The 487,587-nt window shown below is 39.3% G+C and overlaps 5 protein-coding genes and 1 long non-coding RNA gene across 18 annotated transcripts; 2 read left to right on the top strand and 4 right to left on the bottom strand.

Moving 5' to 3' along the window:
• Nucleotides 1–18,838: 18,838 nt before the first annotated feature.
• Nucleotides 18,839–111,450, bottom strand: ARHGAP18 (Rho GTPase activating protein 18). 6 transcript variants are annotated; one of them, XM_030489844.1, is made up of 15 exons: nucleotides 111,286–111,450; nucleotides 57,830–58,029; nucleotides 55,273–55,508; nucleotides 52,419–52,491; nucleotides 46,767–46,936; nucleotides 44,347–44,512; nucleotides 42,077–42,168; nucleotides 39,378–39,455; nucleotides 36,395–36,554; nucleotides 33,756–33,838; nucleotides 32,344–32,550; nucleotides 31,385–31,531; nucleotides 25,611–25,735; nucleotides 23,810–23,871; nucleotides 18,839–21,184 (listed from the first exon to the last, which is right to left on the bottom strand). In XM_030489844.1, exons 1-15 carry the CDS (start codon nucleotides 111,327–111,329, stop codon nucleotides 21,093–21,095), a joined length of 1,935 nt encoding a protein of 644 aa, XP_030345704.1. In that variant the 5' UTR covers nucleotides 111,330–111,450; the 3' UTR covers nucleotides 18,839–21,092. The 6 variants fall into 6 exon arrangements, with proteins under 6 accessions (XP_030345704.1, XP_030345703.1, XP_030345707.1 ...); XM_030489843.1 differs by lacking the exon at nucleotides 111,286–111,450 and adding an exon at nucleotides 87,602–87,814; XM_030489847.1 differs by lacking the exon at nucleotides 111,286–111,450 and adding an exon at nucleotides 87,520–87,564.
• Nucleotides 111,451–121,274: 9,824 nt separating this feature from the next.
• TMEM244 (transmembrane protein 244) lies at nucleotides 121,275–161,178 on the bottom strand. 2 transcript variants are annotated; one of them, XM_030490247.1, is made up of 7 exons: nucleotides 160,994–161,178; nucleotides 131,836–131,932; nucleotides 127,990–128,075; nucleotides 127,380–127,453; nucleotides 124,435–124,560; nucleotides 122,598–122,642; nucleotides 121,275–121,706 (listed from the first exon to the last, which is right to left on the bottom strand). In XM_030490247.1, the coding sequence occupies exons 3-7, from the start codon at nucleotides 128,046–128,048 to the stop codon at nucleotides 121,612–121,614; spliced, it is 399 nt and encodes a 132-aa protein (XP_030346107.1). In that variant the 5' UTR covers nucleotides 128,049–128,075; nucleotides 131,836–131,932; nucleotides 160,994–161,178; the 3' UTR covers nucleotides 121,275–121,611. The 2 variants fall into 2 exon arrangements, with proteins under 2 accessions (XP_030346107.1, XP_030346108.1); XM_030490248.1 differs by lacking the exon at nucleotides 160,994–161,178 and having other exon boundaries at nucleotides 131,771–131,868.
• Nucleotides 158,467–238,242, top strand: L3MBTL3 (L3MBTL histone methyl-lysine binding protein 3). Of its 7 annotated transcripts, none has more exons than XM_030490240.1 (22): nucleotides 158,467–158,634; nucleotides 168,027–168,138; nucleotides 180,189–180,300; nucleotides 182,528–182,687; nucleotides 183,667–183,805; nucleotides 185,086–185,170; nucleotides 187,498–187,589; nucleotides 191,354–191,458; nucleotides 193,036–193,171; nucleotides 197,630–197,721; nucleotides 198,276–198,427; nucleotides 206,628–206,704; nucleotides 208,131–208,216; nucleotides 210,550–210,660; nucleotides 212,204–212,318; nucleotides 214,723–214,825; nucleotides 221,778–221,924; nucleotides 223,309–223,473; nucleotides 227,376–227,467; nucleotides 232,665–232,828; nucleotides 233,882–233,944; nucleotides 236,327–238,242. In XM_030490240.1, the coding sequence occupies exons 2-22, from the start codon at nucleotides 168,037–168,039 to the stop codon at nucleotides 236,468–236,470; spliced, it is 2,442 nt and encodes an 813-aa protein (XP_030346100.1). In that variant the 5' UTR covers nucleotides 158,467–158,634; nucleotides 168,027–168,036; the 3' UTR covers nucleotides 236,471–238,242. The 7 variants fall into 7 exon arrangements, with proteins under 7 accessions (XP_030346100.1, XP_030346099.1, XP_030346102.1 ...); XM_030490239.1 differs by lacking the exon at nucleotides 158,467–158,634 and adding an exon at nucleotides 158,645–158,724; XM_030490242.1 differs by lacking the exon at nucleotides 158,467–158,634 and adding an exon at nucleotides 158,821–158,971.
• Nucleotides 238,243–240,196: 1,954 nt separating this feature from the next.
• On the bottom strand, nucleotides 240,197–280,192 carry SAMD3 (sterile alpha motif domain containing 3). The gene is made up of 11 exons (XM_030490114.1): nucleotides 280,168–280,192; nucleotides 279,584–279,689; nucleotides 278,676–278,865; nucleotides 275,028–275,138; nucleotides 264,683–264,868; nucleotides 264,251–264,335; nucleotides 257,108–257,275; nucleotides 243,111–243,314; nucleotides 242,558–242,729; nucleotides 240,724–240,806; nucleotides 240,197–240,481 (listed from the first exon to the last, which is right to left on the bottom strand). The coding sequence occupies exons 2-11, from the start codon at nucleotides 279,660–279,662 to the stop codon at nucleotides 240,197–240,199; spliced, it is 1,563 nt and encodes a 520-aa protein (XP_030345974.1). The 5' UTR covers nucleotides 279,663–279,689; nucleotides 280,168–280,192.
• Nucleotides 280,193–310,806: 30,614 nt separating this feature from the next.
• Nucleotides 310,807–367,070, top strand: TMEM200A (transmembrane protein 200A). The gene is made up of 2 exons (XM_030490691.1): nucleotides 310,807–311,726; nucleotides 363,903–367,070. Exon 2 carries the CDS (start codon nucleotides 363,919–363,921, stop codon nucleotides 365,392–365,394), a length of 1,476 nt encoding a protein of 491 aa, XP_030346551.1. The 5' UTR covers nucleotides 310,807–311,726; nucleotides 363,903–363,918; the 3' UTR covers nucleotides 365,395–367,070.
• A 958-nt stretch (nucleotides 367,071–368,028) lies between these two features.
• LOC115609818 lies at nucleotides 368,029–383,163 on the bottom strand. Its single transcript, XR_003991996.1, has 3 exons — nucleotides 383,153–383,163; nucleotides 382,241–382,245; nucleotides 368,029–368,221 (listed from the first exon to the last, which is right to left on the bottom strand). It is a non-coding gene; the product is annotated as an uncharacterized LOC115609818 (long non-coding RNA).
• Between the last annotated feature and the right edge of the window lie 104,424 nt (nucleotides 383,164–487,587).

Genomic DNA, 487,587 nt, shown 5'->3' with positions numbered 1-487,587 from the left:
CTGAAGCAGGGTGTGCTTCTGAACTAAATGGTTGCAAATCTTGTTCATGTGGGCAATACCTGCTCATTTCCTTGTGATTTACCCCCACTCCCAACCCCACCCCTCCCCCAAATACTGGCTTTTAAAAATGCCGGAGTTGTTTCTTTTGGAGAAACAGAACAAAACACAAGAGCCTGAGAACAACAACGCTGCATCAGGAGTCCGTCTGGCCCAATACTCTTGCTCCAGTGGCACCCCATACATGTCTAAAGGAGAGTAGATGAGGAGTGCAGCTCTACTTCTGTCAGGGTCCAGAGGTCCATAGGCCTCAGTGCCTGGGACTGGCCTCCCTCGCGACCCACACTGCAGGTAGCCCCTCAGACCTATGTCAGACTTTGTCATGCAGAACTACATGCATAACATGTCATAGCTGTTCCATTCCATTCCATTCCATTCTCTTCTGTTCCATTCTCTTCTGTTCATTCCATTCCATTCCATTCCATTCTATTCTGTTCCATTCCATTCCATTCCCTTCCCTGCACTCACAATGAGTTGTATAATGATGAGACCATTTTTATGTGAAATGCCAAGGGGTTTTCAGCACCAAAACCACTTTCAAAGACACAAATCAGAAAGGTTACAGGTGGATTTTATTTATTTATAAAGCTATTTACCTTATTTTATGTTAGTTTAGCTTAATTTAGTTTAGCTTAGCTTAGTTAATTGTAGTCTAGTTTAGTTTAGATTATATTTTTCCAAATCTTTCCGAGCGGTGCCGTGGTGGTGCGAGAGCAGTGCGAGAAAGAACCCAGCCAGAAAGGGCCAGGGAAGACCTGACAAGGGGTGGTGCTCAATGCTACAGAGGACAGCAGCAAGTCCCGGGGCCACGCTGGGGCCACGCTGGGAGTGAGTCCCGGGGCCACGCTGGGGCCATCCTGGGAGTGAGTCCCGGGGCCACGCTGGGGCCATCCTGGGAGTGAGTCCCGGGGCCACGCTGGGGCCACCCTGGGAGTGAGTCCCGGGGCCACGCTGGGGCCATCCTGGGAGTGAGTCCCGGGGCCACGCTGGGGCCATCCTGGGAGTGAGTCCCGGGGCCACGCTGGGGCCATCCTGGGAGTGAGTCCCGGGGCCACGCTGGGGCCACGCTGGGAGTCCAGAAGGCTGCCTCCCCCCGGATGCGGGGCACGAGGGCCAGCTGCGTGGAGCACGAGCAGCTGCCTTTGGGCCACAATAGCCCAAAGGAGCCCCATGGAGGGGCTGTGCTCGGCTGCGGGGGAAGGCAAAAAACCCCGGGGACACTTGCTGGTCCACCCTGGGGGGAAAAAAGCCCTTCCCCCCCCAGCTGCAGGACACGAGGGGCCACCTTCGTGGTGCATGAGCGCCAGGCGATAACCAAGCCAGAATGGACCGAGGAGCCCTGACAAGTGGTCATGCTCGATGCTCAGAGGAAGGCAAAAAACCCCCGGGGACCAGTGCCAATCTGCCCCGGGGGAAAATTCCTTCCTGACCCCAGCACTGGCGATCGGCTACTCCCTGAGCACGTGAGCAAGACCTGCTCCTGTCCACGGGCTGGTTATGGCTCTTGGGGGACACTGGCACTGCCTTTTCTGCCTCCACCTGGAGCCACCTCAGGGGCTTCCAAGAACAGCAAAATGCCGCTGGCCTGATCAACCCCGGGGGCAAGAATCCTCCTTGTGCCGGGCAGTGGGAGCTCCAAAGCGCTGGGGGAGGGCACTGGGCCATCCGTGGATCCTATTTCTTATGGCTGCTGCCATGATCTCCCCAGAAGATGAGGACGCTGATCTCCCCGAAGGCTGAAGCAGGATTTCCATCCATCCGATGAGCTGTGAGTGTGGCCCCTCCAGGAGCTGGAATTGCAGCACAGAACCTCCAGCAGCTTCGTGCAGCTTCAAGTGTTTCCCCCTCAGCGCCTCCAAGTAATTCCACCGGTGCCTCAAGGAATTCCTCTCTGATGCCTTCAGGCTGCCAGCTCTGTCCTGGTGGCAGAGCCGGCAGTCTGGCAGTGGGACACCGGAGGACGTTGCCTTATACTGCCCCAGAGCATTGTGATGCTGCGCTGGCGGGGGGTGGCACTATGACACGGGGGTGACGGGGCCCCCGCAGCCCTGCCCACCGCAGCCCTGCTGCTGCCCCTTCGCCCAGCATCCCTTGGAGAAAGGCCTTTGGGGTGCTGGTCCTGAGGCAGTGCCTGTGCCCAGCAGGCCCAGGGGGATGTCCCTGCCCATGGCGGCCACACACTGGGCACCGCTCCTGCGTGTCCCTGTAAATTCATCTGTATGTTCAGACTGTATCATAAAGGCTTTTATACCACGCACAGTCATTTGACTGTGGCGATCCCAGAGGTGAAAGGAAGGGGTTTTGGTTCCCTCTGCATGAACTTTGCAGAAACGTAGAGAACATACAGGATTTCCTCACCATTCCTTATCAGTACACCAAGTGGCATTTGCTACTACGCTGCTTATGCTGAGGTCTTCTTCCTGGAAAGAAAGAGAATTTAAGAAATCTCTTCTGCGTTTGTTACACAGGGCATTCAGATATTTGTGTTTATTAACATTCATGTGTCTAGTTTGGGGGTTTACCTCTTGTATTGCTACTCGAATGCAACACTTCCCTGACGGCTGCCTAATTCCATGTTCTTGACAGCTCAATAAAGTGTTTTGATCCCAATTCAGTTTAAACCGCGTGGACTGAGCAGGTCTTCTCTGCAACACTCAGGAAAAACAAGTAACTGACTCAGTTGTGTAGAACGGTTTTAAAACCCTCACCTAAGTATCCCATAAGGATATTGTATAGAGGACGGAGATTTAGAGATTGGCAACAAATCCCCCCAGCACGTGTTCAAATCCTTGAAATGCAGAATGACCGCTGGTCTCTCTCCCATAGGCTTGTTTCTTGAGTGGTCTATTGGGGGGACTGGCTTCCCTTGGGACCTGCACTGCAGACAGCCCCTCAGACCTACATCACAGCTTCTCATGCAGAACTATATTCTACAGCCCCATCACAGAAGGCCACCAAATTGGTCAGGCAGGATTTCTCCTTAGTGAAGCCATGCTGGCTGTCACCAACCACCTCGTTGTTTTTCACGTGCCTTACCATGCTTTCCCGGAGGATGCGCTCCAAGACGTTGCCAGGCACAGCGGTGCTGGGTGAGCAGCTCCCGAGAGGAGCCTCCAACCCCGCAGCGAGGGACACTGCCGGGGGGCTAAAAGATGTCAGTGAAGCTGAGAGGGAGCTGGGCTGCGGGCTCCAGGCCCAACCCGTGCAGGGGCCACAAGCGTCCAGCGTAGCGCATAGGGAAAAGAAGGAGTGTGTTAATGCAGGAAGCCGGGAGCTAGTAACAACCAAAAAAAAACCAACAAAAAAAAGAGGACGAGATGATTGTCCCGCTGTAACCAGCGCTGGTGCAGGCTCACCTTGAGTACTGGGTTCAGTTCTAGGCCCCGCCATTTAAGAAGAACATGAAGGTCCTCGAATGCGTCCAGAGGAGGGCAACAAAGCTGGTGACAGGGCTGGAAGGCATGTTCTGGGAGGAGCGGCTGAGGACACTGGGTTTGTCTAGTTTGGAGAAAAGGAGGCTGAGGGGTGACCTCATTGCTCTCTACGGCTCTTCCCAAGGAGGGGAAATGGAGAGGGAGGTGATGTTCTCTTCTCGCTGGTGGCTAAAGAGGAAACACACAGTGCACCAAATGAACAACCAGCTGATGCACCAGTAAAGAGGATCACTGCTGGTGCCTCCAGGAGAAAGCAGTGGGTCATATTAGTGGGTGACTCTACTTTGAAAGGCGCAGAGGCACCCATCTGTCAGCCTGACCCAGTCTCAAGGGAGGTGTATGGTGTGCCAGGGGCTCAGATCAGGTGTGTTGCAGAGAGGCTGCCCAGTCTAGCAAGTCCTGCTGACTGTTACTCACTTCTTGTGGTCCATGTGGGTGCTAGTGATACTGACAGCAGTAGCCTGGGAATCATTAAGAAGGACTACAGAGCCCTGGGAGAGGTGGCTGGGGGCTCTGGGGCTCAGATAGTTTTTTCATCAATTCTCCAGGTCAAAGGGAAGGACCTTGAAAAGGCCAGGGGGATTTGGCAGGGTAATAAATGGTTAGAACAGTGGTGCCATAGTCAGGGGTTTGGTTATTTAGAACATGGGACTCGATTTGGGAGGTCAGGTCTGCTGGAGGCTGGTGGAGCTGGTCTGACAAGAGGAAGAGCTGCTTTGGTAGGAGGCTTGCCAGGCTGGTCAAGGCAGCTTTAAAATAGGTGTGTTGAGGGAGGGGGGCATCGATCTATCCCAACACTCCCAGTCAGTTGCCAGCACCTGTAATAAATGCTTGGAGCAATGTGGAGCTATTTCAGCTGCTCCAGTCAATGAGTTGGCTTCATTTGGAGCTTGGCTCAGATGCCTCTATCCAAATGCCTGTAGTATGGAGAATAAAGAAGAGGAATTAGAGATGTGTGCACATCTATGGGGATTTGATATCATTGGTATCACAGAAACATGGTGGGATGGCTCCTGTGACTGGAGTGTTAGAATGGAAGGTTATAGGCTTTTTAGGAAAGACAGGCCAGGCCAGGCCAGGGAGGAGGAGTAGCTGTTTATGTCAGTGATAGGTTGGAGAGCATGGAACTCTGTCTGGGGACAGGTGATCAGTCAACAGAGAGCTTGTGGGTCAGGGTCAAAGGGAGAACAGCAATGGGGGACATTACTGTGAGGACCTCTTACAGACCGCCTGATCAGGAGGACTCTGTGGATGAAGCACTCTATAGACTGATAGGAGCAGCCTCACACTCACAGGCCCTTGTCCTAATGGGGGACTTCAACCATCCTGATACCTGTTGCAGGGACAGTACAGCCCGGCACAAGCAATCCAGGAGGTTCCTCGATTGCGTGGAAGACAACGTCCTCTTGTAAGTAATAGAGGAGCCAACAAGGAGAGGTGCCATGCTTGACCTTGTGCTCACCAACAGGGAGGGGCTGCTTGGGAATGTGATGCTACAGGGCAGCCTTGGCTGTAGCAATCATGAGATGGTCGAGTTTGAGATCCTCAGGACAGTGAGAAGGGCACGCAGGAAGCTCACTGCCCTGGACTTCAAGAGAGCAGACTCTGGCCTCTTCAGGAACCTGCTTAGTAAGGTTCCATGGGATAAAACCCTAGAGGGCAGGGGGGCCCAAAACTACTGGTTGATATTCAAGGATCACCTGCTCCAAGCTCAGGAGTGTTGCATCCTGACTAGAAGGAAATGTGGCAGGAGGGCCAGAAGGCCTCCATGGATGGATAAGGAGCTGCTGAGGAAAATTAGAGGGGGGAAAAAGCAGCTTATAAAAGGTGGAAGCGAGGACAGGCAGCCTGGGAAGAATACAGGAATGTTGTCCGGAAAGCTAGGGACCGGGTTAGGAAAGCTAAGGCCCAGTTAGAATTAAATCTGGCAAGGGATGTAAGAGATAATGGGAAGAGCTTCTAGAGGTGCGCAGCAAACAAAAGACAGACTAGGGACAACGTGGGCCCTCTCCAGAAGCTATTGAGAGAACTGGCTACCCTGGCTTTGGAGAAGGCTGAGGTGCCTCGGTCTTCACTGGCAAATGCTCTGACCACAGTGCCCAAGTCTTGGAAGGCAGATGCAGGGACTCTGAGAATGAACACCTTAGGCCCACTGTAGGAGAGGATCAGGTTTGAGATCATTTTAAGAACCTGAACGTGCACAAGTCCATGGGACCTGATGAAATCCATCCGCGGGTCCTGAAGGAGCTGGCGAATGAAGTTGCTGAGCCACTGTCCATCATATTTGAAAAATCCTGGCAGTCAGGTGAAGTTCCTGATGACTGGAAGAAGGGAAATATAACCCCCATTTTCAAGAAGGGGAAAATGGAAGACCCAGGGAACTACAGACCAGTCAGTCTCACCTCTGTGCCTGGCAAGGTCTTGGAGCAGGTTCTCCGGGAAAGCATGGTAAGGCACATGAAAAACAACGAGGTGGTTGGTGACAGCCAACATGGCTTCACTAAGGGGAAATCCTGCCTGACCAATTTGGTGGCCTTCTATGATGGGGCCACAGAACTGATGGACAGGGGCAGAGCAGTTGACGTCATCTACCTGGACTTGTGCAGAGCATTTGACACCATCCCACATGACGTCCTTGTTTCAAAACTGGAGAGACATCAATTTTTATGGATGGAGCACTCTGTGGATAAAGAACTGGCTGGATGGCCACATGCAAAGAGTTGCAGTCAATAATAGCTCAATGTCCAATTAGAGACCTGTAACGTTTGGTGTCCCTCAGGGATCGGTGTTGGGACCGATCTTGTTCAACATCTTTGTCAGCAACATGAACAGTGGGATTGAGTGCGCACTCAGCAAGTTTGCCCATGGCACTAAGTTATGTGGTTCGGTTGATACGCTGGAGGGAAGGGATGCCATCCAGAGGGACCTTGACACGCTTGAGAGATGGCCACTGCCAACCTCATGAAGTTCAACCAAGCTAAGTGCAAGGTCCTACACCTGGGTCGGGGCAATCCCAGGCACAGCTACAGGTTGGGCAGAGAAGAGATTCAAAGTAGCCCTGCGGAGAAGGACTTGGGGGTGTCGGTTGATGAGAAGCTTAACATGAGCTGGCAGTGTGTGCTTACAGCCCAGAAACCAACCGTATCCTGGGCTGCATCAGAAGGAGCTTGACCAACAGGTCAAAGGAGGTGATCCTGCCCCTCTACTCTGCCCTTGTGAGACCTCACTTGGAGTATTGTGTACAGTTCTGGTGTCCTCAACATAAAAAGGACATGGAGCTGTTGGAGCAAGTCCAGAGGAGGCCACAAGGATGATAAGAGGGCTGGAGCACCTCCCGTATGAAGACAGGCTGAGAGAGTTGGGGCTGTTCAGCCTGGAGAAGAGAAGGCTGCGTGGAGACCTCATAGCAGCCTTCCAGTATCTGAAGGGGGCCCATAAGGATGCTGAGGAGGGACTCTTCCTTAGGGACTGTAGTGGTAGGACAAGGGGTAATGGGTTCAAACTTAAACAGGGGAAGTTCAGGTTAGATATAAGGAAGAAATTCTTTACAGTGAGGGTGGTGAGGCACTGAAATGGGTTGCCCAAGGAAGTTGTGGATGCTCCGTCCCTGGCAGTGTTCAAGGCCAGGTTGGACAGAGCCTTGGGTGACATGGTTTAGTGTGTGTTGTCCCTTCCCATGGCAGGGGGGTTGGAACTAGATGATCTTAAGGTCCTTTCCAACCCTAACTATTCTATGATTCTATAGTGGGTCAGATGTTACCAAAATAAAACGCACTTCAGTGTACTACATTTTCAGCTATAGAAATAGCTATATGGCAGGTGAAGGAGGAAAGAAATGCTTTTGTGGAGCAAAAAAGATTAAATGCTTCAGATGTGCATGTAATTTGGTTACTTGTTAGAATGTGAAATCCAAACATCAAAGGGTAGCTTCACAGATAAAAGGGCACAGATCTTTTGAAAGAGTAACCATTTAAAAATGTAATTAAGTGGGTATGTTTGGAAATTGCTTGACCAGTTAGTTACCTCCAGCTCCCCAAAACAATACACCAATACAATATCAAGAAAAAAAAACCCCAACTATTTTCCTTATGCCAGCTATAAAAGCAAATGAATATAAAGTTTAAACTTTCTTGTGGATTTTTTTTAGCAAATAATTTTCTAAATGCAAGAAGACAAAAAAGAGAAAAAAGAAAAAAAGGTGCTATTTGCTGTAAGTTCATTGCAGCAGAGAGTAATTGACTTCCTGACACCAGTCCCTCACTGTTCAGGTATCATTGTTTAATAAGTGTGTGGGTTCATGTTCTTGGTGGGGAAAATGGGGACGAACCACACAGTCAAAACCAAGTTTCCAGTATAACATATCCAGTATAAGGAAGGCAGAACATAATAAACTAAATTCTTAAGAAAAATCTGGCCCATAAAAGTTAGAAGTGGCCCTTCTGTTCCTTAATAAACTTCAGTGAGACCCCAGAGACAATTAGGTTGAATAATTCTGCTTACTTCACATTTTCTGTTCTTCTAATATAAAACTGTTCAACTTTTTCTGTGGGATTTTTTCACAGGCAGCTAGCTACACTCTGAAGACAGTCTGAAGGAGAATAACAACAACAAACTGTTCCTGGGGGAAGGGACACAAGGAAATACTATATTAGGGTAAATTTGCATGGATCTCTACTTCAGAAATAGATTTAATAGTCTTCTCCGAACTTTGCATCAAATTTCGCTCAGTCTCCTGAAATCACTGCACATCTCCCAGCCAAAAGAGGTTTCTATGCTACATATAAAATTAGGGCTCTGTATTAAAGACCTGGCCACGACCAAGGGATTGTGAGATTAATATTGTACACAACAGTAAAACCTACTTTTTCCTTGTTCTCACACCACCTTGCCAGAGGGTAGACAGGAGGCGCATTGATAGGGGACCAATTAAATTAAACGAAGCCAAAGGCAGATAAAAGCTACACTGAAACACATTCAGCCAAGGCATTTCTGACATGGTAAATTCTTAGAAGTGATACAAAAGGTCAGAGGAGAAATAAATTAATAGCTCAAGAAGAGAACATTTGTACCTATGCTGTTTCCTTCTCAGATGAAAAGTATTTGTGGGAAGTGTGACACAGATGAAAAAGGATTTAAGAAAGATTGAGTAATTACAGCAGTTGTTTAACATTTCTAAGCAGGGCTTTGGATGTTCATTTAGGAGAATAAGGAGACAAAGCATAAAGGCACAGGACTGCTCGTGGTTTGCAGTCTCTGTGAGCGTGCATATATTAAGTGTCTGCAGAAGCTGAACTGCGGAGCTACAATGGAGACCTGTGCACAGCTGCCCTTCTTCACTTCACATGGCACGGCTGCCTTCAAGGTCACTGTGATGCTGGAACAGCATGGGTAGACTGGAAGACAAAGAGGGTTGTAAGGAGGAGAAACAGAGAAAACAGCATCAGCTGGGCAAGCAAATAAACTGTTTCTGAATGAGTGACACAGAGAAATACTACATTAGGATTCAAGCAGTCCAAGAAGGGAGAATGTTGCATTCCATCAATTGTTATTTTTTTTTAGTAATAATTAATATCAGAGTGTCCCAAAGCCGAGAACCAGTGTCAGAGCAAAACCTTCACAAGAAAGCCAACAGTCCAACGAGACTCAGCTTCTGAAATGTCGTGCTGAGGTACCCCATCAAAACACGCACGCACTGCAAGGGCAGGATGTGCACAGCACTGACCCCCCACTGACACTCCCTCTTCTTAGAAAGCAGACAGAAAACAGACGTTCACTTCATTCTAGCTCATTTGGTTATTAAGCAGGAACCCCTGGGTCAATCTCTTGGTAGGGAGAGGGATAGTGGCAAGGTTTTCTGCCTAGAAGCCCTCAGCGTGAACTGGTAGAGAGGAGAGGTGAGCCCTGGGAGTGAAAGGAGTCTGTGGTTCAAAACTTGCACTGGCCCTTCCATGCAGCCTGTAAGGATAGAACCCCCTTCTCCATCTCCAGAGGCACAGCAACTGTTTGCACAGTTGGGGGAAGGGGAAGGGAAAAAAACCCCAAAACTTTGCTATTAAGCACAGGAATTATAAAACACTATCTAGCCAGCACAGTTCCTCCTGCCTTGGTTTACCAAAGCACACCTTGACATAAACTGTCAGGTTGCTATGGTATCAGAGCCACAGACACTTTTTCTTTACCTAATTCCATGACAGAATTGATAGGCTTTTGTGAAGGGGGACCTCCTGCAGCAAGGAGTCCAACAGAGACTGGGTGCAAAGCTTAAAAGAAAAATATTTAAAAGGCAAAGAAAAGTGGAGCTGCCCACAGGTGGCAGTCGTATCCTTTGAGTAGCACAGTATAGGGAAGGTGCTAGAAGAGAACAGAAAGTTGATGTCGCTGAAGCAGAATTTACATATATATTTTTATTAGTAGCAGAGCATTCAAAAGTAAACTCCACAGGGATTTGGACACTCTTAACTCCTTTCACTGTGTGCTACGTACTGTAATAGTGCAAAGGAGCAGGCCAATACTGCTGATCCTTCAAACACAATACCCAATCACAGCAGAAACCTCGAAACACGTACCCTGTACACTGCAGAAGGGAGAAGACAAGCAGTCAGGGCACAGCTCAGAGGTGAGAAATAACAGCGATTCTTCCAGCGCGCCAGGACTCTGCTGGGGCTGGGCTGGACACGAAGTTTGGCTCCAGGATAATACAAAAGTATCAGCACCAACAATTTCTCTGGCTCAACTTGTCCAAGACCAAAAAAATTCAGATAAGCAGCAGCCTGTGTGCCACAACAGCTCTACGCCTATCCAGGTGCTAGAAAGCAACAAAGAACACCTAAAGTGCCCAGAGACTATTTTTCAGCTGAACTATAACAGCAATACATGAAGTCACTGCCATCACAGCCCATCTGATCATGGACACAGCATGGTGGAGGAAAGGAAGAAACTGAGTAGATCTGCTGGTATGTATCAGCTGGATATCACACAAAACGAAATGCTGGTGGAAGTCAATCGGGAGGTAAGAGGTTTCCCAGACACCTGCATGACTGTCACACATGTGATTGTCTGCCATGTGACATGTGCACATTGACAAAATCCCCATCTCTTTGACCAAGGTGAGAGCAACCTCAGGTTCCAAATGCACTCAAGTTCTAGCAGATAGAAGAAGAATGTGGTACTAGGCCAACCATGAGCACAACAGCAAGGGTCATATACTGAAAGAAGCTTGGAGGTAAGAGACGCAGCAAGCCAAAAAATGAATGATGCCAACTATACGTGCTGTATAGGATATGAAGCTACACATCTGAACACATAAATGATTGCCTCACAGAGCAATTATTGATGAAATGCACAAGATGCAAAGCAATTCTTGACTTGATTCTGAAAAACATGCAGGATATGGTTGCAAACGCTGCGGAGATTCATTCTGCCATGTGCCAGATATACTAAACTGCAGGAGCAGCAACAGTACCTTCCCCCGTCTCATACAACTGCATTTTCTTTAAGTAAGGCCAAATAAATAAATAAATAACAAGAAACAAATAAACAAACAAAAAACAAACCCAAAGATATATGCCAACAGTTAAAGCGTTTGCAAGTGGCAAAAACACTACAGTGGAGGCTCACTGAATTTGTATTTAATCTTCCTGTTATTTAATTATTCTACCAAAAAAAAAAAAAAGAATCCTTTGATAATATAAAGCCATGTCTATGTAGGAGAAAAAAAAAAAACAAACCAAAACAAACAACCCCCAACCAAACAACAAAACCAAAACCACACACAAACTGTCATATTTTATGTAACATTATAGTGAGCAGTCCAGAAAGGGATTTTGGGGAACAACTTGTTAAAAGGGCACAAAACCAGTTATTCTTTTCTCAGGAGTAGGAGGTCGGACAGATATTTATAGAACCAGCAATTAATGTGTAAATGAAGTGACCAAAGAAGAGCCCAGAAAATTAAAACTAAATTAATTGTCTGCATCAGTATTACCTCTTTAGGATTTGTAGCAGTGACTCCAGAGGAATGCTCTCAAATGGAATTTCAGTAAAAACTGTGATATAAATTGAGATTAGCACTGGATAGTTACCAGCACCAGATGGTCTTCACCCACAAATTAAACAGAACTCAAGTATGACACAGCTGAATTGTTAACTGTAATAACCCATTACTTAACAGTTCTTTTATAAAGTCACGACTCATGAACCTATTGGAGTTTTTGAAGATGTTCATAAGCATGTCGATAAGGAAGGCTCCAAAAATCAAAACAGACATCCAAAGTCTTAATTAAGTTGCCATGGCGGGGGTGGAGGGGTGGGGAAGGGTGCTCACATGGATAAACAAGTTTAAAAGATGAGAAAGAAAAGGTAGGAATGCACAGTCTCATTGCAGGCAAGTCAAGAGCATAGCACTTGGGCCCACACCGTTCAACATGCACCTGATCGCGAGGTGGGGGTGTAACCTTATAAGGTTGGTTGCTGATACTGAATTATTGAAGGTTTTAAAGAAATAAACTGTAGAGGTCAAGACAGACTTCATGATACTTGTGACCCCATTACTGACTGGTGAAGAAAATGGCGGATGAAATTCAGTGTTAAGTGTAAAGCAATGAAAATGAGAAAAAGTCCCATACTGCACACATAGTGATTGAATCTGAACCAATGGACATGAAAGATCATTGCACTGGTAATGATGAAAATGTCAACTCGGGCATTAAAAATTGCCAAAACCCCAAACAAGTATCAGAAGTCATTATGGTAAAGAGAACAACAAAATTACTGCCCCACCATACAGATCATATGTTCACCTCCTGATAAGATGCAAATGCAAGGTACATTTCTGATTCCCCCTAACATAAGAAGAAAGAGCAGAATAAGAAAAGGTTCAAAAAGGGCAACGAAGACGACCAAACTTCTGGAATAGCTTCCACACATAGCACACTGGAAAGAGCTGCAACTCTTTGGCTGGAGGACAGGACAACCAAGAAGATGTATGAAACCGTAAGTAGCATGGCAAAGGTAAACAGGTAGAGTTGTTCCTTGAGTGAAGAAGTCCCTTCCAAAGGGACAGCACATAGTTACACTGTAAAACTTACTCCTGTGGGATGTAGTGAACTCCGTGGTTTACAGTTTCAAAAGCAATTATGAAAATTAGTGGAAGTAAACCTCATTAATAGCTACTGAACACAAGGACATTACATGCAAGTGACAAGCTTACTGAAAAAGCATACTAGACAGCTGTGACTATGTGCTTGTTCTGTGCTTCAGTCCTTCCTTAAGCATCCACTATTAACAGCCATCAGAGACAGGCAGATAATAAAACCAGAGACCTTTGATCTGGCCAAATGCAGTTGTTCTTACTGCCTCCACACTTTGTTGAAAAACTCCAACTTTGATTTGAAGATCAGTGGTGAGAGGGTGAGACGGCAAGTGAAAACGCATGTGTACACACAAAGCTGTGATGGTAGCGAGAAAATCTGCCAAAGCTTTCCAAGTCCAACAACATCATGCTGAAGCAGCCAGTGCTAATTACCCTGCCAGTTCTGCTAGTGGCATGGATGATGTCATTTCACTCAAAAAATATGCAGGCACTTCACACTCACTCAACAATGCTTGAGAAGCAGCGGATCATCCTTCAAGGCAGCACAGAAACACACTTCCAGCAGCAACCACTCCTATATATCGGTACCGACAGACTCCGCATGCTCAGGAATGCCCTTTGGAACACCCTCGGGAACACTAAATCTTCTTTAAAACACATTTTTTGGGAACAGCTATGCCTTCTGGGGTTACATGAATGAATATTATTTCTGGCCTTTTCCCCTGTATATAATGTAGATGAAGCACACTGGCACAGACAAAATCATACAGGGTAGACTTTTTTGTCTCCATCTTACTAACTGCTTGAATATCACTAAAGGGCTTTTTAAAAGAATAAGGAGGGCTAAAATTACCTAAAAGTAAAGGTAGAGATAAATGAGGAATAGCCACTCTAAGCAGTAATGCCCACGCTCAGCATTTCTGAATGGAATCTTCAGAAAATTATTTTGTAACCTTAAAGGCATCTCATCAGTACACAGACTTGTGAGACAGCACCTAAGACCCTGGGATACCAGTCCTGTCATCATCAGCATATCTAATTATGCAGTTCAGTTGTACTGTTTATGCATTAATTATTTTTTCCTAGAACCAAGTTCTTTTTAGAATTTACCATGCCACAGCCACAGGTATCTTGACAACAATATGTAAATAGTTCTTTCCTAGCTTTACCAATGGTGTATCACTGGCTTAGCAAGCCAGTTTAGCTCAATTCCTCTTATAATGATCCAAGCAGATTTAATACAAGCAACTTAGAAATTCTTTGGAAAAAATGAAGAGCAGAGTATTGTAATCCTGTGTATTCTATATATGTACTCCAAAACCACCAACATTGTGGTTGTGCAGAAGAAGATGAGTTTTCACAATAATTTTCGTTATTCACAACAACAGCAGCATTCAAAGAGAAAAAATAGCCAATTTAAAACAAAAAGAGAAGGGTTAAAAAAAGTAACCAACCCCACACCATTCTCACACCTGCCTTTGAGTGCTGGCAACATCACCTGCAGAACAACTGCTCATTCCAGCGCGGGCAGGGACATGGGTATGCTCTTCATTTGACTGCCTAGATGACCTCTGGTGAAAGAGTTCTGCATGAATGGCCGAGACACTCGGTCTGCAGACCTGGCTGTTCTGTTTTCTCAACTTTGCAGGAACTGGCATGTATAAGAATCCTCTTCTGAAGTACTCCATTTCATGTTCACATGCTGGGCCATCGTTGTTATCTTAACAATACTTTTTAACAGTAAGATTATTATTTTTTATCTTTTTTTTTTAACCAAAATAATTCTCTCACATCTCCCTCTACCATCTGGCCAAGGCAAAAAGGTAACAAAAATCAGAATAACCTCCTGGCAGAGATCTACAAAAAACGAAAATGCACCATCTTGGTAGAAAAAGTTGAATGACTGAAAAGGTTTTTGCATAGTACGTTTTCTTATCTACTTTTTGCAAAAACATATCTGAACTCCTATGTTAGAATTGTCTCTTCTCTTACTGCTAAACCCAATGAGAAAAAAACCCCAAAAAACAACAGGTTTGTTTTTTGGAACCTGCAGGTATTTTTGCCAGGCCTCCAAGACTGCACAATAAGGTTTCACCTTTTCATACCCAACAAAATACTGTTTATTTCAAGATCAAGTGTTTTAAACAAAAACAGAATCTCAGATGGATGTCACCTGCCTGCATCCCAAGATTCTACAGTCACGGAAGCAAAACGCTGCTTCTGTGAATGAGACCGATGCACAGAACAGGAGGCAAGCTGAGATGCTGAGATGGACACCTCTCAGCTCTGCCTCTCACAGATATGCAAAGCCCACAGTGAGAGCCTCAATGCCATTTCTTAGGCTCTCGTCCCTGCTGAAAGAAACTCCATTTGCACAGGCTGAGATTTATTTATGAAGACAGCTTCTGGCAGTCTATAACAGAGGAGGAGCATCCAGACCTCATTTGCCTTTATAACTTACAGAGAACAATGTGGGACCATACTAGAATATCAAGACAACTAAATTAGATTAGACACACTACAAGTTTTAGACTAATCCAAAATCAGAAGGCAATATTTAAATTATGCAACTCTTCTCAGATTAGGGGAAAAAGTGAATAAGCAAGGAGCCAGTTTCCAGTTGCTTACCCAACGCAGCCCAGGGTTTGGAACCTCAGACATTTCCAAGTGATTCTGCATTCCCTTATTTATTCTGGGTCATTTGGAATGAGTCATACATCTTCATGTTCATAACCCACATGGGATACTCCAGTAACTCATGCAAGCTTGCAATTTTCTGCTACGCAAAGCTTTCTGTTCTCACAGTTTCACCGTGTCCAGACAACCAGACACTGCGGTTGTACTTGCACCATCTCAGATGAACGAGTTACATACTGCGTGACTAGCAAAAAGACATTAAATTAAATACATGACTCGAGGAAGCCAGAGCTCTCTGTGCAGCTGACAGAATGGATGGCACGAAAGCTGATAGGAACACACAAGTGGCCCCTAGTATGGATTAAATATGTGCAATTAGAGTACTTCCTCTAAAAGGTACTGATTTAATGTTATTTATATGAAAAAAAAAATGGCAAGAGATCATCAGATACAAATACTCTGTTTTGTGGCCTCCACATTCAGCAAGCTGCATTCTGTGGGGAAGTGAGCTTGCACCCAGCAGTGCAGAGCTCCGCAGCCGTGCCGTGCCACCACACTGGCATCCCTCCCTACCTGCCGTGGCAGAAAAAGAGAAATGAGAAATTAGAAAGCTGGGGCAAGTCAGGGTTGCATCAGGACATGAAGATCCGGCTGCTTGTGGCAGCTTACAGGGATTTCACACAAAGAGGGTGGCTTTCAGACAAGGAGCTAGACATGCACGCTGTAGGACTGACTCTCCTCTGCTTCTGCCCAATGGGTGGTGAGTTACACCAGGCAGCACACACACATTCGTGTAATAGCCAAGCACCACTCTGAAGGCACAAGAAATCCCATGGGTAAGCAGCACAGAACTGATTGAGCTGCAGGACCTGATCTGGTGATGTAGCATGTGATCAGACTGTTCATGGGAACTGAGCCAGTTAAACCAAAATCCAGGCATTTTCAAGAGTAAAGCATTATGGAAGCATAATGGTAATATGGAGGGCAAAGCTCATTTGGCAGGTAAAATATGGAGACTTCGGCTCTCCGTGTGAGTGAGTGTTACTTACTAGTTTTACAGTGCCATAGCAAGACTGAAGTATTCTTCCAATTATCCCAAAAGGGACTAATCAAGGAGTGGTAACATCTGCAGGGATTCTGAACCACTACCACCACCTCCACATGACTGAGAACAGAGGATTTGAATTACAAGTTATGTTCCCACTACTGTTTAAAACATGCATGTGAAAGGCTGTGCTTTGATACTTACCAGTTTTAGATCTGATCTTTATCCAGGATGAACGTCATTCCCAACAGCCCTACAAGCAGAGAGAACAGGTGTACCACTACCCACCTCCTCACCTGTGTGAACGCCACTGACTGCAGGTACAGCTCAGGCCAGAAGGTGCTCAGTTAGTTGCTCAGTCCATAGGGAGGGGAAGGGATGAGCTATACTAACCAGAAGCTGCAGGGAAGCTGTGCCACAAAAGCCAGCCCAGGAGAACTGCAGCTTCAGCAACAATCACCTACATCGCATCAGCAAAGGAGATTCAGAAGTCAGGAGGCAACACAAGCAAGTGCTTTCACAGGCATCCAAATGCCTGACAGCAGCTCCTGATGGCTGGCTGTGAGCTCCAAGCACAGCCTCCCTCTACAGTCAGAGCATGTGTATGGTCTCTCTCCTGCATCAGTTCTGATGCCTAAATAAAGGTTGATCTTACACTGTCATCTTCCCTTTAAACAAAGAACTTGTACTGCCTCTGTCTCCCTTCTACTTACCTAGTTTTATGAAGCTTGTAGAAACTTAATTATTTTTGAGACATTCCCTCCCCCAACTCCATTTGCAAAAAATGACTGAAGTCTGCCAACAGATTCAAAAGCAATTAGGGGAAGAAACACGTAGGCAGCAAGATTATCCCAGACATCTTCCTTTGGAAACCAGGCTAAAAAATGCAGTATTGCATTCATTAAAACAGTTCCCTTAAGTCAGACTTGTGATTGCTGTACTTCTGTTACTGGTAATAGGGCAGATTTTTAAAACAATTTTTGAAGGATTATATTTTGGTTTCTACAAATCCGACTGATTTCAGCCCTTCTAGCTGCAGGCCAACCAGTTATGAACACCTTTCTCATCAGTTAAATAGCATGATAAGTACTCACTTGCCTCAGATGTGGTCTGTGTCCAAACACAAACAGTGGTTTGAAGATCTTTAAGGCATTGCTCTACATAAAAAAATCTATATTGCTGTGAGATTGGTGCATGCACATTTTATTCTTTTTGAATGGCTGCAACCTTTTTAAAATAAAAGCACAATAGATGTATAATCCTCAGATATATTTAAGTGTGATACAGAGGAGATCATTCCTTCAGCAAATCTTTCGCCAGGTTAGCTTTCTGCTGCAATTTAACTCAATACTTACTAAAAAGGCATATTTTATTGGCCAGTTCCATTGCTTTTAAGAAGAGTATCTGACAAAGAAATAATGGGCTGGAAAAAGTTTCTCAAACACTTTCTTCTTTGTCAGTGCTCACTGGATAAAAATGCATCTCCTTACCCCTTGAACTCATCTCAGTCATGCCACCGCATACTGAAAGGCCTGACAGAAACTCAGCCGATGCTTCCAGGACATCCAGACCCATTCATCTTCCTGCTCCCAACCAACTTCCTGAAACCTCACTTGTGCTGCTTGTTGACCTGCAACGTGAGGAAAACCTGCCATGCTGCTGCCTGCCTCGCTGCTGCTCAGATGGGGGCAGATGGTTGGGATGACAGGTTTCTTAGCACCCATGGGTATCCAGGGATGGCACATTCACTTTATGCAAGGTTGGGAAGTACAGGAGGCTATGGAAAATGAGCGCAAACTCTTTGGTCTTTGAAGAGGACAGGCAGTGTAAGAAAAGTGTCAACACCCCACTCAAGCATTGTGGACCCTCTCACTATCCCCCAGATATACACTGGAGAATGATTTTTGAGCACAAAACCATCCCTACATGCTCCACAACAATGAGGCAGTGGTATGAGGGACCACTGCCTGCCTCCCTGTGCCTTCCTTCCTCCCATCCAGTCCTGCAGTGCGGGCAGAGCAGCAGGGATGCGTCTGGCGCACCCAAAGGAGCATGGGGTTGCACACTAAGAGTTAAATCAATTAATCTCTCAGCTGGTTGGAAAAAAAACCCTGTGGATGTATTTCCTGAGTCATCAGTAAATGATCTGCTGCCAAATTGCCCCAAATAAGCAACCCAAACAGCAGTGTCTTCTTAATTATAAAAGATCCTTATCAGCTTACCTGAATGTGTTTTGGAGTTCCTCCTTGTGCCTTAATTTAATTTTTTAATTATGAGGAATTAAGAGCCAGTATTTTCAATAAATGCTGAGAGGCTTTGCTGTTCCCTCGCATATACCCAGTGTTATATTATGGATTTAGCTAAAGTGTGCTGCGATTGCAGCAAAGTTTTAAACTTCTAGCCCATATTTCCAACAGGCATTCATACTGCAAGACTCTAACTTATCAATGTCTCTTTTTCATACACAAAACTACAAACTGCCTACAAAAAGTGTGAAATTAAAAAATAATCGCCACTTAGTGTCAACTGTGTATGCTTTACTTACAAATATAAGAATTCAAATGAGAAAAGAAGTCAGAAAAAACAACATTTAATTATAAAAGAGCTTTTTAAATTAAAAAAGATAATGGCACTAAACCAGAAACAAAGTTATTTAAGAGATCATAGCCACAGGGTGGTTGTAATTTCATACTGAAACTGTACAGCTGTTCCTATCATCTGCACTTTGCTCCTGATTAAAATAACATCCAGAGTTCCAGTAACAAGTAATCTTTTACAGAACTATAATATATTATGAAAACACACATCATTTTTGTATTACATGACAAAAAAACTTAGATTACATTAGATTCATAAATATTTTCCTAAACATTGTACTGGTTTTCTACTCCTTACATGTAAAGAACAGGGAGTGTGGTTTGTTCTGTTGACAAAAGTGATTTGTACTACAGGGTTCACCCACACTGGGACATGTTGTGCTACACCACATAGGGGTACCCAGCTAGATGGAGCATTGATGGCAGTACAGTCCCATTAGACCTATTTCCTATTTTACTCATCCTGCTTTTGAGAATCCTACCATGCTTCCTTTCCATACGAAGACAGCCTCTGACTTTAAAAAATAATAAATACCTATGCCCCCCAAATTGTTCATACGCTGTGGATAACTAATAGTAGATGTCTAATTTTTCTATGACCTTTCAAAGTTCTGTTTCACTGCTTATATATAAAAGGGAGAGTTCCAGTGGTTACTTTGGGAACACCACAGTCAGGGCCTGTGTCCAAAGCTCAGCAGAAAGGCCCTTTATTCCTTTAATCAGCTTTGATCACATTAAAAAACCAACCAAACAAAAAAAAAAAAAGCAATTCAGTCCTTGATTGTATGTAGAATATTCCCTATGAGGTCAATATAATTCTGTGTGTGCACTGAAAGAAAATATTTCATTCCAAGGATATAATTTCACAGTAGTTATTTCAGGTAGTCTGCGCACAGCTGTGAGCATTTAAGCACGGCTGAGTTAGTTTACAAAGAAGTTGTAAAGCAGTACACAAGTTATTGAACCCAGTGTTGCTGTGGGACTGGGGCTCTGGAGCTACAGTCCACAGGACTTTGTGCCGCAATAAGCCACGTCAGTCTACAAATTCATTATCAGTGAATTCTGCGAGCAGCTTTCAGGATTTGCAATAGTTCACCGTTGGATTACTAACTTTTTAAGTGGTTTAGAGAGCATCTATCAGCATCAGGGAAATCAGAACTTGATTTCTAGCCTCATCCGGGATAGATGAGACATAAAGCTGATGGTAGATAACATCCAAAAAGCCTATGTGAACTCCATAGTAGACTTTTACTTGATTACACAGTAGACCTTTACTAGATTTTGAGTGAAAGGTTTGGTGGTTTCCACCTATGAAATTCAGACTATAGTTTCCCTCCACAGTTATTTTATTCTTCCTGAAAGTTTTTATTGTGCTAGTAATTGGCAGGTTTTGGCAGTTCACAAAATGCAATCAATCAGATGTCCAAAAAACCTGAAACCAGCGTATATAACATAGCTGCATATCATTGCTGGAAAACCTTAAGGTCTTTCTAGTGCATGACAATATTCCAGAAAAGACACTGCCAAGAGTGGTGAGCTTTAAAAATGACTCACCTTGTCACATGATCCTTTTAAAAATAACCTCAAAAATACAATCAACTGGAATAAGAATAAAAAAATATTTAAAAGATCTAGCAAAAAAGCTGCATAGAAAGAATTTTTACAGTTGTTTTTAAATAGTTTTCATTAAACTTCACCTAGAGAATGAACAAATTTAGGACTTCCAAAGACAAAATATATTGCATTGCAGTTTTTTTCTGTGAATTTCACACTTATTGGGAAATTCATATGACTGGGTTTAGGTATTTTTAATACTGTACCATTCAGAAGTGCTGAGCAGGGTTTGGTTCTCTAGTGTATTAGCACTGTAAAGACCTATATGAACACACAATTCTACACAAACAGATTGTAGATCTCTAATATAAAGAGATTAAACATCTGTTTGAAAAATGATTTCTTCTGATACAAGACCTACCAGATGGGAGGTAGATGAGTGCCATTAAAATATTTAAGGTACTTATTCTCATGTCAAATATGAATGGAGAAACTGTGCTATCTCCAAAATTTTGCTGCAAGTAAAACTGAAAATTTACTGGTAATCACTGTTGTGTTTCTGTCACTTTTTTTTTTTTTACAGGATAGTTGAATGTTGAAAGGACACACTATCCCTTTGAAACATTCAGCCTTACAAAGTAAGTCCACAAGTTGTTCTTTTGCCATTAGTTGTGAGCTTAGCTGTGCTTAGATTTTATAACCCACTCAGCATTTGGGTTGAGCTGGTATAGGTCCTTCATGTAAGTATCATCATCAAGGCAGCGTTCTCCTAGAAATAGAAGAGAGACATGGTTACAACAGTAACGAAAAGAAAGGAAAAAACTTTCAAACTTCCTGTCACTGTTTTATTCCACTTAGGTTTCCAAGCCCTCTCTATGGTATCAAACAAAGGGCAATGCAGCTAAAACCTAGAAATGCTCTTACCCTTCCTATTTGACTTGGAGAGGAAAGGGGGACAGAGGAGGAAGGAAGGGGCTCTGCCACCTCTGTGGCACGTTCTAGGTTAGACTCCTCACAGAGACCATGCACATGGGAGCTCCCCTCAGCAAGGGTTTAGGAAAAAAGGAACAATGCTCTGGTCATTTTGTGGTTAAATCCAAACACTAGTTTCGCATTTGCATAGAAGCCCATTAAAATTTCAGGTTATTTTTCCCCATCTTGAATGGAAAGTCTGAGCAAGGTTTGTCCTCCTGCTAAGAAGGCGTTACTCCCTATCCGGTTCCTCTTTGTCAGCAGTTCTGCATAGCACTTGTAATGGTTACTGTCTTAAGAGGGAAAAGTAGTTCAGTGTTCTTGGCACATTACAAGCAATTAATTTATGTCTGGTAGCTATGATAAAAATAGCATACGCTGCTGCATCAAGATCTGTGTACTCCTCCCGTTCCCCTCCAGGCAAAGCATTACCTCATGCATTTGCAGCTGTACATCACAGCTCCTCTCCAACTCCACCATGCAAACGGTTGGGGTAGATGGTTTGCATGCTAGACAGATACTTCCAGCACATGTGCTCCTGAAGCAGGAGACAAGCAGAGGTGTGATGCTGCAGCTGGGTTTGTCTGCCAGTTCTTTGGACTCCTTACACAGAGCAGGCAAGGCAAGACTCCATGCTCAACCAGGCTCAGTCTCCATCTTCTCCCTCTCCGTCTGCTCTGCTTGCCAGGTGGGAGATTATTCCCTCTGGGATTTTTGTCCCAACCTACATGACCTGTACCCACACTGCTGAACCAGGCCCTCTCCTCCTCACATGCTTGAACTGCATGTTCAGGCAGTGAGAGCACAGAGACAGTGGTTTGCCATGTCCCTATCCAGTCCCAGTCATGAAGCAATGACAGAAGTCCCATTCAGTGCCCTGAAGCCCTATAGTGAGTACTCGAAAAATGTCTGGAGACTTCAGCAGCTCCATCTGCTAGGGGACAGGATCGCAGCATTGCACGTTAAGTTCAATTATGAACTTAAGTATAAGCATATGAGCGTATCATGAGCCTGTCAAGTCTTCTCACTTTTGGGCTACCTCTACATTAGTCAGTCACACTGGGCAGAGAGAGAGAAAGGGCAAAGATCATGAAAGATGATTTACTTAAACCTGAAGAACAGGTTAAAGGCAGGGAGTTTCTCTTATCTCAACTGAGACCATTTGTAAGGACTAGTATTTGTAAGAGCTGATTAAAGTTGAAATTGTCTGGAAGTAAACTATTCAGAGGAAACATCTAAGCTTTCTGTCCCATTTCATTTCATAACAAAACAAACCAGCAACGTGGAACTAGCCACGTATTTTCTCTAAAAGACACAATTTCTGTCACATGTTTAAAGTGACAGTAGGTTGTTCCATTTTCACTGGAATTCTGTTACAGAAACCTTTTTTCTGCAATGATTACACCTCTGTACAATAAACAAGATACTCCCCTCCTGCAAAAAAGTTTTACATCTGGGATCACAACCTGCTTTAACAGGCATAGTAAATATAGATACATACTGGATATGAGAACATGGAATACATTAATGTGGCATCCAGTTTAGTAACAACTTTTTTGCCATCAGGCTTAGCAAAACCCCTAAAACATATCTTTCATAGGGAATATAGGAAAGTGATATTTTTAATTTACTTCAAGTTTTTGGGTTTAGACACACACAGACAAAAAAAGAATATTTAGAAATATATTTAATATATTTAGAAGTACTGGGTATTCACCGAATTTTATTACTTCAAATAAAGTTTAACAGGTCGCAGTTAATAAAAGAAGTAAATGTAAGCCCAGTCCAATACTATTTTCTAGTTAGTTGTTTTTTCTGTCCCAAGCATATGAAAAATACTGTGATTAGAAACTGATTCCCAATGCAAAAATACTTTTGTGTTTATTGAAGAAAATTTCAGAACTATGTTCAATATTATCCTTTGGCATTAACCTTGCTGATCTGCTATTTGCCTTAATCAAGAGGGTCTGAAAGACACAGAGCAGGACAGACTTACTGTTGGAAAATTTTATCACTAGGTCATGTTTCTGGTTGAGCGTTTTTTTTCCCCAAAGGAACCTGCAAGCAATGCTCAAATGCAGAGCGTGAAGGACTGTAAGCATTCTTATTATGCCTCAATACAAAGTGATGAATAAGATGAACTTCAAGCACCTTCCTATCCAACCTTTCTGTGCTGCTTTACTGTACACACATATCAGGAACATCTGTTAGAGCTGCTGTCTTCCTCTGGGAGAAATAATAAGAGACTACTAATATGATGATCACACCAACATCTCTGCTTCCTTCTCCCCAAGGTTAACTGTCTGCCTTATTGTCAAGGAGAACTAGGAACATGAATGAAAATGAAACACAGTGAGGCCCATGCACCATGTGCCAAGAGATCCTATTCTAGCAAAAGAAGTTGTACAGAAGCCGTTCTTACCAATATTTCCTCCTATTTCATAAAGAAAGACCTCTTCTTTCTTGAGTGTTTGGACATTTCCACTGTTGGGAACAAAACACAATGAATTACTATATTGTGAAAGAGCTCGTACATCAGCCACAGACATGTCTGGGAGAAATTATGCTAATTAAGATCAGCAGTATACCTGTCATAAACCTTTTGTGTTTATACTCATTTACTGATACAGTAAGTGAATAAGAACACCCTTGCTTGCTAGTGCAAATGAGTAGTCCTGCAAGTGAGCAATACACTATTGAAAAGGTAAAGTAAGAGATGTGAAGAAGCTGTGAGGTTTAGAAAAGAATTCTATTGTTATTAGCAAGTAGCCTGGTATTTTGGTCGACAAGAAACTGAACGTGAGCCAGCACAGTGTGCGCTCACAGCCCAGAAAGCCAATCGTATCCGGGGCTGCATCAAAAGGAGCGTGACCAGCAGGTCAAAGGAGGTGATCCTGCCCCTCTACTCTGCTCTCATGAAACCCCACCTGGAGTATTGTGTACAGTTCTCGTGTCCTTAACATAAAAAGGACATGGAGCTGTTGGAGCAAGTCCAGAGGAGGGCCACGAGGATGATAAGAGGGTTGGAGCACCTCCCATACGAAGACAGGCTGAGAAAGTTGGGGCTGTTCAGCCTGGAGAAGAGAAGGCTGCTGGAGACCTCATAGCAGCCTTCCAGTATCTGAAGGGAGCCTATAAGGGTGCTGGGGAGGGACTCTTCCTTAGGGACTGTAGCGATAGGACAAGGGTTAATGGGTTTAAACTTAAACAGGAGAAGTTCAGGTTAGATATGAGGAAGAAGTTTTTTACTGTGACGGTGGTGAGGCACTTGAACAGGTTGTCCAAAGAAGTCGTAAATGCTCCATCCCTGGCAGTGCTCAAGGCCAGGCTGGATAGACCCTTGGGCAACATGGTCTAGTGTGAAGTGTCCCTGCCCATGGCAGGGGGGTTGGAACTAGATGATCTTAAGATCCTTTCCAACCCTAACTATTCTGTGATTCTATGATTTAACCTCTGATTTTTCTTTCACTGCTGTTGCAAAAGTAAGTATTCTCCTCAAAACACTTCATATTTCTGAAAAAGTATGGTTGAGTGGGAGAAACCACATTCTTGCCGGTTTTAATTTTGTTGCAACTAAAAGAACTGAAAAACAGACAGTGAAAGAATAAAGTCCCCATATTACAAAGGGGTTCTATTATTGTTACTGCTTAACTGTAATAATATATGCTAAGGCACAGCCTGTAAATAACTTTCTGTCAAAAGTGTAAACCTCTAAAACCAGGATTTAGGAAAAAGCAGCTTCTTAATGTCAACTAGTGTACGATATTATTGCTTCAGCATGAATAGTTATCTATGATGCACAAATGTTCCTTTCGTTTTGTTTTTTTTCCTAAGTCTAATCTGGTTTTTTACTTTGCTCATATACATATAAAATAGATGTAAAAGCTTGATTAAAACTTCCCCCTTTCTAAATCAATTTGTATGATTTATGCGTAGCTTTCCTTCTGCCTTGTCCCCTCAAAATTATGAAACTGTTCATGACCCATCGGATTAAACAGCAGTTAAGTTTTACTAAGGGCACTCATGTATTTGGGAAGGCTTTGTGAGCTTTAATGACATAAGGAGCATTAAGTCAATTTCTCAAGCACATATTATAATAGTTAATTTGGACGAAATGTTCATGAACTCACCTGGACTTAAACTATTTTAAAACTTTTCTCTTGATGCAACGTATGAAAAGCCACTTCTCCTGAAATGGTAAAAAAGCAAAAATGTGTTTGTACCTTTTCTGGCTGAGAAACCTGGCTACTATATCACTGGCTTTCAGTTCTTCTGTCAGCTGTATTGCCATGGAAACTTTCGAAAGATGAGGCGCTTGCACCCGTATCACTCCCTGAGGAACATCAGCCTGCAAAGCAATAACAGTGTTGGAACAAAGCTGCTAGCAGCTGGCTTTGATGAGCTTCTCAAAATACAGTATGGAATAAGTAACATAGCACAGTGTTCTGTACTTTACTATCTACTACACTTCACTGCACTGCAGAAATAATAACTACACAGTAATTCAGTAGATTACATCAGACCTTCAGATCTCTTTTTAACAACAGGGAGAACTTTAGAACAAAAGAACAGTAGTGTTTTAATTCTTTTTCAAAGATGTTAAGAATAACAATAACAATTACTGCTGTATTAAGAACACACTTTGGTATGATAAGAAGCATATGAGATTGATATGAAAAGACTTGCTGCAGGCATGAAAGCCAGGCAACCCCTGCTTTGCTCCAACCTCCCCCCGCCGCTAAAACTTCCAGAAGAAACCTTTCCAGTTTCATTTAATCTGAATTTCATGCCAGGGAAAAAAAAAAAAAAAAAAGAAATCACAAAGTATTCACAGGTCAGTCTACTTTAAATGATTCCTCTTTTCAAATATCATTTCTTTTTAAAACAGATATTCACTACTGCAGCTTTCTCTCCCTATTTTTTACTCTCCAGAATATATTCAACTAGTCAACCTGCAGGTCTGACTACATAATGGATTCATACTTTATTTCAACCCAAAAGTCCTTGATGATGAATATCAATCATATTAGTTACAGAGAAGGAGGGTTCCAAAGGATAGTTTTTCTGTTCAACTTGCAGTACGTGACATTAAAAGTTACAAAAGGCATAATTTATTTGTGAATAAGATCCTAATTTCTGTTCCTGGAAATCTTGAGGTAATTTTTCTATTCATATTACACTACCATTTACCCAAATGTACTCATTCTGATAGGAAAAGAAATATAAGAGTCTCAGTAGTCAAGGTTGATTATGACAGTTCATTTTCTTCTCCCCCCTGCCCCTCCTCGGCCTATTTACTGCAATTGTAAGGCTGAACATTTCTTCTTCCATAATCAATGAACAAATCTGGGCACCTGTGAATCTAGAATAGCTTCTCTGAAACCATCAGAGTTAAACGAATATAGAATAAGTATAAACGTGAGCAGAATCAGAAGCACAGCTTCCTGAAAAGGCTAAAGGCTCATTACTATACAAGTGATGAGCTGTGGTAAGTAATTTTAACTAAACAATTCTTCTATATCCAGTCTTACTGTTTATTGATTTAAAAATACTAGACATAATAACTATTTATGTCTAAAGCATAAAGAATCATCAAACTGAGAATGTTCTTTGTAGTAATTAAGGAATCAAAATTTGTAAGATTGCAATGGAGCAAGCTCAAAGAGCAACTTCCTACATTTATCCCTAATTTTCTCAAATCTGTTCTTTAAGACCTCCAGCTATGGAAACAGTGGCTGTAGCCATCTGCTACGAAGCTAACTCCCGCTTAAAAATCTTCTACCTCTTTCCAAGCTGTAGGGATCCTGACAAAAGAAAAAGAAACTTCTAAGATGAAATGGATATTTACAAATGTTCCTAACTGGTCTTTCATCAAATTCAGCATGGCAAATTTAAACTGGTTTTCATTTTTGTATACAATTCTGTATCATTTTGTCTCAGTTATTTTAATGGAGTTTTTCCAACCTTCAGCTGGATAACAGGTTTGTTGGGTTGTTTTTTTTTTTTCCTATACAACAGGCATGTGATTAAATGATGTAAAAACCTGCCTGCTTTGAGTAGATGAGAGAAAAAACAAGAAGTGTCCACAGAACTGTAACATTACGGTCACAGACCAAACAGAATAATTACTTTGTTTATTCAGACAGAATTATTATTAGCTCAGCTAACGAATGCATTTTGCCACTTTGACCACCTGCATTTACAGAAGAACTCATGCTCAGCTGTACAATATGTTCACAAGGCTGAACTATAGAGAGAACAGATACTGGGCATCCCCTAGCCCATTCACCGTGCAAGTTGGTGGGAAAGAAAACGTGGCTATAAAACATCTAAGAGCAGAGTCACAAAAGGACCTGTTCTCTGCACAGCACAACTCAAAATATCCAAGTTAGGGCTCCACATCACAACATATAAGCCAAATATGTATAAGGTGACTGACAACATGCTGAAGGATGAGTCACCTATACTATTTAGTTTGTGAGTCCTCTCTCCTGCATCACAGGCTCTCTCAGGATGAGGTTTACAACACTGAAACCTCTGGCTGAGTTAGGTACTTGCACACTTTAAAAACCTGAGGAGAGATACATCCTTACTTGAGAGAAATACACTGGCCTACAACATTTAGTCTGTAGCAGTCAGCATCACCTGTAGGGTACTCATCTTCTTTCAAACCCTTTCTTTTCAGAGGGACTTGAATCTACATTGAGCACAAAAAACCGCAGCTGCTTGGCTATAGGATCTGGGGTGGGTTTCTTCCAGATTCTCCTGTTCCATTTTGCATGACACACTTCAATATTCATCTGGCTAGATGAAAAGAGGAACGAAGTGACTATGCAGTATTTTCACTAACAACTCAGAGGACAGAATATAATATATACTTATTAAATGTAGAATGCTACCAAGCAGGAATGGGGCACAAGCATTATGAAAAACAAAACTGGGATTCAAAAGGATCTTGCTACATGGGAGACAAAGTCTGAAAGAAATGTGATACAGCTGTTCACTTTGAACTACAAAGTGTTGCACCTAGTTTGGGACGAACAACTGTAAAACTATATAAAGAGAAATGATTTAGCATATAGCAATTTTTTTAGTAAATAATCTGACACTGCAGTGCATAACAAATTCAGCAAGAGTCAGTAACGTTATACTGTGACAATGCAAACAGGTTATGCAAACAGAATGACTATAGGATACAATGGTTATTCTAACCTGGGTTAGATAAGCCCAGTAGCATTGCGTTGTGCTGCTAACATGACTGCTCCTTGTATTGGAACAATAGCAACATACAGAGGAATACAATGACGGATGGTATAAATCTGCTGAATGCTAGTAGGTAAATTTCCAGTCCTGAGGGCGCCTTTCTTTGCCTGGCTAGAGCATTACACACCCCCAAAGCAACCTAATGACTTAATCCCTGACACTGGCTTGAGGCCATAGGTATACATAGGTATCCTGAAAAGCAATTAACCCTCATAAGCCCTCTAATATTAAGCACTCTCAGCACTGTTCAGAGATCTTGCCCAAAGCTTGCAGTAAATGCTGTTTAACCTCTATGTTAAAAGGGGAAATGTGATTGATAGAGAGGCCTCGTCAGAGATAAAATGAAATTTTATCCTAATGAGCTAACTGCATTAAGAATACAGATACTGAGGTATTTCTGGAGAGTATGGAAGTGACTCAAGCTCTGTCCACCTATGTTTAATCTCATGGGTGCCACAGCATGTGGTAGAAAATAGCAACTTTTACTTATTTTTTACTCAGCTGCAGACAAGATAATTAGTTCTCAGAAGTTTCGAACAGTTTTCAATGGAGTGGGGATTCATCACAAGTTTGGGTACCTCACTTGCCATCTAACAGTGAAATGCAGTTCAGAAACTGCACAGAAAAACCATGTCAATTTCCAATTGAGATAGTATAAATTGAAAATATGGAAAAATAATAAAAGAATTTCCTTCAAGAATGAGACAATGTTTTACTTGGAAAAATTTACAAAGTTGTCATTCACAATGAAACCCCTTTGTGAATATGATTTTAGGAGTAATATATTCTCAGGCACCCAAATTACTGAATGCTTCAAATAAAAATTGTACCGTTTAATTTTGAAGAAAATCCCCACAGATTAAAGAAAATCATTGAATAGTAACTTTACATTTACATTTGAGTAAGGACGTATTACATGAGACTTCAGCCCTAGCTCCCTAGTGGATTAAAATGGCATATTTTACTCCAAAAGAATTGAATTATAAAAAAAATTCCAATAACTGAATATGCAACAGCAGTTGCCTATTTCAGTGTATTTCCTGTTATTTCTATGTTGAACAGGGGATGGCAGCATTAAGCATCATCTCATCATAGCTGAATTGTATTCAAATAATTCTTATTAGTGTAAAACAAATGTCAGTGTTTAATTAGCTTTATTTTTAAATTGTATGTAAGTCCTCATTCTGTGTACAGATTCCTTCATATAAATAGAAATGAAACTAAGGCAAAGTGAGGCCTGAGAAATTAATTCATTTTAGACATTAAGAGATGTGTCAAATATTGCATACAAAATGAGGTAGGAACACTGAAATACAAGTCTCCAACAGATACTGGATGCAGTTGTCCAAAGGATTCAGCTATTTGCACATTCAAAAATAAAAAAGAAGGCATACTTGCAAGATCAGATAGATTTGAGGAACATTATAGCCTATTCATTTGCCATATTCTGTTTTTCACTTAATAGCTTAAAAAAGGCCTTTATTAGAATATAACAACCCTTTTTTGTAACAGTTTGCCATACGCATACTTGGTAAGAAAACAGAGACCATACAGATCAACGCATTTTTACAACCTACCACAAGATGTCTCTAATTCACCAGAATCTTCACTACTTCAAGCCCACAAGGTGGTATTTTCATACCACCTAAATCTGATATGCATTCATTAGGTTACTAGGACGCACACATTTGGTGTTACCTGTTTATGTATTTAAAATAACTCTGGAATCATGTATTTCAAATGCATTATAATTAAGATACCATACTGAATAGGGTAATGAGCTTCAAAAAGTTGTAATTATTAACTTCATCTAAATCGTAAATAATAAACAATTTGAAGGTACACGAGATACATTTTTGAAACGTTCTTATGTCAATGGGAACAGTTCAATTAAAATATTTCTAACGTATGGGAAAAATTAACACTCATGCCACAGGATTTATGGGGTTTTTTCACTGTAAAAAAGTGTAAAGAGTGTTACGCTGAAATTCATGCCTTGACACCACTGATGGGTCTGGCAGAACCCATCAGTGGGTCAGTTACCTAATGCAGAGATACCGAACTGTAGATTATATACTCAGGGGTAAGCTGGGAGCAGACACTTAGATAATAGTTGCAAAAGAAACAGTTTATCAGGTTTTTTACATTTATTTAATTTTTTGTGGTTTCTTGGAGTGGGTAGGTTTGCATGTTCTAGCACGCTCCACTTTACAAGGAATAGTTAAAAGATTCAGTGAGACAGAGAGTTGATTTGGGAACTCCTGTAGGAAGACAAAGGATTAAATGCTAGCTTTGTTTCCAAACACTATTAAATATCAAATAGTGAAATCTAGATATTTATTTTTTAAGTAAACCCATGGTCTGCTGTGACTTTCATTGGGCTGCAATGCATCTAAACGTGGGTACAGTAATACTGAGTGTTGTCACAGCACTTTCTCCCTCTATACATATAGATCTAATGTACTTCTGTTTCATATGCCCAAATTGACACAACCTGTGGGATATCATTTTTCAGATTGGAAATATTTTGAAAAATCTGGGAAATCAATCAAACAAACAGCCCAACCCTTTAAATGTGTTATGCTGGTAACCAATAAACTATGAAACCCATATTAACTTGCCATCTATTGAAATTCTCAGTTAAATAAATGTAGATATCCCCTCTGCTATATCCACTTTTTCACTAGAAATGACAGTCTTACTTATAAAGTATTTGAAATGTATGTTTCCTTACATCATTAGGGGTCCTTTCCTGTTTCTCATGCTTTTCCCGGTCATATGCCATCTTTTTCAGAAGCTTCTTCATAGCTTTGTCCTTTTTCTCCTTCTTCTGGCTTTCAGTGTTTTGTTTCCTCACTTGGTTAACAATAAACTTAGGAATCTAGATGAATATAGATAGTAAGTATGAATATCTAGGTAAGTTCCTTAAGTAACTAATGTATCAAAACCTTGTAAATTGACAGTCAGGTAGAACTTGCAAAAAACAGTATTTCTTTCCAGTCATAATTAAAGATTCAAGTAATATAAACCTGTGAAACAATTTAAAGAACACTCCATTTGTGATGCTATATTCCATGCAGTAAGCTCTCAGGGGAAGAGAGGTGGAATCATGCAGTGTTTTTACTTTCCTCTGCCAAAAAAATTCCCTCAACACTTCGTCTGTGCAGTGGTGATAATAATTTTTCCTCACATGCAGCAAAGGTCAAAATTGTTTAAAGTTGCTGATGGACAACAAAGCCTGAACTTCTCCAGTCTATTTAAGCTAGAGCTTTGTTTAAGACCATGACACAACTTCATGTTTTATCAAAACATGTTTTATATAATATGAAGTTTGGCCCAAAAGGGAAATGGACTAAACATTGTTTCCTGTTAATATCTCAAAGCAGAAAAGAATAAATTCCTCATAACAATGTATACTGATAGGCCAAATACAAAGATTCCCCAAGGACTTACTTTTGAGTTCACATACGGTACACACAATATTAAAACTCAGAACATCAGAGCTTAACTCTACCATAAGATGTAATGATTCTGTTCCACTCCCATAAGAGTTACCTGTAAACAAGAACTCAGCTGGATGGGGGTGATATGTCTCTAAATCATGGAAATAAGTTCATATTACTTCTTTGTTCAGGTGCTTTGCTTGTAAAACGTATGATTTCCCCGACCCCTGCCCATTACGAATACACTTACTGTCCAGAGAAGTTTTTGGTATTGAATCATAAAACGCATGACATTTGCTGTTCCAGCTGCCATAACAAACTCGCTTTGTTCAATGGTCTTTGAGCTAAACCCATGAAACGTGAAAAGGTTTGGGGCCATCACCATCGCAACATTCTTTAGCGTCATTTTATTTTTCTCTCGATGATCAATTACCCGTTGGAGGAATTCAAGCAGTACCTGAAAGAACAGCAGAACTTACAGCTCAACTCTGCACATGAAAAAGTTACGAGTGAAACATGACGTTACCTATTTTTGGAAAAAGCTCTTCATTCCTTGTAAAACCATATTATAAGCAATCAATAATAGGAAGCGTGGATATGTTTGTTCAGAGGACTGTAATGCAAGTTTTGTTTCCTTTAAGTAACAAAGTACATAATTCTTGTTATTTTTGTGGATAACATTTTCAAAAGCATACAAGTGACTTCAAAGCCCTGCACAGGAAGATTTTTTCCTAATACCCCTGTTATGTAGGTGCATAAGTAGCATCCCACAGATGCTTGTGCAAACATTACTGTTGGCTTTTCTTCAATGGAAAGTGAACAGAATAGTGCCAGCTGTCATGATTATGGAAGCATGGAGTAGCTAGTTCTGTAAGGTACACAACTCGTGAATAAACCACTGCATTGCAAATGACAGGTAGCCAGGTAGAAACTGACAATCTTCAATTAATTCAGCTCCTGATATTTGTAACTCAACTTAGGAGCCATCCTGACTGCTTCCACACAGTAAATAAACTCAAAACCAAAGTCATGTTTGAACAATAAGTCTTAATAGGATTTTTTGCCTGTAATAGATGTTGTTCTGCATCCTACACAAATCCTGCAAATTCGTTTTTGACTGTAGTAATTTCAATAGTAAGCATGTTCTAAAAAAGATGAATAGCTTTGCTACAAAAGGACAAGTCCAAATTGGAAGACTCCATGTAATGTGCTGCAAATAGCAATAGGAGGTGTAATTTCTAGCTTATTAAGAAGAGAAACAAACAACACAGAGAAAAGCAGGGAATAAAAATTAAGAGCTAAACCCATTTCATAACTGCAAACTCTCATCCACAGCATTCTAATATTGTTTATTTTTTGCAGTGGAAATAATGACTGCTGCTGAAAAAAAAAAAGGAACTGAACTTGTAAGAGAAAATGTTGCTCTCTGGGAGATTATTATTGCAATCTCCTTGAAAAATTTCAGTGACTTAAAAGTCATTTGGGAGGAATTAGGGTCCTGGGGGTTTCTTAAGTTTAAAAAAAAAAAAAAAAAAAAAAAAAAACACTAGTTTCAGCATTGGCTTTGAACTAGAAAAAAAGAATGTGAAAAGACAACAGCACTCATTACAGTGGATCACAGACAAAATATTTGTGCAGGAAGAAAGTATTAGCAAATCTAACCTTCAGAGTGTCTCTGTTTGCTTCAGGTAGAAGGAGAACCAACAGATTCAAAGCTTGCAGTTGCTGTTTCTTCGTTGGAAGTTCTGCAAGTGAAGCACATGAACCTCACTACTTTAAAATTGTCATCTGTCCTCTTCAAAGAGCATGATTTCTAAGGGGAACCTCCTGCATAATGCTGAATGCATACAGACGGCTAATTGTCACAGTATGACAAGACTGGCAGATCCTTGTTTTCTGATACTCATTTCCAAATGTTCTTTTAGGATTCAGTTGCTGTATGACTCAGCAGTCTTCTGGCAGTATTTTCTAGATGCCTTGTGATTCTTTATTTTGCAATGTTACGAGAAGAAAGAGTCAGCTAACGGTTCCTCCCTTTTTGAGCCTGTGCCCTAACATATGAAAGAGTATATTCAAAACTGCTTTCACAGTTTCTCTGATCGCCTTAACAGTTGCATGGTCTCCCAAGTCACCCACACAGAATGAACACCACGTGTTGCTGAGTAAGGCAGGTCTCCAGCAACACAAGCGGCAGCAGCTGCAATGGCAAACCAGTGGGGATAAAGCCAAGAGCAGAGAAGCTTAACACATATCTAGAGCAGTGAGTGCTGTACCAAATGTAGCGAGCTATAATTAAAGTGATTTGGTTCTGCCTTTTACCCAATTGCTCAGTGGTGTGCCATTCACCCAAGATGGGCATATCCCTACATTCCTCCACCTCCTAGAAAAGCTCCTACGTTCTGTCAGTTCTGAGCAGCAGAAAGTCCCAGCTTTCTCACGTTTGTCACCTGTGATAAACTTCCTCCTGTCATGCTTTAGAGGACATGCTCTGGCAAGTCTTCTCAGCAGATTCCTAGTGAATCAGGCCATACATAAAACAAGAGAAGACAGAAGTACTTGCACTTGACATAGTTTTATCACACTATTTCAAAATTCAAGAGGGATGTTCTTGTGCATCCTGCTGGGATTCTAACTGAACTGCTATTTCAAATGCATTTTATCCAAACTAGTTTGGGAGATACCACCAAAAAAAAAGTTCAACAATGAAATAAAAAAAAAAAAACACCAAACCCAAACCAACCACCTTGCTGATTACTTTCCACTGTAATAAAAATTAAGGATCTGAACAAATAAGCAACAAATTATATTGCCATTTAAAACATGCAAGTGGTGATAACAGTGTCTCTTTGCCCTAGAAAGACATACATTAAAAATAAGGCTTAAATTTAGTTCCAAAACACCAGATATCACAATGCTCAAAAAGCAGTGAGAATTCAACCTTTCCCTAGGAATGTAAGCAAAGACGGAATTGCAAAACAATTAAAAGTTGCTACATAAATCAAGGTTTTCTGTCTGTTCACCTAAATAATGGTTGAATTTTAGTTGCTTAAATTACTTAAATGAAATTAAATTGTTTAAATTCTGTTGTTTGAATATTTAATTCTAACCACACTACGTAGAGTACCATGAAAAACACTGATTACTGTCACAAAGATGGCCCTTTTTCTCTACCACCTGATCTTATTGCATGTAACTACCAAGACAGACAGACAATTTAAACAATGGGAGGCTATGAAGTGCTATATCTGTTTTGCATTAAATCCTTTAGCTCAATGTAGAAAGTGTTTTGGATCCTGGCACCTGAGTATTTTCTGGGTAAGTAAAGCTACATAAGCCTTCAGACAGCTCAGGAGGGGCAAGGAGAAACTCTCCTGGCTCCAATCAGTATTATAGAAGTGGCACAACCTTTAAGAGCTGTTTGCTGCCAGCATCATTTGAAAGCACTAGAGCTAGCTTTAACTTCCTGCTCAGTACTGCAAAATCAACAATAGAGTGTAACAGGCTTAAGCACCAACTCCCACAAACTTAAGGGCTTGCAAGGCAGCTCACAACCCTGAGATCGACACAGCCCCCAGTTTTTAAAGATATTCATCTATCTGCCTGTCCATGGGAATTCCCTGAAAGTGTCTACTAGAAACAAGCCATCGCTCTGCCTGCAGACAAGGGGAATAGATTTTTCTGAAACTTGTGCTCCTGTGTTGGCTGGGGAGTTTATGTTTGTGGGTTCTCACTCCTGATTCATTATCACTAAGCTGCCCTCTTTCAATTACAGCTGGTATGTTTGCTGCCTTGGTGACCAGTTGGCAAGGAGGACATTTTCACAGGAACTTGCTGATCTCAAGGGACTAGGGATGATCAGCAGTTCTGACTATTCTGCTCTAACTATTCCTGTTATAAATGGATAAAATACCCTAAACAGTGTAAATTACCATTTTTTAGATTTTCTGCAGAACTACTGTACCTTTGCTGTTGTTTTCTTTTGAGGCAAATATTGTTTATAAACTGATGCCATCATACGCCATTTCTTTATAACCCATCTATACCTCCTAAAGACTGTCAGAAACATCAGAAAGTGGTTGTGTGCTTTCATTTTATATGTAAAATATTAACCTTGACATTACATGAAAAATGTTATTTGTACATTAGCAAAAACATGCTCAGTCTTTTCTCAGGAGAAGCCATATTGTTGTTATTCAATTTGTTTCTGTTTCACATATTATTAGCGAAAATACTGCTGTGGCAAAGAGGCAATTCTCTGCACCGCAATTCTTCGCAGCTGAGACAGAAAGGACACTACTTACTCTGTACATCTTGGAAAGCTTTGAGATACTCTACAGTGAGAAGTGGCTGAGGCAGTTCACGGATGAAGAGTTTTAAAAGACTTGCTGCATCATGTTGCTTTACATTTTCCCAGTTGAAAGTCCCTTCATAAAATTTTGCTTCCAGTTCTTGGCATAGACTCTGAAAGGCAGTACAGAGAGCACCAATAACACTTGGCTGCTGGAAGTCATGCATTATACACACAGCAATACTGTCCATACTTTGAAAGAGGGGAAAAAGGAACATCTGAAATATCACTTAACTCCAGGTGCCGCTGATCTTTTGCTATGAAAAGATAAATTTGGGATCAGAAGCACTGCAAGCAAATACATAGTAATAGGCAGCAGATGGCCAAATCATATAGGAAGAAATCCCTTGGGGCTGCCTCAAGGCCATACGGAATATATTCTAAGAACCAGATATCATACTCATGCATATAAGGGTTATGACTTCCCCTTCCCCAAAATATTAAGATGTGGCTGATACAGATAGCAATTCTGAAACTGCTATCAAATAGTCTTGCTGTAATGCCTGCATGGCCATTTTCATAAACAAATATGGCAATCAGGCATGTTGACAGAGTTTACTATCAAAACATACACTAAAGTGAGGCTGGTTCTTTTTTTAAAACACAGGGAAAAGATTTGTGTGGCTGGATAGCTGGATGTTTGGCCATCTACAGGGAATTACTCCATGCCACTTGGCACATACGGGTTTACCTAGCAGTGGATGTCAAACGTGCCCTCTGAGGAAGGGGACTGTATGGCATAACATGAGGTTATGCAGCAGAATAAACAGCATGCGAAGTCTCAGTGAAACCTCACAACTCTGAGGCTGGGAAAGGGCGTGATACTGTTGACAGTGGACACAACTGTGTACTTGCCCTGCTCCCACGGCAAGGCTATTACTGGGCTTCAGAGATGTATAAATGGGAACACACTGCAAAGACTGAGTCCTTCTCAGACTCTCATTAAGCATCAGTACCAGCCTTGCATCCACTCCCAGTCCAGCAGCGTAGGAAGTGGCCTCAGTACAGGGCCAGTGGCCCTGAGACACTTCTCACAAGTTCCTCACTTCTTGCCTCAGCTCTTCCAGGCAGAAAAGGAGGGCAGAGGCACTGGTTTGTTTTGTAAAGTATGTGAGATGAAGTGAGGGAAAGTGCTAGGGAAAAATATGGCGTTAATTATTTATCTGAGCAAGAAGGGCACATTGGATAGAGGATACTAGATAAGTTTTTAAGATACTGTTCTCATTATATTTAACTTTGTCCAAATGGAAAATGGATCTATTTCCAAAGAAAACATGGACACTTAGGTTGATATAAAAGTTGGATTTTATCAACGGTCCTCCAGAGAGATCTTCTGTCCCCACTGATTACGTAGAGGGTTCAAAGGTGCAAAGATCCCAACTCAGGTGTCTAAAGTCAAGTGGGTATGATCTCCTGCTCATCAACAAAAGCAAGCTTTAGAAATAAAAATGAAAATTCTCCCCTTGAGTCTCATCAGCTCCTCCATCCGCATTCACACCAAATCACTGTGGCAAATGCAGTACTAAATATCTAGATAAAATTGTTTTATCTGAGAGGCAAGGGCAGAAATGTCAACTACGCATCCTAATGCACCAATGCTTAGACTTTAAAGTAAATGTACTTAACTAAGGGGTATATGCAATTATTATTTTAATAATAACTCTACATTATTTTAATAATAACTCTAAAATCTATAGAATAAGACAGCAAAATATTTTTTCTTGATATTATCTGTGCCTTTCTATAAAACTACATAATGAGGAAAATATTTCTTTTTTTCTATAGGAGAAAAAATATTAAGAAAATTAAGAGAAAACATCAATCTTTCAGTATGCTAAATTCTTTGTTTTTCTATAAAATTTTCTATTTGAAAAAGTTAGGGAACTTAACATCTTTGCTAACAAAACAATTGCTTAATTCAAAGAAGCATCTGCAAATGAAGAGGTAAAAAAATAATGAAAATCAAATAGCAAATGATCCCCTGCCTGGGAAATCATATTAAATTGATAAAAATCAAAGAATAAACAAATAAACAAAATCCCTCTGAAATCATTCCAGTTTGCAGAAGTGATGAAAAGTGGAAAATAAAGAATGGAGGAAAATTGTAAAAAAAAAAATCTCTTAGTTACTGGTAAATAAACAAAGCCAATTTCCATAATATTCCCTTCTTTCAGTTGTTTCTAATGAACCAGCTGCTGGACCAAGTTGTACACGACAGAGCCTGGCAGACATCTCTGGACAGCTGACTCTACTTAGATGGTCTTTTCCGTTTAGAATTTAATGCCAGTTCAGACCATCTTTTTAACACATTGACTCTTGGCGTGAATCATGCCGTGTTATTTAGTTTCCTGCACTAAGGCAAATACTGGGGAAGACTCTGCATGTAATTGGCACTCACTCTGCAAAGTGTTGGTGCGCACGGATGTGCCTAACAAGATTGTGCTTAGCAAGTTGAGTAGTTATATTGCTGTTCATAAAAATAAATGTGAGAGGTTCTTCAGTACATGCCGGCTGCCTTGCCCTATAACATAGGTTAAGTCTAGCTATTAAAACAGGCTCACAATGCCAAGGAAAAGCTTCCTCCTGGGGTAAAAAGACTGTGTATGAACTGTTCAGATGATTAAGCTTGTTCAGGGAAAAAGCAAAAGGCTGGAAAGCTCATGCCAAGAATTAATGAGATTTTGGCAGAACTGAATTTGAAACGTAGCCTTGACTCTCCTTCAAACTTGAACTCTAGTCTTGTCCCCAAAGCTACACTGGATGAAACCATTAGCTTTTTGGCTAATATAACTCAATCTTCTTCATAAAGAGATTTTGCTTTCTGTTTTTCAAGATTTTCCTGACAACCTGGCCTTAAAATAAATCTGTATGACAAAATGAAATCAGGAAACACAGGTAACTTTTGGGAGATGTTACGAATCTGTGCAATGTCTTACCTTTACTCTTGTTGCAACTCCTGGTATTCTAAGAAGTCCTTCTGTTTCCAGAGTTGCCTCTTCTATCTGGGCAATCAACTGCCAAACACAAACCAAACTGAATGAATGAAGATGCCAATCAAAAATTACTAGTAGATAGTTCTGATATATTGGAGCCTTTATATATGGCTGTGTGTATGTGTACACGTGCATCTGTGCAGACACATATGTAACAAGTAGACAAACACACAAATGGATTACAGCTGTTGCAGACAAAATCTTTAATATGGCTCTTGCCTGTTTTATGAATACTGTTAAAGAAGAGTTTGTCTATTTTATTAAAAAAGAAAACTATATTTTTTAGACCTCCTTCAAGTCTCCTCCAAAGACTGAAGCAGGTTTTTTTTCCAAAATTACTCCGGTATCAAAACTAAATTCCAATTACTACCCTTGTTAAAATGGCTCAGAATCAAAATAATTAAGGTAACATTAGAGATACTAACTTCCTCATATACACTCGTCTTTACAACTTCACCAGAGAAAAACTAAATACTTTTAAGCTTAAAAAAAGCCTCAGTTTTGCAAATACTGCCATTCTCCTAACAAACCCAACAGTTTGCAATCCTACCCATGGCTTAGATAAATTAGCAGAAATTCTGTAGAAGTACTTAAAACATCTATCATAAATTCTGTTTCTCTAAAAGATACACCTAGAAGTATTCAATGAAGGATGGATCTAAGAGTATTCAAAATAAATTTGTAAACATCACAAGCTGATGACATCATTTTGGCACAAATGGTTCTCACAGTTTTTAACTAGGGCAGTGCCTTTTTTTCCTACCTTCCTGTGCCAGCTCCTGAGTAAGAATAATTATGCAACATAGTTGTGTTTTCTCCAGTAACAGAAATTAGCGGGGGTTTACCTACTACAATATTTATGTAACTGATAAATGCCATGAAGACATTCAGACAGAAAAAAAAAACCCCACAAAGTTATAAAACAGAATTAAAGGTGTCACTGCGGTGTATTTTCCTTGGTTAATAAATAAATAGATAAAAGGCACTAACTGGCTGCATCCAACTCTCACTGTACCTGGCTTACACCAGAGCAGCGGCTGCCAGTTCCATCTATCATACACAAAGTCCCTGTGGGCATGTTATGTGATTTGCCACGACTCCTTCGCACACACTCACTCACAAGTGCCCCCTTGGCAGGCAGTAAGAGGTGGCCACCAGCCACCACCAGCCTCCTCCCTACAGGAAATCGCCCCTTCATCTCGATCAGGGCTGCTTTGCATGGCTTCATTAGCAGGCCAGAGACCTGAATAATTATCAGCAGAAACTTCTGGTGGAGACACATGGATTGGTATTACCCTCAGATTTTCCAGTCGGAAAACCCCTAGACTAAATTAGGTCATTATTTTTAATGGCAATTCCTCAATGAAATAAAAACTAGGTGTATTTTTCATGAAAAGGTTTTGTTGTTGTTTTTTTTTTAATTAAGCAACCTTCCTATTACCTTGGCTTGTTTCGTTTCAGTGATAACCAAAGTACATTTAAAAAGCAGTATGCACAGAAATGTTCCTTCTTGCACTTTATATAAATTCCCTATTCTTGGAAAGCACATGCTGTAGAGAACAGGCAGAAGAAATGGGAAACTTTATTTTCATATTCTCATTTAAAGAGAAACTGTATTCCAAGTGATGTCTGCACCTTGCAAAACAAATCACATCTATAAGCTAGAAATGTTTATGCAGAATTTTTGAAGAACTATTCTTACAATGTGAGCAGAATAACACAGTGATCAATCACTTTTTGTCATCTGATTTCTTTTTTTCTAGATAGCATCTTTCCCAGGAATGTATTTCTAGGATCCTGAGGAAGCAATTTCTGGCATGAATGACACAGCAATAGTTTTTAAAAGAGTGATGCAAAACTACTTTGAGTTTTCTGTTTCTCAAAAAAATAACTTAACAAGCAGGTCCACAAGCCTACTGAAATGGTGATGACATAGCACTGAGTTTCTGTCAGTGCTAGGACAGGTCCACACACTGTGTTCTCTCCCTTCTCATGGAGTGAGACTTGCTATGCATGGGCAGTAAATCCACAGTCTCCATCATCTCTCCCATTCCTTTCCCCATTACCATGGCATGATACAGGCCAAAGCATCCCCCTGTGTACTAAAGCAAAAAAATCTTGAAAAGGGCTGCTGCCACCAACAGGGGCAGTTATCCAGGCTGATTCTCATCTAGCCACCTGGTTTGTGGCCCAACTCACTTCCTAGAAAGATAGGATCAGCCTGTGGGACAGGGATTGAGAATTTCCACAGAATTTCAAGTATTTGTTCTGAAAATATTAAGGGCAGCCCAACTCACGATGGAAGTTACACCACCTTTAATGAAACGGAATTTGGCTGCAGTAGGTTCTTACACTGATTGTCAGGTTTCACAGGCTTATTAGTAAACTTGCCTAAACTATGGAGACCAGTCGTAACAAAAACCAAACTTTATTCCTTTAACTCAAAATATGTCTGATACAAAGCAAAGTATCGCATTTACTGAATTAATAAGTAAAGCTGCAAATAAAAGTTACAGTAACTTTGATTTATTAGAGTCATATCCTGAAAACTCTGCTACAAGACGCAAATAAATCCAGGATGAAACGTAATTTGTTTGTCATTTGCAGGTATGTAACAAGTTGACTTGTTCGTGCCTATTCACCTTTTGAAAAATCAGTGGGATCTTGGTTCCTGGCACCTTCTTCTGATCCTGTTCCAGTAAAACTGACAGCGGGACACCAAATAAGCCACAGTCTGAAGAATAATGCAAAAGAAACAGAGATATTATCCACATCTGTTACAGTACATGTGGTAATGGCATAAACCCACATTTTTGAAGCAATAAGTCTATTCAGTAGATTCAGAGCTATTGACTTTTTGTTCAAAGTGTTTGAATGTCTTCGTCAATCAAGCTAATACACAAAGCATTCTGGCTAAAAGGATTCATTTATCTCTTCCTTCAACCATAAATCAGGAGTCTTCTGTTTTGACTTCAAATTATCATCCACATATTCTGCAGCACAGAGAAGCAAACTGCATAAATGAACCATCTGCATGGTTCTCATATGGAGAATGGATGTGATGATGACCCTGCAATGCCGATCTTCATCATTCAATGCAAGTTACTACAGTTAAGATGCAAATGGCATGAGCGAAATATCCAAAAATTTGGCTACTAAAATGAGACCGATGTAATTATAACCAAGAGTTAGTCTGAACGCTTCTCTCTGTGAAAGTTTTGAAAAAGAGCTTGTCAACCCCTGTGCTTTTGCATTATACAACACCTGCAGAATAGCAAGATCACCCTCTCAGCAAAAGGTGTTTTGCTTTTTAATTATTTTCTTTTTTTAATAGAAGGAAAAGTACAGTTAATTTTTGGTTAAAAAATAGCCTTTACAATAGTGCTACGACAATGCAAGCTAAAAAAAAAAATATATATATAATATAATAAAAAGGAATCTAGTCTCAGTTAATGTAGCCCTAATGCAAAACTAGCCTTAGTCTTCGGATAAATGGGACTCCCATGCGTTTATGGCCCAGCTGAATAAAAGTGAATGACCATTAAAAGAGAACTATACTGATAACAACTAGCCCAAAGTTTGCTGACATAGAGCTTCTCTGTCAGAATTACCGACAATGCTGTATGTGCAATTTTTCTGATACAGCATATAACACTATATACAGCTAAAAACTCCTGCTTGGTATGTTGCCATGCCAATATTGAGCACAGAACAGCTGTAATTGCTAAAAAGGTGTCAGCCCTTCAGGGAACGTGATATATGTCAAAGAAACATCAGTTTCAGTGCCAAACCAGGGAATTCTTGTATCTCTGTCAGCATAAAAAGTCTACCTATAAAATACGTAGGGACTCATACATACAGTCGATATCTATACCCCATAGTTTTATCATCTTGAAGATCTTGTCAATAATAAAAGTTTCTACTGAGGTGAAGTTGGAAAACCAAACTGAGTTTAGCCGATCATTTTTAACTTTAAAAAAGGCTTTTCATCAATTCAATGTTTTTCATGACTGCCTGTCATTCAGATAATAATGCTATGAGTTAAATTCACTTAACAATAAATTTGGTAAGAAGAATCAATTAAAACTAAAGCCCAAAATACAAGAGAAGAAAGTGTTTTGTCTCTATATATTGGTGAAAGCACAAGCACTACTACTGTAAAGCAAACAGCATATTCTGAAGAATCTATTGTTCCTTGCTGTATATCTCTCAACTCTCTCTGTTGCTTTCAATTGTTTAAAGTGAGCTATTGCTCTGTCACATTCCCTGAACCTCGACAGCAGGGTTTTGGTCAAAGCTAGCTTGTGATTAACTGGTAACATATTTCAAGTTCTTGTAAAGCATTTAGCAGAAACCAGAAATACAGAAAACAAACAAAGCACTGAAAACCTCTAACATCTTGAAGTTGGTTTCCATGCATCCTATGTTCCCAAGAAAACCACTGTGATTATACATATGTATGCTCCAATAGCTTACAGAGCAAAAGGACAACACATTGTAGCTGTCTCAACATCCTCTGCAACAGCCCAAATCTTCCACTTAATGTGATGCCATTCAGCATAAAAACTGTATTATGGCTTGAGTAAATACTGGATGGGCAAGGCCTGTGTGACACAGGAAAGTCTGTACCACTCAGAAGAGGAAAGCAGGTAGCAAAGGTTCCCAGCATCTCCAGCCAAAGACAACAAAAGCAAAGACAAAGAGCATGGTCCCGTAGCTGGAGTGACCATGTTCATGAACTTGCTTAAAGTATGCCTTGAGTTAAGGCATATAATTGAATGCTACTCAGGACCTATGTTACTATTTATATATTAATATAAATTTTCTGTTGGAAAATCATAAAGAAATGGATGCATTTGTTTATTGGATTAAAACAGACCCATTTGGTTCAGAACATGAAACACTGACTCACCTTTGGTTTTGATTTTTACAGCTTTTTGCTGCTTGAATTCTGTCCCAAGTATGTCATAGAGAGCAGTTAATTCAATCAGTGCTAAAGAATAGACTTTCTTCATGTCCTGGGGGGCCAGGTCACCAATCTTTGTGGTACCTGTTTTGTCCTTCGGCACCCTGAAATTCTAAAAGCAGAGATTTGCAGCAGAGTGAGTAATCCAAGTCATAGCAAATTACTTTGCTTCCTTCAGGGCACACCCTATCATCATGAAGCCTGCTGTTACTAACTAAATCAGAGGAGAATCTCCCAAATAGGTTGAAAAGCAGATGATCTTAAAATCATAGAAGGATTTAGGTTCCTAGTGACTTCTGGAGGTCATCTAATTCAACTACCTGCTCAAAGCAAGGCTAAATTCAAAGTCGGATTAAGTTGCTTGTTGCACTGTCCAACTGAATTTTGAAAACTCCCAACAACCTCTCTGGGCACCCATTCCAGTGCTTAATGCTCTCATGGGGACTTTTTTTAATTTGCAAAACAGAATTTCCCCTGTAGTCATTTCAGTTCACTGCCTTTTGTCCTTTCACTGTGAAACTCTAAGAAGAGTCTGGCTTTGTTCTGCTTGTAACCACCTTCACCCTCACACCACCACCTTCAGTGTCCTTTTGCGATCTACAGTGGTGGAAATGGCTATCCGTGAACATTAATCATATGCATGTACGATTGGGATAGAAATTCCACTTATGCACACAAAATAACATATTTGGCTGCCTTTAATAATAGAGGGGTTCCCTTCTTCGGGAAGGAGGATTCTTAATTATGGCTCATTTCTACTGCACTAAATGTTCAGAAGTTGCAGTCAGAGACCAATATAAGGAACTGAGCGCAGAGGGTGAGCAAGAGGGACTTCCTAGCTCATAGAGCTTTTTAACTCCATCAGCAGGCTTCTAAGTAAGACTCTTGCCTGTGCCTGATGTTAGTGATTTGCGTGACTCAAAGCAGGAAGTCTGATAAGACCTTCTTCCATTTGGAAAGATATATTATACTCCAGAATTATTTTCTTATTCTGTACAAACCCAGCGATAGCAAGGATGAATGGGTGGTTATGGTACATGACTACAAGAGCACATACTGACACATAAACATAATTTAAATATAGTAGATATATAGTCAGTTTCCCGCCTTGAGGTTTCATTGACTTGCACAAACACGTATGTTTAAAAATAGGTGCCAATGATGAAGGTGCAACAAATACAAATTGTAGATTTAAACAGGTTACTCCCTTGCTTTCCCTATCATTTTGCAACAACTTTCATCACTGAAGAAGAAATCCCATAGCTATGTCTTTGAGCAATCCTTCATAAGCCTAGCTAAAAGTCTAGCTAATACATGTTTTATACAATGTATTATGCATATATATATATAGTTAGAGTATAGCTATCATTTCCTTGTTATAGGCTGCATTAGAGAACTATGACTCAAACACCATTAGTGTCTAGTTTATAATGTTTAAACTAAACATTATTATTATTATTTAGTAGTAGTAGTAGTTTTTATAATGTTTAAACTACACATTATTATAATGTATAAAGGATACATGGGATAATTACTATTTGAAGAACTGCATGTGTCTTTAAATTAAGTGGTTGAAGAACTGTGAAACATTACTATTTCAGACAATATGTTTACTCAGACATGTCTGCATACACTGTTGGGGAAAAAAAAATCAAAAATTATGTTTTTCATGCTAGTCATTAGTTTACAGGTCATACATAACTCTAAGTTCATGAACTGTTAGACAGAGAGAGATCCTCAAAGAGATGCCTGAGGATCAACAACAAAACGCCTGGGAGGATTTTCTTTTTTATTTGGGTTCATTCAGAATGAGGCTTTTTTAATTAATGGTTGGAAAGGAAAACTGAGCACAAACTAATCCTTAATTCCCCGCCATTTGACTCTAGACCTCTACAGACCATTCTGTTCTTTATTCTCATCCCTCACCTATCTGCACTGGATAACTGCATAAGGTTTCTACGGGCATCCACCAACCTTTTTAAATGACAACAGAGCTTTTTATTACAGAGGTAAAGCATCTCGCCTCAGAAAACAGGAAAAACGGCTGTAAACAAATGATGTAAAAACATAGTTTGTGTAAAACTACCACACCACTATTCCAGCTTAATATTACCAGTGCATTACTGCTTACATATAGAGTGCATTTTGCCATTCAGACAATGACATAAATAGGCATAAAAGTAGTTACTTCCATGTTATTGTGAATACCATTCCCAAAAATGAGTTTTCTTAAGAAGGTCTATCTCCATGAAGCTGGATCCGACAACGTTCTTCTAAATCTAATTCACCCACCATCAGATAAATATCAACCAAACAGCACCACTAGTAAAAACAAAGAATGAGAGCAATAAACAGGAAACACCTACCGGGAGAAGAGTGTCACCCCCTCCACCCCTGCATATTTTGCCTACTGAGCTGTCTTTGAAATTAGCTGCCTGTTCTGAAAAAGATATCTCCAAATTTATGTCAGTGTCCGAAGCTGGCATGTCTTCAAGTGGGCTCTTCTGCTCATCAGTTCCAAGACTGAACTGTGGACCTGAAAAAAGAGTGAAAAAAACTAATAATCAACAGCAGTACAACTGAGGACCACTCAGTGCATGACAGTAAGTTTAAAACTAAGTAGAAGTTAATGCTGTGCAACGGATGGACTTTCTGGTTGCAAATTCACTGATATCTGCATTTTTTTAATGTCAGTTAAAAATTCAGCTTCTTATAAAGGTCCATCTTTTGTAGTTTTTCTTGAATAATTCTGCCAAGGCACAGGGTTCTCTCCCATTCATCTGTTATGAAAAGATAAAGCAATCCACCTCAAACAGCAGACTCCCAGAATCTTCCAGAGCCAAACAGCTCTGGCATCAGGAGTTTCTTGCCATCAAATGCTTTCCAGCCTCTAAGACTGTAACAACCAAATCAGCAATTCTTTGTGCTGCTAAAATTTCAAAAGCAAAACAGAATGTTTCCTCTATTATCCAAAGCACTAACATCTGAGGATAACAGGGAGTACACAGATCATGTCTTTGTCCCAACATTCCTGTCCTCACTTCAGTCTGAAAAGTCTAGACTCCTCAAAACTGTTTGAACATGTTTCCACTATACAGGGAAAGATGAAATACACAAAAATGGCCTTACTTCTCTTTCTTTGTTCTTTGTTTCTTACAGGAATCAAACACTAGACAAATTTAGAACTTTTTTTTTTTGTTAAAAAAAAGCAACTAAGCAAAAAAAAAAAAAAAAACCCAAACCACAAAATCCAAAAAAAGCCACAGGAGGAAAAAAAACGAAAGGCAGTTCTGCTTCTAGAAAAGTCCAATTTCATAGTACATCAACCATTGCTTTTCAGTCTGAAGTTAAAATATATCATGAAAGAAGCAAGAGTAAAATTATAGTGTAAATAACACTACTGAATACAAAGCATCAAAACCAATCTAGTCAGAGAAAGGTTCTGATCTCTCCACCATCTCTCCTGTGATGTGATACTTCTTCAGGGATACATGCAGGACTAGGTTCCTTGTACAAGACATTACAAATACCTTGCAAGTACACATGATGAAACTCAGGCTTTCTTAACAGCAGGGCAAATAAACAATTCAATCCTGCTCATTTCAGCAGGACCATGATCCTGCCGCTGGCTCCTACTCACACGAGGCCACAGCATGGTCAAAGCTAACATACAGAAGTGCAGGAAACGTGGGATGGAAATGGACGTGAGTTGAGGAAGGGAACCATGAGCAGTGCATATGCTTTAGTGTAGGAGTATTGTGTAACGTAATAGATTAATTTCTTTACACCGGTGTGGGAAATTTTTGTTTGGCCTGGAATAACTATGCTACATCAAGACAGAGAAAAATTCCTAGAAAACAGTTACAGATACAGCAACATTTGACCGTGAAGCAGGGGAAATGCTGATGTAAAAGAGAAGGCATCAGGGAAGTGCTGCTCTACACTGACACTTTCAGTGGCCTGCAAAAGAGCTGAGCTGCAAGCACGCAACCCAAACAACATACGAAGCACTAAGTTTAAAAAACAAAATCACACCAACTTGAAATTTTTTCTGAATCATATCTACATCTAATTGAAAGACACAAAACCAAGACTAGGCTCTGATATTCTTTAGAGTGAGCCCTGAAAATAACCTCAGTCTGCTGGAACCAAACTCAGGGGACCTGAGAGACAGGCAAGTGCCTGCAGCCACCACAGCCACTCTCCAGTAGGACGTCAACCACTCCGACGTCAATGTAATTGATTTAGAGCTGATACACTTCAAGAGAGAGAGAAGGCGGATATGTGTCAACACTTTGACTCTACTTACAACCAAGCAATGCTATGAGAAGTAGAATAAAACATATCCAAATTTTGCCTATTGTTTGTGTTACTCACCACTTGCTCTTTCCAGAATGGCTTCTGCTCACTTTCCATAGACCCTGAAAGACATCTGAGGCATACGCTAAAGATTAAGCTGATCCTGAAACTAGAGCTGCTCCTTTTGGTAAATAGAGATATGAGACCTCAGTAACCAAACATATCCAAGGTCAAATTCATCCCTGGCTTCGACCTTTGGCCTGCATGTATGTGTATTCGTATATATCACATAAATTGTTTAATGAATCCGAAACTAAAGGAAAACAGTTCCAGTCTCCCTAAGACTTTTGTCATGCTAATGTAGCCTATACGTGACCTACATGCTTCCTATCAGCCTCGGCGGGATCTGATGTTAACAAACAAAAAAGCAGTAGCTCCTATTTCAGTCCTCGGGTCATAGGAAGGTACTGTGTAAAGCAGATGTCTTGGTAATGCTGTGGTTTTGAAGGTCTGGAAATGCTGCTTGTGTGCAGTTTCTGTGTGGTTGTATATAGCCTTGGTCCTATTGTTGTGCATTCATTAACTAGGAAGCAGCTGTAAGAGGAAGCAGCTTTGGCATTCTGACAACCTGCCAGCTACAATGCAATATTTCATGAGAGAAACACAAGTGTGATACAGAAAAATGTAAATATTGTCCGTAAGGACGTGGAAACCACATTTTACATTAGTTAGCCCTGTACCCCTTCCTTGGTTCATAGTGCTATTTGAAGATCACATAAAAGGATGGGAATTCTTCAGGAGTAGGGTGGAATTTTGGGTTTCTTTTTAATAAGACGCAGAAATATCAGAAGTGTCAACCTTGCTATTTCCTAGTTTTGCTAGAGAATCTACAGTATAACCCAATGGAGCTGTGCTGATAAATCTTAATTTATAATTGGAAAGGTAGAACAGCTGATTTATTTTTTCTTTTTTTACTAATAAAGCATTTCTCTAAAATGTTAATTCACGGATAATTTTAAATAGAAAATAAAAAACTTCGTAAACTTTTCACAAACACCTTATCACTCTGGCCACAGATTCCTCATTTATCATGTAAAATGAAAAGCAGAAACAAACTCTTTTAATTATATGAATATGACCACATTTCAGTCTTCTTTTTCCTATCAAGAAGCAAATGTTGCGGCTCTTTCCCCTTATGTTACACACAGTACACAATTCTTTCACCCGTTTGCTGGATCATTATGCTTTGAGGTTGCCTTCATACAGAAGTTTTAGCTAACATTCTTCCATTGTAACTAATCCTGTGTGTTCAGGACAACTGCAGTCCCACAGTAAACTGACTTTTGCTGTTTCTTTATTTAAGCTAATGAGCACTTAGCTTTTCATCTGCCTATTCTTTCCTTCTTATTTCTTGAGAAACCTCAACCAACACAGTTATTTACTCCTTTTCACAGGCATCAAAAGAGAATTACTATTTCTTTTTGGTAGCTGTTGAACATATTGCTAGCTTTGCAGGTGTTTAGTGAGTGTTATGGATTGTTAAGATGACAATGTCTTTTGACAGCTTAATACATGATTCTGAATTTCCTTTTAATTTCCTGTAGACACGTTCTGTACCTACATGAAAAAAATAGGCACCTAAAGCCAGTAAGTGAGGGTCCTTCCACAAAACCTCAAATATGCACCTACCTAAAAAAACCCCAAAATCTTAGGAACTCATTAAACTATTCTGTTTGAGCAGGATCAGGCAGAAAAAGAATAAAAATGTAACAGTTTTATATTATTCCTTGAGTTTCCTTACATCCTTTAAGCAAGAGAAAAGGTGTGTCAGACTGGCAAGAAAAGAGGTATGCGCACAGGTTCACACAACCCATGTATGGTCTAAGGGCAAACCATTATCATCTTCAGTCTGGCGGAAGCACTTGAGAATGAAGCATTCAAATACCAAATTAGGAATAGAGCCATCACCTTTGGAGAAGGGCCAGAGTAATTCACTCTAACAGTTTTAAGACATCTCAATTTAAGCTTTGGATTTTTTTTATAATGTCTGAGACATTTTTCAGGTAAAACTGGCACTATTTCTCTGCCAAAGAGGGTTTCCATTTCAAAATAATGTATTTGGATTTCATAAATATTTAGTATCTCTGCGGTATCAAGCATTGTTTACTTTTTGCCTTAAATTCATTCACTGTTTGTATAACTCTAATATGCTCATCATTCTGGAGGAAAGATCACAGCACAGCACTGGAACAGGTGCGGTGCTTTTAACACAACCAAACTTCCATGGTTTGACTGCAAATTGAAATGATTTTTTCCTTCTGCTCCAATCCTGGGAGCAGAGCCCACTTTAGCACGTTGACAAGAGCAGAAGTGTATCAGGATGTAAGCAGTCTGCATTTGCCATCCGCACCGCAATCCATGCTGAGCAGAGCTAACATATGGGGCTTGCCTTTCACAACTTCCCATTTCTAAACGGTTCATCAGGGCCACTGGAAAAAAGAACCAGATGTGATAAAAACTCTGTAATAATTGCTTGGTAATTTTCCAGCTCTGAATCCTACAGTGCAGTTTATTGACACAAGCACCAGGCATCTCTTCCTTCCCTTGTGCTGAACCAGCAGTTTGCAGCCCTCGCAGTGTTTCACTACTCTTACTGGAGTGAGGTTTTGCTGAGAGGGAGGGATTAACAGCACTTCTGGAAACACAGATCTGGTAATATTCAGAGCTGGTTTATATTCATCTCTCCACTTCAACTACCATGCACATCTGGTATTGTCTGGTGCTGTTTTCTAAGTCTAATCCTAAAGCAACAATTTTTCCAGACTACTACTGGTCAGTATTCTAGAAGTGGAGCAGAATTTTATTCAGTGGCTTTATTACAGATAAGTAGCTTGCAGAGGGGAACCTGATCTGCCTGCTTGACTATTTAAGTGACTATAAGCTTCAGTGTAACGTCCATGTGCCATCCAGTCCCCCAGAAGAATTAAAAACCAAAAAAACAAAACACCAAACCAAACCAAACCAAAAAAACAACAAACCACAATACACAAATAATGCAGAATTTTAAAACATAAACTCTGAAATCAGAAGGACTTCTGTGATGCTCTGACCTACCTGACAGTGAGAGGGTCTTACATGGGTACTGCAACCCTTTTGTGTAATCACATGCTGTTGAAACATAACCCAGTCCTATGCACGTAGAATGCTATTTCGTTTCACTTTTCCTTAAAAAAGCGAACAACCTTTTTCTTCCATCCCCGTTTTCATTTCATTTTAAGCTAAAGATATATAGCCAGTGCTCTTTTTTTTTTTTTGGATGTTTACAGTCCATTTGTTTTTGAACGGCTTACGTATGCTGTTCATTTCCTGTACTGTACAGCAGAGATAAACCAGAAGGGATAAATTAAGGATCAGGAAAGACCTAAGCATAAGCTGTGAAAGGAGACTTCTCCCAGATGACTCAATTATAAGATGATCACTGCTAACAAACAAGATTTCCCAACTAGCTCAAAGGACACTATCTACAGCCACACTTAAAAATTTTACACTACAACAATGCAGGCCAGAACAGGTTTCTCATAAGAATTTAATTTTCTTTTGCTGAAAAGTTACTTGAAAAATGGACAAGCCAAAAGGAAGGGGAAAACCACATAAACATAAACAAACAAACAAAACCCACCAAAAAAAACCCCCCACAAAAAAGAGTTGTTTGGCATTACCTTTTGTTCCACCTTGCATTTCATTTTTGCTTTCATTTGTTCTCACGGTTGAGGGTTCATTTCCATCACAGACCTAAGAAAGGAACAATAAATACGCATGCCTACAAAAACCAAATGCATGGTTGTAGAAACTCCTTTGAACTCTGTGCAGGATTCAAACTGTTCTCCTGTAATTCAGGTGTATACAGAAGCACACCTGTGTGTTTCAGTAGAAAACCCTCTGCCAAAGTCTAAGGGGATCTGAAATCTAGGTAATTAAAAAAGTCCAATTCCCCTTTTCCTAGAAGGTTAAGTGGGTATAATACTTAATTTTCCAGAGCTGCAAGGAATAAGAAAATGTAGTCTTTGAGCCAAAGCCACAACTTGCTCTGGGAAGATACGGAAAAGGAAGCTGGAGGAGACATTTTGACTGACTCTGTCCCTTCCTCTTGCAAAATCTTAGATGGTTGCCTGCCTTACAGAGCAACCCCACCCCTTTTGCAGGGTGGCCTGACATTAATATCTGTGCTTACAGCTTAGATTCCCAACAGCAAAACCAGGACACTTCAAAGAAACAACAGAACAGGAAAGGATTTGAACCATCTTCTTCTTTCTACAATTCTGCTACCCAGTCTCAAGATTTTTGCACATTCTATGAACTGGATGACACCTACTATAGAAAAAACTATTTCAGAACATGCATAAAATCTACACCCATATACAAATGGGTATACATATACCCATATATGTTTTTACCCACATATTATTTTTATTATCTTTTTGGCAACTCAAGTCAACAATGATTGTTTAGCATCCTGGATTTTTGATTGTATTCTACTCAAGCACTTTAAAACTCCATACTTACTAAGAAAAAAAAAAATAAAATCAAGTTTTAAAGATTTCTCCTACCGACATAAATCTGTATACTTATTATTTGTTTTTTAACCAAGGAAATTGAGAGGTGGAAGAAGATAGCATGACTGCCCAAAAAATTATTACTGTTTCACAGAGCAGAAGACTAGAAAACTGTGAAGGTACCAAAAGTCTAGGTTGTCTCTGGGAATATGGCAGGAAATTTAGGAGAAACATCAACACAACTGCTGCATTGATGGAAAACATCAACACTATTGTTTTACCTTTCCTCCTGCTTTCCTCCAGGTGAAGGAGGTTACATGATTTTCAGAGGCTATTATTAAATTGGAATGACTTCATACAGCTGCAGATGGCTTCAGTCCTCTTTTGTTACATAAAGAGCTTTCTAATGATGGGAGAGTAGCAAAGCACTGAGAAAAGTTACCTAGGGAGATTGTAGAAGCTACTACACTACAGGATTTCTGTCAGAGACTAGATGAATAACCAGAAGCAATGCTTTCTGAATAATTATCATGCTTTGGAGAAAAGAATGCAGTTTGAGGGCCCACACTTGTACTATTTTATTTCAGTGAAGGAGACAGGTTTAGAAGTTTTCCCCCTCCCACCCCCCAGTTATTTCTATATTTAATAAATATTCTAACCTGTTTTATATTTGTCTGTTTGCACTGATGTCATCAATACTAAAACATAGTTTAAGAGACATGTAAGTCTACTGAACTCTGTGACATGATTTTCAAACATTACAATGTGTAAATGCAGGAACATGAGTATTTCTTGTGCTTTACTGAAACAACGTCCTTGAAAGGGAAATTATACTGCTTTAAGCTATGTAATATTGCTTTGCTATTAGATCTTGTAATTTTCAGGTGTAGTCAATTCAAAATCAGATCCCAGAAAGCCTTTATGCAGTTAATATCCCTTCTGCAACCACAAGCAAAGCAGAACACTAAAAGGGAAGTTGTGCCTCCAGAACATACATTTGAGCTTACAAACTCCCCCCACTACATTTCACCCCTACTGAATTTGAAAGGAGTTGCTTAAGGAGAGGAAGCTTTTACGGAAAGGAGAACGTTAAATCTCCCCAAAATTTCCCATTGCTATCACAGCACTGAACAGCAGCAGCAAGAACGAGAGACGGGGCTGAGGTCAGGTAAGCTAGCTATGCATTTCCATCAGTTCAGAGTCTTCCTACAGCTGAAGATCTCGTTGCTTTGGGAGGAGCAGACAGGACACAACACACTTCTCCGCAGAAGAGGAATTCTAATCTTAGGCTCCATTTCCCTTCCTTCCCCCTTCCTGCGTATGGGAGAGGAACTCTCCCGTTCGATACCCCATGAGAGGAAACCAGGACACTTCTCAAGACCTGTCAGAGCAACTTCCCACATAAACTTCAATGACACAGACAGGCCCCGGGAGTTAGTATGGGGTCTAAGTCCCGAGTTGACAGGCACAAAGTCCTATTCAAAATACAGGAGGTCAGGTTGATGTCCCTTTTTTTTTTTTATCTCTGGGGAAAAAAACAAAAAAGGAAAAAAAAAAAGAAAAGAAACAAGAGCACCAGTAAGTAAGAAGAAGTAGTACTGGCCCCTTTCCAGCAGACCCATCAGGAGGGCTGTACGGCACTATCACCCAAAGATAAAAGTGGGCTTTTGGTAGCTTTTCAGGTGATTGTTGTCAGGAGTTTTGCTTCTGCATTAAAATTAATTCATATTAATAACTTGACCATGGAGTGGTGGTTTTATTCATCATCACTTTCAATTAACTCAAGGCCAATATACATAATTCTTTCTACATACTAAGAGCGCTTAATGTAATGTCAAGTCTGGACCAAAGCTATTCCCATAAATTCAGTAAAAAATTCCCTTGGAAATCAGGGAAAAGTTAGACAGAAATCTTCTGGAAACACACCTTTTGTGCCTGTGCATCCCTCTCCTCTCCCCGCACCCATACATGTCCCTCCCTTCTCAGCCAGCATCAAACAAAACTATGATCAGGAACCTACTTTTCCCTTCGAGTCATTTTGGAGACTGAAGATATCTCTGACATCAGGAACCTGGTGATGTTTGTTTTTTTTCCTCATGGTTTGTGTGACAGTTTCTACTCGCTTTTCTACTGCTGCCCTCTGGGTTCGGGTCAGTGTGGACAGAAACACCACGCTTTCCACGGAGTCACAAGAGCTCTCGACAAAGAGATTTGACAGACCTGCTTCCTTCAGCCATTCTTCTTCCAGTTCTCCCTCTGAGCAAGGCCAAGAGAAAAAGGCATAAACAGTGGGTTTTGAGTATTGTTAGTGCACTGGATGTTAATGACATGATAAAGTTAATGCAGTTCACAGGGAAAGTACTACAGGATCCACAATTAAGAACTATCATAACTACCATGACTTGGAAAAAACCTATTGTTTCTAAAGAGCTTCAAAAGGGTTAACATGATATCAAAGCTTTTAAAATACTTAATCCAGTACAGATTGCTATGGGACAATCTTTATAATAATCTACAGCACTTCTATTAAATCATATACCATTTCCTAAATGTATCTAGATATAAACATGCATGGGGAAGCCTGAAAAGCCTCTGATCATTGCTCCTTCATTGATTTTTAGTTCAATGCTCAATCTCTTAGCTCCCTTACTGACACAGTTCTGCTCACTTTTCTCATTAATCCTACAGGCCTCCACTAGCTCAATTTAATGAAGGACAAACCAGGCTACAGGAGTCACCTTAATGCTATTTTTTATTCAGTTCTTATGACATGGTGTCCAGCCTACTGACAACCCACAAAACAATTGTTGCTTTAAGTCTTGTAGCTGATAAGGTATCCTTTACTGACAGATCACTGCACATGAAAGAGGAGAAAGCTATTAAATACCATCACTGATGGCAAAACTTCTGCTTCTGAAATCAGTATCTCTAATGATACTTCCTTTAAAGCAATAAGGTCTGTCTGTAGCAGCTGAGCTTGTGCTGAATGCCAACAACCCTCTCTACCAACGTTCAAGCAACATTTCCATTTATCAGGTATCTAAAAGTACTGCAAAACTGACACATCAACTTCATTATTGACTGCAGTTTCCCACAGTGCCCAGTGCACATCCAAGTGGGCCCCTGAGTATTAACAGCATTCAAAAAACAGACACAACGTCTTAAGTATTAATTTCGCTATAGCTGTGCAGCCAAATCCTGAGCCTCTGACAAAACTCTCTCAGGTTTTGGGCTGGAAAGAAGGGCTACACTCATTCTCCCAAGCAGAGGTAAGCAAGGTGTTTCTCATCTCTCCCCTGCCTTGTGTTTGCATGGCCATATCTCAAGCAAGCCCTCACCTACGCAGGCCCATCAGCCACATGCAGTGTCCCACATGACTCCCAAGGAGTACTTGTTCCCAAGAGAGGTGCTGCACACTAGGCAAGATGCAGGGCAAAGCAACATCTGCTCAAGCTGATCAACTTAATTGTGCTGACTCACTTGGGCTTCAAGCCAGAGTCAGCAGCTCGAGCTGGAGTGGTAACTAGGGGGAAGAAGGCTATATATAAATAAAAAAGGAAATGGTGGAGTTTGGAGCGCAGAGCCTGAAAGCATAGCAGCATCAGTGAGCTGGGGGCTCATATGCTGCAGAACAATGAACATTGCTTCTCTGGAGAAAGCATCACTGTGCTGACAGATGTCCTGCTCCCCAGGCACATAGGCTCAGAGCTTTGCTACTTTCTCCAGAGGCCGGGTTGCTACCCCGTTCAGAGCAGCTGTAAATAGCAGTGATGTTTCAAAACACTTAGGGAGGCAGAAGTGCAAATCCCTTTGAAATCTAATAGAGCACATTCTTCTCACTCATGTAGAGGCCATACCAAAATGCAAAACTCACCATTTTAATTTTGTCATCATTTACAAGAGACTGTGGGCCTCTTGTAAGAATAGGAGAGAGGCAGATACTGCATTGCTAAAAAATAATCTTTGAGAGAAGGGTGGAATTAAGGATGTTACTCCTCTTTTTTCTGATAGGACAAGAAAAATAAAGAAAATGCCCAATTTCTTTGAAGATCATGCCCTCAGGAGTGGCCCATAATTGATGCTTCTGAGAAACAAAAATAATACAACTGAACAGTTACAGTAGTTACAAGCATAGAAAGTTACTCACTAAACTTAAAACCGGTTAATCATTGGCTTGTCTTCTAAAGGGTGAGGTTTCTGTCCACAATAGCTACAATAACGAACAACGTACACAAAGAATGAAAGGGTTAAATTAGTATAACAGCAAACTACAAATAAAGCTTAAATTGTTGTGATTTGCAAGTACAGGTGCCTTTCTGATGTTCTGCAAATACCATTTAAAAGAAAACCAGCTTTCTACTTATCTCTGATACCATTCTCTTGCAGGCCACTGCCTGTTTCTGGTGATATGCATTAGAGACAACAGAATTTTCAACACGGATGTTCAGCAGAGCAGCAGAGTGACCTCCTTTTTGATTAAAGTGTGGTTGGTGGGTGCCATCTCTTGAAATAAGACTTACAGAAAAATCCCTAAAATCAGCAAACTGATGATTATTCACAAGAACTGATTTAATTACCATCTGGCTCTTTCATTACAAGTGCTACTCGTTCTTCATGATTATTTCCTCTGGTTTCATGGATATTTTCAATTTCTTTCCAGTAGTCATCCATAGACAATTCATCCAAGGAGTCCTGGGATCCTGAGCGGTCAAATGATGTTCCATCAGGGGTCTTCTTGGAATGGTCATGGTTCATTGTATACTGGCCAGACCGACGGCTATAAGCATAAACCAAAGAGCAATTCCTGATTAGCATTTTAAGACACAGCATATATTAATACATCTGTGATGGCAGTTAGTGATTAATTGTGTCAAAGCACAATACTGTCGACAAGCAAACCAAGATACTAGAAATTACTTTCAAAATCTGGAATGTATTTTTAATTTAATATTTCTGCTATACATATCTCCCAATCCGGAACAGCACAGGGGTCTGTATTAAAGAGGAAATAATGAACCCAAGTTCTAATAATCCTACTTACACCAAACCTCTAATTCAACTCACAACAGTCAGTTCCATAAACTTCATGGTATGTATCTTGCTAGCATCACCCAGCATCATAAAGAATTTTTCAAAGTGCCCTTTTGCCTGCATAAATTCTTATAGCTTGACAGTACCCTTACTTTTTTCCTTTGCTATTCTGCTTTTATTTTTTGTTTATGTTCAGTGTCTATTACAGCTGAGAAAGGACAAAGTAGAATTACTGAAGTTACAGTTTGTGAAGAAAACTGGTGAGTCCAAATGTTTAATAAAGACCACTATTTATTTCTATCTTACTTCCTCTTTGACTGAAAGCTTACCATTTTTGTAGTTTGATGTTACTAGTTTTTGGTTCACCCTGCCAAATGTTATGTTGCTAAGGCTTTCAAACAGGATCTTTCATTTTAAGTATAGCTGCGACTAGAATAAAAGAACCCAACAAGCTGAAACCTCTAGGTCTCATCTTCACTTCATTAAATCACTGAAAAAAATAAAAAAATAAAAAAATACCACTGACCTAACAGAGAATTCCTCTTTAACAGTGCAAAGGTTGTAATGATGTCACTGAAGTTGCAGGTCATCCTTACAGTCAAATACATCAAATCAAAAGCCACAAACTGATTCAGAGTATCAGTGGATTACATGAGTAGCAACCTGATCTAAGTCCAGAGTTGGCCCTACTTTGGGTGGGGGCAGACTGGACAAGATGATCTCCTTAGAGATTACTTTAGAGTAACCTTTAGAGAAGGTTTAGAGTAACATTCTAAACCAGATTACTCTATTATTATGACAGTATATAAAAATTTTGTATTAAAAAATAGTAAGTTCTTAACATTTCAGAAACCTCTTCAGATTCCTTTTATGTCTGAACTTGTCTCCATATTCTAAGAAAGAAGGCATGGTTTGGGGTTAAGTAATAAATACTACTTATTCCGAAAGAAAAACATATCAAAGATCAAGCATTGCGGATTTATCACAATGTAAATGCAGCAAATTAAGTCCTACCTTCCTATTTGGCTGACTTTGCAAGTTTATCTAGAATTAAAACAAAAGCACTTCGTCCCGACATTTTATCTTGGGAAAACTGACGCTTGTTAGCTGCCCCTAAGTAAAAAAGCCATACCTTTCTCTCTGAAGATAAGCCCCTTGCATCCGAGTCACAACTCCTTTCACAGCATATGTGCTTGATTCTCTGATAAGAAATACTAACTATATGGACTTTGCCTTTAAAAGTAAAGAGCCTTATGGAAGGACTATGAGTTTCCACCCGCCCTGCCTCTCAGCTCCAGGTACAAGTTAATAAATGACAAAGAATTACCAAGCTGATATGTGCCCCAACACCATTCCTTAACCTGTCCTTATTGAAAGCCCCCCCCCCAAAAAAAAAATCTATGTAAAGTATTTAGCTTCTGCATCAATGGCAATAACAACATCTTGCTAGTAGTGCATGTTACCCAATAAACACAATTTCTCTCCATGAGGCTACCTCAGTTCTTAAACTTCTCCTGACAGGGGTGTCCCACAAGTGACCTGTGCTGCTTGTGAATCACACTACTCACTGCAGAAAGATGCTACTGGAGCCACATCAGAAGCGTTCCCAGCAGCCAATGTAGGTGCCGAGTGTGACTGAAGCAGGTCGGGCTTCCCAGCCTGTGCCCAGGCTTCCCTCCTTCTGCAGCTAAAGGTGCTTGGAGCAGACTGGGTCCCTCTCACAGGCTCTGTACACTTGAACTTCAGCCTGAGTGAGGTCCGATTTCAGCTTATTGCTCCTTGGTTTAACCCTGCGGAGCTGCTCGGCAGCTCTTTGGTAACCAGCCTTTCACCTTTGGAACAACCTGCTCTTGCTGACCCACCTCAGCTGAAATTTAACTGCCACAGCGCACCATGCAAACGATAAAACTGACAGACTGAATACATTAAAAGCATACACTTTGGGCAGCTATGGCAGGCTGAGGTGGGATATGCTGCCGCAGACTGTGGCTCTGTGTCACACTTGCAGTGCGGCGCTCCTCCTGTCCTTCCAAAAAAGCCAGCTCATTACCTTCCCCAGACTGAGTCCTGCTCCAGAGAAGAGAAGCCCGTGTCTCAACACACACAGCTGATACTCAGCACAGAGCGCTCAAGGCCATTTTCAGGGTCCTGTGAGTATCTGCTGTACACTAAAAACACTCCATTAACTCTCAGCCTGTGCCCTACCCTCCAATCACTGATCACAGGCATGCTCTACTTGACCAAATGTAAGGCTCTTCCCAGCCTGACCTTTCCATCTCTCATTAATGAATCAATACAGCAACTCCCAACTTTCAGCTGACAGTAATGTCACGTCTCGTCATGAAAGCACTCAGAGAAAGAAAGGCACAAATGACCAGGAGAACATTCCAAGAAATATACACAGAAAAACCTCACGGCTCTTCTCTGAATCTCTCCTTCAAAAAAGTCCATGTTGCTTTAGGCCATTCACAGCTGGCAGCCCCAGCATCAGCAGCGCCTGGGGTCCTCAGGAGCCAAGACTACCAGTCACTGCCACACCACTCCCACTCCACTCACTGATTCTTTGTCTTCCCTCATCTGACTCGATCAAACCCCTATCCACAGTTTCTGTTTGGACTGCAAACTCTTTCAAAGCCATATGCATTTGTCCACATCCACAATTCACATTTATTTGCACTAGGACAGAGAAAGGCTTGGGCTGGGAGAGAACAATTCCTAAAACTTTACCTAACAGAGAAGGTCAGATCTTACTTTTAGTTCATTTGGTTCAGTGTTTCTTGCTTTGCATATCCTACCAGAGAAAGACACCAGCGAAGCAGAAATTGGTGCATAATCTGCACAGTAGTCGCTGCAGGCATCCTTATCGCTATCCCTCCTGTGAACCTCTGTGCACAAAGAAGCACAGACAAGAAAGACTCTGAGGATAATAAGGACAGTTGGTGTAGATGAGAAAAGAAAAATAATTTAAAAAAAAAAAATCACAGCATAAGGAAAAAGAGGTTGCCAAGTGCAATTTTTATTTTCAGATATCTGTTGACAAGATGAAGAACATGGGATTTCTGCTGTGACCTTCCACTAAATTCAATCCTTCTCCAAACATACGCTTAGTAAGCACTATTGCATATCACACAATAAAAATGCATAGGTGGGAACAAGTTAAGGCCAAGAAAAAAAGAGAGAACAAGGGGAAAAGGAATCAATTTCAGTAATAATATTGTACGGCTTCTGGAAGCAAGATATATTTTTAAAAATAATTGATTCCACATTCACAGAAAGACTCATAAAAAAAAAGAAAATATTAAAGAAGTATTTCAAATGCCCCATGTTGCAAGCTTTAAAATTTTGTAGAAGACTCCTTTCCAAAAAACTATTAGTTAGAAATAAGTAGAGTTCATTACAAAAAAAAAGACATTACTGCAGTTGCAGAAAATAATTCCTTCTCAAGAACATTAAGTTTTTAGATGATCATTTTTGTATTTAAAATTTGAAAAATGCAGCTGCTTTTCAGAACTATCTTCAAGGAGATCTCTCTTCCTTCTTTCCCCAGAAAATGTAAGCTACCACTAAAACACAATCTCTTAATTTCCAAACACTACTCATTTTTCATTTCCAGTTACTAAATGGTAAGTTACTCTCCAGCAGTTCACCACCCTCTCCCCCTCCACCCCCCCAAAAAACCTCATATTTCCATTAAGGTCTTCACTAACAACACTCTCAAACTCTATTCAAATCTTATTAACATCTATTTCCAATCATTAGTAAATAGGTTATTCTTCAAATAGCTTTACAGGGAGCAGTACAATAATTACCAAATCACACAGTCAGTTCTGACCTCTGATACTCAGACACATGCCCTTTGCAGCCAACAAGATATTTACCTGTTTACCTCAGTAAAAAACTGAGCCTCCAGCTATAAAACCTTTCCTTCAGTATAGTTACTGCAGTCTCTTACCAGAGTTAATTTTCTTGTCCTACCCACTGGAGATGCATTTAGTTATTAGAAACATCAGGGATGCAAGACAAAGCACTCCAGCCTTTCCAGAGGAGAGACATTAAAAACAATTCCTGTAATGAACACCATTCGTTACATTTACAAGGAAAGAAACCAGATTTGGCTTATTTCACTAAGCACTGACGAACACCACATTATGGCAAGTACTTAAGGGCGAAGAACTGTCTGCAAATATTTTCTTCAGCCTTTTTTTTCCCCATGAGAAAGGACCAACTGTGTCCTGTAAGAAAATACGACTCTTCACATTAATCACTGTTTTATACATAATAAAAATGTGGGGGTTTTTTTCAGGTTCTGTCAGCCTGACTTTGATTTCATTAATAGTCACTTTATACTATAGTATATACTATATAGATACTACTATATACACTATAACTACTGTAATCTATACTACTGCAGTTGTCTTTATTCCTTATTTTCTTTCATGTGAAATCTGTATCTCCCTGTCTGCTCCAGTGCCTTTTTAGCAGTTCATAACTGATACTTGTCATGTGTAAACTACAGCAGCTAGAGATTAATCAGTTAGTAAGGTAGACTTTCACTGGCATTTCAGATAAATTCAGTTTGCAGAAAGCTAATTTTGCCCTTCCATTTTTCTTGCTCACGAATTAAGGACTATGTTGTATTTTAAAACAGTTAGTGATGAGAGAAAGATAATCCTTGTCATTTCTATAGTGCTACCCTCTAATTTTGGATCTGAACACAATCTTTCTACATCACTATATAAACATCGTAATTGTATGGTATCCTTATATACTATATATATACACATATATATATGGGTATGCATGCATTAGATGTGTAAATAAACTGAAATCAGAAATACTAAATGCAAGGATGTTCATTATAAAATGAGGGAATATAAATACACTGCTGAACCAAACGTAATAGATTAACACTGCTGAAAGAGAAGTGGAGTTCCTTTAACGGGATTATTGCAGGAGAGCTCACTGACTCCAGGAAAGGACAAAGTCCAACTACTCAATACTGTACGAACATAAAGCAAAAAGATACCGGTCTCTATAATACGTTACCTTCTTTCTGAAATAAAAGTTAAAAAACTAACTAAATAAATAAAAGCAACAATGGATGAAACCCAAGTGAAAGGGAGGAGTGGAAACACTATTCTGCCTACAACTTAGGAATTTCTGTACAGGGCCCTTTTTCCACCCGATTTTGCCAAATTTTGGAATTCAAAATTCAGACCTGAATAAAAATTGACACAAATCTAAAAAGTGGGACAAGAGAACAGGCCATCTGATTAATGGGTTTAACCTCAGTTAGGATTCAACTCTTTGGGGTTAAATAAATATGGTCCTTTTCCACAGCTGCCTAACGAACCCTATGGGAGCCCTAAACATTGTCTTTAAACAGGTCTCAAATTGAAGGCAAATTCAGTGTTCAACAGGACAAAAAGTTTCACAAACATCTGAGAGAGGTCACTGAGAACAATGCAAAAGAGCACTGCATTATCAAGTGACACCATTATGTATCAAACTGGATGATTATACCTCTAAGTTGTACACTGAAAATACAGTCCTCGTATGCTTGGCCTTAAAAGCTTCTTTAAGTAATCCTGGCTGCTAACCACTGCTATTGGGGTTCTTGTACAGGCCGTGTTTTAAGCACTGCAGCCCCTTCAGATACAATGTCTAGCACCCCAATAAACTAGCAGTTTACTTCCAGAGTTAAGTAAATGACAAAAGCATATTTGACTACAGCTACGTTAAAGGAGCAACTTCTGAAATGCCTGTACAAAGGGAGTCATCACTCCCAAAGCCAAGAGTATATTTGGCCATTTACGTAAAAGCTATTAGTAGCATTACTGCAAGCATACCTCAGCTGATACTGGGGCTTGCTGATTCTGAGTGTCATATCAACACATGGTTGTTAATAACCTGATAAACAAGATACACAAAGTCTGGGGGGGGAAGGGGTGTGTGTGAGTATTTGGCCCAGCGAGGTGAAGCTGCTAAAATTCATGGCGCAAATCAGTGACAGAAACAAGAATAATTCTCAGCTCTCTGGAGTCATAGAATCAACTAGACTGGAAAAGACCTTTAAGGTCATCAAGTCCAACTGTAACCCCAGGACTGCCAAGACCACCACTAAACCATGTCACTAAGGGCCTCATCTACACATTTTTTGAACACTTCCAGGGACAGTGATGCCACCACTTCCCTGGCAAGCCTGTTCCAATACCTTTCAAACCTTTCAGTACCCTTTCAGTGAAGAAATTTTTCCTAATATCCAATCTAAACCTCCCTTGGCACAACCTGAGAAGAGAGTCTTCTCTTCTCCAGACTAAACAACCACAGTTTCCTCAGCTGTTCCTCATAAGACTTGATCTCTCTTCTAGTGAGGGGCCCAGAACTGAACACAGGATTAAAGACGCAGCCTCACCAGTGCCGAGTACAGGGTGACAATCGCTTCCCTAGTCCTGCTGGCCACACTATTTCTGATACAGGCCAGGATGTCGTTGGCATTCTTGACTGCCTGGGCACAAGCTGGCTCATGTTCAGCAGCTGTCAACCAGCACCCCCAGGTCCTTTTCTGCTGAGCAGCTTTCCAGCCTCTCATCCCCAAGCCTGGCACTTTGCCTTCTTGAACCTCATACAACTGGGCACAGCCCATTGATCCCTCTGCAGAGATTTCCTACTCTCCAGGAGATCAACACTACCAGCCAACTTAGTGTTGTCTGCAAATTTACTGAGGGTGCACTCAATCCCCTCATCCAGATCATCAATTAAGATATTAAACGACACTGGCCCTAATACTGAGCCCTGGGGCATCCGGAGCACTGAGTGTTAAAGATCGAGATCTGACCCATAGCAAACTGCAAGGCAGATAAAAGGAAGCTCTGCTGTTGTGGGTTCGTGATAGACTCTAACACTGTGGCTATAAATAGAGTGGCACACTCAAAACAGAATTATCTTGTTGACATAGGAGTTACAAAGTTAAGCAGTAATTCCACTCAAGTGATTTTAAGTTTAGTGTTAGTACAAAGGCTAACTAGATTTAAACAACAAAAAAATACCTATGGGTACAGTGGCCCATTTTGAAAATTATTTACTGAGTAATTACATCCATGAGATGCTGTGCTCTTAAATATAAATATAGAACTTCCCATGTCCTTTCAAATCTAAACAACTAAAAAGATAAGGAGAGGGAAACAATGTGGTCTCCTGTCCTGCTTCTCTGAAGGCTTAGCTACAGAAGCATAGGAATAAATAAAGCTCCTAAACCAAAAGCTCCCCCCATCCCTCCCCTCCTTGTAAGAAGCCAAGTAGCACTGCAAGGTGCAAAGACTTCTTAACTGAATTAACCAAGCAAGCTCTAATCTAATGGTTGCAGCAGCTGCCTGGCTTGAGCTCCTTTTCTTGGCTGGGACACTGGCCTGGGAAGGGATCAATAGACCTTGCTATAGCCATGGCACCCACCAGAAGGGCATCCTGATCTTTCACAGTTTCTAAGCAAAACTGCATTCCAAAGATCAGATGTGAAGATAACGGAAGGCCTTGACTCCAAGGATGTGTTACACCAAGAATTTTTATTACCAAATCACTTATTTTAGTGGTTTTTACCTAACGTTTAAGAAACTTATCTCTGTCACACCACCCCTTTGCACAGTATCCAATATTTTGCAGTGCAGCTTTGAGCACCTTTCAAAAATCCTCTCTTAAAAAGATCAAATTGTAATCGATGTGCCACCAAAGCAGATTGTCTTAAAGTAACTGAATTTTGCATAAAATCAGACAGTAGTGACATTACCTAAATGAAGTTAAATATTTTTTTTTTAAGTAAATGTCTTCATCTTTTTATATGGCTTAACATATTAAAATGATTCAATTTCACTGACAGCTAAAACCACCTGTCAGACAAAAGCCAGTATCTCTAGGTTTCACAAGCAGCACATAATCCTTGAGCAGTACCTACCAAGACCCAAGTCTGGACACACTGTGTCCAGACCAATGCAAAAGTATTTCTCATCCCTTTAAAAGTGCTTCATAACTTTCAGAAGGCATTTGAGAAACTTTAGCCTCAGCTTGCATTTCTGCTTTTTCATTCTAGCTCCTAAATCTTGTCATTCGTTGCAATAACTGCATCCTTTCCTTTCTATCCTTTCTATCATTTACTTTTTCCATGACTGCAAACTTTGCTGGAACTCAGTCTCTCCAAGAGAGTCATACAGGACATACACAGATAACAGCAATGAATCGACATAATTTCAAGTATTTTTGGTGAACTGACACTTAGCACTCCTCCTCTCCCAACTTAAAAGAGTTATTTTGGCTGTTCTGTGACCTTGTGGGACATTCTGAATGTCAATTGCAATCAAACTTGCACAAATCCCCCTTAAGCTCCAAAGCAAGCCAGAGAAGTAGGAACTAAGGCAAAGGTCTGCTCTCCTTCCAAAGACAGAGTACAAAGTGACTGCAAAGAGGGTATGGAACAGTACTCATTTTCTAAATGAGCATAAAAAAGGCTGAGCAAAGATAATCAGGTCTCAGGATTTTTTGTAATAACCATCAGCTACTGTTAATACCTGCTCAAAACTAATCTGCAAAAAAAAAAAAAAAAAATTAAACAACCCCAAAAACAAACCAACCAACCAACAAACAAAAAATAGCCGCAAAACAGAACCCCAGAAAACCCCATAAACTGGCATTTTAAACCCCTCCATAAATAAGAAATGCAACACAGGCCAAAGTTAAGGCTGCCAGACTGTAAGTCTAAAAAGTATATACATACACTGTACTGCTTCCAGCCACATCCTCTTCTTTTTTCTTTTTTTTTTTTACCCCAACCTGTCACTGGAGAAAACAAGAAGAGAACTGGCAATGACACAGACTATTACACTTAATATTCTATTCTAATCCACTGCACCAGAAATGGGAGATTCCAGATATGATGCCAAAACTTAATCTGTTTGAAATATATGCAGCACTTCAAAGAAAATTAAGTATTAATGACATTTCCTTTAATAGGACCTCATGTTCCTACACAGCCATTTAGTCTCTACCTATTTTCTACTTCCAAACAGATCAATTATAATTATGGTAAACTGATACACATACACACATTATCTAAAATGATGGTGCAGATCATTGGCCTCTGTGTATGACTCATGATGTGAGATGTTTTATTATCAAAAAAGGTGTTAGAACTATAACATACTTTTGAACATCTGCAAAAAAAGAGATATTTGATATGCCACCCCAGGTCAGTTTAGAATAAATGTGATCTTGTTCTACTCCACACAAAGCATGAAAGAATCCTGGATTGACAGCTGCAGCCATGAAGTCTGTCCCCCACAAAATGACTGCACCAGTTGTGCTTCCTTGTTTTTGCAGGGACTGCTGCATTCCAGTGTCCGAGCTGTTCAACTCGGTGCATGCTTTTAGTTTTATTCTCCAACCACAAAATACAGAGGCCTGCTTATTTATTTTAGTGAAAGGTAAGAGTCACAGACTCAGATTTGGAGCTTTAAATAGAACATCAGATTTGTCCATTATCAGACTTGCAATAAAACTATCACAATTGGATAAACTGAGAGGTAGTATCAGAATAAATCAGCTTTGGTTTTACTTCTGTATTGACAAAATGAAGTGGACTATATTGTCTCAAGTCCTGCCATTCCGACCCTTTTAATTCTCATACCACTTGAATGAAAACTCTCAAAGGCTTTGAAAACACATTCCTTTTTTTTTCCCCCATACCCAGACGTTCTGGTTGAAAAGCATACATTTTAGAAAGAGAAATAGCTAAATCCACCAGAGGGGAAAAAGGGGACAAGGAAACCTGCGTGACCTGTATAGGTACAATCACACAAGTGGCACCACATCGGAAGCAGGTTTGCAACTCATGCTCACTTTTGAAAGAGCTGGAAGTGCTTACAGAGCCTCAAGACCCACTGAATTAAAACAGAAGTCAGTCTCCAAACTCAACACAGTATATTTCTCTTACATATGACCCTAAATGTGTTTAAAGCTCTAGTTTTACTGTCCACAGCAAGGAAAATGAGGAAAGGAATGGCCTCACTCAAATCTCCTTTGTCACATTTTTGGCTCTGACCCTTGAAAGGTAGATCAGTTCATCTACCTTTCTCCTTCCTTCCAAATGCTTTCTACATTACCTTGCTTCATATGGACACAGATGTCTTCCCTGCTGTTTTGATTCTTTTCATTCTTTACAATTCATATCAATTAAAAAAAAAAAAAGTATGCAAAATATGTTGTCTTTAACAACTCTCATGCTGCTTCTTGGGAAAATATTCAAACACATCATGCACATTTCAAAAGTACACTTTTCCCGTAATCTTCTAAGAGAAACACTGGAACTAATCTTCTCCCAAAGAAGAGAATAAAGTCCGTGTGAGATTACTTCAGGCTCCACAAATATCAAAGAGAATAAACCAGGAAGTGAAATAGATACAGTATTTGTAATTCCATTATTGAGAGGCACAGAGAGGAAAGATTTAAATAATTTATTTTTCTTATCACAGTGGGGAAAAAAAAAAGCATGGCAACAAAGCCCAATTTGAGCTATCTTGGCAAATACCAGGACCATCTAGTAGTAAAGTACAGTTGCAGCCATGAAATGATACTGGAGTCACTTGTGTGCCTTTAAAAGCAATTAGTTCCCTAAAAGCATTAGCTCTTACCATGCTAAAGGACCTATTAGTTAGACCTATAACCCTGTTACTTGCAAATACATGACTGATAACACAATTCAGTAATTCTGTTTCTGCCTGAATGAAACTGGCAGACATTCATAAGCAATTTATTACAGTATAATCCTTACATTCAGAATAAATCATAAATGAATTCATATGAGCATTCCCTAACAGCAGGCAAGGAAATCCATTCAGGAGTCTGAAGATGTTTTGGAAACAAACTTTTCATTGTCCAAACAAACCACCAACAAAAACCCAGTAAGACAAAGTAGATAAAGGTGCTCTCACAGAAGCTGGACGAGAGAGAGAGAAGAGGAAGCAGGAAGGGCTGAGGAGAGAGCCCACACGAGGTGGGCCAGCACTCAGGAATATTGAGGGATACAGGTCTGTTCAGAAACAAAACGTCTGAGAGGATGCTCCTAAGAAGCATCCTTAAAGGGATGGGGATAGGAGAGGGGAAGGCCTCAAGTACACTGCAAGGGATGGACCATCTGGGTTTAGTTCAGGCTCAGCATGAGGAAGGAGGTGTTTGAAACCAGCTTCAAAAGCGGCTGCTGTGATTTCATCTGCTCTCAGAGGAGCTAACACAACAACGCCGCATGCCTCCACACATGAGGCAAACCTGCTTTGAGGAACTCCTCTAGCAGAAGCCAGGCAGAGCATGCCATGGCAGAGGCAGAGGACAGCGCAGGTCTGCCCAGATCCAGCCGTTTCCTTCCCACCCCTTCCCCACAGACCCACCGCACAAAGGGCAGCAGAAAAGTCCATTGTCACCTCAGCAAAAGAGATTGAAAAGGGAAGCCACTCATAATTCTTTTTATCTTCAAAAGCAACTGTTAAAGCCATGGTCAATAGACAACCAAGCAAGAGGGAAGCAAACTGGGACTACAGATTCTCACCTTCCCTCTCCCCCTTCACTACCACCTGTTTCCTGAACACTGGCAGCTCCCTGCAAAGATTTACTGATGTTTGTACACATAGGTATGTCCCCTTGCTTACAAATTAAGTATACAGGTGTACAGCCACCAATCTGAATATACAGCTGCGTTCATGTGGAAGTTTGGAAGTGAGTCTACCATAGTGCTCACTATCGTGCTGCCTGCTACCTGTCCACAAGTTCTGAGCATCAGGACTTGAATACAAACCCAAAACTTCAACAGTAAGGATTTAGAAAAGGTTTCGGTTTGTTCCGGGAGAAAAGAAAGACAAATACAAACATAGTACAAACCAAACAATATGGGGAACACGAGAAAAGAAACAAACACTGGAAAATAAGGAAAAATAAACAAAACATGCAAATTAGATACCAATCATTTAATAGGAACAACTGTTCAAAATGAAAAAGAAACCCTAAAAAAAACCATCCCATATGTATCGTTTAGTTGATCACGATTTTACATGTAATCCTTGTTTCTCATTTCAACTAACAGCATTACATTTTTTTGTTCTTCGCTCTTAGATCTGAATCTTTTTTGGTGTAAGCCATCTCCTTGGCATCCGGCTACACAGGCAGGGAGCTCATCAAAACTTAACACGGTCATGGAAGACTGGCATCATATTTTAAGGTGGCAAGAGGAAGCCTTTGAGACTGGTTAGAAAAGGAAGGCTGAGAACCACTGCTTGCTCTGCAGCTGAAAAGAAAAAGTGCTGCTAGTAAAAGGAGAAAAAAAATTGTTTCTAGAATTATGGAAACAGAAAACCAAAAGAGCTCTTACCAACTTTAGTTTAAATTACACTCATCAAAAAGAGGATGTAGGCAGGGACTGCAAGAACTCTGCGATTTGAACATTAAACACTGGTAGTTTAAAAAAAAAAAAAAAAACAACAAACCAAACCAAAACCAAAGTGTCATTTTTTAGGTTTATAAATTATTTAGGTTATAATTCTTACTAGAAATTATTTAGCAAAATTCTTTGTTTTCCTTCCTAATCAACAGCCCTTTCTTTACCAGCATCTTAACATGAGAGATACCAGTTTCTAAATCAACATAGAGGTGCCACCTATGGTTTTTCAGCTGATAACGTTCTCCATGATTATTGTTCTAAAAAGGTATTAGTCTGTTTTGGAAGATGTCAATCAGTTATATAAAGCAACATCAATCTGTCTTTTTATAATTATTGCATCACTAATATTAGCCATACTCTTACCCAGCATTCCCAAACGAAATACTTCAGTGGAGGGTTAACTGCCAGCAAAAAATGCAAGTCAAAATGGCATTATACTCTTTTACCTTTCCCCATATATCTAGAGGTTAAATCCCTAACTCGACTTTAGATGTATTCCTTTGTGTAAACAGGGTAAAAATAGCACTTACTTGTAACACTAAGTAGCTATGATTGCAGACCCCAGTAATAATCAAGGAAAATGAAATACAATGCTTCACATATAACACATTAAAACCAAAATAAGGCACAATCCACATGCAGATGCTTCTATAAATAAAAACTCGTATTTTCATTGCCATATGTACACACACTGTGTACAGAAGAACAAGAGCAATGTTATGCACTCTTGAGTATTACTATCTGTGATTTGATTTTCAGTTACAGGCCCAAGCTCCCCATGCCAGACATCTGTACTTTCCATTACGGGATGCATCTTCTACAAATGAATACCACATGTTTTTCTACAGTATCATATGTACACAGGGAAAAAAAACCCACATTTGCTGCACGCAATATTAAATCTCCTATGAAAACTCCATTTTAATTAACTTGAAAACATCATATTATGACAGTGACCTATGCCTGCAATGTCGGGGGAAGGGAAGGGAGGAGGAAAGAAACACAGCCCGAATGGGCCTGGCCTGGGTGCACAGAGCACAGACATTTCTAGGCAATAGAGAACAAAGTGTGAGGCAAACAGAGCAGAAGCTTCAGAGCATCCTGCAACTCCTTCACTCACAGCTCCCAAGCTGCAGTGTCCAACCACTCTGTCCTGTCCCCAGCTCGCATGTCACCTTGACACTCAGGGCAAGACCCTGCCGACTTTCCAGCTCTGAATCACTCCCTAATGCACCCTAAAAATTAGGAATTGGCACACATCAACAGTGCTGAGGAGGCAGTGAAGGAACTGAACATCTCTGGGCCTGAGTCAGCTTACAAATACATCCCTTGAGCTCAGGCAGGGTGACACATTTGAGCCCCTTCCTACCAGAGGTGTTAAAGTAAATGCCTTCTTAATATTTTCTGCATTGAAAATGCACATTTGCAATCTTAAAAGTTTCTTTGAATACAAGAAATACTTGATTCAGTAGCCAATTCTGTTTCAGATGATAAAGAATAATTCCCCCCCCCAAATAACATAGCTGGACAAAGCCTTACATTTACAAAGACTATATGAGTGCTGACAGATTGGCATAGAAATGGAATCATACACATGTTGACACGAAAAGGGTTTAAAACCTACAATGTAAGTCAACAGGGCAATGGCAAGGGAAGAAGAAAGTCCGTAACAGAAAGTTTACAACATGTTTTAAAATGAAGATGAAAAGGAGACTTTCAAAGAAAGACAAATGCCCATATACCTAAACTATACTGTTCTCTCCATTCTCTAAACTCAAAACCAGTGTGTATACTTTACAGCTCCTGCTACCCTGGTTGGGTGTTTTTACAGCTCCTGCTACCCTGGTTGGGTGTTTTTACAGCTCCTGCTACCCTGGCTGGGTGTTTTCACTGCAGGTGCTCAGGTCTCCTTCCTCTTTGAAAGTCAGGAAGGTGCAATGAGGAATTTACAGATATTTTCATTGACTGTGTGTCCTCTAGGCAACTGACCTCATTTTCCCTTTTTCGCTGTTTCCTGATACCTCACTTGGAAGTAAATCAGTTAGAATGATAATTCTGAATATATATATATGACTTTTTATTACCAAGTATATACACTATTGTTTTAAACAACGAGGTCATACACTGAAGCTGCCTCTTCTCCAAGAGTGCCACAGTAACGCTATTCAACTCCAATTCCTTCTCTGTTCAGACGGGATTCACAGCAGTGCAACCTCAAGCAGCCAGGGGGATGCCCCCAAGGGCGACACCTCAAGGCCACCCCACCCTTTACAGTAACTCATAAGTGGCAGGCATTGCCCTTTGAGCACCTTCTTGGAGCAACCTAAATCCACATCCCAACCAATATGTGCCAGACTCTGAGATCTCCCCATCTTACAGGCAGACCCATCCAGAGACAGCATAAGCAGTAAGGCATCCAGCCTGTTGTACACAGTCCAATTCAGGGGAAGATGAAAGCTCTCTCTCTTTACTAGGAGAGACTACATGGGAAAACTCAAGCTACCAGAACGCTCAGAAGACTGTGTGGTAGCACTGAACAGAGCCAATAAGATGCATGACTGAAGCACTCCACCAGCTCAGTGCGCACCACCACTCTCTGCGGGCACAGCAGAGAATAATTCCTTTTTCAGAAATAGTGATGGGTCTACAACAATGGAAAGGGCATCAACATCACCTCAGCACTGCATTTCCAACCAACAGCTAAGCTTTCTTCCACTGAATCACCAGCAGACATCCAAAGTAACACAGTCACTCTCTGAGTAGTTAAGTCGCCTCTGACAAAAAAAAAACCAAAACCCAATGCCACTGGTTTTTCCCTTGTATTACTCATTCAACTTGACACAGCAGAAGACTTGGATTCCCAGGATTGTACAAAGGACTTGGAATGGCCCTTGTTGTTAAGGTTTTTCCTTAATCCCATTTAATCCTAGATGTCATTAGGAAAGCACCTGCTAGACATCCTTTAAGAGAACCAGAGTGTACAGAGTTGCATCCGTCCAGGAGTTATCCACATGTGAGCCTGCCACAGCTGGATATGCCAGCCACCTTGCCTTTCTTCCAAACTATCAAGCCAGAGAATCAGGGCAGGCAGACCTTGGTGTATCTAGCAGATGAACGTGCAAGAGGTCTTGCTCTTATTTCCGTAACTTCAACAATTTCCTCAGCATTGTAGAGAGCTCATTCAGAAAGCTAATGAGCAGGCAAACTCCCACTTGCCTAGCAGCAGCAACTTGTGACAACCACGCAAAGCAGATGCTTCTGAGAAGCAAAACCTGTAGCATGAGGGATCCTTGATAACTGAAAAACACAAAGCAATACCTTCTTCTGCTTGTACGGTCACAAGCTTCCTCCTTAAGAACTAAATGGAAATGGATGTCCTTTTAGCAGCCCGGCACAGCTGACTGCCCCATGACCTCTCATTGCAGTAGTACTCTCCCACCCTTCTCAGATGGCAACCAGTTGGGAGCAGACTGGATGGCACATGGACTCACTGAGCTTGAAAACCATCAAGGTGACAGCAGACTTCCCAAGGTGAAACTGCCAAACCACAGTTTGACAGACCATCCTGGTGGAAAACATTTCAGTATACAATGTATACTGGATCATGACCAAGGCTTGGGAAACACATACCGCGCACCTGCAGAGCTAGTGAGGCCAGCCACAAGGCAGCTTACAGAGCAATAAATTAATGTCCTTCCCTTGAACATGACATGGCACTTGGGAGTTGTTTTAAGTAATTTCCTTGTTTCAAGTACTAGCAATGGCTTCTTGTAACAGCAGCAGCTTGAAATGGGACAAAGGATAACCAAAACTACAGTTGAGTAAAAGTACTTAAAACCAGACAGAAAATAGTTCAGTAACGATATAAAGAATATACTGGTTCAAAAATGGGGAATGCATCTAAAATAATAAAAGTAAGGATAAGTACAAAACACGTTCAGCAATTCCAAAGTCTTACAAAAGTAAGATAATGTCAACTTAAATAGAAACTGAGATTATTTTCTCATGTCAACAGTATGGTGGTGTAATGGAATAACTTACTTGAATAAGTCACCCTTGAAGTTTTGCATGAAAGTGGCAGGTGAATGTCACTTTATAATGGCCTTTATAATTATTGGAACAATGGTGTGTAAAATTAGAAATTGTCCAGTTACTTTTCCTTTCTAGATTTCCAACTTCCCAAGTATTCTTATGAATGGGCATTTTTTTGCAAAGATCACACAATTCTGTGGGACATGTGACAGACACCAGAAAACTTCTTAATTTTAACAGGTTTTAAGCACTCCTACACTATTCTGAGTGTAAGAGTCCCCCATCATTTCAGAGATATTTATTAACAAATGATGCTGCATACTATAACAAAAAGCTTTTTCTTCCCAATGCTTATTTGCAAGTTGAATCAAACAAAATGAAAGATAAGTCCAATCTTAAGGAAGAGGTTAATATACATACCTAGAAAACTACATGTGTGCTCAGATGGAATGAAAACATCACTCCATCGAAAGCAAAGATCAAATCCAGATCATGTATTCATAGACAACCACATACACTTACATAATATATGTATTACAGAATGGAAGGAAAGAAATCCATATAGAGAATAACTCCTAGTCTTAACTAGCGGCAATAAGAATTGCACAAAGAAATTTATAGTAGGGCAATAAAAGGGGTTTTGTATCGAAAATTATTGCCTAGAGCAACACTGCTAGCTGAAAACTTCAAGTGTTCCTAGCCAGCAAACTGAATTACATTTATAGTTGTACACAAAATTATGCAACTCAGTATACATCGTAAAAACAAATAAAGGCATTTACTCATACACCCATGTAAAAAATGTTTGCATGTACAGGCACTAAAATTATCTACAGCCTTACCTATGAGGAAGGTTGAAAATAAAATTAAGAGGAAGGGGAAAAAAAACCAAAACAACCAAACCAGCATATGCAGATATGACCTTGGTTCTTCTATTTAATAAGAACTCCTACTAGTGACTTGTGCAAGACAACCTACCTGGAGGAATATCCTTTATTCAATTGAAGCTCCTTTGGATCAAAGTTGAATCACATTTTTATATAAAAACACCCATGTGAGAAGAGTTGGAAGGTAAGAAAGAAATAGGGGTTCACTGTCCATGTCACTAACAATGATGTGGAACAGCGCCAGCCCCAGTACTGACCACTGAGGGATGCCCCTCATCACGGATCTCCACTTGGACATGAAGACACTGACCACAACTCTTTGAGTGTGACCATCCAGTCAATTCCCTATGCACCGACTGGTCCATCCATCAAATCCATGCCGCTTCAGTTTAGAGACAAGGATGCTGTGCGGGACGGTGTTAAACGCTTTGCACGAGTCCACGTAGATATAAACACCATACCACACACAGGGGAAAAGAAGAAACAGAAAACAAAGGACCAAGCCAGGTTGAAGGAAAGGTTACTCAGCCTAGGCTCAAACCCACATGAATACAGCTACACAGCTATCCCACAGGGTCGCACTGTTGCAGGGCTATGGTCTGAGCACACTGCAGTGGAGATGTGCCCTGAGACAGGTACTGCTCAGCACATCCCAGTAATCTGTTTCCCAGGAGAAATCCCAGCATGTACAGGGGAGGGAACACCTTGCTAAAAGATAGCCAAGAGCCTGGCTTCAGTTACCTACAAAATTTTACATACAAGCTTAGATTAGCAATACACAACTTAAAGTTTGAAAAGACTGTCATATAAGGTTGCTTACACTGAGTGCTTTGTCATCCCACTCCATCCCATCCCATTCCCTTCCCTACTTCTCGCTAGCATGGCCCTGTGCAGACATACTGACCAAGAGCCTGGCTCCAGATGCGTTTTTCAACTCAGCTGAACTGCTAGCTGCTAACTCTCTACTAACTGGATCTTACTTAGCAATGCCTTCAAAAGTATATGACAAAACCTGAATTTACACCTAATCTGAATGTCAGAGATTAAATATATAAATATATTTAAAATAAAGAGAAATTACAACCTATACTGAGGTCTGTGTTTAGTGAAATCTATATTAAGTCATTCAGCAAATGGACAGTGAGCAAAAAACATGTGAGCAAATGTCTCCCTTACACTCCCTAATACAGGATGACAAAACTTTCTTAAACAATCACTTCAAAAGCTCAGGCAAGGCCCAAAAACCAAAACACTGTGACACATCACACAGGTTTTAATACCATACATCTTCATAAGCCATTTCCTGATTTGAAGTACAAAGTGCCAAATACCAGCTTTCACAGCATGAAGCTCATAAAGTTTCCCATAAACTTTCATAAGCAGCTCCTACTTACTACGAGAAAAAAAGATCACATTTTAGTTTGTTCTTGTATGTACCATCCACAGTAAAAAATTCAAACAAATACAGTCTTTTTCTTAGTTTTCACCTCAAAACAGGAGAACAAGTGCCACAGTGTAAATGCTCTTCTCTGAAGGAGAAGGCAAGCAGAATTTGGGTCACTGGACAGATGCCTGGACATTTTAATTAGTACATAGTATTTTCAATTACTTATATTTGTATAATGTCTTAGATATTTACTGGTTTAGTCCTTTTTTATCCTTAAAACAGGAAACATTACTGTGATTAAAAGTTAGGTTTTGTTTCCTATACGAAATCATATGAGCTATTCTGATTATACTTATTCCCGATACTGTTGTGATGCGCTTACTACCTTGGGCACTATGAAATGAAAGCAATCTCTCTGGTGCAAAGTTCAGAGCAAAGAAAGGTGTGTTTAAACAAGGCACAAATCAGTAAGCTTTCAAGAGCACATCAACTGACAACTAACCATAATTTAGAAACTGTACTTTAATTTACCTCATTATAGTGTGGGGGAATCCAAACTTGGCTTTTGTTTCTTCTGGTGAGGCGGGCTGCAGGATGCCACGTGCAGATGACAAGGGGAAGGCAGGTTATCTGCAGCTCTGTAAGAGCAGTGCAGGTGTTCTCTGCTGCACAATGCACCTGGATCCCAATGATCTGTTCTCACATTGCAGCCTGCCTTTTGCAGGTTAGAGGCCATGCACATGACTGAATCACTGAATGGTATGAGTCAGGACTAAATGAGCCAGAGATGAAGCTTATGCAAGCTTTAGAGTGGCTACTAAAGGACAAGCTGTACCTGAACTGACTGACAACCTGCCAGTGCAAAGTTAAGCCACCAAACATCTAATCTGAACCAATGGAGTTCAATTACATCAGACGAGCCTCTCACAGGATATGGCCATAGCCAGTCCAAGGACTCATAAAAATGAGTTATCTTGTCAAATAGCAGCCCCATAGTGATCACAATATGCTACCACAAGATGCAGGCTGCTGCCAGAGGGTTCTGTCAAATTGTTCTTTCCTGTGGGTTTCCATCACTTCCCTTGTGCCAGCACCACCACTGATACAGTCACTTGCTGAGCTAGGTTAAGGAACCAATCTGCCTGAAAACAACACTTGCAAAAAATCTTGTTTTCAGTTGAACTATTATTTATTTTTTTAAATCCAGCTCAACCTACTTCAGTCAGCTCAGAAAAGCCAATGCCAGGGTGAGGAAAACATTAGGAAGGTGTAGGTGAGAGATGGAAGCAAACTGGAAGGAGACTTCCAGTGTCCCTCACTCTGTTCCTCACTCTGAGCCTCCACTCATCTCAGCCTAGAACTGCCATGACCTGTACCTGATGTATAGTCACAGTACATCAAAACTTCTACTGGTTCAGGACAAGCCTTTGGAGGCACCCTGAGATGAAAGAAAAGCTTTCATGAAATACTGTGGCATCTCTTTCCTGAGATAATACTTTCAACAGAACAAGAATATATTCCTCAAGTCCACCTGAAATACAGGCTTCTCAGGAGAAGATGACACAGCCAAGCCACCAGAATGAGTTTAGTAGAAAATGAAAGCCCACCCTCTGAATGGGTTATAATGATGGGCTCAACTATTCCCACAATGATAACACCATTAATATCCCTTATCTAGTCATGACAAAGGCAATCAGGCCTTTGTGAGGCTCCAGAAACTACACTATGGAGTCATTAGATCTATCATCCTCTTAGCAATTGCTGAGAGAGAAAGCATCTTCCACTGGCCTGTGGTCCCCTGCTGTGGCTGGCCAGTAAGTCACAGCTCTGCATAGGACAGCACTTACCAGAGCTTCCTTGCTGTTCAGTAGCTGAGGCTTCTAGTTACTGCTCCAAGCATCTTGCTTTGTATCTGGGAAGATACACCTCACAGACTTACAACTACAGCTATAATCACAGTTATTATATGACTCCTTGGACCACTGCAAGCCTACAAGAACTTTCTGCTTTATTTGTACAGCTAAAAATCTAACCTTGCACTCTCTTAAACAAGGGGCAAAGCTCCCTGTTACTTCTGGGTATAGTATACTCATGGACCTTACTGTTGTATTTTACTAAAGGTGGAGAATTTCTGCTAGAGACAATATTTCATCAGTGGCCTGAAGTCCCACCGACTATTATTCTGCCAATTATGTAGAAATCAGCTAAAACCAATCAGGTGACTAAAAATACTAACAATTGAAAGATGTACTTTACATTGAATGAACAGTTCTCACACATCCTTGAAGTATTTTCCTGGTTTTCAAGTAGGGAAGTGAAATCAAAATATCTGACTTCCTTAAGCCACAGTAAAAGCTGTCTGGGTGATTTAGGGACTCCTGGACAGGAAGAAGACGTAGTCAGAGGAGTGGTAAATTGAAGATTTCTACTGATGCTAAATCAAGCAAAACATGCCAACTGTTCTGCTACAGTTTGGCACCAAGTATGTGTTATAAGATATTTACTTATTTGCTGAAGACATTATTCCTACTTTGTTGCTTTCTCATGTGTGGTGTACCCTGAACCGTATTTCTAAGCATGCTAAGAACACACACAACTGGCTCCTCCTCAAATACTTCACCCCAAACCATTTTAAGTCCTGCAAAGGAAACATTCTAACACATTTTTATTGTCACCTTTTGGCCTAAGAAGCCTCCCTATGAAAGAAGGCTGTTGTAGAAAGGTGACAGATAAAATCTCTGGATTTCTTATGAAAGCATTTCTAGGCTACCAGGATTGGGATGCTGTAGCAGGAAGGGCAGGGAACAGAGTCACAGAACAAGGGAGAATATTGAGCAGCTTATCCTCATTGGAAGGTATGACCAGGTAAGCAATCGGTTTTGTGCACACTTTTATTCTGCTGTAATGCAAGAGAGCTGGCACAAAACAATGACCAAATACTAAGTTCGTAGCTTCAGCTTTTTCAGAAGTGCAGAGGGGTAAATTGCTTAAGTGCTCATCCCATACACTGTCTGGGGTCTCCCCAGAAATATACCTTAGAAAATGATGGCTAGAATTGTACTTATTATATAAATTAAGTTGTTCTTTACACACCCAAATACTAAAAACCAAAACCCCTACTTATTTCTCCTTATTTATTTGGCTATAAATATTTAAATTCCCTGCCTGAACACACTTATTTAGAGATCACAACACCGAGGCAGAGGCAGGTTCATTGCAAAACCAGCAGTCCTCACAAAAAGGCTATTGACACATTGGAAGTACTCAAAACTTAAAAGTGGGGAATTTTTCTTCCCCTGGCCAAGCTGATTTACTGAGGAGGCGGGAGTGGCAACCAGTGACACACACGTAACAAGAATCTGCAACGCCACACACACAGCAGGAACCTTGCTGTATCACTTACTATAACTACGGTCTCTGTTCAGCTGTAGTAGTCTGATTCAAGTTATGCACTCAGTAACTCTAGTAAAAAAGCACTAACAATAGATAAAGTTGCTGGCATTGCAAATGTTACCAAAACATGTATGAGTAGCCTTTTAAAACCTGACAGCTTTCAACTCCAGCTTCACTAATAACAGTTACAAAACAAGAGTAAAATACTGGCAATAACAATAGATTACAATTTTTAATCAAGTGCCAGAACCAGCAGACTGAAAATGCCATTAGTCTTATTTGAAAACAAGTTCAAATATTCTGCTCTTCAAAGAAAAAGAACTTAGAGAAACAATTAAAAAATATTCATTTGATGCCACTCTTGGAGCATACACTGGAGTTCAGATTTAGACAGCTCCTCTGGTGGTTTGCTCATTGGAAGTTCAGTTACATTCCAGTTTTGCATAAAGTTTAGTTGCTTATAACAGCACATCTAGTAACACATTGTATGTTGCTCTATATCATCGAGATTTGTACACACTCAAGCAAAAAAGGGAAAGCCCGTAATTAAAATGTTCAAAAGGCCTTTATGCTTCACATTCCTTATAGCTAGACAAGCATGACATCTCATTCCCTGTCTGTCATTAAAATCGAAAAGAAAGCCTACATACAGAGGGCCCTGATTTTCCTCTTTTCTGCTATGTAGCTCCACTGATTCAGCACAGTTATTCTTGTTTTAAATCTATTTAAGGGCCTGACACGCAGTAGAACTGAATAGACTGTTTTCGCTGACAGCGAAGGGCATTCAATCAAACTCACATCCACGACGTTGAATAGAATAGGTCACCTAGTGAACTGGAATTGTTTAAATAATGTTGTTTTATCATATTGACAGATGCTAAATGGATGTCTAAGTGCAAGAAACAGTGACCATGTCCACATAATGAGGACTGCACTCAAAAAGAAGAGCTTGAGCAGATCTAGGGCTCAGAAAGCACAAGCAACTCAAAGTGAGTTCCACCAGGATACTTATAACAATGAGATGGCATGACTGAGGTATGTACAATTGGCTGAGGTGGCAATTAGCAGCAGCAAAGTGATTTTACCTGTGTAGGTGACACTCATGAGACTGGCACTGAGATACTGCATCTAATTCAGGCTGGGGGTTGAAAGCGAAGCAAAGTAGCAGGGCAAGTGTAAATAAGAATGCTGAAAATGCTGAAGTGTCACAAAAAGGATTTTCAGACTGAAGAAACAGAGGGACTCAAGGAGAATTATTTGTTCTGTCTACCAAAATAAAATTGAGCAACAACTTGACAATAGATAACAGGCACTAGGAGGGCTTTTTAATCGATTGGAAAGACACAGCAAGAACCAAAGGCAGAAGCAAAATAAATTAAAATAATAAATAAGGTGCAAACTAGGGGAAGAGGGAACCCCATGAAGCAGGAATCTGGAATCAAGGAAGCAGGAAATGTTGGGATACCATGTCTTGCTGTCGGTAGATCAACTTACTGGGATTAATACACCAGTTACTAAGCAACACATTAAGTTATTAACTTATTATGTGTTAATGCATATTAACACATTAATATGCAGTATACCACATATTTGTACATGCATTAAGTATAAAAAACACAAAAGCAATTCTAAATAAAGCAGCATTGTTGTCTGTCAGCTCTGAAAATGACGGCAGGCATCGGACAATAAACACTGTTCAGATTAGCAGGCAAATGCAAGGCAGGAAAGACTTTTCTAGTGCATTTAGGTAAAGATTGTGCTCATGTAGGGCCTGTAAACTTAGCAGATAAAAAGATTGCTATGATTTCATAAAGTCAGCCATAGCGTGATAGATCTTTGCTTTGCAGAAGCAAAGCAACACAAGCAAGGTACTGAGCCATTCACACTGGCATCACAAAAGACAGGTTACAGGCATTAGGAACAACAAATGCTGTAATCACATGGAGAACCTGAAACCTGTGCTGTACTAGCAGATTGCAAATGAAATTGCAAAAGGCTCCACCAACTTGAGTCAGTTGTGAGTAATCAGCTTGTGATTTTGTTGCTTGTACACTGAACGTTACATGTATCCCTCACAGTGCTTTAGTCCCTCATACTGGATTTCACTGAACTTCAATTCGAAGACTGAGTTACTGATGGGGTAAGAGGGGGAAAGGAATGAGAGCTTTTCTCTCTGAGAGAATAGAAATGGAAACTGCCCTTGAAAAAAAGGCATGAATTCATGCTTTACTACTAGATTTCTTCTTGGCTTAAGATGGAAACTATTAAATCTTCAGATTAAACTGAGCAAATATTTGAACAATGAAGGAGGCAGATTATTCTGGTTAGGAAAGAATAAACTCCTCTTGTATGTGTGATTTGTAACGCCTGTTATGGTCAACATTTGAAAAACTCACATATTGTGGGCAATTCACCGTAGAAGTCTTTGTAATTTTTCCAAGCTCATAAGACATCTATCGTGTTTTCTTTCTCAGGGAGATCAAACAGAGAGTGAGTGATTTAGACTGCAGCTGCCTGTAGAAAACACCAAGTATTTTATGCCCCTCACTTGTCACCCATCCCACTACAAAGTTAGTAAAGCCCATTTTTACAAAGACATATAAAAACAATTTTTTTTCTTTATGCAGATTTAAACAATAATCCACAAAAAAGGGCACTACTCTACAACAAAACCCAACTGAGACCCCCGGTCTCATTGCCACACAGACCCAAGCTTCAGCTGGCATCTCCCAAAGCCATGTGGATTCAGTAACAAAGCAGGATGGTGAACTTTGGGGACTGCATGCCTTGGCTAGCGGATGTCACTCGAAAGGGGATACCTGAGGTGGCAGCAATCTTCTCCCTTGCAGCAGGTGAGGGTTACAGCACCTTCCAGAACTGGTCTGGGGTTTAGTTCCATCTCAGGGAAACTCAACTCATCATTCTCGTTTTGCAAGTGAATACCAGCAAACCAAACACAAGTTTTAAATAGGGCAGATAGGGAGGATATATATAACTGCATGACCACTGAGGAGGAAGAGCTGTGTCCTAGGCTCTATGAAATGCAGGAGTCCTTCTTAACAAGTCATTAGCAATAGGAAGATTCGCAAGCCACTCAGGACCATATAATGTTAAACAGGCACTGGCTTGCAAAGCTTCACAACTCAAACTGGTCTTCTGATCTAAGTTAAAGAAGTGCACATAAAGTGGCAGCAAAAGTGCTGTCTGCTGGTGAGCAAGCACAGTGACTCACTGGAAAGAGGGAGGCTGTGACACACACAACCTGGTGCAGTGGCAGCATCCCAGGTAGGACAAAGGGATAGAGAGAAAAGCAAAGTGAAACCTCCAGTGGCCACCATATTTTAAAATTACTTGTCTATTACTCAGTTTGCATTTGAGGCTTGGTTCCTGAAAATGCCCTGAAGCTTAGTTTGCCTCATGCACCGGTATACATGCAGTCAGGTCTGCATACACTCTGCATGCATTCACTTGTAGTTTTGCTATATCCTATTCCCCATCCATTGAATAGTACAGACTTGGTTTTAGCCTTAGAATCACATTTTAAAAGTTTTTTTACATATGTATGCACATTCACATAGATATGTACATACACACACATTCACTCACTCTACACAACAGAAATAGTCCTGTAGAGGACTCTCTGGATGGCATTTGATTGCTTGAGGGTCAGCCCACACAGCCACATAAGATGACTGTTGTTATCTGAAACGCCTACATGTAACTGGCAAATACGACACAAGACCTGGCAGTCCTTTCTGCCACAGTAGATGGGGTAAAATTCCCCAGCAAGGATCCTAAATGGCACTGGAAGTCTATACTTTAGGGTGCGGATTTAACGTGCATGAGGGTGAACTGCCTACAAGCAGTCATTCAAACCAGGTCTTCAAATGCAACCTGTCCAATTCCCTCTTACTTTCCACAGTCCATATAACAACAAATGGGAAAAACAAGAAGAAAAAAAATACTTAAAAGCTTGTGCATGGGCATAGTAAAGAAAAGCAGATGACACCAAAACGCAAGTATAAGGACAGCTGATAACGCATTAGTGGATCTAATGGGTTAAAACTGGAATGTGAGAAAATTGAAGCAACATGGAAAAGAGAGCTGTTAAAATTGAATATGACACTGGGTAATTTGCCTTTGTGATTTCTCTAAGGAAGTTCTTAGATAAATACTTAGGTATACACAGAAGTCACCCACAATCATCATCTACACTATACAAAGATATTCTTTTAAGCATTACCTTAAACGTAAAATATGGCCAAGATAACAGCTCTGATGCTATTCTGTACGTTGCCACTGTCAAGGAAATATTCCTAAATTGTCAAACTTGGAAGTAATCAGACCAAGGCCATTCTAGATTGTAGCCTAGTGAACCAATGGTAAGGTAAGCCTTTCCTAAAGGAAGTATTTCACAGGCTCATTGTGCCTTTAAAGGACCAAAAAAGAATAGAAAAGTCACTCAACAATCAGCAAAATTCTGAGCCTTATGAAGTAAGATTTCTCATATGCCTGAAGGAAAAAATGAATGGTTAGGAAGTACAGCCGTTCCCTATGCCACTTGGATGCTGCTTGGCTTGGAGCACAGCCAATGCATCGCTTTTTCCAGGATGCACAGTGCCCTGCTCCCCTAACCCTCCAAAGACAAAGCAATCTCTAACATGCGCTATTTTGAATGCCTATGAAAAAAATAATTTGACATAGTTTCTCTATTAATAATCTTTCACAAAAGGGCTGCTTTCTTACAGCTGGCAGTAGATTATACTGGCTTCCTAGTATTCTGATCCCCATTAAAATTACAGAGTTTTCAATTTAGTTGAGGGATGCTAACCTAGATACTGATAGTTGCTCTTATTTTGTTATTTTTTAAAAGGAAAAAAAAAAAAGCTCGGTTTCACACCAGTAATAAAATGCAGCATCTGGAGCTCAGAACTCGTACACTTACACTATGTGCAGAGCATAACAGAGGAACTTATTTCTCCGTATTGATATAGGTTTGGGAATTATCACACAGCTCTGCACATGTTGGGAATGTTGCTAAAGAAGGAAAGAAGTTAGAAAAATAGAAAAAAATAATCCCACAGAAATGTTACAATGTTTCAGAAAAGTTTTGTTTGTTCTAAAAAGGCAAAACAATAACAAGTGGTCATTTCCCTCCCTCCCTGCTCCCATGAAAATGACATTCCTAACTTCTCTCACTTCTGAAGTGGGAAAACATTAGGGATCCAGAGCAGGAAAGAGCGGATGAATCAGGACCATGGAGTTGAGATCCTCATTAACGAAAATGGGAGAGATAGGGCTTAGGTCCAAATTTAGGGTGGCACAGCAAAAAGGCAGAGAGGTGTCCTTTACAGTCTTAGTTTCATGAGCTAAATGGCAAATGCGCATGGTCTGGAAAGTGTAACACTGGCAGGAGTGGAACTCAGGGAAACTAACTGTGGGAATCCCCTATTCTGCACAATTATTTGCTACAATTCAGGGAACGAGACTGCTTTGTACATTTATTTCTCCCCACACTCCCTTAATCCCCCATCAGAACAATTCTTGAAGGATCATCATTACTTGCATGGCAATGTCTCAAGTTTACCCAGGAGGCTTCCCCAGAGGCAGCTGCGGAGCAGCAGGAACCCGATGAGATCACTGCTCCTAACAGTGCGTGTGGCATTAGCACCAGAGCCAAGCTTCTAGGACACAGAGGGGCCCCCAGGATTGCGCTCATGCATCCAGGGCCTCTGGGGGCTAAGAGTAACTGCAGCTTAGAGCCATGTATCCAAGCAGCCCTGTGTTCATATGGCAGAACTGATCAGAACAGTCTACAGATACACAGATCCTTATTCAGAATTAACCCCAAGGAGGACGGAAAGTGGTTTTTACTTTGTCTCTCCTTTCATTGGAAGTTTGAGGAGAGGTATGAGAGGGAAAAACCCCACAAACAGTAACAAAGAAGTGATGGATTTTGTGTTTTCTTGCAAAAATGCATATATTTTGCATTCAATAGTAAATAACTAGATCCCTTGCATACGTAGCTAAGAAGATATCAGGACTTAATAGAGCAGGGTTGATAAGTAACATTAGTTATGGAGAAGGAAGTACCTCAATAAAAAAAGAGGCACGGCTTTGTGGTTCAAACATGGGGCAGACTGTATTTCTCAGTTCATTTCTCGCCTTTGCCCTGGACTTCTGGTGTAACATATCATGGTGCATCAGTTATCTTTGTCCAGGGTGACACACTGTACTTCCTTTTATCTTCTAATCAGACCATAATCTCTTCGATCACACACACCCTTCCTAAGGACACATGGAAACAGTGTGCCAGTTTCAATACGTTCCCAGTTTCATCTGGCATTAATAATTATCAGTGGCACCTTTGTTGACAGTTTCAGCAAGGATGAGGCAAGACTGAATGTGCCATAAAGACAAAACTCTCCTTTCCACACAGTATTCTCTCTGGTCATTGTAGGGTAAAGCCAGCAGTGCTTCTGCCTGTATTAAACACACACTGCAAGGCACTAGGAGGTTCCCAGCCTTCATACAAGCAAAGCTGGCTTCTTTGCCCATTATCAATTTCACCTTTTAAGCGAAATGACAAATGCTTTCAAAAGTTTACCGTGTCCTTACCTCCACCTTTCTTCCACTTATCACATTAAGAAAAATCATTACTAACGCAAGGTAAAAAGCAGTAAAACGCAAAAAGGTTATAGGAAACTTTGCACTGCCTCCTGCAACCAACCCGACCCCGGGGCCGCGGGGCAGCACCCACCGCTGCACCCTACTAGCCCTGCACGCTCCACCGACCAGAAGCAGCTCGCGTTTCACACCGACAACGCACCCGGGAGGCCACGGGCCTGTTTCCAACTACAAACACCTTGACAACCGCCGGCGCCTGCTGTTTGCAGACTCTCCGCAGACCAGCAAAACGCCCGCGGTTTCCACGGCGTGCGGAGGTTATCGGAGAAACGGGTGAAAAAAAAAACAAACAAACAAAGAGAAAACCATTTGGGAGAACGCGGGACACGGTGCAGAAGCGGGGAAACCCTACCAGCCTCCGGGGGCTGGACAAAGCACCTTCTCCCTGCCGCTGAGCCGGCTCCGCTCCTCCTCCGCGGCACAGCCGGCGGCCCCGAGCGCACCTGCCGCCCGCACTCACCCGCCGGGGCCGTCGCCGCCGTCGCTGCCGCTGGGGTGGTAAGCGGTGAGGACCACGCCGCGGGAACCGGACCGCCAGCTCATGGCGAGCGCCGCCACATCCCTTCTGGGGACACCGAGGCGGAGCGGGGCGACCCGGCCCCGGCCCGGCCCAGCCTCCCGCCGGCAGCGCTTCCTGCGGCCCGCTGCCGCCCTCCGCCGGGCCGGGCCCGGCCCCTCCTCCCGGGGAGGACACCAGAGCGACCCGCGAACGAGGCGGGCCTGACCCAGCGGGAGCGGGAGCGCTGCTGTGCACCATAGCGGCCCAGTCCGCGAAGCACCGTTCGCGTTCTGTGTGCTCCCATACACCATGCGGTGTTAAAAACCAGAGTTCTTCGACCAGGCTGGAGTTTGGTTTAAAGGTTTTGCAAATAAATCGGTGAATGCAAGAAACGCTGCCGCAGTTTCAGACATAAGCTGGCTGGAGTGCAGGAGCTGCGTGCCACAGGCGAATTGCTGCTCTTTTAGAGGTGCCGTGTGAGACCATGGTGTTGCAAATACATTTTCCAAGAAAATCTTCTACGAAAAATAAGGAGCGCGTTGAGTGATTGTCCGTTTCACTGAATCACAACATTATTCAGTGCTTGGCTTAACCTAACAGACACCATTATTTATTTGTTTGGTTTTATAATTACAAGCTATTGTTATAAAAATCACAGCAGGTGATAGCATCAGGCCAGGACACAAGGGGACTGTGCTGCCTCAGAGCTGCTGGGCCTTAAAGCAGCTGCCATTAGCTCCAAGGTCAGGCTTTACCAACCAGTAGCAGCTGGAGCCAAGCAGCATTGGGTTGGCCTTTTTGGCAGGGATAGCCTCCTCTGCCTCCACACAAACTCTGTTGAGATGGGAGTTACTGCCTTGGCATTAGTTTTGAATTGGTAGGCAAGGATCTGTAACACAACGTTCAAACCTGTGGGGTTTTTTTTCCCCCTATATAACTATAACATAAGCTGTAAATGTATATACACTATTCAGGTTTGTAATTTTTGTCTGCATTCACAGAAATGTATGATTTGTCTGAATTACAACCGCTTTGTGCCAGAAGTGAATGGATCTACTCCAATATGAGCATAGCTTGCATTGCATTTCATTTTTCCTTTTAAAATAATTTTTTAAGAAATCATGCCACTGCTTTGCTCGCATGTGAAGAGTTCAGTACCGTGCTATGTGAGGTGCTCTGGAGCATGCAGGTAACACGTTCTGAGCCTTCACTTATTTAGGCCATTGTACACCTGAATTGGAAAGCTGCATGCAGGTGCAGATGGACCACACATTTTTCAGAGTCCTTGATGCCTACAGCTGGTGACTTTGCAGAATTCATGGGTCATACCCAGACATAACTGGCTGTCATTGGCTTAAGCAGATAAATTCATCCAGTAGGTTTCTTCTTAAAAGGGTAGCTTCCTAAAGAATGCCAAACAGGACATCCTTGATTTCTTTAAAGAGGGTAATGTCACCATGGAGTTTTGAGAAGAGTCCCAACATTACAAGCACAGGAAAGCTTGGCTGACATTCAATAGACTAACTATTACAGAGGAGCCTTTTCACTTCTTACACCACTGAAGGTCAACTGCTGCCTTAGTTTGAAGTTCATATAAAGAACTGGGGGTAGTTAATAAACCCTGTTTCTTCCACGGCTTCTGTAAGGTGGTTTATCTGTAGGCAGCTGGCCATGGCATTTCAGCTAAAATATTTTTTGTATTGTTTTAAATCAAAACTTTCACATTAATTGTTTTTTAAATAAATTATTTATTTAAAAGTCAACTTTTAACTATAGATAAGCTTTGCATAGAAATTAGGAAAAAAGAACAGGTCTATCTTGAACTATGTGAATTTTTCAATTTTTTAAGATTTACAGTACATAGAAAAGAGGCTGATGCTGCCCCACGTCCCCAGATGTTCTCTATCTCCAAAGGGAGTGGGTAAAAGAGAAGGCACAGCTACAGTACTGCGTGAGCAATGGCTTAGTAACATGGCTACAGCAGCTTAACTACCAGTATGCATCAAGAGCAATACAAAGGGATAAATTACGTGCATGTACCCACTCACAGGCACACATACACAACCAAGGACACAAAACCACTGCAAAATTTAGAACTGCGCAAAGGTTTCCCTGGAGTACTCCCACTGCAGAGGTGCAGCACTCTCTCTACAAATCAGGCTGTGTTCAAAGGCAAAAATTGGCTTAACTTCTCACATAAATACATGAACAAGACTCATCTGGTTTCACTGCTCACTTTAGAAGTACATAGCAGCCTTTTAGTACATCTAAAAGAGGCCTGCAGTAAAACTGGAGAGGGTAATGGCTTTAAACTGAAAGATGATAAATGTAGATTAGATGTTAGGAAGAAATTCTTCACTATGAGGGTGATGAGAAACTGGCACAGGTTGCCCAGAGAAGCTGTGGCTGCCCCATCCCTGGCAGTGTTCAAGGCCGGGTTGGACACAGGGGCTTGGAGCAACCTGCCCTAGTGGAAGGTATCGCTGCCCGTGGTGGTGGTGGGGGTGGAATTAGATGAGCTTTAAGGTCCCTTCTGACCCAAACCATTCTATCATTCTGTGATTCTATGATAAGCATGAGATGAGAAAACATCCCATTAACATATGTAATTACACCTATTGGCTGGTGCCAATTCACCACTGATTGTCAAACTGTGGCTCATTGTCAAAAACAGCCTACGCAGAATGCAAAACTCTTTTCTGAAGGACCCAACCTTTTCCTTTTAACTAAATCATGAAAACTAAACATGTAAATACCAGGGTCCTTAGGACCTGGCCATTACTAAAACTTCAGCTAATTGGCTGCATGCCAAATACCCCACTTCATTATAAAACTTCCTTTAAAGAATAGCTAAAAATAACACGAAGTAAAAACATATAAAGCATTCCATGTTTTAATGAGAGCTTTCCAAAGCCATTTGCCCAAACTAAATATATATTAGGTGCTCTAAGAACAAAAATATAAAGAGCTTTTTCTTTGATAAGCATCTTAAAACATCCTAATTAAGGCACATGATAACATGCTGCAATGCCGCTGTAAAAAGAAGAATGCAGAAACAAGATGTAGCCAGTGCAGTGTCACCAAGAAAATTTTACTGCAAATGGAGAAGGGGAAGACCCTGCCTTGTTCATGGAGGGGAAGATTAGGAATAGGAAAACCCAGACTGAGTTTGCAGCAGTCAACTGGGGAGTAAGAAAGCTTTTTAAGTACACCCCAAGGAGGGTGGGAAAGGAGCTAGAAGGAAGTAAGTTATATTAATAAATGAGAATAGCAATTAAATTGCTGATAAAACAATCAGAGATAGTGATTCCTTTCTTAAATCTGTCCTTAGTATGATGCACTTCAAACGTGGAAGTGGATTTAGTAGATTAACACTAGGCACACTTCTTTCTTTACTATGTTTGACAACTTAATAGGATCAAACTCTGTCCTGTTACAACAGCATAACACCAGCGTAGTTTTCTTGGATGAAATTGTTCCAAATTTAGAGTGAGGCCAGCTAAACAATTTTTATCTACAGAGGTATTATTGCTGGCAACTGACATGAATATCACTGCTGTCTTTCACTGGTGTATCTTCTGCCTAAACCAATTATACTCAGTAATTCCTGAGTTTGCAGTTAATACTCATGTTCTTAACAAGGTATGGGCATGCTTATTTGGAAAGTAAGGTTGTTCATAATCAACTAGATAAGAGTGCACCATTTGAAGCATATAGGTTTATGTGACAAAGGAGATATCATTGAGAAAAGAGATTAAAAATCAGGCTATCTTGCCACAGAATCCAAGACTCCTTCAAAGAGTTTATTTAAATTAAGATGTCATGCAGTTCCTTTACACTTAATATAATCAGTCGCTAGAGCCAAGCGGATCACACATAGTTCTCATGCTTACTGCTCTCTTGACAAAGCAATTGCTAAAAAGAGAACTTCTTAGCAGTACCATACTTCATTGCAGCTTTACAGGGTTTGAATATGCATGTGTTCAACATATGCTTTTGAATCTTCACTGCAGAGCAATTTTTTTCCTTTTTAAAGTTTTCCCAAATGAAAAAATAAGTCACACCAATTTTCATATTTTGTATAAATACATGATTGGATATTTTATACAGGTGATGGGTGATTTCTCACATTCCATGCTCCTGATGTGTCAATTATCGGCAGGTAAAAATGCAATCCACAGAGAAGCACTGGCTTGAGGAACTAGTAACAGGTCACCTTACAAATTCGAATTTACAGGCTGACTTCAATGATAGTAGATGGATTTATTCCTGCTGAGGTCCAGAGATCCCCCTGGAATCAATGCCAGTGCTGCAGTAAAAGTACAACTATACTTCAGGACTTCAAAGTATCTTTTTTAACACAGGAGAGTTTCGTCCTTTCCCTAGCATCATGTACTGCAAAATTTGTTCAGACGGGTTTTATATGGAACAGAAAATGTCTCATCAGCTCACTTACCTAATTCACATTCACATAAAATGGAAGCACTTCCATTGTCGAAATTGTGTTTCCAGAATTCCACCTTGCAACCAGAAAAGACATGAAATGGGAAGTTGTTTGTATATCATAAGATGAAATCTAACCCTTATTAAGCGTCACGCTTCTAGTATTGCTGCATTCCACTACGTAAAGAACCACATACATGACTAGTGGCCTGCAGCTGCTAATAACCAAGGCTAAGAATAATATAAAATAGAATATTACATACTTAGGATATGATTTCTGTTACTTAACTCTTGATGTCTACACCCATGCAAATGATTTTATGCTCCATTGAAAGTCTCTGAAAAAAATTCACTTTTAGAGGGTAAAATCCTCTGCCCTATGTTAGACTTCCATTTTAGGGCATAAAGATGAATCATGCTCTAGAACTGTCCATTTATTTCCACTGACTAGAATGGCTGACTGCATGAATAGGTCACATGCAGATGTCCACATCTGTCAGATAAGCTCCGCCTTTAATGCTTATATGTTGCCCTTCAAAGTATGAAAGATGCAACTTCAAGTTTGAGGGGAGACTGTGTCACTCTACAACTACCTGAAAGGAGGTTGTAGTGAGGTGGGCATCGGTCTCTTCTCCCAAGTAAAAGTGATAGGGCAAGAGGAAATGACCTCAAGTTGCTCCAGGGGAGGTTTAGACTGGATGTTAGGAAAAATTTCTTCACCGAAAGCCTTGTGAAGCACTGGAACAGGCTGCCCAGGGAAGTGGTGGAGTCACCATCCCTGGAGGTATTTAGAAGATATGTAGGTGTGGCACTTATGGACATGGTTTGGTGGGAGACTTGGCAGTGCTGGGTTAACGTTTGGACTCAATGATCTTAAGGGTCTTTTCCAACCTAAATGATTCTATAATTCTGTGTGCACTATATGGCATATACAATGTGGAGTAGTCAGTACCCTGACATGTACAGTACCGGTGTATGCAGGAAGTGTTTCAGATCAGCTTACATATCCCTGAATATCAAAGATCGGGATGAAGTTACACACATACAAACAGAAAGCCAGTAACACATTTGCTATCCAGCATATTGGGAACGTTTCTTATGGTCTGATCCTGCAAGCTAATGTGTATCCTATATTCAAATTTTCATAGGATTTTTAATGGAAAAAAATGTCCAAAACTCTCAGGAGGTAGCTTGATATGTGGCGGAATTTAGCAACCCAGACAGAATTGGCACAGAAGCAATCGTTAGGACATGGCTAAGGTAAGAGAACTGACGTCCTCCCAGGCTTCTGAAAGTTTTCACCTTCTCCATCATTGCCTTCCATATACATATTTAAACATCTGATTTGTTTCCCATAGCAAGAAGAAAATAAGAGGGAGGGACAGTTCTTATATTCCTCTCTTTTCTTGCAAGTTGCTCTAAAATGCATCTGGTGCACTCTGGTGGCTGCTTTGGTAATTCTTAATTCGATGACTGTAAAAGGTGAAACAGTAACCAACAATGATGATTTTGAGATTATCCATACGAAGACTAATGAGCACATGAATTTATTATAGTTTATCCAGTTCGATTTTTCTTGAATGCACACCCTAGAGAAATTCAGCACTTACCCATCACAGCCCATCTGCTTACCTTATACAAATCACAGGAGGGGTTGAATGGCTGAAGTTCTCATCTCATCTGCTTTATGTTTTTGCTCGTGGTCAGACAGCTGCTAAATTTTACCCAGAGGTATATCAGTTGCAGTAGTGGTAATTTATTCACATTTATTTGTAGTGTGACCTTGCACAAACCCTTGTATCAGTTCTAGCTTCCCTCTCCCTGTCCATGTAACAGGACTAGTAATATCTAGCTATTTATGAGGATTATTCACCATATGTTCAATTATGTTGAAAGGTACCCAAAAAATAGAGCACATTTCTTGCCATTACACCACTATGTTTACTTTCTTTTGGTGCATGATTTAATAGGGGAAAATGACATGGATTTCCGTATCCATAAGCACAGAGAACATGTGAGAAGTCTAGTACACTTTGCAGTTCTTCCACATAAGGTATAGGACTTCTGGGGAAAACTTAAGACCACAACCGATGTTTCATGCTACTTTGGGAAAGTCAGCATGAATGGTGGGGACCAAGGGATTTTCACTGGTGACTCTGAATGCCCCCTTTCTCTTGAGCTAGTTTTGATACTTTTGGTTTTATAAACCATGACTTCACATATGCCGCTAATAATGAAAAGACAATATATTTTCAGAATATAATGGCCTTGATCCTTCTTCATTCTCCCCAGGTGTCACCTAGATGTAATGCACATCAAATGCTTTCATTGAATAGGTGGATATACTCTACTAGCCTATGAAAATGAAATAAAGATAAAAGAAAAACTCTGGAGCATGGTATCTCATGTTCCTGTTCAATCCATTTTACAAGACAGCTGTATAACTCTTTGAGGAGAGGCTTTCTGGGTTAAACATGCTATGTGCTTTGGGTTTTCTTTCAGGGAGATATCTTCCATCCTTCTGACCATCCTTGTCGACTCTGCATCTGTTCCAATTTGAATTGATCTTTCTTGAGTGTGAGGGCCCTGAACTGTAAAGCAACTGGGACCTTGTACAACATCCCACTCTCCTGACTGTATCACAAACACGGTATTGTGGAAAACATTCGTTTTTTTCATAGCTGGTTCTCACACTGGTTCTTACAGACCTTCTATGACTGACTTGAACATACGTGTGTATGATACAGTTTAAGTAGATTTGCTGAACAGTTTGCACATTGAGGCACATGTAGGAAGGTCATTTTGAAATTTCTTACGAGGGGTATAATACAGAGAGCTAGGGGCATTCAATTTGTTGTTGTGAGGGTGCTGTCATATAAGTGCCAGAAATCCTGGTTTGTCTTTTCGACATCGCAACCAACACCAAACCCGCTGGAAAAGCGGGAGCAGAGAAGATTCCTGTAGTTCACAACTTCACCTCTTCTCCTTTAAGTCAGGAACTAGACCACTATATCCAACATTTGGGGTGTAACTGAATGGATGAACTGACTAGCTGAAGTTTCATTAAGTGAGATGCAGATGGTGCTAGCAAGTGTGGAAAATACACTTGAAAAGAAATGTATGATTTGCTGCTTTAAAAGGTAGACTGTATCCATCACTCAGGATCACAATCTGTGTCAGGTACTCCCCCTCTGCTTTAGGTCAGGTTTGAGTAGGGGCTGGGATCGTTCTTTCAGACTGCATCTGGCTAGGAAGTTGAAACCATGCGCTGTCTCACACATGTTCACTAAGTCAGTCTGCACATGGACTGGAAGCTCTTCTCTTCATTACCCTTCTAATTTTCCTGTTGCCTGCAGATTTGATCACAGCTGAATCTGCAGCACACAAACACCTGGTGAAGTAAAACATAGAGCAGAGAAGAGTTTCTTCTGAGTTCAGTCAGCCAGAAAAGCTCATGAAAATTGTGACACAATCCTAAACTGAGCAAGCCAGAGCTATCCAGAAATGCCGCTATTAGCTGAGAAGAAATGCTTCAGAACAAAGAAAGGAACAATTGCATGAGTCATGAGCTGCAAGAAAGAAACCACTTCTCTGCAAGGGCTTTGAAACTGAAGATTACCCAGTAAAACTTCAAGTTAAACAAAGAAAAATATTCTTAGCTCTTTCTTACTAACAGAAATACTCATTTTGCATCATTCTCCTTCATCCCAAACAAATCTTAGAAAAATGTTTCCTTCTCTGACATTTTACACAATGCAATCAAATTCAGACACCCTTAATATGGAGTATTTCAAGCTGTCGGTATTATTTTTTCTATTTAGAATTGAAACAATCTCCTGAATTCAACATTAATTTAAAAAATGTTTCAAATAAACTGAGAAGTGCATTTTCCAGAAATTCAACTAAAATCCGAAAGAAGAAGGGCACCATGCTTTAACCACGTGAAATCCTGACTACAGTTTGAGAAATATCATTAACAACTACAAGGAAAATTAATATGAATACTTGTGCAAAAATTTGTACAAGAAATATTGGTGTTTTAATTTGTTTCTTTATGATTGAAAGCAGCCAGTGAGATTTTGGAGCACTTCCCCAAAAAATCAGAATAATTATGGAAAAGGAGCTTTCTCACTAGGGCCTTTACACTTTAATTTTGCCAGCTGGACTCTTACAGAATGGGTAAAGAGAAAGACCCCAGTGTAGATAAATATTATCAATATAAGAGTACTCGTAACATTTAATATCTGTTCTGGAATTCAGGTCGCTGTAGCAGCATAAAGTGCAGCTGCAGTAGGGCTTTTACTAGCACAGCTATTGTTTATAAAAAAACCCCCCACATTTCTCACAGACAGAAGCTGGTTTTCAAGAGTGCAGAAGCGCACAGATCACTCACAAGAATTAGGAAAATTAATCTTCAGCCATGGAACCTTCAGATATCTATCAGTTTTAGTTTTAACAAAGCAGCAGCACAGAGACCATGTGTCTGCATGATGATTCTGGGGCTCCTGGCCATGAATAAACAGTTAAAGAGAAGAAGCTGCCAAAATAATTCTTTCTTTTCTTAGCTTGTTAATTTCTTCCCTTCACTTGCTTTGGGGCATTACTAAAAATTAAGACAAAACTGCTATAAAAGATTATCGTTACAGTAAGAGCAGATACTCATAGGAGCAGATTTCAAGCTGAAGATATTTCTTTTTCCTAGCCCCAGTTTGAGAGTGATCTATTTGTGGAAGCATCAGGTTCTACAACATTATCTATGCAAAGTGCATTTTCTTTCAGTAATCACAGGAAGGCATTTTTACAAGAAATCAGCACAAAGTATAATGTGTGCTGTAATGTTATGAAGAAATACATATTACAATGTATAACCATAAGAGTTTTAAACGTCTTAAGTGCTGCCTGAAGTACATGGACAAACCTGGTATATTGTTTTTCCCCATGAAGCAAGTACGTAATTTTCTAGCTGCCAATAAGCAGTGAAAGGGTAGTAACTTTAGGACATTGCCATATCCCACCACCGTGAATGCCAGCCTCCAAGGTCTCCAAGTATCCTGCTTTAGTCAGTAGAATTCCCTAGTTTTAACTACTCAATTCAGAGTATTGTAACTATTTTAGACAAACTAATTTCTCATTCTTTTGACCGCAGGGAAATCCTTTAAACAAAAGCAAGGTTAACATTTTAAAATAAAACTTCATCACTTCATCTTTTACAAGGACACAAATTTCAAAGCATAAGGACCCAGGATGTATATTGTAGTTTGTATTGTTCACATTTAGGAACTGAAAGTACAGAAGTGTTGGAATAGATGATTATGTACCATCCTTAAATTATAGGCATATAGCAAAATACAGAATACTGGGAATATATTACAAATGTACCAATGGCATTTTCTGTATCATACTTGCTGTATGTCAGCCAGTATTTCAAGCCATAAAAGTACATGGCAAACCCTTTTGGCCTAACATACTCTTACTGAAGTAAATAATGCATGTTAATAATAAAATAAGTATTGGCGTAAATTGTACAGTCAGATCAGATTTTCTGTTACGAGGCTGACTGCCCCCAACATCCAAACAAAATACAATGGCAGCTGTCTTTGTGTTTAAACAATATTCTGATTTAAACAATTTAAATACTGTTTCTAGTTCAAGGCTTAGTTGGGTATACCTTGCTCATACTAGTAACTTAGAGATTTTACTGACAGCTACTGTAATTATAGGATCAATAAAAAATAATAATAAAAAAATAAAAAATAAAAATTAAAGAAGAAAAAAAAACCAACCAAAAACCCACAAAGGGGGCAGAGAAGGTGGTCTGCAGGTGCAGACTGGGGCCTAAATTAGTAAGATGCAAACTTTGAAGGGGAAAAAAAAGAGTTTTATCAACAGATCATTCACTGCCTCTTCCAGTACCACAACTAAGGGCAAAGAACTATAATTACAAGGAAAAAACTGATTCAAAACAGAGAGCACTAGCATTTCACAAAATGTATCAATACACAGCAGAATTGCTTGCCACGGGATGCTGGGGAAGCTAAAAGCTTATACAGGTTTTTGGCAAGACCAGACATGTTTGCGGAAAAGAAATCCATGAACTAAACACATTAGAAGAACATCTGGCTCAGGAATTGCCTGGCAGCATATGGCTGTAAGCTGGCAAAAGCACCGGGAATGTCGGCCCTGCTTTAAAACTCTTTTAAAACTCTTTAAAACTGTTTCTTTTAAAAACAGGTAGGATACCACATAGATAGACTTTTGGTCCAGTCCTATACAGCTACTTTTATGTTCAAATAGGCAATAATTTAAAATATTTCTTGTTCCTTATAACCATGAAAGTAGTGTAAATGCATATGAATGACAAAAAGTACAAATTATGATTCAGTATATAGGACAATAGCAAAAAACTACTATTATATTAGATTATTTTAAAAAGCAACTTTTTAAAAAAGTTACACACCCTTTTAACTTTATGATTTAATTTCTTGAACTTTCTGAGGATAAAATTTTCTGATTACATTTGAAAGCATTACCATTTGAGGAAATCTGGATCACATTTAACATGCCACAGTCACAAATAACTCAGTCCTAAACCTGGGTCTTGTGATACACAGCTTGGCCTGCTCCTGCTTTGCAGAATTGAAGCAATTTTCAGTTCTAACCCCTGTAGCTGAAACATTTTAAACACACAGTAACAGTGGCAGTGTACTTATCTGCAGAACACAGGCCCCTTTCTAAATTACAAGCCAAGTTTTTAGCTCATAGTGGATGTTCAGTGTTATCTTAATTCAGTGAATTATGCATTTGCAAAATAAACATGTATTTAAATTTTAATGGTGCATTTTAGTCAGGTGAAAGTGTTGTGTTTATGCCCTGATTGGAAATGTAAATATCAAAAATGTCAATGGACAAACAGAAGGACATCCTCTGCACCACTCCAAATTTCTGAGTGATATTTTGAGTTAAAGAATTACAACTGTCAAAGACATTTTGTGATGGCAAAAAGTACAAATATTAAGAATACCTCTGGATTGAAGACTTTCTAAAAAAATTCATGTTCTCACTATAAAATGTCAGTATATTATCAGCTCCTACGTCCTTTGAAAAATTATATTCACATGCATCCCCAGAGCTCATAGTCCAGTTCATACTGCTGGTGCCCGCAGACTGTCCCGCTGATCATTTGGTTTTGGTGTCATGTTTGAGGCAGTTAGGGCTGAAACTTAAGAACGCATTTTAAATAAACTATATTTAGTTCAGACTAAACCAAGGTAGATGGTGCAAATAAAAGAAACCCCCTTGAGAATACTCGTAAGAATGTATCTGTATAAAGATGGTAATAAATACAGTTCATACAACAAGCCTTTAATATAAGCAGAGTATTCCATATTTTGTTTCATTCCATTTCACCCCTAAACAGTTGATCACTATTCATACATTCTTCAGTGCAATAAAAATGCCTGTTCTGTCAGGGCTTGCAATATTTTTATTTTGCCACAACTATTCATATTTGCATGCAAAAAGTCTAATTATTGGAAGCAGCAAATATAAAAGAGAACTACAGAATCCAGTGATTTACTAAGCTAACAATCTTAGCATGAATCTTAGCTAATACAAGAGTATGTCCAAAGATACCCTGAATTACAAATTAGTAGTTGCACAAACTCCACAGCATGATTCTAACAGTGAATGAGAAATTCAGTCTCTGTGCAGCCAGTCTATGGTGTGTTCCAGCCTGTGGAACCATCATCCTCAAACATGCAGTAAGGAAATCTGTTTCTCATTGTGCATAACTTCCTAGCATAACTGCTAGGAAGAGCGGACAGCCAAGTAGCGACATTTGTCCTTTCTGTCCTGCTATTAGGAATATCTTACGTTTTGCAAAACAGTGAGCAGTTTTGGTTTTGCTTCCCTCAACAGTTGCTGGGCTTCTGTAGGTGGATTTTGGAGACTTTGACCATGAGCCCATTCCCTCCCAGCAGAAGCTGGGAGTTCTGCTGCTAGAAGTTAGAGCTGGCTTTGAGTATTTCTGCTGTCAATTAGAAATGTATAACAATTGCATAACAATTCCCAAACTGACATTCAGATAATCCTTCTGCCCTTTCGTGTGTATTAGAGAGGCTGTCATCCTTAGAGTGATCTATAGCACACACACCCAGTGCTGGTAACAGTGGGTGCAAACCAAGTGCCTTCCATAGCTTTCATTTTTCTTGTAAATGTAGACATCCCTATTTTCAATTTGAATGGCTTCACCTGAAATTATAATCAAGTACTTCAGCACTTTCAGTTCTGAGTTTCTACTCTTGAAAGGTACAGAATTATTTGCCTGACTTCCAGTGTGACCCTTTTTTTATCTCCTCTCCATCTATGTCTGCATTTCATTGTATTCCCAAGCTGAACTCAGAAAACATCCATAAAGAAGGACAGGATCTTTAGGCCAAATTCTTCCACTTCACAACTAACAGTGCATCGCCAACTCAAAAAGAGATTTAAAAAAACAATAAAAATACAAATGTTCGGTCTTCTGCTTGCAAGGAATACTTTATCACTTAGCAAGCCTTTATTTGATCTCCAATAACAAATGTATTCAATATATGTGAACATACTGGTAGCTGCCAGTTAAATCAGCACCTATGATGAGACCGTGATCCAACAGTGTGCAAATCAGATTCTCATGGATGAGTTTTGGAACTCCAAGCTTCACCTAAGTACCTCAGCAATTTGAAGCTCAGGGAATACTTGAGGCAAATGCAGTTTTGTGTACTGAAAGTAGCAGCTGGCAGGAAATACAGAGATGTCAGCCTGATGTCCAGTTGCAAGGCACGATCCTCCAGCTCCAGAGGCTTCAAAAGGCAGTCCGGACTTCATGCTTGGCCTTCTTCCAAGAGTGGCAATTACAAAGTATCAAGACATGCAATGCTAATTCACTTTTTGATGTGCCCCAAATGCCTGGTTTTTCCCTAGGTGCAAGTTCCAGATCCTGCTGTCCCACACAGCACACTCCCAACTACAGAACTAAAAGTAAAATATTGGTGCAGAACAATGTCCATTGGTTCTCTAGGTACTTACTAAAGCAGCTGCCAAAATAAGCAGGACTATACGATATGTAATACATGTATATATTTAAGAGGTTTTTATTGTGATAAGTATGTGTATTTACTAACACATAAATTGGAATGACTGAGCTTACAATGGTGCAAGTAACAATCTACCACAATTTTTTTTCATTAGCTTAAGGAGGAAACAGCTGTTGTCAGATGGCAGCATGATGCCAACAGTCGAAGAAGAAGGATTACAGCATTTGAGTCATATTAACCCTAGTGCACAAACATTAATAGAAGCTTTTCTTTCACCACAAATGACTAATGTAGACAATCTTTGACACTAGCCTGAACTTCTGACTTACCTAAGAAAACTATATGCTATTGTTAGCAGTGTAATTGATGAATTAATGTTTCCTTTAGCAAAGAATGTCATGAAGAACTTATAAATCTGATGTAAACCATTAAATGGATAGCAACATGAAGCCCAAAACATTAAAATGGTATCTCTGTCTTCGCTCTAAAGACATCCTGAAAGAAAACATAACACCCTGTCCTACACTTCAATTCTATCATATACAGGTCATCGTGACTTCCTCTTCATCAAATTGAGCTAGACCTTCCACTCTACTGAGAGAGAGAGTTCAAAGGAAATTTCTAAGGACACAGCGTGCAGGGGCAGTCAGCGTATACCAGGGAGTTCACTACATGCAAACTGCTCTTGCTTAGAAGCAGCAATGCAGTCCTGAAAGACTGAGAAGACACTTCAAACTGACACTTGTGTTCCACCCTCATTTCATGTCAGTCTTATTTCGTAACACTGAAGGTCTTTGTTGATCCCATTTGTAGCAAGTGTATGTACACACGCATGCATTCATAATTCTTATTTTGAAATTAATCTTAAAAAGTCTACTTACTGCATATCACTGTTACATCTAAAATTATATATGTTTAATGTACTTATTATCAACTATATTTTGATGAGTTTTACAACTATTATTATGGTAGCGGTAATTTTTAAAATTATTTCCATTTTGTTTCAATCTGTTTTTATTGATCATCTGGGTATATCACTTACCAGAAAGCCGAGTGCTACTGTGGCATTCTGGGGAACAAAAGCTAAGGACAAATCTGCTGCTGCAGGTAGTTCAAAGGATTATCACACAGCCCAATCCTTAAATTTTATTAGAAATTGATCCCTTAACTGAATTAACTATCCACAGCAGGTTTTTATCCAAATTAAGTTTCCTTCTTAAGTTTGTCTAGAGACAGATGTTAATCTTTAAAGATTATTGGAGATATAAACCATTCTGTCTCATACATATAATTACTAATCAATACCAGGTCTCTAATTCACAGAGAACATGTGCTTTTCTCTGGCTAAGGAAACTTTTGTTTCATTATATCCAGGTCTAATTGCATTTACTGTCATAATAGCAAAATGTAGCGTTTATTTAAGATGTTAATCTGCTGCTAGTGCTGGCCACCAAATGTGGGACCATATGCTTCTCAACTATGAAGAGCAGAGAGGACCAAAATTGTTTTCACAGAATTAAAACTTCCTACAGGAAAATACAAGGGAGACCAGTTCTCCTCCCCCCCCGCCCTTCGCTGTAGTGATCCCATGACAGAACAGGGTAGGAGCAAAGGTCCCACAGCTCACCTCTGTGGCAGACTCAATTTAATCACCTGAAACAAACAAAACTGGTTCTAAATGACATTTCTCTCCTAGCTGTCAGATGTTATCACAACTGCAATTGTCTCTCTGTATGTTCATCTGCACATCTGAGCAACCCAGACTGCAACCGATGCCTCCACCCAGAGGAGTCAATGGCCCTTCTGTGAGTGCGAGGCTCAGAGAGAGTCCTTTCCTCACAGGGGAAATGGTAAGGCTCACATGGTACAAAATAAGGCACGTTACTTTCTCTTTAGATAGTTAATTTCTTACTCAAAGCAATCAGAAACATTAAAGACTACTGAAATTCTATTATCCCTTAACCACTGTTAAATGTGTATCACATAACAGCATTCAACATAAAAATTGATCCACCAGGTCCAAGACAAAGAAGACATACAATATACTACTGTAGCAGCACTAATATGGTTCATAATTCTTATTTAGAACTGGTCTAGCCTTCTTTCCTCTGAATAATACTTCCACTTACAATCTTTGTTCACTTTTGTGTCCAAACAAAAGTATTAGAGAAGTATTATTGAAGTATTGAAGTACAACACTGTTATGATGGCTGAGCATCATCTTTCCTTGCTAATTTGAATAAGCATAATATTCGAAGAAGGATCCCAATTCCCAACAAATGCAATTCCCTTTCAGGTGAGTGATCATTCCAGCCATTTAACTAGCTCAATGTGACACGTGCAAAGCATGAACTGTACCACTACTTCACTTTCCTACATGCTAAGACTGTCTCTTACTACAAATTTTAACTGGATTTAATGAAGCCACTTAGCACAACTTTCCATAGATGCTTGAGGCTTTTTTCATGTCAGGGCCATCATAATAAATTGTACATAGGAATTTCATAGTTTTATTTCAAACAATATCAATAACTTCCTATAAATACATTAGTAAGTGGTAGTTTTCTGTTAACCCAGGTCTGTAAAAACACTCCTACAAATGTACATGGCAAAACAGATGGCAGGAATCAGAGTCCTGATTTTGCAGTTCCTCTGTCAGTTGTACCATTCAATGAAAATATTGTTTTCTGCTTGATTTAATAGTGAACACAGACTTTATTTTTTTTCTTGTAACTTCATATTTGAGTCTCACACACAAACAGTTGAATGTTGATTTCTGGCTGCCATTCGTAATTCCTGTGCCAAAAAAACCTATAGTTCTAGGAACCACTTCCTACAGAATGGACTATAGGGGTTGACTAACACCTGTGAACAGGGGGAGGGACTGTCCTCTCATTTCTGCTAGAGGAATTGAATACTTTAAATACTACGATGTCATTACTAACCGCATTTTACAGACTGCATGCCTTTTTTCATTGTATGTCACTTTTAAACAAAAATAAGAGTTCAGGCTTACACATAGATGACCCCCACGTCTAAGACTTTGAGTTCTCTGTTCTACAGCCTCACTGTGGTCTTCTTGGATGTTCAGCATCTACTGTAGAAGAAGAGCTGGCAGCTCCACAGACAGAACTGACAAGTGTGCAGCCTCTTTGGTTGAAAATAATAAATGGATTTATCTAAACACTGTATAAGGTACGAGCAAAAAACCTACAAGAAATGATGGGGCAGGAGGGGGGCAGCAGAGTATGTCTTAGAGGTCAAAAAGAGTAGTGATAAAATGAGAATCGCTAAAAGTTAAGCTGAGTCTTGACAGTTGACAGGTCCTGAGACTTAGCAATATAAATTAACATAAATGTACACCATTCTTTGGCAGTATAGAGAAAAAGAGAAATGCAATTGCAGTGAAGTCGCTACACTTCACTGAAGTGAGAATGGAGTTGAGATAATGTTGGCATGGCCACTCCAAAACTTTCTGACTCAATCTTCCATAAGGAGAACGACAGCAAAATCCAGACATCTGTGTGTACAACACTAAATCACATTCAAGATAGAAGCAAAGTTTTTAAAGTTTGGTAAAATTAAGCCAGGCAGAATAGATAATTTCCTGCATTGAATATTGAAACAATTCACTTATGAATTCAATAGTAATTAAAAAACATGTATCAGCTCAAGGAACTACCAGAGAATGTTAACATAACAAATATAATTCAGAAAACCAGAAAAACTGGCAACTTTACATCTATTACTCTGAGATTGATTATCTTTTTCAGAAGTCTTTTTAAGAACTTCAAAGGAAAGAATATTTTTATTATTAATATATTAAAAGAAAGAATATTTTGATTATTAATATATTAAAAACTTCCCATTTACATACAGGTAAATGGAAACCCGAGATAAAATACAAATATTACCAAGGTGAATACAGATTTTGGTAATAAAATAACTTCTTGTATAAAAGATGGGGGGCTGCAGTAGATCTAACCTAGATGGCCTTCAGTATTGCATTTGATACGGTATCATATAAGGAACATAACTACATACATGGTTACACAAACAGGAGGTTAGTAACAGTGTCAGTTTGTAAACTGGGGAAAAGTTTAGCTAAAAAGAAACTGCAATGCATTACACTGAAAGCATTGATGAATTGGGTGAAAGAGAGTCTTCCTATTAAAATTTCTCAAGATTCCCTCTTACTGGTGATCTTATTAATATTTTCATTCATAACTGTCCCAGTTTCGGCTGGGATAGAGTTCATTTTCTTCCTAGTAGCTGGTGCAGTGCTGTGTTTTGGCTTTAGTCTGACAACAGTGCTAATAACACACCAATGTTTTAGTTGTTGCTAAATAGAACTTACCCTGATCAAGGACTTTTCAATCTCTCATGCTCTGCCAGCAAGGAGGGACACAAGAAGCTGGGAGGGAGCAGAAACAGGACACCTGAGCCAAACTAGCCAAAGGGGTATTCCCTGCCACAGCGCATCATGCCCAGTATATAAACTGGGGGGGGTTACCCAGAAGGGACTGATCACTGCTCAGGTTGGGCTGGGTATCAGTTGGCGGGTGGCGAACAATTGTATTATGTGTCACTTGGGTTTATTGGTTTGGTTTTTTTCCTTCTCCCTTTTAGTTTTATATTCTCTCCCCTTGTTATTTCCCTTATCATTATTATTATTAGTAGTAGTATATTATACTGTAGTTATTAAACTGTTCTTATCTCAACCTGCGGGTTTTACATTCTTCTGATTCTCTTCCCCAGTCCCCTGGGGAAGGGACATGGGCGGGCAGCGTGAGCCAGCAGCTGCATGGTGCTGAGTAACCAGCTGGGCTTAAACCACAACAATAACTTCAGCACAGAAAGGAAAAAAAGTGAAATTTACTGACAGGATGAAATTAGGGATATCAATTTAGAGAAAGTCCAGGACATTATCAGGAAAAATGGAGGAATAAAAGGACTGGGAAAATAAAAATTAGACACAAGTGCATGTATTTAATAGACTTAATAACTAGATTTCATACTATAAGCCAGCGATTTACGAGTTTGAAATGACAGATAGTAACTGGTCACAAGGCAACCATCAGAGACAGTGTAATACAGCAATAAAAAAGGCATATACAGTTCTACATGTATCTAGCTCTATTAGGCTAGATAGCAGAGTTTTAATATCATCACAAACATTGATCAGACATTACTTAAAAATTATAGTGTCACTTCTGATCATTCGTAATCAAGAAAGATGTATTCAAACACAGACAATCACGTGGGAAACAGCAGAATCCACTCAGCATGTACAACTAAGAATCAGCAATAAAATTGCTATTTGCAAGTACTCCTAAACATAGACACCTTGGGTGAGAAAATCCATTTCAGTTAATGGACAATGCTGATACAAAAGAAATGTGTAGAATCTTTCCATTGACAACTGTAGGTTCAAAATTAAAAATCCATTTCTTCATATCAAAATGAGCAAGGCTCCAGCACAGCCTGAAAGGACAAGCTACCTAATCTTTAAAACAGCATAGTATGTTTATGAAATGGATTAGAGATGGTAGCTTTCTTATAAGCCACAATATAGCACCCAGTGAACTAGGAAGTCCCTTCCAACCTGGCATCCTCCTGTGCTATGTTTGCATACTAGGGTAGAAGTAACAGAGAGTAGCTACATAAGATATTAAGCTTTTAAGAGAAAATGAACTCAGGAACTGCAGAAGTCAACAACATCACATCAGGTCTGTATGTACCATAGTGTTAATTGTTTTAAACTATAATTTTGCAAGTGAAAGAAAATTATGTACAAGTATACCTTTGGCTTTGAGAGAAAAGGAGGAGCTGGTAAGAATCAAAGACCATGTAGACCATTTGTATGCTAGTGCAAGAGCATAAGAAGCCATGAAACAATACCTGTGCTGTATAACCTCACCTGCAGAACTTGGTAGAACCCTGTACCCTTTACTTTACAGATGGCTATGCTGGTACTAAGACCCCAGAAGAGTGGAGACAAGGACACACAGTTGGACTCAGAAATCATGATAGTTTCCTGCGGTGTTCTAAAGACGGACATGAAACCTCTGAAAAAGAAGTTTCACAGGGAAACATTTTGTCCAAGTATGGTAGCCAGGGATGCTGAACCTAGAGGTCTAGACTATGTGTTTTTGTAACAGCAACATCAGCAGCTTCAACCTCTGCTAGACCTCTAAGCAGGAAGCAGGCATGCTCTTTCCTCTGCTTCCTCATCCTGTCTATCCTCTCTGCTCCTTCCTCAAGCTGGCCATGCACAGCCATGCTGAGGTGTTGGTGTAGCAGTACAGTGTCTTGTCCAAACTTCTTGGTCCCAGGCTCTTTTGAGAAAAATGTGCCAGGCCAGCTAGAAACATTCCTCAGGCAGGATTCAGTCCATTGACCACATCTTGAACCATGCAGACCCAGATCATGGATTTTTAAGAAACAGATCCTTCAGCCCATGCTCATACCAAAGCCTATACAACCCAAGTGAGACCTTTGGTGAGTGTAAAGATGTTGGAATCAGAGGGATGAAGAAAGATGTGACTCACAGTAGAAGTTTTTTTATTTGCTGGCCAGCTTTTTAAAGATATAAAAATTTCACATATAAAAGCAGGGATCTCGTGGCCAGTCCAAAATAGTCTTATTAGTTGCTGCTTCAATTAACAATCTTGTTGTATTACATAACAAACACTGAACTTCCAAGAAAGCACTTAAAACCAGGGACAGCTCTTTTCCACTTGCATAAGAATCATTTTCATTTCCTAAAATGAAGAATTACCACAGCCATGCTTCAGTTCAAATCTCTACAATACAATTTACTGTGAAAATCTCCTTCGTAGCATTGAATGTTCACTCCCCCTGTGAATGTCTTACGTTCATAAGTCTACATCTTTGTCTTCAGTTTGCTTGTGTTGCCTATTGTTGTCCTTGGGAGCTGCTCTATCTGCCACCATCTCCTTTGTCTGTTGTTCTTAAAAATCACTGCTCATCTCATGTTTTTGTATGCTTCTCTGCTTTCACTTGGTGAGCAATCTTTGTTTATGTAGAGATAATTACATAACGTACATTTATAGGAAAACATCTCGCCTTGCTGAGAATGTAATTTTGTATTTTTACAATTATTTTCCTGCTGGATCCATTCCCATTCAGTGAGCCTGCTTTTGTCTGACTGAAACTAATCACAAGTTTATGACCAAGCTGCATGGAACTTAAATGGGTACAGAATCATCCTCATAAGGTCTAATTAATCGAGGTAAATGTAACAGACCAAGTACAGCTACATGATTTCTTCTAGCAATTGAGTCCTGTATTTCAATGTATTTACTTCTGATTTTCAGAAAAGGCATTTTTTAGAATAGCTTTATAGTGTCCAAGGTTGTAAAATTATTCCTGTAGCTTCAAAATCCTGTGTTTTGCTAGGTGTCAGGTTCAAAGGTAAGACAGATTCCTATGATGTCCACACTTCTGCTAACTGTGCAAGTCCTACAGTGATTTGAATTAATTATCTGTTTCTCAGTAAGTACTGAATTAAGGGCATAATTATGATTCTCTAAGGATCTGATTATAGTAATTGTCTGGGCTGCCCAGTGTACTATTTTACTGGCATAGTCTAATCTTGTCACAAACTGTACTCTCATGAACTTATTAAGAACAGTTTTTCACATTCAAATATCTTCCTCTTATGATATAGTAGCATAATACTTATTCACTTCACTGTGGCAGAACCTTAAAATCCAATTCATGGACCAGAACTTACACAGAATACAAAAAACAACAGCTGACCCTTAGCATTTCTGCGTATGCTGCACTCAGGGGAGAAAAAGGCACAATGCTGATGATAAGCACTTTTCCCAGCACACCAGCCACCTATTTTTAACTCAGTCGAACAGCATATTTTTCAGTTTCCTTGCTGTTAATTGGTTTTTAACTACTTTCATTCTCACTTATAGTAAAAAGTATTATTGCGTGGCTAGCCAGAAGCCTACTAAAATGATTTAATCAGAAACAAAAATATTTCAAGAATATGTCAGACCATTTCACATGTATGTACTCTCTTCTCTATTGTTTTCCTTGTTATATTGCTGGTCACTTGGTAATGGAGTCACAAAATAAGCACACAGTAATGCCTAATAGTAGCTGTTCATGCCTGACTGGCACAGATTGAAACATCCATCACCTATCTATCATGATTTTGTGATGCAGATGGACAAAAGTATTTTGTGATTTTGCTAAAATCAAGCTGCGCTTTAAGCCTGCAGACTCACTAAAGATGACCGAGCGCCCTTCCACGATGTGCTGTACGTGCTCTATCTCACTGATGTGTACCAGCTCCAGGGAACGCTTCTTGCTAATTTATGTCCTCTCAGATACTGCCACTATGTACCATTCCACCAATACTCAGTGAAGTGTATATTCTCTTATTTAGCTTTGACAAATGGAAACTCATCCTAACTCATGTTCAGTCAGGACTTACAACATTCAGTTCTTCATCTGTTCCATTTACTGAGTCCCTTTGCTGCCACATATCCAATAGCTCTACTTCTCCTATAAAAGCAAATTGCTGGACTTTTTAACATCTTCCCTAATTTTATCGACTTCCTTCACTCAATACTAAAATAATCAAATTCTGCCTTCAGCCAGGCCACTGACCACACATTTGTTACATTTTCAGATACACTCATCACACTTACTCAATACCTTAATGCTCGTCCAGCTTGAGAAGAGCTTCCTTTAAGTTTAGTAAACTTGTAAGCCTCTTTGCATCTTGTCTCATGATACAAAACACTTGACAGTGATCGGGCTGCTGATGGTTTAAGAACATAACTTCACTGCTTAGCTGCACTCTGCCATCTGTCTGCATTATTCACCATTTCCTAATTCCTTTATTATAAAACCTTTGAGGAAGAGGTTTTTTTCTTTTTTTTTTTCTACATTTATAAAGCAAATAGAGCCATGAAGCTCTGGTTCAAAACCAGCAGTAAGATGCTGCTAAACAAATAACCACTGTTCAGAGGAAGACAAGAGGAGAGACACAGGCGTGAGGCATTGGTGGGGACTGTTCCTTCTTGACTTCACTCTGTATTTGCTCAGCAAAAGAATGGCAGCATAAACCCACACAAATTTATTAGAGCTGTGATTTTGGTTAGGCTTGCAGAATAGGTTAAACCGTTTTAGCAGTTAAAACATCCAATTGGGAAAAAACAGGTTAAAACCTGGTGACATTACGTGCTCCTCTCATGTAATTCATGCCTATTCATACTATTTTTTAATAATTGTTAAGAGATATCTGCAGACTGCAAATATCAAGTCTTAAATCATACCAATAAAAAGTTACAGTACATATGAGTGCCCCTTTCTCCACTTATTCCTATGGCTAACTTGGAAAAGTTTAGCTAATGAAATCAGTTCATAGAGCTGGCATACTTTATGTGAAAATGCTGCATAAAAATATCAGTGCTTTCACAAATTAAATTTCTGGCTCAGGATATGCTCTCTCTTGATACATTTTCTTTACATTTTCAATCAAGTCTTTTGATGAACAATAAGTGAGGAGAACTGTGATTCAACAAAATACATAGTGGAACATCACCAGGACTGCACATTTTTTCGCTTTCTCTCCACTCCAAGCAAACATATTTGTATTTATCTGCTAAATTCTAATTAGAATAGATGATATAAGGAAAAAATAGCTTAGCACTGTATTTTGCCAGAAGTGGTTTAAAGAATTAAAAATACACTATTTGTCTAATCCACGTACTAAAATCACGCTACACAAGCACTGCGGGGACCCTGAACTCACAACCGGTATTTATTTTCCACGAAGCGCCTTGCTGTCCCGCTGCGCCCGCAGGCGCCCAGCGCAGAACGGCTGAAGCGCCGGGAGCGAGCGCACATGGAACGGCCCGGCCAGGTCACGTATCCGCTGCGGGAGCGGACCCGCTCCCACCCACCGCGCCAGCCCCCTCGACAGTCACTCGTTCCCGCACCGCAGCCGCACTCCTTTCCCTCCCGGCCCCTCCAGGTCGCGGTTCTTGGGGTGGGCCCTGCGGCAGCGCCCGGCGGGAGGGGCGCGGGGCGGCGGCCGCCGGGAGGAGCAGGGCGGTGGCCGCGCTCGCCCGCCCTTACCTCAAGTGCAGGTAGTGCACCAGCTTCGCCACTACAGTCACCATCTTCCCGAGTCACCTTCCCCGCCGCTGACCTCCGGGGCGGCAGCGACACCCCGACCAGCAGGGCGATGCGCCCGGGGCCTCCTCCCTCAGCGGCTCTTCCCGGCTGCTTCACCGTCCTCCGATCCCTCGGGGCGGCAGCGGCTTCGCCTCTCGGCCGCTCACCTGCCCTCCCCGGCCACCGCCGCCGCGCAGAGGCCCGCCCGGGCAGAGGGCGGGACCGTTGCCCTCCCGCGGGGCCGCCCGACCTCGGCCCCGCCTTGTGCCCGCCCCGGGGGGACAGCGCTCGGCTGCCGAGCCGGGCAGCGGGGCAGAGCCGCCGTATCACCGCGGGGCTCAGGGCGGCTCGGCCGCGTTCCAGCCGCATCTCCGCAAGGGGAAAAGCGCGGCGTCTCCCGCCCGGTAGCCGAGCCCCGCTCCACCTGGAGCCGTCGGGGCGACCCCCGCCCGCCCGTTTCTCTCCGCTCAGCCCCGGCCTGCGGTGGGGCCACGGTGGCACGCCGGGCAGCGGGACGGTGGGGCTGCGCGGGGCAGGAGGGCTGGGGCTAGGCCCTGTGGCTTCCCGGAGGGGCCAGGCTCTGGCGGCGGTGCCCGAGGGCGCCCACACGCCACACCGTGCCTCGGGACTACGCGGAGGCCCGGGAGGCTGGCGGGGTCTCCGCTTGCTTCTGAGGTGGATGCCCAGCTCCCCTGAGAGCCAGACACGGACGCCAGGCTCCCGGACGGCGTGTCGGGGAGGCGCTTGGGCGCGCAGGGCCGTGTTGGTGGGCTGTGGGCCGGCGGCCGGGGCAGCCTGCGCCGTTCGGGACAGCGAGGGCTGGGAGTGCCGGGGGGAAGCGCCCACGGGAGTAGGAACACGGGCCCATCCCTGTGTGTGGCACGGCTGAGAGCCGCGCGGTGCCCGTGTGCTCGTTCAAAGGCTGCTCAGTGAGGGAGAGCTCAAGGAGGAGCAAGAGAATGGCTGCAGGTATGCGCAACCTGCCTCGCCCTACGGAGCGGACGTCTTCACGCCGTTCGGCTCAGTAGAGGACAAGGGAAGAAGAGGACGTTTGATTATGGCATGCAGGCGCTTACGCAGGAGGATTTGTCACAGCAGAGAGCTCTTTAATCTACCACAGACGTAAGAAGAGCCGAAGGACGGAAGCAGAAGCTAGACAAATTCTGGCTGGGAACAATGAAACACCTTTTGTGTTACCATAAGGATACTGAAACACTGAAACGATAAATACAAAACACTACTGGATCTTGGATCTCTTGAAATTTTAGGTCTACAATGGATGACTTCCGCATATAAGCCACATATAAATAATCTCTATACCTGGTTGGAGTTCTGGAGACAAGTCTGTGGTCTTTGTTACTGTGGAAGATCAGCTTAGATGATCACAGAGCAGATGATCAGAACAATAACTCCAGGTTTCAAATATATGATTATTAGTTTCTGGTACACTCCAAACTGAGGATGTCCCTTCAGCCTTTTTATCCCCTCATGTATCCACCCTGGGCACTGAACCAGACAAGGCTCTTGAAAAAGCAGTATGTACTCTCTGTAATTCAGAGATGATCATAATGCACACACTAACTCGTATGAGGAAAGGTTGCAGACAAAAATATATCCCATATTTTCTGAATCAGAATGTTTGATTTGATGACTTACTCTAATGAACCATTTCATTGTGTTGATAACATCCTAATTCCTGAAACTTAGAAACAAAGGGAATTCACAGTACATAAAATGTTTCCAGTTCACCAGGAAGATTTTGGGGACTGTGGATAGCTTAGAAGTAAGTAGTGCCACAAAGATACAACTTAAACATTTTATATAAATTAGAAGTACCTGCAGGTTACTATTCAGTCACTGTACCCTCTTGAAGTGAGCTGGCTAACGTAAATTGTGTTTAGGTTTTTGTAGGAAGAACTGATTGGGAAACCCCATAGACAGGAAGAATGTCAACACAGTGGGTGGTTTGCCATAGTCTCCAATCCCCGCTGTCTGCGTGTGCATGACAGTATCAGACTTGTGAGAAAAGTGTGTTTAGTTTTTGTTGATGAATAAGAATACAGAGGTTCTGTAAAAGTACAGAGATGATGTAGATACTTAATAGTTTGGTTTTTTGGTTGGGTTGTTGTTTTTTTTTTTTGGTAGTGGATAAATACTACAATTTGAATGTTTTTGTCCCATTTTACATATGGGTTTGTATCCCACATCCTCAAACTTGTTTTCATTACCATCATTATTTTACGCTCCATAAATTATTTCTGTACTTCATGTATTTCTGTCAGAACTCCAAAGTAGGTGCCCTTCACTTGCTAACTTGTTCTTAACACTCTCTGCTGCTCTCTCCACTATTTACAGCTCAGCTCCATCAATGGAGCAGAGGCAGACTGTTTCATCTCTAGCGGTTTTAACACAGCTGGCTTCTTTTCTGTGTTTAATGATAGCCCTTTCCATAGTTCTTCCTAAAAGTCATTATTTCTTACTAGCATTCTTTAACTAATCTTTACTTGCTAATGCTATGCTTGTATTTATTCATATAACAAATTTGTTTGCAAAAAGATTTAAAAACTGATGTAGTTGTGATCTAACACCACTTACTTATAATTCAAATGCTTGTTCCCCAAACCATAGGAATCATCTTACTAGACTAAAAATTGATCTGACATATTCAGAGGTTTTTTCTTTTTTCCCTTGTAAGAATTTAAACTTTCCATGAAACAAAAACATTTCTGAAAAGTCTGTTTTACAGTTTCTAAAAGAACCTATCAAAATGTTTGAATTAAAACATACACTTCAGTTCTGTTTCAGTATTGCTTTGCTTTATTCTGTTATTTGACTAAATTTTTTTACATCATCTTCTGCTGTATTTCAGTAGTCAACAGGGTAATATGTGTATTTTGGTTATATTCTGTCAACGAATGTCTACAAAAAGTATTTTTCCTTGAAACTTTTAGAGTTTGTGTAATCAGCATTTTCCAGCAGAAAGATACACATCAAAGAGTTTTAAACCATTCCAAGGACTGAAAATTTAGCCCACTATTTTCACCATGCTAAGGATGAAAGCAAAGCTCTTCAGGCTAAAGTATTTGATTGCACATAGTAGACAAGTGAAGCACAAACTGTTGGAAGGGGGAAATTAATACCTAATCCTATTAGTTAATAAATGGCTTATTCCTAGCTGTATAATTGTATGTTCTTTTTACAGTATCTAGTTGATTTAATACAATTCTGTTTTTTCACATCGTTACATTTTCGGCTTGCAGTCCTCATTGGGATCTATACAAATTGGCAAACCTCAGCATGTCAGAAAAGCGTGTTGGGGTAGTTAGGTTGAAATAGAAGAAGACCAGTGTAATAGGTGTAATTATGGGTAAAGAATTTGAGAAAGAGCTACTGCCTTTTGAAGTCAGAGCTTTGCCTGCAGAGGAAATCCTTGGGAAAGGATTCAAATAAGGTCTGTGGAGTGAAGAGGTACAGTTCGTATAAATATAGTCTCCATCAAAATGCACTTTTTGAGTATTGTCAGAAGAGTTCACTGGCTCTAAAATAGATCAGGTGATTACGATGAAGTGTCAGGAGAATATAGGAGCTCTCAGATGTCTTGAGCATATCATGTTCTAACACATAAAAGCAACCAGTTCCACCTAGAGAATGAAGCGTTCATAATTTAACACAATCTGCAGGCAGAACTCTGGAAAAGAGGCAAAAGAAGATTCTGGGGATAAAGCTGAGTTGAAGATTCTGGGGATAAAGCTGAGTTGCTTTTGGTTGCTTGAGACAGTGTGCATTTGTGAGGCTGGTGCACTATAGCAGCAATTGTCATTATGAGCCCTCAAATTTAGGTGAGACTTAGTTTTGATAATTTTGAAATGTGCAGATTTGTTTCTTTTTTATGGAGAAAGCAGGTTTGAGAACAGAAACACACCATGGAACTACTGACATAAGCAAGGTTCTCACTGCAGCCTCAGAAAGAGCATTTATGATTGCAATAAAATCATAAATGCATAGCATTTGTACTGCTGCTGTAACCTAGTAATCTAATAGATATATAATGTAATAAAAGCAGCAAAAGTTTAATCTCATCAGTTGGTCTGTATCATGGACAGTACTTGCACATACTTAATCATAAGCAATACTTACATGTGCTTTATAATTTGCTTTCTTTAAGTAAGCAATAATATATTTCAAAGTTAAAAAATAATGAAATTAAGTAAAACAGGTGCCGCCTGTAAAATCCCACAAACTTTCCATGTATATTAATTAGTTAAGAATATATGGAACAGTTTTTCCTATACTATTTCTGTGCAAATTACGGTGGTTTGAAATTTGTTCATCTGCTATTAGTTGGTTGTCAGGTGTCATTTTTGCCTTATTTGCCTTCAAAGACAACCTGAAATCAGTATTAAAAGGATACTCAAGCACTTAGCCATACTGTTAATTTTCATGGAAAAAGGCACTTTGCGGGGAAAAAAAAGAAAAAGAAAAAAAGGCTCAGCTTCAAGGTAACAGCAAGACATCAATTTTCTGCGTTTGAAATTAACATAATGTTTTACATAATGATCCTCTCCGCTGATCATTAAAATAACATAGTTACCTCGGCAACTGGAGGAGTCTGCAAATGTTATCTAGTGATACATAACACATTCTAAAAATACATACAACAAATAAGGTATGAAACATTATCATTTGGGGAAAAAAAGAAATCGGTAAAAACACCTTCTGGTCTAAGCAGATTTTTGTGAGAAAATTTCAGTTTAATGCGACTTTGTTTTTCATCAAAACCAATTTTATTTGCTCAAAGCCTGAAGAGATGATGTTTCATTTCCTGACAATGGAAAACAGTAGCTGCTTTTCAATCACAACTTACATTTTTCTTCAAATGTCTCAATGACAAATGTTCAGAAAATAAAATTTGTTTCTAAAGCAAGGGTTGCATGCTTAAAAAGCTGCTGGAAAACATGTCTCACCAAATAACTGACTGATCAGTTTGATCTGGAGAGTTTACTGCTTTGGATCTGAACGTATCCAGTGCCTCTGCAGCCCTCTTGTTCTCTTGTTGGTACGCTGGTGAGTCTAACCTGAACAGCGGAGATCTCACAGGACTGAAACGAACAGTATTGAAGCAGCTACATTCTTGAAACACCCTCTTCCCTCCACCTTCGACACTCACTGCCTGCCCTTCTCTCTCCTGGACGTGTACTAAGGAATACTGCCTGCTTTCATAGGATTCACTGTAATTTTCCAGTGAAGTAGTGTAGAAACAATTCCTTAGAATTCAGATTAATTTTCAATACTAAATCCAAATTAATGTAAACATGAAATGCTGTTGTAATACATACTCATGTAATTTGGCTAATACCTACAATTTTTTTTTCAGTTAATACCATATGAAATATCAAACACATTGATCTTTTTTGTCATTTTTTAATGGTACATGTTTGTGTGGACCTTCATCAAGGTTTATGAAGTTAATCAAAGTAGGTTTTCAGTGTATTTTGACAGCCACTGTTGTAGATGTAACTTCAGTGCAAAGGTTCTGAAGACTGCTAAGGAATTGATAATTCTTAATGTACTTGAGCATTTTGTCATTACCTGTGTTTTATTCAAACACTTCTCCTTTTGATGGTGAAAATCTGGTGACAAGTTTGCTCTGAGAGAGAGAGGGTCTGTGTACAAACAAGTGGTCCTTTGATAAAGTATTGTTCCAATAGAGTTAACAGGATCTTTGCTGTTGGAAGCAGATTGGACCCTTTGTTTACAACTCACTTTGCAAATCCAGAACAAATAATCTTTTATGAGGACTTATTTTCATTGGAAAATATGGAACAGTAATGGCCAGGCTGTGATTATCTTTGATTTAGGACAATGACAGCAAGGTACTGAAAGCATATTTCTTACGGGCTCTAGTTTGAGCCATCATCCTTATATTTGATGGCAGCTGTTTTCTAGGGGTAGGCAACCTTAAAAGATTGGGGCCAAGGCCTTCCCTCAAATTTGGGTTGTCCATGGTTAGTGTCCTATTGTTGCTTTCCAAATCCCCAGTCCAAGCCAATGCCATGCTACAACTACATGTCAGGATGACATCCAAGCACATCTTTCTCTTCTTTCATCCCTGTTGGCAGAGGAAACCTGAGTCTATGAACTGGGAGAGACTGCAAGGTATTTGGTCTCCTGTGCTGGAGAATGGATGGAGTAGGATGTAAGTAAGTCCATCACAGACTGTGCCTGCCCTACAACATAAGCATAATTATCCTAGTGCATCTCAAGAGGGACTCTGAAGGGGATGGGTATCATTCTCCCTGAGCAGAGGAGAGGTTGAGACGCTAGTCTGCATCTTAAAATCATAGCCTTACACTAAGAGGTTTAAAGCCAATAATAAAGGTATTAATTACACCATCAAATTTTATAACCATTCTTAAGACCTTTATCCTCTCTGACATCTGATGAGAGAGTGCATGCTGTCTGGGGCTGTGATTAGCTCACAAAAAGGAGAGATTAGAGCATTAGCCACTAAGGAGCAGATGGATCATTACACAGAATCTTAAGCGAAGAAATAAATATTTTAAGTAAGTCACATTTGGAAGATACAGAATATTTAAATAAAGATTTAAATACCTGTGGAGATTAACAGTGATATAGCTTTACGGTATGACAACATACACACCAGATGATGGAATGATGAATGTGTAAGGCTTGCGCATCTTTTCTCAGTTTAAGAAAGCTTACTCGGTCATGATGGGTATTTCTAGTCAAGAGACTGTTGGCCACAGGAATCTTGTGCATGAATATCTGCCGTAGGAGACTGCAGTCAGGTGACCCATCTACCCATTGCTGGTGATCTAGTATTCATACTAGATTTGTATGTATAATCTGTAATTATTGGTACTTTTAGGAATACAGAAATAATGAGTACTGTAGGGGTTTTGTTTGCTTGCCTTCTGAAATTGAAGTACAAAAAAGATGGAAATGTTGATCAAGTAATTTACAGACGTGTCAAAAACGACAGGCTTAGTTGAGTAACCAGCGCTTGACTTCACTAGGAAATTAGAAGTATTTAAACCCATATTTTTACAAAAAATGCCAACTAAAAATCATTACATTGTCTGTGCTCCATAGTTTGATATTTGGCTGGTTTTACACATTTGAGAGAGTTTTCTGGTCCCAGAACAACTGTTTTAATTGGCTTACTCTTTGACATTACACTGAAGGCAGTGCTATTAGCCTAGAATATGCTTAGAGTCTCCAAAAAAACACATTTCACTTGCATTTTGTTACAAGTAAGACACTTCATTTGGAACAAGAATGAATGCAGAGTGTTTTAGAGAGAGGGCTGAATTCAGAACTGTAATCTGTCTCCGTAGGTGGTTGGATATGATGAAAAGGAGTTTCTTGCCTCTGAAAAAAGTCTTAAAATTACTCTAAGTATAGTATTATTAAGGTTTGCCATTTGTGTACTGTTCCATTGATTTTTGTATCTAATATTTGCAACTTCTAGCTGCCTTCTCTGCAAACTGCCTGGAAGTGGATAAAGCTTTCATCTGCTTGTAATGTGTTCTAGAGTGTCTACACCCCCACTGATACCTGTGCAAACTCATGACTACTAGACTGTATCACAAGGGGTTAAATATCTTAACACGAAGCCCACACTAACTTAATTAAATAATGTTCCTGTGTCTGGCTGAGTCAGAGAGCAGAGAATTCTGTAACTCCTGGGGCAGAAGCTGCAGGCATAACATCTCAGATTATGGTTGGAACGATGGATGTGGAGACACCTTTCCAAGAGTCATGTATACATTAGCAGAAAACCAGATTGTGGTATACAAGTGGCGTAGAAGTCTCATATTGTGAGACTCCAGAGCTGCAAGTTCAGTCTGCAGATTTTTATTTCTTTCACTGATCTTGTCCACTTCTTGATTTCATTGTGCCTTTTTTTTTTTCCAAACACGTCCCTGATGCTGTTTTCTCTGTTTCCCTTCTGATTTCTGTAGCCGTCTTTTCTTTTAGTCTTCAGCAGATCTGTTGTGAAACATACACAGTGCCCTTCTTTTTCTTCAGCAGCTCCTCTCCCACCTTTGTCTTGACTGTTATCAATTAGTCACATGCAAATTGCTCAAGTGGGTCACTTTATTATTGTTCCAGAAACAGCCAGGTTTGTCATATTCAAAAGTACTGTTTTGGTGTATCGGATAAAAATCACGCACTATTAGATATTATCTCTGAAGGCTTCTAACCAGGTAATGCCTACACAGATACAGCTTATACTGCTTACGTGATGAATATTTATCTGTATATCATGAGCTTTTTCTACACTAAATGTTTTGTGTAATATTTATTATTGGTGCTCAACATAAAAGTGATGGAAAAGATGAAATAAATAATGCTGAAATTGTCTCACAATTCCATATCTGAAAGTAATGCACAGAGACAATGACTCTTTAATAGTTGGAGCGAGGCTTTTAGTCCTTGATAGAGTTCTTGCTCTACCAAGGATTGTTTTCTAGCACTGTCCTGGTTGTACATGCTTTGGAGGAATCCTGGGACTAAAGCACTTTTCATATTAGTCTGAACGTATTTTAAGTGAAGATGAAGGTGATTTAAGTTTTACATAGAAAACAAAAGTTAAAAATGTCAAGACTGGGCAACAGACCTACAACAAGCTCCAGCTGGGCTGACATGCATTGAGGAAAATCCCATCAGGTTAAAAATAGAAACTTATTCCATCTGTGGATTAAGTTTATATCTAATCCACTCATGTTCTGCCACATGGCACACTACCTACACACATAAACGGTGTAAGAACGAGTCCTTCCTTTCCATCCATTTTGATAGTTCTGAACTGAAACAAACCTAGAAGAAATGTGCAAACATTTTTCAAACACATAATACCAGCCAGTTATCTGCACACTAATGTTTCTGGAGATACAAATCCATCAAACTAAAAAGAGTCCATGGTTCATACCACTGATCAGCGCAGGTCAGTTAATTCACTCTCCAGAATTCTCTCTGCTGACTTCAGTATGTAAAGCCTACCTCCACTTAATGCTATATATTTACATATCTGGTTTGTTTCTAAAATGACTTACATATCTATCATTCATGAGATACAAACTCATTCTTTCGGGAGTCTTCTGAAACATGCTTCTTACTGAATATGTACTTTCAGTATTGAACCTTCATTGAAAATTGTAAAGCTTGCAATAAACTTTAAGATGTTTGATTAGATCAGCAGGGGACAGTTTCTTCAGAAGCATTATCTGTTGAGTAAGATTAAGGCAAATGCACATTTAGCACTCCTGTGCAAACAGAAACCCAGTCTTGCTCTCCTGAACAAACTGCAGTCGAAATCCAATCACTGGTATTGTATTTAAGATGAAGTTGCCTTCTAGCAATTTTCCTGTTACAACTTAATTATGGTTAAAGAGATAAAGAATTACTTGAAGCCACTACTGTGGTTTGTTTGTTGTTTTTAATTCCACTACCCATAAATACACTTTGGCATTGGCTGCTTGCAGCTGGGTGAGAGAAAAAGGAGCATGTAAAAAAGTGGCTGTCAGTAGCATTTGCCTTTCCTCATTTTCCTCATTCCATCACAGCCAGGCCATAAATAGATCTTTAGCAAGAGAATAGCCTGAAGCTACTGTAGAAAACATTTGTCTGTAGCATTCTGAAACCAAGGGCTTCAACCAAACATTGCAGATTGTACATCTGGTGTGCCTGCTCTTGTCTTGGCCAGTTCTAGGTGAACGCTTTAAGATGGGAAGAGATGTGGAGCTCTGTGCTGTTCACAGATTCTTCTTTGACAGGGGTTTGCAAGTAAAGACTACTTTAAACCTCCAGCGGTTTATGCTAGATAAGGGGACTTTAAAGTTTTGCAGTGCTTGCAAGAGGTCAGACTCCAGCCTAAACTAGAGCCAACATTGCATAAAATACAATAGATAACAAGCACCCTGAAAACATTCAATTCAAATCTGTTTTTCCCTTTTCCTTGTAGGATTTTGCAAGAGCGTTGTCTCATTGCTCCTATCCTCCTTATGGTTTATTGTATTTTAAAAAAGAGACAACATATCTAATTATTTGTTTAATGGAAAACGCACATACAAAAGCTAAAAGTGATTACATAAAACAGCTAAGAGTGATGACATTGACGTTGCAAACAAATGTAAGATACAAGAGCTCTGGTAAGCTAAATATTAGCCTTACAATTAGACAGTTGCTAACTTCATTTTAATTATGTTGTTAATGAGACCATAGAATTCATGTAAATATAAAGACAAGTTCTAATTTTCCTTTTCAAAAATCATCTAGAATTGGGTAAATGAAGTTGTCTTTGAACAAGCAGTATGCCAAAATCTGTCCTCCACAAATCATTGAAATTACTCCAGATCCTGAAAGAAAATATATGACTGTTTTACATTAATTTTTATAGCGGAATACAAATGTTATGATAAGACCTTAAAAAGGCATTCTCTTTATTTTCAGTTTTTTAAAAATGGCCTGTCTAGTTAAACATTCTGCCCAAGGCTTTAAGCACCTACAAAGATATCAGCCCCAGCAGCTGCTAATGCAAACCCAGTTTCAGGACATGGAATTTATTTGCCTGTCCCCATCATTTAGGAATTTACTGCAGCTGTCAATCCTTGTTATCCATCATATAAGAAAGACCAGAAGCTAGCCCTTTTCCCCTAACTGTTTTTCAAGATAATATATTCTAGTACAAAGCTATGCTTTTAATTTTGCAGAAAATTAGATGTTCAGAAATATAGGTTTGCTATTCACAGTAAGAAAATGTGATGACTGGGATTTATCTCAGCTGTTGTAAGTACCTATGCATAGTATTTATAAAAATTGCCTCTGAAGGTGCTTGTTTCTTTCCGTTGATTATAAGGGGTACCAAAGAAGACTTGTTTGAACAATTACCTTTCCAACACCTGAATTAAGTGAGATAGTTTGATTAGTCAGGACTTTATCATGATTTATTTCAAGAATGTGAGTGTATCTGCTGTTCATTAACTAGATTAACATAAGCTGAGTACATTTTGGTCTTAAAACAGAATATTTTTTTAGGCAAGGCAAACATTAGCCCATCGTTACTTGCCTGTGTCATTAAAAGAGGTGTAAATGAAAACTATATATCTATTCTTTAAATTAAATATATGCTATATCATATATTCTCAAATTAGTGAGACAACAGACATTTAATAGAAACAATTCATAATGTAAATACTAGTTTTCTAGACAGAGTCTACCAATTTAAACTTTGAAGGATGTAATTATACCTAATGCCAGCCACCAGTGTAACATCAGGGGGAATTCAGACATAACTGCAAGGAGAAGAAAAGGAGAAATGTAAATTGTCAAACAATAAGGATGGGAACATGCAAGTATTACATTAAGTTTTCAAAGGTCTGCTTAGTTATGTTTCATAAATTATGTACTTCACATTTATTGAAATTGCAAATGCATATTGAAGTCCTGATGTCCCGATCATTCAGATAGTCGGGCATACCATTAAGCTTAGCCTGGTAAGTGATCCCACTGGAAGTCAAGTCTTAAATCTAGTAAGTGTGTGCTAAACAGACCTCTTCGACTCTGTGGAAGAAACGCCTTTTTTATTACTTACCTGTACACAATTTAGCACAATAGAGATATCGATCCTCTGGTAGAGTGCCTACATATTGCTGCAATCCAAATAAATTAAGCCACCTGACATTTTCAGTTTAATGGGTGATGCAGTGCGTGACAGACAGGCTGGGGCTGCACACCACAAGTTAGCACTATTGCGCAGTATGCTCTCTCCTGTGTTAGGCACTGCTCTTGCCTCACGCAAGCTGACCCACATTCCCACTGTACGATCAACTGCATGACCCAGTATTGGGCGCCCCCCCCTCCCCCAAAAAAAAAGCTGACAGGACTGTAGAGCTAGTAAATTATGCTGGGGGCATATTGCATATGCTGGCAGCTCAGTTGGCCATCAGAGATTTGGTTGGCCATCTGAAAGAAACAATAACAAATCTGGGGTCATTTGGACATCAAGATGCATTATCTAATATAATGATGGAAGATACCTTCCTTCATAAATTATATACAAAGTGGCTTTTGTTGTAGTTTTTGTAATTCCTTGATTTAAATACTAAAGTTATTCATAAAGAGTAACAGTAGTTTAAATTCCAGGAAAAAAAAATTCAGTAGATGAGAAATTATGCTTAATTTAAGATGAAGCCTCTGTTGGTCTCCGGATTAAGCAGTTGTGGGAACTGGGGAATCTGCGTCTGTGCAAAATGCTAAAAGACAAATGGATAAAGCACTGGAAAATGGAAGATGAATTATTAAATAGTAGGGAGGGAGTCCTAATTTGTCAGTAACATTTTTTCCTATTTCTAAATTCTACAGTAAATACACTGAGCTCATTGTTACAGGAGAAAAGGATCCCCAATGGGCTCTGGCAAGGATGGTGTTAAAATATATTTCCTAATCAGCTGTAGCAGCATTCTGCTAAACAGCATGAGAAGAGGAAGCAGGTTACCAGATGCTGGCAAAAAGTGATGAGTCTCATTTACAGCAGCCAATTCTTTTGCTTTTCTTCCCTTTGAGGGAAAGAGTTTCAGGGCAAAAAAAAGATGCTTCAATGGTAAAATGCTTAATTTTCCTCAATCAGATTTAGTTCAAATGATCTAACTTAAAAACTTTGAATTGGATTTGCTGCAGCAAGCCTCATTTTTACTCTGAACTAGAGCTGAAGTGTTAATGAGTAGTTCTTAAAGTGTCAGGACATGGACAGCTATTAGTTTCTTGGGTTAGAGGAAAACACGCCTCCCAGAAGCTGAAATTCTATCTAGGCTGGATGTATTTGATACGAACTGCTAGATAATGAACTAAAACTCTGAATTTCTTATAAGAAACTAATGTTTTAAAATTTTGCAGCAAAACCAGAATTGAGTTTTAAATGGCAGGATTTAAATACAGGCATGAGTTAAATGGATGGAAATTGGAGAAACATATTTATTTAGCTTTAAGGAAAAATTAAGTTAGTCCGGTAAGACAGTAAATGAATCATAGTTGATTGGTTCTTCAATTTGTGATACTAGGCATATATTTAGCAGTAAACCTACTTACCAGCTGAAGTTATGATGATATGAATAATAGTAACTGTTACGGCATAATCCCAAACCCATTCTTCCACAACCAGGGCAAACAGCAGACCACAAATGAAGAAAGTTATTTCCAATGATATCACCAGAACTGTAAATGAAAATAGGATGTTAAAGCAAATGCAGTTTTGAGATGCTTTTTCTTATATTCAAAATGATAGCAATAGGAAGTTAAAATGTCCGAGATGGTTATTAATTTTTTTTACAAGATCAAATATTACACTAATGTCTTCATTATAAAGTTCATTACTAATTTTGCCACAGACATCTGCATGAGTTGTATCCTGATTTGCCTATAGACTTTCAGATGTTATATGCTTTATGTAAAAACATAAGGATTAACAGGATTATAACCAATTTCTATAGCCTAAAGGAGAAATAGCATGGAAATTTCACTTATGAATCCTCCACACTGTTTGAATTATGGTGCCAAATAGATTTAGCTGATAGTGACTTCGATAAAGTTTTTCTCATCCAAACCAGAATTGTGTGGTTAATAGATTGTTTGGTATGACACTTCATAGCTTTCTTCCTGTTGACTTAATGGCATCATTTATGACATATACCAGAATATACAGAGATATATATCAGAACAAGTATAACAATTAAGACATGCAAGAGGGGATAGAGCAGAGAGCCTACAAGGTGAGTAAAGGCCATCCATCTGTATTAATTTCATGGTACATACAACCAGGAGCCTGGCTTTTCGCAGTGCTGCCATAGGTACCGTGCTGTCACTGTGCCTGATGTTCAGCAGCTAGCTCTGTGTTGTGTTAAACCATAAATGAGAATTACCAGCAAAGTGATAACAACTACGTTATGTTGTCAAAAGAGACCATTAAAGTTATCTGATCAAGAAAATTCCTTCTCTCAGTGACAAAACAGTGCATTTCTGCCCCCTGGTTTTTCCTCTGGAGTGTGCCAAGCCATGTGGTGCCACCAGCCTGCATCAGTCACCTCCCCTGATGTGGGCACAGCTCTGCAAAAGCAGTGGCGGGACAAGCCGTGCCTCCCCTGTAAGCAGGAGAACAGTCTGGAAGCAGCGATACTGGGAACGGTGAGGAACCTCACATGGCTTTTGATGAACTGTATTCTTTGACACAGTGATGAAGTGGTGATTAGCTTGTTTTACTTGCTACTACATGTAACGGGACCAAAATCAATCATTTTCAGGGGAAAGTTTGACTTTATGCTGGGTGGCTACCTGGGTAGCAGGGGTTTAAATGGAAAATGTGTGATTTCTCTTCTAGCGGCATGACTTCCCATACAACAGGCCATAATAGTGCATTTGTAATTCATATGATTTTCCATGTAAATGCATTTTGTTCTTTTTCAGTACACAGGCATATAAAAGTCATATTTTTAATAGCTTTTTTTTTTACTGTTACAGTAATGTAATACCTAAGATAATTGTATTTGAGTAAGGAGGTCATAGTTATTTTTTAACCCTGTATTTAATTTATACATTTGGCAGCATTTTGTGCTTTCAATTTTATTCTTTTCTTTATAGGGTCAATTAGTTCCTACTGTATTATAGATCGGTCACCCAACAGTTTAAAAAAATTAAAAAAAAAAAAAGAAAAAGGTAACTGGAAAAAACACATAGTTGGGAAAGTGGGAAATAATGCTGCAAAAATTACAATGTTTAACAATGCATTTTAGTATTTTTAGTTTATTTCATTTCATGATGACAGTATCCCTTTAAATTATGCCAATAATTTTATAATTTAGAAAGTGTGCGTAGTCTAGACAGATACTGTGTAAACTTTTTACAAAACTGGGCCAGTAATGACACCTCAGTTCTCAGCTGACTCCATTTTTATTTTGAGATTATCTTTTAAAGACATAATTTTGTTTTTAACAGGCACAAGTGAGAATCTTGAGTAAACTAATTCTCATTTGCAACATCATTCAGAGACCTTTGCTCTGTCTCTATGCCCATAGACTTTAAACAGATCCTGTTATGTTTTGCTGTTCCATGTTATTTCATTGGGAGGGCAGAAGGGAGGGTGGAATACTAACCAGTCACATGATATAGTTGCTGTCTTTGGCATAAAAACATGCTGCATCAAGCTAGCTGATATATTTTTTGTGGGGAAAAAAACAATATTGAGATACAGTAACTACATTAGGGCCCTTAAAAGTTATTCTAATTGAATATGATTTAGTTTTCTTTTCCACTGCTGCAACCAAAATGGTCTTTTTTCCTCTGAAATCAGTATTGACACTGTACAAATATCCATGCATTTCTATTACTCCTTTTAACCTGATGAACTAACCAATTTGCATTTGAGCTTTACTTACTTTACTGATAGATGATGTGGTTTGCCTTTGTAAAAGAGATTACAAATCTGGTAAAATTTAATGCTGAGAACTTCAGACAAAAATGCATAATTTTTTATTAGGATATATAAATTTATGCTTAGGGTTTGAGCTATAACAAAACCCTGAAATTTTAATGCCCACTGTATTAGGCATTACCAAAGCAAAATTTCCGTTAGTTGAATGTATCATAGATCTGGATCTAGTGATTTATAAGAAATTTGCTGCAGCGTGAAAAGTAAATTTACGACTCTGTGAAGGAACTTTACAGAGAACAGGTAATTGTTCTACAATGAAAATGAAGCATCCTGGCAAAGCAGCAAGTTTTCTTCAGATGATGCAAGATCAAAAGAACCACTCAAGGAAAAGTCTAACAATCACTTGAATGACAACTAGCAATACAGAAATGAGAACTGCTGGCAAGATAAATAAGCATTTAAATGCAGTGTAGTTGAAACACAGAAATCATTAGTATTACTAAACCAACTTTAAAATACTGTCCATAACAAAGACAAGTTTACATCCACATGCAATCTATTTTCTTGACTGAGGGGGGAAAAAAGAAAGAGAGAAAAAAACTTCAGTTACCTAAATAATAGGGGTTAATCCATGAGGGATTTGTCTTAAAATCAAAAGGTGCCAAACCATCCAACATTTTAATCCTGTGGAAATAGAATGAATAAATTTAGCCAGAGATTTTTAGTAATGCCTTAGTGATTATATGACATACGGGTGCTTTTAAATATGATTTCAAATGGAAAACTCTGGGCTTTTACAAGCTAAGTCCCATTCTGTGTTGTGGTCTTGCTCGTGCCTGCTTTTATTTACAATGTTTGGCACTATACCTGCTAATCAATAACTTCCCAAGGGAATATAATTTGTCTCTTTATCAACTATAAAATATTTCTTTTCCTTTTTTCATGTCATCTTTTCTCTTACATTCATTTATTTACATGGTGCAAGTGCGAGGAAGCATATTGGTTCCAACATTTTATATTAGTTTTGAGTCTCTGTTTGCCAATTCGTGAATTTGAAAGAAGGTCCAGGTACAATTTAACTGAATTTGAAAAATGTGTTCACAGAGTAACTGGGACTGGACGTCTCCAGTCCAGAAGCTTCCTTTGAACTTTCATAGCTCTGCCCATCATATCCAGTTGCAGTATGCCAGCATATTATACTAAAGATATGGAAATCTTACTTGAATACTGCGAAGCACACAGATAGGACCACATAGTACACAGTGTAGAAAACTACCATGCATATCAACAGGTTAACCAGAACAACCTGCAAAAGAGAAAGACAGTAAAACCTAATGTCATGTTCACATCAAATATGTGATTGTCAGAAAATAATTCCAGATTTCTATCAGTCATAATGTGGGGGGAAAAATAGAAAACAAAATAGACACATTTTTTTGCTGTTGCTGATTATGTGCAAGTTACTAAAGCTCTTTGGTGCATTTCAGTGCCTAATGTGTGGCTATAATGCATAGCTCTTTGTTTTTATCATGTATTATAGGACAAAAACCACCCTTATCCTTTTTCTTGGCATCTTTTTTTTTCTGCTCTTTGGGTGAGAAAGTAAGCCCTTTCTCATTAAATATCTAGGGCCTCTTCTGGAATGAGGGAGTGCAAAGCCCAGGAAGTGGTGGAGTCACCATCCCTGGAGGTATATAACAGACATGTAGATGTGGTGCTTAGGGCCATGGTTTAGTGGTGGACTTGGCAGTGCTGGGTTAACAGTTGGACTCAATGATATTAAAGGTCTTTTACAACCAAAATGATTCTATAATTCTATGATTATTGTATACCAACTACTTACTGAATTTATAAATGTTCAGAAAACGAGGACATTTTGTGACAGTTATTACACAGGAGACCTTGAGAGTTGAAGTTCATTCAGATGTTTAAATAAATCTAGTTTTAACTTAAAAGAAATGCCATCCTTGCAAGTATGTTGAAACTGTATGCAAATTAATGTAGAAAATTGTAAAGCAGTAACTGTTAAGTTTCCCATCATCTAGAAAATGCACCCTAGTGCTTACTTCCAAAGGTAAGGGTATAGACAATTTATATGAGTAATGAGCGATTTCTGTTAAATATTTTTCAAAGTTCAATTGTTTGTGAATTTATTCTAAATAAATTCCAACTCCAAATTGAAAAAATACCCCTAAAAATGTAAGTTTCACAAAGAAACCACTATCTTATGATCCAATACTGTGTCTTTAATAAAAGGGAAACACTGTATAGAGAATTATATAAAGGATGCATATTTGCTATGATATCTTGCTATCATTATTTTTTTCATTCAATATCAGTATCTTCATTTCTAAACTGAAGTGTCAGAAGGAATGCAGCCAGAGAGAAACCTGTAAGCCTTCACCTGATAAAGTTCACAAAATGCCCTGAGATCCTTTCAAGAGAAGCATAGTTCACACATCTCCAATCATCTAAGCTGGCTTCCTGAATTATGCAGACCCTAGAACTTGTATTAATTCCTACAGGGATAATGTAAAACTATATTTTGAAGGATAATATGTTTTGGTAATAATAACAGTCTTGCTAATGTGGAACACTTTAATTTCTATTTTTCTGTGATGTATCAATGACATTCCAGATGTTTATTTGGGAGGATCTGTAGCTACATTTTGCTTTTTGATATTAAAGCATTCGAGTTTCTGTTTTAGGAGTAGGGTATTGTATAAATTATTAGCCCAGATACAGCACACATAATGAGTTAAGACTTTTCTTGCTCTTCCTCCAGTTTGGCTATCAAATATTTGAAACTAGCAAGGTGTGTTTACCTGACTCACCTGGTAAGACCTCCATAGACCTCCAAACTATGATCCATTATGCAATAATGATCTAAGGGCAATATAATTACAAAATGCAACATCTAGTGATTCCATTATTAAGTAAATACACTTTGACATGTAAATATGGGCCCTAAGACTGCACACTTTTGTGTGCACTGCAAGATCTCATGCTGAATTTCCCCCAAGATCAATGGAATTGAACTGACAGCATAGGAGTTTGGAAATTTTGCTGTTTTACAGGACTTCTTGTCTATGTTGATCAAAAGTAAATTTAAAATGGAAAAATGAAAACTAAGACAATGAAATTTTGGTATATGAAAAGTGACCCTGCATAATTGAAGTAGTAAAATATCAGAGACCCGATGCAATTTCTTAGTGTATCAGAATGGCAAGCAGAGACTATGGACTGCATATAGTGAAGCAATTGATATCCAATGATATCAATGCAAAAGATGCCAATCTTTATCTCTTTGAATGTAACACCATATTTACAATGGGAATGAATGTTAGAAAAAATAGGTAACAACTAATAAAGGAATAGGACTCAATTCTGAAGAAAGGTAAAAGAAATCACATGTGTATAGGTTGGTTTCAGGGACCAAGATATGGGAAACAATAATTGCATATTCATAACTAAAAAGGAAGAGGAATTATTTGGAGGAAAACTAATAATAAAGGAGTGAAACCAAAACCCAAAAATATAAGATACTGTGAAGATTAAACAATCATTTCCATTTTGAAAAGTTTGAAAGAGACTTGCTTTTTTATATATTTGCTTTTATTCAAGAATTTTTATCTAAATTGGTTATTGAGTATCCTTATCATTGCTGTAGATTTTGAGGATAAAGTTGCATAACGTTCTTGACAACTGATTGAATATTAATAAAGGAAAAAAAGTTATAAAATATTTTTAAGTCCATATTTTTAAATAAAATGCAGTTGGCAGGTGAGATGGCAGTGAAAAATGTAAAACACAAGCCAGCTCTAAAATGCAATTTCCATTTTGACGTGGTTTGTTATATGTTGGTAAAAGGAGCCCTTATTCAAGGAGTCAGTGACGCTGAAAAGGGCTGTAGATGAGCATTAGCTCATACTAACTCGTTTTTATGAGCTCCTTTTGCAATATTGTGACACAAAACAAGCCCTTAAGGCTTTGGGTTTTAAGGTGGGAGAAGAAGAATAGAAACAAGGAAAAAGTATTACCTCTAAACACAGCACTGTGAAGCCAAAGTGGCATCCAATTTGGTGCCAGCAATTTTTAAAGTACATTAAAAAATTAAGAAGGTGCAGAGAAGAGCCGCTAAAGGGAGCTGATGGCTAGAAATGGCGTTGGTTTTTTTCTTTCATTAGGACTACATCCCTAAAGAGGTCAATCTGTTTAGCTCTGAGGGCTGATTTGATTATGATGGATAAGTACCCTCACAGGCAGAAAATATCAGGTACTTAAGGGCTCTTTAATCTATCAGAAAAGCCACAAGAAGTAAACAGCTACAAGTTATAGCTAGACAAATTTGAAAGATGTGTGAAGTACATTTTTAATTGTAAAGGCAATTAGACAATGGAACAAACTGCCTTTGGAAATAAATAATGCTTCAAAGCAAAACCAGATGCCTCTCTGGATGAAGCTTCACTCAAACATCTCTAACATTTGCTTCTGGCCTTAGTTATTTGAATGGCTGTGTTTTGGATAACACGTTTGCAGAACCACCCGACATTGTCAGAAGTGTGGATACTGTGAATTTAGCAAAAGATTTATTTTTATATTGATAAATATTGAAAAGTGCTAAATATTGAATAGTACATCTATCTCCTACAAGGAGAGAGAGCGAGAAGCTTTAGTTTCTAATGCAATAGGAAAGAAATCCATCATGCCTGTACAAACCGATACTTGTCAATAAGTAAAAGTCTAGCACAGTTTTGCTTCTTTTCCTACATCAAAATAAAGCCAAACAAAAACTGAGAACAATTAAGCTCTTCAGCCAGGTTGGTCTGAGGGCTAAATACAGCTTTCCCATTTCCACAGTCTTCATTCATATTCTAAATTAAAATTGGCCAAATAACGCTTTTGATCCCTTCTTTTCCACTGTGTAATCCATTGTTGCTGTAATGTTAATTGACTACAATGTGACATGCAAGTTTGGCAGCCATGTTACCTCCCACCCACCTGAAAGTATCTCTAAGTATTTGAAGTTGGCAGATTTTTGGTGGGGATAATTTTCATTCCCTTACTCTGAGCAGATGCACATTTCCTGTAATTCTTTATCCACTGCTCCTCCTCCAGCAACTGCCTCCTTGAAGCCTTATCTGTTCTAGATGTAGATTCGTACTGTAATAAAAGTGGTGAGACAGGACTGAAGTGAAAATCACAGAGCTGAAGGATGGCTGTGAGCTGATGACCAGGTGACCTCTAATCATAGTAGGCAAATTCCTACCCTCCCTTGAAGTCAGGAACAAACTTTCATTTGTGTCAAAGGCCCAGTATTTTTCTCTTTGTAGCCAAAATATTCTTCGTCCCTGTCCTAAGGAAGTAGTCATGTATTAGGTACAGCATGCTTTGCTTAGTCGAGTAAACTAAGGAAATGCATGTAACATGAAAATGAAAACCCTTTGAAAATTTTCCAGCTGTATCACATCCTACTTCATTTTTTTTTTATTTCACTTTTCCACTGAAATTTAAACATATATTTTTTTAAATCTCAGAATACTTTTTATTTTCAAACTCTTTTTCCCTTTCTAAATATTCAGGTATTTCAAAGCAAAAAACACAAGTTAAAAACTACAGGGTCATTCATTCAATGTTAACTTAAAGAAAAAATCTTAGGAAATCACTGGTGTCATCAAATGTAGGATTTTATTAGACACTTCCAAGAATAATATCTCATAAATGAAACTACATCACATCTTCTGAAATAATTTTTTTAAGATATATTTTGCAGTACTTACTAGCAGCACTATAGTATAAAGTGTCCTTTATTTTGTGGTTTGTTGGTTGGGTTTTTTTTTTTTTAGGAAGAAAACATTGAAGAACACTCTGTAAGAATGAAAGCAACAGCTTTTTCAAGCCCCACAGTAGCTGTCTAATTCTCTAAATACTATCTGGTGACATACAACACTAAACAAACTCAATTCCCTTTACCTTGGTTTCAGCAGTTTTGACCTTGAGAGCCATGGACACATGATGAGTGAAAGGAAGTGCTGTTGCTATATTCCGTATGCCAATATCAGCAGGAAGAAGCAGCTGTTTTCCATCCAAAAAAACATTCTTATAGGTGAGTATAGGACAGAGTGAGGTGAGTAGATTGGATTAAACCGAATTGAGACAGAAGCCATCTGCGAGCTAACTGTAAGCCGCTGAAGAGCAAACAGAAAATCCTACTAGCTCATTTAATGTTCACGCTTTTGTAGCTACAGTCAGCCAAAGCACACCTATAATATACCTGGCCTATTTAGAAACAACATTATTAACATTATTTTCTACCTTCTATTTGCTTTTTTCAGCACTCATTTGATCACAGTTCCTTGGTGTTATTATACCTTCCTACTTTTAATTAGTTTTACAAATTCTAATTCTATTGACTATGTAACATGCAAAGTGGTACATTCTTCACAGTATTCTTTGATAACATTCATCTTCTGACTATCACTTTATTACATCAAGTATAGTTCACATTAAATTAGGTATAAGTAGGTTAAGAAATGCTGGACTTACGTTATGACTCTTCTTTTCCTGAACCATATTTTGTTCCTTCAGTAGAATGAATTTTAGTGTGCTTTAGAGCAGATCCAACTTCTACTGAGCAGTTCTTTAACAGATTCAAATTTGACTTTTTACAGGCACATTATTTTTCAGTATGCTGTGTTATTGGGAAAAAGGAGGTCATACAAGGGAACACTTCTGAAACTGAACCAAGAATTAATTTTTTTTTTTTGCTGTCACTAACATAGTATGTGCAAGTTTCTTTAGTTTGGGGTTTTATTTAGGGGGTGTTTATGCCTTTTTAATCATACAAAATGAAAGTATCTGCTTGCAAATATAGTCTGCACTCAGCAAACAAGTGCTTTCACTCAGGGATTCCATGTCTCCAGATTGTGAATACTGTCAGAGAAATTACTTCCTGTGCAAAATGCTAGAATAAAGATCTGTATGCTGATTAAGTCCTATTTTGAGGGCTGAAGTAATGTCAAAGGAATATACTGAAACAAAATTAAAAAACTAAATCAATTTGCTTAAACAGTTGCAATAGTCGTGAGTAGCAAATTAATGAAGAAAAATTTGCTTTAATAATTAAAAAAAGGTTTGAAAGGAACAAAAGGTTTCATTCAAAGAGCATCCTATCTACACAAAATATCACTGAAAACAGCCATGACCCAAAATTAATTCACATAAACTTTTTGCAGTAGCTCTAAGTAGCAAGATAATTGAAAAAGTAATGGATTGCATTAATCTAAGACCATTATTAAACAGAACAGAAGTTTACATTCACTGACTGACTTCTTCACAAGGAGTCAACTCAACTAGGCAAAGATTGCGGATAAAACCAAAGTCACCAAGTTTGACTCAAATGTAATGGAAGCTGTAGGCATGGATTTGTTGGGGAGACAAAGAGGTTCCAATCTCATTGCACGGTTGAAAACTTTAAATACCATAAGAGAAAGGATAATATTTCTGTTGCATCCTTGCTTCAAGATTGGAAACACCTGTATTGTGGGAATCCAGTGAACAGGAACAAATAAAAATTCAATTGGAAGAAACCGTTTCTGACCCAAAATACTGAATAAATCACTCAATAGTGAATGTTAACTGAAAAGATGTGTTGCTATTAGCAGAATGCCGAGATAATGGAATAATCACTTTTTGTATTTCTTTTCTTCAAATTCAGCAGGGGAAAACAGAAGACAAGGTTTAATAGAGGTTAAAATAACTTACCTATTTTGGTTTCAAAAGGATGTACTTTTAAACACAGACTATTTTCTGGAAGCATTATGTTGCAGATTTTTATCAAGACTATGAGGAAAAATAGTACTCCATTACTTTTCAACACCTGGAGTTTATGCTGATTTGCCTTATGGAAACACTCAGGAAACAGTTTCTTTGGTAGGGTATCAATGTATTACCCTCACATATTTGAGAATAATTAATAAATACTGTTATTTGGCATTTGGCTGTACCCATGTACTTTCTTTGCAGTGATATGTAATGGACAAGATTCAAGAGACTGACAAAATCATTGCAGAATGGAGAATTTGGAAGTAAAATTAAGGATACTTCTATATGGCTGTATCTCTTTTTAAGAAACTGATAATGGCCTTTAATACTACCCAGGCAATACCTAGTTCCTATGTGCTACCTGTGCCAAAACAAAAGTCGATTTGTAATAATGAACTGTTAGAAAGTTTTTATAAAACCTTCCTGCTAAGTTTGCTGTCTAAGCTTATTACGTAGGGTTTTGGGTTTTTTTTAGAATGTTCCCATTTAAGCCAACAATTTATGATGCTGTCAAATAGCGTTGCAAAAAAAAAACCAAAACCACAATTTGAAGAACTGTATCATACAGCAATATTACATGGAAGTTAACAGGTGGTTTGTGTTGCTGTTGTGCTGATTGTTTGCGCTACAGCACTGTGCCTTAAGAAGTAGAGCTAGACCCAGAATCGTATTTCCTAGGTTATTCCAAAACAGGAAAAAATGATTTTAGACCAGGGAAATTACTAAAACCCAAGGTATGTCGATTCATTATCCTGGAATCTTTAAGAAAATACAAAGATCAACCAAAGGGATGCTGTCTGGGTTGCGTGGTGAGACATTTTTAATTAACTGAAGGATGATGACATCAAAACATGTGTACTCTGTCTCCATCTGCTGATGGGGAGGAACTCTACTTACATTGTATACAAGGATAGAAGAGCTTGGAAAAATAAAGTGGCCACTATTTTTGTTCTTTCACTGCAGGGACTGGAAGACTGTCAATGCAGTGAAAGGAACTTCATGAAAATGCATCTTTAAAAGTAAAAAGCACTGCATTTCTTGACTGTTACTTGACTGTTCTTGAATGTGTTACAACTCTAGCAAATATAGCTTAATTGTATCCTATGAATGACAGCCCCTACAGTTTCGTGTTGATCATATATGCATTATACAGCCTTAATATGACAGCTTGGCTCCCATATGGAAGGAGCTAGAATTGTGTGAGGTCTATGCTCTACCTCCATGGAAATTCAAGGAGACAACTTTTCAGGAGCTTTAAGTCCCTAAAATTCACCTCTTATTTAATCAATTGGATTGAAAGCTCTTTTACATTATATTATTAGGAATGAGGACATTGTTAAAGCAATCCAACAAAATTTGGAACTCATATTACTATTAATAATAATAACAATAACAATAGAAGATCGATATGAGGATTAAAATTCATGAGGATTAAAGCAATTGGGTTCTTTCCTTCTCTAACCTCAGTTGCAGATGGATAAATTTTGAGGGATGGGAAATCTGAGAATTAAGTGGAAGCAGGCATATGCTTTGAATATATCGATCTTCTATTGTTATTGTTATTATTAGTAATATGAGTTCCAAATTTTGTTGGATTGCTTTAACAATGTCCTCATTCCTAATAATATAATGTAAAAGAGCTTTCAATCCAATTGATTAAGTAAGAGGTGAATTTTAGGGACTTAAAGCTCCTGAAAAGTTGTCTCCTTGAATTTCCCTGAATTCTAAAATGTTCATACTATTAAAAGAATTCAACTAAAAAAAATTGGTATAATTCTTTCTGATTTTCAAACTGCAAATGAATTGGATTCTTTTAGAGATATTTAACCCCAATGAGCTACTTGTATCTAAGGAGCTGGCTTAGTTAATAGCAAAAATAGTAAACAACATCTTTTGTTTTGTTAACTGACGCTGTTGGCTTTGTGAAGAAGTTCAACATGAAACTTAAAAGTATTGGCAAAGGAACCAATTTGGTAGGCTTTATTTACTCAAATTAGAAATTAATTTTATTGTTTGTGAAAGGTGTGGGATTGATAGAACTGATAATGAAGTCTTCTGTTTATCCAGAGAGAAGCTATAACACAATTGCAGCAATGTAAACTTTCCACCCTGGCCCCACTCTATGTCTAAGAACCAGTTTTAATTGTTTGTATTTAAAAAAATCAATATTTGGCCTTTCTGCTGAGAAACTTAATGTGCCGATTACCACCGCCTACATTTTGAAGATATTCTTGCATCTCCACTGGTGTTAGTGGGAATTTTTGATGAGTACAGTGAAACACTGAAAAGTCACTTTAGTGCTAGGCCCACAAAAACTGACCCACAGCTGCAAAATTGGTGCTACTGTTAGAAGAAAATATCATGCTGGATATCAGTCTGAGAGAGGCAAGGCTACTGCAGCTCCATATCCCCAGGTCCAAACAGTAGCATGGCTGAAATGTATTCCCAGTAAGCACACCCACACAGAGCACACATATACATCACATTATGTGCATATATATATATGCACACACATATACATGTATGTTACACAGATCACAGCCAGGCACACAGGGTACTCACATGACCACAGACACTACCAGTGGTCTCATCCTGCTCCCCTCCCTGGCTGAGAAGTTTGGAAGCACTCTAGTGAGAAGATACATCTATACACACGTAGAAGGTAGATCCCTCCAGTATCTGGGTCAGACACTGTCTGCCAGTAGCTGGTCCTTGGATCTCAGTCAGCCCAGTTGTTGAGACTTGGACATATGAGCCCCTTAGGCTGCAGCCCTATTCCAGTTACTGGTCCAGATTCACACACACAAAAGCAGTTTTCCACACTTGTATCTCTCCAAATCACCTAAATCCCCCATTTTCCAGCCTTTGTTTCCTCCGCTAATACAAATTCTCGGCAATCCCCCAAACAGTTTTCTCCCGCGTCCCATGTATCCCACCCCCTTGCCCTGCGAGGTAATCCAGGGACTCATCTTGGGTTTCACACCTGGGCAACAGTGCTGAGGCTCTCCTGGTAAAAACCTGGAAGAAGACAGACAAGGTGTTTGCTCCCCACGAGGCTGTAATTTGGATTCCCGCCTGCCACTGTGTGTCCATGCCCCGTGGGCTTGAAGAGGTGAACCAATGGCTTTCCTCGATGGGCCTGGGAGCAGCCCGTCGTGGTATTATTTGGGATCCTCCTCCAATATTGTCTCTCTGCACTGATTCATGAGACTGCAGATGGGATGTTACCTAACAGCTACCAAGCCTGGTTTTCCACTATTCGAAAAAGCCAGAATCTAGCTGACACAATATAGTAGGTGATTTTGGAATGGTTGAACATTTTATTGTTATCTATTTTATAATTGATTCAACTATAGTTTTTATATGCTACATGAAAGCTTAACAAGTAACAATACACTGTGTGTATACTAACACCATGAAAGTGCTGTGAATGCTCCTGGGCCACGTGGCATGACATGACTGGTGTGTTCTCTACCAGACAGGGTGGCTGATCACAAGCCGCCGGGGAGACCAGGGAGACCTAGGTCTGTGCCAGCCTCCCCAGTTGTGCTGTCTGGCATGGGCTAGAACCCTTTCCATCAGCACTTAATTTAATGTGCAATCCCATTTCTGTGCCCACAAATGTTCCCAGTCACCGTTTTAATTTACTGGGGTAGATGTAACTGTAGAGTCTCTAAGAAATGACCTAACAGCCTCATTTTTGTTCACTGCAGGCAGGTGTCCCCAGTGCAGTAATACATGGCACTAATTAACCATCTCTTTCTGGCGCTCTGAGGAGAGATACCAGGATTGATAGGGCATGGAAGCTGAGCTCCTTTTTCATTTGCAGAAGCGTACCTTCTGATTGAAAGGCTGATTCAAGCACTGGAAAGGTAGCAGAAAGAAATTTGCACTGCCAATAGCTATCATAAATGTGTTAATACAAAGCTGGGAATTGCTGGGGAAGGACTATCGGGACACTTACATGTTCACGTGTTTAGCTTTGCTCTCTGAACAGGGAGTTCAAATAAACCTGCCTCAATGCTTTTACACTGGGTTCTTAGGATTATGCAGTAAATTATCCTGCATGCATTTTGTCCTGTTCATGGAGTAACGCTTTTGCTGCGTTTATTGGTATTTAAGGAAAGTGACTGTTTTAAAAATGGCAAGCTTGTGAGCAAGAGCTGTCTGTATAGAGAAGTCAGGATAAAGTATATATTTTCTTATTAAACTGAAAAATGCCACAAATTCATCGTTTTTGTTATGTGCCGTCTTGATGCTGAACTTGTCATTTTAATATAAGAAAATACAGAAATTCTAAAATTGATCTGATGTAGAAGAAATCATATCCAGGGTGAATTTCCATCTACAAAATTTTCTCATTTATCTTTATTTTTCTGCAGTCATAGATATGCTGCATTTGCCTAGAAAATAAATATGTGTGCTGTTGAAACAATCCCGTTATTCACATGCTTGAGTTTAGCAGGTTTGAAAATGAGACTAAAGACAGCGCTGGGACATTGACTGTTTTCAGACCTGTCGTTTCTAGAGAAAAAATATCTTCCATTGACAAGTAAAAAGGTATTTTTCCAAACTTATCATTCCAAAATCAATTTTGGATCTTCAAGTCAAGCATTTTAATACCACAGACATCTTCTGCTCTCAGTTACACCTGTTGAACTTCATTATCTTCTGTTCTGTCCTAATTACACATAGACAAACTCATTCACTTGACCTTGTTGACCCTGCCATTAGAACTTTAATTAATCCCTGTGACCATGATTCATGGCCCAGAACAGAATGCAAGTAACTTTATCACAACTAGGTTGGCAACTGGGGCTAAAGTATATTTTCAATGAATTGAGCATTTGGTCGCTGAGTAAGAGGTTGAATACAGATGCATTCAGTAACTCAGTGAAACATCTATGTATATTTATATTTTTGACTACTACAGTGTAAGCAGACATACCATTAAGCTCAGAAACCTGATAAATTCTCTCATCTAAAGAATTTTTCTCGATTTTACTGCTTCTCTGACATCAGATCCAGCTCATATTTGTCAGAAAACAAACAAAAAATTGTAAGACATCTCCAAAATGTATTTCAACAGCTGTTTAGTACAGCTCAAGTTTAATAGGATTCATTATTAAATGGTTTTCTGCAGGATGATAGCTAATATGACATCCTAATATGAATTTCAGTAGCCTAAATCTTTCCTAAATCAAATTTTTCACATCACATTGCTCAAGTTTTCAGTGTTTGGGGGATTTCCCTGTCAATTCAGGATACTCTAAAATTGGAGGATCTGTGTTCATTTCTGACCTTTTATCACCCTTTGGTTCCCGTCATTCACCAAGGTTAGCTACTGCTAGCTATTTGGCATGTCTTGTAGACTGACTGACATCAGTTGGCTGTCAAGTATTTCATCTCCATCATTATGGAATTGGGTCCCAGTAGATTTTAAACATGCAGGACTCGTATCTTTTTACTATTTTAAAATCAGGTCTAGGGACACTGTTTTCTGACACTGGGTTTAATGTTTTTTTAAGCTTCTTACGAAATGTGTGGAATTCCTTGTGCAGAAGGAAAGGCAGAAGTCTCTGCCACTTCGAGTTTGAAGCAATAAGATATTTATCTGTGTAATAAGCTAACAGCATTTCCCTATGTCAGATACATTTCCTACGTCACGATACATACGGTAATAATAGTAAGGCAATGAATAGTGTAGTAACAAAGATCATTTAAGTACTACAAGCAGATAAATATCCAGCTACTCTTAAGAATAGCCAAATTAGCATTAAAAATAGGGAAAATATACCCACTTACATGAATGCTTAAGTACTACCAGGCCATCCACCACCAAAAAGTACATCTTTTTTGCATTTCCTGAGCGGATTCTGGTAGCTGCTTTGGGTTAGAAAAATGTGGTTGCTAGCTGTGACTAGTCTTTCTGTTAGTAACTCATAACCTTAATACAAACAACCTGATTTGGCCATGTCTTTGCTTTTCCCACATGAGCAGCTGCCATTCCAGTCATTGAGACTACTCAGGTACTACAATTTAGCTATGTAAAAATTTTCAGTAATAGCATTTCTTTTAATCCCAGAGAGACTGGCAGGAGGGTGAGACGGGTGAATTAGAAGATGTCGAATTATCACCATTTTGTTCCACCTTCTTCCATATAAAATGCTGCAGGTGATATAGATCTAGCCACACTGTACAGAAAGTGCAATTGGAAATGGTTTTATGTTAGTCAGCTTAAGTCAGGATTTTTTTCCTGGCTGAATGTACAATGCTGGGTATACATTCAGTTAACCTTTGAGGCTTTAAAATATTTTTTACCTGATAATGGATGTCTTCATGCAACTCAGATAATTTAATACACCTTGGTGTTTAAAATAACAGCTACCGTTTTAAACTACTGTCTGTGTTCAAAATAGTTGCCACTAGATGGCAAACTGATTGTATGCAGACTTCCACACAAAGGGAACGTCTCTGCTGTGTGCTAGGTGACCAGGTGAACGTATTGCATCAAATTTATCCTGCCCTGATTCGGTTGAAACCAGTGGAATTATGCCAGAGAAACAGATGGCTCTTTAACCTTAGGTACTGAAAGCGCCTACAGTAAGTAAATATCATATTTGTTTCTGTTTGCTTGTCTAAATGAAGTCTGTTATACTAAAGCTTTTAACTTCACACAGGCAAAATGCAAGAGTTGAGGCCCATCATTCAGTTTTAGGTATCAGGTACGTTCCACAGTACTTAAAAGGTAGTGAGTGGTACATACCCACAGAGACAAAAGAGTCTTGAAAATCGGAATCCCCTTTTATATGTGCCCGGTTGCACAGGACCCATGTAAATGGTCACATTTTACAGCACCTGATCCTTCATGCGCCACGAATCTCTGATTTAGAGATGTCCGTATCCATCAGTTCACATAGAGCCTCAGCTAGCGCCAGGACCTCTTATGATGTTTCCCTTTCCTTTTCCTGCATAATACTGCAATAATGGATGGCTTTTTGAAGTAGATGCTGCACATTTCCATTCACAAGTGCTATTTGTGGTCACTTAAGAAAACGCATTAACCTTCTCAAGATCTTGATCTCATCAGTTTCACACCAGTGCCACTTTACTGTTACTATCATAATGCAAGAAAATATTTTATGATCCTACATTAAAAAACGATTGTCACAGGCCTTATGTCTGTTAGTATACTTTTCTATTGTGCACTGATCTGACACCACCAGTGAGAAACAGAGATCCCTTTTAAAAGCATGAGTTAGCCAGAAACTTGCTTGCCGTTTTCTACTTTCTTACATTAGCAGATGTATATATATATAAAAATGTATACCTAAATATTATGTCCTTGCTGTGCCATTAACTGATGTTGGTATCTATCTTTGATTTGTTTCTATTTGAAACCAGAGTTTTTATCTACATTATTTTGTGATTTAGCTTGTTAGAGATTTAATAGTTTTAAAGGCAAAGGATCAGCAGTTGTACTGCCATTTTCTTATGGAAATAGGCTTGAAATTCTGACTTGGGATTTATTTTTAACACTACTTTAGCTTACTGGTGCTATGCTATCAAAAATAAAATTGGGGATCTGATTTAAATTCTTTTGGTGTGACAAATAGTATTTGAAAAATATGCAGAGAGTTTAGGACACGTCAGAATCTCAAGCAAAATTCTTTCTAAAAAGATTTGCTTTAACCCACTTCCTGAGAAAAAGTGTAGTAGGTCCATTGGACTGACTGGATAGCCGTGCAGTTCCCTCTGGTTTTACTAAGTCTGCGTCTAGTGAAGTGATGTTTATCTTCATCGTTCGTAGGCCTTGGGGATATTGTAGGCAGTGCCCTCAGCAAGCTTGTGAAATTACAGTTGTGCAGTAAAGCAATCATTACAATTGGATCTTGCGCACAGGGCCATTAGTTACTCACCAGCAAGAATCAGTATGGCATTTTTCTGCCTCATGTGCAATTAGCAACATGTGAGTGAGTTATCCTCTGACGTACCAGAGATCAACCACACTTGGATATGGGACCTCATGCAGAATGAATTCATGCTTTCAGGCTGTGCTGAGGATCTTTGCTTTTACAGTCCTATGTTCCCCTTACCTATTCAGACTTTCACTCATTACCAGATTTGGAGGTGGAAAGGAATAACCTCCACATTAGATCTGACAAGTACTTGAGAGGACTTTTCTTCCTCCGTAGTGTGAAGTGTGGTTCATCTGCTGAGATCACACCACCTATTGGGTCATCAGCTCTTGCCACGACCTTGGGCATACGTGTCACGTTATGTGTTCTGTTTTCTGACTGTGGCTAACAAATCTCTTACTCTTCTGGGCATCGAAACCTCATTCATCTAGCTTAATTGCTTGATTTTGAATGTAATACAGTAACAGATCTGGATGAAACCTATTAGTTTATAGGAGGTAAGACTACGGGGTCTAATGACCCCTTACGGCTGTAGGCTGTGAAAACAGAATATCATTCCTGCTGCAATTTGCAAGGTCACCTTATTGCCATGCTGAAAGCAATGTTTTCAAGCTTTTTGGCCGAAATGCTGGACCACTGACCTGCATATACTGTTATGACTTTTTCCTTGCAAAATGAATTACTCTTTAAAATTTAGCTCCTTCACAGGATTTCCTTTCATACAAAAGGTAAGGGAATCCAGTTCTTACATTAAATCATCTCTTTTATGGTTTCAAGGGGCTTTTCTAAAGAAAATTAAATTAATGTTTAAAAAGTATTTAGTGGTTTAGATTATAATCTCATGAACTTGTTTTCAAGACAAGGCAGTGCCTCGCTCAAAGGAAAATAGCTTAGAGAAAACCCCTGCAATGTTTTAGATCTGTAATTCAAATGCAGTAACATTCATTCTCACAGCCTAGAAGACTGAAGTCATTTTTCTGTAACGGATTGTTAACTTTTCCTGTGAGAAAGGCTTTTTTTTCCAAGAAAGTGTGCATACATCCTCATACACATTTAAAATAGAAAAAACCACATTCCTTATTTTTGAATGACCTTTTTAGAAGGGAAAGGGTTGTCTCTCTTGTCTTGAAAGTTGTGTTGAGAAACAGAACAGGGTCTGAGGAGTTTGCTTGTTTGTCCCATAGACTTTCTCTGTGGAATTTAGGAGGCATGAACCTTCCCGTGCATCTGCCAGAAGCCAACAGTTATGCGGGAGAATAACAATTTTCTCTACTATAAGGTCATTTAGATGTTTGGTTCAGGGGGAGGTGATATTAGAGCTGTTAATGCAAGGTGCCGTAGTGCATATGTCCAAAATGGGAATTAAAAAAAAGAAGGGGGGAGGAGGGGAGAAGGAAAAGGGGCGGGTGGAAAGGAAGAAAAGAAGACAAAAATTAGCACGTACATAGCAAACGACAGGTTCTAGTTTAGGTTTTCACCATTTAATGCTCAGGAAAAAAAAAAACCCCAAAACCAAAACCAAACCACATTTAAATTCTTCTGTGCTATCTCCAGTTCTGATTTTTTAATAGTTTGATCATGAGCTGTAAACACCACTCCAGGATTATGACTGTCCTAAGTTTGATTTCAGCTGGACCAAGCATTCTTATGTTTTCCCTTGCATAACCCTTTGCTTTCAGTCCTCTAGCCTGAGAAGTTACATAGCAAGCTGTTCTGCTGTTAGGCACTCTTCTGAGTATGTAATACCTGAGTCACTAAAAGATACAAAACACTCTTCTGAGCTTCACCCTCCCACATTACTACAAAAAATGTTCCTTTTCTATCCCAGGTTTTTGGCTGTGTATCTTCCTACATTAGCTGTCATTTAATGAACTCTACTTGGGTATAAAAGAATCACAGTCTGGGTTTCCTGAGTTTGAAAATGAAATGAATGCAACACTTCAGACTATTGTTCCACTGAAATTAATTTGTCTACATGATGTTTTACTGCAACTCCAAACTGTACTCTGGTTTCTATCCAAAAGTCGAGGTTCTATTTTAGTTACAAAGCTTAACAATATAGGTTTTATTTCAGTAAATGCAAACTACAATAGTTTTCTTATTCCAGAAGTATTGTTTTTTTCTCTTTATGTATTTAATTCAATAACATAGTTGACCCCTCGCATGAGATGAATCACAAACTAACCAAAAAAGTGCCAAAAGCCCTGTCGGATGGAACTAAATGCTCAAGATGAAATAAACAAATCCATGTAGTTTTGCATAAATAGAAGTTGTTTATTGAGGTATTCAACTTGAAATCAATTGTGGAATAACAAATTTAAATTACAATTACCAAATTAAATTACCTTTCCAAATGTGTTGGTGTCCCCAACATAACGACATGGAACTGTTCGAGCAAGTCCAGAGGAGGGCCAAGAGGATGATAAAGGGAGCTGGAGCACCTCCCATACAAAGACAGGCTAAGAAAACTGGGGCTGTTCAGCCTGGAGAAGAGAAGGCTGCGTGGAGACCTTATAGCAGCCTTCCAAATCTGAAGGGGGCCTACAAGGATGCTGGAGAGGGACTCTTCATCAGGGACTGTAGTGATAGGACAAGTACAAATGGGTTCAAACTTAAACAGGGGAAGTTCAGGTTAGATACAAGAAGGAAGTTCTTTACAGTGAGGGTGATGAGGCACTGGAACAGGCTGCCCAAAGAAGTGGTAAATGCTCCATCCCTGGCAGTGTTCAAGGCCGGGTTGGACAGAGCCTTGGGCACCATGGTCTAGTGTGAGGCGTCCCTCCCTGCCCATGGCAGGGATGTTGAAACTAGATAATCTTAAGGTCCTTTCCAAGCCAAACCATTCTGTGATTCTATGATTCTCCATGATTCTCTATTTGGAGGGACATCTGGACCTGAGGAACAGTTTGAGGTAAGAAGCATTAACTGCCATAGGCTGGGAAAGCGAGAACTTAAACTGTTTCATAATATTCAGTGTCCAAGGTGCCAAGGACTTGACTTTTCAAGTCCTTATGTCTGAAGTGTTGTTCCAGGAGAATTCAGCTATGACTAGCCAACACCACTTCAAACCCGATCTCAGATCTTTGGGTAGCTCTCTGAAAATGTATAATTAGTGACCATCTGGGAAAGTTAGATTAAATTTACTTGTTTAGTATCATGAGAACTGTCAGTGGCAAGGAAGGAACCTAATTTTCAGCATCTCCATGCAGGTGGCTTTCCTTCTAGCAATCCACTGCTTAATGCATTTCACACCTTCTAACTGCCAGAGCCAATGAAGCAGAAGTTTTGTAATCTTCAATTTACAACCTTGTGGAAACCCAGAGGAGATTTCTTATAATGGGGTTCCATGAGTAAGGCTGGCTTTCTGTAGAAGAAATAGTCTATCATCATGCCATAATAGTGTATCATCATGCTTGTGCCCAAGGGTTCAAATTGAAGTTTCAAAAGCAGTATCAATGTTGGCATTTCCTATGTGTTAAAAGCTTGCATTTAACCTTCCCTTACGCCTTTAAAACATTGTTTTAATGTTTTGTTTGACTCTTACTCACAGTCCTATTTATGCCTTTTACATTCATGTCTTCTTATCTACCCAAATAATTCAGCTTAACCACTAACCAGCTCCCAAACTACCAGTTAGCCCTCTTGCACTACCTAATCCCTGATTTAGCTGGTGTTCGTTTTCGATCCCATTCCCTGAAATCCTCCTCCAATTCACTTCACATATTTGTCCCGGTCCCTTTGCTCAACTAACCTCAATTCTTTTCCTTTTTCCACCTTGGTTGTTTGTCATTCTCTAAACCTCAACTTCCACACAAGCTCCCAGTCCCCATCTCCTGCATCTACACATGGCAATTCATGGTCCCACCCTAGATTATCATACTCCTTCCATTTCTTTCTCCATGTATACAACCTCTAACTTCTAAATTCCACTTTTGCCTACACTGCATTCAAACAATATTTTTTTTGTCCTCTACACTCTGTCAACTGAAAGGTCCCTGAGAGGCACACATTTTGTGGTGCTTGGCTGTAATTACAGGAAGAATTATGTCTGTGCAGCCCTGAGTAAGCCCACAGCAGACGGGCTCTTCAGAGTTTTTATCTCTAGTCTAAATCTCTAGCAAGTCTTTGCTGAACACTTTTGATACGGAATTTTTAAAATGTGGATAGGTTTTTCAGAAGAACAGCTGGAATATTTCCGTAGCATAAAGCCCCTCCATTCCTGTCAAATTTAGTATTTTTACTTCAGTGAGTTAAGTAAAACTTCAAAGGTAAAAACCTACATTTTCAACGTGGGCAACATAATGCACTTTTTGTCTAGCCTCATTCTCATAAAGGCTTACATTATTTGATCTGTAAATTGAGAAACAAACAATAAAATGATCAGGATAAGGAAAAGCATCTGGTAAGAACTTTTTCAGTCTACAGACCATTTGGCAAAGTTATAAGTAACTAAAAGAGGTATCTTACAGCGTGAAATGTTGGGACATCTTCACTACAGATTGTGCTATCAGATAAATCATAATATATACAATTACAAGCCCTGTGTATTAATTGTCTCCAGTGGAATAATTTCCCAGGTGCCAAACCTCAAAGCAACTTCAAGCTTTGTATTTATGAAGATGCAGAATATTCAAACAAAAATGTATGCATACAAAATGTTCTTCCAAATACATATTACCATCTATACAGAACTACTCAAGCCTAAAGCCCGCCTTCCCAACAGTCTGCAAAATTATGGTATATATGGTATATAGGAAAACTATATGTATTCTGACATACATAATACTTACATGCACAATAAGTTTGTACTCCTATCTGTTTTAATTTAGACTGCTTAATTCACCTAGCTCCAGGTTTCAGAGTAGATGCCCAATTCCAGAGAGGTCAAACTTTAGCCTGGGTTTGGGTTTTTTTTTTTCAGCTTTTATACATGGGAATGAAAAATTATCATATTGAAAAAGTTAATTTTTTTTTCACCTTGAAGATCAGAACTGCTAATTTTTAAGCTACTTGTCAAGACTCAGGATTATTTTTATTTTTTTTTAAATCAAGATACCTGGACAATATAATCCAAATTTTCAAAGAAGCAAATGACCCCCACATTCAGTGGATATTATTACATGTCCTGCATAACTCTGACACCTTTTCCTATGGTAGCAGTGGAGAGCTGGCTGGAGGCTCACCGGGAAGAGCTCACTGCTCAGGCTCTGCTGAGTCCAAGAGCGCCAAGACTTCCTGTGCCTTGGATCTGGGGACATTAAGACTTCACTCCTTTTTTTCTTGCTGGTAAAAGACCAAGTGATTCATATCCTCACAGTCAACTCAGCATGAGTTTGGATTGCCAGAGGGGCATGGGGGATGTTGGTTTTATAGAATCATAGAATCATAGAATAGTTAGGGTTGGAGAGGACATTAAGATCATCTAGTTCCAACCCCCCTGCCATGGGCAGGGACACCTCGCACTAAACCATGTCACCCAAGACTACATCCAACCTGGCCTTGAACACTGCCAGGGATGGAGCATTCACAACTTCCTTGGGCAACCCACTCCAGTCCCTCACCACCCTCACAGTAAAGAACTTCTTCCTTATACCTAACCTGAGCTACCTCTGTTTAAGTTTGAACCCATTACCCCTTGTCCTATCACTACAGGCCCTAATGAAGAGTCCCTCCCCAGCATCCTTGTAGGCCCCCTTCACATATTGGAAGGCTGCTATGAAGAAGCAGTGATTCTTGTCAACTGGTTTATCAAAAACTGCTTTCTTTGTGACTCTGCTTGCTGGGAATCATTACATAGCAGATGAACTGCAGCCAAAAGCTAGGTTCACAAGTCAGAAAGGTAAATCTTTGAATGAATTACTTATTTCCCCTAATGGGCTGTTTGTGGCCTACAGAGGCTTTTATATGTGGATGACAGAGACGTCTTAAATTTGCCATCTAGGTCTACATTATCTCTTCAGTTATGTTAGGATTGGAGTGACTGGGGTGGATGAGTGGGGATGGGAGCTGTTGCTGGAGCTGGGGAAATCTCCCAGCTGTGCATTCCAGATCTGGGTGAACCTCATCTGCTCTCACATGCTGCGCAGTTGTGCAAAGTCACTGCAAGTTCAGTTCCCTGGGCTGGCATAATGCCTTTTAGAAAGTTCTAAGTTAAGACTTTGCAAAGCCATTGAGTCCAATAGGAATGATGTATGTAAGATCAGATGAATCTGTAATGCTCACTGCAGTTCGTAGAGGGCTGCACTCAGCAGTTTGATATAATTACCGCTGTCACTTTGTTTAGTTGCTTTAATTTACATAGCTTACTTTCGGTCACATAGATCAGTCTTTCCTAATGCCAAGCATATGTAAAACACTGCAATTATTATTTTTTTTTTTCTTAGCATTCATAATGTTAGTGGTATTTTCACATTCTGAAGTTCCATTGTATAAACACAAGATCCACTAAACTCATGAGGTTTTGGCTCCAGAAACATTAGATTTGTTTTTAGACACAGGCAAAATTTTCAAAATGGTCTAAAGGTTTTTGAGCCCAGTTCCCACTGGGAATTAATGTCCTATTGATTTCTGGGGGCTTTTGGTTGACCAGTCACTGAGTGGGTTTTAGAAGTACATTTTATCTTCTAATTTTTTATTTTGCCTCATTTTAAAAACATACATAATGATCATGCTATTGTAATCTCACACATATATATACAGAATAAAGCAGTTACATTGTTTGAGGGATTGGTGCCCTCATGTCTATATTGGTGCCCTTATTTCAAAATATCAGCATTGCTATCTGACTCACTAAGTACCTGAGAAATTGGCATGATTTCCTGGGATATAGAAACTACCCGGTCCTATGTGCTAACTGGAGAGCTCATCAGTTATGATGCAGATTTGATCTACTGTATATTCTACCGATCTCGATCTACTGCAAATTTCTGCTATAGATTTCTTCTTTAATTTGGTTTATGTTGGAAAGGAGGCAAAAAAAAAAAAAAATAAAATTTTGATGGTTCTTCAACAACCAGTGAAGATGACCTTGTAGTCTTGATTAGTTTTCAGAGAACTGGGCTCTATGTCATGGAGAACAACTAGTTTTTGCTTTTATTGACAGAGTCAGCTGAAATACGTTTGAGTCAATGTGCGCTAAAATTGAGCTATCTTTCAGCTAAGCTCAGGTGGCAACTGGAGCCTAAATTTGCCTCAGGTGGCTACTTTTATATTTGTGTTAAGGCAGAGAGACTAACCAGTGGAAAAAAAAAAACCAACAGTTTTTGCCCTTTCTATGCTGTACTTGAACAATTAGATTTGCATCTTACTGGTTAAGCAACCAGATCTATGCTGCAGAAATGCTCCCCCTTATATTATAAACTCTGTATTAGAGCTACAAGCAGGCAAGTGCAACAAGGTTAGAAATGGTTTTCATTCTAATCCCCTATTTTCAGCCATTCATTACTTACACATTTTAGGCTGAAATCTTCCATGCTTAGCTTCTACCAACATTTACTTTTCACCCATTAGAATACTATATGAGAAAAACAGTCTCTGTTATGAATGAATTCCTGCCACATTTTTTTAAAAAAATAATGTTATATACAATAAAATTTAGAATTTTAAATAGAAATTGGTATGGATATATTCATTACTTTGGAGTACATGATCCTTTTACTGTGAGGAAAACTAATTCTGAGTTAACTAAGCTTTAAGGATTCGCAAGTTGGCTTAGAGCACCACTAATGGTAGCTACAGTTAAAGAAAGGTGCTCTTATTGTACACAGTCTGTTGGTTTAGGAACAGATATTGCTTGGTAAAAACAGATACTGCTGTGAGTATTGTGAAGTATTACTTATTCACAATTGCCATGTTATACTTCCAGCTCTTAGCTTTGAAGAGAACTACAACTTAAATTATTTGGAATTTTTGCTTGTGAATTTGCAAGCTGTGCAAGAGAGGAGTGGTGACAGTAGTTGTAAATACACATTGGTTTGAATTCCAGCTGAGCACCTACCTTGTCTGCGATGCACATATGCATGTGTCTGTTTCTATAAGCATGTCTTGACATATTAGCTATTACAGCCGGAGAAGCAGCATGTGCAGTAAGTTTATATAATGCTTCCTATCCTATTCAAATCTGCAGCTGCAGATTCCCTGATGTGTGCAGAACTGTGCTCACTAGAGCTCTATTCTGATCGGTTGGAGTAACGTAAACAAAACTGTACAGTACTGTGGCCTATTCCAGAAACGAAAGAATCTTAATTTTACTTAATATTTTTTGTATGCAGCTTATGCTTCTCAGACTATGTCATCTTACATCAACCTTCTGGTACAAATGCAGATCGTGATACCCAAAACCGAACACCCATCTTCCCTGCAAAGAGCATTGTACCAGGAAGACAAACCGTTCGTGTGTTGGTTCACATGCATGTAAACCATCCTGTCACAGAGCTTCATGGGTGCCTAGTATAGACCAAATATTACATGGCTTTCTTTATTAAAGTCCATTTATATAGGTGCTTTCTGCCTTCAGGAAATTATACAACAAATACCATTTTATTGTAATGTGATTCTGTTGTTATAGATGTGGGTCAATCTATTTTTATGTGTGCTTATATAACTCAATTATTTGTTTCCAGCTGAAACTTGGCTTACATTCCACAGAGAAGAGCAACCCTGTTACTTGTCAAAGATTAAGTATTTTAATATAAATAAATGTATATATAGCATATACTCTTACTCATTCAGATATATTTAGGTAATATCTCTTTTTCATTGGATTGATGCTCAGAGCTATGTCATCCAACATAGGTGAAGTCAGAAATATTATGAATGGAAAGAGATCATCCATCATCATCATGCAGAAGACAGTTTTTTACAAAAGTTTCTGGACTGATAACTGTGGTTCAGATATTCACATAGCCTATAATGTTAAGCATGCAAGGGGGTGCAACTAGATGATCTTAAGGTCCTTTCCAACCGTAACTATTCTATGATTCTATGATTTTATGTATCTGAATTCACTGTATAGGTAATTAAAAGCAATAAACTTGTAAAGTATATGTTTAAATCCTACTCTAAGGAATGTTCTTCACACCATTGACTTTACAGAAAGCCTTAGCTCCAAGCTCAGCATGTAAGAGAGATGCCAGAAGTTAGCCATTAAGAATAGCCCCTAGATGAGGTTTGTAACAGTACCCTTGCACATCATCATCACTGTGATTATCTTTGTGATTAAAGAATATACATGGTGCTTTCAGAATGATTACATATTTATGAAATTATTAGTTACATCCATGTTTGCTCAGGTGAGTAGTGAGAGATGAAGACACTTTCTCTTTAGAGCCAAAACAGCAGTCCATCATTGGTGTTTAGCCAACAATCTCAACGTTCTTCTGTGCTTTCTTGGATACTAACAAGTTTTAAATGTTCCTTGGGAACTTGCCAACACCCTCGAATGCAGTATTTGTGCACTGCAAATCTAAAAGTCCTTCAGTTTTAACTGAATTTTTCCAGTTTAAATATTTGCAAGTTAGGTAAAATAGGGTAGATATGCTTCCCAGCACAGTACTATAATGATTATACGGCTCATGTTCCCATGTCACATCATCTTCTTTCTTAAGCCACCGAGGATTTTCGGTTTGCAAAAAATTCCCTGGGTGGATAAGAAGCTAGGAGGACTCGATGTAAAGTGTTACATGAAGCTTGCCTTGAAACATGTGAAAATGAACTAGTTTCAGCAAAAGTATATTTTCCTAAGTTCAGTTCCTCTTGAATGCTTAAGAGCATGCATCAGTTCTGTTATCACTGGATACTGAAATCAAATTATGTTGTGAGAAACTGTAAATGTAAACCAACATGAGTAGATTCTTCCATGAACAGGCACTAGCCTGCACAGACTACTAACGTACACAGTTCTGTACTCAAAGCGAAAAGAATATCCTGCCTGCTTTGTTGTGGTAGCCAGGAGACCGAGTTCTCCATTAAAACGTGTTTGTCGAACCTTGAAATCTGTAGCAAGCAGGTACTCACACCTGTTATTATTGTGCATAATTATTTTTCCAAGAATATTAGTTCACACTTTTCATTATTTTCTTGATAACAAATGAGATTTTGGTAGATTGATGTCCTAGCGTGAGGCGTTAGCACATAGCATAAAAGTCCAGAATGAGAACTCCCTTTTACTCACTGAAGCCACTATTTACATTTAGATATATCAATCCATGATAGCAAATATATAGCCACAATGCTCACTATTCAAACCCAGGAACTGTAAGAGTTGGATCCACAAAGCCTTATGAGTCAGGATTGGCAACAACAGAATATAATTTTTTCTGATTCTGAATAATCCATTTGTTGTCAGTCTCAGAACCAGGGCCCATTAATATTCTCTGTTGCTTGTCAAAGAGGGGAACGCTATTGCTGCGTGTCCACGTGACACGACGTCATTCGAAAAATGTTATGAAGGATGCACTTCTTGTTCTACAAGGGATGTTGGGCCTAACAGCAAACAGGAGAAGCTTTCTCTATTGCTTTAATTGCAGTCACATTTGGTAGGCCTAGCGGATACCTCTTCTGCTGCAACCCTAATTTTGAATTCTCGGGTAAGGAAAAACTCTCACCAATGTCCAAAAAAACTTTGTTCAGTATTTGCTCCAGCCTCGCTGCATTTCTGTTTTCCTTCTACTGCCTTTAACCATTGTCATCAGACTTCTGCATTAGCCAATTCAAGGAGAAATCTGATTGCTCGGAGTAAACCTGTGTGTTACCCACATACATCAAGTGTGTATTGCCTGTTATACGCAATCCGTCTTACATCATCAATGCCTATTTAAAACAAAGGGGTTTATTTACTTGTTGAAGGACACTATTAGATAAAAAGGACTGAAAATAAAGAAAGAAGAGTCCGCATGCATACTTTGAGTTGTCTGATCTTATGTCAAGTACAAGCAATATTTGGGATTCTTTCCTCTTCATCTACTGCTTCATCAATTCATATTTTATGAGGAATGTCCACATGTGGTTGTGAGTCACTAAGTCTGACACATGTTGCTCTAAAAACTGTTCTATTGCTCCCCAGGGAGAGCAAGTTAGAGCAAGTTCTCACTCTGCCATTGTGTCTTAAGGACCTTGGATGGGACTTCCTCCTCCTTTCCCTGTGTTGCCAGGCTTTGCTGTCCAATCAGACCCACAGGGTGAGCTATTTATTCCCTTCCAGATATTTTCAGCAACAGTTATGGATCTAGAAATTCTATCAACAATTATTAAAATAACCCCTTCATTTGTTGCATTTCAACAGAATTGTTTTCCACAAAAGGAGTGCAGGCTGCAACCCTTTCTCATTCAGCTTCTGTTCCCAAGTGATGTTTGTTCCCGTGCTGCCTCATCAATCTGCCGCCTTTGTGCTTATTTAAAAATACAGCCTTAGCTCTCAGAGTGACTACTAGCTTTTTGGATGACAGGTCTGGAGTATCCAGCTTGAACAGGCTTTCCAATGTAATGCTCTGCTGCAAGGCCGTTGTAATCTTACACATGGTTAGAGGTGAAGCCTTTTGCTAAGGGAAACGATAATGGCCCTTATATGCAGAATGTGGCCACACACCTTAGAAAAGAGCATGCAGGAATAGAGGTCTATGTCAAAAAGGGCTCTGAGGTGGCTGCCCTCTCCCCCACCCATAATCAATATATTTCTCATTACTACCCCTTCAAACTTCATCTAGTAAACTCCATTTTTAATGACTGCAAATCTCCTGCTGTTCCAGCTTTTCCTGATGCAGGTTCCCTCCCTTCTTGCCCCTTTCCTTCCTTGCCCCCTCCCACTCTGTTTGCCCCTTTCCACAATGTTTGTCCTGCTCTGTGGTAAGTCTCTCTTAGTACTCCTCACCCTCCCATAGGACCTTTATTCTTGCCAATTTCTTTTGGCCTATCATCCATTCCAGATTGCACAGTCTCTGCTGTACCTTTGTACTCCTCCTCCCTACCACTTGAAAAAGTGCCGTCTCCGCCTTCCCTCAACTGATTCAAGATTTTGCCAGTGCTCCAAGCCGTTCCCTAATGCCTGACCCACATGTCCAAGCTTCTAATTTCAATCGTCTCCTGGCACAAGAGTCCTCATCAATATTCCCAATAGAGGTCCTAATTTGCATTTGACTCACTCTCACAAACAACTTCTGCTTTTATACTTCATTATTCCAGCCCAAGTCTTCCCAAACTTTTCACAGGCAACATGGCTCTAGATTCACTTCACACTGGATGACAATCCCGTAACTTTGGTGATTTATTTGAATTCCTTCAGGATGAAGACCACCTCTGGAAATCTTTGTAGTCTTGCAACTTTGATGAAATCTTTGAAACACCTACTTCACAATGTCTCAAAACTCCCAGTCTCTAGAAACAAGCTCTCCAAAGCTGCACCTAGAGAGCATCCAGGTGCATACTGGGCTGAAACCTTCCTGGAAAACACTGCAGTTTCTTTCAAGTACTCAGACTCAAGCTTCTCTCTCAGGAAAAAAGACTGTTACATACCCAAGTCTCACTCTGGTATGGAGTTGGGATGTGGCCAGGGCACACATTCAAATTTTAAAGCTAGGAAATAATACTGGCTCTCCAGTTTAGCATGGCATCTGAATCAACTTTGATAATTATTGTGAGCTTAGTGGCAAAAACCACTCAGTTCTATTGAAAATGACTTGGTCATTATTTCTTCACATCTACAGGGACACCAAGTTCCCTGAAGAGGAGAGAGCACTGCCAAGAGGAACTGGAATCACCATAGACTGCAATTTGCCTGTCTTTCTTACTAGACAGGCACACACACCATCTCTTCTCAACCCCAGTTTCTTAATGCATTTACACTTCTATTTTCCTGGCTTAGAGTTTTATACACAACATAGCATACCAACATTTTTTTGCCAGTGGGTATTTTTTTGCCTCAAGCCCTTTTTCCTGTCCCCCTGACTTGGCTTCGGGAGGAATCAAGTGGCAGACTGGTGACTGTCGCCGGTGAGAAAGGTCACACAATTTGCTGCACAGGCTGCTAGAAGGGTGATAAAATGTTATGTGCAGGCTACGTTTGAGAAATAAGGCCATCTTTAAGGCATCTTAATCTGTACTGCAGAAACCAAGAAGTGCTATGTAATTGGGATTTGGAAGCCATGTGTATGGATGTTCATGCACATGCTCTTAGAAAAATAATCAGTATCTTGCTACAGCACAAATACCTATTCAGTGACTTACAAGAATACTTATAGACCAAATTTAGCTACGCCAAAATCTGTCATTAAACATACTGCCAAAATCATATTAAACGCCATACTTACTTATAGAAAACAAGTGTTCAAAATCCTCCATCTTCAGAATACAGATGGAAGTCTAGTATAAAATAAAATGGCAACAGAACTAATGTTTAAAGAGCATATTTGAATAACATTCTACCTATTTTTACATGATAAATTTTTATTGACAAAATAATGGGCTTATTATACATCATGAGCTGCCACAATATAATTAAGGCAAGGATCGAAGAAGAGAACAAAAGGTACCTTTATTAATTTCCCAAGTTACTTTAATCAAAGGGCTATCCATTTGAAACTACTGATCCAATAAGTCAGCTATACCCAGGTTCAAGTACTTCGTTTCAGTTCTGACTTCCAATGTATATCCTTCAAGGAGCTTTTTCACCTGTGTCTTCATCTTTTGTAAGGGGCTACACTCCTATGACTTCTGCAAGTACGTTAGATGGATTATATTATAACAGGGTTTTATGAGTTCTATGTTTCCCTTGAAGATTTTCAAAGGAAAAGGGACAAAGTCTTTCAAGCATAAATAAAATAACTGCAGATAACTCATCATTTGTATTCTTATAAATGCCTCTTCGTAACAGGGTATGGTACACCCTCCCCCAAAACCTCAATGTCATCTGGAGAAATAATTAGTACAGGTTGAGCATCCTAAAGAGTTTTAAATAGTACCAAATTGTATCATTCCTTAACTGTCTTCTGCAGAGCCCAGCTAATTTAAGGCTACAATAGTATAATCTAGTTATTTGGCAACTATCTGCATAAAACCATTTCAATAACATTGGGAAATAATTTTCAGAAATGCACTGAATGGCTTCAGTTACAGTTTATTCTTTGTTTCTAACCCATGAATTTCCTCAGCTGAGAGTTCACTGGTGGAAAGTAGGAATTTTCTCATCCTTTACTATATTTTGCATCTGTGTTTTAGAAGAGTTTAAATGTATGTTATCACTAATCATTACAATTAGGTTAATACTGTTTTCTGTAATTAGTTTCTAATGAACATATGTTCATTGACAAAAACTGCAGCCTACATGCAATGCCATTTGAGCTGAAGCGGCGTGAGAAATGCTCGTCATAAAATAGCTGCCATGTATTGTGCCTAGGCACCAATCCTGCAAACACTTAGGGGTGAGCCCATTTTACTGTTGTGAGGAAAAATTGATTTAAATAAATAGAAACTCTCAAGATAGTATGGTAAAATTCTAAGTGAAGTCGTGTCTAAATTGTTTCAGCATGGAGGGAGGAGAGTTGCCAAGTGTGATTCTTAAATATTTTAATACACACTCGGAAGTAAATGCTCTACTGAACAGAAGCTGAGACTGAGAAGTCCTTTCAGAGAAGGAGCACCTCTATCCTGTGTCCAGTGCAATGCTGTCCCTATCATGGGATACTACTACAATAGAATGAATATCCTCAATAGCAAAAAGGTTGCATTTGGTCTTGTATAAACCATTTTATTAGTGAGCCTGACTTTGCAGGTGAGCATTTTGGCCATGTATTTATTTCTATTGATATTTAATGCTGATACTTGTTCCTGGATATTTATTAGTATTTATTAGTATTTCTGTTGTAGTAATCAAGAGAAAGCTTGGATGCTGATCATGACTGGGATTAACATAACACATATTGAGATTTGAGAGTTATTTTAAGGGATATATAATACTAAGCCAAACTATTAAAAATTAGAAATTCACTTTGCCATTTTTTGCCTTAAGGATGTAGTCACCTCAGGGAGATATTCTGTGGTTTAAAAAAACCCACTAGGATTAGTATAATTAAGGTTATGCTCTGTGTTGTTTTACACTTTGCCTGAAACTATATATATTTTTATGCACACACATTTTTAAAAGTGTATATATATATACACACTATCACCTGGTTGTGATCCATCCTCCTTTCTCCCTCTCCCCCAGCCTAGTTAGGCCTCATGTAGGTCTATTTCGCCTAGTGTCCTTTTGCATAACTGACCTCCTTGTAGGTGAAGGAAGTCCACCGAGGCCAAACCCATCAAATAAGGAGGGCCTTCAGTTTTTGCTGTTTTCTGAGCAACAACAAGTGACAGAAAATAAATGCTGAAAACGGTATTCTGGTATTTTTCTTTGGGAATGCAGGGCAACGATGGAGAGAATCCAGGCAGGTGGCACATCGGAAACTACTTTTAGTGTGGAAGCGGGCTAGGTTTTAAATGAGACGAGGCGCATCCTAAGGACCATGCTGAGTAACTCTGCGTTCCTGGGGCGCCCGAGGAGCCCGGCTGCGGGCGGCCCGGTCTCGGACCTGCCCCGGTGACCTCTCACTGGAATCGGAGAGAGCAGCGCCCTCCCCCCCACGCCAGCGCCCCGCTCCCACCGCCGGGGCAGAACTGTCCCACCGCTGCCTCGGGTCCGTTTCACGGAGAGGACGGGGCCCAGTCCCCGGCCTGAGCAGCACCTGGCAGGGCGGCCGAGGCCCAGCCGCACAGTCCCTCTCCCCCAGAAGTGCGAGGCATTATTTTTGAAAGCGCCCAAAATAGCGCGCGGCTGCTGCACAAGTCTCCTTATTATTCCTCCGGCGTCGGCAGTAAATCAGGGGAGATGATGCACCTCCGCCGAAGCCGCTGGCGGCGGCCGGGGTTTTGGGGAGGGCGACGGTTGCCGCCGGTGGCCGGTGGCCAGTGGCGGCTGCCGGAGCTGGGGCGCAGCGGCAGCGCGGGCGAGGGAGGAAGAGCCGCGGCGGCGGCGGCCGTTTCCCCTTTCCCCAGCCCCGGCTCGGCGGGCGCATGCTCACTGGTGCCCGCAGCCCTGGACCATATTTGTCAGAACTACTCGAGAGACGGAGAAAAGAGAGAGAATTTGGGGGGGTAAGGAGCGGCGGGTTCCGAGCTAATCCGCCAGCCGGGCAGGGAGCGGCAGCGGCGAAAGCTGGCGATGGGGTTTGATTTTCCCCCTCGGTGAGAATGAAAGTTGGGAGAGAGCGCGAGAGATAAAGGGAGAGGCGCACCTCCTCTCCCTCCCTTACGAAACGTATCTGGGGAAGGGGAGGGGGCTTCTCCCCCACCACCTCGGGCGGGGAGGATGGAAGTTAATGCCGGGGAAAGTGGGCAAGTGACTCGCAAGTGGCTGGGGAGCGGCTGGGGCACCGGGGACCGCACTAAATCATAAGTGTGCGAGTGTGAAAGAGGAACAAAAGAAAGAGAGGTGCCTGGTATTTCTTTTTCTCTTCCCAAACACACGAAGGGAGTACATGGGTAGATGTATGCGCTGTGTATTTATATACACACACGGGCACGCACGCACGTATGTGTATGTACATATATATATATCTACGGGGGAGGGAGCTGTGGAAATGTGTTGGGGGGGGTCTTTTTGGGGGGTGGGGGGGAGTTGGTTCCGAAGGGAGGGGGAAGGGAAGGGGAGAGACATTTTGCAGACTTGCCCCACCAATGAGCTTGTCAGTTGGCTCCATTTAATGACACTTACGGGGCACCGCCGCGCTGTTGGGAACAATGTGATGCGGGTGCAGCGGCGGGGTGGCGGGGGGGGGGGACGCGGACACGGACACGGGTGTGCGTGTGAGCGCCGGGCGGGGAGCGAAGGAGGGGGGGAGGGAAAGAAGGAAGGAGGGAGGGGGCTCGCTGCCACCCGAGCCCCCCCTCTCCAGCCCCGGCTCTTTGTTCACACAGACTGAAGGACGGGGAGAAGTGCGGGCTGCGAGGGGGCAATGCGCGGCGGAGAGGGGTGTGAAGCAGCCCCGGGTTGTTTTTCGGTCGGAAGCGGCGGGAGGTGGCGGCTGCCGGGATATACCGGTTGAATGTGCCGTGGGTCCCCGTGTGCGAAGGCCTCTTAAGCGCGCAGCGGAGAGAGTTTGTGTTTTCCGTCGCTCCTGCACTTTGTGTGATTGTGTGCGAGAGATATTTAAAATATAATCATCTCCCAATTTCCGCCATTTTGGGGAAAGTTTGCACACACATACACATACCAAAAAAAAAAAAAAAAAAAAAAAAGCTTCTAGCCTTTTTTTTTTTTTTTTTTTTTTCTTAAAGAGGCGAAAAAAAAAAAGTCTTTAGCTCGAGTGCTCAGTTCCTGCCTCTGTGCGGTGCGTGCGCGGCGCTCGCTGCGCTGCGGCAGACACGCGAGGCGGCGGCGAACGGCCCCTGCCCGCTCCGGGCTGCGGGCGGCGGCGGGGCCGGCGCCTGTCACCGCCGGCGGCTCCGCGGGCCGGCCTGGGGGGCTCCCGGGGGCTGCCTCGGGGTGCCGGCGGTGTATGTGAGTGCACATACACGTGAGTGCGCATTTTGCTGGGGGGGGGGTGAGGGGGGCTGGGGGCAGGGAATAGGACGCGGCTTTCCTGTGAAGTTGCGCGCTCTCGGCTGGAGTGTGGCCGGGCTGGGGGAGCGGCCCCCGCGCACACGCCCGTCTCTCCCTCCCCGTCCCCGCAGCCGGTGCACATAACAACAGGATATGGGCACACTTGTTCTCGCTAACGTGTGTGAGGCGGTGTTTTGTTGGCGGGGGGGAGGCGGAAAGCGATTTTTTGGGGGTTGGAGGCGGACGACGGGAAAGCGCTCCCGCGGAGCCGGGGCTCGGGAGAGGCCGCCGGGGCGGCAGCGCCCGAGGCGGGGGGCGCCGCGGCGGGGCCGCAGTGGAGCCCGCTCCCCACCGCCATGGCTTCCCCCCCCCCCCGCCTCCCCGTCGGAGCGGGCGCACACGAGAGCGTGAGAGAAAAAGTTGCAGCGCGGGGCCGGGCGCTGGCGGCTGCGGGGCCGGCGGGGGGCGAGCCCTCGGGGGGCGGCGTGTGCCCGCCCCGCCCGCGGGAAGGGGCGACCTCGCCGCCGAGGGATGCCCGGGGGTCGGCTGCGAGCGGCCGGGGAGCAAACCCCCGCAGTCCCCTAGGAAAAAAGAGCTCGCCCCCCTCCTCCTCTTCCTCCTCCGCGCTGGGGGAGGGGAGGAGGGAGTAGAAGGTAATATTTTTTTCAATTTTCAAATATTATTTTTTTTTTCCTTTCCACCAGGAAAGAGGCTCCTTTTCCCGGATCCCGTTCTCGGGGGGGCGGAAGGAGGCGGGGGGGGGGGGGTGGGAAGGAAAAAAAAAGCCAAGGACCCGGTAAACAAGCAGAGTCCCTCTCTCGTTGTGCAACTTCCTCAGGAACACTTTAACACCCAGTTCCTCTCCCACCCCCCCGCACGGCGCTTGCCCCCTCGCCGGGCAGGGGCACTCACCCTCCGCTCCCTTTAATTGCTCCCAGAGGGGGTGTGTTGTAGGGAAGGCAAATTCAGGAGACAAACGGAACAACTTGAGAACCGCTTTCCCCAAGCGCTCCTCGCAGGAGGCGGCCGGGCGGGCGCTTTTGTCTCGGCGGTTCTGTCCGAGCCTGGGGAAGACGCGGACCTGAGCCCGGGTTTTCTCCAGAAAGTTTCAAGTGCAGCAAAAACACGCCGCAAAACTGGCCAAGGAGGGACCTCTGGTGGTAGGCCGCGGGCTGCCGGCGCCGTGGAGCGGCGGCCGCGCCCGCCGGGCCTCGCCGCCGCGTTCCGGCTGCCGCGCCGCTCCGCTCCGCCGCGCCGGGAGGGAGGGAGGGAAGGCGGGAGGGAGGGCGGCAGGGCCGGCTCCGGGGCGGCCGCGGCCTGGGCCCGCCGGCTCCGAGCCGCCTCGCCGCGGGTGGGCCCGGCCCACGGCCTGCGTGGGGAGCGGCGCGCCCCGTGGCCGTGTCGCTTGTCCCGGTGAAAAGCGCGGTGCGAGCGGCAGCGGGTAGCGCGGCTGGGGAAGGAGGCCCCTGGAGATGCGGCAGTCTCCGCGGGTGGTGAGGGCCACAGCCTCCTCGGTGGTGTTTAATTACCTGTGCTTAATTAATAGCATGGGGGGGGGGGTATGTTTAAGCTTTGCAGTGGAGGGAACCACGAGTTCCATTTTCAGTTTTGTTCTATTTTCCTTCTTAATTTCCCTCGTATAGTTGAGTGGCGTTGGACTGACCATTTTTGCTGTTTGTTTCTACTCATGAATGGTGAATCAGGTGGTGAGCATAAATAAAACTCGGGATACAAAAACTTCAGCGTGTGCCGTTTTCGGAAATAGTCTGCATTCAGGATCGTGACACAGTTTTCTTAATGCAAATTTAAAAGCTGTTCAGGAAACTGGTGCGTTTTACCAAGGAAGTTATCAGGTTCACAGAAGTTTGTGTGATGAATATCTGTCAGAGAGAAACTCCCTGAAACCGGCAGCTGAAGGCAGTAAAGCACTCTGCTTAAATCGGGTGGTGCGGGTATTCGCTTTTTCCTGGTGTGATTTCAGCAGCTTTGACTGTGATGCAGTTGGTCTTCTCCTGAACTGGTGCTCTAATGAAGGCGTCCAAGCCAATCATCTTGGATGGTTTTTGTTGACAGTTGGGCAATTGCAGTGAACTCTGGTTTTGTGTGTTGTAGTGCTGTATGTTTCACCTCCAATTTAATGAGTTTTTCTAGTGTTGTTTTTAAAAGTTCTAGTAACTTAAGAAAACGATTATGTGATGAGTCCTTTTCCTCTGACTTGTTCAGTTTTATTAGGCATCGCCTATTCTGTGAAGAAAGGCTGTTGGCTTTTTGTGGGCTATTCCATTTACTCTCTGGGTTTTTAAATACTGCTAGTAAGAAGGATGATGGATTGCAAGTGGTGGGTGTGAGGAACCAGTGATTACCTGGCATGGGGCTTCCTGAGAAGAGTGATAGTGTGTGTGCATAGTTGTGGCTTATTAGTGCTCTAGTAGTAGGACCGCCTATCACAATGGGAGAATCGAGCTCTTTATGAGGGAGAAGGGAAGGTCTATAAATGCAGTAACCTGTTGAGTGTATTTAGGAGCTAGAAAAAGGTGAATTAATTGTTAAAGGACAGCAGAGCTCATGGAAGCTGCCGAGAGCTGGCAGAAGAAGAAGAGTAGGGCACGAGTCGGGCAAAAGGAGCCTTTGGATGTATATTGAATTAACTTGGTGTAAAAAATAACAATTTGAAATAGGTCAGGTGATAATTCAGTGAGAAGATTTGGTGCGTCACAGTTCTTCTCGAGGAGGTGTCTGCACAGGGAAGAGGACACAAATACAAAAAGGCGGAAGTTTTCTGTAACTTTCTGTGCCTGGTTCAAGGAATTAAGAGAAATCAAGACTTTTCAGAGTTGTACTCAAGTATTGCTATCTGAGTAGGTTAAACCTCCACCCGGGCCTGCACACAGTAACAGGAATAAAGGAGTCATGAAAGCATTGCAGAGGAAATGCTTTTTTGGTGTGAGGTGCAGGTTCTTTATGAACAAGATGAAAGTCGTCAGTGGTTTGTTTCATTAGATGATGGGATAGCTTTGGTATTGGGTAACTGTTGTTACTATAGAGTTCTGTGGATATTTGAAAATGAGGTGGTAGATGAAGGCTTCGTGTAACTGTGTTACCCAGTTTCTTTCTAGCGATGCTACAGCAATACCTATGTTAGCTTGTTGACAAAGGTAAGACTCGGGTGAGGACAGCATGAACCTCCTTTAGCACTGGTGCAGACTCAGGCTTCACAGCATTTTGAATGTGTCTGTGACCACATTTGTTCTGTGAGGAAAAAGGTTTCAAGCTGAAGTATTGGGAAGCAGGAACAAACAGACATGATACCCCTGGAGAATCTAGCAGGCAGAAGAGTAGCAACAGGTAAAAGAAGAGGAAATAATGCTGAAAGGACATCATCAACAGGAAATCTGGTCCATTTTCTGTTACAAGTGTTCAGAATGGCAAAGTTTTTTAAGCTGGTGTCCCTTTGTGAGTACGTATAGAAGCTAAGTATCTCATCTATAAATTAACTTGTAATAAACTTCATAAGCAACTGGCAAAATAGTAAAATTTACTCAAACAGCTCTTCAACATACAGAATAGAAACATGGCAGAACTAGTAGAGTAGTTCCTAAACAACAAAAAATGAGACTTGGAAGGAAATGTGTAATCTGCAGATATTTTTTTTAATGAAATATAAAAATAGTTGAATCATTGAACAGGTATAAAGCAAAGCGTATATTAAAATGTGGTGGATGGCCTCAAAGCATTTTACTATTTCCTGCACTGTTCTTCTTGTGGTTGTTTTTCTTTCAGTGAAGAATCAGGTGCAAAAAGATGAAGGGTGATAAAAAAACAAGTGTTGGGTGCACCCAGGCCAAAGAGGGGATTGGGAGGAGAAAAGCAGAGCTTGCCCTTCTGGGTTTACAGTGAGTTGGCTTTGATTTTGCTGTCATCGTGAAGCCAGCTTAATACGAAGTCTCTCTGAAGCAGATGCAGCTTAAGATGTGAGGGGGTATTTCTGCTTTGTGTGGCTTCGGCGGTGTAACAGGTCAGTCCTGGTAGTATTCACATTCTTAGGTCAAGTAAAGCTGAAGCTGAGCATCCACTTGTCCCTTGGTGCCTGGAAGTGAGTAAGTGTATTTGCAGATCTGGTACACCAAGTTGTCCCCTTGTGATCTGCTTTGTTTTCCTGATTTATTGTGTAGGGGAAATGTGTCCTTGTAGCCCGTGGGTGCCACACCAATCAGCCCCCTCCTTGGAGGTGCCCAAAATAACCATCTGTGATGTTAGGATAAAAAACTCACCTGTTGCCTTTGTTTCTGAACATCCATCAGTGGTGGTGTCACCCGGCCTTGTGGGGAAGAGGGACCATGCCTCGGCTCTGTAAGGACTTCTGTTTGTTCCTTGGACCTCACCCTTGGTGCTGCTGGCCGAGACCTGCTCTGGCTCCACATACACAGTTTTGCGAGAACACAGTTCTCGCAAGAGCTGTTGGCTGGGGAGAGGACCAGCAAGGGGGAAATCTGCTAAGCTATCCTGTCATGGTGGCTGCAGAAATCCTAAAAAGTAAAAATAAAGAGTACATAGGGATGCATGAAAAGAAAAAGACATGCCATTGCAGACCGGTTATGCCAGTCTGGCAGTGCTGACTGGTGGCTTTGCTGCAGAAATCTCCTGTCTCTGCTGCCCAGTGACCTGGTCTCGTGTTGGCCCCGCTGGTTAGAAATCATACAGACATTTCACAGGTGGCATCTTAGATTTTCAAAATTTGGCTAGGTGTCAGGTAGTTTTTTAAAGCGCTGACTGAAAAAAAGTATCCTATTACTTTTTTATGCATTCACTACATAACCCTATAATTATTTCAAAAACTACTTGTAAGCTTAATTGGCATATTCTCTCCTGTTCCTTTGCTTTACATCTTTGGAGAGACTTTCACCAGATGAAAGTATCTAATTTTTAGTGCTGTTATTAAGTATCTCCTCTGTGAGGGACTCATTTACTGTTGAACCAGTTGGCAAAAATAAAGTTCTTTCTAAGGGATGTGGCTAATCTTATTTTACATGCTTGCTTATTTTAATTCATTTATTACATATGTCTAAACCAAAGTTGATGTTGAAATATTAACATGCAGCAAACTCCTCTATAAATGTTATAGCTTATGTCTGTGAAGACTGAGATACAGCTACATCCCTAATAGTAGATTTTGGAGATGCTTTTGGAAGATGACTGTTCCAAGTTCTTACTTTTATGTCCTTTCCTTCATGTCAAATGGCATTCAGTGATAGGCATAGGAACAGTACTGTACTTACTTTGCCTCATTAATCTAGTATTATTATTTATCTAGTTATTTGAGTATTTTTACTACTTTTCTGGAAGTGTAGCAACAGAAATGATAGCAAATGAAATCATTATGGAAGGAGTTACACTGGTTCAAAGAACTACATCAGAGCTTTAAAAACAAAAATGAGTAGATAAGACATTCTGTAGTTTGTTCTGTGATTTAGATGTATACATTGCGATGATTTCATCCTTTTTTAGTATCTTATTGCCGTAACAATTTGACTGGTCTCTATCTCGCTCCTTATTACCATTAGCAGAGGGAAATAGTCCTATCTTTTATCTGTTCAAAATCAACAAAGCTGGAAACCGATATTTTGTTAAATGTTACTCCTTTTGGTGAATTAATTTCTACCTGCGTTGCCCTGTGACCTTTTCATCTCCACCAAGAACACTTGTGAAGGCTGCAGAGTGTGAAAGTACACATTGTGTCTTTGATGTAGAGTTAATTTTAAAAGGAAAACACTAATGAATACCTTATCAAACACTGGAATATGTTATTATTGCTGATTGTTACCTGGGGAAACTTTGTTAGGTGTAAATAAGTTAAAATCTGTACATTTTCTTGAGAGAAGTATGCTCTGAACATTTTTGAATATTTTTTTTTACTTTCACAGTTCGCATCCTGCCTAAGTAGGCTGGGCTCTAAATTTTCTTTTTTCCGATGTCATTTTTTCCCAAGTGTTTCTGTTGCAAAGTGTGTCTATAACAAGAGTGGCACTATTGACATATTTTAAAATTAATTTTTGTGCATTGATGGTATGGTTTTCAATACTTTCTCACAGAGGATTACTGAAATTGGAGATGGAGAAGACAAGATCATGTGGTTCTAACTTCAAGCTTGTCATGTAAAATACATGAAGTTTTCTCGAAGAGCCTTGTATCAACCCTACCTGTTGTATGAAAAGGGGAATGTAGAAGCTTTCACCCTAAGCAGTGGTTACTGACTGAGGTCCACCCCCTGTTATCTGGTTGATATTGTGTAGTGGCTGTAGTGTAACCAAAGTATTCGTGGAGTAAGGTGTTGTTCAGGGTTTTAAAGAATTCTGCTGGGAATGAGGAGGAAACCAAGGAGAACTACAAGGGAGTCGTCATTGCGGACTCAAAACCAGAGTAGTATCTGTTTGTTGTGGTGGTATTACAGTGACTGGTACAATTTTTCTGATTAAAAAAGTGTAAATTGGATTATTTTTTTACGCAACAGAGTTAACTAGCTAAGCATTTTTCCCCTCAAACTTTCAGTAAAAGGCTTCTAAATGTCCTGAGTTTACTTCTGCTTAGTTTGCATCTTTTTCTGTTATCTGTGAGTGAACAAATACCACTCAGTCTTTTTTTGTGGAAATTCCAGATTTCCAGAGCGTATTAATAGATATTTACAGATTTTGGGACTGGGACCTAAGTTAGAAATTAGATTTTAGAAAACAAGGTCAAGCACTGAAGAAGCTCTCTACCTATTTGAATTTCAAATACTGATACTTGCAGCAAAAGTTTGCAGTCTGCAGACGGAGTATGAGGCTTAGAAAGCATTTGCGAAAAAGTTCAGAAAGTGTAAATTTGTAGAGGGGTGAGTTTTTGCTAGTAGATCACAAACCAAAGACAGAGCTAATTTTCTGCAAATTATTTCAGCTGCAAGGCGTAGCGCAGTAGTTCTTCAGGAGGAAAATGAATGAGTCAGATTTCGCATTGTACAGATAGTAAATTAGGTGCCAGGCCACGGATTCAAAGATTGCTGGGTTTGTAGGAAGAGGAAAGGAGGAAGTTGGTAGTCAAAACTGGCTGCTAGAAGCATTTACAATTCAGTGCAGCTGATGCTGTCAAGCAGTGGGCCAATGCCAGGGGTCAGTGGCAAGTGTTACAGGCTTCTGTTTTGTGCATATTATTTGGGTTAAACTCTGCCCACAGAAGAGGATGTTCAAATCCAGTATTTCTGAAGATAAATATTCTTTCCTCTCCTTTCACTGGTCTGAAACAGAGGTATCCAGTAAAATAAAGTCTTGCAAAGTAGTAGTTTTCTCTGGTGTATGTGTGCTTCTCTCCATGTAAATAAATCTTAAAAATGCAAATCAAAATTTAGTGAAACTGTATGTACGAGGAATATTTGAGTCTCCTGAGTCGGATGGTGAAAATGAAAGACGGTTTCAAATTAATTTTGAAATTTCAGTTTGAACTTGGGTGAAGCATTCACAGCAGCATGTTATCGGATATTAAGGAAATGCAGGTCTATTAATCAGTGCTTAATGTATTTATTTTAGGCATGCACTCGTGTCTTGCTTTCCTCAGAACAAATGTTTCTTTTAGGTTTACTTGAGGTATGTTTTCCCCATGTCAATTTATCTGCAGTTTGAAAGTTCTCATTTCTTTTCAATACAGCCTCATTATAGCCTCCTAGTGTGTTAAACGGGTATTATTTTTTAAGGTTTTCAGAAGATTTCTCCTTTTATTACATTAATGTGTATTATCAGCACTGTCATCAGTTGTTCACATTGCCAGTATGCTGAGGGAAGCATTTGCTACTAGACTATGAAGTGCATTCGAAGAAATGTCCAGTGATACAAGCATTAAGCCACTTACAGCATTTTCAGATAAAAATCTTTATTTTCTTTTTTCTTGTCTGTCTGGTTTTTTTGTTGTTTTTTTTTAGTACATGCATCATGAACGAATCTGCCTCTAGTGGAAATGGTCAAGAGTTTGATGTATTTAGTGCTATGGACTGGAAGGATGGCATAGGTACTTTGCCAGGAAGTGACCTAAAGGTAAGATACATAATTTTTTTAGTAAGTGAAATAAAAATGTTAAATGCTGAAAGAATGCATTTCACAAGCTGGTGTGTAGGTACCTGCTGTTATGAATAAAACATGAATCTGCAGCTCGAGTTAAGAGCCTGTAGCCTGTTAGCTTTTAGCTCTGGAGTTTCTTGATTCAGTTTTTGGTGCTGGCACAGACAGCCGTCATCCCCGTAGGAAGGCATAAATTAGCACTGCCTCACTATATAGACAGAAGTAATCAAGTGCACAAAATCCAAAAGGAATCTCAAAAGTGTGAAAATTCAGTCCACTTAGAGCATTGTATTACCATATCACTAAGAATCTTTATACTGTCATTGACTCTCAATGTCTCATATTCTTAGTTCTTTTTAGTTCTAAAAATAGTTTATTTTTGCTGTGCTTTTGTCGTGTGGGTGCCTAGAAAAATTAATCAAGCGAATGCTTCTGAGTTGGATTTAGTTTAGAAATTTGAATTACGTTGGAATAGTACTTTCAATTACATTTTTCACTCTGGTTTTATTTTTTGAAGAAAATTATAACAACTTTGTTTTCAAAATATGTTTTATTTATCTCATACTTTTTACTGTGTCTTCAGAAGATGTCCTCTGCTGCATTAGCTAAATTAGAGACTTTCTTGTGCCTGTTTTCTGTTGATTATAGTCAATATTTTCATATTCCATTTAGACTAACATTGATGAGGTTTTCTTATAGTTTATTTTTTTAAAAGGGATCTCACAAGAAACTCTGTGTTTTTTAAAATAACTTTATATCTCTCGGTGCCTGATATAAGCTGTGTTGTTGGGGAGTCAAAAAAGTTTGAAAATTGGGACGTATATGTTGCGAGTGTGTGTTTGTGTTGGGGTTCTTTTGTTGTTGTTGTTTTTTCTCTTATTCACAGAACCATAGAATAGATTCACAGAATAATGTTCTTTAGAAAGGACCTCAGAACACCACAAGGACTTCAGGGTCTTGTCCAGTACGGATATGGTTATCTGCAGGGTTGGAGGTACCACAATCTGTCTGGGCAACCTGTTCCAGCATTAGTGATTTTTTTTTATTATTTTTTTTTTTCTTTTTATGGATACTTTGTTGGAATTCCCCTTTTGCAGCTTGTGTCTGTTGCCTCTTGTCCTTTTCCTGTGCCCATCTGAGAAGAACCTGGCTCCATCCCTTTTATATCCTCCCTTAACTACTGGAAGACAGCAGTAAAATCTCTCCTTCTGTTCTTAGCACCAAGCAAACAAGTTCACTTAGCTTCTGCTTGCATGTCATCTGCTGTAGCTCCCACTTGTTTTGGTGGACAGTCGCTGGATTTGCTGCAGTATGTCAGTGTCTCTTATGTGCTGGACACAGTGGTATTGTCCCATCAGTGTTAAATCAAGGGGAATAATCAGTTCCCTTGACCTGCTGGCTACCCTCTTGCTAAAGTAGCCTTGGATGCTTGTGGCCAGCTTTGCTGCCAGGACACATTGCTGACTCATGTTCAACTCTTAGGTTGTCTTCTGCAAAGCTGCTTTCAGATAGTTGCCTGCCAGGCTGTACTAGTGCACTGTGCTAGAGCTGTGCTATCCCAGGTGCAGGGCCTCATGTGTGTGTTTATAGACCTTCATGAGATCTTGTAGCCCATTTCTTCAGCATCTTGAGGGCTTTCTGAATCACAACGCTGTCCTTCAGCCACTCTTCCAATTTGGTGATTTGCTTTTGCTGCCTGTACACATATAGAAGCCTTTCTTGTTGCCCTTCCTAGTTTCTTCTCCAGCTGAGCTTTGGGTTTCCTAATTTCATCATTGTACACTGCAGCAATATCACTATATACCTTCTCTGTATAACATTTCCCTTTTCACCACCTGCTTGCTTCGTTTTCCATTTGAACTAAGTCAGGAGTCCCTAGTTAGTTCTTGTTGGCCTTCATCTACATTTGCTTAACTTTTCTTAACTTCACTTAACTTCTTGCACATTGACATGCATCATTCTCCTGGTTTGAACTCCCTGGAGAGATATCCAGATTTGCTGGGCTTCTTTACCCTCTAAAGCAGTCTTCAGTATGATCCTGCCAAGCAGATCTCTGAACAAGCCAAAATCTGCCTCTCCTGAAGTCCAGTGCTGTTTCAGTGTTCATTTTGCTCACTTTCAGGATTTCAGACTTCACCATCTCCTGGTTGATGCTGCCAAGGCTATCATCAGCCTCTCCTCATCCCTGACCAGTTCTGGGCTTTTTACTTTTTTTTTAAAGTCTAGGCTTTTAAAATTCCTTTCTGTTTTAATAAACAACATTGTGTGAAAGGCAAACATAATATTGAAATGTTCAAGGAATACAAATCTTCAAGGGGAACAATACGGGAAGATATAACAATCTCATATAAATCACTGGTGCCTGCTTTATTCAGTTCTGGTTACTCTGTGTCAAAAGAAACAAAACCAAAGCAAAGTTTAGGTCATTAGTTAGGTGAGGAATGGGAAAGCTTCCATACGAAGTGAGGGAAGAGACCAGGAGGTGTAGCTGAGGGTAACGTCAAGAAATCACATAAGGAGGTTCTTACTTATGTGCTGTTCATGAAAAGCATGAGCTTCATTTCAAGATTGCGCTTCTGTTTGTTGTTTGGTTTTTTTTGTTTGTTTTGTTGGGTTTTTTTTGGGGGGGAATAGGGAGGTGTTTGTGGTGTTTTTCAGTTTTTCATTTTTATTTGGAAATAAAAAGTATTTTTGGACAAAGATTCTTTGATCCAGCCGTTAGGGAAGACACAGTCAGAGGTGCAATGGTAATGTACCCAGAATGATGAAAGATACAGAGAATTGGCCAGGCAGCTCATTCTGGTTGTGTTTTTTTGGTTTTTTTTTTTAAATATAAAAGCAAGGGTTACTGGATGAAATTGAAATTGAGTCATTCCAACACCGACTGAAGGAAAAATATTTTCTAACAATGCAGAATTAGTGTGATCACTGGACCAGGGAGCACCAAGACCCAGTGAAAGACTAGGCATTTATATAGATACCAAAATAAATTGAGCTGTTAGAATAGTAAGGATTTTTAAGCTTTTGAGATAATTGTAACAACTCATTTTTCAGGGCTGCTTCGAAATACTGGTGGTTGAAAGGGTGACTAATCTCTTGAAACTGTAAATGTGATCATGGAAGATATGTTCTGCTCTTTGTGGAATTCTCAGAATAGGGTTAATGTGAATGGTTTACCTGAACTGTCCTGGTAACAAGAGTATTTTAATACTGTGTCCTGAACCTAAAGAAAATGGCCTTATGTAGCAGTTAGTGCTTGTAAGCTTGCATGTACGTTTCAAAAATTATAATAACTTATTCCAGTAAAGATATTAAACCGTTGCCATATATTTACATTGAAATGCAATTGAAAAATCCGGTGAAGACACTATAGCAAGATGCACAAATCCAAAGATTACAGCTAGGTAATAAATTAGAGTGCTTGTGTTTTTTATAATAATAAGCAATAGCTGAACTATTCATTGCAGACAATGCATTGCTTACATTCTCACATTTAGTCCCTTTTCTTCACAGAATCTTGGGGAAAACTGTCTTTGAACACACAGATTTGCAAAACTGCATCTTGTGAGCATGCTTTAAGTTAAACGCACACCAAAACATTGAAATGCTACTTTTTAATATTGACATTTTGGGAGTTACCTACTTGAAGTTTTTATTTTTAGTCATGTAAGTCATATGGCATTTGCTTGTCTTTACTGCTTGCATGATGAAGCTTCATGCTTCTTTTTACATATGCACTTTTAAAGAAATCTCTTTCTTGTGTGCTGTATTAATATCCAGCCTTCTCAGGTTATCAGGTCTATCTGAGCAGCCATTCTTTTTAAGAACCACTTCACCACTTCATTTTTGTGAATATAATTTCCTCTATGAATAAAAAACTATTGTAAATAGTGTAAAATGCTTGAAACACAAATAACTTTTCTCAGTATTTTTCTTATTGCTTAAATTTAGTTTTTCTTAGGATACAGAAGAACAACTAAATCAGAAACAGGAAAATGCGTTACTTCTTTTTGTTACAAAGTCCGATGGGCAGTTTCATGCCTACCAGACGTTTCTGCACCAGGGGGCACTCACTTCCCAGTCTCATCAAAGCAAGGGAACCAAGTCAGATACCAAACCTCCATTCTCAGCCATGCCATGTTCTCTTATGCTTGCATCTGTTTCCACATCGGTAAAATGCTGGAAATGTTCTTTTTCATTTAGTTTAAGCAGTGTTAATGGTTAGATTTTTGTCACCTGTAGTTGGAGAAGGCTGTAGAAATACATTCTCACACAGATTTTGTTAAACCTCTAGCACAAATAGTCATAAAATAGTTAATACTCCTTGAATGCTGCTTTGAGCATGCTGTGCGACAGGTTGTGGAAAACGCTAGAATTTCAAATTACAGGGGGGATAGGGAGAATTAAAAATTGTACAGTATGATGCACCAAAGACTGAGAACAAAAATTTTAGCATTGTATACTAGTTCTTTGAAGATGTTTAAATAAACAGAAAACTTGAATTCCAGTAGAGTTTAAAATAGTTTACAAATTACAGAATGCCGTCATGTGGCAGGCTAAGTAATGTATGCTCGTCTGAAAAACATCAGTGCCTACCAGTTACTCTGCATGGTGTGAATGTAAATGTGAAATACACTTCTCTTTTCTCTTTTTTCTTCCTTTTTTTTTAATCTCTGTGCTGAGTGCACACAGTAACACCATCACTTCAAGATTTAAATGTTCTCATTAAATTGGAAAAGCTGTAATAATTTACAGTCACTTCCTACTGCAGTGACAGAAGTTTATGAAGTACTTCGTAATGAGTTTTCTAGTGCTTCTGTTTGGAAAGTGAGCTGTTATATACTGCATGGACAGAATTTTGGTCATTATTTCCAGCTTGCAAATTGTGCTTGAAGGGAAAGAAAAAAAGAAAAAAAAAAGATGATGAAGAAATTAAATAAATAAATAAAGTTGGGCAGCTAATACCATAGGAAACCTACTGTAATAGTGGACCATGAATGGTGGAATAATGATCATTGGTGTTTGGTATTTCCAGCTGCACTGTAAAGAAGGTAATGGTGATTCAGAGGGCTGTGTTTCTGCATGCATATGTACAACAACTCAAGGCAGTAAGGTACATTCTTCCACCTGCCTATTCTGAAATTGCGTTCAAGCTTGCTTGAGATAATTCACATTTTGAAAACATTTTTTTTTCTCACATGGTTATATGTCAGAAATACCGTAAGTGTCTCAGGCAATAACTAAGTACTGTGCTTTTTTAGTGCAATGGTATTTCATTGCCATAGGTTTCTGGTTAAAACTTTATATTGTCATAAAATGATTTGCCTTATTTTAAAAAAGCAAAGAAAGGAAGTTTTGCTATTAAAATTGCTAAAACTCCAAAGCCAAGAAATGTCAGAATTAGATTTACCTTTGGATCTTTAGTTGGACTTCCTCATCTGTAGTTATGGTAGAGTCTTCACTTAAGTGATCACGTGCTGTTTTGCTACAAAATGTACTGTGTCATTTGCTGTGGATGCTTTTAGACTTTTAAATAACTGGGCAGAGGATTTCGGGAAGGAAAAGGAATAATTTTATGATTAATGCAGGTAAATCCCACACAGGAAAGCTTAGTGCTGCACTTGCTTCTACCACAGCTTTCCTGCGTGGGCTGAACAACTTACTGGAACCAAAACTTTGGCAGGTAGCCATTCATTTTTTATTTGTAACTTGCTTGGGTTCCCCATCAGGTATTGGTGTTTGGTATTTAGAAATATTCTGGCCAAAATAACTCAGAGAGGGTTGCTTTGTAGGTCAGCTTCTGGATCAATAAGTGTCATCTTGGCAGGCCTTGACTTCTGGCTCTGTCGCTGATGTATGTGTCACCTTAAGAAAGTCTGTTTCACTGCAATTTCCCACTCAAGTGGAGATAATGAGGCAGACTGAGTTTGCAGTGGAGAGAAATCACTGAGAAGCCCTCTGGTACTAAGATAATTCTTGAGCATTCAGGGTGGAGGGCAAGGATTGGAGGAGCCTGAGGAGTGTCGAAGAATAAAGTAGACAAGCATTACTGCAAAGACGACTGGGGTATCAGCAGTTTGCTCGGGAAACATCAGTCTCTCTTGCTAAAGGTGTGTTTTCTGATGGTACCTAAGCTTTCAGTTCAGAAGTGATGAGACAATATTCCTTTTTTTTTTTTTAAGGTTGTAATATGATAATAATCCTTTCTTGCTTGTGCCTGCGCAGATAGGAAAAAACCTTTCCTTTTGGATGCATATTGTTCTCTCTACTCCATTACTTGAGGATTTGCCTATTCCAGTGTAACTGAAGCATCTTAAAACCAATAAAAGATTGCTGCTGACAGCATCACCCCAGTGAGAGGAGGTCTGGCCCTGCGCCTTGGTCATGGTGTGGAATTTAATCTCTGCCAGTTATGATTTAGGAAGCCCTAAACAGCCTGGGATCCTACTGAAAGTTTTTTGTCTTTAGCCATACTTACAGAGCAGGAGCGTGCTGCAGGATCTCTTCTCATCATTAGCGACGAAGAATAGTCAGGTGCAGGGACACATCCCCCTAGCCTTCTTCATACCTGAAAAAGTCAAAATTTTGTGACCAGGCAAGCATGAGGGGTCACATGCTTACTGAGTGCTTTGAAATAAGCTGGGAGCAAAGTACTCAGAAGGATGAAGAGCTAGGAAGAGATACTTTTATTTTATTTTGTAAGTGGCTGAGAACAGATTTCGTTTCAGAAATTACTTTGCACTGCATTGTAACAGTAATTGCTAGAGTGCCTAAAGCTTTCTTAGATACATGCTCTTTGTTATTTCAGTGGGGGTTTTTTAAAAGAAAATAAATAGTCATTCTACTTTCAAACTGTGTAGAGTAAATAAGACTAACTTTACTGCTTGAAGAAAAAGCGTAAAAATACCCAACAGCTGCCTTATTTTCTCAATGCTATTCAGCCCCTGCCTGGGGCCGGGGTTCTCTGGAAAAAATAGTTTGTGATCATGCAAGTAAAGACTTTATCACACATACACAGAAGAGGAGAATGGTTGAATGGACAAGTTCTGGCATTTACTAAGTTATTCAACTTAAGTAATACGTAAAAAAATAGTTTGGCTTATAGCAGGATGTGGTTGGACAACACAATGTCTATAGGTGATTCCTTTGCTTTGAAGAGAGGAGGAGCTGTAAGATGCCAGAAAGGCTCTGATTTATCTGAGCAGTCCTACTGAAATCACTGTGCGGTCATTAAAATCAAGAATGATGATAACTGCTTGCTAACCAGAGATCTGAGTGTAGTTCTTTGGCTTGTATCACTGTGGAGTCCCAGTTGTCAATCCTCTTGGCAGACTGCTATATAACTCTGCTGCTTTAAGTGTAGTTAGTTCATGGGCATAAAAGAGTGTTTACTCAATTTACTTTTGTTTTAGGTAATACAAATTTTGCAGGGACCTTCTGAGCTAGTCCACACTCACAGTGTTGTGGGGGTCAAGATAAGTTTTGTTCTTAAGTTTACTGTCAGAATGCAGCAATTGTCTTCATTGCAATGCACTCTTTGTCCTTAACTTGCCCAGTAGATGGTACTGTTGGCTGTTTTTTCTAATTTATTTTAAAGCTATGCAATAAGATGTTTGGGTTTTTCTCTTCCTTTTTGTCCTTTGCACTTTGATTGTTCTTCCTTTTTCTTCCTTTTCCTTACTGCCTGTTCTCCCAAAATGTATTTTTATCTTGTATGAAACAATAGCAGCCTTTATTCTGATTTGATCTCTGTGGGTACTGATGAAACCTTATATACTCTTAAAAGGGCACAAGTAACAGCAAACAGATAGTTTGATCTTTCTTGCTCTGAATTAGACACATGCCACGGCGGGGACTTAATTTGAAACTAGATTGTATGTATTTCTTCCCAACAGGTTTGCGTTTCTAAGAATTAATCTGCAATATGATAGACGTTTCACATTGTTTGCAAATTTATTTTTATCCCATGTAGTGACAAATGCACAGAGTATTTTTGTGAAATGTGGAGAAAGAGAACTGAAAGCCCTTTTAACATATAATTCCCCTGCATAAAACTACGGAGTGCCTTCCAGGTTGCGTGGTAAGGCAAAGAATTTCCATTAGAAATTGAAAGGTTCTAAAGCCACTGGAGGAGGGACAGCAGAAGTCCACAAGAAGAACAGAAGGAGCTTGTGCCTAGCCTAATAAAACTAAGTTTCAGGGTAATAATTCCTTGCTTCAAATATATACCCATAGTAAGCGCTGGGGTGCTAGAGCTATGTAATCCATAGGGTTAAGAACAAGTGGATATAAACTGGCTATGAATAGATGTAAATGAAAAGTTAGAAGAAGGTTTTTTGAGAAAGAAATTCAGGGATGGACACTCAGTAGAGGCACTGGTAACAGAAAACTGGCTGTTTCTCCATTGCAGCTGAAACATTTATGAAATACTTTATGTGGTACTATTGCCTGCAGTAAACAAAGGCTTCATCTCAGTGACTTACGATACTTTTTCCAATCCTGTATAAATTTTAACACAATTTTAATTTATTTTTTTTTTAAATGCGTATTCATAGTAATTTTGATCCCTGTAGAAGAACTTAGCATGTGGCTAGACAGAAATTGTTCAGAAAGTATTTATGATGTTTGATTATTTTTTATTTAAGCCTTCATTTCCCTCAATGTGTTCTGTATTTGTTCTATGAATATTAAAATGTTCCTGGGGATTAAATTAACTGTCATCTAAGCTGAAATCCTGGTATATCAGGGCATCATTTCCTCAGAATGTGAAAATGTATCTCAGCTCTTGAGTGGAAGGAATCTCTAATGATGTTTAGATGGAAGCTACTGTTTAATTCCCTTTTGATCCTTGTGGAAACTTTTAAACAAGGCAGCTAAGTAAGTTCTGTGTTGTATACTTACTAACAGTTGGATTCATCCTGCCAGCTCAGTTTGTGTTAAAAGACCATTGGCTTAATTGGGTGGCATAGAAAATTATCTTCCTAAGAGGTTACTTAAAATTTGCAAACAGGCATTTGACAAAAGTCAAATGGATTAAATTCATACCCAACAAGCTTTGTAACTTATTCTCTTTTAAACACTGAAGTGACAAAAATCAGGTTTCTTTGTGAGATAATTTTAAAAGTATTTGATAATGGCCTGGATTTGTTTCCATCAATGGGAATTTTACTATGTGTCTTAATGAAGACAGGTTTAAAGAAAATCCCTTCATCCAGTGCAAATATATACATTTACTTCTGGAGTTTTGTGACTTAAACCCAAATTTTTACTTCTCAGAAAGCTATGGATCCATCTTCAGAAGTTAGCTCAATGGCACTATTTTCTTCCCTCTGTATCACCTGCTGCAAACTTCTACACTGTCAAGACACCTTGGGAGGACTGCTTTTAATATGTTTTGTCTTGGGTCACCAAAAATAGAGGAAATGTTACGACAGAACCTTTATTTTTTTTTTTTTTTCCTTACTTTCGAAGTAGAAGAGGCTTACAAAAGTGCTAATTTTTTTCATAGACACATAAACCACGATTACTCTAGCTCCCTTTTGTCACATTTCCAACAGTAGACACTAGCTGGCACATTGCTCTGGCAGCTCTTACCCTGTGATGGCTTCGTGCAGCATTCTGCTCTCTACATCTATGTAGCCCAGTTTTAAGCAATTAACCTCTGTCACAAGTTTTTCATTGCTTTTTCTCCCCAGCTAAAACCAGAGTCCCACTCCCCAGATTTGAAGCATTTTTCTGGTCAGCTACGGAGAGCTCAGCATGCACATTAATGCTAAAGCTGTAGTTAGGGAAGCAATGAACGAAAGCAGACATATCTCCTTCAAGTCTGTGTCCAAACAGGAGCTGGAGGCCTCTGACACTGATAAAGGGGAGGCTGTGGGCAAAAGCAGGAGATAGAGAGGTCAGATGAGGCAGCGGCACAGCCACGTTGTTGTGTTCTCCTGCCTGCTAAGGCAGTACTGACTGATTATTCTCCGTCACTGCGCCCATCTTGGTGTGGTAGCCCAACTGTTGAAGAGCTGCTTCATTAATGGTTTGGCTCTTGCTGCCATGAACACCCTCCAGTGAAAGGGTAGCTGGGAGCAGCCTTCCCTGCAGTCACCAGTCTTTCATCATGTTTGATGCCTGTCAGTCAGCCATCTGAAGCGAGAAGGACCGGTGGGTCACTGCACTAGCCAGGGTGACATCTTTACGTACCACAGGAGGCCACAGTGGAGGAGGAACATATGTATAGTGTCAGCGCTGAACATTGATCAGACCATACAGAAATATCATAGGTATTAATTAGACTGCTCAGAAATACCTTTGGTTTACAGATGTTCTGGCTGATTATATATGAAGGTGCAGGCAAGTGTTTCCAGAAGTCAGTTAGTAACCTCTCTGTGGCCTCTTAGTTGGTAGGCTGCAGCGCCATGTTTTAGTCTGTGCTCGCAGCCTGTTTGCTAAGCCAGCTTTTGCAGAGTTAGAGCCTTTGGAAGCAAGGAAAGTTTTCCTCCTGGCATCCAGCTATTCCAGCAGCAGCAAAGCACCAGTAGCAAAAATGAGCATAACCAGAATAAGAACCATGTTGGGTACGTAAGTCAGCTATAAGACACAAAGATCTTCTGAATGGTAACTGCTATTCTTTGGATGGAACAACGTGAAAGTCTGACCACACACTGGAGTATGAGCATATGGTGTTACTGCCTTCAGTTCAAGGCTGAACTCCTGGACTTTCAGACCAGATGGATGTATCAACAGTTTGCCCACACTTGCGTACCTGTTCTGAGCATTGTCATAACAAGTAAAAATCTTGGCTGCGGAAGCCTTATGACTGTGTGAGGCCTTCCTCTTCTTCCTCTCCCTCCCCTCAGCTTACTTCTGAGCTGCTCACATTCCTTAGGACCCAGTGGTTCTTTGCAAATGCTGAAGTTGGAAGGACTGTATTAGTGAAAGCACTCTATTGTGATATATACGCATGGGGCTTACCTTTGCTTTCAGCCAGAATGGCTTATTTTTAGTACTGTACCATAGCTGCAATTCATCCTGCAGCCTCTGGAGGCACAGAGAAAGTCAGTGTAGTGCTGGGCAGTTGTTCCCTTCTCATTTTCCCCAGGTGAAGTTACCTGACCAGAGAAACAGAAAGGGGCTTCATGCTACTGCCCTTAAGGAATATTCTCACAGGTGGGTGCTGTGGAACTTTGAAAAGACTCTCAGGTGTAATTATTCTTGTTGATGAGAGCATCACACTGATAAAGACCTGTTCTCTGTGGCAAAGCTCAGAGAGATACACCCCTTCACTGTTCAGTCAGGGACAGAATGCTGCCTTGAGTTCAACATGTGTAACCAGCTGGGCCTGCAAACAACGTTGTGACTGGAAAGCTGAAGTTTATTTTCCTCTGGTAGTGCTGTAATCATTACAGCATTTGGAAGATGCTTTTCAGCTGGCAGCAGAATGGCTATAACTCCCGGTGCTCCTGTGTAAGCACAGCATGTGGGGTATTGTTGAGCCTTGCTTCTGGCTGACAGTAATACCACGTTCAGCATGTAATTAAACAGCTCATAAACTGCCTTGAGATGTTTGTTTATGTGCACTTTACAGTGGAGAAGTACTGTGTTTTCAGAGGATGCTGAAATTTCTGTACTCTGTGAAGCATTTATATTTGACATTCAGTTCCTTTTTCCTTGACAAAAATACTCAGTGAGTGGAGTGTGTTATTTTGCTGGCAATGAAAAGCATACAGTTAGGAGATTTTCCCATGAAATTCTGTTATTGATTTTTGGATTATTGTGTGTGCATGTGGAGGCATTTGTAGCATTATCTATTGCAAATTAATATTTTTAGATAACAAAATGAGTTTGCATTTTGCTTGATAGAAACAACAAAGGCTTGTTTCCAATTCCTTGGGGATAAGCAGCTACACATAGAAATAAGGTAATATGGTGAGGACACTGTGTAAAAACTATCTTGGTGAATAGAAGAAGATGCTGTAAGAGAGTATTAGTAAATTTTTACTATCTTCTATGGCATTTGTTTTATGTTACAGTTTAGAGTGAATGAATTTGGGGCCCTGGAAGTGATTACAGATGAAACTGAGATGGAAAGTGTTAAAAAGGCAACTGCTACCACTACGTGGATGGTTCCAACTGCTCAAGAAGGTCAGTTAAGAGGTGATAGACATTTTCTGTGATAGACTATATTTTGTTTAATATATCGGTTTTTCTTGAAAGATTGCCCTCCAAAAACAGGCAAACCAACCTTATTTGCTTTAATGCACAGGGTATCTCTGATTTTACTTGTTTCTTGGGGTGTTAATAAGTGTGAAAAGAAATACATTTTAAGTTTAAAGGAAATAATTCCACTGTTAAACATCTGAAGTTCAATTGCCGTCATGTTTTTTTCTAACAGTAACTTTTTCTAAGTTTAGAATTGATATTTTCCCCCTCTGTCAGATTTGCGAAATAGTCAATTTCTTACTTTTGAATAACTGAGAATTTTTCAGATGTTATTTTTGTTGAACTCGTTCACCAGTCTGCCCACAGACTTTACTAACTGCCTACAGTTCATTTGTGACTGAAATACTGTGCACTGTAAACTGCCTTCACATGATACTGGCTGCTGCTCAGCTGCTAACACTGATGTCAATGTGTTTGCACTGTTGCCTTGTTCCTGCTGACTATGCTTTTTTACACTATTAAAATTAGCGTGTAGTAACCATTTATGTTTATCTTGAATAATAAAATTCTAATAGTTGTAGTATCTGTCTGCCAAATAAGGTGTTTCCTGGATTCAAAATACTAATCTAAGGAAACACCTTTTATGTTCAAAAAAAGCTGGTTTTACATGGTCATAGGTCCTGAAAATCTTGACGGTCTGACTCCAGCAGTGAAGGAGTAGTGTGAAAGAGAATATCACAGCTGGTTTTGTGATTACTTACAACTACCTAGTTTATTTCCTTGATATTGTATTTTACCAATTTTCTTCTAAAATACTCATTCTGTATGGTCTTTGAAAAGCAGACTTCAAAATTTTGGTTTAATAATTATCAGTATAAACACAATAAGCAAAGTCAATGAAAGTTTTCCTTTGCTACTCTCCCACCATTAAGTCTTAACTTTTGTGAATAGGTGAAACATTTACACCAGTGGGAAAGTAGTTTGGGCCTCAGCTGTGAGGTCTGCAGGTTCAGACCACAGGTACACTGTTCTGTAGGTCTGCCTCCAAGGCAATGATAGTTATTCAAGATTCAAATCTGTGATGAGAGTGGCAACAGTGTGATAACATAGTAGCAGAACAGGTTCTCTCCTTAGATTCAGAGGTCACAGTTAACTGCAGTAAAGCACTCAACTTTATCACTGTGGTCTGAGAAACCTAAAAAAACCCCAAACAAATAATACTAATACTGAATGAAAGTATTTATGAACACATAGGTAGGCTAAGTAAGCATCCTACTATTACGTTACACTTTTCTTGACTAATTTAATGCTCCCTAGAAGTAAAAATATCGCTAAAATTTTGCATTGTGAGAGGAAATAGTTGTTTTGAACCACTAATGATGCTAGACTGTAAATATAACACATAAATGGTATACTCTTCTAGTGGAAATAGTCTGCACAGATAAGTTCATTTGACTCTGCCTTCAAAGAGAGTAAGGTGCTCAAGCAAAAGAAAGAGTTTATGACTTGAAATTTGCCTTTTGGGGGGGTGCAAAGTCAATGACCTGCTCTAGAAGCTGGAGAACTTGCCAGTGCTTCATACTTGCCTGTGAGTGAAAGAAACTTCATTCTCTCCTAGGCTACACACCTCTTGTGGGGAAATTGTAGCTTAGGATGAGTAACTTTGTATTTGAAAAAAATATTGTTACAAATCGATGATTTTTTTACTTGTGGTGGAGGACAGGCAGGTTGAGCAATAGCTACTGCTGTGAGAGACTGCAGATTTAGTCAGTGGTTTACTTCCAGAAATAAGTTCACATGTTGAAAGATCACTCCCCCCAAGATCTTTTTCCCAAATGACCTTTTATAGAGGTCCAACATGAGGCATGTCAGCAGGAGGTGAGGTGATGAGGTCCATGCAGTAATGGCTGGGCAGCCAGTGCAGTGCCTGTCACAAAATTCACTCCTTCCACAGGTAGTCACATCAAGCAGTGTCAATATTTCACTGATTTCAGAAGCATGAAATCGGTGGATTCCTCTCTTGTGTTGCAGTATGAAAACCCAATTTACTTGCCAGGAATATGGACCCCATACAGACACTAACTCCCAGTTCTTAATTCTAACAAGAGTGGTGTGACTTCTCTTCTACTGTTTGCTTGGCAAGGCCTGCTGAGGATGGTTGGAAATGTGTCACCTCTACCTAAGTGAAGTTATTTTTTCCATTGTGCAGCCTTTTCAGAAAAGACAGGGATTCCCACAAGGTTGAAGGAAACTGCAAAAATGGATGGACTTGTTTTCTGTGAAAACTGTTACCACTATGGTACCATAGAAGAATTTGTTCCTGAAGGAAAATTTTGCAGCCAGAAATGTGCCCAGCAAGTAAAAAACAAGTAGGTGCTATTATAATGCATAGAAACAGAGAATTTGGCATAAATGCAGCATGAAATCAAAGGGAGATATTAAGCAGCCATGTTTTGGTGAATTTCCGTTGGTTTCTAAGGTTCTTTCACTGTATTTTATGTAAATGCATTAACAGTATTTGGTTTTGTCTGACACTGATGTTGAAGACAGTCTTTTTTGCTCAGTGTGCTGTGTTCTACTGTCAGATGCAAGCGGTAAAACAGTCTATGGGATGCATGAATCAGTGTCAGACTCCCACCTTGTTTCATAATCATTAGAATTAAGATAATCAGTAATGAGATGGTTGGTGTGGTAACTTCATTATAATTAAGTGCAAGAGCTATGTTATAGATGACAGTGAGTGTAAACATGGGCATACTGTAGTTTCTCAGTTCCTTTTAGCTAGTGCAGTTCATCTCATCATAAAAGAAGGTTTGTGTTAGTATGTCCATTTTGTATTATATATTACTGCATTATGGCAGTTTTTAACATCTATGAATTTTTTTGTGTGCATTTTCCTTCATTTTTAGCTAATTGCTTCGAAGTTTTCTGTTCTGATTGCATGTTTAGCAATTTGTACATCACATACCAGCTTTCTCCAATTGGATTTGTCAGTCTTAACAATTACCTTTGCTTTCCTTTCTGTAAACTGCCCTGCAGTCCTAAACATTTCACAGTTTTCTTCTCCGTGAGACTTGATGGTACATGGGAAAAGACACACTGTTTAAAACATGCAGAACTTGTTCAGTGTAAGCTGACAGCTTTCTTTTTGCGGTTGCAATTGTGTGTCTTTCAGATTAGTTCATTTGACAGATGTAATTTCCAGTAGCATTTCTAAGAATATATTTGGTATGATACTCTGGGACCAGCGACCACTTGACCTTCGAATTTACTTGCTTTTTGCTTGTTTTATGAATATGAGAAGTGAAATAATATTGGCTTTGTGTCATTTTGTTACTCTTGTAATAGAGAACCAAAGGAGGAAAAGCCCAGCGTGGAATGCAATGGGGAAGATGATTCCAAAGGCATTCGGAAAAGAAAAGCAAAATTACCTCTCAGAGAAGAGTCCAGGGATAATGGGGAGAAGAAAGAGAATCCTGATGAAACTGTTAGTATGCATCATAAACCCATTCCCGCAAGTATGTCAGTGGGAGTTTTGCCTTATATTGCAATGTCAGTAACTTCATCAGTCTACAAAGAGAAGTGACGGCATCACTCTGTCAGCGCCACAATAAGTAGTTGATTTACTTACCAATTTGATTATGCCTCATCTGTAAATTGTAATTATTGACAATGAACTGATAAGAGCTGGTTTTGAACTCTTTTCCTTATTTTCTTAAGAAAACAACAAAAAATTTAAAGGAAAAATGATACTAAGCTAGACTTGCTATATGTTCAGCATAGAAAAACAGGAGTACATATTTGCCAACACCTGTTATTTTGTCACTCTGCACATAAATAAAAGGCTATAGACCAATAATTTATTTACAAAGAAAGCTACATTGCAGTTAAGAAGAGAATAGTTTCGATTTTCTTAGCGTAATTTGCCATAGAAAATCGTGGCTAAAGATTTGATTTTGGTTTATGTTAGTGTAATGTCTTTTGGGGTACCTTTTGGTTTTTTCCTTTTGGATTTATTCTTCATTTTAGAATTAACTTATCACAGTATCTTCCCATAATGTTCGTTTTCCTGTAATACTTGTTTTCTTCCCAATAGCTTTGACACTGCTGGGAGGAGCATAGTTTTGAGGGAGAAGGGGAGAGCTCTGCAACTGCCAAATTGTCAAAAGGCTGAAGACCCTAGGGTTGTTGGAAGGGAATTTGTAGCTGTCTGTATAGCAGTATCTTAGGCAAAAGTCAGGGGACACCTCCATGGCCTCTGTGCGTCTGCCTTCTCAAATGGGAACTTATTCTCTTCACCTGTTTAGCAGCTAACAAAACTGTTAATACACAAACAGTGAAATAAATAAAAAAGATCAGTGCATTTTATAGTTAGTAAAGCAATTGTACATTTGAAAAGAACAGACTAAAGCTGTAAGAGGTTTTTCTTTAAATTATTTTGGAAGCATGAACATGCCAAAGATATTGCTGTTTATCTCTGGTGCAGTAAGGCGTGCTGAAGGCTTTGTGATCTGTCCCTGGCTTAGAAAAGGCTGGCTGGCTGAGTGGTGGGAGTTGAGAGTCCTCTGTCGTTTTCATCCTGTTTGCTGTGATTTGTCACTGATGGCTTGCTTTGTTTTTATTAGACATCTACAGGTTTGTTTGCGATAGCAGAGAGCTATGTCAGTAGCCATTTAAAGGAAGTCATAGTTAAACCTTGGGTGTCTTCATTTTTACTGTACTAGACTTCTGAACTAATGATGTTACTCTATTCTTTTTTTAATTTAGGAAGACAAACCTGAAGGAAGGATCTTGAGAGTCTCTCAGAGAGCCAGGAGAAAAAGGAAAGGGGAAATAACAGTTTTGAAGCAAAGTAAGTTAGATTACGAAATAAAAATCTCAACTGTCAATTCTTTACATAATATCCATCTCTTATATTGAATTGCCAGCATTGTTTGACTGAATTTGTATTCCCTATTGAATAAATCTTTTTTTCCAGTTCAGTTCTGTAAAAAGAGAGTATTAGTGTTACTTATAGCAATTAAATTTTAAGGATTGAAAAATTGCGAGAGCCAAGAGAATTCTGGGGAAAAACCCCATCACTTGGAGATTGATTACCTTTTACAAAGAACCAGTTTGTATACCTCTGGCAGTGTGGAGGAGGATATAGTGAGTGTAAATGTAATTGATGCACATTTTAGGGTTTTTTTCATGCTTCTAAAGACTGTCAGTATTAAAGGGAATCGGGCCCATGGAGTTCCCAGATGTTGAAAGACATGTATTAAGCAGAAGTGAAAGTTTACTTTTCTTTCCTTGGGGATCAATTTTGTATCTACCGTATGTGCTGGAAATAGACACATTAATGGAACTGTTTAGGAATAATTGCTATAGTCAGTCCAAAGGGACATACACTGCATCAAGCGGCATAATAAAACATATTTTAAATGAGTGCAGTTTTTTCAAGGTGATAGGTACTTTTAGAAGGAATGAGAGAATCGGAAGCTATTATACCTCAGTGGTACACCAAGCACAAACCTACATCTTGCCCTGTAGAGTGTTTCTTATGGTAGACTGGGAACCATTACGAGAAGTTGCTGGGCCACTAATCAGCGCAGAGCTCCAAACAGCCCTGCTGCACGCTAGGCAGATGAAATACTGATTGAAGATGCAACACATAAAAGTTGTGGAAGATCACCCCCTGAGATAGAATTACTCCTGAAATAAGAATATTATTTCTAACAGTTGTTTCCAAAGCTGGGGTGATAAGAAGCATGTGAGATACAAGCACAAAGCTGATGCTCTATGGAAATCACTGCTGTCCACTGACAATGATCTGTACAGATTTCTTCTGTTTGCTTTTATTTGGGAAAATGTCAGTTCAGCACAAGAGATTTGGAATAAAAGACCAATTTATATTCAGAACCAAGCACATAACTGTATTGTGCTGAGCAACAGATCTCTTAAATGGAGTAGATTAAAACTGGGTAAATCACAAATAAAATGAGATGAATGTTCTTTAATAGTGTTGCGCAATCGCTGTCATTCTGAATTTTGTTATCTTTTGGTTACATTATCATGTTTCTTCAGGAAAGTCTGGCATTGCTATTGTTATGGTTCATGTTTTAATCATAAGAATACTTAGCCAGACTGTTACTTAAGGGACTTATTTCTCTTTTGAGTAGCCCATGATCAGGATCGAGCCAGAATCATAATGTGGGCTGTGAGGAATCCTGCTGGCAGCATGAGCTTATGGTCAGAAATGCTAAGCTGCATGTGCAGGGGCAGCATTTTAGGTGAGGATCAGTAGAGCAGAGTGGAGGTGTATGAAAGCAAATACATACATGGCCAGCCTCACAAACCATCTGGTTTTAAAGTTCCTGGCTTTTGCTAGTGTACTTAGCACCTTATTTTCAAGGCCTAAAAACTGTTACTCGCTGATGTGACTGTAGCCAGTATTAAGGTGGACTGTAGCCATTATAACAGTTTCTGTGCAAATGTATAGAAGTATTCATACTCTACAAGCAAACCTGAAACTGGAGTTCTCTATCATGTGGTAATGACATGAAGGGGGTACGAAAGCACTTGTGACAGTTTTGATGGCTTGGAGAAATTACTGTTAAATCACTGCCTCTCCACCCAAACCCATCAAACTACAAAGTGATAGAGTAGGTTAGAAGCATTCTGAATACTGTTAAACAATCAAGTATTTCAACTGTGCTCAAAAAAAACATGTCACGAGTGCCATCCATTCACAAATGCTTTCCTGGCAAAGAAATTCTCAGGAAAAAAATAAAAATAAAATATTGAGCTACTTTGTGAGTTTAACTGGTCTTTTGACACATTGGCAAATTGTATATCTTAATGCTTCTTATGAGCAATAAGGGAAAAGGGACAGGGGGCAAGACTTCGTAAGTTGTTCCTGTCACCTGAAAGACCTTTTTCTTATTACTAATCAAATTTCTGTTGCCGGAAATCTTTTTATGCAAATCAGGAACCTTTGTGTTCCAGGTGCAGTTAAACCTACAGAGCTACTTATTTCCTAGAAATAAGTCCTGAGAAACTCCATGAATGCATTTAATAAAATGTAGATTTGAGATAGGTATATTATAAACTTTGAAGTGTTGTTTGGGTTTTTCTGTTTTGTTTTTCTTGAGAAGTAACAGTTGCAGAATTCTTTTGCTGTTGTGTGCTTCTTTACAGCTATACCCTCTAAAGGAAGGCAAGCATGGTGTTGGGCATCCTATCTGGAGGAAGAAAAAGCTATTGCAGTACCTACTAAGCTTTTTAAAGAGGTATGATGCTCTGAAGTTTAAGTCAGTCAGCCACCTAAGATCATGAAATTTCTAGGAAATAATTAAAAAAATAATTTGGAGATTTTAAAATTTCCTGGGGAAAACCCTACATGATTAAAATAATGCTATCCATCAGCAATCATCAAGATAGTTGAAACATGTGAAATTAGTTATCTTTCTCTGCTTTTCCAGAGAATTCTGTAGTTGCAGATGAATGCTGTCAACTGAGACTACAGAAAGCAGATGTTTTCCAAAATCTGCAAGTTCTAGCCTTTCCTTCTAATCTCTGAAGATAAGCATCTGACAACATACCCTCATTTTTTTATTGCATATCATTCTCTTCAAATATATTTAGAAAGGTGGTACAAAGGTAATCTTTCGGCTTGTTGCTTTGATTATATTACCTGTCTTTTTGCAGCTCCTGCTGACATATGTTATTAAATCAGATACTGGTTTGGCTTGTTCCCGTTTGTGTGTCATCTGATTGGATGTCACATCATCATCTCTTGCCTGTCCTTTGCTGGCTATGGTAGTCTTTGTCATTTGTCGTTTCAGCGTTTTCTCTAGCACTGCCTCTCTTGCTTGGGAGAGAATCCTGTATGGAAATCCACAAAGCTTCCATGCTGTTCTCCTTTCTTGCAAAACCTGGCAAAACATGTGAACGTGTCTCATCCGCTGTACTTCCTCTATGGATACCCAGTATTATTTTTTGATAATTCTGTCTGAACTTGTAGCCTGTTTCTTGCATCTGTTTCTTAGTTTGCTTTATGCTTCAACTGTTAAATCTTTTGTGCAGAGATTAGCTTTTCAGTTTACATGTGCATGTGATGCTGACCTTTAATTGGTGCTTTTAGACATTGCTGAGATATAAAAGTAAAGAACCAGGATTGCAATATACAGAATCCATAGATTTGTAGGTGCAAGAAGGGCAGTTACCCAACCATCCGTAGTTATATCCCCCTGTGCTATTTACTGGTTGAAAATTTAACAAGAAAAAGGATCTGGATATGTAGTGTCTCCATCTGGAAGGTAGATTTACAAAGTGTTGCTCTGCCTCTCTGAAGTTCTGTGAAATGCTCTTGGTGGCACACAGGCATATACCAGCCTTTCTGGGCACTGCATGTGGTAGTAAAGTCTGGAATTACATGATGATGTACTGTTTCTTTTATTTTTCTCCACAGTGTACCTTTCTCTTTCCCATTCAGTGCATATTATTTCATATTTTGTTTTAAAGTCGTTAGCTCCTGGGTAACTCTAGGGTTTTATGTAGTGTGCAGTATTTAAAGCATGTAGTGGAGAGAGAATTCTTAATAACACTCAGAAGTAGCCAGGTAATTTTCTCCATTTTAGAGATGCACAGACAAGCCACAGGAACAGGAAAGTTAAAAAAAAAAACCAAACCCAAAAAAACCCAAACCCAAACATCACCACCATTTTTGAATCCTCAGTTTCCATTTCATTGTGAGAATTATTCTTATTTTTTCTCTATTTTTCCAGTTCAAAAGCAGTACTTTTCATGGTGTTTTTTCATATCCTTAATTAGGAATGGTCAGGGAAACAGAGAGTCCTTTCCATTTCTTGGTACTTAAATCTTAGAGTCATTTCTAGGCTGTGACTGACAAGCTGTTTCTGCATCAGTAAAAAAAATCATCAGCCCTTGAATTTTGATTTTTCAATCCCCAACTCTCCTGATGTAATCTTTTGGGATTTGTGTATGTTCTTGCACCGTACATAAGCATTTCTGATGCTTAGTTTGCCATCTCCTCATTTGCTGACTACCATTACCTTTACTCTTATTTTATTCTTGTATCTCTCCTTAACGAATTATCTTTAAGTGTTTGTTGTGAAGACAGTGCGTGATTACTAAGTTTGCCATAGCTTTACGTTGGGTGATGTACTGAGAATAGTGCACAAAACTGAAATCTGTTGAACAGTGTTAAAGTTACCTAAAAGTTGCCTGTTATTTTGCTGTAACAACAAAACAGATTGTGTTGCCTTAGAAGTTTTAGATTTGATAATGAAAAGAATAGTGATTAATTCATGTCTTAAATTTCAGGAAATATCTGTGTGATAATGGCTTAATTTTTTGTGTTTTGTTTGTAGAATTTTGTCCTGTTTGTACAGTAGTGTTTATTATAATAATGAAAGGATAAACAGATTTTTGACTTTTTGTTTCCTTTCTTTATAATTTTATTTCTGCTTGCTTTTGCAAAATGTCAGTTACGTTTTTTGCCATTGTTCCACAGTGTGTCAGTATTTGTAGGATTTCAGTTTTCCACTGAGGTTTTTTATCTGTGAAGTGTTTGTGATATAGATGGCATTAACTGCAAGTCCGTGCACCAAGATGAACTTTCAAAATTTGAGTTTATTGATGTAAAAAAAAACAATGCTCTGCTTTCACATTTCACATTTCCTCTTGAGGAAATATCCGGAATTATGCGTAGTGTAACTTCATTAAACTTTCATTGATAATAAAGAAGTATGGTGATGTTAGGATGAAATAACTTTTCAAATGCATGTTCTGCAGTCAGATACTCTGATGCCTTAACTGAGGTCTACAAAACTATCTAAGCTATTTTTAGATAGGGACTTAGAGCTGTGGTTAAACATCTATTAGCTGGCCACTTTAGGCTGATTTAAACTAGTCTGGTTCTCCATTTCCCTTCCTCTTGACTGTGTATTCCTGCTCTTGTGCCATGCACTGCATTTTTTTCTCCTGGGTTTATTATTTGGTTATAGCAGTTGCAGCCAAAACCACCAAAGAGAGGATTTGCTTCCTTCTGAGTAGGTGAAACCTCTCTGAGTACCTCCCCTGGTACCTTGCTCTTTCCATTGACTGCCGAGGTACTGCAGATGGCTAGGGAGCACGCATAGGTTTTAGGCAGGAACAGAAGGAAGGGGTGGCATGTAAGATGCTTCTCCCATATTTTGTCTGTAACCGTTTGGGACATAAAAACTGGCTGTGAATTTGTTAACCCGTGGAAAGCTCTCTTCAGTTTTATTTGTTTTTCTGATAATCCCTCCAATTTAACATTAATATCCTTCTTTAACAGAGGGCAGGGAGCATGATACATGGGATGCTGATGCCTTCCAATTGAAAACATCTGTTCTGCTTAGCCTTGTTTTCACTTTATCTTCTTCGAAAGATGTTCCTCTGGGTTCGTTATAATGGGATACAAGGGTAGTCATGTTCCTGTGATGCAAAAATATTCCTGAAAAACTAGCTAATCTGGACTCAACATATAAAGGGGAAAATGACATCAAAGAGGCCATCCCTATATACAAACAGTGTTTCATATTTCTGCCATACAGCTCATTTTTCATAGCCTGAGATGTGGAAATGAAAAGGCAAACTAGAGCATCATCATTATTATAATAGGAAAGATGACCACCAGGAAGGTGTCAAAATGTTACTGTACAGATTGAAAAACCAATAATTACATTGTTAAAATGTTTTATTGACAATTAGTGAAAAAAGTTGAGGGTAAATAATATCATCTTCTTTCCCTTAATTAACCTTTTTGCTAATTTTTTTATCGTTTTCTTACATACTCTCGAGTTTTAAGTCATTCTGATATCAAGGTGGTTTTTAAACAATCAGTTTCTCTTTTCCACCGTGTGTTTTTAAAACTACAAAACTTACTTTACAGTGATTTATTAGTTCTTTCAGGATCATGAATAAGAATCATTGTTCTTTTCCTTGTGAAGATACTCTTTCTCTTGTATAGTTTCAGAAGTATTGAAACTGTTCTTTTCCATTGCAGTATCAGTCTTTCCCATACAACAAAAACGGATTCAAAGTCGGGATGAAGCTGGAGGGTGTGGATCCTGAGCACCAGTCGATATACTGTGTTCTCACAGTGGCTGAGGTAAGGAGAGGCTGCGAGCAACCATGGTGTGCAATTACAGGAGAGACTGAACCAAACCAGCAGTAGCTGAAAGTGCTCGTTCTTCCATAACAAGCAGACAGAAATTGTATGTGGGAAATGGTTTTTAACTTAATAATGCTGTATTAAATTTACCTGACAGGCATGTAAAGGCTATCCAGTGCCATGCAGCAGTGACCGTTTACATATATTTAACTTAAGCAGCTAGAAGAAACAGCATTACACTAGTAGGATGATGTGTGATTTTTCTGTAATCCTGTAGTTTAGATCTATATTTAAAAGACAAAGTAAGTAGGAAAAACATAAGTATGACAACTGATATATAGTAGTTTTATAGACGTTTGATAGTATTTACAGTTGCTCCATTCACTGATACAAATACCAAACACTTTCTTGTATTGCAGTTGCGCTAATTTTTCCAGGCTGATGGCCTCCGAAATTGCCTGTATTGGCAACTTCTACAAGTTAGTATACAATATAAACAATATACAATATATACAATATAAACGCAGTTTGTGTTTTTGCTGCACTGTATGAAATATTTTTTCTCATGGCTGGCTTCTTTGCTTTTAATAGTATAAATGAGACCCTGTTTTTCAGTTACATTTTATGTGTCTTTCAAACATACATTAGTTTTTACATAGTTTTACCAAGGATCCTTTTTTGGTTTGGTTTTGTGAATTAAAACAGGGAAACAGGAGTAGGTAGGTACTGTGTCACTGTATTCTAGGCAGCAGTAGTTTTGCAGTTTATATTTTAATAGCCTGGGCTTTTGTGTTCCCATTTCTGGATCTCTTCATGGCCCATAGTCATATCCCATTTCTGTGGATGTCTCTTACATTTTCTTGCGGATGGTGTGTCAGGGGATGAGTGACCTGAATTCCACAGAATTCTGAGATGGCAAACTGAAAGTTATGTCAGAGTATAAATGAAATATAAAACAGGGTGACCTCGATGTCAAGAGATTTTCACTTGTGACTCTCATAACTCAGGGAGATGTGGAGAATTTTTGTGCAGAGAATTTTTATCCTGTTTTCCTCTCAGTGTTTAACTTATTGCTTCTTGGAATAAGTGAAGGTTCTGGGGGATACCTCCACTGACTTCTCATCTTCAATGTTCTCAGTATCTCTGTGGAGAGCCTGTTGAACATAGTTATTGTTGAGTGCTCCCTTGGATATTGATTAATTGGAATAGCTTGAGAGCATCATTATCTGTGCTTTGTCCATGATGATATTGGATGTATTCATGTTTTTCTGTTGGGTTTCTGTTTTGTTCTGATGTTGGGTTGAACAGTTCAAGTTCTTGAACACCAATGGCAACATCCAGCTTTTAGTTAATTCGTTTCACCAGAAGAGGAGGCACTCAGACTGAGAATAGCTTTGCTTTTTTATTCTTTCCTTTTTGTCAAATGAATTTATTCATCCAGTATTGGGTTTAGCAGAAGTAAAAGGCTGACTGAAAACACACTGTTGTTATACATAATACTTGAACTGAAGCTGTTGTGCGTAGGGCAAACATTTTAAAACACAGCATTGTATGTTGTACATTCTTGCTTTTAGGTTTGTGGCTACAGAATACGGCTTCATTTTGATGGATACCCAGATTGTTACGATTTCTGGGTGAATGCTGATTCTTCAGACATTCATCCTGTTGGATGGTGTGAGAAAACAGGTCACAAGCTTCATCCACCGAAAGGTATTGTTTAGTCTGAAATGTGTTTCTCTTAGTTCTGAGATTAAGTCTGTCTGTATAGTGCTGTAGTTTTTGGTTTTGGTAGAAATGTTTCAGTTTAGTCAGAGTATTTGAACATGGCAAGTTAATTCTTGCTTAAAATCTGAAGGTTGAAATCCTACCTTTTTTATTCGGTGCAAATTCAGAGAAAACAGGAAAACAAAATGAACTCTAAGAGTCACTCATAAGGCATTAGGAAAGAAAGTTAAGCAATAAACCTAGACCCAAAAGGAATGTTCATTGCAAGTAAAATGGCAGCATTCTTGTGACATGTATGCTTAAATTGACGTCTCACAGGCAGCTGAGAATCCTTTAGTGGAAAGTCTTAGGACATTTGCATTGCTAGAGACTGATCATCATTATTGTACATGTGTTGGCACACACTAGCAAAGATTGTGCTCTTTCCAAAAAGAGTAAGCTTGAAATAGAGATGAAAAGAGAAATGAACAGATAAAGATGGAGAAAAAAGGGTAGGACTACAAGCCTGAAAGTGTAATTTGTACATAGCTTATGTAAATGGTATACAGGTGTTGAAATATGTCATTTGCTTGCCGAATTATTCTATTATACATTATGTAGCTCTTTTATTTTGGCAGATGGAGGGCGTTTGCACTGAACTGTACCAAGAAAAAGGGATAAATGGGCTCCCTTTTGGGACAGGGAAGGGAGTATGTGGGGATGAAGGGAGCAAATCCTAAAGAAAGGAGAGTGAGAAATAGATGAATGTGGTGTTTTGACATACATATGAGGGTAGAATAACGTGGTTTAGAAGGGCTGCGAAATTATGAGTGTACAGAGTCAAGAGGATGTGTTACGGAGGATTATAAAACTGGACGTAAGCACTCAGGTGTGGAAAGCGAGAGTAAAGCCACTGGAAGTATAGAGTCATGGGGCCTGCCGGTGTGGGAGAGCATGGCATTTTTCCAGCTGAGCTTTGGAGGAGTATGACTGTGTGTGCTGCTCTTCTGAGTGCTCTGCTAGCTCCACTCTGGCTACAAGGGCAGGGAGTGCTCAGTGCTGCCACCCCCGTGCAGGAGTTTTCCTTGAGGCACAGTTCTGCGTAACTGTGTGGAGAAATAGCAGTTTCTTGAACATAAATTGGAAATTCTCAGAAGGTTAGCCTCCGCTGAAGTAGTAAGTTATATGCAGCAAATGGGTAGTCCCCAGTTGTAGAGTACTGATGTTATTATAGCATGCTTAGGAAGTTCTATATCATCTTTTCAATCTTAAATGCCTAGTTTAGAAAGCTTAATCTTTAACCATGAATTACTGCTGCTGTAGGAAAGTTACTGACTTTCTCTGAGTCACTTTTATGAAAAGTTTCTTTAGTCTCTCTTCTAGTTTTAAGCTGGTGGGAAGATTGTTCTTTTCTGTTTATTTTTTTCATCATACTGAAGCAGTGGATAGGGTCTTTCACTTAGGAAAGTCATGGAGCCTATCAGAAGTGTTCAGGGAGACAAATTAGGGGGGTATATGAAGGTGACTGTGAGAAATCTGATTGTTATCCTGCACAGCTGTGTACTATCTCCAAGTCATATTCTTGACTCTGAATAGCAAGGTTGTTCTCTGATATTTTATCTAAGACCTGCAAAATACTGTCCCCTCTGCATGGTTTGGCTGTTGCTTCACCTCTGTGGTAAACAATTTCATCATTGATGAGATATGGTTTGAATGCAAAACCTGCTCTTGTACTCGGGGGATTTCTTGAGTAGCCCCAGCACAAGCTTACCTTGCACGTGGGATGAAAGAACAAGCAGTATCACATAGTCATGTGTTGGAAGGAGGCTGAGGGCAAACAGCTGTTCATTAATTATACATACTTTTTCTAATTTTACTGATATTTGTGGAGTTCTGTTGTTCCAAGGGGATGGAGAAGATGCTGATCTTAGCTTGTTGGGACTTCTTGTGTATTTTTATTGGGTTGGACAGATTGCTTAGATTTTTCTGTGGTATAACATTTTAATGATTTCAGTGCTCACTGCAAATCATATGGACGCTAAAACTATACCAGTTATGACATAGGGTACCATATCTTATATAAAATACCACTTCAGAGAAGAACTCAAAGGTTTGCATTAGTAGCCATTCATTTTCCAGATATAATGCAACTTTATGACCTTCGTGGTATAAACCACAAAGAGTCTGGAACCTGGTGGCCTCAGAAAGGACCAGAGAATCCTGCCTGCCTTTCTGTGCAGTGTGGCCCTGGTTAATCGTTCCTGCAAGCTTGGCCAGAAGTGTCCTGCTTCACAGGAGTGGGTTGTAAAGGTGTGTGCTCAGGGGGATTTGGGGGCTCAGTAACTGACTCCTTGTTTTCTGAGAGGGTTGAAGGTGGGTAACTTTCCAAACAGGCATAAGTTGATCTTTCCTGGTGAGAGTTGTGAGGCTGTTTTATTGTTGTGGGAAAGGCCTGTGGGGGGTGAGAGGGATATGAGAATGGAAGAATATTATTCTAGATGTTTCTATTGTTGTTTATTAAAACAGAAAGGGTGGGTAAGTCTTGGTGCCTTGTAGCAGGATGTCTCCCATCCCTGTGGCACCAGCTGCTGCTGGGCTACCAGCAGGCACAGGGGAGTGGAGCAGCAAAACTGAACTGGGCTTCATGGGAAGGAAAAAAAGATGGTGTTTCAGGGTGCTGTTTGTTCTCTGTGCAAAGGAGATCACATTTCTGTCTCATGTGGGTGAGACCTGCAGAGAGGGGATGGATGTGTGTGTTCCTAGAATTATCATGGGCTCTGCTGTGATAATACTGCTTTTGCCTGAATTGGTCAAGAATCATATGGATGCAAAAGGGAGAAGTTGGTGCAGTAGAGGTTGCATGGTCTTCTGAAACCACTTTAGAGGAGCTGCTCTGCAATCAGCAGAGAAGGGAAAAGCCTTGAAAACTAACTGTCACTAAAGGTCCCAAGATAAAAAATTGCATTGACTGTTCTGTATCTACAGTGACCAAATCAAATTCACCTTTGGTCCTTTCTGAGAGATAAGGTAGGAGCTAGAGATCTCCCTTTCTCACTTAGTGATAGAAAGAACCCTTTGTCCAGAAACTGTTTCATGGTCTACTGAAGCCGATTTTTTTTCCATGGACATTGTCCCAGTATGAGTACCTGATCTCATCACACATGCGGTAGGTGGGAGTTTTGTCATGTCTGCTGTCAACTTTGAGTCAGATTTGAATATCCTCTAAAATTACAAAGGGAATATTAAAAGCCTCGATACTACATTCATTTGAAAATGGTTACAACTGGTCTACAGCTATAGTGTATCAAAACAAGAGGCAATTGAAGTATAAAGAAAAGTATTGTTGTGTGGACTTGGAGGTTAATGTATATTGGCTAGTATTTAAAATGAAAAGTGAGACAGCCAGATGCAAAGAAGGTGAAGGATTCTTTACTTGCAGTTCCTTTGAAAGTATTAAATTCTCAGAAGGTTAAACAGAACAAATATGCCACAAATATGTCCGTGTCATATTTGAGTAACACTTCAAATAGTCAAGAGGTTGACACATTTCAGAAAAAGCAATCAGTCACTGAAGTTCCTTGTGGTTTTGGTCTTGTTTTACTGCATTGTAATTTAGGAACTAAAGTAGATGTTTCTATAACTATTATTTAACAGGAGAACAAAGGAGGAAGACTGTTTGCTTCCAACTCTTAGCATTGTTTTGCAGATTAGAAGTACAAACTGTTTCTTGTGAATTACTTTATGCAGTTCCGTATAACTTGAATGAGCTTTATGCAGTTCAATATATTACAAATATCTTATTTTTTCCTTAAGAAACTAGAAGGGGCTTGTTTTGAAGGTGAAATCAAAACTGAGCTGAAATCTCCTGAGTTCTTTCCTAGTGTTTTATTTATGTGACTATTCTTCCTCCCAGATGAAAATTAGGAACAGTTCAAATGAAAGTCCTAGCCAACTATAAGAAACTAATAATGTTCAGCTCAAGAAGACAGAGTTTAGTTTAGTTTCAGTTAGTTTAAAGAAAGCTTGACATTTTGGTAAGGAAGCTCAGCCAACCCTAAAGAATGTGATTCCTCTTTGTAATACCAGATATTTGGTAAATAAAATATTTTCATTTAGCAAATAAAAACAGAAAAGCTTCATCAGTTTTCTTCTGAACTCTGTAAGTTCCTGTAAGGTTTGTCCTGCTAAAATTTCTAATAATCCAAACTGGTGCGCCCTCAGAGACTCATCAAGTTTGTATTGGGGCAGAATTAATAGGTAGTTTCAAAGTAACTTTCCCTAATCTAGTTCTATAAAATTAGGATAAATAGTTAGTTGTACATAGTCTTTTCTGTTTTGAAATTGTAAGAAGCAGTTCAGAACTGGATGGGGAAAATAATTTCATCAATTATGATCAAATCACCTTCAAGCACCTTGTGTTTCATGCCTGTCATTTTTCGCCCTTCTTTTATGACCCTCATTTAGGATATAAGGAAGAAGAATTCAGCTGGCCCTCATACCTAAAGGCATGCAAGGCTCAAGCTGCTCCTAAATCACTGTTTGAAAACCAGAATGCAGTAAGTATTCACTTGTTACTAACAGCATGGAAAGTTGCTAGTATGTTCATGTGTGCGGTACAGACTTGCAGCCCGTTTTAGTAGTGGCAGACTTGAAACCTGAAATTTAAGATAAAAATGTTTACAACACATGCAATAACAATCTCCACTTCAGTTCACCTCTGCAATTCTGATCCATTAATTTTTTACTAATCTGTTTAAACATCTGATCTGGCACATGCAGAAATTGTATATTAAATGAAATTTAAGACTTGTTATTAGTACTGTGTTTTGCACCATAATGTTGTGGAGCAAGCATACTCTTCCAGAGAGAGTATCTAAGAGTTAAAACCAACACATTTAATTTTAACAGCATTGTTTAGGGCTTTTTTATTTCATAAACCATGAGCCTCTGTGTTTAAGCATCTCTCACATCAGCTAATTAGGCTGCTGCAACTCTATTGGGGCAGCTAATTGGGAACCTTAGAAGTGACATGAATATATTGATTGTGGACACGGGGGAGATTTATGGATTTATAGTATTAATTTTCAGTTAAATGTCTTTCTCTATGTAGACAGTGATTCCGTCGGGATTTCGAGTGGGGATGAAGCTGGAAGCTGTAGACAAGAAGAACCCGACTTTCATTTGCGTTGCTACGGTAACAGACATGGTGGACAATCGTTTTCTGGTTCATTTTGACAACTGGGATGAGAGTTATGACTACTGGTATGATGTTTTTGTTTTGTATCTTACCGAGACATATCAGAAATGTGATAGCTTTAAGCGCTGTTTTCTGTGGTACTTTCAGACTGTTGATACAGTTACCATACCAACTTTGCCAGATTTGGCATCATGGCCACCAGTGTGTGTCTCAGTGGCCGACTGGAGGAATCAAATTTCCCATGACAGGTTGCACATAAAAAATGTCAAGATTGTGCTAAATGAGTATTTGCATGTGGTGCTACACCTGGAGCTGCAGATTAATTTTTATGAATTGCGAAGTATTTTGGAATTATCTAGTATCTCTGAGGCTGATAGCTTTAGTGAAGAATACACGCCATGATAATGTGACTAATTGTACTTGGAGTTAGGTTTACGTATGGTTGTAAATTGAAAGAAAGGCTGCATTTTTTTCGTAAGGTTCTTGATCCTCTGACATTACTCAGACCGAAATGTAACCATCTTCTGTAAGGCATCAGGGTAGTTGTAAAATCTAGTTTGTCTTTTGTGTTCTACATTCCTGTGAAAACTGGGATCCTGTTATCCTGACCTGTGTTAGAGATGACGTTTCTGCATGTTGTATGTTGGAGGGGCTTTGTGTATCTATAAAGAAAAGTCAGTGGAAGGAACAGGACGTACTACGAGCATAAAGGTACTGAAGGAAGTTCAGGCTTTGGCTGTCGCGGTGCAGGTTTGTATTTGCACTTGATTCTTCTTTTGCCAGATCATTTAGAGCAATGTAATATACCTTATATTCTTTAAAGAGTAAGATACTGCAGAACCATGTAGGGTATTGTGAGCCTGCGTCTTGGGTTCAGCAGTGGCAACTTAATTGTATAGCCGAGCCCGTAAAAATAAATGAAGAAAGTTTTCTTCATCTGTATTTAATAACTGCTTTAGGCACTACATCAATGAGAATGATGTGAAACTGTTATGTAACTTCAAAACTTTGTGAGTCTATCTCTTGAAATAATAATTATATGAGCTACGTGACAAATAAGCTGTAGGAGAGCTAAATAATTGAAGCAGCGGTGAACAGGCATTTCTCTGAAGTCCAGAACTGCATAGCAAGATAATTGGCCATTTGAGTCAAAGACTAGAAAGATCAGTGATTATTTCCATGAAGAAGTAACACAGAACATGCATTTCCTCTACAAAGCAGCAGGAAACTGGGGACTGGGAAAAGGTATTCTGAATTTCCTGATCTTTGAATGTTCACTAATAACAGTTTATGCCAGTAATTAATAGTGAAAACAGAAGTTAGGCAAGACTTTTAGGGGGGAAAAAACAATGCAACATAGCCTGTAGTTTGTTCAGTGGTATCTCTAAAGCATTGCACTGTTGTATAGCAGACATACACTGAATTTCAGGCTTGTTAATATTCCCATGTCAACAGGAATTTTGTCCTTCAGTCCTCTCAGAAGAGGGGAAAGCACTTTTTAAGTACATAACCAGGCTTTACGTTTTTGTAGTCATAGCATTCTGAAGTGGGTTTTGTGAATTTCATCTGTAGAATACATGAAATAATGCGTTTTTGAAGGATGAAGGAAGATTGAAGTGGAAAATGTATAGGTGTTTGAGAAATCACTGGAGTTGTATTTATACGGAAGCCAAGCCGAAGATTTGTTCTTTTGGTGAAATTGTAAAATAGCTTTCTGGTAGGAGCAAGAAGATGCTGCTGGAAGTACTGTGCATTGAAATTAAATTCTGAGTGGCATGACCTGCCTCTGCATTGCTGTGATTGAAAACAAGAGTGAATAGAGGAGGAAGGAAAGAAAATGGGGTTCTTTTGAATGGCAAATGAAAATAATGGTTGAATGTCCAACCAAAAGAAAGCCTGGAAATGCATCCGGAATGCATCACACTTTTTTAATTTTAGATACCAGGTTTGTAGGGGCCTTAAAATATCTTAGATGCATAAGTTTCATGTATACCAACTGGTGTCTGTAACTAAAATTGAAAAGTTCTTTTGGGATTACCCAGAGCAGAGCCTCACAGTTTCCCTGTGCCTGCGTATAAGTTTCAATTTCAGAATTATAATGAAGGAGAAATGATGTATTTAGTCTATGTAGTCAGTTATTTTCAAACAAGTAGCTTTTAGTTTTCCATATACCTTTTGTGATTTAGTTAGAGTAGATTGAACTTTTTCATTGAGGTTAAATATTCTTTCCTCTTTCTGGATAACTAAAAGACAGTTGACCAATTTTACTGGACTTCAAGCAACAGAAATCTGTTGCTATCACCTCAGCTTTTTTAGGTGTCAGGCTTTCAGCCTGAGGGTAGATACTCTTCTTGACTTTTCCCAGGGTATTAGAAAATACATTAATGGTTGAAAATAAATACCCTGGCTAGAATTAGTCATTACTACACTTTAATGCATGGTGGTGATACTTTCTGTGCATTATAAATCCCATTAAATTGTCCTTTGGCAGTAGCTTTTAGAGGGAGAAAAGTGAACAAGATCGTCAAATTTAAGACTTCCCTTCAGAAAGGAGATTTTTTACCTACACGACACAAGCTATCAGGTCCTTTCCATCTGTCCCATGTTTTTCGATGAAAATACGTTTTTTTTGAGAGCCAAAGACATTCCCTCTTAGTGGAATTTCCAATTTTTCTCACAGTTCTCAGAGTCTGGAAATAGCATTTGGGAATCTTTGGGCTTTTGTTGCTGCTTGCCCACAGGAGAGGTGGAGGGATGGCCGTGCTGGACATGCTGCAGCCCAAACTCACTGGGTCAGAGGGCTCTGGTTGCCCTCATCCTTGGCTTGGTCTGACCTTGCTCTGCAGGGAAGGTGCTAGTCCGCTTTTAGGATCAGCTTATCAGGAGTGTGAGAAAATATGATGTCTCATGCTTCACTCACCATTCTGTTCCTGTCTGACTTCCATAGAAAATGTTATTTTTAAAGCACCTTCTGAAGACAAATCAGCTTTTGATTTTCTCAACCTTTTTCTAACTTGTATGAGTTTTGGAACAAGACTGGATTTTGGTGTGAGACTAAGAGGCCAGTTATGCTCTCCACCAGCATTTGCTAGTTTGCCAACAGCCAAGTCCTAAAAACTTGTCCTCTGCTTGTTTCTTTTTTGAGGTAATTAACTTTGCTTCACTCTCTTAATTTAGAAGGAACAGTGTTTTTTGAGTGGTTATAATATGTTAAAAAGAAGATAAAATAATCTTGAAGAACCATGAGACATAGTGCATGCTTTTTAACTATTTAAATGGATAATGGACTGTTATCTGACCCTAAAGCTCTAAAATTTCATGTAAATCACCAAGCTCCTGTCTTATTAGACTTTAAATGGAAAATATGGTAATTTGGCTTGCTGTATCACCTCTAGACGAATAATCTCATGGGTCATGTTTTGAGAAGTTCTGACCTAAAATAATACCAGCTTTATACTTGTCAATGATGAAGTATTCTCAGTTATGCACTAGATGGGGCTGCAGAATGGTTTCTATGTTTTACTTTTTTTATGCAGTTAAATGACTGACATGTCACATTCAAGAAGTTGTATAAATAGCATTCTTGAGGGCATACTATTATTTATGGGTATAATGCATGTGTGTATGAACAAGTTTTAATAGATAACATTTTCATTGCAGGTTATATCTACATTTAATAAAGTAAAAAACAAAATACCAAAAGGTTTGTTTCCCCAAAAGGGAAAATCAGATGTTATTTCGAAACAGAAAATGAGTATGATATATACAGCTTATTTTAAAGAAAATGCTGATTGCTAAATAAAAACTCTGTCCAGATCTTCAGGTGGAGACCTGTTTGGGGAAATATTTTTGTAGAATTGAATACTCATTTTTTAACAACGAGCATTATCATCCATCTCTCTTGATCTGAATGTAATGAGCTGTATATATGAAACAGATTTTGGGGAGAAATTAACAGGACAGATGAAAGTAATCAATAGAAAAATACTAAGTTGTCTTCCATACCCAAGTCTTCCACTGGGACGTGCTCTTGTGCCGTAACTCAAGGGTTGTTGGGCTGCATACATGTTCCTTTCATACAGAGTGGTGCACGTACCAGGGGGTCACGTTGTCAGCTGCCCTCAGCTTTCATTATTGCGGAACTTCTTCCTGGCCTTTTACATCATGTAGCTCTTCCCTGCATTGATGTCTTCTCTAAGATGTGGTTAAGCTGCCCATAACTCAGTGGAACTGCAGCTTGTTCTGTCCCTCTGCGTGGCTCTTTTAGGGGTTTTAGCTGGCGCTCCCTACCTCTGTCGGCTCCACTTCAGCTTCCTGAGTTAGCTTCAGTTTCCAGTATAGATAATAGATGTGTTTTTCTGTGTGGATGTTCTGACATTACACAAAGAAAGGATAGCAAGCGGCACAAATTGTGTGGACGTTACAATCTTGCTTTATTAATTGAGCATGTGTGTGTCTCCACTGTGTGGTGGAAGGTGGTGGTGCTCTGTTGAGGCCCAGGGGTAGATAGGTTTGGAGGTGCAAAATTCTTCAGCTCCAGCTGGTGGTGGTAATCTTTTTTGGTCTAGCAAGCATCCTCATAATTCATGGATCATTGTGTTTTATGAAGCATGTGAGCCAGGTGATCTGCCTTCTGTTTTGGAGCAAAGGAGATAAAAAGCTGTGGGATGTGGCAAATTGATTGTGAAAAGTCAGAGTAGCCTTTAGCATTCCAGCTGACATGTCTTGGACTTAGTCCAGTAGACCGTTGTTCTTCCAAACTAGATAATATGTCCATGAAATAACACACATTAAAACATAATAGCTTTGTTTTAAACTGTGTGTGACTTTTACTGATCTCTGCTTTTTATTGTTAAGTGGACCGTTAGAAGCTAAAAGGCTGTGTGAAGAATGGTAAAGATGGGCTGTATGACCTGGTTTTGCTGGAACAGGGATGTTGGTGTTTTTTTCCTGAAGCCAGCATGGTTACAGAAGTTTCTTACAGGCTCATCTGTAATGGCTGAGTTTTTCTTTCAAAGCAAATCAGAATGTTATGGATGTTTTATAGTGCTATTTTGCAGTGCTATGATGTGTAGCACTCGTTACTACATGTTCCATGTTCACTCCCATTGCTGTAACGTCAGAGCATCTTCCAGGAGCGCATCTTTAATTGCGACACACATTGGTCACTTGCTTCTTGAATCTTCAAGGCAAGAAGTGTGTGCAGTGGCATTTACTTTCCTGAATTTTATAAAAATGTATGTTCAAACTATGCTTGAAAAAGCAAAACAGAACAAATGCATTTAGAAGGTTTGTCCTGATAAGTGTTTTTACACATCTACCTCATTATTTTAGTACAATATAATTTCATACTAACATAGTGACTCATGAGCATGGGTCTTGTTCTCAAATTTAATTCAGGAGACTTTTGAAAATAATTTGTGACTTTACTCCAAAACATTTCAGGAAGTAAGAGGATACCTCATCCATGTAAATTTCTTCCATGTAAAACTCCAGCTTCAGGGGGATAGGGCAGAGAAGCGCTGCCCCTCTTGCTTGTTAGCTTCTCTTTACAGTGTAAAGTGAAAGGAAGAGGACAAAGGGAGCGTGAAGCACTCACCTTTTCTTTAATTTGTTTGGGGCAAAGCATTTCTAGGAGTCAGATGCTGAGTTTTAACAGTGCAAAATTATCACAGAAGTCCTTTTGCTTGCTTTTATTAGTGACAACTTCAGTGATTTAGAGAGTACTTGCTGTGATGCTATAAATACTAGATACATACTGTATAGCTTTATATATTGTAGTAGGACAAAAGGTTGGTTTTCTCGAAGTGAGTTGAATCCTTGGCTGTTGTCTGAGCCAGTACAGAGTCTGTCAAAGGTAGGTTTTGTCTGCTAGAAGTTGATCTGTTTGGCATCATTAAAAAGAAGTGCTAGCAGAGCTCTTCCATACATAAAGCTTCAAGATAATTTTAGTAGGTTGGCCAATATTTTTTATCATTAGTGCTTGACTCTTTTCAGGTAGAAGGCTAGAGGAGTGCTTGTTGTGTGTGAGTCAATGCTTCTGAGACACTCATCCTGCATTTCTGTTATTGAAGTATATCCATACTCCATACTGAATGTTAGACATCATGTAAAATTGCTTTTCAGATTTTTTTAAAAAAGATTGGTGTTATTCTGTATATTTCAAATATATGTGTTCCTTCAGTTTTCTTTTATGCAGCAGAGGTTCAAAACTGCAATGTGGGAGTGGCCCAGGGTTCAGTCTGTGGTCTTTTCTGTATTCTGTTTCCCTTCGCAGTCCTTAAAACATGTTTCTGTTGGAGATCTGCAGACAGACCGTTTTGATCTGAGCCTGAAGATGTTAGTGCACCTGCTATTTTGCCTTTGACTTCCTTTTCTGTCATGCACAGTTCATTGCACCCTCTTAGGTATTACAGATTATCAACATGGTATTTTTTAAAAAATACACATTAGCACTGCTAATTAAAAGAACTTAATTAATATGAACTTCCAGCATGCTAGTACTTTCTAGGTGGATACTGATAATGATTATGTTATAACAATTGGGGAGAGCAGAGCCGCTGTTCAGGTATTTTAGATGGGTTGAGGGGAAAGGAAGGGAATACATGTTACCCTCCAGCCTAATGGTTGACACATTGACTTCAGAGAGGAATTAAATAGAAACTGGATCAGAATGAGGATTTCAGTGTTTTATGCAGTGATTATTATATATGAAGTAAACGTCTTTATGCATGGATGCTCTCTGCTTTTTCTTCCTTTCTCATTAAATATTTGGGAAGTGTTTGAAAAGCAGCATTCAGCAGGAGGGAGAGAGAGTGTTTCTATTTAGACTGCTGCTTGGCTATTCAAGCTTGGTTTCTTGATCAGTCCCTGGGGAATGAAGGCCTTAGCTATGTCAGCTTACTCAGGCTGCAGTTTGTTGGCCTTGGTCGGTCCTTGGAATGAGTGAGGCACTGGGCTTGTGGCCACTGGAGAGATGGAAACGCTGATGGGATTCTCCAGAAGAGAGAGGGTGCATAGCTGGGAATATTTAATGTCAGCTACTGAAGCACCCTTAGGCTTAGGAAATAGTGTAAGAGAGAGCTAGTGCACTGCCTTTCTTAATAATATTCATAATGTAATATAGTGTATACATTACATATTTTATACAGTATGTGTTATATTGTACGTAATTTATTATGCTATAATAAAATTATATAGTTCTATATATAATTTCATAATACTGAATGTTTAAACAGTTTTTCTCTCATCTGCTTTTATATCAATTATGATTTTGCAGTGTGTGTCTTTTTTTTGTATTGCTGACAGAACTTGATAGCCAGCAGTCACTGCTGCATTCATTTCAGCACAATGTAACAGAACCAGCGAGCAAAGTGAGAGCAATCTCTCCTTGCTTCAGACAGATGCCAGCACATGTCAAGTATAGCTCACCCTGCCTCTGTTAGTCTTCTGTGGTTCTTGTGGTATGCCACAGACAACAGCAGTCATGCAAAATTTGATGACAGAAATTATGGGAAATTGTTAGTCCCTTGAGTAAGAGAGTTTGATCAGTTCTTCTAGAGCAATTTGCAGTCTTGGATCACTGATGAGTTCTGGATTTTTTCAGTCAGTTTGGGGCCTAAAATGCTTTCTTTTCTTTTTTTTTGGGTGACAGGTTATCTCAGATAGACTTTGCTTGTGTGCTGCTGGGTTATAATAATATGTTTACAGCTCCATTCAAGCCACTCAGAATAAGGTTTTGAATTTTTACTCGTTACTGGCAGTGCATTGCAGTTATGCATGATTTTCTAAACTGCCTCCCTGTGCAACACGGAGCATAAATCAGGGTCTTTAAGCTTTTGGTTTAAAGTTTCAGTCCTGCCATTGCAAAACCCCCTCTTTTTTTTTTTGATGGAATTACTGTGTTCTTGCAGCAAGCCAACAGGCTTCTACCAGGGGTCTCTACCTGTGAATTTTTCATGTCCAGCATTATAGCTTCTCAGTGGGGATCTACCACTGCATTAAAGGAGCTGATCTTTTGATCTTCCAGTAAGGAGCTGATTTTTTGATCTTTCAGTAAAATACGGTTGTGCTTGCTCAAGTGTTAACAAGTCTGTATTAAACGTGTTCGTATCTTCAGGTTATTTTTGCAGTTTAAGTGTAAGTTGAAGGTGTCATAGGTTAATTGGGTTTTGTTAAGTCTTTTTTTGTAGGTCTTGATTTCTAAGCATAATAGGATATCTGAAGAACTGCATTATCAATCCCCTTGTTTCTCTCTTCCTCCAGGTGTGAGGCAGCTAGCCCACATATTCATCCTGTTGGATGGTGTAAAGAACATAAAAGAACTCTCATTACCCCACCAGGTTTGTATCTCACTACCCATCTGAAAGATTTAAGGAGGCTATAGTCAGCTAGCAGCGTTAAAATTTGCGATAAGCTTATTGTACCTCTCCTGAATTTTTCTTTCTGTAATTAAGTATTGGTATTTGGGGAGTTGAAATTTTTTTTACAGGACATTATGTATTGAAATTAGAATTACAATAGGTAATTAGGTGATAAGTATGCACATATGTCCTGCTTTAGTAAAGAGACATCTATCCATGAAAGATACTTCTTGGAATCTGAACAAGGTTGTATTTTTAGCTGAATGTATTCACTTATTTAGGACTCACATTGTGAAAATGCTGATAAAACAAATTCCATGTGTATGAGATTGTTGTATAAGAAAAACATCTTCATGTGAACTAAATACACAAGATAACATGCATATGATGAGAAGATTGCCTTAGGTGATCAAGGAATCAGACTTGTAAGGGCTCTTTGGAAGGAAGACGCAATGAGAGAGACGATACAGAAGAATGACAGTGTATTCATTAGTATGAACTATAGGACTAGCACTGTTTTTCAGGGCTGTTGTGTGTAGCTGGATGATCTAAATGCCCTGTTGCAGAAACTACCACTTGTGGTCTGAGAAGATGAAAAATTTTAATTGGTTAGAACCAACTTTGGCAGAAATTCTAATAGCCAGCAGTCTTGAAAAGTCATAAGCAATCTGTCTGTCAGGAGGTTAATTACAGCCTATTATTCAGTGAAATCCCCTCTGTACTAAGTCAGAATTGGTTTAGTTGTCTTCTACATTATAAATCATGATGTTTAAACTTGGAAGATAAACTTCCAGTGCAGAGTAAAGGCGAAGGACATGCACTGCCTTTTCTTTAAGAGCAAAGCTGTCTTTGTGTTTCTTGTATAAAGTGTTTGTAAATATGACAGTTTCTGAGAAAGGCAACATCTTATTTGATGATGTCAGTAAATTATTATAGTAAATGACCAGGCTATTTTGTTTTTTTTCAATTTAGTTAAAACAAATTCACTAGAAGAAGAACAAATATTCAGGTGTGTTCTACTGTGGTACAAAGCTATCACTGATTAGATTGCATTTACCAATAAATCACTGTTAACAAAAGACGGGATTAGGCTTATAATACCTGAATGAATTTCTTGAATTAAGTGGACAGATTTTTCCAGTCCACATTATTTATATTCTCATATCCAAAGCAATTGTGACTTTTTCTGCTAGCTACTCGGTACTGTGGATGAGAAGATTGTTGGGTTTTTTAACCTACATGGTGAATGTGTCAGAGACAATTTAGAATAGCCTTTCTTGTAATTATTTTATAAATGTGAAGCATAAATCAGAACAGTATTATGAAAGTGCATTCTGTAAATTAGCCATCAGTTTTGGTTTTTGCACTGCTGTGTTTAATTTTGCTCATATATCTTCTGTGCCAGATTATCCACATGCTAAGCATTTTTCTTGGGAGAAGTATTTGGAAGAAACCAGTTCATTACCTGCACCTGCAAGGGCTTTTAAAGTGGTGAGAAAATGCTTACATTTTTTCATGTTTTTAAGCACCTATAATGAATTAGTTTAAAATAAAAGAAATAAAAGAATACATACATGGTGTTCCTATGTTTCCAAATGTATCCAGTTAATTAGTTGCATAGTAGGTGGTTTATTTTTATGCAAGTTTGCAGTTCACTGTTGGAAATCAAATAATTGTTATAAATCACTATCACTTTAATCATTATAAATGGGATTAAATGCTACAAAATATTACTGATGAATGTAATTTGCTATGGGGAAATTACTGCCTAGTTATTAGAAATAATGAGATAGCTATGGATTCATCATAAGATACTTCAAACATATGTATTTCTATCCGTACATCTTAAATGGTGCCATGAATACAGAGAGAATGTAAAAATGATTGTTGGAGATCAGTCCAGTTGCCCATCTAGTCCTCTGTCTCTGGCTGTAGCCAAGAGAGATTCTGTATTTAATACCCTTCAGTAGACTTTTTCTTCTGCGAGCTTGTGGCTAGGGCACATGGGCAGCATCCATAGACACCTCCCCATTTTAACTATGGTGTCCGTGGGCAACATTCTTTTCTTTTAGCTTTGTACTTCCTAGTTTCCTCCAGTGACACTCATCTTTCTTGAGCTCCTAGGATTTCAGTGAGCAAAGTGCACTGGTCGGTAATGCAGAAAGAATTGCTGTTAAGACCAGCCCCTTGTCTCGCAGCGCACTCAAGCTGGTTTGCCTTCTCATCTTTTCAGATTAATGTCACTAATTCTGAATAAAGCTTTGCTAAGAGCTGGATTAACAAAAGCAGAATAAATGTAGTCCTTATAGCAGTTCCTGGGATTAGCAGATTGCTAGAGTTTATTCCTGACCTGCAGTTTATCACCCCAAAATGCATCTGGCTAATAACATGTCTCAATCTTACATTCTCAGCAAGTATACTCAGAGCAAGGATGGGAAGGTATTTGGTTGTATCTGAGAGGCAAAGCAGTGACGGGCTGTGACCTTGACTACATCAAGCTAAAAGCAAATGTTTCCTTTTCCTCTTTGAGCATCCATGTTTTAATTTCGCCCCTGGGTTCAGGGAGAGAGCAGCCACCCTGCAGCATTCAGCAGTGGGAATGCCCCACTAGTGACCCACAGGGTCCTTCAAGCAGCAAGATCTGTCTGGCTGTGTCTGCTCCAGGGAGCTGAACAGGACATGCCACAAGCGCGCAGGCATTGACAGCATTAAACCAGGAGAGCGGTAGCTGGCCTGGCTCAGCACTGTTCCAGAAAACATACAAGCAGAGAGCAGCTGGGGATGGTGTAGGTCCCAAAAGGTAGCTTAGACAAGGCTGTCTGGCTTTGAGGATGGAGGGGAACAAGAGCATGACTGAAGGGAGTTGGCTGTGCTCTGTCTTTTGGTTTCGCAGCCGGAGAAAATAACTTCCCTGCTTTCTATACTAATATTATGGTAAGCATATTAATGCTGGTTGTGAGAAACAGCAAGAAAGCAAGTTTCATGGGAATAAATTGCTGATTGTGTTGGAGTTTTGTTGAAGTCATCCTGAGACAGTCACCGTATTTTATATTGTATTATGAAAGTAAAGAGAGTTAAGCTGCTGCTGAGGAAAAAGCACCAATGTTCTGGGAAGTCTTAGAAGGACAGATACACTATTTTCCTAGAAATCTAGAATAAAACCCAGAACTGTCTTGTTCGTATGCTTCTTTTAAATGGCAATTAATTTTTTTATTAGATTTCATAGCTAGGTGGCAAAGACAAAATTTAATGCTCCTAACAAAGACACTTTTTTTGCCAAAATAGTATTATGAAACAGGTATTTGGTTCTGTTTGTTCTGAGTGAGTATTTACTCTCAGACCGTGGATTAGTTATGTTTTCAGTAGGAGACTGAAAAGGAAAGTTTGATTCACAAAGTGAAAACACATATTAAAAACCATGAATATGTTTCCTGTAGAGAGTTTCATAGACATTTCAGGCTGCTGGTATGTAATACTTAATTCAATATGGCTTTGAAACTGTTGGCCAAAATCTCTGAGAAAACTGTTTTAGAGAATTTAGAACAAAACCCAAATGATTCAAAATCAAAATCCCCACTTACTTCTTTGCATGGCTTGAATCCTGTCCATTCCAGGAGAACCTGGAATCCCAAAGTAGTTACTTTATTTCTCTACTTTAATAACACTGGTTTGAATGATGCTTTTATGGTTGCATTTGTTCGAGAAGAAGGGCAGATTTGAGAAAATGAAGGCAGAAAGTTTCCTATGGATGTTATATACTTTATGGTTGTGTGAGATTTTTGAGGTTTTTTTCTGTTTCACATAATACTGTTCTTCTTGCCTAGAAACCTTCTCATGGCTTTCAGAAAAACATGAAACTTGAAGTGGTTGACAAGAGAAATCCAGTATTTATCAGAGTAGCAACCATTGTAGATACTGATGACTATAGAATAAAAGTAAGTTTCTTTGTCTTACTGTGATATCCTGCTTGAGTGACTGATGGGTACTCTCTAAAACCAAAATACCGTAGTTGTAAAACTAAGCACAGGAAGAAATGAGTCACATTGCTGTGTCCTGATAAGCTTCTGCTCATCCTTTTCACTGATTAATATGTGCATAATTCTTTTGGAAGGGGTTGTTTTATTGTCCTCTTAGTTACATTTGCTGACATAGGTAGTTAGAGAGCATAATTGAATATGTTGGGAAATTGCTTTGGGAATAGTTCATATAAGACAGTTGTCTATTCTATCAAGAAATGATATGATTTAATATCAAGTGTCAAAGGCCTGCTATGATATTTGTATTAGGGCCTATAAAATACTTGGCCTAGGTTAATTGAATCTGTCTCTGTAAACTTCCAGGTAGGAGAGAGATGTAAGTGAAATATCAAAAAATAACCCTGATCTGTTGTGCTTTGTCAGTGACTTTTGCAATTCTGAAGTTTATATTGATTATGGACTTTAGATTGGATTAATCTCAGATAATGTATTTTTAAGAAATGGCAGTTTTGCAGAAGTTGTATATTTGAATTATTTTTCTTTTATTGTACAAAACCAGTTTACACTTGGAAGCCCTTAACTGTTAAAAGGCCTAGAATATTCCGGATATCCAGTTAGATGGATATGAAGGATATTTTTGTTTGTGGTTTGTAAAGATTTATTAGGCATACCTGGTATTTCAAGCAGGAAATGCACCTGACATTTCATTTCGAATCTGAATTAACTGGTGGTAGGGAGCCATCAGAACTAATATCTTCACACCTACGCATTTTCTATCTAAACTTTTGTTGGTAATGAAAAAAAAAAGCTCCAAACAAAAAAACCCACCCTTTTCCAGTCTTAGTTATTAAAATTACAGGATTTGTAACTTCTAGGGTGGTAATTTGACTCTGTAGCATATGTTAATAAAGCTGGCTGTATGTGTCTGTGTGTACGTGCATCCATACATGTGCACATGAGAGATCTGAGCTGGTTACTAGTTTAAAGGTCAAGTAAAATTTGAAGATATTTAGTTTTCACCTGAAAAAAACGCATGTGTAGCCCATATCGGTGGTTTTATGGGAAGTCACATACTTCATTTTTTCTTCAGTTTCAAGTCCTTACTCTGTATAGTCTGATTTTAGTAAAACATTAACTTGTATGTTACTTCTGCTATTCTTAAATCCTGTTCAAGGAGTTGAAAAAATTGCAGGTTTTTTGAGAGAGAAAAAAGGCAGAAACTCATGTTTAACTGAAATATTAGTGGGAGAACTAAACTTGCCCTGCTTTATTCCTGGGCTTTGAGACTGATCATCCAAGACTTAGTAAGTCAAATGACACCTCTGCCTTTACTTCAGTGAGAGTATGCCTGGGTCCATAATTCAATGTACATGTATTTTCTGTGTAACTTTCATAGTTCTCTTAAAGTGTCTTCTTTAATGGACATGTAATTTTTAGAGATTACTTAGGGAAACTGATTTTATAGGGAATTTTTCTAATCTTGTTCTGCTTTTGGTTTTAGGTCCATTTTGATGGCTGGGATAGTATATATGATTATTGGACTGATGTAGATAGCCCTGATATCCATCCTGCAGGCTGGTGTACAAAAACTGGACACCCTCTTCAGCCCCCACTTAGTAAGAGAAATCACATTATAATGTAATAATGTTAAAAGGCACTTGTACTGTGCAATCTTTTTCCCTGCCAGTGCCATAAGGAACAGTAGCAACTAGGAAATGCAAAATAATGTAAATGTGACATTTAGTGCAAAAATCAAACGTTGGTAATTAATCACTTTTTAGTAGATTGCTTTATTGACCCTTACTGTCATGGAAATACAGTGTTTCTCTGTATGCATTTGGCAGAACCACAGCCAAAACCTGAAGTAATGATACAGATCTGTTGCATAAAATCCCGGCCCTGTTGAAGCCACTGATAAAACTGCTGTGGTACTCAGTAGAGATAGGGTATCACTCTTAAAATCTTCTGTCCACAGCCTCTTGAAGGCTAGTGTGCTTTTTATGTCAGAATAGTCTAGACTGCACTGAGAAGGCACTCCTTTCAAATGCTGTGGCAAATCCTCAAAACCAGCTAACTTCCTTTTTTTTCTGCAGCTAAGAGAGGTTAATAGTGCCCACACTGCAAATAAGTTTAACAGAACCGTGGTGCCAATAATAATAATACTGTACTTACCAGCTTGCCCTTTCTGGGGAATTTTGCTTTACTTTTTGAAGTGGGAAGTCTGTTGTAAATGAGACTGAAGGTTGCAGGGAGAAGGGACTTTCGTGGTATACACCTGCCTATGCCACTGCGTTTCTGGATAATGGTGGTGAAATCACTTTAGCCAAACTTGTAGCAGATGATTTTTAACTGAGTGCTCTTCTCTGGGATCATTTTATATTGTGACTCTGAGGGATGCACAAGTACTGAGTGTTCACAGCTGTAACTGAGCTCAGAGAAAGCTGCACTTGGAAAATAAGAAATGCTGAGCAATGCCAAGTCCTCTGAAAAAATGAAATGTAAAATAACTGGGATAAGGCACACACACACAGACTGTGTGAACGTGATACCTGAAAGTCTCAGTACCTCAATTCAGCATCTGTAAAATGTCAAGCAGAAATGTTTCCTATCAAGAGCATGATCAGGGTATATTCATTAGTTTTCTGAGCACTCCAGTGGTACAGTGATGACTGCCATTAGGAAGTTAATCATTCTGCCTTCAAAGCAGAGTTTGAATAGGGTGACGTGACTGCCAAAGCACGAAGTGAATAATGAGGAGAAGATGGAATGCTGCTTATCTGCTTCTTTATCTGAGGTGTGCATCTTACGTACTGAATGACGGAACAGTCCAGCGGGAGAGGTGGTCTGTGGCCACATAAATAAAAATCTTATCCTATGGCAAAAAAGCTGAATAAAGTTGTGACATTTCTGTTACCTAAGATTGCAGAGAAAAAAGATTCTTAGCCTGGGTGTCTTCATTTTCTTGGAGACATCAAAAGAAACAAAATATGGATGCTGATCAGGTAAAACATATCATCTCCTCTAGGTGGTAGCATAGAAGGCACTGTTCTCTCATCCACTACACCATTTAAAAGCCTGTAGAATTCTTTGGACTTCAGTGTAGTCACAGTCTTGTAACATTAGCATAGTTGGAAGATTTGTTAAAAAATGCTTTTTGGACTGTCCTAGTGTTGTCCTAATATATTAATTCTCTGTCTTTCATTATCCATCTGTGAGCAAGAATCTTATCTTTCATCTAGGAAAATTTATTAAATAGACCTTTTTATTTAGTATTGTAGCTGTAAGGGGAGATACAAGTTCATATAATTTTCAAGTAAAACCAGTACTAGAGAGACAGTGCATGTTTGCAGATCTGCAGCAGGCGTTCTCAGTTTCATGTACTGGAGTAAGTCTGTGTCTCACTTGCTATGAAACTATGGGTTATATACTATGTTAGCTTGAGTGTCAAAGCCTGCTTTGACAGCTGTGTGCTTTAATGTCTCTGCAGGCATCAGGCATCATTGTTTCAGGTTGATGAAAATCAGATAGACGCATAAATTTAGATAAGTAATAATGAGATGAATAAATCTGATGGCTTGTTCTTTTTAGTAGTATTTTCAGCCTTTGTTTTCATGTCTTGTTCACTGGAAAACTTGAGCTAAAAATGGAGGTCAGTACCCATTACAAACAGATCCCTGTCTTTGGGAACAGCAGGGTAACTTACTTTGTCAGTGCTCTTGCAAAACATCCAGATTCCAGCTACATGTAGTTAATAGGAAAGATATTTGAAGTCATATAGTTCCTCCTCCCCTGTACAGATGTACTCACACAGAATAAGATTATTTCTCCAGTGGATTAAGTTGTTTGAATCTTCATCATGCTTTTGCAGAATGCTTTTTTAAAGTACTTTAAAATTAGGTTTTGTTTACTTACTTATTCTTCATGTTTACTATGATAGTCTGGTATTCCTGCATATTTGTATAACTTTTAAAGATTAGATACTTTTTTTTAATCTCTCATGTGATTTCCCCTGACATGCAGCTCCCTTGGAATTGGTGGAAGCTTTAGAGCATGGAGGGTGTCCCACAGCAGGATGTAAAGGAGTTGGACACATTAAAAGAGCAAGACATATTGGTCATCATAGGTATGTGCTGTGAAACTGTAATTTTATTCTTTCAACTGGGTGATGTCTGCACATGGTTTGCTTTTTTTTTTAATTTGTTCACAAGAAAACAGATACAAGTTGGAAGAAAATAGGGAATATTGTAAACCTAAATATACAGTGATTTCAGTTGCCATGGTGAGCATGCGGAAATAAACATTAGCAGTCTGTAACTTCATTTCATCAGGGTGTGCCAAGATCACATTTGTTGAACATCATTTTTTGTCACAATTGGTAGTTACTCTCTATTTTGTTCCGATGAGGATTTCTCGGCTTGCTGTTCAGATTGCAAAATGTTACAAACAAATATGTATAAAGCAATAACTCTTGAACCTTTCGAAATATGAGGGCACTAATTTTGATATAGCTTGGATGTCTTTGTTCTGCTTGGTTGGTAGGGGTGAGGATTTGTTTGCTGGCTTGGAAAGATGCTAGAAAGGAAATTCAGATTAACATATTCCCGAGTGACAGCCTGAACAATTTGCTGTTTGCACGTAGTGTTTCTAAGGATGCTTTAGTTGTAAACCTTTGAAAATACAATACAGAAACGTGGACATCCCAAGCTGTCCTAGAGGAGAGTTGACATAGGGAGAGCAGTAGCATGGGAGAATGGAATGGGGGACAGAGAGACAATGTCAGAGTAAATGGGAAACATTTGCTAAGTCAAAATTTTATTATTTTAAAAATATTTGCAGTATGAGGTGAATCCTGAATATTTCAGTAAGGGATATACAGTTAAAGTCACATGTTAAGTTGAGAATCAGTTATCATAAATATCATCCTGTTACCTTTTTGCAAATTAGAGCTTCCAGAAGTTTTCTCAGTTTTTTTCCATTACATAATCATACAATCCTTGAATGTCTCATCACTTTGTGCTTTCTGCTTTTATATATGGTTAGGGGATTGCTCTTTGGGTATTTGTCTATTCGTGGTTTTTAAGTATATTATTAAGCTGCTATGATCCAAGAGTTAGCTCTGCAATCTCTTCATGTTCTTGATGAGAGAATTATGTCCTGTTGACTTGAATTATGCTATGAGGTTTTGATGGCGTATCAGCGCTGGTTGAAGTCCTGACTCATCCCTAACAAAGGTACCTGCCAGTAAAACTCACTGTGTTGTTACATGTTTAGTGTGCAAAAAGCATCTTTTGCTGAAAGGTTTTTCCTGTCTACAGCAGAGGCATTGTCCTTGTGCTGTTAGGAGGCAGAACTCCTGATGCTAGTACAAGCTTTATCTCCAGGAAGAGATGTGTGTAGGTTAGCGCCAGTGACAAAACTTTTTGTAACATGAACTGTGGTGGATTGTCATGACACAGCGTGCTGCATTGCTGTCTTTTAGATTATTCTCATGCTTTTCCTTTTGTCTTTTTCTAACTATGTTCTTTTTTCTTTGGTTTATTTTTTGCAGTTTTTCTACCTTCCCTTTTGAGAAGGTTTGTTTCATTCAATCAATAGGATAACTCTTTAAATAGTCAAGTTAGTACTTAAAACATTACCATTGAATCAGAATCATTGACTGGTTAGGATTGAAAGGGACCTTAAAGATCATCTAGTTTCAACCCCCCTGTTACTTGCAGGGATACCTTCCATTAGACCAGGTTGCTCAAGGCCTTGTCCAGCCTGGCCTTGAATGCTTACATCCTGCAGTTAGCATATGGTAACCTACTGCATTCATTTTCTTAGTCCACTGCAAGTATGAAGAAAACTAGACTTGCCTAAAAGGCTTCCTGGCTGCTTAGCTGAAATCCATTTTATTTCATATTCCAGTACACTGTCTTATCTAATTTATTAATGCACCTGATCTGTAAGGCAATAAATTCTGATTCCTTACTGTGTGCTATCTCAGTTACTTGGAATAAGGTGAACATGCCCATTCTTAGCCCAAGGCTGAAACTTAAAAAAAAGAGTGTGTCAGAAAAGATAATTTAAAATGCTAAGTAGTTCTGAAATAATTTTGAGAGCTTGTTCCTTAGGAAACAGATGAAAGCCTCGGTGATTATGTAGTGGGGTTAAAGCATTTACTTTTTCGAAAAGTTGATGTTAATAAGGACTTGGTATCTATCTCCAGTTGATCTAGAGTTTTATGCTGCGCAGTTGAAACTGAGACTGATATGCAGGTTGGTAGCATTATGCATATCACCTGCATATTTATTACTGTGAATTTTATGCTCTCTGATGTTTAACGCATGCAGTAATTTTCAAGTTCAAGCAGTAATGCAAAGTGGTCAGTTGTAAACAGGCCATTAATGTTTTGGGTAAGCTGTCCATGAATAAAGATTTTTAGTAGAAACATGACATCTTATGTGTAAGTTGAGGTGAACTGACTGTGTCATGGTGGTAGCTGCGTTGTAAGAGAACAATGCAAAAATGTGGGAAACCTCAGCTCAGCAGGATGTCGCATCTATTCATTCAGTGACTGTTGAACTCACTCTTGTCTGATTTTGATGCACATCTCAAATCTCATTTTATCTTTTATGTAAGGTCATTTGGCCACAGTGAAATCTCTTATAAGCTACTCTTGAGTCAACTTCAGACTGTTGAATGAAGCAGCTTTCTCCTAAAAAAGAATGCTTTGATGAAGTTGTAAACTGTGAAAAAGAACATTTGTATCGCTCGTTTCCAGACTAGTTAAAAATATTTTCATAAAGTCAACTGAAGTGATCACTTGACAAAAATCCAACTGGAAAAAAGGAAATCCTCCAGATGTTGTCAGGACCTTTTTGCTGGAGGTTTCTTGCTAAGCACATATCACCACCAGCAGATGCAGTCATTTCAACATACGCTGTTCTAAATAAAGCCTAATTCATTAGTTAAACCAATGTATTAATTTCACCCGTCAAGGAAGACAGTTTGAGCAGATCTGAGTGAATTTTCCTGCAACTGCCATACAACCTCATCCCTTGGCAGTGCTTGGCAATAACCTGCACCTGAATGATAATGCAGACCTGGGGTTGATGACATTTCCAGCCAGTACAGCTAAACCAGGCAACCTGTCTGTGGCTTCACACAGGTTGCAGAATATTCCAAGCAGTCATAAAGACTACAAATCGATATTAAAAAAATGCTTTAATATTAACATTCTTTTATCAGAGTACCACCTTACTCTTCTTCTTCAGGTTATGAGAGAATCCTGGCTAATATTCCCTTTTGATGTTAGGTGTACCTGAGGCTGAGTAATCCAGTTGGACTCTGTGCTTCAGAAACTTTGCATACTACTAGAAAATAGGAGCATCTCCAGATGTGTGGAGAAGACTAAGGTCCATGCCCATCCATCAGTAGCCCAGTTTTATCTTACTACCCTTGAAATTTAGTGAAAAAAGATCTGCGTGTAACCCTACCTAGAGATAGATTTTGAGAGTAATGGAAGAGCAGTTGCAAAATAACCACAAACGTGGTATGCTACCTCAACGCTTTGGTTCTGGAAAGGGATGATTAGATAAAACCTCTGTTGACTGGAAAAACCCAGACCTGGGATCCTGAGAATTCTTTGGATGGTATCATTATTTGATAGAAACAAAAGCTTATTTTAATGCTCAGTTTTTACTCAGCCTATGTGGGACTCTGGAAACAGTGGCTCCAATTCGTCAGAAAACTGTTACGGTCATCTGTGTTGCCAGACACTCTAATGCCATTTCAGTAGGATGCAGAGTGTATTGCACGCTAATTGCTCTGCGATCTTGATCCTTCAGCAGTTTGAGGTGGCTGATGACTCTCCTGTGCAGGGGGAGTCAGGTGGTATTAGTGTGGATATTTGTTTACTGAAGCCTACTGAAGCAGCTCAGATGATACTTGGGATCATCGTATTGGACTGGTTTCAAAGCTGTGGAGCAGTGCTGGAGGGTGTACAGCCCTGTCAGATGTATAGCAGAGGTTTCAAATTGAGTACCTGCTGCTGCTTCTGCTGCTTGCTGTTGTCCCTGTGCCTCTGGCAGACCTTGGTACCCCCAAGTCAAGGACATCTGATCATTTTGGAAACTGCCTTCTGAACTTCTGCTGTTTTGCAAATAGTGTGCTAAGGCAAAATATAAGCAGAAATGCAGGTTTAAGTTGACAGAAGAGCTAAAAATCGTAATTCAGTATTAATTAACCTGAGCCTTGAGACGAGTCTTTAAAACTTACCATCCCGTATAAATCAAATACTTCTGTTATGTAGGAATAACAAGATTAATCTTATATTCTTTGTAGTAGACTAGTTAAACTGAACTGAGGGCTGGAGGCATTGAGATTCAGAAGGATTTATTGATTGATCCAGAGCCATGTAACTCATACACAGGCTCGTTCATGCTGTGCTTTGTTGAAACAAAGCCAACAGTGGAAACCATGAGGGTTCTTTTTGTTGCACCAAGTAATAGTAACATCAAAGGAACATCAAGGAGTTTTTAAAAAAATCATACAACAACTCAGAATGATTAATTAGAAAGAAAACCTCATCAGAATTTAGTGTTCTAAGGCCATATTGTTGACTGAAATTGTCAATTTCTGTTTTTCCAGAAGATACTAAAGGAAAAGACAGTGTGTAAGCAGGCAAGTTCTACTAATGAAGGACTGAATTTTGATGCTTTTTCTTTTTTTTTGCCTTTTTTTTGATTTAAAACATGTTAGTGGTGTTAGTAAACGGAAGACCTGCTGGAGATGAAATTGTATTGTCAGATTTCATTGTGGTGTATGGCTTGTTTAATACTACACAACTGAAGTTAAATAGCACAGTGGTAGTGTTTAGTGTTTCCTTGAGACAGCCCTCTAACTGCTTAAAAACACTAAGCCTCAAAATACCCCTGTGAGCATAGGAAGTCAAAAGAAGATTACATGTTTTGCCTTATAGCGATGGCAGAACTGAGATTAACCAATATATTCCTGAGTTTCTGATAACTGTATTTCATCACAGTGGTACAAGTTTGACACAGCAAGAACTTAAATCCCACTGGCTTTGGCTCCTTAAAACCTTTTTCTGAATAGAAGCCTGTATCTTTCATCTTATAGTTCATTTGAAAGGCAAAAACACATCATTGTGATAGATGCAGCAGTATAAAGAATTGAAAATATAAAACAATTTCCCTTCTTTCCTGCTGTTCCTGTTTTCTTCCCCATATTTCAGTTAATGGGCTTTTTTTGTTCTTTTAAGGCATCTGGCAGAGTCTAGCCCTATGACAGACAAAACTAGTAGGCTGAAAAATAAATGCAAGTAGAGGCATATAAATAAATCTAAAATAAAATGCTTAAGAGAAATTAGAAGTAAAAGGTAATGCTCAGAGTTATTGGGGTTTTTTTTAATTAGTTGTATATTCTGTTCTATGTCTGTAAAACAATTTCATTAGCAAAAAAGTAGCCTATGTCAAGTGCAGTGCTTTGGTGTCCAGCTACCCATTTGGCTGTATCTTATTTGGCTGTGTAACTCCTCATATGAAGGTTTTTATAGCAAAAAACTTCAGTGCCTGTATCTCAGAGGAGGTGCTGGGGACTACTACCTGTAGTAGCCTTAAGGAATTTTCTCCTTTTATGCTAGTGGTGAGAGAAATGTAAATTTCCACCAACATTTGTATGGTGGTGAGACCAAAATTAGACCACCAGTATTGGTTCGACCTTGTGATAGGAGTTGATTCATACTCACTCCGAATCCAAAGCTTCATCAGCAAAGGAAACAGAATATGCAGCATATTTTTTTAGGCCTTCTTTTTTTTGTTTTTAATGCTGTGCTTTGTAAAACATAATAAAAGCTGTTGGGTTTCTATTTATTTTTTTTAAATTGGAGGTGGCAGGGTGTATGGCTGGCAAGGTAGACTTGTTTGTATTAGACAGTTCTGTTTGGAAATCATGCATGTAACAATCAGTGAAACAAAACATGGCACTGGTTTGTGGAAAGACGGGTAGCTACATTCTTAAGTAATATCAATATCTTAGGACAGTCAATATCTTAGGACATGCTTTTGTTGTTTGGTTTTTATTTTTGTTCTTATTTTACCATTGTAATAATACAGGTAAGTGGGAAAGCATGATGTTAGATTATAGTTCATGTCATACCTCATGAGCCACAAACAGAGCATCATGTTTAGTACAGCCTTTCCTGTATCTGAAACAGAAATCTGAAAACTTGAGCATGCTGTTATTCATTGTTGTGGCACATATACCCCTTTCAGAGTTTAGGCTTTTATCTTTGAAATGAGAGTAAATAGCCTAACTGATCAGTTGAACACTCCATTCTTCTGAAGATCCTAGTTTAGCCCATGTGTTTTGTGTTGCTGTTCTCTTTCCTACCTTTTGTACAAACGCAGGTTTTCTGACTTTAAGAGGTACAACACATTTACGAGTCATTACATCAATGCACAGTGTCAAATTTTCCCTAGCTGGAGTGCAGTGAAATAGGGAGTGCTGAATGATAGGAAAGACTGTGAAAATAACACAGTCTTTTAGTGGAATATCACAAAATGGCATTTGCAAAGATGGGGCATTCACTGCAGTAAGAGGATGTGCACCATTCTTCGTGCTGTGCCCTTGCAGTGCAGCTTCTTTGTGAACATACAGAATAGAAATACCCTCCTTCACAGCAAAAATAACCACGGGAATATAACTTTATTTGGAGAGAGGTGGGTATAGTCAAAGGCAACCTGTATTTTATGTATATAGTGCTATTAAAGGTATGACAAAGCAGGCTAAACATTCATCACTTTTCCAGATTGTATGCTGTAATACAAGTTGATACAATTTGAGTTATATAAGTTGCTGTTGAAAGGAAAGGTGAAAAACTTTCAGGTTGAGGTTTATTAACATTTTAAAGTATGACTGTTTACTGCTTTTTTTCCCCCTAATCATCTTCATATTAATTGATTGCAACTGCTTCTAGAAAACTGGTCTCTGATGTTACTTCCTTTGAACTGAGTGAACTGACACTCAGTAAAGTATCTGACAATAAGGAGGCATTTCTCTTCTTCAACTTTTAGTGCAGTCAGCTGCCCGTATTCAGAGATGAACTTGAACAAAGAAAGCCTCTTACCTGATCGGTTGAGTGGGGAGATGCCTGCAGCCAGTCCTGTCCCCAGAAACAGAAAAGTGGAAGCAAGTGAAAGATCCACCTCTCCTGTAATCAAGTAATTACCATTGAAGAGATGTCTGTGACTAACAACAGTACTTTATTTCAGAGTTCTGTAACGTAATTTGTGGTTGTGTAACAGCTGAATGGTTTCAGAAAGGCCTGCTTATTTATCTACATATGGTTTCATCAGTGCTTATCAAAAAGGTCACCAAGCTGTCAAAGACTGGCACTGATTTTGCTCTGTATGATTTAACAACTATTCAGTTCATCCTCAGTGTAACTATCTAGACTACTAAGTGGTTGATTGGAATTTAAAATGGAGTGTTTGCCAGTTGGTTTCACTTAAGGAAATGATTTATTTGAATTTCTCTCGCTTGCTGGGGTGGACTTATTGACGTGACTGTAAATTAATGTTGCACTTTGAAGAATAGCCACTATAAATTCTGCCATTATTGTGGGAGTGGGGAATCGAATTACTGGGAGTGAGTTTTGCAAGAACAATGCTAAATTCTGTAGCTGAAGCTTTTAGGAGGAGCACTGGGAAAAAACAAAGGCATGTGATACCAAGATGATGATTTTCAGATTATCATTTTGTATCAGATATGATGGACACTGACTCCTGTGCTTATTTTGGGCTGTGGGGATACATAGTGAATTTAAGAAGGAAAGGAAAAGAAATGAGTCTCTCCATTCTTTTCAAGGGCTACATTAATGTAAATGTGAAAATGTGAATGTTTGTAGTGAAGATTTCCAGTTCCCGCTGTAATGACCACATATTTTCAATAGATGGTAATTTAAATTACATTCTTGGAGACAGGGTCAGCTTCATTCTTTAAAAACCAAAATACTCATCTGTCACAGTGCTGCCTGGTTTGATTGTTCATACAAATGTGTAGAGTTGTAGAAATCTGCAGTGACTTAATTGCCCTCTGACAGGTAGCCCAGGTACCATCCCAGTGAAGCCAGTAACAGTGAGCAGTGTTCTCCGTGGCAGGGACTGTGTCAAGTGCTATTTTTCCTGTTGCCCCAATTAAGACTACATAACATTTTTAAAGGGTTGTGGCTGCACATGGGTATATCATGGAAGGGAGAGAATGGATAGATGAAAATGGTACTTCGGAGTTGTCTTGTGTTACAAATGTTTGAGTGAATAGCTTATTATCAAAAATAACATTAGGCAAATTCTGTGCCTGTTGGATTGCCTACATGTATTACCTTTGATTTCATGGAGAAAAGAGTTCTGTATTGTGATTTCTGAAAATCACAGCTATACAATTTTGTTGGTGGCAGATAAAAAACTTCTGTGTATTTCTTAAAACAAATGAACAAAACTCTTTTATGTCAATTACATGAATGATTCTTTACCCATAGAGAAAATAAGGTGAACAACAACTAAACTGCTGTGAGTTTTAAACATTTTGTTAATTTGTTTTAAACAGTGACAGAAAATGCCCCAGCCCTGGTCACATAGGAATGAAATCTTCAGCTCACAATCGATCATCTGGAAAAACTGTACCAGAAACAACTAAGCAGGAAGATGCAGAAAGTAAATCTCCTTGCAAGAAGCCCCTGCTATGTGATGTGAAAGAAAAGAAGGCACCTGGGTAACTGTTGGTTCCTTTCAAAGTATGGGTTGTTTTGAGTCAGTCAGTTTAAAATGCAGCTTACCAGGCAATGCAGTACAGTGATTTGTTTGTGGTACTCTTGGAAGCAGTGGGGAAGGAGATGGAAGTTCTTCAGCTGTCTTTATATTAGAAATAAGGGGGAAGGGAACGTCACAATGTATTTAAGAAATAAGAAATGCGTATCAGAGGGGACAGAAAAAATAGTGCAAGACAGAGAAAGTATTGGAAATTGAGATCCTTCTTCCTTACCTCTGCACAAATGTTATTGTATATGTACAAATATGTACATACATTTAAAAATGAAAAGTAATTCTGTAACTCTCAGGGTTTGGAGTATCTTTTTGACAGGAAATGGCATGAGATAGTTTCCAAGCTTCCACTGGAAAATTATGGTATAAGAAAGCTATCTTTGAAACTAGAAGGATGCAATTCAGTGTTTTCATGGGGATATGTGAGGCATTAGGATTCTCTATGTTTTTAATTAGTTACAGTATCAGCGCATTATTTTATTGGCTATTTTTATACAGAAATAGAAGACACACTGGATCAAGAAGTGTCATTTTTTATATATTTATGTCAGCTACATTATCATGTATTCATAATATATGAACTGTAATTTTTAGCAAGAGTAGTGTCTTGAGAAACTTTAGGGAGTTCGTATTGTACAGTAAATACCTCACAGTAAAGCTGATGATTGAAACTTAACTGTTTTATTAAGAATCAATTAAATCCTCTGAAACACCTCTGCAAGCTTTTTTTTTCAAACCTTTTTTTCAAATGGAGTTAACCAGATCCGGCAGTGGGGTTTGATTTCCCTTCCTTTTTCCACTGGATTTTTTGTTCTTTTCTGAATTATTATTGTTTCCTTTATTCCAAAAAACTATGCTAATAAAAAAAAAAATTAATGTATAGCTTTTTACATCTTTTAGTATCAGTTTTTCTTTAGAACATTCTTGCACATTATTTCAATCAGATGATATTGTTCATGTTCTATTGAAAAATATCTAGAAGGAACATAAAGCAGTGTTGATATAATTTCCATAAGTCAAATAAACAGCATTCACTAGTCATCCTCAAATGAATTTAAACAACAGAAAAAGACAGTTTCATGTGTAGTTTTGAAATAACCTGTATTAAACAGCAGTTGTCGTTCGTCAGTTTAACCAGTTGTAAGTTAACAGTTGTAGTAAATTCACCTTTTTTTAGAAATAAACGTTGACTTCACAGACTCTCTCTTAAAATTAATTGAAAACAATTCTTTTTTTCTTTCATTTTTTGGAGGGCGTTAACTTCATGAAGACCTAAAATAAGCACTCTCTGTGCTATCTGTTCACTGTATTGAGTCATTTATGTTAAAAGAATAACAGCCTTGTGCCAACTCCGAACTCCCCAGAAGCTTTGCAGTCTATACGCTGACGACTATGCATTTTATCATCTAGCTTTCCACATTCCTTATGTATCCAGCATAGTCAGAGAGGACTTTCAGTTGAATAAACTTCCTTTGAAAAAGGCATGAAAAATAGTGTTCACAACATTAGGTATATGTGAACGGCTAAAGTTCACATATAGAAATATTGAGCATCTAGTTATTGCAATACCCAGTGGATCTTTTTAAATGCGTATTCAAAGTACACATGCATAATTGAAGACGTAGATACGTATACTTGTGTGGTCTTCAGCTGCTGAGCTTGTAGTGTGGATTTAATTATGTTTGACTTCATTACAGTTGTGTATACCTTCATAGTTCAGGTAATCTTTTATTTCATACAAGTCCTTGTTTGATGAACAAACTTCATATGAACCCAACCATGAGATTTACTTTTTTGTGTTAAATCTAAGTGGTACTCAGCTAATCTCCCATTCCAGTTTACTCCTTGTCTGTCTGTCTGTTTTGGTTTTTTTTTTTTTTTTTTTTTAATTTTTAACAAGTCAGAGGTATCTGTACATGCAAACAGTTATACTAGAAAATTTTGGTTTGCAAAAATACATGTGTAAAAACTGCAGTCTGTCCCTCTGGCATGTTCCTGAGATTAAAATACAAAGTAAAAATCACGTGCCTGCAGCATGTTCAATTTTAATTTGCAAGTATCATTATGCTATCTTCAGAGTAGCAAAAGAATTTCCACTGTGGAAATGCTTACAATGAAGGAAGGTGAACACTCAGGCTTGAGAATCGAATGGTACTACCTCTTAAAAGAAAATTCCATTTATCTTCCAGCCCCTTCCCCAAAACCTTCAGGTCATGACACTGTCTTGTATTTAGTGAGATAAAATTTCTGGTTGTGGCTGTGAAAATTGTCCTTAAGAAAATTGGAAGATACGCACTTCCTCATGGGTTTTGGTGATCTCTCTTCTTTATGTTGAATTACAGTAATCGTTTAGTTTGGCTTTGGAATTAATTGCACTACTTTGTATCATCTTACTTTAAAAGTTTTCTGTGTCTGTGGAGTTTAGGGAAATAATTTCAGGTGATACTTCTGAGGAAGTTACGGTGGAGAAGTCCTTTGTGGCACAAGAAGGCATGCCCGCTGTATGCATTCCACTGGCATTGCTTGTCACACCTTTATTATTTGTATACTACCAGCCACTACAAAGGCTGTATTTTTCCATTTGTTGTGTTCATTTTGCATCATTAACAGTGTGTTAAATAGATCTTTGTTGATGTTGGTGAACTTGCTGATTTATTCCCAAATGCTTACTTATATTTAATAGTATAAATAGTATTTAATAGTATAGATGTAAACAATTGAATTAAAAAGGCCTGTTTCTTTTGTGGATTTGTGTTTTGAGGGTTGCTAATCTTGGTGTCTAACAAGTTGTTAGCTCTAGTTTGACTTTTTATCTATGTTTGGGACAGGTGTGAAGGGGTTTTTGTTGAGTGCTTCTCTGGTAGGTAGTAAAGCATGAGTTCATGTAGTGGGCTTTCTTTCAATGTAGACTTTAAGGTCATTCTGTCTGGTGCCTGTTTTTAGAAAATGTTCATTATGCACTTAGTATCTCTGAGAGCTCTGCATCTGTGATGGTTTAGTAAGAATTGGCCAAAGTGTTACCAAGTTCTTCAAAGCAGAAGGAAATAAATAGACACATAATGTCAGCAAGTTCAGGTAAACTTCATTTCTGTAAGAAACAAGGCTGGAAATAACTTCCGAAGGCAGAGTTTGAAAAGGAACTTCCCAGGAACTGACTTTAAGATGCAAATACACCCACCCCCCTTTGAGAAGTTCTCTTATTTCCAGTTCTTTTGCCTTATTTTTCTCAGTAGGGGGAAGGCATTCCCTCTTTGCAAATGTTTGGGCTGGCAAAGCTGAGGAAGCAGCCACAGGCAGCAGGGATAAGAGCAACTGTTTTAGCTGGGTAATAAATAATGCAAAACCAGTAACGAATACAGATGCTTTCAGCGGTATCATTAGCAGTTACACAACAGCGTCAGTATAATACAGGAGTTGGGGTAAGGTGGAGATGAAGGTTGGGCAGAGAAAAAGAGTAAATGTTGTTTCAGACAGCTCCTGAAAATGGCCTGGATAGCCGGTAAGGCTTTGTAGGTGATAGAGCTATATATGTGTTCTTCACTCTTCCCATCTTATGCTATGGACACATCCACTGCCTTCATTTGTATATTTTCCAGTTTCAATTATGAAGTTAAGTGTGTTGCTGCGATTTACATAATCTTAGTCTATACTACTCTCAAGCCTTCACTGCAAAATTCATGTCAATAGTCATGCCATTTGTCAGAAATTAGATCCTCTCTTTTTTTTACTTTATGATGGTATAACATTTTTGTGGGGGAATCCTGGTGTGTAAATAGGTTTATTAGCAAGAGGTGTCATCGTGCTTAGTGATTTTTATGATGTATTAATAAAAAAACATTTTATTTTCCTCAGTGGAGTACTACAAACGAAGGACCCCATAAAGTACAAAGAGTGTGAAGAGGAGGAGACAGAAAATAAGCTGCTTATTTCAAATGAAATTAGAGGTAAATTGGCAGTATTTCATTTGTTTCATATTAAAACTTTCAGAACTAAAGAAGTGTGATATTTCTTGAAATTCTTTATCAAACTGCATTGCAAATTATTTTCCACATTCACTGTTTGTGTCCAGAAATTTCTTGACAGCAACACTTTTAATGCTGTGTTTCTTTATCTTGTAATCATTAAAGGCTTTGCCAAGAACTTTATCACAGTTGTAAAGATAAGTGCAAAACGAATACTGGTATAGAAAGTTTAATTTCAAGAATAGGTTTCCACTGGCTTAAAAATAGGTAATTAAACTAGTGTGAGTTGTAAAGGTGTAATGTTCACTTACTGCTTCAAACGTGGACTGAAAGAAAGTTAAAGCATTTATACATTACAGGCATAATGCAAAGTTAAGGTGACTTACTGAACCCAGCATCAGCCTGTTGTGCAGTCTGATACTTTCTAGCAGCCCATATGCAGAATGGGCCCTTTCTTTTTAATGAGTGTTACAGAGGGATGGCTAAAATTTTTATTTCACTGAAAAACTGGAGGCGATCTAGTGGAGGGCCACCAAGATGATTAGGTCATTGAAGGACTTGACGTATGAAGAAAGGCTGAAGGAGTTTGGGAAGGGAAGGCTTGGATGAATATAGTCACAGTCCTCCAGTAACTAAAAAGTAGTTACAGAGAAAATGGAGGTACCCTCTCCTCTAGGAGTCACAGTGGTGGGAGAAAAGGAAGTGGGCACGAGTTGCATCAGGGAAAATTCTGTCTGAATCTAAGGAAGAAACTTCTCAACATGAGAACAATTGGAATAGGCTGCTTGGAAAAGAGAGAGTCTCTCTTGCTGGAAATACTTAGGACTTGACTCGTCAGGGCCCTGGGTAACTTAGTCTAATGCCCTGCTCTTAACAGAAGGTTGCATTGTATGGTCTCCAAAGGTTCCTTCCAACATGGACTTTTCTTTGGTTCAGTGATTCTGCATGGTTGTGTGTACTGCTGTGCTAAAACTCTTGGCTCTTCACTGATCCAGTTGGACAGATTGAGGTAGCTGTTCATACTCATTTCTATCCTCATTGTTTAGAAAGAATACAGCACAAATCCAGAACATGGCAGTCTTATGTGTCTTAACAGTTATCACAGTCTTAATAGTTATTTTGCATGTATGAAACTTAGTATGTCAGGCTAGTTATTGGACTGAGTCAGTGCATTTTTTCAGTACAGCTTTTGCTGCAGTAATTTTATTAACTCGTGCAAGTTCAGTGAGAAGCTAGATTTGTTAATTTCGTAATTAATTCCTTAAATGTTTAGATTGTTTTCATCAGCAATTTGTTGTGCAACATAAAATTCATAAGGCTTTCGTGAAAAATCTTCAGACTTGAGTAACTGTGTTTTTTTAATCTTAAATAATCATTTGTTTGCCAGTACTTTTCAGATAGATCTAAGAGACACTTAAAAGAGCATATGAAGTATGAAAGATTCCATCTATTAAAAGAGCTGTGCGACAGATGTAAAAAATCCAGGTTGTTACAGTATTCTGAAACACGATGTAGTTCAGAATTCTGGAGAAAATGAAATCTTAAAAGAAGAATCTCTCAAAAGTAGAGAAGGAAAGAGAGTTTGAGGGTGTTTGAAGTATTTCAGCAGAATGGAAACACACTGGTTTGATCTTGACTTTGCATTATATAACACAGTACAGAAAAATTAAGATCAGATATTTTGGAGTATTTCAAATTGTCTGCAATTCTTTCTTTATTCTAAGAAAACTGACCTGGTTTTGTGAAGCATTTTGAGTTTGACGAAGTTGACTATTTGGATAAAGTTTCACCAACAAGGACTGGATGCGTTTCTGTGTAGGGTCTTGCATAATTAGATTTATAAAACTAGAATACTTTCTTACATTATTGTTCAACAAAGTTATCCTTTTCACCTCTTTTTAAACATATAATTTTATGTTATTATTTGTTTAAATGTGACACAATACTTAAGCTTTAGGATGAAAGGGGATCATTGAGCTCTTGCTACCATAGTCATGGAAGGGTCAAGCTAAAATAATTGCAGTTGTGCAGACTTTCTTGAACTGTGACTGCTGGTACCTGTGCTTTTTGCCCTATTTTTTTTCTGCATGTCACTTCCATTATTATTATTCAACCTACTTTTGCCATACTTATGTGACCAGTTCTCTGCTGATGCTTTGTAAAATGTGTACTGCTACTTTCCCTTTTTGGAGAAAAATTATTTGGAGCTAAAGAACTCCACTGACATCATAGCTTCATACTAGCTTTTTTTACAGACACAAATCCTGTGCTTAACCTGATACACGGAAGGAGCTAGAACATGCAGAAGGGAATGAAGTGTGTATGGTCTCTCATTAATGCCAGAAAGTGTTTGCCATTTAGCTTCTTTGAAACGTTAGGTTATATTTTGTTGAAAGGTAACTCACTGAGAAAATAGAGATGAATTAAGGAAGCTATGGTTCAGGGAGAAAGATAACAAGATGGCATTAAGTATGAAGAAGAATGTAGAAGCAGGTGGGCTGATGCTGAAGCAAAATGTTGGCAGAGAACAGCAGTGGTCAGGGTTGTGAATTTGATGCATCTGGCTCTGTTCTCTCACATGGAGCTGGCAAACAAACTTTATTTCTTCACTTACATGGTTCAAGGAGCTCTTTGTGGCTGTGTGGTGAAACTAGCTAACCCACGTTGCACCTCAAGTTACTCTTATCCTAAGTGTCCAAATTGAGACATAAATTGAAGTACATCACGTATTTTCTCTGGCCCAAAACCGCAGATTGCCTCTCTGTGGGAAGCTGGGCTTGCAGAGCAAGGAAAACCAGAGCATGAGGGTAGGGAAAACTTTTAGATGTCTGGTGTAACAGACATAGATTGTAGCCAAAATACTGTGCTTTGCACTGTTTTTTGCAGTAAGTTACCTACACTAAACCAAAACTTGCTTTTGTTAGGGATGTGGTTATACCTGCTGCAGGGTTGGGGACTTCTTTCTTTTCCTGCACCTAGTTGGGTAAATTCACACTTTGTACGCTCCTTTTCTGCTGTTCATCTTACCCATGAGGCAGATACCACAGGCTGAGAAGCAGAGGCATTTTTTTCCCACATCCTCAAAGACATTAGGCACTGCATTCCTTTCCATGACACTAAATAGAGCTCTTGAATGTGAATAGATGGAGTTCAAGGTTTAGCATTATGCAGTGTCTTGTCAGTGAACTTGCTAATCTCATTCATTACCAGCTGACCTGTGTTTGCTTGAAGTTCTCCAAAAATCATGGCATGGACAGATGTCCAGCATAAATTTTTCATGTGGAACTGTTAGGATTTGACACAGCTGTAAACTACTGAAAAGAGAGACAGATAGGATCAGTAGATATCCTTAGCCATCATTGCTGCTACTCACTATGCATGTACTTACTTGCTCTTACATATACATATGTTTAAATGTGTGAAAATGGAGGGTAATTTGTTTGGAATTTTCTTCACACAGTATTCTCATCTGCTAATTATGTTACAGTATCAAAGTATTACATGTTTTGCGAATGAGAAACAAAAAAAAAAGCTAAATACTTATATTTTCAACTCTTAAGAGACCTTTTTTAGAAAGAAAAAATCGGGATAAGGATGGGGAAGGGATGCAAGGGAACAATGAGAAAGATACTACTTGGTAAAATAGGCTTCACATTCAGCATGCTTGCTGCCTTAAAAGACTCTTTCCTTTCTCACTGAGATTTTTAGTAGAAGCCCTAAGGAACATTTGAAGAACAACAGTGAAGTGTAAACAGGCATTTAAGGAACTCACTTCCAAGACTAAGAGTATGATGCTAGGAAAAAAATAAAGAGTCTTCTAAAAAAGTTTAATCAGTTGGCTGACAATATTGACTAAATGGCTTAAGAGTCAACTTCTGAATAATCCACATTCATACATAATGAGGATAAGTCCTGGAAGTAACAAAAATTTAAGCTAGAGGAGCAGAATAACACAAGTGAATGTAATCACATCCTATGTTGGCCACATGATACATATTCTAGACCAGTCCCACTGTGCTGGCAAAAATCTGTAATAGGAATTTGTGCCTAACTTGTTGGACAGAAATGTAAGAAAACTTGATCAGTAAGGATAGGGAGAACTTTGAATTATAGCAACTTCCCAAAAATGGAAATAGAATGGAGCTGTAATAGAAGTGAGCGATCCAAACTAAAATAGCACAGGGATTTGTGAGTGGCTGCATGAAGCCATGTAAGTAAAGAGTATTAGGCATACGTTCTTTGTTGGCTGTTTCATTCAGACATGAATTTCAGAGGTTTTCCATGATTTTGCTTGACAATTGGGAAGCATTCAGGCATGTTGCTTTTGTATGGATCTAAATAACTGTAGATGTCTTACGCAGTTTGACATCATTGGAGACATGCCTTTTCACTCTTTCCTCCTACACACATCTGCAACTGCTGCTGCTCTCCAGACAGCAACAGCAGCATGTGCTTGAAGACACCCTCCCACCAGTACATTACCTTTGAGGCTGGTGGGATGGGAGCTTATTCCTTCCATTATGGATAAGTGAGATAAAAAGGGAAATGACCTTGTAAAAAAAACCAAAAAAACAACCCAGCACAGAGCAGCACGGAGGAGTTAAATGTTATTTTCCAAATAAAACATTCAGTTAAAGTGGAAGCAGGGAATTTACAGACATTTGTGTTGGATTTTGTTTTTTTTTTTTCTCAGAAGCAGTGAAAAACATTTTGTTGTGGATGAGGCATAAATGTTGTGTGGGCTAGAACTGATTCACTTGGAATTTTGTAGCAGTACAGTGCTGCTTTTGATGAATTTATAGCAGCTGAACCCTGGAATAACTTAGTTCTTGTACTGCTGTACAACTATTAAGTGTGGGTGTGATTTAATGTATCAAAATATTTAGAATTATTTGACCTATAGTGTGGTATAGCAACAGTTGTGTTGGCATAGAATTGTGTTGTGTTGGAAGAGATTTTTTCCATGTAAGAGTAGTTATGTTTATATAGAGCCAATGTAATCACAGTCATACTAGTGGAAGAACAGTCATGGTGCTACTCTAATTCTGGTGTAAGCAAAACTGCACAGCCTGTGTGAGGAGGCCCATATGTACCAACAGAAATGAACATGCTTTTACTGTGACTGATCGCATCACTGACTGAGGGATTTAATGCTTGTTGTTGCTTCCTCTTGTTAAAGATGTTGAAGAGCCCAACACACAGAGGCTTCTTTCTCAACCAGTTATTGTGTCTTCCAAGTTGCAAATCCCTGGGCTACCTTTGCGCTGGGAACAGCAGAGCAAGCTCCTTCCAAGTGTAGCTGGAATCCCAGCCAGTAAAGTTTCTAAGTGGAGTACAGATGAGGTAGGTTTCCCCTGTATCTTCTATCTCACTACCACTGCCCTGGAAGTCTTGGTTGATTCAGAGGTTTAGATTAGCCCATAGATTAACAATAACGAATTAGTACTTCAGAGGGTTACAGTTAGCCAGACCTAATATCACAGATCCCCACTGGCTGCCATTCAGCCCTGGAAACAGTAAGTATTAAGTATTAATTCATCTGTGTGTAGATACAGATAAATATGTATGTATACATATTCACTGGGGTTAAAAATGAAAAGAAAAAGAAAAAGCTAAATGTATGGCCCAGCAGATCAGGTGTCCAAGATGTACACTAAAAGCATCTAGTACCTACACAAGTATTCTGGAGGAGTAGTTTAGGTGTCAGCATGGACCAAGGAGCTATTCTTGGTGCATAGTTTTGATGTGGCACACTGTTTTGGAGGGTGAGAATATAGTGCAGAGGGGAACTGCATGGATATGGTCAGGCCATGACTCTCATTAAAGTCTTAAAATCGTGGTTTCAAGATTTTAGAGTCCTGTTGCTGATCAAGTATGTAATAATGCTTGGACAGACAGGATCTAGTCCCTGCTTTAGTTTCAGAAGTACCTGTAACTAAGGCAGTTCTCTCTGTTGGGACAGTCAGACCTTCTCTAATCAGAGAAAAAAATAAGTGTGAACTTTGAAAAAGGATTTACTAATCTCTGTGCAGTGAAAAATAAAGAAGAGGAAGGCAGCAACCATTTTGTTTTGTCAGAAGTGATTCACTGAGGGAAGATCCATAGTTCTGGATCTGCATGGGTAGAACAACCTGAGTAATTTTGAGGCAGTAGCCATATCCCATTCTTAGATGTCTTGTGACCAAGAGTGGCACGTGCTCTTTTAGTTTGTGAATTTTGTGAATCCTGTCCTTAAACAACCATCTGCATGACTCCATGTACTTATAGAAGAAGGTGGGGCACCTAATATGAGGCTGTGAAACAGTAGCTAAAAACCTTTAATGATTGTCAGCCTTGGAGGCTATTTTGAGAAAATACCAGTCTCACTAAATCTTCTGTTGTGTACTTTGGTGACAGGTCTCTGAATTTATACGGAGTTTACCAGGATGTGAAGAACATGGGAAGGTGTTCAAAGATGAGGTGGGTGAATTTTATTTCAAAAAGACACAGAGTACAAATCTTGGTGGAAAGATTAATTTTATGTCATCATTAAAAACAGATACAAAGTACTAGGATGAAGTTCATGTTTAAAGTCAAATGCAAATGTATCAAAGATTAGGTTGGTTTGCATTTCATGAAGTGGGAAGCAAGTAAAGAACATAAAACTAGCTAAGTATCAGCCAGGTCTCTTGTGGTTCTCTAACTTCGTTACTGCAACTGAAATTAATTAAAACTAATGATAGGAGGATTTACTACTGTTCATTCTTAACCTGGTTTGAGAAAGTTTGTAAGTATGTTACTTTAGTTCTGCAGGATGTTAATAAGTACAATAAAGCAGTGGTTCAAGATAACCACCTCTTAAAACTCTTTGCATCTTGTCTGATCACACTTGGCTCTTGGTGCTCGTCCTCCTGATGTAGTCAGTTTACGAATGTGATTTGAGTGAGCAGGAAGTAAGAAGATCTGAAGGCTTCTGATGAGATTCAGAGGAGTGCGTACTCACTTTGTGAGCATGACATGCGTGTATTTCTGGTATCTGAGAAGATTACTGTGCCAAACTTGTCATTAGGAAGTGGTAGGGATTTCAGGTACAATAGGCCTTTATAAGCTAGGTTGGCTTTTTCTTTGTTGTTCGGAAGTTTTGTTACTCCTGTTAATGCTTACTTTTAAGAAGGCCATTTGATCACAAACTGAGTGAATAGTTCGAATGCTTATCCCAGCCAGACCACCTGAATGGGCAGAGTCTGATACTGTAGTATCCCAAGTCAGCCAGCCTTTCAGCTGAAGAATAGTTGGTACTTAGGCTTGAGAAGGCACCTCCTGAATAAAACTCATACAGATGGCCCTGCTAATCTCCTGCAGCAAGTTTTCAGGCTGTGCTGTAAATCAGAATGACTATTAGAGTTGCATATCAAAGGACTGACCGGCCATCTCTGGGCATTTTGTTTGCATTTGCTTAGATGTTAGGCATTTTACAGCTGCAGCAGGTATGCAGGTCTAGATCATCCCCTATGTCTCACCAATTAATTAGAGATCAATAAAAGCTGGCATATAGCTAATCAAATCATCAGGTGGGAAGTGTTGGAGAGATGGATAAATCCTAAACACTTGCATTCTCAGAGGTGTAAGAAAATACTTCCCCTCTTTAGAATTCAGCCTGTCAGGCTTTGTGAGTAGTAAATTAAACCTCTACCAGTGAGGCTAACACGTGGACTAGCCGGCATCAGTAGGTCTTTCAGTAGCTAGAAGGTGCTGGTTCAAACTTTGCTGTGGAAATCAAGCCTTATCCTCTTTATATTAGTATGCTGCAAAAAACTGGGCACTCCCACATTCACACACTTCTGGTTCAGAGCTCACCCAATCTGGCTTTGTGCATGAAATGAGTAGTAACTAATTGTGGTAACTGCATGGTGCTGTTCTCACTTCAGTGCTCCTTGACTTACAGTGCTGGGGTGTACCTTGCAGGCTTCCCTTTGCAGTGTGTCTGATTCAGAAAGCTTGTCTTCCAGTCCTACAGAAACTTAGTTACACTGGTTTTATCTCAAGTTAGTATCTAAGACTAAGCAGTGCTCCTGATATAACCACTGTTGATATCCTGCTTAGGTTACACTGAAAACTTATTATAGATACCTAAAGTGACCTAAAGTTGACACAAAAATTGTTGGCCCCATTGAAGCCCTTGGAAGTAAGGGTCTTGTGGCTCTTCATGTTTGGATTTAGCACTCCTGCTGACTGAGAGATTTGCTTACAGAATATTCGCTTGCAACATACATTGAAGTAGTAACACTACAAAGCTGGAAATAAAAATACTCAGTGTTTTGAAAAGCTGCATTTGTGTCAAGCAGTTATATGTAGCCTGGCCCTTGTTTACATCTGGGACCAAATTTGTTTTAATTTGCTATTTAACTAACAGAAAGGGGTGGCCCGAAGGGGATTCCAGTGCTGTAGCTGGGAGTGAAATTCAGAAGCTCTGTTACAAAGGCTTGCATAAAAGGAGTAGCTAAGATGTTAAAAAGCATTACTGTGCTGCAGTACAGTTGATTTCTACTTTATTTATCCATTTTAATTGTCAGTAGCTTTTACTTTATACTGTCAATATGAAAATAAGAACTGGTTAGCTAAAAATTAGCCAGACAGTTGTTTTCAGGCAGAAGGATGATCATCACCCTGTTCGTTTAGACTAGCTGATCTGTCTAAAAGGTTGAAATCAAAGCTATCCAGAAAGCATTTCAAAGTGTTTTTATTCAGCCATTCCTTTACACTGTCTTAAATTAAAGAATTTTCTTCTCATGTTTTCTGAAACATCTATACTGCTGCACTGTCAGGCCTATTAATAGCTTTATGTGTTTTTTTCTTTTCAAGCAAATTGATGGAGAAGCATTTCTGCTAATGACCCAATCAGACATAGTCAAAATAATGAGCATTAAACTGGGACCAGCCCTAAAAATCTTTAATTCCATTCTGATGTTCAAAGCTGCAGAGAAAAACTCACACAATGAACTTTGAAGAGAATGGAAATGCGTACGAGTCAGCTTTCTCCACTGGAGCTCATGTTTTATTCAAAGCACAAAGACTTGCTAGAACTATTGAGTAAGGACTCTCAGAAAGGAAGAAACGTATGTTCAGCACTGGTGAACTGTTTATATTCTCCTGGAGCCAGTACACATCTGAATCCTTCTGGGAAGTGTTCAAGCTTTTGAGAAGGTACTGTGTAACAACCGAGTCAGCTAGTCTTATTTACCAAACTAATGGCGCTAATTCTCCATGGATGGTTAGGATCCCTAACTTTCTCTGGACATCGAGAAAACCTTCATTAATTATTTATGCTGTATTATATAAGGGAACGTTAATATTTTATAAGAATTCTTGAATTCTACTTCATGTACCCATTTTACTTTTCAGAAGCTTTTACTTCATACTATCAAAATAAAAACTGAATAGCCAAAAATTAGGCTACAGGTAGCCAGATGAGACTGTTATGGCTAATACCTATGTGTGCCATAGTTTAAAAACGAAACACTTAATGTTACATACGTGACACTTTATGCTACAGCATATAACTACAGATGATAAAACTGTCTGTTTGCTTGTTACAAAACAAACCTTGTTGGGGTTGAAATTATAACGCTTTTTTGATAACTGAATGTTTTTACTTTTGCACGATTACAAAAATGTTATGTGAGTTTTTCCACCAGCATCTTTAATGTATTTTACCAAAAGATCAGTATAGAGAAGGCTGCAACTGAAAAATAAACTTTGACTTCATAGAAGACTTTTCGTTAATGCTGCACAATAGAGTCCCAGCCTTTCACATGGGAACCTGCTACAGTCCTTCAGCACATGAAGGAAAATATGTGTATTTTGAGGTAAGGACATTAGCAAAAAAGAAAATAGATTCATTTATGTCTGCACATGCCAGTCTCCAGTATAGTTACCACAACAGTGGACAAAACCAGCGTGCTAAAGCTAGGACTGCTACTCTGGCTTCATATTCAACATAAGTTTGTTTTCCCAATGGTGGGAGAATTATTTCACCCACTACTTCCTAGTTGGAAAGTCTGATTATAAACAAATAAGGCATAGGGGTGTCCTGGATTCATAGATAGATAAAGCATGGAGGAAAAGGATACTTAAACGCATATGGTGCGTCAGCACATTCTAGGTGTAAAATGCATGCGTTTCACTGGGTCATTAGCAGGCTGCGGATGCCATCAGCAAGTACTTAGGTGAGGCAACCTTCCTTCTTGTAGGATTATTATAACGATTTGTCAGGGAAAGTTGTTGCACTTGGTATATATAAGTAAGATGTAAACCGGATGCACTTTAAATGGGAGAAAGCCTAGCTACGTGTATACTGAGGACTGTTCCAGAATACTACTTTTGCAAGAAGAGAGAGGAGAGTTGGATCAGGATTTTTGGCAGCCCTCTTCCTAGCGCTGTGGTGGGCAGTTGCTCAGCCTTTAGAGCTGAGAACAAACAGAGCATTTCCGTTGCACAGAAATGGGAGAATTTTGCATCTTCCCACAGATTTTGCTAGGCTGTTCTTTGGCTGGAGTTCCTTAAGATTTCAAGAACACTCTGTGCCCTTTCCAGATCATGTAGGTGACTGGTACCTGCCATAATAGGAGGTAAAACAGGGTCAATATGAAGTAAGTTGCATTGCTCTGTTAATTTCCTTCCATAGCATTGCATAATTAATATTTTTACATTTTGTTCAATATTTGTACATTCAAATTGCACTCTTATTGTACTACAATACAAATAAAACCTGAACTGGAGCTGTCTGTTACATTTGTCTGTGCCCAGGATTTTCAGATGAACCCGGCTGTTCCCGAGTAATTCTTCACTGTAGCTCAATGTGGCCATGAGTTAAAAAAGGAATTTGGCTACTGCTGTCTGCCCTCTCCCTAAACAGTTAACTCCTAAGGCTCACAGGCCATTTGTGGACCTGGACAAAGTCACTGGCAGCACCTGAAGCTGCCCATGCAGGTCAGTAAAATGCCACATTCTTCTGTTTTCTTTCCTTCTGTCCTTCCATATAGTTTATTTTCCTTCACCCTCTGTCTCTCTATTGTGAGCCAGCTCTGTAGCCTGCAGTGAGAACCAGTGAAGAGATTTGCTGCTCAACAGAGATTATTTGGAGGTGTTAGCAGCTCCCTGAATTTTTATATACCTACTTACCAAGTACTGTGGTTTAAGAAATGGGTTTGAGTTAATACTGTTCACAAGATTTAGAATAAACCTCACTTAAATGATACAGAGACCAACTTTCTATTCATACAGCTATTACAACAGTGAGGACACAAATAATCCTTACTTTTGTATCCAATGTGATGAGGTAGCAAGGTGTAACCACCTCTGTTACAAAAACTATACCCGACAAATTTACTTAGAAGCTAAAACCACTCAGGAGACCTACTGAGTCTTTAAAACAACGGTTGGTATTGTAGGTTGCGTTGGAGGTAGCCCAGCTGTCACACAGGTAAAGGTTGTCCCCTGATTTCTGTGGAGCCACATGAAAAATCCTAAGACTTTGATGAGAGAGCCTGGCCATTAAATGCAGTGAGCTCCTCTTATCCTGCAGGATCTCCCCGTGTAGTCTCTGCATTGGAGTCATTCCTGCACAGCTGAGCTTTAACAAAAAACAGCTGCGGTCTTCCAAGCTGTGTGTTTGAGCATTTAAAGAATCATGGTGACCACAAATGCTGCTTTGCTTGCGCAGACATTTTTATAACTGGTAGGAGATTGATCTTTTTGGTAGAATGCAATGTTTTAATAAAAATCCATTTTCTATTTCATGTAATGGGTCGTGTTTGGGGGCTGCTGCTACTGTCCATCACTAGGTGTTTGTCCAAAGCCATACACTGTCAGGCAGTAGCCCCGGGGATTTCCAGACATGCAGGAGTTAAGAGGAGTGTGTTAGGAAGAAAAGAAGGCTGTGGAAGAAGAGAGGAGAGGGCCTCCACTCTGTGTGGGCAGACAGGAGAGTCACTATGTGGAGAAGGCCAATTTGTTCCGGGGAACAAATTCAGAAGGAAAATGAGGCGTTCTCTCCCCGCCGCCAAAGCTGTGGTTACAAACATGCATGGCAGCATCCCAGATAAGTCATTCTTGCTACTTTGAGAGCTCATCTTAGAATCTTTATTTAGCAAATTCAGGATTAATGTGAAAAATAAAAGGTTTTATGCATGGAGAAAATACTAGAAACTAATCTTCCTGCAAACTAAAAATCAGGCCCACCATTTTAAAATACAAAAATTATTATAGTAGGCTTTCAGTGATGATAATGTAATGAAATGATGGTAAAAAGGAAATCTTTAATTTGTGCCACTTCAAAACAGTAACTGTATTAGCATCTGAAGCAGTGAAGTGTTCACAGTGGCTCAGAATGTGGTTTTTAACATTCTGAGGGTCAAAATATTACCTGAATTTGTCAAATGTTCCATATGGAAAAATAATACATGACACATGCAGTAGTCTAGAAAATTTTATTATTTCTAATGCCTCTAGACTGCTCTAGAATTTCCATTTAAAATAATGAAAATGCTTACGTTTAAATTTTTGTAAAAAGTAGCCAGTACAATTTAAAAAAAAAAAAGGCATTATTAAACATAACTGTTATAAATATACATACACTTTCACCAGAAAGAATGGCACTGACTTATCTTCACAACAGAGGGATCTATTTTGACAAAATGTCAAATGCTTCTGAGGAGAGCGTTGTGTACACCATCAGATATTGGCATAGTCAGGGGCCTCCACCTCTCTCTTTACCTGGGTGAGCAGGGATGCTGGGCTCCTCACCTCAAAGACCAGAGACTCCAGGAAGTTCAGCGTCCTGTGGATTCTCTTTGGGCACGGGATATCGAACACACGAAATGCAGCCACCAGCGCTGCCAGGGCCATGGTGCAGTCATCGAGCTGGGCTAGCTCTTCTCTTTCTACGTACAGTGCAAACTCGCACGAATTCACATGGAAGGGATTTTTTACTTCCAATACTGGTGTCACTGCCTTTACCTAAATTAAAAAAGGGAGATTTCAAATGATGCCACAGCATCGCTTTGGTGAACAGGTCAGAGAAATAACTAACTACACTTTTGAATTTAGCTAGTATTTCTATGGATATTTGCCATCTACCCAAAAGGCAGACTTAATGTCAACCTTTTCCAGGAACTAAGCTGAGCAACCAGAAGGCCGAGTGATGCACCCAGGCAGCTGATACAAGGAAGGGAGACCAAGCCTGCTGTGCTGTCTCCTACCTCCTCATTCACTGCAGCAAACAGACTGGAATCATCTCCAAAGACATCTGGCAGGAGTAGACATGCAGCAGTCATTTTCATATCTGTCAAAGGCAAGGATTTCTACTAAATTACAAATGCAAACATTCTAGCACTGCAGTATGGTCCTGGAAAAGCAGATTGCAGCCTATATAATAGTTAACAGCTCAGCAGTGGAACTGTTGTTCAGTCCATTTTGAAGAGTAGCTTGTACCACAGTGAAGGTTTAGGTGCCTCAGCTGGCAAAGGGTATTCAAATAATTCGTGGCACTGCTACACAGTATTACAATTAAATTTTTCTCACAAGAAGTAAGTAGGCCTTTGGGTTGCTTCTGTTGGAATTTGCAAGCCGAGTAAACCTCCTGCACCCCCCACCCGTGCCCACACTCTTCTCTCCGCAGTAAATCAGATATTTTGGGGGACTCCATTTTCAAGGCTGTGGTACGAGCTGGTGCTGCAGGACCTCCTGGGACATGGTAAGTGCTACCCTCTGGTTCAGCTATTATTGACTGTAACATCTTTTTTGCAGGTTAGGCTTCTAGTGCCATGTGTTTCACTGAACCTGTCTTGTCAGGCATTTATCACCTAGGTGCCAGGTCAAGTTGTTTGTGAGAGAAAAACAGGAAAGTAAAGGCCTTGGGACTTTACTAAGATGTTGAGTTAAAACTTTGTATAAGAAAAGGGGAAATTACTTACGTCCATAACTTTCTAAGGCCAAAGGTATGAGTAGAAAGTCCATAAAGGCTTTCTGGATTAGGCTGTCTGCTGACACTTTTTTATCTTATCATGAGCTACTGAGTACTCATGGTTTTAAGCTTAAAGAAAGAAAACCCCAGTATTTTAACCTACTCTGCTGGCTTCTTTAAGAAATGGCCTGGTAATAAAAGGAGTGAAACTGCTATAGGAAACACATGTATTCATACTGTGTCACCTTAGATTTGACATCCTGGCATTATGCCCGTGTGATAGAAAATGACAGTCTAAGGAGCACTTCTCACAGAGCTAAGCTCAAGCATAGGCACTGACAGCTGCAGTTTGGGTAGAATAGCAATTTTGAGTAACTGCTTCAAAGGTTTTGCCCTTGCAGAACCGTGCTCCCCAGACTTCTCAGACTGAAAGAAGCTGAGTGGCAGTGGGTGCTTGCTCCCTCACAGCCAGGAAGCCAAACACTTCGAGATACCTGGACCTCTTTGCATGACTCTGGTGCCTGCTCACCAGAGGTACCAGTTTGCGCACGTATTCCTGCAATGTGTCTGCAGAGATGAGGCACTTGAAAGACAGTGGTAATTACTAGTTTTATTTCACTGGGATGAAGAGTTCAGCCATAGAAACAGTACCTCTCTTTCTAAAGGAAATGGTCTCTTTTTATGGGACTATTTCTAAACCAGAAAATTTGTTTTCTGTGTGTATTTTTAGAAGATAATAAGCGCTCCTTTACATATCTAGAAATACATAACTCTGCTCATCTAGCTATACTTATCCTGCAGTCTTTCATTCAATTAAAAGTTTCAGTACCTGACTTAATTTTCCTAATGATTTATTAGCTTTTATTCTTAATGCTTCCCCATCGCTGTATAATTTTTCAAGCAACTGTAACATTTTTAGTATGTTTTCATGGTAAAATTGGAGCTAGTTTAGTTACGTAAGTAAGAACAATTAGCTACAACAAAACTCTGATATTCAGAGCATTTTTCAAACAACTGTGACATTTTTAGTATGTTTTCGCGGTAAAATTGGAGCTAGTTTAGTTGCATAAGTAAGAACAATTAGCTACAACAAAACTCTGATATTCAGAGCATAGAAGATTTGTACTGACATTTCAGAACGTCTTCCTCTGTGTGACGCTTCAGATTTTCTTGCAGCATAACGTTAATTGGATTATTCCTCACCGCATACAAAGATAATATGTTTTCTGAATATATCTCCAAAATCTCAACTGTTTTCTTATAAATGTCCATGTGTGTGAGAAGCTGGAACTCCCTAAAAAGCTAAAAGAGAAACAAATATTTGGTATTATTGCAATCCTGAGAACTGAAAACAGCACAAGGTGCACGCTTTGAAGACAGGATAAAACTAGCTCAGTAAAAAAAGATTATAAACCAGAGGGGATGGTTTAATTTCTTTTCAAAGCAAGGAAGAAATACATCAAGTAACACCAAAATACTGCAAATAATGCACTGGTGTTGCATGTGGTATGTTTAACACAGGACTGGTGAATCTTTCAAAGTGGCGTTAGCAGCAAAAGTGTGAGTTAGGTTAAAGAGAATGATGTTGGATACTTCACTGGAAACACCCAGTAAAATACGTGCCTGTGGTTATATCACATCTATAACACAAAATTCAATGTCATTATTTAAAATAGCTATTACCTGATAAGGGCATCTTAAGAAAGGAAATAGTCTAAGAATGTCTTTTAAAGGTGCCTTATCACTGATCATCTTTCTCCGCATTTCAATTGTCACATTCATTCTGTTATCCACTTCTTTCCAGTTCCTCTGAGTTTTCAGATATTCTTCCTTAAGCCATTTAATGTGTACATCCATTGCACTGCCTTCAAGACAAACTGGTTCTTCCTATCAAGAAATGAAGGACAGAATTGTGACAAATCAGCTAGCCTTTTAATCTGATGTAGCTTGTGTGATTTGAGTGTAGTCATAGTGTAGACATGCTCAGCAGAAAGTATCTGTAGTACAGTTTCAGTACTAGCTCTGTGCACTTGCCTTCATGTTCTGATAGTTAGATGAAGATCTGTTTTCATATAATACTATAGCTGTCAGCCAAGTCTCCCAGGCTTAAATTACATACTTGAGGATATTAGTGAAATTCCTATGCCTGTGTCTGGTTTGCCTAATTGAAGAAATAGTATTTTCTTCCTATTCATACAGGTCCTAAAAGCAGGACAACAAACTTTCACATTTATGCAACTGAAGTATTTACCTCCAGGGAGACCAGCTGAACTCAGAAAACTCTTAATAGAAAACATGACTGAGTAGTTTGACTATTAGTGTATTCAAAAAGTTATTTTGTACTTGAAGATTGTTAACAATCTTCTTCAAAATTACTATTATTGTCCCTGCTTTAATTCCAAACCCGGTAATTTATAAGAACAGGAGTGGCTATCCAAAGGAGTAGTAAATCAGTGACAGTAGCCTGGAGCTGTTTAGTTTCTATCAGAGGATGCAGTGAATATGCTCATTGGAACAAGCTGAGACAATGTACAGATGCACTGTTAGTACAGTTACTGCTCCCAGGCTGCATTTACCCTGGCTTTTCCCATATGTATTATCACTGACGCAGCTGTTGTCTCTGTCAGTGGTGGCCTGTGGGTCAACGCCAGCGGGAGTTGAAACACTTCATCCTGTTCCCTGGAATATTTAAGATGCAGAGCTACGAAACATAAAACATCCAAAACTGCTTCACAGTGCTCAGTATGTGCAATTAAACTTTCCAGTTTAATTAACATCCTTTCTTAAATTGTGCATGTGACATTCCAAGAATGGTTGCACAATGTACACAATTAAAAAACCTGTCTCCCTCCTCGTATATATCCGTGGATTTCAATAGCCATTGGAATCACAGAAGAAAATAAGCCTTGCATGCAGGACAGGTACCTTCTGTGACCCCACAGGTACTCCCCTGGCCCCTGCTAGGCTGCTGTATTAGCACAGTCTGCACTCTTTCTAATAGAGGACTTTAATCTGCATTGCATTACAAGAGTAATATTTGTTTGTGACCAGCCTGAGTAGGCATTCCTACCCTCCTCCTCACTGCACAGGGACAGAGGTGGTGGGTCAGATGATTTAAGTCCCATACTCTCCTCTACCTGGCTGAGTGCTGAGAAAAAGAATCATAGAATCGTTAGGGTTGGAAAGGACATAAAGATCATCTAGTTCCAACCCCCCTGCCATAGGCAGGGACACCTCACACTAGACCAGGTTGCCTGCCTCTGTCCAACCTGGCCTTGAACACCACCAGGGATGGAGCGTTTACCACTTCTTTGGGCAACCTTTTCCAGTGCCTCACCACCCTCACAGTAAAGAACTCCTTCCTTATATCTAATCTAAACTTCCCCTGTTAAAGTTTGAACCCATTACCCCTTGTCCTATCGCTACAATCCCTAATGAAGAGTCCCTCCCCAGCATCCTTATAGGCCCCCTTCAGATACTGGAAGGCTGCTATGAGGTCTCCACGCAGCCTTCTCTTCTCCAGGCTGAACAGCCCCAACTCTCAGCCTGTCTTCACACGGGAGGTGCTCCAGCCCCCTGATCATCCTCGTGGCCCTCGTCTGGACTTGCTCCAACAGCTCCATGTCCTTTTTATGTTGAGGACACCAGAACTGTACACAATACTCCAAGTGAGGTCTCACGAGAGCAGACTAGAGGGGCAGGATCACCTCCTTTGACCTGCTGGTCACGCTTCTTTTGATGCAGCCCAGGATACGGTTGGCTTTCTGGGCTGTGAGCACACACTGCTGGTTCATGTTAAGTTTCTCATCAACCAACACCCCCAAGTCCTTCTCTGCAGGGCTGCTCTGAATCTCTTCTCAGCCCGACCTGTAGCAGTGCCTGAGACTGCCCTGACCCAGGTGTAGGACCTTGCACTTGGCTTGGTTGAAGTTCATGAGGTTGGCATTGGCCCATCTCTCAAGCATGTCAAGGTCCCTCTGGATCCTATCCCTTCCCTCCAGCGTATCAACTGAACCACACAGCTTGGTGTTGCCGACAAACTTGCTGAGGGCGCACTCAATCCCACTGTCCATGTCGCCGACAAAGATGTTGAACAAGATTGGTGCCAACACCGATCCCTGAGGGACACCACTCGTTACTGTTTTCCAACTGGACATTGAGCCGTTGACCACAACTCTTTGCGTGTGGCCATCGAGCCAATTCTTTATCCACTGAGCGCTCCATCCATCAGATTGATGTCTCCCCAGTTTAGAGACAAGGATGTCGTGTGGGACAGTGTCGAACGCTTTGCACAAGTCCAGGTAGATGATGTCAACTGCTTTGCCCCTATCCATCAGTTCTGTAGCCCCATCATAGAAGGCCACCAAATTGGTCAGGCAGGATTTGCCCTCAGTGAAGCCATGTTGGTTGTCACCAACCATCTCATTGTTTTTCATGTGCCTTAGCATGCTTTCCAGGAGAATCTGCTCCATGATGTGTAAAGTAAGGTTGTGTGTGTAGTGGTACCTCCCGAGTTCTGTGAAGACTTCACTGAACTGGGGTTCGTGGACTCCCAAGGGTTATAGCTTTAGATTTAATAGCCTTTAGTAGACTTTTTCCTTCCATTATTTTCCCCAGTCACTTTTCCAACTCTCATAAAATCATACATCCTGCATTAAATTCAGCAGTTTAACTGTGCACTGTCAGAAAAAACTTTTATTTTTCTCTTGCTGCTTCTGCCTTCTAATTGTCATACTGGATTCAAGACCTATTCACCATCTTCTTGCCACTGTAGTTTTATAGACATGTCATATTTTGTCCTCGGCCACCTCTTTTCCAGCCGAGATTGTCCTAAGCTATTGAATCATTCCACATAGAAAAGCTGGTCCAAACTTTCAATTATCCTTGTTACTGTCATTGCATATTCTCTAATTTCACTACAGCCCTTAATTAGTTGAGATGTTGAAACACCACAGGTGCATCCCATGGAATAATGTGCTCCTTTTTGTTTCTTTCATACATAATTCTGAGCATTCAATATACATTTTTGTACTGCTGCTTAGCATTGCGCCAAGTTTTCTTTGGCATAATATAGAAATATCATTTGTGAAAAGTAATAAGAAGCTCAGAGCCCATCACTGTAAATGTTGTTAGAGCTGGGTTTTCTCTTTGTGCCTTAGTTTTCATCTAACACTATCAAATTTTATCTATTGTTTTTTTGGCCTGTCACTCAGTAGCATGGGGTCCTTCTGCAGTTCTTCAGGCAATCTTTTATTGTTACTACACTTAGTAGCATCACCCAGTGTGGTCAGCCAACTATCCTCCTTTTTCCACACCATTTAGAAATACATTGAACTGCTTAAACTAAGCATTAATAATTGTTCTGCTGTAAAAACCAGCTATTTTTGCCTAGCCTTCTTTGTTCTATTTTATTCATGCAAGAACCTTCTTGCTTATCCTTCAGATTATATCCTCTAAGAGCCTTTGAAAGGCATGTGGTGAAATCTCCTCTGAAGTTAAAGTAAACTCTATCAGTTGGATTTCCTGTGTCCTCAGGGTTGTTGAATACTTCAAAGAACTAATGAATTCATGAAGAATTACTTTTGTTCACTGAAACTTTGTTGATTCCTTCCCAATGTGTTCATCTCTTGGGTCTGCATTACAGTTCTTGCCAAACTGGCCAGTAAAGACAGTAGCTTTCGTGGTCAGTATGGTCCCTACCAACCATGAATACCATTCTAGTATTCACACATCCCCAAGTGGGCTGTTCAGCTGTTCCTTAACCTGCTAACTTGCACTAAGTTGGATGGGCTGGCTCTTGCTCCAGTATGACAAAACCAAGGGCTGGTCTACTTCTGTCAGTCTCAAGATGCTCATGCTTTCTCACACATGTACGCAGACGGTTGGGGTTTTTTAATTACATTTATGTTTTTCACTCCAGGCAAAAGCTAGTTTGAAGTCTCTGACTCCAAACAGCTGCTATTACTGGCCTCTCATGTGGGTCTGCTTCCAAGCCTCCTGCCCATAGAGCAGGGGCTTCTTCAGCCACCTGCTGTGGCTCATTTCCAGAGGGGCCATCACCTTCAGTGCGTTACTTGCAGAGGCAGGAAAGCAAAACAAACTCAACCTGGTGTGCTGTAACCACAGACAAATGAAATGGGTTGCTTAGAAACCAATACGAAGAACAAGTCATGACCTTTACTCCAGCTAATTTCTATCCCCCTTGTCAAGGCAAACACAGCTCAAGTTGATGGACTCTCCTTGTAGTCAGCTCTGTCTTTGAGAGCTAGTTTAGCTTATGATATTATTAATTATCTAAATGAGACTATTTGACATTTTTGTAAGCATCAGGGGCAAGCTACCAATAGAAATACAGCAGTAGTATAAGGAAGAGTTGCTGTCAAACTTCTCTACTAGGAAAGAAATAATGTGATGGAAGGCCAGACTTCATTGTGTAAATCATCCATTACATATGAGTAACACAAGCAGAAGTCAGTGTTAGAATTGCGTTTCTTGCAGTGTTCAGCCTGCGTAGAGCAATGACCATCTGTAATCTTTCCACCTTTTTAAGCTGCATTTCTAGGCTGAAGAAAGGTAGTTCTGAACTGTAAGCTCTTAAACATAGCTTGTTTAAGCTAGTAGTCTGTGTAATAGGTGTATATTTCCAGCCATAAAACACATCTTAAAACTTCAGGCAAGCAATAGAGCTCCAGAAATGCACCAAATCCATGGTAGGATTGGTTTGGATTGTTTGGCCAGTTTTCTACTGGCCTTAGTAGGTATTGCTGTTTCGGAGATTACTTCTTTTCTATTAAAGTGCAGTGGAAACATAACAAGCGAAGTTTATGTAGTCTGAGGATGGGCAATGATGAGTATGATGTAAAATACTTGGGGTGTTTTAAGCCAATGCTGCATTCAGTGAAAGGGCAAGTGAAAACCCAATTCTAGGGTTGGCATTAGCAACCAAAATTGCTACGATCTGATCTTCACTATACATGATGGCTTTAATACAGTGACAGGGTATGCCTGATATATCTAATCACTTCATTTTGTTTCTGGCCAGTTTCATTCCTACTTTCATTCATCCCCTACCAGGGAATACAAACAATATACTGTAGTATACAGTGCTGTGTAAAAATAGATCAACTGATAATTGGGACGATAGATTTACAGCATCATTGCATATTTTTAATTCCAGCTGATTTCATGCAGGTGAACCATGTTTATCAGTAAAGAACAGAACAGAGCAATGAGACCTCACTGGTACATCAAGTCAAATGGCTGTCTTTAGCAAAACCAGTGTGGAATTAGAGGAGAGTGACTTTAGATGTTTATGGATGAGTAGCTGTTTTCAGTCAACCTAGCTGAAAAGGGCAAAAGCATTCTGATTTATGTTCTTCATTATTTCTAGGAATAGTTTTATTGAAATAAAATCTGAAGATTTTTGATAGAGCAGGAAAGTTTGGCATCACTTATTTTTACACAAACTATTTCTGGCCTCAGGATTTATTAGATTCTAACATCAAAAAAGGTTATGCTTTTATTGGAAAATTACAATGCTTGCAGCAGAATGCATTTGGTAACTTGCTTCATAATTCAATTCCCATTATACTTCAGCCCTTCTTCCTATTTTGCAAATTTGCCTTTTTTCTAGTAGAGTGCAGTGAACTGGTATTAACTCAGCCACACCTAAATGCAGGAATCGCTTGAAATGTTTTTTCCTTTTAGTTTTTGGTTTGTAAACAAGTTAATTTTTAAGGTAAGTGGAAAGGTAACCAAGAGGTGGCTTTCTTTTTGGGGAAAGTTATCATCTCAGTGGGACGCCATTTTGCAAAGAATCTGGGTTTGGAAAGCTGGTTACTGAACCATTCTATCAGCCTATCACATGCTAATTTAGGGAGGACTCTAGATCCTCTCCACTTTAACCATCAAAGCGAGAAGGCTAGTTAGAGCGTAGCAATATATCAGTAGAATTTTGACAGTAAGGTTAAAGCTCAATTATTTCAGTACTCGGAAAAACAAGCCTACCTAAACCAAAGCCAGGAGCTCCTGTCTCCATGTCTGAAGAAAAGAAGCCAAACCTAACAGTTCAGCATATATTCAGGACATAACTTAAAAAATAGCCACTTTAAATGAGGAATCCTTCATTCTTCAGGTCACCCAACCTCCAATGTTAATTGGTGATCTTTAATTATTTTTGTATATAGAATTTTATCTTAGTTAGCAACATACTAACCTAGTTTACAATGTAAAGAACTTCCTTTCTTTTTAAATAATAAAAGTTCTATTTATTTTAAAAATATCTTTCTGGAACAAGTGAGTTATTTACCTCAATGCCTTTAAAAAACAAGCTGCCTTTATGTCACAAGCTCATGAGAAACAGAGAATAGAGAAAAAGGTCAAAAGGATGCAGAAAGGAAGTGAATGAGGTAAGCAGAGGATATCCAGTACTTGCATGGCAGTGTAACCTAGACCTTGCTTGAGGGATGGTCCTGCCAAGGATCTTAGCCTTTCTGTTGGGTTCACACGCAACAGGTGACAGCAACAGGAAGCCCATCCCAGAGTGCCCATGCCCGCAAACACCCTGGGCTCTTGGCATCTCAGATATCTGTGCTAAAGCCACTGGATCTAGAAGCCACATGGGTTGTAGGGCTCTTTGCCCACACTCCAGCTGCCTTTTCACAGTGACCCCCAGTTGATACTCACAGTTCTACTTGGAACCATATACAAAAAGGTTGTGTTAAGATGCTCACATTAAAGCAAGAAAGCATATATACAAAAACCATTATTTGTTTTCTCCAAAAACTGAAAAAAACCCCCACCCTCCAAATACCTCATGCCTCCCATCTCCTGATGCAAGAGGCTTATTAGTCATTTGGCCAGACAGGTTTTTAAATAAATGCCAAATTCCTTAATGTCTTTTTGATGGATCTTGATTTTTCCCATATGATAGGAGATTACATTTTCCCTGTAAAATATGAGATTATATTACCATATTCTTGTAAAAAGCCTAAGATAGAGGGGCACTTTTATGAGTCAGTGCCACAGCCAAGGAAGTGAAGCCGTTTGGTGTCTTTGTGGGGAGGAATGGAGCAATTCTTATGAATGATGCGCATCTCCAAGGTCTAAGCTTTCAGTTACTGTTCAAAGCCAGCATCATAAATCGTTAAAGTCATTAGTGTCAGTAACAAAATAACATGACTGCGTAATCACAGTGATGGAAGCTCCTCTGGTGAGGACAGCAGGCACCTCTTCTCTTTACAAGGGTTTACACCAGTTCCTGAATGGTAGATGTAGCCTAGCCATTGCTATCAGCAAAGATCAAGATCTCTTTTTTTGAAGAATGCCAGCAGAACCTACTGGTTCCTCAGTTTGAGAGAGTGAATTCAGACAGGACCGGCAGAGTTAAAGGGATGGATATAAGGACACTGCACTTCATGCTGCTGGTCTGTTCACTGCCAACCATGGATTCAGGTTCCTCACCTGGGATGCTCTAGGACTGTTCCTTTGAGGAAATTCCTTTGGATGGAGACTAATCTGCTTGCTGGAAAGGTCAGAAACCATGTGATGGTAGTGAGAACCATCTCCTGCAACAGCAGTGCCACATAGACAGGTTCAGTGGTGCCAGCAGTGAATTGGAGCTCCTTTTACACCATACTTTGGGACTGGGTTGCTGATGGGTAGCAGTGTTGGTACAGCTGTTGTATTGCCTTTCATTATTACTGCTCCTGTCAGCTCCCAGCAGCAGCTAATAATACTTCATTTGAAAAAAATATTTCAGACTTTTCTTGCTAGATGCCAATGCATATGCCAAGTCCTGTTATTGCTTAGAACATTGCTGCTGCTAACACTTCTTGATTGCTGAGTCTACACCTGCATCAGAGTTAGCATCAATTTTCAAAGTACTTGTGCAAGAAAACCTGACAGTAGCAGTTTCAGTGTCTTCTCTCTGCCTAAACAAAGAACATGATGCTTGCATATTCCCACTGGGAGTATAGTGGGACCCTTGTTTCCTTGTTTGGAATAATCTTTTCCATTAATTGGGTTTTGTAATTTCTTCAGGATGAGCAACAGTTTTCACAGGTAGTTAAGTGAGCATAATATGAATCTTGTGTATTGATTTTTGAATACTGAAAAGTGGGTCTTACTATTTTGTCTGGAACAAACAGAACAGTTTTTAATACCACTATTGTACGGGACATCCCTTTTTCTGTGGTGACTTTCAGGTTCATCATAATGACATTTAGTTTGCTGAACACTGGAGCATTTTAGATCAGGAGGAATGCTCAAACCAGGTTATGACCATTAGAAAGCAAACCAAACAAAACACCGCAGACTGATCTGGAGCAAGTCTAAATCTGAAAGACAGGCAGTAAGCTGGACACTGCTCAGAACCCATCTTCTTGCCCCAAGAGATAGGGTAAGAGAGAATAGAAGGCATTGCAACTGTGCCACCTCTCATATCCAAACACTGAACACAAAGACAGATGAAGCAGCATGGGCAGACTGCTTTCATGCAAAATGACCATGTAACCTACTACAGGATCCACGCTGTCTTGTACTCAAATAAGATGTTTAATTAAATCAGGCTCTGCTTTAATTACGTATAATTACCCTTTTGCACCAGGAAGACTCTTTCAGAGCTAGATTACATGTCAATGCTAACTGCAAACTTTCAAGGCCACATGCATCAGTTTATATCTGATCACATTTTCTTTCTGATTTGTAAGCTGCCAAACACAATGTAAGGAAAATGGGTGAAATCTCGTCTTCTACCAAGGGACAGCCTGTATTTCACACTTTACGTTAACTCACAGAACAACGGAGATAGTGAATGACATAAATCAGAAGGTGAAGTATAAGATGCATACCAAGAATTTGTGTTGAAAGCTTTTGCTTTAAAAGCATTTAAAGTATTAGCTAAGCAACACTACACACTATGTATGCACATCAATGTTTTAGTAGAAAAATCACATTACAGCAGTACAGTCATTGAATAATCAATCATATATGCATGCCCACATTCTGACTGTGAAGATAGTCAAGCATTTGGTTTGGAAACTTTTAGTGGAAAAGGGGCTATCATCCCTGCTTCATCTGTCTACAGCATTCACACTATAGATGGTACCTAATGCTGTACCTGCCTATAGTGCCCCTCAACTACAAGACTGAGCCAAGAGAGTTTCTGCATCTCATGCGCAAGTTGTTCATCTCCTGTGACAGTTGTACAGACATTTGATTCATTTGGTTTCCTTTTTCCCTTGCTGATGACTTCCTCCCTTTTTCTCCAGCCATCACTTCCCAAATCCTGTTCTCTCTGCACTTCATGAAACCTTGTTTCACCTAACTCCTCTAGTGGCATAATCTCATTAACAAACGTAATGTTAGTTATCACCTCAAAGAAGAGCATATCCCTAGAAAATGTCTAACTTGTCTAATTTACCTAATTTGAGGTAAAAGAAACTCCAGCTCACAGGGTAGACATCACTCAGTCTTGATTCCCTTTTTCATCAGAAAAGCTAGTTTCCAGATAATGATGAGCATAAAGCCAACAGGGTAAACTTCTGTGAAGCACCCAAAAGCGGCATCTTTTCCGTCACCATTTTTCTCCTCACAATTAGCCCTAAGACCACCCCCAGAGGTTCAAGCAGGCTCCCAGCTTCAGTATGAGTACAACTTTGGCAAAAGGTTGTGCAGGCTGAGGAAGGGTAAAGGCAGAAGACAGCATAGATCACCTGCTTCACCCCAACAATCAGTTGTTGGGGGTGGTGGTGTTCTGGCTGGTTCAGGGGCTGTATTCTACACCTAACCTGAACCAGGTTCTTTGTGTTAAGCTTTGCAGGCCTTGTCATTAAATCTGCCTCTGGGCACCCAAGGTAATTTTGGATTTTGGCCAAACTCAGTATGCCCATCACACAGTTGCATAGATAGAGATATTTAGTGGCATTTGAGATGTCATAAAGGTATCCCAGAAACCACTGGAAATAGAACAATGTGACACAGGACCTATAGGAGACCCATGTCCTTCTGGGTTGGCAGGTGGAGCCATGCAGTATACCTATGGGCATTATGATGTTTGTATTCAGCAAACTGAATTGATTATGAAGTCACACTTTCCATGGACAGCACTGCTCAAGACTAACAAGATTCCAAAACGTGAAGTTTTGAAAGGGACAATTTGCTCTTTGATTACCAAGCCTGTGACAACTAAGCTAGTGTTTGAACAACATACTTTCATCATATGGAAGCCAATCACCAGCTCTAACCACGCTTCCCTCTCCATCACCTTTTGCCTTTTGATAATCCTCTCGCCGAAGATGCACACCAAGAGTGTCCTATCTTCCTGTTGCTTCCTTGGATCCCCCAAGTCTAGGGCCCCTCCTGTTAAAACTGACAAGAGGTGGTTTTTCTCACAGTCTGAAGGACCATAAGCCAAATAATTCCTTAGGGCAGAGGAAGAGGTTTATGGTGCCATTTTGATGTTTTAAAAAAGAATGAGATCAGTCAGAACAAACCATTGGATGGCTGACTTTAAGGTAATCCCACTCTGGCTGTAGAGGGGAGACTGTACCTTCCGTTTGCAAATATAGGTCACTAAGATAACAAAGCACCCTGCCCTGGATTACTGCAACTCCAGGATATTTGCCTGACTGGAAAATGTCCAAGAAGGATTCTCACTCCATAGTCAGAAAATTTGTTAATTAAGGCAGCTTTCCTGATTAAGTTCTACATATCCCTCAGACATGGAGGCTCATAATAATGTCCAAACTTTTCCCAATGGTGTCTCAACCTGATGAATATTTGTAGAGAGCATCATTTTAAGCAAAACATAACTCAGTGACAGACACCTCCAGCATGGGTTTATGTGTTTACTTACCATCATTCTACAGCCCTGCACTTGCTCAAGACTTTTGCTGTGATGCTAGCACTCTAAAATGAGTATACTCTTCAATCTTGCTTCAGTATAATGCTCTGTAACAAGGAACACATCAGCAGATGTTTTAATGAAACTGGGGAGAATGCCAGATGCTGCATCTGGAAGCAATGCCCTACATGGGAAGCCAAGTAACACTCATGCTGCTTTTGGAGGAGGAATGCCTGCTGGCAGGTAATGGGGCTTGGACAGGCCAAGGGGCAGACATCATCTGTGGCTCTGAGCATATCCCACAACACCATAGGAAGCATGTCTTGACAAGCAGCTGTTTTCTCGCATGAGGAACTAGAAAGAGTGGTTAAGGATTTTCTTAGTAGTAATAACTTTGTTACTCTTTTTATATGAAAGCAACTGCCAGGTATACCAGTGACGCATTTTGTATTAGTACATAATCTTTTTATCAGTTTGATACCATTAACAATCCAAAATTATACCGACACAAAACACATTTGACAGAGTTACATCTTATGACTGTTGAGAAACTAAAGCTCAATATAGAAGTCAGCTGTGTGGCTGGTAAGTAGGTCATCTGTTGGGAACAGATGTGCTCTTTCATCTGCACTGCTTGCCAGTTGGCTTTGAAGTATAATGCCCTAAATGTTCTACTCTGCCAGCTAAGAGGGAGTGTGATGACACAAAGGGGTTAGGAATCCTTCACTGATTATTCTCCAAAGGTTTCCTTAACCTGGAATTCATTTCCCACCCTTTTACTTTAAATAATCCTGATGTGTTGACTTCTAGTCCACAGAAGGCTGACCTGTACTTCCAGACTTGGGAAAGGGATGAAGGCAAGGGAATCTGTCTAACGATAATTTGAGAATCATTTGGTTCTGCCTGTGTACTATGGTATTCGCTTCTAGACCAAATATTTATTTTTTGAAGCTAAGACTCTTTGTTTAGCAGTTTAAATTTATCACAAAGCAGTTAGCGCCAACATTGGCAGAAAGGTGCCTTTATATGTGTTCCTAAACATACAGGATGAAAAACCCCACACTGCATTTGTTTAAAAGAGTATTAAACAAACATATTGTTCAGCTGTGCGCATTTGAAATGACGTAATTCAGGACCTCAGAGTCAGACACACCTGCTTTCAATGTAGAAATACATTTGAAACTAAGAAAGTTGTGATTCCCCCCATTTTGTGGAGATTTAATAGGCTCCACAAGTGTTAATTCTTGCATTTATACTTGTTTTTTACTTATATTCATGATAGAGGAAAAATGAGACAAAGAAATAAAGAGTTGATTAGGGATACTCAGCATCCTCTTGCCCCCTTCCAGTTTAATCCTTATTGGCTTACGACATTAACACTAGCAGAAAACACCTAGGACTTCAGGAGAAATGGATCATACTTTCTTCTTCAATTTCTAAAGCAAACAAGGAATGACCAGTGATGGCCTTGGACAATACAGTTAAAAAGAGTGGTGACTGCAGACACAGCACAGTGAAGTTAGTTACACCTTCTCTATGGAAAAATGCAGTTGAGCATGCAGTCCCTGCAGGATCACTGCAAGGTCCTTCTCAACTACCTGAAAAAAGACCCACCTGTTTCCAAGCATTAGCTGATAAAGGATGCATACGCAACTCTTGATGCATACACAAACCCAGGAGATTATAATTTCTCCTTTACTGCATGCAAGGCTGTTTATTGTTTTGCACCCAAACTAAGGGTTTCTTACTTCACAAATGCTGCAAACCTTTCAATTAAAGCAGGCAAAAAGAGAGAAGTGTTTATTCCTGCACACATTAATCAAAAGGGGATAAATAGAAAATACTGAAGCCTCAAAACCAAACCAAACCAAACAAACAAAAACAAAACAAAAAAACAAACAAAAAAACCCCCAAACCAAACAACCCAACCTCTCCCCAAATAAAAAAGCAAAAACCAGCAAGAAACCAAACCCAAACATATATGTGCATTTTGGATAGAAAACTACAGTTACCTTCAAACACAAGGGCAATGTATGCAGAAACGCAACCAGTGAACCATTCTTGCTCCCCTAAGTATCATGTGTCTGATTAAACAGCAGGAGGGACAAATAAAGTCAAATAAAGTCAAATATCTGCTTACCTATCAATCATCTTTCTCACATTCTTACAACTGTTTAAGTTTTACCACATTTTAACTGCAGCACAAGGAAGTGTGGAGAGTGCTGGCAAAGCATAACTGGAACCTTAATGTATTTATGAAATTGTACAGATTAATTAGAATGCTTCAAACACTTACTGGACAGTGATAGCTCTCCAAATTCTCTATCTAAAGGGAGATGCAGCAACTGCACATATAAGCATCCCTATGTATATCACACATCAACACAAACAGCTTTTATAGAACAGTACAATGTAACAGTAGTATATGGCCATTTGCTACCAGCTCAAAAAATCACTTTGCATTCTTTTTTGTACGGAGGTTTCAGCTCTTAGACATGGGGCTCTATTGTTTTTCACTAATTGGAGGTGTGTAACCTAGAGCAGACTGGTAATACTGCATTTAAAAAAACCCAGAGTTTTCTGTCCAATTGGTAACAACTTTAAATGACAACAAATCTGCAAGGCATTCCATACTGGGTTTAGCTCCACTGTTGATACTTTATTCTCCGGAAATGTCAAAATGTCAAGGGTCTGGCTATACGACAAACTCAATACAAAATTAGTTTAAATAGGATGAGATCACTTTGTTCTCCCCTTTAATGGCACATGGCCTTATTGTACGCAGAGGAGCTGGAAGACACAGAACTCAGTTAAGTGCCAAAACCAAAAACCTTACGTCTTTCTGCACCTGGACATTGTCAGGTTTGTTTTCAGCAAATGAACATTTCCTGGTCTGTCCTCTCCTGTGGCCAAACTTGCATTTGTTCCTCAGGACTTGCTCATCATCTTCAATGGGTCTCCGCACGTACTTGAAACGATCTTTAAGGGCCCGTTTCCACAGCAACTGCATGGGAAAAAATAGAATGTCATTACAAGTATCTTTGAAAGATTTGTCCCATTCCTAAAGCAGGTCACTATGTTTAATCTAACTCTACTTCATAAAAAAGCATTTGCCACTAAGCAGAAAAAGACTCGTTAGGGTGGCATCAGCATACTGTGGCTTCAGGGCTGAAGGAAACACAAGCACCTGTGGTATATGACTATGGCAACTAAACAGCGGGGCTACTGGCACCACCATAGTTTGTTAAGGATGATGGTAGTTGAACCTAAGGGTTAGATTTATCCAATATAACCAGGTCTGTTGGTGAAACTGCAGTTTGCTTTCTTTTTTTTAGCTCTTTCTTTGGAATGCTCCATTCATGACATGAGGCCGTGAAACTACACAGTGAATTGGATCACCTCACTGGTGCCACAGAAAACTAATGGGGTTTTTTGAGTGGATCATTTTTCCTCTTTCTCTGACAGCATCTGCCTGGTTGTGCAGTTGTATGATTATCTAACACAAGGGAGCGGGAAAGACACAGTGGGATGCTCCTATTTGTAGAGAGCCTCCAGTTGCACTGCATCAAATGTATTACTAAACAGAACTCAAAATTTCGGAATTAAAATGATTGTTTAAGTAGGTTCTAGTGTTTGTGAGACTCCTCAGACATATAAATTGCAACTTAAAGGCAGTTCTGCACTGCAGGTAGATGCAGTCCCTGTTTAATGGAGCCATTCGTCACTCTCTGTCAGCCAAAGATGGAGTTTATGTGGTCCCACTGCTTCTATCACACTTGCGTCGTTTTTCTACTTGGGTACTGAAAAGTCGCTTCTGAAAACTGGATGAACAGCAACTTCCTTGTGCATCCTTATAGACAGACACCTGGTTACTTGCAGTCCCTGGCTGGGCATCCTGTGGTGGGAGCCAGCTGTGGTAACTACCAACATGTGGGGAAGAAATTACCAAGCAAAGACTGTTAAACATGTCTGCATGCAAAACCTGCAGTTGTGAATATTGAAAATGTTTCATCAGTTACTGCTTATTCCAGTCATTGAGGGATTTTCAACAGTCAGAGGGAACAAAAATTAGTCAGGGAAGTGACTGCAAATGACAGGATGTGGCAAGAGAGATTCAAACAGCTGTTACTTCATTTTCTAAAATCAACTCCAATACTATACTCACTTACTACTACACTCAAGCCTTTGCTCACTGACATACTGAAACAAATATAAACAGAAGAAGGATTACTGCAAATTTCTCACCAATATCATGACCTTTATTAGTAAAGGTCATATGATTTTAAGGGTTAACTTAGGTGTAAACCAGAATTCAGCAAAAGAAGTACAGTCTTTCTTTGCAGCAAGTCTGACATAACCGCCTTTCTCACCCATGAGATATGATTGGGAGGGTCTTTTAACAGACGGTGGTGAAGGCAGCATGACGTTGTCTTTCTCCTGCTGAACGTACTGCTCCCACTTCCCTAGGGCACTAGCTGACTTAGAAGCCCTCAATCCTAAAAGCAAGACCTTTATTAATGGTGAAAAATGACAGCGGAAGAGCAATAATGACAAAACCCCTGCAGTGCGAGCAGACCTGGGCCAGCCAGGGCCCTTTCTGGGGGGATGCTTTCTACCACCCACCAACGAGCCCTTACAGAAGTATCCTCTCACTGCCAGTCACACCTGAACATCCAAGAGCTGGAAAGAAAACAAACCCCATCTGCATTTCTAGTATGTAGATTTCAGACTTTGGATTCTGCCAGAACAGGAGCCATGACATCACCATGTTGAACACAAGGATTAGAGAAAAAGAAACTGTTTCCAAAAGCAGTAAGGTGACAGCATGCCTTGAAAATCCCACTTGCTCTCTGCCTGAGCCATTAAGGTTCCTAAATACATTTACAGTTCTGCCCTATGCATTTACATTTCGATACAAATACCCCAAATTACATGCCTAGCAACATTTATTCAGAACATTGTTATTTTAAGGCTGGTAAGAAACAAGCAAACAAAAACCTTAGCTTAATGCTTTTCTGAAGTGTTCAACAGATGTTAAAATATCTTAAAACATGATCATCCTAGACTATATTAGCAGCTGACAATTTAAATATCCCCTTCGCTGAGTTTTGCATAGTTTCTTTCTTTTGAAAACCTTTGTTTGGCTAGAAGACATTTTTGCTTATTCTTCCACATGAAAGAATATGCTGACACCTATACTGAGCTTTAAATATCTGTCAAAGTTGAAAACATTCAGCTGTTTCATCCTTTCACCCTCAGATAAATTAAGAGTCCCAACTTAATCTGGTTTTGAACTGGCATTCTCCTAAGTTTAGCCAAGTCCCTTCTCACATGCCTATGTCATGAATGAGGCTGCGAGCACATACATTTATGTGGTTACCCTAGCGGGTAATGCATCTTCTAAAAAGGATGCTTTTATTTTAGCTGATTTTTTTAGCTGGTAACTTTATTTTCTATTAATTTCCACACACACACTCAAAAAAAACCCCAAATAACCCACCCAAACCATCCCAGGAAGGTTTCAGTGCTTGTAAGGGAGCAGAAAGATTAATCTGTGTCTATCTGACATAGGAGGGAAAGGATTACATGCAGATTAAAACCAGTAATTTACTAGCAAATAATCCTTTTGAATGCAGCAGTTACATAAATCAGGCGTGTCAGTCAGCATAGGGATCCTGGGTTTCACTGGTGTCACGGCACCCCTCAGCAACCCCAGGCTTACGGGAGCCGCTTACGCAAAGCCTACTGGCAAGCTGTGCGTGTGAGAGAGCCCTCTCTTTTCCTTGCTCTTGTAACATAAATTCTTTAAACCACACAATTTTCAACATGTTGGCTGAAATGGAATGAAATAAGGGCAGCAACTCTTTCAAAATGGTTGGTTGCAACCCTTGTAAAAGGGATAAATACAAATAGAATAGTATCTTGTGAGTGGACAATAAAGTGTTATGCCAGTTTCCTTTTGGCTGCTGTGTCTATGATCTTGGCTTTTCCTATATAACCTATTTGTCTAAAACTACCTGCAAATGTTGCTTTGGTTATTTCATCATACATCGGAAATCTAATAATCTATTTCCTGATTAAATGAAGATTTTAATCTTTTTTTTTTGTTTGTAATGTTGTATGTGTTAGTTTAGGATAACATTGTTCTTTAAGCAGTAGGAAACATAATGGGAAAAATTGCTTAGATAATTACTTTAAAGCACTTTTTTCCAAAAGCTAATCTTGGGACGGGGTGAGGAAATTAATTTCATTTCAAGAGCTCCATAACCCTCTTAAATGAGTTTTGCCTTCAGGAAAAAATTATTAAGAATTTAGAATATAAGAATTAAGAAAAAATTATTTATTAAGAATTTCAGAGAATTCTCTTAATTTCTTCTTCTAGAGTGACCTAGTAAATAACCTTATTTTAAAATTCATAAGTTACTTATTTGCATAAGTTACTTATTTGCAAACTTATTAATTTAGGATCATTATCATCCTCCTGACTATATTGCACTGGATGTCCTTTGCAAAAGGGCTGGTGGTACAGAAGCATATTTTTCCTTACTGCAAAATTAAATTGGAAACCCTTTAACCAAGAAAATAGAATTATGGATAATCTACTAATATGTCTTGAAATACTAAACCTTTAACGACCTCTTATTGCAACGGTATGAGATTGAAAATGTTAGACTAAGTTTCTGCATAATGCACATATTTTTTTTAAATTGCTTGTTTAAAATAGTTTGGAGTTAAAAGTGTCCAGTATTGGCGGGGGGGAGGGGGAGGAAGGGGTGGAGAAAAGAAATGTCCAAAGTTTTTGAAGTAAATTTTTTCATGTCATGAAGACACTGGTGTGAATTGAGACACTCTAATGTTTTGGGTTTTTTTAATTTGTTGTTCCTCTATGCTTTCCAGCAGATCTTTCCCCTTTCCAATTTTATGAGCCGTTTCATTCCATGAAAATGTTGCAACTAAAGTGCTGACATTTCCAATTCAAAGTTTCTCCAAGTTTTTCCTTACACCAAGTTCAAGTTCTGATTTTCTGTTCTTGGTCAGAAGAAAAAGCTAATTCTGAAATGTCAAGATCTCTCATGGGATCAGCTTTCCCCTTCCTCAGCCAGGAAGCCCAACCGCCTGCCCCTGCACAGCCATGCCATGCACAGGCATGCATACCAGCCATGGAAGAACCCAGAACAGTTTCCACTGCATCCTTTCAGCAGCCATGACACATCCATTTCTGGTGAAGGGCTCCAAACCATAATTTGCGAGTTAAAAATAAAATCACACCACTGACAGATCTTCTCAGGCCATGTTACTAAACACTACTTCTGCCTTCTTGCAGACCCTAGCAGAGTCCGTGGCTGCTCTTCCACCTCAAAGTGTAAGCAATTGCTTTCCTTTTAAGCACGAGTTTAAAATTAAACTGAGTCTAGGAACCAAGACATAGCATGACAATAAATACAGAGCAGTAAATTAATGCAATTAACAATACAGTGGGATAGAGCATTTTGCACAGCAAAAAGGCAATGCCCAATGGCAGAAGTGAGCTCCAGCACACTAGAAGGGACACAAGACTTAGTACTCTAAACTATGATCAGCTCTTTCGCTTTTTGAAACATATGCAACTATCTGTTTTTCCTGTAACTTTGACAAGAAATTCAAAGTCCAAATACTTGAAAACATGTTTGTGGGTATTCTAAATAAACTCAGATAACTTTATTATCTACCCGTCCTGAAAACCATTATTCTCAGAGGCCTGTCCAACTGAATTGCCATGTTTGGGTTGTCCCTTTCTCCAGCCTTATGAACTGCATCTCCAGAAGTTGTTTTTTTTAATATATGTATGTTATTAAATAACTAATGTAACTAGCATTTTTGTTTGAAATACTACTCACATGTTGGTTTTCCTTTTCTACATTTAGCTATCAGTCCCAAAATAAAGAGCTTTCTGCTTTAGCTCTGAATTACTTATTTATTACAGTTTTCTTAAATATATACAATGATGTACTATTAAAAAATTGTTACAATGTCTAATTATTATAAACAAGTTTAATGCATTCAAAACCTCTCAGTAAGCAATATTTTACATCTTAAAAGGCCTGTGATTCAATACTGTTATCAGGAACAGCAAGCAACTGTTCCTAAGGTCCTGTGCAAGCCTGGGGCAATTTTAAAAGAACAGCCTACAAAAACTTCACTTTTTCAGCTGCTGAAGACTCTGTTCTGAGAAAAGATGAAGGAATGGTGGTTAGCCGATTCAGTTGTTGTTGTTCATTTGTTTCTTAAAAGCATATGAATTCAGTTTTACTGCAAGCCTCATGCTAAGTAGCTCTGCATATGTTGTAGGGTTTGTTTTAAGCCGCTTTTGTTGTAACACACAACTATCTCTGATCAAGAAAAAAAAATAAAGTATTTATAGCCTTTATGATGATGAAGGAAGAACAGACTGTCTAACAGTATGGCAAATAAAAATAGCAATTCATTCTCACCCCCTCCTCTAAACTTCAATGTACAGACATACACCTTTTTTTCATGCCTCAATCCAGGCAATGGAGAGGACCCAGCTTAGAAGTGTTAGACTAGCAATATTGCAAAGTGCTAGCTTCCAGCTTCCTTGCTTACTTATGGTGGTTTCTTCCAGATATGCTTTCTAGTAAGCGTGAGAGAAATATCAAAAGATAAAGAACAACAACTCTGAAGTCTCTGCCCCATCATGTAACTTCTGCCAGCACCAGTTCTGGGATTGATCTGGGAAATGATGAGCCCTTACAACAATGGAGTTGTAAGTAGTTTCACTCTGTCTATGGTCCTGCTACAATTAAAGCCCTTTGAAAGCCTTGTTTAAAAATTTCTGTTTGAAAATATTTTTTAGAAGTTAAATGCTGTAAAAAGGTCTTTGGACCTGACCTGAATGTCATTCCAGCTCCCCTTCACAAAGGGAGACAAATGAAGCCATAGCATTACCCAGGACCCTGGCCGAGGACCCCCACTGGGGTATTCAGAGAGGTATCCTGATTGAAAATAAGGGTGGACTGTTGCGCTCTCATCCTTCTGTTACCTTTCTCCTCTCTGAGATGTGCTTGTTTTCTTTAGTCCCTTCCCTCCTACAATGCCTGGGCTCAGGGGAGAACTAGAGTAGCCACCTCTTAATCCTCACATTTTTTTGTTTTATTTTCGAAATTATTTATTTGGCTTTCTACAGTAACTGCACACAAGAGTTATATTTATATACATTTAAAGCTAACAATCCCCACTGAGTCTCACAAGCTTTTACAAGTTGCTATAAAAGAATCACATGGCAAAGGAATGATGTGAAGTCAAAAGGTGAATGCTGTCCTTTGGGACCACAGATATGTATTCTGGTTCACAAGAGTGAAAAAATGTAGTTCAAATTTAAGTCATCCCCTTCCACTGCTTTCTTTTCTGTCTCCGCTGAGAGCCCAACCAGTGTTTTTAAATAATTACCTTTCTTTTCAATTAGGCCTAGATTCCAGACATACTTAAACCAGTAGTATTACTACACACTGTAGCTAGATATCTAACACACAAGCCATTATAGTGCATTGCAAGAGCATCGGTCATGTTAGTCCTCATACAATTTCCCAAAGGCTCAGCTTCTTTCTTTTTAAAAACAAAAATTAGTCACATTTACTTAAATTTATCCTTTGGGAGAAATCAATCTAGAAAGAAACTGTACCCAAAAAGCAACCAGGGACTTCATGTATAGGTCTGCATGATCTCACCGTGGCCTTGAGGAATGGCTATAACTGGATTAATTTTTAATTAAAATAATGAAATAAGAATGTAATTTGCCAGACATGTTAAAGTGAAGTTTACAGCCCTGAATAGAGCCAGTATATAAGAAATCAATATTGATTTCCTCTGATGTAGGTTATTTTCTAGTGATTATGTGGAAAAAAAACCCAAACACAAACAGAAAACCCCAAACAAACAAAACCTGTATTTTTCAAGATGAAGTACTCTTTACAATACTTACAAAGCCATTCCCATCTTCATCAAGGAAGGGGTATGCCTGCAGCAGAGCATTGACAACAATGTTATATTGCTGACTGTTTGGATACCTGTGCAAACAAGATGGAGATGTAAAAGGAACAGTTGGTATTCTAGACAGTACTAGACACTGTCTAGGGTCTATACTGAGCTACATTAAATTGACTATTTCTCAGACTATTGATTCCCCTCCAAATAACAAGGGGAACAGCTTTAAGGTTTGCATGAAATCTTCCTGTTGGCTTCAACAGGTTTCAGGCCCTTAACCTCCTCTATTTAAGCAAGCATATTGCAGAGAATGGTTTCACATCCATTTGAAAACTTGTTTCTGCAGCCAAATGGTTTCACATCCATTTGAAAACTTGTTTCTGCAGCCAATAGGTAATACCCCCAGATAAATCTAACAATGTTTACTCACAGTGATCCTTCTAGGTATTTTGTCATATCTGCTTGTAAAAATTCAATAATCCTTATTCTCATACTGTGATCAGGGCATTTTTTTTCTGCTAATATGCACTTGACATCATAAGGGAAGTCTGGCAAAGCATAAGAACTTGTCCACTGCAATGTCTTGTATCTTGCAAAAAATGATTTCAGATTTTTTCTGTAAAAGAAAAGATTATATCATCATGATCATATCCTTCTCCCATGCGAATGCAGACAGGAACAAAAAATACAAGCAAAAACTCAACACAAAGGAAAATTGTTGCTACAGAAACTGAAATCTTCCCCTCTTGGTTTCTACATAAAGAATATCTACAAAAGATGCCATCCAAACATATGGGGTTAAAACCAGATGTCAAATGTGAAATGTTATCATCAGCAGACACTAGAAGGTTGCCACTAACTGAAAGCAAAAGGCAGAGCAGAGGAAATCACTGGGGAATTGCTACTGTTGCAAATAACTTTCTCTCATCATTTATGTGTTATCTACCAGTTCTGCTAACTTACTAGTGAGAGCAAGATGAATAACTTAATTGAACAAAATACTATCCATGACATTAGCTAAGACTGTCCTCCCAAAGGGAAAAGCAGAGAAGGAATGAAAGCAATTACCATCAGCACGTGGCTGGAAATAAAGCAGGCACAGCCCGTAAGTAGCTGCAGCTCCTCTCCCAAGAAGACCATCAGCACTGTCTACAAATATCACACCCCAACTGGGGTGAGCCTGAGGCAGAATATCACCACTAGCTACCCAAGCACTTCCCACCTCCAGAAAGCCTGCCAAACCCTAATTCTGAAGGAAAACAGGGAAAAGTAAAGATAAATTGAGTCGGGAGTGAATCAAGAGCCACCTAAAAGATAAAGTGGTTCTGGCAGCCCTAGACAGCTTCCCAGTCATAGTAGTCCAGACACAAGCAAATCTCAAATGAGAAGTGCCAAAGACAACTAAAGTCCTGTTCTGTATGTGGTATCAGTGCATTTTATATTTGATTTAATTTAAATTGCAGAAAGCAATTTGGAAAAAACTAAATTTTTAAAAGAATTTTTTAAATAAAATGGTATCATTGTAGATGAAAAATGTGGATGCTTACATGGTATATCTAAATTAATCATCTGTAGTCCCTTTGTATTCACTAAGGAGACAAACACCACTGAAGGATGACAGAACAACCAGAAGACATCTAAATCAGACCAGATGTTCTCTCTTATCTATTTCCCTCTGCTAATGACGAAGAAAATTAAGATAGATACTACAGTTGTTGAAATCTATGCTGTATATATCTCAAGTTAGGAATTCCCCACTTGGGATATGTAAGGGAAACCTCCCACAAAAAGACTTGTGGCTGGACTAGACGTGCTCTTGTGTCCCTTCCAAGCTGTGCTAGATTTTGAGTCTATGAAAGTTACAGAGGGAAATACTGCTAGATTTCATCCAGTCAACGTACACAAGTTTTTACTCCTAAAGGTCTCTATTGTAGCCTATAAACCAGAGCTAGGTATATAAATAAGAGCTGTGAACAGATTTTAGCAAAGCCTTCACTGGAAGGTTTTAATATCCAGACTCTTTCAGATAAGGATCTTAAAAACAAAACCAATAACAACAAACCCCCCAAAAAACCCAATCAATGACAAAAAAGAAAACCAACAAAAACCATGGTAGCCAATATCTTTAAGCTGGTGTTCCAGGGATCGAAGGATTCTTGGTGGAGAAGGACGTAAGCCATGCATGCGCACACACCAAATTGCTAGCAAGTTTATTACAAGATCCAGAACAGATATAAAATCCAGAGATATTACCAGCTAGGAAGAGAGATACCTAAAGGCTACCAGAAACTAGGTTAGGCACAGATTCTTACCAACCCACACACTTCTACAATGACCAAGAGGCCAGCTCCAGGGTGCATCGTGAAGAGATGGGGTGGCAGGCACTACTTTGGCAGGTGTCCCCACAGAAGTAGTGTCAACCGTAAAAGGTAGTTGGATCTGCCTCCTTCTCCATCTCTCTCGAACCTCAAGCTTTTTAAAAGCCAAAAGTGCAGATTCATCCTGACACAGGGGGCCAGCCTGTGCCAGGAGGAGTGGCCTTGCTTTCTCTTTTTCCCTGTGCACACTCGTTCTAACGCAGGGGGCCAGTCTGCGCCAGGAGGAGTGGCCTTGCCGGCCCTTTGCCGTACACACTCATTCTAGATGATCAGGGTCGTCCACCACGGACCAGTTTCACAGTGTTAGACCCATCTAACACAGCTGGCAAAATCAACTGCAATACAAATGGATGATCATTTGCAATAGCTTTGTTTACACCACTTTGAAAGACTACTGTATACCTCAGAGGCAACTCATTTTGGGCCAGTTACAGCCTCAGTATCTTCTTGAGTGGATTAGCCTGTGACTTTCAACCTTGTTGGCCTGGTTATGCTGCCACAACAAGTTGGCATCTTTTAATGCAGCTTGCAGGTTAGCAAAAGCTCTACAGCTATGCTACAACTGCACCAAACCCAGCACTATGGCAAATTGCAATGCAGTGCAGAAGGAAAAAAAAAATTAAAAAAAAAAATCATCTGATCCTCACAGTTATATTAACAGTAGTAGAGGTACTCACAGCATTACCATTTCCACATGTAAAACAGGTACAAGATAGTCAGGGCTGCTGTCTCTCCAAGCTCACCAGATTGTATGGGACACAGATGATTAACAGTAGATGCAAATTGCAGTGAACTTCTATTAGTACTTCTCAGTCTCAAAAGAAGGAAAAGCTGTGCAAGGGTGAAAACATACCCACATAGACACATTCATGTCCTTGTTTGGTGATAAACTAATACACAAATGGGAAATTAAAACCCAACCCAGATTCTGAAATCACTTGGAAATCCCTCCTATGCAAATAAAGTGCAGATGTTCAGTGTAGCTTTGAGGAGCAATGTAGCCTACAAGTTTGAACCCTGTACTTTTACCAACTTTACTGATGAAAGTGACGTAGCAGACAGGTTGCAAGTTGCTATGTACTCTTCATCATGTTATATCATTTAAACTAGCTCAAAAATTGACAGAAGTTTAAAACTTCAGAAATTTGTATCTGAGCAGCACTGAAATTCCTTTTGTTGCTAACATCAGTGAAGCTGCCCCTTTTTGAAAAGGCAATTCAAAGTTTAGTAGGTTCAGTTCGGGCAAACTGAACTATACTCAATTACTTGAAGAAAACAAATTTTCTTGCAGTTGGGATAGCTAATAGCCAGGGAAGCATGGGAACTCTCCCCTCCACCAGTCCCTTCACATTTACCAGTACAACAAAGATACTCCAAATTCCATTTCTCTTCAGCCTTACCGAATACAAAATACTTCCTTGCTGTCCAAACAAGATCCAAAAATTCCTTTAGTCTCCACAGTGCAAGAGATTAAGTGTTTTACTAGCTTTTACTGGAGTCATTGGGCAGGCATGTTAAATATGTGGAGTAATATTTCACAATGAAATAAATAGAAGTTTATTTGAGAAGAGACACCACTCCACACTATCCCCAGAAAAGCTCATGTGTGAATTTGTTTAACTAAAAGAGCAGTTCAGCTAAACTGTACCTGCACTAGGATTTATGTACATAGCCAAGACCTCCCGTGATTGTGGAGAACAAATTACAACAGTTGGAGATTTAGGTACAAGCATACATAGCCGGTTTCTAACCAACCCTCCCTGGTCTTCTAGCTAATCTGAGACAGACATAAGATCAAAATTGCAAAATGCAAATTATCACTTTTTATGACATACCCCCCCCTCAGTTCTGGAGACATTTGATGCTGTAGCTAAATCAATCTGATGGCTAGTTCCTGCCAAATGTCAGCCCCCTCTCATCGCTGTCACTTTTCTTACTGGTACTGGGAAGCCTCTTACCCTGCAGCAAGTTACTTCAAGAAGCTACAAGTGACAAAATTCTTAATTTTCCTTCACAGTTTAGTTTCCTTGCAGTTTAGGTTCCCAAAACATCTCCCCATGAGGCAAAAGAAATACCAGCACAGATGAATCAAAATGTATGTTTAACCGCATTACGGAACTGCATACTAAGAAGCATCTCCTCAGCAAGGCCACAAATAGCCACAGAGCTGTTGACCACTCAGCTTTTGGAAATGACCATTTTACTTACTGTACTAAGTCACATCACTCTTTCACATAGCTATTTCTTCCTCTGGCTCCATTACACTGCTCATGCATAGCATGTTTACCAAGACAAAAAAATGTAAAATAACATCATTTTGAGAGAGCTGTTTGTCTCCTTCAGCTGGCAAAAAAAAACAGACCTAAAACAAAAAACCAAATTAAAACAACCACCCCCCAAATCCCCACCTATTTGAATTGTATAATCCCTGGCATCCCTAATCCCAGGGAAATCTTATTTTACTGCCAGAAAGGCAGAGGATTACACACTTGCAGTGTCACTTAGACCAGCCGATGAAGGTTTTAGACTTCACTGGAGAGAAGAGCAGTGAGTGAACACATCACCATAACCTCCATCTCAGTGTTCTGTGCAACTTCACACAGAGGCACAGAGCGGCCTGAATTAGCTGTAACAAGGCAGTAAAAATAATCTTGCTATCAACATAGACAGCGATAGATAGCTGTGCAAAGTGCAGCAGGGACCTAGAAACAAGTTCAAATACTAGATCATAATTAGACTTTGTCATTTTTAAGCTACTTGAGCATACTCGTGAGAAGGATCAGTTTCCTCTATCTATTTAGTTCATTTAGGAATAAAAGTGACTTAAAGGCTAACTGAGTACATGCATACACATGATCTGTGCCACTAGCTTTTATTATTACCTATTTTATGAAGTTCATGAGTTTAGAGCACTCGTTGCTACACCTGGCATCAGCTCAGGCCCCAGTTAATCAGAGGACATCACAGTTGATCAGAACTTTGCTGAAATCAGTGAGTTCCCATGTTCAGTTCATCCAGATAACACTCAGCACGTGAGTGGAGCCTCAATAGATTCTCATTTTCACAGGTGAAGGCCTAGCCTTTCATGTGTCTACATCACACATCAGCAAGAGACTCCTGTCTGAATATTTGTTGGATAGAAAAAGCCTGTCTACAAAGCCAAGGAAGAAACAGAAGAGACGAGAAAACATAGAACTTGCAGATGTGAAGGAAAGGAAAAGTCTGCAGTTGTAGAAAATGTTCTGTTTCCCCGACTCGTGTATAATAAGCTTTCAACTTTATGACAAAATTTAAGGTTGTAAAGGTTATTTCATCAAAAGGAAGAAATCATGACAATGAAATATCAAAAAACCCTTTTTTCCCCCCTCTTAATAGTAGGATAAAATAGTGTTCTCTTTTTCTACTCACAGTTCTGAGATCTGTGCCTGAAAGCTTCTCATGCCTTTTTCTTCATGTGCTTCACTGCCATTCCTACTTTCCAGGACAAATGCACAGTTTCCCAGTTACTCCCTAGAGCCTGGGACTAGTAGTCTACCTAGTGCTTGATGAAGTCTTTTACTTTTCCAGTTCCTACTAAACGTATGGCCAGGTATCCCCTTAGACCGAACAAGAAGTTACCTGCAGCAGTGTTAGCTCCAGCAAGGCTAGGATGCAGAGGCGGAAAGACACACCATAGCTGCCTATTTCCCAGAGCAGCTCCTGTTTCAGTTTATCGTGCAGTACCCTTGCTATAGAAATCATCACATTCAGTACAAGCACAAAGCTCCAGACAAAATTAATCAGCTTAAAAAAAAAGTTCGTGAGATGCAGACACAACCTTCTTCTAGAGCGAGTCAAGATTTTTTGACAGTTTCCATTCTGAGGAGCTGCGTCTCATAAGTGAAGGCTCTGCACTTCCATCTCATGCAAGGGCAGCAGCTGTAGGTTACAGATGAGGGGAGAGAAAACACTCCTTGGGGAATATGACTGACAGAACTGCCAGCTAAATCAGGCTATTTTAGAGAAACAGGGTTTATTTGCATTCACCCATGTAAGATGCATTATACTGCATCCAAATAACTATATTTTTTTTGTTGTTTTAATGATTTTGCTAGACCTTAACAACACAACGCAATTAGTATCTCCTGCAAGTCATTTGTAAGACTGGTGTGGAGAAAAAAAACAAAACACCACAAACCCCAAACATTGTCAAAGACTAAACATAGGGGGGTTTTATGGCTTCTTTTCATATCCATGTGAACTAATTGAATAAAAATCATCGCATCTACTAGAAATAATTCTATTACATCAGCAATAAAGTTTCTGCTTAGAAGCGAGGAAACTCTTAAGTTATATATATGTATAAAAGCACAGTGCAGCTGAGATTTTCTTTGTAGGACTATTGTTGGATATGCATATATATGTATACATATAAAAGTAATAATTGCTCTTTTGTGTAAAGGAAGCAAAATCATCTGAAATAGTTGACCAAGTGACAATTTTTCAAGCTAGCTACTCTTTTTTTTTTTTATCTTTTCCTTTCTTCTTTTTAAAGCACAAGCACATGTGTTTCTGGTAAAACACATTAAACACAGACCAACAGTACTGATGTATGGGTAATGGGGAAGCAAAAGAAGGAGTTCTGTGAAGATCACTAGCAGAATGATGGGCCTGAACTAAAGCACACTTCAGATGCACCTACCCAGTAGTCTTTGCAGTGGCCTGTAGTCAGACTGAACTGGATGCGAGACTGCCCTAGCTAAGGAGGTGTACAGCATCATTAATGTGGCTCCATGCTCTGCCCATCTCCAGTCCCTATCAGTGGTCTGTTCCTTGCAGCAGGCAAGCCAGCTCCACGGAAGAAATGGATGAACAGCAGTTTGCAAGCATACAGGCCCGCATGGCCATCTTGGAGATGGAGACAAGTTTATTTTCAAATACATCTTCCAATTCATTGTCCCAGCTATCATTCAGCCCAAATTCATGCAGGCACCAGCACCAATATACTGTCAATGCTGCTAATGGCTTTATTGGTGTATGAACACTTAGTAGGCCCAGGTTTAGCTGGGCACTGACTACATCTTCCAAACTCACAGCAAGCAGAGAAGCTCAAGGCTGTCAGGGCTAGGTAGAATACTTGTTATCCTGCTTGTGCACATCAGCCTGCTCTGAACAAATTACTGCAAGGCATTCAAACAGTAAATCTGTTACACAACACTCAAGAGTAACAGGACACGTTTCTACAGACAGAATATATGTACAAATAAACCTGTATCAGGACATCACTCTTGAAAGAAAATAGTCAGACTGTCATATTGGAAACAGTGAAAAGGGGATACATTAGGGACGTCATTTGATAAACACCTTGAGCAAAGGCAGACAGAATGTATAAACCAACCAATAAAAGGTTAGTTTTTCACAGCACTACCACGTATTTACAAGTAATGACAGCCTCTATCTTAGCAACAAGATAAACACCAGGCTGCCAGGAGGCATCAAACTGCTGGTACTCTAATACAGAAAAGCAGTTATAGGGGAAGTGTGTTTATTGAATCATCCTCTGTAGCTATCTTATTATCTTCACAGAAAAGCACTGCTTCGAGATTAATCTTCTTGGGAGACTGACAAAAAGACTGACTATTTTTACTTCTGTAATTGCTAGCAAACAGTTATTCCACAGAAGTAACCTGCAAACCTCATCTGCTTACACATATGCACAATTTCAATACAAAAGAAAAAAAATTATACAATTGCTGCATCCACTTGCACTCTATTTTTGTGTTTAAGCAGTCTTCCTTGATTTTTGTAATATTTAATAATACAGAAGAGTATATTTAACACAGTCGTTAGGACTACCTGCACAAGAAACATAAGAGAGACACTTTAAGGCAGTTCACCAATGTTAATAATCTAGAAAAGCACCCATGAATTCATTGCAAGCAAAACTGTGCCAGTAACTGAAGCTGTAGTTGCATGGGTGTTTTGGGGGAAAAAACCCAAACAAAAACCCAACCCAACTTTCAAGTTCTTTTTCAGATTGGATTAAATGTATGAGGAAACAGAGGCTACAAGTGTAACAGTGGCCGAATATTGATCACTTGATCTGTACATTTAAACCATCCCTACTGAATGAAACTAACCCCTGACAGAATTCACTCTAGAAGTGCTTATATGAACTGCTCTGCTGCCAAGTAGCCAGCGGGGGTACAAACACCCACTAAGGAAGAGTGGAAGCCATCATAGTTCTTAGCTGCTCTTCCAAATCTGGCCTGGCTGTTGAGAAACAGATACCTACCCTCCTTCTTACTTGGAATAAGGCAGTCCGGAGTGTTTTCTTTGCAGAACCACCTCCCTATATTACTAATGTTTCCCTTTCCCCAGAAGTTAAGATGAGAGACTAGGGGAAAGAAACAAATGCACAGATGTTTAAACATTCCAAATTTAAAGTAATGGAAAAAAACCACTAGCTGATTTAGCAGAAATATCAATAAACATTATGCCAAAATACAACAAATAGCCACCATTAACCTGATGTGAGAAATCACTTTTCACCATGGCACATAAATCTATAAACTGGAACTTGACTGAAAAACAAACCAACCAACCAACCTAGCTTTTAAAGTATATTAGCAGAGCAGACAGCAGGGTTACTTTTATATTCCAGACTAAGAACCTATCATTATATTCTAGTCAAAGCAACTTTTTCTGTTCCCATCATCAAGTTTCTAAAACATCTTGTTCAACCCTTCACAACCTGCTTATACCTGGCATAATCCTCTCAAGCATATAAAACATTAAAATTTACCATTCATTGTTGAAAATGCAGTGAGTGAGTACTGTAGGGAAAGGAAGGCAGGAAGGGGATGTGGGGGGTGGAAATCAAACCTAAACTCTATAATATCATGTTTATCAGTGTGGGTCAAGTCGTAGACATGGCTAAAACAGCAGCATTCACATCCCAAAATAGTATTTAGCTTGGGATGAACCTAGTTCAGCAGTTAATGGTGCAAGGGCTCTTCGGCACCATCCTCAGTCTTAGCTAAACAGCTGCTTCTGAGAAAGACATTTGCCGGCTTCTCATCTGACCTTTAAAGAGAAGCCCTCAGAAAATTTACTCAGGTCTCCAAGACTACAAATCATCACAGCTCCACTGACTTTCAGGGCATTTACTACTTCACCGAGAAGGGGCACTTCATTTACAGCAGCAAGCTTCCCTCCTCTTCTGCTTCTCTACCCCAAGGTGAATTGGCACAGCTCTTCTGCAGTCCCTTTCCCTTAAGAGGCCATTACAGGCCTTTGAAAGTTCCATACTGACAACACCTGCTGAGAACATTTCCTAAAGCCAGTCTATTCTGGGTTTCACTGATTCATACAAGCCATTTAAAACTCTTTATACAGCACAAGGCCAATTACTCATCATTAATTAAAGTAAGTATCCTTTAGAAGCACAGGCTAAAATCCATCATTACAAGATCATATTAATAGTTTATTCCAAGGGTTTAAGTGATTTGGGTTTGCTTCTTTTATAACAATGCTGACAGGATCTTTGGGTTTTGAGGTTTTTGTTTTGTTCTTTTGAAGCCCGTAGCAGGATTTTATTTTAAAAGCATTAACTATGATTCACTAAGCTCTCTGCTTTGTTCCCAGACAGTCTTATCCTCAACTCCTTGTTACTTTTTTAAAGTGATAAAAATAGACATTTTTGCAGGAAGATCTCCCCTTATCTCAGAATACTGAAGACATCAGTCACATCTAGGGGGGAGAATGATAGCAGGGGTAGAAATTATAGCAGGTGGGAACAAAGGGGGAAACAAAGCTTCGCAAACAAGAAAACAATTGCCTTGAAAGAGGAACAGGGCTCTTCCCATACTAACCAACTGCCCATCTCAAAGGGGAAAAGCGTGTGTAGAAAAAAAAAAGGAAAGAATCCCCCCCCAACACCTCATCTCACCTCCAGTTTTTAGGGAGCCTCATTTTGATACCCAAGGAAAATGGGCATACAAATGCAACTGCTATGCCTACCTTCCGGAGTACTACATTTAGGATGCCTCAAACACGTGAATTTTTTTATAGCCATATTCCACCCTGTAGTGATTAATTTACTAGATTGCTGTTGAAAACACATCTGCAAAAAAGGCTTTTTAAAAACTAGACAAAGACAAATTTGTATCTTGCCCTCTGCATGAGATAACATATGAGACAGGGAGCAAGGGCACCATTAGACTATTTCATTCAGTAAGATCCTAATAAATTCCTGCTTCTGCTGTTTTCTAAACATACCTGGATATACCTGAACCTGTCCTCCAATTGTTAGGATCATTTTTCATGAAGTATCTCTTTAGTCTTAAAGCAAAAAGAAGTGTTTATGTGGGTTTCAAAGGTAACAAAAATTTAGTAAATGCATTATAAATTACTCACTTTTGCTTTAGCACTCTGTGATCAATTAGTTCTCCTTCCTTCTCAGTTGAGCACAAATATTTTTTCTGCTCTATAGGACCGGAAGAATTTAACATTTGTCTGTCAGTAGCTCTGAAAGAATAAATAATAAAAATGGATTTTCACTGCCAGGTTTTGAGCAGCTTATGAAAAAAGTTATTAACATGTAATATTTTAGAAACCTAAAATACCAGTGGCAGAAATAGAAAAGGAGATAAATTAACATATTTATTGAATAGTTATGATTTTATGTGATGCTGATGTCTCTTAATCAACCTTTCAGTTCAATTATCAAACTCCCACAAGTTAAAAGGAAAACTGCTAATAATACTCCCTAGTGATATTCTAATCACTCTACACATACAAAACCCATGAAAGAAAATAAACCTTCTTAGGGTTGCAGGATAACTGCCGTCTTCATAACCTGAAATTTCTGGGCATAACTAAGCATTACAACATGCAAGGAGTAGGGTGAAAGAGTGATTTATATGGTATTATAAGGCAGTTTCTATTCAACTAGAACTTTGAAGAGTTGTTTCTTCTGGAGGTAAAGTAAGTCCATCTTGATCTTTCAAGTCAGCCTCATTTTTGCATTTATTTCTTCTCCTTTTGTTGGTAGAAGCAAACATCAACATTTTAACCTTGCACTGGGGGAAAGGCAGAGCTAAGATAGGGGCTACCGTTATGCTGCCAAGAATTCACAGCAGTCATCAGCCATTTTGAGGGGAGATAGTATAGCTTTCTTTCTGCACCTCACCACCTCAGAACTTCCCAACACCGAAGATGCTTTATAAACTGTTCCAGCCTCAGCTGCACTCACACATGAAAGGCTACTATTGGAAGTAACAAGCTTGTAAGAGGAGCTCCTGCTTTTCACACATCAATATTCTTCAGCTTTCTAGTTAAAACAACAAAAACAGCAACAACAAAAAAATCCAGTATGTTCGCTATGTTGGTCTTAGAAACAATCAATCTTGGAATTCAAAAAGATCTTGATATTTACCTGGTAACGTCTATGTGCAAGTTCCTCATATGCACATAAACAGAGTTTCTACTGCATGACCCAGAACACTTCCACTTACCAGTGACAGACACAAAACAGATGCTATTTCTGTGTCCCAACCCAAACTGCTGGAGGTGCAAGTGACATTTGGTGTCCTTTCACAAGTCTGCTACTTCCACACAGAAAGTGTTCACCTACCATACTCAAAACTCCACGTCCAGCCAATGACTTAATTTCTGTTTCTAGCAGAAAGGTGAGCTGAGCACAATTTGCATGCAGTTAGAAGACATGCTAAGGACAGAGGGATAAAGAAGTGGCTAGCCAGGAGTGCACCAACACGCACTGGGGATGGTATCCATGTAAGAAATATGGCAGGGACCAAGACTGTAATTCAGCCTAACTAGGCAATAAAGAAAATGGGAGTTCACTTCTCATATGTTGTGGATCTATCAATTTTCAGCTTTGTCATGTATTCTGTTCCTCTGTGTCAAAGCAGCATACCAAGAAAAAAAAACTTAAGTTACTTCAAAACAGTGCCTCATATGCTTTCTTCTAGTCATGAGTCCTTGAATTAGGCCAAAAGGAATTATTCTTACAGAAGTTTGTTTAAGATGTACCAGACAAAATAATTTCTAACTACGTCACTAAGACAAGTGCTCCAGAGTTCAGAAATGAGAGTTAAAGCCATCTGCGTATGAGGATACAGCTTTTAGTTTCATAAAAAAATGCTATTTTTACTGCAGGAGCTTTTCTGTCATTCTATACCACAAACTGCGTAGAATATCTTGATTTTTTACTTATCCAAAAATACATGACTCAATGCATTTCTTAAACTTGCTTGAGTTTTATTCTGTGATTCTTGACTCTGATACAGAAAATATTTCAGAAACAGCAGCGTATTTACTTCACTTCGCTGTAAATAGAGGAATACCAGCAACTTCTTTTCCAGGCAAGACGACTATGTAGGAAAGATTTTAAGGTATATTATATTCACTAATAGTTGATATTTTCAGCATTTTATTTTTTGGAGTCTGCAGAACTTCACTGAAAAGGTGTGCCCTCACACTACTGCAGCTGTATGCTCTTCATGAGACGGTAAGGCTTGACTTACAGGAGTTGAGAACTACACAGGGAACAGTCACATCTGAGATGCAGTCTAGCCAAATTTTTCTGACAGTCAAGGATAAAATCTAAATATTCAGAGCACCATGCACACTGCCTTAAGCAGAGGGACGGTTTTTCTTCTGCATCTCCCTGCTGAAATCACTGTGTATCTACCATCCTTTGGATGAAGTACAGAGCCCACATACAGTTGTCTTCACAACAGACACCTGCTCTACCTCCAAAGAGGAAGCTTCCTATAAATCAAGTGAGGCAGGACACTGGTGCAGGGAAACAAGACTGGCTGTGATTGCGTACTTCAGGTCTCTGATAAATCATACGTGTGGTAACATCATCTTCTTCCTGCACCCCCCTTTCCCTCCAACGGTCTGCAGGACAATTTATCCAAGGGGTTTCATAAATACAAGGACAAGAGGATGTATCATGTGAGCAGTTCAGTTCTGCTCACGAGTGCAATTTGACTGGAAATAACCTAATTATCACCATTTACCATGCCTTGGTTTGCACCATGGAGTCATCTCAGAGTGCACAAACTGGACTCCTTTAGGATCAAGGCAAATGCAACAAAGAACACTCTACAGATGTACTCCTACTGGGCTACTACTGTGTACTAATGCAGTCTTAGTGCTAGAGTCCTTCCCTTCAAAAAAGGGCATTTTGCATCAATGACAAGCCATTCTCTACTGTCAGAATTCTTCAGTTCAGAAGAGAGCACTCTGAGATGCTCAAGATATCTCTCCTCAGCCAATATATCGGAAAAAAAAAAAATCCTGCAAGACTTATAATAGATCAGAATGGAGGGGAGGGGTAGGGGGGAACCAAACCAGCCAAACCACCTACCGAAAAACCCCAAACCAATCCACACCAAAACACCCAACCAAAAAAACTCTTAAAATCCAACCACAAAACAACCTCTGCCCCCACTAAAGAAACCACAAACAATCAACAAAAAAGAAGCCCTGATGAACCAAGAGCCAGAACATGCTCAGTTAAGACAATCTCTGTGGAATTTGTTTTCTAAAAATCTATCTAGTTCCACACAGTGGGATTATTAAATGCTTACACCTAGATCAAATTCAGAGCTTTCTTGGAGAAACTGAAGTTAAATAACTGTGACACGAATACCATCTCTGGCTAAATCACGATTTTACTCCCAGACTTGCAAATATTTAGAAGTGCTTCACAAGCTTAATGTCACAAATAACAGAAAGTTTTAGCTATAGTTGAAGTTTGATGATGCTTCATCCAAATAAAACTAGGTCCTAGAACTGGAAATGAAGAGCAGTTTAAATTAATTAATGGTGTTGTTCAGGAATGCTGATGTCCTGTTTAAAACCACAAGGTAATAACCTTATTTTGCATTTCACATGTTGTTAGAGATATTCAAAGTATAAAAACCAGCTACAAATCAGAGCTGAAGAGCTAGTAAATGAGAGTTTTAAAATGTTATGAGAAGAATACAACTATACCCAAACTGGTATTTTCTGTGCCATGTACAAACTCACCCACTAATTACTTCTGGAAATTTTTGAGATGCTGTTTCACAACCATATGTAAGGGATTTTAGCCCACTTTTTTGTTGCTGGTATTTATTAATCAGGTCCATCAGCACTGCCTGGTGCCCAATCTTCTTCACCAGCTGCTGCACCATACGATCATTAAGAGCCAGAAGAGCTGCTCCACTTACTTCTTCTTCTGCAGATCAAAAGGAATTACAGAATTACTGAAAAATAACTTTACAGTTACAGTAACATTCTATATGCCTAAAAACATCATGACAGGTCAAAGGCAAGGATGTTTTCTACTATTGATGGTCTTCTTCAACTGCTAAAAAGCTGTTTTAGATACTGTCCTTTTCCTAACAGTGCCAGGAGTCCCCATCACTGGCCAGATACTTTCCCCTGACAAAAAGCCAAGAAGCAGTGAGCTGATTATTTTAATGCTTTAAATCAGGCCTTGCTTAGACCACAGCAGACCAGTACTTTGTTAAGGAATAAAAGCAAGTTATTTTAAGAGAGCGCATAACAAATAGCCTGTTGACATCATAGTTTCTCATGCACTCTTTTGTAGAGTGTTTATATACTCAGACATAAAACATTTATGCAGTACAGTTGCATTATTTCAAAAGATTTATACAATATAAAATAGGCCCTTTTAAACTGGCAGCTTGATTTGAGGTGTATCTATTTACGTTCAGGCTTAATCTCATCCACCAGCATTTCTCAGAGACTTCATAATAATTCTGCACCCTTACTTTGATTTATCATATCTATGTTAGTCATAATTAACTTCTGTAAGTCTGAAGCTAATACATATATACACATGCCCCCTGCCCCCCAAAACATAGGCAGTACCAATTAAAGGCATAGAAAGAAATACTAAACAAACCCCACGCAAACAGCAAAATGCTTACCACGAAACTTAGGAACTAGTTCTCCTAAATTTCTCTGTCTCAACCAGTTGCAGACTTGATCAACTGACCAATTTTCCATCTTCAGGTGTTGCAATGCAAAATTTCACTATGTAAATGAAACCAGAGGATTATTTTTGTGTCAAACTCCAAGATTTCATAGGAAAAAAAACATAGTTAGCAAATAATGTTACACTTACATGCTCTGAATAAAACCAGCACAAAATAATCCAACTGATGCCTGCTACAAGTGGCAGTCCTCCTGAATCCTTTTCTCCACCTCCTCTCCCTTCCCTGCTTTCCCTCTGCTTTAAGAAACAGCCTCATTCCTTATAAAATACGACCTGCTCCAGTACCATTAACACCCAGGTTTCCACACAGAGGAGAAAAAAAGGTGTGAAATTCACCACCACCACGCTCATCAGGAAACGGCTGACATTTAAAAGAAAACCAACAAAAAAACAAAACCCAAACCACCCCACTATCAGATAAGATTCTGCCACACATGTGTTTAGAGCCAATCAAACACCTTAACCCCCTCAGCACCACCAAGTAGGTACTCAAGCAAATACTTAACCCTCAATTACCAGCAATTAGGAGCAATAAAGCTCCTGGAAAATGGAGAGGAGGCGGCTACTCCTCCTATTAGTCCTATTGTTGAGGCTCCGGCGCTTCTTGGGAAGATGCTCCAGGCTCCCCGGGAGGAAGGAGGGCGCAGTGACGGGACCTGGACCCCAAAGTCCCTCTAGTGTGTCTCGTGTGACCCTCCCCGAAGGGCTGGCCTCAATCGAGGTGAGGGGGGTACACCGCCTACCAAAACGAGCTGCAACCTCAAGAGAAGAAGATGATTTACAAAGCCAAAGCTTGTCCTACTCTGCCAACTCCTTGACAATAGAAAACTCTGAGGGTGATTTAGCTCTCCTACACAAAGGAGCACCCAGTGCTCTATGACTATGCTTGCAATCCAGAGCAAACAACATTAGAGGAACTTATTCAGGCAAGAGGTTTTTTTGGCTGGTGGGTTTTGGTTTTTTTTTTTTTGGGGGGGGGCGGGTGGGAGGTTCAGATGAGAACACGAGTGTCTGGCATCATTGGCCAAACTTTTATTTTCTTAAAATCTACCCATACACAACTCCTGAGCCTGCAATTAGCTTATGGGTTCTAACATGAAGGTTCATCCACACAAACCTCACGAGGATCTAGTCCACTGCACTACAAAAACCCAAAACCAACCCCCCCCCCAAAAAAAAACCCTGCCCATCTTTGAATAAAATAATTTTTGTTTTCATCCTTCAACAATAGAGACCCCCAAAACAGAATCACTTCATCTTATGCTCTTGTGCCACTAGAACTCACTAACTTTAAAAGGGTTAAGCTTAAGAGGAATGTCTTTCTGAATTACATGAGTGGATTTAATTTGATGTGACAACAGTAGCCATACAAGTCCTCCCCCAGGCTAAACAGCAATAACAGGGTGTGAAAAGTCATTATTTGTTGAGAAGTCTGGTGTAAATTAAAAGTCACACCTTCCTGTCACACTTCTTACTTCCTTGCAAAGAGTAAAGGAGGGGAAAAAAAAAAAAAAAAAGCGAAAAGGCTCCCAAAACTTTAAAGATAAAACCAAATGCAAAGCAGAAAGATACTTTCCTTATCAACCAAGCAGTGTGAAAGTAGCGAGATACATTAAAATGGTGGAAAGCTCCTGCTTCGTCCTACAAGAAGACTAGCATCCTAGAACAGTCCTGCTGAAGCTGACAAGCGGATAGGAATGTTTCAAAAAGCGCCAGGCAAACTACACCCATGCACAACAATACGCACATTTAGCCCTGTGTTTAACTCTGCAGAGCAAAACGTCCTTTTGCACATGGAAATGCAGGCTCTACACTTTAGGGATGGGAAGGAAGTGATGTCAGTTTGGAGGCTGTTTCAAAAGAATCAGATTATATTGTTACCATAAAAGACGGTCGAAGAAACTCTCTAAGACTCGATTTGGAGTTTTAGACAGCAGGCATTCTTTATTGCAGCGCTGGGCGCACACACGAATCATTTCGCAAAGGTGAGCGCCCCTGGAGTCTACAAGCAGCATCCATATATCCAACAAACTTACGCATGTTTACACCCTTTCCGGGAAATGTCTTACATATTCATTAGATTTCCTGAAACTAATTGTAATATTTGCATTTCAATATTCATGCTCTTTTCTTGCTGGGTGGTGGTCTCGAGGGGTCTCTGATGGTCGTCGATAGTCTTCTGCTGATTTGATCTCTGTGCTTGCGCATGTGAAAAGACTCTTGTGAATTACTAAACAATTGTGTCTGTGTTTTAGGTTAGTTTGTTCTGATTTGTTCCTTGTCTTGAAGAACCGGCCCTGTCTGTCTTGGTCATTCCTTTCTTATCTTCACAGAATACCCTTGTTTTATACATACCCCAAGGTCACACCGGCCTCTCAACAAAGCCGTCCCAATTTACAATCTAACATCTTGCTCTCAGCAGAGCAGTCCCAATTTACAACTCTGCATTTTAGCTTACAATATGTGTTAAGGGTCACTATGCGCAAATACTTTGAAATGCTTCTCAAAAGTTACTTCACTTACTTGCATATACTGTGGATAAAGGAGCTAAAAAAAGAACACACCAGACTACTAGCAGCGTTATGGGGGCAACAGGAAAGACTGAGCATGGATGCTGAGATTTGTCTTCATTAATGATTCTATTTATTACAGTATCATCAAAAGACTACTCAGTGAAGGGTTCCCTGAGCTCGGTGTGGTAAAACACATGAATATTTATGTTCTTCAATTAACTCTTAAAAGTCAGGATATGTTAAAAAACAATGGCAGCATTTTAAAGACACACAGTATTTACAGCATACCTTAAAGTCGAATTCAGAATAGTTCTACATATTAGTGATCCCTGTTTGTTAATAAATACAGCCCTTTATTATAGCCCATAACAAATACTGGGAACCATTTCGTCAAACACCTAAGGTAAATGCCTATCATTAGGACTTAACCAGCCCTGGTTAATGAAATTCAGTAGTGAAATTAATAAAAACTGATTTTCCCTAGGATGAGTCAGGACAACACTTGCTTTTACTGCAAAATCCAGTAGCTGATTTTCCAACCTAGTTGATTCCATGATTCTATGGAAATCTTGGGGCTTTTCATCAGATCAAGCTAAAGACTTATCTATGCTACAGATTTCTACACAATAACAAAAGATGAGGTTCCTGACCAACACACCTGTGCTGGCAAAGGCATACTATGCATGCACTAATTTACTGTGCAGACGTTTTATGAGAAGATACAACGAGCTATCATCAACTTGAAGTGACACTTCTAAATGAATAAACCTATACATCAAAACATTTTAGACAAGAAAAGTGAGTTATAATGTCTAGTATACGTGTTGACTTGTGAGATACTCTATGCCATCACAGGTTACAAATGCCACAGCCTTTAACAGGCCTCCATGTTGATGTCATTGAGGTCACAATTAAGGTTCATTTTAGTACATTTTAATACAAGACTGAGGAATGTGATATGTGCATATCTATACATCACAGCTGTGTGGTGCATATTGTAAAGGGCCAGGTATCAAAGTTGGCTTAGCAAAGGATTCCAGCTCTTGTCACTAAGAGGTGCCAAGACCTTTGACACTTAAGCCCTGTAGTGTGATTCCACAGTAGCCTAAATCACAACAGTCATAATCCAGCTCTCTTCTCTGCAGCCATCTGTGCAATCATGCAATCAGCAGTGCAGGCTAAGCTGAAAACATAATTATTTTGGTATGGTGGGCTTTGGATGGATCAGTGCCTTTAACCAACCCCCTGGCCAACTGAGTGAAAATATCCCATATCCCTAGATTCATCAAGGTGCAGGCTGATCATTGCTACAATGCATTATAACAACAAAGATTTCTGTCTTAATGGAACATTGACTTGTAAAGTTAGGCCAGACACCCAAACTGTAAGTAGCAACTATCCCAACTCCAAAAACAATTGGGAAATGTCCTCCTCTCCTTTTCCTCAAATAATTTTGCTTGGATTATACTGGCTCTGCTTCTTGCCAGGTTACTCTTGCTCCCATTTGAAGGCTATTCAAGCTTTCCTGGTGAATAAGATGTGGATTACTCCTAATAGTGCAGCTAATCCATTAATTACTGAGAAAGATGGGTGCAAGTTTCTACTATTTGCTTCCTCCATTCTTGATTTAGAATCATAAACCAGTTCAGAGAGCTGAACTAGCAGTCAGTCTTCATGACCTTACAAAAAATGGTTAACTGAAAATAACAGCTTACCCAATCTATTCTGATGAAAAAGGGTTGGTGGCAATTTGTAAGTAAGTGCTTCAGTTGGCACCTCAATGCTGCTAATGTTTGACACAGCCACTCTTGCTCCTAAGGGATGGATACAGAAACCTTTTTAGCCTGGGTGACATCTAGAAAGAGATACATATCCCTAAGTGAGTCTGCATAGCTGAGCTATGACAGAAGTTTGGTCTCCCATGTGGAATCACATGGATACATGGCATTTTCATTGTTTTTCCAGATCTACAGAGCACTATGCCTTCGATACCTAAAAGGGTTACAAAATATATCACATGAATTTTGTTCATATGCTTTAATTGTTCTTAATCTGTATTCCAGCCTGCGCTGAAAGCAAGATTTTTTTTGGCCATGTTTGAACAGCGAAGCAACCCACCAGAGCAGTTGGAATACATTTTAAAGAGGAAAAAATATTTTTGAGGATTTGTCCCCCAGAACTCTGTGCTTGCACTGTCTTTCCAGATTCACAGGGACTGCAACAAAATTGCACATCTCTTTAAAACAAGTCTTGCATCAACAGAAGATTTTGTCAAGCAGTGACTCAATCGTGCCCAAAGCCAGGATCTGACCTCTCACTGAGAAGGGTCTTTGCTAGTCTCTGTGAAATATATCATCATCACCCTCGGCCACATGTCTGAGATAGCCCAACCTCAAAAAGAGCTACTAGCTAGATCAAGAACTGCTTACAAGGCAGCAAAGAAACAAGAACCTTAACAAAGGTTTTTGGATTCGGTTGGCATTTGATCAGTTGGATGAATCTGCCAGGTAGAATAGTGACAGTTACTGGGAAGACATACAAGTAAACCCTGAAATGGAACAAACTGCACTCATGGGTAAAGACAGGCAACTGCACACAATCAGTTCTGTCCAGCCAGTGAGAATCTGTGCAGAGGTCCCTTTTCAGGTGGTCACTGCATTACTAAGAAAGCTAGAGCTTGCTACACCTTATAAATAGTTAGTAGGATGCTCGCAGCTCATCAGCACTTTGAAAGAATGAAGTAAGTGAATGTGTTTGAAGCAAAGGAACCAGGTCTGCCTAGCTCAGGCAGACACCTCTGGGCTTTGTTTGGCTCCTGCTGAAGTTAGATGGATGTGGGGAGGCTGGGGGCACAATGAATCTCGCCGGCATTAGCCTTTCCTTCCTTCCCAAGGGAACTGGGCAGGACACCCCTGGGCAGGAGGACCTCCTTGTCAAGAAATACCAATAGCCTTTAGGAATCACTGAGTCAAAGAGCAGAGCACCACTGTTAAGCAGTGCACATCGCTGTCTAGCACTTCTGGATTTCTATTACAGCATGATTGAGGAATCCTGAATTATATGGTTACTAACCACTGACAGTACTTCTCCTCCAGCTTATCCATCACATGACTATGGAGGCAATGATGAATAATTAAGTTCTAACACATTGCATGATGTATGTTTTGGTTTTGTAGTATTAATTCATAGTGACAGGTCCATTTTTGTGTTAAGGAATATTGTTGGCATATGCAGCCAGGTGAGCTGGGTATGATTGAGCTAGATGGTAAAAACAAAACAGATTGTCTCATAGGCCTATTTTATGCACTAAAAGCAGCAGCTTAACTAATTAGGCATCCATTGGTACAAGCTCTTTGTGTACAACGTGTTCTAAAGGATGAACTAAGTAATGCAGTATTAATCCAAAATAGATGTCCTCACATCTATTTTGGATTGTGGACAGGGTGATTGCATTTATTTAGTTCATTGATGTTTAGGGGACACACAGCCCCTTATTGTTTTAGCACACCAAACTGGTTATTTCTGCCCATTGCTTTTGTGTTACTGTCTCCTTGCCATATCCAGATGAGGAAGTCATCTAAACACTCCACATCTGGTACAAGAATGCTAGTTGAAGCCACCAGTGGAAAGAAAATCAATAATATCTATATGCATCATGGAGATAGGGAACTGGAAACTTTGAACACCTATACACTCATCATGACATAAGTAAAAGAATTCACAAGCCTAGTTAACAGACCTTTTCCTCTCCAGGAGAGAGGCCAGGAGTGAGGATCTCAGGGAAAAGTAAACACCTTGCTCCAGCTGAAGATAGACACTGTGCATTCAAAACATCCATATAATGTTCATATTATGCTTGTATGGTGAATTAATGAAGGTAAACTTGTTTCCCAAAATAGCTAAAAGAAATCAGCTTTGTGATTCAGTCTCAGACAGTTACAATATATGTGGGAAAATGTATGGGTTCACTGATTTAGCTTTGTTTCACTCATTCTGTGGCTCCTAAACCTACGCACTTTATAAATAAATCTTTTCTGACTGTAGGTCTTGTTTCCACTGCAGACAGTCAGACTGAAGCAGTACAACACCAAAAGAGGTGTGAAATTCTTCTGCATGTGTGTAATTAGAGTGCTAATGTCAAAACATCATTTTACTGTTAAAATGCTAAAAATTTTAAGCAAATGTGTACCCCAAACAGCTACGCACATTGCTAGTTATTTGTATTTAGTTATACACACTGGCCAAACACAATAAAACATATTTTGGTATACATGTTTCAGCAGTCAAGGATAAGCAACATGCCAAGAACCTCCTGACACACACACCAGAAAGGCACATTGGCTGGCTTTAATAAAACCAGGAATGAAAGCACTTTTCTACCTAGCAAATGACACAGGGGTGCTTCTGTGGCAGACAGTCAACATTCCCATGTTCTGTATTTCGTCTTTCTCTGACAAATACCAGGAAAATTTTATTTTGAAATATTTTTTTTCCATAAATACGTAACAATATTGTTACATTGATATTTCCAGTCATTGTTTTCTCATTTTCATCTTTGGGATCATACCAAAAAACAGCACAGCTTACTGTCACACAGCCAGTATATATACGCTCACACAGAGATATATTAGTAAGCTTTTATGGATGCAGTAGTATAAAGATAGTATTTATGGACACAATAGAATCATAGCATTTGTGATGAGAATGCAAGAAGACCTATTAAAATTACTTTTTGAATGAAGGGGCAGAATAATAATTTCCCCAAACACCCAAGATCTAATTAAAAATACTATATTAACTTTATGTAAGTAAACTGCTTGGGATTTTTGCTACTCCTATGTTTCACTGTATCTGTTACTAGGTATATTACTATTGAGGGACTTCTTGTAAGATGTTACTAATTCAGCTGCCACATGTAGCCTAGCTGAATACTTAAAACTGGGCATTTATGAGAGACGCTGTGATGTGAAAACCATGCTTAGTTTAGAATCAGAAAACTTTTGGAGATTAACAAGTTTTTTTTCTCCAAAACTATATGCTAATTCATGTCATTAAAAAAAAAAAATAAATACAACATTATCTTCTTCCCTTTTCTCATTGTTTGATTAAATAAAAACCCCTACATAGTCCTTTTGCCTGGCAGCTCCCTTCTGGATGCTCTGTTGCTCAGCTCATATAAGCACTGGGGGTGCACTGAAAGAAGCTGTCCCTCTCCACTCTTCTGTCTCCTCACTTTCCTGCCCACAGTGCCCCCACACTCCCCGCCAGAACAAGTGCTCTTTGGCATATAAGCCACATCAGAGGACCAACACCACTGATAACTGAGAAGATTGTGAGTTTTCTGTCACATCTGGTCCCTTTTCCAGTTCATTGTACAGTTGTATGAATACTTGAGCTGATGAAAGAGAGGTGGTGGCACAAAGATGGCAACGAGCTACCACAGGTTTATGGATTAAGACTTCTTCGTTTTGGCAACTGTGTTGATTTAAAATATCTACTGAACTAGTGCCTGATTTAAATGAGGATGTTGACAAATAGTCATTTTGGAAAGAGCTGCCCTGATGTGAAGTGTTGCATCCAGCTGCTTATTGTTTCTTGGCTGGAAAGCTGTTAAAATTGAACTGTTCGGGTACTCCTGTATGCCAGTTTAGCTATGCAGTATGTAATCACTGGTACAGTTGGCAATCACTGATACAGTAGGCATGATACCTTAAATCACTAGAGCTGTTTTTCACAATGAGTCTGACCGAAACATCAGATACCAAGTGGGTGAGTCTTTATCATCTTTGGAGATCTCCATATTTTCAGCAGTTCTTACAAATCATATTGGTAGGAATGTTTGGTAAAGGGTGAATGAGGATTTCATGCAGATTAGGAGCTGGCTTGTCTCTGGGGTTCTCTAGATCTCATCCATGCCTCACTGCTCCCAGAGTCCTGGTCAATGGCTGGTACAGTGGTTTCTCAGTTTTTCTGAAGGTGATGTTGCTGCTGCTGTTCTCTCAGGCTCAGTCTTCTGAAACTGAGTGTTCATCAGATCCAAATTCAGCGCAGAACAGATTCAGTCTTTAGGTTTGGTGTGAGTCCATGGGGCTCCATTTACATGTTTGCAGCAGACATGGCCAGGACAGTTACTTAGGAAGTCAGTGCTTTGGCTACACCTTACTACTGCTTGGCAGCCCATTACTCCCTAGTCTCAAACAGCCAGTAGAAGAGGACGTATTCATGGCCACTTTAATATGAAGTCAAATCCTCTTTAAGTTGTTTGACTCTGGTGGGCAGACAGGTTTCATTACCATTTTGATGTAGATGACATAATCTTTAGCAATGGATGAAGGGCGAAGGAGGAAATCAGCATTACTAGGCAACTTGAATTATTTAAGACTGCTGGTATTTGGAATTTCTCACATTACACTTGCAAATCTTGTATTCCATATAAGTGCAGACAGATGTTTTTTCCTTCATATCTTCTTGTCTAAATACAGTTGGGAGTTTAAGATCTTTAATAAAACCCACAAAACCTTGAGTCTTCCTGCCACAGCATGAAGTCTGGATTGCTGTAGAGCTGGAGCTCAGATGTGCTATCATAGCCCAGGGCAGTCCAGCACCGTGCAATGCTGTGTCTAGAGCACAGCACATGACAGGTTCTCCGTGCTGTAAAAAAGGGGGTACTTGTCTCTGCAGAACACAGAGGAGGGCTGCTCTTCATTCAGCACGACCTACAGACACCGTGGTTCATCCTCCAGCCTGTGCTCTGGGGTCCTGGGTGAACCTGGGGAGAGCTCAGCAGCACTTTAGTCCTACTGCCTGTTGCAGAGTGGGGAGATGGTGGCGAAAGCACAGCTGCACAAGAAGCCTCAAAACAGGTCCTGACAACTATTTGTGTCCTTTTTTTCCACTGAAAAATCTAACAGCCTCAGGATTGCTTTGCCCTTCACATTGCCTTGTCCTGTGTCAGCTAAGGTTTGTCCGTGTTCTTAATTGCCAGTCATATAAAGATGTTAAGATTAGATGGTTGAATGTATGTTTGCAGTTTTAAAGTTTATGAAGTATCTGAAACTCAGCTATATCTTAAAGGGCTAAAAATAACCAATGCTGACTGTTAATTACCTATGTAATTAAGGCAATCAAAGGGTAGCACAGTGACTCTTAATGAAGTTTCAAATGCTACCATACAGTAATGCATCTCTCACACTTATTCTATAATTTTTATAAATGCTTGTAAAGATACAAGGTACATTATCAATTTTGTTTTACAAAGCTGTCTGCAAAACCAGTTTTACTGAGAGGAAATAATTAGCTACATTCCTAGTTTTGACTGTTAGGATCTCTTGATGTTAAATAATTACACCAAACTGCTCCAAAGAGATAAACAGCTTTTCATCAGTATTTCTATAACGCATGTCCCTGCTAGGGTAGTGAATTATAAAAGCAAGACACAGCTAATTCTGCATTACTTTAAAATACCGAGCTATGAACTAGGTTAGTTTAAGAACTGTTTCACAACCACCTCGACCTTCTTTTCTATACAGACAGGAAATTTCAGAAAAGAAACCCTGGAAAGTCCTCCCTGCTGCCTATGTTTGTGTGTGTATGTTATATTGTTACAGTACGCATTTTTTGAAGGATAAAGTAAAAGAATTGAAGTCAAAGGAAATTTTGGGTGGCCGAGAGTGTGAATTTTGACCCTAGTACAGGAGCTGAAATAATACAAACAAAATGCTTGTGGCTGGGAACAATAGGAACAAAAGCAACAACTCCAACTGTTCAAAAACTACAAGAACAATGAAGAACAAAACTGGGTTTAAGAGTTAATAGCCAAAAATGTTAACGTGCTCCTTTGTGCCAAGCACGTCTCACATGTATTGTTGGTTTTGACCAAACAGTGATCAAATTTTATAGCATTTCAGCATAGTAAAAAGTATCATAGAACACTGTTGGAGCTAGCAGCCTTATTCAACATAAGCAGGAAGTAACAATACAGGGATTTTATTTCGGTTTTTATTGACGGTGAAGTCTTGCTAGCTATTTTTCTCCAGTTCTGATATTGTATGATTGAAAGGCACCTTTATGTCTTTTGTAAGTGACAGCAATAGTAAACTGCTGGGTTCGACTGACTTCCAAGCAAAAAAATCCTGGGGGCCAGGAACAGATAAACTGCTTGAAGAGACATTCTGGTCAGGCTAACCCAGTTTGGCCAGAAGCACTATAAAGCTGCTGCTTTTAATTTGCTGACAGCATTCTATGCAGATCCTCTCATTTGATACCCCACATGGTTTGTTCACTGTATAGGGAACCTGCATGTCTCTCAGAACTAGAGATTTTATGCCACAACAATTTGTCTAGGAATTAAGTGTGTAACACCTTGAAGTGGTGGTGATTGGTTCACCTCAGTGTGAAATCATGGCAGTTGATAATCGCATTTCGGTGGGAATAGATTTTCTCCCTTATTTTTGTTTGAAAAGTTTGAGTCACACTAAAATAATCTAATCTTTCAGTGGCATAAACTGTATCTGGTACCCTGATAATTATGTTACTGGGTAAGGAGAGAGAGAGAGAAAGATATCTAACTTTTAAAATACAGATGCTTTAAATATTCTCAAAACAGAGCTTTATTTCAAGTTATGCTCCTCCAGTAAAAGGGATATGAGCTGTTGCTTGAAAGAATGGAAATTAGTTCAATAGCTGTATCAGTATCTGTAGTTAAAGTTATATGTGAAGCAATAGATTTAGTTACATTTATTCTTAATATACATGGGGACATGGAAAATGGCCCAGTAGGCTAGTAAAAGAAAATGTTAACTAAGCCATCTGTCAACTTGCTAAAGCTTTGATGCAGGACACTTGCCAGTTATCCTTTCTATGACTGCTATTTTCCTAATTCCACGCAAAATTATGCATTAACTGTTTTTTGCTATAATCTCAGTGGGCTGACACCATTTATTTATTTATATGCATACTAAGACATCAACTGTAGAGAAAACAATTTGTTACTAGCTAGCTCAGACTTCCTAATGCTCCTGAGTTTCTACAGCTTTGACTGACTAGTTTATCAGAAATAGTGATTCACCTTCAGCTCAAGGATAACATATTTAATGAACATTTCGCAAACCTTTTCCAGTAATTTTATGTGTGAAAAAAAAGTATACATATAATGTCTACTCTCAAATATTCCTTGTGTTAAAATCAGATGAGCGATTACATTTATTTCAAGTAAAAACACAAATCAAAACAAAACAAAACCCACAAAACCCCCTTTAAAACCCTCATGGCTATTTCAGAAAATAAACTTGAATCATAGAATTATAGAGTATCCTGAATTGGAAGGAACCCACAAGGATCATCAAGTCCAAATCCTGACTCCACACTGGGCAACCTAAAAGTTCTTGCCTGTGCATTTAAAGATTTTCTGTATCTAACCAGGTCTCCAGACAGAAATAATTTCTTTCTTGTGCTACACTTATTCTTGCTTATGGGGAGCTGGATGTTCTCACAACATTGAGCTCTTCTTCCTGCTTGCCCTATGTACAGTGCAGACTTTGAATTATGGTAATTAGTGTATTTATCTCAAAACTTGATCAATGCTCTTTTCAGACTGCATAGAAAGTTATAGAGTACTGTGTACAGCTCTGTGGAATAGTATGGTGAGAGCCCTTTCAGGTTTCTTAGCACAAAAGCACAGTGTTTCAGCAGGACAACTGGATGGCTTTGTGTGTATGTGGGGGGTGGTGGTGTCTCACTCAAAACTTGCCAATTCTGCTGTTCTGCTTATTGAATGCCTAAGCACACACAAATAATAAGGCATTGGTAAGGTGACAGGCACAGGCCACTGCACCTTCTAATAATCTCAAAAATTGTAACAACTCCTTTCATGTCACTACAAACTTTCTGCATGTCTGCAGGGGTAAAAAATACAACTTTTGTGCATAAAAGTAAAGTACTCTGTTGTAGCTCCAGCATCAGAAGGAGAGCCTATGTTTTTCATTTCAGAATAGGTAGCTCTGGCCTTTCAAACCCAAAGGATGTCAGGTGGGACCATGCTGGTGGATGATATCAGCAGGTACCTCACTGTGCTCCCTTTAGGACTTTGAAAATAGGCATTTGTCCTGATTCTTCATTAATGACTCCTGCAGCGGTATAAAAATGTGGCTGCTAAATGCTCCCCCCTCCCACCTCACTGCCCTTCCTTTGTGATGATAACATGACCCTAACCAGGCATCCAGCACCTGGCAAATGATAAGAGCAGAGTGTAAAAGGAGGAATATTTGGTGAGCTACTAAAAGACTGGATAATACAGAAGTGGCTGAGGATTCTTAAGGCTGAGAAGTAGAGAGGCACTATGACCATGGTGCCGGCAGTATGCAATGTCCACGGACACTGGACAGAAAGGTTCATGGTTAGGGAATGAAGAAATGTGATTTGTAGAAAGTGTGAATAGTCTGAGAACCTTCTGGAATACATGCAATGCTACCCCATTTTTTCCTCTGAAACAGCTCCCCTGCCTTATGTGGCTCCATCTGATATGGCACTGAACACCTCTTACTCATGTAAGTTTTGCTAAGCACAGATCCTCCTACCCAGAAATTTCACTTAGATAATGCCACATCTGAGCTGCTATCTCAACACCGATTTCTGCCATGCCTTTCCTTCTCTTGAGTGTAACCAGGAGAAAACTTGGAATAATATTTCCCTGAACTGTATGGCCCAAAGACCTTCTCCCTCTTTCTCTCAGAATAGTAGCACTGAACCTACATTACCAGGCACCTCAGACAAAGGTTGCTTTTAGAGACCCTGGCAGGACTATTCAGAAATGGTAATATGGCTTGGGTTCAGATTACATGCTTTTAACAGTGAGGGAGTAGCTTTCCTTCTGCCTCAGTTTACCTGCCTTTCAGCCTCCTCTGTGTGTTTTCAGTATAGAAAGGTTTCTGTGAGGTCTGACTAATTCTGTGTTCTCACATGATTGACTGTTCTCCCTTTTCATTCCTTTAGAGGAATCTGCAAAGTATCACCCAAATTATATCATTAGGTAATTATATGACTGGCACTTCCAGGTGACAAGCATATCACTGTAGTGTACTGTACACCAAATGCTCACTGAGACTTTGCCATGGCCAAAGTTTCCATGGCAAAGTTTGCCATGGAATCCAAATATCTCACCCAGGCAAATCTTATCTTCCTTCAGGACCTCATACTTGCAGTACCTCTGGTAGTCACCTGCTTCTGCTGCCAAATTTGATTCTGGAGGTGCTCTTGATTGTATTTTTGGAAGATTAAATAAGACATTAGCTTTATGCAGTAATGTGGCTTAACTTTTAAAGAGAGACTGTTATATACATCACTGTATGTCTCTGAAGGAAACAGTGACAATGTGGTTAAGCGTGCACTATCCTTAGGAGTTATGCACCTGCAGAACTGCATCTCAAGAGAAATACCTGTGTAAGACATTACTGTTAATAAATAACATTACTATGGATGCATTCTGAAATAACATAGTCAATTGAGATATCAGTTAAGGTGGCATAGTTAAAGGCTTTCTGCTTGGCTATTGCTGCTAATTAATAGCTTTTTGAAGTACAGAAGTAGTTCTAAAGTCTCTCTAAAGCAGGAAATGAATGTCCTATTGTATGGGATTATTATAAACCGTGTCTTTTGGTTCACAGGATGTCATATAATCCTGCATTTAGGATTACATGCTGCATTCTGCTACTGATTTACCAGAAATAAAAGCAGACAATTGCCTATTGGAAAGTGGTATGTCTAGAACATTTTACATTAGGTATTGAAGGTTCCCAATGTTTGACTAACTACATGATAATTTCTCATTCTCCTGTTCATTTTTTTTTTTAGCTACTTTGAACAGAAAAGAGCAGCCTTTGTTCACAGGAGTGTTTCTTCAATATTTCTTAATACCACAGACACTTTTTAACAGACATAGGATGAAAAATACCAGTTGATACCTTTGTTAGGATAAATTTTAGGATATAATGATCAGTAACAACTTTTATAACAAATGAACTGCAAAGTCCTTTAAAGACTAAAAGTGCTCAAGAACTCTGTTTTACATCTGATCTGGAAAATCAAATGCTCTTCAGGCTTTGCAAGATTAAGGCGCATTGTCTGGCCATGCCCTGCACTTCATCAGTGCATCCTGAACTATACAGGCATACTTAGTATGGTGATTATTTAGCAAATAAAACACAAGGGTTGAAAAGTATTGACTCAGCTTCTGTCAATCTAAATTTCATGTAAATTCCAAGCTTATACAGGCTTCAGACTGTTAAATCTAAGGCTGGCTCATGCTCCCCTGTTCATAAGTGCTAACTTACTGTAGACATGCTTAAAATCAGCCTCAAAATACTTACAGATGAGAGGTGTATCATCTTCAATATGAAACGGTTTTATTGTGAGCTACAGATGTATGTATGCTCATATACATTTTGACGAAACTTGGTCTGGGCAGCTACACATCTGAACTTTATTAGGATTATGAGATGGTTGATGACATCCAAATTTGGATTAACCTCCCAGCATTTTAGACCTGCTCAGCCTATTCCTTGTTCATTCTGATTGTCCTTTATAAATGAAAAACAATGTTCAGTGACTCATCTAGGAAATAGATGACCTGGATTTAGACCATCTTGAATCTGAGGGTCATGGGACTACCAGGCTGTGGAACAGCCTGGCATAAGACTCTCCAGGACATGTCAGCTCCAGTACCAGGGGCCAGAGAGGACTTCCCTTAGCAAAAGTGGAACACAGTTTTATGAAAACAAAGAGCAAACAAGATGCAACCCTAACTGCAGACTGGAAACAAGAAAATTGCCCCTGAAACAAAGGTATATTATACAGCCCTTGATCAAACAACTGTCTTTATTTTTCTAGGCTTATTTTGATACAAGATAGGGAGAATAAGTGTATAGGATGAGGAGTTTCAGGATGTATTTCTAGGATTTGAATAGTGCATTAAGATATCACGGATTCCCATTCACTTACATGGGAAAGACTCTAAATGTTAGATAACAAGTGTTTATGCCATGAATTTCCTTATGGAATGCTAATTACTGTTAGCAAGAATTGATTTTACTGTGGATAAGCTGCTGTTGTTTCCCAGTAATAACCATTTTACTCAGTATTTTCCTGGAGCAAGATGCATAGCAGACAAAAAAACCCCCATTCAAACCCTCTGAATGTGTGGTTTCCTTAGATGAAATCCAAGCAGTCTTTCTTCCTTAAAAAAGTGTTTGCAAACAGGGGCTGGTATGCTTGTTGGGCAGATGATTTCTATTAAAAAGTTTGGCAAACACATGGATTAAGTATTGCAGCTACAGAAGAACCCAGTTCAATTAAAGTAAACGGCAAGCACATTGATTTTAGTTGTGTAGAAACAAACCCAGTTGCTAAAATGGTGACATTTTAAACATTAGAGAGTGGCCTTAGACTTTGGGGTTATGATTTTTTGGAATTCTGTAGAATGATCCTACAAGAAAGTGTCTTTAATGAATAACAACAGTGCCCAAGCTCGAAGCACAAGCATTTTGCAATAGTTGTATCTGACTATTTTAAACCAAATTTTAAAGAAAATTGTAATTAATTTTATAAATGTCTCGCTTTTTATTTTATTGAAACAGTTCTTAAAATAAAGCTTTTTCTGCCCTCAAAACAGGAGTTAAATCTCTTTGTGAACAAAAATATTATCAGCGACATCACAGATTCACTAGGTGGCAGCACAGTTAGTAATTTTCTGAAAAATCTACGTCGTATTCCACGAATGTTTTAGGAACTTTTTGGCCAAGCTGGATACGAAAACAGAGAAAAAACAGCCTCTAAGAAAGCTAATATTTATAACATAGTAAAAAAAAAAAAATGGTAATACCTGATTCTTTCAGAACTTGTATTAATTTAAGGCTATGTTCTGTATCTGAGATAAATCACATACATGTGTTATGGTGTGGCAAGGATCCAGAATAGAACGGAAAAAATGAAATTCCTAAAAAAGGGTTCAAACCATAGCTTTTAATCAAGTCTACAGCAGATTCAACTTGAACTGCAGCTTCAGATGGTAAAAAAAAAAAATAAATAAAGGGAAGAAAAAGGTAATATGCAGCTGTTAAAAGGTATTAGAAACAATCTGAGTTGGCCCTAACCAAGGGAGGAATTTAGTAAAACTTGAACCTCAGGAGATACAATCATTGCCTCTGCTCTCCAGAACCAGCTATAGAGCAAACTATGGTGCCAGACAGAACCAAGTGAGCAGAGAAGGAAGCTTAACTCTGTGTGTGACCATTTTCTAAGCTATGTTGTGAACTTACAGCTGAAGTCACCTTGTCTTGTTGGGTATGAGGCTGAAAACGGATCTTATCTGCTTGCAAGATCCTCTCTGATTTCATGGTTTTACTGTAAATTACAGCTTTTTTTTTTTTTCCCCCTTTCTCTTTAGAGGACAAACCAGGTTAAAACCTTCTCAGCAGGGAAAATGGATATGAAAATACATCGGTAAATGGACTGAAATAATTCAGTCCTTTCAACTTCAAAGACTCAGATGCACTGATTGGCGTTTCTTGCCTCTATACACACCTTACAATCAACAATCATAAATTCAGAATGGATAATGACAACTTACTAAAATATTCTGTAAGCAAGCTCTTTGCTGGTATGAATCAACCTCATTATCCAATAATCTCTGTTCTGCCATGGTGCTCTCAGCCAGTTACACTTGATGTTTGTTTGCAATGCCACTGCTGGCACATGGGGAAGCCGGTTGTACAGTACTTAGACAACCTTTTCTTTGACTGTCTAATTTTCCCTGCAATTAATTGCATTAATGACTGCAAGATCGGTTACTTTATATTCCAACTTTAGGACTAATCCCTGCCCTGCTAAGTCGAGCATTTTTTCTTAACAGTTTCTGTACGGTAATTTTGCAGTGTAGTTCAGCGTTATTTATTGTGCCTTTGACAACTTTCATCTAGGAAAGGAACAACGGTGGTGGGTGACAGTAACACAGTCCTGAGCTAAATTCCAGTCCTGGTATTTAATCACAGGGATTGGCTACCATTCACAAACTGCTTGAGCTGTGCATTTGCAGTTTAGGATCTCAGCATCCTCCCCGGATGAAATTACAGTTTTGTTCAATCAGGATTGACGTATGCTTTGAGTCTTTTGGCAAGCAGAGGACCTACAGCTCATAAATTATATGTAGTGTGTTGCAGATGTTGCTGTTTATAATGAAATGGATTTTGTATTTTATGACACTCTGACTGAAGTGCATGGAAGTCTTGCTGCTGCTAGCAAACTAGTATGAAAGTTTCTCTTGCTTCTTTGAGTTTCCTTTCAGTGACAGTCCATCAGGACTTAGAAACTACCTTGCCTTCTGCATCTCACAAGTCAATATTCTGACATGTCAGTATTTTAGCCAAGGAACTGATGCTTCCTTTCCATCAAGGGTAACAGGGATCAGGGCCAGGCTAGTGGTGTACTTGGCCCACTCTCTATCATGCCATGTGTCAAATCTAAGTGTGCTTCAGCAGAAACCCAGAGTCCACTGAAAACTAATCAGGAGACATACTGAGATCTTTTGCCTTGGCTAAGGGAGAAAAAAGGAAACATGATTCCTCTGTCGTGAAAGCAGAATAACAGCGTGCCATCCGCCTTGTAAAAGGCTCTTGCCAAAAGGTATAGCTCTAAAACTGTATAAACAATTTGGATTAAGAAACATTAAACACACTCACACCTGCTTTCAAGCTCTGAATCTGTAGCTCTGTAAAATGTCATCTATTTGAAGAAAAGCAGGTATTTTTCTTTCAGTAAACATCTGTTAGGAAATTATAAACTTATTTTTCTCCTATTATGTTTCTTATCTCCTTTATCCATTTATCTTCATATTAGTTGAAATATATATCACTGATTACCACCACACAATAGCCATAAATAACAACATTAAGTTATTCCCTTCTTTGCCTTCTCTCCTTGGCCTATAAGATGAAGGTTTTAAAAATAATTCTACATACAATTGCCCAAATTTAAAATACAAAAAACCTGAGAACCAATAATTTGCTACTAAGTATTGAGAGTCGGAAATGTATTATTTTGCTTTACTGTTAAATATAGGAGACTTTCATTCGAAAGTAATCAAACTCAAAAAGTGAAAGACAAATCCTTGTTTAAATAACTTGCATGATTTAGAGACCAATGAAAAACAGTCCACTGGACAAGAGTATTCGAAGTGAGATTTGATTTTATGAAATATCCAGAAATATCCAGATAAAGTATTTCAGGCTTGATTTGAATCAATCTGTAATTTAGAAGTCCCAAAGATTAGGAAAAAGAGTAATTAATTCAAACGTTCACACAAGGAAACTGCCAGGTGTTTCTTTAGAGAAGAGTGGACAGGGTAGGAAATCAGTGAGGCATTTAACAGTATAAACACATGTTAATATTTGACATGTACTTCAAACATAAGGTTATGATCCTGGCAACGTGTTCCAATTCAAGCAATATTTCTGAAGTCAAGGGATACTTTTGTATAAATGAACGTACTTGATCACATGTTAGGTTCTTTATTGTTATATGCAAAGCCCTTGAGTTTGGAAGCTGTACTTAAACCTTTCTAAGGCATATTTAATGAAATATAGAATTTTCCTGTTGAAGCTCCTGCAAATTCATCAGTGGTGTGGAAATTGCTGGACAGTATTTAATAATTGTTCTTATATATACAGTGAAAGTGATGTACAGGTTTTAAAGGAACCTGAGAAAACAGTAAGGGCAGAGATAACAGAAAATAAGAGAAATATGATATTTAAGTTTAGGAAACATGGGAGAGGCAAATGGGTTATCTGTAAGGCGGCTGCAGCTGCATTTTTATAAACGCATTATATATTGATAAAGTTCACTTAGGGAACTTGGTGCATCCATGCTGAGTACTTGCAATTAACTTCAATTGATATGAAAATATGTGTAGGCCAGCCTGTTGGAAAACACAGTAGGTTCAACTTACCTTCAGTGTTTTTCCTTAGCTTTTGTAAAGGATAAAATCTGGCTTGCTAACTTGAAATAAAAAGTGTTCGTTAGTATCTAAGTTAAGAAAATCATCAGCCTTTTTCTGTAACGTGGACAGTTTAATTCTACCCTCTCCTCATCTGATAAATCCTCCTGCAATGAGTAAATCACAGAGTGGTTGAGGTTGTAAGGGACATCCAGAGATCATCTGGTTCAACCCCCCCTGCTCAAGCAGAGCCACATAGAGCCATTTGCCCAAGAATGGAGACTCCACAGCCTCGCTGGGCAACCTGTGCTAGTGCTCCATGACCCTCACAGTAAAAAAGTGTTTCCTGATGTTCAGAGAGACCCTCTTGTATTTCAGTTTGTGCCCATCACCTCTGGTCCTGTCACTGAGCACCACTGAAAAGGGACACTGCAATCAATATATGTTTTGCAGTAGTGTCGTGGTTTAAACCACAGCTTAAAGCCACCCCCGTGGCTGAACCCAGGACAAGTAGCTACCCATGTTGACACACTACAGTGAAGTCAGAATATCTATCCCTTAGAAGAGGATTAAGCTGAATGCTATAGAGGTCCTAAATCCAAATAGATTTATCTATGTGTCTGTAAAACAGCAAGTGAAGTTTAAATTCATGCCTTACCTTGTGTTATCTTCATGTTATGGAGGTAAGAGTTCAGCTCTCTCCACAGGTCAAAAAATCTGAGCTATGTCAAGAAGTGTTTCAGATGTCTTCCAGAATGTCTCACACCAAAAGGCTTTCCTATTTCCTGAATTCACAGATCTGTAGAGTTCATATGCATCATTACAGGACAAAAGGTAGATACTTTGCTAGTATTTCTAACATCCCCTTTCAACACACCATGGGCCTGAAAAAGACATCTGTAAAGAACAGCTTTGTTATTTTTTCAAACCTTTTTTTTGTCAGAAACAAACCTGTTCTAAGAGCAGGTTCAAATCAGATTGGCACAGGTGTTGCAGACTCAACCGCACAGCCATTTCTTACCTAAAATTTGCACTGAGAATGCCATGGGAGACTCCTTGCCCTTAAATAAATTAATGCCTATATTTACATAGTCATTTTTACTCTGATGCACTTTCAAAGCACTTCATAAAATTGGAATATTTCCTATACCAGCAAACTTAACGCTTCTTCCCTATTGTGCAACAGACGGCTGCTCTGAACAATGGAGGGCAAACACCATTCGCTGCACCTGATGCCACTGCTATTGTAATGCTTTTATGTTTGGTACTTGCATTTTCGAATATTGCCTTTTCATTGTCTTTTATTCCAGAATACTCATTTCGACCCAAACCCCTCTAATTCATACTACATGTGAAAAACATAGACTAACAAACTCCAACATTTTTATAATGAAAGTTCATTACTCCACACGGTCCTGAGCCAGCACGCTTGAACAATTCTTCTGTCACAAGACTGCATGTCCTAAGGTGTGGAGACAAAGGATCTGGCAATGAATATGAAAGCATACTCATTAAATCATACTCTACCATGTTCTTGTATCCATGACAGCCCATGACTCCAGAGGATCACGGTCTAACCTCACAGGGGAAAGACACTGAATTAGGAAACAATATGAAACATGCCTGGTCAGCATGCCTGGCATTGGTTTCAGCATTTTCAAGTGCTTTTAAAGACATCACATCACTAAGCTAAGGGGATTTTAGCTGAATTAAACTGGTTACCAGCAAAGTTAGTAATAGAATAGATTTTAAAATTTATTGCAACTCAGAAGCATTTTTTCCCCTAAAGATATGGATTTAAGCTTCCCTCGATGGAAGAAACTCTACAAGAATAGTAAGATGCTTCAGATCCCATGGTAAATAAACCGTAGAGCTGAAACAGAGCTGATAACTGAAAAAAGGAGGCTCTCATGTTTCAGTCAGCAGTGTACAGCCATGCCATTTAACAGCTCTGGTGAAAACAGGAGTGCTGTGACCACTGGAAACTGTAGAGGGAATTTAAATGATAATAATAATAGTAATATTAATAAATAAAGTTAAATATGTGTGCTGGAATGTAACTGGGAGATCAACATTAACATCAGTCGGGGGTTTTTGGGATGGAATAAATACCAGAAAGAGAATGTCATTACCCTGTGCATAAACATGATGGCTTTCGTTGACAGGTAAAAATGGAAGTAAGTACTAAGCAGTACCTCCTCTGCCATAAATTCACACTGAAGTCAATGAGAATTTGAGTGCAGATGAGTACATAACAAACTGTCTAGTTAGGTATAAATAATCATAACAGAACTGCTCTCCTAAGGAAGATGTTACCCAGCTCTGGTCAAGCTGTGAAGAAAAAAGGTATTTTCAGAAGAGACAGTAAAATAAACAAACAGATACTTACAAAGATCCTTGTGCTTCATTTCAACACAAAGAATGAATTGATATTTTGGCAAATTTCATCAACAGAGGCTCCAGTCAGCCTGCTGTGTGCTCATCTGCAGATGTGCTGAAGCAATTAGCAATATGCTAAGATAGTCAAGCTCATCCTGCAGAGCATTTTGTTGCAGAGTGTCTCTTTTAACTTAAATATTTGGAAAATTGCTTGAAAATACCTTTAAAAGAAAGTTCTTCTAAAGAATTTTTCTTCTAGTATCAGGTTAAGATGTTTTGACATGATCCCTTTCCATCATTAGCACTTCATTGATGGTATCAATACTTCTCTGAAAGTAATTCTGCTGTACTCAGGATTTTGATATAATAAATCCTGGGAGACATATGGAAATAATGAATAACAGGCTCCCCCTTATCAAGCTTCTATGTTAATTACCATTTAAGCAAATCTAATATTCATAAATAACTATTCAGTTATAACCCATTCATAAATGAGATTTGAGGCAATGCTGTGATAAAATATACTGAGTGGTAAATTGATATGATTGTTACATAATTATTAATAATGGAAATTTAAGACATTAATGAATGGCTCCACTGTTATTTTTCTTGTCCTCTTAAGCATCTTATGCCAATAATTTACTGGAAATAGGCAACAGATATCATGTTCATATCTAAACCATCCCTAACAGGCATTTACAATTCTTTAAGCAGAACAGAGACTTTTAAAAACATAAAGAGAATCCTTCAATAATATCTTTGTATAGGGGTTTGCCCTATCCCTTAATTTTTCTTTTTACATTTTAGCATAGTAGCTACCTCCATGGTCTCTTCTAAAACAATTTCCTGATATAAACTATGCTGAGAATCTGCAGTGTTCTGGGTTACTGATTCAGAAATGAAAGCGTTGTTTACAAGCTTCTCACTCATGACTACAAAAATGATAGACAGTGAAATGCACTTTTAAAATGGGCTAAAAATTTCAAGGTGTCTTTCCATTTAATTTTGTTAGCGACGACATATCTTTCAGATTGATTTGCTTTAGTATACAATCCTCTAAAAGTACTGTATCTCCCAGTATGGTTTACTTGATTCTAATGGGGAAATTTAAATCCCTAAGCATTGCAACATTTCTCTGGAAGAAGGGAAACCTGAATACAATGCATGTTTTCCAAGCGGTAATTATAATATATAAACGTGTGTATGTATGAATGTATGCATGTATGCAATAAAAATCCACTATTTACAAGTATAAATTCCATACCAGAAAAAAAACCCCAAAATATTTTCTAAGGAGCTGTGAAAAAAAGTAAGCTATTGCAACGTATTACCACGCATCTGTCTTTGGGGCATGTGAGTACAGAGGTATATCTCCCATGCAGACCCAAACGAAAAAGGCATGAAGTCATTCTGCCTTCTTTAATTCAGGGTTTAGGATATTTCTCTACTGTTTCAGAATACCTCCTGAGGAGGACAAGCAGATTATGTGATGAACCTTACTGCTGAGCTAAACTGAACTCTGAAAATTACAAAATAGCAATTTTTATCTAGCACCCATATTTTAGCAAATTTCTAATACAAAGTAAGACTCCAATATTCTTATTTTTATAGCATGAATCTTCTTATTTTTATTGTTTTTATAGCTTTGTAGGCTTAAACTGAGTCAGTTTAGCAGGACACTGAGAGCACTGTGCAACAGCAATATGGTTTTTTTTTTCAGTTGCATTATTCATGTTTAAAGTTAAATATGTCTTGAAATGTTTTACTGCATAGTGGCAGAATACACCTTCAGGAGGCTCAAGCAACACTTCACTAAAAGAAATATTTCGGGTACTAAATTTAAAGGGAGTGTTGCTGTTGATTTCAACAGAAATGGGATCATTCCCTTCATTCTACTGTATTTATTCTTAGTTTTACCCTCTTCCCTCAGTTTTAATTAAAGAACATTGCTCTCTGGCTCCATACCCTAGCTGCTAACACCACTGAAATGTAAAAAATAAAGCAAGAGCAATCCCTCTTCTCCAAAAATCTGCCTCAGGATTTAAACAGTAAACTGACAGTCCCTTCTTAAATCTTCACTGGAATTAAAAAACAGAGGGCACAGTGGCTAAAACTGGTTAACGAGACGGCTGCTGAGACAAAATCTACATGGACTAATCTTTTATACAGGGTTAAGTCCTTGAAATACCAGCTAACATAGACTATAGATTTGTATTGTGTTGGAACTAAAACGTTGGATTAGGCTCAAAATGTTGGCATAAATACCATTTTCATAACTATTCTCACAGTAAATGTAAATTTCCTGATGTCATCAATGAGCCTGCTTTAATTGCCACATTTGGTAGTCTTTGTTACAGACAGCATTTGCCTTTCAGAAAGAAGCATAAAGAGTAACAGAACAACAAATCACAATCTCTTTTTCATAAAGCTTGGAAATGTTGACTGACATTTTACAGTACATGTTCATGAAGACCTGATGCTTAGGATTTTCTGCACCATCTTAAACTATTTGAATAAAACCCAACTCCTGTCTAGACTGTCAGCGGGACTCGGTTATTTGGGAGACTTGCATAATCATGTCACACAGGGAGACCCTCATGACGCCAGTCTGGATTTAATGCAAACACACTTTTCCCCTCTAGAATATGTTCCAGCACTCCACTATTATGTGGCACCCTAAAACCCGTCCTAACAATCTTTAAGCATAATGGGAATCTATAAAGATGATTTTGTGCCAGTTTTCTCTGTTGAAGATGTTTTAGATATTTTGCCTGGAACATCAATATTTTTCTAAAATATTTCCTATAACTTAAGCATTTAGATCTAGCTCTTTAATCAAGGATAGAGAGTAATGGCATGTGTTATGGTGGATAAAATGCTAGTGACTATGGTAGAGGTGCACCTTATTTGAGGCACCTGTCACTTTGTAAAATTCATGCTTTAGCAAAGCATGCATATCTGGTCATGTCACAGGAGGCTTTTAACACCCTCATGCTTTCTTAACGAAGGAAGCTGTAGTTCAGTTCTAGTTTCTTTTTTCTAGAAACAATAATATTTAGGAACCTCATTGGTAGCACTTGTAGTTAATTAGTTACATGTTTTACACATGTAAACAAAACAAGATTGGATTTATTTTTTCTACATAAGTAGGCAACAGGAGGAATAACTGATATTTTCCTTAATGCTGCATTTCAATAGGGATATATGTATTCAAATGGGAGTCATCTGTTCACTTTTCCTAGTGCTCCATAGCTTTTTGCCCACAATGATAGCGAGAAGAATTTGAGATGGTATGGAAAGGCATGAAGTCTGAAATCACTATCACAACTGAAATGATCACAGATAAATACAATGCGACATACAAAATACTTCTGTGACACCATTCAAAATTGTAAAGAAATTCTATTTTCTCAATTTTTTAGATTTACGTTCAGAAGAGCAACAATGCTTTTCTCAAAGATAGTTCTGCTTCACTTGCTTCTAATTTCCAAAAGTCCCCAGTGGAATTTTATACAGAGATAGTATGACTGCTGCTCATGACAGCGCTTGCATGGGAAGCTCATTCTCGTTACAAAACTAGCATGTTAAATCACACAGTATGTTGCTTTTTGTTATCTTCCCAGAAATGCATTATGAAAAGATGGCAGTTCTGTAAGGCATCTTCTCTTTTGCTGGCACTACTGCTGGCATTTAAAATGAAGAGACAAGTCCTTATGCAAACAAGGAAATACACTACCTGTGGTCCCAGCGTTCCTCTTACCTGACTTGAAACAGCCCAAACAGAAGAGCTGTGAGTTTTGATTCATGATGGAGTATCAGGAAACTTTACATGCAGAGAAGAAAAAGTGTCTGCTGCAAACAACTCAGTAATCTGAGAAAAGATCATATTTTCTACATATTTGTTCATTTAAAAAAAAAATAATCCACTAGTACTTTATTTATTGAGGGCTTCTGCTATAACGGACATAAGAGCTACATATTACCCTCCATTTTTCTTTCAAAATGGTGCTGCTGTTTAAAGATGCCAACTCAAGAAAGTCTCCTAGACATAGACCAAAGCTTAAACTGCAATGATGAAAATAAAAGACACACCTTTCTGTAAGAATTTTTTTCTTTACTATCCTATGTCTTAAACATGAGTTCCAGTTCATATGCATTTAACTCCCTTTAGTTTATTCAGCATATTATTCAGAGTCTCTTCACCTACATGTGCATGTAAAAAATAATGGTTCTATTCCTAGGCAAGATTTCTGTGTGGTTTTATTAGATACCAACATTATACAATCCAACATATACAGGTATTCGGAATATAGCAACACTTTCTTCAGACAAACATTTCAAATAAAGGCATAACAAAATTTTATTACAGAAGTGGAACACGTTTAAGAATGCCTGATTTCTTAAACCACTTCAAGACAGATTAAAACCTACTAAACTCAAACTCTTGTTTCATATTTCGCTTGTTAACAAGAGAACAGATATTCCGGAAGATTCTTTCTGTACAAAAAGCCCTAGATATTCTCAATGCTGAGCAGATAAAAAGTTGACTTTCTATTTACAGAAACTACTAATACATGATTTCAAAGGTTTATTTTTATATATATACATTTTTTACACACTTGGAGAGCAGAGTGTCTATTCTTTTTTAAAAAGTTAGACTGAAAGGAAACGGAAAGCATGAAAGGATTAAGTTAAACCAGCATTGTAAGTATTGTTGACACCTCGCAAGTCATTTGGAAGCAGACATTTCTATCTGTATTCTCACTAGCTTCAGAAACTGTTCAAGGTAAAGCTCAAGTCAGCAAATGGTAAATTACATAGTATTCCATGCTGTTTAACTATTGTTAAGATAAATAGTGACATATGCCAGGATACTTTTATAGGATTCTGACATTTTCTTGGCCCCATGTTTCTTGGCTTACATTGCTGTTACCAAATATTTGCACCATATTTCTGCTGAATGGGATCTCACTGATTTCTCATGGCAGTGTACAGATGCAAACCAAAGATGCTATCTGCCATGAAAAGCCTCTAGCTGAGTAAAAAGGATATGTAACATGAGTACCAGGAATTGAACTGGTCGGCAGGAGAGTCAGTGGTTTCGGCATTGCAGCAGTTTAGCCACTTTCAAGATTTTTTAGGGCAATATAGAAAGGACTTTCACACCAGTGTTGCAAGGACACCCAGTGAAGTAGCTCTAACAATACTTATGATGAGCTCCTGGTAGGCAGGAGCACCACAGAACAAAGAATTAATTGCTTGTTATACACCTTGGCAGTTGGCTAGGAGCTGACCTATCAGTACAGCATGGGATAAGAAAAAGACATGGGATAAGAAAGACACCTCTTCTAGACCTCTGATGGTGAGGAAAGATTGCTTTCTTCCGAAGAGACAGATAGTGGGAGGCAGTGACAGCATCGCAAGTTAAAACAACAGCTTTTGTGGCATCATTCCTCTGTAATAATAATTTCACTGTCTTAATTCAAGGGAAAAATACAATAAAGCATACAATGCCATTTTGTGTGCTCTAGAAGTATATTATAGAAAAACCGACACTGTTAACCCCATTTCCTGATGGAAAACATTGGGGTGATTCAGATCTTTTATGACTGAATTTTGCATACTAGCTTGTACTTCCTGATAACACATAACATGCTTGAGATTTAATATTTAGACATTACTTAGATCTTTGATTGCTTAAGCATTTTCTCATGTACAGATCAAAGATCTTAGATTTTGTACGTTTAGGGGAAGAAACCAGCGATTAAGACAGAGACCTAGACATATTTTGCAGTTACAGGTTTATTCTTTATTGACTAACACATCATTTATTATCAACAAGGAACTCTTGGTATCCATATTCACTGCTTACAGAAACCAAACTCTCATTATTATACTGTAAAAAAATAACGTATGAACAAATCAGTACGAACAAATGAAGGATTGAAGATTTATTTTACATCTTAATCAGATGTTAATTAGAATTAAAGAGATAACAGCTTTAGGGCATTTTAAAAAGTTTAATATAATGTGGAAAGTAAGCTATGTAAGATAACTGATTCTCAGTACTATTCACATTAAGTCTTAGCAAAAATAAAAACAGTAATAGTCCAGACTTGACAACAGCTCATCTCTAGTGGTGACCCTTCCAATCTTCTATTTAATTTGTGTTCCAAAGTCAGAATATTTCACACTTACCTCCTTATCACATATGACAGTTAAGTGTCACAATTTCCAGCCAAATTCTAGCCAAAGTCAAAGTAGCAAGGAGTCTAGATCTTAAAAAAAGTTCCTGTCCAAAGCCAAGAACTATAAAAAATGCCAGCCTTCTCTTTAATTGCATTAAATTTACAGAAGATACTCTTAAAGTTTAATCCTCCCACAGTCTTGCTTATACAGCAAATGAATGACTTTTCATACTACAAGCTGAAAGGTGTGGGTTGGAAGGGAAACTAGTATAACACTACTAACATCCCAACTTGCAAATAAAAGTACTCTATGCCTTTAAATAAACTAAAAGGGAGGATGTCACTCATGAGGCTTATTAATGATTCTTGCTACAATCTCAGAAGCAACCACCTTCATAATTAATGCATTATAATATTTGTTTTAATGGGCATTAGCAATATCAGTGTTGATTCTCAAAGCCTGGAATATTGGTCTTGACATTGGCTGACTCTCCAGAGATGTGCAGATAACTAAGATTTGAAGAGCTCAGTGCGTCGTCTTTTCTACTGCAGACGAGGAGTAAATTCCTTAAATCAATGGTCTGAAGATCAGTATAAAACTGTTGTAAGTAGGAAAAGGAACAGGCACTACCCCTCTTTAAGAACGCACTGATAGAATTTTAGAAGAATCCAGGCAACAGAGGTAACAAGCAAAGCTGAAAGTCATCTGCTTGCAAGACACGTCTCCCAAACGTCTGTCACACAGGAAGACCTTCTTGTTGTACTATAATCCACAGCAATCTCCCATATAACTGTTTGATTGTGTTGCCCAGAATCATTTAAATTGTTTGTCACATTTTCCTCCATAGAACTTATAGGCCATTTGTAAAAAGAACAATCCTGCCATTCAGTGGCAGTGTGGGTTTTGCACATACAGCAAATGCAAGGGGAATTCTATCCTAGAGATGCTTCTCACTCTAGTAGCACTACTGAAATTGGTTCTCCAACCTATTCACTCTGTCCCCAAAACCACACTGGCTCTTACTGTCACCTGCCTAGGATCTTTTTTGAGGGGAGCTGTTTGAGAGCATAAATCATCTGAGGATTTACTTTAAATGCCAGCACTTACAAAAGGATAAGATTTATCTGAGAAGGATCTTATGGCATGAAAATATGAATAGAGAAGCGTGCTGGTTTTGGCTGGGATAGTTAATTTTCTTCATAGTAGCTCATACAGGGCTGTGTTTTGCATTTGTGTTGGAAATGGCGCTGATAACACAGGGATGTTTTCGTTATTGCTGAGCAGTGCTTACAGAGAGTCAGGACCTCTTCTGCTTCTCACCCTATGCCACCAGCAAGTGCGCTGGGGGTACACAAGGGGCTGGGAGGGGTCATAGCCAGGACAGCTGACCCCAATTGACCAAAGGGATATTCCATACCATATGATGTTGAGCTCAGCATATAAAGCTGAGGGAAAAAGGAAGGAGAGACGTTTGAAGTGATGACGTTCCTCTTCCCAAATAACTGTTACGTGTGATGGAGCCCTGCTGTCCTGGGGATGGCTGAACACCTGCCTGAATTCCTTGTTTTGCTTTGCTTGCATGTGTGGTTTTTGCTTTACTTATTAAACTGTCTTTACCTCAACCCATGAGTTTTCTCACTTTTACTCCTATCATTCTCTCCCCCATCCTGCCTGGGGGGAGTGAGCAAGTGGCTGTGTGGGGCTTAGTTGCTGCCTGGGGTTAAACCACAAGAGATCTGGTGATACTGTACCTCATCCAGTATCGGAGAGAAAACAGAGGTCACTAGCAAGAACTGAACAGATCATTTCCCTTGTAGATTTACAAGTCCCAGCCTTTCCAGACAGAGTGCAAGAGCAGTCATTAAACCGGCACTGGTTCACATCACACCTTTGGTCCACATTTCACCATCTACTGACAGCACCAGAGGGTGAAGTTTCCATCTCCTTCACAGTGGTGTTTTCCATAAATTCTAGATAAAATTTCTGAATTTTTACTTGTAGAGACATTACATCTAAAAGGGATTTGATGGGCATATATAATCCTTTTATTCTTTCCCTCTGTGATGCACAGCTGCGTTTTAGAGAGTTTGACATCTCTGAAGTACACATGTGCCTGCAGACCTGTCCTAGCTGACATCAAATACATGTTACATTATGCACAAACCAAATTACAGATCCAGTAATACCTGAATGAACAGACAGAAATCTGACACTTGAAAGTGATTCTTTATTCCTTGAATCAAAACATGCCGAACAGCTGGAAATTCAATGTTTCAAGCTTCTGAGGAATGTTACTCTTCTCTTTGCTAGTCCAGAGTTTCTGACACGTGTCTCCTTGCTAGAGTAAGGTGATAACACAGGATATATTTAATGTGGAAGCCACTGCAGCCATCACGCAGGAATATAATCATTATAAAGTGTACACTGAGAACTGACAACAGACTGTACAACCACAGAGAAACTCTACACACTTAGGATTTAAAGTCCTACTGCAGGGTGGATGGAAGTTACTAAGTCACTACCTATCCCGAGGAGAGCACTACCCGAGATCAATTTATATATGCTTATGCCAAGTTCAGCATTTTTATCTCTTTTGGGGAGGTGCATTAGGTAGAATTATTGTAAGCCACACAAAAGGCTTAAGTCCAATCAATTTTTGAAAATGAAATAAAACCTGCTCCCAACTAAAACCGAGTGCAACGTGTGGTTTTTTCCCAAAACAAAAAAGGTATGTTCGACTTACAAATGTGAAGAGTTCCCATGCAGGCCAGAGTCTCCACCCCTTCCAACCCCATCTGACGAAGGTGCTAGCAGCAGGTAGTTCAACTCCCTAGCTGGACACAAGGAGTGGGCGGGAGACCACAAAAAACCCCCCAAAAATAAGCAGAAAAGGGAAAAAAAGAAGCGCTGAATCATAAAAGTGCAGCTGCATGAGAGACGAAAACCCCCACATTTCGGTGAATCACTCCGCGCCCCCACGGCTCCCGTCCGGCTCCACACGGGGGAGGAGAGGAGAGGGCGCACCCCGGTACGCCCGCGCTCCCCCCCCCGCCTCGCCGGCGACTCCTCCCTCGCGGCCACGGCCCCTCATCCCGCCGGGGCGGTACCGGGCGCCCTACAAATCCGCCGCTCCGGCGCGGCTGCGGGGAGAGCGGCGCGGGGAGGTCCCGCGGAGCAGGCGCCCCGCAAGGCTGGTCCCGGCAGCTCGCCGCGCTTCTCCCCACGGAGAGGCGAAACTTCCCCGGCAGGCGGGAGGTAGAGAAGGAGCCGCGTCCCCATCCCGCGGCTCCGCCTGCCCCTTTCCCTGGCCGCCGTCACGTCTTGTCCCACCGCGGGGCTCCCCGTCCCTAGCCCCAGCAGAGCTACCCGCTGCCCGCCTGGCCCCTCGGGGCTCCGCGGGCGAAGGGGCCGCCCCAGCTTGAGTCCGCCGCCCTCCTCCCGGCTGCGGCGGGAAATGGGGGGGTCGTGTCTATGGAGCCCGGGTCGCAGCCCGGAGGTCTCGGAGTGAAACTTTGCCGCGGGCGGCCGTGAGGGGAGCGGCCGTGAGGACGGGGATCCCGCTGCTCTCCCCCGGGGCGGTGACCGGGCACCGCGCTGAGGAGCCGGGAAAGTTTTGCGGCGCGGAGCCGCCGCCCGCCCACAGCTACCTGACGGCCGTTCCCCCTCTGCAGCTCCCGGCGGCCCGCGGAGCCCGCTGCTATGGCACCCGCCCGTCGCCGCGGGGCGAGCAGGGGGAGGCCGCCTCCGGCTGGCCGTGCGGCGGCGGCGGGGGGGCGCGCAGTCCCCGGTCGGCGGGCGTCCTCCTCCGGCCGGCAGTGACCGCCCCGGCCCCGTTGCCTGCCTGCTTGCCATGCCTGCCCCCGCCCGCGTCTCGCCGAGGACAGTGCCGGGGAAGGGCGAGGGGAGCCGCCGCCCTGTCACTCCCTGAGCCAGCCGCCGCCTCACCGGAGAAGCCCCGTGTGGTACGGGCGCCGCGCAGCTGAGGGCTGCCGACACCTCGCGCCTCCCCATAGGTAAGCGGTGGGGCGGGGGGTGCGTGTGTCGGGGGTCCGCCCGTCGCCCCAAAACTTCAGCCCGTCCGCAGCTGGCCGGGAGCGGAGGGGTCGGGCCGTGCCCGTTCCTGCCGGCGGCGGCGGCAGCAGGGGAGCGGGGAGACACGCCCTTGGCCTGGGCGGCGGGGGGCAGGATGCGGGCGGGCACGGGTAGGTGGGCTTTGCCCTGCCAGAAACGGACTTTCTGCCTCCGAGCGGCGCGGGCTGCCGCGCTCCGTGCGGCCGCTACACACCCTCTTTTGTCTGCTCTCGGCTCCGAGGTACTTTACGCGCTGGCATCGCCTGCCCCGCCGGTCGGGAGCCCTGCCCTGCCGAGGGGCTGCCCCGGGCTTCGCCCCACTCGCCGCTCCCGCCCTGGCGGGTTTCCCGTTCGCCTTTATTTTCATAGAAGTTGGGTTTTTCTTAACCTTTGTTTGAGGGAAAAATGGTGGTGTGCTCGTTATCTGGAGGGCTGAAAGGCAGATGGGGACGACAAGGGGGTTGCCCTGTTCCCTTGCGTGCAGAAATAACTCCCTGCTAAATAAATCGGCTGTCGGCTAGACATCGGCTTACTAGTGAGAGGTAGACTTTGAAACAAAAGTACTGCAAACAGCTTTGGTGCGTGGTACATACTCCTCATATCTTACTAACATAACCATTGTTGGTGCTTGTGCTTGAATTCAATATGCGTGCAGCTGTTCTGCAGATCTGGAACTGCAATAGCTGCATCTACTTGACACTTAAGACTAATTGTCATTAACCGCTGCTAGTCTATTTTATGCAGTGGTTATGAGAAATAAAACGGGTTTTAATGTTTAAAGGCAAAACTATTCAGGCGAAAGTATTCCTATAGTGTAGCATTCTGTGTTAACATGAACTACAAAATAACCTGTAGCAATGTAGTGGACTTGCACTTCATAATGCTTTTAGGACACAAGGACTATATTGTTCAATGAAATTCTCTCAGCAAAGGTTTTGCCTTTTCTGGCTTACCCCGGTGCTAGATCAACTAGCAACTCCTCTGTTATTTTTCTATAAGGAGGTGGTGCTTCCAATCCATGTGGTGGAAATCAAGTAAGTGTGCAGATAGAAAGAAACAGTGCATTCCCCCCCCCTCCCCCCTTTAGTTGTTTCTGTGTTGCTTTGCAGAAGGTGGGGGAAAAAAAGCCCATTTATACCAGAAAATTATGTTTCCATTGAGTATAACTTAAATTATTTGATAATTAAGCTAAAGGGTCTTTCAGGTTTGGAACATTTTAATGTACTTTCTTGTTGCCAGGAAATGTACTTTTAGCAAAATACTTGTTAGAAGATAATTAAAAGATAATTTTTCATAATTTGAAACATGAGTTATAATTAGATTTTTGTCCTGAGCACAGAAAAACACCCTCATGGAAAAAGCTATATGATAAGTAGTGACTTGGAAAATAAAATCCTATATAATTTATATTTTGTTGGCATAGAAACACATTTTATTTGTTGCTTCTTTGTTGGATTGCAACAATGATCCAAATGAAAGTTGGAAAAAAGACTACTGATGCAAGAGTTCAGCGTATTAGAATTATTTTATTCCATGGACAGAATGGTTTTGCCCAATACAACCTTGCTGGAATAATAATAGTTTCATTTTTATTGAAGCTCAGTAATCAGATTACAAAAGGTGGGGTGTCTGAATTTAATCCTATGAAGTACGGACTAAGCAAGCTCTGACAAAGCACTGACGTGTGCTGACCCTCAAGCAGGTAAGTAGTTCCAACCTCCAGCCCTAATGATCACCTATGATGGGAGTTCATTGCACATAGCAATAGGTCCTAGTAACTTCAGTGAAACTGCTCACTGCCTTAACTGCATTGCTGGACTTTTCCTGGAGCAAGCCCTCTTTCATTGTGTCCTGCGCCCATCTCCTTGAATGTTGGGCATGTGACACAAAATACCTATGCTGTATGCAGATGCTCACCTTGGCTGCATCTCACAGGTTGTATATTCTTGATTGACTCCTACCTCTCTTGGGGTGAAAGGGGAAAATGGAAAGTGAAATTGGTTAAGGAGTAAAGTGCACGTATGGAAGAGCAGGAGGAAACTGCTACTTCTTGTGCCTTGTTCAGTGTATTTTAGGAGCCAAAAATCTGAAATGCTGAAAATCAGTGAAAACTCCCACTAAAACTGCTGAAACCAAAGGTATGATATAAAAAATATGAAACTTAAAGGTTGCTGTCATGAATAGTTTCTTTTTTTTTTTTTTAAACAGGAGAATGTTGTCAGTCTTGTCTATCATAGTGGTAGAGAATGTAGTGGAAGTAAGAGGAACTTGATATCCTAGCTAGTGATGATGCGTCCATTTCATTTGGTGCCATTGTAAACAGATCAATTACTTTTAGTCTACATGTTTGATCTTGTGATGCTGGAACAAAGAGGAAATTGTGAATAATTTTCTAGTGTGCAAGATCAGAGAGTAAAAGTGGGATTAAGTTATTAAATCATAGGCATCTTGTGCCAGTTTAGATACTCTAAGGTGTTTCAGACGTATGTATGAGGCTGGCAAACAGGGTCCAAGAAGAACGCAAACACTTCTAGAAAGGCAGCTGAAGACCAGTAGAATATTCTATTAGATAATATAAATATTCTAGTAGATAATGTTTGTACCTTACAGTTCTACATAAAAAGCTTTAAGAGGACTTGAACCTGTTCTCTGAAACATTGTCATCAAGATTTCTGACGCAGCAGAGTCTGATGGATGTGGGAAGACGTCCCAAACATGACATTACTATCAGGATTTAGAGAAATCCATTCTTGATGCTCACTTACTACCAGAATCTTTGTATTTCTTCTGTGCTGCTAACTGGTTACTGCCTTTGAGTTACTCAAAGGTACTAACCAATAGTTTAAGAATTAGAAATCTTCTTAGGGAAGTTTGATACTTACTTTAAAATAGAGCTGTGTACGCTCTCCAAGCCCACTAGAAATAAGAGGAAATCACAGACAGTGCTTCACTTAGTGCTTTATTTTCAGTTAGTACTTCAGTTTTAAAATAAAAATATTGTAAGGAAAAGTTTCTGGTTTTCTTCTTTACTGGGTAACACAAAACCCACACAATCTCTGGGTAATTAGGTTCTTAATAAGTGGACTGTCAATTGTGTGGAAAGGTGAAATGCTGACAACATCAGTGAATTAAACTACTGAGCAGATGTTTTGCACAGCTGTTATCCTACCCACTAGTTAGACTAGCTCCTGGGTGTCCAATTTTTGTGGAGTTTGTGAGAATAAATGCTGTTCTAAACCTCCATGTTGAGGCTTCAGTGTAACTGTACAGCAAGAAGTTGTTACTCTATTCTACCATTAACCATTTCTACATGCCACAGTACTGGTGTATATATGTAATTGCTTTTCATGTAGGTGAATCTTGTCAGGAGCAGCTCAAGTGGACCCGATGACTGAACTTAGTACTGAAATAGTCAGATTATACTGGTCTCTTAGTATAAATGGAATTACATTCTCTTTCCCAAACTTTATTACAGGATTAGTGATTTTAAACTTCATGACTTTGCCTGGGTGCCTTTTCTTAAAAATCAATTTTATCTTTTTTTGTACAGCTAGCCAAATGAGATGGATATCTGTAATACAGAGCTACTTGAAACCTTTTGTCTGCAGCAGTAGCAGAATATGTTTGTATCACTCAGTTTTCTTATTTTGGTCTTTTGGTGACAGAAATATTACAAGGAGCACTCAGCATTTTTTGAAAAGAACGACCAAAAGACCTGAGAAAGAAGAATGTTTTTGCTCGGTAATCTCCTCTGCTCTTCTGTGTTTCATGCTGGGGAAGGTTATTGTTCTTTTTTTCTCCATGTTTCAGTACCTAAAAAAAGCGAGACAGGGAGTTGCAGGGCCACCTTCCCAAAACTGGGCATCTGAGAAACATCATCAATGGATGTAATGTAATTACAAAATGTAATTACAAAGATGTAATGGTGTAGCAGAGATTTGCAGGAAAACAGACTTGTGGAAAGTGAAGCAATGAACTACCTTTTTGTGCATAAAGTCTCTGAAAAGTCTTGGAAGGATTATAAGACAGTTGTCACTTTACTCTCTCGTGTGCATTTAACGTCTCATTATTTGTATCCCACTGGAATTTTAGTCAGTTGTTCCTTTTGTTGGAAGTGTGACCATTTTCCTCCAACTAAGTAGAAACAAAAGACCTTTTTCTACATTGTTTTTTAATTCTATCCCACTGAGCTAGATGATGAAACTCTCACTGAATCAGAGAAACTAGGATTTTGTCACTTCAAAGAAACGTACTTTAGGTACATGCAATAACCAAACAGATTTTAAAAATCACAAGAGATGTAAAATATAGCGTGGATTACTTTTCAGAGAAACTAATTTAAAGACAACTACAGAGGAAGAGGAACAATGTGGTTTTATATAAATTGTTTTTTTCTTTGCTGTTTCACAAGTATAGTTGGACTGAGTACTCCAGTGCAATGGTTTTTAAACCCATCAATAAAAAGTGCTGAAATCTGAGCCTGTTGAAACTGCATACTTCCGTAATTCACTCTGGCTGGAAAGTGGGAAAGACATTTCAATAAGGGGGTTGGGACTAGATGATCTTAAGGTCCTTTCCAACCCTAACTATTCTATGATTCTATTCTATGATTCTATGAAGCATCGATACAGAAGGGCACTAATAACCTATGCGTTATGGCAATTGGTTAGTGGGGCTTAATTTTTTAACTCAAAGTAGTAGGGATTTATAGAATCATAGAATAGTTAGGGTTGGAAAGGACCTTAAGATCATCTAGTTCCAAACCCTCTGCCATGGGCAGGGACACCTTGCACTAAACCATGTCACCCAAGACTCCATCCAACCTGGCCTTGAACACTGCCAGGGATGGAGCACTCACACCTATCTTGGGCAACCCATTCTAGTGCCTCACCACCCTCACTGTAAAGAACTTCTTCCTTATATCTAACCTTCCCCTGTTTGAAGGTTGAACCCATTACCCCTTGTCCTATTGCTACAATCCCTAATGAAGAGTCTCTTCCCAGCATCCTTGTAGGCCCCCTTCAGATACTGGAAGGCTGCTATGAGGTCTCCACGCAGCTTCTCTTCTCCAGGCTGAACAGCCCCAACTTTCTCAGCCTGTCTTCACACGGGAGGTGCTCCAGCCCTCTTATCATCCTCGTGGCCCTCCTCTGGACTCGCTCCAACAGCTCCATGTCCTTTTTATGTTGAGGACACCAGAACTGTACACAATACTCCAAGTGAGGTCTCACATGAGCAGAGTAGAGGGGCAGGATCACCTCCTTTGACCTGCTGGTCATGCTTCTTTTGATGCAGCCCAGGATACGGTTGGCTTTCTGGGCTGCGAGCACACACTGCCGGCTCATGTTCAGTTTCTTGTCGACCAACACATCCAAGTCCTTCTCTTCAGGACTGCTCTGTATCAGTTATGCTTTGATGCCCTAACTTATGCTGGGATCTGTAGTCTTAGCTCAGAGAATGGATATATGTCGTGGTTTAAGCCGAGTCAGTAACTCAGAACCATGCAGCCGCTCACTCTCCCCTCTTCTTCCTCCCCCCACTCCTGGAGGGACGGGGAGGAGAATCGAAAGAATGTACCTCCTATGGGTTGAGGTAAGAGCAGCCCAGTAACTAAGGTATAATACAAAACCACTGCTGCTACCACCAATAACAATAATGATAAGGGAAATAATAAGGCGAGAGGATACAATTGCTCACCACCTACCAACCGATACCCAGCCCAACCCGAGCAGCGATCTGGGCCTTCCGGGTGGCTCCCCCTGGTTTATCTACCGGGCATGACGTGCTGTGGTACGGAATACCCCTTTGGCCAGTTTGGGTCAGGTGTCCTGTCTCTGCTTCCTCCTGCCTTCCCCTCCTCCCTGGCAAAGCATGAGACTGAGAAAGTCCTTGATCAGAGTAAGCATTACTTAGCAAGAACTAAAAACTTCGGTGTGTTATCAGCGTTGTTCCCAGACTAAAGTCGAAAACACAGCACTGCACCAGTTACTAAGAAGAGAAAAATGACTGCTAGTGCTGAACCCAGAACAATATGAAATCAAGCTTTTTACATCTTTCCAATGATAGTCATGCTACTTTTTCCCAATAAAAGGCAGAATTCCAAAAGTACTTTTAATTTTTGCCAATATAAACTACCTTCAAAGCAGATTAATTAGGAGGCAGTTAAAAAACTTCACGTTTTATATTAAATTTGGTGTCTTAGTGGTAACATTAATAGAATTAGATTTCTTTTTCACATTCTCCATCTGAATGTGCCTGAATAAATGGTAAATGGCTCTGCTTATCTGTAATCGGTTGCCTATTGTTGAAGAACAAGTTTGTATTGTAATAATTTTATCATTTATATTTTGCTATGTATTAAATGGAAAAAAAAAAAAGTGCTATTACTTGACCATCCATTTAGTTGCAGGTGTAAAATTGCAACTCAAAAAGCACTGGAGTTTTCTCTCTCCTTCGTGTAATTCAAACTGACAAAAGCATATCACACATTAAAATACAGAGGAAATACAGAAAAAGGTATGTTGTAATTAAAAATAGGTCAAATTTTTGTTTGTTATTATTGAAAAGCTTCTACTTATGATTTGTTAGAATTCAGTGTGCAAGAATCTGCACATAAATCGATAGCTCTCAGAGTTGTTAGGATATCAAAGTATTTTCCTGTGTACTGGAAAAACTCATGAATCAAGAATTACATTGCCTTGGTAGTGCTTGTCTTCATACAAGTTGGCAGGATTGTCAAGGAAGCGTATTCTAGCATAGCAATCTACTTGATCCTATTACCTGTATTTTTAAATATGATCCTCTCTCTGCACAGACCCTATCTATTTCTTTTACTCAAATGTGAAATTTGGCATGTATTGACATTGTACAAGATGTACATTTTATGTATTCCTTCATGAAAAGGGATGAAAGCAGCATCATGTCTTGGGGCAGCATTTTGCTACAGCAAGCTAGCTTTCCTAAGGAAGTGTTCCTTGGACTCACAAGGTGTACATAACTTAGCTGCTGTAGCTTCTCTGTTTTGCATAAGCTTGTGCTAGATGCTCTTGGTGCATAAGGTATGAAGCAGCCCACTGGACTCAGAAAGAGAGATGCACCATGGAACTATGCTGTTCTGGAGACATGGATGTCATGGTAGGGTTGTTGGAGGTCAGTTGAGTAAACCTGATAGAGTGTCTGAGGCTTGGCAGTTGTGTATTACTTGCTATGAATTACTGTGTATTTAACTGTGTATTTTAGCTTGTTTCACCTGATGTGTGACTATATTTCTGTAGGAAGGAGAAGTTAAATGACATATAGCAGACAAAAACCAAGGAAGAAGGCAGGGGAGAAGGGAAAGTAGAAAAAAGAGCAAATGACAAAAAAGAAATATTGAAGAAAGGAGAAAAAAAATAAAAAGGGAAGGCAGAAAAAGGATAAGATATAGCAAGTTGCAGTTGTAAAGATGAAAGTTGTTTATAACACTGAATGTAGCTAATGAATAGAATAGTAAGACCAAAAGATATGGTGGTGTTTCTTTTTTTGAAGCATTCCTATCTTCTGACTCAGGTTAACTAAGAGATTATTTCTTGTCTCCCTCAGATGCATTTTAAATGGTTTGTCTTTTTTGTATATCAAAGTACGATGCTCTGCAAAAATGATGTTAAACACTGCTTACAGAAGTTATACTGTAAGCAAATCAGTTCAGACATATGAAAGGAGAGGGAGCTAGGGAGTATAGTTTGCTTATGAAGATAGAAACTGGATTTTGAAGTGCTTGCAAGTTAGGTGAACTGTTGTTTCCATTTGCAAACAGCTTAATACTCTGAACTCAGAAGTTACCACCACGCAGATCTATGTAATCCGTCATTGTCTCACAGAAGACTAGTGAGCACAATAAGCACAATGGGGACTTCCTTCAAAATGGTGGATAATTAAGTGGTATTTATCAAGTGAATACTTGGCTACCTACCATACTCGCACAGATTTTTCTTTCCGATATATGTTAGCTTTGTCTGTTAGGATACTAATGAGGCAAAGACCTGTTTTCCGGCCAGAAGGAGCCAGAGTGCTCTGGTTATGTGCAGGTATTAAACCATCTTTGAGTTGGTCACATCCAAACTGCCTGGTTGGAAGGAGCTTCTCAAGTGAACCAGCTAAATGCCTGAGAGAGTGCTAGCTGACCTTAGCCACAGTTGCCCTGGCATCCTTCCGGTAGTATGAAAGAGTCATGGTGGAGTGCCACTGTCTGGGCCCATGCCCAGGCACAGCAGCTGGTACTGGGCACTAGATCCATGATGTGTTAAAATGATTTTCCCCCTCAGCCCAAACAGTCATATTACAATAATCCTAATATACTTGGATTTGAAATAGAAGCAAGATATTAGAAGTTATCTTTGGAGGCCACTGTCTGCTCTAATTACATTAAAACAAATCTGATGTCAATTTTCTATCTATCTCGGTAGTAACTTTGATATTATGGAAACTGGAATATGGAACATTATATTTGGATACACAATATGTGTGGAATTGGCGGAACATACTGGGACACCATACTCCCAAAAGGGTTACAAGAGGTTTACCGAACAAACTTGCACACGAAATAAATCTCTAGCTTGTCACAAATATTGACCTGATAATAATTGCTAGCCATTTTTGTACCAGGCTAATATTAATAATAAACATCCAGAGGCCTCACAGATTCCTCTTGTGAAGTAATGGCTTGGCTATTAATACAGTTTAGACTTTAAAGCAGTAGAATTGCTTTGCATTAATTGAGTGACAGAGTGCTTTCCCCAAACCCTTCTTATGACCCCTGCAAAGTATTTGCTTTGCTCTTTGCCGGGAAGAAATTTCTTTTCAAATTACTTCACAGACGCCTATTCTGAATTTATTGCCATTCTTTTTCTAATTCAATTTTATCCTCCTAGGACATGGCCTCATTAATTGGTGCCTGTGGTGGAATATCTGCAAAGTCCTACATTGCTGGAACATAGTTCAATAGGCTATATTATATTAGAAAGACACAAGTCATACCAATGACATTACACACAGAAGCATTTACTGGTTAAGGACAAGCAATGTTGTGTTTTGCAAAACTCCAGTTTGTAATTTTTCATTGTCCTATTGTCTGTAGAGTTTAAATGGGAATGGAGAATAGGTTACAGCTGAGACTGTGGTTATTTTTTAGTTCTTAATGTTGTGAATGTTTTCTTTCAGTTAGATTTTTATTTTTATTTTCCAGTGGGATTTGGAAATTATGACTAGATCACATTGTATACATTATATAAGATTCCTGTAAAAGAGCTAGGTTTATCACAAGTCAGAGTTATGCTATGAGAAGCTGGGCTCAGATGAACTAGTACAGCTTTCCGGTAATGTTTTCTAGATAACTTTACCAATGTATTTTTGTGCTGCCTTCATAGCAGTTCATACAAATACAGTATTATTGTGCTTTGTGACATGACTTCATGACATGTGAAATTCATTGTTTTTCCTACTTTAAAGAATTTTGGGAATACTTAATCTTTGCTTTTACAACTACTTTTGTCGGTGCGCATGTTGCTAGGCATTTACCCTCTGTTCGAGAAGGCAAAGTCCAAAGGGAGAATCTGGAGCAGAAGATCGTCTGTGTGATCCTTAGTTTCTTCAGTCCCTCCTTCCAGAGTTTAGACCTAGTCCCAAGGACAACTTCTCTTTTGTACAGACTATTCTAGTTGTTACTAGACATACTTTCATTTTGAATAAGGCTTGTCATCCATGGTTTTCAGGTTTGAGCTTAGAGGGTAGTTTTCAGCCCAGAATATTGAGTGCTTTGGAAGTAGGCCTTACACATTGCTTACGACTCCTTGAGAAGCCAATATCAGCATCACCCTCAAGCTAAGTGTGCTTTTGTTAAATTTTGTGGCTGAAGGGACAGACTTCAGAATTCATTTCCAAACTTCTGTCCTAATCCAGCTGTTCCCACTTTCTAGCTCAAGAAGCATCTACTGAGGAAAATGAGGAGGAAAAAAGAAATGAAGGTCCACTACAGTAAACTGAATTCAGAGGTGGTGAGGGAGAGAGACAGGCTGGTTAAACTAGTCTGGAACAGAGGTGGTCCTGTGAGAGGGTGCTGATGTTATGGAAATTTCGGTTGGAAGATTTTTCTGATGAGTCATGTGCTCTGGAATTAGTTGAGGATGTTGCCTTTCGACAGCGAGGCTTTGTCTGGGAATCCCGTGTTCCCAAGAGCATGTGGCTGAAAGTCTTCCTAATACTTGGGGGCTTGGAGTTTACTAGGTTAGACTTGGTGCTTTGAGGTCTGGGTAATGTTTGTTGTGTGGATTCTTCTATTGCTTTATATTAATAATATTGTTATGTCTAACTGCCTGCATTTGATTCAGTTACACACATTCGGTAGCTCTGTGCTGCACAGAAAACTCTGAAACTGACACAGTTTATTACACTTTTCTAAAAAATTGTAGGCAAACAGTTCACTCCTTGACAACTGCAGGACTGTGAATATATTGATATTATGAAAGCAGAATGTAGCTAGAGAGAAAGACAGGTCAGTAGTATAGCAGCAACCACAGACATTGATTATTCTATAGGGGCAAGACTATATTTTTGCAAATAATGTCTTAGACAAGTAGTAGGGAGACTTTTATGTAAATAACTGCAAGTGTGAGGAGCGGGTCTTATCATGTAGTGTGACTAGAAGTATGTGGGGCATTAATATCGTAACACTGTTGTCCTTCTTGTCTTTTGGTAAATTCATGAGGAATAATGAGGCAAGGCATTGGCATTTGCCATCGTTAACAATTTAGAAAAGATGGGGGGGGGGGGTGTAACAGTGGAGTTTTCAGCAGTGACAGCGGAGACATTGACATGCAGCAGTAAAAAGGCCCTAGAAAAAGGGTCTGATCTGCTGTTGTGCCTACTGTTTTCCAGAAGTTTGTGGCTTTTGAACTCTTCACAAACACTCAACTTGAAAACTTCTCTAGTAACAGATGCACTGTACTGAAAGTTTGCCTTTAGCATGGTCATATGCATGTCTGTACTGCTTCTAGTCTGCCTTTTGACCATACTTCTTCTGCCTTTCAGACTGTGATGTACTTGGTCATGTGTAGTGAGTCCTGGGGATATATTCTAGACAAGCTCCAGCCCACATATGTTGTTTCACAGTACGGAAGGTAGACAAAAGAGGAAGGAGTAGGTGCAGAGGTTGTTGACATGAGCACTAAGTTCAGGCTTGCAAGATTTTTCTTCAAGATCTTGAAGCAGTTTGTTTTCAAAAGATGAGATTTTGAGCGTGTAATCACATGGACTTTGAAGTTAAGGTGCTGGGCAGGTTTCTACAATTTCTGTGCCTAAAATCCTGTCTTGATAGGAAATTATCTTCTCAGATGGAAACGTCAATGAGGTGAATGAGACAGTAAATGTCTACAGACCCTACTTTATACATTTCTTACTGTTTTAGATGTAATGAAGTTTTCCTGGACGGGAGAGGGGGTGAAGAAAAAGAATTTGAGATTTGTTCAAAACAACAGAAATGGTTTAAAAAGCATTTAAAGTCACTTTCACATACAGCACATATAAAACCAGGTGGCTGTTATTAAACTAGTTCATTATGTGCAAAAGCTAGAGGATGGCTGTTACTGAGTATAATTTGCTTTTTTAGAAGAACACTCAGTCAGAATGATCAAACTGTAAAAACAGAAGATAGGAGCCATAGCAGAGATCTGAAAAACAGCCAGAGAAACCATCCTGGGTTTCATAAAAAACCCAAAAGATTATACGACTTCATGTCACGGCTTTGGGAGAATGGTAAAATTGAAGTAGATAAATGGCTTGTGTTAATGATTCTATATTTGGCTTGTGGTTTAGTTTTCAGAATATTTTATTGTCAAACTTTTTTATTGCTCTTTCTTGGTACAGGTTTTGTTTGTTTTTACTGAGACAGAGTCTGTGTATTTATAGTGCAGCAACTCTCTCCATTCTGCCTGGATAGTTCATGAAGAGGGAGCATGAAAAAATCATGGCTATGTAGCCAAGACAGTATTGTGTTATTTGAAGGTTTATCTGAATCTGCTGTGGCTCTTCTGGCTGATCTGACAGTGATTTCTGTTTTTCTCAAGCAAACCTGTTTTTTCTTTGATTCTATATGGAATGGTTTGGGTTGGAAGGAACCTAAAGATCATCTAGTTCCAACCTCACTGCCATGGGCAGGGATGCCTCCCACTAGACCAGGTTGCTCAAGGCCATGTCCAACCTGGCCTTGAACACTGCCAGGGATGGAGCATTCACAGCTTCCTTGGGCAGCCTGTTCCAGTGCCTCACCACCCTCACTGTAAAGAATTTCTTCCTTTTATCCAACCTAAATCTCCCTTGTTTAAACCCATCACCCCTTGTCCTATTGCTACAGTCCCTAATGAGGGGTCCCTCTCTAGCATCCTTATAGGCCCCCTTCAGATACTGGAAGGCTGCTATGGGGTCTCCACACAGCCTTCTGTTCTCCAGGCTGAACAGACCCAATTTGCTCAGCCTGTCTTTGTATGGGGGGTGCTCAAGCCCCCTTACTGTCCTTATGGCCTCCTCTGGACTTGCTGTGTATGTATATGTGTGTATATATTTAATCTTGGAAAGAGAGTGGGGAGTTCATGGAGCTATTTCCCCTCTTTTTGAAAAACAAAACAAAACAAAACAAAACCAAACCCCAACCAGGTAGTGGATTTGCCTCGTATGGAGGCATGTAGGCTCTAGTTTTGTTGTGTGCTTCAAAGAATAGCAGTGAAGCACCTTAATGCTGTAGCCCTATTATTTGATGTGAACCCGAGCCACCTCTGTGTAGATACAGACAAGATACCAGAGTGTAGTACAACATATAAGACTCTTGTGGACACGATGTTATGTGAAAGGTTTGGTAACAGCTGACTTACTCCATTCCTGAAACAGTCCTTTAAATCCTTCATTTTTTTTTTGTGTCTCTTCAATGGTCTCTCCTCTCTTTATTTATATCAAAGGAGATCCATCCTCTCCTCCTTTGCTTCGCTCCTCCCTTTTTGCTTTTTTCCTACATCAGAGCAGCAAATGCTTCAGAAAGTAAATAATATTTAGATTTGCTTATATTTAGAGTGCACACAGCCAGGAACTGCATATTGGACTACTCAATGACTCCTGCAAAGTTAATTTTTAGAGTTGTATAAATTACACAGGTTGGCAAAGAGGTAAGAATTTGGATTCTTTGCTATCATTACTAACATTTTACATCAATATAAATCCTTGATTTTAACAGAAGTTTTAATATATGTCACAAAACTGGTGGAGGGTTAGATATTACAGACAGAATTGGATGTTGTAAGTCAAAAATGGCCTTTCCTGCTGTGATCTCAAGAACACTGTAAAAGATTGTATTATTCTTGTTTGCTTACTGTTGCTCTGGTAGTGTGGTGAGATCCTGACCATGTGAAATCAAATGCAGAATTCCTATGCATTTCAACAAGGTCAGGATTTCATGTTGGAAAGGACCTTAGGATGTTAGGATTTCAGTGTTAGGTAGTCATGGACCTAGTACTAGTTCTTACATAGCCCAGAAATGTCAAAGATGTTTTCTGTGAATCATGCCTTTATTACACTAGCAAACCAAAACTGCTCTCAGGAGCTAGAAGGGGTTTAGTTCAAAGCCATGACAGTCAGTTTCAGCTAATAAGCTGCCATCCTGGAAAAACCTCCAAAGCCTTCCAGGATGTGCAGAGAAGACTTTCTAGTTTATCTAAGCCATGTTCAGGTGGTATTTTTGTTATTTTAACATCCCTAAGCATATGCTTTTATTGGCTGGATTTTAAAATACCCATCTTCAAAATTTCTAAATGACATATCTAACATGCCTGAGTATAATGAAGTTTGGAAATGAGATACTTTTTTTCTATCTAATTCTATTGATTATAATAGAATAGTATGAAAGCATATGGTAGATTAATTAAGTTAATCAAGATTTGGAGTAGATGTTCAATTTTTTTATTAGTGATATTCAAACTCTTAATGGAAGCACAATGGGAAGATGTATCTTCAGTCCAAGAGAAACACTTTTTAGAGAACTTTCAGAAATGCCTTAACACAGATAGGAAAGACCTTCTGAGGCGAGTGAATCTCAGGGCAGATGTTCATTCTGCAAAAAACTGGCCATTCATGAAAGCCCATATCCTTCACTTCAAAAATAGTAGTAAAATCTCAGTAACCTTTATGTCCTGGTGTGTTTGAGCAGTAATGTTGGAGTTGCAGGAAAGGTTATAGAAATGTACTGAAAATTTACTTTCTTCTGGTTCTGCAATCTCATCTGCTGGGATGGGAAACACTGTCATTTTCTGCCTTTTACTATGATCTGACCTACTGCTTTGTATGACATAAGGCTGTGAGAGTAAGAGGTCTGTGCCTAATAAGGCTCCTCTCAGAATACACTCTGATAGCTATTAGCTGCATTTTTAAGAAAACCTATTAAGTTTTTTCATCTACTCAGTAGTGTTCATTGACCCAGAAAAAGCTTTCCTCCTAGGTTCGAATGTGAAAAGAAGCAACTGAGTGTGCACATTTCCATTGACACGGAGTCGTTGGGGACTAAACTGCTGGGCTGAGGTCTTCATTGTCTCTGCCGTAGGTCAAAGTTTCAGCAGCTGCCAAGGCAAATTTGGGCTTGCTGCAAATACAGGTGTTTGTGAGTCATTAGGCTTAAAGTGTCTTACTGTATGAAATGGGGTGAGAACAGCCAGTTGCTTAAGCAGTGTAAAGCGTGTTGTGTTCCTGTGCTGGATACTTTGTGTCATTAATGTAATTGAAACATTAAATTGAAACATTAAACGGTATTAAATTTGTAGTGCCTTTCTGAACTGTTTTAAATACAGAGTTGTACACCTCAACTTTATACAACGGTATCTAGAAAGAATGTATTCAAATCATAATGGTCTTGCTATAGAACCCCAGATACAAGAATCTGACCATGAGGGTTTTGTTTTTGGTTCTGCCGGGGGCAGTCTGTGACTTCAGAGAGCTTGCCTGACCCCACCTTCCTGGAAATACGTAAGCACCTCGTTCCCATTACTTGTTACTTTCATCCTCTTGGAGAATATTATTTTTAGTGTCTTTTCCTTCAGTTTGCTTATCTGCAAAATGGGGATGTTTCTATAGGAGGTTTAACACTCATAAATACACATGAGGAATTTTTTGAGATCTTTGAATGAAAGGTGCTATGCAAAATCAAATCTGTATTATATAGCCTGAGTGAAAAGAGCTCTGAGAATATTGGTGTCTGAGCAGAATCACTAATGGCAGAAGGCATCTTAATGTACCCAAATGTCTTGGAAATTAAAATACTGAAATGAAAAATAAAATAACAATTGAAATTGGAAACATTTCTAACAGTGAGAAGAATTAATTCTTAAAGTACCTTCCAAAAGCTGAGTCGGCCCTCTTAAAATCAAGGCTGTCTTTCTGAAGTATCTAACTTGAGGAGTTACAGGTATGATACGAAAATCAGAGGTGAATTTGCTTGTTTATGTATGCATTGTGCATGCGACAATGATCTTTTCTGGCCTAAAATGTTCATGCATATATATATTTTGGTGGAACAGTTATATGCTTGTGGCTAAATACTGCTTTTCTCTAGAGGGATTTAAATTCCGTCAAAGCTATTACTTTGAAATGTATAATGTAAGCTCGTTATTTAGACAAACATAATGGCCTAGATGTTTATTTTAGGCAACTCTCTCCAGCTGTATTGATAAATAGATGTTGGAGAGATTGGATGTGGTTCTCCAGCATACAGCTGTTTGGATAAAGTTTAGAATGCACATGCTCAGTGTAGTGAATGGAACAAACGTGTCTACATAGGAGTAAAATTCTGCAGACACACCATGCCTTTAATGCACTGTTTGTGTGGCAAAAGTAGGGTTGGTGTTGGTAAGCCTGCCTAATGAAATTCAGTACCTTGTAATGATGCCTGAGCTAATGGGGGCAACAGACATTGGATGGCTACTACATGTCTGCTCCAGATGTCTCCATGTATGACTGGGTACTTTACACAAACCTTGTGGGTTCGGGAGCAGTTGTCACACTACAAGTTGTAAGGAGCAAGGTTTAATGTACAATACTGCATACAAGCAATTTGGTAATATTCTTAATGGGCTGAACAAAGACTTGAATTATGTGTCTTACATAGCACATGACTAGATCATCTCAGCACTTTCTGAACTGTTTCTAAGTTGAAATAAGAGTCTTTTGTCTTCCTTTGCTGTTTTATAGGAAAATAAATATGAATTGCGTACCTGATCTAGCTTTGGAGTTAGTGGTGGTGATCTCTTCCAGCCTAAATTATTCTATACTTCTGTGATTTAAGAGTGGATTTGCTTTGTATGCATGTGAGTCTGCACACTTCAGGGCCATGTAGTTGGACAGATACATGTATATATGTATATACTTGGAGCCACTCCAGATGTGGAGGAGTCTGTAGACACCCTTATTGACTGTGGAGATGTGGTCCAGTGTTTGTATTGTGCTTCTGTGAAGGTTATGACTTTTGCCCTGTGAAATTCCCTGCCTGAATTCTTGGTTGCTCATTATCTCAGCAGTTCATCAGGAAAGCCTGGGCCTTACTTCTGGGAATTAAAGGAACAGTAGCTCAAAGGCGGGCACTCCTTTTGTGTCTTAAAACCTCTTGTTAGAGGAATATGATTTTTTTTTTCACGCCCAGTGTTACCTCATATTGCAAGAAGTCTGTCAGGGCTACCTTTCTGATAGATTTTTGACAGATGGAGCATCATGTGTGGTCTTTTTATTAATTCCATATCCTGGCTTGGCTTCTGACTGTCAGAAAACATCTTCCAGTAAGTGGCAATAGCTAACTGCTCGTCTTGCTCAGAAAAAGTGTTGGGCAGAAGAACAATTGGTTGCTATGCTGGGGCCATTTAACTGCAGGCTAGCTTTTAATGAAATAAATTTGTGGTGAGATACTTAAGAGTATATTTTATCATCACAGTATCAAGTGTCAAAGATTTTGGATTATAAGGTTCTGTATTTGTGAAATTTTGGGGACAAGTCTGCCTGGGGAGTCAGGGAGACACCCTGTCTGCTATAGGGCTATATGGGAAGTTTGCCCTGGAGGGGAGGGTGGCATGTGTGGTCCAGTTAGTGAGGAGGCGCTTTCATTTCGTGGGGATATTGCCCAGGCTAGCACCCTTGATTGGTAGCTCTGTGACTGGCACCCAAAAGTAGGAAGTGTCACTGCAAGAGACTGCCTTTCCTCTTGCCTGTTGGCTGAGTCACAGTTATCCTTGTCCCCTGGTAAGCCTCAGGTGTGGGATTGGGAGATTCTGTCCAAGGCAATGATGAGGATGGATCATAGTTTTGGAAGCAGGGCATTATGACCTTTGTGTTTTATTCTTGGTGAGATATCGGACTGTTCCCATTGGTAGACTTAGGAGAAGGAAAGCTGGACATGCCAGTTTTTCCCAGACAGAAACAAATTGGATGAGAGTGTGGTTTGGATAACTATGAATGAAGTATTATGTTTAAACATACTTAATCCCTCTAGTATCTCATGTGAATACTCTGTCAAAAAACACTTAGTTTAAGGAGAAATATGTGCTTTCATAAGCAAAATAACACTTTGGCTCTTCTAACAAAGAACATAAAAAGTACAAGCTACAGTGTTTGTGAAGAAATTGGTTTGGCATGTTTATGGGATAATTAACAAGTTGAAAAAGTTTGCAGCTAGCACTTGCTGATAGTACTGTGAAGGAGAATTGCTGTGTTGCTTACGTGTTTGCAAGCTTATACCAAAGTGTGTGTGATATTCACTTCATATTCATTCATGTCACACATGATGTGTGGTGGTCTCAAAGAATCATTGACAGTTTGCCTGTTAATTTCAGTATTTCATATGCATAATTAAATATCATAAATGATTTGTTCATTCTAAAATTCACATTTGCTGCCCAAAACTCTCAGGGTTTTCACTGAATCCTTATATTTGCAAAGCGTCTAGAGCTGGGCCCGAAGTCTGATTTTCACAGTTTAACATGAGCAAACTTTGTTATTATTCAGATTCATAACTCAACATGATTCAACAGTTCTTTTTCTGAAGTATCTTTTTTGAGAAGAAAAATCATTTATATGGGAAAGGTTGGCAGAATGTTATATGAATCATTCAGAATTATTCCCATTCTTATTTAGGTGAGTTGGTTAATAATGGAGAACTTAGGCATTCATTTGCAAAATCTGTATTACATAAAGAAAGGTTTTGTGATTTTATTTTTTTTTTAAACAGTATTTTATAATTTTGGGCAAAACAGATTTTTGTGTGTGTCCGTATCCTGTTCTTTCAAGTTATTGCAGAGTCTGAACCAAATTGACATCGGAGAACTCATGTCCCATTTAGAATGTACTGATCGTCTGCAGAGAATTTACATGTGTGTAAGGAGTTGTAGATTTTGGAATAACCAGTTACAAATATGAATATCACCATTGCTATGTATTTTTTCCCCAGTCTTATTTAGTAGTCAAGCAACCAGTTTTTGGTGAGGTTTTCACAAAAACATCACAGATGCAGGGCTGCCCTGTTCCATAAAAGCCCAAAGCTATTAAATTCTGGCAAAATTACAAACAAGAATTTACAAAGAAAATAATCAGGCAACTGGTTAACTTGGCAGCATTTTAAATGGATTCTGGAAAAGGAAACCGTTTATTTTGCAGTGGTACAAAGTATAATATATCACAGAAAATCAGGCAGGAAGGGACATTAAGAATGGTCGTTCTATGATTTCTTGTGGTCTGTGGTAGAATCAGCTGGAACGGCTGGACTGGATACTGTCAAACCATAATGTTTCATTCTCATACCCAGCACATAATTAAAAGAAGCATTAAAAATTGGAGGCTCAGATTATCTTTTAAAGCAAAATACTTGAAAATAATTTAGATCTAGAGCTACTTAGATAGTTCCAAATTTCATCTTTCCTGCAAACCAAAGGTGTCAGTGCAGAATGAGGTACAAGAAAACTGCTGAGGAAGCAGAGTGTCTTTAGTGGATAATCTTGACAAATATCAGCAAGAAGAAGACAAGAATTGCCAAAGAATTACAAACATTCGTAACCATTTCTTCGTTATAAAGGTCGGGAAAAGAGGATGAATCATACTCTGTATGCATTTTTTTTCAGTGAACTATGGGAGGTTTCCGTATGCTCAGTTTGACTTTAACTGCAAAAGCTCTTCATCTGGAGTATATCTAACTGTTGTAATTGTTAACAATGGTTACATTTTAAATTGAGATGCTGATAACAGAGAAAGCAGATTTTACAGAGAGGATATCGAGCAGCCTTCATGTTGGGATTTCAGATTTTTCATAATAATTTAAAAATACACCTTCAAGCTCTACTTCTGTGTAGGTTTTCTGAAAATCTGAGAATTTGTATAATATACATAGTGTAATTTAAATATTCTAACAATTGTATACTCTTGTACTTCATTTATCTGTCAATGAATGACAGGCTTTGCAGTCAGAGATATTTTGACTTACTACAGTTTCCCAAAATCTAAGTTAATGTCAGATTGGTGCAAAATAGTAAGTAAGTGGCCTGTGGCGGACCTTCTGCATAAAGATCTTCCCCTAAAACTGTTCATTTCATATTCAACTTGGTCATATGTGTTTATAAAGAGTTAGCCTCTGTCAGTCACACAGAGCCGTGCTAAAAGATGACTCTCTTTGGATGAACGCAGAGAAGAACAAGCACTGGCTCTCAAAATGCGAGGACAGGCATGAGGACTAATTTTCTCTTGCACTTTCTTTAGGATGCAGCTTCCTCAGACAAATGGCAAACCATGATACCAGTGCATGAAGGGCATGGCTATTAGTTTTTGTGAGAGTCCTTCAGCTAATCGCTAGCTCTTCGAAACAAAGTTGGTTGTGTCTACACATTGCAATGTCAGAGATTTCCTTATCTGCTTAACCAGCATCATGCCATCTGGAGAAAGTAGCACCTCTGCAAAAAGAAACAGAAGAGTGATGTTGCATCCAAAGCAGTAGGATCTGCTTCTTGCAATATTAGGTAACACTGAGCACCCTTGCATGGTGCTTTGTTTTGGATTTTGTTAGCCGTAGCTCAGTTCAATTTATGACACTTCATTGCATAGTGTAAATATGCCCAGTGGCTGCAGTTCTGACTGATAATAAAAGTGAAAAATCTATTTTTTATAGAGATGCAAAAGATCCTGCATCTCTATAGAAAGGCCAGGCAACAAGTAGTATCCAGTTGTTGTTGTAAAAATGTTATTAACATTGTAAAACCAAAGATTTTGTAATATGTATTAGCTTTATCCATAAAACTTCTGGTTTTATCTGAAAGTAACAATTTACTATTTTTTATTTATTGCAGTCTCCACATTCACTGAATACTAGTACATTTGTACTAATGTACAGGTACATTAGAACAGGTACACTGAAGATAAAGCATGTTTTATTTTTTTCCACTTCTGTAAAAGCTATACCACTGCGCACTTATAGTATGCATTAATTCAGGTAATTCCTTTGTGATTTAAAGGTACTAATGATTATGATTTATCTTTACCAAAAAATCTGTCCAGTGCTGCGCTGAGTGAAACTCTTAAGGTTTTGGGACAAATGAGTGAGTCATGAAGTAAAAGCCAAAAGTAAGAGCTAACGAGAACAGTGATAATCCAAAGTGAGCTAGTATTTTCTTAATTCCTGTTCTTCCTGTAGTGTAATCTCCTTTTACTTGGTCATATCTTTTTTTTCATGTGGTCTACTTTATCCTGCACACGTAGTGGACTTAAGTGGTTGCTTTGTCTTAAGGTTGCTTTGGATGAGGCCGTTATTGTCGCTCTGAAACTGTGTTCCTGAAGGAAGATGAGGCAATAGTAGGTGTTCACTAGAAATGTCAATCATTCTAATAGTCAGCATTTTAGAATGACTTTGATAAAAACTAGCACATGAGTTTTCCTGGTTCCTCTATAGAATCAAGAAACTAACCAGCCTTATTTCTAGGATCTGAACATGTATGCTAACATGCTGACACGTAATCTACCAAAGAGAGACCAGGCTTTGTTTCAAGAGAAGGCTGGGAGCAAGCCAAAACGAGGCTTTTAGTGTGCAGAACCATATGACAAGCCTAGATTAAAAAGATACTCAGAGAAAATATTTTTCTCTGTGGTCATACCATACTTAACTGCAGTCAGCTTTCTGAGCATGAAAATATACTGCTGAATGCACATTTCAATTAATTTTAATATGAGGAAGAACTCAGGATAGTCGATGTGCTATAACAGAAAGTGAAAATCTAGGGGGAGTTGAGGGAGCTACAGTAATATTACATTTGGTGGAAGCATATACACAGATGTGCCTTGAGGAGGGAAGGGGCTTGTTCTCTGCAGTCACCATAATTAGGCGAGGTAAAGGAAATGGGGAGGTCATAATAGTTTGTTTGTTTGTTTTTCTCTCCCCAAATTGAACTTATGAGAAAAATAAAAAGTATAAAGCAGTGAGGAAAATTGATGCGTTTAAGGTGTAAGAAACAAATAATTATTTTTGAGATGTGGACTAATTCATTGTATTTTTATAGCATGTGGTGCTGAAAGGTCCTGGTTGGTGAAGGAACTCATAGGTGCTGTTGTTACTGTGTATGACCTGCTGCTGGTAACTTATGAAATAGTTCAGCTCTTAAGTTAAAAATGGAAGGAACTTTACACAGCAGGACTACTTTCAAAAATAGTTTTTCAACTTTTTGGCCATGTGTCTGCTATTCATTCATTCTGACTGGTCAAAGTGTCAATCCTGCAAATAAATAAAATACAAGCTTAGAAAAATTATACAGCTCATGTGTTTCATTGGTAAACAAAACCATATGAAATTACACAAATGATTAGATCTGCCGGTTTATGTGGAATGACAGAATTTTTCTCTACCTGTCAATCAGCAAAATGAAAAGCTGTATTACTCTGGCCTCAGCTCTACAAATTCTTGCCAGTTCTAGCAGCTGTTAGTCTCATGAAAAATCACACTGATTGTAATGGAGGGAATTCCAGGATTTAGGTGCACTAAAGGCGTTTTCTTTCTGAACAAATTCTGCATCCAAAATGTTATTTTGCATACAGGTACAATAACTCTGAAGAATTTACTGTAAAAGCTTTATGACCTTAAAATGAAGAAGAAAGTGCAGGTAAGAGATGTTTACAAATCAGGCTCTCTGTAGAAGTTTGTTAAATTTGTAAACATAAAGCATACTTTAGTTACTATAGAAATAATAATTTAAGTTCCCGTGCTTCCTGTGGGTCCATTAAAATGAGTCTTTTGCTTTTTACGGTTATGAAAAGATCAGCGTTTTTAAGTTCCATAGTAATTATCATCATATTGTTTAATAAGCCAATTTAATGCTGAAGTGTGAATGAATAACAAAATCAGATCTCTTAAGATTTGAGGTGGACAGCCTCCAAAGACTCCAAAGCATATAAATAATAAAACACAATAGCAGTTATTTTGAAAAGGCAGCAAGGCACACACCAAGAAGGAAAAAAAAAGAATTCCGAATCACATATAACATTCTGATCCCATTTAAACTGACGGCAGCCTCCTGTTGCTTGAACCTAGGATTGAACATTTTCTTTGTTATGCACTTTCAAAGCATATATGTGGGCCTTCAATATCTAATTGGTAAGACAAATGACCTGAAAATTATGCACAGCAAAGGGAAATCTACATGAAGGATAGACAGAAAGCCTGGAGAACAAAGTTAACCTTAGAATTTGCTGGCTTCCATACATCTTTCTCACTAAACTTTTTTCTCAACTAAAGATTAACTCATGTAACAGTTCTGGAACTAAATGGCTAAACAAAGTGTGGGCTTATCTTCATCTTTATAGCATACCTTTACTGTCTTTCTGCTGGGATGGATAAGATGGATTTCTTTTGTCATCTGTTTCAAAATCCTCATCAGTTTTCCAGGAGCAGTGGGCCAAGACCTATCAGCATGGATTAAATTTTTTTCTCAATGGGAAGTTGTAGTATGGGGCATGTAAAGAAGACCTTGCTGTTACTTAAGAAATGTTGGTATGACTATAGGATCGAAGGCCAAATATACATCAACTTTAAGCACAGTTAAGGGATCTTATAAGTAGCCATTGCTTCCAGCAGCTCCAAGAGCCTGTAAATTCCTCCTACATGGCTGCTGGAGCCCAGCCCGGGGTGCCCTGAAACCTAGAGGTCTCCATCCCAGACTGATGGACACAGCTGCTGCTTTCCCATTTACAGGCTCAACCATTAGCAAGGCAAAAGCATGTACCCCAGAGCCACACACACAGGACATGTGCATGGCTGGGTACACAGATTGCCATAGGCAAGGCGATTCCTTCAGCAGCACTCCCATGTAACTCTTCCAGGAGTGAACTAACAGCCAAGTCCCCTCCCTCCTCTTTGGCTGGTAAGGATTGATGTTCACTAGTGAAAGTACACATGCATTCATGGATCCCCAAGCACTGGTGCGACCCCTCCTCCTGAGTCCCCCACTCACCAGCTGGTCTAGCTCAGTGCTTACTGCAGTCACACATACTCACACTTGTCTCACAGGCACCCCACACTCACGGGTTCCCTCAGGTACCAGCATGAACCCTCTGCCCATTTGATACACCTGCTAGGTTCCAGAGCCTGCTACTCACTGACTAGTCCAGCTTGAAGATTGTAAACGAATACAGAGTCATGTCCCATGCATGCTGGCTTAGTTTCATAATGCCCCATCTATTAGGATCTGGAGGTCTTTGGCATTGTCTCTCTTTATAATATAGTTATATATAACTATATAACTGTATATAATTATACATATAATTATAATATTATATATGTTTATAATAGAATCAAACTATTCTATGATTCTGTGATTATCCCTTGTCTATCAGTTTGTGTCTGTGTGCTTTTGTTTAGTGCTGCCTTCTTTGCTTATTATCCCCTGACGTATTGGAAAGGTCCTTGATTGGATAAAGTTAATGAAGCAGATATAGTCTCATCTTTTAGATGCCCTTACATGAACAGGCTTCATTCAGTGTTGGTAGAGTAACAACTTGAGCTCAGTAACCTGTGCTCCACATACCCAAAGGTTGTGCAGTCATCTGGCTGGTTAGGCAACCCTTCTGGCCTCTGAACCCAGTTGGGTAGCAAATTTAGCTATGGTGATTTAAGATGTTTCTTCTGCAACTGTCCATCCCTGGGCTTATCAAAGGCTTTTTCCATTACAAGCAGCAGGTGAACACATGATGACTTCTCCATTGCTACGGTTTGTATTTTAGCGTATTAGCATGAGTTGTTAATGAAGAATAACAAACTATTCCTATATTCCATTGGAACTTGCAGTAACTTTTGCCTGGCACATCTGATTCTCATGTTGTGCAAGGGCACTGCAAGAGTGAACTGAGAAGTTCTAGGGCTGGATGCAGCAGGACAAAGCACTTAATCCACTGGACTTCATGCATCAGGGCACTTCCCTTGGTAGCAACACCCAACCCTGCTGAGCTGAAGCTCACCCAGCTTAATTGAGAAGAGCTCCAGCCACTGTTTTAGTAGCCTTGTGAACATACCCTATCTACATGTTTCTTAATTGTCATTAGAGTTTTATCTTGCTAAATTTGGGTTTTTTTTTAAATGTTTTTGTTCTGTTTCCTGGATCTCCACTTGCCCATTGTGCACAAGTCAGAGTGTGGGAAACATTGTAGTAGGTCAAAGAGCTTGTTGGTGCCAGCTCCTAGCATTTTTGGCATAACAGATCTTTATCTCAGATCTTACAATCCTTCCAGTAAAATTAACATCCTGAATGGTTCATCTCCTAAATAGGAAAAAAATGAGGAAGGTTGAATAAAGTGAATGAAGAAAACATGTAGTGCAGATAGGATGGAGAAGAGCTAGAGGAACACAGATCCAAGTACAGAGGGAGTTATGGGGAGAGATATGTAGAGCCATAATTCCAGTGCAAGGGAGAGCAAGGAAGCCTAGCAGTATGATTTGAGGGATCCTTGGTGACCAAGTGAGAGACAGTCAGATCCCACCTGAGGAAGGTGTGGGCATGTCCTAATGAGAAAGTGGCACATAGGAAACTTTAGCACTGGCAGTGGAGCAAGGAGATGCCGCCTTCTACAGAAGTACCAAAAGCATTATAGGAAAGATTGAAAGTGTATTAGTTGTTTGGCCTGTTCTTAAGCCTCCTCAAGGATTTTATAATTTGCCTTATACAATGTGTTAGAAAATGGATTTTTCTTAAGAATTATAAAGGCCCAGCTGTTGCATCTGTACCAACAGTAAATAAAATTCTACTTATATGAGTAGCCCCATTTCCACTTGAACTGTTTGTAACAGAAGAAGGTACTACTTGGTGTCTGTAAGGGCCCCAGAGTGATTTCTGTGAGCTACTGTAGTACTCCTACATTGAACAGACTGTAGATCACAGCAGGATTTCTCCTGTGGTGTGGTGATATCTCGGATGAGTCACAGCAACAGATTCTAGCCCCAGCCAGCAACGTACTGATTGTGGGAAGAATGCCTGCAAGTATAGGGAGCAAATCGCTGCCCTGCATTCAAGAATATGGCTGAATTTCAGCTCTATGTTGATGCCATGTCTGTACCAATATCTTGATTACAGACAGAAGGTTTTTTTAGCCCCTCTTCCTTTGTTGGGTTAGAGTTCTTTTCCCCCATCCCAGCAGATACCCTGGGCGAATATATGTGGCTTGTAATGCAGCTGTGGATTTTTATGACAGCAGGGTGGCAGATGTTCTGCATTTGGATTAATCTTCAGATGTTACTACTTTGATAAACAGCATCCAGGGACTTTTTACTTTGTTGCCTAAGTGTTTTTCCATTCGGCATTTGCAGAGTGGAATGTTGAATTCTGAGACTATTGAAAGTGGTAAATCAGTTTTGATGGCTTAATCGCTAACACAGATGAATTGAATAATAAGCAACCAATGTGAATATTTGTGCAAAAGTAACTGTATATTTATATATTTTGAAAATTCCATGAACACCAGGAAAACTAATCTTCTTAGAGACAGACATTATCTCTTTTTTTTTTTTTCCCCCATTCTAGTTTTTAGGCTAATGTATGGATACTTTCTTCCTATGAGTAAAAGCTGCATGCTAGCCTTTTTGTTTCTTCTGATTTCTTCTAATTTCTTATTTTCATTACTTCTGATCAGGTCTACTTATTCTTATATTGCAGAGATCTTTCTTAATTTGTCATAGCACTCCCCACATTTACATGTATATGAAACACCTGGCTGAAGGAAGTTGGCTATCTCAGAAACTTCTAAGGGTTTCCTAGCAAGGAATGTAGGGAGTGCACATGTTGCTGTGTCTGATTCAGTCAGAATCAGCATGGAGGACCTGGACCCGTCTGTGTGGAAGATCTGCTTCACAGAACAAGCATGCCTGTTTAAGACATCTGGCTGTTAAAATAACAGTTTGCCATGAAGATTTAGGGAGTTAACTTGGTGGGGACGTAACAGGCATGGAGAGAGATTTGATATTTGATCACTCCCCAGTTCTGCCATCTGGAAGTCAGTTGACATGACTTAGCCATTGGCTTTCAGTAGCAATCCATTAAGGACCTAAGAAATTTGGAGATCTGAACTTGCTGTGGGATGAGAACAATAGGGTTTGCCCTTGAGAAGTTAGGAAGTCAAGAAGTTTGCTACAATATCCAGACACTTCTATGGAATCTTTCTTACGTACAATCAAGACATTTTATATACGTGTTTTGATTTTGTTTTGTTGTGGGGTTTTTTTTTTCCCTGTAGTTTTTCCTCACAAACCTGTCTTCTAATATTTCAATTATTTTTAAAAGACAGTTCATCTGGCTGCTGAATTTCTATCTGGCTTTCACCATGTGATCTTTGGACTCCATGGAAAGTGGAAGGGGGTGGGTCTGTGAACAACTTCTAAGACAACTTCTGGAATATGACTGAGGGAAAAAAGTTCACATATATTAACTATGCATGAGGTTGCACTGGAAATTTTTTAGGTGTCTACAAACATCAAAAGTTTGAAAATCACTGATTTAGAATATGAATGTTTTGCTAGCTGAATTACAGGTGCTAAGGCTTGCCCTCTTCTTTGCTTTTTAGTCTTTCCTAGGCATTTTGGCTCTGGAAACTGGAATTTGGTATTTGCCTTTTGGCGGGTGGCATCATGCAGTTTTCTTGAAGTCTCTTCCTGGAAGACATCACCTTTTATTTTCCATTGGCACTTTTATGGCTTGGTGTTGGGACTAGTGCAAATAATTCTAAAGTTCTTCTAGCTTAAATATGTATTATCTGTGTATTAAAGAATATTAAAGGACAACATGCATTAGAAATCAGTACCTAATAAAAGTTTCAGATGCTAGACTTCTGAGTGCTCCTGAAAATGTTAACACTTTTATTTTCTGTTTTCTATATTGCCATGTAAAAAGCTCTTACAAATAACAGTCTAAAAGACCACTTAAGAGAAACTTGCTATAAAAAAAATAATTGGCAAATAAAATTAAGAAAAGGTAAAATGTGTCCTTTTTCTAAGTTGCTCTTAATTGTTACTACAACAAGTAAAGCAAACAGTAGAAACTATTTAAAATTTGTTTTTATTTTAGTCAGCTATGTGTAAATTGTAAGTGTGGAGTTAAGGCCACATCAAGGTGTTGGCTTTTTCTGAATTGGAAGATTCCTGTGTGGGTCCAAGAATGTGGTGTTAACCAACCTCCTCTCCTGATGATGTGTCTCAGGATAAAAATTTATTTCAGAGCACTGGATGACAAAGTGCTCAATACCTTTCAGTACTGATTCCTGGCAACTTACAGGCTGATCCTGCACCAGAAAACATAGTAAATTCACTAGTGCATTCAGTTGGAGGTCATATAGGAGGTCTTAGCAGTGTTTGATACCTCAATTCTGAATTATATTTTATGTGTTAATATTTATCCAATGCCAACTATAAGCAGTTACACACATGATGTTTTATAAAAATTGAAGTAATCTGAATGTTGAAGCTAATCATGAAGCTGAATATTGTAACCAGTGTCAAAGTTGGGAAATGGGACTGCACGGAAGTTAGTTACAGCTGGGGTGTGTACAGAGGGCTACTGCCAGTGACAAAGGGTGTTTGTGACAATACATGGGGTGAGGGAATGATGGGAGTTATGGGATTGTGAATTTAATCATGGCCTTTCACCTGTGTGAAGAGATGGCACCTGTTGCCACCACCTGTTCTACTTCTCTGCTTATCTTACTGCATATGATACCAGGCTGGGAGCCCCAAAAAGGGGACAAAGGGGACAATTCAATGAAAGTTCAGTGAATGCTGTTCTGAAGTCCACAGGCAGCAATTAGAGCTTTTGTGGATATGTGCAGTCTTGTGACAGAGAAGAAGATGCAACAGGGCTGCTATGAATGGGATTAATATCCTGCAAGGAAGTTTTCCTGGCTGAGCTTCTATCTAGGATTAGTATGTTGTCTAATAAAAAACCATATTGAAAACAAGATTCAGAAAGTCAATTGACCTTAGAGAATATCCATTTGGTGCAGCTTCCTGATTTAAAGTAGCACTGCAGCTACCATTTAAAAGTCCCTTCTTCATAAACCTCAGCAAACAAGAATAACTTAAAATTTTGCTAACCAAGAGTAGCTTTCGGTGAGAGAACAATGGAGTACATTAAGGGGAAATAACTGGTCATTGCCATAAACATCTTCAGTTCTAATAAATCTACTGTATTTGGGCAGCAGCTTTTCAGCTCTTGGCAGGCTTGTAGGATGTTTCATTGCAAGACAAGAATTTAGAAAACGGGGCAAGCCTGGCTGCAGTCTGTGACAACTGGTAATGTATGAATCTGAAAATGGTGTGCGTATTGAATAAAAGTTTCTTATAAGCAGCATGATTTGTGGTGTTCAAAATCATATTTCATAAAAACAGATAATGTTTTTTAACCAGATGAATGTCAGTTCTATGTGAAGTGTTTCTTTCTTTTGACAGAAGTTGTGTGATTTATAATATGACTCATTTTCTGTACGTGCAATATTTTGGTTAAAAAATCCCTTTTACGTGCGAAACATTTCACTCCCACTCAGAGTTGACAATAATATGAAAGAAGAGCTGCTGTAAAGTTTCATTTTTATTTAATAATTGTCAAAACTTTGAAATAGGATGGAACTGAAATTGAGAATACACTACATATATATCAGAACAGCATTTTTGCTAATGAAGTCTGTTTGCAAAAATGCAGTATAGATTAAAAGAAAGCAAACCCTGTGTGGGCATCCATAGGACATTTGGCAGGTGGTTTTGGCTTAAAATAATGATTGAAAGCAGATGTTGAAGAGCCAAAATACTTTTTTAGTATTGAAACTGAAACTTCTTTTTTTTCCTTTCAAAAGTATGTTTCCTTTCAAAATTCTCTCTAAAAATAACTATTTCTAAAATGGTAATGACACACCAAAAGAACCTGTTGTTTGACCTAGAACTAGTTTTGCTTGATTAAGATTTTGCTAAGAAAGCTAAAAGCTATTTATGTTCACATCCAAACAATTTTCTGTATTATTCCATTTTTAGGATCACTGCAGGGGTACTGGGCCTAAGATTTCCCAGCATATGGGCAACGAAAATTCAGAATGCTAAGTTGGCACATATGTTACTGAATATCCTCTAGAAAATATTAGAAATAATTATATTTTGGTTTGGAAAAACTAGCACTGTTAGAAAAAAGTTACTCTTGCATGCTGTATTTTTTTTGTTTCCTCTGTGATGTTGCCCACATTTGTGTAGCTTCCAAATTATGGTACTGTGTGTGAAAGGAATGCTTAGAATCATAGAATTATTTAAGTTGGAAAAGACCTTTAAAATCATCAAGTCCAACCATTAACCCAGCACTGCCAAGTGGAAAGACACTTCGGCAGTAGTGTGAAAAGCCTCCGAATGCTGTTTAAAACAATTAGAAATTGAACTAAAATATCTAACTTTGTTCTACATTGAGAGGGCAGGTTTGTAAATTTGTGTTCTCAAAATTCAAAAGGTCTCATCACCAGTGTCCTTTGATCACAGTGTAGTTATTTGGTATTCATAATCCTATATCGTTTTAGAGGAGCAACTTAATATCTTTTAATATCATTTTGTATTCCTTGCACATTCAAAACTTCCATAAAAGCCAATCACAATTTTATATGTACTTAGAAAAGTAGGACCAGGCCTCTAATTGTAGATGAATTTTTTTTCTAATTTGTTTTAAATAAATTATACCAAGCATAATCCTAACAGATATTTACAAATCTAATTTTACATGCCTTAGTAATGCAAAGTTCCTGTTGTGAATTGGGCACCAATAACAGTAGCATTTACTTAACTATAACATCTTTGAAAAATCTTCTGATACACAGCAGGTTATTTCAGAGATGAAGAGAAAAAGAGACAGAAAAATAATATCTATTACTCTGCCTTCTATTTTGAGATAATCAAGTTCAGAGGTTCTGAAGGAACATCATTGACTGTATTACAGGATGTCCTCCACACCAGAAAATGAAATCAATCAGTCATTGCCATATTAAGTGAAATGAATTAGTTGCAGACAAAACACTGTACTTTCATTAGTCATGTCAAGATGCAAATGCGAAGATAGATACATATCTTCACGTAAATGTTCACAGATAAACAAAATAATTAAATTCACCGTTGAAACAAAATAATTAAATTCACTGTTGTTGAGCAACAGATACTCTCTTAAGTATATGATATTTGGTTTATGAGAGTACACAGGAGGTTCTTTATCTGTATTTTGTCCATGATGATAGGAGAATTTAATTTTGTTAGTCGGGGGTGCCTGGCAGGCAGTGACTCAAGAAAACATCTGTGTTTATGCTTAGTACAAACAGTCCATCTAAATCTCACTGGCTGCAAGTTTATCTCTTTTTTAATAATGTTTTCCTGAGGAGTATAGTACACAATGTGATCTCATGATTTTGTGAGTGTCTGTCAGGATGGTTCCAATGAGGCCTATGAGGCCACTTTTTCCCAATGAGTAGGACTGAACCAAAAGTTTTGCTTTATATATTTTCAAAGGATTTCATTAATTAGCGTCAAAGCAAACTTCATTCAGAGCATTTGCTTTAATTTTGGAGATGTTTCTAGCAACAAAAAGCACTTTAAAATCTTCCGTTAATTAAACATTATTCAAAATTTAATTGACTTAGATTTTTGCTATTGACTTGAGGGAACAGGAAGGGATGCCTTGCCACATTTGAGTGGTAGTGATGTACGCAACATGCTGTGTGTACATCAGGGCGAACTCCTGCACAGCTTGGAAGATAAGAAGGAATCATCTTCAACGTACCTGTCCCATAGAGTTTACAGTATAACATGTACATCTTCATCTGTTCTTCGTTCATGGCTGATGAGCATGGAAGACTATGAGAAGACTAAAGAGAAGACTGTAGAAGACTATGAGAAACAGGCTTTAGTGTGGCAATAAATTTTAGGAGAATTTTAGGAAATTTAGGAGAATTTTAATAAGATCTCATAAAGTACAAAATTCTTGGAAGAAACTAGACTGAAAGGGTTGGACATCAGACAAGTAACATACAATAGAAGACAAGGTGAAGGGTTACAAATCAATGAGTGTAATGAATGGGGCTGTTTCCTCTTCACCCACATGAGAACCAGACTGCATTCAAAAAATAAACTAATCAAAAGAAACAAGACTTCACATTTCATATTTGAAATAAAAAGCTTTGTAAGTTTCGAAAGGTTAAATATTTGCTGACAGTATTTTGGGCAATAATAATGAAAACTGAAGTATCTTTTTGTTATAATAAAGGCATCTAGGGGTAAATTTGTTTTCTGTGAGTAGTATGCCTTACAACTGGCAGTGCAGGGCTTCTTGCACATTTTAGCAGACACAGAGAAGATGCCAGGTTAGGTGCTCCACTGCTACAGTTCACCAGATATTCACTGATATCAGGTAAAGTACTTTTTTCTTCTTTGGTTTCTAATTCATCATATGCATCATGTGTGAATGTGGTATAGATTGCTAGAGTAGTATTAGGTAAGTATGATTAAAGAAATAAGAATTACTGTATTAAAAGTGAACAGCAACACTCCCTTTCCCTGCAAATGTTTTACTCTAACTGAGGCACAAGCTTGTCCTCACTACATCAGCTCTTTTTCCTGTTCTTTGTGTTGGCTACCTCAGATCCTGATCTCCTGCTCTCTTGTTCTCAGTCTGCAACCTGAGGAGCGTATTGCTTCAACCCACCAATGCACAGAGCATTTTAATTTAAAAATGTGAAGCACACTTGTAATGCTGTCAAGGTCAGCTGCAGTATTCATATTCTTAAAGTTTAGCATACATTTAAATGTACTGATGGATTAAACAAGTGCTCTGAGAATGTAAAAAGTGATGAATCTGTCCTGCTTAATATTACGGGTTATTCTGAAGGTACGAAAACAAATTATTTCGTTAGAGAGAGAAACAGCAGTGGGTTGTTTCAACAGCAGAGGTGCATCTCAATAATATAGTTGTCTTCAACTACCTCAGAATATGTGACGCAAACCCAAATGAGCATAAAATGAGCATAATCCAGGAATAAAATGGAGCTGGAAGTGACAGTAATATTTCTAGACACTGGGGTAAAGTGATCCCAGTGGGACAGTGGGAACAAATACTTCACTTTTAAAGTGGGGGCTGTAGATTTATTGAAAAAGATTATAAATGGGTTTTGATGGTAAAGTAATGAACGATACATCTTTTCCAGTCTTACATTTTTAAAACAGTATCTGGTGCTATCTTTACCATCAATAAAGGGACTAAACTAATTGTTTTCTCCCTAGTTTTTAGTTTGGCATTAAGATCAGAATTGAAGAGAGAGTAATTAAAAAATAATAGATAAAAAAAACATTTTTACCTAATTGGCAAGAGTTTATATTTGTAGAAGTTATTTTCAATGTTAAAGTGCTGTGGTTGACAGGGTACAAAGCATGGCTTTCTTTTTAATTTTGTGTAGAGAAAAACACAATTAATGTTCACTGCGTAGCTGAATATTAAATGTAAAATGTGAAATGATGCCTATGAAGAAGACACTGTCTAGGGACCAGATTCAGTGCTTCAGCAAGGCAGACTATATAGGGAAAAATAAACAAATCCTTACATAATCTGTTTATTCTGTTAATATGTTTGATTTTTTTGTTTGTGTAAACAAATCAATTTTGAACGTGTGGTATATTCAGTAATGTAGCCCTTGTGTAATCATTTGTACAACAGTAGAAAGACACACGATTTTGAATTTACATATATTTCAGCATTTTTGTTATTAAGCATGTTAATAATATTGATGTTAAGTCCCCAGGTTAGATGCTCAACTGACAGAGAGCTTTTGAAGAAACTATTGCTGCTGCCCGTACATCTTACTAATATTTTATAATAAATAATGTTTTCCATGTATATTCATGATATATTATTATTGTCATGTGTCATCCCCCCCCCCCCCCCCCCCCAAATTTTCTACGGGAGAGCTCTTCAGAAGTTCACAGGTGGGCTGTGAACTACAAGAAAGCATATTTTCAAAGAGCAAAATTGAAAGACTTAATAATTAGAAAGGTTCTTTCAGCAAAAGACTGATAAATCTTTGATAGTAACTTTGCTAACGCCTTCGGGATTGACAGGTTTGGAGTTTTTTTTATGAACACAAACATACATCCTATATTTTGTTGCTATATAAAGCCTGCTGTAATTTGAAGGAAGTATTACTTCCTTCAAATTTGGGCATCATTTAGCATTTTAAATCTGCTTTTTGCATAGAACTCAAAACCCCAAGCAGACTGGACTGCTGAAATAAAAAGTGGAAAATGCAAAGATTTGGTCCCAAATTAATGACAGACACCATCCTATAAACACATTAGGGCAGTGAACAATATGGTCTGTGTATGCTTGTTTGAAATGGCTTTCCTCCTTTTCCCATTAATAAAGACCATTAGACAGTAGAACCCTACAGATCTGCACACCTACAGACAGCAAGATGTGAATTCATGGGTTGAAAGCTTGCCTGAAAGTCTTAAACCCAATTCTTTATAAGGTTGACATATGTGGAGAAAAAGGCAGAAATGGGGAAGGAGTAGCTGTCTAGGGGGAACAGTTATAAATTAATTACTTGGTGATTAGTAAATAGGAATTTGAAGAGGGTGTTGTAGGTTCAGAGCAAAAGAGCCATGGCCAAGTTAACAGATGGAAACCGGGAAGTTCTAATCTTCAAATGCTTAAAGGTGAACCTTTCTGTAATTGAAAGTTCAGACCCTAAGGATAAAAGTGTCAAAAACGTCTAAGCAATTTGGGAACACAATTTCCATTTTGAATTAAGATTCCCGAGTAACTTCTGAATCACTCTTGAAAATTTTGCTCTAAGCTTTTTTATGCATTAGCTGTTCCATGAAGAGGAAATGGATATTAAGCTTTTTAAACTGTTTTAAATTTTACTGGTAATAATCTCCTGATAACATAATTTTTATAGCTATATTCCAGACATTCTAGAACACCATTTTATTATGGAGGTTTCAGTATGCTGGGGTCTGGTTATTTTATAGGTAAGAAACATGAATCAGAACTTCTTAGCTTCCTTACCCCGTCAATAAGCCAACAGAGTAAGCAAGTATTTGTCCCTATCCTGTAGCTAACATCAATCCTCAAGAGTTACCACTAGGTGGATGTAATTTACTTACCTTTTTGGTGAAATAAGGGTTCTTAAAAACAGAGCTATAATGCAACCACATACTCTCCAAAGGAAAGGGTAGGAATAAAAATGTAGATGAATAAAGGTATTTGAATAATATATGCCTGTTGCAGCCTATACAAATCTAAATCTGTAAGTTCCTCCCTAAAACACGTTGAGTTCATATCTGCCCTTCCTTTGTCTGTTCTTACTGCCCCTGTTCTTTTCAAAGCAAGAGGTTTCTGTGATAACAGTTTCAACACAGTACAACAAGCTGAGGAGGGGCATATGATTAATCAGTGCTGAATCAGGGATGCAAATGCTGGATGGCATTCATTGTGAAGGAATGGGAACAAATAAATGTAGCCTGCATAGCAGAAAATCAGAACAGGATTGGATTAATCAGCACAGTGTGTATTGGAGGAGGCCAGGGCAAGCCCAATTCAATTGAATTTCAGCATGTCACAGCTCTCCAAGCCAGAGTGTCTGTAATTAAATTCAAAAATCAATGTTAATGCTCAGCTGGGCCACACGGCTCAAATCAGAAGATAATCAGGAAGTGCTGGAAAATTGAAGGTTTCATAGAAATATTCCGTTGGCTGTACTGCACTTCATAAATGTGCTTCAGTAATGCTTTTTCAGAAGAAGTACTACACGGTGTAATGCGATTAGGACTGTATGACACTCACCAAGGACAGGTGTCACTATGTTTATTTGTGAGTATATCAACAGTAGAGTAGAATAGGGGTGGCATAGAGTGCCACAACATGCATGGATTGCAAGTTTCCAAGCTAGAAAAAAATGGCACATTGCTATCTCCACTCTTCTCCACTTCTCAGAGCTCACAGGACATGAGGCTTTTAGAGTGACATGAATGTTCCAGCAGTTCTGAAAATGGTTTAGGTGACACCATGGTCCTGCTTTTAGGAATTGTGTGATCTATATCATACCTTACATGGAAAGAAAATTAGAATCTCCTTACATTTGCTGATGCTCTGTGAGCAGGATCACGTGGGACGATATTTTTGGCACCAGAGGATGATGATGTCATTAACACTAGCACTCTTTACTGACATTTCTGTAATGATTTCAGTGTAAGTGAGAATATTTCATCAAGAAGGTTTCTGCATGTGGACTGCGTGCAAGGGAGTCATCTTTGTTAAGATGACTGGTAAGAGCTGGAGAAGCAATAATTCCTTCCAGTTTTAGGGATTATTTAGGAATCTGTCCCACTGGTCCCAAAGCAGGATGGCTCATCTGGGTTTTTCTTGTTTCGCAATCTGCTAAGGTTCTGCCCTGGCTCCATATAATGTGCACACAAAAGCTTTATGTAAAATGGGTCATAGTTTGTTTCTCAGATGTGAAGTCTTCAGGCTGTATTTGTGGATCTGCGTATGGATTATGAACTGAAAAGTTAGGAAAAGAGTGCACAGCTGGGTTTCTGTTTGCAGATTTAAGTCAGCTTAAATACAGCAGACAAATATCGAGCATTAAGATTGTAATACCGTGTCCCTGCTTTTAGCATGTCTGGCAGCAATAAGCTAAATGTTGTGCTCCTGTTATGGCAAAGCCATGTCATAACAGTCCTTGGGAAACCATCAGGTTCAGTATTGTCACTGACTATTTATATGGAAGGCTCCTTCTGTGTAAGTGGCACAGAAAGGCTGCTGTGTGTTATCGGCAAGCGCATAATAGCGGTCTACTATACAAGCATCTCTCCATGGCTTGGAAAATGTGACTTGGAACTGTATGGAGATGGACTGTCCAAGTGAAAAATCTAAACACGGCTTTCAGCCAATCTGAAATGCTGAGGATATTCATGGTTGCCATCTGCAGCTGACCAGAAATCCTTCAAAGATCCTAAATAAAACATTACAACAAACAGAAATTTGCCAACAAGAACAACAACAAATATACCAACATGATCTGTCTTATTTTCTGACAGTACAGAAATTGTGTTTCTAATTATGTAGTAGGTATCTTATCTTTAGATCTTCCTCTGCTGAATTCAGCTTTCGAGGGCTACAGCAAAGGTGTTGCGAGTGCTCTGTTCTGACCCATTCTTTCACCCACTCAGCAATCAGCCATGAAGAATTGCAGAAGGCTTGTGTTAAACCTTTTCTCAAATTCACAGCTATTTGAAAGGCAGAAGCATCAGAGTTGGCTGGAATTCAGAACACTCTCAGTTGGGATATGCCTCACTTAGAACCACACCCTGGGATGTCAAGGCAGCGTGAGAAGCTGCACTTGTGTACCAGGGCAAGGCAGGCATGTTTCCAAGGGATCCATCTGGCACAAGTGACTAAGGCTTAGGTGCTTATGAACCGCTCACGGTACTGCACACTTCTCTGTCCAACGGTGGCTGTGCTAGTTGGCTATACTGAATGAGTATAGAGCAGTCCCTGACTTCTCTGAGGACTGTAGGAAATTTTCTTGCTGTCTTAGCAATGCTCTAGGATAAGGAAAACTGAAGAATAAATGAGAAGCCGAAATGAAGCACTTGTGAAGTGGTCATTTCAGCTGCTGGGCAGGTGATGGTTGATCCTTTCTGCAGAGGAAAAACAGTAGTGTGATATGAAAGAAGGTTCTCGTTCTGTAAAATCTTATCCTCCAGCTGAACCTGGAGGATGTGATCAGCTTCCAAATCTGCCAGCAGCTGCAAATGTATCCAACTAGTTAACTCCCACATACCCTACACATTTCCTATGAATAAAACAGTTCTCATAACCAGATGCTTCTTTTACCTTCCCTTTTGGTTTCATTCTCATCTGTCATATTTTTTCACTGTTTGCATAGGTCTCTTTGTTGATTTGATTTTTCCTTGCCTCCTAGCATGTTCTCATTTGTTATCTTCGTTTTTTTGGCATTTGCATTGGTTAAATTACATTCTATCTCTGACATTCCAGGCTGTTTGCACATAGTTGCATGATCTGGTTCATCTGTGCATAGTCCTCTACCTCTTTATTCATTCTGGGTGGTCCTCAATGTTTGCAGCTCTTTCAGTCACTATTTCAAATGTGAAGATCAGTTCATGTTGTACAGAACTTTTTCCTTCTGATATTTGCTCTGCTAATTCCTGGACACATTTTTAGAAAAATAGGAGTTGTTCTTTTACTTTCTTATGTATCTGCTTACTGTGGCATTGCTGCAGTACTTTCATTGTCTTAAACAAGTAGTAATTACTTAATTCACATTTTAGTCATATAATGAACTCAATCTCATGTACATATATATATAGTAATACAGCTGTCTAACCCATTACTTTACCCTTGGTTTTCTAGGAAGTGTCTTTTCTGCAGAATCAAAGCCCTCAAGGCTTCCCCAAAGAAATGAAAGAGCTAACTTAGTACCTGTCTTCAGAACTGACCTTTTAGGGCAGTATCTCACAAAACTAGAGACTGGTTGCACTTCGGGCATGCTTTGGTTGGTGTTAACTGCACTAATCTGGGTAGTCCCAACTACGTCATAATGTCTGTTGTATTTTAATGTCTGTTGTATTTTAATGTCTGTTGCCTCTTACTCCATACTTACACTGACACTGCTGCTGTCTGTCCACTAGGAGGGACAAGCATTGAACCGTGACCTTTAAGCACAACTATGAGAAAAGAGGAATCATAAATAAACATTGGTTAAAAAGTATTCTGTATATTTTCTATGAATTTTAGCGAATACATTCGATTATGTGCGGATAATTTTCTTTTTGGTTTTGTTTGTTGCTTTAAGCTGTCTAAGTAAATCTATTTCAGGTCATTTATTACATTGCTAACACATTGCTAGCCTTCTACTGAAAAAACAAGTAACTGGTGACATCATATTTCATTCTTTCCCGTAGACTCTGAACTGAAAACTTTATGGTGGACAGCTGGCAGCTTCCTGCTGCTCAACCTGTAACTATATTTTCAACTTACCTCCTTCTCCTCATTTCTTCATCCTGCTTTTCACACACAGAGATGGTATTTTTTCAGTAGTTTCTTAAAATTAAAAAAAATTGACCCATGCTGTATCTGTTGGTAGTCTGCTGAGTCTGACCTTTACTTTCTTTTCTCCTCAGCAGTGCATTTAGAATTAGGGCTAAAGATTTAGGCATACCAGACTGATGGACACCTACAAATACTCTGTGATGAGCTTAGAAGTCCCTAAAGCCATAAGACAAAAATGTAAATTTTACACTAACTGGAAAAACTTGATGGTATATTTTCTGTCTTGACTTTTAACTCATTGTTGAAATAATCTCTTAGTTGTTCATGCAGTCTGTATTTGCATCACAGATCAACCAACAGTTTTTAACAAGGTACCTCAAATAACTTCAGTTATGTATTCATTTTAGTTTAAACGTGCCTTACTTATAAGTGCTTGATTCTGAACATCATGCTGGCTTGTGTCAGTCAGGAGGATATTCATTAAAACAAACTGATACTTATCTTTTTAATTAACAGTGACCATATCCAGGCAAATTAAAAGTAAGTAAAATATTAATAGCAATATAAGATGTAGTAATAGCAGTGTAAGTGAGGACCTCAAGGAGCTAAAAGAAAGAGTACTGCAAGTCATTTGTGAATAAATTGCAACCTATAATATATGCTAATAAAAGTTGGCATCTGCTAAAATTAACATGTTACCTAGTATTGGTCAGATTTGACATCTGTCCTGATCATACGGGTCAACTGAGATAATGTTTTAAATTACACAGGGTAGCTTAAGGATATTGAAACACAGATGTATAGACTTTATGAATGGAAGGCATTGAAATTGTGCAACATGCTAGATAAGCTAGCATGTTCTCTGCAGCGCATCCTAAGACCTAATAGGTCTTTAGGGCACTACACTTCAGCTAGCAGTACCATTAATCATTCCTCATGTATAAGGAATATTCTCTTTTTCTTTTCTTTTTTTTCCAGGCCTGGCTGCCTGTTGTTCCACAAACTCTCTATAAGGGATTCAATCTAACTGGAACAACTGGGTGGAGCTGGTTTTCTGCAAAAGAGCAGGACAGGCATATGCTGATTCACAGATGCAAAATGAAGTAACAGCAACTCTGCCGTATTTCAGAGGCTTTGGTCTCATGAAAAAGCTGTATATATTTGAAATGTAGGGCAACAAGATGGAGTGTAGATGTCTGAGGTGAGGGAGGCAGACCTTTTAAGGGTTATGAAAGAAAGTTTTGTGCTAGGTGTGAAGTTCCTTGTGTGAACAACACCTGGGCATTCTGGAAGCAAGTAGAAGTGGGCAGGCAGCAGTTCTGCTCTGCTTAACTGGCCTTACTTTATGTACTATCAAGGAATTGTTTGGCTTTAACTCCCAATGCTGTTCACATATTATTCATGGTAAAGGAAAAAAAGGATTTACTAAGCAAATCACTTATCCGTATAAGTGAATTCTGCTTATCAAAGTTTAAGATACAATTCAATAAATGTGACCCACAGTATTTCAGCATGTCTTTCTCTTAGCATCTCACTACTCTTAGGTTACTTGGCTCCCTGTGGGGTCTTCCTTTTCGCAGTATCCTTAGTTTTGGGTCTTACAGCACAAGGAGAGTGGTTATTATAACGCAAGTGATAATGGAGTTGATTAGAAGTACAGAAGAAATTGTGAGGGATAATTTACATAATGGGAGTGATCTCAAGCCTTCATATTGACATTTCTATTGTTTTAATACACGTCAGATATTAATGTGTGTCTTGAAACTGCTTCTCCTATATGTACTTCGTAACTTGTGTTTACCAGTCAACAAGCTGAGTAGCAGTGTGGATGCTTACAGGTTCTACTGATGCCCCCATGTGGATGTCTGTCTCGATCACTCTAGTCTGCAGTTGAAGACATGGTTGACTTTTACTGTTAATTTAATCGTAATTTATTTCTGTGACATCCATTAATGGACAAAAAAGTTTGACTGTGAGGGATACCAAAAGTATTTTTGAACTGTGCTTTCCATTCGCTATGAAACAGTGCTCGACTATCCCTTTTTTGTATCTAGCATTTGAAACTATTGTTGACTTATTGGGAATAGCACCACACTAACCAGTTTACTTATTTTTAGGGGATTCCTGAGAACCAAGAAAATTTTCATTCCATTATTAATGTCCTAATAATAGCTATGATATAATGATGCCCTATTTGGTTTATTATTAAAACCTATTTGGATAAGGTTTATCCCTATTAGGATAGAATAACCTAAAGCTCATACACTGATTATTATGCCCCTGTGGATGAATACAATTATATTGTAACTATCTGAGAATCCACCTGCACCCCTGAGTCACTGAAACTTAGTGTAGAGGTGCTGGAACTGTCTTTAAATGTGACAGCTCAGATACTATGACTTCGCTAATTATGGCAACAGAGACCTTAGGAGAGGCTGATTTTCTTGCTTCTTGGCAGTGCAAATTAACTAATACAAAGGTCTTCAGTGTAAAAGACATCCTAACCCTGACCCATGTTTTGTAAGTGTTCCTTAGGTCATAGTCATGAAAGAGTATTTCAGAAGGCAGTGACAGAGCAGATGAGTGTAACAATAGCATAGGGCCACAGCTCCGCTGTGTTGAAGCAGCTGTTCCTGTAGGCCGTAGAAACATTCTCACCTTGTGGCTGGGGCACCCAGGGAACCCAGATTCCAGTTCTTCCAAAGACCCCTTGCGTGGACTTTTCTAATGACATGGAAAAAAATCTCCTGCTGCTGGAGCGGCCTGGCATCCAGAATACTCTGCTTTCCAGACAAATGTCTTGGCCACTAATTTAAAACTATGCTGCCAGGCTTAATGAACAAGTAGCACGGTTAAGCCTGTGGCTTTCACAGTTATTTTTTGATCCTAGCTCCTTAAGTTCTGCTAACTTGAGCACTTCACATGTTTTTTATACCTCTATCATGCACTGAGATTTTCAAATAGAACCACACAGTGTAGATACCTAAATACATTTCAGAGTTAGGCTGATGCATTATTTGAGTGTGTTTGAAAGATTGGTTCTAGGTCTCTGACAGTAAACAGAGCATCCTAACTCCTACTCCTTTGAGTTTGTACATTTTATAGAACAAGAAGTATTTTCTAGGTCAGTGGGAAAGCTTTGCTCAGACATCTTCATTGTAGACCAAATAGATTTTATTTCATATCTAATATCTATATTACTTAAGCCTTCTTTGAAATACCTACTACCTAACTGTTCCTGATATTATTTGATCTTACAGTCATTGGACTTGTATATAGTGGGAAATTACAGTTGTTAGAACCTGCTAATTGACATGATTAACTGAGCATGTAGTGCAGATAAGGATGTTTGTTTGGTCTCATGACAGCTGGTCACTGCCTACATTAAGTGTGTGTCTAGGCTGGAGATTTTGCCTCTGACTAAATCAAGTAACAGATTGCTAGTTAAGCTAGATGATGTGAGTGTACATGGTAGCCAGAGCACTCCAGCATTGTTTGTGCTTATATACCTCCACACCAAGTGCCTGCCACTGTTTTATTTGAAATTTTGTGCCTAAGAACTGAAGAACCAGAAATGCTAATATTTGTAAATGAAGACATTTCCTAACAGTTTCGATCTTGTTTCATGTTCAGTTTGTATTAGGAAACTGAATTTATCTGGCCCATTATGCCCTGGAGTATTTAATCATGCCTTTCCTTTGCAGTAGATGACAGAGAACATACCTTTTACTCTGCTTTTACACATTCAGTCTTTCAGAAACATCTAGAGACCTTTATAAAATTTGTTTTATGACATGTGGTTGATAGCCGATCAATGCTCTGATCTGTGTTGTGTGAGCTTGCCTCAGAATTCCTATTAGATTTGTGCATTTTGGATTTCAGTTCTAGGGTTGCTGAGCTATAATATTACCTCACAGTTTTCACTTTCTTACTTCTAAAAGAAGCTCCTTCTTTTTATTTTTTGTAATGTCTAAAAGATAAAAAACAAAAAAAAAAGCAAACGTGAATAAATGCATAAAGATCCACATGCTTCTTTTACATGTTTTAAATTAGATTGTGCTCATAAAGTGATTATTTTCAATAAAAAACTTTACTTTCTGTTTACACTGAAAGCAGATAGATTGTGTGGCATAAAAAATTTAAAATAGTCTACTTATTTCACCTGTAAACATAGGTAGCCCAGGATCTTTTCTAATTACTAAATATTAACACTAATAATGTGAATGAATAAATAGGTCTAAAATAATTATGAATATTTGGCTAAACAGCCAATATCTGCTTCCACTTGTAATACTGATTTTCACTAGAAAATGGATTTACGTAAACTGAAGTGCTAAAATAGCTTAGAAACAGATTTTGTCACTTTAGTCATAAAGGATAGTTATCACCTTAGTCAGTTTAGGCTAAAAAAACCAAACCAAACACCCTAGCTGGTTTTTAGTGGAAAAACTCAGGCAAAGTGGAGAATGCAAGCAAATAAAAGCAAAAGTAAATCCTAGTATATTGGCTTTTATTTTCCTGCATGCATATTCTATTTTTTTCTTCTAGGATGAAAATGAAAAAACTTTATTAGTCAATCACCTTTTAAACACCTTGTCTTCAAATCTTCTAAAGCTTCTTCCCATTTTTGTTTCTCCAGTCTTATTTTTAGCTCCCTATTGCTTTTTGTTTTAGTTCTGTAACACACTTTGGAACAGGACATGATGTATCTGTGCAGAAGTGAAAATTTCTGTGCATAAGTAAAGAAGTTATCAGCACACATGTCTGAGGACAAGATACAGCTCTTGATTTATTGATAATTTAATACAGTGAATACAGAGATGACAGTAGGCATTCTACGAATACCTCCTGTGCCTGAGAGCTTATGTTTCTTTAGTCTGTCATCAAGGACCTGAGCTAAGCTGGTACAGCTACAGCGAGCTGGACAGCTGGGAATTTGGGACATCACACATGACAATGGTGGGGCAGGTGGGTTTACATTGCATGAGACAGATGTTTTGTGGCCTTGCGAACATGTTTGTTTTAGTGCATGACCCCCGGGGAGCTGTTCTAGGCATGAGACCTGGTGCCAAACTCATGTTACTTTAGGTTTATGCTGCTGAAATTAATGAACTTCTGTAGACTCACACCTGATTTACCGCAGTGTGCCAGTAGATGTAGCTGGGGGTGGAACAAATTTAAAAGTGAGTACAACTGGGCCAGGCAAAAGCCTGTACACCAAATCTAGGCCAAGTCATAGAGCCGTGTCTTGAAAGCAAAATATAGAAAGTCAGGTTCCTTCTTTCTCTCTTTGATGAGTGCTCTGTGCTTTTGTGAGTGGCTAATGAGCTCTGTGTAATGCTGCCAATATTGAACTTTGCTGATTTTGCACAGAATTACAATATATAACCCACTGAAAGGATTTGGCTGAAGAAGAAATAATAGCAAAGAGAATAAGCAGTTCAGGCATTCATCTTTGTGCAGTATTGCTGGGTGTTCACCTTACTTTTGACCTTGGCAAAGTAGTTGAAATAACTAAAGTATATGGGAGATACTGTAAATGATGAAGGAATTAAAAAGGTGTGATTTGTTTGGTGTGATTTCAAGAATGCAGTCACAGCATTCCCTGAATCTGGGTAATGGATATCTTCACTTAGCTTACAATTATATTTATCAGTATTTCTGAGTTCGTAATTTTTAGTTGAAATTATATAGTTACTGGTTGATTATTTCAAGTTAGTTTAGAGCCAAGTAAAATCTCAGGTGATTTTAAAAAAGGAATTTCACATTAATAAAATGCACAGACAGACACTGGCAGATTGGAGCAAGTTCGGCATGGGGCCCCCTGAGTAGGTCAGGAGCTGAAGCTCTTGAGAGAGCTTCAGCAAAGAGAATGAGCAAGTGGGTCTGGTTCAGCCCTGCAGAATAGATGGCTCTGGTAGGACGTAACAACATCGCCCAGTACCTACAGGGAAGTTCTTGAGGAGACAGAGGGAGGCTCTTCACGGTGTCACATGGTGTTAGGACATGAGGCGACAGACACAAGTTGCAACAAGAGAGCTTTGGACTGGATATAGGGAGGAATTTTCTCCCTGTGGGACCGGGGGCTGTGCCAGCTCTGTACTGGGGGCGTTTCCAGACCAGACTGGACGCAGCCCTGAGCAACCTGGTCTGACTGTGCGGCTGGCGCTGCTGTGGGCAGGAGGTTGGACTGGAGACGCCCTGAGCTCCTGCTTAGCTTGAATTATCCACTATCTTATGATCCTATATTCAGACTCTGTATATGAACCAGGGCTCTGACCTGCTGAGTCAGCTGTCTTGGACAGTATGTCCCAAAATTTTGTTTGAAAAATAAAATGACGGTCTTTAAGATCACTTTCATGCGTTTTCTGAAGGAAGGAAAGGCTTGCACTGCTGCTGACACAAACTGATTAGCTGTGAAAGGTTCGGTACTGATCAGTTTTATCTTTGTAACTAAGTTCTATTCCTTGTCCAGTTGAGAGGTTCACTTAATAGTAATGAAGTATGATTTTATAAGAGTGGGTTGGTGGGGTTTGAGGTTTTTGGTTTGGTTTGGGTTTGGATTAGATTGGGGTTTTATTATTTCTCCAAATAACAACAGAGGGTTAAGGATTTATTTATTTTTTTAATGTAATTTTTGTGAATTGAGGTAATTTTATAACCTTTCCACTGAGTCATTATGCAGACAGTTAGTGTAACAGCTTGAGGAAGGCTAGATTAGGAAGTTGGGTTACTCATAGACATACTTGGATGTTCTTAGCTGTGAGAGTCCTGCTTTAACACAAGGCAGTGGGCAGTCATAAATGTCAGGATAGGGAATGTCATGGCCCAGGCTTGCTAATGAAATAGGATGAATGTGAGCCCAGAGATTTGATATGTTCAGTGTGGCTCCTTCAGACTTGTATCAAAGTCATTTTGATAAAAAGGAACTTTTCAGCTGGAAATTTCAAGGCTTTAATGTTTTAAATAGGCATGCAATTTCCTATCCTTTTGCTAGCATGACTTTAAAATCCCAGCTGAGGTTATGAAGATTTTTGATACCACATTTCATGTGCTTTCTTCTCACTTATTGTCAATTAAAGTACATTTAAAATACCCCATAATCATCAATACAGAGGACATCTGTATTCTTGCTTCCTTTTCTTTTTCTAATCTGTTCCATCAGGTCATTTTTTGAGGAATGGATGTGAGAAGTGCATCATAAGATGGTCCTGTTGGTATGCTAGGCACTTGGAGGGGTCTGCTTGTTAAACTGCTAAATAAAAATGTAATTTGAGGTGATTTTTTCTGCTTCTTGTGGAACTACCCTCTGTTTTGCTGTTGCTGTATAATCTCTACGAGAATGATTAATTCCCTTGGACTATGAAATTGCATATTTTTACCTTTGGAATAGAACAGATTGTACCAGATGACAACGCCTATGCATCAATAACATTGATATGTATAATTGCATATCAGGAGGAAAGTATGAATGTGTTAAATACAGCTTAATACTGGTTTGTTTACTCAGTTCTGTTATCAGTTCTCTTATTACTTTATCACTTGCATTCTTGATTATGAGAAATATCTTATAAGTAAGCAGTCTCTTTCATACCTGCTTCATTTCTAGACGTCCAGGTTTTCCAAAGGTAAAAGAAACTTTCCTTGGTGATAAAATTTGTCCTCTTGTTAAAATTTGAAATTGAGTCACTTTCAGTCACATCTCTGAAAAAAAGTTAGTTGCCAGCACTACAGTTAAGATGATGCTAGTCATTAGGGAGGAAAGAGGGATATTAAGGTAGCCGCCTCTTAGGTAGAAGAGAAAGAAGTAGCTTATAGTTTGTGGAACCAGGAGAAGTTAGTTGGAGCCACTAGAACACGCTGGAGTTCCTTCCACTGAATCTGTGCTCTTGCACACACATCTTTCAGATTTTCATAAGCTGCTTAGCGCTGGAGCCATTGTCTAAATAGCAGCTCTTGCCTCAGTTGCTGTTAAAACAGAAATGTGCAGTCTGTAATTGGTTCTTGCAGTTGACACATCTCTTATATCTGGGATAATCAATCAGTGAGTCAACTGGGCTCAAATCTCATGAAATCCTATCCCACCCATTTTGTCATTTGCTTAGCTTCCAAAGGATAACTGGGTATTACTTGTGTAGACAGTTCATAGTTTCAAAAGGACTCTGAGTCACTCCTCTTATCTGCCTGTGGACATGTCCAAGCTGTTCAGGTTGCTCTGTGCTCTGCAGCTACTCCAGCAAGTCTCCAGGTTACCTGCCTCCCTCCCTTTCTGTAGGCTGGCAAAGTCAGGTGTGGGTAATGCTAGCAGCATAAATGCACCATATTTCTGTCTGATCATCAGTGATAGCCTGATATGTTGGTAGAAAAGAGGGTTCCTCATCCACTTGTGCTCAGTTACAATTAGTCTGTGAGAATTTACCTATGCCTTACCTTTGTATCACAGAGTGAATCTACTGTTTCTTTGTTGATTTGAGTTGTTTGATCTCCTGACTTTGTTGCTTCGTGAATGCAAGTCTAGTGGTTACTCAGAACAAAGCGTTTTGTGAAAGCTGGTTTTACTCTCTTTCTTATGCTTCCTTTATGACAGCCTTTCCTTGAGCATCTGAGCAACCTTTCGTCATATGGAAAGGTAACAAAGGAGAATCCCTTCCAGCCTCTCTGGCAGCCTTGACTTGGGTAGCCAGTGTAATGTAAGGAAAAAGCAGATGTCGCTCCACATCCAAGGATGACACTTCTTTTATCATTACCCATTTTGCATCATGTCTGCAAACCTTTCCTGCATGAACTTAGTCCTCTGGCTCTAGTATTTTCTTCTTAGATGATCTGCGATCCCTCTTGTGGCTCCTTACCCACCCATATTTTTGCAGGTGTTATTGTACTGGGGGTGTGTGGCAAGGTTTTGGTAGTAGCGGGGCTACAGGGGTGGTTTCTGTGAGAAGCTGCTAGAAGCTTTCTCTGTGTCCATTAAAGCCAATGCCAGCCAGCTCCAAGACAGACCCACTACTAGCCAAGGCCAAGCCCGTCGGCGATGGTGGTAGTGACTCTGAGGTAATGTTAAGAAGGGGAAAAAGTTGCTGTGCAACTTCAGCCAGAGAGAGGAGTGAGAATATGTGAGACAAACAGCAGAACCCAAGGTCAGTGCAGAAGGAGGGTAGGAGGTGCTCCAGAGCAGAAGTTTCCCTGCAGCCCATGGTGCAGACCATGGTGAGGCGGGCTGTGCACCTGCAGCCCATGGAGGTCCACGGTGGAGCAGATATCCAGCTTTGGGCCCCACACCACAGCAGGGGGATGTCTGAAGGAGGCTGTGACCCTGTGAGAAGCCCGTGCTGGAGCAGGCTCCTGGCAGGACTTGTGGCCCATGGATAGAAGAGCTCACACTGGAGCAGGGCTGCTGGCAGGGACTTGTGACCCCGTGGGGGATCCATGCTGGAGCAGTCAGTTCCTGAAGGGCTGCACCCCATGGAATGGACCCATGCTGGTGCAGTGCATGATGAACTGCAGCCTGTGGGAAGTACATCTTGATAATGCCTAATGAAGAGGTTAGAACTGAAGCATCAAGAGCCTGAGTCATTCTCCTGTGTGAACAATGCAAAGAGATTAAGAGCAAGGGCGAGTGGAAGCTGCTTTGCAGAATCTCTACCGAAACAGGCTTTTCTTGGCCGATCTTTGAGTGGCTGACAGGGCTGGTGTCGGGGCCACTCTGTAACACCACCACATTGCAAAGCGAAGCTAAATGTAGAGGTAAATCTGGGCCACTGCTTCTTTCAAGACAAACCCTAAGCTGTCCAGGCCCTTGCACCTGATGTTCTCGCTGAAGATGAAACAAAGAGAGCAGCTACGAGGTTAGAGAGTCACTCAACATTTGTTCAAAAGAAATTTGGCAGCTGTGGTGCTTTTGTATCAGCAAGACAGTTGTGTTTTATAAAATGAATTACAGGCTTGTCCCTTTCTTTTTGTTCTGTATTCCACATCCATTTTATCATTCAGTTTGTTTTAGAGCCAGCCTGTATCATTCACAGTGCCACCAAAGAGTTGCTGTCTGAGCTCTTCATGCAGTCTTTATTTACCTCTGAGTCAGTCTTCTAAGTCTTTGCTAGTTCAGAAGTTTGAATTCAAACTTGAGGGTAAAACGAAATATAATCACTGTACTAAGTTAAATAAGAGAAACAGCATTTGTCACTGGCACTCATTATGGCTGTTATGTGGGCAAACTAAAAAGATTTGCAGAATAAATCAAATGTGTATACAATGTCACTTTATTCTAAATACAATATTTTCTAAAAAAAAAAAAGTTTTCCATCTTAATGTGCACTTCTTTGTAATTGGTTTCTGAAAAGCTGCCATCGTGAAATGAAATCATCTCATAACAATGTCTGTTAATACCATTGATTTTACAAGATGTAGAAGAGATCAAAATTCAGCTGTTAAGTAGTTTATAAGCCTTACCAACACTGAAGCTTATTACAAATTGCTATTTACAAACATAGTTGTGATTTTTTCCATGAAGAAGATTTAATAATATGGATGTGAACAACTCAAGAAATAGGAAAGAGTCTTTCTATGTATAAAATATACTTGTACCTTGTTGCTGCCAGACTTTCTCTCCCCTGTGCCCAAGTTCTGGTGCAGGTAAAATGAGCAGAGGAACAAAATGTTCTCCTGAAATGCTGGGAGGAAGTCAGCCACATGGCTTGAGAGATCTTGCTTTCTGTCTCTTTTAACTTCAAGAGATCTCAGTTGCTGTATGTCCTTCATGTTACTAGATACCAATTAATAACGAAATTGAGATGTGGTTTTCCTGCAATTTTTTGCAAAATCTGCAAATGAGAACTTTCTATAGGAAGACACTTCAAGATGTAATTTTTAAGAATGTTTTTATTGGTTCTTCTTTTCAGAGTTAGAGAGGAGCTCTTGCTAGAGGTTTGTTTAAAATAATTAGCAAGACAATGTGAGCTTACACCATTCATCCTTTGGCGTAATCCAGGTAGCTGTGATAAGCACAGTACAGTAAACAAAATAGCAAATCCTACCAACAGGCACAGAGTGGTTTAGCCCTAACCTACCATATCTGTGGAGTTCCTTGGCAGCCCTGAGAATGGACAGGGTGAGTTGATATGTGCCTGTAAAATACCACATGAATATGGAGACTCCTTCCCCCCCTCAGCGGTCTGGGATTTGGAAAAGAACAAACTAGATTATAGCTAAATCATTATTCATTTCAGTAAAGATATGCTATAATTATTTTAATTTATTTCATAGAGAAAACTGATTACATTTAATTGAGTCATGACAAAACACAACAGCTTTTTTAATGGACAAGTCCTATTTAATTCTGTCTAGAGATTCAAAACATTGCTTTGCAGAATAATGATCTTTTGTTTTGTCAGAAACCCTTAAACACATCAGCATACGAGAAAGTTTTGTTTAAATTTTTAAAGACTATCAATGTCAAATAACTTTCTTTGGGGGATTTTCAATTGTTACATAAAAAAAAGGCTTTTCATGAAGCATTCAAGAAGTTAATTGACATCAAACTATGGAAATTGCCCAGATGATAGCATAAAAATGGAAGGGAATTGCAAAGGGTGAGAATTTCCAGAAGAACATGAAACATGACACTACAAGTGAGATTTCAGAGATTTTTGGAATAATGCTATGACTTTCCTTCAGAAGTTCAGAAAATGCTGTATATTTAGCACCCTAGGCCTTTTTTCAGGTCTTTCGTCATAAAAAAAGGTTTCTCACAGAGGGAGAAAGTGTTCTGTCCTTGAATAATGGAGGGAGTTCAGGTTGCTACTTTTTCTGTCTGTCATCTGAATTGCTGCTGAACAGATAATAATGAACACTGGATATATATTTTTTTTTAATTAGTCCTTCCACTTGGCCCCTTTCGGAAATTCCCTATTAATTTCATAATCAAGTTCATACGGGGTGGGTTGGATCGATTTCTGTTTGTAGATATGCTTATGTGACACCTGCTTGCAGTGTTGGAAATCTATGATAATGTCCCAATATACATCTGTCTGTTTGTTTCTCATACCATGATACATCTAATTGTTTTTTTCCCATGGGTGCACTGCCAAGATTTTTTTAAAAATACAAATATTTTAAAAGATCTGATGAAAATTGCTGTCTGTAAATTGCAAGCAGTCACTGGCTTGCTTTGCCTCTGCTTTTCAGCTTCTCACATTACTCACCTAGTCCAACTTTAGCTCTGTCTGCTTATTAAGCCATCCCCAACTTTGAGAGAGTCTTTTCCTCTGCAGTAGACTGTCAGCCTTCTTCATCCCTGAGCCTAGTAATGCCACTGAAGAGAACATAATTTTTTCATACCTGGCTTACAGTATCTTAATTTTACTCTATAAGATTATCTAGTATTCATTCTAATATTAATTAAGCTCAGAAACTATTTTTGAGTCTGATTGTAAGATGCTTTATGAAATAAAATACAATTATAGAATCACAGAATCATAGAATGGTTAGGGCTCAAAAGGACCTTAAGATCATCTAGTTCCAACCCACCTGCCATGGGCAGGGACACCTCACACTAGACCATGTCACTTCAAGGCTCCGTCCAACCTGGCCTTGAACACTGCCGGGGATGGAGCATTTACCACTTCTTTGGTCAGCCTGTTCCACTGCCTTGCCACCCTCACAGTAAAGAACTTCTTCCTTATATCTAACCTAAACTTCCCCTGTTTAAGTGTGAACCCATTACCGCAACTGTGTTGTTCCGTTTATTACTCTTACTCATATGAAACTGTCAAACATGTCTTTCTCTTTTTAAACACATGCTCGTTAATATTTCTTGTGTAATAGACAGTCAGGTATGAAACTAAGTCTAAAATGAATAATTTTCCTTATAAAATGATGAAGCTTTGAATTGATGAACTTGAAATTTATGAAGATTTCTTACCTGGTAAACTAAACTGTGGACTACAACTACTTGTGTTGTAGTCCATGAGGAACCAAGAAGGGGAGAAAAAAAATCTATATATGCATAAAAAAGAATCAGCTTTATTAGGAAAGACAAAAATGGTTCTGAGTCTGAACTACATAGAGTGGTATTCAGGTGATCTGAATAGGCTTAATAAAAGCTTCTTTAAATGATGGAATAAATATGTATTAATATATGCTGAGATCTTTAAGGAAAGATCTCTTAAAGGGCCTATGTAGAGTGATCTGTATTCATAGTCTTTTAAAAATTTTTAAAAGAAGATTTTAAAAGAGCTACTGAAGTGCTGAAATTATCTAAAATGCATAGAAGGTCAATATATTATTGATTTTGCTGCAGACCAATCCAGAGGTAAATTGTCTATTAAGACTTCTGAGTATGTCATCTCTCATACTGATACATCACCAGTAAGAGCACTAACTCTTATATAGTAGCTTTTTAAAACTAGTATTTTTATCATCAAGAAATATCTGCAGATCAAAGTGCTGCTTGCCTCAATATTTATGCTTTTTGTTCTTCTTTCCCCTCCCCAGGGCACAATATAGAACTATGATAGCAACTGGAGGAGTCATAACAGGACTGGCTGCCTTGAAAAGGCAAGACTCTGCTAGATCTCAGCAACATGTAAATCTTGCTACAGCTCCGGCTTCTGAGGAGAAGAAACCAGTTAGATGCCGGCCTAGGGCAGATGTAGTAATTGTCAGGGGAAAAATCCGTCTCTATTCTCCATCAGGATTCTTCCTTGTTTTGGGAGTGCTTATCGCATTCTTTGGAATTGCAATGGCCATCCTTGGATACTGGCCCCAAAAGGAACAGCTTTTAGGATCTGAAGATAATCTGTCTGTAAATGAAACCCAGGTCCTGAGAAGCCAAGGAAGCATTTTACTTCGTTTCTTTGAACAGCATGTGCACTCGGATAAGATGAAAATGCTGGGCCCTTTTACTATGGGCATTGGAATCTTCATTTTTATTTGCGCAAATGCCATTCTGCATGAAAACCGTGACAAGGAAACAAAAATCATACACATGAGAGACATATACTCCACTGTAATAGACATCCACACCCTGAGGATCAAGGAACAAAAGCAGCTGAGTGGTGCCTTCACTGCCTTGTTGGGGGAAGGAGAACTTGGGCACAGCGGGAGCTTGAGTGCTTCACGGCTGGCTGCGAACACAGTTGCACCTTTCTCTGGCTTCAAGAGTAATTTTAGAATGGATAGTTCTGCTGAAGAAGATGAGACTACCCTAAATGAAGACAGGACCACTGGTAGCCTCCTGCCACCTCTGCTGGCTGAGCAATCTGGTTCAGTCTTTGGACTTTACCCTCACTCCAGCAAGGCTTCAGATGACAAAAACACTAGCTCTATAAAGTGTGAAACAAAATCCATTGTATCATCTTCCATTAGTGCTTTCACACTGCCAGTAATTAAACTGAATAACTGTGTTATTGATGAACCCAGTATAGACAACATAACTGAGGACTCAGAGATAACTAGGAGTCGGTCTAGAAATCTGTCGATGGATTCTCTGGCCATTCCACTAACTGATACCAATGAATCGTATAGACCAGCCTCTACCATGCTGCCAAGACACAATTCTTTTGGGGACAGTCCATCTGATCAGTTCAAATCTTCTATGACTCTCGGACCAAGCACAGGAAAGCTTTTATCTCCTGGTGCTGCCAGGAAACAGTTTGGGTCCAACACATCTTTGCATCTTCTGTCTTCACATTCCAAGTCCCTGGACTTGGACAGGGGTCCGTCTATGCTCACTGTCCAAGCTGAACAAAGGAAACACCCTAGCTGGCCCAGACTGGATCGGAGCAACAGTAAAGGATATATGAAACTAGAAAACAAAGAGGACCCAATGGATAGGTTACTTGTGCCACAAGCGGCAGTCAAGAAAGACTTTACTAATAAGGAAAAGCTTCTTATGATATCAAGATCTCATAATAATTTGAGTTTTGAACATGATGAGTTTTTGAGTAACAACCTGAAGCGAGGAACTTCTGAAACAAGATTTTAGTATTTAATTGCAATTTAGAAGATGTCACCCAGTATTTTTTAAAAAAACATTTTGACAAGTGTTTCCTTTTCAGTGACACTAGTACAAGCCTGTTTTTAACCAAATGCTTAATAGGCCATCAAAACTGGTTTGTGTGAACAGAGATCTTCATCTTTGTAATGCCAGGTTTTTTGTCTTAGTAACATACAGCTGCAATACTGTACATTATCATTGCTCAAGAGAGTTTTGGTACAACTGATTCTAATTTTCCCCGAGTCATTATTCCTTTTGTTCTATATAAGCATGCTATCTTTTATCAATTTGACTCCAGAAGCCTGCATTAGGAAAAAAGCTCCATTTACCTGTAAGTTCTGTTTATTTAATGACTGCAAGAGTCTGAAAACAGTGCTTGCAGTCTAGAATGGGAAGTGAGCGGGAGCACACCCTGGAATTGTCAAATCCAGGCCTATATCCTAGGTGTTGTCTTTTACATACGGTACATCTCGGTAACTGCAGTCTTGCCATTGTCATTGTGAGAAACTTGTTTACATATTGGGGTGGGTGGATAAAAAAGAGTGAGTATAAGTAAAACCATTTTTGTAAATTCATTGTAATTGGTCGAGTTGAATACCAGTGTTGTGAATTATTAACTATGCTTTGTACAATAATCTTTCTACGTCCATTGTAATTTAATCCTGTAATTCTGGGAAAACATATATTAAGTAAGAAATCTGAAAATTCTTCTGGGATTAGTTATCTAACCCACTTTGATTGGCAGCAGTTTTAAAATCAAAATATACATATTCAGTTAAAATCATAGGAACATGATGAATGCCAACAGGATTTTAGAAACATAGTGTATAATAAGATTATATTGTGACATGCATCTGAAGAGAATAATGGAAAATGAATATGTTGCCTCTCATTACAATAGCAAGAAGTTAAATAGCTAGATCTCTGTGTTCAAAATACTGATACAAAGCATACAATTCAATATGTATACTAACATAGTATGAAAGACCTTTGCCTAGATTTTGATTTCTATATTTCACCTAATAATTGGTGTGATGGTTCACTGGAGGTTTAGCTGTGGCAATTTGCATTACAAGATTTTGCAAAAGGAAGTGACATTTAAAACAATGTTTTTCTCAGCAAACCAAGCTTCACAGTTGGCAGTTGTATTGCTAAAGAAAATGAAAATTTGAATGTGCATAGCAGAAGGTTTTCATGTATTTCATTAAGGTATTTAGGCCACAATCATGCCACGACAGCCCTGCTAGAGAATGTGACTTCAAGCTGCAAGGCTCACCTAACAGGATGTTGGTCTTAATTGGTTGGTTTTGATATTTTCACTTAACCTAAATACTCAGGAATTCTTTTTAATGGCTTTTCCCAAAAAGAATAAAACCTGTTAAAATGTCGTTGTTCTTCAATTACTTTGATTATGGAAGATCAAAGATAATACCCTCTCTTTTTTTTAATATTAAGCTCCATATTTCAACTGCGTGATGTTTATGTATCAGGAGCATTACTCGCTCAGTGAATTGAGGCATAGTGTTAACTGTTAGAACCTCAAGCCTATATATTGTAACAGAGTTGGCTAAATATTTTGCTATGAAGCTTTTAATAACTTTCTGGTTTGTGTTCTTAAGACATTTGCTATTTTTTGAAATAAAATGTCTATCTACATAGATCAGTTGTAAGACCTATTTTTCCTCTATGCTTTCAAATCTTCCATACCAAAGTATAATTAGGTATCATAACATTGTGTATGGCATTGTGCTTAATATACTTTCTTGCCACTAGATATTTGCCTGTGACTAATTGATTTCAATGACATCCCTATAGATGTAAAGGCTTGGATGTTTTTTCCTCATGTAATGGGAAATGTGGTTTTGATATAAGGAAATTTTTTATAAAAAGAACATCCTGTTCTTTTTAATTTGGCAGTAAGTATCTTAAAAAAATGGAAAAAACTATTAAAGACATGAATGATGTAAGCTTCTATTTTCCTAATAGCTACATTAAATCATAGCTTAAAAGACTGTTTTTTGGGTACCATCATATGTGGGAATAGTGGTCCTTTTGTAAGCATAGCAGGGCATGAGCTTTTAATTTCAACATAGATACTCGTTACTGAAAAATATACTCACTTTGGAAAAAATTACCCACTTTACCAAAGTAAAGCTACTGACTTAAAGCAAGAAATCAAAATAACACCATACAGAGAAACTCAATGGCTGACAGGCAAAAACATTTCCAGATTACCCCAAAATGGAATATTTCGTTCAGATAATCACAAGATGGTTGCTGTTGGAAGGGATGTCTGGATGTCATCTTGTCCGACCCCCTGCTGAAGCAGGGCCACCTGGAGCTGGTTGACCAGGACTGTGTCCAGGTGGTTTCTGAATAACTCCAAGGAGGGAAACCCCACAACGTCCCTGGGTGACCTGTGCCAGTGTTCGGTCACCCTCACAGTAAAAGAGTGTTATCTGATGTTCAGAGGGACCCTCCTGTGTTCCAGCTTGTGCCAACTGCTTTGTGTCCTGTCACTGGGCACCAGGCTCTGTTCAGAGCTTGGCTTCTTTTTTTGCATCCTCCTTTGGGTATTTATATAGAGTGATAAGACCCCTCTAAGCCTTCTCTTCTCCAGGCTAAGCAGTGCTCCCAGCTCTCTTAGCCTTTCCTCAGAGGAGAGATGCTCCAGTCCCATCACCATATTTGTGGCCCCTCACTGATGTGTCTCCAGTGTGTCCATGTTTCTCTTGTACTGAGGAACCCAGAACTGGACCCAGCACTCCAGGTGTGGCCTCACCAGTGCCGTGTAGAGGGAAAGGATCCCCTCCCTCTATGGTAATGTAGGACATCGCATCCTTCCATATTCCTTTGGTAGTTCCAGCTCAAGCTAGTCAGGAAAACTTGCAGACATTTAAAAGGCCTGAACACCAGTCTTCATACACAGAAATCAGAAACTGCGGTAGGGCAAAGATGTCTGAACCATTTGTAGTACACGGGGAGAGTTAGGAACCTTACAGTGGCTAAAATGGGAGCCATGTACAGTTGGCAAGTAAGAAACTGGTGAAGACAAAAACATGTCTTAAATTGTATCTTTAGGGCACCCATATTATATTCAATCTGTTGCTGATTCAGTTCACAGATTTTTTTCTTTTTAATATAATTTCTGTTATCAATGCTCTGTGCAGCCCCACAATGAATTGCTCTGGTAGAAATGCAGGGTGAAAAATAAGCCAAAGACAGGAACTTCTAAACTAGTTTTATCATCAAACAACATAATTGTATGGTCACAACCACAAGCCTTTTGTTGGAATGAGAAGCTAAACGTTAGATCTAGCCAGAGGAAATGTTACAATACTGCATACTTTGTATGTAATAACTCCAAAAAGAAATAATTTAGATTGTGCAAGCAATGAGTTTGCTCCTTCCGCTGCCTAAGACTAATTAAAAAAATACCTTTCAGGTAAGCATCTTAACCACTACCTATGTATTAGACTGATGTTAAGGTCTGTCCCTCCTTCCTGGGCAGAGCTGTTTCCCTCTGCACGTTTATTGGGCAAGTTTCATCAGGAAATGAAGAGCATGACGCTGCAGTGATAGAGCAGAAATGCTGGGTTACGTTGTCGCTTGGGGGATTGTTTCTATATTTTGCATGAAATGGTTGCTGGATAAAATTCTTGAAACAGGGACGGGATTCTTGCCAGGCTAATACTTTGAGTACTCCTCTGGGGAGCCCCGTTTACTATAAAGAATGGGAAGGCGAGCTGGCACCACCAGTCTGGTTTTGAAAGAAAGTGAAATTTAACATTACAACTGAGCAGAATTTTTGAGGCTGTATTTTTTTGCAAGCCTATCAGAGTGCCATTCTTGGACCTAGAGCTGATTTTACTTATCCTTAAAATACAGTATTACTGGTCCTTTGGTTTTTGCTGAGTGAAATTTGGGTAATAGTTTAAACCTACAGCAACAGCTTTCTCTCTGAAAAGCTTTTCAGGCAGCATGTAGAGTTTCTGGATTGCTTTAGTCTTTCTCTCTCAAGTTCTTTCATGAGTCTTTTTTTGATCCTTACCAGGAACTTCTGCCTTCATCTTCCCAGCACTACTTTTTTTTTTGTTAATTGTTCTACCAAATACAGCATGATGAGCAAGTAGAAATCCTTTAGCAAGACTCTGTGCAGGTATATATGAGAATGCAAATGGAATAAATGGTCTATTACGATGTAGGAGTGCTTCAATTAGTATGATTTAGCACTGAAGGGCAAGTTCATGCCCTTTGTTTAAAACCTTTTCATATTAAACTCAGGAGCAAATTAATTGTAATTATCACAGCTACCACATGTTTAACTTTCAGGTCACATTTGTTAACTTTTGCATCAATGTTCTATGTGTGGCGATGTTTCGTATTTTAGGACCCGGTATTTCAAATTAAGCTCACTGGAGTATATTACACATTCAGTAAAGCCTGGGTTTTAATAGTGTTACTTGTCTGAACAACAGTTGGCAGAATTACAACCCTGAGTCTCTTAGAGAATGGAAATCTAATAGTTACAATACTTCTATTTTAGAACAGTTTGTTGAAACTGAAATGTAAGAACCCACTGTATTAAAGAAAAAGCTGTATGTCTAATCTGTTGTCTTGGTTCTGATTCAGGTAGATAATGCTTTAGAGGAGAATAATTTACAATCACTATGAATTGTTCATAGGAAGCACCATAGAATCATTCTTGTCCCTTATCAGATTTTATTCCAGCTAGTGTAATTATTCAGAATGGCATTCACAGAAACAGGTAAGCCATTTTGGAATCCCACTAAGCCCTAATACCAATATTGTTTTTACAAACTACTGCAGATGAAGTATGAGTTGCCAATAAATATATTTCCCCTATCAGCTGGAAATTCTTATCAGGATTCTAATTTTATTGCCACAGCCAACTGCTCTCCTATTAAAAATAGGAGATCAGGAATAACCTGATATCTATGGTAAATATATTGATATTTCTGGGGGGGTGTTTTTCTTATTTTAAAGGAATTCTGGTTGTTCAGAGTTACCCTGTGTTTCACTGTACAACCGGTTTAGCAATTAGATCTTTTTGTTTTAAGAATATATTCCTACTTTGTAGGCAAGATGTCATTTGTTTTGGCCTCTAATTGCATGTTTTTTCACTTTTTTCACTTTTAATATGAAATTCCATTGCATTCCAGCCCAGTAAGCGATTTCAGTTTTCCTTCTTTGGTCTCTTTTATATTGGTAACACTTACCTACTCAGGCTGTATGGGCAATCAGTGCAGCCCAAGAGGAGTAGGTCTGTGCTTGGTACCAAGGACTCGTTGTCCATACTGGTTGCATTTCAGAGGGTTCACTTGACTAGCTCTTACCTGGGCTGGTTGGACTGAACATCCATTTGCAACTGGAACATGTTATATGCTCCTGAAGGACATCTCCCCATTTATCTCCTTCTGAAAGGAGTTGACTGTGTGCTATGAGATTGCTTCTTGACATGAACTGAAGAGTTGTATGTGAAGCTAACTTGGAGATTTGTTTCAAAGGAACAGTACTAACCTGGAAAAAACTGTTTAGCAGCACTCTTAGTGAGTTCTGAGTACTGTTAACAGCACAAATGTATATTTTTCTTAAATCTGATAATAAATGCCATTTGGTAAGATTATTCTAAGATCATTGAAAAACTCCACTAATAATGTCCCCATGCCTTACACATCCCCTACCAGCCTAACTTGTCACCTCCTCATTTGTTGGTTAAGACTCAGCATATTTTCCTTCTAATTCTCTTCTTCATGTTCGCTAATAATTTCGCATGTGCCACTGTATGAAATGCTTCACTGAAGTTAGAGCAGATGAGATCTACTGCATATTTTGCCTAGAAAGTTATTTCAAAAAGATAGTTCAGTGTGGTATGATCTATCTTTAGCGCTTCTACTCAGCATCTTATCCTGTTTCCCATTTTCATTCTTGTCTTTAGTACCTTGAAATTACTTTTTCTGAAGCCTTCCATACTACCCAGATCTTACTGACAGTTTTGGAAGTGAACAGATAATTCCTCCTTTCCTTTCTTCTGCCATTTCATAAGTACAGTTTAAAAGATTGGACAGAGCCTTGAGCCACATGGTTTAGGGCAAGGTGTCCCTGCCCATGGCAGGGGGGTTGGAACTAGGTGATCTTAAGGTCCTTTCCAACCCTTACGATTCTATGATTCTATGATTCTATGATTCTATGATTACTACTTTTAATACTCATTGCCTTCTCTCTCTGTCAACTCAGTAGATTTATTGAAATTCCTTGCTACAATGTATTTCACATGCCATTTTTTCAGGCTACCATGGCAGAGATTATGTGCCCCCAAACCAGGAGAGCATTCAGGGCTTGAATTTAGCTTTCTCACAGGTGAGGATTTACACAGCTTCCATTTTCACACGTACTTTCTTCCAGTTTCCACACTTTCCTATCTCCTATTTCCAGATTTTTTTGTCCTACTGTCACCTTGCCTTTCATGTGTTTCTAATATAGTTAACCAAGCTGAGGCAAAGTATTCACTTAATGTATAGGCTTAATCTAGAATTAACCTGTCACTTCTAGTGGTTTGGGGGGAGCTGTTTATTTTTAAAATGGGTTAAAGGGTGGCTGAACATACATTTCCCCACTATGTTTCCTCCCTTATGGTTTTTGGTGGGTTTGGTTTGTTTGTTTGCTTGGTTGGGTTTTTTTTAATTTATTTTGCTTTGGTGATACTGTCATTAACCAGCTGGGCCTGGAATTATCTCCAGAAGCTTCCTATAGTCAAGGTACACATTTGTGTGCACTTGGTTTGAAAAATGTTCTGCCTTACCTGAGAGTCAAATCACCAGCCTTCTCGGCTGGCTGATTTCAATAACTACTTTTCTCCTGAAATTATCAAAATTTGTTCAGCTGAAATCAACACTTTACTTGGAGTCCCACTGTAATTTATCCTTTTTGTTTAATGTACATTGGATCAGCTCACGAGCTCTTATGTTTCTAGGAGCATCTTGTCTATGGCACAGCAGGTGCTTTACAAAAGCCTATCAGTATTTGCTACAGCAATTGTTTGTGGTAGACATCTGTTGGCTCTTCTGCCTAGTTGTCACAACCACCATTTGTTCACAGCCTTTTTCTCTGGGAAATTAAGTTTCCTACAAGGCAAAGGTAAAAATTCAAGTTAAAGACAATACTTAACTTGGTTAGCAATCATCAATATACTGCTGCTTTTTAATTCAATTGTCACAAAAGAAAAATATTCCTGTGCCTTCTAGCTACTTAACTTGACTGTCTGGAGCTCTTAAATATTTGTGCAATATAATTCTGAAAAGTGAGCCGAAACTCAGTATCCAAGATGACTGAGTGTCATCCAAGATGATGAGTATCCAACATTGTTATGTAGACTTAATGGAAAAGATTTAATGGAATATATGGTTTTCAGCATTAACCTCTATAGTTTCCTCAGTGTAATCCCAAAATTTCATTTTTCAGTCTAGCTGTTGAACATGTATATCTGTGCTGCCTTCACTGAGAAGACTGAGTGCAGTTTTGAAATGATCACCGTACAAAAGCACTTCACGTAACTCTTTCCAGGGTGCATTTCGTAGCATTTTTCAGAAATAATTATCAATTTAGACATATTCTATTCCACCTCGAAGGAATATTGCTCCAATTTGTTGTGGTTACTGTCTTATTGCAGTCACTAGTTTTTCAAGGATCTCAGTGGATTCAGATAAAAATATGTGAATGAATAATATGGAGAAGATCAGCTGCTATCACACAGAGGCTATAATATATTTAAACTCATCTTGCACCTATAGAGAATTCATTATAGTTTTCAAGAACAGGAAGCACTGATATACAAAGTGAGGATATTTTATTATCATCTCCAGCAAACAAGTGTTCTTTATTATCTTTATGTCAACTAGGAAGAGGATTATAACTTAATTAATAGCACTACCCTTTGATGCTTGTGTAGAGGAGTCAGGTGAGTACAGAGATTAGGAGGGCTTTTGAATTAATAAAATGGACATTAGATTCTCATTAAACTATACTTTCTAAATCTTTATGCCTTATAACTAACACTGAAATGGAGGATTCTTGCTTATTGTCATAGAAGATACTCCTGGTCATTCTTGTAAGGGAGAAAATATACCTGTTTCTTGTCTACTGTCTTTTTGAATAAATGTTTTTATTCTTTTAACATTGATACCTATCTCATTGTTATCCAGACTGGCAGTTTTGCAAAGTTTTCATTCCTTTCCTTAATACTTTATTTTACTCTGCATTTTCCTTTTGCAGGTAGGACAGGTTAGGGCATTCCTGGAAGTCATTAAGCACTCTCTGATGTTTACAGTCGCACCTATACAGTGATGCTTTAGTCTCTAGTCTCATGACTGATCTAAGATCTTCTCTGACAACGTAAGGGACAGATTGCCACTCCTTTCCTTCTTCCCACCCTTTCCCCCTACTCCTTTAGCAGCTGTGGTCAACCAAGTCAGGAACTGAGAAAAAAAAGCCCTCAGCAAAACGAGCTGCAGCAGCAACAACTTGTTGCAGCAACCAGCAGTAGCAAAAAGGTACTGGATCACAGAGGTAGGCTGCTTCAGAGATTTCAGCTGGATCAGAGAGCTGGTCTGCTTGAAGACTTACCTGTGTAAGCGCAGAGGAGGAGCCAGGCTGCCATGGCAGCAGGTTGGTTTTGGCTGATTGTGACCCTCACCCTCTCTTCATAATATCGTAGTGACTCAGATGAATTGTGATTTTGGACACCACTATATCTAATGGCTTCTAGAGAAACATAATGGACTATCTGCAGATTCTAGTATCCATTCTGGTAATGAATCCCTCTGAGTCTATGTAAAACCTGTCTATGGTTTTTGGTCTCTATTTACTCTTGTCATCTTTCAAGCATCCAGTTTCTTGGTGATTGCATATGAATGGGCACACCATCTAGTGAAATCAAAATCCATTCCTGAAAAGAGAAAAGAGCAAAGTTTGCTTGATCTGTATTGTTGGTAAGTTGTTTAATTCAGCTTCTGTTCTGTTTCTAAAGGTAGGCATGGGTGCTTTTTAATGACTCGGTGTTTATAACAGTCATTTACTTTCTCCTCTGAGGTCTTTAGATCATAATTAGTTGATGTTATAAGTAGCTTTCCAAACCTAAGACAGATGGAAAAAAATGCACCCCTGAGCCCTTCTGTGTCTTACTGATTTCCAGAACAGTTGGAAAGGCTTATTTTTTAAATTAAATTATTTGAATCATGCGCTAGATCATATATGCATATGCAGTTTTACATACATATGTATATATGTATATACACACAACATTTTTTATTGGAACTGGAAGCTGATCTACTTCAGAGCATTCTGCTTTTGTTGCTCAGCAGAGGTAAACAGCATGGTGCAAAGTGGATGGGGAGAGGAAAATGCCTGTGTCTAAAATGCTGGGTTGCCTTCATCCATTCCTACCTCAGTGGAAGTAAATGCAATATAAATCATTAAACAAAGACTTAGAAAAGTGAGAAAATTATTAATGAGATTAAAGAACCATAAAAAAAAAAAAAGGCTAGGTTGCCAAAATGAGTCTGTGAAGATGCAGACTAATATATCACCAAATTGATCCTTAAAGGATTCAGGCTACCATGTTATCAAATTCTCTGATTTTTAAAAAGTAAGGTGATGTCTCTGCTGTTATCATTATTGGAGAACCCCAGGGAAAAAAAAGTTAATGCACTGAATCACAAAGCGATCTGCTGCTGACAGCAGACTTGAGTAGTCCATTATAAACACACTTGTGCTGTTATCATACACTATTAACAAAACCAAAAAAACCTTATGAAGGAATTCCTTAAGAAGAAATGACACCCTTAACATGTAGTATAAAGCATTATTAAGATGCATGTTTCCACATTCCCCATGGGAGAATCAATCATAGAATCATAGAATGGTTAGGGTTCAAAAGGACCTTAAGATCACCTAGTTCCAACCCCCCTGCCATGGGCAGGGATGCCTCACCCTAGACCATGTCACCCAAGGCTCTGTCCAACCTGGCCCTGAACACTGCCATTCATGGAGCATTTACCACTTCTTTGGGCAGCCTGTTCCAGTGCCTCACCACCCTCACACTAAAGAACTTCTTCCTTATATCTGATCTAAACTTTCCCCGATTAAGTTTGAACCCATTACCCCTTGTCCTATCACTACAGTCCCTAATGAAGAGTCCCTCTCCAGCGTCCTTGTAGGCCCCCTTCAGATAGGTACTGGAAGGCTGCTGTGAGGTCTCCATGCAGCTTCTCTTCTCCAGGCTGAACAGCCCCAACTTTCTCAGCCCGTCTTCACTATTTCCTTTTGATACCCTGAAACTTGTGTGCTGACTTGAAACCAGTAAGGGCTACTGGACTCTGTGGCAGAGATTTGCAGCCTCTTTGAGGCAGGTCTCTGAGAAGGTCAGGGGCTAAGAGTTCTTGCAGAGTTAATACTGATTAACATGAACATTACATTCTGTGTAATTGCACACCCTTTCTGATTTCTCTTCTTCCCTTCCCTGATATCAGGAATCTGTTTAACGGTAAAGAAGCTCTGTATTTTCAGATATGCTGATACCAATCTTTGCATATTTAGGCTTTTGCAGCTTGAAAGGCATTTAAATGCTCCCATATTGTAATAGAACAATTTGCAACATAAAAATTTGAATTTATATAGGAAATAGCCACCTAAGCCTCAGGCATAGTCCTTGTTTTCAAGTGTGATCTGCAGATGCAAAATATCAGGTAAGGAGGAGGTATCAGCTTCACCTGAAGCGGTCTAGGTAGGTGACTTGACAAACTTCGTGACATGCAATACACTAGCCTGGATCATGGCTATAAATTTGGCCTGGGGAAAGAAAGACTGGTTTTCACTGAACTGAACAAATAATTAATCATAGGTAACATTATTTGCAAGGATGTTATTCACATCTGCTTTTGATAATATCAATGCTTTCACCACAGGTGCCAGGATAAGCAATGCATGAGTACTCCTGGCAAACACATACACAGATCATGTCCACAGTTCAGCTGACCTTATTTTTCAAATCAGTATCTGCAGAAGAGAAATACTACCTTTCATTCACTTTGGATTTCTTCATGTTATCTGTGTAAGAAAAGCTTCTCTATTTCATAAAATATAGGTTCAGCATAAACAAGCGCATACAATGGGAGGCAAAAGGATTTGAGTTATTTAGAGCCTCAGCACAGCAAGATGTGAAGAGGATACTGGTTTTCTTGAGAGGGGAAATTAAATCTGCTGAAGTTGATAGATTCTCTGCACCTACTTAAGGTCATCCAGGTTGAGTGCTATGGGAAGGATGACGGTTCATTTCTAGGCATTCAGAAAGCTCAGCTCAACTATAACCTGCAAAAATATTTACCTGAATATTCTCCTAAGCAGCCCAGAGACTGGTTTAGAGAAGTGCTTTGCTTTTACTGTCTATAGATGGCTTTCTTCCTTCATGAGTAACTATGTCTGCTAGCATAAAATTGTAAGTTATACGTAAATTTAAACCTATAGACACTTAGAGGACAAACTTGGTCCTGTTATCATTGTCTTTCTTCTTTCTCCCCTTAAGGTCGTGTAGTCTTTTGTCTTATTTTTTCAGGAGTGTAGAAGAAAATAATGTCATACAGGAATAAAAATTTAGTAACTTTCAAACCCAGCTTCTCTGTGATGAAGCTCCGTCAAAGAACTTGTAGAAATTGAATGCACATCGTTTTGAAAGACTCTCTTGCCTCTTGTCAAAACCCACAATGTTGAATGAACTCTGAATAGATTTGATATAGTGGAAAGACATAAATATCACCAGCTGACAGAATTAGATGCATGCCATTTTAGAGAGTGGATAAATTATATGGACAACTTTGAAATAAGGATATTTCTCCTTTTTTTATTTATAGAACAGAAGCTGTTAAAGAAATGTGTCCTGGCCAATTGTTTGCTGCATACAACTGCCTAAAATATATATTGTGTGTTAGGTTTTTGGATCTGGTCAGAAGATTTAGAATGGCAGTATCTCTTCATGAAAGTGTAGGCTGTTCCATATCTGTTCATCAATAGGCATCTGCTTTATTTAAAAGAAAGCCTCTCAAGAATATAAAGAGTACTGAAGTGTTCTATTTCTTTTAATAGAATCTTTAGTAGTAGATAACAGTAGGAAATAGTAGTAGGAACAGTAGGAAAATAAAGTAAATAACTAAAATTAGCAAAAATGTCATTGTGAAAAGAAAGCATCTAAATCAGATTGAAGACCCCTTATTTATCTCATATATGCTGCTAAACTGTAAGGGGTAATAACATTTCATTATCTTAGGAACATTAGGTACATTGGGAACTTTGCCAAGGTAAAAGAAGCTTTTTTTTTCATAATAAGGTTTGTGTCAGTATTGGATAAGATCTTCATGTAGTCAGCCGTATCTCCAGCAAATCTGGTAGCTGATACTACAAATGATTCAGCTATTCTAAAATGACGTTTAGTGTCTAGTAGAATTGATAAAAATGTTAGTTTCTGGACTTTGAGCTAGTAACATGGGAAAAGTGGAATAGTATCAGAAAAGGCAATCAACAACAGGAGTAGCAGGATCCAGACCTAGAAATTATCATTAAATTTCCACTGAACTTGTGGAACTCTCTCTCTTTGAATCAGCATAGCTTAATTTACAATAATTTCCTTCAGGATTATTCTGTTACTCAAGCCTGTGGGCATTATCCTAAGGCTCAGAATGTAGTACTTGCCTTTTTCAGTATGAAGGAACCATCTGTTTTTTCTCCTACACAAGTAATACTGACAAAGGACATATATAACTGCTGTAATGTTATCTAAAAGGAAAACAACATTTGCTTTCTCCAAGGAACATAAATAACATATTGGAAAGTATATGAACATCCACAGTATGTATGTGGTTGGATATAGCAGAAGTTTAACTGGTTATAGTAATAGAAATTCAATTTTCTATTGGTAGGAATTGGGGTTTATATTGCTTTTTCTCTTAGCCCTGTCACTACTCCATATTTCCTGTCACAGTGACTGTTGGCTTTAACAGATAAGAAAATGAGGAAGAATCATTTTGCCCAGTAGACTGTCTAAATCTTTCCTATTTCAGCCCCTTGCCATTCCAATTTCTACCCTTAAATTAACTGACTTTTTCTCCTGATTTTGTCAGTCCTTTTCAAACTGTGTCTGTTTTCAACAGGTACAGAGCAGCATCTTTAGTTGCTCACCGGGAGAAGGGATTTACTGAGTGCTTAAGGGAATGCAACAAAATCAGGGTCGTGGCAGAAAACTCAGTCGGAGCAGTGTGCCTGACATGCTCCTTCATGCAGTGAAGAGTGTACATCCACTTCACTCTGTTTTCTCCATTAAACCTTTTCACATTGAAAATATCCTCATTTCACCCACATACAGACTCAAAACAAGGGTGGAAAAAGAAGGTTTGGTGTCCATAACCAACATTACTTCCTATTATATAGTGGACTTCACATCCCAGCATTACTTTTGCATATACTAGGGTTTCCATTCTACTTCTAATATTTGTGGTCTTCTTCATACCTCTGCAGACTGTTTCTTTCCTGCAGCCTTTCCACTGCAATAACAGCTAAGTTAATTTTTTATCCTACATCGTTCTAACTCTGTTGCAGGATCTCTGCTTATCCTTCATAGCCTGCATCTTTCAACAGTGAGATCACAAGCCTCAGGCTACAGATTTCCTATGCTCAAAGCTTCTGTGAAGATGCTTATTTTGAAAGAGAAAAGAATGGAGGTGAATTCTCATTTTTACTTCCACACAAAGCTATTAAATAAAGGAATGCTTAGCATTATTTTTCTTTTTTTTTTCTTTTTGAATGGGCACAGGAGCTGCACTCCTCTGGTCTCTCACATCCCCTTCTATACTTCAGCTGATACATTTGCTTAGTTAATACACATTTTTCTATAACTGCCATAGCAGGTGACAAATGGAGCTAGCCATGAAGTGCTGTGGCAGCCAGCTGAGAAGCAAGAAGCTTGTTTTGCTGGGAGAGTGCCGAGAAAAATGGAGGGAAAATTGCCAGAAAGGATCAGAAGTAATGGAATAATTAACAGATTGACTGACGGGAGAAAATGTCTATTTTTTTCACTTAGAGGTAGGTGGTATCTCTCAAGAGAGATAACAGGCAACTGAGGAGAAAAAAGGAAGGTAGATAGCCCTCCTCCTGGCCCTTGTGTCCCTGAAGCTCAGTGACAAACATCAGCAACAACTGCACCTATGCTTTGGACACCGAGAAATGGGCTTTAAGTAAGGAGTGTCTGATGGGCATATTTTTGCAAATAATTATGGTTTGATTTGCCTCAAAGTCTTGCATAGAGGAGACCACCCACCTCCCAGTTTGCCTAATGTTTCCTGAACTTGAGAGAGCCGAAGGTCTGCGTGCTGTCGTTCTGGTTCTGCATCCAAACCCAAGCCGCAGAGCTATGGTTGCCCCAGCCAGGCAGTAAGCTCGGAGAATCAGCAAAGATACAACAGATCACTGCAGAAGCTTAGCCTGCAAATAAATCAGTGTCAGCAGGCAATTTCAAGCCCAGAGATAGCAGAAGAGCCTGAGGTCTCAGCTGCCCTAGATTATGAATCGGGTAGGAGTCTGGTGACAATAAACTGGACAGCTTGCTGAGCAAGCAAGAAAGCTGTCAGGGGGGTGGCTCTCCACAGAAGCGGGATAAGCTGGCCCATCACAGAGCTCAAGGGTCTCTGTCAAAGACAACGACCCAGTATCGAGTTGAGAATTGTGTATTTTGGGAAGAGGGGGGTTGAGGGCCGCTGGAAAGAGTCCTGGAAAACAGCAGGAACCAAATAACTGTCTGCTGTAGCTGGTCTTACCATATTGCCAAATGATTTATTGTAAATCTTGCCGTATTTGGAGACTAATTTTCTTGCTGTTTGTGGGAGCATATCTTCTCACTGGAGGGGAAAACAAACCCTTGACAACCCCTCCATTCTTTACCTTCTGTCCTGCAAAAACTTTAAGTTCTAGAGAAACCTTAAAACTTTAAGTTTTAAACAAAAATTTAAATTTAAGAAGAGATTTGTAAAATATCTGAGAATTTTTAAAGGGAGGCTCTTGATTTTTTTTTTTGGACTTAGCCCAGTTTTGAAGACCTCAGCCTGGAGTGAATTTGGGCTAGGTAGAAGTGCTCAGTTTTGGGAGATTAGCTCCTTGCGGAGACAGGGAACTCCTTGTAAAGCTGTGTGCTCCTGCAGAAAACATACATGTTCATGTGATGTGGAAAAGGTGAGTCTGAATCTCTCTTGTGGCTGCATATGGAGCTGACAAGTGGGATTCATAATGTCTAACTGGGTGGATGAGTTTGTAACCCCTGAATAAACCACACAACTGCAGGTGTATGTGGAGATATTCCTCCTGTAACAGCTTTTTCCCCAGTTCTTGCTTTTTTTTTTTTTTCCCTTTAGTGTCCTTACAAGATAATATGGAAGAGAGAGCAGAAAAGAGAAATCTCATTTAAAAATGTATTTTCTGTGCTTTTGTGTAGAGATAGGAAAAAAAAGTGGTGTTTTTCATGACACTATTTATTTCAGGATTTGATTTCAGAGTGATCTGGCTCTTTACTCTAAAGTGGCTGATGACAGAATTTGGCAGGACTAAGACCTATACTAAGAACTGTTTAATTCAGTGAGTCCCAGATTAAAACACAGAGCTGGTGAACAGAAAAAGGTGAAAGCTGAGTATTTCCTATATGTCTAATGTTTTCTCATTCTCTTTCTTTGGCTTCTTGATCCCTTATTTATTGAACATCTTTTTAAAACAAAGCAATATGAAAAGGGGTCATTTGACTTGTGAGTTGGGAAAAGGGAATAGCATTCTCCTCCCATGTGTAGGTCTGTCTGCATGACTCCAAAGATCAGAAGAAATATTTAAGTGTCTATAGACCCATGGCTCACCAGATTTTCAAACAAGGTGGCTCAGTATTTGTTTTGATGCTACCTCGTATGCAGGAACCTGCAAGGATCCTGTGGAGTCATATGCCCATAACATTTTGTGGGGTAAATCTGCCTGGGACCAGGCATGTGACCCTTGGAGGCTTCTTGATGTACACACCAAATATATACATGCTTGCCAGCCTGCAAAGGGGACACATTCTGAGGAAACAAGGAGCTCTGTTCAGCTTCTCTCCTAGCTCACAAGTCAACTGTCTGCTTCAGCTGGTGCTGGTGGCTGCAGGCTGATGCGAGTGGAGTAAGCACCCTTAAATAGATGTATTCATTGCCATTTATGTCTACACTGCCCTGAAACCTGGTTCTCCTTTTCACTTGATAGACAGAGTGGCTCCAAAACAACTGCTGCTTGATGGCTAAATATACATTCTTGCCCACTCAGAGTGCCATCCTGCCTTGCAGGCTGCAGCAGGGCCTTCAACCACCCGTGGACAGGGAAAACAACGCCACGCAGAGACATCACAGAGATGGTAAAAATAGTTGAGAGACCCTGGGGCAGAGACGATTAGGTATGTGCTGACTCTTGGGGCAACCGACATTGGAAAGGATGCTTCTTATGTAAGAAGCATAATTTGCAGGATAAGTGAAATTGTATTTTGATTTCCCCTGCAAATACAGAATGCAAGAAAGCACCATTTACAGAAGAAGGCTACTGTCCTTATTTGGGGAGTGTAGCAGCAAACACATCCCAAAGCACAAACAGGGGCTGCTTTCCTGCATGGCAGAACCCTGTAGGGCTCATATGCTCTTGCAGGACCAGAGGCAAACCCCTCCCAGGACAGTGTTCCCTATAAGCTGATTCCCTGCAGGTGTTCCCTGCAAACCTCCCCTGGGGCTGATTCTCCTGTAGGCTGGAGAAGCAAAGTCATAAGAATAAGTGTGAGGCATAATTACTTTTTTTTAAATTAAAAGAAGATTAAAAGGTGAAGAGGAAGAAATGCTTTAACCAACTAAAAGAGACAGTTGTTTTCTGTTAAGTGTATGCATACTTTTGACATCTTGTTCTCATTACTGAGGCAAGTGAGGAATTCTGGTGAGGTCCTAAAAAATTCAAGGGAGAAACCAGCTTCAGCCTGTCAGTCAAGGCAGAAGTCTATGTAAAAGGCCACCTTTGAGATCTGGGTAAGGAACAATGCAATTAGCTGACTGATAGCATTGATCAGCCATTGCTGTGGTGAATTGCATTTCTACCTTCTGGGAATGAAGCTGCTGGGTTCCTTTCTCAAAGGCTCCCTCTCACTGCTGTTCTTCAGTGTTTGTTTCTCTATCAGAGACCATATAGATTAGCTATATATTAGATCAGAGACCTTATAGATAGCTGATCTGCTATCTGATTGCTGACCCTATTTGCCAATTTTCCTAACCATGTCTAGGCAGCACTTATAGTATCCTAGCCACTAATCTCAAGCACCAAGAAAAAAATGTGTTATTTCTCTCTTTCTCTGTGTTTTCTCAAATCAAGGAATGTTTTGTACTGCTTCAGCAACCTCTGTGAACATGAGAATTTTAGTGGCTTGACACAAAAATTTATGCTGGTAAGACAAAGACTTGGGGCTATACTTCTGTTATTCCCAGCAGAGGCCGAAGGTCTGTTCTTAGCCCATGGAAAGACATTTGATGTGCAAGTTCTACAGCAGAACTGCAATGGAATCTTTTCAATGTTATCATCATTTTTTATCAGAAGCCTTTCTGCAGGATTAAGCCTCTGGTAATACAGCTGGAAATTACAGACATACCACTGGAAATGTGCCTGCAGATCTGATGTCATCTAAGTGCAAGAAGCAAAATTGCCTGTATATGGGTGAAGCCAAATTTACGCTGTTCACTGTAGATTTTTTTTAAGGTAGAAATGGGAGACAAGTACCTAAATACTATAAAAGAATTAGCTTTTGGTCAGATTTGGCTGTTTAAACTGTGCTTCAGAATTTGAGCATAAGCTCTGCAAAAGCAGGTGGGAAGATTTCCTCTGACTCTTTAGCTGGGATGCCTGTGTATAGTAAAGGCAGTATTAATGACACTTCTTCTCCTCTGCAAGAATTTGTTTGGTCTGTACATGACCAATGTTATAGCCTGGTGCAACCATCTAGGTAAGAGCATGGTCTTATATCTTTACATGCAAGTCAGAGGTAGCATGAGCTTGATGCACTTCACATACATCCAAACATTGGGCATGAAGAGCGTAAAATTGTCACCCACTTTTGCTACTTGCTACTGAGTCTATTGTGCTAGGAGGATGTGTTTCTTTCCTGCCCAGCTGTTTGGCATTTCTCAATGGCAGAAAGCTGGGGTTTGCTGGGAAGTTTGCCTTCTCTTTTTGTCTTTTACTTATACGAACTCAAAAATTCTTTTACATATGATTAAAAAAAACGAAAAGTGGAAGAAACCTTGGTTAAGATGCTGTTTGCCAATGTTTTTCTGTCCTGTAGGGCTCCGTGTTTGTTCAGGTAGTTAGATGAGGCAAAATACAACGTGTACAAGAGTGCATCATGAGACTCCTACCCCACTCCCCCTCCTTTCCATACAGTGCAAGCTATTCCCTCTTAGGCCATCCTACTTGGATATTCTGGGTATTTGTTTAGTTTTGTTCCATTCCTCTTTTTTTCTTCTGGGTGAAAGATCTTGGTGAGTAACACTATATGGTATTTATCTGTGAGCAGTATCACCTGCCAGTGGCCTCTGAGGCTATAAGATGCAGAAATTGTGATAAAGTGCTATAGAACTGAGAAACTGAGTGGTGTTCCCTAGGGCTCAGTGTTGGAGCCAGTTCTGTTTAATATCTTTATCAATGATCGCGACAAGGTCTCTCTTCCCAAGTAACAAGTGATAGTACAAGAGGAAATGGCCTCAAGTTGTGCCAGGGGAGGTTTAGATTGGATATTAGGAAAAATTTCTTCACATAAAGGGTTGTCAAGCATTGTAAGAGGCTGCCCAGGGAAGTGGTAGAGTCACCATCCGTGGAGGTATTTAAAAGATGTGTAGATGTGGTGCTTAGGGACATGGTTTAGTGGTGGACTTAGCAGTGCTGGTTTAACATTTGGACTTGATGATCATAAGGGTCTTTTCCAACCTAAATGTTTCTATGGTTCTATGTGATAGTATAAGGAACATTGGAACTCACTGGCTTGCAGCCGAGATTCCCTGTTGCTTCTGATATTAGTTTATTGTTGACAACATACTTATTAAAAAATGAAAAGCACCATGCTGAGGCAGAATTTTAAAGCAGGCTGGAAGGATCATACACTGCTAGATGGATTTTGCCACTCAAGCTACATGTGGGTAACAGTTGGCAGTGGGTAGTATGCAGCAATTGACTTTTACATAGATGAATACTGTACCAGAATGTTGATTGGTGAGAACTCTACTCTCATTAAGCAGTAGGAACTGTTTCTTGCTGTTTTGGGCAAAAAGGTTTTATATAATTAGAGTTGTAATTAGAAATGCCAGACCTAATGTTCTGTTGCCTACTTTGGTTTAAGGACTATGGAAAAATATTAACTTCTGACAGAAGTTTGCACCCAGTAATTACTTGTGAAAAGATTTGGATAGAAAGCAGAGCCTCAATCTTTCGTTAAAAGGAAAAGCAATTAAAAGAAAAAGCGAGCCATTACGTTATTCATTTCTCTGGATGATCTGTCCCATTACTGCATTGTTATCACTCTGGCAGTATTCCCTTATTAGTGGCATTCAGTCTGACTGTCAGAGTGCTGAAATGTGGGGATAAATGATATTATAATGAAAAAAAGATTTGCATCCCAACTGCCCAATAATTCTGTCCGTCTTTTCGCAAATGATCCACAGAGGTTAGAAAAGACAGACTTGAGGGTTACCTTTCTTGACAAACATTCGCAAGTTTGTCATTGCCTCTTGCACTCCTACTGATAGCTGCAGAAGTTAACATACACTGTCGTGTAAAACTATTGCAACCTATTTGGTATGCAAAGGAGTCTGAAACCTTTTCCTTTCCCTTTCCCTTCCACGTAAACAAACTTGAAAGGGAGGTTAGGTTCTGGAAAAGCCTATTTCTCTCTGCTGGTAGGGAAGGGAACCTCAGGGAATTACTCTCCCTAATTAGTCAGTGCAGGAATTTAAAACTTATTAGAAGCCAGATCATACGTGGTAGTTTAACTATTGAGGATAGCACTGGGGCAGGAGTTCTGTCCATCTAACAGTGATATCACATTGGGTTTATCCATCTGTAAGTGAAATGACATACTATATATGTAGGTCATAGCGCTGCTTTTCTTACCAGGATTTACAGTGACCTACACTGCAACAGTGACAGTGGAAGCAGATTTCTTCAGCTGTGACCTCGCTCCTTCCATTGCTGCATCTTGTTACACCTTTACTGGAAAAACATAGAAAATTAATCTAGCTATGTATTATTGATCATTAGGCTACAAGCTTAAGCTATAAGCCAATATACATGAGGCAAATATTGGCCTTAAACCAATTCACTAAGTTCAATAATGAAATTAATTGTGATAATTTTAATTTATTTGGCAAAGTTGAGGGTTTTTTCTCCAAAGTTATCATACTGCTCTTCTAAAAATTAATCCTGGAAGGTAAGACTTGCACAGGACTTTTTACAAGAAACTTTGCCTTCCAAAAGACAACAATGAGAGAGAGAGATACAATCTCAAGTTTTGCATAAGGTCAAATAAATCTTTAAACTTGCTGATGTTAAAACATTAGCTGTTCAGCTGCAGAAGTGCTTCTCAGGTTGCAATCTTCTGCAGCTTCATATCATTACAGAGTTCAGGCATTGCTGTTGAGCATGAAAAGCTGGGGCTCTGTTAGGCACATCGTAGGGTGAGCACCTCACAACAGGTGAAGCTGGCAGTTGAATTCACCAGGCTGCCTTCAGTTTAATTTTCCATCAAATTGACATTCATCATAATGCAACGCTGGTCTTTGCCAAGAACAGTGAATGACACATTCCTGTGGAGCAAAGAAACCAGAATGAGAGGTTGATATCTGAGCTGTCTTACTACACATGCAGTGCATCTAATGCTTTTATTTTTTATTTCTATTTCTAGCATGGCTGGTTATGAAGGGGTTAATTTTCCATTTGGTACTTTTTCAGCAGAGGTCCACTAACAGACCTGAAATGAAATATCCATCTATCTTTTCAGTTCTTGGGTGATAAAAATACAAAAAAGCAAATCTGAAAATGTTAATTTTCTGTCATGAACAGCTGTGCTAAAGCATAGCTCCTTCCCTTCCCACCAAAAGCCCTGTACTCACACAAACACTTACTACAGGATTCCTGGTAAGATTTAAATAACATTCCACTTTCCCATTTTTTCAGCTTTTATCTTTAAAATCTGCTTCCTGCAGTGAGGTATATTAGCTGTTTCATAAAAAAATACTTCGTTCTGAAATATTGATTTGGAAAAGAGATACCCAGAGAAATACTCAAACTGACAGCAGCAGATATTCACCTGGTTAGCCACTACTAATCTAAATGTAGGCTAGTCCAAGTTAAATTGTACCTTTGCATTTAGTCCCAAAAGGGTTCTGCAACCTGGTTTTTCTTTATGTTGCTGGTTGTTATACAATAGCCGAGACATTTGAATGCTCATCCAAGCTGGCATCCTTAATGAAGCTCATGAGATTTTGCAGATTCTTATGTCAGTCAAACAGTCAGCTCCTGAGATGGCTTTGGAAACTGCAGCCCTACATTCCATAATATTATTTTGTTGTCTGCCTAGGTGACAGAAGCTTTTTAAATAGGAGAACAATGAAAAGCAAATACTGAATAATCTTATTTATACGCAAGTTTTTTTTCTGTATGTATGTGGCGATACTGGCATTCATGAAGAGCAGTAACTCCCCAAAATTTATGCATTTATGCAACCAAAACCTAGGGTCTTTTGCAAATATTTGCCTGGTATCACTGAATTACCACCAGAACAGTTTTCAAATGTCTATACTAAATTTCATAGTTATCATGCAGTCTTAGTTTTGCTATTGATGCACTACTGGAAGCTGCGGTTTCCCCTGCATGAGCTGCAGGAAGGCAAGTTGACTACCTCTGTAGATGGCAGAGGAAAGAAATTGTGGCTGGATGCAGAGGCTGAACTGCCTCGTTACCTTTAAAGATGCTTTTTCTGAGGAGCAAGGCGCACTGCCAGATCCCCGTGGGGAGGTTTGGCTGTAGCTATGATGTGGGCAGGCAGTTTTGAAGACCCTTTCATCTGATACATTTCACAAGTACTAAATTCATTATGAAAGGATTAAACAGCTTAGCTTCACAGCAGCTTCTTTCCATGAGGAAGTCCTAGGAAAAGGGTGCTTTTTGTAAGGGTGCCTTGCATGAGTGATGCACAGAGAGTGGTCATACACTGTGGACAACATGGATTTTAAAAAACAGTTGTGGCACCAGGACCGCCTTTCTTCCATAACTACTCTGAACTAGACAGAGCTGGTGGTTCTCTGAGGAACAAGAACTAATTTCAGTCTCATTGTTATTCATGCAATATGGTCTTTCATTTTTGATGAGGAAGGATATCCTCTTAAATGAGTTTTGAATCTCTGTGAGTATTTTACAGAACACAGGCTTAAAATATGGTAGGCTGAGCAGAGAATAACCCAAATTCCTAGTTCGTATTGTGTAGCGTCCACTCAGAGAAACCTGAAAATGAGTTTGTTTTTCTTTCTAACTTTTGCTTTGATTTATGGCATACTCAGTGTGACCAAGGATCTTCATTAATTCTAGCTTATCCACATGTCTGACTCATGTACTGTACCTACATTTAAAGTAGCTACAACTGGGCTGAAGTACTGATGTTGAGGATACATCGGTATAAACCTTTGGCATTTCTTTGGTAAGTGCAATTAAACACTGAGCTGTGGGTAGCACAAAGTTTAGTGAATTGTGATTATGAGGTTGCCTTGCCTTTCCAAATGAAGAGTGTCAAAAGTTCTGATTTATTATATCTAAAGTGAAGTGCAGAATTCCAGAACATTAGATGAATGATTGGTCTAGGTCAGGAGCCCTGGATTAGGTGCCTGTCTGTGTGGCTGTTGCTTTTTTCATCTTTGGAAAGCTCCTTCTCCAAGGAACAAGGCAAATTAAATCAGACTTGTTTTGATAAAAGTCCATTTTAATAGAAAAGAAAAAAATAAAGAAAGATCATAACTGTGAATATTTGACAATGTAAAATAATCTTCATGATGAATATTGCATAGGAGTAAAGAACAACCTTCATAATGTATGGCAGAGATAATTGAAGAAATGTATATTATGTACTTAGAAACTCCATAACATTGTCTACTTCTGTAATAGATCTATGGTTTTGATGATAATTTATTTCATTTCTCTGCGATATGCAAAGAGCCAATATTCTCAGAACTGTGATAGCATTTATTGGCTTTTCAAATAATGTAGAATTTTCCCTGGCCAATATTTTGGTTCAATTAATTCACCAGTTATTTTCCATGTCTCTGAAGTTGCAAATGATGATGTTTTTTTCTGTGATGCTACAAAGTTGATGTAAATATTTGCAGTGACTCTTACTGAATGTCACGTCACACATTTTAGCGTTAAAATATTTAGAAAGGTGCAGCAGAATGGAGAGCATTTTTGGGCTAATTTTTCAATATCAGATGATTTGAAAAATTTATCCTTTGTTAAGAACCTGAAAAGTCTATTTTGAATGAAAATTTCTCCTTTTTAATTTCCATTTTATTATTTCTACAGAATGATGATAGAAGTATCCTAAAGTTTTCACAAGATTATTTTTATAGATTTGGTTTTGGGTCTCATTTTTGAATTAAATTCTTTGTCTTCATTCTTATTGAATATATCCATTTTAATTATGTTGCAATAAGCTTTATACATTGTTATATTAAAAGTGTATAGTGGAACAGTCATGCTTCAAAGAGTTTCTAGCATAATATAAATAATCCACACTTACTGACACTGTATTTCTGGGATTCTTGAAGGTGTCTGGTTTATTTGGGGGTTTTTTTTTTGTGATTGATACAGGTTGTTTAGGTTATTTGAGCTGCTTGTACAGGTTTTCAAACATTCAAACTTCAAAGTTTTCCTTCACTTGGCTCTAAACACTTGACTGATTGTTCCTTGGAGTTTACAGATCTTGTGTTCAGATAACATTTTGCAAGGCAGTTCTGTTTAAACTAGAGATGCAAATTCCTCGGCCTGAATTAATGCTGCCAATGAACTTAGTTGGCTACACCAGAACATCAGCAACAGAGTTCAGATGAAAATTTCCACTTTGCCTACAAATGCTCTCTTGAGGAGCAGCCCCGACTCCGGCTCCTAGCTCGTTCTTCCTGGCTCCTGTATGTTGCTCTCTTATTTTTTTGCCATGCTGTTAGGGGTCTGGACTACTCTACAGTATTATCATTAAGGCCCCATTCCTGCAAAAAGTCTTCATAGTGAGCCCCTGAAATTCTTCTGGTTTTGGCTCAGCTGGAGTAAAGTTTAGATATGGGTGCTGAAAAAGGCCCTTTAACGGAAAAAAAAAGAAATAAAAGAAAAAAGAGAAGGGGCAGGGTTGTTGCGACTTCTTCAGGGTAAGCATGTCTTTGTAGAAATAAAGAAGTATATGAACACCAGGCACTGTGATACCTCCATACTTCACCAGTAGAATGAAGGTGTCTTTGTGAGTTTATATTGCTTCATAGTGAAGTGAGATAAGATTTTTTGCATAATCTAAGAGCAACTGACTTTATAAGGGCTGTTCACTTCTCTCCTGTCAAAATAAAAAGGGAATCAAAGCATGGCATCTACATGGAGGAAAGATATCCACTGAAGCAGGAAAATATTTCTAGAAGTCATGGGAAAAAAGTAATGGTTAGGAGTTTACACATTTTTGAAAGAAGAGCTTAGCAAGTGAAAAAATTATGCTTTCTTTGCTTGACAAAATCCAAAAGGGTTTAAACAGCCTGGTTACAAAAGGGCAGGTTTAGCACAGACCTTTCCTATCTGAACACAGAGTAGGATTTATTAATTAGTAATTATTTCTGTAAAGGACAGATTCATACTGACAGCAGTAATGAAAAATTCATGACAGAGACTTAACATTCTAATCTGCTGGATTACTATAAGGAGGCTGCCAAACTTGGCAGCGACCAGCCAGTGCGAAGAACACAAACAAATATCGTAGTTCCCATAGTAACTGGGATCACCTTGGAGATGATTAATACCAGTCTGATTTACAATGGGTGTTCCAGAGATATCACTCTCTGCTGGTTTAATTATGACCCAGTGTAATGTAGCTGAGCATCTCTGAAGAAAAATAACTCTATATTTGTCAGTTCTTCCTCTTACCCCTTGATGGTGGTCCAAGAAGGATATTCCTTTTTTGGGTCAGTTTTTTTTTGCTACTAAGAGAAAACAGAAAACCATATAGCACATCCCAGAGTCATGCATGCCACAGTGGAATGTAAATATATATACTGGAGACTATTTAGGAATATTAAGAAACTTCTAAACAAAAACAAACCATGGACAGTTTTCATACTTAATCTGAGTACATCAGCTGGTGCTAGCAGAATTTTTACAATCCATTACAGAAAAGGAGATTTATAAACAGAATCTTATTCCGAGGTTTTAGAGTTTCAGACAAAATCAAATGCTAATTTCACAATAGTCTGTGAAAAAAAAAATTGTCAAAATTAAAAAAAAACCAATCTCGTTAGCACTAATGGCAGAGAATTTCAGTATTCTGTGAATAAATCACTCCTTGTGGTTCAGTCACCAGTCTAACACTTATGGTGTCTTTCAGTCTTTCAGGTTATCCATTAATGAAAACTGAAAATCAAATCTTGCATATTAATATGTTTTTCTAAAACAGAAATTGCCTGATAATGCTAGATCTGTACAAAGAACTTCTATGATTAGCATTGAATGAGCATAAAATTCAGTTTTCCTTCCGTTTGTTCCTAGGAATCAGTTTTTCATGCACTTACTTACCTGATACATGAAAAGTTTAAAATTTAACAGTGACTTGTAGGAGAGACGACCTTTACCAAAATGAGCATAAAGCATTGTTATTGACACCAGTAGTCAATTTGGTTTGAGATAGCATAAACTTTTCCTCAGTGCTGAGCAAAATAGGGTTTTAAGTAAATATTAACAGGTTTGGTTTTTTCTTTTGGTTTGGGTTTTGTTTTTTTTTTTTTTTATGTTGAAAAAGTTTCCATGCTTACCTGTTTTTAGAAAAATAAAAAGAATGAAAAGATTTCTTTTTGTTCAGGAGTACAGTTAGAGAATGTTTTCCCATCCAGAATCAGAAGTGTAATAGCCTTGGCTTTCCTCCACCTCTGGATGTGGTCTTCAATGTGTCAAGTGAAAAAAGCATCGAGAAGTATTAAAATATCAGAATAGCTATGATGACTTTCAGCTTGTATTCTTTATGAGTAAAACTGCTGGATAGACCAGACTCTGGGAAACTGATTGTTCCAGAAAGCAGTAACACCAGAACTGCAAATCCAAACTGTCCCAATGAGAGGAACAATGGAAAGGTACTAGAAGACTAAGCTAACTGCACTGATAACTCTGCAATGGCCTCACAGAAATAAAGAGAAAGTGTAGATAAGGCAGAAAAAAATATCAGATTTGAAAGACGCATTTAAAAAATAAATAATTGTAGTGTACAAAGGAAAAATGGAAGGTTATAAAAGGCTATGCAGACAGAAAGTGTAAGAAAAGCTAAAAATACTTCATTTAAAAAGCATGTTAGCACTTAAGAAGGCAAAATATTTGCCAGCTATTCAACAATTGATGGATTATAGTAATGGGTGAAGGAAAGAAGTCTGAAGTGGTTAATATCTTTTTGAAGTCTTACCATAAACAGTCAACTTCTATAAATAACATGAGAGCAAAAAGAGTACAAAACCAGGCTAGATTTTGGATGAGAAGCTTAGGTGCATGTGTTACTTTCTTTAAGATATTTTCTAATTGTTTAGCAGTTTCAGATGAGTACACTAGCCTGAGAATGAAGAAAGGCTACTTCAGGACAGAGAGTAGTGATCCAAAAAACTGTGGATGATGGGTAGGCTTGTGAAAGGGAGGAAAAATCTAGATGTAGTAGTCCTTAAAAAAGAGGAAAAGAAGAGCCGGAGTTTTGGCTCTGGTCAAATAAACTTCTATCTCTTGAAAATTCTGGAATAAATAAGAAAAGCATGAGTGAGAATTAGCAGAAAATGAGAAAAAATATTTTTCAAGAACAAATCACATCAGAATGCTGTAACCTCTTTCTAGGACAAGATAATATACTTTGTGAGTGGGAGAAAAATAGTAGATGTCTTGTATGTTTTGAAATTGTTTCATTACATACTCATATAACCCATCCAAAAAAATTTGTGCTCACTGAAACTAATAGATATATGAAAAACGGGTGCAAGTGCATACTGCATATCCATGGTTTAAGAGACATGAAGACTAATTAAAATGAACTCAGCAGTGAGAATGCTCATCAAGAAAGACTGGAGGTATGAATGGAATAAAAAGCAATAGTTTTAAACTGTAAGCAAATCTGTATTACAGTTAAGAGGAAAAAAATGGCTAGCAATTCGAATAGAAAATAGATATCTGAAAACAGTGCTCCTCCAGCTTTTTGGAAGTGTTTCTTCTGAATCATTTGCTCCCATATGATGCCTTGCATTGACAGTGTTTGTTTCTCCCCACGAAGAATTGCAATACACCTGTGTTTAATGTTAGTTATCAGCTCTCTTCTTTCCATGAACAGCCACAGCCAGTGGTCACAATCTGTTCTCACTTACAGGTGAAAAAGAGCTGCTGCTCACTGGTTTGTGGTATTCCTGACACCTTTTCATGACTTTCCCACTTTCCTGTCCTCCCTGCCTCTGTATCCAAGGGACACTGCTTGAAGGTTTTCAGCTGATGGCAGTTTCAGGAAAAGGATACTCATTTTTTGTCATGGATGATACTGGTATACCTGTTTGTACTACAGAGCAGGGAGACAAATGCCACTGTCTCTGAAAATTCCTTCCACCTCTATTTTTCTGTAGTTCCAGGTGAAGAAGATGAACTGGAGGATGTAATTCTTCATTAAATTGGAAAGCTCACTGATGAATAAGTTAACACTTATCTTAGGAAAGGCTGTAAGTCCCTGATTTGTCTCTTTCTTCTGCTCATCAATTTTTAAATTTAATTCTATCCAAAATGCTGGATTTTCTGGAGGGAAATAAGACCGGTGTCTTCCTGTACTAAAAATCTTCTGAGTTCTTAAATGTAGTTGTTTTCACAGGTACCCCTTCTCTCACCAAAATTCCCAAATAATTAAATGTTTTATGGCATTATCTTTTCAAGAGAATGGAGTATCTATCCTGAATATTTTGGTGAATGTCTACATGTTATTACAGATTTTAACAGATTGCTTCTACGCAGAAGTTTTTCACTAATACAGCCATTGATCTAATTTTGCAGTTGGGCATGGGAGAAGGGGGTAGTAGATGATTTCTGCTTACCTTATTATCTTACCTCATTTATTTCAATGGAGTTGCTCTAATGCAAGCTAGTATGATGGACAGCTGTGTGCTCCATATCTGGAGCCATATTTAAATCTGGTTTCGCTAAATTAAGATTTCTAAGCATGCCTTGAGGCTTGCAATTTATTCCTCAAGTGCCTCACGTTTTCTTAGCTATGGAATACATGAATAGCATCCCACACCGAAGCATGCGTGCACTGCAGTGGTTTGTTGTAGGCATAAGTCAGAGGACAAGAAAGTCTACACAAGAGCCTACTCTTCTTCTTTCGTCTTTCACTGGGACGAGTCACAAATATCCTAGTTTTATGAGGACCTAAGCATCCTCTCCTACCCCCGAAATCAGGGGAAGTCTATCTTCTTTCAAAATCAAGCTTTTATCATTTCATCCTGCAGCACAGAGAATCCTTTAGAAATTCTCCTTTCCTTCCCTTTTGTATGACAGAAAGAACACTCCTTTCCCTTTCCCCTCTGTGTTTTTGAAAATCATGTCATTTATCTTTATAACAATCTTGCTAAATATTTTCCTTGAGGATATACAGGGAACACAAAGGCATTACTCAGTGTTGTTGCAAATATTTTTTGGAGCTGAAAGTCAGAAATGTAATTCCAAAACTATTTCTGACTAGAAAGCATGATACCTTTTGACACCTGTGTCCTAAATTTATCCCAAATCTCCTTCAGTTCTTGTCTGAATGTAACTGCAGGCTGGATCCCTGCTACCACTTACATTTTTGTGCATGTTTAGCTTTGCTGATGAGAATAGCTTCATTGGCTTCAGCGGGGCCACTCATGGCAGAGAATTACGCACATACATAAACATTTCTAAGCTGGCTATAATTATGCTCTTCTCCGTAGTGCCTGAACAGCAAAGACTGGCTTGGCTAAGAGTCTAATGGTGACATGACACTTTGTCAAAGCAAAAATAGCAGAATTTTGGTCATACTTTGCATGCAAAGTGTTGAAACATGAATGATTTTCTAGTTTAATCAACAGAGACCAAAACAGACCAACAGTTTTCTCCAAACCTTTTATCACTGAAATTCCCATCATGACCCTCTGCCTTTGGTCTCATGCAGAGATCAATTTGTAGCCAGTGCATATATATAGTATAAATTCTTCAAAGGCTAGTGTTACTATATGTGTACTTGAATGTATTACTAGAGAAATGTTTTCTCTAGTTTCTCCCTGCCCTGACATGAATCAATTTGCTTGTCTTCTACAGTTCTGTGAATTATCATGCTAAACATTGTAAATTCCATAGAAAAATCGAGTAATCTACTCATATGTTCCTGACGGCTCCCTTGCTGAGTCATGGGATGATATTATATGGAGAGTAATTTAAATTGTATAATAAATGGATACGTAGCATATTAAAAGTAAATCAAGGCCTTGTGCAATGTTCTGTGTTTCCTCATGTCATCTTAGAACTCTATGACAAATGTGTAACAGGAAACAAATTGTTTGATTCTGTGTATTATTTTGAAAAATAGAAAGAACTCTACTTAGGCAAATACAACCATATGTCAATATGAAAATGTATTCTAAAGGCTGATAAACTTTTTCCATGTAAATATGATTTATCAACTGAAAATTGAATGAATCTTCTCTGTTCCAAGAATACTATCCGTTGATGCTTTGAATGCTCCAAAGAGCAGTCCCCAGCTGCTTTCAAGGGGGTTTAAATCAAATGCTGTGGTCCACTCATGAGAAGCCTCTCTGACTTTAATGAAGATAAGCTGTACTGAGGCAGATACCAGTACTCAAACCATGGTTTCTACAGGATGACATTTATCGACAGATCACTCAGATGCAGGAAGAATTTGTTCATATTTTATTTTCTTGATGAAAATTATTTTCTCACAGTATTTTTCATTCTTTTTTGTCCTGATACTGTCTACAGCAAAGATCGTTTATTCACTGATAGAGCTGTTTAACACTAGAAGTATTTAGTTGAACATGTTTAAATGTGTGAATTCTACTGACTGAATTTTAAACAATATTTTATTTTCCTAGTGTTAATCCATGGGTTGCAAGCACTGGACTGAAATACAAATTTAACAAATCTTCATGAAACCACAGTCCAGTAAAAAAATATTATCATTCCTATAATGCCTCCCCGGCTCCAGAATAATAAGCATATGCGTGAGGGGTTAAAGACCTGTTTTGCAGAAGAAATGATTGCACATGGCACCATCCATGTCTGGTGGGATCCCACTGTACCACAGCAGAAAGCAGAACCCAGTATTCCTCTCTCTGGCTTCCCAGTGCTTACATTTGACTACCGTTCTAGGACAGTAAATAAGAAGATGCTGGGTATTTTAGTGATCCATTTCTATGTACATACAGTCTAGCTTCAGGTGAGGGTTTTGATCACTGATTCCTTCTTCTGGAGACACATACTGGTAACCAACTTTTGGCTTTGCTGTTTAAACAAGCAACACATGCCAGCACTAGATGTGCAATAATCATCATATGACAAATGAATACAGGAGTGAAAGCACATTTAGAAGGGAGAAGATGAGTGATGATGGCCATTTTCTGCAATTACAAAGCTGTTAAGATAGGCATTCTCTTAAGCTGGCAGGGAGATTCTTTTCCCTCTTTATGTAGAGTTCACTTGCACAGATTTGAGTGATTATTGATTCTAGCAGGGAGGTATGTGATTCGCACAGCATTGTTACTTTTATCATACATAAAACCTCACAGAAACTTTGGTGCTGATAATAAGATGCCCTATTACAAAAGGGCTAATAAGATTTCTGAGATGTTAAAGCTATATGCATTATTCATGCACTACAAATGGAAGCATTGAAGCCTTTAGCTGACTGTGAAAGCCTTGGAGGCTCTAAGAGACAGCATGGTTTAATGTTTTATGCAGCAGTCACAGGGAGTGTCAAATGCAATCAGTATATTTCCAAAAAATTGTGACACCGATGGTATAAGAAAGGGGTACTACAGCAGATTTCGTAACAAAGACCACTTTAGTAGTTAGATTCCTATTCACTGTACCTGGTTCCCCAGACCAGCAGTGGCAGTTCTGCATGCATTTGTGTCTCCACGCATCTGCTGCTCCTCATTGACCTTAATGGTCCTTAGAGAGGAAAGTGTCCTGAATTTCTGTGCTGGAAGAAATGATTGATGACTGTGAAAACTGACGTTACTTGATACTTCACAGGAGGCACTTAGACACTTAAAGAATTAGATCCTTTAAGAACTGTTTAAGAAAAGTACCTGGTGAGAACTGGGTTGGACTTGTATTTAAAATGCTTTCTGGACCAAAGCTACTTGAAATAGCTTCACCTAAGGGATTACCAATAGTGTAAGCCATGCTGGTAATCTTGGTCCAGGTTCATATTCTCCATACCTCAGAATTGCAATGGGTAGAGTGTAAATTCATCTCAACTCACCTCATTGTAACTGTTGGCTTTATTTGTAGAGCTTTGACTAAGAAGTGATTACTCAAGGAGTAATGGAGGACACTATATGTTTTCCTAAAGGAAGAGTGCTGAAAATTTGTCTCGCTCTTTCCTGGGAGAAATAATGCACATCCCACGACAAATGTGCTGTTTCCTAGGATAATGATCTTGGGAGTAGAAAGATAACACGCTGCCTCATAAGTTGGTCTGTTGTGCTTTCAAACTATGTAACATACTTCCAGAACATATTTTATTACTCTTTTCCTACTCTTTTAAATCAACATATACTCTGATCCTGATTTCTGATACATGGGCACATTTTAAAGCTCCAAATATAGCTTTGAAGTTCAATTTAAGTTATTTGATAATGATCAATCTGTTATATTTTTCATAACTAGTGGCACAAGAATTCTGGCTGATGGCAAAGATACAATGTCTCCAGGGAATGGCATATTATTCGATGCAGTTGGACTAATTTAGGCTATAGGGATATAGAGAGCCTTAAGCCGCTCTATTTTAAGGTACTTAGCCCAGACCACTAAAGCCGGAAGCTGATGGAATTGAGACACCTAACTCCAAATCATGCAATTGTTACCTCCTTCCTTTTTTTACCTCACAGTTCTTCAGCCTCAAGGGCATCAGGAGGATGACTGGGGTGAACCTACTATGTAAGGCAGTGGGTGAGAGGCTCGGAGTCACTGCATTCCTCACTGGAGAGAGTTCAAATTCAGAAACTTTGAAGGAGAACAAAATTTGGGAAACCACTAGGTTTTTCTCATCCCTGACCTGACTGGCAATAATGACAGTGTCCACTGCCCAGCTCAGGTGGGCAGGGGATGGTGGGATGGTCCCTGGCTGCCAGTGCCCTGCCTGGTAATCCCTAGCCAGGGAGCAGGGCAGGACAGGGAGGAGATGGGGGCAGCTCCAGTCCCAGGCATCTCTGTATAGTAGTAATTAGTAATCTGCTGGTTTACTGCTATGTTTGTGTCAATTCTCTTACACCTTCCTCTTCTGTCTCCTGCATAGGATCTTGTAGCTTTCCTTAAAGAGAAAGTTGACAGAGTATTTGTCTTTCCCCTTGTCTAATCCTTTTTTTAACTTCCTCTCCTACAACTCTCTCGTCTCACTTCTGAAATACACAGAGTTAGAGATTTATTGGCTGCTTTCCTTTGCTTGGCTCTTCTTCATTTGCACAAGTAATTTGCAGCTTCCTTTTACTACTCATGGTTATTTGACACTTTTTGCTCACAAGTCAAATCTATGTAAAATTGACCAGTTAATCCACTTCCCCCTCCAGCCCGTTCTGCCCTTCTGCCGTTCATGGATCAGCTCCTTGGCTGTCCTGTGCGCTGCTGTCCTGGTCCTCATACATCTCCATTTGGCATCTATGCCTTGCTGAAGTTGCTCTCTGTAAAGATTATAAAAATCTTCTTGAACACAGTGGGACACTGCAGTTCTCATTAAGTACTGTAAAGGTTACATGTGCACACTGCCTCCTTACCCTACATGTTAAAATTGGTCTGCAAGACCACTTTCCCTTGCCATGTTATTGTCGTGGTTGACCCTCCTGCCCGAGAAGCAAAGATCCACGGGATCACCATGAAAGCCTCCTTGTAGGATCTCCTTTGTCATGGTGCCTCCAAACCAATCTTGACAGTGGTTCAGTTGCTGGTGTCTGAAATCACCATCCTCTGTGGTAAATAAGATTTTCTCATATGTTCTGTATACTCTCCCACACTTGAGGCCTGTTGTCATGGTTTTCAAGGGGCAAGAATGGTCATTTTTATGCATTCACAAAGTATATAGCACGATGGAACCATCTTCAGTCATTCACGAGGGCTTCTCAGCTCTGCAGAAGTACAGTCTGAACTTAGAGCAAGTGTTTAACATGTCCTAAGGAGGGAGATTCTGTCCTTGAGATTTTATTTTATGTTTGTGGAGAGTCGCTGCTGCAATGTTTCCCAAAATCTGGATCTGAAAGGAAGCAGATATTTTTAACATTGAAATCCTTAAACAGCCATTAACCACACTATGTCCTCAGTAGTCATAGCTGCTTTCTTTGAACTCTTCCAGATTAAACCAAACCTAATTTACAAACAAGAAACCTTTCAGGTTGCTTGCTTGTTAATGCAGAATTAGTTCTGTTTGAAAATTCATCAGTGAGAATTTGAAGTAACTAAACACTGTGGTTTCTGAAACCGCTTGTGCTTGTATTGATCATACAATAGAACAAAGTGTGTCTAAGCCCTTTGTTCATTGTGAAAGTCTGTGAAACTTTGCAATGTATTACTCCTATGTTGGCTAATTAGTTTGTACATCAAATTTCAGCTTTAATTTCTGTCTTAGACACCAGTTTGCCCTACCACAACTGCCTTTCTGAATAGATTTTGTAATGCTTGACTGCCGCACATTTCCTTATTTATGCTTCTGTCTTTAAACATCTGCCTACCGCTAATTGGCACAGTATGATTTCACCAGTATTTTTTCTAGAACTTGAGCCAACTCCAAGCCATTATTTGAAGCCATTTACTTTTTCAGCTCAATGTAGTGAAAGTACACAAAGAGAAGAGAAGCAGTGAGAACTGTTTCTAAATGGTTTGGAAGGCTTTGAAGGCATCTGCCTCTTGTAGACTCCTGTCTGAAGGGCATCTGAGAGAGTGACAGACAGATACAGCCTTCCTGTATAATTTCTAGCTCAACCTGTTCTCTAGGTTCCTCCTCCTGTTTAGTTACCTGACTGCTTCCAGGAAACACTTCTGGCAGGCGTGAGTGCCTGCAGCCTCCTCCCGGCCGTAGTGATTATTAAAACAGGCATGTCAAAATAATTCAGCTACCTACAGGCCACTTCCTGTAGTATTTGCATTTTCCACTCAGTATGCCTGATTCCTCCCATTTCATAATTATTAAGGCTTGGTCCTGCAGACATTTAATTTTAGAAGTGAAAGGCTTTAATCTAAGCTTTCTAATTATGCTGAGAGTTAGTCAGAAGTGGGTGTCAGGGTCAAATCTGCTCCATCATCTCATGCCTATCTGGGAAAAGAAACTATTATTTTGAGAGCAACGTCTTCAGTCATGCAGGTATTCCAGCTGCAAGTGCCAGCTTCTGCACTCCCACACTTGCCACTGTGGGCGAGTGAGAATATTCATGCTTGTTGGAACAGAATGGGAAGATATAGACTTTTTTTTTGTTGTTCAAAGGTACATAAAACTTTGCTGTCTCAGGTTCTCTGTTTATTCTGGGAATAAGCTGCAACATTTACTTTCCCAGTGACAGTTATGCTTTGGTCTTGCTTTTAAACAAACTTACTAACCAAAACTGTAGTAGTAATAGTATTGTTCTAACATTTAAGTGGTCTATTCCAATAGACAGAATGAAGTCAGGGAAAGAATGATGAAAACTAATGATGGAGTTTGGTTCATAATTCACTGAAACAACTAAGAAATACAGCTGGTAAAAATGTTAAGTTTAAGCCAGTGGTAAGCAATTTCTGGCATTAACCCAGGTCTGAAGTCTGAAGAAGAACCTGCAAACATTCCATTAATATTAATACTAGTAATAACAAAACAAACACCACTACAATGTTTGGCAAGAAGATCTAATCCTATCACATCAATATGCGTGTAATTTAGGCATTAAAACATGAATTCTTTGCAATTCAAATGATCTGTTGCATTACTTGTGTCAAACCATGTCCTGTCTTTCATGGGACTACATGGCTTTCGTGACTTGTTCCGTTTCCTGCCTGATAAAAAGATACATATAATGAGTGCAAGGTCTTATATCTTACTTTGCATACTTTTTTTAATTTTTTTAAAATCAGATGAAACCTTTCAGAGTTACTGTCATATTCAGAGAAGAAACTGTGGATTTCCCAGTCAAGCATGTTCTTCATGTAGTTAATTTAGTAAACCAAGACTTCAAAACCAGAATCACACTAAGAACAACCTCTGCTCAGAATTCTTCAGAATTTTACTCAGGATGTTTTCTTTCTGTAAAGTGGTATGTGTGTATTTTACTTACATTAATTGTAATTAGATAGTGTTATTTTTCATAACTAGCAGAAATGTTTCACTAACACTGAGCTAGAAGTGCTGAAGATTGTGTTAAGCCATATACTAAATGAACTGTCTTTCTTAATTTACACTAGGCTGTCCAATCTGTTTTAAGTTTTTTATTTGCTGAAAATGACCAGTGTAGTTCTCTACACTTTTTCCCTTACTACTCTAAACTGACCACACATACATAGCGAATTTCTCAACATAAAACCTCTCCCAGGTAGCCAAGTGATGTGAAATATGTAGTTTTTACTCCCACAGACAATAGATGCAATGTCTTTAAAATTTAAAAAATTCACATACAGTTGCCTAGCAAAACCTGAAGCCTTATAGAGCAAGGCTAAGATCTAAGCTGCTTGCCACAAGTGTAGCTGTTTCATTTTAGGCCCAATTTATTCTGAGTTAGTATTTAATTTTCTGTTTTAAGATCTATTATTATAAGCACCTACTGGCTTGTGTTTTCAGGGTAAGGATGGATGCAAGAGGCTTACAATTTTTTTTTTTCTCCTAAACACTGCCAAGATTTTCTTGAAACTTATTCTTGTTGCATAAGGCAATTCTCTTTGACATCAAGCAAAGCATGGTTTCAGCAATTGCTACAAACTTTCATTCTGTTCAACTTGGGCAATAATTGGACACAAGCAAAACATAGAAGCAAACTTGATTTTTTTTGTTTCCACTGATATCATTGTTGATGCAGCACAATATGTATAGCTGGATTTTCTATAAATGTTTCTTACTGTGGGATATACTTTCTCACATGTGGGTGTGCATTTATGTCAAAATGGAGAAAAAATATATTTGAGTTTAGTCTGTGAAATCTTCAAAGTTAAATAACCTAAAAATTCCTCTTTGTACAACTGCAATGAAGGAGTACCATATTTCCTTGAACTGAGCATATGGCAGGGCTAAAACAACAAAACGAGATTGATCATAACAAAGCATACTTTCCCCTTCCTTGATTTAATATGGTTATCAGAATTCCCTACAAAGCTTACTTTGATAGTCTCCAGGCAGAGAACCATATGTGGAGGGAACATGCTATAGAGGTTCATGAACTTGGCATGATATGTTGCCTGGTGTGGGAAGAATTTTTTTTGACTTACATTATAACACAATTAGGCATTGCAGCTTTAGGTAGAATGTTTCTGAGATGTTATCTTAGGACTTTTCTGAACATTGATGGTTTGCAGATATGAAGGAGCTCAACAAAAATGCAGATGGCATACAAAGAGGTCTGTTCAATGTCTTTTCCCCTCAATTTTCAGTAATAGTAAAAGCAGAAGATTTTAATTATGCATTTCACATTCCTCCTTTCTTGGTGGAGATTTTAAGGTAGGTCAAGATGTGAAAATGAAACACTGCTTTGACTCAGGAAGGAATATTGCAGCTATGCTGTTGTTTGCTTTACACATCAACACACCTCAAGGCTTTGCTATACTGCAGCGTTCTTTATAACCTTCCTGGCATCTCAGCAGTGACTGATTTATAACCAAGTATGAAAGCCATTACAGACCCTGAAAATGTCATCTACATTATATAATAGATTGTCTTGTTTTAGAAAAGGGGCCAATTAATTCCCAGGATGCTCTCTATAACTTCACTATACCAAAAAAAGTCGTAAAAAAGGAAGCGGTCTTTTGCACTGGACACAGCTAAAACACAATGATGTGACCTGTTTTTCTGATGTTTTGATGTTTGTAACAGCCTGATCCAAAGCCCTGAAAAGTTCATGAACATTTCTTCTTTATCTTCAGTGCACTCTGACGTGACTGGGTTCTAAGGGTAGAAAATAACTACAACATTTTTCCTTAAAATAGATTGTTACTGTATATTAAGTATCTGAAAAACATGCCTAGCCCATCCTTTGTCCTGAACACAGTAACCTGTCAAGTGTCCTTGCATGCTCCAGAGTGCTAATCCTTTTCCGTCTTAGAGCTCGTCTCTTTCCCTGCAAGCTGCTTATTTGAGACTCTATTGGGCAGGATACCTACAATTTTCCTTTTTCTGTTATCTGCCTTTCTGAAATGAAGACAAAGCTGTATCTTCAGTCTGAACACTGACAACTCTAAAGTACACCAGCATCTACACAGCTGGTGGGATTCATAGTCATAAGTTTGGTGGTCAGACTGCTCACAGTTAGAGAGGGAGATGTACCTGCTAGTCAGATCTTCAACAGCTCCATAGGCAAGGTTTACCACTGTTGTGGAAATTTCTGGTATGTTGGAGAGCCAAACTACAGTGTATCATTTATCTTTTGGGGCAGGTGAAGATTTTCAGCTTCTCTGGGTTCCGTCTGTGGCACACCATAACATGTAAGTAAATGCAGAGTACTCAGAGAAGTAACCAACAGAAAATGCCCCAGAAAGAGTAAAAAATTAGAGCAAATGTGTAAAATTACTTCCCTAGGACAATATTCTAGCCTTTGATGCTTTGCAGCCCAGAGATGGTGTCTGTGTCTAGTAGATGTCAATGAATTTCACCCCTGTGCACTTGTTCAGTCATATGTGAAACCCAGTTTAGCTCCCTACAAACCCAGATATGCTAAACAGTAAGACCTACAGAAGGGCAATTCAGAGCACCTCAGAAAGCTTCTCTGTCTACCAATTAGGAGAGGGATATTAGGCGTAAACTTAGTATGAATGTAAGTTCGCAGCTTTTTCCAAACATCCTGAACTTAGCTCTGTTTCATCAAAATCCACAGCAGAGGACAGCTCTGGCTGCTCATGCTTTTCTGAAGACAGAGGTCTTCAGGCCTGAAGACCAGTGAAGTGGCCTGGTGGTGACAAGAGCATAAGTAGCCACATGAGATCCCTGTGGGATGAGATGAGAAGAAATCTCTTCCTGTATATGAGTAATAGCTTGAACATATCTCTTTGTGAGCATCTAGTGTAAGCAGAAGTCCTAATGTGTTACAGAATTTTCCCACTGTGCTGGCTGTACCTGGAAGAAAAATAAGATGACCAAAGTCTGCTTAGTAACTTGACCCAGAGAGATTGGTACAATATATGAAGAGGACTGAACATGCATTTCTCTGCCCAAAAGACCAAATTTATGTTTTGCTCAGTCACAGACTAAACTGTAAAGCTGATTATGTGCTAAGAACTGGCCACCCTGGTAGAGCAGAAGTTTTTATGCAATGAATGAAAACAGAACTTTCCATTTCTATGCTAACAACACTTAAATCAAATTACTTGACCGGTTCATCTAACGAATATGTGGAAATGTCAGTTTTCTATCTCTCTGGCAGATTTTAGATTCTCTAAAGCAAAGCCAATCATAACTTCTTTTCAGAACAGCCTGTGATGAAAATAATAAACACAACATTAAACCAACAGAAAGATGCTGAATGAAAATGTTTCAGAAGCTGAAAATACCTGACATCCTTCAATACTTAAAAAAATACGATTACAGGGGTCTTTGAATTATCCTTCCACATTACATCTATTCCAGAACAAATGTCTGCTCATCATTCCCTTTGTTACTGTTTTCACTAGTTGCATAGACAATCCAAATGATCACCTGAGACGAATTTAGTTCAAATGCAGAGGGAGTATGTGGTGTGAACATGAGAAGACACAAATGCTGCTTCCAAAGTGATTCCTGTCACAAAAAGTTAACACAGAGACAAAAACTTAGCATTTCTCTATGTGCATTGACATAGCTCCCAACTTCCTCATGCTGTGACTGATGTTCCTACTAGTTCAACAAACAATACATCCTGTTTTCAAGAAATAAGCTGAAGTAGGAAAGAGAGATGCCTTTTGCCTTGTCCTCAACATCTGAGTGATGACTACTTATAGTCATCAAGATAGTTCCGACTAGGTTGAAATTTGCATTTTACAAGAGTTAATTTTGCTAGGAGGTTTCTGGATTAAGAGGGCAATGGAGATCCAGGGATGCATGTTTGTTTTGAGAATGATCTTTAAAGAAATCTGTACTTACATAACAGCCTCCCTGCTGCCCCTCCTGCTTTCTGCATGCTCACATGGACTAGTATGCACATATGCAGGAGTTTTCTTCCATTCTGTTTCTCTGTTTCAGTTCTATTCAATTTGAAGATTCCCAGTCCTCTTGCATTGTTACATTTCCCCACATGTATGATGAATTTTGATGGAGACAAAATTTCATTGACCTCAAGTCATTCTGTCTCTATAGAAATGCTCATCACTTACATGCCTGAATTTCAGAAGGAGCACAAGAAATACTGCTCAAAGTCTCTTTGAAATGCAGAGAGTCCTTTCAACAGTATCTTTGGGGAATTGATTAATTTTAATAAGAACAGATACTGATATGCACTAAGAGTCAGGTATGGCTGGTCCAAATGACTTTTAGAACACAGACAAATTATTTAAGTAATAACTTGTGATAGCAGTGGCTTTGTGTAAAATTATCTCACATTTGCAGCCTGTCACTAATATTAACTGCTCCCTATCACTGCTCTCCTCTGGTTTCTAAAAAGTAATTGCTACTGCTATCTTAAAGAACAGAATATATTTTGGTATTATTATTTATTGTTGTTTTCCTCATATTTTTATAAGCTTAATATCTGAAGGATTTTAATACAATGCAAATTTATAATTTAAACTGCATTCAGAGATGCTATTCTTAGAACTCCTAAATTTGTTTTCCTACCGAGGAATCCTTGTTTCAGAGCTGCAGTGGGACCTTACTCAGTTTACTGGAGGAAAAGCATCCACATGGTCAAAACCATCACTACAGTTAGCACTAATTGGAAGACCTGGTAAAAGTTTGAGCAGAAACCAAGGTTTTAATGAGCAGGAAGTATGAAACACCCTCTCAATACCTTGTGGTGTGCTTCTGCATGGTAGTGTTAGACATATTGTCATGGCAATTGGAAAAGTTTGCACTGCAGTGCTTTAGAGAATTTAGATTAGATAAATAATCAAGTCTCCTCTAGATAATCAACGAGACTTGATTCCCTTGAATTGCTATTCTGGGACCTTTCACTAAACTCTACTTTTTCTGAACACTGTTTCTAAGAGGTAAGAAAGAAAGGCAATGCTCTTTTGTAGGAAATAGCTGCAATACAAAATTCAGCAGCTGCAGTGCATTGGAGACTGCTAATTAAAAAATAGAAATCACCACTCGGTATTAATTAGTGAGTTTCAACATCTATAGACTAATGAGCTTAATCAAACCTTCAGTCAATTCCTGCTGTGACTCTCATGTCCTGCAAATTGTTCAGTGTTTTCCTGCCTATGAATTCTTTACTTTTTGATTACTTCCCAGTAAAAGATTTTGAACTTCAAAGTGCAGCAGATGTTTCAGGAGCATATTAGACCTTCACAAAGATGCTCTGCTGCACAAAACACTGCAGGATACAGCCACAGCAAGTTCTACTGCATTGGGTGTGCGAGTGAGTTTACATGGGAGAGTATTGGACTTGAAACTTTATTTTCCCCTTCCCCCTAGAACTGAGCGTTGCTTCTTGTTGCATGAAAGAGGAATGCCGTTGCTCCTGTAGAAAGATCAACCCAGAGACAAGATGGATCATGACATTTCTAGTACTGCCTGAATAAAGTCAAAAGCAGAGTGCAAGGGCAGGGAGCTGCAAACAGTGGTCCTGCACCTTAGTGTGGGAGGGCTAACTGGGGAGACTAGGGGAGTACTTAGAATGTATTTTACAAGAAATAGTGAGTATAACTGACTGGCTGGGGGATATTGTTGGCTTTGTCAGCTGTATAAATATGCTTTTTTAAGAAGTAATACAAGTGCAAGCTTTTTAAAAGCATGTCTAACTATTCTTGGTTTGTTTGGGTATGTGTGTGGCTAATAGCTCTTGGCAGACAGAAAAGGAAGCAGAAGAGCCATATAAGATACATCCTGGAGTTCCCAGCCACCCCACAACCTTCTATTCTTGTCTCAGGGATGTGGCATCCTAACCTTCTGGACAAGACACAAGCTTGGCTCCCTCCCACAACAGTGTCTCCAAGTTTCCAGTTTTCCCCCACATCCTATTACACTGCTGTTTGCCCACAGAGACAGACTGAATCTTACTTATTTATATACTCACATAACTTAGACACAGGCCCTGCCTCCAAAAGGCATTTGATCCCAAAAATGCTCCTATACATGATTTAACAAAAAGTCTAGGGACAGAAGGAGAAAGACAGCAATTACTAAATTGATAACAAAACCTGGTTGCATAAATAGAGTTTTGGTTAGGATATTTTTAAAGCTATTAATAAATTAGGCATTTTTTTATTACAGTGTTTCTGTTATCTTACCCTTTCTAACCACTGTTTCCATTCTTTCCATGTGTCTGTACTTTTATGAATGCATTGTATCAAAATGCACAACAGAACTGTTTTCCCCCTTAACAATATGAAGAACAATGTATGGAATAATATTTGATCATTTTTCTCCCTGCATTTACGTTCATACCTCCCACATGAGTTGGCTAAAGTGGGTGCAGGGTATTTAGCTATCATCAGGTACATTAAATCCCAATAGGACTCATGCATTGTGCTTGGGATAAGCCACACTCTTCCACTGGTACTACACATCAGCTGGCATTTTCCTTGCCTAAGCTGGTATGTGAGGGAGGTTTAGGGAGGAAATCACAGACATGCTTTGTTTGGAAGAACTTTTTATTCTTGCCAGTTCTCTCCAGGGTCTTGTGTTTCCTATTTGATCCCAAGGCACCGGTGCTGGATATTAATATAGAGACAAGAAAACACGAGCACTTTGCATCAAACACAATCAATTATGTTTGGGTTCATGACAAAAGTCATGAAGATCAGCAGGAAAGTTGGGGTGCATACAGAGGAAGTGATTTAAACTAAAAAGGGTAGATTCAGACTAGGTATAAAGAAGAGATTTTTTACAATAACAGTGGTAAAACACTGGAATAGGTTGCCCAGAGAGGTAGTAGATGCCCTATCACAGGAAACATTGGAGTTCAGGTTGGATGGGGCTTTGAGCAACCTGATGTACTTGAAGATGTCCCTGCTTATTGCAGGGGGTTGCATGAAATGTTCTTTAAAGGTGCCTTCCAAGACCTTTAAGATCATCAAGTCCAGCTGTTAACCCAACACTGCCAAGTAATTATACATAAAATGCTGTGGCTCTACTATAGCAATACAGCAATCAATCCAGTGAAGTGTAAAATCAGTGTTATAAAGCCAGCTACCGTTCCAGATAAACTTAATTACAAAAGGGCTTTCTGCTGATTAAATATAATGTTACTAACTCTTGGGCTCTACATGCACAAAGAAAGATAATCCAGGCACAGAGCCAGTAACATAGCTGAAGACCTTTACTTCAAAAATAATTTGGCTCTTCCAAAACAGCTTCTTTATCTTGTGGCTTCATGTCATGAAATCAGATGGAGAAAAACTAGAACTTCTTTAAATCGTTCCCTCTTCTTGAGGCAGAGACCAGTTAAGAGGCAAAAAGCTGCATTAGGTGGAATGCACCTCTGGTTGCAGGCAGTAGAGCCCTGCTGAGCCCAACCTTATGTCTCTTGTGTGCAGTTGCCAGGCAGCTGGCATAGCATGGGTTTCTGCTGGGATGCTGCCCTAAACATACGCCAAAAAATATTTAAATCTTTTCAGACCATTCTAAAGATCTCCAGGTCTGTACATGTGCCCTATAACCATTTTTTGTCCTGCTCAGCCCCTCCAGCTTTAGTCTATTTATTGTTAGGCCCTGCAGCAAATCTAGTTAGGAATTGTCTCAGCGCTATTTCTTCTGACCAACTAACTTCAGCGATGTGAGCATTTTCAGCCTCTTGATTCTGGAACATCCATGTGGGCAGCCCTGTCCTGCTGGAGCTCTCCTGGCTGCCTGCTCTCCTGCCAGTAAATATAATGCTGCTCTCATGCAGCTTGGGAACACTGGATTTATTACAAAAATACTATCTTGACTTTTTTCCTAAACAATTCCACTCTATGTCCTCTTCTTCTGAAAAAAATCTATCCCATTGAAATAAAAAAAAAAACTGGACTAAACAGAAGAGGCTTAATCAAATAGACACCATGCGAACTTGTAGGAGACACAGGGAAACAAAGATCTTTCTGAGTGAGACATGCTCAATTCAAAATTCATTGTACTGTGACTACTGTTAATAGAGGTGTGACTCAGCCCAGGTTCTGAAAATACTAAGAAATCAGAATTTTGGAAATCAGGCAAACAGCAGTAAAGCAGTACAATGCAATTCGATTGGTACAATAAAGAAAGCAGGAAAGGTGGCTTTGTCCGTAGCCCACCATCAGCATAGCAAAATGAACTGCATATTATGATTTAACTAACAATGTTTTAAACAACAAAGTACAGAAATATCTGAAAGGAAATATATAGTACCAGTAGTTATCAATTCATGCTACTCAGGTAGTATATGGCAATTGCGGGAGCACTTGCTGTGCTGAACTGCCTCATGGTTGGTGCAAACTACATCCTCCTTCCTTGTCCTTCCTTGTCCTCTCTGGATGACTGTTGCAGTTCCCCAGCAAGTGTTTACAAACTCAAGAGAAATTACAAACCCACCGGTATCATGAGCCTGGCAGTAGGACGGCGATAGAAAGTGGGTTGTTTTCCTGTTGCTTTGTGTGCCTGTAGATGTTTACCCACATATTGGATGCAAGGTGAGAAATTCAGGCAACAGGTAAGAGCTGAGTAGCTGTGGTCTTCCAAACAATGGCATGTGAAATGGATTAATGAAAAAATGGCAGGCATTGCCAAGCTTAGATGTGCAGATAACACTTCAAGTGCTTGTTCCTTGCAGGGAAAATCATGTTTTCCTGCAGTGCTGGTAAAACTGGTAACTCCACATTGTATTTGTGACCCAGAAATAATAGTAGAGAGTGCTTGTGGTGGTGTTCACTGCTGAGCTGTGGTAAAAGTGATCACAAATCACATATTGTGGTCTGCAGCCCCTTCAAAACTGCAGTTCCTGCACTTTGGCTTCCTAGACTTGCTAGGTCTGAGATATTTGGGAGTGCTTAGGATTTAGCTGTTCTAAGCAAGAACAGTCTGATCTGGCTCTAACTCTCCATGCTGCCAGGAGTGGTAGTTGTTAGGGGATCTCTTGTATCATTAAATGCTTATTAAGATTATGGTCACTTGGTAACTCTTTTCTGCTCCCAGTTCTCTTTTCTTGTGTCCCTCCGGCAGCAAAGATACAATACAAATATTAACAAGTATGAAGAAACAGTCTTGCAAGTACGAAACTAAACTAATTTATTGAGACTGTAACTGTGAGACTGCTTTCCAAAACAGTTAGCAGCCTTGAAAATTCCCAGAGATGCAATGACTGACTTAAATCGGAACTGAAAGACACATCCTATGAGACACATTCAGCATTAGGTTTCATTTCCTTCCATCTCTTTCCCTAAATTTTCCAAGGATAAACACATTGTATTTCTTGTCTTTTAAAGGTGAGAAGTGAAGAAAGGATTTGAGGATTTAGGGTTGCTCCTGTACTAGATTTAGGATTATGATTTGTTCATCTGTTAGAAATCTATTTATTCTTTGAAAGAAAAATAGAAAACTCCAAGTCAAATTAGACATTATTTTATCCTGAGGAATATTATGTTAGTGATGAGTGCCTGAAGATAGCTGGAAAATATACAGTGATATAAGCATATAAATCAAATGCCTATCCTTGGTGAAAAAGCTTGCACTTGATTTTGCAGCCATATTTGACTAGGAATTCCAGGGTGGCTGGGAGGGAAGGAAGCGTTGATGGCTTTTTGTAGTTCTCCGCTGGGTACCAAAGATGAGAAATGTAAACATCAAACAGTAAATCAAATGTTGAAAAAATAAATAGCTATGGAACAGATGGGCAAAAGAGGTGTCTAGCTGGCTCATGACATTCTTTTTTTTCTCATTTGAGCAATAGCTGCATGCAAAGCGGGTTGGGTATTGTGCTGAAACCATGTTTTCCCATGTCATACTCACCCACTTTCTCTCACAGGCTTTTTCTGTTTCAGTTTCTCTGACAAGATTTTATGCAAGCAGTCAAATAGCTAGGGTCTTTCCCACTTCTCACTTGCTTATGAGGAAGATAAGTGCCAGGGCTCATTGCAACCACTGGTGAAGTGCACGTCATCATCATCATCATTGTGGGCTGCACAATTCCATGCCCTGTATCATAAGCCTATTGACAGTTCATGCGTTCTGTAAATCGGTGATCATGTGTGTACCCTCAGCTTTCATCAGATATCATATGGACCTCCTTTCATCACAGCAGGCAAACACACTAACCAGGCAGTCGCTGGGGCATTTCTTTGAGGACAAGTCTCTCTCATTTTGTGGGCTAGAGAGATCTGAGGGCAACACCTTCAGAAGAATGTTGTGGCTTTGACTAAGCCATGAACTAAAACTAGTATTTCAAGTGCTGAAGTATAAATACTGTGAATCAAAGTATTTACACCATTTCTGTGGCAGATTTCACAGCATTATGCAGGAGGGGAAAGAACTACTTCAGAAAAAACAGCTATTTCTAGCTTGTGATACTGTATAGACCACTACCAATTATAATTCCACTTCATTTTTTTTTAGCCAATTTTCAAAAAGTAAATTAGTGTGAAAACTAGATTCTCATTCCAAATGTAACTAAGCAAATATGGTGCAACTGATACTAACCTTTGGCCTAGTAGTCCCAGGAGTGAATGGGATGGTCCTATTAAGCAGGTGATCTGATTTATTGAACCCAAGTACGATCACTAAGAAACAGTTTGTTCTGATGAAACCTTTTCCTGCATGTAAAGGAAGGGAAAACAAACACTCTAATTATTCTTATGACATTTGAAAATGCCACTTTGTATTTTTTTCTCAAGGAGAACGCAATACGATATACCTGCAGAGATGCCTTCCAACCTACATTATGCAATGATATCTGTACATTAACAAAGATCCTGGGGAATGAAATTAGAAAAATGTGAGGACGACAATAAGAAAACACAACTACAAACAACAAGTGCAAGAATTGCCCACTGCAGAGCTCACCCTTAGCATGTTCAATTCCTTCATCTGTTACCTTAATTATAAAATGTGATTTGTGTTTGGCTTGAGCAACAATTGGAAAGTCTGTTCTTTATCAGAAGTGTTAATTGATTAGTCTTCTATTAAATTAACACCTGAAGGCCAGATATGTTGCACAATAAACAATTGCAGAGAAAGATTTAGAGACAGACATGGTGCATATGACTTCAGAGCAGGTATAGCAAAGGCATTGAAAATGCCGATATAAACAGACCACAGGCGATGCATCCAGGCTGGCTTCAAGCCGCTCTCAGCACTGGTGAGGAAGCACTCCTACAACCCCTTCCTCCTTGCCATTTCCACAGAGTGAATATACAGCAGGTGAATCATGCAAAAAACACCAATGCTTTTGACTTCATAATATCCATTTTGGCCTCTTTCCTGTGAGCTGAAACTGATCCAACCTTCAGCGGCCTGTGGTGAAGTCAAACGAGCACTCCAAGTTAAGCAGCACTCAACCCACAGTCTATGACTCAAATCCAGCCCTTGAGAAAATTTGTCATCTGGCCCACTGGTCCTCTTTCCTGCTGCATCTTTAGACATTCAACTTCAGGCAGGATGCATTAATCTGGAAAATTTAACATCTTGCTCCCAATTGCCCAATTGCTCCCAGTTTTTCCTCAGCAACTTTTCCTGTATCACATTGGGGTGTGCGTGTGGGGCAGGAGCTACACAGCACGTATAAACCTATGCAACCCTACACTAAATCCCAAGTTTCCCCACCTGATCTTCTATTCCTGCACTTTTTGGTGGGAATCCTGTCGATACCTGTGACTAGCTGACAGGCTAACTGACCTATCTTAGTTTGTGCTAAGCACAAACCTTTTATCCTTCCTTTAAACATTTCATATGCTTTGGTGGCATTTAGAGAATAAAATAGGTAGAGACAATGCTCTAAACATCTGAAGAGAATATATGCAGGGGAGAAAAAAAAAAAAAAAACAAAGAAAAGATAATGTACAAATGCATAAAGTCAAAATGAGTCATCGGTTATTTTTCTTGCTCATAAAAACAGTACTTTTAAGATTTATGAATGCAAATAGAAAGTGATTTCATGCTTATGGGGCTCTGGCTGCTCCCCAATGCGTACTTAGTGATAAATCCAACACTTCAGTTTTGGGATTTACTTTGCACCCTAAATCAAACTGTGCTCAGTTTTTCTTTCTGAGTTTATGCTTTACAAACACACTGAGCAACTGGTCATTCAAAAAAAAAAAAAGACTGAAAATATCATTTACTCTGCAAAAGGGCTAGGAAAAAACAGCTAGCCGTTATTTTGAAAAGCCTGTTTTCTGTCAATTCCTAGTTCAAAAGGATATATAAACATTATTTTTCTATTATTCTATTATTATATTTATGAAAAAAATCATGGAGTCTTATACTTACTTCTAAAACTGCAGCAATAAATGCTGCTTCATAGACTGAAGTTTATTTTCCTAATCGAGGCATCAACTTTTACACTTCTGCTTTGCTTTGAAACATTTGCATCTGTTTGTTTCATATTTTCTCAGGCTGTTTCAACTCCATTTTTCAAAACTTCTACTGCCAGAATATTGTAAACAGCTTCTTGCATTGACATAAGCTTCTTTATCTTTATAGTCTTATCATCAGAAGATATTGGCAAGACAAGCCAAATGATCCTCTGTGCATTTCTTGGAGAATTACCTTTTCTCATCGCAGCGTAAGCTCATCTCTCTGTCTGCAGTGATGCCTGCTATGCATCACAGGTCTTTGTTGCCTCTGTTAACTGTTGTGGTGGGGAAGACTACATTCTTCCAGGTTCACTGCTTTGGTTGTACTTTACCATAGGTTCTGTATCAGAGATTTGGGTTATGTGGTCTCCCTCATATTTCCTAGCGGTGTTTTGTTGTTCTTCCTGGAGAAACGAGCTCTGTGAGGGACTTGCCAAACAGCTGGGATCCCTACAGGGAAGAGCTATGGGCCTCTCAGGTGAGGAAGTTTCTGGTGAATCTGTTCAGAGCAAAACATTGGCCCTTCATGAGGGCCCAGGCTAACTGGTTTGTTCCGGTACCAATGATTTAAATCTTTCCCTGAACCTCCTGGACCTCCTCTTCCTCTCTGTTGGTGTGCCTGTTCTTTGGTGGTATCCTGAGTTATCCATTCATGAAGCATCATCATGGGAAAAGATTGAGAATGATCAACAGACCAGGTGCAGTGAAAAATAAAGTGCTGCCCGTGCTATGCTTTGGGAATCAGCTTAAGTTCCCTGTAGCCACATGCATTGTGTTTTGGGTTTACTGTGGAGTACAGAATCCTCAAGTACACAGGAATCTATTCTTTATTAATATAAAACCTCTGAGTCGGGAACTGATTGAAATACTCAGCTATTGATATTTCTCAGGACAAAGCCAGCTGTGTATGGAGGAACAGGGCAGGATACCTCAGATAGATAGATTCTTTTTTTCTCATCTAATTGACTTACCTGTCAGTGACGTGGTCAGCTGCAAAAAAATCCCATAAATTAAACACAGTACAACATACTAAGGCACATTAGTTACTACTTTCTTCCTCATTTTATGAAACAGATGACAAAAATTTAAAATTAGTCTATCCCAATTTGAGCTACTATAACTGCATTTGAATAGAATGCTAAATACTGGAGGAATTCATCAAACTTGGATCTGTATTGGTAGCCTCAACAGGACAGACATTTAGAAGAATTTAGGAGCCTAACTGAAGATTTGTGAAGTTCAGCTGACATTAGGACTAAAATAATATGGGTACTATGATGCTGGTGGCATATGCTTTCTACTTATAGTGCCACTCCTACAATGATTAAAGGAAGAGGAAAGAATGTTGGAAGAATAAAACATTCACTGGTATGACAAACATAAAAGAGATTTTTCTATACATAAGGTAGTTCACATATGCATATACTGGAAAAGACATAACTTGGAATTGTGCAAAGAGATTTCATGTTATTTTACTATTGTAAAATGAAGGAAATACAAAAAGCCACATTGCTATTATACTTGTGATAAGACTTTACAACTCTTTAAAATGAAAAATACTAAGGGAAAATAATTACATGTTTATTAGCCATGATACAAAGCATCACAAAAACTGTAATAGAAAAAAGCAGTGATTTGTTCACTGTATTAAGCACTAACCAGCATAACTATCTGCATGTTTAAAACCACAAGGTAATTTTGAGTATTTAAATAAATGGGATCTGATTAAATCTACAAAACCAAGAAATCAAAAGTAATGACTAAAATGTAATCAGCAACTCATTTCCACATGTTTAAATGTTAGAGCAATACACACTAAGAAACTGAATCATGCTCTAAAATGTATTTCATCTCACGGTACTGAGCCTAAGACACATAATTACCATAAACACCCAAAATAATTGGACATTTAAAGAATACATAGACTTCTTGTGGAGGATTATCTGTTGTAAGTATGCCTTCAGCTAGATGGTATGCACTAGGTGTATACAATTGCCTTCAGCCAATAGAAAACATGGCCCTCACAGCCTGCTATCTGTTAAAAGGCAAAGCCTCCCTAGTATTCATTCATACACTATACAGCTCAGTCTTTTCACAGCTTATTATGAAGGCAAAAAAAATTTCAATCAATTCTTTAGTTACAGAATTGTGTTATGTAGCTCCAAGTTTATCACAGAATCATTAGGGTCGGAAGGGACCTCTGGAGATCATCTAGCCCAAACCCCCTGCCAAGGCAGGCCCACCTAGAGCAGGTCACACAGGAAAGTGTCCAGGCGAGGTTTGAATGTCTCCAGAGAGGGAGACTCCACAACCTCCCTGGGCAGCCTGTTCCAGTGCTCTGCCACCCTCAACGTAAAAAAGTTCTTCCTCACGTTGAGGTGAAACTTCTTGTGTTTTAGTTTATGGCCATTGCTCCTCATCCTGTTGCTGGGCACCACTGGAAGGAGTCTGGCAATGCTAAACAGTAGCCGCTGTTGTGGCTAACAGAAAGAAAGAGGCTACAAGAGGATACGATGAAAAACTGACTGCATGCTGGACCTCTGCAGACTGTGCACTGATCCCATGTGGGCACAGTGGGATCCACAGTGTGAACATTGCAGAAGTTGTGTTAGATTACAATTTGATGTATTTTGTATTCACATGTTTTACCATTTTTCACCTACTTTCTCACCAGCTGCCATCACCTCAGTCAAAGAATTTCTGCTTTTGGAAGTAGCTGCGTGCTGTCCTGAGCAGAGTTTTGTGTGACCTTTTGCCAGCCCTCCTTATTCCCTTCCCTGGAACAAACCTCCTCCCAGCATAAAAGCTGAATCATGAGGATACAGAGAAATCAAATCTGGCCAAATCTTCTGGTCCACTCTCTATGTTTCTTGTTGCTGATAGACTTCTCTGTACTTATCTCAGGCATTTTTATTTCACCTCATATTTAACACTTTCAAGCCCTGTGCCATGATGAGCTCAAACACTTTTTACCCTTCCTGCTAAATTACAAATCCTTGAAGCAATCATGAGGGTGGAATGGAGACAAAACCAATGGTGGTAAATCCAAAAGTTGGTGAAGGAGCCTGGAGTGTTCAAGGGTTTGAAAGCAAATGTTTGTAGTCAAAGATTCAACCACGGCATATCTGGAAATTCAGTCACATCAAAAAGGGGAAATATTTACAGAAAATCTTTAAGACATCTCGAAAAAGTATATTTAAGAACACAGAAAGAACTTACAGGACAGGAGAAAGGACCAATATAAAAATTGGGACACCAGGCCAAAGGCTGACTGAAGAATAGGAATGAGAATGACCCAGCCTGAGGTGGAAATAAGACTGATTTTAAATCAGGGAGCCCATAAAGTCTATAGCCTATTGAGTCATGAAACTGTATATCCAGTTGAAAATGCTTTTACTTAGTTGGTCAGACTAAGAAATTATAAGATTTTAGCCCAAAACCATTTTGAGACCATCTCCTAATGCACAAAATATTTAAGTGCATCTTAGCTTTAAGACAGCACTTAAACAGTTATTAAGAGTGTGTGATGTGGTTGCCTGATACTGCAGACAAAACAGAAGAGTGGCCTTAATGATTCAGGAGGCCTGTTCTGGCTTTGTATTCCCACAGGAAATCTACTCTGAAATAAATCTAATGTTTTCAAATCATGCATTTAGAGAAAGCTGATCACTATCAGAATTCCATATTCATTAATTTATTACTGTCTTGAAAGGTTTCTGTATTATACTTTCAATTTTCTCCCTTTTTTAAATCCTAGCGCTTGCTCATCACTAGCCAGGCTAAATACTAAGTAGTACCACAAAAATTGCACTGGCAGGTTCTGATTAGTGAAAAAGGGAGCACAATTGAAGTACAGAATTGCAGATCTAGTTGCTTGGGTGCATTTGCTGGACATAGGAAGCAGCAGTGGCTATCGTAGTTTTTGTCTATGTCTTCATCAAGTTCACAGCTTGCTCACAGCACCACCTTTACATTTAGCTTTGGGAGTTGCTGCTAAGCTGTCTCCAGTGGTCCAAATGAGGTTCAAAGACTGGGAATTTTATTCTAAGTTGCCTGAGATAGCAGAAGCATACTTGATATTGTGACACATTGGTCTTCTGTAGGCCAGTCTGAAAAAACAAAGGAGTACCAAATGGACAACCTATGTTACAAAGGCTATGCGGAAGGGTCTTCAAGACTGTGAAAAATAATCTGAAAGGTTCTAGAAATGGAAGAAATCTTGTGGCTGAAATCACCAGACTGTGTTTGAAGCAATTCATTTTATCCAGATTATACTGTTGTACTTGAATGTTGTTTATCTCACCTTCACTGAATAGAAGAAGGGAAGGCTGGAAGAAGCAGTGTTTCTCTCTACTTCTCCCTGTGGCTACCAGTCTTCTCATACTAGGGTTTCTAGCAATGCTGTTTGGATCAGTGTTGTGATGCTGTGGCCAGAAAGGCAAGCTAGAAGCAAAACGTGAACATGACAGCACTACTGAAAGGCTTCTTTGTTTCAAAATAATTTGCGAGGAAGTGCAATAGCTGGTGATGTCCTTTCAAATCATCCCATACAATATTTCACGTAGCTCAAATGAAAAGGAAATGAGAAAATTATTAAAATGAGAGAAATCTGTATTTAAATACTTCATCAGTGCTTTCTCCCTTCTTGTTTTCTTATCTTCAATGAAAATTAAGATTTTGACAATGGTTGTTATAATGGAAGTTGCCTTTTATATGTTGTTGTACAACATTGATCACATTGATCACATTGTAATGATCATGTTTTTACTTGTCTTCTTCTTTGGTGAACATGGATGCAGAAATGTCCTCCTTTTCCTTCCCAAACTGTGTATTAGAATCACATTTGGTCACTGAGGGGTACAGTTTCTAAACTCATTACAGCTTCTCAGCTGTGTCACAGCCTATGGATGGGACAAACAGCTACTACTAGAATTACTGGTGCAAAGGTATCACAAAAAATACAATTCTGAGCATAAACAAACATTGTCATAACATGTCAAATAAATTGTAGAGATTTAAGAAAATGAAGATTTTAAATATGAGAAGTAATCCTCTCACTGCTGCAATCGTTACTTGAGAATGAACAAGTAGCATGGATATTAATCATGTAAGAAAGATTGGAGAAGACCTGATGGTTTTCAGTATGAATTTGTACTTATTGCCTGCATCTTCCTGGTGTACCTTACACAGGAGATCGACATAATCATAGTACCTCTTGGTGTTAAAGCAATGGCTTTGTGAAACTTGAGATATTTTTGAATATGTATCAAAACCTGCATGCCAGCCTTTCAAAATTTGCTGAGGATCAACAAACTGGAAGAAATAATTTAACAATTACAGCCTAGAATAATTCTCCATGACATTTGCAAAACAGTATTTCCTCTTCTGTTTAGTGAAAAAAGTTCATTCGGAGGCTTACATTTTTCAACTGCTGGAGCCAAGTATATCACTCTGGCTATTGCTGGTGAGAGAAAGAAATTTTTTTTTACCTGTACTAGTCCTTCTGCATCCAGTCCTGACTTTTTAGACAGATGCTGACGGAGGGAGGGTGCTCTCTGATATTCTGGATACCAGCAAAGAAACTGTCTGCTCACTAAACACCAGATTGGACGCAAGATTTAGACTGCTATAGCTGTGCTAGAAAAGATGATATATAGCCTGACAACGTCCATTATGTCAGAGGGATGCATGGCTGAAGAGGAGTGGGATGTGCTACCAGGAGAGGAGCCGCTGAAGTGAGGGGCCACCGAAGAGGGGGGCAGGCATGGAATGCTCTCCTGTGTGAGGAGAGAGCTCATGCTGTGTGTCATTCCTCCTTCCTGCAGCCCTGTTTGTTTTGTTTGCAATGCATCAATTGCAAATGTGCATTGCTCTAATGTTTTAGGTTCTGCTCAGTGAACATAAAAGCACTGTCTCTGACTGTTGCATTGATCTGTTTGATAGAGGGTCCACAGAAGATGCGCTGTACAAGTCACACAACCCTTCCCAGCACCTATGGAAAAAAAAGATGAAAAAAATATTGGAAGAGAGTAGGGCAAATCAAAAGGCACATTGGTGCTCTGTATCCCCAAGTGCAGAATTTACATAGAAATACGTGGATGATTCCAGAAAATACTTTTATTCAAACAGAAATTAAGAATGGAGAGACTTAAAGACCTTATTGTAGGCTGAAAAGTTTCTTCTAAAAGTAGCTTGGATTATGTGGAATTGAGGGTTAAAATAGCCATGAGGAACTGACTAAAAAAGTTTGTGATATCTCTACCTATTTACTCAACAGTTTCAGCTGTAATAGACAAATCCTGTGTCTTTAAGAGCTCATATTAAAAATTTTCTCTGTAAAGGGAAGATCCAGAGAAATAGCATAGAACAAATCAGAGGGAAAGACGACTCACCTTGAGAGAAAATTTTTGTGTGTCCGTACAAAACTTTTTCAACTCCAGTGAAGTTTCCTTTAAACGACAGTGTACCATGTTGATCAATAGAGTGCTGAAAATGCTACAGTAATAAGAGGTGAAGTACAATTTAGCACGATAGGAGCAGACAGGAAATCGCAGATCTTCACAAATTGGCTAAGGAGCAGTAGTATTTAACTAACAGGCAAGGAATTCCATTGCAGTAATGAATTACAGTGAATAACTCTGAGAAGTACTCCAGAAACAGAAGTATCAAAAGCTTCCTAACACAGTAAATCTCTTATTTTCCACAAGAGAAAGACAGAGACATTTAGCTTGCTATCAGCCAGGTTTGTATTGTGAATCAAAAGAGTAAATTTATACATTTCATAAATCCTTCATTTGATCTTGGCAATGCCGTACAGCATCTGCAATTTTTTTCTCTCATCCCAACCTATATTCACCACAGTGTTGTTTTTAAGTTCAATATGCAAATTATTCTTTTAGACTTTGTACATTATAATTGAAGAAAGCCCCAGACAACGAGGGTAGCTTGCTGAATGAGAGATGTAGGATCAAATTTCTTCCATACTTCAAAAACTGGTATTCAAATACCATACGAAGTGGTGTATAAAATATGTTTGATGTGTCTTTCTCTAAACCTTGAGTAACTTTCCTTCTTTATTTTGTTTAATTTTAACTGGATTAGACTGGTTTGCTTAGATATCAGTCATGACACCAACTTTCTCAAGGACCTAGTGCAAAGGTGGGGCTGTGTTTCACTGGATGTTTGAAACTGTTGCTGCTGAACCAGGGCTGCGTTAATACCTTTTTTCCAAGAAAACCTCTTTTTGTTACATTATATGAAACAGATGCGAGCCAGAATTCCATTCTTCTCTCCCCAAACACAATCTGCTTTTAAGCAGCAAATCAATCCAACATGCCTCAGATGTCTGCCTCCAGCTGACTTCTCCCTTTAAATGTAAACAGTGCAGACTCCCAAGGCCTGTTACTCTGACAACCCTATAATGCCATCCTTTTGACTGTCCAAGCTCTGTAAATCTTCATTCCATCGCAGCTTGAAACAGGCCAGTCTATTTTCACTGCTCAAGATATGGAAAGCTATAAAAACAGCTTCCATGGTAAACTCATCAGATTATGAAATTGTTTCAGTATGATCTAAGCATGCATCAATGACATAGACAAGTTTTTAACATCTTATTTTATTTATTACCCAGTGCTGCTTCATATCACCAGTTTGGGAGGAAAACCCCATTAATTCCAGTAGTGACTCAAGCTGAAAAACTGAAGGACCAGTACAAGTATAGGTAAGTACATGCGCACATGTGTCTTATTAGGTATTTGGAAGATGGCCTTTTATTATCTTTAAATATTTAGCAATATGAAGTGCAAGCACTTTCAAAGTGCAGTGGTGCAAATCACCTAATTCTGACATATGGAAAAGCATGCAGGGGAGCATGTGCTGAATGAAGCCAAACGGTTACCATTTCTAAGAGGATAGCACTTGTTTTTAGCTGCAATTCCAAAATTTCCAATGTCCTGCCGTAAAGCAGTCAGTTACCCATTGTTCTTAGAAACAGCAAACTACAAAAAGGCCATGACTACTCACAATAATTAGCAATTACAAGCTATACATCCAATGCCTTTTTTTATTTAGATGGAAGGGAGAGGCATTAACAACTCGGTGTGTTGGAAGCAGAGTGATTCTTTCAGTCTTAAAAACAATGAAAAGAGAACACAGTTTATTTTAAAAGGGGCTAAACATATGTCTTGCAAGCAGCAAACATGATGTGCTGTTTCCATAGAAACAGAGGTTGGTATTATTAAAAGAAGTGAGCCATTCTGTAGCTGGTTCTCCTGAGGGACCCTCATTTACAGCCAAAATCGGTTAAACTGGGTGAGAGAGTTTTACCACTTGTTGTTAAGGATCATTAAATATGCCTCTCTAAAGCAGTATTAACTCTGATACTTCATGAAGAAAGTGTGAGGAAAAACTTTACCCCTTACCTATAGGTTCTTCTTAACTGAGTTGATCCTAAAGAATGCTACTTGCCACTCTCCTAGAAGCGGGTCAGAGTAGTAATTTTGGCTCTGTCTCACAACCAAAAATACTTGCCTCCTGTTGAAGCCTTGAAACCCTATATGCCTGAATAAAGAGAGCAAGAGAAAACTTCTGAAATTAGAAGAATTAAGTAGTATCAAAAAGACAAGGCATTATTTCATAAAGTTACCGAAGCTTTAAAATTAAAATTGTACATGTGGCTATCTATCTACTCATATTCCCTGTGGTTATCCAACTTTTATTGCTACAACATGCTTTTAGATATGATAAAGCTGATGTCTTTGAAGTCTTTATTTTTGTCAGTTTTCACTGATTTCTATACACTGATGTTGTTGAAGTCATTGCTACCCTTGGCCTTCTCAGATTTCAGTAGTGACAGAGTAAATGGCAACTGGATAAGGTATGAAAAAGAGCTCCCCACCTCCATGCTCTGAACACAATATGTTCAGTGCCAAAAAGCCAGCTAATCATGTAATAACATCATGTTGTGCTACATAAGGCTGGTTTAGTATGTGGGGGCTGGAGCTGTGTGTGTTTCATCATCATTTTTCTTTCAATTTTGAAGCATAATTTCTCCGTATCTTCTGCAAATCCAAAACTGAGCTGCCTATTTTTTCCAGTTCCACCTGAGCCCATAGGAAACAGTGAGCTTGGTAAACTAGGCATTTTTACGAACTATGGACTTTACCACACGAGGAAGATGAGCTACTTTTGCCACATACAGGAATCACAAGGCCATCATACTTTGGCTACTGTATCAGGATCTGCAACTAATCCAAATATAAATGGTTTGAAAGGCTTGATATAAAACACAGGTCTGGGCTTAGTGATATGAAAAAATTATAAAGCCAGTCTGTGACACTTCGCAAACTACAATTCTACTTTAAGTCCCCGCACCCTTGTTTTTTGTTTTTTGTTGGGGTTTTTTTTTTTTTTTTTTGGGTAGTTTAATTGATGCTCATTTATTAATTCCTCTAGGACAAGTGGGGTTGGCATCATTCTGACAGCGCACTGATTATGGTGTCTGGAGTTCATACCTTGATGTTGCTTCTGGAAGCTTTGTTCCAGTGTGTTTCAAGCAAAGGAGAAGCTGCTTTGATGTATCTGCTACAGATAGCAGATTATCTTTGGTTTTCTGTTTGCTGTCACAGCTTGAAAATTAAATTCATACAAAGACAAGTTAATTACATGTTTCCAAGCTTCTGCTTTTCAGTGGCAAACAGAAGGTCAATGTGCACGCAGGAAGGACATATAAAATTACTTGTTCATTCTTCATCTTTTGCTCTAAAAGAGCTTCTCTTTTCCATCAGATTCCCAGGGCAGTTAGCCAGAACTGTTCCTAAAGCTGCCTGTGGCAGCAGGAGTCATCTCTTAAGGCCTCCTACATCAGCGTGATAACCTCTAAAGGAAACCACACTGAGCTCTTCAAAATGTTAATTAAAGTTGACAAAGGCCAAAGCCTCGGTATGCTGATACAAAATGATAAAGCTTTCAGTGCAAGAGAATTTGGGTAGATAACATGACTACAGAGAGAAACTGAGGTCCGCACTTGCTCTGCATTATGAAGCCTACCCAGACTGGAGAAAGTTTTGCAAGGCTGTTCACTGTATGAGCTGGTTCCTTCTCTGACAGTGCCAGGATGTGGGTCACAGGGATCAACAATGGAAGTGAGAGTCCTTCAGGGAGCAGGAAGAGAGCTAATTATCAGAAAACACCTACTTGCTTGCTGTGAGCTATGCAACCTGAGGTCAAATCTAAGTTTAGACAAATGCTACCCTGAAAATCAAATATAGTATGTTGACAGCAGAAAAAGAAGGTGAGCAAGTAGCAGTAGTTTGGGAAGAGATAAGTATAGACATTCATGCATATATTTATATTTTTTATATAAAAAATCCTCGCATATATGCAGAGCCTTCGGCAGGCAGCAGGAGTAGTGAGCTAATTAGGAGTTAGGTGTGTGCTTGAGAAAGCTGGGCATCCATCTAAGCTCTAAGAAGGGTAGGCACAATGCAGATGAGCAGACGTGTGTATTTAACACTTCTGCCTGCTCTGTGTCTGTGGGTAAATGAGCAACACCTACACCTGGCAGAACCCTCTCTGATCTACTCCAACCAGCTGCTGGGTGCAGACATGCAGAGAGGAGAGCATCATGCAGCCACCAGAGACAGCTGGGCTCTGCACACTCCTGCATGGGAGGCAATGGTGCACATCTGACAAATTATGGGCTGGTATCAGGGGTAAGGGACGGGAGCCTGGTGATCCAGGTGAGCACAGCATGAAACACAGAGCTCAAGCAAAGACCTGTCTGTGCAGGTCCGTCCTGGAGAAAACTGGCATACAGAGAATAAAAGGGAAATAAAGACATCAGCCCATTCCTTCAACAGGACACCCTTCAGGTTTACTTTTATGTAAGAAAGTTTTCTTAAGACAAGGTGAGGAAAAGCTCCCTAGGGAAATACACAACTTCATTTTGAAAGAAAAACATGTATATGTATATACCAGAACAAAATTTAGAATTTAAAAAAGCAATCATTTGACATTTAGGGGAAGTCTGTACAACATTAATCATTTCACTGTATGACTATAAATTATGATGCACTTTTATTATATACTGGTTTTTTTAACCTCTCTCCCATTCAGCACAAGATTGTCATGCAGCTAGAAGCTATTTAATATTTGCTTGCTTCTTGTTTCTCAGCATGCAGCTCACCAGACGTCATTTACCGCACTCTATAACCTCTTCCAAAGCTGGAATTAGCCTCTATAGGCTTTTCTGCATTTCCCCAGTATCTGAGAACTTCTTAGACCTAAATGTATTTCTTCAACATCCATGCAAGGTAGGCGGGAGTAGTTATCTCATGTTCAAAATTGAGAACCAGGACATGGGAATATTTTCTTAGGAGGATTTAGGATGTAATTTGTAGCATATACTTTATAAATACCCTGCCATTTAGTGCCTGGCCCACTGCAAACAGAGCAAAGAACAGCATTAGCTAGCCAAGGAAAAATATTGCCAGGAAAGGTACAGAGTCAGCACTGCTTTTCCAGGAGTGGGCGATCTCCATTCCCCTCAAGGTTCACAGCCAAGGACCTACCTCTGTGATTAATTGAGAGAGCACCAGGGTGATGGAGTCTGTGCCATTCTTCTTGTGCTCTGTAGTCTGTAGGTAATAGCTTTTATCTACATTACAGAAAATAGATGGAAATCCTTCTTCTGCGTAACTAGATTTAATGTGGATCAATCCTAATTGGATATGACAATACTGAAATTGAAAACAAATACATCACCACTAGGTATTGCAGCACTTGTAGGTTTATGTGAGACAGGGTTTCAGAGGGTGTTAGTTTTCTCCTCACTCCCCCACTGCTCTCCCAATGCTCTGTTCTTGCTGTGAACCTGGGACCTGACTCGGTTGATTTTTTGCTAGGAACTTCTGCCCTCCTTCCGCCCTTGAAGGAATGGGATTTTCAAACTGAGTAGAGACCTTTTCTGGAGTCCCCACACTGTGGATTCAGAAGAAGAGAGGCCTGTGCTTGACTGTACAGCAACACTGCTTCGACTGCATCTGGAAAAACAGAGGGTTGAAGTCCGGAGCCAGCAGGTTTGGGCTGCGTGGCACCGGACTGGGCCTCAGTGCAGGGCATCCAACCAGCATGGCTGATCAATCAGAATCACAGCAGAATATGATACATTTATTATCAGCAGACATTTCTTACTATGGTATTGGTATACTGTCCATGATTAATTCAAGCTGTCAGTATTTCCCTGTGAAGCTCACTTACGTAAGTACCTCTTCACCAGATCAGGAACTACAACCTATCTTTGCTGCCTCCCTGATGCTCAGCTTCATTATCCAGACCCATTCCCTTTTTATAAGAAATTCTGAATCAGAGTTTAGCCTCTTTTGTGAACCCAGCTGAAGCTAACCTGTGGGGAGGATTCGTGCAACTCAGAACTGTCAAGATGGCAGTGGTTGTCTGCATAAAAGTAGCAAAAAATAGAAGGTCTATCTATGCATATCAGCTGGATACTACACCTCTGGATATCTTCCCAGAGATTCCCCTTATGGATGTAGGCCAGAAATTTTAAAGTAAATAGTATTTAGTAACCCTGAATGGCCACACTGTAATATCTATGATCTGATTTTTCAGCATGTTTGGCATTATATATTGAAGGCCAGCTCCTATTCACTTCACTTGAGCCTGATGTGTAAACCTGCTGTAACCATGCTGAAATAAGTAGATTACAGGTGCAGCTGAGAAGAACAAGCAATTGTGAGTCTCATGCAAATTCTCACAAATTATTCCATCTGACAACTTTGGAGAAAAAAAATAAATGTGTGAAAAATTACCTTTAATGTAGCTGAAGCTTTGAACTCTCCAGCAGTACTTGTTGCAGAGCAAAGATCTTGTTTGGATAGTGTATTCTGAGTTTTAGAACTTGTAAAGACTCTTGAAGAATATACTTGGAAAGGAACAAAGTAAAATTAAAAGGAAGATAGTAAATCATGACTACAAGTCTGAGACCAGGGACATGGTATCTTAAGGTATGTCAAGAGACTGAGAAAATCACCTCAGTTTTAAAAGACGGTCTTTAAAAATAGAATTTGAAAATTTTCTGCAGACTATTACACAACACTGAGATGGGCTCTGCCCTGGTATAGTACCTTCTTGGCACTGTGGGATGAAAGAAGAAACCAACAGACACTTTAGGAAAGGTCTCAGTGGGGAAACGCCACTACATATTTCCAATTGCCCCATTGTATCAGTGCTTTTGGGCTAGAACAAAAACGGTTTCGCTAATAGAAATGTGCCAGAGCAGGTGGAGGCATCCTCCCAGAAAAAAATAAGTGGTAAAACACTGCATTTGGAAAGTGATGATACTTCCATGCCAGTCTTACACAGCAAAGAGTGAGATGTAATTAAAGACTGTTCCTGGCCATAGCATGGAAACATAAACAGAGCAAAATCCCTGTTCATAAGTAATAGAGTCTTGTTAAAGTGCAATAATAGGGTAAACCATAATTTCAAAACATCATCTTCTCACCCAAGTTGCTGTACATGGGGTTTCTACTGATTTCAGTGACTTTTTAGTAAACTTTTTGTTTCTTTTTTTCAGAGCATACCAGCATCTTGAGCAGAAAATGCTCTCTTCTAACAATAATCAGTCACAGCTGCAGACAGATGTACACTCTGTCGGAGACAAGGGATAAGGTTTTCTATCACCTGTTGGTGCCACACCTGGCTGATCCTGACCACTGTGGCATCCTCAGACCTGAGGTTCATGTGGTAACTGCACCAAGCAGAGCCAGGTTAGTAAAGCTATGTAAACTATTTAAACTAGCTTACTTTCCTTGAAACCAGTGAAGGCACAGTTTACACAAGAAGCAGCTTACACACCAAGCAGAAAACAAGCAGCTCAGCTACCAAGTCTGATGGGTAGTAATTTCTCATAGAGAAACAGTAATAAGCAAAGTGAGGGATAAGTGGCCCTTCCATTTCTCCCACCACCACAGCTGGATTCAGACAAGAGCAGCTGCTGGCTGCCAATCGCCCACTGTCTCTTGCAGAAAGAGCTATGCTTTAAGATCCTGAGTTAGAGGCTTAAGGCTACCAATTAGGCAATTTGGGGAAATTATATTTTTATGCAATGATTATACTTCACTCACTGAATAACAGAAAATTCGTATCTTCCTATGTCATTTTTATACCACAAATCTGTATTTTGCTAGCATCAGAAATGTTCAGCAAGGTAATGTGGTGTGACAGCAGTCCAAATGAAATTAATCTGCAAACTGAGATATTAGCTTGAGGTTGACAAGAATCTTTTCCCAGCTGGAAACCTGTTAAGGAGAGCTTCACAGCTCAGTTGGTCAGCTGTATGCCCCATTAAACATCACTAACTGATATCAGTGAAGGCTTATCAATCACCAGAGTCTCAGAGACTGTGAAGAGATTAGAAGCGGTAAAGCTTAGTATGGAAAATAAAATACATGTGGGGTTTTCTACATCCTTTCTTTCTAGTGAAATTTTAATAAGAGTTGAAGGAAAGATGATGGAGAAGGGTTGAAGGTGCCTTTCTGTCTCTTTCCTCTCTTTCCTCACCTGATTCTCTCTCTAATTCTGTAGGAAAGTGCTAATACAACCAGATTATCAGAGCAACTGCCCATAATTGCAACTCATTCTGTAGTAAAACGTTATACTTTGGTATGAAACACATGCCCTCCTTTCATTACCACAGATGGATGTGGCTGTAACCTTGCCCTGATTTCACATGTTAGGAGACGAAGGCGGAAAATGCTGCTGTGATGCTCTTAGCTGTTTCACTTGGTCATAATGACTAAAATCAACGTAAAATCCTGTTATCTACTGATTGAAAACTATGAAGATTCTTTTTCTAATGTTCTTACAGATAAGCTGCCAATGACTTTGGTTTCTGTGTCACCACCAAGTTAAGGCCATTTTAGTTCCTAAATAAGAAGCTTTCATGCTTAAGCACACGATATAGTATTGATCACTTTACTGTTTGCAAAGCATAATTTAGATAGAAATCTAAAACGAAAAGAAACCAAAACCTGAATATTTGATAAATACAAAAAAATCCCTCCTTCCACTTTTTTACTGTTTACAGTTTTACTTTCACATTTCTCAGATATTCAGCTAGAAGTCAAAACCTCCAAAAAAGTTCAAATAACAAGAGATTGTAAATACACAGCAATGAAACATTAATTGCATGTTTACAAAAGGTCAGAAGTCTTAAAACTCCCTAAGCTATCTACCAGTTTTCTGCTTGGAAAGGAGTTTGAACCTGGGACTCTCCATTTGCATGCCTGAACAATATGGACCATTAATTTCAGAACATGAAGAGAAACATGAACTCCTATGGTGCAGATGCCAGGTGAATGCCATCATGTATCAGTGAACGCCATCCTGTATCAGTGACAACAACTTCTTTGGGGAAATTAAGCTGTGTTTCATGTCAGCGAGCAGAATGACCAGTGACCCATTACCAAGTTCATTTACATTGTTGACTAAAGCTAGCCAGGCTTTCTAGCAAGAATCACATTTAGTAACAGAGAAAACATGCTGAGTGAAAGGAAGTGAATTATGATGCCAGTAGATGATTCTGCATATTATAAATATCTTTCCAATCACTGCTTAGACAACACTTTCTTATCTACAATGTGTCCGCTTTGCATACTGGCACAGCTGCATATCTTTGAAGCTCAACAACATATAATTTTATCATTCCAAAACCAAAACAAGTAGGAGTTATTAAAATAAAAACAAGTCTTGCAGAAATTAGGTCTGATAGAAATGGATGGAACTGAACTGGTATAATTTTTGTACAGAGTAAATTTGTAATACCACTCTTAGTTTCAGTTTGAATTTTATGCTTCAGAATATTTTTATTAATATCATAGTATTCAAAATTAAATTATTTCCACTTTAAGTCAACTGGTAGGGAAGAAGTCTTTAACAAATATCAGATCTCTCAAGGTGAAGATGGAGCATGTTTAAAAAAAACTGAATAAATGAGCACCCTGAAGCACCTACCTATTCCTATTGACTTTACTGTTACTTCCAAATGTAACTTCTTTCCATGAAGGAGGTAGGCTGGGTAAGCATTAGTGCAAATAGCATAAGAAGATGCAGGTACCTGATATCCTTGTCCCATTTCCATACCAAATATGGAAGTCCATCTGTTTCAAGAACTGGCACACAGACTTCACCATTTGAAGCATGTTATTTCTATGCTTGATACTGCACAGTGACAGCACCTGGCCCAAGGGTTTTGATTATAAGGCAAAGAGATTTCTCTCCTTCGCAGCACTCAGAGAATGGAAGAGGAACTGAACCATCTGCCCTCAAGTTTTCACTGCAATAATAACATCAGAAAGTTTTGACCAGATTTTTCAAAGCAATCTGACGTGATTGTGCTTCAAACCTCAACTCCAAATGAGCTCACCTCAGGAAACTCTGAACAAGTGAACAATATAAGTTAAAATTCGTATGGCTGCCTGATAAAGTAATGCATGATTGCCATGAAGAAAGCAGCCAGTCTGAGCATTCATTTGACATAATTTAGATATACTGTAAGAGTCTCTTTTAAAGGCTCCTTTTTCTCCTTTAAAGTGCATAACAGAGAAAGACTTAAACATGTAGCTTCAGGCATGACATTACATTCTGCTCCATCTGTACTTTCTACATTGCAGAGGTTCTTGAAATTTCTAAAATGTGCGTATACATTTTCTGGTATGGATTGCAGAAGTATGCTTGATATTGGAAAAGTTCTTCCTAACAGATACACTTTGATAAAAATACTTTTTAAAAAGACAGTTAAGTTTAAAATATTCTTAGTAGCTATTTTCCCATTTTTCAAGCTCTTCTCCTTAGGCCGTAGAATGTCATTTACTTCTTCAGAATAAAGGCAATATAGCATTTCTATGTATAACAGTACTTTTCAGTTTTTCAGGACTAAATCTCCTGTCATACTGAAGGTATTAATCATCATAATCGAAACACAGCCATAATCTCACTTATTTTTTATTGCTTATAATTGATTTAGAAAAAAATAATTGGACAGCTCCAGGGTAACTGGTTTAGAAATGTGTGTCAAACATCTAGTTAATGTATGGGTATCTGGAAAAAGGCCTGGAATCATCAGCCTTTGGTGCCTGTTCAGCTCTAGGTACATGCAGGAAGCAGTAGTAGTGATGCTGCATAACTATACCTTGAAAAGGACAAGCATACATATTTAAACAGAGGGAATTGAAGGCATGCTCTGCCCATTGGGAATGCCCCCAGCTTGACAAGTGCTCTGCTCAGGTCTTTCTTGCAATGCAAGGGAATAGGTGCAGCATGATTTTACCTGTTTCCTGTCAAAAAATGTAGATATGCAGTATTTCCACATTGTTGAACAGGGATCCAAAAATTTTGCCTTCATATAATAAAAACCCATTCATATTCAACTACCATTCCCTCAGTCTGTCTTTAAAAACTGTCTGAGAAGAAAGAAAAAGTCCAAGAGGCTTTGCCTTTTGCTTCAAGATGACAATAGAAATTATGGGAAGCATTTGAATTTCAGTCACTTTGGCATTAATCTGGAAAAACTTCATTGACTAATGGAATTACAGTGGATCTATATCAGCATAATTGAGTGGAATCCAGTCTTGTGCATTATAATGAAGGCTGATCTTTTTTTCCTGATTCATAAATTAGGACTCATCCAATTGCACTCTACCAGGATACCGTGTTTTTTCCACTTTCTAAAAAGAATTAATGGCAGGTAAAATTGCATACCCTGTAAATCAATAACAGTAAAAATTTGCTACAAGAAAGCCATTCAACGTCTCTTCTGCAAATATTTGGAACCACTTGCTAACTCTAACACAGAGTGAAACATGCCCAAGTACGGTCTGGGTGAAAATATTAGGCTATACTGAACAGAATTATTAGACTGTCTATCATTATGCCCACAGATGGGTTTATTACATTTTGCATATGCTTGGTATGTAGCATTTAGCTGGAAGCTTTCTTTGGGCAGTGCTGAGAATGGCCTCCATATTGCAATAGCCACTTAACCCTCGTAATACCTTACAGAAGTAAGACAAGGGCAGAGCTGGAGGAAGAGAAAGGACTGGAAATTTTTCTGAGTGAAGGAGTGCCAAATGTTAAAACTATAATTGTTTGAACTTCACCTGTTCTATTCTAAGGGCATATTAAATACCCTGACTGAATCCTTTGCTGTCTTGCATGTGTAAATTACTGAATGAACCTTTAACTATCAAAGATCACCACCTGTTAAGTGCTTCAGACAAAATAATATATGCATACAGGGCATATATACAAGAAAAAATAAGAAACACACAGGCACACAGAAATCATTACTTTCATTGAAATTTATATTGTACAAATGTATTGGTCAATTATTGTGCATGTTCAAACAATTTTGTTAAAAGACTCCTCCTGCATGTTTCAGGATAAGCACAAGAAAGATCTGTTTCTGCTCAGGCTTTGGATTTTTTTTTTATTAAAATGTTAACTATACCTAACTGAAATCATCAATATGTCATAAAATATTCGTTATTCGGTGGGGTGTGGCCTAAGTAGCCTGTTATTCACACAGGTAAATGAAACCTTAAGTAAGACCACTTAAGTATGTGCAAATGCAGAGAATCAGATCCTGAAACGTACTATTTTGCTTAATTCCTTAAAATCAGCATTTAAAAATAGGATGTGGCAAGGTACAAGAACCTTTTCATGTTTATCTCATCTCAAATGTGTGAACAAATCACACCTTCCTGAAAATGTATCTACTGAAAATTTTTTTCACTGACTGAGTCAAGGCATTAACCAGTCTATGCTGCCCAAGAAGACTCTGGGATTTAGTTGGAAAACAAACCCCCCCCCCATGAGACTTCAGACTGGGAAGTATTCGCCTTTGGATAATTTTCAGCTTCTGTGTCTTTCAACACAAATTTGAAATAGAGTGCAGAAAGTCCTCTTGTTTTCCCATCAATTCCAGTTAGTAACATGAATAATATAAATAGAGTTGATTCAGGCTGTTCCACATCAACAGATACATTCCTAAGAGCACAGGGGAGAAGAGGCATCATTATCTACCTCAAAATAGGAAAAACTCCATGTTTTGCATACTTGACGATACATTTCTGTACAAACACATTCTAATGTACTTTACTACACCTAGAATGATCTGCAGCCCTCTGCAACTGAATTTACAGATGCGTTGTACAGTACAAACTGTAGGCTGAATTAATTGCACTGAAGATTTGAATGTACAACCTGTTGCCTGGCAAACTCCAGTCACAGAACTGGATGCACGAAATCCTACTTAAACCCTCCCAGAAGGAAACCCTAAACCAAGTCTATTTCACAGTACTCATAGGCACTGACATCAAAGGTGTGGGAACTCTTTCTGCCCATGTCATCCAGAGACTGACGAAGTCACTTATGTGAGGAGCAGGTTTGACAGTAGACAGCAGTTTTTGGGAGCCCTTGCAAAACCTTAAAAATACAAAACTTGCACCACGTAGCAACTGAAGACAGCTTATCTATAGTAAGACCTTCTCTCCTTCAATCCCTGCATAAAAATTAAATTAAAATAAAAATTACATTAATTTTTGAAAAGTAAATTAAAAAAAAAAAAAAGAGGGAAAAAAAGATTACAACATGTTAAAAAACGTTTTGAGAGACCTGTCAAACAAAGCAGCTTACAAAAGGCTTCCACAGCAGGTTTACCTTCCTGTGGAAACTTCAGTTTATTTTCATGGATGTACATTGAAAGCTTCTGAGAAACCAGCAAGGGTGTGAGCAGAAGGCCCTTCCATACAGGTGCACATACACACATGCACACACAGTGATCATTTCAAAACATCATACAGACGGCAGGGGTGAAGATAAATCACTCTATCACAGTTGGTTCTGCATAGAGAATGGCAGTCTGAAACATACACCGGAGTAATCTGCGTCCCCCAAAATCCTTGACATTTATGTTTATTAAAAAACTTGTTTCCTAACAATCATTTATTACACACCAGTAGTATTTTATATATACTTAGTAAAAGAAAATAAATATCTTTTCACATGCATATTATCTTTTTGACACTTACTAGGAGGATGTCAACAAATTATTTCAGTTCTAGTTGATGATAAAGTATTTCAGGTGTAGCTGCTGAGCCCATGTGTCTGTCCAAGGCTCTTTGCTAGTGCTCATTCCTGCAGCTCACATCACAAGTCCATCTGTTGTGAGTTGAAGTGACTTATTTTTTGAAAATACTGCTCTGTATAACTGGATACTGATGATCCTGTTTGATGATCCTGTTTAATCAATGTCCAAATGTTACAGACACAGGATAAATTCTAGGAGCTTTTCTAAATGTTATGATTTGACGAGGGATTTCACTCCTAGCAGGAGCTACATCAGCAGGCTGGCTTGCAGCTTTGTTAATCTTCTATATCCTGATACTGTTCAGGAATCATCTTGAATTAAGAAAAAGCACACCAACTGTTTTTGCACATGTGGCCTCCTCAAGAGTAATCTATTTGTTCACCTGCTCTGCTCTAGACCTTTTGTGCCTTTCCTCAGGTCCTTCGATTGAAACACATCCAGCTTGGCCATGTAGCCAACACGGCCTAGGGAAGCTATTCTCAACAGCCCACAAAAACCTGCATACTTTTTTCTTGATTTATCAGATTCACAGTAATCTCTAGTGAAATTATATGTCAAAGATCCTTTTGAAAATTCGAGCTATAATTGATGTTGATTCAGGTCATGGAGATAGATCATGGGTAGGAAATAACAACACTTTTCTTATTCTATATTGCATCAAATTAATTGGAAATGTCTGTCTCCCTAGTTTTGGTGTCTCCTTCTTTCTCATCATTTTACTCTTCTTTTTTTTTACCTTCCTCCCTGCTTTTCACTATAACAACTATATTCATCTTCCTTTCCCCTAACTCATCAAAACGCAGTCCTTCTGCCTCTCCTTTCCTTACTTCTGTAAAACAGCATTTATTCACACTTTACACACCATTGGTATTCCCCCACTATGAGCCCTTGTCACCCAGTAGTTATACCACAATTGAACACAAAGCTTCACCTCCACAAACAGACTTTGGCTCTGCTGATGGCTCCATGGAGACATTTCTGACCCTATATCCACCCTTTTGAGTTCCTGGGATCTGTCATCCCCCTTTACTTTGATTAAGCAAGACTCAGGCCAGGACAGATGACTACTGGGTTAAAGGGGTTTAGTATAGACATCTGTTTTCAGAGACCACAGTTTCCATTACTTAATTCATTCCCATAGGCAGAACTGGTGTCTTGTTTAGCTACAAGAATCTCATGATGTTCAAGATCAGCAGTGGTTAGTGAGGCTGCTGTCGACCCAGGAGCAATGTCAGGTATCTTGCTTGTTCTTATTCTTTATTTATATACGACATTTTATTTTGCATCAAATGTACGCAAGACTGGATAAATATATGGATGACAAAGATTTGCACCAGGTTTAAAAATAAATGCTACATAAAATATTGAAATACCTGTAAGAAAATTTTTAAAGCCTTTTTCGTGACCCTGTTAAATAGTTCTGATAACAAATAAATTTAGAATGCATTTGCCTTCATCTTGAGCTTCATCTAATTAGGTAATATAATTGTTTGAACTACTGTAGTGATGAATCACTAAGCGATATAGCTGTGTTCATTCAAGAACTGTCTGTAAATGCATATGCTACTGACCTTCTGGACAGTATTTCATAGCTACACTATAACTGGAAGCTGGTTTTAATAGCACTCCTAAGACGTACAGGAAATGTTTAACAGCTAAATTTCACTATGTAGTATCTATGATGTGGTTTCGAAGCCCAGTGTTAATGTTCTGAGAGATCCCCAAGACACACCAGGTTTGACCTTAGGTGATTAAATGAATCAGGAATTGCAGTTTCCTATGACATGGCAAAGTATGTCTCTTGCATGGTCCTGCCTGTCTGTTCTAGATACAGCCTGATCAGCTCACTGGTACAGTGATCCCCAAGTTGCTTAAAATGCCATTTCTAAGGTTCTGGTCAGCTCTAAAACACGTTCTTGCTAGAAATAATTTTGTGTAAACAAACTATGTAATATTGTAGCTAATATATGCCCATTGCATAACAATCCCAGCTCCAGCCAGTGCCATTGCAAAGAACAGCTATTTTGATTTGTTTAAGAAGAAATGCCATAAGATGAATGAACCACTACTGGTAATTAACAAGGTTTCTGTTAATTAAATTCTATTCTGGCCGTAACTTATAGTGTCCCTACTGCAAATCACCACGCTTTACTAAATGTCCTGTCTTTGCTGCAAAAGGACCTTTATACCCTGAGTATTCCAACAGCTTATTGAGCAACAACTGGTTTTCTAATATAAAGTAATTTCTTTTGCAGTCATTTAAAGTGTCAAGTTTGAGCAATCCATGCAGATCTTTTACGCGGAGAAAGATTTCTGTTTCCAACCTGTTATCAGCAAACATGCTGATACTTTATCCATTAGCTGAAGTATGTTACAGGAGCTGATCTTGCATAAAAGTGTAACATACCCTGAATATTTTCTTTTTCATTATTCCATTTCTGGTTCCACAGAACAAGTAAAAGCTATTGAATTAGTTTCATTTATAGCCATTCATAAAAGTATGGGCACGTTATGAACTTGTTTGAGTCTACAGGCTATTTTTGGCTGTGTGTGTGTATCCTATCAGTCATTACAGAGACTAAGATGATAGTTTAAAAAAAGATTGAACAAAGTTGTTATCTTTTGGGGAGACATCTTTTACTTTTAATTTCTTCCAGATTGAAGTCAGACTGTTTGCAAATTTTATGGGCTAGCATGAGACAGATTAGCCAAAAAGATAACTCCACAAAAGAAGTGGCATCCTGGGACCATTTGACTTAAAGAGCAACACAATTGCTGCAGTCACCATCAGCAACAAAAGACTTCGACTTGGTATGCTGAAGAACAATCTTCAGACATGACCTATAGAAAATGCGATATTCTTCATAGAGTATAAGATTTGATTTTTATAATCCTGGTCAAGTGTTGTGAACACACTCTATCTTCCAGTATTCCTCACAGACAGCTAGTTCGGTCTTCATAAACCCTTGTCAGGAACTAGTTGTAGCAGTGGACTCGACAGCCAAGGCAGACCAAGGGAGTTTTCTATGTAAGTTTTCTGCCTCTACAGTCACCATCCTTATTCCTTATCTTTCTGCTTGAGATGTTGAAGGTTTTGTCTCTTTGCAGCCTCTGACACTGTCGATGTTGAAGAACAAGGCTATACTAGAACTGAGAAATACCTTGCAACATAATTATGGAGCAATAAAGGCTACAGTATCAGCATGATGCTCCACCTACATATCTTGTCAGCCAGGTTAATTAACCTAGACAGATTGCTGTGTCAATATTGCTATACTGCTTTTGGTGCCCAAGGCAGCTTGGCCTCCCAAGGCACTGCATTATGTTGTGTTATGTTGTATAGATTCATCCAAAGGAAAAAAAAAAGTAAAAAAATATATATATGAGAGAAAAGAATTATGAGGGATGAAGGAGCATTTTGCTTCCAAATGCCATGATCAATATCACTCAACAGAGCAATGAACAAAAAATATAGTCTTCCATTGTCGAAACCACCATGCATTTCAGACAGATGAAAGACTCTGTCAGTCAATAGAACTGCAAAGAGATTCAGTTTGGAAGGAAACATTTCAAACTGGTTGAATCAGGCTAAGGACAAGATTTGACCTTCAGGAGAGGGTTTTTATAAATAGATTTTAACACCTATAAGAAAACAAACTTTAATATATAGGTTCTGTAGACTTGTACAGAAAATAGAATTATAAGTTTACACTTCAAGAATTGCAATTAAAAGTTCAACTTTACTCCTAAAGCTAAAAGCTGAATGTGACAATTGGGACTTCTCAAACAAGGAACTAAATTGTTTTATATCTGATCCCTATTTTTCACTCTAAGTAGAAAGGAAATTGCTCTTCATATGGAAAAATTCTTCAGTGAGGAATAACCAATGGATAGAAAATGCATTTCACTTCCCAAAACTATGTGTTACAGTGAAGGATCATTCAAATTGAGTTTTAAAATGTTATAATCTGTCAACGAATTGCCTAATGAGGCAAGTTCTTACTCTAGCGATCCCATCTGCTTTATCAAGTGCGTACAGATTAGCAGGACATGGGAGTTTACCTGTAGACTGAGAAGGAGTTTTTTAATACCTAAAAATGAGAACTGCCATAAAGGATCTTATATTTTTGTACTAGCACTATGCTAGTACAATTATTATCTTTCCTTTCCTAACATGGTCAGGAGTGTGATTTAGTAAAGATCTGGAGAGAAACTTTTCTCTTTCTGAAGATTTTGCCACTGAAAATAAAAATGCTACTTGATTTCATATAGCACTTAGCATTTTTGAGGTATTCATTTTTATATAATAATGAGTCAGATTGTGACAGCATAATGTCTGGGTTAGAGCAGCTATTATGAATTAAATTACAGATTACACGTATTCTTAGATAATACAGACATTTTCTCCCTTTTTTAAAGATTATTTCAATCCATCTGAAATCCATTTGAAACCTGCTTTGGAATCCGTTATTTCCATCAATGCATCAGCTAGAGAATTTTATCAACTATTTAATAAAAAGATTAACTTCCTTCAGTCCCTTTCATTCCATCTTAATACTATAAAACCCTTAATTATGGGATTTAAACCTGACTTTGTTTTGCTTAGAGTGCAATGATTCTACTAGTAATGAATTATGACTATTTAGTAACACAAATATTTTGCATTTCTATACTACCTTCCACTGAAAGATATCATTCAGACATTTAAGGTCAGTATTACAGTTGTCATAGGAAGTAAATGCAAATCAGGGGCTTTTAAGAGCTAATCTGTGAAAAAAACCCACCAAACCCTGAAAAAAACAAACTCGAAACAAAAGCCCAAAACCCAACAACACAGAAACAGAGATCAGACCATTTTATTTAGTTCTTTGCTTTGACTTAAAATGCTTTCATATTTGTTTAAACACACACACACATATATATGCTCATTATTATCTTTCTAGTTCCACCTGCTCTGACATACCAAAAAGTAAGAAAAGAAAAATTCTGCCTAGAATTCTGTGATATTTAGTCTGAGTATGTGAACCCTTCACCCTATAAAGAAAATGTTCTGATTTTGTTTTGAGATGATCTAATTCTTTTTTTGTTTAATTTTCATTTTGTGGGCTAAGACTCAAGTTTCTAATCACACTAATTCGTTAACCTACTTATTAAGGTTATAAGAAGACTTGAAAATACATATTAGTAATTAAAAATAAAGGAATATAGGAGTTCACTAAACTTTCCAGGATCTTATGTAGTTCCAAGTAATGCATCAAAAGGATTTTTATCTATTTTTATAAATTAAGGCATATTTAAGATTCACTTAAAATATGTTTTGATTCTAAAATTTATTCCTAGGCAGCCCATCCCCTGTGCCAACATAGACGTGCACTGGATTTATTTGAAATACCTGTGGGTGTCGCTACTCAATTCTTTGGCCTTGAAAGTATTGGAGAACTGAAAGTAGCCTGGAAAAACCTAGAGGTCCTAAGTGGAATTAATATTGATGTTAAAAGGTGGAACAGTCTAGGAGAGGAAAATTCCTGGCAAGAAAAATCTCAGGACAGCAACAAAAATTCCCAGATGAAGCTGCAAAAATTTCCACCAGAAATTCTCATTTGCATATTCATAGAAAGTGGTAATAATTACTATTCACAAAATCCTTTTGAACAGCATATGTAATGAACATACACAAATACCAGGATGCCTTCTTTAGTAAGTTTGCGACAACAAAAATTTCAACATATGGCCTAAACAAAGACCAAGCTACATTACTTGTACTGTAGAAACAAACCTCCTGTGAGCAGTAGCAACACTTACCTGCATTGTTCACTGCCCATATACAATAAAGGAACTCATTCCAGTTTTCAAAAATTCTTTATTGTCAATTTAATCCTAAAATAAACTTTCTCATACTTTCTCTAGGCTACAGAAAGCCTTGCCTGCAATTATTTATTCTCTTACATTATAGCCATGGTTATACCTCTTAGTGTGTTTTTTCTGTCTCTGATTCCTCATAATGGTTTCATGTCATTAAGGGAAATTCTGCCTCCAGCAAGAATGGTGAGGGACATATGAATGGCAGTTCTTTGATCCATAATGCCTGCAAGCAAAAAGTGCTGGTCAGATGAATCATTCATAGTCTACATACCAATATAAAAAATGAACAGAGGAATAAAATAGATTTATAGTTATAAAAGAAAATGTAACAAAAGTTTCAACTCAGTTTACCAACCTGTAAGTAACAGAATTAACTATCTGAAAAGACCGTTCAGTGCATTATAGGTCAATCCTGACATTAATTCCTGGTGTGAGTCTTAACAGGATTGTGATCTGAAAGAATTCCTACTTTCTGAAGCCCGATACTGCTCATGTTTTACCTTTCAATATTTTTTTTTTTTCTATGCATGTGTTCTTATATCCTTGATTAATTATTAAATTACAGGTCAAGCATATCAAATTAACTGTTAACCACCTGGCCAACAATCACACCCAGCATTCTGTTATTCCTAGGATGGAAAAACAACCATCCCATGTATTCCCTATAGAGCCATAATTTTTTTTTTTAAATAAGTTTCTCTGCAATCTTACTGTCTAATTTATCATTCTGACCACAGAAGTTATATTCATTAATCAGGAGTTAGATTCGTTCCACAGTAGATGCAAAGGGTCCATACATATTCAGTCATCCCAAATATTCCAAGCACGATGTTCCCTTTGACCACACTGTTTTTAGCATGAATTAAACTCAGTTTGCAACGTGTTCACGATCTCTAGAAAATAATTCTAGGAGTAATGTAGGCCTAATTTGGTTTTGAAACAATTGCCTTATCAATTGTATTTTCATAAAGTGATGCACAGCTCATATCAAGTATTTATATAGCAGTACTATAAAGACATATACACATATCACACAGTAAGTGGTGTATCAGTAGGAAATCAGCCTACTTGTCTCCCGAGAAGCAAAAGTCATGAAGCCATGGGAGGAGAAAAAGCCAACAAAACAGGACTAGTGATGAACATAGAGAGGTAAGCATGGGAGCTTTAAAGCGTATTGTACAATGTGATACTCAGAAATATTTTCACAGTGAAGAAGGAAAGAAGTTATGGAGGGTGTCTTTTAGGCAAAATGGACGAAATGAAAGGTGTAATAAAGCCAAGGCAAAATAAAGAAGGTTTTTAGAGGCTCAAAGAGGAATCTGGCACTGAACTGTTATTGCCCTTCAGTAGGAGTTAGCTGACCTTTTTTTAATTCTCTCTTTTTTATTACACTGAAAGTATCCTCAGCTTGTCTAGGGTTTCTGAACAAGTTATACATATACATTTGGGTTTCTGCATATGATCTCTTTTTCACCCCAGAAATGTTGCCCAGATAAAAAAGTGGGCTTTGGACATTTGTCCGGAATTTCCAGATGCCTAGCACCCCTCATGAGGAAGTAGCTTTGGCCAGGCTCCAGACATCTGGAAAACCCAAATGGACAGACACTGCACATGCAGAAATGAACAGCACAAATGTTTTGGAGTTTAATGTGTCCTGGATGCACTGAACTCATTGCACAATGTTGTCTAGCACTTGCATATTCATTTATGTTTAAGAAATACAGAAATATGAAAGCACTACTTCTGTATTAATGAAGTATGGTAGAGATTTTATGGAGGTAATTCTGGGAGAATATAAGCATTTCAGAGAATATGTGGTCCTCTACTGAGCCAGAAAAAGCATGAGTAAATCTGTCAATGTTGTAATTCACTGTAATATTCCTAGCTTGATTGAACTGTGTTTCTAAAGCGTGGATGAGGAATGAGGACCAGTATTCTGCTTTTATTAAAGTCAGAGGACTAGCTGCCACCGAAGGGTCTTGTTAGTACTCTCGCTAAAGTAAAAAGAAAATAGATTTTTTTTCTCTAAGTACTGGAATGGTTTTCAGTGATGAAGAAGGAAGATAAAGTGAGCTAGGGAAGACCTTACCGTCGCCAATGATTGCCCTGAGATTCTGTATTCACCAATACTGTCAATATGTCACACAGAAAGTGCAGCATTTCAGCCACAAAGTAAAACGTTTGAAAAATGTTGAATACGGTTGGGGTGAAGAGTGGTGAGAACAGGGAAAGTGGGGGCACAGAGGGCAATCATCTGTCAGCACCTGGCATCCGCAAACCAGGAAGGTGTGACACCAAGAAGAGGAAAGGTGGAGAATTAAACAGTAAGGCCCACTCCAAGGGAACAGATAAAATGAGCAGAGAGCAAGTTACTTGCAGGTGGCAGAAGGAAGCTGTGTTAAAGACAAGAAATCATGCAGTGGACAAGACAGAAGCAGCACTCAGCCAAGCAGGGGAGTGCATGTTCTCAAGGCTCCAAAATGTTCTTGGCAGGCCTGGAGAAAGCCACCTGTTTCCTTTCTTCTTTCTCTCTCTCTTTTTAAAGTTGCCTTCCTATCTAACATCGCTAGGTTCTGTCCACATAGGGACTTACCCACACTGCTTATTTTCAAACTATAACTTGTAGAACACATCATTCCTGGGTGGTTCTGTGCAGAAGCAGCTACACATGTGTGTGTATTCTTATTGTAGCCTAGTTCGTTTTTAAAATACCCGGCTTACTAACCTAGGAATAAACATAGAGGAAACTTGGAACTTGCTTTTCAAAGTTCTGTTTACCTATCAGGAAGGCTAACTGAACTTTTCCCTTAAGATTGTTTCAGGGCAGAGGCAGTCAGGACATGGACAAAGGTAAATACAGGCAGAAGATCTGTCATGTGCCATTAGATAATTAGAAATGCAACCATAATTTTGTTCCTTAGCTCCTTGTAGAAATGTTCACCGAAACATGATGTAGAAAATCAGGGAAGTTTTAGAAGATTCAATCTCAGATATGAGAATTGCAAAGGGAAGTAAACTCAAAAATGACAACAAAGAAAAAGTGTTACTTGTTCGTGACTGCAACCTCCTTTGGTTGCCTCACTAGACTTACTTCATATGCATATTTTTCCAGACCAGTTCACAAGGGGATAATGGCTTTCCACTTTTCATGCTTTTCATTTAATAAATGTTTGGGGTCCCTGAAATGCCTTCCAAGCATAAAGATTTTATATAAAAACGTGTTTGAGATTGCGCCTCATGTCAGGAAAGGCAGAACTGCTATATGAAGAGTGGGTGACTTTGATGACCAGCAGATCCTGCATTCAAAACCAGTTTTACTTGCTCTGTGGTTTTAGGACATTTCCCTGAATCCCTAATTTGCTCTGATCTCACCTTTAGTGCATGAACTGTTGTAAGAACTTGGAAGCACCAGCCTGTGAAGTGTCTATTTTATTTTCTGTTACAGGTTGTTTATGCTCTGGCCCATAGCACAGGCTTTGGACAGGAAAACATGCATTGCCTTGCCAAGGAAACTGGTCAGAACAAGAGATAAAAACATGCAGGGGCCAGGCCCCACAAGCCCCACGGCACAGGAAGCTAGAAACCATCTGCCTTGAGAGATACAGCCTCCCAGCACTACCTGTAGTAGTAGCACTACTACTCAGGGGCAGCTCAAGAAAAGATGGTCATGATTCACTCAGCAGTGCTGCAAGGAATGCAAAAGGCAGCCTCATGCTGGGAAGGGGGTCTGCCCCTCCTGCCCTGGGGGTGGCTGACCCTGGGCCCCTTGCCACATGGAGCTTAGGCACAGCCCTGACCTCCTCTGTTCACAGACCACAATGTACCCATTTGTATCTGTCAGTGCATCCAGTCCCTGCATGTAGTTAAGAGAATGTTCAAGCTTTGCTTTAAACAGTGCAATAAATTAGCACAATTGTTTGATTCAAATCTGTTTACTTGCCCACATGTGACTATGTAAAGATTACAGGAAATTAAAACATCTAAAAGTAGAAAGAGTGGCTGGGAAGAAAATAATCTAAATGTGTCATGTGAGTCAATGCTGGCCATTTACATCACCTCCAAACAACACAGGGCTGTTCCCGCTTCACTCTTGCCACCCTCATTGATCAGCTGCTCTCAAAGAGAGGGCTTCCCATCAAAACCAGCCTATTTACTTTCCCCTCTTTTGGTGAGAGCAGCAGAAACAGCCCTGTGCCTGCCACGCTGTGCCTGCCACGCTGTGCCTGCCTTTCACCAAAGCCATCCTGCCTGAAGGCAAAGGGAATGTTTCACCCTGAAGGCATCTGCAGTGCTTTGAGCTCTCATGGCAAGGTTAGCTGAAGAGATAGCAGGACAGAGCCAAGCCTGTCTTACTTACCACTGCAACTCTTCAAGAAACTAAGTTGTTATGAATTTTCAGCAAATCTATACCCTTTCATCACTTTGTGTGGTAGGCAAAAGTGGTGCTGGCATGTGCTGGTGTTTGTGGGTTTCCTCTCCAGTTAGAGGTACACTTCCTTGGAGACATGTAGGATCTTGGTGCCTCCAGGTTAGATTCAGTGTCTTTAATCCAGAGAACAGCACTTGCCTCCAGGGCCCCAACACGGACTGTGGAGGGGCTCTTCTGGGGGATGAATCTTCCAGCACGAAGTAAGGAAGATACAAGACACTACTAATGCATCCTGGGAGCCAGGAGCTTGGCAAGGATGGGGCAAGAGGGCATGTTGAGGAAGGATAGACATGTCTGATGAGGGGACTTCAAATAGTGCAACTTAGACAATCAGTGCATTTTCAGTTTTAACTCTCAGGGCTATCTGGACTTCCCAGGCCAAGCTTCATTTCTCAGCCTTTATCTAGATGATACCATTTATTCATGTAAAGGAACATCTCCAGAGTGGAAGGGTACAAAGATAGTTTAAAGGCTGTTGTGGCACTTGAGGTGTGAGCTCTGTGTTTCATCTCCAGTGGTAGGTTTCTCCTTCCATGTTTGATAAGCCAGGCTATGTGATTTGTGAACTCCATTTTCTTACTGACTCCACCATTTTTCTGAGTGAAGTCTGATTCAAAAAGTGATCAAATAAGAAATACCACAGTTTTTGTGAAAACATCCATGTTTTGTAGCTAGGGCTGGAAATTGGGAAAAAAACCCCATCTTGTGGAAAATATTTTGTAAACAGTATGCTTGGATGTTGACCTTTGCCATAAATACTCAGCATGTCCACTGGCCTTCTGAAAAATAGCAGAAGCCCCAGTAATGCCTTTCTTTAATTTATTTTAATCACATCTGGTTCTTCCCCAGCTCATTGGCAGTACAGTCCCAGTGTGCCCTACGTAAATACATGACGTAAGAATAATCTCAGAAATCCTTAGAAGAAGCTTTGCCATTATCACTGTAAGAGTAACAAAAACTAGCACATCCTTCTTGATCCACTGATGTCAGAGACAAAGAAAAAGAAGTTAAAAGCATGATATTTTAGACACTGATTTTCATTGTATGATCCACACTTGGGCAATTGCTCTCTCTTCCATTAGTTATAGAGAACCTTAGAAAATAAACAAACTAAAATGTAGGTCTTTGATCTAACAAAAAACTAGATGAGTAACATATTGTTTCTTAATTTTCCCTCTTTCGCCTTGACTAAACCTGAATTACACTTGAATTTGCTTTCAAAATTGCCTCTTTTTTCTTTTTTTTTTTTTTCAGGAATTGCTCTTCAAATCTCTTTCTTCTGTTCTCTGCCTTTCTGGTTTCAGCTGTTCAGCTGAACTTTCACCTTAACTGTTCAGCTGTTTTCAGGAGTTACCTTAGTATCCCACTCTGGACAGGCCAGGTGTAGTCTTGGAGGTAAATAAAATATTCCAGTGTTTTTAAACTGGTAGAATAACTGAAATTCAGCCTTGTGCTTCTGTTATTACAATAACTAATTTTCTACTAAATATCTAAGATGCACATGATACTTTTTAGAGACCCATATGTTTAACTTGCATTGCATAAAACTTCTAATAATACTGCTAAGATATTACTATGTTATGGACCATATAAGATGGAGACAATCTGATTTGCAAACAATAAAATGAGGTATGAGGTACAGATGAGTAATCTGAGGAGTTGAGGTCATACTCCTATGAGACAGCATTCTAATAATCTACAGATAGCCCCAATACTGCATTATAATAATGCATAACTTAAGCTTTTTCTTAATAGTAGAACTATTCACATGCTTAAGGTAAGCAATATGTACAAGAGTATTCAGGCTGAGGACCACAGTAGTGGTGTGTGAAGTGGACATCCTAATAATTAACGCAGGAGAAAGACAATTTCAGCAAACAAGAGCAGTGTTTTTTGACTGCAGGATACAAGTCACTTAGATTGTACAGAGGACAAACTGAGCCTCAGGTAATTTTCATTCGATTAAAGAATGGAAGGAGAGTAGCAAAGCCACGAAAATACATGACATAATCAACCATGTTAATCTAGCCTAAGCACACACTGCTATGAATATCAGACTCTGCCCAAAAGAAAACACTGGTCAGTCCTCATTAACACTTAAGAAGAAAACCAGGGGCAGCAGTAATCAGAGTAAGGGCAAGAGATGGATAAGGATGACCTTTTCTCTGCCTGAGACAGCAGTCCTCCCCCACTGATACCTGAAGGAGATGAATCTACACGGCAGAAGGGAGCAGCAGCAGCAAAGCCTCAGCAGTGGTATCAGGGGACAATTTCAGTAGCTGACCCAATTTGCATTCAAAGCAAAAGCATCTGAATTCCTTCATGCAGACACTGCACTGCCACAAACAGAAGCGCAGGGCTCCCTCTGCTCTGTTTTTGCACATAGAGGGCAGGTGATGTTAGCCCTTACCTGTATGTCCAAGCAGATGACATGAGGCATGAGGAATGGGACAAAGGTGCTAATGCAGCACAGGGCAGTGAAACAACACTTTATGCACAAATTGTCGCTCAGTGTTAAAACTGCAGTATTCCAGTTCTGAGAAAATATTAGAAAAAAACAAGAAAAGATCAACATTTCTTAAGGTAATAGTGTTTTAAGTGGACTTCACTTTGGAGTCCTGAAGTATTTTGCAAATACTGATGAATTCAACTCTTGCATGGTAGTTCTATCAAGTCACCTTCTCCACCAAGTTCTATCAAGTACTATTCCCACTTTACATATGAGACAATAAAGGTAGAAGGACTTCAGGAGTGTTAATGTTTTTTTGCCATTCTCAGGGTTGCCTTTGAGATTTTTAGTGAATCTTGAAAGTTTTAGCTATAAACACAAATGCACTGTCAGTCACAGAATTCTGGCACTTGAAACTTGTTTTTAATACAGCAGGTAACCAACAAAGGCATATGGAGAACTATTTTTGTTGAAAAGAACATTTTAGAATGGATGTCATTTGCATGTGGCTCCATATAAATGGAGGTGAAATTTGTTTCAGAAAGGGAATTTTAGAAGATAAAGTATGTTGCTACTTGTGTTTCCATAAGAGGTAATCCCTGCCCCAGACTTTTAAAAACCCAGATAGAAGACAAGGGTCTGATGGACACAGTTGGGAAAAAATGGAAAAATAAAAAAGGAATGCTGGTCAGCATGTCCAACAGTAACCTGAGCATACTTTTCACCCAAATACTGAATCTCTAACTCGTATGAATTGTGCACTTAACTTGACTTGGGACTCTGCACATAAAGAAGTGTGAATGTCTCGTTAAAAGCACATGATGCTTTTTTATTTTCTCATTTAAAAGAATTAGAGAGTCTGTCTTGTCAGGAAAGAATCCAAACTCAACAGCGATCATCCCTTGAAAGCTTCAGATGCTAATCTTGTTTTCATTAACAGTATGTCAGTGATATGGGATTCAACCAAAATTACTGTGATGATTTCATTTTAATGAATATTTAAGTAAAAGGTAAGACATTAATCAAAGATTAGAGAAATGTATGCTAAATTATTGTGATATATGTATAACTGAAAAGAAGTGTTAAAAAGGAAACAGATTTCTTCCTTGGAAGTGCAAACATTAAAATCTATAACAAGACAGTTTCAAGGTAAATTATGAGTGAAGATGTTCTGAATGACTGCTTTGATTTTCTTTCTCTATATTTTCTTCTCTCTGTGGAAAATAAGCAATTTGTCTGGAACAAGTATTTGGAATCTGTAATGTGATGCTATAAATGGAGGATCCAAAGGAAAGTTAGTCAGTCAGGGTAGCCTTGGTAGCTGCTAGGGCAAGAATTATCTTCTAGGTTAGAAGAACTGGTTAGAAGTCCTCTTTAATAAGGCCCCAAACTTTCAAATGTAGCTGTGATGGACAGTAACATTAAAACCTCAGTTAAAGTTCAGTTCACATATAATTTTTTTTAGGAGCCGTATATAAAGAAATCAACTGATGCAAAGCAAAAGGGTAATTTTGAAGGTATTCTCTAGTGCCTTTGGCTGTTTCTGTACCAGGAGAGATCTTACTTAAATTATTCCTCTTTGGATCCAAGTCATTTTTCTGGAAGGGAGATGAGTGGCGGCCATGGCCCTGTGTCCCACTAATCCCTGAGGAACAGCATGGGCTACAGAGGACTGTAAAAAAAACCCCAAAAAACTAAGCAGAACAGCTTGAAACTTGTTCCCTCCTGTGTAAGACAAAGATCATCTGTGGATGACAGAGCTGCAAAAATAGTTCTGACCTACTTCTGAGTTCTTAGCTCTCTGGTCTCATGACACAGCCTATTTGGGCCCAGAGTTATGTCACTCTGGAAAGGAAAAGCTTTTGCTTGGAAGCTCCCTATAGGCCTGAGATATTCTGGGCCTCAAGCAGAGGAACAAGCTGATTGTACCTGGAGCGAAAGCCCTTGTTTTTGTAGCCAGCCCACACCCCCCAGCACCAGCACTTAGAGCCACTTCCCTTCTCCAAACCCATGTTTCCCATGAAAACCTGTGATCCATCTCTACTTTTCCGAGAGATCTCCTTCCCAATAAGCTTGTTACCTGGATAGAAACACTGTGGAAACAACCTCATCACCTCTGAAGCCTTCTTTGCAAGTTCATGGAAGGTGGAAAACGGAGGCCTTACTTCCGTCTTTGGGAAATGTCTTCAGAAAACAAAGATGTAGTGCCACTGCTGAGAACATGAAGTATTTTTCATTGCTTTCTAAATTCCATTGCTGAATTCATGAATCCACTTCAGGCAGATTAATGCTTGCTATTTTGTTTACCAGGCTTGAAAGGACTGAGAGCCTGCAGTGACACACTGGATTATGTCGATCTCATTAGCATTTCATTAGTCCTGTACTTCTTCTCATTAAAATCTCAACCTGATGTAATTTCTCTGCCTCTCTACACAGATAAGTGAGAAGGCTTAGATGCAGAGAGTTAATGGAGTCAGGCTTTTTCCCTGTTTCTTAGGTACGTTTGCTACAGGCACTTGCTGAGCCCTGTCAAGCTGATATTTTTAATAATACACTATGTTCTTATTAGCCCTCATGCCTGTGAATCATATTGAGCTGAAAGAAATTTCCAGCAGTTGTAGGCTCCATGCACAGCTTGGTGTAACTTCCCTACCAATGGGGATCTGCTGTGACATGGCTTTGTGCAAATTTTATGCCTCAAAAATCTTTCCTGACCTTTTGAAACTTTTGTGTCTCTTGGGGTGACAGCTACAGGGCTGTGCTGGCTCTTGAGAGCCCCATCCTGCTCACACACATCAAGGAGAGGTTTGCCTTCTGATTCAGCTGGCAGGGAGGTCAGGCTCTGCCTGCCAGATGACAACAGCTCTTCTGATTTCTGGAAGGATACGAGAATCTCCCAATCTGCCAATGTCTTACACATCCCACCAGCAAAATATTAAAATGTGAAATATCAGACTACTCAGAGAGGCAGTACAGTTCATCTGCTGGCTGTTGTAAAGTCAGTAATAACTAAAGCCCCCCTTAAAAAAGGGCGCTTCAATCAAGAGAAGAATAACTTTTCCCCCGAAAGAGAAGAGGAAGCACAAGAAAAGCAGGATTCTTGTCTTCTGTATGACGCTGTCTGAATATCTGGAAGTTCCAGGCAAAATTTATAAAAGCAAGAATATTTTAGATTCCTTCTGTAGCGATGCATAATGTCTGCTAAGACTGTATTTGGGGGGAGAAAATCAAAAGGTGTTTCATGGACCTGGTTAGGGTAGAGTTAATTTTCTTTGTAGCAGCTCATATGGTGCTGTGCTTTAGTTTTTTGGCCAAAACAGCACTGATAACACATTAGTGTTCTAGCTTTTGCTGAACATTGCACAGTGTCAAGGCTCTTCACTCTGTTTATCACTCTGCCCCCCAGTGAATAGATTGAAGGCTGCGCAGTGGGCAGGGTGGGGACACAACCAGGCAGATGATCCAAACTAACCAAAGAGGTAGTCCAAACCATATAATGCCATGCTTAGTAATAAAAGGGAAAAGAAGAGGTTTTAGGAGTGTTAGTCATCTTTTGCTTGGGAACTGGCTGAGCATCAGTCTACCCACAGGAGGTGGTGAGTGATTGCCTCTGCATCACTTGTTTTGATTTCTTCCCTCTTCTTGCACTTATCCTTCACTTACTAAACTTTTGTTTGTTTGGTTTTTCTCTTGACCCCCAAGTTTTCTTGCTTTTATTCTTCTTTTCCTCTTCCTTCATCCCACCGAGGGAGAGGGAAGTAAGCAACTGACTCTATGGTGCTTAGGTGCTCATCGGGTTTAATTCACAGTGACTTAAAAATGCTCAGCAGATTTTCTTCTTTTAGTAAACATTTGTTATTGCTTATGAGCCTGTCTGCCACCTTTGCTGACTTTTCTGTAAGAAAGGATACTGGGCTATTTTCCAAACATTGTAATAAATTGCAGCCTGGTTGGCACTGAACAGTAGGTTTCGTGGAGAAAGATGTCTTCAGACTTGTTCTTTGGGTAAAAACCTATATATCATTATCTAACACATTCCATATCAAGAATAATTTGTGGAGTTAGAAGAACATAATTTTGTGTTAAACTTCTCAGACGAATATGTTTTTTAACCTGTAAGGAGCCAGTTACAAATGACCAGTGAATACTTGATTACAAGCTATTTTTCTTACTTCTTATTTTGATGACCACATGCTTGCAACCTCCACACCAGGTCTTTCAAATGTGAACTCTCTGGAATAGAAACAGTTTATATCTAGTGAGCACAGATTTTGGTACAAAAAGATCCTGATCTTTGAAGTGTTTCCACAAAAACATTTACAACAACAACAACAAAAAGCTCCCATGGTTATGACTGTAAATAATCATTAAAAAGTAGTTATTTGCATTACTCAGCAGGGAGTCATATCATAAATGTGTAGATGTTTAAAAGACAGGAAATTGCGGGAGAATAATGATTTAACATCACATGATTAAACATCTATCTGCACTTATGTTTGTTTTCTTTGGTCTGCTACCAGTGAGTTAGAGATAGATGTGAAATACAGAAAGAGCAGAATCACTTCAAGTAGTTATCATTTAGGAAATGATAAGCATAATTTCTCAAAGTTTCTGGTGGTTGTTCCATCAATCTTTATGTGAAGGTCATTTTCCCCCAGGTGAGTAATAATTCAGAGACTACCACTGATTTCGTATTTCTGTATAAATAAAAGACTGCACTTAAAGGCAGAGTTGAAAATACCCACATGGCAGCATCTGACAAAGGAGTATGAAAAGCCATGAACATTACAAAATTCTATTGTGGCTGTGGCAATTGAAAAGTAGCTGGAATTTTTTTATAAATATTTTTATGTATGTATGTGTACATATACACATACAGAATATGAGCCCTTCATGGACTGCTAATTATACACAAGCACTGCTGTGAGCTCAAATACAACAGTGTAGACACTGATAAACTGATGGTCTCTCAAGCCAACTGTACTGCCATTTCTTTTGTTAAAAAATAGTTTGTCAAATTAATGCCAGCTGATCTTTAATTCCATAACATTTACAACGTTAATAATCATTATGGCTCTATCTATTTGTTGGAAGAGGCATTCAAATCCCTTCTTGTACAAGATGGTAGTCCCTTAACTGGAATTCTCTTATCTGCTCCAGTCAAACTACTTCACTGCCTAGTCCCAAGCCCACTGAAGTAATTGAAAAGAATTCTTCTAACTTCAGCAGAATTCAAAACAAGTCTCGAGCAACTAATTATCTGTAAATTGTTCATCATCTGACCCACAAAATCTGTTTAACATTTAATGAAGTATTTAATTTAAAAGCACCAGTAAGGTGCAAAATAAGGAATACTTATTGTTAACTGGCTGGATTTCACCTGAAAAAATGCAAAATAAAGACTTGAAAATTATTGTCTCTTCTGGTTGATAACTAAGTTTAAAGATCATTTTCTTCCTTGATTTAACCCAAAAATGTAGTAAGCCTCATCAGACAGTCCAGAAATACTCATCGACATAAATCTTTTAATGTGGTGTAATTTTCATGACAGTCTTCAACAATCTATTATGGTGCTTTGACTAAGATCTTGTATGCTAGAAAAAAATAAAACATTATGTTTGAACACCTTCCATTTAGTTTTGTAAGGTTTATAAATTAGTTTTCCTGTCTACAGCGAGCTCAAGCGCCAACCCAGGGAGATCCCCTTGGTTTCAGCAGTGCAACAGAGACATACACATACAAACTGTCCCAGGACCAGCCAGGACCCTATCAGTACACCTGAACAGCCCTGCTACTGCCCACTCCAAAGAAAGTTAGAAGAAAGTTGAATCAAAGGGATCACAGGCAGAGTTGGAGTTTGCCACCCCAGCAGTGCAGGTAGCTGAGCTGGTGACAGCAGCTCTACTGCCTCTTCTCAGTTTGCTCTGTGTGGTCTTCTCGCTCTGTGCATCTAATGCACCCCAGACCAGGAGGAGCCATGTAGGGTCACCATCTGCTTTCTGCTAGCTACAAGTCTTTGGTAAAATAGGCGCTCAGTGTAGATATCCTTCTGTTGTCTTAAAATGTGGGGAATTCTGGGTCAAATGAAATCCTGACTATTCCATTAACTTCAGCAGTCTTAACGAAGGCAGTGGGTGAGGTCTGAAAGGAGATGGCTTGTTGTCTGTGGTTTTTGAAGCCTGAAAACTGACAGGACTTATCTTGCTTATTCACTGGAGCTGCTTTATCCTGAAGTGAGATGTCTTTAGCAGTGCTGAAATGAAGAAGTCTGCAGTGTCTTTCACTTACATGTGTGCATGCACACTCACATGGAGTCTCCTAGGATCAGACACATAGACAGAAAGATGCCATGACCATGGAAGTCTTTGTATCTAACTTCCTGACACCTAGTTCCCTGAATTCTTGGTACCAGGAGGGACTCCCAAACGAAAAGGGATTCAAGCAACCATTCTGCAGGGATTAGCAGAGGAGGAAAGGGAGCGCTCACTCAATCTCAGCGCTTCTAGCAGGAAGTGCTAGAAGTGGAAATAGTTTCTAGTGTGTGACTGAACCTTCTCAGGCAACAGACTTCCCAGGTCATGGCTGAGTACCATAGACACTATGCCAATATATAAAAGGGGCTCTGGGCAGCAGCATCAGCCCTTCAGGATATATTTTGAATGCGAATGTCTGCAAGTGACAAGCCCTAGGCACAAACACTATAGATGACTTGTGCTATCAACATAACTACTGGACAGGTAGTGACCAGGTCGTCAGCCATAAACTGGCATAAGCATAAAATAAGCTCTGAGACACTATGCAGTACCAGCCCAGAGGCACTTCTGGGTAGCACTTTGAACTCCCAAGCACTTGCAAGGCTTAGGGGATGAAATATGAGTTATTGAGGCTGTGTGTCTACATGTTGGTCTCCAGCCTCTGCCTATGTCTCGCCTGTAGCACACATTTACCCAAATCAGTTCCTAAAACTGAAGAATGAGTCCTGGTTTCAAAGAACAGGGATTTTCCATGTTTCATGTTATTCTTTCTTTCTATGTTGTCTGTTTGGTAAGTGTAATTGTGCTTTAGTGAAACTGCTACAAATCACAAAAGGCGGAAAGCTGTGTCTAAGCCTGACCATTAATGAAACCGGTTCATTGATTTCTGGTGGTATACAGTGCTCCTGAATGCAATTAATTTATATGAACACTACAATGGATTTTATTCTGTAATCTTATTCTGTTGTTTCATGAAAGGCTAATGTGATAAAATAGACGAGACTAGTGTTAGCTCAAAGAAGAATGCTTCCATTTCTGAGTATTTTAGGTCATCACCACAGACATGATGTAGATTTTAGTAAATGGAAGAAGCTATGGTCCATTTAAAATGCTCTTCAGTTCCTGAATCTGAAATAGTTGCTCAATTAAGAACTAGCTGCTTTTTTTCTGTTAGTATATAGAGGTTAATAATACTCACCAAGGCTCATGTTCCAGCCATACTGAGATGGAAAGCTCGTTCACTTAACTGGAGCTCACATACTCAGCTGGGACAGCTCCTGGAACTCAGTTTCTTCTGCTAATGGCAGCAATGTGACAGTGATGGAGGCTTAATTAAGACGTAGCATAGATACCACTTAAACAAAATATCTATTCAGATGGTGTTACCACCATAACTGGTGCTTCAGCAGGTGGTGAGCACTAAGCTTCTATTTGGCAGTCTACACTGCCAAATAAAGTCTTAGATCTGTAAAGAACAAGAAGATCACTAAAAAAATGATGGTTGTAATTAAAGCTTTTTTTTTTTTTCTGCTCTTCAATTTCTTTAATTCTCTTTTTTGGCATATAAGGACTTTTCAGATTCTGTTACAATCTCCTTCTTAGGATATTTGACATAATAGCAGGTTTTAGAACAATCAAGCATTGGCTAAGATGACAGCAATGAAAAGCTTATGTTATTGTAGTAAAGTGAGGCACCTGAAGTCATTGTTAAAGGGCAGGATTTCTCTGTAATGGACTATGAAGGAAACATACTTGCGTGAGTTTTGTTTTTATTTTGTTCAAGTTCTACACACCAACACATCTAAAGAAACTACAGCTAATACTGCTGTAAGATATTACACCCTTTCACTGCACGGGGAACCCCTCTCAGATTTGACTACTCCAGCTTTCATGTTCCTGAATCTGCAGCTTACCTCCTTATTCTTACTATCAGTAAAAGAACGGGCTGCATCAAAAAAATCATGCCTGGCATGATGATTCTTGCCACTGCAGAAAATTACTTCTACCCTGTGATCCTAATTGGTCTGTAGTACTCCTTCCAACCATGCACTGATCGGTGTCTTAGTGAAGTGGGAGGGTATTTTTGGCCTCTGCATCCAGGGATGCAGATGCAACCCCTGCAGGGCCTGGGAACTAGATAGAGGCCTTTTTTCCAGCCACTCAGGCAGCAGCCTCCTTGCATGGAGGAGCCTTGTGGCTGGCATGGGAGTATTCCTGCTGCAAGTCCTGCTCCAGCCTGTACAAGCCCACCTGCAGACACAGGCATCCTGTGGGAGCAGATCCTGCAAGAAAGATACTGTACCAAAAGCAATACCTCCCCGGAAATCTCCCATGGCCTAATAAACAGGGATGAAATCTTTTCCCTGTATCTATTCCGCATGGAGCTCTCTTCTGTAGCATGATCCCAGGCTAACAGAGATCTCAGAAAAATATTGCAGCAAATGCTGCTGCCTTCTACTTTCATGCAACAGTCATACATACTATGTGAAAAGAGAATGAAAGATGCATATAATGATCAAGAATTTGCAATCTTTATCCAAATGTAGGGTGGAATCATTTGTTTTCTAATCTATTTACCTTCCTCAGGCCAAGCTCAGTCACACCGAAACTATTTGGACAATTGATCATCTATCCTATTTTTTATATCCAGAATTACTGGAGATTTTATAACTTCGCTCAGTAAATTTCAGGGCTTTGTTCCCCTAAAATGCAATTTAAATTACATTATTATGACACTAATAATTCCAGCTCTCTCACCATGCAGCAACAAGTTGTCCAATAACTGATCCCAGGCTGCAAACTTATCTGGAGAGTTTTCAATGCAGTGGGAATTATATTTGGAGAGTTGGTGTAGAAAATTCTTCTTTTCATGAGGTATTTTGTGGCTGTGTGGTACCCAGTTGCCAGCTGGGCTTAAACCACAACACTCAGGAAAATTTAAATTTTTTTCTTTCCTTAGAAATTATTGAGGAATCTTTCAGCTTAAGTGGGCGAAAGTGTGGAAAGCAAAGAAAAAAGGAAACTCACTTATAATGTGCCCACCAAACATCTTCAAAGAGAATTTTGGAGGTAACACTAATTCTTATGTATTCTGACAGGAAAAAGAAAAGAGAATTAATGAAGAGAAATATATGTCAAACAGAAAGGAAGAGGGGGTGTAAGTGTCAAAGAAAGTAACATAAAAAAATGAAAGAAGGGAGCAACAGAACATTGCCCCAACAAGAAGTAAGAAAACAAGGGAGGCTAATCAGGTTTTTCAGAAAAGAATTGACATGGTTTCCACAATGAAGAAAAGAGGCAAGCACTTAAAGCAGTTTTAAGCACTTAAATTTCTTAAAACAGACAGGAGTGACTTTTGGTTTGGTGGTTTTCAAGTTTCCCTTACTACTAATGGAATACAAAATTCTTCAGAAAACAACTTAAGAATTGAGATGGAAAGATATTATAAAAAATCCACCTACATGTTTTATATATAAAACCTATATATTTTTATTATTACCAAAGAATGCAACTGAGTTGAAGAATCACAAACGTCTCAACTCCCAGTATAATGTTCCTTCTAAAAGGCCAGAACGCTGTTCTTATTTACTTTGCAGGAAACCCATGAGTTTCAGCATGGAAGAAGTTCTTTACTGTGAGGGTGGTGAGGCACTGGAACAGGCTGCCCAAAGAAGTGGTGAATGCTCCACCCCTGGCAGTGTTCAAGGCCAGGCTGGACAACATGGTCTAGTGTGAGGCCGGCAGGGGGGTTGGAACTAGATGGGTCTTTCCAACCCTAATCATTTTATGATTCTGTGATTCTATGATGAGATCCTAGGAAGAACATGTGAAAACAGCATATATCCCATACAAATGTATTCCATCAGGTTAGAGATTCAGTGAAATTACTATCAAATGGGAGTAAAATCCCATTGGCAATAGAGCATTGCAGTGATCTTTGCAAGTACTACATGTATCTAGTGCCTCCTGTTTTTCTCAGGCTGATTATAGGACCTGCATGCAAAACACTCAAGAGTCCTTTAATTCTCAGTGGGAGACTATAATTTCAAAAATCAAATCACGAGCACCACATATTCTGATAGAAAGTGCTGAAGGAAAATGTTGGCAGTGTGTCTACTCAAAATGAACCACTTCAAGACATTTAAGAGGGTCCACATTTGGGATTAACACTGGCTTCTAGTATTTATCAATGATGAGCTAACATGGCAATTTGAAAATGAAAGAGGGAGAGAAGTGTAGGCAGAGAAAAGGGAGTTTCAGCACTACCCATACACAGCTCAGACACAGAAAGCAGTCAGTACCATACAGGGCAGTATGAAGAGGGTAGGCAGAGCAGATGTAAATCCAGATATGAAGAACTTTATATATTATTAAAACTTGAATGGTAAAATCTTTTCTTTAGATTAAGATGTCTTTGAAAAAGGGGCTATTAGGCATGTGAAATAGTTGCTGAAGCAACTCCAGTTAGAGAGATAGAAAAACTACTAGGAGGGAAAGAGTATCTGCCCTTTCATTCTGCTCAGCCTCAGTGTTTCCTTGGTCATGAAGATTCAGCCATGGGGGCCACGTCCCCTCTGCACTCCATAGGGCATTTTTACCTATATTTTTACCACTGAGGATATGGCTCACAATAATTGACATGTAGGTTGGTTGGGTTTTTTTTGTTTCCAGTGGTGGCATAGTCCCACCTTTTCTTGAGCCCTCAGAAAAATTAAGAATAAAAATTTATTCCTAATACATAATGAAGTAATGCAGCTTCATTTGTTACCTGTTAACTGTTTGTAACCTTCCCAATTTATAGTAGTTACCATTAAAGGCTTTTTAATAGCCGCCATTATCTTTGTGTACACAGTTAACTGTATTAGTTTGCCAGAGCTCTGTGACATGTACCGCCTGCCAAATGGAATGGGTAGAAAAGGATTCTCCACCTCCTTCTGGCACATGCACATGCTCACTGGTGGAATGGGGTGAGTATGCTGTAAGGAAGCATCAACGAGGGGCCCAGGGCCAATACCACCAGCACATGATGGATCCTGACAGTCAATCTCATCTCACATTAGAGTTTTTTCTTTTTATTTTCCTTTGTTGAAAGTTATATATAAAATTATACCAAGACAGTAGCTAAATAATGTGTGAGCTTATTACTGAAGAAAATGCCTTTGTGTTAAATGCTGAGACTAAATTGTGGTTCTAAAGAGTTTAGCTTGAGTCTGCACCACCATCAGGTCACTAGAATGAAAGAAAATTGCTAAAATGAATCCCTTGGGGTAGTCAGGGGAATAGGCTACACTGGGTGTGTCTATTACCCTCCTCCCATTCCTTGGCTTACTCTTTGTTGGAATAGCTGATGCCTAATCTGGGGAGGTTGACTAAGTTTGATGAGGAATGGAAATTCAATATTAGAATAGCAGATATCATTTATTTCCTGGGGAGCAGCAAACATAAGGCTCTCAGAGAACATTAGCATTCTGCTGCAGACTGATCAAGCATACTTTTTATTTTATTTTGTAATATTTGCAAGCTTAAGTAAATGTTTGATATTTGATATCTTTGTCTCCTGGCATATATATGAGAAACAGATCATCTACCTGAATGAGGTCAGTTCATTCTTCCACCCAAATATGTAAAATATGGAGTTGCAGATGTAGGCCAGACAGAATGGCCATAAGTCAGTATGATCTCACTAATATGAAGAACAGTCCCATACATCAACTGACATAAATTGTCTTAACTAAGAAGATATCACTCATTGGCCCATTTCTTATTTTCCCAGTTTGCCAATACTCCAACCTCCACGTTAGGGAATGCTCTGCTCATTGCTATTTTTCCATGCTAGCTATTCTAAGCTGATGAATATAGACCTACATCCAGGCAAGCACACCATATACATTGCCACACACATTTGCTTAACTAAATGGATTTCTTAAATGGCTACAATCACAGACTGTTTTCACTTGTTTAGACCAGACAGGTTTCATTTGTCTTTGCATAGAGGAGGACTACAGGAATGCCAGGTGTTCAGCCAGAGGAGCCATACTGAAGCGTAGATCAGAGAGGCTGCCAGTCTCTCTGGAGCACTGGGCCCTGTGCATTGCTCTCACTGAGGCTTGCCAAGCCATTGACCCAGCTATGCAGTCTTGTCAAAGTCAAAAGCAAGAAACTCTGGGCCAGGCACAATACAATCTAGGTAAGGCTGGAATAAGAGTATCAGGGACAGTATAACCTGTAAACAAAGACTCAGATGGAATGTAGTATTCTATGTTGTTTGATCCTACTGTAAAAGAGGACCAAGATGCGGCAATGACTGGTAGTGGGCTAAGGGAACACCATTAGACGTTATGTAAACCGTGTTGTCACAGGGACAAGCGGTTCAACTCCTGACCTGATAATTACTAGGCTAAACATACGGCTCTGGGTTTGATGCCATAATCTTGGTTAAAACTTTGCCACAGAACAAAACTTGCAGCCGTTTAGAGCAATCTACATGTTGAGATCTCTTCAATGTAAATTTTCTGGCACTGGAGTTCTTGATACCTCTACACTAAAGCCTGAGTTCCACCTGAAAAGGACAACACCAACAGTTATGGGGACCACGGCAATCTCTGTCCTTGTAGCCACTGACAGCATGCCTATCACAGGTGAGGGTTCTCTGGTATGTAGCATTGCTAAGTAGCATGCCTTGATATAGCTGTGGATATATTTGCAGGAAATCATGATCTCGTCACTGCTATTCCAGTAGCAGACAAGGAGAATAAATGTTCCAAATTATTTGTCCATCTCTATTGTATAGCCATGAAAACAGCAATGAAATACTTGCTGACCCAAAACTCTTCTACCTTGGCTCAGCAATTCTCACAGTATTATTAAAGACAAGAAGGCATTTCCTTTATATCAGGTATATTATATGGCAGTCATATTTTCATTTTTAAGTACCTCTGAGACAAAAGCATTTCCCTGTGATATCCTCTACAGAGATGGCCCATAAGCCTCACTTAGTTTAGCATTGTTCATGGCATTTACCTAGGCATCTCACCTTCTGGACTAACTGCATGTGCTGTCAGCTAAATTAAAAGCCATAGCAACATACCCACTTAAGTTGTGAAGACATGAGTCCTATTCAGAAAAATATGTGCAACTCAAAAGTAGCCCAAAGTATAGGTGAAGAAATACCTGAAACTGTTTCTTCCAAAACATTTTTAAGTATGCTTACAGACATTGGAATGTCCAAATCAGAAGCCAGTGTGTCGCTATAAAAGAAACATACATGCTAAGTTCTACCATTTTGATGTTGCTCTTAAAAAAATTGCAGACCAAAATAACTTCGCATAGATATACTCATTTTGTGCTCCATTACATTTTCCCTTTCACTCTGATTTGTTTTAATAATTATGCTTTATTTTGACATTTTGAATCATTTCTATGACATTCAGCGTATTATCTGATCTGCATTACAGGCTGTCACTGAAAATACGCTGTGCAGTAAAGTTAGATCGGAGGTGACAAGCAACTGATCTTTTTTTTTACCTATAAACTCCAGTTTTATGAGAATCTCACTTCTCGCTGCATAAAGCTCCTGCAAACAGATTGCTGCTGTGAACCTTTGAGTTCTTGGCAAATCTTTGAGTTTTCCCATGGCCTATAATGGTTACATAAAAAAGTGTTAGTCAGAGCCAGCTTTTACTTTCCACTAAATATCCAAGATCACCACTGGGTTTTCCTATCAGTTTTCAATTCGGAAATGTAAAGTGCAGAAGTGTTTGCCTATCCTTTTGGTATGTAATGAACATTTGCCTTGGTTTTTAGCATTAATAGTGTATAAACTTTTTCTCTTGAGACACAAGGCTTGATCGAAGGCTTGTTCAAATGGATGAGAAGACTCATTACTTTGGAGGGCTTTGAATTAGACTGTGGGATAGCATTTTGGCAGCTGTGAGGCAGCTGTTGTTCTTTGATCATGAATCTGGCAGTCAAGGTTTTTCTTTCATACTTGGCCATCAGGTGCCTTTCCTCTAAATAGCATACATACTTGCCAGAAGATAGTGTATCCACTTCTACTGCTCCTTTTGGGTTTCTTGGAGGGACCTACTGTCCATACTGCATTATGTGGATGTTGTACAGATAGAAACCCTGCAAGCCACCAGTACATGGGCTCTGTTCCATGCCCCTCACCACTCTTACCTCAGATACCTTCTTGAAAGATCAGTTTAAACTGGCAATGGTGATGCTTAATACAGTAAGAATGTGGATGGATAGAAGTTTTCACAGCTGTAAATTTTATATTTGCAGTTTGTCAATTTGATTATTCCTCTTTGATTTTTATAATTCTCATTGTTCCTGTTAATAGCCTATTACCTTTCAATTTTCCTATCTCTATACCACGACGAGCCTTTCCCAGTGCAGCCATCATTCCTTCAGTCTAACAGATCTGACTATCAAAATCTTTTATCACATTTGTCATTCTCCTGACAACCTGTCAACTTCTCATTCTTCAACCTACCTGTCATTTAATAAAAGAAGACACTTGGTTTTGGACCCCTCATAATGAAAAGCTAATTAAAGAATACAACAGGAAACTCTTTTTCTGATGTTTTTAAGCTTAAAAAATAATAAGAAACACCTGTTGTGATTCCAGAGGGAACCAAGGCCAGCTAAAATGCTAGGAAAAAGAGGTTGCTTGACGTTCAAAGGTCTTTGGAGGCATTTGAGGAACCCATGCTGACGCATGTCTGTCTCAGATGAAGGCTTTCCAAGGTAATCTCTTGAAACTTAGACCACCAGCCTTTTGCAGGGATTTTACTAATTTTCCAGATAAAATAGCTAGATACATTTTTACAAAACATCTTGACAATTTAGTATTAAAATATGAACAACAACAGAGACAGACTACCTATTATGCTAATTTGAAGGTTATTTTCTGTGAAATAACTTCAGTTCTAATTCAAATATAGATTATTAGAAGAAAAAATATGATACCTTGCAATGAAATTCTGCTTCATAGAGATATCTTCCAAAACACAAACTTTGCCCTCATTTCCCAAATTGCAGGAGATTTAAGATGCTAGAGAAAGAGCCAGTATGGCCTACCTTCTTGCATTGCTGCAAACAGGGTGAAATGCAGCTTTCAAGAAGCAGATTTACCTAAAGAACTCAAAGCACCATATTCTGGCAGCCAGAGCTCAATAGCTGGCTGCAGCTGGCACAAGCGATCCGAAGGATTGCATCCCCCCTCATTGCCCCCATTTCTGCCACAAGCAGCAGCAGCAACTCCGCAGTCTGTGGCAGAAGGACACATTCAGAGGCTGCTATTAGTGAGGTTTCAACTACCACAGGAACAATCATATATCCCTAGATCCAGCTGATGCTGAGCCAAATAGTGGTACCTTAGGATTTTGCATGCAGGTTTCTCTAACAAGGTGAATGTCATCATTTATAGATCCTGCTGAGATTTTTCTTTTCAGTGTCCGGATGACTGCATCCATTTGTTTTTTCTATCTGTTCTTCATAGGAGAAGATGAATTCTTAGTGGAAGTGTTTGTGGTCCAAATTGCTCTTCTACTGAAGACATAAAATTTCACAGTGATTTGATGAAAAAACTTAAGATCTTGTGTTAACAAAAGACTATTAACTGAGTCTTTCATTTCATGACAGTTAAATTACAGATCCAAAGCATCAAAGGGGCAGGGAAAAAGAGACAGTGGGAAAATAAGATAGAGATTCACGAAGAGGCTGTGGAACATTGCACTGTTCTGCAGAGCTAAGTCGTGAAATACAAGCAGCATATTTATCCAAGCAGTGGTATACTTCTGGTCTTTCCTAAATGGTGAAAAAGTCTGCCCTTTGTTAATCAGACAGTCTCCCAGAAGGAAATACAGCCAGACTTCTCATAAGCAATGCCTATTTTAAGCGGAGCGAGTGGATGGCAAAGGAGACCACAGCCATCACCTGTAGGACAGCTGGAAGAGGGGGTAACTCTATGTTAAATTAAACCCCAGCTGCTTTCAGTTCCCCCCTCCTCCATGTTGGTTGCTGCCACTCGTGGCCTTTGGCTCTAAATGTAAGAATAGATACAAGTATAATGTGAAATACCTGTTATAAGAAGAGTTTTTTTGAAAAACACCAAAACCAGCTTGGCCTGACACTTGGATAAATGCAGTATGTGCATGTTGCCATTGTGAAATTAATTGATGCATGAAAAGGAAAAAATAAATGAGTAATTATGCATAAAAGATATACCCAAAAGATTATCATGGAAACTGAGTTTATTTTAAGAACAGAATTTTCTTGTGATCTTCCTGAGTTATTATTAGGTCTAGCCACAAAAAGGAAATGCAATGCAGAAGTGGTGTAATTGGGTACATAGAAGTAGTTACACAGGCGATAGCTGCAAACCTAAATCAGTTTTCTTAGTAACCCAAAATAATTAGGGTAATTAAGTATGCAATTTATTTATGAAAATGGGATCCTAGTAGATTTTGAAGGAGAAGTTGTAAATGAGAATGAAATACCCCAGGTTAGATTGATATTTAATTGTAATGCACTATATTAATTTTTATTTGATTTCTTTTATCTGAGAAACGATACTCTTGGGATGAATGACAGAGATCTGTAATCAAGAGAAATGTAATCATTCTCATCAAGGTGTTAATCATTCTGAAGAAATCACAAATTCTGGTCTTAATTCTTTCACATAGTCTACCTTATATCCCCAAGATTATGTCAAGGCTGGACAAAAACTCTGCACTAAAAACTTTTCAGTAAGGAAACTTGTACTGGCATTTAATCAGTACAACATATGACACAGCTTTTTCTGGTGCAGAGTACTGACGCATCACAACTTTGGTTTGGGGTTTTTTTTTCCCAGTTGCCGAAGAGCTTTATTTTCACTTCAGTAATCACTTTTGTAATTGGCAACGGCAATGATTTCCACAGGTTTCCCCCTCAGAACATCCAGATGCTCCACACAAAGGGATCAAACATGATTATAAGAGCAAGTTTCCAAGAAAACAATATTCCTATGAGTACGTTGGTCCACAGTGCTTATAGTGCTTTACCACAGTAAAAATACATTAAGCATCCCTCTTGTAACACATTATAGGGATTAGATTACACTGATTATATTTTAGGAAGTCCATATATATGCTAGACACGTCAGTCCCTGGGGCTCTCACAGACTGCTTTCCTCTAGAAAGCAAAATTAATGAAATAATAGAAAATCTAAACAGCTTTTGTTTGATTATTTGTTTTTAGAAACATTATGCAACTTCAGCAACATTCACGTTGGCTGGTAGAGAAGTACTGATTATCCTTGGTCATTTGGGATAATTTTTACTGCTAGTGAAACATCCCCTGATGAAACATCCTCCAGCCTCTCATCTTTTTCAGACCAGGGTTTCCCTAAGCCTTCTGTAGTTTGTCTCTTTGGTCACTTGCAATCCAGTCTCCCTGAGAAGGCTTGTAAGCCTTTGGCCCACACATCTATAATTTTGCAGACCTCTGGCATATCCCCCTCAAATTTGTCCTCCTTTTCTTCCCACGTGACTCAACCATTTATCATGTGGAAAATACCTAGCTCCTTTGAACACGCCTGTGGCCTTTCTCCAAAACTTGTCTAGTTCTTCTGTATCTTTTCAGAGATGAGGTGACCAGAGCTGCTACTTTGTTCATAATGTCAGAGAAACATTGATTTATGCAATGGCAGAACAACATTTTCTTTATTCTCTATTTCTGTCCCAGTAATTCCTATATTTGAGTAACTTTTCAGACTGCTATTGAGCGACGACCCAATGTTGTTACCAATCAGTTGATCCTAATTACCAAGGTTTTCAGCTCAGAATTCTTTTAATCTCCCACGAAGTTATGCCTGAGGCCTTTAAGGCTATCCTAACTGTTCCTGGACAACTGCTAACCCTTGCCTTTCTGGCAGATATTGTCTGAGATCTATTGCATTGGAGAAGTTTTTGAAGCCATGTGAATATGAGTGAAGTTTTTTGTATGGAATGGACTGTTTTGCTGGAAACTTGTGTCTTCATGCTAATACAGAGAACCAAATTACATATTGCTCTCACTGTTCTTTGCAAACTGTTTCCTTTTTTATCAGCTATAAAATAAGCTATAATTATACGACTTCTATTTTCATTCCGCTTTTACCTGCTATTTAAGGACATGATAAGGAAATATCATATTATTTGTCTTTTGTTGCTCAACCATCAGGACATGAAGATCTAACTTCCTTACAAAAGGCCAATTTTCCCTCTAAGATACACAAGTTAAATCCTCATGAATACATCTTAGAACAGAATCAGCTGAAAGTACCTATATTGCCAAGAGTAGAAAGGGAAGGTACTGATGTACTTGGCAGTTAGTTTTATTTTTATCCTCCAAGCTGGTTCAAGGCATCCCTATCTCTTCTCTCTAAAGAAATTTTATAGTGGTTAATGCAGGTAAAAAACACTATTCCACATTTGCATTCATTAATAAAAATATTGAAGCTGATTCTGTGATGGCATTTCTAGTTCATAATTTCTGTAAATTTCCCTTGTAGCACTTTATGTGAAAAGTTCCCTTTATACTAAATTCATGTCCTGTTTTGCTTCTCAGAAAAAGAACAGTAACAGCATCACTAATCCATGTGGATGGTGTTTTCTAAACAGAATGCAATAGCAATATATGCAATTCATGCTGTACCCATTACTAAGGATCTTTAACTCAAATCTTCACTTTTTAATTAAGCTGATGAACTAGTTAAAAACAAAAAAAGAAACACAATGTTTCCAACATCATCATTGACCAGCTGTGGCTATTTCAGATGCCCCCTTTCAGCTGAAGTACGTAGCAGACTCTGTGCTTGGTTTTGTTTCTGTGATGAGGTCTCCCATCCAAAATAAGTATATCCTGCTGGATCTCTTCATGCCAACAAATTACAGTTATTTGTCAAAAATATAAAGCTCTAAGAAGCTTCAGAGGTTAGCAGAAATGCCCTGAAATTGAATTCCTTCTTCCAAATGAAACTCCGAAAATTGTTGTGGGCAAACTGGGACATTTAGTACCAAAGCTCTCACTTAGTCTAATCCTCCCAGACTGTTTAAAGCTCTGTGAAGAGATGAACTGCCAAAATACCAGTTTTGGTATTTTCACTACCAAAGGAGTTCTATGACTTTATTATGTTGAATATAAACAGTATCATCTTTCAGAGTACTCAAAATTTAGCAATGATTCATAGGAAGAAACAGTACATCTAAGCTAGGCTTTAAACAGGCAAAATAGGAGAAATTCTGATGGGAAGGAAAACCCATGGAACAATTTCTCTTTCATTATATCCCTTGCTAGCAAAACTGTCTGCCTGCATGAATACAGAAGTTTCAAAACTGTGAAAATTTATAGCTTAGACCAACTTCTGTGAGTTATGTAATTAATAATTTAAAACAAAATCTCCCTGCCTTCATTAGAAATTTTAGATTTAAAACAAACAACTGATCATCTCAGTTGTCTAATAATCTTTGCAAGATAACAGAACAAACCATATTTCTCAACAAGACATATTAATTTTCAGCAGCCAGATGCTGACACACGGCTACAAGAGGCCAAAGCAACAGTCTGTACATTTTCATAGTACTTAAGAAAACAGAAGAAACCATTGTGTCATCTGCTCTGGCTGTCTCAGCATCCAAATCTCATTCCATTTCACTTGGTCATCATGTTGCCCGACCTCATAATCAGTGTTTGTCTCAGCTTCTCTACCTGAGAGGCACTGAAACACTAATATAAGTTCAACTTCTGACAAGTGATTCTTACTGAGCTTTTCCGTATTAAATAACATAAACCCCTGGCATCCACAATTTTCTCATGAGGGTAAACACTGCTTCATTCTACTTAATTTAGGAGAACTTTGTGTATTTTTTTTTTTTCAGGGCAACCTTGTTTGTCATTGCAGGTTCTCATAGCATGTTTGCTAGCTGTGCAACAGCACATTGTCCTCAAACTTCCTGTCCTAAAACTCACACAAAACCAAGAACTAAAAATATGTAATGTAGGGAAGAATTAGCCAACCATTCATGCTTATCCTGATTCTTCTCCCATGCAGTATATACCTTTGCTGTCTCCACCAGTGAAGGCATCCGAGGGACCAATGCATGAGGATGCTTGTCTTTCATCCTTAGAGTCAACCCAGTAGAAGAAACCCCACAGTACTTTACACAGAAGCTTGTAAATCACATAAAATCATGTTTTGCCATTGCAGCTAAATCATTAAAAAACAGAAAAGCAACTTTTCCTAGCAGTGAGGCTCCCTGTCTGCCTGGGTCACAGCCAGTGCCACCTTCTAGCAAGGTAACGGTCTCCAACAATAAGAGTCAGGAAAAAAAAAACAACAAACAAAACAGCTTTCAAGCACATTTCAGAATTAATGTGAGGCAAAATGTCTCCTTCCACATGGGTTTTCACAGTGATATGCTGATTAGTATGAGCATGGTTTTCTTTTAAGTGGGAAGCCTGATGTTTCCCTCATTCACAGAATTTGCATTAAATAGATGTGTCCAACAGTAGATAAAAAGTGGGGAGAAGCAGTCAGCTTAAGACATTTGCTAAATGTGGAACGAACACTTGACAGATCCATTTTGAAGGACAAGGAATGCAAAGGCAGCTTTATAGATAAATTTCTTGATGTGTTTTATTTTTGAAAGAGTTTAGAAGGAAATATCATCATCTGTAATTTATAACATTTCATTATGAAATATTTCTGAGTGCATAATGAGTATCTGCCATGCCTAAATATCCTCAGAGTGTCACTCCACAGTCCTCCCACACATACCATTTCAATTCAAGGCAAAAGCTTGGCAAAATTCCTATCAGCTCCAGTAGGAAAGTAGCTTGCATAAGAATACAGGATTCAATTGCTGGAGTGTAAGTATTGTAGAGACCCAAATGGTCTCTTTCTCATATTCCCGGACACTGCAAGTAGACCGTAAGGACTAATTCCCATCATTTGCAGCAAGTCCATTACAAAAGGGAACAAAGCAAATGCTAGAGATTATTTTATGCCGTGGTTTTAGTTTTTTCTTTAGACACACTGAAATGATTTTTGGCACAGGACTCCAGTTTTGAACTCTTTCCTCCATTTCGCAAAAGGCCTCACTTTTTGATGGGATTCAGGATTTTTCTTTTTGTTCTGCTGTCAACACTTGCTGCAGGGGTAGGCCTACGTTCAAGTTATTGCAGAGAAAATGCAATGTTTAGCCACCACTTGAGGTGGTAAAGGAAACAAGGATGAGGGAAAACAGGAGTAAAAACTTTTTCTAAAGTGGGGTTAAGAGGAAGCCAGTGTTGTGACTGAGATATTTTTTTTTCTTGTTTCTTCATCTGCAAAGACTGAGGAGGTGGAGCATATTCGCCTTATATCTGAAGATAAAAAATGTACAGTAATGCATGGTGGGGAAACATGTAACATTCAGATAAAATATAGATTCGGGACCTTGTGAGTGTCCATATGATGTATCCACTACTTCTAGCCCCTTGCTACCCCCTGTTCAGAGGCTTCCAGAGTTGGTGCATGTACCATGGTTATTGAGTTTTAACACCCTCTGACAAACTTGCTTCCATCAATTTGACTAATCACTTTTCTGAGCCCGTTTAATCTCTTAGCCCCCAAAGCATTGGCACAGGAGTTCAGCAATTGACTAACATCATATGAAAAATATTTCCTTCTCTTTCTTTTAAATTTGTTTCAAAACTATTTAATTTAGTGCTCCTCTAACTTTGTGCCATATTGAAAGGTGTATAGTTTGCTGCTCACATTCTTCATTCCCATCTTGTTTTAATGAATTCCTGACCTATCTATTGTCTCTCAGATAGAACCTTTCTAAAATGAAAATATTAAATCTTATCATCCACAGCAGAAAAACCTTACCTCTAATCATTATTATACCCTTCTCTATGTTTATCTCCATTGTCTCAGAAAGAGAAGTAACTCAAAATGTGAGAAATAAATGGGATGTCTAAACTAGCATAGAGGTTATTTTCTATTTCTACATCTCTTCTTTTCCTAGAAATTAATCAGACTGTGTTTTTCTTTTTGGCTACTGCTGAGTAATGAGGTGATGTTTTCAGAAGCTTGTACAATGATGACAAGATCCCTTTTCTGACCGGCAATAGCTAAGTCTGTCATCACAAATGCGTCATTTCCCTCTCCATCTGTATCACTTTATGTTTCATCTGTAATTTTTTTTTTACCCAGTCATTCAGTATTGCATGACTTTTCTGACGCAGTTAACAATCAATTTTAACTTGGATTAGTCCAATTTTTCCACAGTAAAAATGTCATCGTGCCTCTCTATTCACTCCCTCTTCGAGAGCATTTACAACACAGGTCGCAGCATATACCCATGGTAAACACTTGAAGTATTATTTTATTCTTCTATGCCCCTGTAAAAATCTATTCTTTATATTATTATGGTTCATCTAGCTTTGCTGTTACGGAATTCAGACTTAGTGATCTCTACTACCTTGGATTAGTGACTGTTTTAAAATATTGTCATACTTGCCACCTTCCATTCCTTTTATATTGAAGTTTCTGGTCCCTTGGAACCAGTGGCACTGTGATACAGTTTTGTTTATAAGGATGATCAGGATGCTAAGTTCATAATTTTTCATCTGTTAATTAGATGCTCTGTAGAGATTGATATGAGGTATAATTAACGTTTGTAAGTTCAAAACAATTACCTATAGCATTTGCTGAGAGCTGATTTTAGCATTAACCTTTACACAGCTGTCAATTAGCTGGAAAAAATGTATCTTGTGTTAATGTGTTTCCTATAGTAATTCTGTTTGGAGACTGCTCCATCATTTCTGGTGGTCATTATAAAGAAGGGTTGTGCCTGTTCCCACCTCTTGTTTGAACAACTGTGATGCAGCAAGAGTGACCATCCTTAGCTTCTGATGGTAATACCCTGATGCTGATACCTGTTGAGGATAATGATGGACTTGAGCTACAGCAGAATGGATGTAATATTGTAGTTTATCCTGTAATTCTTCAAGTTTTCAGGAGGCAGCATTAGCAAAAAGGAGAAAGGGAATTTGTACAGCAAACATTTTTTTGGTGGTTTACTTGTTATTTTTGTATGATCACACAATAATGTCAACCCCTCCAACACAGAAAACTCTGCTTTGAAGTTTACACAAAAGCAGTTAGCACATTTGATTTCCTATGTAAATTAGACATAAATCGAATGTAAACAAGAACCAAGTCACTGGAGAAAGCCACAGCCCAAGTATGCAAGATGAAATTTCATGCTCAGTGAACATCAAAAGTTAGAAAGTTTCCTTTTTTATACTTTTTTTTTCCCCCATGGAAGATACTGCCAAATAACCATTGCCTTGGATGGCTGTCTGCTTTAAAGAGGAATGTGTCCTTTAAATGACAGCCCTCCTGCTGTTTCATTGTTTTTGGCTATTAAAGACAGTTTGTGATATTAAGGTGTTGCTTGGCAAAGTGATTGCCTCAGCTTTTGTTTATGGCCAAGTAAACCTGCTACTGCATGAGCATGGCAGAGGAATACCTTTCATCAATTTTGCTTTTGCTGAGTGAATAAGTCTAATGGATATTTTTGTCTAGCTTTTGTTTTAAAAGTGTGATTTTTGCAATATATTGGTTACTTTCCGTAACATCAGCAGTAGGCAGTAAACTTAACCTCTTAAAGGTATTTTTTTAGAGGTCATTTTTTCTTAGCTGATGTTTTCTCCTGAAAGTGATATAGCCCATTGTGGTAAAACTCAAAAAAAGAGTTTCTGATAATATTTAGGAGCCAGACACTGACACACCTGGAATGTACCCAGGAATCATAACTTCATGTCTGTATTTCAGTTGTATGACTGTCTTTCTGACACAAAATTTGTTATTGGTATTGTCAGTTATGGTGGGGTGTGTAAAAGCCACAAATTAATAAATGATTATCTACACTAAATCTCACCAAGACTGCGGAGCTCTTGCAAGAGTGGTTTTCACTCAGTTATTGCTTGTTAGAAGAATAACATGGTTCTGATGGTTTTTATTAAACCTCAAATGTCTATGTTGTAAAAACTATAAGCTGCCATGGGTGAGGTTCTAGCTTGTCAGGCACTTACAAACTACAGGATAATGGCTGTTCCTGTGGAGACTCATTTGGCTTCTACTCAGAGAGGTTATTTTCATTACTTTTTGATCATCCCTATCTTGAGCTTAAGCGGTTCTGTGCAGATATGGCTTTTCCTGGCCATGCATTTATCTGTCAGGGTGAAAGTTCCCCTAGATTTCAGGCTCTGGCTGGCAAAATCTGATTTCTCTGGTTTAGCTTCTCATCCATCTTCTCACTCCCTCCTTAACTTTTCTTCCTTGACTCTGTCAACTCTACAGTCTCATCTCTGGCTCTTCCAGTTTCCAAATAGTGTTCCAGAACATCCAAAACACAAAAATCTCCTTCCTACCACGTGCTGGGGCACTGCCAGAAGCACTCGCTATGCACAACGTCTGCACCATCCTGCTGGAGCAGTTATATTAACTCAGCAAGACACCCACTTATGTGCTGGTACTAGCTTCCAGTTACCACAGATAGGTTTAAATCATTGATGAAGAATAATTTCTGTCAGTAATAAACTCCCAGGCCAGCCTACTTCATTATCCTCGCTAACATATTGTGATAGCAGCAATTTACAATTCCATTGTGTAGCCCACAGCTTGAGAGGCGCGACAGGGAATTTGGCTCTTGCCTCAGGAAACAGAAGCAGTTTTGTTTGGCTCGAGAGGCCACATCTGTGGTGAATGTCCCAGGGATCTTCACTTGCTGGCCTTCAGTTCACGTTGCTGAGCAGCACAAAAGAGCAGGGACTGGACTCCTACTAACCTGTATGAGAGGTGTGCTCCTTCCACAGGGCAGACCTGAGCCCAGGCTCACACCCTCTGAAATATATGCGGGGTGCACACTGAGTCCTCAGCATCAATTCCTTTGCTCTGTAAGTGTGCTCCGATTTAAGTGTTCTACTTAATAGCTCAGACATAACCTTAATTCTAGAAATACAGGGAAATAAATAAGGACACTGCTTTTCAGATGCCTGTTCCATTTTTGTTGCAAGAGTATTTTCTACTCTGAAAATGTCTCTGTTTAAAAGGCTGGGATTATTTATTACTTTTTTTTTTTTTTTTTTTAATAGGAGCTTTAACAGGACTCGAGGATACACTGCAAGGACCATTGACAGAAGAAAAAACCAATCAGACAGAAAACCAGCTCTCAGTTCACAGAATCATAGAATGGTTTTGGTTAGAAGGGACATTAAAGATCACCTAGTTCCGACCCCCCTGCCATGGGCAGGGACACCTTCCACAGACAATGTTGCTCAAAGCCCCATCCAACCTGGACTTGAGCACTTCCACGGATCGGGCAGCCACAGCTTTTCTGGGCAACCTGTGCCAGTGCCTCACCACCCTCGCTGTAAAGAATTTCTTCCAAATATCTAACCTAATTCTACCCTCTTTCAGTTTAAAGCCATTCCCTTTGCCCTATCCCTACACGCCCTTGTAAAAACTTCTGTATAAATAACCCCAGCAAGAAAAACCTTGTGCAGGGGGGGAGAGAAAAGCAATATTTTGGTTCAGATCTGAAGGAGGAGCTGCACTAGGGAGAGGGAATATAACCACAAATGAAATCAGTCCTAGGCCCTTTGACCTTTACTGGATATTACTGACCAAGATGCAGAAGAACCTGGATAAATGCTAGGTTCAGTTCGTTCATTCTCTGTACTAGCGGTAGTTGTAAGTCAGTCAAATCATACACGCACACACACATACACACACAGCCCGGGGCTAATTTATTCCTTACATGGCTTTGCTGTGCCTCTTCTAGCCAAGCAGGCAATAATATTTACACTGGGAGGCTTCCCAGGGAGATTCATGCAAATCTCCTTGTCCAGGAGAAACTCTCCGGCGGTGCCTGAACTAAGGCACTGGAAACAAAGGCTTTGCAACTTCCTCCTCCTCGACTTCCAGCAAAACCCCTCCTTGGTAGGTGCATCTGATTCTTAAGTATTGAATATAAGAGGAGTACAGAACATCTGCCAGCAGTGAGGTAAGAGACTTGCTGGGCACATCTGAGTGCAGAACGAGCATCCCAGTGGGCATGCTCTGTGCTGAAAACGCACTAACACCTACAACAAGCAAAACAGCTATGGGATTTCTGCTCACTTGATGTCTTCCTTTCTGAGGACCACTGGGCTTGGTTGTCACCAGCCACTTGGACATGTTTTACAGCACCGTTTTCAAGGGCGGTTGTGTTATTTCTTAGTGCCACCAAGTGGCAAAATCTAATAGTACTATTTTCAATAGTCCCTACCGATGAAGAAACCAGAGTAGACAGCTCCGGTGGTAGCAGAAGAGCAAAAAAAGCCTTCAAACAGGCTAAGTACCAAGATTTTGCAAATTAAAACAATAATGAGTGTTATCTGTTTCAAATGCCAAATGATCCAAGTAGGGGAAAAGTTCACAACACAGTAAAACTTTAAACATATATAAATATGTGTCTATTCAGTGTAACATCAACTATATGCTAAAAACCACTCAAAAGAGAAAGAAGACTTAAACATATATTTAATATTAAGACCATCTGCTCGCAATTTATTGCTCAATAGGTGTGTTTTGCTGAGCCGGAACCAGTGATACTGGTAATTAACTCAGAGAATCAGTGGGTGGAAGCTGAAATTTCCAATAGGCTAATGCTGTTTTCCATTATGATTTAATGGGAGGAAAAATATTCACCTGTTCCTGGTGCAATATAATATGAAACAGTGCAAGTCTTAAACCATATTAAACCATGGCTGCAGTTTCATAAAGCGCTGAATTCTTTTTGTAAGCATATGTACTTTACCAGGCCCCAGGAGGTCGCCATTGGAGATACTGAAAAGCAAATCAATAATGTATTCATCTGAAACAAGTATTTCCCTAACTTTTTCAGGTTTCTTTTAAATTTGCCTGTTAATAAAAGGACAGTGGCACAGATCCTAGTGCTACATCAAACATTTTCTGCGCTGATTTTCCTTCTGTTTTTCTCTATATCTATGGAGAAATAAACAGATGCATTTTTGGAACATGAATTTATATATGGAGTACTCTCCAGATAGAATTACCTAGAGTATAAAACAGTTGCTCGCATACTTTAAAAAAAATAAAATAAAATTTGTAGTGTTTTAGTGCAAATGCACTACATCCATCAAGCTAAATGAAAATGTTGTTAGTATCAGAGAAGGAATCTCCTAGTATAAACACTGCAGTGAAGTCATTCTCCATTGCGAGTGCCTAAGCAACTTTTGGGAACAGGAGGGCTTCTGTGTAATTTATTTTGAGAAAGAAAGAGCAATGCAGTCTGTAGCTGCAGTAGGGGCTGGGAACATGGGTGCAAACAGGTAGCCTGTTCTCAGTGGAAAAAAACTTTTGCTCATTTCAGAATATGGGTAACACAGTTTTCTCTCAAAGGCATTCTTTATGTAAAGCATTGGAAAACTGCACACTCAGTCCAACTGTTTATTCAGAGAGCTTGGGGGCAGCTGACTCTTTATAAATAGTGGTATAAAATGAAAGTTAAAAATAGTTCAACTATCTTCCTGTTTACTAACATGACAATAAAATGTATCACCATATAACACCACCATATGAGCACCATTTAAGGATAGGTCACTGCGTTGATAGCAGCCTGAGCCTGTAGGTCCTGATGCTAACCAGCATCTCAGGCTCCAAGTGGGATGCCCATGGCTAACAGTTCCAGTGGGAGGGCACAGCCACCCCTTCAAAGGCTCCCCCTGCCTCTCCAGGCCATTTTTCTTCTTCCATTCCTAGAACACTATGCAAGGTTTGTTCCCAGTGGATCTCACAGCTGCACTGCCAAGCTAAGGCACTGCACAGGCATCAGTAATAGCAGATTCATGTGCTAGATACAGTCTTTAAAACAACCGGCCATATTGGAGACCAGTGAACAGCTGAGACCTCTCAAACCAAAGGTCAGCATCAATGCTACCATTTTTATAAGGCTAGGCTTGAAGAGTGTTTAGGTACTCACTATTAGAAGATTAAACTATATTGTTATTATGATAACATGTTAAAGATATATTTGGAAGAAAAAAAAGTTTAACTAAGAGCATATTAACACTAGTAGTAGTTCATTATCTTCTCTAGGAATCTAGTCAAGAGTTGCAAGACTGTGTTTATATATTCAGTCTAGCATTAGATATTTTTTCAGTAAGTTGATGGAAGAAACAAGCTTTCCCAGCTCTGCAGCCATAACAGCGAGACATAACAGATGGAGAATGTATCTTCTTATGCCTGTTATACCTCTGCTATTTCAGTGGTGCACAAGAAACCAACCAACTCCCCTGCCTAGAGTGCAGAAGGGCTAAAGAGAAGCTGAAATAAGATGGAAAAGAAACCCTGAAAGTCGCAGTTACCTATAGGGAACTCATCTATTTAGTATTTTATCTATTCTAGATTAAAAGATCCATTGTAACTGCATTTCAGCCTTACGCATTTCCCAAACAGGTATCTTCTTACTCTCTTCCTCGTGCATCCATCATACGCCTTCATAAACTGTGCAAGTTTATCCTGAGGAAATTTTTCTACTGAAGTACAATCTATCCAGCTAAATCTCTGCTAACCTGACAGCTTCTTCCAATTAGTCCTTCCTACTTAAGCACATGCTCTCTGTCCTGCTGCAGGCACATTCTATTAACATGAAGAAAAAAGCGTAGTAGACAAGCTCAACATTAATATAAATAAATGAGTTTCTTTGTGCACGAAGATATCACAGTTCAGCTTTCAATCAAGCTTTCAGTTCAAGGGGATTTAGATACAGATAAACTTCCAGCACTACAGTGCCTGTTTGCAGTAACAAGAAGAAAGGTGACATTAACAAAAAATTAAAAATGTCTTTGAACATTATGCACCTTTACCTGGAACATTAGAATAATAAAATTAAGAATGATTTTAGTGTCTTCTAATGACACCAAACTTTTTATATTGACAATGTGTAAAAAGAGACAATGAATTTGATAACAAGCATGAGTTGCATTCTTGCTCAGAAAACACCAGTGAGCTTGGTGTTCTGCAAGATCAGAGAGGTGTAGTCTGCTCTCCTTCCACCCAGACAGCACTGCACACCATCAATCCGGCTCTGTGTATAACAATAAAGTCAATTTTATACATAAAATTCTGTTAGGATGGGTTCCTCTCAGCCACCTACCATGAGCATCTCTGCCATTTATTTCTCTCCATGCCAGTGTCTCACTCTGTTCCATAGTATCAGCTATAGATATCTTATTAGAATTATGGATAGCTTATTTCTCAGGGATTCTAAGAAACAACTTACTCAAGATGAACCTGCAGAGATTTGTCCCCAGATAGTATTTAAACAACCACCACAACTGTTCTGACCTGGGAGAGGGCTTCTCTCCCAAACATTTATCTCACAAATTTCAGCTGTGATGTCTAAAACACAAGAGGCTATACCAAAGCACATAGAAATGTTTAAACCCTACTTTGTTATAGAGTAGGTTATCTCTAATTTACCTAAGTATTGCAATAATTTGTCTTTAAAACAAAACACAGATTTCCTCAGCTAAAGTGCTTCCCAGTGTGAAGCATTTGCTTCACATCAAAATCCTTGGTTGACTGGCAAAGAGTTCAGCTGAGGGGTCAATCCCTTCAGCAACAGTAATTAAAACCATTTCCAAGAAGGCTAATTACTGTCCCTGTTAATTAGGATCTAGTAGGTGAGACATACTTATGGGAGTTCACCAAGGATAAGACACAGAATATGAAATATTATTCGTGATAGTAATGGGCAACTATTAGATTACTAGAAGGGTGGTTGTTCAGACCTCAGTTGAGAAAAATGTATTTCTACCTGAAGATCATCAGGAACATTCAGGATATTAGAAGCTGGCCATGTACTTCTATACCTTGCATTATGCATTGATAAGGAAATGGACTGTGGACTGTTGAGTGTCGTGATAACACAAAAAGCAAGAGTTAAATCCTGCTTACACACACCAAGTAATAGAAAACACCTTGAAAATGGCAAAGCCAGAATAAAATTGAACTGAAGCAAGAAAAAAATCCAGAAAACCAAGGGCACTGAGAGGCACACAAGCTATCCATGACTTGAAATATGCTAACACGTGGTTTGGAAGAATTTCCACCACACTGAAAAAGCCAAAAAATGTGAGAAACAACTGTCCTTGGTGTCTGGGAGCAGAAAGGGAAGACCTGCATTCATGGCTGCAATTCGTGTTTTGAGCAATTTGTCTCGCTTTCAGCAAAAATGTGAATTCAGCCCAAGGACATATGTTTGATCTCATTGCTAAACATGCAGATAATCTGATTTTCCCCAGGGTTGTGTCTTAAAAGATCTTAAGCACACACTGACTGTTGGTAGCGCCTGAAACACCACTCCGTGTAAGAACAGTGGTGCAACAACCTGCAACAACCAGAGCAGGAGATGGAAACCTAGAGCAAAGCACACTTCTCAGCTTTATCAAGCTTTCATTTTTTGGTGTCCTTCTTCACTCTGAGATGCCTCTGAATTTCAGATAAACTTGACCTCTTTGAAAGCTGTCTGAAAACCAGCAAAAAGTTAAACACCACAACAGTAACCACAACCATCCCATTTCTTGACATCTTGGTATCTAGTACTCTGGTAGTGTTAAGAAATTACATACAGATTTGGACTTTTTCAAATTAGAGCTCACAATAAAAAAACCCAAGAAAATTTGCTAGGTTCATCTCAACTCTTTTGCTTTACTGGTTAAAAAAACATAGACTGGAGTGCACTAAGGGAGGTGTGATTTAAAGATAGAAATAATAAATTAACAATTTGACTATTTTTCTTGGCAGAAAACTGTTGAACATCACTCACTTTGTGCAATGCTTGCTTTATAACTTAAGGCTTATTCAAAACCAACACACTGTGAGTGCAATTCACCTCTTGACAGTAAAGCCACTGCCTTGGGTGATTTCAGCTAACCTATTTCTGGGTTAGCTAAAGCATACACAGTCTGTTATCACAGCTCAGCTGATACTGGGAGAGCAATTTTAACTTAGTAACTTAATGACCCTGAGAAAGCGCCTGCCTCATGCAGTGGCTTAGACACACTGACATCTGGAAAGACAGACAGAAGAGCAATCTGTGCTGCCCAGTCTGAGCAGTGCTGCAGGTCAGTTGGGGACAGAAGGCTGCAAACCATTGCAGATCTAATTCAAAGCATAATGCAAATCTGTGTAAATCAAGATAGCCAGGTTGGCTTCTTGGACAGCTGCATGAATTCTACCAGAACTGTAGCCTGGACATTTTAACTTCTGCAAATGTCTCCTTGATGATTTGAGCTTAGGAGGATTCAGTCTGGGGGCATTTACAACCTGCAGTTGGTTTCATGTGTGGATCTGACCTGAAATTGAGAAGACACATCAGTCTGCCTCTCTCCCCTACTGCCCCCTTCTCCCCTCCCCCTCTGGATTTTAACGAGGGTAACAATGGGAAAAATTGAATTTTTTTGTGTGGTTGTGCTTGCTTGAGCTGCCTTCCCATTGTGACCAGCATGTTCATCTGCATATGGACCCTAACTTGAAGTTGCAGTGGGAGCATTTTAGGTGGTTTTGAAAGCAGCTCAGAAAATACAAACTCTCTTGTTTGTGTTTTTCTCTGGCTGAGCTCCTGTCCAGACACCTGCACACACAGAAGTGGTTTAAATTGCATTTTTCCTCATGTCATTTAAATAATTTAGAAACACTGAGCAGAGGAAGTGAATATTAAGTATTTAAAAGGTCTTTCAAGGGTCCCTGAGAGAGAATTAAAGGATACTGCTTGCAATCAGAGTGGAGATGGCACTTTCCCTTCTCAAAACTCAGATGAGGTAGAGCTTGAGAACAAATCTTTCCATAAGAAAATGTTTAAAATAACTGCACTCTTTCCTGAAAAGATATTTCCTGTTTTCCACAAGTACAAAAAGAACGACCATGTTTTCTTGGTTGTGAATAATACAATGGTTTTCTGTATTTCTTCTTCTATACCACTCACATACAAGACACTCCATGCTGTAGAGGTTTCTATAGCAACAGAAAAAAATCTTTTACAAAAGTAGCTGTTCTTTTCCCAGGTATACTTATCAGCTGGTCATAGTTTAGCCTTTGAAATAAGCTTCTTGTCTGTATGGAGCTGTGCATGTAGAATGGGAAACAATTTTCCAGTTAGCTTACATGAGTAAATAGTGACTTCTCAGCTCCAATTAGCAAATAGAGAAACTATTACAGGAATTTTAGCAGCAGAGAGCACATTACTGTGTCTGAGTGCTTCAGAAGCTTTGAGGCATGTATCCACATCTCCCTTTCTGACCCACAGGAATTTACTACCCCTATGTCACCAGGAGACAGGAAGAAGGCAGAAGCATGCAGAGAATGAATCTTGCCAGAACCATACAAAAGGGTTGTGGCAGAGCAGATTGAAAGAGGTAGTCTTACAATTATAAGGATTTTGCCCTCTCTGACGTAGCATCTCGTGGAACACAATGAGATGGAAATGATCATCTCTGCTCAGTTTAATCTTCCCTTCAAACTATGCTAACGTTAATCAACTCTGTTTACTGAACCTTCATTTGATGGCTCTTTGTGCATTATTTCTGAGCCTCAAGCTTTTCCTTGCATCCATTTTAACGAACCAGTGCAATCCCATCCCCACATCTGTTGTCACCACAACTCATTTCTGAGTCCTTTCACTTCGTGCTTCCTAGGACTCACTTTGCCCAGCACTCCACAGGAAGGGCAGTGCTGACTGTGCTAAGTGTGCTCAATCTTCATCTTCCAAAGACTTTGTAAGCAGCTACTTTTGGCTAAGATTTCACTCATCAATAAAGCTTCTTTTTTATCTTTTATCTCAAACTGTTATTTTGTCCTTATTGACATAGTATCTCTTCAGGACAAAGAGCATTTCACATTGCACTTGTTAATTGCAGCATATATTTATGCTACTGCAACAACACAACAGCATAAAGGATCCAGGTGTCGTCATTCTTATTTTGGGGAATGGATGCAAAAAGACAAAACCTCACAACTCAAAAAGAAAAGGAAAAGTGCCTATTCTTTGCCCTTCATCAATTTATTCTGAATTCATGTTATTATTTAAACTAAGGCTTTTAATAACACAAGAAAGCAATCTTTCTGTTAAATCAGCCCTTAGGAGGCAAGAGGCACAACTTCTGGTTGTTATAAGATGCTGGTTTTCCACGGCCTGGAAGGCTGAGCACAGACAAGCCCCACCACCGGGCATACAGCAAGCAGAGCTGGCCCAGCAGAAGGAAGACCTCCCTCCAGAGACCTATGGCACTGCAGATCTCCAGGAGACTATCCTAAAGAAGGCACCACTCTGCTATGACCTACTCAGAGAATTTAAACCAACATTTTGTTCCAATTTTAATTGGCTTCTCTGCTTAAAAGTACCTTTTCCAAAGCTACTGATGTAACATTAAGTGAAGGTGGTTTCAAAGCAACCCACTCTGTGACGTGCAACATATTTGGTCTCTGAGCTGCAAGCCTCCAGGTTAGAGCTTCCCAGCCTAAGTCCAGCAGCTGAGCTGCAGCGTTTCTTTGCTTCCCTGAAAACCACAGCAAAATCAACCACAGCCCAGGAGGGGTATGATGAATTTGAAAGTATATTGATTTTATTTTAAGGGCTTTCACAGCAGATACTTTCAGGTTAGCATTTTCACCACAAATATTCACTCTAATTTAACTCAGTTGCTCTTCTGTAATTCAATAGAAGATCAGTCACTCAGCAGAACGAGGCACTGAAGCGAGTAAATTAAGGAGACAGGTTCTGCTGCTGCCACATTACTTCTGTTTTGTCATGCTGCATGTGTCACTAGGTAGCAAGGATTACTTTAATTACCAACCGCTTTAATGCTGAATAGTTATTATGGAAAATTGTGAATCATGTTCATTGACTTTGGCAGCATGACAATGGGATCATTTTTAGTCCTTGGCAGTGGCTTGGGGAGGCAAGTGGAAGGGAGGGAGACAGGAATGCAAGGAAGGCACTTCCACAGATTTCAGTTTCAGAGGAGGCGTTGTCATTCAAAAAGAAGTATGCGATGGTTTTCAAACTGCTGTTAAGCTGGAAATGAGTTAGGTCCTCCAACATAGTCTATCAGAAATTATACACTGATAATTGGCATTCCGGAAATGTCCATTATCTTCTCTTTCAGCAGCCCATAACTGATGCAGCTGGCAGGAAAGGATTAATCCTTTGACTTCTCTTTTTTCAAATGCTACTGTGAACTTTCAAAATCGCTGATGGGTTAATGCGGAAAGCATACCCTGCCCTACTCCAGTCACTTGGGAATAACATGGAGAGGTACAACTAGATACATTTAGTGATGAGAGTCTTCTTGAGACTTCAGAGTTTGATACCCTTTGGTGACAAGATATTGAGCTTAGATGAGCTTAAAAGGTGTGAGAGTTCTGTAGTGTTATATTGTGTTGTACACCTCTCTTCCCCTCCACTCCAGTGTCTCTCTTTAAAGGTCAAGGGAAGTTCTAAATTCAGGCAGTTTTGTGTACCTTCTTTGGCTGCAAAACTTCCTGCCTCCTCTCTTCTGCTCCTTGCTGCCCAAACCTAAACACTGATTGTTCCATCTCCACCATACATGAAAACTGTGAATAAATGATTGAGGACAAAAACTTCTTAACTGCGTTTCTCTGCCCAAGATAACGTACAGAGAGTTATATGATACCCCATAAATTGCAAATTAATATCTCTTGAGATTACAGAGGATTCAGTGTCTTTCTTGATTACAAGTAGTATTTTTCCAGATTAAAAAAAACAAAACCAAAAACAAACAAGAGCATTTTCCCATAAGAATGTTTCTTGTCTTTAGGACCTTGAAGAAATAAAGAAAGTCCAAATTTCATACCCTATAACTCCTCTGAATTAATTGTTATTACCAGGTAATTCAAAGATACACTTGAAACTGCTGGACACTGGGGGAAGGCCAGCCACTAGAAGCACTCTCTAGCTTTCTTTCTTATTCCTGGCTATACATGGGAATACATAAGGGCAGAACACTTGTCACTACCCCTGATAAGAGGTAAGGCCAGGACACTGACTGCCAGGTCTGCTTTGCCTACAGCACCAGAAATACTTCTGTTCACCCAGGGCTCTGACAAGACCCAGGAGAAGTGCTGGCGGCAGATGGTGTGTATTTTGGCTGTGTGTTCCAAGTTCTTCCCTTAGGAAGAGGAATGGTGTGGTGTGAAATCTCCCAAGGGAAGCGGGTTGATCATCCTCCAAGAGGCAACTGAGCAGTGCAGGGAAGACCTGACAGTGCAGTAGAGAAAGTAGCCATGAGGCAGTGAGAGACATGGGTTTAGCAGAGAGGTTGCTGAGAGGGCCAGAGATAAGATGTCACCTTGCACGAGACAGGAACAACTTTCCTAGGGACAGCAGAGGACTGCACAGAGTTTGCTACAATCAGAAATCCACTGAGCTGGCTGAAATAAAAGCAGAAAGCATCAGTCCTGCAGAGGTCAGGGAGAGAGTGCCTTATAAACCTTTTATTTCTGTTATCTCTTCCCTAGCCCCAGACTTTTCTCTAAACAAAATGTTAACGATCATGTCTTGTTTTCTAATAGCAGCTGGTTTGTTAAAGCTTGAAACCTTTTGGTCTTTAGGGATGCTTACAGCACAGGGATGTGCCAGCAGTTCCAGTGCCACTGGCCAACCCCTCCCTGATCTGCTAAAAATTCAATCCCTTCAAGTGAATTATACCCACCACATACATTGAATGCTGTCTTCACAACACTGAGCAGGTATTTTCACTTAAGTACCTCAGTAAGGCAAAGCTTGCTATCCTCTCAATCTCCTGTCTGCCTGGATGGATGCTCCAGGCACTTCATGGGATGGTACCCCAGCAGCAGGTCTGTGTGGCAAAGACTAGGCAGGAGGTATTGCCTTGCAAAGGTCCAGGCCTACTGGTGCTTAGTGTGCTCCTGAAAAGGAGGTGCGGTGCCAATGTGCAGTTGCTAACCTGGTCCACAGACCCAGTCCCTGCCAGTTGGCCCTATTTTAGTATGGGAAAATGTGGTTTTGCAGCATATTTTAAACAAGGTCCATACCTCTTAAAGACCTCCAAAATTTGCCCTTTCTGAAGAGCTACTACAACAGTTACTTCAACTCCACAGTCATGAAAAGGTTTCCTGGCTGGCTGGTTTGTTAGTTTCTTTGTGAAAGTGTTGCTGTAAGGGCAACGAATGTGTTTGTTTACTGTAGGGTTTTTTGTTTTTTCAAAGGACCAATAAAAAAATCAAAAGTATTTCAGAAATTATAAGAAAATGCATTTCAGAAAACACATTTACATTTTAAGCACCACTTTGCAGAGAAAATATTCCCCTGAGATTTCAAAACCAGAGGCAACGTAGATTTGATAATAACAAATGACACAAGTGCAAGCCACAGGTATTCTTCACATTTTCTGTGTCGTTTCTGAGACAGCTTTGAAGGCTGGTTATTCTTTTATTTGAATTCCTCGAAATAGCTTCAAGCAGTCATAAATGTAAATGAACCCCAACTTCCAAGAAAACTAGTTGGAATCGGTAACTTAAAATATTAGTCTTGCTTCAGGCAAGGGTGGATTGCAAGGATGTTGTGCCACATACTCTGTCTTCGTTCTCTACATCTATTGTCTTCTGAAGATTTTTCAGGAAACCAGAAATACATCCCTGGAAAGCATTTATCTTTTAATAAGCACTGCAATGTCTGAGCAATGTTCATTTTCCCTTCTTTTTTTTAACTCCCAAGTATCCAGATGCTTTTGTATACAAGAGTCCTAGAAATTAGTTTCAAGAATGCCTTTTTATGCTCTGATTGCCAGATACCACAGGGAAAACTGGATTACAAACAGACTAAGCAGCTGTGTGTATTTAATCCAAGAGCTGCTTTTTTTAGCTCTGCAATTTATGCTAATTTAATAATTTATTCTTAAAACTTGTTTAGAGGGTTGACATCTTAGGTTTTTGAGTAGCTGTGGTTGCACCGTGGCATCTGGAAAATAAGTCTTGAAAAGAAGAAAAGCAGTTTGAGACATAGAGTTGTACCATGACTACACTTGACATTGTTCCACTATGGGGAACAGTGACAGTAAGGGTAGAGGACTGGCCTAGTGGGGACAGACCTCTTAGACCCTTTAATGGCAACAGGAGCTTCTCTACCCCTGCACATGATTGTGCCTTGACCTAAACTTCAGGACCAGAATTAGGGTATGAACATTCAAACCATGTACTTGGTCTTTCTTTTTGAGCCAACAAACAAGGCTACAGACACATGCCTGGTTCATGATTGTTTTTGTAATAGAGAGCCCTTCCAGATATCAGTACCATCATTCCCTGGCCCAAGAACAGGTTTTGCATTACTTTGAGACTGCATTTTGATCACATACACATGGTAAATTGCCCGACGCACCCCAACACTAAGATGTCAGTGTTCTGATGCTGCTCTGAGAATTTATTTAAAGCATAAGAGCAATTATTAAAGCTTTCTAAATTGCTCTAGACATTATGACCTTTTTGCGAAGAAGTACTAGAAGAAAATTTGTAATGTGATCATTGCAAGGAAGCTATAGGAGTATTTAATCCTTTTAGTAGTTCCCATACTCCTTAACGCTGACAAATACAAAATTCCGTGCTGCGTTTCTAGCTTATAACTTGTCAAGGATACTTGTTCCATGATAGTACTTCAATGGTTCATTAATTTGGAATTGTCTTTCACATAATTATCCAGTCTTTTTCTCAGCCTGCATTTTTAATACTGTTGCAAATCCCCCCAAAATTAAATAGAAGCTGGAGCAACATTTAATAAGAAATTATTGCTGCAGATATAGACATAACAAACTAGTCACAAGGAATAAATATAGTTTAAAGGGCTTTATCATACAGTCTTGCCAAGGCGTGTGATTTCAAAGACTAACTTTCCAAGTAGTTCAGCTGACAACTATTAGGTCAGAGGATGGAGGAAGGAGCTTCCTCTTGGATAGGTCAACGTATAGCTATGGGCAGAGCTCCTCCTAGAATCATAGAATAGTAAGGGTTGGAAAGAACCTTAAGATCTAGTTCCAACCTTCCTGCCATGAGCAGGGACACCTCACACTAACCCATGTGGCCCAAGACTCCATCCAACCTGGCCTTGAACACCGCCAGGGATGGAACATCCACAACCTCCCTGGGCAACCCATTCCAGTGCATCACCACCCCCACTGTAAAGAACTTCTTCTTTATATCTAATTGTCGTGGTTTGAGCCCAGCCGGTAACTCAGAACCACGCAGCCACTCGCTCACTACCCCCCTTCTTCCGCCCGCTCCCGGAGGGATGGGGAGGAGAATCGGAAGAATGTAACTCCCACAGGTTGAGATACGAGCAGTCCCGCAACTAAGGTATAATACAAAACCACTACTGCTACCACCAATGATAATAACAATTAGTGAAATAACAAGGGGAGAGGATACAATTGCTCACCATCCGCCGACCGATACCCAGCCCGACCCGAGCAGTGATCTGGGCCTTCTGGGTGACTCCCCCTGGTTTATATACTGGGCATGACGTGCTGTGGTATGGAATACCCCTTTGGCTAGTTTGGGTCAGGTGTCCTGTCTCTGCTTCCTCCCGGCTTCCCCTCCTCCCTGGCAAAGCATGAGACTGAGAAAGTCCTTGGTTGGAATAAACATTACTTAGCAACAACTAAAAACATCGGTGTTATCAGCGTTGTTCCCAGGCTGAAAGTTAAAAAACACAGCACTGCACCAGCTACTAAGCAGGAGAAAAATGACTGCTATAGCTGAACCCAGGACACTAATGTAAACTTCCCCTGTTTAAGTTTGAACCCATTACCCCTTGTCCTACCACTACAGTCCCTAAGGAAGAGTCCCTCCCCAGCATCCTTATAGGCCCCCTTCAGATACTGGAAGGCTGCTATGAGGTCTCCACGCAGCCTTCTCTTCTCCAGGCTGAACAGCCCAACTCTCTCAGCCTGTCTTCACACGGGAGGTGCTCCAGCCCCCTGATCATCCTCGTGGCCCTCCTCTGGACTCACTCCAACAGCTCCATGTCCTTTTTATGTTGAGGACACCAGAACTGTACGCAGTACTCCAAGTGAGGTCTCATGAGAGCAGAGTAGAGGGGCAGGATCACCTCCTTTGACCTGCTGGTCACGCTTCTTTTGATGCAGCCCAGGATACGGTTGGTTTCTGGGCTGCGAGCGCACACTGAAGCCGGCTCATGTTAAGCTTCTCATCAACCAGCACCCCCAAGTCCTTCTCTGCAGGGCTGCTCTGAATCTCTTCTCTGCCCAGCCTGTAGCAGTGCCTGGGATTGCCTCAGCCCAGGTGTAGGACCTTCCACTTGGCTTGGTTGAACTTCATAAGGTTGGCATTGGCCCATCTCTCAAGCATGTCCAAGTCCCTCTGGATGGCATCCCTTCCCTCCAGCGTATCAACCGATCCACACCGCTTGGTGTCGTCGGCAAACTTGCTGCGGGCGCACACAATCCCACTGTCCATGTCATCAACAAAGATGTTGAACAGGACCGATCCCAACACTGATCCCTGAGGACATCACTTGTTACTGTTTTCCAACTGGACATCGAGCCATTTACCACAACTCTTTGCGTGCGGCCATTGAGCCAGTTCTTTATCCACCGAGTGGTCCATCTATCAAATTGATGTCTCTCCAATTTAGAGACAAGGATGTCGTGCGAGACAGTGTCGAACGCTTTGCACAAGTCCAGGTAGATGACCTGGACCAGGTAGATGACAAGACGAGGTAGATGACCTAAGTCCAGATAGCTTAGGACACTGACACTGTAATTGCAGACTTTTTAGCAGAGCAGATCTCTGCAGGCCTACAATTTATCTAGGGCCAATGAGCTTCAGCTTTCACTGCAGACATGAAAAAAATCAAAGCAATTATTCACTGATTCAGGAAGCATCTCTCTAATAGCAACTTATTACGCAAAATAAATCTCTTTTATAAGACAAACTCTAGTCCTTGACTACTTAATTTTCTGTGAATAACCTTGCTTGCTCTTCAGGAGATATATAGAGGAGAATGAGACATGCTAGTAGTAGTATAATGGCTAACACCTGTGTGAGGCAAAGAATATTAATTAAGCACTGAAAATGCTATGAGTTTTTTTCTTTACACGTAAGAAGTGGAGAAGTGAGAGAGGTGAGAAAGGTTCTGCAGCAGTTAAATTACTGATAAAGAGGGTTGTATTTCCCTTTAAACAGTCACCTATGAATAGATTTATATAGTGTCAGGGGCATGAATTGATGGTTTTAGTAATTTAAATGTACTCCTATTACAGTCACCTAGGAGCATTTAGCACCTGACAAGTCTGTACCCATAAATATGACTGTGAAGTAAATAAGATATTTCAGAGGCAAGGAAAGGAGATCTTGGCATGCAAAGGATGGAAAATATAAAGAAGTTGTTGAAAGGCATAATAAGGTCAAAGGTATGACACGATTTTCATGTAA

This window comes from Strigops habroptila, chromosome 6 (assembly GCF_004027225.2).
Source record: "Strigops habroptila isolate Jane chromosome 6, bStrHab1.2.pri, whole genome shotgun sequence".
NCBI lineage: Eukaryota > Metazoa > Chordata > Aves > Psittaciformes > Psittacidae > Strigops > Strigops habroptila.
This window is presented reverse-complemented; position numbering and strand designations above follow the sequence as displayed.

Excerpts from the sequence above, each read along its gene's own strand:
- L3MBTL3 (XM_030490239.1), top strand. The coding sequence starts at position 158,702 with ATGGGGTTTGATTTTCCCCCTCG. Across the intron at positions 193,172-197,629 it reads CAAGCTTCATCCACCGAAAG|GATATAAGGAAGAAGAATTC; the intron begins GTATTGTTTAGT and ends ACCCTCATTTAG. Across the intron at positions 232,829-233,881 it reads CTAAGTGGAGTACAGATGAG|GTCTCTGAATTTATACGGAG; the intron begins GTAGGTTTCCCC and ends CTTTGGTGACAG.
- SAMD3 (XM_030490114.1), bottom strand. The coding sequence starts at position 279,662 with ATGGAAAATTGGTCAGTTGATCAAGTCTGCAACTGGTTGAGACAGAGA. Across the intron at positions 257,276-264,250 it reads ATGAAGATGGGAATGGCTTT|TTGCTGTGGAAACGGGCCCT; the intron begins GTAAGTATTGTA and ends TTTCCCATGCAG. Across the intron at positions 240,807-242,557 it reads AGAGGAAGACGTTCTGAAAT|ATATGAAAATGACTGCTGCA; the intron begins GTCAGTACAAAT and ends TGCCTTTGACAG.
- TMEM200A (XM_030490691.1), top strand. The coding sequence starts at position 363,919 with ATGATAGCAACTGGAGGAGTCATAACAGGACTGGCTGCCTTGAAAAGG.
- ARHGAP18 (XM_030489843.1), bottom strand. The coding sequence starts at position 87,684 with ATGAGCTGGCGGTCCGGTTCCCGCGGCGTGGTCCTCACCGCTTACCAC. Across the intron at positions 44,513-46,766 it reads GGGGTGACACTCTTCTCCCG|AATTTCAGGGTGCCGAAGGA; the intron begins GTAGGTGTTTCC and ends CTCTGCTTTTAG. Across the intron at positions 33,839-36,394 it reads AGCTTTCCAAGATGTACAGA|AACTTCCAACGAAGAAACAG; the intron begins GTAAGTAGTGTC and ends CTTCACTTGCAG.
- TMEM244 (XM_030490247.1), bottom strand. The coding sequence starts at position 128,048 with ATGGTAGTTTTCTACACTGTGTACTATGTGGTCCTATCTGTGTGCTTC. Across the intron at positions 127,454-127,989 it reads GTGTGCTTCGCAGTATTCAA|GATTAAAATGTTGGATGGTT; the intron begins GTAAGATTTCCA and ends CTATTTCCACAG. Across the intron at positions 121,707-122,597 it reads ACACTGGTGGCTGGCATTAG|GATCTGGAGTAATTTCAATG; the intron begins GTATAATTACAT and ends ATTTTCTTTCAG.